This window comes from Poeciliopsis prolifica, unplaced genomic scaffold (genome assembly GCF_027474105.1).
Source record: "Poeciliopsis prolifica strain line A6 unplaced genomic scaffold, Auburn_PproV2 SCAFFOLD001, whole genome shotgun sequence".
Taxonomy (NCBI): Eukaryota; Metazoa; Chordata; class Actinopteri; order Cyprinodontiformes; family Poeciliidae; genus Poeciliopsis; species Poeciliopsis prolifica.
Genome location: NW_026562376.1, coordinates 11519553 through 12044865, shown reverse-complemented (window position 1 = coordinate 12044865; position 525313 = coordinate 11519553). Strand labels below are relative to the sequence as shown.

The 525313-nt window shown below is 39.1% G+C and overlaps 20 protein-coding genes and 1 long non-coding RNA gene across 48 annotated transcripts; 10 read left to right on the top strand and 11 right to left on the bottom strand.

Moving 5' to 3' along the window:
• The first annotated feature begins 2024 nt into the window (after nucleotides 1-2024).
• LOC129361754 (ELKS/Rab6-interacting/CAST family member 1-like) lies at nucleotides 2025-22594 on the top strand. 7 transcript variants are annotated; one of them, XM_055032826.1, is made up of 22 exons: nucleotides 2025-2184; nucleotides 3450-4114; nucleotides 4634-4822; nucleotides 8843-9134; nucleotides 9363-9490; nucleotides 9602-9676; nucleotides 9754-9909; nucleotides 10002-10169; nucleotides 10251-10418; nucleotides 10502-10639; nucleotides 10726-10866; nucleotides 11006-11146; nucleotides 11741-11934; nucleotides 12318-12329; nucleotides 12955-13090; nucleotides 13197-13328; nucleotides 13575-13628; nucleotides 16592-16752; nucleotides 16992-17139; nucleotides 18393-18488; nucleotides 19154-19339; nucleotides 20333-22594. In XM_055032826.1, exons 2-22 carry the CDS (start codon nucleotides 3569-3571, stop codon nucleotides 20468-20470), a joined length of 3399 nt encoding a protein of 1132 aa, XP_054888801.1. In that variant the 5' UTR covers nucleotides 2025-2184; nucleotides 3450-3568; the 3' UTR covers nucleotides 20471-22594. The 7 variants fall into 7 exon arrangements, with proteins under 7 accessions (XP_054888801.1, XP_054888792.1, XP_054888827.1 ...); XM_055032817.1 differs by having other exon boundaries at nucleotides 9599-9676; XM_055032852.1 differs by lacking the exon at nucleotides 20333-22594 and adding an exon at nucleotides 18678-18753 and having other exon boundaries at nucleotides 9599-9676; nucleotides 19154-19268.
• A 1002-nt stretch (nucleotides 22595-23596) lies between these two features.
• Nucleotides 23597-26147, bottom strand: LOC129367623 (F-box/LRR-repeat protein 14-like). Its single transcript, XM_055042188.1, has 2 exons — nucleotides 25777-26147; nucleotides 23597-25549 (listed from the first exon to the last, which is right to left on the bottom strand). Exon 2 carries the CDS (start codon nucleotides 25511-25513, stop codon nucleotides 24302-24304), a length of 1212 nt encoding a protein of 403 aa, XP_054898163.1. The 5' UTR covers nucleotides 25514-25549; nucleotides 25777-26147; the 3' UTR covers nucleotides 23597-24301.
• Nucleotides 26148-45952: 19805 nt separating this feature from the next.
• On the top strand, nucleotides 45953-91013 carry LOC129364591 (genetic suppressor element 1-like). 6 transcript variants are annotated; one of them, XM_055037338.1, is made up of 16 exons: nucleotides 45953-46467; nucleotides 74892-75071; nucleotides 75886-76085; nucleotides 79436-79602; nucleotides 79682-79885; nucleotides 80943-81098; nucleotides 81879-82147; nucleotides 83411-83717; nucleotides 84576-85150; nucleotides 85240-85352; nucleotides 86044-86323; nucleotides 87290-87403; nucleotides 87493-87852; nucleotides 88812-89093; nucleotides 89422-89525; nucleotides 89647-91013. In XM_055037338.1, the coding sequence occupies exons 1-16, from the start codon at nucleotides 46431-46433 to the stop codon at nucleotides 89782-89784; spliced, it is 3486 nt and encodes a 1161-aa protein (XP_054893313.1). In that variant the 5' UTR covers nucleotides 45953-46430; the 3' UTR covers nucleotides 89785-91013. The 6 variants fall into 6 exon arrangements, with proteins under 6 accessions (XP_054893313.1, XP_054893303.1, XP_054893324.1 ...); XM_055037328.1 differs by having other exon boundaries at nucleotides 80940-81098; XM_055037349.1 differs by lacking the exon at nucleotides 45953-46467 and adding an exon at nucleotides 64598-64730 and having other exon boundaries at nucleotides 80940-81098.
• Nucleotides 91014-92226: 1213 nt separating this feature from the next.
• On the bottom strand, nucleotides 92227-93219 carry LOC129359775 (dynein light chain roadblock-type 2-like). Its single transcript, XM_055029658.1, has 4 exons — nucleotides 93093-93219; nucleotides 92820-92895; nucleotides 92556-92723; nucleotides 92227-92470 (listed from the first exon to the last, which is right to left on the bottom strand). Exons 1-4 carry the CDS (start codon nucleotides 93189-93191, stop codon nucleotides 92427-92429), a joined length of 387 nt encoding a protein of 128 aa, XP_054885633.1. The 5' UTR covers nucleotides 93192-93219; the 3' UTR covers nucleotides 92227-92426.
• psmd7 (proteasome 26S subunit, non-ATPase 7) lies at nucleotides 93154-97526 on the top strand. The gene is made up of 8 exons (XM_055029612.1): nucleotides 93154-93303; nucleotides 94704-94795; nucleotides 95079-95171; nucleotides 95254-95351; nucleotides 95436-95516; nucleotides 95606-95697; nucleotides 95863-96061; nucleotides 96868-97526. Exons 1-8 carry the CDS (start codon nucleotides 93230-93232, stop codon nucleotides 97129-97131), a joined length of 993 nt encoding a protein of 330 aa, XP_054885587.1. The 5' UTR covers nucleotides 93154-93229; the 3' UTR covers nucleotides 97132-97526.
• Nucleotides 97527-98926: 1400 nt separating this feature from the next.
• On the top strand, nucleotides 98927-104757 carry hprt1l (hypoxanthine phosphoribosyltransferase 1, like). Its single transcript, XM_055029646.1, has 9 exons — nucleotides 98927-99128; nucleotides 99354-99460; nucleotides 100587-100770; nucleotides 100987-101052; nucleotides 101139-101156; nucleotides 101452-101534; nucleotides 101997-102043; nucleotides 102494-102570; nucleotides 104204-104757. The coding sequence occupies exons 1-9, from the start codon at nucleotides 99111-99113 to the stop codon at nucleotides 104270-104272; spliced, it is 669 nt and encodes a 222-aa protein (XP_054885621.1). The 5' UTR covers nucleotides 98927-99110; the 3' UTR covers nucleotides 104273-104757.
• A 1061-nt stretch (nucleotides 104758-105818) lies between these two features.
• nudt7 (nudix (nucleoside diphosphate linked moiety X)-type motif 7) lies at nucleotides 105819-107119 on the top strand. 2 transcript variants are annotated; one of them, XM_055029632.1, is made up of 4 exons: nucleotides 105819-106005; nucleotides 106087-106293; nucleotides 106374-106532; nucleotides 106617-107119. In XM_055029632.1, the coding sequence occupies exons 2-4, from the start codon at nucleotides 106123-106125 to the stop codon at nucleotides 106968-106970; spliced, it is 684 nt and encodes a 227-aa protein (XP_054885607.1). In that variant the 5' UTR covers nucleotides 105819-106005; nucleotides 106087-106122; the 3' UTR covers nucleotides 106971-107119. The 2 variants fall into 2 exon arrangements, with proteins under 2 accessions (XP_054885607.1, XP_054885598.1); XM_055029623.1 differs by having other exon boundaries at nucleotides 105819-106293.
• A 926-nt stretch (nucleotides 107120-108045) lies between these two features.
• On the bottom strand, nucleotides 108046-133294 carry nfat5a (nuclear factor of activated T cells 5a). Of its 3 annotated transcripts, none has more exons than XM_055029695.1 (12): nucleotides 132967-133294; nucleotides 125154-125282; nucleotides 120399-121014; nucleotides 120091-120274; nucleotides 119107-119297; nucleotides 118842-119014; nucleotides 118592-118726; nucleotides 118421-118473; nucleotides 117892-118024; nucleotides 115974-116155; nucleotides 113825-115895; nucleotides 108046-113297 (listed from the first exon to the last, which is right to left on the bottom strand). In XM_055029695.1, exons 1-12 carry the CDS (start codon nucleotides 133037-133039, stop codon nucleotides 112975-112977), a joined length of 4263 nt encoding a protein of 1420 aa, XP_054885670.1. In that variant the 5' UTR covers nucleotides 133040-133294; the 3' UTR covers nucleotides 108046-112974. The 3 variants fall into 3 exon arrangements, with proteins under 3 accessions (XP_054885670.1, XP_054885679.1, XP_054885686.1); XM_055029704.1 differs by lacking the exon at nucleotides 132967-133294 and adding an exon at nucleotides 121635-121697 and having other exon boundaries at nucleotides 125154-125227; XM_055029711.1 differs by lacking the exons at nucleotides 125154-125282; nucleotides 132967-133294 and adding an exon at nucleotides 121420-121626.
• Nucleotides 133295-134785: 1491 nt separating this feature from the next.
• On the top strand, nucleotides 134786-292488 carry wwox (WW domain containing oxidoreductase). 3 transcript variants are annotated; one of them, XR_008605819.1, is made up of 10 exons: nucleotides 134786-135011; nucleotides 136193-136257; nucleotides 136667-136724; nucleotides 136914-137083; nucleotides 158198-158304; nucleotides 186174-186262; nucleotides 193357-193542; nucleotides 197423-197687; nucleotides 212971-213115; nucleotides 213294-213797. XR_008605819.1 is itself a non-coding variant. In XM_055027698.1 (9 exons), the coding sequence occupies exons 1-9, from the start codon at nucleotides 134905-134907 to the stop codon at nucleotides 291491-291493; spliced, it is 1239 nt and encodes a 412-aa protein (XP_054883673.1). In that variant the 5' UTR covers nucleotides 134786-134904; the 3' UTR covers nucleotides 291494-292488. The 3 variants fall into 3 exon arrangements, 2 of the variants coding, with proteins under 2 accessions (XP_054883673.1, XP_054883675.1); XM_055027698.1 differs by lacking the exons at nucleotides 212971-213115; nucleotides 213294-213797 and adding an exon at nucleotides 291302-292488; XM_055027700.1 differs by having other exon boundaries at nucleotides 212971-213798.
• On the bottom strand, nucleotides 292330-338051 carry LOC129358590 (transcription factor Maf-like). The gene is made up of 3 exons (XM_055027701.1): nucleotides 336760-338051; nucleotides 330780-330850; nucleotides 292330-292442 (listed from the first exon to the last, which is right to left on the bottom strand). The coding sequence occupies exons 1-2, from the start codon at nucleotides 337734-337736 to the stop codon at nucleotides 330823-330825; spliced, it is 1005 nt and encodes a 334-aa protein (XP_054883676.1). The 5' UTR covers nucleotides 337737-338051; the 3' UTR covers nucleotides 292330-292442; nucleotides 330780-330822.
• Nucleotides 338052-383561: 45510 nt separating this feature from the next.
• Nucleotides 383562-394122, bottom strand: si:dkey-234i14.6 (uncharacterized). Its single transcript, XM_055036020.1, has 5 exons — nucleotides 393196-394122; nucleotides 388710-388886; nucleotides 386762-386971; nucleotides 385141-385354; nucleotides 383562-384512 (listed from the first exon to the last, which is right to left on the bottom strand). The coding sequence occupies exons 1-5, from the start codon at nucleotides 393679-393681 to the stop codon at nucleotides 384334-384336; spliced, it is 1266 nt and encodes a 421-aa protein (XP_054891995.1). The 5' UTR covers nucleotides 393682-394122; the 3' UTR covers nucleotides 383562-384333.
• A 3248-nt stretch (nucleotides 394123-397370) lies between these two features.
• prpf18 (PRP18 pre-mRNA processing factor 18 homolog (yeast)) lies at nucleotides 397371-405687 on the bottom strand. Of its 2 annotated transcripts, XM_055036032.1 has the most exons (11): nucleotides 405550-405687; nucleotides 404658-404735; nucleotides 404244-404270; nucleotides 402485-402586; nucleotides 402275-402388; nucleotides 401982-402128; nucleotides 401765-401833; nucleotides 400918-401058; nucleotides 400748-400819; nucleotides 400515-400670; nucleotides 397371-397883 (listed from the first exon to the last, which is right to left on the bottom strand). In XM_055036032.1, exons 1-11 carry the CDS (start codon nucleotides 405613-405615, stop codon nucleotides 397803-397805), a joined length of 1053 nt encoding a protein of 350 aa, XP_054892007.1. In that variant the 5' UTR covers nucleotides 405616-405687; the 3' UTR covers nucleotides 397371-397802. The 2 variants fall into 2 exon arrangements, with proteins under 2 accessions (XP_054892007.1, XP_054892014.1); XM_055036039.1 differs by lacking the exon at nucleotides 404244-404270.
• A 1462-nt stretch (nucleotides 405688-407149) lies between these two features.
• Nucleotides 407150-415214, top strand: bend7 (BEN domain containing 7). Its single transcript, XM_055036937.1, has 10 exons — nucleotides 407150-407248; nucleotides 407852-407929; nucleotides 408696-409040; nucleotides 409866-409982; nucleotides 410059-410393; nucleotides 410675-410782; nucleotides 411157-411274; nucleotides 412967-413080; nucleotides 414143-414245; nucleotides 414621-415214. The coding sequence occupies exons 1-9, from the start codon at nucleotides 407185-407187 to the stop codon at nucleotides 414199-414201; spliced, it is 1338 nt and encodes a 445-aa protein (XP_054892912.1). The 5' UTR covers nucleotides 407150-407184; the 3' UTR covers nucleotides 414202-414245; nucleotides 414621-415214.
• A 1766-nt stretch (nucleotides 415215-416980) lies between these two features.
• Nucleotides 416981-423737, top strand: sephs1 (selenophosphate synthetase 1). 7 transcript variants are annotated; one of them, XM_055036908.1, is made up of 10 exons: nucleotides 416981-417037; nucleotides 419216-419338; nucleotides 419434-419530; nucleotides 419938-420041; nucleotides 420381-420488; nucleotides 420850-421004; nucleotides 421103-421193; nucleotides 421289-421388; nucleotides 421776-421988; nucleotides 422927-423737. In XM_055036908.1, the coding sequence occupies exons 2-10, from the start codon at nucleotides 419243-419245 to the stop codon at nucleotides 423139-423141; spliced, it is 1179 nt and encodes a 392-aa protein (XP_054892883.1). In that variant the 5' UTR covers nucleotides 416981-417037; nucleotides 419216-419242; the 3' UTR covers nucleotides 423142-423737. The 7 variants fall into 7 exon arrangements, with proteins under 7 accessions (XP_054892883.1, XP_054892905.1, XP_054892892.1 ...); XM_055036930.1 differs by lacking the exon at nucleotides 416981-417037 and adding an exon at nucleotides 417078-417093; XM_055036917.1 differs by lacking the exon at nucleotides 416981-417037 and adding an exon at nucleotides 417107-417345.
• Nucleotides 423738-425611: 1874 nt separating this feature from the next.
• Nucleotides 425612-434405, bottom strand: cpt1b (carnitine palmitoyltransferase 1B (muscle)). Of its 2 annotated transcripts, XM_055032001.1 has the most exons (19): nucleotides 433756-434405; nucleotides 432188-432340; nucleotides 431876-432015; nucleotides 431532-431703; nucleotides 431088-431189; nucleotides 430394-430531; nucleotides 430225-430302; nucleotides 429925-430032; nucleotides 429274-429358; nucleotides 428138-428333; nucleotides 427863-428048; nucleotides 427649-427754; nucleotides 427450-427566; nucleotides 427210-427374; nucleotides 426998-427132; nucleotides 426227-426379; nucleotides 426028-426141; nucleotides 425858-425950; nucleotides 425612-425753 (listed from the first exon to the last, which is right to left on the bottom strand). In XM_055032001.1, exons 2-19 carry the CDS (start codon nucleotides 432326-432328, stop codon nucleotides 425619-425621), a joined length of 2364 nt encoding a protein of 787 aa, XP_054887976.1. In that variant the 5' UTR covers nucleotides 432329-432340; nucleotides 433756-434405; the 3' UTR covers nucleotides 425612-425618. The 2 variants fall into 2 exon arrangements, with proteins under 2 accessions (XP_054887976.1, XP_054887985.1); XM_055032010.1 differs by lacking the exon at nucleotides 433756-434405 and having other exon boundaries at nucleotides 432188-432688.
• A 230-nt stretch (nucleotides 434406-434635) lies between these two features.
• On the bottom strand, nucleotides 434636-437530 carry LOC129361271 (kelch repeat and BTB domain-containing protein 11). Its single transcript, XM_055032023.1, has 8 exons — nucleotides 436935-437530; nucleotides 436678-436866; nucleotides 436405-436589; nucleotides 435985-436336; nucleotides 435729-435874; nucleotides 435324-435478; nucleotides 435016-435173; nucleotides 434636-434906 (listed from the first exon to the last, which is right to left on the bottom strand). The coding sequence occupies exons 1-8, from the start codon at nucleotides 437184-437186 to the stop codon at nucleotides 434724-434726; spliced, it is 1620 nt and encodes a 539-aa protein (XP_054887998.1). The 5' UTR covers nucleotides 437187-437530; the 3' UTR covers nucleotides 434636-434723.
• Nucleotides 437531-439362: 1832 nt separating this feature from the next.
• Nucleotides 439363-446600, bottom strand: chkb (choline kinase beta). Its single transcript, XM_055035988.1, has 11 exons — nucleotides 446095-446600; nucleotides 444338-444446; nucleotides 444067-444180; nucleotides 443837-443970; nucleotides 443643-443747; nucleotides 441403-441461; nucleotides 441153-441240; nucleotides 440902-441010; nucleotides 440184-440284; nucleotides 439985-440066; nucleotides 439363-439854 (listed from the first exon to the last, which is right to left on the bottom strand). The coding sequence occupies exons 1-11, from the start codon at nucleotides 446598-446600 to the stop codon at nucleotides 439798-439800; spliced, it is 1464 nt and encodes a 487-aa protein (XP_054891963.1). The 3' UTR covers nucleotides 439363-439797.
• LOC129363729 (zona pellucida sperm-binding protein 3-like) lies at nucleotides 446560-451963 on the top strand. 2 transcript variants are annotated; one of them, XM_055036009.1, is made up of 9 exons: nucleotides 446560-446629; nucleotides 449457-449814; nucleotides 449923-450038; nucleotides 450199-450302; nucleotides 450680-450857; nucleotides 450970-451087; nucleotides 451173-451255; nucleotides 451536-451720; nucleotides 451826-451963. In XM_055036009.1, exons 1-9 carry the CDS (start codon nucleotides 446625-446627, stop codon nucleotides 451885-451887), a joined length of 1209 nt encoding a protein of 402 aa, XP_054891984.1. In that variant the 5' UTR covers nucleotides 446560-446624; the 3' UTR covers nucleotides 451888-451963. The 2 variants fall into 2 exon arrangements, with proteins under 2 accessions (XP_054891984.1, XP_054891975.1); XM_055036000.1 differs by lacking the exon at nucleotides 446560-446629 and having other exon boundaries at nucleotides 449203-449814.
• Nucleotides 451964-454800: 2837 nt separating this feature from the next.
• On the top strand, nucleotides 454801-480973 carry mapk8ip2 (mitogen-activated protein kinase 8 interacting protein 2). 2 transcript variants are annotated; one of them, XM_055035600.1, is made up of 14 exons: nucleotides 454801-455394; nucleotides 464087-464192; nucleotides 470699-470938; nucleotides 471042-471120; nucleotides 471269-471370; nucleotides 471796-473965; nucleotides 474066-474274; nucleotides 474760-474835; nucleotides 474929-475101; nucleotides 475179-475288; nucleotides 476256-476378; nucleotides 476509-476579; nucleotides 476671-476769; nucleotides 477620-480973. In XM_055035600.1, the coding sequence occupies exons 1-14, from the start codon at nucleotides 455330-455332 to the stop codon at nucleotides 477690-477692; spliced, it is 3696 nt and encodes a 1231-aa protein (XP_054891575.1). In that variant the 5' UTR covers nucleotides 454801-455329; the 3' UTR covers nucleotides 477693-480973. The 2 variants fall into 2 exon arrangements, with proteins under 2 accessions (XP_054891575.1, XP_054891570.1); XM_055035595.1 differs by having other exon boundaries at nucleotides 471269-471472.
• Nucleotides 480765-486859, bottom strand: arsa (arylsulfatase A). 2 transcript variants are annotated; one of them, XM_055035607.1, is made up of 10 exons: nucleotides 486699-486859; nucleotides 485847-485941; nucleotides 484703-484942; nucleotides 484297-484537; nucleotides 484006-484224; nucleotides 483719-483888; nucleotides 482901-483025; nucleotides 482567-482694; nucleotides 482363-482465; nucleotides 480765-481597 (listed from the first exon to the last, which is right to left on the bottom strand). In XM_055035607.1, exons 3-10 carry the CDS (start codon nucleotides 484921-484923, stop codon nucleotides 481302-481304), a joined length of 1503 nt encoding a protein of 500 aa, XP_054891582.1. In that variant the 5' UTR covers nucleotides 484924-484942; nucleotides 485847-485941; nucleotides 486699-486859; the 3' UTR covers nucleotides 480765-481301. The 2 variants fall into 2 exon arrangements, with proteins under 2 accessions (XP_054891582.1, XP_054891577.1); XM_055035602.1 differs by lacking the exon at nucleotides 486699-486859 and having other exon boundaries at nucleotides 485847-486442.
• Nucleotides 486860-509873: 23014 nt separating this feature from the next.
• Nucleotides 509874-513643, bottom strand: LOC129363497 (uncharacterized). The gene is made up of 2 exons (XR_008606323.1): nucleotides 511530-513643; nucleotides 509874-511438 (listed from the first exon to the last, which is right to left on the bottom strand). It is a non-coding gene; the product is annotated as an uncharacterized LOC129363497 (long non-coding RNA).
• Between the last annotated feature and the right edge of the window lie 11670 nt (nucleotides 513644-525313).

Sequence of the window (525313 nt, the reverse complement as noted above, 5' to 3'; positions counted from 1 at the left end):
TGGCAGAGAAAATGCTACATCTATTTTATTTTGTTTATTATTATTACCTTATCCACACCTTCTCCATAAGTTTCTTGCTCAGAATTTCCAACATCGGATTTACAAAATTATGAAAAATAAATAAATAAATAATAATAATAACTGTTTTATCCAACCTCCAAGCGTTTCATCTGTGTGTTTATTTTCTGTGTACTTGTTCATTCATATTTGTTTATAGAGGAAAAAAGACATAGAACCTTAGTCTTGCAGAAGAAATAGCGCCTCCTACAGTCAGAGTATAGGACACACACAAAATTAGGTCGATCTAGAAATTTGAACGAACGGGACAATTTTTTGTTTCCGTTTTTGCTTCTCGAACTAAACTTAAAATTCAACACGGTTATTTTTGAACAGAAAAAAAATCTGCATTTCAACTTAGTATTTTATTTTTAAAATACTAAAATGTATTCTGTAACCAATTTAGTTGAATATCAGGCAATTTTTTAGACAAAAACATAAAGAGGACGTTATTGATATAAACGATGAATGATTTGTTCGCCACTGTCTTCTGGCTTATTTTATAAACTGAAAATGAAGGATTCTACACATTTTATCAAATCGTTCGAGATATCTGAATGCTGACGAGCTAATATGCATCAACAAATAAACCATAAAACAACATTACTTAGAAAAAACTTAACTAAACGTTTGTAAAAACATGTTTTGTCGAGGTAACATTAAGTAATTTTTAAAAATGAAGTTAGTAAGGTGAACACTGCCCCCTGGTGGCAAAGCCTTTCTGCCTTTAAAGATGGAAATAGACAAATAACTACAATAATGTTAATAATTAAAATGTATATATATTTAACATATTATATTGTGATTAACAATTTCACTTATTTTATAGAACAGTAACCAAATTCACTATTCATTTGAGTATTTATTCACTTATAGAATCATTGTCTCTAAAAAATGTAGTTTTAGTGAAGGAACTACCACTTATACAGTAATAAAAATTCACATGTTGTGTAGATTAACCGATCAAATGTTGAAGTTTGTTTGGTGACCAACAATTACATTTACTCATTATTAATTATGAATATACTTTAATTCCAATTTAAGATCAATTGACCAACCTGACAGTCATGTTTTTGACTGTACTCTCCAGAGTACCTGGAGAGAACCCACTCATGCACAGGGAGAACATGCAAACTCTGTGCAAAGACCCCAGGCTGGGAATTGAACCTTGGACCTTCTTGCTGTAAGCCCCCCAATCACGAGCATAATTGACTGTATTTAGAAGGTTTTGGTAATATGTAGTTTTACTTATTTCAGATAAAAATTTTAGCCCTCATGCAATCACTCGAATGTTGACTAAGTAAATAAATTCACTTAATATGCAAATATTGTATCAGCTAAAAATATATGAAAAGAAAATCTTCATTAGGGATCAAAATAGATTTGGAAGGTCAGCTGGAATTAGGGTTAAAATTAATAAGGGTTGGGATTGGAATTAAGGTTGGAAGCAGGGCTAAAAGGAGGGTTAGAAGGAGGGTTGCAAGGAGGGCTATGATTAGGGTCCGAAGCAGAGTTGGAATTTGGGTTGGAATTAAGGCTGGAAGGAGAAATTGGGATTAAGGTTTGGAAGGAAGGTTGGAATTAGGGCTGAAGTTAGGGTTACATTTATTGAGCGAAGGGCTAAAATAACTGCTAATGGGAAAACCTTGACTTCCAAAGGTGGTACTTGTGAAATAAAGTTGGAGAAAATTCTCTAGTAACTTTTGAGCATGCTCAAAACTAACACTAGTTAGTGTTACTGCAGCCTATGCCACAGCCTCACAAAGACCACAGATATAAATGCGTACCATTTGTCAGCGTCGACAGATAAGTCTCTGTTTCACCGGGTGTCCAGGTGATCTACTGTTCAGTCCACATTCATTCCCAAACAAACCACTGTGCGGTCGGGAGCGCGCGTTTAAAATTAAAGCGTGGCGAGAGAGACTCTCGCGAACGCGCACTGGGGGCTTGACGTCACTGAGGCGCCCTGGCTCTCCCGAGCCGCTAGTACTGCTGGTAAAAAGATGGGAAAATCAGATAGCCGTTCATCGACAAATTAACATAAAATGCCAGTTTTTACCACACATGTCCGGATGCTAGAAGACTGAGCTCCAGCAGCGATTTGAGCTCCACTGGTCAACGACAAAGGTAGTTTGATTGAAGAGGGTTGTTCCCCTCTTTCTTACCTTTAAGCTATTGTGTTAGCGGCAGAAAATAGAGATTTAGCTTGACCACTAAATTTGGGTTGGACGAGCCTCCATATGTCACAGTGAGCTAACACTAGCCGTGTGCATTCTTTACCTTTGGCCTTTAATGGGCATTTACGGGGCTCACGGGTTTGTAGACGAGCCTGAGAATGAAGAAAAGCTGAAAACGAAGAGAAGGAAAATGGATATGTTGGATGGGTGTCTCCAAAGCAGCCGCTGCATGCTCCGTGTCGTTTCCAATGAATCTGGCTGAACGTCTAATACTCCGTTAGTGTGCAACGTTTTAACATTGCAAGGCAGGACGTCGTCAAATTAAAACACCAGGATCGATTTTTCACTCGCTAATATTTCTATTTGGATTAACATTTCTCAGCAGGGAAAAGATTTTTTCCTCCCTTGAACGTCCACCATGGACAATCCCCTTTTTCCCCTCCCTGCTGCTTTTAACCTAAAGCCTCTGTAAATAATATTCGAATTATTTACATTTATATGATAAGCAAAACGTTGGCTTTAATTATGACCAGTTATGTTATATTGGGGTAAAGGTAGAGTTGTCATGATTTAGTGTTAATCCCAGCAGGGCTACGCCGAGGTTACACAATTAAAATTACAGCTGACTGTGTCCCTAAAGGGCCTTATTTCTTGTTAGATCAGAAACTAATCATGTAACCCAGATTTTAATTAATGAGTTAGCTGATTACACATTTTAATTTTACACTTATTCACACCATAGTCCTTTAAATCACTGCCAAAGACATTTTCTTTATGTTGTCATTGTAGTGGTATATGGTCAGGGAATTTTGAAATATAGGCACAAGGTTAGTGTTTCTGAGTGACTTTGTAATCTATAAATATTCCTGCTAATTTGTACTGAAATCAGAAGTCTCTGTGACAGACCTGCACAGTATTAAGAAGCTTGGTAAAGTACCAAAAGTTTTTTTTTAAAATATATGTATTAAAAGTTACATGAATATCAATGTGACAAAAAAAAACACAATACTTAGGTCATACCACGATCTTAACTTTGTATTTATATCTCATTGGTTTTGGTTAAAAATGTCACTTTTTGGTGTTGATGTGCACTTTATATGAGAAGTGGTTGTTTTCTGTTTGCAGATTTATTTGTAACTCTGGGAACTCTTGTCTTCAGTTCCTAAAGTAAAGAGGAGCAGGCTTTTTTAAAAATATTATGAATATTTTGTCCAGCACCTGCAGTTGAAGTGGCATCATCGGCAACACTCAACTGTTTCAAGGCAGCTCCACAAGATCTGAAAGGATTTACCTGCATCTGTTCGTCTGTTGGCTCCATCGCTGGTTAGCAGAAGATGTACGGTAGCGCCCGCTCTGTTGGCAGAGGGGATGCCAAAAACGGTGGAGGGAGAGACGGAGGCGGTGGTGGCAATCAGGGATCCGGCCGTTCACCACGCCTCCCTCGATCTCCTCGGATGGGACACCGACGCACCAACAGCACCGGCGGCAGTGGAGGAGGTCCTGGAGGAGCGGGCGGGAAAACTCTCTCCATGGAGAACATCCAGTCCCTCAATGCTGCGTATGCCACCTCAGGACCCATGTACCTGAGTGACAACGAGGTTGCCATGGCAGGCGACCACATACCCAAAAGTGGCGTGACGGTGACCGCCGCAGGGCGACAAAGGGTGACGTATGGATCGCGAGGAAGCAGCGGTGGAGTCGTGGCTGCTAGCACTCCCAATATCTCCACCACGGTGCCTGCTAACGCGGTGCTGCCAGCAGGCATGATGGCCGGGGATGCGCTGGCGTTCGGGGACCACCACATGGCCTCCACAGTGCCACACTCTCTAAGGCAGGCCAGAGACAACACCATACTCGACCTGCAGGCCCAACTTAAAGAGGTATTTTATAGGGCTGAAACCATTAATCAGAATTTATTGATTTTTTTCAATAATCAACTAATTTAATAATCAATAAATTGTTATCTTGAATATACAGACAGAAATAAATAACATTCAGATCAGTAATTAATCTAAAACTGCAAAAAAATATCATACAAGATAAAAACATATTTGTCCTACCCTGACCTCCTCAAACGTCATAGTTTTAGCTTTGGTGATTCAGATTTTCTAAAGGAAGGTTATGGTATTGCATTTTAGGCCAATAAAATGTTCATTTTCTTTTAAAAAGTTTTTGTCTTAATTGCATCTTTAAAGTATTTCTAATATTGTATGAAAAGGCTCAAGTGGTTAAATTAAAAATCTGTAGACTGCGCCTTTTTTTTCCCATTCGATTAGTCATCTTAACAATCGGTTTCTGAACTAACTGTTAGTTACAGAGTTCTTCTGCCAGTTTGCAGATTTCTTCCATCAAGAACAAGAGACATTGGATGAGCTTATAATCTTACTCTGTTCGGTCAGGTTCTGCGTGAGAACGAGTTGTTGCGGCGAGAAGTGGAAGTGAAGGAGAGCAAACTGAGTTCCTCCATGAATTCCATCAAAACCTTCTGGAGCCCGGAGCTGAAAAAGGAGCGAGCGCTCAGGAAGGATGAAGCTTCCAAGATCGCCGTTTGGAAGGAGCAGTATCGCGTTATTCAGGACGAAGCACAGGTGAGCATTTCGGTCTCTGATCTGAAGTTGGTTTTCTCTGCTTCAAATCATCACATTTTAAGATGGGCAAACCACATTTCAGTCAGTGTTCCGGCTTCCACTTTCATTATTCTCTCCATGTATATGTTTAAAAGCTGGTTTTGAACATCTAGTTAATCCTCTTATGTGCAGCTATATGCTCATGCTTTGCAGATGAAAGGGATGTAAAATTTAATGGTGCATTAGCATTTTCGTGTGCTTTGGAAAGCACTGGAAGTGGTGAGCATAATAAAATGTAGCATTAAGGCCTATTCAACGTGTGTGTGTGTTGTAGTGGTAGTCGCAGATGCAGTTGTGTGGATGTAGGACTTTATATGCCTGCATTGTGTTGAATAAGATGTTTTTTGCTCTGAGTTATGGGATGTTTTGATCACAGCTGGTTGGATCACACAAAGTCTGAGAACACAAGCAGAGAAAACGCAGAAAATGAATCTATATTAAAACAGCCTGGCTGCTTTCTGTTGTCTAAAAATGGATGTTGACACTTCGAGTTCTGCTTTAACAATGTTTTGCTACCCATTTATTGGGGGTGTGAGATTCTTACATGATGTTGGTAAAAATGATACTACTGTTTAATTATATTTACACAAAATTTTAAACAAAAATCCAAAACATGACTTAATGTCATTTATTTCCCACAGAAGTCTATCATATTGAATACTACAGTCAGGGTATTTATAAGATTTGTTTTTATTCAGTATTGGGGAAAAATAAAGTATAAAACTTGCATAAGTTTTGCAGCTTTGTTCAAATTCTTAATGGTCAGAGTATGTTTTTTTTTTAATTCATCACTGGAAATATTTCTATTAAGTGTACACCAATCTTATCCACTGACCTTATCTTCTTCTGGAAAAGGCCTGAAATCAGCCGCTGTTCTTTTTGAAAGAAAGTTGGCTGACAGGCTGACCTGTCCACAAAGTGACGCCTGCATCTGTATGATTAACAATTGTCACTCAACTGTTGCCAATGTAGCAACTTTGTTGCTATGATTAGTAATTTTTCAGACAAAAAAAATCTGGATCAGCCAAAAGTGGAGTCGGTAGGTGAGGTTTGGTGAAAATCCTCACCTATTGGGTGCACTGATTGCCAGAAAACTATAATCAGTGCACCATTAGTTTTCAAACACCTGAAATGGTTGCAAGCTGCACCTAAAACCGTAGATCTACAACTTTAGTAATGTGCGTTTTGCTGAATGTGATGTATTGATCCCAGCTGGTGGGATCTATTACATCTTTTCTCAGATGTGTAGTATGAATGCACCTTTCCTCTGGCTTACAGTTTATTTTTTTGTTAATGAGACAATACAGGAACTGTCAAAGCAAGTGGAGTTCACTCTGGCTACATGAAGCCCAGAGGAGCACACTGCTGCTCTGCACTGCTGGTCAGCTGGCTTAAAGGCTGCTCCTGCTCCTCCTATGAATACAGTCATGTTATAGAAATGAAAGGAGCACCACCTATTCCTCATATGAAGATCACACAGTTTTACAACTATATTTGATAGCTTGTGAGTGGTTGTTTGTTAATTAACTAATATCAGCTCATCAGTTATATTATAAAGAGCAGAACAAAAAATACTTTCTTCACTAACTAACTAAAAACTGCTAGTTATATTTCTTTCTTTCCTATTTTTAAAATCATCACACAATAGATGCTTTATAGCCAATTATAATTGTATGAATCAGGATTGTGTAGCAGCAGTGTTGTTGCTTTCTAAAAAAAAAAAAAAAATTGATTTTGGAAAAATTTTGTGTGAGAATCCTGATCCCTAAAAATGTAACATTTAAAGTATGCAGTAATAATTTTATGTCAACCAGAGTGATGCATTTAATAATGCTAACATAATAAACACATTTGAAGCAAAATTTAAAAAAAGCCTTTGTTGTCACAATTGTTGAAATTAGGTTTCATTAACGAAGACAAATTGTCTTTGTTTAACTGTGACTGTTAATGGATGAGCCGCCTCCTGTGTAATTCACTACTTTCGCCCTGCTGACTCACAGAATCCCATTCCAGACTAATTCCCAGTTCTGCCCGACCAGCGCAGGGCTAATCAGCGGGTGCTTTAATTTAAAGATGTCAGCTTTCAAACGTCTGCCTCCGCCTCCCACGCTGGCATGCACGGAGACACAGAAAGGCACGGACACTGATTACGGCTTTGTGGTAAACTGCAGGCGTTGTCCTGGAAGGAGGCCCGACTGAATGAGCATATTTGCAGTTTCATATTGGCTGCTTGTGTGCAATTCTTCCTCTCTTTCACAGTTACTTATGTTTATTTGAGTACTTAATTTCATCCAAATCATGTTTTGCTTCTCCAGCAAAATAGCAAATATAACCTGGTGTTAAGATGAGTTTAGGTGGTGTGTATGTGTGTTTTCTCTCAGACACCTGACTGTTTTCTTCCTTTAGGCAGTGAGGGTGAGAATATGGGGCTGAGGAAGGGAGAAGGTGTGTATATCTGTGTGTAGGTATATCAGCGAGAGAAGCGGGGCGGTGGTGGCTCGGTGCAGTGAGTCAGCCTTAGTCACGGGGTGTAGAGGGTGATGGAAAGGGATGGTTGGTGAGAGGTAGGCAGGAGTAGAAGGGAGAGTTGGGAGGAGAGCAATGTGCACTGGTGGAGGGTGAAGGACGGATTGACAAAGAAAGGGAACAGGGAGGGGTCAGGACGACGGCGAAAAATGAAGCCAGACACCGACTTCTCTTTTTGTTTGGTCTTCTGAAAAACGCTCGCAGCTGGTTCAGACCAGAGCATAACACAGCCTCGTGTTACGGCCTCGCAGCAGCTCTGCCGAGTGCCGTGGCGTCAGATGCTGCAAACAATGCAACACTACACTGGGCCGATTGTGTTGCACCACTTGTATTTCTCAGGGCAAGAAATGCAACACTCTACACAGAGCGAGATCCAGAAAGAGGAATCAGTCAAGGCAGGGCTAAACGTATGATAAAAGATATTTTTAAACAAAATTTGACACAGTCATATTGTCATGGTAACCAGTAGTGCGCCTCCTGCTCATTGACATCTGGCACCAATAACCCTGCATGGAGTTGGTATAGAAAATAGATGAACCGATAGGTACTATTAAATTATAATACCATCAGTTCTCATTTAGCTCTTCTTAGTTTAGCTTGTTTTACACAGTTAAAATACAGATCAAAGATATTAAGAAAAAACAATTCTGTTCAGGAAAAGCAAAAGCCCATTAGAAAAATACATAATGTGACCCAAGAATGCAATAATTTCTTTGTCAGTTGATTTGTAAATGTATATATAAAAAAAAAAAAAACACGCATGCAAAAATGATAAAAGTGACAATCATAATTATTTAAGCTTCAAATAACATTGAAACTATTTTTACAGAATGCCTTTTAGCAAGAGTGAAAAGTTATTTTGAACTTTGCAGAATGTTCTGTCATCTCAATCTTTCATTGTCTTTAAAAAAATAAGATTGTTAAAAAACACTAAATTATCCTTCTGAATTGTTATTCTATGGGACCCGGTGGTTATCTCCTCCTACCAGCTAAGAAAGGTTGGTGGCATCAACTAACTCTCTCACTCTTGGTTGTCTAGCAACCACTCTGGTCACCTGGCAACAAACTGTTGACTAACTAGCATGGTAGCGGTTTTAGGTTTCACTCTGTGCTTCATAACTGCTTAAAAATAAACGATGTGAAGTGAAAACTGTGGATAAAAAAGGAAGGGTCAAGCCTCCAGTTTGGTAATATTTCAGATACTTAAAACAAAAAAGTAATCAGTAATTATCAATGACAACAATTATTCATATTGACAGATATGAAATGCTTATAGTGGTATGTTTTCAAGTCATATTGTCCAGCCTTTTTTGTTTATTTGTTTGTTTACTTAAAAAATATTGGTCTTCTTTTTAAGGGACAATCACACCAAATATTTTTTGCATTTTTACAAATAGACAAAGTTGACAAAATATTTGTAACGAAGATGGATGTAATGGACATGTCTGCCCCCAGCATCTCCAGATGACTGTTCAAGCCCTTCAGGATGAGCTGAGGATCCAGAGGGACCTGAACCAGCTGTTCCAGCAAGACCCCGCCAGCCAAGGAAGGGAGCTGGCCCTCGCATCTGAACCCACGGAAGAGAACTACCGGAGGCTACATGCTGAACACGAGAGGCAGGCCAAGGAGCTCTTCCTCTTGAGGAAGACGCTGGAAGAGATGGAGCTGAGAATTGACACACAGAAGCAAACCTTGGTCGCCAGGGACGAGTCCATCAAAAAGCTTCTTGAGATGCTGCAGAGCAAAGGTGGGTTTTAGAGACTTTTAAGTATGTTTTATAAAAATGGAAACATTAATCTAGTGCTAATTGTTGTCCAGAGACATAAAAATGGTGAAAGTTTGGAATTACAAAAGTCTTGCACATAATTTTTTGTTTGTCTCTGTTTGAACTGATTGTCTGATTACTGGACTAAAACTGTCCTACTATGCTTATGTTCACTAATTCTCTGTTTTTGTTTGCGTTTGTGTGAGACAGCTCCATCTGCCAAAGCCTCAGAGGAAGACCAGGAGAGGACCAGGAGGCTGGCTGATGCAGAAATGCACCGGCATCACCTGGAGAGCTTACTGGACCAGAGAGATCGAGAGATAACCGTCCTCAGAGAGGTAAGGCCCACATCAATGACCCAGACTAAATGGCACATTGACATCTTCCAGCTCATAAAAAAAAAAGTTTTTTTTTTCATGTAAAATCCCTTTACATTTCTGATCCAGCAGGAGCTTCATCGTCGCTACGAAGGAACGCCAGAGTCCACCAAAACAAAGGCTTTACAGACTGTTATCGACATGAAGGTGAGAGTATAACTGTTTCTAAGCAATCAGCTTCGCCACATTGTGCTTCCACTGGTAACCAACTTAAAAAACCCAAGGATGCAAAAATCAACTCCATGGAGCGGAACTTGAGGGACATGGAGGAGGAGCTGCTCATGATGAAGTCCAATGGACTTCTGAGCTGCGAGGAGCGGCAGGAAGAGATGAAACAGATGGAGGTGTACCGCAGTCACACCAAGTTCATGAAAAACAAGGTGAGAGACGGAACCAATTCGATTTAGCTTCACTCAGATTCGTAAAGGTTTGTCCTCCAAGTCTCCTGAATTAAATTCTTTCTGGTTTTCAGATGGAGCAGGTGAAGCAAGATCTCTCCCGGAAGGACACTGAGCTGCTGGGCTTACAGACTAAGCTTGAGACATTAACTAACCAGTTCTCAGACAGCAAACAGCACATCGAAGTCCTCAAGGAGTCTCTCACTGCCAAGGAACAGCGTGCTGCCATCTTACAAACAGAAGTACAACAAAAGGCCAAAAGAAAACAAATCACTCATTATTTGGTGAAATTCTTTTAATGTACGTTGTATTTGTTTTGCCAGGTTGATGCCTTACGCCTGCGCTTGGAGGAGAAAGAGGCAACTTTGAATAAGAAGAGCAAGCAGATCCAAGAAATGTCCGAGGAGAAGGGAACCCTGAACGGAGAAATCCACGACCTGAAGGACATGCTGGATGTTAAGGAGCGCAAAATTAATGTGCTGCAGAAAAAGGTGAAGTTAAAAATGTGCCGTGTGGTGTGTCTCCTGTGGTGGATGTCTGTGTCTGCTTCGCTGACATTGCATCTGCTTTGCAGATTGAGAACCTGCAGGAGCAGCTGAGGGACAAAGAGAAGCAGATGAGCAGCTTAAAGGAGAGGGTGAAGTCCTTGCAGGCGGACACTTCAAACACCGACACGGCGCTCACAACACTGGAGGAGTCTCTTGCAGAAAAGGTATGTTTAAATCGTTCGGCTGGCTGCTGAAATTCTCAACTGTTCGTGTGAAAAGGTCTTTTTGATTGTTTCTCTTGCTCCATCAGGAGCGAATCATTGAGCGTCTGAAGGAGCAGCGGGACAGGGACGATCGAGAGAAGACGGAGGAGCTAGACTGCTCCAAGAAGGAACTGAAAGAGCTGAAGGAGAGGCTGAGCTTACTTCAGGGAGACCTGTCAGACCGAGAGGTGAGTAACAGATGGAGGAACACTCTCCGTTCTGCTGGGACTCTAAAAATACACACAGAACATCTTTCTTTTTTTGATGAATTATTGTGTTTTCAATTTCCTCCTGCTTGATGAGCTCAAATCTCTCTTTTGCTTGCAGACCTCTCTGTTGGACCTAAAGGAGCACGCTTCATCTCTAGCCTCTTCAGGACTCAAGAAAGACACCAAACTCAAGAGTTTGGAAATAACCTTGGAGCAGAAGAAGGAGGAGTGCCTCAAATTGGAGAACCAACTAAAGAGAGTGAGCTAACAAATCACGTCAGGCTACGTTCACACAGCAGGCAAACGTGACTCGAATCTGCTTTTGTGCCCAAATATGAACCTATATCTGGCTTTTTCACCAAAGTCTCAATGGTCTAATTCTGATCTGTTCATCCCCAGAAATATAAGATCTTTGGTACTTAACGGAACTAAATCAGACACATATCTGATTGTTCACAGTCAGATGCGTCATAATTCAAAAGATGCTAGATGCAGTAAATCAGAACGTAAACAAGGGCTGAAAATTATGAACTTATGAAAGAAGTCTGTGAAAAACTGCCTGCTCCCATTGCTGAATAAACTTTAGAATGGGTCCTTAAATGACTTCAGCCATTATTATTTATGTGAACAATGTGCTGCTGTGTGATGTCAACGTTCTTCTTTTGCACATGTAGGTCGCTTTGGGGGTCTGTAAACCTTTCAAACAGAAGTTTCATTGCAGCTGAGTCTAATTAGTGTGAACGACCAAGCAAAAAAAAAATATTTTATCAAAAAATGAGAATTGTGCTGCAAGACCTGCAGTGTGAAGAACCATCTGGTTCATTCTTACTGACATGAATGTGATTCTTGTTAGGCTCAAAATGCGGCACTGGAAGCTCAAGCCAACACAGAGCTGGCAGAGCGTATCAGGAACCTGGAACAGGAAGTGGTCCGACACAGAGAGGATTCTGGGAAGGCTCAGGCAGAGGTGGACCGCCTCCTCGAGATACTTAGAGAAATGGAGAACGAGAAGAACGACAAGGACAAAAAGATCAGTGAGCTGGAGAGGTGGGTTATCTGTGGTGTTTGATGAACACAAATGAAGTTTACTTGTCCCAGCTGGAGTTTCTCAGTTTGATTCCAGATGGTCAGAGTGACCCGAACACATGATCACATTCAGACGAGAGGCTGTTTTTAGTCCCTGTCACTCAGATCTGTGCAAGCTGACATGCATCTGCTACTTCTGCAGTAACTCGATGTGATGTGTGGCACATTTCTCATTCAGCATTTCATTTAACTTGCTCATTTTTAGCGTCTCTTTCTAAAAGGTTTGAATTATCAGATCAGCCTCTTTTTCTTCATTCCTAATGTTTCCATATGTTCAGTTTCTTAGCTTGAGTCTCTTTTCTCTTTGCTGCTTTCTTTCCACTGGACATTTCTTACCTCACCAGTTTGGCCTCCAGGTTAGTACTTGCTCTTTTCTATCTGCCTGACTCCCCTCTCACTTTATCCTCTTCTTTTATTTCTTTCCTTCCTCTTTCCACCTCCTGTTTCTCTAAAATGTGTTCTGGGTACACCCTTTACTTTTTTTTTTTTACTGGGCTCTTCTTTACACTTATGTTCATGATTCTTCTTTGTCCTTCTCTGGTTTTAACTTTGAATCAAATCTGACATTGATGCTGTTAACTGGAGGAAATACACATTTTTGAAATGGTAAAAACCCTGCTGAAAACCATCAAATGTCAGATTTGCATTTTCTTTTTGTTTTACCGTTTTATTCTTTACGAAGCTAAATATTTTAGCTTTTACTATGGAAGTATTTGTATGATCATTAAGTCATAAAAAATCATATTCCTTGTCATCCTGTCAGCAGGTATTTAAATTTGTGTTTATATTTGAACCCATAGCTTCTTTAGTATGAAGTATTTAATGTACGTAAAGATAAAAAGAGCGGTCTATGTAACAATTTTTTTTTTCTGCAAATAAGCTGTCTCCATATAATTACCAAAGTATTAACAGTTTTAGATTTAAATAATCAGATTTCCTGTCAGTGTTTTTGCAGGAGTCAATCATATTTTGTCTCTGTAGGCAAATGAAGGACCAGACGAAAAAGGTGGCCTCCCTGAAGCACAAGGAGCAGGTGGAGAAGAGCAGGAATGCTCGACTGATGGAGGAGGCCAGGAAGAGGGAGGACAACCTGTCCGAATCGTCGCAGCAGGTGAAGGTGAGGCCTGTTTCTGAGTCGCTTGGGTTTGAATGCAGTCTGCAGGAAATGCACCCTGTGGCGTCGCGTCGGCGTCTAACAAAGCAAACTCTTCGCTGGTGTGAAGGACACTCTGCGTCAGAAATCAGAGCGCATTGAGGAGCTGGAGGAGGCTCTGAGGGAGAGCGTTCAAATCACTGCTGAACGAGAGATGGTGCTGGCGCAGGAAGAGGCTGCTCGATCGCTGCAGGAAAAACAGGTAATTAAGCACACACTAACACACAGACACACAGGAGAGACGAGTCAGTATTAGTCAACCAACAGAAGCAGCCGCTGCCACATTTCTAAACATTCCTCTGGAAGTCTTCCCTTTCACCTTTGCGGTGTTGATTACTCTCTTTGTCCTGCCTCCTCTCTTCTGGCTTCCTCTTCTTCCTCAGTTCCTTTATCTTTGCTTGTCATTTTTTTCTTGTCTTCTTTCTGCTACACAACCGCCTCTCCGAAGCACTCACTCAAACCAATGCATGAGTCCAACCTCTCCCACTTTAAGTGGTCTAAGGTACGAGTCCAGTGTGTGTGATCTCCATCAGTGATCAGCAGCTCCGTTAAAAACAACACTTCTCCAAGTCATGCAGTCTCGTGCAACGCTTTCTCTAGAGGTTGTTTTTGGTCCGTGTGGAAGCTTTCAGATTGATGTTCAGACTGCATGGATTTGTGAAGTGTTTGTGCCGTTTCCAGCCCATGTAGACTTGATGGGATTGTTTTTACCTGCTGTTTGCTTGTAAAGTAATGTTCCTAGGCAGACGGTTCACTTACACTGCAATGCAAATGTGTTCATGCTTCTTGGATTTTCCCATATTTTATCATGACACAACCACAAACTTCAGTATCTTGTAGAGTGAAAACGATTAATTGTGTAAGTTGATTATTGAAATAATCGTCAACTAATTTAGTAAGTGATGAATCATTAATTGGATATATTCAGACTTTAAAAAAAGGTCATTTACTGAAAGAACAGAATACGCAAAACAGCAATGAAGTAAAAATCTACAGAAAATCTATACATTTGGTGCTTAAGTTAAATAAATCTTTGATCTCAAGTGGCATACTTATAGCTTTACCTTGTTCAAATTCTATACATACAAAATCTTCTATTAAGTTCCTTTTTTTGTCTAATTATTAATTGGTTAATAGAAAAAATAGTCCAGCACTGTTTAAGTCAAGCAGGAAGGGCTGAGCTTTCCACATGTTGCTATTGTTTTGCTATAAATTATCAAGTATTCACTAAAGAAATGCTGTTATTGGATTTCAGGCAATAAAATGTTTTTGTTTTTTTTAACAACAGAAATTAATTCTTTATTTGCATCTTTTAATGTATTTCTAATGTTGTACAAAAAAGGCTTACTTGGCTAAATGAAAAATTTGCAGAATGTGACAATTTTTTTATCTGACTGTCAGAATAATCGATTTCTAAATTAAATGCAAAAATGTTGTGCTGTGGAAAACTAACCCCACAAATCAAACTGTCCAGTCCTGTAAGAACCCATGGTGGTGGCAGTATCATGCTGTGGCAGTGCTTTTTTTCAGCATTACTAGATGGCTCTATAAAGTAATGTCTCATGAAGATTGGCTACAAATGCAGTTTTCAGATTTCGTATGTGCAAAATACTTTGAAATCTTGCTTTTACTTGACAATTGTTTCTCTTTCTTGTTGTCCCATCACACAAAACTCTCAAAACATGTTTGTGGTTGTAGCATTGGTATAATGTGGAAACGTTTGCTGGGTATGAAAGCCTTTGTGAGGCACTGTATTCATTAGTTGGCCAGTGAATGAAGATGAACTATTCAACTTTTCTCTAGTTTGGTAAATTCTTGAAAAACAAAACAAAAAACACTTGAGAGCTCATCTCATTTGCTTTGGCAAGATGTTTGTTGTCACCCCTCCGGATCAGATTTCCACCCAGCCCTGTCCCCCAACGTTCAAACCCTCCAGGTTTCAAACATTGCTAAAATGTCTGAGGCACTTCTGAGCACAACAAAGAGGACTGCTGCTGATGTGGAAGGGTTATTTTAGTCGATCTTCATCGCTACGTTAATGTTGGTTTTTCTTTTCTTTCTTTGATTGCTTGGATCTCTGTTCAGTTGCATTCAGAGGTTAAAGGGATAGTTGGACATTTTTTATGTGAGGTTATCAGAGGAAGTTTCCTTACCTGTTATAGAAACGTCACAGCTGATGAGTTTCTCAGTGAATCTCCCTTCACTGAGATTGGTTGAGAAAACAATCTGAACAACCTTTATTGGACATTTATAATGGACTAATATAGTAATATATTCATATTTTCAGAGTTGTTTTAAGAAATGCACAGATCTTTTGATTTTTCGATTCCTTATTCTGTGAGGCTTTGACCTGCCAATACTAAGTTTAACTGTTTCTACTAAAAGTCTCTTGTGAAACAAAACAATGGCTTCATCAGAAACTGGACCGACCAGATTACAGTGTTGTCCCTCTCTCTCTGGGAATCATCTCGGGCATAAAAACCCTTCAAACAAGATCCACTTGTGGAGAATTGCAGCACATCTCCTATATTGTTTTTTTTTTTTTCTCATTAACTTTTCTATCGTCAGACCGGGAAAGTTAAAAGAAAACCATATCACAAAATGTCTTTGATTTACAAATTGTTAGGACTTTTTTTTTTAATTTACTGTAACTATAGATGAACCCTTAGCTGGCTTTGTTGTGAATTGTTTAAATCAGGCCCAGGGGTCATTTCTGACTAAAACCGAACCAATGAGATCATATTCAAGACCACTGCTGTATTCATAAAGTGGTTTCTTTTGTAAACTTTTAAAGTATTTCTCTGGGATGTTAAAGTATAGGAGCAGCATGATTTTTGTACATTGTAGATTTTTATGATTTAGAAATCTTGGCTTTCGGTCTTAACTTCCATTCATAATGGTTTTAAAAGGCTTTAAAAAGCTCTCAAATTGGAGTTGGTGAAACCTGCAGAAACCCTGATCCATCAGGGTTTCTGCATGTACCTGATGAAATTAAGATTAATTGAGCAAATACTTTCCATTGCAAGAAGATTTAAATTGATGGTCTCGCCCTAAGACAGCTGTAAAAAATGTACCGTTCTCAGGTCGCAAAGTGCCCTCTTGCTCTTTTCACAAACTTCCCCTTGTTTTGATTTGCTGAAACTGTGACGGCTCACTAGTTGTTAGTCTTCCTCACAGCAGTACGACTCCTTTCTCCCACAGGTAGGGAAATGTATTTACAGAACCTCACTTCAAACAATCCAAACTGTCTCTTTAAGGCACCCTGGAGTAAAAGTACTTGTATATTTGTTTGCTAGTAACAGTTGTTTAGTAGGCAATGAAAACAGATTATACAGCTGTTCTTCCCTTTCATCCGTCCATTTATCATTTAGAAACTCCTGTAAGTGTCATTTGCTGGGAAAATGCTTGACACTTGACAACCGTTGATTTCTAGGTATATATGTGTGCGTGTGTGTGCGTTTCCAGATGGAGGAGCTGCTGGGTGCCATGGAGAAGGTGAAACAGGAGCTGGAGTCCATGAGGGCCAAGCTGGCTTCTACCCAGCAGTCTCTGTGTGACAAGGAGGCCCACCTCACAACCCTGAGAGCTGAGCGCAGGAAACACCTGGAGGAGGTGCTGGAGATGAAGTAAGACCCACACACACACACACACACACACACACATACACACACACACACACACACACACACACTGACTCTTTAGGGTGGTATAGACTGTTGATTATTGATTGCTGCCTTAATCAAGTAAAATGTCATCCATTTCTGGCTTTTCCCAGTCGGCATGCTGGCTTTGTGATATAAATAATAGAATATACCTGAGCTATTTGTACAGCTAAGCATCCCGTTGCTTCATCTACATCAAACAGGCAGGAGGCCCTTCTGGCCGCCATCAGTGAGAAGGATGCTAACATCGCGCTGCTGGAGTTGTCGTCCTCTAAGAAGAAGAAGACGCAGGACGAGGTGGCTCAGCTGAAGCGAGAGAAGGACAGACTGGTGCAGCAGCTCAAGCAGCAGGTGGGGAAACGCCATCTGGGATCAGGAAGGGGAGGCGTGACATGTGGAGACAGGAGTTGCTTAGGGAGACCTGAAGTTTCACCCGGATGTATTTTGGAGCTTTATTAGAAGGGTCACCTCTGTGTCAAATGATGAAGCTGTTTGTTGTGACTTGGTGGATTCATAGCTTTTTTTGTTGTTCTTTTTAGTTTGAGTGAACCACACAAACAAAATCAAGAGTAATAATTGAAGAAAGAAAAATATGCTGTATTATATGACCACAGGTTATGCCTCTCTTTTGTTGTATTTTATTCTTTTTCCCAAACATTACTTTCATAATGTACTTATTTGTTTAGTCGTTGTAGTAAGTTGTACTTTGGCTTCATTGTTTATTCATTCTCTTACAAGTCTGGCTGTTGTGCATAAGTTGTAGAGTAATTTTTAAAAACCAGCCTTAGGGTTTTCTTCACTTCAGCCTCCACATTGTGTCACCAGGCTACATAGCCACAAAAGAATAATAGAATAATAAGCCCACTTTAGCTTTCTATTGATGAAAAAAGTGATTTTGTTTCAGATCAGTGCGTCACTTTCTGAACAGAAAGATCAGGTTTTATATAAAATTAGAAAAATGGGAAGTTCAGTTTGAGTATTTTCCAGATGTAGACTCCATCTCGTGCACTTTGCTGCTGTTAAGTGTTTGAAAAAATCAATTAATTACTTTTTTCCTTACAACTGTAGTTTTGTCCTTCCTTTCTTTGTTTTTGTTTCTATAGAACCTATAGAAATGTAGGTTCTTCATTTCGACCCAGGCATAAATTAATTTAAAATTCTGTTTTTAGGTTTATAGACTGTATTTTTAGATATAGAAAGTTATAGAAACCTCTCTGCAAAAAGCAAAGTGACTGAAGTGAGTCTCTCGTGCACTTTGCTGCTGTTATTGTTTTATGGTTTCTCAGATCTTCCACAAAAATAAATGCGATCTTCCAGGTGTAGTTGATTTCTCAACAAAAAGAAACATCTGCAGTACATTTTATAAAAAGCAATAGGAAACCCCTCATGATCAGATTTTGGCCTAAAGTAGAAGTTTGAAGTTGCAGTGAATTAAGGCAGTTTTCATTGAAATGGTTTGAATGAAACGTTCGAACAGAAAACAGGTTTGTATTCATGCATGGTCGACTGGACAGGCCAGTTCTAAGATGTTTGTTTGTGACTTAGATGGAGTCAGAAAATGTCACTGCTGACATTTTGAACTTTTCTCTGTTTTCAATCGTCAGACTCAGAACAGAATGAAGCTGATGGCCGACAACTACGAAGATGATCATTTGAAAGCTGCACACGACCACACAAATCACAAACCCTCTCCAGATCAGGTAATCTATTTGACACGGATCTGATTTGACAACATCTCAGTCGCTGAAAAAGATCTTCTCTGAAGCGTCTGTCCAGAAGGTCGGACTGGTGGACGCCATGTAAAGGCAGCAGACGGTTCTTTGTGTCGATGTGCGCTAACCACGTTTTTTCTTCCTAATGCTGCGTCTGGCTAACCTTGTGGTTACCAGGATGATGAGGAGGGTATCTGGGCGTAGCCTGCCTTATGCCCCTCCCCTCTCTTTCACAAACTTTTTGTTCAGAAGGGTGAGCTCGTATAAAGAAAGCTAAACCTTTCACCTTCACCACTGGCATGTTGTTTTTTTTTTCTTTTTTTCCTTCATTCATCTGTGGTGCTCTTCATATCGTTTGATGTTGGGTCACATTGTTTGGAAGCATTCATTATGTGTTGCTTGTGCAGCTTAAGAGTCTTAAATTTGCATGCAGTTTCTATGCTGCTATTTGTTATAAATTTCACTCAGTAAATGTATTTGTTTTTCTGGCTAAACTAAAGCTGTCAGGGATGGATAGCTATGCATGCTGAATCATGATCACTGCGGCTTCATCGCGCGCAAGCACTCGGACCGGACCGAAACTCTTCTTCTGTCATCTGGGAGGCGAACAAAAATACTTTAGCTGACACTTTTCCTCTTCCTCCTCTCTGCAGATGATACCCCCTCTTCTTGTCCTGTCCCAAAACCGCAGTAAGCTCAAACTCTACATCGCCCACCTGACAGACCTCTGCCATGACCGAGACCCCAGCATCCTCAGCCAGCTCACGCCTCCGTCTCACTACCACCACAGCGACCCTGACGACTGGGAGGAGGAACTTCAGAAAATGAGCGACGAACAGGTGCTGGGAAGAAAAAAAAATCTACATTTTTTTACATTTCAACAAACTGCTATGCGTTTCAGTTGGATTTTTATTTTGGCAAATCAATAAAAGTTAACGCATAAACGAGTCTGGCTGGAATAATTAGATGGGTTTTAATTGTTTTTAATCTTTTTTTTATCAAAGCAAATCTGTTAACTATGCAGTTCTTTAGTATTCTTCCCCCTTTTTTCTGTTACCCCTAAATAAATAGCCAAACAACTCAATGCGCTAACTAAAACATCCTACAACGGTTGAGTTTTGCATCAGTTTTTCTTAATCGTTTTAGTTTTGCGTGTCTTCCTGCTTTTTAGTTATTTTTAAGTCACTTTTTTGAGGTGGCGACAAAAAAGGTTCCTCTTGAAATTGTTTTCAGTTGCCATGGCAACATCTCCAATTTAAAGCGCACTTTGATGCTGAAAATATCTCTAAAACAAACGTGGCAAGCTGAGATTTTTTTTTTCTAAGTTGTCAATGTTTTCAAGTGTCAAACATGCAAAACAAAATAAACATCAGACCAGGAAGATCAGTGATTTTAAACTTTTAATATTTATTTTATACTTTAAAATAACACTTTTTTTTTCCTTTCTGATTTTGGGCAAGTTTCTTACTTCCATAACTTTTGCCCTTTGACCTGAACATCTTACATTTTAATACCCGGTGTTTCAGCTCCTCTCTATGCATCTCTATTTGGCATAGACAAGTTGTTTGAACTTGTCTATGCTGCAGAAACCTTGTGTGTGTGACATAAAAATCACAGACAACTGAAATCAGTATCTGAGTTTTTTTTGTTTGTTTTTTTTAATACTTTGGACTGGATCTGGATATTTGTCACATCTTTGAGGAGCTGAAAAGATTTTAAAGAGCAGTTTAAAATATAAAAGTTTAGCTAATAACTCACTAGAACATTCTCAGGGCTGCTGCTTTTAGAGGAGTTGAACTCAAACATGATCCTTTATTTCTCTGTGTTTCCAGTTGAAACGGGAGACCGAGGTGTGTGAGAAGGAGAACGGGGAGCTGCAGGAGTTTGCCAATTCTGTTCTCCAGCAAATCGCGGACTTCTGCCCTGACATCCTGGAACAGGTCGTCAATGCGCTGGAGGAGTCATGCTGACAAATCTGACTTTGGACTTAAGCGAGCGGAGCCCAGGAAACCCCGACCTCCATCCAAAAGGAAGCGAGGCGGCCGAGGCGTCATTTTCTCCACCCTGCATCAAGTTTTCCAGGAAACTGAAGTGCTTTTCTGTCTCTTTTGTCACTTTGAGGTCAGGCTGGCTGCATCAAAATAAGGAAATTCACCAAGCGACACTTTGAAGACGTGTTTTATTTAGTGCAAACGAGGGAGGAGAACTCAAGCACACACCTTTGGCGATGTTTATCTTTTAGCGTAGCCACATTGTAAAAGATGTTCCAGATGAAAGAGGAGCCTCACAAAGCCTTACCTCCAGCAGGAACTGACCTTCATGAGGCACTTTTGTCTCAGGCTTTTACCTCTTTTATTCATCTCTAAAGCCTTTCATGTTAAAAGGGGAACACTGATCTCATCCTTTGGGACAGAAAAGCACTTTTTTTTTTTTTCTGGGGGAGCTGCTAAACCCAAAGTGAGCAGGGTGGAGTCGAGTTCGGAGGTGAGGCACGACGCTGTGTAGACGTTTGCTTTCAGTCTCGCGTTACCTATTGCAGCGCTATCTAAACGCCACTTTTTAACCAGAAGAGCTCCTGAAACCCTTGAGGTACGTTACTGCGTCGTCAGTGGCATTAGAGGGGGGATCAAGACTCAACCTTTCACAGAAGATCTGAGTTTAGTTACTACGTTTATAACAGAGGAGAGGATTTAGGGGGAGAAAGCTTTTCTTTCATTTCTCGATGGTTTTGCACACAGCGTCCACTTGTTTATGAGGTATGCAATGTTTCTTTCTTTTTGTTTTTTCTTTTCTTCTTTTGAGAACGTTCTCGTGGCCTTGGAGCATGCACAGAGATCAGTACAGGACCTAAATGCAGAGGCTTTTCCGCCTCTGTAATACTGGTGCTATGGCATGATGTAAGAACTGATCCTCATCCAAAGTTTCTATAGGAGTTCCTTAAAGCCCACATACCGACGGCCCTTTTTTGTATGCTCAGATGCCTCTGTTGGTGTTTTTCTGTTTGTTTTATTGTTCAGGGCTGAGTTTTTTAATTACTAAGTGCATTGATTGACATTTACAGAGGAAACGAAAGTCACTTTTCAAGCAGATTTTGACTTTTTAAGATCAGTTTGTAAATAACGTGATATTCAACACGTACAGTAACTGAATAAAAGTAATAACAGTGGAAGGTGTGTTGTGCATTCTTAAAAGACAAAAAAATCAGAAAAGTTCAAAGCAGTGCAGTTGTCTTTTGTGTCTAATTTTGTCTCCCGGGACAAACGTATGTGTGACAGTGCTGCCATAAATTGCAGAAAGTCTATGTTCTATAGAGAAATATATATAAATAAGATATATGAAAAGTTTACTGTATCAATATGCATTGAATGTTTGCACAGAATCTCCAAGAGCGAGTTGCTCTGAACAAAATAAGTGTTCTCAGCGGAAACTGAGGGGAAAAAAAAAAATAAAGTGTCAAAATAATGTGTGAACTAAAGACGTTTCAAACCGTGACTATGTGATGGGAGGGTGAATTCCCTTGAGTTTGTTTCTAATCGTCTTTTTCAAATAAATATGCTCGCCAAACGGTGGCGCCATCCTAAGACGCCCATGTTGTCTTTTCTTAGTCGATGGTTTTTGTTGGTGACCCTGATGCATAAAAACGAGCCTCCAGCTGTCGTAGCTCTCCTGCTAGCAGTGATTATATTCAGCGGGTGTCAGAGTGAGAACCAAAGACACAGCTGGAGGTCAGAAATGAGAGTTGGATGCTTGTTTTTCTCCGTCAAACTGACTGAAGAGCTGTTTCTTTCCCTTTAGCTCCTTACAGCTGAATTCAAAGATTATTCTAGCAGTGTTTCATTCCCCTTTACTTTGGCCTTGCTGTCCTTTCTTCCCTCAACGTCTTTTTCCTTCAACTTTTTAACTGGGAACACAGAGCTAATCACGGGGCTTTAAGTTTGATGTTTGTTTTTGCATTTGTAAAAAAAAAAAAATTAAAAATGTACTGCTGTCTGTTAATGTCAAGAATCAAACTGAATAAAAAAAAAAGACATGTTGGTTACATGGATTTTGTATGTATGGAAAAGAATAAATTATGAGCCTCGTTTTCTTGTGAAGCTTTTTTTTTTTTTTCCTTTTTTTCAACCAGAGGAGCTCCCAACATAGTGCTTCATGTTCAATAACTAATATTTCATATCATCTTCAGCACTGGGGGAAAGAAGGTATTTAATTAATTCATGCATTTTATGCTCAGAAATGACTCAAAGCAGCAGTACTTCATATTTACTCAAGTAAAATTAAAAAGTAGGCGACAAAGAAATGACGCGAGTAAAACAGCATTTTATAAAAAGGCGACTTGAGTACTAACTGATCAAAACCTTTTATCAAATGTTTCATATGAGATTTTTAAATTGCGATTTTATTTGCTGTGAGAAAATAATTATGCACAACCTGCATTGATCTCCCTACAATCACACCTTCATTACACACATAAACATGACCTTGTATGCTTCATTCATTCAAGCCGGATACATTTTAATGCTTGGAGTTAAAGAATGCACCTAAAAATGATAGTAAAATAGTTGAATAATAATTGTGCACATACAATTATTTGACAATAATTGTCTAAAAATCATGTTGATCTTTTTGAAACTCCAGTTTCCTATGATACTTTCAAATTAGCTGCTATAGAAGGAGGGTTCTTTACAAAACTTAAACATTTACTAGTTTTTTTTTACTTCACAAAGTGATGTCACAGCTTAGGGACAAACACTGGAGAGCGACATTTTCTACCTGTAGGCTCTATTTTCAGTTAAAAATTAGAATTTAGATTATTTTCTGGTTAATTTATTAGAATTTGTGTTTTAGTTATTTAGAATAAGTTTGTCAGGCAGTAATTTGTTTTAAGTTACATTTTGGGACGTTGATGTTTCACATATTAACATGTAGCTTTTAGGTTGTTCGTTATATGCAGGTGGATGGCCATTTGGTTTTTAACCATTTTTGAAGTTTTTTGGACCAATAGTTACATCTACCTTTCTAAGCAAATCACAAGAGCTTCCTCTCAGAAGAATTAATCTGTAGAATCCATTTTAAATTAAAAAAAAGAACAACTGAGACATATTTATATTCTTTATTCATAAATACCACTATTTTATGAATATAAAACACTTTAAATTACTGCGCTTTTTGGACAAATACTCTGGCATTACAATTGAAAGCTCTTCAGGAGAAAGAAAAACATCAGTTTAATTGCATATAATCTGTGTAGCTGTTAACACTTTGCTGTAGGTGTGGAGGTGAATTTCATGTTTAAATTACTTTCTCAGAAATATACAAAAAATGTACACAGGTAAACATGAAGAGACAGGAGTGATCCACCCACTTCAATTTGAAGTACACATGTTCTCAGCAAGTTATTCAATACAAACAAATTACAAGTATTCAAACAAACAAACAAACAAACAAACAAACAGAAATAAATTTAAAATCCAGGAAACTGAAACCTTTTTTGTCTTTAATAAAAAGATTTTGCAATGAAAATCATCTTGAATGTAAAAAATCTCTAAAAATATACAATCTAGTCTAGTTTTCACCAATAGTAGGCACTCCTGTGTTCAGTGGGCGAGGTAGCTGCATGGTCCGAATGCACACAGGCTGCAGGTTCGGCAAAGCAAGAGTCTTGAGAAACTTTGGGGTAAAAACAAAACATTGTGGAAGAAGTTGCTCCAGGTGGGTCCCTCTTTGTGTGATCACAGTTTAAGGTTAAATTAAGAACGCCTACAGGTGAACAACGGCACTGTACAGGATGAAATGAGAAACTGTCACCTCATTCTCTCACTCTCTGTCATCTGCCATAGTCCGAGGTTTAATACTTTAAGGCACGGGAGCTGCGTTATCCTCTCCAGACCCCGCTTGGTGATCTTAGTGCAACCATACAGATCGATCCCCGTCAGCTGAGTCAAGTGGTCAGCTATCAACTCCAAACCTTTGTCTGTGATTCGCACACACTGCCCAATGTTGAGAGTTTTGAGTTCGTGCATTTGGCGCACCATCCTGTTGATCCCGTCGTCGCTGATGTGACAGGAGCACAGGGAGAGAGACTTGAGCTGATACAAGCCCTGGGCGATGTAAGCCAGGCTTTGGTCCCCGATCTTATCGCAGAAAGAGACGTCGAGGCCGGACAGCCGGAGGGAACCCATGGCCAGATGCATTATCCCCGTGTCACTGATGTTATCGCAGGAGCGCAGGTTCAGGCTGCACAGCTGGGTCATCTGTGACAGGTGGATCATCCCTGCGTCTGAGATTCCCCCGCAGAAGCTGAGGTTGAGCACTTTGAGCTTGTTCAGACCCTTTGAAACGTGTTTGAGAGAAAGATCGGTCAGCTTCTGGCAGTCCTGTAAGGTGAGCTTCTCCAGAGTCAGGCAGCCCTCTGCAGCACTGCGGGTCATTCCGGACAGGTGGCCGATGCCCACGTCAGAGACGTGCCTGCAGCTGCGAAGGTTAAGGCTTTTGAGTCTGTGCAGCCCCCAGGCAATGAGCAACAGGCCGGTGTTGGTGATGTTGCTGCACCCGCCCAGCTCCAGCACCTCCAGGTTCTTCAGGTACTGGGCGATCCTGCCCAGGCTGGAGTCTGTGATCTGCTTGCACAGACTGAGGTTGAGGACGCGCAGGGATGGGATGTCCTGCACAAAGGCATGTCCCAGACCATTGTCGGTGAGGTTGAAGCAGCCACACAAGTTAAGGCTTTCGATCTGCGGCATCCCCTGAATCACGTAGCTCAAGCTTCGTCTCAGGCTGAGGATTTGGACCTTCTTGATCCCCCTGGTCTGCAGACTGGGGAACAGAGACGGGTTGGCTCTCCGTAGATGAAGCTTAGCTTCCACCCCCCTCCACACAGACTTGTGGTAGGACGCGTCTCTCCAGGCCGCGCACACTTGGGCTACCCTCCCTTTGTCCTTAACGTCCAAGTAGCTGAAAATAATGGCCAAGATTTCCGGGAAAAGGCACGATATGTGTGTTTCCGTTTGAAACATGACTGCTGGGTGACTTCTGCCGGCAGCACGGGTTGCCTAGGAGCGACAACAAAGCGGCGTTAGCTGCGCGAGACTGCCGGTGAAGTTATGTAGCATTAGCGCATGTCAGCTAACGGATTAGCATTGGATGCTGCGAAACAAAAAGACTGTGACACTCCAAGCAAACTTCGCTATTTTACAACATGGCGAGTCGAATTAAACTGACGCTACAGTTCACCTGCCAATAAAGCGGACTTAATTTTAAGGAAACAAGCGATATTTACCCAGAAAGTGTCGGCTTAGCCCGAGCTAGCTGTCTAAAGTTGAGAGCTGGAAAGCCGCCGAACCTCCTCGTCCGGAACGACGTACTTTTTACTCCAAATCATCTCAAGCAAATTCAAAACGTCTCATTTTGTAGAATATTGTAGCCATGTGCCCGTTTCCCGACTGCGTCTATCTTTAGACCCAGCATTAGAGTGAACCCTTCCCTTACAATTGATACGGCGCCGGAGCAGCTGGAAGCTAGCTCGCCCAGCGGCTCCTAGTGGAGGCTGCGGGCAGGGCCGGTCCCAGAAGTTCTGGGGCCCGAGTAAAAACAATATGTTTCTGCAGAAGTGTGATAATTTAAGAAACAAATAAGTCATTTAGGTATTTATGTATATGAAGATGGAATTAATAAATTAACATAAATAAATATGTCTGTAATTATTTAATGGATTCAATTTTTGCATATTTAAATATGAAAATTAACATTTTCTTTATTTTTATTACAAATATGTATTTCAGTATTTCTATTGAATCATTTATAGTTCTGTGTAGAAGCACAACAAAGTAAACAGTAAAAACAAGGAACTTAATTCTACTGACACGTTCTTGAGTGTAAGTAGACAAGTAATTGAATAATTTTCATTCCTATGAAAACAATTAAAAACGATTTGAACCTTAAAATCTCATTTTGGTAGCCTTGTGTCTTAAAAACACTGAACAGCAAAAACAACAAAGAATTTTATCTCAGGACCTTCTTGCTGCAAGGCAGCAGTGCTATGAACTGGGTCATGGTGCATCCCCAATACTAATGCAATAAAATGTGACTGCGAAACTCTGGATTGCAACATTTTAGTGGCCTGAGTCTTGGAATAGATATATCATCTGTCTGCAAAATACGTTCGCTTAGTTCAAGCTGGATGGATCCTTCTTTGAACTGGCATGACTCTGTCTTTTAAGGTAAAATGACATTTATTGTGAAATGTTTTCCCAGTTATTTGAACTATTACAGGTCAGTTTTATGTCTTTCTACTTCTGAAACTAAACTCAGATACTGTCTGCTCCTAAAATAGCTCCATTAAACAAATACCCTCTTTTGTTGATGTACCTTTCACACATTTAAATGAGACATTATGCATGCAATCAGGCTAACTCCTCTTTTCTTGTGATTCTTGAGCGTTTCAATAGTTGCTTCACATACAAAGTATAATAAATGAAGTCAAGTAAATTAACTGTGAAAGATGTCCATATTACACAACGAAACATGTTGACAAATATTTGTTTCACTCTCCTGTTGCACAAAGAATAAGATAAGGGATTATCAAAAAAGAAAAAGAAAAAGAAATCCCAAATTGTTTTCACCTTTTATGTTTTTGCTACAGCTGAAATGTTTGTGACTGAAAAACTACAGCCTGAGGCAATCTGCCCTCATCATGCATGTCTATGTATTAGTGGAATCAGCTTTTTGATTCCAGTGTAAACCTGGAAAAGGCTGAATAGTTTGCACATTCCCCAATAAGTTTAGTCTGCATATTTTTCTAGCATCCGAGACACAATGAATCCTCCTCTGAGGAACGGTATAATCTGACAACATAATCTATGATCATTCTTTCTTTCAAACAAGTTTTATTTTCCACATTCCTTCTGACTGAGCGCTACTTAGTGTAAATGCGTTTGACCTGGCAGGAGGCCAAAGTTACAGCAGGGAGGCGTTTACTGACCTGCTGACCTCTGGCAGTGACAAAGACATGCAGCCGAGCCATCACTTTGAAATGGATGAGCAAGCCTCTAAATGTCAGATTGGCACAGAGTTTGAAGTGTTCACTCAAAACCTGACAGCTATACAACACAACACCATGAATCTGTGTCACTAGTAGATAATTCAGATCTTCTGTGTTTGAGAAATTGCAAAAAGTTAAATGAAAAAATTCTCTAAAGTGAACTGTTCAGTTCTGTTAAACTTTTATTTGAAGACTCCGAGGTGATCAGTTTTCATTCTCCTTCACCAGCACAAGCTCTTGCCTCAACTGTTTGTTTTTAAAAACTAAATAATCATTTGAAATTTTAACTCTGTGCTTTATTTACTTTTCTTTCCGTCTTATTGTAATAACTGATTTATGATTGTGGGTGTAATAGTAAAGCGTTCGGTGAACTGATGTTTTTTTAATATGGTAAAGAAATAAACTTGACATACTTTTCAGATTTTTATTTGTACTAAAAGTGGAAAACCGATCATTTTACTTCTGCGAGATGTGTTCATTTATCATCAGGGTCGTGAATTAAGACAATCTTTACATTTACTTAATTTAGAAAATTAACACAAACGTGAGTGTTTTTTCTCAGTTTTTCAGCGTGAAAGGTTTTAGAGCATGTGTTTGTCCAGCTGCAGTTAGTTAGAGTCTCTTTTGGGCCCGCAGAAACGCAGCGGCTTCTCACAGCAGTTCACTCTCGGCCCTGAAACAATAAATATCTACAATTCCTGGCATACTTTAGAGCTCCTGTCCGGCTCTCTTCCTTTGACTACCTCCTACTCTCTGCACTAAGATCACAGACGTGTCCAAACTCTTTTAGAGAAGTTTTCTTGAAGCCGCCATAAATGATCATCCAAATAAACCGCCTTCTTATTTTTAAACTCTACATTTCAGTTTAAAAAGTAATTTAAAGCTCAATGCCAGTTCTGACACTTAGTCCAGTATTATGTACAAACTAATACATATATCTGGTGATCTATCTGTCAAAGTTGAAAATAAACCACTGAGATCGACAACTGAATGTAGCTTATGTGAGTCCTTTAGAATAAAGTTCAAACTAATGACAATGGAGTTTATCATTCGTCGATCCATGCGTTCATATAAAATGTTCAAACTACCAGAGGTGGAGGGTGGCTAACCTGAAAGTTGTTTGGTTTAGTCTAAAATATCTCACTTAACTTGAAAATTTGAGCCATCAAAAAGAGAAAGTATTCACTAGCACAGTTTTGTTTACATCCTATTTAAGCAATGCAAGAGATAAACATGGTGTGAATGAAAGAGATGCGAAGGGAAAAATTAACACTCATCAAAGCTGCCAAATTTCAACTAGGTAAAGTGATTTCTTAAAGCTTCCTGAGTTTTTTATGCCATCTCCTTTTAAATAACTCTTGCAGAAAGTGCATTTCTGCAGAAAACATTAATTCTTACCAAATATGGGTGGTCCTCAACACTCAGTGGACATGCAACGATAAAATGGCCAAAGTTCACAAGAACGTTTGAAGCACCTTTTCACTATCTATCACTTTCAGCTGCTCACTCAAACCTTTGTATCTTCAGTAATCCGAGACCTCATTTAAGCAATGACAAAGAGGCAAAACTGGAGTCAATTTATGGTCACACTGATGCCTCATAGTAACAAGGTTCTGGACTTAAATCTTCATCAGAGCCTTTATGTGAGGAGTCTTGTGTCTCCCCTGTGTCGTAGGTTTTCTCAGTGTACTCAGGTTTCTTCCCATCATACAAAATGTTTATGTTGGGGTCACTGGAAGCCTTGAGATTCTCTTTGGTGTGAGTGCATTTGTGCATGGCTGCTTGTTGGCCTCATGATGGACCGGCAGCCCATCCAGGTCGCACTCCACCTCCTGCTGATGACATTTAGCACAGACTCCTGCCTATGTGTGACCTTTAACAAGATGAGGAGGCCATGAAAACGGCCGTGCAAAAGTATTTTGCACATTTCACTGGAGTTGTTTGAAGTACACCAGCATGAATTGTGCATAGTTTGCAGCTGAAAGAAAGAGGGACACAAATGAAAAGAGTTTATTAAGTAAAAATCTTAGAATCTGTCAACAGCTCAGCGATGCAAGAGTAGAAAAGCACAGGGGGCGCAACAAGTATGCAGAAGAAGTCACTCGTCAGACAACAAAATTGAACTGACATGGATAATAACTGCGTCCTGAACTCCCGTCTGGAAACAAGGTAGTGGCAGCATCATGCTGTGGGGATGCATTTTTTTTCAACAGGTACTGTAGAAAAGGGGTGGAACAACAAGGTCACTTCCTCGAAATATCTGTGAATCATAAAGAAAATGTCTGTGAACTCTATGTTTCACCATGTGTATGTTTGATTACCATTTAATGTTACATGTAAAACATATTTTAAATTGATACGCTGTGATACACCAGCTTAGGGAATGCATAGTTGTGAATATGAAAGAAAAGATCCCTAGTTTGATTAATGCTTTTCAAATAAACATTGAAGTTTAGTGTGCTGGATTTGAAAGGCAACAAAACACTATATAAGACAAATTTTAAAATTTTATTATGACATCAATTTTTAGTGATCTGGAGACATTTATGTAACTGGTCTGAGTTGATTTTGAGATGTATTAATTTATTTATTGTACGTTTGAAACACGTTATATTTTAATAGAAGCCTCACTTGTGCTGCCCAGCCAGCAGAGGGCAGCACTGCTCTGGCAAAAAAAAACCCAAAACAAAGTAAATATAAACACATAAATTAAATAAATGCCTCTATTGACGAACATTTTCAAAACCTTGTTTCTTGGCTCATGGCAGAACTGGGATAAGTAATAAATTATGTAAAAGACTTTCTTTGTTTTGAGCTTTGCAGAAGTTTAGACAAACATGGTTCAAGGAAATAACATGAACCCAGAGGAAGTGAGGTGAGATGTAAGTGGAATGAGATGAGATCAGAAGAAAACACAAACCAAAAACAGAAGGAAATATGAGTGATGGTGATTCCCCTTTCGGCCTCCCCTGTGGCTGGACTTGTCTCTGCTAATGACCCTGTCTGCTGGCTCCTTCAGCCAGATGGTGAATTAACTCCAATTAGCCCACTCTAAGCAGATCTTCTCTGACAGCTCGTCATACACACCAACACAGACAGACAGACAGACAGACAGACAGACAGACAGACAGACAGACAGACAGACAGACAGACAGACAGACAGACAGACAGACAGACAGACAGACAGACAGACAGACAGACAGTTTTTCCATCCCTCCTGAAAACATTTCATTCATATTCAACCAAATCCAACCTTCAGATGAAGCTTTTATACATGATGGCCAGATAAACTGCTGTTGTAAACTTCGTAATTATTTCCCTGGCTGTAGGCAGGTTTAGGTGATAAACTATTTTGTTGTTGGCAGCCAATAGACATGTGACTTACTTGAATGTTATGTTCTCTTGTGTTTCTCATTATGAAAAGTGGCTAAGAGAATATTTATAAACTATGGTACATATAATAATAAAACAGTCTATCTTTAAATATTGTTTATTACAAATGAAAATAATCACTCAGATCAAATCTCAAAGATTTAAATAAGTGTTCACTTCTTCCTACTCCTTTTCAAACAGAAAAGTAGTGAACAAATTATTTTGTTCACTACGACCAGGAACAAAACTACTCAGTCCTAGGACAATATCTATGCACACAATTTTTTTCTGTCCTGCTGTTTGCTTGTTCTCTTGTTTTTAAAACCCGTTTGAAATAAATAAATACAAAAAATGCCTTCTGTTCACTGAGCAAAATACCACCACATCATGATTCTGCCTCCTCTGTGCGTTAGAGTTGGGACATTGTTTACATGCTTCCCCTTTTCTGTTCTCCAAACGTGTCAATGATCTGTTTTGCCACACACTTCATTGAGCGACTAAAACAGTAAATAAGTTGTCAGAATTCATGCTTTGTGTGTAAATATGAATCTACACACAAACATTAAGCCTTTTTGGTTTAATGTTTCAACATTAAACCAAAAAGGAAAAACTGATGCGTCACATGTTGTGGTTAATGTATGTTTCCCTCTCTCTCTCTCTGTCTCTCTCACTGTCTCTCACACACACACAGCGGGCGGAGACGGTTACTGCTGTGTGACCTGCTGGCACTGTGTTCTCCCTCAGCGAGCTGTGAGCGGCCTTCCTTCAGTCGGCGTGCCGCGCCTCCTCTGAGTGTCTGAAGTCGCATGACGTCTCAAGCAGAGCGTCCTGCAAGATTTGCTTGTTGACCAGTCGGCTCCACTGAGGGGAAAAAGCAGGACCGAGATGCTGCATGTGTCTAACAGGTGTTGTCCAGGCTTCTGAAAGGACTCCATCTGGGAGTGTGACCCCTGACCTGTCCTGTAAACTGGGTCAGCAGGTGCTATGTGCAGATCAAAGGTCAAGAGGTCAATTTGTCTGCAGCTGAAAACAGTGATGCAGCAAAGAAGGAGGATGAACTCTCTTGTGAAACAGCGACATGAGGTCCGTAAGCTTCTCCGTCTTTGGGTGGTGCGGAGCTGCGGAGCTGCATGTCAGTTCGGAGTAAAAGTGTTTGTCTAAGGAGCAGGAGGACAATAATCCCTTTTAACCCCATCAGCTGCTCAGATCCGAGCATCAGAATCAGCAGGCAGGATGGACAGCAGCTGTCTGGGAGACATGTTTGACCTCTGGAGCACAGAGGCGTCATATCGCCACCTGACCTCCGACCTCAGCTAGGATGATGTCACACGCACGAGCCTTTGTAAATCATGAATTAAATACGAACCTCCAGAAACACCTTTCAAGAGTATCGCATGACTGGAGGGGGAGAAAAAAACGGTGCAAGGATCGTGGCCTGCGTTTCCATTCCCTGTTTTCTGACACCAGTAAATTCATTCCAGTGCAACCAGTGGCCTTCAGAAGTCAACTGATTAAATAGAGCCCACATGTGTGTAATTTAATCTCAGTACAAATAAAGCTGCTCTGCAAAGCCCTCCAAGATTTGTCAACGGACATCAGTAAAAAAAAAAAAAACGGCAGCAGGGAGACGATGATGCAGCAGACAGGGCAGCAATGAAGCTGTGTTAATGATAACGCAGGTCGAGGTTGGTAGACTGGGTTTGGAGCTCAATAGATCCGAAGCATAGGTATTTGTGCCCTCCATAAATCTGCTCTTTACAAAATGGAGGTAAGAAGAAAGTAATTGCTGAAGGAAAGTCATCAGATGTCCATTTACAGTCTCTGACAAGCAAGGAGACATAGCAAACATGTGAAAGAAGGTGGTTGAGTCAGAAAAGACCAACATGTACATTTATAACACTAAAGGTGGAGCAACCACACCATCCCCCCCCCTGCAAAAATAAAACAAACATGGTTGTGGCAGATTCATGCTTTAGTTATGCTTTTCCACAGCAGGGAGAGAAAAATAGACCAGAGTTGATGGGAGGGAGGAAGAAAATCTGAGAGAGGTTGACAAGGACGACTGTAAAAATGGAGCAATAGGTCAACTCAAAGCTGATTTATTTGTTGGAATGGTCCAGTCAAAGTCCACACCAAAATCCAGTTAAGAATGAGCGGCAAGACTACAAAATGTATGTTGTTAATATGTTGAAAACCACATATTCCTTTCACTGCACAATTATCCACTACTGTGAAGTGTTTCAGTTAAGAACATGAATAAAAAGTGTTAGAGATAGTTTCTTCTTTAAGGAACTGGCTCTGAAGTCCAGCGGTGTTCACAGGAAGAAACAAGAATCTCTGCACATCTTTGGGTTGAGAAAAAGAGAAAAAAACGAAGGAGGAGATTGCTGAAGAAAAAGCGACAATACACGAGGAGAAATGAGTGAGATGTGGGTTGTGGTATTGAGGTGTTAATGTTTGTGTCTGTGAGTCGTGATGCACAAAAAAGGGAAAACAATATGATGGCACAATATAGATCTAGGAAGGGTGAGTCAAGAACAGCAAGAGAAAGGAAGTTCAGTCCACTTTTAATGCTTTGCTACAGATATCAAAGGTTAGCACCAATTAAGAAGACAGTGGTTTTTGTTTGGAAGTGACTTAAGTTTGACCTTTGAACCCTTCAGAATTCAAAAGGTTCCTAATAATCAATGGATGCATTCCTAGTTCCTTTTTCAGCACCATCCATCTGGATATTCCTTCACTTTCTTCAAGTCACTTTATCTTTCATCATCCTTCTTTCTTTTAAATGCACTCTACGCAGTATGTTGAACCTAAATCAAATTTTTTACAAAAAAAAAAAATAGATTAGTTTGGAAGGTTTTTATCTTTTTTAAACACTCAATGCTAAAAAAATGTCCATGAACTTGTTACAAAATATAAGTTTTTAAAATATTTTCACAGAATATTTCAGTCTGACATTAAAATCATATTATGACTGGAAACTGAACAAAACAGCACAAACATTAAGAAAAGTATTTAAAACCAAATACACTTCAAAGAAAGGTTTATTTTTATTAAAATATTTTTCAGCTTTGGCCATAATTATGTTGCAATGCATAAAATAAGAAATCCAAATTTCTTTAATTCAAACATTTTCACACATTTCAGTGTTTGAAATGTCACACTGAACAGTTTCACTTCAAAGTTATATATAGGTATTGTTTTTGCTTTAACGATTTCTACTTCTTATTTCTAATTCTGGCTTCTTCTTTAAGGATACCCGGGAAATCTCATGCAATCCAGAATAACTCTAATAAAGTTACATCAGGCACAGGTTTTGCTGAGTTTGTAAAAAAAAACAAAAACAAACTTCAATGGGCTGAATTTGTGTTTATTAAGAAAAGTTCTCTACAAAATTTATTTCCCTCCTTCTAGGATAAAAACGTCAGTTGTTGCAGATTCACAAGTACTTCTGTGGTAAATAAATTAAAGTTGCTAAAGGAAAAAGGCAACACAAAGGAGAATCAATAGAATATATAATATATTTGAACACTGACAGCATTTCCTTCCCTAGTTGATGTCACGGAAAACAGAAGAACCAGTTTCAGTCAAAGTAATAACTGATAATGCTTTGTGTTTTCTACTGTGGTGGAGGGAAATCATTACAGGCTGCACTACAATGGAGAATAGGAGGTGAGAAGAGCAGGAAGTAGAAAGAGAAAGAGAGAGAGAGAAAAGCTCTAACAACTGAAAAGAACCAAACAGAAAAGAATCATGCTGGGATAACAACTCAGCGAGAAAATGGTCAGAAAAATATCCTGTTTTTTTTCTTCATCCTTGCTGTCACTCTGTCCCCTTCTTATATCATGTCTGTCACTGCGGCGCAGCTCAGGTGCAGCGACTGCTCTCAGCGCTGCTGCTTAACGCTGCTGCCAGTTATATAAATATCCACTGATTAAATTGGGATTTTTCATGTGGGGGCAGGTGGCTCAGTGGGCTCAGGGCTGTTATAGGTGTCTGCGTGTGCTTGCTTTTTCATGTGAAATTGCTGCAACTATTCAGTTCAAACTTCAATTGTGCATTTTTGTTTCTATTATGCGCTTGGGGCTATTGCGGAGGAAAACGTTGAGTGCAATAATCAACAGATTTGTTTGATTTAGGTCTCGTGAGAGACTGGGTATAAAATAACCAGAAGAGAAGCAAAAAAGCAATCAGATATTTTCTTTTACAAACATTTATTGAATGGCTTAATGAATTAATTCCTATTTAATTAATTCTATCATGACTTAAATTAACAATCAGACAAGAAAAATACAGAAACTCAAAACTAAACTCAAGTGATCTGATGTGTCCAAAAGTCTTTAAATCAATAATAATAATAATAATAATAATAATAATAATAATAATAATAATAATAATAATAATAATAAACAAAAGGAAGCAATGACCTAAACAGAACAAAAAACAAGAATCCAACAAAATTACAATTTAAAATAATCCAAAATTTTTTTTGTCTGTTTAATAAGTGAAAATTCTTGGGTACTTTTTTGTTTATATCATGTATCTCCACATATCAGATTTTTGTTTTGTCAAACAAGTGAAACTGAAAAACAAATACCACAAAGTTCACTTTCCGCTTGACATCTAACACTGTGACTCACTTGGCAAAATGTTTGACCAAATCTAATCCTCAGTTTCTATCAAAGCCTAAGTTATTTTGTTCACGGTTGAAGACGTGCTGGTCATGGAGGAGAGGAGCTGAACAATGAAAGATTTCCCTCTAAAACGAAACAGAACAAACTCCAAGAACAAGCTGTAAACCTGCAAAGTGCTCCTCTAGGAACCAACAGAATAAGCAGATCTCTGCATGAGATGGAGTTGATCACTAAGAGTTTTCCTAGTTTTAAATGTGAACATCTGGACGAAGTAGGTAAGATGATTTATAAGGGAGTTAAAAGAGGCGTTTATGTTTACGTCAAACCATTCAGGATGATCGTCTGACTGAACGGTTTGGTCCAGAGGTGTTCAGTTTCAAAGACAATAACTCACGTCTTACGTGATTTTAAAAGTGAAAATGAAATAATCATTTTTTTAAAAAGCTAACCTAGATTCAATCTTTGAGATGTAGTTTGAGTAAGTAATCAAATTCATGGATAAATATAGATGAATGTGAGCAGAGATGCAGTGGGAGCTGCAGTATTCTTACCTTCTGTACCTGAAAGAGATGGACACCAGAAAAATGATCTGAACAGAAAGGCCTATACCTGAAAAACAAAACATTAAAGATTAGAGCTGTCACTCCTTGTAATGAGTAATGATGATGACAACAAAGACCTTAGAGAGCGGTCTTTCCTTTTAATCAAATACCAAGACAGGGTAACGACAAAATGAATTTAATACATTAAGCATCATGAGACATACTGACAAGTTTAAGCTCTTGTTAAAAAGGAAAACGTGTAAAAATTAAATGTATAGTATTTATTGCAAACAGATGCTTTTCAATAAACAACTAACTAGTGCTGATATGATTTTGGTGTAAATGTTTGTAAATCCACTCTGGTTCAGATTCCTCAGATTATTGATTTGTTTGAGTGTTTGAGAAAAACTCACCTCTGTGAAAGCAAAGTGAAAATTCAAAAGTAAAATAATAACCACTTTTAATCTCTCAATGGATTTCCAGCTATCTTTACGATATTGTGACAATTTACCATTTTTTTCTCAGCCATTTAGCAATGTTTGTTATCCTCGTCTTATTGCCCTGAGCTTTAACATAAAAACATTTAACTAATATTATACCGAGATTACATTTGGCTCCACAATGACCACTATTTCTATTAAAACATGTAACAAAATGTCAAAATTAAATGCTGTTTTATTACAACGACTCGATCTCACACTGAAAATGTAACTTTTAATTTGAGGAAATATACAATGAGGGAAAACTACCACAATTAGAGATAAATGGGTTTCTAGTACCTTTTGATGAAAGTTCGTTTTTTTAGGCAACTTTTAGATATCTCCCTGACATCTAAAGTATAGGAGAAGGAAAGAAAGGAAAAGCAAGAAAAGTATCAATGACAAAGATTGCTTAAGTTTTGTTTATTCTCCAGGAAGCATTAGCAACGTTTCTGCTAAAGAACAAATATTTGTTAAAATAAGAAGTTTTCCACATGATGTGAATGCAAAGGAAATCAATTTGGGATGTTTTTTTTTTTAAATAATAATTTTTTTTACCTTGTGAGATTTTGCTGCTGCAAAAAAACATGAAAATATTTGAAGGAATCTGAACCATTTATTTTTTATTTTTGCTCATGGGTGCCATTACATGTGGCTAAGATTGCTCAACTGTTTATTGCTTGTTTCATGCTTGTGTGATGAAGTGCACCATTAAAAGGGCTGGAGGATCTTTTTTAGTACTCAGTAGTGTACTGTGATCACAAACACACACACATTCCCTCCCTCCCTACACACACACATACACACACACATACAGACACACACACACACACACACACAGGACATAAGGAACAGATGACTTATGTGTAAAACAGACAATCACCTACTCCTATCCTTCCTTTTCACTTTTCTCCCAGCATGTTGCTGGAAACTCTCACCCAAATCACAGAGTCTCATGTTTGTGCAGCACAAATTGCAGTGTTCTTGTAAATTGTGAGCGTTCGTAGTGTTGTTGCTGTTGTTATGTTTCTTGTAAGTGCTAAGCATTTCCTCCTCATCCCTCCTCCTCTCTCTTTATTTGCTGCCCTCCCTCTGGGCTGATGTGATTTAAGGCTGCGCTTAAAGACTGACGACTGGGCTGTTATCTGTGCGTTATTGATGCAAGCGGGGCATTTCAGCCGCCACACTCAGACGCACCAGAATGGATAGATGGAAGAAGGAGAAGAAAGAGAAGAAGAAGAAGAAGCAGATATCTCAGCAGATTAATGCCTCTTTTCTCTAACATTGATTTATTTAATCAAATGGTTGAAGTTTTTTTTCCCCCAATCCCTCTCTCTCCCTCTCCTTCCCTGTTTTCCCTTCACAGCTTCCCCCCCTTGTCTGAACATTATGTAGATGTCAATAATTTAGCAGAAGATTTAAGAATTCAGCACTTTAACAACAGGTTACGATCTTTGTGATGAAAGCCGTAAAAAGATGTGTTTGTGAATAAAATATGATTCTGTCTCCTTCAAAGCAGCTGAAACCTGTCAGCACCGCCGCTTGTTTTCTGACAGTATCGCAGCGAAGTGACAGTTCAAAAGCGGGGGTTTGTCTTTATCTTGGCAGGTTTTCAATCTTTGCTCTATTTCTGCACACTGCCGAGCATTATTTTGTACCCATTGTTTTTGAGACTGTCTTTCATCTCCAGGGCTTTGTTGTTTTCTCGCTCCCCATCTCTCCCTGCTATGATGGGACTTTTTCTCTCTTTTTTCCCTCATCCTTTTTTTTTTCTTGCTGTTTCCTCTCATTGTGTACAGTAGCTGCCTGGCTTGTCTAGTAGCTCACAACCCACTAACATTTCCCTTTCTACCTGATCCGAAGCCACTTGCTTTTCCTGCTTCCTGTTTCTTCCCTCCTCCCTCTTCCACTCTTCCCTCCCTCCTTTCCTCCTCCCCCCTTTTTTACCCCACAGGGCTGGAGATGCAGATCGCTCCTTTGTTCCTGACATCTGTTTTGTTGGGTGATTAATTGAGATGAGCATGTGGGTTGAGGGCCCGAAGAGGGGGAGCTCAGACCCCCCAGGCAATGTGTGTGTGCGTGTGTGTGTGTGGACATAAAGGTACGTATTTGTGTGTGTTGCCAGTAAAACTACAATTTTTCGCGATATGGTTACAGTGCCTTGCAACAGTGTTTGTACATCTTGAATTTCATCTGTTTTTTAGTAAATTGCAACCCAAAAATATGAACGTATCCCAGTTTGATTTCATGCGACGGATCAACACAGAGCAGCGTATAATTGTAACAAAGAAAGTAGTTTTCAGTTGATTTTTTTAAGCTGACCAAAATCTGAAAAGTGTGGCGTGTATTTGTATTCAGCTGCCAGAGTCAATGCGGCCTTTGACTGCAGTGGGAGATGAAAGTATGTTTATCTCTATCAACTCACTCAGTCTTTTCTGTGAGGTCCAATCTGAGAAGTGACAATACCAGGTTTCTGCTGCCTGCAGAAAAAACGTGTTTAAATAGTATGAAAAACGTAAATTGAAAGAAAGTTAAAGTAACTTTTACAACAAAAAAGGGGGATTTAATGAAAATCTTTAAGAGCTATTTTTTTTCTAGCATGATTTGAATCTACTTACCGGAAAGCCGAGCAGGATTCCCACAAAACTGTAATTTGAATATTCCAGATTGAAATTTAACAAATAAGTAGACATTTTAAGGCAATTTTAAAATTATAGTGCAACAATACAAAATAAAGTAAAACGCAAAAAAGATTTTCACAGTGGTGGAAACAGGATGGATGGATGGATCTCCAGCTGCAGGATTTCTGTCCAGCTCTAGTATTTTCCCTCAGCATGATGATGCCACTGCTGCTTTGAACTTGATGATGTGCAGCTTTTTGCCGCACTGATCAGCTGTATTTACACTGAGACTAAATAGCAAACATGGGGATTCTAATTTTCAAGTGGAGGACTTCTGGAGGAAGTTGATTGTGCCTGATTTTATATAGGCTTTTCAGAGTAAAAGGGTTGGAATACCCTTTTTTAACCTTTTTTGTCTGTGAAATTTTTAAAACAGTGTATTATTTCCCCTAACTTCACATTTATATCCTAAAATGAAATTTTACTCTGGCAATAAAGCATCATTCATTGAATATATTATAGATAAACAATGTATATTTTGCTTGTTGCCCCTTATTGTACATTTTTAACCCTTGTGACGGATTATGACTGCATGTGAGACGTCTCTTTCTGCGAGCGATCAGAGGTAAATGTTTTCGAGTCAGTAGGTGTCTGTGGAAGTGATTTATGATCGCCAGAGGTCAGAGAGCATCAGAAAGAACAGACACAAATTTTGAGTTCAGAGAGAGAGGTGAGAGGTCACCTCTGAGTGAGAAGGTCAGGGCCAGGAAATATGCAGGGAGACGTTTGGTCTCTTCCTGGTAGCTGACGGAGTGCATTGGGACCATGTAGACCCAGAGGGCTGAAGTAATGCCTATAAACACTTTCTGCTTTCTTTCAGTGCTCATGATCAGAAATGAAACCCATTCCCACATACAGAGTCTGAATGTCACAACAACATGCTAATTCTCGGTGCGTCAGTGTGCTCGGCTCGAACTTGCAAACGGACAGATGGACGAGGGGAGACAAGTACAGTGAAGTCCTGTGGCTCGGGCCCATTAACAGCCCTGATTTACGCTGCTCTCCATGCGGTGTTGGGACACCGTCAGCCCAGCCAGTGGGAGTGCTGATTTAGGGCTGCAGCAGGCCATGCTCTGATGTCTGCGTAAACACACATCAATGGCATGTTTAGGATAGGTTTACAGCCAGAGCGGCACCGCAGAGCCTGAGTCCCAAAGTTCATCTGGAGTGGTAAAAATCTGGGGGCCCGAAGAAACCCCAAAATATTTCCCTCTGAGTTCATCTTGCATACATGAAGTCATATGTGCAGAGAGATACGTTCATAGTCAAAGCATTTGCAAACCTTTAAAAGGGACTTGACATTCACATTTTACATGTTTTTATGTCTTCATTTGGTTTTCTGCTGTTTCTAATTACAGCAGCTCTTAAAAAGTTCTTAAAAAAAGACACACCCAGACATTTTCTGGCAATAACTTCATGTTTGTTTTTGGTGTCTGGAAAATGAAAAGTTTTCAAAACCTACCAATTGTAAAGTCACGATAACTTTGATGTTACCTAGCAACACCAGTGGAGCCCAGTCCATCAGGTGATGGAAGCTCCAACACATTTGGTAAGCTGGCTTTATTGTAATGGTTTTTAACTAATGGTTTTTAACCATTAGTTAAAAACCATTAACTAATGTTTTTTTTTTACCATTAGTTAAAAACCATGATCACAATCTTAACAGCTGATTGCAAGAATTTGAATTTTGCACTATTGGATCTTGAGAAGGTTCTAAGTAGAGCTTCACAATGTTAAAACAGTATTCAAGTATTTGAATGTAATGAAGTTTTATTAGATTTTCTTGGGAACTACATGAAGCTTTTGCCCAGAATTACATATGTATGTAATTTACATTAGAAGTTTATTTTTCTGTAGTGAAAAAGGCACAAAACGTTTTCCCGCCCATGTGCCCACATCCTCGTAAATCCGGCCCTGGCTGCAGCTGAATTTTCCGACTTGAATTTTTGGACTTCCAGTTTTTGCATTCAAACTGAACACGGCATCAAGATTAAGATGGATGTTCGTATGTTTGATGTTTTTGTTTGGACTTAGAAGAGAAGATTTGTTGCTGAGCCGAGGAGAAAGCTCTGTGATGGTGATGATCCTTCATAAACTAATGGTGTCATAAATTCAGCTTCATGTCTCTGCAGCTCTTGCTGCTGCATTTTGAACTTGTTTTTCACAGTCTGGAGGCCACAACGACCCCATCAGTGTCCAATTATATTCCTGATGGTGTGGAAGACACAGAACAGCTGATTAGGAGGACAGAAGTGATGAGGAGGATTGTTTAAAAGAAGATGTGCAATATGTGCATAATGACTTCCACTGACAATTATCTTTGATCCGATGTGAAAAACAGCCTCTTCGCTCCCCCAGTCGCTCCCCCATCCACCACTTTACCCTCCACTCCTCCAATCCTCGAGTCGCTCTTTTAATCTTTTCGCTCGCGTCTTTAAATGCCTCCTCTCAAACAGCTCGAGTGACTTCAGGAATGACAAATATATAAGAGTCCCTCCAGTCGGCTCCTCCTTCACGCGCTGTGTGAACAGAGTCAGAGCGACTGGGTAATGAGGCTCACTCACTCAGGGTCAGCGACCTCGCTGGGGCTCGGATGGGGAGGGGGAGGAAGCAGGAGGATGGCAAGGATGCCAGGATGAGAGGAGAGGGGCTTTTCTGTGTTTTTTCATCATTTCTTGCCTTTATTTGTCATCTTCTCTGTGCTCCTTGTCAGCGGTTACTGTGCTTCATGGACACAGGGGAGCAGAGAGAAAATGTTTAAATACTGATGGCAGCCCCCCGGTTGCTGCTGGGACCGAGGTGTCAGCTCCTATTCTGCTGCAGCCGCCATCTGACAGGCAAATGATAGAGAAAAAGATGAAGATGGGGGGTGTTGCTTCTTCTCTTTCTGTGTGTGTGAAGGCAGAACAAGAGTCCCAGTGAGAAGGACTGGTGAGGCTACTCCACGTCTCTCAGCTGACTCTTTCTTCCTCTTCACATCCTTTTTTTTAATCCCTCCTCCCCTCCTGTTTCCTCCTGCTTGGTTTGGTGATTGATTGAGTTATCCTGCTCCCTCAGTGACAGGCATTCCCTCACGTTTCCACGGCAGTGAGGTCAAAGGTTGGCACTCCTTATTGGCTTTTGTCTGTAATCATCACAGGTCGCACTGTGTTATTATTGGCCCCCGTCCCCCTCCCCTTTTTCTCTTGACCTCTCCAGCCGTGCTCCGAACGGCAGAGCGTGACTCTTGGGGAGCAAAAGGTCACGACTGTCTTGACCCAGAGGTCACAAGTGTTTACTCGAGTGACAATAGTTTTGTGTATGTTAGGTTGGGTAACGTAATGGGAAGAAAAAGCAATATTTTCCCGTATTGGGAAGATATTACTTCTGTAACTGTTACATTTACTTGTTCATTTGCAATTAAGGTAAAGTCATTTTATTGATAATTCACATTTTCAGCAACAAGTCAGTTCAAAGAGCTTTACATGAATTACAGAAAACAAAACAACAAAGGAAAGACAAAAAAAGGTAACTATATATTTGTTCCCCATGCTTAGTAAGAATAAATTGAATTTATAAACTAGTTGGGGTTTCTCTGAACTCTTGTTCTGATAAAACTAGATGTTTGGTCAGATTCGTGAGGCATAAATTATGTTACTTACGTGGATTATTTTCATTTCAATCTTTAAAATATCTTTTCCGCATATCTTTATATTCTGGTCTGTCTGATGCTATAATTTTTAAATTTTAAATGAGTAATGTTACTCAGTACCTGAGCAGCTCTTTTACAAAAATACTTTTTTTACTCTGTTGAGTAATTTCTTACTTTTTTCTTTCACCTGAGTAAAAACATGATGAAAGAAGTGCTACTTTTACTTGAGTATAATTTTTGGATTCTCTACACACCTCTGGCCATATCTGATCAGAAGAGGCTAAAAATAGTCTAAAACACTAAGCAGACCAAACTCTCCCTCCCATCACTTCCGGCCTGCTCCGCCCTCTTCGCTGTTTCTTAAGTATTCTTTATCTCTCCGCTCCAGTCTGGTCTTGCTGTCAGTTTGTGGTCGGCAGATGTTTCACAACTGTTCATCAGTCTGACTGAATGCCCTGCTTTGGCTGTCCACTAAACTTCCTTTGACACTTTTGCGTGTAAACTGTACCGTGCAAAAGTTTCAGTAGACTCCAATCCCATTTTGCGTTTTTTTTCCCAAGCAGACAGACTTGAAGGAAATCATTTAATGGGGTCGTGGCAAAGAGATCAACATTTTATTTCAACATTTTTATTTTTATGACTTGTTTTCTGTCCAGTCACTGTACTCTGATGAGTGATGGGTTACTCATCACTGCTATGTCTTGGGAACTATTGTCCTGATATGTGATCATATTAAGACACTCAGTTCTTTATTTTAAATAAATATCATGTTAACATATAATATTTTTTTTTAATCTTTGAAAATAAAACATACTTATTGTAATTGCACTCTTGGAATAAAATATACCAACAAAAATGTATTTTATAGTTGATGAAAACTTAGAACCTTCTAATAACTTCTAATAAAAAATATTCAGCAAACACCAGAAAAACATTTATTGCTGTGATGACATAAACCAGGTTAGGTTAGTCAGATATTTGAAAAAATGTATTCTGTGTATATTTTATGGTATCCATAGGACCTGTTTTGTCCCTCTTCTCGAGAATCATTGAATTATGACTAAAGAATATCATTGCAGAATTCCTGGTTTCACTTTTCTTTGTTCTCACATAAAACTTTGGTTGTGCTTTGATGTTTTTTTATTCTTAGAGACCAAAATGTTCCTCCTTGAGGAATGGAAATTAAACTTCTGCAGACTCTTTCTGTTTGTAAAGGTCACAACTTGTACTTCAAGATTTGCAAGGGCCTGCTGCTGTGGGTTTTATGGTGCCGTTTCAGCTTTTTATGGCCATATTTTAGCATTTTGCAACCTAATTTCTGGCCGACACCTGATTTCAAGTTCTTTTGAGATCATGTCAGATTCATTTCTAGTCTCACGAGCTGCGGCTGTCGTCTTTCTCCAGGCCTCAGACTTTGGATCTCAGTATGGCGTTCACACTCACGTCAAAGGTTAGGAGCTCATCAAACTAAATATCTAAGGTTTAGACAGAACAAACATCCTTTACAACACTCAGTAATGATGCACGTGCTTCACGTGCAATGTTCATGAGTGTGATTCAGTTCAATTCAACTCAAAACCGCTAAAGGGATAAGCGATTACGAGTAGGGATAAATACAAGGCTGTTCTAATGTGTGCATCATCAGCCTTTTCAAGAAGCTACATAATTTATTCAAATAATCTAGAAAAACACAAACTTCTATGTGGTATCCAAGTTGTTCCTAAATGCTTCAAATATTCATGGGTCAAAGTTAATTGGCTTAACTATAAGTGATCATGAATTCAACTGAAAAGCCATGAAAAAGAAGCTAAAGATGAAAAAAACTTTCTAAAACCTTTGGAAACTTCAGATCAAAACCACTTTTGAAGCTCAGAAAAAGAAATTGGGTACTTTCAAAGCAAAATAGAAGTGAGGGATGAATTAATACTTTGTGTTCGTTAAAGGTTACAAGTGTGCGCCTTGTGTACATGGTGTCCCGCAGCTGGCTCTCCTCATTGATCATCCAGAGATAAACAGGGTTATTGATAGCTCCTCTCACGATCTTCAATCAATCTCATCTCCAGCACACGTTCCTGCTCACCTCACAAGGAAAAGATAAGACAAAGTGGAGGAAAAATCATTTGCACATTCATGTCTCCATTGTGAATGTGTGCGCTGGAGCAGAGAGAGAGAAATAGAGAGACAGAGAGAGAGAGAGAGAGAGAGAGAGAGAGCTGTGTGCACCATATGTGTGAGAGAGGAAGTGACAGAGAGAAATGAAGGCTCCTCTGTGGAGATGGAGACGGCGATAGAGTGGGCCAGGTTCCTCCAGGCTGCCGCGGACTCACAGACGGAAACCACAAGAGGCAAAACGACTCTGCGGCACTGACGCCGTGCCACCAGTGTGCAGGACTCCACAGAAACACCGTGGAGGATCAAATGCCCTGAGAGAGAGAGAGAGAGAGAGAGAGAGAAAGAAAGAGACAGAGAGAAAGGGACAGAGAGAGAGAAAGTGTTTCTGACCAGTTTTGGGGGTCGGAGTGCAAGACCTGTGAACTTTTGGAACAAATCTGAATAGAATTTTAGGACTAGAAGATGAGAAAAAAAGGAGCTCAGAAAGAAACAGATACCCCCCTCCCTCCTCTCGCTCTCTCTCTCTTTCTCTCTCCCATGATGAATCAGCTGTCACTCAGGCACAAGTCCAATCTACTGATAATGAGAAGTGCATCAACACCCTCTCGCCTCTCTCTCTCTTTCTCTCTCTTTTCCTCTCTCTCTCTCTTTATTCACACCAGCTCCATGATCCTTCCTCCTTTCTTCAGATCGCACACACACACTCACACATAGACTAACACACAGGGAGTTGAATGTGCACTAACACAAAGTCATTCATCTCTCCCTCACTCATGTGTCTTATGATTCTCCTCCTCTGCCCCTCTTCCTCCTTCCTCCTCCTCCTGGCAGATCTGAGCAGTCAGTGGTGGGACTGAGGCAAAAGAGAGAGGATGAAGCAGGAGTGGAGAACAGAGGAGCACAAAAACAGATCATTATACGGCAAATGAGCAAGAGGCCGCTGAGTGAATAACAAGGAAGGGATTACAAAGCGCAGGACTTAAAAAAAGAGGAGAGGGACGCCATCTGAAGACTCTTTCTATCTGCTTTCTCTCCCTCTTTATTTTTCTTTTTTTTTACCCTTCCTGTCACCCTCCCAACTCCTCTCAGAGCGTCTCCCCTCCCAGGCTGTCTCCTCAGAGAAAGATGGCACACTCTGACCCATCCTCAGCTCATTTCCTTTCCTCTCTTCCCTCCATCTGAACGATTTCTCTTTCTTCTCCGCTCTCTGATCGGGTTCATTCCAGGAGGTGAGGAGGAGGGGAAAGTGGGGCTGACCTCCCTCCTGCTGCACCTCAACAACACACAAACACACACGCCTCCTGAAGGGCCTGAAGGGAGCAGACAGGGAGCAGGAAAACGTCTGATGACTTTCACCCGCTCCACACTCTTTAACCCGGTCGACTGAAGCTCGATCCTGTGACCCGGACTCTCTGAGTCGGCGCAGGAGAAACCTGGGAATCATGTTTGGATTAAAGACGCCGCACTTCTACCTTCCAGGTGAGACCATTTTAACCAGAATTGCTGCTGGCAGTCATTTCACTTGTAATTAAATCCTCTTTTCTGGATGCGATTCACGTCTCGGGCACTTTTAACCTTCAAAACAAATGTTTTTGTTCCATCGTTTTGATCGTCGCCAAAGGAAGAACAAGTGCAAACGCTTAATAGCGGATGTTACTTTCACTTTTATCCACATTCATTTTCTCAGTCTGACTCATAACTAATATTCAGCTGCTTTCAACATAGAGAAGCTCAGGATTTTGTGCTACAACATACAGAGCAATCCTATTTTTTCTCACATTCACATGACTGATGTCAATATTTATTTATTTATAAGAAAGTGACGTTAATTTAAATTTAGACAGTCTTTTCTTTTTTTTTTCTTTTTTTTTTGCTTTAAAGCTTTTTGCCAAACAGCAGCAACGTTTTTGTCAGGAGTGAACTGTTAACAGAGTGGAAGCAGGTGTGAGGTTACCTGGAAAAAGGTGGTCAAACATGTCTGAGAGTTGAGTGTGGGAATTAAGCTGCAGGGAGGAGCAGCAGGAGGAGGAAGAGCAGGAGGAGGTCAGCGAAAATACAGCAGCCAGAGAGAGGATTAGAAATGACAAGTTTCGGAGAGACGGGGAAAGAAAAGGAAAGGAAAGGAAAGGAAATGAAAGGAAAGGAAAGGAAGGAAAGGAAAGGAAAGGAAAGGAAAGGAAAGGAAAGGAAAGGAAAGGAAAGGAAAGGAAAGGAAAGAAAAGGAAACTGGGTTTGTACAGATTGCTGTCTGCATGAGGTCAGATGTGTTTCCCTTCTGAACTCTCACTCAGGTCTCTGACCTCCTTGTTGTCTTTGGTCAATGATTAAAATCCAGTTTGAGTCCAGAAGACAAGGGAAAGTGGGGGCTAGAGGGGGTGGTGGAGGAGGGCAGTTAGGGGGGCAATTAAAGGGCGTGGGCCAGATTAAACAATGCTCTCTGCCTTGTGAATCTTTCATGCTGCTTTTTGAATTATACATCTGCTTTCATAAATGATTGAATCTGGGTGATTATGTGTTGCTTTGTCACTGTTTCCATATTTCTGCGTGCCGCCTGTGCTCATGTGAACAAGACAGGACGAAAGGAGAAGAAGAAGTAGAAGAAGAAGAAGAAATCTCACCAGGGAGCAACACTCCCCTCTTTTCCTCCCTCTTCTTCGGCTTTCATCCCTCTTTTTTCAGCTCCCCAGGTCTCATGTTGTGTGCTTGTGCATGAACTTGTGTGTGTGTGTGTAAATGGGTTTCTTGTCAAAGCTGGCATCTTTGTGTGTGGCCGTGTGCACCTGTTTATGCCAGTCTGTGTGTGTGTGTGTGTGTGTGTGTGTGTGTGTGTGTGTGTGTGTGTGTGTGTGTGTGTGTGTGTGTGTGTGTGTGTGTGTGAGCTCTCATCACTCACACATTTGAAGATGTCCCAGCCCCCCTCCTGGTCCTAACTGCCGTTGCTGTGGAGACTGTGTCAGCCACACACTCGCTCCTCAATGATCATTTGACAATGTGGAGGGTGAGGGGGATCGCGTGTGTGCGCGTGTGTGTTTAGTGATTACGGTGTGATTAGTCAAGGTGTAAGAAGCACAGCTGAGTGAGGCTGGATGAGGAATAAATATTGAAGGGAACAATAAAGGAAGCTAGTTGTGTGAGCCACATTTAGCCGTTGTTACCCTGAGCACATTGTGACCTTAACATGACGCGATCACACAGAAAAGAAGAGGGTGGCATTTTGCTACCTTCTGCTCTCAGGACCCCCTGCAGAGATGAGCCCTACACACACACACACACACACACACACACACACACACACACACACACACACACACACACACACACACACACACACACACATTGCAGCAATTTCCTTTTTATTTTCAGAGGCTTGACAGAGGATTCCCACAATACTTTAAAACAAAACTTTATGCCATTTCAGGAAAAACAGCCTTTGGGTCTCTGATACTAATAAATAAAACTAGAACTCAAACTTCATAGCACAAATGTTGTGTGCTTTGGTGGCTTCATGAATGAAAGCAATGTGTTTTCAGTAAAGAAATATTAAAATGTAATGATCAACATGTGCCATTTTTTTTACTTAAAAAAGCACAAATCTGGCAGCAATTTCTCTAAGTGGTAAGTAATTCATTTGTTGGACAGTGTTTTGATTCGGTATGTGACCATTTAGCATGTATTTACAGCAGGGGGTGGTAATTGAATGACTTCAAGGCTTTTAAAAGAATATTTATTGCCCTCAAAGCTTTTCACATGTTGTCAAAATAAAACCACAGCTTCACTGTTTTTATTAGCATTTTTATGTGGTGGACTGACACAGCACAACATTTCTGTGCTTTGGTTGAGTTGAAGAGAAAACTTTATGATTTTTAACTTTTCAGACAGCCTGAAAACTCTGTGTCACACATTTGCATCCAGATACTTCCTCTCAGTTTCTCTCTCTCTCTATCTCTCTCTCTCTCTCTCTCTCTCTCTCTCTCTCTCTATATCTATATATCTATATATATATATATATATATATATATATATATATATATATATATATATATTTATATATAATCTAATATGATAAGGCTTTATTAGATTAAATTGTGGCGTTCTACAAATACAACATTTGCAGATTAAAACCTTTTTGTTTGTGTCTAGTTTATGATAGTCAAGATTGATTCTTCAAATTGAAGTGCAATCATTTTTGATTAAATCCCTACTACTATATGACTTTCTATATTGGAGGCCGGGTAAAGATCCCAACAACAGTAAGAATACTTTAAATATGACATTTTGATAGAGATGGACAGAGCCTCGCTCCATTGTCCACATGAAGAATCCCCTCTTTGGCATTTGTGTTTCGATCGAGTCATGCACTAACTCATGCACGCTTACATTATCGTTGAGTCAATAGGATGAGGAATTTAGATTGTCGTTGTGTATATAAGCCTGTCGTATTTATTGGCTGCTGTGGTATTTTTCTAGGGCACCATGAAAGTGTTCGACTTGACCCCGGCATTGATTTCCATGGTATGTGTTCAAACCACAAGGACGCAGTGCTGTGTGATTTATGACAGATGTCAGATGGATGCAGCACATTCACTCTGTTTTTGACTTCGGGATCTTATCTGCAGCTGTGTGGAAACTTTGAATCAACGATCAAAAACAAAACAGGGTGTGTAAACGCATTGACTGCATCGCCAAATTTAAAAACTACTAACCATGATCAACATAATCTGCAGTGATTAGGCCATTGAAAATATTTTTCACTGACAATCCCAAAACTTTAAAGCAACTATAAGATATAAGTTTTGACCAGAACTTTGTAACTTCCTGCAGCAGCTAGCTGTATTGTGGTACTACCATGTAAACAAAACCAAAAAGAGCAGATTACTTTTTGCTGAGTTATTTCATTATTTTTATTTTTGGCCTAAAATTGGCAACATTTTGTTTAATTGTTACTGTATCATTAAGCAACCACAAAGAAACACAAATATTATTTTATTGTTGTTGTTGTTTTTGATGGCCAGCGGAGCGCTTGTAATATGCTCTCTGAAAAATATAATTAGTAGTTCAAATTCAAAAGTGCCTTATTTATACCTAAGAAAAATTAAAGGTTGTTGCAACTCATATCAATTCAAATTATTCTGAGTTATTTATATGTTTGTTGGCAGAGAACATCTCATGTGGTTTGGTCTGTATTTTGATGATTTGATGTACAGACTAGTTTGAAAAGACTGACCCAACCAGGCTCTGAAGGGTCTGTTCCCAATAACAGTCCCTTCTAATGATAAAAATAAAAGTATTTTTTAAATTATCTAGTTAAGTACGTGACATACTGTCCTTTCCTAAAAATGTAATTAATAATTGACACAAATATTTCAGGCTGAATCATACTTATATATAACTTTCCTCATCAGTTTTCTTTTAGGGATGATATGATTGGTCCTTGGGGGTCAAATCAAAGCGTTTCACATCTGCATGCTCTGACTTCGCACTTCTCTGCATTCATTTTGTCTTTGTGTGGTCGCGCGGGAAGCTGACATGGGTGCTGCCTCAAGGGGGGGCTGCTGCCAGGATCTCCTGTGCTGCTGATTGTGTGTTTGTGTGCGTTTCTGTGCGGCACTGCGTGCGTGCTTTTGCTCACCGGCGATGGAAACAGGGTCACGGTGCTCCACCTCAAGGGCGCTGTTATTAATGAGATGAATAAAAGACCATGACAACAAGGAGGAGATAAAAACCACACACATCATGCAGCAGCCGGATGACTATCTCTCGCCGAGACAAAAGTACAAAGGAAGTCATAAATAAAATAGTTTTCATCTTCTCTAACCTCCGGCGACGGAGAAAATCAAACCGACAAAGATGTACGAGTAAAGTGAAATTAATAAAACAGAATCTTTGGTAAATTTTTCAACAAGAAAAACAAACAACTGAGCAAGAAGGCAAATTAATGCTAATTGGTGAAAGAGCTGGTGTCACTAATGAGCTCTTAATTAACAGAGGACTCACTGACAACACAAGCCGACATGTGCACTCACATACCGTCATTATACAATCTTTAAACTCGTTTAGAGGAAGCAAAAAAGCTTCAGGTCTCACACACACACACAAACACACGTAGGAGGTTTGTGCCCTCTGGGCGTTGGAGATGTGAATAAATGCCAGCAGGTTTTGACCTGAGGTGATCACTGCAACTGCGAGCAACCTCCCTTCCTCTCTTCCACACACTCACAGGCAGAGACACACAGACATGTCATGCACCAGCACTAATACTAAAACTGTAATAACAGTTTGATGTGCAATAATGAGCAGATGGTGGAAAGAGAAGTTAAACGCAGAAAACAGCAGATAAAATTTGCAGACGTTAATGTCCCAATCAGGATGGCTGCCTCTAGAAAATGCAAACAAATAAGCAAAGTAAAAAGCCAAACACATGAACTTCCAAGTAAAACATGTAGAGGTCTTATTTTTCCTCTGCTAATCAAATATGTTAATCTTTTTCTTGGCAGAGATTTATGCTGAGCATATATTTTGTTATTCTCTAGGCAATGAACAATGATTATGAGAACGTAACTGGGTAATAAAGCAGAGCTTTTCACTGCTAGACTTAAACTACAAAGTTTTCAAAAACTGCTACTTTTGTGTTTTGCATATTTGCGTTAATGACATAACAAGAGGTACTAAAATTGAACAGTATCAGCTTGGTGGTGATTTTAATGATGGTTTTTAATCAGAAATGAAACAAACAAGACCTCCTTAAAGTTGGACTTTTGCCTGGAAAAGTTGAGCTCGGTATCGAACATGTAGTTGGTGAAAATTGCTATTAACTATTTATTAGCACTTCTGATAAAAGTGTGTATGCTTTTAAGAGAAAAGGAATACACAGTTCTGTATAAAATTTAATTGTGAACATGTTTCTCTAGCGTTTGAATGTCTTGTAATGGCAATTGTAATTAACGCAACAACAACGTTCCTCTGGTTTTCTGACTTGGAAATGGAAAGAGGTCAGCTCAGCTGAGACTTCAAACTGTCCTAGCTCTGACTTCTCAGATAAACTGGTGATGTTTGACCCGACCGGAGCACAGTGAACTGGAAAAACCAACTTAAAGTCCCTTGCACTTTGTGAAAGGGGTCATAGTCATCAGAAAGGTAGTTTGAGCTGTGGTGTTTAAATGAAGGTCTTTTGGTTGTAAAGTTCCCAAAATGTGCTAAAAAAGCGTCTCCAATACCACTGCTGAGTTCATGCTTTCATTTTGGTTAGACTAAAGTGTAACTTAATGTGAAACCCTTCAGAAAATCTATTAAATTTGTGTGAATTTGTGGTAATTGTAACTTTCTGTTCTTAGCTGACAGGAATGACTAGATCTGGTCTTTATCTGTTGTAGTCTGCCTTAAGGTTGAATGTACTGAACACTCAGAGATAATGTTCTGCAAAGTTGCAAGTCACTGCTGGCTTTCTGTTATTTCTATTTAGATTTTTGTCTACATAGCTGATGCTCACTTGATATTTTCTCTTTTTCTGGCCATTTTCAGCAAGACTTAGATGATGGTTGCACTGAAAAATCCCAGCAGACTTCCAGTCTCTGAATTAGTCAAATCAGCTCTCTGGCAAAACCATCTGTGCCCTGAAAGTCGACTGGATGCTCAGAAATCTTTGCCTAAAATGATTGTTGAAGATTTTTCATACTGAATTTTGACCATTTCAGTCAGCTTTGTCTTCAGGAAAGAAACAGGCACAAACCCCCCCTGATGTTCATAATGTTACATTTTCCTAATATCCATACAGTATTTTTACTTAAATTCTTAGCTGCAGACACACACAAGTGAGGAAATTGGATTGAAACATAAAACAAGGGAAAACAAACACAAACATTGACATATGCAAAACAACTCTAATCGGTTACCTTAAGGCTTGTGTCTTTCAAATCACAATTTACAACAAAAAAGCCAAATGAATACAAAAACTGTCATGGCCATGACATGTTGTCCTCTTCATAACAAGTCACATCCAAAGTGGACTGGAGTATTTTAAACACTAATCTGTTTAAAACTGCTTTATGGTCTTTAAGGATACAATTCACAATACAGATGTCTGCTGACACGCGCCTCCTTTTGTAAGGTTCGCAGCCTTCTGAGTGTGTCCTGGCTGACAGGACACAAACACACACACAGTCAGACACACATGCACGATCAATGATGCCGCTTCACTAAAGAGCCTGTTGATTACCCACAGGCATGGCCCTGTCGGCCACCTGGCTGCAGCAGGTTAGCAGGTTCCAGTGAACCTGCACGAGCCGCTACGCATGCACACACACACACACACACACACACACACCACACACACACACAAACACCTAAACACGAGTACACACACACCAATTAAGCTGCTGCCTATGCAGGGAGATTGACAGTATTTTGTTTTTTAAAATGGTCCTTTTGGATTTATTCTGTTTCTGCTGCTTCTGAAAACACGCAGCAATAACTTAATCCAGACTTTAATGTGGATACCAAAGCTAAATCTGAAATAAACAAAGCTGAGTTCTAGTTTTAGTGCTTAAATCTCACAAATCAGTAATGCTAAACAGCTTTTTATTATCCTTTGCCTTCATCATTCGCTCAGTAGGTTTCTTGCTAAAAAGAAACCGTCTTAAGTTTCTAGAATTTTGAAATTTCTTTGTATTTCTTTCTCATTTGTTCTTTATGTTTAAAAGCATTTTATTTTTTCTCTTAGCGACTTTTGCAAATGGCATATTTTTTTTGCTAGCACATATTTATGTGTTAATGTGACATTAAAAAAATACAAGCCACATATTCCACCACTCTGTTTGATTAAAAACTAAACCCCCCCCAAAAAACTAGGAACACAGCAGATCTGTGTTATGCCCCCTCTTATGACATGATGTACTTTCTTTTTTCACATAGATGACTGAGAAGTTTTTGAAACTTTAGCTGCTAATGTCTGCGCTTAATTAAACATCAGCTATAAGAGAAAGTAAAACAGGAAGTGAAAATAGTTATCCTGGGATGGGAAGAATAATCTACTCCCTGTGAACTTTGAACTTTGAACCCAGACATTTTCAAGAACAATAATCACATCGCATTACATCGCATCTGCAACAACACACCTGAATCCAATTCAGCTGATTTTCGGCTTTTTGTATTTTTGTTCTTCTCTTGTTTTTGTTATTGGATTATCATCGTTGCTAAGGGCGTCTACATTTGTCTTATTTTGTCACACCTGCATCTCGTGCCACTCATTAACCCTCTCAGTACTTCAAAGTCCTTTAACCTTCTCAGGTCTTCTCCAGACTCTCTTGTTCTCCATTGTCTGCTTCCTTCATGCTGGTTTCCCTGAGCTCCAGTTGCTTCATTGCTTCCTGTCAAATGTCTTCCAGTTCCCCTCATCTGGTCTCCACTTGGGCCCACCTAATACACAAATCATGACAAAACTCACTTATGAAACCCGATGTGTGAAGGAAAACTTCACCCTCCAACACACCATCCTCACAGAGAAACATAATGGCTTAAGTTAAGGTTTATCTTAAAGACTTTTAACATGAAGTTGGAGTTGTGATGAAACCATAATAAAAAAAACTGCTGAACACTTTACATGTCGTACTCGATCAGCAGAAGCTTGATAGAAAAAAACGTTAATTTAAGTCTGGCTCCTTTGGCAGCAAAGAACACAAACTTTGCAAAGAACCGTACGTTGGACAAAAACACAAAGTCTAGTCACCCTTATGCTGTTGCACACGTAAAGTCAGTAACCTTCAACACACAAACATCTTCACAGATCTGCATTTGCTCACATGCAACCTTGTTCCGCCCCTGACTACATTTGCATAATCTGCATAATGACGAAGGCTTTAATTGCCCACGCCCAGGTAAGGGATCATGTGGTTAAGTGGGAGATCATAATTATGTAAATAATTGGCCCTGACCACAGCAAGCTGCTGGCACCCATCTGGAGAGAGAAGGAAATGGGTTTGAGAACTGGAGGAGGGAGGGAAGGTTTACAAGGCAGGAATGGAGAGAAGGGAAAGAGGAGAGAAGGAAGAAGGAGATGGATAAAAGTTGATAAGGAGCTGAAAAGGAGGGAGAAGAGGAGAGAATTGGATTAGCAGCCAAATGATGTTGAGAGGAGACCGTTTTGTCAGAGTTAGCATCTCAATTACTTTCAGTGTGAGGCCAGTAATTCTCTGACCCTTTAATCTTCAACGCATCAAATCTTTCTGGATGTCTTCATTGTCAAAGACTACAGAAATGCACACATATAGCCACACGAGTGCACGCACGCACACACTCACACGCGCACACAGGCCTGCCACTGTATCCGCTGCACAGATGGCGGAGGCAGCCGCCCCTTCACGCAGACAAAGGGAAGGTAATTCTCTCTGCAGGACGTGAGCAGAGCCGGAGCTGGAAAAGAGCAGCACACATCAGCTCTCCCCTCCCCTGTTTCCTCGTCTCAGCCTCAGGCCAGCAAACATCACAGGGGTAAACTGGCAACGCACAAATAATGGTGTGTGCGTGAGTGGGTGAGTGTGTGCTGCTGCTGGTGAAACAAGCTTGAAGAAGAGAGACAGAGAAAATAAAGAGCGGGAGATAAAATGAAAAAGAGGGAGAGTGAAGAGAGGGAGGAGGTAATAAACAGGATTAGGGCTTATCTTTACAGTGCTGTGTGTGTGTGTGTGTGTGTGTGTGTGTGTGTGTGTGTGTGTGTGTGCGTGGACGTCATCATCTGTGTGTGTGTGTGTAAATGTAATGTTTTCAGTGTGTGTTGTGCCTGAGGACAGAGTGAATGACTCCAGTATTACCTTTGCCAGAGTGTCTCTGACCCCCAGGTATCTCTGCGTGTGCATTTGTGTGTAGGTGTGTGTGTGGGTGTGGGTGTGGGTGTGTGTGTGCATTTACCCACTGTATTCATGTACATGTGGGTTAGAGGGAGCCGTGTTAAAGCCACAGTTATTTACTTTTAGGATGTGAATATCTGTGTTTGGATAAACCAATTCTCACATGCAGGAAGATTCCCTCCTGTGCGTGGGCGTGCGGGTGTGCGTGCGCACGTGTGTGTGTGTGTGTGTGTGTGTCTGTGTGTGTGTGTGTCTGTGTGTGTGTGCATGAAGGGTCACAGTGATGGAAGATGCCATTGTGCACTTTGCATGTGTTTTGGTGTCAGTGCCTCAGGACAGGGAGCGAACACATCCCCTTTCTGCCTTTGCTGTTGCTCTTCAGTGTCAGAATTAAAGGGGCAGTTTTTGAAGAGAAGGTAAAAGTAGTTAATATCTTGCCTCCAATAGATAATCTTACCGCTCTTGCCATTTAGTAAAAGTCCAGATTGTTACACAACCTGAAGCTAACAGAGAGCCATCAAGGCTTAAAGAAAAAAAAGTGTTAAAATCAATAAAGTAGATTTTGCTTGAAAGAGAATAATCTGGATTTAACACAACTTTTTCAGTTGTGTAAATGTTTGCTCTGTTGCAGATTTCTGCTGGTTTACCATTTTGTCACACTTAAATGTTTCAGATAATGAGGGAGCCGTGTTAAAGCCACAGTTATTTTATTAGAACAAATGACCTGGATAAAGACAAAAGGTAGCATATGACGATTGCATTTATTAAATAAAAAGCTACCCACACCAACTTTGCATCCATGTGGATAAGAATAGTTGAGAGACAAAGTCACTGACTTCTCTCAGTCTGGAATGAGTTACAAAGTTGTTTCTGTGGGTTCTGGACTCCTGTGACCCTCAGCTGGAAACATTATCTAAGAGAAGAGAACCATTCCAGCAGCGACTGTCCTACCAAGATTAGTCTGAGATTCAGAATCCACTGGTCACTGGTCTGTTTATGATTCAACAATAAGAAACATACAAAGAGGAAATAATGGCCTCCATAGGACAGATCTAAGGAAAAAAACACATTAACCCAAAAATAAACCATCGGAATGATCTGTAAACCTCATGGTTGTCCCGGGGTCACGGTGGTGACAGTGTGATGCAACGGGCCTCTCTGGTTGAATTAAGAGAAAGTCCAATCGACCTTAATGTCAAGTTCTCTTTTGTTATTCAGCAGGTCAATGAAAGTCCACCTCTGACTTTCTCCAAAAGATGAAAAAACAAATAACTAAGAAAATCTTGAACTGACCTTGTTAAAGTCTGAACTTAAACAAGTAACCAAATGGGCCATTCATTATTAAAACCATCACATGAGAAATGCTCTACAGTGAAGAATGGATCAAAATACCTCCACATTGATGTAAAAAACTAATTGCCACTTTAATCAAGCTTTACGTCAGCAGCTGTGACACACCAAGATAGCTTTTTCCTCCATGAATTGTAACTTGTGTGTGTCCAGGATATTCAAATTTGTCCAGTGATACAAAACATGCCACTGTAACAAAACATCGAAAAGCTTTCTGTAAGGTCATAAAATACTTTTTCCCACAGCTGTGTCTTTGTAAGATACTGACTGCATGTCAACATTCACCAGAACCTGTCTGTAAAACTCCTGAGCCATCCGTTTAAATCGCAGCACAGACGAGGTTTATTGATCCCTGACTGATCCCAATGCCGAGACCAGTCGTACTAGAGGGAACGGAGGTTGAGGTCGTGGGCTCCTACAAGTACCTTGGGCTGTGGCTGGACAGTAAACTGGATTGGTCAAAACACACCAGCCACCTTTACGGGAAGGTGCAGAGCAGGATGTACTTCCTGAGGAGACTGTGGTCCTTTAACATCTGCAGCAAACTGCTGTGGATGTTCTACCAGTCAGTGATCGCCAGTGTCCTCTTCTACACCGTGGTGTGCTGGGAGGCAGCACATCCAAGAAGGACACGTCCAGACTGGACAAACTGATCAGGCGTGCCGGCTCTGTGGTCGGCATGAAGTTGGACTCTCTGGTGACGGTGGCAGAGGCGAGGACACTGAACAAACTGCTGGACATCATGGACGATAGCAGCCACCCTCTACACACCGTCATCAGCAGCCAGAGGAGCCTGTTCAGTGACAGACTGCTGCTTCCCAAGTGCCGGACCAATAGATTCAAGAACTCCTTTGTCCCCCACGCCTTCAGACTGTACAACTCCTCACTGGGGGGTCGGAGGTGACACAGGACAGAGGGAAGAAGGAGTAGTTTTTCTACAAATGTGAACTCCATATTTATCAGGCCAAACCATACAGTGCAATACCATATCACTGGTCAATCTATCCACCAAATTGCTATAATTTCCTTTTGTGTTGTATTTATATTCTTTGTTTTGTATTTAATTTGTATTTTTTTGTATTCTTTTGTGTATGCTTACTGTGTGCCACATTTTTGCCTGTGAGCTGCTGGTAACTATAATTTCCTGAGGGAGTCTTCCCAAGGGATCAATAAAGTCAAGTCTAAGTCTCTAAGTCTCTAAGTCTAAGACAGAGACTGGAAGCTCGGAGGATAGATTTGGTTTCTCTTACAGTACTTGTCAAGCCATGCAGCAGTAGCAGCACCAGCAGTAGCAGCACCAGCAGCACCAGCAGCAGCAGCACCAGCAGCAGCAGCACCAGCAGCATTGCATGTGACAGTGTTTCTGTTTGCAATTTTCTACCTGACCACAGCTAACAGGCGGCTTCAGCGTCTCCCCAGCTCCACACTGGGGGTGTAGGGAGGAGGAATATATTTAAATAATCAGAGGTTTGGGTTCATGGCTGATACTTTGCTTCACTGCTTTTGTAAATGAGCATCTGCGTGTGTGTCTGCGGGAGTGTGTGTGTTTACGTGCATCCCCTTTTTCCAAAGACATCTGTGGATGTCTTGGTGGATTGTTCTTATATCTGCTGCATTATTCCCTCCTTCGGCAGAGATGAATAAGAGGTGGATGTGCTGTTTGGTGTGTCTGGCTGCGTCTGCATACAAATGCGTGTGTGTGTGTGCGTGCGTGCGTGTGTGTGATAGATAGAGGGCTTTATAAGAGAGGAGCAGGCTAATGACCGGGTCTCCAGAGGCGGTGAGATTCCTGAAGCTATTACTGCTGGAGTTCATAACGGCCTGTGTGCTTGGCCTCTTTTACACGCTGCTTAATGGGGGATCCTACAGTCACCTCGCCGAGCATAACCCACACCTCTGCAAGCTTTGACCCCCCCCCACCACCCGCCTGAAGCCTCTCACCTCCAGCTCTGCACACAAACAGAGAGGCACATTTTCAGTCGAGAGGTTCCTGCACCTGCATGTGCACATATTACACTTTATCTTCTTCTTCTCGCCCCCCCCCCCCCTGGCAAACACACTTACTCAGAGAGATGTACAACCTGTATGGGTCACAAAGGATGGAGGTGAGACACCCACCTCAGAGAAAACCGAGAGTGTCTGCCTGCAGTGCACAGCAGAACCATAAATCATGTCAGACTGCACAAGTCTCTGCAGACACAAACACACGCGCTCACTCCCCCTCTTTTCTCCTGTGTGGGTCTGGACACAAGACACACAAAGAGAGATTTGAGGATTATAGAGGGGCCTTGCTTATTTATTTTCTTTGCCAGCGCTTCCTCCTGAACCTGCTGCTTCCAAAGGGAGGGCTGTTAATCTGTGTAAATTATTGACTAATTTGAGGCTTGTGTGCATACTAGCGTGGGATTTCTTCGTTAGTGTTGCACAAATCTGTGTGGAAGGACTGGAAGAAGAACATCAAGGCTGTTTGTTTCAGGAAAGCGATTGGGGAAACAGGAAGGGAACGAGAGAGTGAGGGAAATCGAGAACGAGAAGGACGGACAAGGTAGAAATCTACACTTGGAAGCGCAAATTGATGCCAAACAGCTGTTAAGAAGCTGCAAAGTGAAGCAGCAGCTGCTTGGGAGACATGAAGAGAGGGATGAGGAGATGAAGGGATGAACAATCAGGAAAGAAACAGGCTGAGAAGACCCAGGGGAGATGTTGAAATATTAGAGTAAAGGAAGCTGGCTGAGAGGACTTACTGCACACGCTGACAGAGAGACGCTCCTGAACATGTTTATTTCTTCATCCTTCTGATAGTTTGTTTGTAGTTTCACCAGTTATCCAGGGACAGTCTTGTATAATGAAGCCAAACTTATTCAAATGTCATCATTTTCCCTTAACAGAGTGAGAACATTTTAGTAGTTGTGATTATATTCAACGACAGCAGTTTAATTTTACTGTATCGTATTAAAGTTTGGGGCTTTCGACATTTTTCCACTTATGCACTTTTTGATGTAGCACAGTAGAAAAGCTTGATGGAAACATCAATATGAAAAATAACTTCTTCGATTCAGAAAAAAACATATTTATGCTTGCTTGAAGTGGTATTTAGCTTTTCCAAAATAGACAATAATTCTGCTGCGGTTTTCAAATGTATTCAACCATCCTCCACAGCGAAGAGAGAAGTGCCCGGTTGAAGTTTTATCTGAGAAATCGAGTTCAATGTGAGAAAGCCCCGACGGCGCACTGAAGGGAGATGAGAATTGAGCAGAATTATGACTATAGCTTCAGATTCTTCACCTCACTTCAACAGCTGGCTTGTTGAGACAAACAACCATTTAGGTGTCACAAAAGGCACGGCCAGCCCAAGCCTCCACAGGGCCCAAAGCGAAATGTGGTTTTGGGGCCCTGAAGTTCTGCTAACAATGTGGACTGGCTGCAGTCAGAAGTCTGATCATTAGATCATTCACACATCTGCTGTAAACCTGTTGCATCTCTGGCAGTTCTGTTTACATTATATACATGTATAATATGATACATTTATTGGCCAACTGATTTATTGGCCAGTTGATTTCTGGGCGGTTTCCTTAATTTGGGGGTCATGATCTGCTGATACTTGCATAAAAAGCTGATCTTATCCCCTAATCTTATTTTCGTCAGCAAAGGTTTGAAAATCAGACTTCGTCTGCTGCACAGTGAGAGGTTTGACTGACAGACCGGCCCACCAGGTCTGGTCTGCATGTTTACAGTTAACAATATTCACCCACTGTTGCCATCGCAGTGACTTTTTCTTTGCTATATTTAGCGACATTTCAGACAAAAAAAAAAAAAATAATATCAGCAAAAAGAACCTACTCATTTGAAGTTTAAAACTCAGTTTCATACAAACACAAAGACTCTAGCATAAATGTTTGGGTGTTGAACTGGACCGTTCCAGGTCGCCCTCAAGCTAGCAGCCTTACAAATCTTTTACATTGCATTAGATTACCAAGGCTCATTAAAACAAACCTTTGTCTTGGCTTTTTCTATTCGCCCTCCCTGAAGGATAAGTCCTTATTTGAGACATTGTTTTGCGAACTTAACTTCTACCACAGCTTTGGATGTTTGGATGCTCACTGCACTGCAGCTCATGATACCAGCGAAGCATGCAGTACCTACCGCGGCCACCAAAGGGCCCCAAGAGCAATTTTTATTTTATTTTCATCCATGAAATAATGATTTCTACATGCATTATCAAATGTATATTATTGTAAAACAAATCAGTTCAGAGTAAAGTTGTGTGTTTTTGATGTTATAAAAACACAGAAATTACTAAAAATAAATAAATAAAAAATCAGCTCCACTGAGGGGTCCCTCAGTGGCCCTGGGGCCCCAGGCGGCTGCTTAGTTTGCTTATGCATTGGGCCGGGCCTGCCAACAGGACAATGACCCCAAATTAAAACTAGATTTTAGCTTCTATAAAGCAGAACTACTTTGAGCAACAGAAATGGCACTGACACCCAAATGAAAATCTGTGCTCCTTTAAAGCCAGAAACCAACGCATTTCAATAAAATTGGTGTATTTAAGTGATCTAATGTCCAGCTGTTTTATCTATTATTAGTTGTCCTGTATGCAAACTCACAAAGCCCGTGCCTTTGAGGAAATTTACCATCATTTAAACAAGTACACTCAATTCTTGGTCATAAAATTCACTGAAGCTGTTTGTTACTAGTCCACCCAAAGAACGATAACGTCAGTACATTTTAGAAACCTCAACTTAACATTCAAGCCCATGAATCAGATTACAAGAATTTGCTTTTGCATCTACTGGTTTGGTTTGTAATAAATACATTTTTTGGGGTTGTCTAGTGAAACAACATCCTACAAAAAACATGTAAATAATTATTAATTAATTACCTTTGTAGATCTTTTCAGACTTGAAATTATCTTCCAAGTCATTGTTTTGCTTTCTCTGCTCCAGCTGCAAGAACCAGGTATTGTTTTTCCCAGTTTTTTATTTTTTATTTTTTTTGCTGTTGTTGCTTTAATTGGCAGTTGGTGTTGAGATACAGATAATGAACACAACAAAGACTGCAAATGTTGCAGTTATTCAGCATTTAACCAACAATGTACCCAGGAAACCCAGCAAGCAGCTGGCTTGAGACCTGAAGCTCAGATGTGATAGCTGCTTGCCAGCTGCACCACGCAGAAAGCAATTTTACTGCTTTTGAAACTCATAAGTCTGTTTAAAACAAATCATTTGGTAGGAATAAATTACAAAATCTCTTATTTACGAACTATACAGCTAAAAGCTGAGTCCCTTATAGGTGACGTTGTGATATTGTGCCTGCTGATGAAAAAACCATCAAATTTTGTTATGTGATACATTGAGCTGCTTTGCATATTTCACACCAGTCAGATGCTCACAATAGTTAAAGCTGCAAACTTTAATGATTCCAGTGCATGCTTCATTATCAGGATTAAGCTTTTCAAGATTATTCTGCAAACACTTGCAACATACAACAAAATATCAAACACTGTTGGATTGTTTTTATGCTTCTTCTTTATGATTAGGCACCATTTTTACTGGCAGTTCATGTTTCTTTCTGGCCTTTCACAATTCTGTTCGGTTCTCATCTCCCTTCAGTGATCCATAGTTCAGTCTTTCTGTAGTTGTGTACATTTGTTTTTTTACATCCCTTGGATCAGAGTGTGCTGTTTTTGATGACTGCACAGTGTTTTTATGTTGTAATCTTGTTCTGACTGTACAGTATACTATTATTAATCTAGTTTCTGTTTTATAGATTTCACATTTCTTACTATACTTTTTGAACATGTTAGTGTGAAGCTACATACTTGATGCTGCTGTTACTACAGCATAAATGTACATTTTCCTCAATGAAAGATATTTCTATTCTATTCTATTCTGTCTAAATATTCTCTTTTTCTCCTTTTTTTTAGTGCATATGTTTACTGTGTTGTACCAAAAGCACTAAGTAATCCATGGTGATATGAAACTCTCAGATTCTGGTTTGTTTTTTTTGTTTTCTTTTTAGATTTTATAGCATCTATGCCTTTTATTTGCAGCCTTTAGACAGGAAAAGGGCAGAAAAAGGGAGTAATGCATGTACTAAAGTTGTGCGGTTTGGGGTTGGGAACCCTGGTGATTTTATTGAAACCAACAGCCTCTGCTATGCCGCAGATTACCTCCTCTTGCCATGGACATAAAATGTGGACAAGCTGACAGTTTTAATTTTCAAAAAGCTGTTTCGGTTTCAGCTGTAATGATGGATGGTCAGTACTTATGAAGCACCTTTTTTATGACTTATTTTTAAAAATACACAAACTGCTTCACTAGGTGTTTTACCCAAATGTCTTTCCCAGCGGCTCTTTGGTAAACGGGTGTGCATAGAAACTGCCAACCTAGCAATTAATGGACAACTTGCTCCATTGCCTGAACCATACTCACATTACTCTTTTTTTTGTGCACTGTTCCTTTAATGGTGCAATCTTCCTTGATTTAGTATTCTGCTTTTAGAAAAGGGTAAAATCCCCTCTGCAGATCAGTCTTGATCAGCCAGAGGCTTTTAAGGTTTTCTTTCTTAAAATCATCACCAAAATTTATTAGTTGTTTTGTGTGTATATAATTTAAACAATATGTAGGGATTTCTGAACTCTTCCTGGGTTAAAACATTAGCATTGTTTGTTTTTTGCATCATTTGAGGCCTATACGCACTGCATCTTTGATCATTTCCTATTTTCTGCAAACAAATAGTAAATTTTTGCTTGGAATTTCAGAAACATGTCAGTAGTTCATAAAATAAAAGACCAACACTCATTTTATTCAAACACATACCTACAAGAAGTTAAACCTTCGACGTCTTTTGAAGAGAATAGACAATGGACACTTGCTAATTTGTTTACTGTAAATTCAGCGTTTATAAGAAGATGTTACTTTCACATATAGTTAGATCAATATGCCAAGATGCCCACTGGGCGAGGATCTTGCCACCTAGTGGAGAAAGAAGAATCTATTGCCATAGATTTGAACATTTCTGCAGAATCCAATAATTAATAGCTCTACTGTTGGTAAGGATGGTTATTAGCAGCTGCAGCAGCCTGTTACTGGTAGTATTGCTAATTAGTTAAATATGGCTGTTGGTAGGTCTCTGAAGCAGCGGTAGCAGCAGGAGGAGCTGCCTGGAACAGACCTGATTGTCTCCAGTGGACAGTAAACATGTCCAGGCTGTGAGGGATCTGCAGTCTGGGCTCACATCTTCCTTCCCCACATCTCTCCATCTCTCCAGGGAGCATCAGTGGAGCAGGTGCTCACTCTCTTCTTCCTCCTCCTCCTCTCTTCTCTCTCTCTCTCTCTCTCTCTCTCTCTCTCTCTCTCTCTCTCTCTCTCTCTCTCTCTCTCTCTCTCTCTCAGAGGACAGACAGTTAATGAGTTGCCCTCTCCTTCCCACAGCTCCACACCGTGTGTGCTGCACACACTGTCGTCCCGGGGATCAAACCGTACATCGCAGCGCACAGAGCCGTCATTTGTTTAAACGATATGCGCAAAAACAATGCGCGTTTTCCTTCCGGTGAGGTGGTGAGTTTTGTGTTTTCTGTTGTTCCAACTCAAATGTTTGTTAATTATCCGAAGGCGCGGCTTTTTTCAATTAAGCTGGTCAAACTTTCTCGCTGCTTCTGCCGTTTCTTCAGTTCGTACTTTTGGCGATTCTGCGGTGTTATCTTCAGCTCATAATCTCTCTTCGTTGGCGTCAGACGGACAGTTTTTGTGAAGTCTGAAAGTGAGTGTGATTAAACCAGTCAGCAGTATGTCATCAGACTGGTTCGGCCTGATGGACGGACTCGAGGCAGCTGGAATAAAGCAGCTTCTGGCGTCTGCGTTTTCAAATCCAGCCACGTCGGGCTGCTGGCGCGTGCAGACGCTGGGGGGGCTGCAGACGCTGCGCGAGCGCTCTGACCGTACGTCAACGGCGGCGCCATGTTGCGCGTGGCTTTTTTGTTGAACGAAAACAGTGATGCACTCAGTTTCACAATGGACAATTAATAAGTGACATGTTTTTGAAAGTTTTCTCTTAGATTTTAAGCTAGTTTGAGACTAAAGTGGATTAAAGTGCATTAGAAGCTCATTTTGACTCAAATCTTTCAGCTTTGATGCTCAGGTGTTTGATATTGTATCTCACACAATTAACTTTTATAGTGGTGAAATGAACGCATAGTTTTAGGCACAAATCCAACTCAGCCAATATCAATTGAGTGTAAATTTATAATGTCTCTTTATCAGGAAATCCCAGTTTCCAACTGAGCATCAGCCTCATTTTTAGATGATCTGGTCACTCTTGTCCTTACAAGGGACAAGAGTTAATTGTGTGTCTTGGTACAGCAGTGAGATTTGGGGTCATAAAGGTGCTTGAGGTCCTTCCTTGTTGTGTGGCTTCTTGTTCTACTCAAACTCGTCAGCGATTAAACACCGCACCTGTTTGCTCATCTAAACTCAGGAGTATACAAATACATGCTGTGTGTGTGTGTGTGTGTGTGGTGTGTGTGTGTGTGTGTGTGTCAGCCTGCAGTTTCCTCCTGATGGTTTGTCTCCCAGTACTCCTGGGAGACAGAGGAGTTGCTCTTTAATCCGGGACCTTTAACAGCAACTGTATTGTTTGGCTGAGATAGATGCCGGCAGGCGCATCAGCAGCAGTCAAGCGGATCCCGTCGCTTTTGTGTGTGTACACAGCCCGCAGGTGGAGCTCAACACACACACGTGCGCGCACACACACACACACCATGCACCATGTGCTGCTCCTGACCTTCCATAGACCAGCTGCTCAGCAGGGGTTACTGTGTAAACCTCCAATCTCTTTAATTACCTCCTTCTCATATAGTGGCTGTAAACTGATGGCTTCAGATTCACCTGGCCGTCTTTATTTCCTCACCTTACAAAATGTGAGCCAAATGTTGATTTTTTTTTTTTTTAATTCATGTCAGTCCTTTTCACAGTAGAAGTTATGAAGATCACTGCTTTTTATTGTGATCAGTTGACGTGCAATAATTTAATTTTAAAGAATATATAAGCACATTTAAAATGATGCAAAGGTGATGTATGTAGGGTAAAACCTGACGCATTAAAAACATGACCTAACCAGGACTTTCAAGCATTTCACTCATCTTCAAGAAAATCTGTCATGTTTTCATGTGGCCAAGAGTTTTATGGGTTTTTTTTTACTCCTTTTTTTCGAGGAGTTAAAAAATAGTAAATTAGAAATATATTTTTATTCCCTTTGCATTTTCCACTGAATTTCTCAAACTTCACCCCACAATAGAAAATAAAAATCCACTTTGAAGTGGCCAACAGTCTTTTGAGTGTTTTTACAAAAATATTCTCTACCAAATAAATTTTTTTTGTGTTGTCACGAACTTCAATGTATTTTTCTGGATTTAAAAAAATATATATAATAAATTAACAAAAAATCTGCATAATTCTGAAGTGGGAAAAAATTATAAAATTTTTTCTAAGTCTTGCTGTAAATTATTAGTTGATTTTATATTTGGACTTTAACTATTCCATTTAAACACATAATTATTCTATGATCTGAATAACTCCTTTATATCTCTGGTTGTTCGTTTGGGGTCATTGTCCTGATATAGGCCTCTAACATGTTTTCTTCCAGGACTGACGTTTTAACCTTCAACCATTTTCTCGTCAGACTTCACTAGCATTACTGTCCTTTACTGTCCCCACATTCTCACAGCATGATGCTGCCAACATCGTGCTGCAGAGTAAGTTTTCCGCTAAAAAATCTGTGACAGTGTTGTTGTCACGATTGAACCTGTTAACCTTCTTCAAAGTTAAGTCAACACTAGTTATCTAACCAACTAGTTAACATTACCAACTATATTTTATTGTGTGCGTGTGTGTGTGTGTGTGTGTGTGTGTGTGTGTGTGTGTGTGTGTGTGTGTGGGCATGTCTCTGTGTATGTCTGACACCCTGGATGAGAAAACCCAAAGAGAGAAAATGTGTTGAATGACATGCTAAACCTGTTGATCAACGTGTTCAAGATTATTTCTTTGATCTTCTCAATAAAAAAAAAATAAATATTCATAGCTATATAAATAAATGCATAGTTAAATGAGTTGGAAAAGGATAGAGTCCCTTCTCCGGGTCAGAGAGGATGTTCTACCCCAAGTGGAGGAGTTCAAGTATCTCGGGTTAGGATGCTTCCTAGATGCCTCTCTGAGGTGTTTCCCCTGGAGGAGCTGGAACTAGTGGCTGTGAGAGGAGAGTCTGGGCCTCCTTACTTGGGCTTCTTTTCTGATTTATTGATCTTGTTGTCCGGCCTTTCAGTTTTGTTTTTCAGCGACGTCTTGGTAAATTTTCAGTTTTGCCACACCTTTTCTGTTTCAGGACTACAAATTAAACTTGTATCCCAGGTATGGCCACCTTGTGTTGGTCTATCACAAAGAAACAGAAGCAGACATAAAAGTTTTTGATTCTGGCAGAACAAAATGTGGAAAAGTTCAAGGCACTTGAAACAAAAGTTCTAAAACTTTATTAGTCTTTCATTATTTTCCAATGATTAATCAAGAAGATAGACTCTTAATCCTGAAGCAATCTGAGTTCTTAATCTGATTTAAAGGCCATATGGGATTGTTCTGCAGCTTATAGAACAAGCAGTCAGAATCAAGTATGAAAGAGAGGTGGTGAATGGAACAGCTGCTAAAACCGCACTTCTTTGGCCTAATCTGCAGTCCGATACAGATTAGGCAATCCTTTAATCTCTGAATGATCCCTCCACGCTTATTATGCTTTCAGGAGTTTTTTTTAATTTTTTTTTTTTATAGCACACATCTTGGTTACACACTGTACTTCACACTTACCCAGCACCTGCTACGATGGTAAAGGTTGCGTGCATCTGCTATCTGTGTGTCAGCACACATCGCTCGTGTTTGTTCAGATGGTCGGGGTCTAGCCGCAGCGATGTCAACACCTGGTGAGCCAAGGCTGTTTAACTGTCTGACATCACCCCCACCCGCCCCACCCCTCCTGTAAACACTCCTCCAGTTTCAAATTCAAAAAAAAAAAAGGAAAAGGAAAAACCTCCATAGGCTGAAGTCAGAGTGACAGAGAGAGGCTGACTCGCCTCAGACTGTCTTATCTTTTTGCATCACCTTCGTATCGGAGTCGAGACTGAGTCACAGATTGCACAGGAGATTGATGACAGAAAAAAAAAGAGAAGGGGCAAATGCTGCTAGAGACAGAGTGGTTTCACAGCCAGGAGGGGAGGAAATGACGAGGCACAAGTAACGATGACACTGACAGATACAGAAAAATGTATCTGTCAGAGCTGCTGCTATTTATGTTCTGGTTCTACATCTGATGGCCAGTGACAAGATGCTTGAAGACAAGTACACTGATTAGAGAAACTAAGATGGAGGGGTTGAGGGGAGGTCAGTGCCCTGCAGCCAGGAGGAGGTGAAAGGGAGGGGAAAAAATAAGAGAAGAGAAAAAATGAGGCTTTTTTGTTTACTGATAGTCTGCATTTATTCCCTACTGAGAGATCCTCCAGTTATAGTTTGATCCCTCTGCTGCTGCCTCTTTCTTACTGGGAGTGTTGGTTATTACAGTATGTGGTTTTTCTGCTCCATTTATCCCAGAACTATAAATGCACGCTGGCTGTTTGGTCCCGAGGGGTCACATGCATACGTTTTCTGACGCACAAAAAGAAAGAAAAGAGAAGGCTGAATCCTGAGTCAGCTAATTGTTTGTGTGCAGACAGCCCATGCATTAATATTTGTGTGTGCGTCTTCAGCTGCGTTGTTTTTTTGGTTTTTTTCCCCCTGAATTTCTAAATAGGCTCGATCCTTCGGGTGTGTGAGAATCTCAGTGTGTGTGTCGGTTGTTTATGGGTTGTAAGGATGTGTTAAGTGTTTCTGTGCGAGCTGCAGAGTGACTGCAGCTACTAAAGCCATTTAGCAGCCCCTGGAGGAACCCCAGAGACTGCTGTGTTGACGCCACTCTGACTGCTATTACAGACAAGTTTAAGAGGCCGTAAAACATTTGGCTATTTTTCCTTACTCTCTTTCTCTCCCCCGTGTGTGTATGTGTGTGTGTGTGTGTTGGGGAATTTGAAAAAGTCTGCCAGCTATTGTAGCAGCCACAGTAGCCATTATTGTGATTAGCATTAACTCCAGAAACTTGTTTTAAAGTTTAAATGGAGCATATTTTCACTGTGTGTGTATGTGTAGGCGTGTGTTTGCAGGCTCATTACTGGTCTTTACACCAGGTAACTGTTCATAAACACAACCTAGGATAATCAATTTAATGTCAAAGTGTTGACATAGACAGAAACGCACACACATTCAGGCATGACAGTAAGGTCAATTTAGTGTTACAACCTCTTCTTCCACACTAATGCCCCCTACTTGCCTTCACACACATGCACACACACACACACACACACACACAAACCCTCTCTTTTTCTTTAATGAGCTGACGAGGCAGAGCAGGTCTTCCCCCTGCTGTCCACGCTGTCCCCTGGAGTCCAGCCTGTTTTTTGTGAGGGAGTAGGAGCAGAAGAGAAAGTGAGTGATGCAGAAAGAGAGGCGCTAAACACGCAGGCCCTGACATGTCCTGCACCGCTTACGTCAAGCTGAGCTGAATTTGATTGAGTAGGCGGGTGTGTCTGTGTTTGGATGCGCTGTGGCACACCCTGATATAATTTCCATTTTGGCAAAGGTGAGGGAAGTTTTATTAGTTTGTAGTGGTGGGATAATTTTAGCAACACCAGTGGCTTTATCATCTCTTGGATGACAGATAAACGTCCCAGAGGTAAACATTGAGAAGGCGGTTGTGACATCGTACCACGAACAGTTGGTATATTTGCTAGTGTTCACACCCACAGAGCTTTTCTACATTCACTAATTAGGCGACTTCTGAAGGTAATTAGTTGCACTGCAGTTTATTTATGGGTGTCCAAATAAAGAGGGGGAATACAAATGCATTCCACTTTTTTCCAATTTTCAATTGTAGACAAACTGGAAAACCATCGATCATTTTATCCCGCACATAAAAGCTCAGTGAAATGCATAGCAGTTTGTGATATAAAGTGAATTGATTTAAATAATTTGAATGCTTTTGCATGGCACTGCAGTGTAAGGGGAAATTAAAAATAAACAACCAAAACCAAACACCGATGCTTCACTTCTGCATGCCAGCTGTGTATCATAAAACCAGTGACACAGATACTGTAACTGCGTAAAAGTCATTTTCATTTTCAGATTCATCTAAACACCTGGAGTCAAGAAAAACTGCAACAGACAAATGCACTGTGGAAGTAATTCAGTCTAACCTTGCTGAAAAGCTTTGTTTTTTCTTTGCAAATGTCAAAACAATTTTACTTTTACTTGCCAGTGATGTAATGTTGTGGCTGATCGAAGTGCATGGACACCTGAGCTTCGGTGTCTCTCTCGATAACAGGACACAGAAAGGCATGGCTCTTACTTTCTTTCCCGTTTTGATTAATGATTTTTGACTCAGAAGTTGAAACTTGTGTTTCAGATTTACGTCATACCAAAGTAACTGTTAACCTGTGGGAAAACCTGTGGGATTTCATCGCTGTTGTGTTCATGGTGGCCAGGCTAACATCTGATAGCAACATAAGCAAGTATCATTTGGTATGCTTTTGCATTTTATACACATAAACAGAAGTTATGAGGTTCTTTCTGAACAAGTGATTTAGCAAGAACCACTTATTCATTAGGCCAACTAAACAGTTTGTCACTACAATTACCAGCTGGGTGACGTTTTCCAGTTCATATTTTTACTTTTCTAACCTGGAAAAGTCTTTGAAGTCCTAAAATACACCCCAATCAGGCTCCTGACTGGAGCAACTATGATATATTTTTCTGAACAGATTCTCTTCCTCCTGATTTTGAGATATTCAGCAATTTTTTCCAAAGTTGAGACTTTTATAATATGTTCACATGGGCATGTTATTCAGAGATTAATTAAAATTATTACAGAGAAACATGCAGGCTACACATTGATTCATGTACATGTTGCTTCCTGTGCAGCAAAATACAATAATAGAAGTTGTTTATAGCATCACCTCCTCCTAACATCCGTCTTGCTCGGTACTGAGTCTACCAAACTTCGGCTATATGTGTATAAAGTTACACAACTGAGGAAAACATAAATAGTGTCAGAATAAAACGAGCTAAATCTGTTTTTGAGAAACCATGCAAGTCTTTGCATGAATTGCTTCAGAGTGCATTTTCTTTTTAGTCAGGAAGTAATTTTGTTCCAAACCTTATTAGCACAACAGCGCTTAATGAGGCTGGAGCTTATCGGAGGCTGATAAGCAACCCTGGCTTCAGTGTCCAGTATAGCTGTAAAATGTTAAATTCATAGGTATAAATGATTTATTAACACTTCTGATGGCTCGCATGATCTCATCAAACTATCATTAAACTATCATCACACACAGCTGCTTACATAATCTGTATGTGATCGTGTTCTTTCTGTGCTTAAATGCATAAAAAAAGGGACAAAAAATATTGTTGGCGTCAACTACTAATATTGATGTAAGACAACAAGACAATTAACCCATTCCTGAATTTCAGACCTGCAACCAGAGTGTTTGCAAATTGCCACCGTAATTTCCAGCCCAATTCTTCAACTTCCCAGTCAAATCAAATTTAGTTTCACTTTTCACTCTCCAGAAAGATGAATTTGGCAGAAATATTCCTGGAAACAGAACCCCCACCCCCTAAATTTAGCATTTGTCAAGTTATAGATCATTACAATAAGAATCAATATTTTATAAAAATTTTAGGAAGTACTAACAGTTGTTGCTTTTCTATGTTAAATTAAAAAATAAGAGTTGAAATCTCTAACTTCTACAAAGAAAAAGTTTTTGACATATTTGTTAAAAGTATCATTATGCCATGACAATTTAATATTAGACAGATAATCTGTGTTTCCAGTACAAACTGCAGAAATATGTCAATCAATCAGAAACAACCAATCAGAGCCAGTAGGAGGGTTTTAGCGCTGTCAATCACTTTCATGCTCACCCTCACTTGCTATCTGCTAGGCTACAGAGGGTAATCTGCCTTGAGTGCTAAGGCCAGTTAGCGTAGCCACCGATGACAGCGGATTAATGCTTTTCCTGGAATGGTAAAATGTTTCTCCGCCATCAGCACATTGAGCAGCGTTGATTGACAGCAGACGCTCCTCCTGGTTCTGATTGGTTGTTTTTGGTCGGGAGCTGTGAGCATCTTCAGGTGGCAGCTGCAGCTCAGGAAGGAGCTCAGTGGGTTTTGTCAGAGAGTTTCTGCCTCATACTGTCGCAACATGGTGACAGTTTAACAACAAATGGAAAAACACTTTAATACTGGGAAAACTCTTGATATTTTTTACCAAGATACTTAGCGATTCATTTAATGATACAACCACATCTGTTTTTAACAGCAACAACAATAATAAATTAATTTAGGTAGAAAACCCAGGTCAAACATTTCTAAGGAGATTCCTGTAAACATCTTAATTTCCACTGGGGTTTTTGCACCTCCTCCTCTTCCTCTCTCCCTCCTGCTGAGGGGTCAGTGGTCAGAGGTGAGGGGTGAAAGGTTTCTGTAAACCCCTTCTATATACTCACCCCAGATCGCCACATAGCTCCACCCCCCTCTGGAGTCCCAAAGCAGATAGCTGACTAAAACAGAGAAACAGAGTGATGGATGGAGGGTTAACACTACCACACACACACATGCACACAGAGCTCAAATCACACACCCTCCCTCTCCTTCATCACCCTCCACCTCCTCCTTCTACTCATCCTCTCTCCGCCCCCCAAGCCACCACCAACACCGCTGCCGCCGCCGCCACTCTACCCCCCTTGGAGTGGGAGCCAAAAGGGAGGAAGGCAGAAGACAGAAGAAGAGAAAGCGTAAACATCAGGTTGAGTGGAGAAAAGGGAAAGATAGGTGAACTGTCAGAAAAGCGAGGAGTTAGAGGCTGGATGGAGTGGATGGGGTGAGAGATTGAGAGGAAGGGAGGGTGGAAGGAGGAGGAGAGGTTAGATAGAAAAGGGGTCACGTGACCACGTAGCAGCTGCAAGGCTGAGAGGGGGGGAGAGTGAAAGAGTCTCACACAGGAGCAGAAAGACGACGAGCAGGAGGAGATCAGTGAGCGGCAGGCAGGGGTGAGTGTTTGCATGTCTGAATTACGTGCATGTGGACACTTTTAGTGAGCGCTCGTGAAAAACGGCTGGAACATCAGAGGGAGCAGCCTCTGAGGAAAAAGATTGTTTTAAAAGGGGAGCAGGACAGAGAGAGGAGATCATGTGCACTGGCTTTTGTTGAACAAGCTCAAGTATGCTGAGATAAACACGAAAGAGGAGGAGAGGAGACAAAGGAGGAAAAGAGTGAGAGTGTGGAGAGCAGAGGAGAGGAGAAGAGAGGAGGGAGGGAGGAAGAGAAGGAGTCGATAGAAAGTGTCTTATCATCTCTCCCTTGACTGCTGGGCTCAGCAGAGACAGAGATGCACACACACATGTACGCACACACAACCACACACACTCAGCTTATCAGGATCTGAGCTTTTTACTCTCTTTGCCTCTTCCTCTTTTCTTTTTAGCATGTCATTACCAGAGAAGAAACACATAGATTACAGAGTGTGATCCTTGCTGTTAGGCAGCATGAAAGAATGCATCAATACCAAAATATGTCCTGATTATTTTGCTGAAATCTCAGGTTTCTTCTCCACTTCATGTCCACTTTATTCAAGACTCCATCTGCTTCCTCCATCTATTAGTTTCCTGTGAGTGATTTGCTCATGTGTGTCACACGGTGGAGTCCAGGATCCGTCCAGGCGTCTGTAAATATGAAAGTCTCTGCTACTTTGAGGCCCTGACACCTGCCTGTCCTCCATGCTCACCAGCATTGTCAGTGGGATTGAGCAGAGCACTCAATAATCATGTTCAGTGTGCACATATGAATATTTCATGAGCGTGTTTGCTGCTTTTAGTCTTCGTTTGTTCTTCTTGTGGTTTTCTGCGTGTGTGTGTGTGTGTGTGCTTTGAAGGTGTTTGTGTGCTTGTAATGAGGTCATGGTTGAAGCCGGCAGAGGGACGGGACGGGACGGTGGGGTACGGAGGGGTTTGGGGGGCGAGGGAGGGGTTGTGAGGGAGTAATTCCAGCTGTAATTAACATTAGTGGGTCAGTGTGGGGATGGATGAAGAAAACAAGGGAAGCTCCAACCATGCTGGTCCCTCACTGCGCCCACTGTCCGGTGGATCGATGTGGGATTGTGTGTGTGTCCGTGAGGGTTTGTGTGTTGTGTCGGGGTGTAAAAATGCAGTTGTACTTAATAAGACTCCTGTGTGTGCGTGTGTGTATGGATGCTCCTGGGTCTTAAGATGTGTCGGCTGGCTCCCTTGAGGAAACGGACATGTGTGCGCTCATGTGTGTGATTTGCTATTAGGGTCAGCGCTCTATTTGACACAGCTCTACTCCCTCCACTCTATCTATGCTGAAGCTGCACTCTCTATCATGATCACAGACAGTAAAACACACACACACACATTTCTACACACTTGTCAGCCAAAGTCATTCAGTTTGACTAAGACACCAGCTTGGATCAAAAAAACAATCATTTTTCCAACAGAGAGAAATCTGGTTTCATCACATTTTTCAGTGATTTTCAACATTTTAAAGCTGCTTGTCTCTTTCTTTACCTCAGGTATGAACCATGAGTCCAATAAATCGGCATCATTAGGAATGATCTCCACAGCAACTCGCACCACGGCCACAGTCAGTCCCCTCAGCCCACTAACCAATGGGAACGCAGCTGCCCAGTCTGCAAACTCCGGATTTGCTGCCGCCCTGCGTAAACTGGCCAAGCAGGCCGAAGATCCCCGAGGTGAGAGGTGGTCCGGTCCCCCAATAAGCCAGAACTGGCCCTAAACTGGATGGAGGCCAAAGCACAATCTTATGCAGGACTTGCCAATTTTTGCTGATTATAGTTTCCTTTAAAGAGCTATAATATAAGAAGGAACAGCAATCAAAGTACTTCTTTCTCGCCTGAGTATTAGGAGTTGCAGAGACAAAATAATTACCATCCTATAACCTATGTGTTTCCCTTTTATGTCAGTATTTCCAAATCTAGTATGTTGCATGAAGAGACACTTTGATAAAAGACATTCAGCCTTCCTGTTTTCTGCCAAAAGTCTTGATCCAACTCTCTCAGCCGGAATGATTTTCTAGAGCTGCACAGTGTATCCCAGAGTTTTCAGAACGTCCTAATGAAGGTGTTGAATTAGAGCTGACCTACTCTGACCTCTTCCTCTCTGTCTCCTCCTTCATTTGTTTCCATTCATCTCCTAATTATGACAATCTAATTACAGCCAATTATAGGAAGTCAGTGCTCAACTTCCTCTCCATCCTCTGGCTCCCTCCGCCTGAGAATGTGTGTGTCTGTGTGTGTGTGTGTGTGTGTGTGTGTGTGTGTGTGTGTGTGTGTGTGTGGTGCTACATGAACAGAGTAATGCCAGTAACTGTTACACTCTCTCTTTATCACATTTAACACCTCCCTTCGCAGCGTCACACCCCAGCCTTTTTCAACAATCCTTTTCTTCCTTCATGTTAGACACACGTGTATCGTCTACACACACACAAATTTATTTAGCTTCATCGTGCAATGATTTGATTTTGATCCCTCCCTTTCTGTCTCCCAGTCTCTGCCCTCAGCAGTGAATCGTCTCCGGTGTCTTCACCAGGCACCAGCCACCCCTCGCCGGTCGCCACCCCAAAGCGGGGCTCTTTAGGGCCCCTCCTGGGCCAGAGCAGGGGCCACAGTGTGCCGAGCAACCCACCCGTGGTCACCATCGCTCCCACCAAGACCAGCAACGGCCAGTGGAGGCCTGACGGCCGACAGGTGAGCTGTTTGCTGAACGCCTGCTGGTGTTGTAGCCGAGTCTGAGATGAGGCATCTGTTTTTATCCGCTGTACGTTTCATTTCTTCTCACTTTATCCTCCATAAAAAAAAATAAAAAAACAGTCCGTGCGCTTGTCAACATCCAGCTGTCAAAAACAGCCATCCCATCTCGTCGTGTATCGCTTTGTTTTTGTCTCACTGCTTCATTTTGATGCTTTCCTACCTCACTGCCACTTCAAACCACCTTCTCCTCTCGCTAATCAGCCCGTGTCTTCAGGAACACAAGAGCTTTGTAAAGAAACAGAGAAACGCTACAGAGCCCAGCACCTATTGTGCTCTGCTTCCTGCAGGGTGTGTATGTGTGTATATGCATGCGTGCGTGTGCGTGTACTTGACCCTTCCCCACAAAAGACTCGGGGCATGAAGAGAGGTCTGTGTGTGTGAGTGTATTTAAGCTGGGGCAGGGAACCAGGCCCCCTCACACAATGCCGAGGTTAGCCCCCACAGTAGCCACTTCCCCCTGGATCAGAGCGTTCTTTTTCCCCCCTCCACAAAGAGCACTCTGTGGCTCTGCCTGCCTGGGGCTCCCTTTCAGAAATTTGGAGAGCAAAGGAAGGAGGGAGGCAGCAAAAAAGAGAGCCGAGAAAGACGGGGAGGGGAAGAAGAGTGAGTTGCTTTGCTGCGCGCATGCAAAACAATCTAAAGAAACAGATTGTGTTTGTTGTGTTGCTGCTTTTTTGAAGCCCGCCGACCGTGTTTGAGATCAGAGGTCAAGGAACGCTCAGGCTGCTGTCCATGCCAGGTCGTCTCTGTTTGCCCTGTAATGAACTTGGCCCTCTCAAGATGTGGCATTTACCCATTTTGTTTTCCAGGGTCAAGCGCAGATTGTCACCTCCAGTATTCCAGTTTGTAGGGAATAATTTCACTCAGTCCACGTAAACCTGCAGATTCACGTGGATATGCCTCATGCACACAGAATTAGTTTTTTTCTGACATAGCTTGACGGCTTAAATCATTTTATGATTAGTTCTAGTTATAATTAGTCATGTGAATCTGTTCCTTGAATCTACATGACCAGTGACATTGTCATGACCGGAAGCTCCTGAGAGCAAGACACTTTCTGTCTGGGAAAGCGATGACTCATCAACAGGGACCCAACCAAGCTAATTATTCCACCTTTGAAGCTCAGATTGGTCACCTGGGCAAAAATGACCATTTGCTTTGTTTCTGTCAACATCAGCTGCTTGTCTGCCTGCATATTTATTTCTTTTTCTTGCTCTCTGTTATTGTGAGATTCTTCTTATGGCTGAGTACTCTAACATTGACAAAGAGTGATCTGAGCACCCTTTGGTTGCTGGACCCCTGCTATGAAAGCAAGCGAAGCATAAGAGACCCGTCTGATCGGACGCTAGGAGGGTAATGCCCACAGTGTTGCCTGCTGGGCCAGCAGACATTAACAAGTGTTGGAACAGAGACCCTAAAGACAGTCCCCCCCCTTCCTTAGAATCAGATCTGCAAAGATCTTTTCACCCAAGGATTTTCAAAAAGCTCTACTGGTCTGAATAACCAGCAGAGCTCAAGTCGTTGAGTAATGACTTCAGATCATTTATCTTTCACATTTACAGTCGATTTGATTCTATAAGTATCTCATGGTGATTTTCTTATTATGTTTAGCTAACATCCATGTTGTATCGGATTTGAAAATGAGTTGTTGCATGAAGAAATATAAAAATATAAACTGTGTGGTAGGAATTATTCAATGGGAATGTAAAAAAAAAATCTCTGATTAACATTTGAGCCTGACTGATTTAATTGTACATTAGTACAATTTTATAATCAGATGTTTTCCAGTGCCCCCTCTTTAATTTGATCCAGTGGAGATTTCAGAAAGATGTTTTGCAAGAGATGGTTTGAATCTGCTTTCCATGAATGACGTATCCAAAACTATTCAAAAATATTCAAAGCAGAGGTATTTCACTCCAAATCATGTGAAGTAGAAAACGCAGGTAGCAGACCAGGCGCTGTGCACTGAGGTCATTTGCTTGTGGTTTGACCGCGGTCAGCCCCAAACCTGTGTGGCAGGGTGCTGCCGTGGAAACAAGATATGACGCGTTAGAGGACGTGTCCGTCTTACACTCATCAACGTGCTTAAAGCTCCTGGGCTACTTTGTCTTTTAACACGCCCAAAACCTAACTGTCCGGGAAAACTTTTGTTGTTTTTGATCAAATAAATTAAGATAATGGAACTTTAATTGAGATTTTCGAACTGGAAACTGGAACTGAGACATTTTTTATTTTGTCAGTTACCTATTTGAATACTTTCAAACTATAGTATCTAACAAAAGTAATAATACCCCTTGAGCCTTTTCACACATTTTCTCACATTCCATCCACAAACGTCAATAATAAAACATATTTTCCTTTCGCTTGGCTAATCTTCCTGGATAAACCACTTTGAAAGGGAAACAAAGCAGAATCATGCTGTGGGGAAACTTTACAACAACAACAAAAAAAATGTTTGAGGCTGTAGAGAACCAAAGACAAGAGCAGAGGGTCACATTTAGGCAGGTCAGTCAGCCTCAACATACAGCGAGAACTACAAGGGCATAGTTTATATTAAAGTATGGAATGGCCTAGTCAAAGTCCAGACCTACATTTAGCTGAGAATTTTTTAGAAAGACTTGATTGCGAGTCAAAAACTCTTTCCGTCCATTGTGACTGAGTTGCAATTTCTCACAGGGTCTTATTCCTCTGAAAGTGTGACGATGGGAAACATTTTGACTGTCATGGTGGCTGAACTTTACAAGCACAAGCTGAGCCTCAGGAAAAGGCAATTAGAGAAATTAAATACATTTTATAAAACAAAGGGGAAAGTACATCAATGCCAGACAACTTTACTCAACACAAAAAATTAAACTAACAGAGGTGTCAGGACATACACAACAGGGACAAAGACTGGATATAAGAACAATGGGAATGTAGTGAAGAAGATGATTGAAGTGATGCAGAGAACTGACCAAGGGAAAAAAACAAAACAGGAACTCAATCAATCATTAACAAAGAGCATAATCCCAACACAGCTCATGGAGAGTGAGGCAGAAAAGATAAAGCGGCAGGACAAATATTAGGATAATTTTTCTGGTTTGATTTTGATTTATCCCGACCAGCTCTCGACTCAGCTGAGCTCTCTGGGAGCAGCTCTGAGGTTTTTCCTCAGCATCTCCAACTCAGTTCTTGTCCCCCTTTTCTGCTCACTTTAGACACACGCGCACACACACACGCACACACTCACTCATCTCCTGGACATCCACAGTAATCCCCGCTCATGCACTCCTCTGTCTCCTTGTCAGGTTGAGTCAGGCGTTCAGGGACTAAGCAGAGAGCGGGTGGGAGCGGAGAGCGCCCCGCTACAGCAGGACAAGAGGACGCCGCCCGTCCCCCCACCTCATTCGCTGGTTCAGTCCTTTGGCCGCGCACACAGCAGTATCATGCAAGACCCCCGCTTGCAGAGCATAAGGTAAGCGTGGCTCATGCACAAAAGTGGACTGAAGGTATGTTAATTGTCCTACAGCACGCTTTAAAAGCTTATTCTGCAGTTTACCGGGGCAGATGCACGCCGTGGTTCCCTCGGGGGCTGTTCCAGAGGAATACCTGCGAGCTCTCCGGCCCTTCGCCACCTCGGATGACCTCAGATTGACCTCTCTGCCCCTCAGTCTTGACCCCTCTGCAGCGGCCCATGCAGCGGCAGCAGCTGCCTACTATCACCCTGCCTACCTTCACCACCCTCTGTCTTTACAAAGGTAACTCTGCACTTTGACATTTGTGAAAGACGTGCGATGACGGCACATGGAGCGTAAAGTTAGCAATCACAGCAGTAGGAGAGCTTGTCCATTTAGCTTCACATTTGCAGTTTAGCACAAGCCATGTAGGGAGACAGCAAACATGTGGAGGAGGGTGCTCTGGAGAGAGAAAATGTAACTTTATGACAAAATACTGAGAGGTGATAAAACTAATGCCACGCATTACTCCAAACACACCGCTGCCACATGGTGGTGGTGGCAGCATCATTTTGTAGGAGATTATTTTCTACAAGGAAAAGGAAGCGGTCAGAAACAAATAATAGATTGAATAATAGAGAGTGAGTCTGTGAGATCCAAATCAAGAAATCTTTAATCATTGTACAGGTTTTTACATCATTGAGGAATGAATATAGTCTAATCAGTCTTTCAAGATGTCTAGAATGGTTTAAAAGCTAAGAAAAATATATTAGTAAAACCAGGCAACAAAACTGTGATGTAAGACTATTGTTTTAATTTTTTGAGGACGTTGTAATGAAAAAATGCTAAATTTGACTAAAGTTAGTGGATTTTTGCTAAAACCTAATCTCTAGCTCGTGGGGTTATTGTTCTCAGTAACTGGTTTGTCTTAATAACAAACACTAACACAATTCACATTTACAATTTGTATACTTTGGTCAAAATAAGACTTTAACTAGTAATCTCTGCTTGCTGAAAACCAGAATTAAAACCCTTAGGTTTCCAGATGCCCCTGCAGCGATGCACTTCACACAGATCTGGTTCTGTGGTGGAAATAACCACACAAGCTTGCTAATGCTTATGAAAGGGTTCGCTTAGAAACTTAGTTTTATTCGTGTGCAAATGATGTTTAAAACTCTCAATGCAATGGAACAAAAGAAAATCAGCCGAAATTTTATGAACACATCCTAATTTAATAACTCTTTTACACTTCAGAAGAAAATCTAAATGTTATATGCATAAGAAGGGATGTCAGCCATGTTGAAAGTCAATATCTGAGATGCTAAACAGCGCATTAATGTTTGTGTGTGTGTCTTAGCAGGATGGAGGAGTCCCTTTGTCTTTCTGCACTGCGATCGCAGTTCTACTCTATGCCTGCAGGTGGCGCCTTCCCTCCCCTTCACCCCTCGGCCCTGCAGCTGCACCTACCTGGAGGCCGCTACCCAGGAGAAATTAACCACACAGCTTTCTCTGAGAGGTAACTTCTGTCTTTCTTTTTCTCTTTCTTTTTTCGCTCTCTTTTTCTTTTACTCTTTCTCTCTCTTTTTCTCTCCACTTCTCCTTCTCTCCCTGTCTGCAGGGCTTTGTAATCTCTCTCTGCAGGGTAAGCACAGGTTGCTGAGTGTGTGATATTTTTAGCACACACCCCACGGTGCCTCCTATACACTCATCACACACGCACACTGCCCTTCAAACACACACTCTGTTCTCCTATATAAATGCATATGTACACGCGTGCATGCATAAAATCCCATGCTTACACACGCAGAAGTATACTTTACTCCCTCTGTACCATTTTTACTTGTGAGCTTTGAGCTCCTTTTCCAGGATGACATTGTTTCCCTGCAGCATCATCCATGGGGGTGGGGGGGATGTTTGTGTTTGAAATGGATGGTATTTATCGTCTGGCTGTGTAATAGCGCCTGCATTTCTCGCAGGTTTCTTTGCCTGCTATTGATTGTTGCTGAATGTGTTCTCTTGTGTGTTTGTGTGTTTTTTTTTGTCATATTCCTGTGGATACCTATTAAGCGTTCATCTGCTCCTGCTCAGTCATGCTGTGCCTGGATTATTTTCCTTGTGGTAAATGGAAAGCGCGCGTTCACATCCGTGTGGGTTTCTGTGGATGCTTTGTCACAAATGTTGGTGTGGTTAATATCTGCCTCATGTTGGGTGTTGCATCTCTCACCTTCTACTCGTGTGTGTGTGTGTGTGTGTGTGTGTGTGTGTGTGTGTGTGTCATTGTCAACCTCCCTCTCAGGCTACAGATGGAGAACGAGCTCCGCCAGCGTGAAAGAGAGCAGGAGCGAGAACGAGAGAAAGAGAGGGAGCGCGAGGCCGGGCTGGAGCGGGAGCGAGAAGAGGAGCGGGAGAGAGAGCTGGACAGACAGAAGGAGAGACAGAGGGACAGACAGCACCAGATGGTTCGGACGGCCGAGAGTCAGTACCTGGCTGAGCTGCAGGCTCGAAGGGCAGCACCGCCGGAGGACAGGGCCCGACCTGCAGAGAGACTCACTCCTACCAGGCTGGGTACATACACACCAACACACAACCCACAATGCGACTATACATGATTAATTGCTCAGACATTTCCATTGTGCATAAGATTTTGTTCATTTTATTTTTCTCCACTTCAACAACAAACTTCATTAGAGAAAATCAAAACGTGTGCAGCCATTACCAGAGGGGATTATAAAAGCCAAATCAGAAGAAAAACAAACTTTTGAGTGTGTACACATCCCGTGTTGGACTGCTAATTGTCACTGAACTGATAATAAAGCAGTTAATTCCTTACATATAGAAATCAGTGGCTGATAATTGGCCAAAAAAGATATTAAATAGTAGTAAATTTTCTAGCCAAATATTTGGGTTTGCTTCCAGAAAAGCAAGTTTCAGATCATGAAAATATAAAACTTCCAATTATCAAATAATAATCTTTTTGGGGAAAAATATATAAACTGAATCGGCCATATGCAAAAACGTAATTGCTATGGTTGCCAAATAATATACTGACTATTAAATTTCACTGACCACCTGGAGAATCAAGAAACGCTTGAACTGGACTGATCATATAACAGGAAGTTGGCTAAAAGATCGCCAATAATGATCCATCATCCTCCAATCTAAAGAAATTCAAGAATACATAAGAAACAAAGTCATCCTCTCTCATTCTGGAAATGGTTGCAAAGCCATTTCTTAGGCTTTGGGACTCCAGTGAACCTCAGAAAGAGCCTTTGTCCACGATGGTGGAAATATGGAACAATGGTGAATCTTCTCAGGAGTGTCCCACATACCAAAATTACACCAAAACCGCAGTAGCGACTCATTCAGGAGGTCACAAAAGAACCATGAACAACATCTAAAGCACTGAAACCCTTAACTGACTTTGTTGTGGTCTCTTCTTCCAAAAAGGGTCAATTGTGGCGACTGTGGCTCAGTGAGTAAAGTTGTCATCTTACAATTGGAAGGATGACGAATCGATTCCAGGGTCTTTAACCTCAAGTTACCCATCAATCTTACCCATCAATTTGGATTATGAAAGGTCTTTATCCAAACCTTTCCTCTCTCTTTGAAGAAAGGCTTGGATAGATCTATCCAGCCAAACCTATTCCATGGAGTTCTTGAGAAAATCCACATAATGTCTGGAGGTTTTTACTGTGTATTTATTTATTTACATTTGAGAGCAGGGAAGTAGTTAAAACACCTACATTCTGAGATATGAGTGAGTGAATTAATGCTTTTGGTAAAACGGTGCATACAGTCTAAAGATTCATCTCTCCTTTAATTGTCCAGATAAAACCAAAGACCCAGACCAGCTGAATTTCCCAGGAACAAAAGCGATGCCCCTGCAGCCTGGACTGTCGTCCTCCAGGGCGTCCGTCCCACTCCCGGTGCCCAGCCTGCTGCCCGCTCACCTGGGGAAGCATCGTGCCGTTTCCTCTGGGGGGATCCACGAAGCTCTGGCAGCCGCCATGATGACTCAGAGGGCAAGTGAAGAAGTGTGGTTGGCACGGCAACGAGCACAGGAGAGGGAGGGTCCACTGGAGGTGGGCCTCAGGTCACCTGGGAAAGGCGTGGAGACGAGAAGAGACAGCCACAGGTGAAAATCTCACAGGAATTGGCAGCACTCTAAATGTGCTGTTGTCACAACACTATGTGTAGACAGACAAAGCTTGATTCCCTTAACTGAAGCTCTTTTATTAAAGGAGTTTTGTAACCAAAACACAGCAGAAAGGAAAAATGCATTACTAGCAAGTACACATATCTTATAGCTGTACTAAAAAAATTATATACACTGCTCTGCACATGAATATTGTTGTGGAAAAAAACTATTTTACCAAGCACTTTTCAGGTGAAATCACTCAATCAGGTTCATTTATATAATGTTCACAATACAGAGAGCTTGTAGGACAATCAATAATGACGAAGGTCTGGATGAAAAGCTCTGCCAGGCAGAGACAACACTTGAGTTTTATAAGGAATTCAAAACAAGAGGCGACAGTGTGGTTCTGATGCAGCTGCAGAAAACAACTTCCAACCTTGTGCATGTAACCCAAATAGTTCATGTTTCATATAACATGATCAGAAGATGTTAAATTGTAGAAATTTTCCACCACAATACTTACAATGAGAAAAGTTTCCCAAGGTATAAAGTACATTCAGTGTTCGTGAGCCGTTTACTTTCTCTAGGTTAGCAGAGGAAAATACGTCAAAGATAATTCACTGCTAAGAGCACTCACTCGGTCATCTTTCAGGAAATGCAATATGACAAAGATTGTTTGTAACACAGATGTCACACTTCAAACCCAGAAATGTTAACTCATTAGACATGATTCAAGTTAGTCACACAATTTGCTAACTAGGAACTGATGTAACTTATTTACACAATAAGCTAATTTACAGTATTTAACCAAAAGGGATGATGCTAAATGTCTTTTTTTTTCTTGATAACAAACAGAACCAGTACAGTCTATCCCAACCCAGGCAGCAAAGACATACCCCTTGGCGCTCCACCGCCGCTCATCTCCCCTAAAGGTCCCCACCATCCCGCTGCTCCTCCAACAAACCTGTGGAACCCAGCCTCCCTCGTCGACACGCCCGCAGACTCCCGCAGAAAATTCAACACCCCTACACCACCGACCCGACCGCCGCCGGGACTGACCCGGACTGACAGGCCTCCGCTGAGCTGGGGAGAAGACGTAAGCAAGAGGACTTCTAAAAGCCCAGAGAGGTGTCCCCCTCCGAGGGGAGCGGGTTTACAAGAGTCGTGGAGCAGGACTGAGCTGGACCGAGCCCTGCATGGCTCGTACCCGCGGCATCACATCAACAATCACCACAGACCGACCGCACCTCCGTCTGCCCCAACTGAACAGGGGCTTCAGTACCAGGCGGGCCCTCCGTCCCTGATCCGGGAGCGGCAGACGCAAGCGGTGGACCGCATGCTGATCTACGACGAGGTTCTGCAGCAGCACCGGCGGCTGCTCAGTAAGCTGGACCTGGAGGAGAAGAGGAGGAAGGAGGCCAGAGAAGGAGGTGAGAGAGGCAGGGACTCTGGGTTGTGTCTGTACAATGCCTCTTGTGCCTGCTAATAAATAACTTCTTCCCTGTTCTGCTTTCACCAGGTTATTACTATGACCTGGATGAGTCATATGATGAGAGCGATGAAGAGGAGGTAAAGGCTCATCTGAGGAGGGTGACAGAGCAGCCGCCTCTCAAACTGGACACATCCTCCGAAGTGCGTAAACATTGTACATCTGGATTTTATGTTCCCATTTTCTACAGTTCTTTTAAAATCTACAACCCTTCATCATTTTCACATTTGTCACATCACAACAACAAACTTTAGTGCATCTTACTTTTATTCTTTTGCAATAAATGATGTGATAGAATACAACATAAGTGCAAAAACAATGATAGGGAGGCTTCAAACCATTTTGCAAATAAAAATGTAAAAGTGGGGCTCGGAGTTTTAGCCACATTTATCTTTCCATCAACTCTGTTCATCTTCCGTGTCCCTGCTGAAGAAAAGCAGCCCACAGCATGATGCTTCCACCACCATAGTTTATGTTTTTTTTTCATGAAGAAGATGTGATTTTTTTTTTTCAAGAAGTAAAATCTTGGTCTTATCTCACAAGAGGTCTTGTACAACTTAATAAACTTCTGTGGCCGTCAGATTAAATTATAGATGGACTTCACTCACTATTCAATTTGTCACGCAGAATTCATATATTTTTTTAAACCCTGTGTTTCTGATTTTTATTGGTTAGCTGCTTTGAAACGATGTAGCTTGTGATGGTCTTAAATCCATGTTTGTACACTGAACTCAGAGGTTGTTATGTGACAAAATGGGAAACGGTTCAAGACGTCTGAATGCTTTTCTAAGGAGCAGCGCAAATATTCACCTGTTCGTATTTCTCTCTTCAAAGAAAGTGGACTTTTTGCGTTTGTGCGGCCTCACTACGCTGACCCATCGGGATGAACTGCTGGCTGAGAAGAGGAGGAAGAGGAGGAGGAGGATGAGAGAGCGTAGTCTCTCCCCACCAGCAGTGCGGAGCAAAAGAAAGATTTGTTCACTTTCAACGCCCACAGCTTCCCTCACCACCCAGTACTCTGCTGAGCAGATGGACAGCACTCCTGAGCTGGAGGAGAAAAAAGATTTCCTCCTTATGTTCAACCTCAGCCATGTCAGCCCTCAGCAGAGGAGAGGTAATAGCCTGTTTAGTAGCTGCACACGTCCTACGTGATACTCCGCTGTGGTTCTGATGAGTCCTCTCTTGGAAAAAAAAAAGACATTTTCTTTTTCTCGGTTTTTGTGTTTGCTCTGAAGATGTAGGCGAGGTGAGAAGAAAATAAAGTAGGGAGGAATCAGAACATGAGCTTGTAGCGAGATTTTCCACTTCTGCCAACAAAAGTCAGCTTTAATCCACATCTTGATAACATATGGTATCCTATAAACAGGTCATACTGGGGCCTGGGGAAAAACATGAGCACGATGCCATCCACTCCTCTCCCTTTGTCATTATTTTTCTTGCTTGACTAAGACCTACTTGAGACAAATTGTTCTGCAAAATGATATACAAAGGAACATTTCCTATATTTTCTTCTTACCTGTATCAAATTGTTTGTTGTTTATTGTTTTTTTCTCAGGGAGTGTGTTGATTAATGCTGATGGTTTGACTTTTCTGTTCAAAGATAACTGTCCTTAAAGCTGCTTTATTTACTGCCTGTTTTGACTTTAAATCAGTTTGCCGAGGAATACAGCTGCTTTACGTGAAATGTTAGCCGTCAGCCCATGCAGGGATCCTATGTAGAGAAACATAACAGCACAGACTATGTTGACAGTCACAGAGCCAGACGTAGATGAGTTATTTAGCCAATCAAAGCATATCTCAAAGATGAGAAAGTATTTGCATTTAAAAGATGTTTTGATAGTGGAAACGTATATAAACTGAACACTTATCCTGGAAACTATAATTTGCTCACAGCTGGCAATTTTTTTTAAATGATAAGCCTGAGTTAAATTTGACTTTTAATGGGCACTCTGCTGCACTGACTCAGATAATCCATTCAGTGACATTTTTCCATCACTTTGGGCCAGTCTGTCCTTTAAGTCCCTCGTATTTTTTGAACGAATGAATGATGGGTGTTCTCATTCTGTCTTTTTCTCTGTAGATAAGGAGAAGACAGAGGAGCTGCTGAGGGCTATTCAGAGGAAGACTGTGACATTAGACACACTCAGATATAATCCTCTGCCGCTGTGTAGAAGTCCTGCTGCTCTTTTAACTGGTGAGTCACAGACAGACTCACCAAAAATCTGGTCGAAACAGAATTTTAAGCTTGGAAAACATTCATCAAACCCTTCTTGTTGTTTTTAGGGGACTCCTCCGCAGCTCCTCAGTCAAATGGACACCAGTACCCAGACTCTCACAGTCCCTCTCCTCCCTACTCACACAAACACAGGCAGAATGACATGCCCAAAGCCTCCATGGACTCCCAGGTTCCCCGCATCACTCCACCTTTAGCCCCCCATCATGACAAATCTGAAACAGCAGAGGTTCAGCAGACAAGCAGGAAGCTCCAGGTCCATCAGAACGGCGCCGCCCTTCAGAAAAAGGAGTCCGGTCCTCTGGCAAACGGCCGTAGCCGGCCCTGGGAGAGGTTCACACCTGAGGCTTTCGCTCAGCGCTTCCACCAGGCGGTGCTGCAGTCCACACACAGCACACTGCAGAGCAAAGGTGAGCCTTATGCTCTCGTTCATGCTTCATTTTAAACTTGCAGTGTTCTGCCATCTAGTGGTTGCGATGAGAACAATCTAATATTCAAAATTAAATTGTGGAGCATCTGTTGTAAACATGATTCAAGCATTTAATGTCTGCCCGGATATTTCTCCCCCCAGGGCAACAGACAAGCAGACTCACTAGCTGCTGGAAACACACATGTCTACAGAATTGCACTGTAACATTTTTAGACTCACCACACCTCAGTATCAAGAAAAGTAAAAAAAAGCATTTTTTTTTTCTTAGAAAATTTGGTTGCTTTGAAAGACCAATTTCGAGGCTCTCATAAACTCAGAGCTGTCAATGGTTCCTAATATATGTTGGCCATTGACCTTACGTTAGCGCCCCCAGGTGTTTAAGCAGCTCTGATATCAACTCAAAAGAAGGTCAAGCCTTGTAAAACTGTGCTGTTCAGCTTTTTTTTGCATGTTTCCATGGAGGCTTTGACAATTTAACACTGGTGATGGCCTCCTTGAGCCAAATTTAAAAAGAATCTACTAAAAATAGAGACATGATTGTTTGTGTGGGTGTACAAACTTAGTTTATTTCATTTCCTTTCATAAAAGATATTTTTGAAATTAAAAATCATCACTAATTAACCTTCCAGATTGAATCTGCCCATAGTCTGCATCATTTGAATTTGCTTCTTAAGTTATTTTTATTCTTTGGAATTTAATCGAGTCCTGACACTATAGCATCTTGTGATGGTTCATCATTTTACTCTATTCTGATTTTACATTTTTCACATGTTCTTGTACAGCTCTTTGGTGGAATTCTAACCTGTTTTCAAACGTGCTTTTATAAATAAACTTGACATTGACTAATGACCAGGATCAATAGTAATACAGTACCAGAACCAGTTTGAATGAAGGCGTGTCTAAGAAGTCCTTGACTGACGCACGCTGTTCACTCCTCAGGCGTCTCAAACTGTGCCGCAGAAGTCGGTGGAAAACCTGAACGCTCGCTGCCTCCAAATAACCCTCATCTGAAAACGCTGCACATCAACCACGGCGCTCAGCACTCGCACGTCAACGGCCACCATTTCCACTCGCCGGCACCAAGCCAAGATGCTCCGACTCTGCGGGAGCACCTGTCCAATGAGGAAGAGGAAGAGTCGGATGAGGAGGAGGAGGAGGAACTGCCAAGGAAGTGGCAGGGCATTGAAGCTGTTTTTGAGGCCTACCAGGAGTATGTGGATGGTGAGTACAAATAATATGTAGTTATTTGTCTAGTGTTAAACAGTTTTCGTCGTATGGATGTGTTTAAGATTTGAAGGAATATTTCCTGGGATTCTACAAGAAGACATAAGTCACTACAGCATCTTTGATACGTTATAAGTCTCTTTGGCCTTTCAGTTTCTCTCCATGTATCCGTTTGCTTCAACTAACCTGGATTTATGCTAAATGAAGAGAGTTATCTGCCACTGATTAAATTGTTACTGCTGATCGACTTTTAACACAACTTCACAAAAACTAAAGCCTTTAAAGCAGAGGTTCTGCAGCCAATGCTTTGTTTTTCTCTGTGCAGAGTGGAGCATAGAGCGGCAGGTTCTCCACAGCCAGTGCAAAAGACTTGAAGCTCAGAATTACAATCTGACCAGAACTGCTGAACAGCTTTCTCTCACTATGGGGGTAAGAACGCGCAGCTCACCGTGCATTCATGCATATTTGTGTGTTATGAGTGTTAGGTATCTTGAGTCTGTTCAGAGTTGCTTCTCTGTAATGATATTCGTGTTTATCCTTCGTTTACTAGGAGCTGGTGAGTCAGAGGCAGAAAATGAGGGAAGAGCGGGACAGGCTACAGGCCCAGCTCGAGCACTTCAGGAGATGTTTGACACTGCCGAATGTCCACTGGGGCAGGAGCCAAAGCAACGGGCAAGCACAGAGGTGACCTTCGAAAGAGGCCGCGTCACACTGACGCCGGGCTGCTTGCCTCACTTCAGGAGCTGGACATCTTCTTGTTTCCTCTCTGACCTGTCCGTTGTTACCTGACCCCTCCCTGGGTTTCCTTTTTATTTCCCTGCCATGTTGCAGTGGAATCCAGAGAGTCTGATCATGGATAGTGAAAACCCTTGGCCCATAATTGAGCTCAGATCTTCATTATATTGGTTAACACACACTAGGAGTCTCTCTGGGTAGCATCAAGAAGAGTCGAGTTCTTCAGTGAGGTTTAGGTCAAGGAATCAAAGCTCACCTCAGGCCTTTAAATTGACAGGATGCACTTGAAATGGAATTGGAGTAAATACTTGACAGTCTTCTGTGTTGTTAAATGTAATGTATTCTGAATTCAGAGCAGTGTGCATGCTCACAAAATGACCTACAGGACAAATGAAGCTTCTAAAGTATATTTAATAGCAAAAGGGTTTCAGTTGAGGGTGTTTTTTTTTGTAATGGTTCTTGTGATAGATGAAGAGTTTTGTAAGTTTTACTGCTTTAACTTGTGAGAAAGCCATATGCTTTGGGGCAACTGCTGCTGGTCAGAATAAAAGTGTTTAGTAAATTATGGACAGTAGAATAGTTGTGTTTTGATGAAAAGAAATGCTACATGATGTCAAAATGTTTGGGACTCAAGCTGATACATGTTGGTCTCTGATATTGTCCATGGGGTTTTATCTGAGGATCCACAGTAAATATCGCATGTCCATAAAAGTAGTTTTCTGATGGGCCTTTTGAGTTTTTCTGTGGCATTGAAGTACTTTTGGACAGATCCCGGTTGAAATACGTTGAGAAAGTATTTTCAACACAATGTCTCTTGTTGATGGCCTGTGTGACATGAACATCAAAGTCATCAATTTTTTTTTTACGACAAAGTAATGCCTCTGTTATCTTTTTATAAGATTTATTTTTGCTCAAGCCACATAAATTAATGTCACAAAGAGAAATTATTTTTTTTCCATGTACGAGCATCTCTTTGAGCACAAGACACAGTAGCATTTCCTCCCAGTTCACCTGACAGCTTGGCTCAGTCACCTCTTCAAACCTGCTGAGAAATCTTGAATAGTTGCTTCAATCAGTTTTTATGTGATGTATTATTTGGGCTGTATAATTGCAATGAACTATTTATTACCACATATTGGTGTACATTCCGATGGAAATTTACATTAAAATATTTGAAAAATGTTTAGACTGATTATTGTGTTCCTCTGTGAGTTTTCAGGCCCTATTATTCCTTATCCATGTTCCTGCAGCAGGGCCAGTTTGGAGAGGCTGAGAAATACCACAAATTCAAGCTAAGTTAGAATAGATGGGTATAAATGTAGAAAACATATTTCCATATTATCTGTGATCTTACCAATATTGTGAAAAACCTTAATGTTTTTGTCTCTCATTTAAGAAATGAAACTCTTATATAGATTCATCATACATTAGTGAACTGTTCCAAGGTTTTTTCTTGATTATTATGATTATAGCTTGTAGGTAGTAAAAACACAAAATTCAGGGTCTCAGAAAATTTTATTTTAAAATAATAATAATAAAAAGGCATACTAAAGACTCCTGGTGTTACACACTACAGTGAGTTAGCTCAAAACTATTACTACAAAGATTTCCTGACTTTCTCAAAGGTCTCCCAGTCTGAGTCAGTAGCGACACAATCATGGAAAAGACTGTTCTTAATTCTTAATCTTTATTTCTTTATCTCCACAATATTCATAATTTCATTATTATGTGATCATAATAATAATATTATAGCAACAGTTATATTTTACTGAAATTCTCTACATGGAAAATATATACAATATATTATCTTTTACCTGCGGGTGGATGTGTCATATAATCATGGTCCGCAGTAGCATCTTCAGCCTGGCTCGCTTTCTGAGAGGACAAACTGCCGTTTCTTCGCCCTCTCGAAAGCAGACTCTCTCATTGCCGGTGCAGAGAAGTTATTCCAGGCAAACAGGGAAGGATCAGCTCCACTTTTAAGGCGGCTGATGGTGGATCCGCTAACAAAATCCTCCGGTGTGAAGTGGCGGCTACATACGAAAGTGCTCCAGTCTTTATGCAAAAGCCCGGACCTTCATCTCTTCGGATCGCCTGGATCCACTGCCTCCGTTGGTCCGGGTCCGTCGGGAACGCATGATATGACAGATAAGGCTGTTTTCTTGCCCCACATGAACAAGATATGGCTTTTAAAATTTAAAAGGCATACATGGCTTTTAAAATTTAAAAGCCATGTAATTTTCCTTCCACCTCATAATTACCTGCTGATTTATCACATCTAGTCTCAGTAAAATACAGATATTTGTATTTGGAATGTCTAAAATACAAAAACGTTGAAGGTGTGTAAAAATGTTTGCAGTTTGCTCTAAAACAAAACTTTAAGAAAACCACAATGTTAGGGCAAATTACTTTTATTCCACATCCATTTTCTGTCAATAGGAATAAAATGAAAGAAAATAATTGCAGGAGGCAAAACACATGACATGCCATGTTTTAAAAAGCAACACCCGCTGAACAAAAAAAGAGGGATTATGTGACGCGAAAATATTTTCTTGAAAATAACCCATCATGTGAGGAAGGCTTGATATCTGGCAGCTATTCAGATGGGTTTTGGACAACTACCAAAAGATAGTTGTTCTCTGTGAAGACAGAAAGGACTGTGGTAAGAACAGTAGGACCATTAATGGAGCTATGAAGAGCCTGTGAGCAGTAAAATGATCTCACCAGGAGCAACCAAGATCTCTTGTTTCTTGGAGCGAATGCGCACAAAGGTGAGGTCATTTTGAGGGTCAATGTCTCTGACTCCGCTCCTCGCCAACGTGGTGAAGTTGCGAAGAAGTCTTCCATAAAGAGATGTTGTGGAGTTATCCAAAGTTGTTCTGATGGGGAGACCTTCAAAAACAAATGACACAGAAACATTCAGATTTATTCAGATTGGAAGAGAGTAAAGCTTATTGTCAAGATTGTTTCATTCTTGACTTTATCTACCTTCTGAGTTTACAATAATTGTTCCAATTACACCTTTATGCCCCTCAATTCTCTTCAGAGTCTCTTCGGCATCACCCTGTGATATAAAAAAACAACAACAAAAGAAACGTCAAAAACAGAGAAATTACGTTTAATCACTTGAATTTAAGGATTTATATCAGGAGATATTTTTTACAACATATTGAGACCTTTCTGCTAATTCAAAGTAGAAGACATACTAGTTTTTATCAGAAAGTAGCGAAATTAATACAGTTAACCGTGTTTCTTTCTTACCATTTTCTCCGAGAGCTGTACTAACGGCTTGAGTTTCTCTGTTGCCAAGAGAAACGGAAGAGACGTCACACGCAGTCGGAAGTGAAGTGGAGTGGGCATTCTGTTTAGCTGGTGTGTGGTTCGGCTTCGTCGCAAATATGCCAGAATTAGCGGTGGAAAACGTGGTGGTTCATCCGCTTGTGTTGCTCAGTGTGGTCGATCACTTTAACAGGTGAGTGAGATTTGTGTTTATGTTCGTCTTAACACTAATATTTGTTGGAAAATTGCCCATTAACCGCTCACTGTAGCATAGCTAAGCTAAGGTTAGCCTTGCTGAGTCAGACCCCCATTGAAAATGAATGGAGAGACATGACAAAGCTAAATAGCTTAGTTAGCTAGTTGGAAGTTTGACAATGAATTATGTGCATTAAATTGATCAACAACTTAACTTTTTTGTAGTTATGATTCATTATTTCAGTTATTGATATTTATACCGTAGTGATAATTCATGTTTTGTTAAAGCCTCTCATTGTGAAAACTTAGTTTAGCTCACGGCCCCGTTTATATACATTGGTTACATTTTGACTTAGTACATATATACACATACATACGTAATCCAATGCAGAATGCACCAGATTTTACACTGTACTGTTATATTCACGTGCCCATATTCCAAAATAATAGTTACTTTCTATCTTTGAAATGAAGTAGGAAGCAAAAGCATGCCCTGTCCTGTAAGGTAAATTTTGTCTTTATAAACATAAGCGCACACTCTATCTATTGATATATGCTATAATTATCCATGCATCCTGCAACAAATGAAAGAGTACATATCCATACAGAAGCATACCCATGATCACGTCTGGGATATTCAATAAATTGATCGGATGGTATTTGTCAGATTAAACATTAAGCCTTTTAAAAGTTGATATTCAATAAATTGATCGGATGGTATTTGTCAGATTAAACATTAAGCCTTTTAAAAGTTGATATTCAATAAATTGATCGGATGGTATTTGTCAGATTAAACATTAAGCCTTTTAAAAGTAACACTTAAGTGGGTATTAAATAAACCTTCTTTTCTGAATGTCAATGGTTTTTATCATATAATTTTGTAACCTTAGATATTGTATTTTCATTTGCTGCAGATGGAGCAGCATAACAGTGAACAGAAATAAAAGCTTGCAATTATTGATCTGTGTAGTTAATCTGTGTTTTATTTTGTAAGTAGAGTTACTGAAATAAATTAACTTTTCAGTAAACAAAACTATTGATTGGGTCTTTATGTAGACTTACAGTCATACCAATACATTGGAGAAAACCTTTCTATATGCAAACTACACTGTCTGAGATAGCTTTTTTCAGCTACTGGTAAATTTTGTTTATGAAATAATATCATTTTTTAATATCCTTTTGGATTTCTTTTAATTTATTTTGTCCTGGCACTGAAGATTTGAAAAATTCAGGAATACATTTTGCATGTTAAGGGGCAGCATGTTGTGTCTGGATTTGCTAACTATTTGTGACTTTGTATTGGATCAGATGATATATAACATAGCATGTTGGTATATAACAAAAGTTAATCAAGTTTAATTTAGCCACGCTTAACTTTTTGGTTTATTTTATCTGCAGGATAGGAAAAATTGGAAATCAGAAGCGAGTAGTGGGTGTTCTCCTGGGATCATGGCACAAAAAGGTTCTCGATGTCTCCAATAGTTTTGCAGGTAAGTATCAGCATGAAACAATACAGTGCAAACTAAAGGATTGTCGTTGGTGAAATATATTTACAAACCATCTCAAAATCAACAAGACTGACTAAAGTACTGTACAGTAACCAAAGTAAAACGTTACAATGGTAGAAATGGAAAAAAAAAAAAAAACTTTACAAACAACACAAAAAATTAAAAGAATAACAGACACAACAGTCTTAAGATGCCAGAAAGCAACATAATTCATTGCTTAAATTTAAACATGCTTGTGTGACAAAACATTGTTGTGTCTTTTTAGTGCCATTTGATGAAGATGATAAGGACGACTCTGTATGGTTCCTGGATCACGACTATCTTGAGAACATGTATGGCATGTTTAAGAAAGTTAACGGTAAGAAAGTGAACATGCGTTAGTATTGGATCATTTTTTGACTCTGTGTTCACCTGTTTTTAACCGTGTTTTGCTTTTTTAGCCCGAGAAAGGATAGTTGGGTGGTACCACACAGGACCCAAGCTCCATAAAAATGACATTGCCATCAATGAGCTCATCAAGCGGTATTGTACCAACTCGGTAAGCATCGCAGTCACCTCATATGGACATGTCTTTGTTTGTTCTGGTGATGAATGTCTTCCATACGCCCTGCTTTCCCACCAGGTTTTAGTCATCATCGATGTGAAGCCCAAAGATCTTGGACTTCCCACAGAAGCATACATTTCAGTGGAGGAAATACATGATGTAAGTAGTTTAAGTCTAGTTTAAACATAAATGTTTGTTTAGATTGCATATAAAAGAAATAATTGACCAATTTATATTTTTTTTTCTAGGATGGCACTCCAACATCAAAGACATTTGAACATGTTACCAGTGAAATTGGAGCTGAAGAAGCAGAAGAAGTGGGAGTGGAGCATTTGCTGAGGTACAACACTAACTCACCACCTGCTTCATCACCCTGAGTGATTACTCCTCATAGTGAATGCTTGGCTGGTTTAGGGCAAAGGCTTGAGACATGTTTGAGTGCGCTTGATTAAGACAAAATACTCAGCTCCTTCCTGATTTCTTCTCTGCTCTACCCTGACTCCAGAGACATCAAGGACACCACAGTGGGAACTCTGTCACAGCGCATCACAAACCAAGTTCACGGCCTGAAGGGACTCAACTCAAAGCTGTTGGACATCCGCTCCTACCTAGAGAGAGTGGCTGCAGGAAAACTTCCCATTAACCATCAGATCATCTACCAGCTGCAGGATGTCTTCAACCTGCTGCCAGATGTAAACCTACTGGTAAGATGTTGCAGCTGACTGACAGTTACTTACTGTAACTGTATTGTACGTTGTGTCCGCTTCTTGAACATGTGGCCAAACAGCTCGTTGTTGGTCTCAACTCAACATGAAACCCTGTTATAGAAGGCATTTTCCTCCTCCATGTGGAGTTTAAGATTGGCTTTCACGGGTTCTGGATAGTGACTTCAACATACTTGCAATTTGGTTCAGACTGTTAATATTTGCAATATTGCAAAAATACCCACTACTAGTTAAATGACAGATTCTGAATTTTCAAAACCTTACAGCTCTCCAGGTTTCAGTCAAAAACCATTTCATCTATATTTTGTGTTTTTAGTTATTTAATTCTAGGTCCAACCAAAGTCATTTAAATTAATTAAATCTGGAAAATGATTTATGTAAAAGAAAAATACAGAATATAAACAAATGTGTTTTCTGTGGTAGTTTTCACCTCTTGAGTGAGAAAACTCAGACATTCGTACAAAAAAGTAAAAAAACAAACTTCATTGTATCTGGTTTTGACACAAAACCAAAGAAAGGCTTTTTTTTTCGTATTTGACCTGTTATAACTAGATAAAAAAAATCCAATAAAGGAGCAATTCTTTGACTCTGCTGGATCAAAGTCAACGTCTGCGTTGTGGTTTTGGATGATTTATTGTCCATACAGATAATGAGACCCAACTAGGGAAAAAATGCATTTAAAATGTCCATGTGAAATAAATATTTTTTTAATTTGGGAAATATTGGTATTTATGAGCTGATTTTATTTTTATGTTTTTGTTATTGAATACATGTTTTTGCTGCAGGAGTTCACCAAAGCCTTTTACCTGAAGACCAACGACCAGATGCTGGTGGTCTACCTGGCCTCGCTCATTCGCTCTGTGGTGGCCCTGCACAACCTGATCAACAACAAGATTTCCAACAGGGATGCAGAAAAGAAGGAAGGGCAAGAAAAGGAGGAAGGGAAGAAAGAGAAGAAGGATGACAAAGAGAAAAAAGATGAAAAAGACAAAGACAAGGAGAAAGAAAAGGCAGATAGTGCCAAAAAAGAGGAGAAGAAGAAGAAATGAGTGCTCTTCCTCTGTGGTCTCTCAAATCACACCATCTTCAGCAGGATGGCGTTCTACTTTCTGCCCCTCTGTATGTGGGTCTGAGACTAAAAGTAGGACTCTAAATGGGGAATTGTGTCATTTGAGATTTGGCCTCCTGGTAACAACTTTCCACTCAAAGACTGCTATTATCGTAACGAGATGATGACATTTGCTCTCCAGTGTTCTGAGCTGTGAGAACATGTTTATGCTGTTTTCATAGTTGCCATCCTCTTGGTGTTTTGTAAAATGGAGTAAAAAGGATATTGTTTCTGTATCACTCATTAAATCCGAAGCAAAGTCAAAGTTTGTTTTTGTAGATTTGTTCGCCTTTTGTCATAAAAAAAAGTCAATAAAAAACTTTCTTGTTTTTTGGATATATTTGTTGGCAGATATAATTTCAAACTCTAAGTTTTTGCAAAGGAGTTGTTTAATTGCATTATGTTTAGATGGCCAATTGGACTGAAGTGAAAAGGAAAAAGTCAATTATGCATGTTGTATTTATTTGTATTTAGCGTTACACAGGATTAAATAAACCAATATGTGGTTTGTAGATTAAGATTGCCTAGAAGCTGCATCGACAACTGGTCCTGATTCTGCAAGAGTACACTCAAGATTTTAAAAAATGTCCATTATAATAGAAACAATAATCTCTCTAGATTCTGAGGTAATTTTTTTACTTACCCAGTGAACAATCTGGATCACAAACCACAATAAGCAAGAAGATGCTGTTTATTTCACAGGTTAGATTCATATATCAATTGATTTTATTTCAAGTAAAGTGATGGCAAATCTTTCTGAATCACACTTTTTTTTTACAGCAGAAATGCTGATATTCTAATAACTGCTAAAGAGAAAATGGAAAGTTTTCAGAAAAAACAAAGCTATTTTAAAAACGTTTTAAATTTTTTAAAATTTGCAACACAGGATGGAAAACAACCTAATTATGTAATTTGTGTGGAATTTCAGAATGTTTGCTTTGGGCAAACATACCACATAACAATGCATCAGGTACTATGTCAAATGTCACACTAAGATTCCAAAAATGATCACAGATGCATTCCATCTCAACATTATTGAATTTCTAGTTATAAGAAAACCAAATGACAGTGCTTAACAGATAAATGGTTTATCTACTAGCAGCAGGAGAATCCACTCCTACCCCTACCCCAATTAATTAAAATGTAAGAAATCATCGAAATTCTTGAGGTGGAATGAAATACAAAGCACAAATCACACAATACTTTCTTTATAAACAACACTTGTTGACGGATTAAATATATTTCAATCTGGCACATGTGTGCGCCCCTGACCGATATTGCTCTGGGCGAGTGCCCAGACAAAAAGGCTCTGTACTTTTTAAACTGAATTATATATTTTTTTTACATTTCATCAATAATTTTCATCAAGCATATTAATGAAAATGTTAGATAAAATTAAATATTGGTTTAAAAACTCGTTTTTTTTAAGGTGCTTTATGTTTGAGCGCTTTATAAATAGAAGAAATTTACAAAAAAAACAAAATATTGGTAAATTTTTTCATATACATATCTTTTTTCCTACTACAATAATAATGATGATAATCTAAAGCCAGATCATGTGCAGTGAACGCGGCGCGGTTACTTCGGAATAGAAACGTCTTCAGTTTTGTTTCGTGTCTTTTTTTCTTTCTTTCTGCGTCATCTCGCCTCTTCGGCTCTAAACTCGCCTTTCATCTGCAGCAGTTTCCTAAAACGCCGCCAGCGCCAATATAGCGCATTTAATCCGTGGTTGTGTCGCAGAAATCAGATTATTGGGCAGGTAAACTGGATTCTGACGTAGAGGCTTTAAAACCCCCCCACGGGGCCGGAAGCGGTAGTTCAGGAGGGGTGCAGCTCAGCCAGGCTCCTCCTTTCCTCCTCTTTTTAAGAGCTGGCCATGACTCCGGGGTAAATCTCTGCGGCTGAACGGAACGGAGGAACATGGCTTCGTATCTGCAGGTGAGGCTGTCGGCTCCCAGCCGGCGGAGCCGAGCGGCGCTCTGATAACTTGTCCACTTGTCAGGGTGTGGTTTCTGAGCTGCGTCGGCTCCCGGCTGGAGGCCGTCACCAGAGAAGATCCTTCTCGCCTTCATTTTGCTCTGCACGCCCCAATCCATTTTCTCTTTAGAAGGATAAACAGGTGGCTGGGTGGGATTTTGACCAGACAATCGTTTGCTGTCTCAGATCGCAGATGATGAGAAAGGACATGACCTGGACCTGTTCTGTGTGCCCAGACATTATGAGAGCGACCTGGACAAGGTGATCATCCCCCATGGACTCATCATGGACAGGTGAGGCACCCTCCATGGGAAACACCTGGAGTCAGCTTGTAGGCATCTCACTCTATGGGTGTTCTCTGCATAATCCTAAATTATAACTTCAGTTATTATTATTATTATCACTTCTTCAGGATGTCCTGTTGTTGATAATATGGTGAACACTTGATATATATTTTGATATATTTCAAGTTTTTATTCCTGTCAATTTTGATTACTAGGACAGAACAAACAAAAACCTGCGTTTCAGTTTATTTCATCGTTGCTTTGCTTTAGTAGAAATATCCGACTGAAAGTTATGTCCATCAGTGGTGCATGTGTGGCATGCATGTTGTCAACTTGATAAAACACTGAGGCACGATCACCTGAAGATGACATAACTTCCCAAATCAACCCTGATGGTGGAAACGTCTTACTGGACCCTCAAGCAGCTTGGATTCTGAGCCTCTTCACTGTTCCTCTAGTCTCTGAGATTTTGATTTCCAAATTACATACACATTTTGTTTCTAAAGACTGGCTTTGGTCAACAATTCGGTCCTTTTCCTCCTTAGTCCACCGAAGATGCGTCTGATGCTGTCTGTATCTCGGCTCTTGCAGAACAAAGTCCAGCTGGAGTTCATTGCTTTGCTCCAAACTCTTAAATGTTCTTCGACTCACACTCCTGCAAAGGCTAACGCTGTTCTGTTTTTATGTGTTTTTGTTTTTTCTTTCCTGAACGTTCCAATACCATATTTGGATTTGTGAACTCCCAGCTCCTTTAGCAAGAATTTAATGGCTTGTGCTTTTTCCATCTATGTTTAAGTTGACCAAAGTACAACTTGTAAAGAAAAAATATTTATTTTCTTATTGGTCTCATGTAAGTAATTTTCTGTTCCTGAATTTTGGTTTTTCATTAGTTGCATACTTGATATTTCAGTCAGCATGTATATAAAACCCAAAACTGAAAAGAAAAGTTTCATATTCGAACTGCTGTATATCATTTACAGAAAATTATGAAAGTTATGTCACAAACTAATATGAAAAAAGTAAAAGTAACAATATGATGCGTTAATTGAAAGGTGGGGCTGCTAAAAAGCTGTTCTTGATTCCCTGAGTAAATTTAGCTCCATGCTACTGCAGTGTGTCAACCTCTTTCCTGCAGGACGGAGCGTCTGGCCCGTGACATAATCCAGGACATGGGGGGACACCACATCGTGGCTCTGTGTGTGCTGAAGGGGGGCTACAAGTTCTTTGCAGACCTTCTGGACTACATTAAAGTGCTCAACCACAACAGCGATAAATCAGTCCCGCTGACGGTGGATTTCATTAGAGTCAAGAGCTACTGTGTGAGCTGCCTTACTCATTACATTTTCTGGAGCCACTTGTGCACCGCATTTGGCAAAATACCAGTGAGAGTGATGTATAAATGATAACTCTCCTCCTGCATTGCGCATAATGTGGAGATTTAGTAGGCCTTGCAGAGTGAGTTTGGACATTTGAATCCCAGTCTGGAGTTGCTGAAGTGAGTCATTATGATTTTTTTTTTTGTGTGTGTCATCTAGAATGATAAGTCAACAAACAATGTCAGAGTGATAGGAGGAGACGAGCTTTCCAACCTAGCAGGGAAGGTGAGTCCTCTCCAATGCAGCAACTCACACACACTCTGCAGTTTATCTGGATATTTACTTCTTTTTGCTTTTTCTCTTCCCTGCAGAATGTTTTAATCGTTGAGGTAAGAGTCTGGTGGATATGCAGGTATAATGTTTGTTTAACTTGGCATTTATCACCTGACTAGAGTAAAAAAAACAACAAAAAAAAAAAACACCCTGATAATTTACTTGTGTTTTGCAAAGCAAATTTCTGGAGTTTACCAGACTAGAGCTTGTGGCTGTCACTGTCCACTCAGTTTGCTTGCTTCTATTTAGCATTCTCACACACAGTCATCTGTAGTTCCTATTTTCACAAATGCTACATTTAAGAAGTGCATCTCTCTGTTTATTTGCGACCACTTCCTGATGCTATATAAGGACATCGTAGAGACTGGAAGGACGATGCAGACGTTACTTTCCCTGCTGAGTGAATGCAATCCCAAAATGGTTAAAGTTGTGAGGTAGGCGCCACCCTGACGCAGCACAGGGCACAGACAGCTGAATTACACACCACAACTTTAACTGACTAGTACATGGAACAGAGTGTGTCAGCAGTGCTCTTAGCTAATGGATACCTGAATTAGAGATGTAATGTGACAGAGGGAGGGAGGAGCTTAAGAGTTAATCTGCTGCTCTATAAACTGCACTGCACAGGATATTTTTTCCTCTTGTGTTTTCCTGAGGTCTTTAAAAAAAAATAAATAAAGATTTAAAAACAATTTCCCACACAGGCTATATACTAACCAAAATGGTACAAGGCAAAATGGTTCATAAGAAATATTACGTTGCACTGTTACAGGAGATTTCTACATGTTGTGTTTAAAAGGCTGCCTTGATTTTATTTCATTTATTTCATTTTTTATTTATTTATTTTTTTAGGTTTTTGCTTTATTGCTCTAATATTTTCTAAATTATCTTTCCAGCCTTCTGGTGAAGAGGACTCCGAGGAGTTCGGGCTACAGGCCAGACTGTGAGCATCTCTTTACTCACTAGTGTGTTGCAGTTCAGAATGATGGTGTTCATTTCATGCCCGCCACTCAGCTGCGCCTCTTGTTCTTTGGTAAAAGCAGGATTAGTGTTGGTTTAATGAAAATCTACAACATTTATTTTTTTGTACTAATTCATGCCTGCTTGCACCCAGCTCACAGTCTGTGGTTATGTAAGGCTTTCAGGTTTGAGTGGGATAATCTCTTCAAGATTGCCCCTCAAGGACAGCTGTTACTGTAAGCGTTTTTTTGACTTTCCTCTAATGCCCAACCGACACCTTAATCATAGCCTCGCAGAAACGGTAGGCGACCAATGATGGTTTCATCACTACAGAATCAATTAGAGTGGATGTCTCATCATTTTACCCCTGCTGCACCCAAGAATAGCCAGGATTCTTTAAATAACTTGCAGTGAGTTTCTATAATTGTTTCAGACATTGGTTTTGAAGTACCGGATGCCTTCCTGGTGGGGTACGCTCTGGACTACAATGAATACTTCAGAGATCTCAGTGTAAGTGATGCTGCGTTCCACTTTGGTGTATTTTAGCTGTATAAATTTACACTTTTCTTTTGTTTTGTTTACTCTAATCACTACAAATATGGAAACTAAAGTCTCTGGCTTTGAATGTAGTAAAATAAAACTCAGACTTCAGACTTCCAACATGAATCAGCAAAAGTACAACCAAGGCTAACCATACCAGTCACTGGCTGCGCTGTCAGCTCAGTCTCAAAATTGTTGCTGCTCATGCATGTACAGCTGCAGCCTTCATTTATCCTGACAATGAAACTGGTGTTATTGTCATTAATTTGTCTGTAATTTCCTTCCCCACTATCTTCATGGCAGCAAACCGTAAACTGACCTCTCCCCTCAGTATGCTGAGCCCTGTTGATCACTTGAAGTGTTTGCTCACAAATACTTTTCAAAATTGTCGTCCAATGTCTATAATGCACTTCAAAAGGTCTTTTTATTTTAGAAATTAAACCATCATAAATCACCTGGCGGTTATGCAGACCTTCATCACTGCCATGTAATCAAAACAGCAGAAGACAAAAGCAAAAAAAAATAACTTGAAATTTTCAAAAACATTTACTGTATATGATTTCAATTTAATATTAAGTGATAAAAACATTTCCTTCAGTCACTAGAGACTTGAGGCTGGACTTGGATGGGAAACTGTAATTTTTCAGTCCAATCGTTTAATGTGTGTGAGTGTTGCCTTAAATTAAGAAACAAAACTGTATGCTAATTACACAAAGTATAGTAAGTTACTCTAAAATGGTCCACATGTTTGAAAACTACCAGCCACTTGAAAATCCTCAGTGCTTTTGCACTTTTTGCACCCGAGATCTTCAAATGATTCGAGAGAAGGCTGCAACAAATTAAAAATGCCTTAATTGGTCCTGGAATAAGTCCATCCTTTTGGCCTTTAAATAATTCCCACATTATTTGGTTCACACGTGAATCGAGCAGATAAGTGAGGATTTGTGTCTTGATGTGACCATAGACATTAATCAGCAAAGAAAATGACTTCAAAAACTCTTGTATGAAAGGTTGTTTTTAAGGTGACCGTCTCATGAAGTCGGACTCCTCTTCGTAGGACTGAAGAGGCTAAAGTCCTTGCGCTGTTTAGGAAATCAACTTCTAGTCGGAGAGCTGTTGTCTCCTATTTCAGCGAGGCTGCAGTCTAAAATGGTGAAGTTGTGTAATATTAGCAGGAGAAGAAATTCACAGGTCGGACAGCTGAATGACATTGAGGGCTGCCTTGACTGTTGGAGGGGAAGTGCAAGGCTCAGATGACTAATTAGTGTCAGCTGAGCTGTTTGAGGAAAAAGCTTCCATGTGTCCAGCGGCTTCATCGTTTTAGTTTTCAGGTTCTGATATGGAAACGTACTCTCTAGTGATCGTGCATGTAGGATGCCTTTTCGTTTTTTAATGCAAATTTTATGAATAGATGCAGCAGGAAATGTTTGATAGAAATGGTGTTTATCAAAAGCTTTGTTGTTGTGCATAACTTAATCTTTAAAAACTGTTGCTACTTCGCTGACTGAGTTACAGACTTGGACCTGTTCATTCTTTAAAAATGTAATCGGGAAATGTCTCCACAGTGATTCACTTTCTTCTCATGGATTTCATTGTTTTGCAGCACATCTGTATACTGAACGATCAAGCCAAGGAGAAGTACAAAGACGAATTCAAAGTGTTGCAAATGTGACTCCATGAAGACTTGGACCACTGTGATGGACCCTGCTTAGCTTTATTGTGTTTTTGAATCTTATTTATTTTTATATATGACAATCCACAAAACATATGACCTGTGGTATATTATGGACCTTAAGAATATTTATTTTCATCCTTATTAAAAAGTGGGATTAATTATGTAGATATATTTTTGTTAAATTTTAATTATTTCCCATATTTATGTATATAGACTTAAGTTGTAAAGCTGTGAAATTGTTTTAGACACTGAGAAGAAAGAATGTCTTTAATTTATTCTGGCTTATTAATCAGGCCTTGTCTGTATACTTGAGCTGTTCATAGCTTTTGACCTCAGAGTTATGTTTCGATTCTAAATGCTGAAAAAACTTCTCATTGTTCTATAAATTTGTTTGTAATACAATCTATGCTTTATTTAATATATTTCATGTTTTCATTAAACAGTTTACAACAATACAAGTCCCATTAAAACCATGAATCCTTCGTCTGGTGTAGTTTCTTAGTTACTTATAGTTACCAGGTTCTCATTTTAAGAGCGAATGTGTGTGAATCTGAAACTGTCTATGGGTTGAAATTCCTTTGTTTCATCATTTGCCCATTTTGTTTCTATAGTCAAGCCTAAAAGTGAAGGTGAAAGGCTTTTGGTGGTTGCAAAAATACCTGAAGACTCATCTGTTTAGACTGGCTTTGGGAAAACGTTGTATATATTTTTACATTCAATTGCTTATGTGGTATTTTGTTTTTTATTATGACCTGATACAAGAAAAGTACTTCTGATAGCCACTCTCAACAGGATGATGCAACATCTTACAATCCCCAAAATATTCCTTAAACCAGCTTCCTGAATATATTTGTTCCTAGTTTACTGTTTCCTTAGCTGCTTCTTCAATATATTTTGTAATAAATTGAAAAACTACTAGTAATACTACTTCCATTAATGCTCTTAATAATACCTATAATACCTACCACTGCTTTATATGAAGAATAAATAATGCTGCTATACCAGAAAGACATCCAGTCTATATTTTTCTAATAGTACAGCTTAATTAATTACAGTCTAACAGTCTAAATAGGATAACAAAAATACATAAATTTAAATTTATGTATTTACAACTTGGTTGTAAATTTAAATCTTTTATGTACAGGTAAAATAATGTCAGCTTAAGTGCATTGTAGATTTGGTTAACTTGTCTAAGTGGTCATAATCAGTTCTACTATAACATGACTGTTATATTACAGCTGAGAATATACAGCTGGATACCAAACATAAATAATTAAAATTCATTATGTGTAAATATTTAATTTTATATCTAAAAATCAGTCTTCCACCTGGCTTGTAAACATTTTTAGGAACTCTTGCCACTCACAACATGGCAACCGCGTTGACGTATCGTTTCTACCGGGTGGCGTCGACACGTCAAGACCGTGCTCTATCATCATTGGTTGTCATTCCTCTGTCAGGTGAGGTGGATTGTTGTTTGGAGAAAAATGGGGCGGGTCTTTCGAAGAAAGCACCAATCGGCGTTAGCTGCGCACGCCAACAAGGTGAACAGACTTCCGGAACTTGTGTGTATCGTCAATTCGCGTTGTATGTTTATTCAAAATGATAGTTTTTAAATATTTTCCTAATTGGAAATAAGGTATTTACTTTAACAGTATATATTCAAATGTTATACAATACAATTTGGTCGTAGCAGCTGTCAACTACTGTGGACCCTCGTAGCTTGTGAGGTAAATCTTTGCTAACTCCACTCCTTTGATTTAAATGGAAACTAATTAAAGCCATAAAAAGGCATGTTTGTTGTTTTACAGAAATTAAGATATTTCGTCGCAGGTCGAAAAGCGTTAATGTATGGTACCACTATGAATCTAAAAGAGGAGACAGTAGCCACTTTAAAGCGGTTTGACATTGGAGAAAAGTTCTCCTATCTTCCCGTCCTTCCTAAAGCGTCAGTGTTGATCCCCCTGTTTGTGAGAGGAGGACAGCTGCACACCTTGCTGACTCTACGCTCAAAGGAGGTAACCTGTGACGTCTCTGTGGAGGATAAATGCCGTCTTTCAGTTTCAGCTTCATGCCAGACCTTCTTTCACCTGTGTAGCTGAGGACCGGTGCTGGTGAGGTGTGTTTTCCTGGTGGAAAGAGAGACCCCAGTGACCGGGATGATGTTGAAACAGCCCTAAGAGAGGCACAGGAGGAGATAGGCTTACCGCCTGATCAGGTGGAGGTGGTCTGCACATTGTTTCCAGTCTTCAGCAAGGTAGAGGAGTACCTGAACCTAATCCACTTTGTGTCAGCGAACCAGATGCACCATTTTCTCTGATTTATTCATCTTCTTCCACAGAGAGGCTTGTTGGTGAGCCCTGTTGTTGGTTTTATAGAGGAAACATTTACTCCAACCCCAAACCCATCAGAGGTTAGTGCCGTGTTCGCTGTCCCGCTGGACTTCTTCACCAGAGAGAAGGACCACTACGTTACCCATGGTGTTGCTGGGATGACTGGACCGCTGCACTCATTTTACTTCAGAGACCCTACTTCAGGAACCCAGTATCACATATTTGGACTGACGGCTATGCTGGCGACATTGGTTGCTGTTCTCGCTCTAAAGAAAAAGCCTCAATTTGATGTTGGTTTTGATCTTGTGGATCCTTTAGCCTTTTTCAAAAAGATTCTGCATAAAAAACTGAGTAAGCTATGATTGCACTTGATGTAATTCTTCTAAACTCCTGTAGCTAGAGTACAATATGATTCTCAATTTCTAAACACCAGATGTTTAAAAAAAATGATGCACTTTTGTTTCCACCAGTAAACATCTCAATGCTTCCTAATAAAAAAAGGTTCCCAGTGCTGTACTTTGCTTCATTAATAAACCTATTAACATATGCATTTCAGCTGAGAATTAAGGTTTTAAAAGCTAAAAGCTTTTTTTCGTGAAGTGTTTTTATGTACCATTTCAATAATGGTACATGAAATCCCAAGCAAACAACCTAAAACACACCAGTAAGTGTTTTCCTCAGAACACACTGAGAAAAACACCACACAACCAAAGAATATGGTTAATTATAGTTGTGTTCAAAATGTTTCTACTTAAAAGCGCTAATATAGTTTCTATAAATGCAAATGAAATGGGAACCTTGCACATTATTCCAAACCAAAACATAAATAAATATTTCAAATTCATCACACAACAGGAACCAACATTGGGCTATTCAAAGAATATCCGCATTAAAAACTCAATCATGTATTGCATCAACACCAAAATACTGAGCCAACATTTGATGGTGTTTTAGCCCAGAATAACAAGGCTACAGTTTCTCTGCATTTCTTGATTTTGCATCAGAAAAATCAATGTTGTTGAGCGTTTCACATCAACAGAGAAATGTGATGCCACCCAAACACAAGTTTTCTATTGGAATAAATCAGAGGACTGGGTTGTGCTGTAATTTCAATATCTTGTTGCTGTTCTCTTAGGTTGTCTGCTTGGGATTTCTTCTTCAGGATAAGGCAACATGACCTCTTTAAGTATCTTGATGTATTCAAATTGCTTAATGGGCCGTAATATGAGAAAAATACTCCCATTTTATCATGAGTCATCATGTCTTAAAAGTAATCTTATCAGAAGAGTTTGCTTTTGGGGTGGGGAGTGTTTCAGATGAAATAATTCACAACAAAACTGACTATAGTACCTCACCTTCTAGGTGGTGAACTGTATCTTACACGAGTTTGACTTGACAGAAAAGTGTGGCTAGTAGCTACAAATTCAAACTTAGACATTTAAATTTTTATTAATTCATTTAATGTAGCAGCAGGATTACAGATATAAACAGAAGAGTATACAAATGTCCAGACAAAGGCAAAGTACATGTTAATAATAGTTCAAATGTATAACACGCTGGGGTTGACCTTTATCCTTACTGCAGGGTCTTAAGGCTAAGATACTAAAGCTCAAGCTACACAAAACTGATACAACAGAACAGTTGAAGGATGTGAAGTCGAAAGCAAACTAGGAAAAGTGAGCAAACTGATTATGCACAAGGTACAGCTCACGCTATTGGCAAACAGTTACCTCATCATGGCTGCCCCTTTTGATCGAGCGTTTCACATCAACAAATGTTGACAAGCACACCAACACCAGGACGTTTTCTACAAAAACAATCGCCACCGTCTTGTCCCTTTTACCTCACACTTACAAATCTCATGAGGCATGAAAAAACAAAACAAAAAAAAAAACTTACAGAAAACTACAGAAATGTGAAGCTGCGCAATATTTTGATAAAAATCACACATCTCGACGACTAAATTACAAGAAAATATATCAGTATGAGCTATGTTTATGACTGCTGAAATGATTACGGGTCAGAGAGGATAAAAAGGACAAGGAGCAGGGACACAAAAGGGACGCCAGTAAACACAGCAGAGCAATGGTTAAGTTGTCAAGGCACACAAAGTTCTGTTCAAAGCATCACAATTGAAATTCAAGATACCCCTGCAGTATATTTCACATTTAAATATACATGGATATTCACCGACATGACTGAAGGGACAAGCCTCCCTCTGCCCTCTGACATAACGCAAAGATGTGTGTGTGCTCTCTTCTCTTCGCCACAGTTGAATCAATATTTAACAAGGTTCTCTGTTTTTTTCTTTTTTAGGCCTAAATATACCGGCTCACTGGACAATGTGAAGGGCTGGACATGAAACCAAATCACCATCCGACAGAAAACTAATGAATGGAGACACGAATGACAGCTGGTGCCACACCCACTTCTATTCCCTTCGCCTCAGAAGAAAACAAAACAAAGCAAAAGAAAAAAAATCTCTAAAATGGTAATTGGTCCGATGTCAGATGTAGACCAAGCCAGGTGTCCACACCATGAGGTAAAATTTACATTCATGAAAGCGAAGTCACAGGTTGGCTTTCTGTGTTGGTATGGCTTTAAGAGGCATTAACCTTTCCACGGTTCTTCCACAACATCGTGTGCTCTTTTTAAAATCTCCCCTGACCGAGAGGAACGGAATGCTTGGAGACGGCGTGGCTGCGCTCTCACCTGATCTACAGTAAAATGGATGAGTCAAAGTGCCATTTGAGATGCATGACATGAAAACTAAGTTGAAAAAAAAATGAAAAAGAAAAAAAAAAATGAAAAAGACAACTTGCCCACACGTCATAAGGTTTGCACAGTTGGGGTAAAATCAATAACGATGTCCACTTGATTATATTTCTCAACTTCAAACAGTTCACAGTAAACCTGCGCTTCATCTCAAGAAAAGCACAATCTCAATGATATCTCCTGTGCCATGAGCAAAAACCACAAAAAAAAAAGCTTAGTTTTTACAAAAATACTCTACACTGATACATGGATACAAAATTTTAAAAAAGATAAGTTACTTTAAAATGGATCACTAACAGCTGCAGGACAAGAATATGACTATGACGATGTAAACAAAATGCATTTATGACCAATGGTGTAAGAACATCTGAATATTTATCAAAAATTGGCTTTTTGATGATGCCAAATTGGCTACTTTTGAATATGGAAAGCAAAGCAGTGTCATCTGCATGGGAAAAAAAATCATCAGGGTTCCCACACAATGTTTGTGTAAAAAATTTCAGACTTTTCAAGACTCATTTTTAAACATAAATGTTTGCTATGCGTTTTGATTTAAAACCGGTAAATAAAACAAAAAACGGTGGAACGATGGAGGAAGAACAGAAGGAACGTTTTGAGCAAGGAAGTAAGTACTGAAGGAAGGGCAGAGGAACAAGGAGACAAAGGACACAAGGAAGGAAGCCACCAAGGATTTTACCAAGGAAGACAGAATTAAAGAAAAAGAAGGAAGTGGAAAGAAGAGCAAGGAAAGGAAGGAAGTAACGAGACAAGGAAGAAAGGCATCAAGGAAAGAAGACTAAGGAAGGATTTAAGATTGAATGTCAGATAAAAAAATGTGACAGATGGACACAAGGAATCAGAACACGTGTGCAATGGGACAAGGAATGAAGTCCGGAAATATCAAAATTTTTCATGCTGATCTGGAAAATACAGAATTGAGATTTCAATCTTTTCCAGACTGCATAAATGTAGGAACCCCGAGTCATGCACTGCATCAGATTGGTGGAAAGTACCTTTTATTTTCTTGTCTTTTGTAAATCTGCTGAATTGCTTTCCACGGGAGAGCTGCATTCATCTGTAGAAATGAGTAAACATCACGAGGGTGTCCGGATGGCGACGAATCACAACGGGAGCTTTGGTACGCCTGGCTGCGCTCCGGTCCGAACCCACAACAAACAGCCAGCGCTGTGGACTCAACTTTGCAGACATGGTTAAAAACAAAGCCAGTGCTATTAGAAATGGTTAACGTCACAGCAGAGGTGCTCCTGTACATAGCACCATAGATAACAAGGAGCTTCGGCCTCTAAGTAACAGCGAGCCCTCGCTCAGTATGAAAGAGACGAGTCGTAAAACTTCATCCGGTGCCACTCTGAACGCTCTACAAAAAAAAACATCGCAAACGAGACAAATGGCAAAACAGTCTGCAGTGAATCGGTACAAAAAGGAGAACTGAACGCAAATCCTTCATTTCAGAGCAAAAGATGAAAGAATATCTTAGATGGCGATGGTGTAAAACACAAAAGGCCCACTGAACCAAACAGTGAAACATCGCAATGTTCTAGTGGGAATGGCTGCTTCTGGACAGGCTTTGACTGGGCCACTGAGACTTGAACAGTAAGTTGACATTCTATATAAACGCTATTGCTAAAAAAAAAAAAAAAAAAAGACTAAATGTGAAAATGTTTGATTAAAACGTATTCATCGATACAAAGACAACTGCCTTCTTTTTTTTTCTCGTGTACAAATTCAGCTTGTTCCTTACAGAGCTGTGGACGGACATAATCAGGAGGAGCGGGTTACACAAAGAGGTCATAAAGTGCTTGAGATAAAATGTTTATAAAACCACGCAACACTCTTGTTTTCACTAGTGGAAAGCTGCTTTCTGTCCACGGTTAATTGGTAAAAACTACTAACACATCAAAAAGAAAAAAAAAAAAGAAAAAAGAACTGAACACAACACACACATGAATGATGTTTGAAAATTCATCCAGAAAGCTTTCACAAACCTACTGATGAGGCCGAAACATGAAAACACTGCATGGCGTCCACAAAAAGTCACATTATTCAACAGGCTGAACCTGATTTGTGATTGTGTAATGTTCCCCCTCGCACCCGATGAAGTTCACAATACATTTTAAAGAGAAGTTTTATTTCTTTTTTTTTTTTTCATAAGCATGGGTCAGTTAGAGGCATCAGGGTAAACCATTTTTATTTAAAAACTACAAATTTAAAAAGGAAAGAAAAAAATAATAATTTCAGCCACCTATCACCTTTACTATGTAATTCTGTTTTAAAACTTCAGTTAGCAAAGTATGACCAGCATGTCTGGTAAACAGCTAACAGCAGGGTTAGCTAATTGAGCTTTAAGTGGCTGGACCTGCTGAGAGAAGACCCCAGTACTTCATTCCTCTCTCTTAAAAATAAAAAAACTATTTCAGGCAGCTTGGGGAGATTTCCAGTCATAGCGTAGAAACTGTAGAAGCGTCACCAATCTCTTTCATTAAGCTAAGGCTCTTTTTAAATGATAGCCTGAATGGTCCGAGAAACCAATATGAACTTATGCTGTCGGCGCTCAGAATGACGAGGAATAATATTTTGCTGCTACTAAATTTAGAAGATGGCTAGTCTATGTTGCTGCTTGAGACTAGATAAATTAACAGTTAAAAGATGTATTCATTTAGAAGCAGTTTGAATATATTTTTAAAGAAATTCATTTTTGTAAAAATATTGTAAAAATGTGACATTCAAGGTTGTACCGTGAGAATCTCATCCCTTCCCATGCCTAGTTCAAGTAAAAAAACTGATAGCTTTGTGCTTCTGTCCTCTTCATCAGACACTTCAAATGCAGAACAAATGTATACTAACAAATATAAAAAAACACATCCTTATTCTCAAAGAAATGAGCATTTCAACATACATGGATTTGTAGAGGTACAAATCCGCAGTTTGAGGAAAATTGAAAGAATTTTTCAAAGCCAAAAACTAAAACCAAAGATGTCTTCAATCACGAGCCATTTCAGCAACATTACATTTAATCCTAAAGTTTTCTGATTGACAGCCTGAAACCCTGAAGTGAAATGAAACCTCAGAGTTCACACATTCACAAAATGAGATTCAGCCTTTATCTGACATTCCATTCCTATTCCGCAGATGTTTCCAAGTGGCCGACATTCTTTATCCCATCCCAGTTTTTTTCTCCTCCCACACCTGGCGGGTTTGTTGCATCATTTCTGAGGCTCACATCATCTAAGCACAAAACAGAAACACTGCAGTTTTTTGTTTTTGTTTTTTTTTACATTAATGCATGAAGCAGTTACTCCGGGCCTCATTAACTTGCAGGATGGGTAATTACAAAGGTGGATTCAACAATTCAAGAGTAATGAACGATAGCTAAAATGAATAATGAATTAATAATTACCTTTTAAAAATCATGTCAAACCTCATAATTTGGGTTTTTAGTAAAAGGGCGTATTGTTATTAAGCATTAAGATTTTTTTTTGTTTTGTTTTATGGCACTGGCACAAAAACCAACACACCACCGTTGCCAATTTGATGAAATGTAACTTTAAGCCACACGTGTCCCGACCCGTCTCATTGCTTCTGCAGACTTTCCAGGATGTCCTCGATTTTATCCATGCCAGACGTTGCAGAAATGGTCGCCTGCATCTGATTCTGTAAGCTGCTCTGTATCTGTGTCTGCAGGCTGGTCTGCATTGGAGTTTGGGTGTTTGACTGCAGTGCATTTTCTAGGCTGGTCTGCATTTGTGCCTGAAGAGTGTTTTGCAGATTGCTGTGCATGGCGGGCGCGGCCTGGGGCATGGGCTGATCCAGCAGAGGCTGTATGTGACTGGAGTTCTGGGCTTGGGTCTGAGCAGGCAGGTTCGGTCCAGAAGAACTGAGCAACTGGGATGAGTCTGAGGGAAAGAGAGAACAGAGTCATTTTTACTAAGAAAGAAACTGTGGTTAAAACTCCAACAATCTTAAAAGCTTCATAAAGTTCAGGTGATTCTGGTTTTACAGAGTGGTGATTTTGTAATGCAAGATGTTTGATGTAATGTGTTGAACGTTTCTGTCTCAAAGGATGTTCAGCATTTCACTTCTCAGGTGAAGAAGATCCATTTTGCTGCTGAGATGCAAGGCAATAATGATTCTGTTTATTTATGAGGGGAAATTAGTTGATGGTTTGCTGTCGAAAAGTTCTTCTATATTTTGTTTAATGAAGATTACATTTATATTTTGGACACATTTTTTATGGCAGAAAAACATTTCCTGTGTTGCACACAGAGCGAGTAGGCAGGGTAACACTCCTGCAGACCGGTCTGTCCTTAACCAATCACATGCTAGGGTTAGAGTTAGGGTTACATATCTTCACCACTGATGACGACAAAGTCTGCTGGTAAAATGATTTCAAAAAAAAGAAAAAAGATTAAAACTGTCTCACCATTCTGGATGCCAAACACAAATAGGTTGGGCTGCCCTTGTGGCGCTACGGTGCCGCCCACTGCGGTCTGGAACAGCTGCTCTGGCGGCTGCTGGCCTGGGCTGGCGACCACGCCAACACCACCCTGCACCACAAAGATGGTTGCAGTTGGAGCTGCCGCCTCGGTGTTGAGCTCCTGGGAGCCAATGGTCCCCTGCAGCCCTGACAGGGACGTCTGTGGGATGTACAGCTTCATCGGCTGACTGTTTTGAACCTGGCTGGGGCTCGGGGTCACCTGCATGGGCTGCTGCTCCTGGAACAGGCTCTGCTGTTGGTTTGCGGTGGGCGCGGCGTTGCTGCCAGAGGAGCTCTGAACTTGGAACGACATGGGCTCGGCTGTGTCGGGTTGGGTGATTCCAACGCCAATGCCTGCGATGGGGGGCGCGGCTTGAGCCGGGGTGGTAAACAGCAGATCTGAAGTACAGAGGAGCAGGCCCGTCTGCTGGGGCTGAGAGATCTGGTTCTGGGGGACGGCGTTGGCCTGCGAGTGGTTTGGGATGCTCTGGAACAAGGTGCCCTGCTGGCCCAGCGGGAGCTGCTGTGGCGGCTGCTGGTTTTGCTGCGGGGATTGCTGCTGCTCCATTGGCTGGGACAGCTGGGTCGGAGGCTGGTTCTGGAACATGGAAACGGGCTGGGGCTGGCTGGATGACGTCTCCATGGAAGAGATGAAGGCCAGCTGGGGCTGCTGCGGTGCCTGCTGCGGCTGAGGGTTGGTGGACAGAAATATGGTCGAGCCCGTGGGCTGCTGCTCGGACCCGAGGCCGCCGCCGGAGAGGACGGTCAGCGTGTTCTGGAGCAGGGCGGCCTGCACCTGCTGCTGGGAGTTCTGGGTCTCGGCCAGCGGCTGCGGCGACTGGAAGAGTTGCTGTGGCGGAGACGTGTGGGATGGCGGCGGCGTCGGGAAGCTGGTCTGGATGGTGAGCAGCTCTCCCGCCTGCTGCAGCAGGGAGACGGGCTGCTGCGCCTGGGGGGAGGAGTGAATCTGGGGCTGCAGCAGCTCGGCTTGTAGCTGCTGCTGCAGTTTTTCCAGGACCTGCTGCTCCTGCTGCTGCAGATTGCTCAGGATCTGGTTCTGCTGCTGCTGATCCTGGAGTTGGATGTTGTTCAGGACTTGTTGTTGCTGATTTTGCTGCAGCTGCTGCTGCTGGATATTCTCCATCATCTGCTGCTGCTGCAGCTGCTGTTGGTCTTGAGGCTGCAGCATGAGCTGCTGCTGGATCTGCATGTTGTTGAGAACCTGCTGCTGCAGCTGCTGCTGTTGTTGCTGCTGCTGCTGATGTTGCTGCAGGTTTTCAAGGATTTGTTGCTGTTGCTGGAACTGCTGCTGTATTTGTTGCTGATGCTGCTGCATTTGTATCTGTTGCTGCTGCTGCTGTTGCTGCATTTGTATCTGTTGCTGCTGCTGCTGTTGCTGCATTTGTATCTGTTGCTGTGCCGACAGGGAGCTATCGGAGTTGCCCAACCGCAGGCTGTTCATGTTCTCCTGGACATGCTGCTGTAAGGACTCTGCCGACGCTGTCGGGTTGTAGAGCACGGAGTTGAGCTGTTGCTGCGCCACCGCCACCTCCAGCACCTGCTCCAGGGTGGTGGTCCCTCCAGCCTGCAGCTCCCTTACTGCCCGCTCCAACTGGGCCACTCCTTCCTGGGGAAACAGGGGGACCTGCGTCTGCTGCGGTGGCGGCTGAGCAGGAGCCGCCATCTGAGGCATGGCTACGACCATTATGGTCCCGCTGTTATCGGAGCTCTCCGGAGAAAGGCTTTCTTGAGGGTCTCTGAGGAACTGCTGGGGGACTTCTGGCGTCACCGGGGGGATGGTGGTGTCCCCCGACACGGGAAAGGATGTGGCAGAAGAGATCTCTTGCTTTTGGATGGTGCTGAGAGACTCCAGGCTGGGAAAGACGGGGGGCGCCTGGGGAAGCTCAACGTCTTCAGGCTGCAGGGGCATCGGGCTCTCGAAAGCTTCCCCTCCTGGATGAGGGCTTGAGTTTAGCTCCAGAGTCTGCTGCACTGAGATCAGAGGGTCCGGGGACGGCTAAGTGGAGGGAGCGCGGAGAAAGTTATCACCAACTGATGGAGATAAGATAAAAGTTTAAACAGAAAAATGTCTTACTTTGAAAACATCTGTGGGTTGAGGGTTGCTGGAGACCTCCATGGGTGTGTCCTCCTGCCGCTTGGAAGGCTGGCCAGAGCAGTCGCTCTGCTCCGAGGACACGGATTTGATCTGACCGTCAAAGATGCAGGTGTTGACCAGCGACGTTCCTTCTGTTTTGACCGTCTGGCCGCTTGAATTATCTGCCGAGGAGTGAAAACAGAGCTTAGAGGAAGTTTTCAATCTCCTGACACCATCACACATTCAGTTCATTTTATTGTTTATTTTATGTGACAGACCGACACCAAGGCGTAACTGAAAAGTGTTTTTCTGTAATTAAAATAAAAATGTATAAAATAAAATAAAAATTTCAAAAGTATTACTTAGTATTTTTTCAGTTGGATGCTTCTAAATAAAATTGTGGTGAATTGTGTGTGTAAATTAATCTCAGCATAAATACAGCTAATTAAAAAAATAAGCACTCCACACTTTTTACATGTTTAATTGTAAAATTTGAGCTTAGTTTAGCCTCCCCTTCAAACTTCTCCATCAGACAGCAACACATGCGTGACAGTAGACAACCATAGAAAGCATCTACCCATCTTATGACCAGTTCCTATAAAATGCTGTTTAATCACTTGTATCATGATTAGCTCATTGTGAACTAATTTAAAATGATTTGTGGAGCCAGATTAAGAGTTTGTCCTTTTATTTTTGTTGTAAAGCATCTGAACAGATTCTGCTCTGCAGCAATATGAAAACCGCCGGTCCTGTGGAGGTGAGAACAGCTCACTAACATCTAACACACTACCTTCACCCTCCCCCTCTCACCTTCACATATGCTTCTCTTTATCATTGCCTGTTAGTCTCTGCTCTCTCTGTCCATTCCCCTGCAGCTGTTCCATAACCTCAAGCCAAAAGCTGTATTATCATTTATCCCAGAAGGAAGGTTTAAATCTAGGGTAAGGGAGTAAGCCTCAGCGATCTAACTTATAAAATATACATGATCTAATTTAATCTCGGGTAAACGTCTCAGGTCTTGCTACAGCTCTCATTTCTTTTGTGTTACTCAGTATATCAGACTGCTCTTTTTTTTTTTAAAGCAGACTTCTTGAAGGCAATTCTTCTGCCCGTTGCAAATTACTGTACCCGACTGTTTTCCTTTGCTTGTTACACAGGAGATAGTAAGTTATCAATGCATGAACTCTAAATGGCATCTTTATGCACTTTGCTACTGTAAGAAATTTTTTTTCTCCCATTTCTTGATTGTTTTATCTCTGGTGGAGATAAAACAATCAATAATATTAATTCAGACAACCACAGAACCACATCTTTCAAACAGAACTGTTTTATACTTTTATGCAAGACTCATGCGTTGTGATTTGTGCATCACTAATTCATGTTTTTCCTTTCCATTTTTAAATACTTGACACACACAGCTCCAATGTTCATTTAGCTTTTGGCTTGCAGTCTGAGTCGAATGTTGTTGTTGTTGATAATGAAATATTTATTCATTCTTGTCAAGTGATCAGCCGTGGCATTTCTTGGCTGCACTTAAGTGGAAGAAAAAGTATGTCTTTGTTAAAGCCTGATAGTAAAAGAAATCTGCCTAAAAACAGTTTTGTAAGGTTTTATGGACATAATTCTGGCACACCCCAAGGGTTTAGGTGCCAATTCATATTTGAAGGTGTAATTAAATTACTCCCATGGCTATTATTAGATACAAGCAATGAACAGAAACGGAGTGAAAACACAGCAACGTGGCCCCGGGTCGTTATTTCTCTTTTTTCGCTTAGTGGCATTGACATTGTTTTGATCATATTTAGGTTGAAGTCATGCCACACATCTTACAAAAATAATTAAATAGAATAGAGACAGGTGAGAAGATGAACTATATGAGCATACGAAAGGCAACTGCATGGCTTTGTAGTTGTTCTACCTGATTCTGGAGTGTAGGTGAAAGCCTGAGCCTCGTGTGATCGACCAGCATTGGTCATCACAAAAATCCCCACAGACACAGGAGAGGTGATGGACTGGCTGTGGAATGGAGGGACGGTCACCACCAAATGGTTCTGGAATACAAGGTCAGCTACATTAGAGACAGGCAGACATGAGTGGTACAAACATTTAAACATTCTGTGTCCTGCAGGGTTTTCATGCTCCACGCATATTTCTGATTGTGGTACATTCAACCACAAACTTCAATGTTGGGATTTCATGTGACAGACCAACACAAAGTAGCACATAATTGTAAAGTGTTGGGACAATTGTTGATGCATTTTTTGTGGGAGATTTCTTCCAGGATCATTTAGGATTACTGACATAGACGGGGTGAATACACAAGTTTATGATACCTTTTGCTGGTTTATCACATAAATTTCCATCAAACATTGAAGTTTGTGGTTGCAATGCAAGCATACGAACACTTTTGCAAGGCACTATATCTAGGATTATCAGTCTGCATGTACCTGATGAAAAAGGTCCGTATCAATCTTCGCTTCAGCTTGCCAGGAATTGTCGTCTATGGAGTCGAGAGAAAATACTGTTTTTCATTTTTCGTCACTCATTAAAAATGCAAACAGAAAAGATCAGAAATGGAAAAACGAGACCTGGAAACACCAATAAACGGTCCTTAGTACCTGCAATGTTCTCCTGAAATATGACTTTAGTTCCTTTGAGGAAGTTCTTCCCAATTATAAAAACCTCTTCGCCTCCTTTCACTGAGCCGCTGTGGAGACTCTTCTTCAGGATCTCTGGGAGTCCAGCTGGCTGGGCTGGATGGAGACAGAGTCAAAGATTTTAGGATGATATTCCTAAGTTAATCAAAAAAAAATTTTTTGGGCCCAAAACAAAAAACAAAAAACAAAACAAAAAAGCCTGGCAACTTACTGCAGAGGATGGGTGATGAGGGGACCTGCAAGGTGAGCACTGAGCCATCGGGTTGGGGGATGTTGACCCTGAAGGCCAGCCTGGCTCGTGTACTTTTCTTCTTGGATCCCGCCACACCGATTCGTGCCTCCACGTCTGCGTTACGCAGCTTCAAAATCCCCACACAGTCCACACTGCAGACGCAGCACGAAGAGGAGAAATAAGCCCTGCGTACTTCGCACAAACATTATGAGCCTCGGTGTGAAATAAAACCATCTTTTCTTACGCTAGTGTCATGTCATTGCTGGGTTCCAGAGGGATCTCTATAACCGTTGTGCCGTCTATGTCCACCTCTTTACAGGCAGTGGTGTTGCGTCCCGTTACCCGACACGCCTGATAAAAACCGTGAGGCTTCACTCTGCCCGCATCGTTGGCAACAAACACCTGAAGAACCACTGGTTCGCTTATGCCTTCCAACTGTGGACAGAGCATAAAAAATAAAAAAGAAGAGAAAATAAGCGAATGGATACATCAAGCTTCAGCAGGTTCTTACGTATTCCATGACGTTTGATTTAGATTTGAATATATAAAAGAAAAGTAAACTGAATAACAAAAGTCTGAGGACTTTATTCTTTAAGCCATTTTTTAAATGATCCCATCCACATTTTACCAACTCGATTATTTTGGCATTAGAGTCACTTATGGAGCCCAAAGACAAATGTAAGCCCTTAAAAAAAACTAAAGAGACAATTTGTTTTTGAGGGCAACATTTTACATTTTTCCTGTGCTTCCTAACCTGGGATCTCCTCCGATGACACTCCTATGTTTTCTATTAAAAAGAAAGTTGTAGCTGCAAAATTTTGAATGTTATTGTTTGGTTTCCAGATTGATCTATTCTTTATGCATACAGACCTAACTTTTAGAATAATTTTATCAATATTACAAGTGCATTACTAATTAACAATATCACTGAAAAGTATTTCAGTATTTTAATACTGAAGTGAAACCGGGACTATACACATTCAAAAACTGTGATCCATTGTCTGTCAACTTTTTTAGCAATTATCTTTTGTAGTCTTAACATTTTATTTTCCTGAGAAATAAAACTGTGATAAACTGTAAACAATAACCATCATTATTAACAGAAACAAATGGCCGAAATACAGAATTACCATCAGGATGGTCATGAGTAGTGATTCAGAATAATAGTTTAAGCATTTTTCAAAACCTTTCTGGTTTAACACTTAGCTGAGGATGTTTGGGATCAGACCTTGACAGTGGGGAATCCTTGCTGTGTGCGATCTTTAACAGAACCTCTGCTGCCCTCCGTCAGGTACCGGGCTCGGTGCTGGGTCTCTGGCTGCACCAGGATCTTCAGCTCCTTCCCGTCACTCCTCTGAGGAAACTGGGCAGACAGTGAGCCACCTTTCACTGCAGTTCCTGAATCGAGAGAGCTGCAGGATAAAAGCACAGATTCAATTGCTGCAGAACAGAAAGAAAAAGAAATAGCTTCTATTGTACTGCAAAGCTAAAGTCATCATTACAAATGGAGAAATAAGGTTTGAAGACAGTCCACACCTTGCAATTGAGCTGGTCTTGTCTGTGCTCAGCTGGGAGAGGACAAAGTGAGGACCCTTGGCGCTGTCCGCATCAAACACGTCCATGCTGTCCTCCGGAGGGGTCGGCTTGGGGCCCGGTCGCTGGCGGGGGGTCCGTTTCCTGGATTTCCGCGGCACTTCCGTGTTGTCATTGTACGAGACGGAGCTGATAATGCTGAAGTTGGACACGGAGTCGTCGGCCCACATGCTGCTGCTGTGCTCCGAGTCCGGACACGCCGCCGCGGCGACGACGGGTTCCTCTTGGCACGACATTTGGCTGTCGTCAAACAGATCTTCGGGTGGCGGCGATATGCTCAACACGGGCCTCCGTTTTGACGGCGTGTTCTGCAGCTGCTGCACGCCCAGCCCCGACAGCACGCTAGTCCCTCCGTCTCCGCCTGTGGGGTTCGCTCCGCCGCCGCCTCTGCTGGGCGCCGATCCGGCCGCCTCCATGCCTTGCATCTCTGACGCTCCGGGCCCGTCCGCTCCCGTGGAGTGGAGGTGCTGAGAGACCGTGAGGTGGTCTGAGGGAGAGGTAGAGAGGCCCATGGCCAGGGAGGAAGAGGCAGAGGGGCTGGAGGTGGAAGAGGTGGCATCTGCGGTAGCACACACAGATCAAGTTAGCACAGATGTCCAGCACAGAGCAGGCTAGCAGTCCCATTCAAGCAGCTGAATTTGTGCATGATTTGTTCTGATTTCCCCTCTTCCCAACTCTAATTTCAACAGACCGTTTGTCGGTTTTACACTCTCACTGTGCATGCGAGAGCTGCCAAGCATTGATCAAATAATCTGAAGTTAAAGTTGAGAAGGGTACTATTGATCCCACAATGTTTTTCATTTTCTTTATTTGTTTGATTCCTGTAAAAAAAAAAAAAAAAAAAAAAAAAAACCTTCCCAATTAAAAAAAATCAATGTGACAAAACTGACATGCTTTGTTTACAAAAACAAAAGCAAGCTACAAATTGTTACATACACATTGCCAGAAAGAAACAGAACAAAACCTGGTCAAACTTTCTTGTACAGCCAAATTTTGCAAGCTGGATAAATGTGGCGCCAAATTAAAAAAGTAAAAAAAAAAAAAAAAGAATTGCCAGGGTTACATCACAGTTTGTGCAATGTGCATTCAAGTAGAAAAAACAGTAGTTTGTGCATGCCAATTGGAAGATTTGGTTGGGACTGAGCGTAGCCATGGAGACAGAATAAACAAGCCTCTGACCTATGGAGCAGTGAACTGCAGACCATTTTATATGCAGACACTCCCTGCCTCAGAGGGAACTTCCTGCAATAAAAACGAGACAGCCAATGAGCAACAAGAGAGCTGATCATTCAAGACTCATCTTCTGTCAATCACTAAATTGGATGAGTGAATACACTGAAGGAAGGAGTAGCTTTGGAAGTTGACCGTTTATAGACACTGAAAAGCATGTGCACTTTATTAATGATGATCTGTGAGACATTACAGCAGTCATGCTTTTGATCAGCGCTGCTTAGGGCCAGCTAGGCCAGACAGGACAGTGATAAGGTAGCATTAGCACAAAAAGCGCTCCCTCCGACACGACTGCTGACACAGTTAGTTTGCTTTTTACGTCAGACTGTTAGAAGATCCCTCGCAGCTGCAGGAAATGTTGGCAGCCCTAAACCATGACTTAAGATCAGACTGTTTTTATTCTGTAAAAATGCAAAACGAGTGACTGCCAAGGGGCAACTTGACGGTTTCACCAGAAGAAAACACCTTTATGTTTATTCAAAAAGTTGGGAGGAAAAGTGGGTAATTTAAAAGAAAGGATATAGTTTCATTCAAATAAAATTAAATAAAAATATACAGGAGCAGAGGGTTTCTTTAATGAATGCTAAGGCATCAAATGTATGCTTAGCACTAAAAGCTCTTTGTTATGATTCTTGGTAAAAAAAAAAAATCTTACAATGCTGGAAAACCTGTTTATGTCCTTTTAAATGGCTTTTTTTGAGCAGTAGAGTTAAGTATGTCAATAAACTCTTGAAAGATTTCTCAATCTCTCTTTGATAAAATTAAACTGCTTATTCCACTTGAACTATCGTTTGATGTCAAAATTGGGTTTGAAAAAAACAATACACAATTTAACAAGTCATTCCTTTAACAAAGAGTTGATGCAGTGATATCTAGAAGAAGCCCAATAGCCTGGCACCATGTTTACATTCTGGTCACACACTGATGTTAGACACCATCCCATTCCTTAGCCAGCATATGGCTTAAAAACAAAACAACTAATGTGTTTCTGTTGGTCACTCTGGCAGAACCAGTTCGCCCAAGCAGATCCAACAGGTGTTCAATAGATGGTTGACCTAAAGACAGGTCATCCATCCCAGTGTCATCAACGTGGAGCACAAAAGTGCTTGGCGCTTATCAGTGGACATGTGGGATGACCAAATCTCACCTGGTTAACTCTGTATGGCATTAGCCCGACAATGACAAGTTTTATTTTATTAGTGAGAGATACTGACCCTCAGTTCCACAAAGTCATTTTGTATTCTCGGACATGAACAGGCTTCCAGTGGTTATTATGTATTGCCAAGAAGCATTTTACAACAAAGAAATCATAAACTAAACAGACATTTCATTACCATTTGTGCTATGTTTATGTCTTCCAACTGTTTATAGAGCTTTGAGCAACAACATAACAAAATCAAAAGTAGAAGCATTAAAATGTAGAAAAAGTCAGGGAAATGGTAAAAAAAACCCCCATCTAATTCCAAATGTTACCATGTTTAAAGTAAGCATCAATTGGAATGATTCACAGGACCTGCTATAATTTATTCTTAACAGCAGTCGCAGTAAATTAGTCACTGAGACTTGCATTTTATAACTGATGTAAATAAATAGATTTGATTTCTGTCTAAAAGGAAACTCAATGATCTTTATCTATTCTTCAATTTCCGGTAAACAGAGGAGAACTTACAACATACTTCTTAAGGAAGCCCAAATATATCATTACCATTTACTATTATGTGAATTTTTTGAAAGAGCCAAGCATTCAGGTGACTGAATAAGATATTTCAGTGAAGATCTCAAATTGTGAAGTTTAACCAATTAGAGATATTACATTGGATACAACCAGTAATAAATAAAAGCAGTCAGGAGTCATATAAAACAAAACCCAAATAATATGGTCGCATGACTGTGCACATCCTCTTATAACCAAATGTGTGTCTCTCCTTACAATTAACCAATGTTTCTCTTGGCTTCTCTGGCTTGTAGCAGTACTAATACTACATCTCCTGTATTCTTTATGTGTTTGGGACCTGGGGTGGCAAGCTGGAATTTTTTTTGAAACAAAATTCATAAACTTTTGGCCAAAATCTGTAAACACAAATTATGAAGTCTCCCAAAACAACACTATGTAAACAGTGAAACATGGTAGTGGCAGCATTGTGGTTTGTGTCTGGTTCTCTTCAGAATTGCTGGCACAAAACCTTCTGGTTTCTGTTAGAAGGCTTAGGATGAAGAGAAACATTGTCTTTTAACCAAAAGGAAACATCCAAACCATCGAAAGAAAGGATTCTAAGGAGTTAGAGCAACGTTTTGGAAAGGCTCTGTCCCTAAAGCGACTCTGGATCTGCAGATGCCCGACAATCCGGCATGTCTGAAAAGTGTTTGCAAGGAGTATGTCAGAATGTACCATGCTGATACACTCCCACCCAAAAACAGTGTAATAAAATCAAGAGGCTTCGAAAAAATATTTGAGGGTGTGCACACTTATACAAGCATCTTATTTTACTCCCCCAACAAATAAAGAAGATTTCAATTGAGTTGTACCGGTTACAAATTGTTAATGGTGGAAAAAGATATGAAATAATCTCTGAGTCTCAGTTTTTACATCACAAATCCTGAATCATGTTAACAGAGATCTGTAGATAGTTTTTTTTCTATCCACTGGAAGTAGTGTGTTGATTGTTAAAACCCCCTCTAGGTGCCAGTTCATAATTTCTCTGGGCTCAAACCTTTGAGTTTCAGGAACAAATATACAAGACCTCCGAGTCTGGCAAGATGGATTACTTTAGTTGCATTATGATTTGGTAAATCCAAAGCAAATCCAGCTGCTTCAAAAGCTAAGTATTTCCCATGCTGCTGCTAAGGCAGTGCCATGCATCAACTCTATTCAAGACGAATGCGGCCATAGATCTGAGATATAAACCAATCAAGGAAAGCAGCTTTTATAGGAGAAATAACTTTCCAACGGTTTTAATAGCGGGCATTATGGAATAAGTGTCAACTTGGTTTTAAATGTCATAACAGCTTCATCATCTAACCAAAATACCAAAATTCTGACTTTAAACAGCATCCCAAAAACTAATTCATGACATTCTGTCTTTTGCTAGAAAACCCAGAATGTCACAGTTTAGTTACAGTAATAGGCTGGTGGAGCAGCAAAAAACAAAAAAACCCCAACAGGCCTAGGTGATGAATTTAAAAGACAATTGTTTCAGATATTTTCTAATTTAACTGGATAATATTAATAAGAATAAATCTTAAGTACTACCTTGTGATGCTACATCACCACGAAACATATTAAAAATATAAATACTTCACTAAAACATAGAGGTTTATTCACAACTAATTTGGCCTTAAATGAAAGGGTGAAGTTGCCCCCCAGACAATCACAAGGCCATAATTCGCCTCTGCTGACTTAGGGAGTAGATTGGAACAGGAAAACCGATTCCAGATCAGGGTTTTTCATTGGCTGGATGGATATCTCACCTGAGGCCAACGTTGCAGGGGGGGGAGGTCCCGCCTCTCCCCCGCTCTTCTGGCTCATGGTGGGTGGGTCTGTCTGGGTGGACGACGGCTGAAGCTGGAGCTCTTTGGGGAGGAGGTCATATACTGACTCTGCCATAAAGGGTGAGCAGGAGAACATGCATTAGTTCAGTGGAAAGAAAAACATGCATCAGAATGTCCATTATGGACGGTGTAACTGGAGACGATAAGGCTGCACTCTCAGGTGATGGATGCACTGCCGGCTTGGGTTAAGACCATTTAAGACCAAGAAGATAATTGAAAACAATTTTCACAAAAAATATGTTTGCAATTTTTTTTTTAAAGTTCACACTTTAAAACATTTTTAATTTTTTATTTATTTATTTTTTTTTACAAAAGCCAAATAATTAGAATAATTTGTGGCATGAATTTCAAATGCGTTATTTTCTTTAAATATGGAACTTGCCATATTTGGATAGACAGGCGACTGGATGGGTGGGTGGACAAACCGAGGGACAGAGACAGATGGAAAAACAAATGCACAAAAGACTGGATGGACAGAACTTTGGGGAATAAGTCTGGAAATGTAAACATTTTTCCATACACTTTATCCATACCTGAAAACACTTGAATCATACGCCACACTTTTCTGTACTGCAAACTGAGAGAACTCTGTGGATCTATTACTGAAATAGAAACCCTACAGATAACACTAACACAACACTGATAAACCAAGCTCGCCTCCTGCAGTGCAACAACAGCAGAAGAAACACAATGATATTTGATTCGAGTATAATTTCTAGTTGAAATGTCCAACCTCTGCAATAACATGGGATTAAACTACATTTGCTGGCTGATAAACACATCAGTCGGCAATTCGGTTGCTAAGAAACAGGCACCTATCAACACTGTGACTGATATTTCAACCGCGCGTTGGGAGCGGGCAACATGTGTAGTAGTCATCTGACACTTGGCACCGGCAGCGTCTTAACGCTGACAGGAGACTTGATCTCACACTTCTGTGACGTAAATGACGGACGCATCACCAGCCATGTTCCCACAAAGATCCACACAGTTCAGACGCAGGAAAATATGGATGTTTTAAAAATGAACGCCATGTTTTATCAAGCTCGCCTGCTAATGCTTGGGCTCTAATAGGTAAACCCCATTTTTACAGGACAGGAAGAGGATCGTGAGACGACCACTTAGCTTGAAAGCCAGAAATCCAGATCATTTTTATGAATGTTTATTGGGGATAATTAACAAATCTTGATAAATCTCCGACCAGTACAAATAAATGAAATTTAATGAGTGAAACTAGTTTAAACATATTATGACTGTATAAAATGATTTTTTAAATGACTAAAAGCTTTATTTGTTTCTGCATTCATTGCAGATTAACTGCCAATCCGACATGACCTCAGTCTAAACTATAATCGTTGGCACAGAGAAGCTGAAGTCTATTGTATGTGTGTTCAAACATGCACAGAAGCTATTTGTTTGCTGCAGCAGCAGCCAGAGGAACAAAAATCTTCATTGTAACACAGAACATGTGCAATAGCAGGAACTCGATATACTTCTGTGGAACAACAGAGGGACATCACATGAGAGGGACCAGAATGGCTGTTTATGCTGTGATCCATTGTAGGAGGAGGTTCATGGTTATTGGATTGACTTGATCAAAATGACTCCACGCTGGGTTCAAGCCGGTCCTCTGCTCACAAGTACATCACTATTTTATTTTATTGCCAGACCTGTGTGATTAGGAATGAATACAAAACAGGCTTATTAATTTATTCCAATTGGGATTAGTGTAGGTAAAGCATTAGGCATAACAAAGAAACTTCAAGCCAAAAATGCTCAAAATCAGTTAAATATAAAATTTAACATCATTATTATTCAAAAAGTGAATATACGAGTCAATCTAATCATTTAGTTCAGATATATTTTAACTATACTGCAGCACATTATAGATTTTTTCTTTTCAAGCATTAGATGTCTTGAGAGGAAATGATGGCATCCTTGTGGTAGTTCCTGCAGGTTTGGGGGACGTTTTGCATGCAAAACAACATTTAGGTTTATGATTGAATGAGCTCAATTGAAAAACCTCAAATCACATCGCGTTTCTATCCAATCATTGCTATTTGAACATTGCTATTTGACATACAAACACTGCTTGTAATAAATACAGAACGGGCCATAACAGATGGAGAACAATATGCAAAATTCTACTTGCACACACCGACAAACTGCAAAGAGAGGTTTACCATCACAGATTGGGTTGCTTATGTCCATAAATAACAATACTTAAATCAGGTGACCAGTGGTAGCATCTTCAAACATTGTTTAATCCAAACAAAAGTCTGTAAACTGTTGAACCATAGCAGCTTTATAGAGATGGAGAGCATAGATACTGGATGTAATAGGTTTAAAAACTTTAATCTAATCCTCTTTTGACCTAATCTCTGAACCTCCTGTTATTAAGACTTTATTTACATTAAAACAGTGGATTTAAATGTCACGTTGAGGTGACAGCACAAAGTGCTAAAAATCAGTTCTCTACAATATTTCTAATGAAACCAAAATAAAGGTGACGTTCCTCAAATGAATTTGCAGTGGTTGCCTAATTTGCAAAAGAGAAAATAAAAATGCCGTCTCGTAAAGTTTAAATTGAGATCAGTCAAAACAATACTCTGCAACAGAAAAGTCACCCAGGCGGAGGTTTGACTTCAACCTACACCGAGAACAATTAAATTATGTCATCTCATAGTTATGTGCTGCTCACATTACGCATGCCTCAGAGGTTCTGCCAAGATACAAGGACATCAGTCGGTTTCTATTCTTTGCAGCAGGATTGCGGCTATGTCAGGGAGAACTTACATGAAAGGACGAACCAAAAGGCTATGTTTTAGTTGCAAATTAAAAAAATAAAAATAAAAACACAAATAGCAAGAACTTACTTTAGTGCAGAGTTATGATTGCCTTGCAAAACAAAAGTGTAAGTCAGGGGGCAAAAAAACAATGCACTCATTAAAAAAAAGCTACAAAGAATGCATTTTTTTTTAACTATTCGCTTTTTTTTCTTTTTGCTTTTAAACAAACAATAAAGTACAGCTATTAAGCCCATTTTTGTCTACAAATAAAATTAAAATAACTAACTATATAAGCTGAGCTGTAACCAAAAGACTCAATGAAAACAAACCAGTTTTACTCTTGTGACAACGGGAAACAATTTCATCTCCAATTACTTCACATACTTCCTTTTATTCACTCTGCAGTTTTAGGTTTAATCCTCTATTGTTTGAAATTGTAATTTCTTAGATTCCTACAAAAGGCTATGTTTTAGTTGCAAATAAAAGCGTTTCCCATCTGAGAAACGCTTTTATTTTCTCTGAATAGTCAACAAACCCCACTCCTAACTACCACCAAGACAGACTAGTAATGCCTAACTGCTGCAAAAATCCAGTTGTGGGTTCTCAGACTGATAACCTCTACGTTTAGAAACAAACAGGAATTTAAAGTAGTTTCTATACGTTATACTTGGTCTATTGTGAGGAAATTGGCTTATGTGACTACAATATGTAATACGGACACATACTTTGCTTTGATCAGTGTCTACAATCTCTCATTTCTCAACAGTCAACTGGTCCAAGCAGAGATCAGACTCACTGCCAGAGAAAATAAACAGTCATAAAATAAAATGTGAGATTTAAGCATTTTCAGAAGTAATTATCTCCATAATTTAGAAAAGTAAAGCCACACATGAGCTGGTTTACATGTGCCAAAACCAGTATGGGGCCACATTGATTTGTGAGGTAGGTATTCTATAAATGGAAACGTGAAACTGCTTTAAAGGCAGGAGAAACTGCAGTCCACAAATTGGAGAGAATTTCAAACATGTTTGCTTCTTCACTGGTTTTGAATGTGATTTTTCGTCATTCGTCTCACTTTGAGCCAGGAGAAACATAACAAATAATAATAATTTAAAAAAAAATGTTAATACCAAGCAGATCCAGAGAAACCTAGTACTAAATGGAATGTGTAGCCAGCTGTCTTCCCTACACATACACAAAGCCTCTCTCTAGATATTTCGGATAAGCACTTCTGCTACCTCGATTCCAACACGTACTCCCACTCTGATACTCACCCAGTTACTGAGATATAAATAAACAGTTATGTTGTGGAGTGTGACCATATGGCAGTCTCACCTAAACATTTCAGGGTCACAGAGCTTTCTGTTGGCTCATGGAAGCCAGGACAGATGTGGCACCAGCAGGCAGGTTCAAGTTTTGTTGGGTAACAACACCAAGGTTTTAAGTGATGACAAAATCTGGGGTAGGCTTAAGATAGCAGCTCTTAACCATCAGTGGGGGTTAATGAAAGCAGGTTTATTTCATAGGGGACAAAAATGTTGACTGCTTTCTGAAATATCAGTAAAAGACAAGACAATAGAACTACTTGACTTTATTGGAAGCAGCAGTTTTACAAAGGGGCATCCCGTTATTTCAGAGATGAGCAGAGGAGACAGTTTGTGGAAGCTGTAATGGTTTTATGGGGTGAGAACATTCACTGTGATGGTGAATGTTTAACGTTGAATGAATAAGTCCAACAAATCAGCAAAGAGATTTGCAGGAAAATATGAAAAACAGATTAAAGTTCAGCAGTTTTCAGTCTGAAAATTACATGAAGAACATATACAGGCAAAGCATTGTGTAAGAACACACAAATGTTAAAAACTAAACAGCATTGTACTAAAAATAATGATCTTATCTGACAGAAGATGCACTGAAGATATTTTTAGTGGCTTTTTTAACTGGATGGCAGTTAAAAACACCAGTCTAGCGACTGAAAGTCTGGCATTCAGACTGAGAGTGGAGATTTTGTGCACACAAGAAAAACCGCAACATTACTGAATGAATAAAAGAACAAAACATTACTGTGATCAGGCCTTGTGATTTCACAATTCAACATTAAACATGAAACAAAAAAGCAAATTTGAAAGTCTTGCTGAAAAACACACAAATGAGCTCTTTTATTCGCTCATTTTAAAGTTTTCTTCAATTATTGTTGCTTGCACATGCCCAAATCTTACTTAGATTGAGTCAGTAATAAGCTTTTGTTAAGTTAATTTGAAATGTTGATCATATAAATGTTTAAGTCCTTCAATGTGTGGAATTGCAAAACAATATTTAAGAACTAGAGGCTAAACTAGTTGCTAAAACCACAAATCTTGAGAGACTCAATAGACAACTTTTTGCAAATACTTCACACTATTATCATAGCCTTTATTTATAGATTGTTCCTGCAAACCAGTTTTGTCATTTTGTGAGACACCATTACCGACATTCACATCTTGGCTCTTCCTTCCCCCTTTATGATCAACCAATATCTCGGGTTATTTGTCAAACCAGTTTGTTCAATTCAAAAACTAAGTGCGGCGCAGATGCAGAGAAAGTAGTTGCCAATCTCCTCATTGCTTTTATATTTATAAGTCATGATGCTATAAAGCAGTGGTCCTACTTTAATAATCAACAGACAGGAAAGGCAGTAGTGTGGCAGTCTTTAGATAATAAATTAACATCAAAGCCTCTTTAGAATAACAGTCTGATATTCTTCACTAATATCTAACTGGGATTGAAGTGTAAAATCACAGTGTGATTCAAAAGCAGAGACCTCATCTCAACCATGTGGTTATAAAGACATCTTTAAAATGCTTCTGACTGATTATAAATCACCTAGTAAGTTGATTAAATATTACAAATATGTTCATTTTTATAAATAAAAGACATTACACAAGCCAAAGGAGGTGGGGAGAGGTTTATGTAAGGCGCTATGTTTTCAATTTTGTGTCAAACATTTTCTGTTAATAATAGGCCATGTCAAAAAACATTCTGTCACTTTTATTTTAACAGTTCACGCCACCCTCCTCCAAGTCCAGTGACCTGTTCCGTCTCAGCACACCCCACCCAATAAAATTTAATGTAGAGAAGCATCTCTCCTCAGATGTTGCACCAGAGTGATCCTGGCATATTTTCGATTCCTTGTGCAGGATATATGTCATTCACTACACCACAAACTCAAGCTGCCAAACCAACCTTCCCTCAGGTATAAATCGACTGTTGTGGCAAGCCACTACCTTGGTTGCAACAGCAGCGGGTTGACTTCAACTCTTTCCTGTCAAACAGAGAGAGACTGCCAGACTTTGCTTTAGAAAGCAAACTCGAGTTATATATAATCCCCCCTTTATAAAACTAAATGTCTGAGTCTCAACTATTTTTTTTGTCTTGGATCATTATGTTTAACAGGATGAAATGTACACTTATGACAAAACAACATCGACATTCTGTAAACATCACTCAGACAAGATGCTTTTACAGAATGAAGTACGGTTTATTCCAGCCCCGGGATCCATGTCAGCATCCATTATAGTCTAAGTAGATCTTGCTCAAACATATAAGGTCGAAACCCTTTTAGCTTGAAGGGGCTCTATGTCTGACCATTGTCTCCGAGTTGTATTCCTCAGATGTAAAAAAGTATCTGACAAATAACGGCTGAGAACACAACTCAGAATCTGGCAAACGCTGCTTATCCAGTATGGTATTTAGTAAAGCCTTGAAATTTGCATTCTTGATTTGAGCCTATTTGTTTAATACTGTTCCCACTAGCTAGCCTCTTTTAACCACACTGTTGAAAAAAAATCTGACATTTTAATATGTCCTGTGCTAAAAAAAAAATAAAATAAATACATTCCCCTGTGTGTTTGTTGAAAATTAAAGCTACCTTTAGTTATTGCTTTAAAAACCAGTCAATTAGCAAGCTAAAATATTAAGTAACTATTAGAGCAAAAAGACTTTCAATCATCTCGGGATCAAAATATGCTCATTTCAATAAAATTCCCTCCTGATAAAAATAATCCAGTTCTTTACTTTGAATATGCTACAGCACAAGAGTAGCCATTTCCCAGAAACTAATCCATATAATTTCTCTTGATGCAAGTTTTGAGGTGATTGACACAACACAGACCTGGAAATAAAACTTGAGCCAAATGCCGACAGTGAGCCACATACCAAGCTAATCACACAAAGACACGATGAAGAGTGTTGGTCTTCATCGTCCAGCTACGCCCTCCTAATAATAACAGAGCAGTTGGCTGACACGTGTGCACCAGCATTAAGAGGCAGATTACATTTCAACTCCAGCGGGCAGCTTTATACGCAGCCTGGAGGGGCCATCGACTTCATACTTTCATTGAAACTGGAGAATGTGGAGGAGGATAACTCTGGGTCGGCTCCACTGAGCAAACCAAAACAAAAGAGGGGCTGTCTGTCACGTTAAACAGAAATTATAGGAATACACAGGAGAGCTTTAATGTCCATTCAGTGTTGAACGTACATACCAGCACGCACACACATATACGGTGTGTAGAATCCGAGCAGGACTTAAGTACCTTAAACCGCTGAACAATGTAGTAACAGCAAATCGACCTCACGTAGCTTTACGTTAGCTCTTAAATGAGTCCATCGTGATGCGAACAACTAGCTGGCACCCAAATGTTAGCATGACGATGATATCTTATGATTTCAATCGACCGCAGAAGATTAAAATGATTTTCTACTCATGTGGCAAACAGGTTGTTGCTCTCCAGCCCACCAACCTGATAACTGTGTTAGCTCGTCTTGCTAAGAGCAGAAAAGAAGCTAGCCACAGCTAGCTAGCAGCTTAACATGAGCCGTTAAGACATTCATTTTGGCCGCCGTTCACATACACACAATCGGAGCCGAGACTCCACGGAAGCCTTTCTCCACTAAAAACTTACCTTTAGAGTATAGAGATTTAGGGGAATTGAGGTCAATATCCGAGGTAAGGAGGGATATAAAATCAGAGGGCATCGCAGCGCTTCATCGAGGGGGAGGAGGAGCGGAGAGTCTTCAGTGGAAACGGAGTCGGATAAATCCTGCGCTTCAGAGGCCAAATTCCGCGCTGTACATAATATAGCATCGAAACTTTTTCAGAGAAACCAATGTAAAACTTCCAATTCCTGAAAAATATCCCGTAATCTGCAAATGTGTGTGTGTCTTTGCTGATAGACACGTTTCGCCCAACGAGCACACACAAACACACACTTGACTACTGTTGGTCGGCCCATCGAGCAGCCCCGCCTCCCAAAGTGTGTAGCGCATGCGCTGTGGCTGCAATAAGAGAACTACAGCTTCCCATCATATTTACAAAATCGAGCATTTATATTGAATAAGTTATTGTATGAAATCTAGGTAAGTAAATGAAAATTTATAATTCTTTGAATGCGTTAATTTAGCAAATACATGAAAATCAAATTAACAGTGAAAATCTCAATTATTTCCTTAGCTTTTTATATATTTGCTGAGTTCCAGGCAATCAAATATTTATTTAAAAAAGTATGAAAAAGACGTCTGTAACCCCCTGCTTCTATTAGAGATAAGCAATAAATTAAATTGAAGTGTTTTTGGGTGTGCTGTGAATGCAAAAATTGAACACACTGAGACCCAGCCAGGACCTATACACTGTAACCAAATAATATGTTATTTTATAGATTATCATGTAAATAATTCAGAATTTCCTTTTCCACTTTTTTTGTAAAGATGATGTTCAATAAATGAATTTGCAAGTCCAATTTTTGGAACTTCCAAGTTCAATAAATGTTCAATTCACATTGTAAACTTTCCAGTCAGGCAGGTCACCCGTGACAGGAGAATAGTGTGGTTAACAGGCAGGTAATGCAGCAGGAACAGGTAGATGGAGCTGGTTTTGCATACAAAGGAACTGGCGAGGTCCTGTTCAGGGCGAGGCAATCAGACAATTACCAAACTCAAAGTTGTAAATTATCATGTTACTTACATGCAAAGTGATTTTTATGTCCTATTTCAGTTTTATTTTGATTGGATTGCAATCTTATTGGATTGCAATCTGGTGATATTAGCTTCACTGCTTCATCTTTGTTTGCTTACCATTCATGATTCTTGTTGAAAGTTAATTTTTTTTATCGTATGATCCAATGCATTTTAAAATAAAACAAAACAAAAAACAAGAACAAACAGAAAAAATAATAAAGAAAGCAAAAACAAATTCTATTATTCCTTTCATCTATCATCAATACTGCTTATCCTTTCATGGTTAGAGGTTACATTCAGCTGTCACAATCATTCAATCAAAAAAACTATTATAATAAATAAATAAAATAAGATAGTGACCAAAACTTTTAATGTTAAATAAAAAAACTAAAAATTGTGATCAAAACTTTGACTCCTTTTCATCACAAATTTTTCTTATAATGTGAAAAAGTTAGTTATAAAGATCTTATTTCTGTTTATTAAAAGTTTTGATCACAATTTTTATATATATATATATATATATATATATATATATATATATATATATATATATATATATATATGTTTTTTTTAATTTAATAATTGTGAAACAAATTTAACTCCACGGAAACCTTTCTCCACTGAAAGGCTTTAGTTTGCCTTTCACAAACTGAAGCCTTCTCTGACACATTTGCGTCCGCATTAAATTGTATTTTTTACAACGCTTACGGGACGGATTAATTTCCTCAATATCCCAGAAGGCACTTCGGCTGTCGTCAGCATGTTGTTGCGGAAGTGCCGGGTGAGCATTTTTCTGATAGCGTTTTTAATCTCCCAGAACAGCTACCTCTGTAGCTGTTACTGTGCTTGTCCGCGAAACAGCGCCGTGTCTGTGGAAAGCTTGAGCAATGGCAGCTCTGAAATACGCTGGTATGGACGATACGGACAGTGAAGACGAGTTACCGCCTGGATGGGAAGAGAGGTCCACCAAAGACGGTTGGGTTTACTATGCAAAGTGAGTGGGAACCTCTGGATGTGCGCTGTCAGACTATCCCTGCTGGACTCAGGCGTCAGTGTTATGTGTAAATTAGTGTTAAAATAAACAATTTTCTTTAGCTGCAGCTATTTAAGCTTTCATAAAATGAAGGGAGCTCACATAGTTTGGGGTGGCCTTAATGTCTGGATGTAACTTTTTCACTTAATAAGTGATCATCACTTGAAAACTGTTTTTTGTATTCAGTCAGGTTTTTCTTGTGAGAGATTTTGATTTGTTTTATGTGCTCTTATATAACATAGAGTATCTTCCACAAAAAAAGATACAAATGGAATTGATACAAATTTTCACTGCATTGTAAAGCTGCCAGAAAATCTGTGATGTCATCATCAGGGGACTACAGATAAGACTAATCATACTTTGATTTGAGAACTACCACACTTTTCCTGTGCTTATAAGAAAGATAAATTCAGTTGTTTAGAGATATTTTGAGTCCATTGAGGAAAAAAGGGTCAAATTTTATTACCCTTATTAATAGAATAATGATGTCAGAAGAGGGATTTTCACTTAGAGTCTATAAAAGTATGAATGTATGTCTTCAGTTTACTGTAGGTATTTAGTTGGGTAACAGTTACATGTCTAAAACGGCAATGTAATGTGAAAACTTAAGCAAGTACATTCAGTTTAGAATATTATTCTAAATTATTTGTATAGATCTCAAACTTAAATCTTGCAAAGTCTTAAATTTAGCTTAAAGAAAGGTAGAAACCTTGTGTGATATATGTGGAGATCTTTGGAGGCCAGGAATGTTTCAGAGTGAAAATGCTGTATGGAGACAGACTCCTACTGACAAAGATTGAAGATGAGGTTTTAGTGTAGGCAACATTACGACCAGGTGACATTTTTTTTATCCCAGCAGATCATTTGTTCATTAGTTGAATTTAGGACACATTAAGCCTCATTTGTTCTACACCACAATAACCTTGCATTTCTTAACAGTTTCTGAAGTACTTAAAAAAAAAAAATAACAGTACTTTTGAAATATTGAGTTAACATTCAACATTTCAGCTTAAGAAGTCTGCCTTCTTTTAGCTCATTTTAATTCACATTACATGTGATATATTGTCACACTAAATACTGTCAAGACAGGTCAGGTGGCATGCTGGGTTATGTGGTCCTTATTGTTCCCTTTGTGCCAACAGCCATGAAGAAATGAAGACACAGTGGGAGCATCCTAAGACAGGAAAGAAAAAACGTTGTGCTGGAGGTTTGTCTGGAGCGATATATTTAATACTTAGATTTCCAAATTGTTCATCTTCTCACTAAAGCTACAAGTTAATAATAATACAAACATATTGCTTATATGTTAACAGAAATATTGTTCATGATTTAGTTTGGTTTCTAAAGATTTCACACATTGATTTCTGACCCCCAGTGGTTTCCCAATCCATATTTTACAAACAACCTAGCATGTTCCACTGATTTATAGAACATAGGTTAAGAAAATTATTTTTGTGAACATGTATGAGGTCAAATAAAGTTGCGTCAGTGCTCACATTGCGTTGAATTCTTATGCATTTGTGTGCAGTAATAAGCTGCTAAGAAGGTACAGTGGGTATACAAATGTTGATATTTATTATCCTGTAACCAAACTTATATGAATTTTTCTTTTGCAGATTTACCATATGGCTGGGAACAGGAGACTGATGAAAAAGGACAGAAAATTTATGTTGAGTAAGTAAACAAGTTGGAAAAAAAACCTCTTTGTCAAAATGAAACCTATGTGTCATTTCCCTTGAACTGTATCTAATATCCCCAATGCAGTAGGATAAAGTTTGAATTGTAAAGTGATTTAGTGAGTATGAATACTTATGAAAGGTATTGCATGATTCACAAAATCTTGTGAATTTCTGTCTCTTTCAGTCACATCAACAAGCGGACCACCTATTTTGACCCCCGGCAGGCGTTTACAGTGGAGGACGTAATGATAAAGCCAAAGCGTTATGATGGAAACACTGCTGCGTTGGAAATTCTTCAGGGGCGTGACCTTTCTGACAAAGTGGTCCTCATCACAGGAGGCAACTCTGGTATTGGTAAGTCCGAGTATCTGTTTTGTGTCTTTAATCACTATTTTTATATGCTGGCAATTGTTTCTGAAACTAAGAAAGAACAAACACCCAAACAACTGCATTACCCCGATATTTCCACCAGGTGGCGACAGTGCACCTCAATAGGAGGACGCTCTAACACAGTGACTCCCCTTTATGTCCCCATCCTTCCACAAGCAGACATTCATCAACATTAGCTTCCAAAATGATACACTTAGACTCAACAAATCACTCCTTAATACCGAACATGACTGCATTGAAGTTCATTAGCAGGGCTGAATTGGATGTCATTGTTAACTGTAATAAATGATATCCATTTGTACCCAGCAAATGCACGACTCACCATATAATGGCCTGGAAACAAATGCATTTCCTTTTTTGCTTTAGTTTAGATTAGCACAAGCTCTGGCCATTTGTTCACACTTGCAGCTTTGTGCGAGCTAGATAATGACAACGTGAGGGAGATCAAATAAACATAAAACCGTTAATTGTCTTTATATTCAAATTCGTTGTCCATAGAAAAATCACAGCAGTGTTATTGCTGTGCGTGTCTATTATGTGCTGCTGCAGGGCAGAAATATAATATATAGATTTACAGCTGCTCTGGGGCCTTCACTGAACAAAGACTTCATCGACTAGATGCTGCTGTTTTAATCTTTGGATAGAGTCTTTAATGATTTCATGGAAAATAGATGATCCATGATGTGATTTATCCATCTGTTGTTTTAAAGAAAATCATTTAAGACTTATTTTGAAAAAAGGTAAATTTTATATTTACTCATCCAGAATCTGCATTTGTAGCTTATGGTTCCTGATTTGAACTAAATAAGTCCATTTGGGACAAATATTTATCACAGAAGGATGGACTTAGTGATGATTTTTTAGGTGTAAAGTATTTTGAAAAATCTTCTTTAGAAGAGATACATTTACTTCCTGTGGCAAGAGAGTGGTGCCCTTGGAGTTTGTTCCACCTTCAGACACACTGTATGTACACTGTACTAAAAATACTTTTTAAAGCAGTGAAGTTTGCTTACTCTCGCTCTTCACTCTGCTTATTCCTGCCACAGTGCCTACCTCTCAATATCAGACACACACTCTTTAAAAAGTTTCAAATTTCACAGCACAGGCACAATTCTCAGTGTATTTCACTGGGATTTCATGTGTTAGACCATCATAAGGTAGTGCAGAATTGTTTTCAAGTTCTTTTACTGATATATATCTAAAAAGTGCAGTATGCAATTGAAATGAAGCACTTTCACTTTGATATATTAAATAGAAATCCAGTCCAACCTATCACCGTCACTTACTTAGTAAATGGAGGCCAGTTGTGTGTAATATAATCACAACAGACATAACGTGCCTATTGAGTTGGGTGGAGCTTCAACAATTCATCTATTTGTTTATTGTTAAGATGTCTGTTTTTTTTGTCTGTGGAGCTTATTATTCATAACAAAATTTTTTATTCAGTTTTTTGGAGGAAAAATGGTAAGACAAGGTGTAACAAAAACGACCTTAGGATGGTGCAATAACCGAGCAGCTGTGAAAGAGAAACAATAGGTGTTTTTGTCTACTTTTGTATCAAAGTTTTTTAATCCTTATTTCACAAACATAATTTACTAAGATCTATTCTTATGAACTGTAGTAAAACCAGAAATTAAATAGAAATGTTTATCTCAAGTGTGTTGTGCTTCAGTTCAATCAGTCTGTTAACTTCATATTTTTGTACAATTTAGTTAAGAAGTGTATTTCAGTTCTTAAAATTTTGTAAGAGTTGACTAATCTTAATGTAACATATGATAACAAATTATTTAATTAATTATTTTTTAAATTCAACCTTTAGAACATGACAAAAAGGCATTGTCCTTGATGGACAGCTAACTGTCCATACATCTGTTGTTGGTGTAACCATTCGTTTAAAAAAAACCCATCTTTTTTTAATCATTCACTGTAACTTTTTTTTTGTGGCTAAAATAAAAGATGATGTTAGAAGCAATCATTTTATTTATTACCAGTTTTCACTTTGTGGTGCCAAAATCAATGTGTTTCTTTTTTTTTTTTTTTTACAAAATGTAATTTTGACAGTGATACTTTTGTATATTTCATCTAAGTAGTATGGATTACGGAGATGCCAGAAGCATTTATCAGATATTAAAACATAAAATATAATATTCCTTTTAAAACAGTGGTACTTCTAAAATAACATTTTTAAGCCATCTGCATGCATGCAAGCTTAATCACACCATTCAGGAAATATTTAGTGGAACTGTAGAGGTGTTCAACTAACCGCCTTCTTTTTTAAGAAGAAAGAAGGATTTCACTAAACCCATATTATTTACAAGTAACTGCAAAAGACGCCACATTCCCACCTGTAATTATCTTTTGCTGGAACTGCATAGAAAGAAAGAGGGTGGATGTTCACAGTTTTACCACAAGAGGGCACAGGAGGACTGCTGTTTGGGTTTTAAACCATTATCACAAGAAATTCCTTCCCACGTGTTTCTTTTATTACTTTGTCATAATTAAAAACATAATAATGAAACATAGAACCCACATTTAACATTTGCTGTGAAATATTTGGTAAAAATAAAGGTATTTATATGGGGTAAAAAAAAAAATCAGGTTTCCTATAGCTTGTCTCAGGTAACTACGCCCCACAGACATTTTCATAGTGTATGAATTCTTAATAAACTCATATTAACATAACCTTTGTTTTACTCTGCCCCTTATTAAAAATGCAGTGGCGGTAATTAACAATATTCTTGTAGTAATTGCTTCTTGTTGCATCGTCCTTTGACGTTCCTAAAGTGAAATGTGGTTACGCCAATTGCTTGGACCCACTTAGCATTTTAATAGCATCAATAGTGTTTTAAAGCACGTGTCAAAGCCATTTCCACTTTCCCCAGTGCTCACATCTTCCACAGGAAGGGTGACATTTTTATTATTAGTAATGGTAGGATATTATTTAATTAGAAAATTTACATTTGAGCTCCTTAATTTTACTCTTAATGCACGTGAACATGAAAAGTGCACATATTAATTTATTTATGCGTGAAATACCATGGGTTGGTGAGAAGCCTGGAAGGTCTGGTGTGCCCATCAGTGGGAGGCAAGACGGTAATGCAGCTCGTCTTGGCGGTGTTTGCAACATTAGTCTTCCTCTCTCTTGCTTTCTGTTGCAAATTAAAAACCTGTAGCGACCTGAGTGGTGATTTTTAATTGTGATAATGGAAATGAATGATCGTAGTTTGTCCCCCACCCCTCCTCTCTGTCTCTCCCTCCCTGTACTTCCCAAAGGTTTTCTCTCTCGCATAGACCTATGGTGGTTTACCTGTACCTCTGCATTGATTCCTAAACGGCTGTGACCCAAGCCTGAGCCTCCTATCCATCCCCATTACGCACTCCTGCCCTGGCTCTAATTCCCTGCTATCAGCTAACTCTCAGGTTATTTACTGGCCAGAGGTCCATGGAGCATTTATACTTAAAGGACCTTTCTCATGAAATCTCTAGGCCCCTCTGGTTTGAGAGACAAAATACTTCTTTTTGTGATAAATATAGAATGAATACCATATATGAAGCAGTGGATTTATTATGATCTATATCCTAAAATATGATCTCCGTTAAAGCGAGACTATATTTGTATTGTCATCTGTTAGCACATGGAGCCACATGTGCCCCCTGACAGCTCTTTTGGGAAATATATATGGGTTTATGTATCCCACAACCTGAGGTACATCATCAGTCAGCTAGTTGCCATGTTGTCAACACAATGTATGTTTAATAGTGGTCAGAAATAACACATTGACCCCTGTCTCACCCAGACAGATTATTCAGACAGGCACAAAAGCCTTGAATGTGCTTTTTTTTGTTTTGCTCCTGATCCAGCACAATATATACAGAAAACAAATGTATAGCTATTTTTGGTAAAATACATATCCTTAAACAACAAAAAAAAACTAATTATTTTTTGGCCTTTGAATAAAATTTTGATTTCAGTTCCTAAACATATGTATTAGTGGTAAAAATGTGAACAACTTTGTTTTAGTTGTCACTGATTGTAATATTGTTTCAACTTATGTGTTCTTGTTAGAAATTCACAAATGAGGTTTTTTTTCCGCCAACAAAATTACAGTTATATTTTTTAAGTTTGACCTGACAATTAGAATTTTTTTGAAAAAGTTTTATTGCGTCTCGAGCTTCTTTTATTCCTGAGTAGATGGACAGGAAGAAAAGTGGAGAGAGAAGCACTCTCCACTAGTCTCGGGGCGAAAATTGAACAGGGGGCAACTGTGTTGAGGTCTGTAGCCTCAGCATATGGTGATCTCCCACTGAGCTATGTGATGCTCCGACAATTTAAATTTGATTAGGAAATATGTGACATAACAGAAAAAAAAAATCCCTGCAGGGTTCTGCAGATTTCCTAACTTGGATTTAAGAAAATGTAGAAAGCATAACAATGGATGAGACGATCCCTTGATATGTATCAAAGAATATGCCCCATAAATGTATCAATTTCTTTTATTAAACTGAGATAGAAATGTTCTTTGTTTTGTTTGATCTAAATAATGAAAAATATTTTTTTATGTAATAGCTGCTAATCAGTATTTAGATTGAACCGAAGAAAAATTGGTAAATTCCAATTTTCTGGTTTCTTTTAAGATCTGCATATTGACATTTATTTAAACTTTTCTAAAAAAAATATATATATTTTTTTATGTATAAAATGACAAAAAGACAAAAACAACCTATAATTTCCTTGATAAGGTAGCTTGGAATCTAACAGAAATTGAATGAATGACAAGATTATTTCAGTTTATGCAGCAAAATATTTTCCCGTAACCTTTACCTGATTTTCAATGTATTCCAGAAAGTGTGTTAAATTGTATGATGTTGTCTGAAACATTTATTGCCACAAAATAGTGGTTGTTCATTAATGGGTGCATTTATCAAATTAAAAAAAAAGTTATTCTCTCGGCATTTGACCTGCTGATTCCCAAGCAGAATAAATCAAAGCAAATCTGTCTGATTCCTATTTTTTTCCATTTTTTTGCTTCTTATGATTCTAACCCGACTCTCTTCTAAAGCTACTCTCTGACAGAATTACATACTACTGCAAAAGCTCTACTCAATATGAATGTGCACATTGAAATAATCTTGTTATTGTTTCAAAGGTGTGTGGTCAGTGGTGGAATAACGGCCAGAAAACACCCAGATTGAGGGGGATTTGCAAAAAGAGCACCTCATGATGTTTTATGTATCTCAATCCATCGCCTCCACAGTGTTTTAGGACTTTATTTTTATTCATGAAAGACTAACATTGTTCATGTATTTGCGCTGATCCCACTGTTGTGCTGTGTGGATTAAGTGTCAGGGCCAGCGCTCTCCGCTCTCTGGATGGAGAGATCCCTAAGCGTATTCAGTGAGTCGCGGAGTTGTGGGAGCCTCCGCTCGCAGATTAAACCCGCAGCCGAGCTTTGTGGCTGATCATTAGATTGAGGCAGATTTGTTAGGCATAACTGCCATTAAATTGGCTGCAAAGCTCTGGTATTTACTGCACTGCTGTTTATGAATAAGTACCCCCTTAAAGAGGCGCGCAGCGACGCGTTAAACCCGAGCCTCGGTAAGGAGGGAACTGCATTATTCATAGTGGGAGGAATTAGATGGATAAAAAGATGTTCCTGGAGAAGATGCCTGGGCCTCTGAGTGGCTGTTTTTTGTTCAGATGATATCCAGACTGACTTCCATGATTTTGTGTGTGGGCACCCACTGAGACATACAGTCTCTTGCTGAAGTATTCATACCCCCTGAACTTTTCCATACACTCAGAAAAATTTGACCAATGGTTACTCAAAAAAATTGAGGCAACAAAGTGACACGTAATATAATTGAGTAGATTTTATGTTCTACAATAATGAGTAAAAAGTATTGAATATTTTAACTTAACTTAACTTAAAAAAATCAAGTACATGTTAATAAAAGCAACAGCTGAAAAATGTTGGATTTAGTAATATCAAGCCAAATGATAAGTTATATTGACAAAAAATATTTAGTAAATCCAACTCAATTTTACAAGGAAAAATTATTTCTATTTACTAAGTTTCTGAGAAAAGATTATTTAGATTTACAAAATATCTGTGGGAAATTGATTCATATTTACTGATAATCTAGGTGAAATTAATTTATATTTATTAATTAAATGGCTGAAATTGATTTAGATTTACTAAAGATCAGCATAAAAATTTATTTGGATTAAGTAAATAATATAAATGATATCAACTCATATTTTAGCACATTATTGCTTAATTCAACACATTAACACTGTTGTTCTTAGACATCTGTAGCTAAAATAATTGATAAATTCTAAGTTGTTATTTGTGTCATAGGACTTTAAATCTATTCAATAATATTGAGTGTCACTTTGTTGCCATAATTTTTTTGAGTCTAATTTACACAATATCCTGACCAAACTTGAGTGGCATCAAAAAACAACAAATTAAACAGCAGCAGCATTTCTTTGTGAAACTTTATAAAACGTAATTATCCAGCACCCAACAAGTGCAAAATTCCAAAATACAACAATAAAACAGAGAAGGGGCAATATACAATATATCAGTATCAAGTCAAAAACATAGTGCCACTCTGCTCAAAGTATAGTTAACATGATTTTTTAGAACAATCACATCAACAACAATCAACTTGGACTCAGTTAAGCTTGCTTCAACAATTTATCAATCACATAAACATAGTTAACTTTATGTTTAAGAGGCATGCAGAGCACAACACAAGTATAAATCTTACCTGGGGAAAACACGACAAGATGTGAGAGATGGGCAAGACTTTTGAGGCATAAAAACGTCCATTTTCTTATTTTGCATGTTTATGCTACATCTTGTCACTGTGTTGGGGCCCTTGGCTCCGTGACACTTACTTTCCTTTTCGAAAAATAAGTTGAAAGACAGAACTGAACAAAAACATATTATATAAAGTGCAAATGAAACACAACAGCGTTTTGCAGCCTGCAGATCATCACCCTTCAGTGGTGAAGCCTGCATGGACTCTCCAAAAAGGCAATAGTGGATTCTCTATGCTGTATAAAAGGGACAAGGGTTCATGTGACAGACCTGAACAGATCCAAAGCCATATAACAGGCCGCACTACCACATATGAGAACAAGGGGTCAGTCCTTAGAAAGGCTAGTTAACTGTAATGTACTGCAAGAAAAAATACACATGCAAAATCCACTGAACTGAAAATTACCCAAATTTTAACTAACTTCACAGAGCATGTCACAAAGTTTTGTGTGTTGGTTTTGACAGTGACTTGCCTATTCCCTTTTGTTTAGTAAGGGTTCGTTTTCTTAAGCCAGTAGTTTTATTCCTGAGGCTGTTCACTTTTGTGGAGCTTTGAACTATACAGTCCGAGGAGAAGTTTCTGAAACTTCAAACGTGTATCTGAGCTTCTTTGGATAGGCAAGATTCACAGCATATGCCAACCCAACAAGCAGGGAGCAAGCCCTTGGAAAGTTACCCAGAGCAGTTAGAATTTTCACGCCGTCCACCACGATACCGATGTCTGGATCCTCTGACGTGTTAGCTTTGATGTTGTAGATCTTCAGGCTTTGAACAGCAAGGTCCTGTGACACACTGTCTTCATCAGCATCCTGTAATAGCAAGAACATTGTGCATATTAGACAGTACAGCCAAAGGAGAAGGTTCCATTTCCCAAATTGCTTACAACTGTTTGGACAAGAAAATCTGGAGTTTGTCAGCCGTTGCTAGTAATGCACTCTATTTATGTCAGTGTTTTAGACAAATATGAGATAACATTATCTCATATTTTAAATTAAAAATGAATTTAAAAATTAAAAAAGACAAATATAAATCAATCATAATAAAATATTATATTATAATATAATCAATTATACAATGATGAGCTGAACAGTTATAAATATTTCTAAATGAAGTTTCTGAAATTAAATCAATCCATTACACTATTATTTCTTCCTGACACTGTCTTGATTAATATCTTATTCTGCATTGCCTCAGTCTTTCTGTAAAAATGTCTTTGTATTCACAAAGCTGCGCCTTGGCCATAATTTCTTAGCTCGCTTTTAGGGACAAATTGCAAAGACTTAAAAAAAAATCAAGTTATGGTTAGGTAAAGCATTCTTATGAAAAAAATTAAATAAATTACTGCCAAGTTTTAAATTATGCCAGTTGGTAAAATGAAATTGAGATAGCATTCTGCACTAGCACTTAAAAATTTCTTAATGGAAAATAAAAATTAAAACACACTTAACAGAGGACAATGATAGCTTACCAAGAACTACTGGGAGAAATAAAGTTATGACTATTTTGCAATTTGACTTTCCAACGAATACCAATTAGAAGAGTTGAGATAAATCACCTACTTTATATTTTAACATCTACTTAAACTTACATCGTACTCTTTTAAGAGTTGATCTGTAGATTCCCCAAGGTACATCATCAAACATCGAATGATAACGTCTCTGGTCATGTTGATGTCAGGATTGCTTGGAGTCTGAAACAAAAAAATAAACACCAGGTGATTTATATTACTGTTAATAAGCTCAAGGATCCTTCCTGTGCCATCTTGGGGACCAGTGTAATAAAACACTACTGAAACAAATTCTCATGCGATTATTTCATATTCCATTTATAAAGAGAATCACAGGCTAACCTCCAGTAAATTTAAGTAATGATATTCCAGAAGTTTAAAAACAAAATTTTGAGAATGAAAGATTAGCAACCATAATGCTCAATGAAAGATACCTTGAGTAGGATAGCCTGCAACCTCAACCCCATGGTTCCGCCCTTGGAGTGGAAGAGGTTCAGAAGTCGAGGAGTATATTCATCCAGTTTGGACATGAACTTTGATTCAAGATGCACCATTGTGATTCTGTGAAACTCATCCTGGATCTGAAAGACAAATCATGAAACCAGTTTTAAAGCCTCAAATATTACAAAGATACATACTGTTCTTACGACATTTTTCAAAAGCAAGAAGATGGATCAAATTTGATCTATAAAATAGATGACAGTAACGCAACACATTTTGTATCAAATAGCTAAATGCAGAATCACAAATGCAATCCTTCACATTGACTAGGAATATTTCTGATTAGCATGCACTTATAACTCACATGAGACGGCTCAAATAGAGCGGGCCATCTGGCTTTGATGTCCTCTATACTGGGAGATTGGTTGATGATCTCGTTTCTTCTGTGTGCAAATGTTTTGGCCATTTTTTCTTTTATCAATGCATTGTTGTCCTTTTTCTTTACTTCAGTAAGCAACTGAATCCTCTCTTGTTCTTGACTTTCTTCATCCTCTCCAGCCGGGTAAGGAGGAAGGAAGTTTACCTCTGCTTTTCGAGGCTTTTTTACATTCTTTGCAGACTTCTTGTCCGCAGGGGTCTTGCGTTTAGTGCATTGCATAACACCTCAGGAACACCGTAGCCTCTGAGTTTGGTGCGATAATTTGACATCTTGTATTTAAGGCTTTGCTGCCAGCCATAGTAACCTGCAAAGGAACCGGGTTCCTTGAGACAAGGATATTTGTTGACAAGTGCCTCAGCAACATCACTTATCTGTGAACCTGATGGATAGGCTGTATAAGTATATACAGTTTCAGCCAATTTCTCAAGTATGTCTGGCTTGATCTTCGAGGTAGTGAGAAGTGTTCCATTCTTCTTGTAGTCCTCATTGCCTCTTTCAAGGTACATCTCAGTTTCGTATGCAAACTGTGGAATGGGGAACTGCTTTGGCCATGACTGACAGCGTTCTGTGGTACTGCGCCCAGACAGGATAATGGTGTCCTGTGAAGAAGATGTTCCAGCAGTTGACTCTGCATTTGACTCTTCAAACGATGCAGAGTCACAGTCAGTGGAATGTTGAACAAAGGAACTGTCCAAACTTTCATTAGCTGCATACAAGTTCAGAAGAATAGGAGAAGTGTGAACAACCTTTATGGTGCCCTTGTGTTTGATAAGGTCATTGTTGTGAAGAGTAAAATAATCTTCAAATTCCACATCAAAATACTGAAGACTGAACTCAGTAGAAATCCCAAAGGTGTCCTTCACAATATTATGCAGCTCCTCCACAGTGGGCGGGATGCCTGATGGAAGGTCCAACTTCTCAATTCGGTCGTCAATTATTACTCTGAGTTTTGCCTCCATCTCTGCCATCCAGACAAGAATAGACAAAGTTAAATATATTGTTATACAGTACATGAAAAAAACCTGTATAAAAAATTCATAAATAAAATCTGTACTTATTTAAATGGAACACCACACTTATAATCATAACATTAAATGTGTGTGCCATAATTATGATTATTAAATTGCTATAATGTCAACAAAAAAGGATACTGTTGTTATATTTCCAGAACAATGGTTTTAAAAACAGATGTTATGAGATGTAAAGGTTAACATAATTTATCAAAATTACCTAAAACAAACAACAGATGTGATGTTTGAGTGTGACCAAGCGTTTTCCTCCCACGCTGTATGCAGCCAAGGGGTACACATCACCAAGTTTCTGCTGCTCAACAAGAGCCATCTTGCCAGTGTTCTCTAGTTGAAAAGATCTAAGATGCTCTTCATACCATGCATGTAGTAACTTTACAATAAAATGTGCACGGCTGTTTAAAATGGCTATCTGAATAATCTCAGCAAAGTCAGGAAGTCCTCCAGTAGAGCCATACGGCAAGATCATCCCAACAGTGTACTTTGTTCCATAGCAAGTGACAGTGTTAGCAAACTGCACGGAAGACAGAAGCGGTGATGTTTCTCTTAAAGCTTCCTGTATGTCTGAATGCAGCACATCTAAAGGCATCACAGATATTTTTGTGACACACAATGGCTGTTTTCCAACATCAGTATGTAAATGGCATGCCATCATCATCTGATGTTTTGTAGCAAGGGTCACCAATATATTTTTGAAGTTCTTTGTGTGCCTCACAACTTGCTTGAAAAAGCTGTGTTTCGCTTCAAAGCGCATTGTCCATACACCAACCAGAGGCCCATACTCTGCAATCAGTGCAGGGTAATGTTCTAAGTAATGGTGTTTGGGTGTCAGTGTCTCTTCAGGAAAAACTGCTAAGAATCTGTCACGATGCTCAGATATTTTAAAGTCAGGTATGCAATAGTTTCAACTGTATGAACAGGGGCAACCACCAATTCAACAATATCTTTAAAGTCAGAAGAACCTGCCAGGCAGCATCATCCTCAGGTACCCGTGAACCAACATGAGTGGCAACAACCGTATTAGGGCCCAATTTTCATGGGCATTTCCTCCTATCGTTCTGCGACGAATGTAGTTTTGAGGACTGCTTGAGGGCTGTTGGCTTTGTCTGAGCCCTTATAGGGAAAACGTGTGATTAACTCGTTGAGTTCAGTCAAATTAAAGTACTTCTCTTGGTGAAAGTCTGAAAACACAATGCTAGTTCTCTTGGGACTATTCCTTCAAAAAGGTCATGTAGTGCATCTGGTGGATACCCAGACAAATGAAAGTGATTCAGTTTATCAGTCAATGGACACGACCGCTTAACGCCAAAGCAATGGGTTAAATTTGGATTTTCTCTCACAGTTTGTACATGCAAACTATGGTCCTTCTTTGTCCGAGGTGGAAACACTCCAGTCCGCACTTCGTGTGTCTGGTACTCTGAAGAATGTCCAAGACAAAATCTACAGATGTACGGCCCTGTGAAACTTTCAACTAGTCCGCTAATTGAATGTGCACTGAGATTATCGGCTACAACACAGTGTACAGTTCCTTTTACTCTTTTTCCAACACTGGAAATAAAAATCCCGTCCTGTTCTAGAGTGGCAAGATCTTTCAAGAGGGGTTCCAAAAACTGCTTTGTATTCAAACTGTTTGACATCAACAGCTTTGCAAAGTAAAGCTAGGTGTATCGACGTTAATGCAGACTGCAATTGGAAAGGTACATTTGCCAAAATCCAATAAATTGCTGTTATTTTGTGTTTTTTTTTTTGAAGTTCCTAGTGGGTTGCACACCTCAAAGTCATCGACATAAAGGATTACAGAGAGTTTTGTTTTGTCTTCTCCAGCATAGAAGGCATTTTGCTTGAAAAGTTTGCCATCAAAAGTTGACTTAATATATCCAGTACTGTTTAAATGTCTGGATGAGATTCCTCTGCAATGTGTTTATTCTTCAAAACCTTCTGCAAAGTCTCGAGAATAGGTACATATTGAAAGGTCTTGTTCTTTTGGGAATCAAGGATATATTCAACAGGATCAACACACTGGAAATGCTCCTTAAAATACCTTCTTCTCTTAAAAGCTGAACCAAGTGGACCACCTACAGCAAATGCTGTACTAATGGGATGGAAGTTGCATAACTGTTCTGCCAAGTCTGTTATGATGGCCTGGTCAACAATGCTCTTATTTAACTTCAATGTTGAATCAAGTATATCTCTAACAACTTCAACAGATGCTGAAGATGAAATGAACTGAAGGTCTTCAACCAAGGCATCAATGCACTTTACAGAGGCATTATAGACACTTTCTAGCTTCAGCAGAAGTAAACCAATTCTTTGAAGAACCAAGTATGATGCACTTTCCTTATCACAATCTAACTTGTGCACTCATTATGACTGGCCTCTAATGAATCAGGATGGTCAACAATCTGATCGTGGTGACTGTCATACACACCTTGCTTAAAACCGCTCAAAGAATAGGATTTGTGTGTTCTACTTTTGTGTTTCAGAAATGTATTGTATATATTTGTCCGAAAGCTGCATCCTTCAATACACAAAAGACAGTTTCGTGGCTCTTTAGGTGATTTCCGATATGCTGAAAGTAGTCCTTTTCTGTAGAACAACTAGCACTGCAAAACTAAGCACTTAAAAGCAGAGATGATTCCTGGCTGTATAATGACATGAGCTGTATGATACCTGGACAAATGTGTGCGAAGGGCACCTGTGTTTAAATGTGCAAGGGCAACTGTCATATAGACATGGCTGGGTTTGCCCACGACCAAATGTTGCGTGTTGTAGTCTGTAATGTTTTAGTAGATTCCCCTTTGTTGCAGACAAAGACTTGCAGATCTTACACTGCCACCTCATAGGCCAGAACCTAAGATAATAAGAAAAAAAGGTGTTTTTAAATTAGTGTATAACTAGTAGCATACATCTAATAGATCTAGTAATTAAATAATGTGCCAGGGCTGAACAATTAATCAAAATTTTATCAAAATTGCAATACAGCCTACTGCAATTTTCAAATCACAGGAGGTACAACATGTCTTAAATCTTAAAAAAATATTTTAAATGAAATGTTCTACTGCAAAAATGTCCTGGCCTACATCATAATCTAGAGACTTAAAAAAAATAAATACGTTACACATCCCTGCAAGAATCACGCCATAATCATCTTAATTTTCAAATGAAAATAAGAGCTCTATAATATACCAACTATGGATGAATACCTCATCCAAACCAACTACAAAAAATGAATTATCGTTTTAAGATGATAGACAAAACATGAAACAGATTTTAAGGTGATATACAGATCAACAAATGCCAAACAATAAATATTAATGTCAAAGATGCCCAAAACGGACTAACGAAGCATTTCTCTCAGTCTCTCTGTGGCAGCAGTCAGTACGAAGCTCTACGTACTGATTTCAACCCAACATTCACAGACGCATCTCACTGTGACTGTTTATCTGTCAGTGTGAGCTGCAACCACAGTTTGAAGCAAAACGTTTTTCCGAGAAAACAGGAAAAACGAGGAAGCCATTTGTGCCATCTGAATGTAACTAACGTAACGTTAATGGAGAGCCTCAGTGAGAGCCGGTGAACTTGGGTTTAGCAAAACACCAGCCACTGTGCTCAAATCACAAAACAGACGTTCCATGAAAATAACGCCAAATTAAAGAAGAAAGAATAAACTGCGCACTTTGTCTCAAAATGTAAAAAGGCAGATTTTTCTTCCGAAATGTGTAACGTTATAAAAACTGATTAGAAATCAGCTTTTAACATGCTACTTGAGTAAAATGTTACTTGAGTACATTTTAATTGTAAAAACTAAATGCAGTAACTTTAAACGAAACTCTTAACTTGATTAGCCTCTCACCGTTCAAAACAACGTCTGTTCCTCCATTATGGAGCCCAAACATGCTAGCTAGCTTGTTGTGGTGGGGGAGGGGGAGCTTGAGCTGAGGCCAAAAAACTACATTAAATAAAAGAGTAGCTTGTATTCTACGGCCACTATATATCGGTATTACGTTAGTCACATTAAATTGTGACAGAGACTACTTTTTCAATCATTGCGATGTATTTAGTCAAATCAAAGACTTCGAATCCTTCACACTATAACTTTAAAGTTGCCATGTTTGGTCATTTGCAGTAAATTAAGACAATGTTTAACTGCTACAAACACTTGAATTGTTTAACTAAGAACAATTAAAACATGTCTTACCTTTAAGCAAACGGTAGTCCATGAAGTGCCAAGCAGACTGGATGTTCAAATGCCTTGGGGCGGGAAAAATAAAGGCCTCCCAATGAGTAAAATTTATCAATTTTCTGCACTTTTGACTTTACTAATGAAAATAAATAAATTCTACTTATTGTTTTTCTGCTGATTTTATTGAAATAAAAAAACCGAGTAGAATGCAATTAAAATATATTCAAAATTTGGTTAATTCAGCTCAGTGAGATTCAAAACTGCACAAAGTCTTTTTTATTATGTATAGTTTGCTCTTATTTATTTAGCAAATATTACTAAACCCTGATCACACTTTTTTCAGTGTAGTTTCAGATTACAGTCGCAGATTTGGATGGATTTCAAGTGAAAACTCAAAATGTAACCATTTTAAAGCACTATTCTTCAGCCTCTTTTGTCCTGATACCAATAAGTAAAATCAGGCCTACCAATGACTTTCAGATGTTAACTAATAAGTAACATTCTACTTGTTGGGATTTTTTTTTAGTTCTGTGAAAACGAAAGAAAAAAACTTCGTCATAAGGACATAGGAACACAGGACAAGTCAGGGATAAAGGTCTGGAGAAGTTAAGAGCTGGGTGAGGTAGTTAAATAATAGCTTAAGCTTCAAATATTTCATTCAGTTTAATCCATCATCTTGAAATTGAAAGATTATGAGACAACAGCAAACAGTTGAGAGCATTAGCTCACGGTAACTCTGGAGGAGCTGCAAAGCTCCATACATCAAGTAGGAGGATTTGTTGACAGAAAGACCAAACTTTTAGTGTTACTTGTAAAATGCTCTGGAAGAGTAATACTGCATGACGAAATGTGGTTTTGGCAACATCATGAGATAGGTTTTCTTCAGCAGAGACGGAGACAATTATCATCATGTTGATGGGGACACTGAACAGAACAACTCTGGAAAAAAACCAACCTGTTATATTGGCTGTGAAACACTTGAGACTGAGGCAGAGGTTTACCTTCAAGTAGAAGGAGATCATTACACAGACCTACTCTAAAATGTCTTAACTCAAAACATATGCATTTGTTCAAAAGGTCAAATCAGAATCCTTATCAAGAATTGACAGATTTTTCTAACAATCTGTTAGACAAAATAGCTATAGGTCCAATCTGACCTTTAGCTATTTTGGGTAACAATTTCAGCAACCCAGTCTTCAGTCTATTGACTGGGAAGCTGTAAAAGATAAGACCTGCAACTGAAGCAAAAGGTGATTCTCCAATGCATTGACTCAGGTTACTCAGACATTTTTCAGATTAATAACAACAAATCTTGAATCATTTCCACTCTACTTCAGTTATTCACCAGCTGGCATACTTTGAAGTTTGTCATTGTAAAACAACAAAACTTTGAAAAGTTTAAAAGGGTATAAATACTTAATTAATGCTTGACACTGACCAGCTCTGTCTTTTCTGAATTGCCAGCAAATCAGTGGTTTTATTTCATTTTACCTTATTTTATTTTTATTTTATTTTTTCATGCCTTTATTGATGAATGTGTTTATTGGCAACGTAATAAAAACAAATTTTGTTAGTCAAATTGTTCAATTTTATTAACCTAGATCAAAATTTCTATGAAGTCAGTGGAAAACACATCATGGCCAGAGCTCTTCAATAATAATAATAATTACAGCTCTGATATAGTAGAAGGAAAGTGGTTAGTAGGCGAGGATAGAATACATATATGTGATTAAAGGCTGCAGGTAAAATAAAACGAAAGAGTATGAAGTTATTGTGTGTAGTCAAGTAGTTTATAGATCTATCGGGTTTATCGTCTGTACATGATTGGGGGGATTTTTGATGACAGTGCTCAACAGATCTAGCTGCTAGAATAGCCTTGCAGGGGCTGCACAGGTGGGATCCAGTTTGGTTTTGTCTAACTTTGCCACCATCACTTTCTCTCTTTTTGAGACCTGAGGACCGGTGGTGTCCAGTGTGGTGTGTAAGGCCGTGATGAGAGACTTTGTGGGGAGCTAGAGGTTGACTCAGAGGGTCAGAGAAAGAGGAGGGAGGAGGATGGGTCCCCAGACAGATGACAACATAGGAGAGAAGGGGGGTGTAGGATGGAGGCAGGAGGGGACAAGAAGGGGTAATGGAAGCACTCCAGTGCTCTCGCCTGGAACAGCTCAACCTTGGGCTGTAATTACCAACCATACATTCCACTTTTGGGGTGACATCTTCCTCCTCTTGGACCAGTGGAGGGGAATTAGAGGGGATCTTAAAAGTCAGAAAGAGTTGGAGAGTTGGGTTTCTCTGTGCTTCTTGGGTAAAAAACCCCCCCAAAAAACAAAAGAACTCACAACAACCAATGGAACAGGTGCAAATATCACTCAGTCAGGTGTTGGTTACGTTGTTTGAAAATTCAATCTATTAATACAACTTTAGAACATTCTAGTACTTTCCCCATGTTTATGTGTAGTTCTATTACATTAAGCAAAGAAAGACATTTATATTAAAAAAAAAAGTTGTTTATAGCCTGCATGTGCATGACTTGGAGCTAATGTGCAGGAAATAGTACACCACTGTTCTCTAACACCAGTGTTTATACACTCGATAACAGGGCTCATTGTTATCGAGGGGTATAAATACTTAAGTAATGCTTGACACTGACCAGCTCTGTCTTTTCTGAATTGCCAGCAAATTCAGTTCACACAAGTACACACATTCATCCCCCCTCATGAGTGCACCGTCTCAGTGCCATTGGTTTTTGTCCTACAGTTGAAATGCATATTTAGGCCTCCATACTTATGGTTTTCTTAGTTATGAAAATAGTACCAATATAGGAACTATAATTATGAGATCGCACAGTTTTTACCTTGATATTTTGGTTGTTTTTATTATGTCCTAGCAGTAAGTAGTGCGTTTCAGATGCTGCCTTTAAAGTAAATCGGCAGCTGTGCCTCCATTTAACTTAGTTGTTGTGGAATAACCCATCAGAAGTGACATCAGAAGTGACATCAGAAGTGACATCAGAAGTGACATCAGAAGTGACATCAGAAGCGACCCACATGAGCAGCAAACCATATTTAAGTGTTATGTTCAAGACAATACAATTTCATTAAATATTTTGGGGTTCTCTAATGTTTTTCATCAGTTTTATGTTTTTTTTCCCTCCTTACTTCAGTCTTTGCATTGTGACCCATCATTTCTGCACAGTCCTGCAGTCAGTTTATTAACTGTGCCTCTCCTGTGTTTTCCCAAGCACAACTTCAGCTCTGGCGGAGGAGGATTGTAGGAACTCAACGTGTTTGCCCCTCAGGCCTTGTAATAATTTGAATTGGCTTCTGATTGCCCAATTGTACTGCAGAGCTTATTTTAGTTAAATGCCTCTTTGGTTGCAGATCAGGAGAGAGAAGGAGCCGGCTGCTCCGTTTGCCAAATAAACACGTTCGCCGACGATGCTGGTAATGATCTCATTACATGGAGCCAATACACCTGTGTACGAGTGGAGGATGGGGGCAGGGGATCCGGAGGGGGGCGGTGGGCCAGGGAGGACAAACAAAGCGTGAAATCACTAAATCACACTCATTATTGTGGGATATCAGTGGGGCCAGGATCCTAATGTACCATGAAGAGCATTCACTGCTTAATGGACATTTTACACATTTTTATGCTTTTTATATATTACAGTAAAACACAATTTCAACAACAGCCGAGCCATTTACTGTATTTCTGTTACCTTGTGAAGCCCCATAGTGAGCACGCACAAATCAGAGGCTTTCCATTTCATCTCCTGACTGGCTTTTTAAGGCCATGTTCTCTTTTTGTGTTTGGGTTTGCTCTGTTTGTGTCTAATTAGACAAAAACAAATCTGGACCAGCGCTGCATTCTGGGAGGCCTGCCACGTGTTGTAAAACGGCTCACGGCATCTGTCGATCCACGAGCGTGGGAGAAACCCGGCACCTGACCTCTTGTCATGTAGCACCATGAGCGTACAATGCCTGAACAGGATCCTTTCGTTGTACACCTGACCAAGAACTAATTTCACTGCAAGCCCTCTCCACCGGTAACATGGGCAAAGGGGCGGAGAGTCCCTGTTACAGCAACGCCGCTCTCGTTATTTCACAATTAATGTCAAGCCCTTGTTATTTGTCATCGCAAATACATGGCTCCGGTGCGGCTGCTGTTGTCGCTGCCATATTCTAATTTGTCCTCCATTATGGAAAACACTGGTGTCGATTAATTTCACTTTCATGGTTTGTACACACAACAAGTGAGTGTGAATGGTTGTTGTTTACCAGAAGCAACTACTCTTGTCCAATTTATACGGGCTAAAAAATCATGACATGTTTTTAAAATTTGTTCTATAAAATGTTGTATAAAGACTACAAAATAAGACGAGACATATCCTTCAATTGGTATGTGATGTATCCTATTAATCTCTAGTTTTCTGCATAGGGCTCTATGGTGCGCTCTCATTTTTTAAAGAAATAATCAAATTTTCTATTTCGAAAAAGAAAGTAGATGTTTCAGAACATTTAAGACAGTTGGTGCAAATTGACTTAAATTATTCAGTTTTTCCCCATGTGGAACTTCTGAGTTGAAGGTAGATATGATCATAAAAAAACAATAAACCAACATCAGTTTTGTTTATAGCTGTTTTTGAGAAGAAGCCTGAAAAAGTTGATTTTGTAGATATGAATGCACATGCTATTTGTTTTTTGACATATACAGAAGGATAAAAGCATTACAGATGTACATACATTCTATAATTTAGAAGAAAACAAAGCTTTTCCCATCTGAAAAAGGTTCTTTTTAACCGAATTGAAAATTTTAAATGTAGCATTTTAGGTGAAGCTATTACGTTGGACCAATAATAAAACAAACAAAAAAAAAAAAATGCGGAAAATGTATTCACCCATCCAATTGAGTTTTGAGAGATTGAATTGGTTCTATCCAAGTGTTATATGGCTGCACTGTTTTAATGTTACTTTTCCAATGGAAAGATGATTATCAGGAAAAAGTATTGTTGTTTTTCCAGATGGTCAGCTCTGAGCTTGGCCAGGATAAAGGCATTTTATATGTCCTCCCTCCTTCAGCTTATTCAGTGGTCTCCAAATGTGTTTGAATGTTTTCAAACATATCACTCAAAAGTTGTCCAAAACAATACATTGGAAGGTTTTGCCAGGTTTTAAGTATGTATCTTTACAAAGTGTATTTCTGTTACACTTTGTAAAGGAAAGTGTAACACTTTCTGTTACACTTTCCTTTACTAATGCCTGAAAAGCTGAAGTATGTTGGCCTAATTGCTATTGTTTGGTGCTTCTGAACATTAAGTGCATCTCTGGCTGAAGATGCAAGAATTTACACTTATTTTATTTGAACTGAGCCTGGTTGGAAATGAGTTAATACATGCATAAAAATTCTGAGAATAAAGCTTCTTGGTGCTACTCCTACAAATATAAAACCACATTTTACCGTGTCTGGAATTTTTATATTTTTTGGCCACATTGTTTTTATTTTTCTATCCATTTCTTACTGCTGAAGCAATCTCTTCTCTCAGCCACAGTCCCCTCCGTTACACCTAATAAGGTGTCACATAATTTCATTTCCATGCTTCACTTGTCAGAAAGGGATTCCAGTCCTATTCCAATTTTGAGTTTTAATAGATATTAGTCCTTAACACTCTTCTAACAATTAGGCCTCCCAGTTTTGCTCTTAATGAAAATCAGATTAAGACATATAATCTAATTACAGTTCATATTAATTCACCCTCTGATGCACTCTGGCTACTGCGCTGGCCCTCAGTTTGTCAGTCAGGAGCCGCACCCTTATTAAGGATACATAAATGTGTAGTAGTTTGTGTTTAGACTGACTTAGTGCAGCTAAACCTCTCCTCGATGACGTGAGAGATAGTAAATGTCAAAAGGAAATAAGAATATGGTGGAAGGAAAGTTGATCTCATAAATTAATTCAACCTACGGGATGAAACGACCCATTTAGACTTGTAATTTAGAAATGAACTTCTCTCTCTCTATCTCCAGTTTTTGTCAGTTTTATCATGGCTACATGATTTGGATGGAGCCATGAAGCGGAGTCGGACTGATAAATTCTGAGGGTATCTGCAGACCCTCGTTTCATGGGAGAAACGCACTTATCAAAGTCCCTTTTGATGTGCTGGAATATCACACTGTGATTTAGTTTGAACGGCATGTCTGTTTTCATTTGCCTTCTCTCATTATAAACCATTTTTTCTTAATTACTGCCATCACTGCATAATTATTAACATAATTAACAGCCGATTCCCCTCCTTCGTAAACCGGTGTGAGCAGCGATGGGTTCCCGGGAGCTGCCGGCCCAGAATCAAAACTTGATCTGAGATGAGAGGGAGAAGTCTTGAGCCACAATGATTCAATCAGTTTCATCACTTCAGAGAGAAATGATTAACTCCTACTGCTAGACCACTGAACCACTCAATAAAATAAATTATATGGAAAATTGATGAAGACTTTAGTTTGCACCCACACGCCCCTCCACCACCTTATTAGATTCAGCCGCGTAGAATCAAAGATATTTTAAAAATGAAACTAATCTTTGAAGAAATGCTCGCTTTTCAAATCTTTTTTAAAATTTTTTTACAACCTCCTACTTTTGTCTCCTCTCTTCTGTCTCAGGCTTTGAGACGGCCAGGTCTTTTGCTCTCCACGGGGCTCATGTGATCCTGGCGTGTCGAAACCTGTCCCGGGCCAACAAGGCCGTTATCCTCATACAGCAGGAGTGGGTGAGTAGGACAGCATCTGTCAAAGAGTCTTGAGATTTGACTATATTACTTTTCTGGAATCCTTCAAGCAGACAATGAAGGCTAATTATCGGGTCTGTAAACACTTCTGATATGGAGCAAAATCAGGCAAATCGGAAAAGTAAACAGATCTGACCTAAAGTTTAGAAATCTGACAGCATTTGCTGATTAAAAATCTTTCGATGTTAACATAATTCTTTTTTTTTTTTTTTGCAAAATAATTTTTATTTAGCGTTATATAAATTGCTTGAATGTGAAAATAAATTTGGAATGAATGAAAAATAGAAAACAAATGCATATTTTTAAAAAAATTTACTAAAGGTTAAGTTCATACAAACAACAGCTCTCTGGAGCAATGCTGATTCCTCTGTGTCTCCGTAGAGCAAGAGTTAAAAGGATGGAGGGAGGCGGAGGGAGGAAGTAAATGTGAAAGGGCATCTGATAATTACCTGAGATTATTGCTCTAATATCACCGCACTTGTGACATGTGCCCAGATTTACGAGTTTGGGAAAATAAACAAGCGAAATGCGGGTGCTGGAGCAGAAAGAATAAGCTATTAGTGCTGGGTTGATTACAGAGAGCAGGACTTGAAGATGGAGGAGAGTGAGTGCTTGGCGCAGATATGAGAAGAAAGGCTGAGAGGGAGGAGAAAAAAAGGGGAGTTGGGGTGCGGGGGGTGCGGAAGACAAACGTCTTTAAGCGTGAGTAGATCTACAGTGTTTAAACTCGCCAAAGTCTCTAATTGAAGTATGCCCCTGGGGCTGTCAGTGCTGCTCCACAGTGTGAAATCCACTGCTTTGTTTAAATGAGTGAGGAAAAGCTCTCAGTACCAGATTCTGTGCTACAATTGATTTTCAAGCTTTGCACCTGCCACAGATTCATCCCAGATACTTAATGTGGCTAAATTAACAAATGGAAGCAGCTTTTAAAGCATAAGTAAGTGTGACCTCTTGAGTGTAAATGATAATCTCCCATTTTGTGGTAAATTGGTATGTTGCGCGTGCAGATTTTTCACAAATTTAACAATCGAATTAAGAGTCTGGCTCTTAGAGCATTAAATTAGCATTTCTGAAGCTGCCTTCATTCTTCCTTCTCAGGAATTCCCCCTGTTAGAGGCTAATGAATTAAAGTCACAATATCAGAATAAATCTTGGCCACAAATTCTGCCCCTTTGGCGACATTATTAATAGATTCAGGAGAAGAATAGAGAGGAGGATTAATCTTTAAGGTGATGGATGGCCTCTGCTTACCTTCCCATGCTCCTATGTTAAGGTCATTTTGATAAGTGAGTATATTTTGGGGGTCCTCTGCAGAAAAGGTCATCATATCTACTTCCAGGTCCCTCGCAGAGTTCCACTCTAGCTGCCAGAAGTGAAGCCGGCATCCCGATTGTGGGCGACCTTTGACCTCTAGCTGCCTGCTTACTATTTCTTGAAGCGCCCTTCTTACTCTGTATCTGACTGTGTGGGATTGCGTCGCTTCTCGGAGGCGATTGCGATTGCTTACTCGAAGTTTAGGGTGGTGTGGCACAGCGCCGCCTCCGTGTTCTGATAGTGTGGTATATTAGTGGGGTTCGTGACGGATAATGGGCAGGTCAGAACGGCTAGGAAGAACGGGTCAGAGGGCTCATTCTTCCCAGCAAACAGCACTGTGTTCGGTACAGTACAGCACAAAACAATAACAGCTAACAGAACATCCGGGAATAGGGAAAGTAACTGTTGCACCTCTCGGACTAGTTTCTAAATCAGAAGTTTTTTGACACATTTAAATGTTTATATTTTTAATAACTTTTTTTATTAATTGTGTCTTGCAAAAATATTAATACACTAACTTTTTCACATTTTGTCTTGTAACAGCCACTAACTTAGGAGTTTTTTTTTTTTTTTGCATGTTCTATGTGTTAGAACAACACAAAATAGTGCATTAAAGAAGAAGGATGCATAGTTTTTACAAAAAAAAAAAAAATCTGAAAAAGTGAAGTGTGCACATACGGTATCCTTCTGCTGTAGTTACCAGTGTAAGGTCCTAGGGTTATCTCTGCAAATTATAAATTAAAATCTTTGCCCTTTCCTCATCTTAAAATTTATCATGGTCAGTCAGACTGGACAAACACAGCCTGCAAATATCAGTCCTAAACTTGAGTAACTGAATCTCAATTAGATTTAGGTTTGGATTTAATCATTGCCCTTCCAACACATGAAAAGGCTTTGAGCTATACTGTTCTGTTGTAGCAGGGTTTGGCCTGTAAACCCATCAACTCCAACCAGTATCCCTCTATATCCTGAAGGAAAGCATCCCAGCACCATATTGCTGCCACCACTGTACTTGTTCGTTTTTTTCCGCTAACAACCTTTTGCTTTCAAGTGAAAAAGTTAATTTCTGGTTTCCTCAGACCAGAAGACATTATTTTAGGTTTGATGCTTCCCCTGTGTGGCTTGTGGCAAACCATAAATGTAGTTAAGGTTTTGTACTGTTCCAGATTTGTGGAGTGGACTACTAAAGTTGTAGTTCCCACCTGAGCTGTATGTCCCCCTCCTCTGTTACAGTTTTCATGAGTTATCCTTGCTGCTTTTCAGATAAAAACTATTTAATTCTACACAGAATATCAAAGATAACATTTTATTTGATTTCTGTCGCTCTCTCATTGCAGCTGTCAGGTCAGACCTTTCCTACAAGATGTTGGAGAATTCGAAAAGAGAGAAGAGAATCACACTCATTCTGATTGGGTTTTAGAATCAAATTCTCATCGACTTAATGAGGTTAAAAAGGTTATATATATGTGTGTGTGTGTGTGTGTGTGTGTGTGTGTATGTATGTGTGTGTGTGTGTGTATGTGTGTGTGTGTAGTAATATTAAAAACGTCTCTGTCTTTATATTAGCTGTAACTAGGATGCAAGCTTTTCATCTCTGCAGCTCTTGGCCTTTGCTGTACTTTTTCATGTGGCCCCTAACCTTTCCATCTTCTATTCCACTCACAGCTCTAGCAGGTTAAGTTGCTGGTTAACAACTAAAGTGTTGCCTGCGTGCTGGAGATTACCGATTGCTTTTAAAATTATGCTTATCTTCCCTCCAATGTCTTCCTCAGAGAGTTGTAATGGATTCCCCAGAGAATCAGGGTGCTTCTTTGTGGGCCAACCAAAGCCCTTGGCCCCCTGAGTAGAATACAACACACACAGATTCACTGTTGTTCCACTGTCTTATTTTGTAATTTCTTTCCTTTTTGCTAATCCAAAATGCTCATTTCCTCCACTGCCCCATTGTACAGCACATGCTAATGAGATGCTTTGTAAGGGCGTTAATTAGCGAGTTAGTCGCTGATTGCTGTGCTTGTTTTTGTTGTTTGTGTGTGTGTCTGTGTTTGTGGTGGGGGGTATTAATATGGCTGCATGCTGCTGAGGAGGTTTCTGTCAGGGTCTGCTCTGGAACCAATTAGGCTAAAGCTCGGTGTCCACCGAGGCTGCTGGGAGGGGAATAAAGAGCCTGCTGCTTGCAATGTCAAACAGCAACATTAGCACAGGGCATAGAGGCAGAGCGAGACAGATCTGATAGGCGGCAGCCATTTATCCTGAGAAAAATACTTACTATTCTTTATCATATATATTTATGATTATATTTTGGGATATTATACTTTATAAGATATACCGCTTGTTTATGGATCTTGGCAACATGGGAAAGTGACTAAGTTCAAGATGAGTTTCACATTTCTTCAAAAAAGTTTTTTTACCTTCACACATAATTATGTTTATCATTCTGTTATCTTAAATGCCTCATTTGAGCTGATGTTTATTTCGTTCTTGAAATTTGCACAACTATCTGAAAACTACAATTCATAATCAACGTTAGTATTTATATTTTGAAAACGAATAAAGAACTCTGCATGGAATAAATCTGGACAATTATATTTTGACATGAAAAGGCGAAGAGTTATCCAGGGAGAGCAGAGCGTCACACATGTCCGGGCCTTTGTCCATTTGCCGGCTGTGTAACCTCATGTGTCAGTCGGACAGGCCCTCTTCCCCAACGGCCACCATGACACGCCGCACCACCGCCACACTCCTCTCGCTGAGGCCGACAGGAAGTGACATGTATGAAATGCTGACCTGGTTCGTTGTGACCCCTCCAGGCTTCGGGATGCTGCTCTTTTTTTTTTTGCCACCATTCCTGTAACTTTCCTTACACAATGACTTGCATCCTCTCCACTCACCTTTTGGTTCTGGCATTTTTTATTCTTTTTTTTCCCTAAAATCATCAAGAAAAAGGAAACCTATTTCCCAGGTCACTGAGCAGGCCCATAGTGCCCACTAGATCATTGTTAATCACTGTTATGTCTTTCGGTATTGTAACTTAAACTTTTCTGATTTTTTGCCAATGTTATTTTACTGCCAATTTAAATGTTTTGACATCTATAAGATTCCTTCCACTTTTGTCATATAAACAAAGCTTTAACAGTGGATTTCTCTCCACCTTCCTCCCTTCTGCCAGTCTGCTTCCAAATCGCATTCTGTAAATCACCAAAGGAGCACCGGTTCTCCCCTTATTTGCAGAATAAGGCACTTTTAAAATCTGCCTCTTTCCTCGCATATTGGTGTCATGAGTCTGCCTCTCCAGGGAGACCTTCCCATCTCTCTTTATTTGCTTGTTTGTTTTCTACGCGCAGTCTGTCGTTGAACTGGGAATAAAAAGGCTCCTGTGTCCTCAACTGTTTCCTATCTAATCTTGATACTGAAAGAGGACAAAAGATGGATTGAAAGTGGGTTCAATTGCGATTTCAATTTGAGGAGGAAACCCCCTTTTTTGCACCAGATTTACTTGACAATGATTTCTTCAAAACACAATCACACAAGGATGAGGAATTCTTTATAGAGTTACTCTGATACTTTCCTAAACATTTCTTTACATTACACGGGGTGGCTGCTTCAATGCCGCTTGTGGGAATACTGAAATAGGCTAAGTGTAGTACAGAGCGTTTGTCCAAAAGTGTAAGTCTTGAACACCTTGAAGTTTTCCAGTAGTAAGCAGTTTTAGCATGCACGTCATTGTGCAACAAAAGTACGCATGCACACTCGGGTGCACACACATACGCCTGTGCACGGTGCCCACACCCATCCACATGGCGTTTATTTAAATGCTTGATTATGCATTTTGCATAGCTTTGGGACATGTATCACTCTTCCCAGACTGCTAATAAAGTGACCAGGGAGATGGGGAACCTAAATGAATCCTAAAGTGCCTTGCTTGCATTCCTCACTCTCTCCCTCTCTCTTGCTCCTCTGCTTAGTTATTCCGGCCCTTCGTGGAAAACTGCTCGCCGTTCGCCTCCGTTCCTCCTCATGTCTGTCTGCTATAGCCAGGTGCTTTGTCTCCTGTAGAGGTGTGGCCTGCTCCTAATTGCCTGGACCACAGTGAACTATGGGCAAACGCTCTGAGTGAAGGAGCACCATGGAGGAATAATTTTGAATAAATCACACAGTTAGCCCGTTGATATTTTCTGCTAAATAAGCAGTTCAGCAGCTGTCTCACAAGGAGGTGCGAGCGTTGAAATGATGGGTCACTTGCCATGGGTCATGTTTGGGAGGATTTAAATGATTTAAATGATGTCACTGGTATTGAAGGGGACAGGCCGAGGAAGGATGTGTAAGGCGGCACCTCTTTGTTTGAATCTGACAGATCCTCATCCCTCTCTCTTTCGCTTCTCCTTGAGAAAGGAGTACATGTAGCCCTGGGACCAGGGGCTTCTTATGGTGGGAGAGGTGAGAGGTTGCCTGGATCTCTTTGGCTCTTTCTCTCCTCTTCCCTCTGCCAGCAGAGAATGTTTTTATTGAAGTCTGAGAAGTGCTGACCACAGAGAGACAAGTCCAGCATGCACTCTAATGTTTCAAATCAAGAGACGAGCCACTTGTAATAAGCTGCAGCCAAATAGACTGAGGCTACTTGATGTCTGCCAAACATGAAAACACAGTCATGTTGATTGCAAAAACCATCTGGCAACAAGGCTATAACATTTATCTGCAATTATACCATTCTCTCTTTGCACAAGTACTCAGGACCTCTGACTAAGTTCATATGAGCTTAGACTTAACTCTCTGTTTGGTGTCTGTGGGAAAAATAAAATGTCTAATATCCTTTACATTGTTTTATAGTGGGTGATATAGTTACTGGCATAAACAATACACATAGTGATGTCTTTGTAAACAATTCAGTTTGAAAGGAACTGGCACGCCGAGAAGGATGACAGAGTACTCGGATGGAGTGAGTTTAGCGATGTTGAAGCATCTGACAGACAAAGAGAACAGAATTAAATGTTATCACCAACATTTAGCAAGAATTGGTTAGGGTTCACATTCTAAAAGGTAAAGAGACACAATGATGACTGCGCATAGAAAACCTTTTGAAAGCTGCAGGAACATCCCATTTTTAGTACTATGCTACAGTACAGTTTGTATCACATTAAACCAAGGTTACACCCTCTGTATCATCTTTGTTCCTGTTTGAATGCATAAAATGGAAAGAAATACGCTGTTATTCTGGTGAATCGGTACCTGGCTATGATGTAAATTCCAGATTTGAGCTCCAACTTCCAGGACAAATCGATTACATTGTTACAGATATTTTGCTATAAATTGTTACTTCTAGAATATTGTAGAGGCGGAGTCAAATGTTCAACTGCTTACTGCTGTAGTTTTTGAACACCTTAAAGAGTAACTAAACTCAAAATCAACTTTTGTTTGCAGACAGACTATAAATTGGTGCTTTAAAATCCTATCTGTATTTTACTGTCGAAATAGTAATATTTTCATGGAAATTTGTGTAATTCTACAACTACAACTGCTTTAGTGCTGCCCTCCTGTGGTTGGAAGGTGGCTACTGCAGTCAAATGTTCCCATTAATTAGAATGGTACATCTTGGTTGATATCTACATCACAGCTCCGTGTTCAGGTATGAAACCATCTCACTCAAACAGGCCCATGTAGCGAGTTGGAATTGGAAACATGGCAATCATTGACCGATAGCGTTTTTAAGTTTTACTCGTGTGATTCATTTCCCATGTGGACACCGACTGGAATGGGGTGCCTGTCTGCTCTTACTGCAGGTGGTTTGCTGCAGGATAACAGTGTGAGACGGACTGCAGTGCTTCGGAAGTGGGAGGGGCTCACGGTTGCATTGGCTTCTCGCTCAGTCAGGACAGTTGACTGATGCTTCTTGTCATGGTGCTTCATGTCATGCATTCTCACCATAAAGGTTTTCAGTAACAGAAAAAAGTTGTTGAATTTGTTGCTAGTTGCTTTTATTTTGTTTTTTTTAAGTTGGTAGGGGGTTTGAAATATTAAATATATTGATAAAGTCACTAAGTTAACAGCGGTGTTTTCCCTTGTTCTGACCTCAGCCCTCAGAAGTGTGTTACAGTGTGTGTGCTTGTCTCTTGACTAAGCCCTCTATGGTTGAATTTTTTAAAAATTCTCTGAAGGTTGGCTTATGCTTTTACAGGGGGGATAATTACACTTTGACTACATTTTTTGGACTCACCTAAATGTGTCAATGTCTGACCCTTATCTTCCGTTTACCAGCTCTTCTGTCAGGTTTTATGAGATCGATTCTTGTTGAATCAATCTCGACAAGAATCAGACTTCCAAACAATCGTGCACCGGGCGAAGCTATGATGAGCGTCTAGAAAGTTGGGTTTATGGTTTTTCAAATTTCACATCCAAGTTTGCATATCTGGTTTACAGCTTAATCAGTCTGCATAACCAAATGCATATTTATCAGAGAGAAAATTCATGCTCACAGAATCAGACTTCAACCCATATATAATTATCAAACACACACACACACATACACGCATGCAAACATGCCACACGTTCACTTCCACATTTCATTAGTGAGGCAGATTCAGGCAGCAGTAGATTAAAAACAACGTGTGTTTTTACAGGTCCATAAATCAGGCGGAGGACGAGAAGGATTCATTTAGCGAACACCAGGCTTGTGGTGCTGTCGCCCTCACGTGACTAATGCTTAACTGCGATACGTTGATACAGTGCCTTTTTATTAGTTTCATTCTCTTTCAACCCATTTCGAGGATCATCTTTCACCTGGTGATTGGCTCACCGAGGACGCTGCATGTTGTTTATTTTTGCAGGAGATTTTTTTGATTAAAAATCTTGCCCTATTTTAACTGCGATTAAGCCTGCTCACTTGCAAATGATCAGACCTACAGTACAGAAATAATGCGCCCTAATCCTACACAGCTTCATTGATCTTGTGTCAACAATATAAATAAGCCACTGTGTCAAGTTATTTTTACCTCGCACCTTCTATTTGGATGGAAAAAGCCAGGTCATATCCGTTTCTCTTTTTATCCTGTGTGCAAACCCTCCTGCAGGACTCCTGCATGTAGAACAGGAATGTTAACCTGTTTGCTCTGCTCATATTTTCCAAGTGAAACCTGTGTTTTAATGGTGTGTGAAGCACAAACCCATAAAATGTTTTGTTCATTGGCGCTGCTCTGAAATAAATGCGCAAGACTCACTGACAAACCATCCCCTGCTTCATTTTTAATACTGAATCGTCTTCTCTCCTTTGCAGGCCTCAAAGCCTGCTTATGTCTTTGTGTTTATAGTTGCGCAGCCCCTGGTTTCAGACTGAGACTTGGATCGACACACAGGGAGCAGGTGTAATTTCCCCTGCACTAAAACCCCAACAAGTGGCATCTGGGGAGAGAGAAGCATATTACAGGTTCAAGCGGCTATGCTCCCTTTACCACAGAGAGCTACAAGCTCTCCTGACCTGTGACCAGGCTTAGCTCTGAATGTATTCGCTGGGGGAGGCTCAGAGGTGTCGGAACTACATCACTGTTTCTTTCAGTGTAAAGCATTTATTAGGGTTCATGCCTGTTTGGGGGGCCGCAGGGCAATATTATTTCCTGTCCTCCAGCTGAGAAGTGTGTTACAGTGTGTGTGCTACTGTAGAGGTTTTAGATAACCGGCTCCATATCGAAGCAAGTTTCAGGATTGGTAAATATATCAAATAACTGTGTAATAAAGTGGGCTGTAAACCAGTGAACACAGTTTGACCTCTGACCACTAATTCCCTAAGTCACAACGCTATACATGTAGACCAGCAGTGGACCATGACATGGAAGAGTGTCGTCTCAAACTTTCCGGAGCTCCAACAGTGATGTCCTCTCATGGATCTGGTTAGAGAACCAGAGAGTAAGAATAGTTACAGCAAAAGTTTGAAACCACTTTTAATTTCTTTAGACTCCTTCTAAAAAACATTTTTTTTCCAATTTTGTTTAGGTTTTCAGTCTTTATGATGCACTTTTAGTGATTTTCTTTGGATTTTGCCCATTTCTCTCATTTTTTTATCCTGTCCTATCTGTCTACGTTAGATAAACCAAATATGATGATCCTGTTTTCTAGAATAAGTCAAGCAAAAATAAAAACAGAACTTGATCCGCTGTCATCAAATTGATCATCTACTTTATAGCAGATTTTAAGTTAATATCTTTTTAAAAATTTCTTTGTTGACACTAAAATGCTATTTTATACACCGGCCTACTCACCCTTTGGGTTTATGATAGACAAAACAAGAATCACACTATTTTCAACTTTCTGGTTAGAACAAAGTGAAAATCAAATTATTGTTTTCACCAAAGGCACAAAAAAATGTCTATAAAAAAGTACATTTATGTCATGCACAACATAAAACTTCTACAAGAAAAAACACCCACACTACCAGATTACTTCTCATAAACAATAGCTGACCTATCAGATTATAATAGTAGTTTGTAACATAATTAAACCTTCCCCAGCCGTTATGCTTCAATTCAAAATCCAAATCCATTGTTTGATTTAACACCTTTGATTTCACTTTTTTCATTTCAAAGTGAAAAACACAAGAGAAGTAAAAAGTGCTGCTCTGAAATTAGTGGACTCAACCATAAATTAAAATGTGTCTTAAATACTTCATTAATGTTGATATTTTCCTAAAAAAATAAAATGTGCTTTCTGAACTTGGAATTTATAAATTCTCATTGTATTTGGAGGATATAGAAAGTTTTATTTTAGCTGCTCTTTTTGTGTAATTTGCCATTCTCTGTGGCAGCTTGTAAAATACTCTGAACTCTGAATTTTTATTTCCTTTATCTGTTTTGATTTTTTCCCATTATACCTAATAACTCATTTGGATATCAATATATCTTGATGGTCAGATTTTTTTTAAAGGTAAAGGTAATATTATTTAGATAAATAAATTTTCTGCTACGAGGCTGAAAGTGCTTTACAGGAATTAAAAGAAAATACAAATACATTTAAGTTTGTTTTAGTTTGATCTTAATTGCAAACTCTTTTTCTTTTTACTAAGAACATTGACTTAAGTAATAAAAGATCAAGCACAGCACAGTCCTTTGGGAATGTAAAAGATATGAATGGTTGTAGAAAAGCGGTATCTTGCTTTATTGCTCTTTTTTGTTCTACAATAAGTTGCCTTTAGCTTTGACATCTAGAGGTCGTTTGGGGTTAAAAACATTCTTGGGAAGACCTCTTCCATGTATTACACAGGTGGGGCATTTTTTTTGCTTTAGGTTTTTTTCATGGGGTCTGTTTCAGTCGCTTGATGAATTTCTTTTTTGTTACTTGACGAGCATTTCCAGGGCTCTATGTGCTTGGCAATTGCAGTACCAAACGTTACCATAAATTAGGCTACTTGGAGCGCTGCCAGCTTAGCATGAGCATGATTAGGATGTAGCATTGGCATGAGGCCAGCAGCTCCTTCCAGCTCTCTGATGACCAATCCATGCGGGTGCAAGTGAGCCTCATGTCATGGAGAAGCTACTACTGCTGCTACCAGCTTTCTCCATGGAGGACTCATGCTGCCACTGCAACAATGAATCACAACGATATTACTATTGAAGTTTTGAACATGCTAAATACAGCTGGGGGACCTGTCATCCTCCATCACAACTGATGGGGAGTACATGTGATCCCTAGAAGAACTTTCCAAACTATATTTTTGGCTAATTCTAAAGTCTAGAAAAGTTTACAGTCAACAATAAACAACTAGTTCAATTTAAGTGAATTTAATAACCTTACATCCTTTTGCACTTGTCCTCTTCATATAAATTTAAAAGTTGCTATCTACTTGTATATCTATATTTACAAGTGGTGTAGCAAACTACCTAATAAAATGTAATTATTTAACCTAAGTAAAATGTTAAAACGTTAATGCAGCGCCATTAACTTTTTCTTGAATGCATCTATGTGATTTTGTTAACCTGCCCCAATAATCCTTGAAAAGAAATCTCCATTTGGCTTCAGTGATTGACATGGTGGAAGACTTGCCAGGACGATAAAGGCGGGAACCGAGTATGAGTGAAGAGAGGGCTTGAAGTGGGAGGGAGGCCGGGTTACGTGGGGGCGAGGGGCTAAGATGCTCATGTATTAAATCACACGCCGGCCCAGGGGTCGGATTCATCAGGACTGATTCAGAGCTATTGAGTTTGGACTCCATCTCCCATAAATCCTGGCATGTGACGCTGATGGATGTGAGCCATAAAGCCTCCCGCTCTGACATGTGGAGAGTAACACGGGGAACCATGGGAAAATGTGAGTGCTCCAGGTTAATGTCAACGAGGCCTGGGAGTGAAGAGGGGATGATGGAAAGGAGGACAGTCAGGTACAGCGAGGGATGAGAGGTGTGGAGAAAAGGGATTGAAAAGATTGAGTGGGCTGAGAGCAGAATGTGAAAAAACAGAGTATTTGTGGAAACTCTGAGAAAGTGTTTGCTGTGACATTAGCTGTAATTCAGCTGTCATCATACTAGTCTAAGGCCAGACTGCTTGAAGTATGAAAGCGTTAATAAGCCACATTAAACTATTAATCTACTTGAACATATCAATCTCATAATCGATCAGAAATCAGCCTGAGGGTGGGATTCTTTCTTTTCATTTGAGCCATTTCTGCCTCAAATTTAGACAGAAATGTTGCTATCTGAATGTTTCTTTACTATTACTCAAAGATAATTAGATTTTGCCTGAGGATGTTAAGAATAAAAAACTAGGAACAAGTAATTTGTGTAACTGATCTAACTAAAGTTTTTTTTTTTTTTTTTTTTTACAAGAGATTAACTACATACAAAGAGATTGATAAATAAATAAAACAAAATAAAAAGGCACAAGTTAAGACATTGCTTCTCCATAGTTGGACGTTGTGACTAAAGAAATGTACATTGAGGATACTAAATAAATTGATTAAAAATCAAACTTTAATTTATCAGGTATTACGAGAAAATAGTTTTGTGACCTGGAAACTGCATTTCTAAAGTCTAATAGTATTATGGTGGTAATAATTTTAGGGGAAAATAAAATAAAATAAATAGGAAGAATTTAACAACTGTTTGTTGCACCAGAACGACCAGAAATTGAAATGGAATAATTATAAAACAACAATAAAACACAATAATAGAATAAAAACTGTTTAGTGTAAAAATACACCTTGCACTCTATCTAAAAATATGAAAAGCAGTTTTGTATTTAAAATATATAATTTTCTGAGTGGAGTGCAATGAACAGTGTTTTTGGAGATCAAAATATGTTTCCTTTTTTCCAAATGTCAATGTTAAGCTGCATCCTGTTAGCCTCTCTTTGTGGAAAGCTGTGTGTTTTTGATCTTTCTGTGCATGACTTTGTGGGGTTTGATTTATGATCAAGATAAATATACCTCATTAAAAAAAGCCATATTATTATTATAATAGTCCAAGCTATAGAAACTGCAGAAACTGACTAGACAGGAAATGGAGAGACATGTACACTTCCTCATTAACAGAGCCCCACTTGGACCATAAAGTGTCATCCCACTGTGCTTGAGGAAAATACCCTGATTATGGGGGTTAGAGGGGCATTGCTGCCCTAATGAAGCCTTCCACTGCAGTCGTTTATGATATTGGTATGGGTGGTATAGTGACTAGGCCTATGGGATGCACCAACTTAGAAATGGACATGAGATAACATTTGCAGTATTTTTGTTAGGACAAGAGAGCTGAGGGAATACATGCTCACGACTCATTTGGAGGAGTCATTTTTACAAAATTGCGGCTAAGGAAAATGAGTTTTTATGAAGAGTCAGGGGAGAAGCTAATTTAACAAAGACCCAAAAGCTGTGAGAGAGGTATGAGGGTATTTGTTTGCAGTCTGGCTCTGTTTTTCTTTACCTTGCCATCTTCCCTGTGTAGCTTCTTCTATCCGGCTGAAGAAAAAGGAATGATTGTGAGTAATATCACTTATCATTATCCTGTTTTTGCCTTTAATTTACATTTTAATGAAATGATATATCAATAAAAGATCTTAGTTTGTTTAATCTTCCAGAGAAAGACTGTAATCGAAATTTGTCGAGATTGGATTTTGAGGGTAATCAGCATATTTTTATGACTTAGCTGCCAAATGCGTAAGTTTCCCTATTTATAGACTTACAGAAAAAAATTATTGCCTTTTTCTCCCGATCTCGTATGGAGTCATGAAAACTGTGTATAAAGAAAGAAAGAAAAAGTATGAGTATGGAAAAGATTTGCCTTTTCAAACTTTATCTACTGATTTTGTTAGAATATAGACATCAGACATTTTTAGGGTGAACTATTCCAGCAAACAGAGATCTGTTCTACACTAATTACTAATAAGCCTCCTAGCAGAAGCATGAAGCATATATAGTATTTTATATTTATTTTGTGGGGCTAAGGAATGAGAATCATGTCGTGTAAGTCTGAGGCCATGGTTCTCAAAGGATGGATTGGTTCAGTCTCTGGCTGGATGAGTGGTATCTTGGCTTCTTTTTCACAAGTGAAATGGGTGATTCATAGATGGATTTGAGTCTTGTATGCAGTAATGCAGGTGTTTCTCTGATTTATTGTGTTTCACTTTATTTATTGTTCTTTCTATAATTAAGCCCTTTCCTATTGTCATGGCGTATGGATAATGACCAAAGGAGTCGCTGAAACAAGCAACTGAAAGTAGATTCCTCTGACAGTAACCAAAGTCATTCATCCCAGCCCTGTTGCCAAGCAGGCCAGAGACCACTCGAAAAATAGGAAGCTGGCTGTAGCAGGGGTCATTCTGGGTGAATTCAACCAAAACAAACGCGTGAGTCCAGTGCTAGCAGGAGAAATGGTCTGTGATCTTTTGCTTACGACAGAACAGAAATTCTTCACACCGCTAAAATCTGATGCCACTCCATTTTTGTTTACATTTTGTGAAGAAGGGAGTTGCGCTCATGTCTTCAGAGGTTATTGGTGCTGTGACACCACAGGTAAGGAGGTGAACAGGTTTTTCAAAAAGTTTGGTTTGATTTACAATGTACAGTGTGAAAGTGAACTGAACCAGCTGAAAATGTATCAAATGTTGCAATTTTGGTCCATAATAGAACCGAGTCTACCAGACTCACAAAAGTTTAGTACTGTGCTTGCCAACAAAAGATTTGGTTATCAAGGAATCATTTGCATAGGATGAAAATACATCTTTCAGTTATTTGCAAAAGGTTTTGACATTTCTTGATTCTTGAAAATGTTCTGCCACATTTTGTTTGTCTAAAAACCTGCTTTACTTGACCTAAACATGAAGCATTAGACTCATTTTGTGGAGCATCAGGTCCTGTTCCAGCCTTGAAGTTTTCATGCTGCTTAAGATGCATCCCTGTTTTGTGTTGTATGTGTGTATATTGGGATTAAGGGTAAGAATGTAAGGTGTTAAAATATGCAGCTAGGATGCAGCATTTTTGATGTAACATCAGTGTCATGTTTAATTTTTGTTTCATCTTTAATGTTTGCCCGACACGCAGAGACATGACAGTTCAATGCTCGATGCGCCGCCGATGAATGCTTTCCAAAAAGTAAAGCTGGTATTAACTGAAATAATAAAAAAGGATGCTTACTACTCTGCCACTGAAGGCATTTGCTCTGCTGAGGTGGCTTGGTCTTCATTAGTGCAGACATAGCCTCTGCATAGAGTAGCATGAGTTAAAAGCATGTTATCAGATCATTGCATGCTTTTCTTTTATGTAGTACTTATGTAAATTCAAACATGGTGTCTCTTGAAATATGGATCTCGTTTCATAGAATCTTTCAACATGTCCAAAAAATCTGTGGTATCCAGGTGGAACTATAAGACACACGAGTGTATGTAGCGTCTTTAGATGCATTGGATGACAACGCTACAGTGTACTGGGAAGACAAATGTAGAAAAGTGCTGCAGAGTATGAGAGCTGACTTTCCAGTGGCTTTTATAAAAACATGTCTAAACAGCCCCCAGATTTTCTGAGAACTTTGGAAATTTGAGTTTGCAAGCTTTTGGAGTTTCATAAGTATTTCAAGACTTTTCAGTCATTTGAGACAAACAAAATATTTTACTTGAAGGAATTTGATTTTATTTTGATCATCTTAATGATATATTTTTTGTGCTATTGTACATACCTTCCAGTTTTGTAGTAGCATTCTACTACTTTATTTTGGCTTTGATAAGCAGAATTTAATTTTTAAGATAATCTAAAAACATAAGTACTTTTCAAAGACCTTACATTCTTACATGCTAATCCCCTTCCCACCTCTTTTATATCTTCTCTTAGCTTCCTAATTACTCACTTCTTTTGTCCCTCCCCCCAACATCACCACAGGAGCTACCTGAGGCCCTCATGTCCACCTCATTTATCACAAGGGTTTGATTCCTCTGCTCCAACTAAGCACAAGGATAAAAAAAGAGTTGATGTGGAAGAGTAAAGAGTTCTAACAAACCCTTCTCTGTACATGCTCCTTCTTTTCTTCCTCCCTTTCCTTCAACGTGTGAGGGAGAGATGAATGCAGGCAGTGGAATTAATTGCACTCTGTTACTGAAGATCAGCAAGTTTGCTCAGTTGGCGTGCTGATCTGCCATATGGCTGCCCACTAGGTGAACGCTTTGATTAATGTTGCCCACTCCCTAGTTTTTTTTCCTCTCCGCTAATATTTGATTCTGATAACTGAAGCTCAGCTCCTGTTTCTGAATCTCCACGTTCAGGTTTTTCTCTGCTCACCTGAGCCATCTGTATTTGCTTGTGAAGTTTGGTTTCCACTCTCCTCCTACCTTTGTTGCTTGTGTACGTGCTATTTCCCAAAACCTTTAAGCAATCTGTTATCATTGTAGGCAGTGTTGGGCATCGGTGAGATTAGAGAAGGGAAGAAAGGCCAGAGTGTTTGTGTAAGAGAGGGATTTGGACCTGTGGGTACGACTCCTTCACACTTGATTAGGCCCCTGGTGTGTTCAGTGTTTCTCTATTAGCTTCCTTAGCCTGTTGTCTTCTTCTGTGTACAGTGACTGCACTGGAGCCCAGAGGTCTTAGACACACAAACACACTAACGCAAGCTATGCACACAGTCAGATAGGACACTGTGCTCGGGTTCAGGCAGTAACAAGGAGGTGAACAGATGCCGGAGTCACAATATCAATAGGGCTGACTGTGGATAATAATACCTTAGCACGGTTCAGCCATAAGACAGCGCTAACTAGAGAGGCAACTCTCAAGTGGAGCATTAGCTATCTGCAAATCACACCATGTAGCAGTGTTAGTGTGTGTGTCGGGTTGTTTCTGGCCTGAGGACTCCCATTACACGTCAGAGAACCAGTTTCTGCTGCAGGGGTGCGCTGGGAGGGTGTCAGTGCCACTCTCACTCTGTGATAAAATGTTCTCACCTGGGGTAACAAGTTCAAGTTTTTCCTTTCCTCCCCTGTCTTAATGAGGCAGCGATGGAGCGCTATGCAGACATCTATGTAGAAAGATCTATTATAATCACACGGGTGCTTTGTTTTTCCTCTGTTTTATGGCCTGTTCCTGCCGCTCGTCTGTCTTGGTCTTCCTCTGTCTTGTTAAGTGCTGCCATTCTCCTGTGTTTGGATGTGGCCCAGAGGGCCCTTACTGAGACCAGGGGCTCTGAATGAGCTGCAAACCCCAGCCAGCGGGTGCCCACAGTAGGCTGCCAGTCCCCCTAAATCTCCCTGATTACCTAAGGTGGCTTCGGTGTGATGGGGGTGTTACAAAGGTGGTGGGCTCTCTAAAGAGGCTGATTGAGATGCAAATGGAGGCCATAACTCAGAGGTAATGCAGACCTGAGCACCCTTAGCCTCGTCCGTTCCTGCTCACCTCACTCTCTCATCGTTCCCCATTTACTCCAGGATAGGAGGAGGGACTGTTATTGTCTCGAGGTAAAGTTAGATATTTATCATAGCAGAAGAGAATCACACACTTCAAGGGAGAGCCGAATAGAATAATAAAGTACAAGGGTGCAAAAGAATTTCGTTTTTAGTGGGGAACCAGACATAGGTAACGCACATGGTGCAATATTTGAGCACAAATTGAAAACACAGCTGCAGACACCAAAATGTGCTTGTGTTTCTTCTGAGGAACAGATGGACACAATAAAGTGCGAGGGACTCTGGGCTTTGCCAGTAGAAAGGTGGAGTGAACCGGCGAGGAGGAGGGGAGGAGTAATTGCGCAGTCCTTTGCTGAATTGTTCTGTGGATGCAAATTTAAATCCCTCCTATTATTTTAATAATCTGCCTTTTACTGCTTGTGCTCGGATCATTTGTTTGCAAACCAGGTTATTTGGAGAGGGAGGCTCGGGGGTAATTTCATGCTTTGGAGCATTTATATCTATAACTTAATGAGGAGAGGGCCTGTTGTTTCCTGGTAATACACTGCTAGAGGGAAGCAAACTTTTTATTCTTCGTTTAGGGTACTGTTAGAGGGCAATAATGTGGGATTACTCTGATGGAATTAAGGAGCAAACTGAGGAGAGACCTAATGCTGCTTTGGGTGATAGACCAATCTCAATACTAGTCTTTTAATTCAGTTTTTTAAGGCTACAGGCTGGTTTGGAGGAAATTAGCTTTCATGTTTGACCATTACATTGCAAAGGTACTCATACCCTTTAAACTTTTCCACAGTTTGTCACATGACAAAAACAAGCTTCTGTGTATTTTATTGGGACCAAGTTATCAAGTTATTTTTAGCCTCTAACTTTGACTTGACCAGTAGCAGGTACCAATTATCAACCAGGCAATTGATTGCTCTGTTCATTGTATTTAGTGGCATCAGAGAAGGGGGCTGAATATATAATTATGCATCATTGTCCTCACACTGTATAAATTATACACCTCTATGTGTGGGCCCATTACATAAATCCAATTAAAATTAATATTTGTAAAAGTTCAAGGAATGTGGAAGTTTTGTAAGGCAGTCTTCAAGTCACAGTCTTCTGAAATCTCTTCAGCTTTATGTCCTATTTGCCAGTTTTCACATTTTCATATTAATTCACAACAATTTAAACGTCTCAGGATTTTTAGATTACACATAATTTTGTTTTCTTATTGACACTATATGGATGGCTACATTTCAGCGTGACGTTCCAATACAAATTGAATTAATCCAAAGTTTAATATGTTTACCTAAAAGCCAAAAGGAAAATACTCTTGTGAGATGATCAACATTGTTAATGCAGTTACTTCATTCTTTAATGCCAGAGCTGCTGTTGGACAAGGTGATGGTACAGAAAGCTTCCTCTGCCCTCCCTCCTCTCTGTCATGGCTTCGTTCCTCAGGTTCCCTAGTGAAGGACTTTTCTCCCAGCAAATTTAATCAGACTGCATGAATTAAAGTAATAATTTAATTTGTTCACAAGGCGTCATTTATTCTCTGTCACTCCTCGGGTCCGTTGACAATCTTCATCTCTCTGACTTCTGACCTTTGCTGAGGTCGCGTGATGCATTTATTACATTGTTGTACGAGATGTGTTTAAGCTATTACTGGGCGACGAGATGCTGAACACCATGATGAGATTCTTATTATTCAGATTTGTGTAATACTTTAGCAGAATGCATAACTGTGTGACCTTATCAGCAAGCAGAGAAGATGATCTAAACTGTGCTCTAATCAATTACCTTATGAATTTGAATAATAATAACAATAAAGGTGTCCCCTGCTTCTTGCGAATTGTTAAACAGGGCCTTTCAAAAGTATTTACAACCCTTTTGTCACATCTTCTCACATTACAATCATAAATTGAAATTTAGTGGACTTTCATAGAGGGCTGCACAATGATGCAGTTGGTAGCATTGTTGCATTGCAGCAAGAAGGACCTGGAATCGATTCCCAGCCCGGGGTCTTTCTGCATGCGTGGGTACTCCGGCTTCCTACCACAGTCAGGTTAATTGGGCTTTCCAAATTCTGTGAGTGTGTTTGTTCCTGTGTTGCCCTGCGACAGACTGGCAACTTGTCCAGGGTGAACTCTCGCCCGGAACACAGCTGAAGATATGGAACCAGCAACTCCCGACCCCACTAGGGACAAGGGTGAACAGATGATGGATGGAATTTCATAGACCAACACAAATAACATATTCATAAGGACAACAATGAACTTTTTAAAAAGTGTGGCATACTCTGCCCTCTAACTATTTTTTTAAAGCCAAATTTCAAGCTTAACCTATAAACACAGGACCTTGAATGAACCGTTCTACCATGTGTGTGCTTTCATCTGAACCACTCCACTGTGACTTTGTTTGAGGTGTTTAGTCTCAAGTCTTTTGCAGCCTCTAAAAGGCTCTTTTCTAGTATAGAGCCTCCCATCACTTCCTTACAGCTCCCCTCTCACTGCTGAAGAAAAGTATCCCTCTGCATGATACTGCCACCACCATGAATTGTGTGTTCAAGGTGATATTTAGTGGTAGATTTAATCCACATGCAACATTTTGCATGTTGGCTGAAGAAAGGTCTCATCGAGCCAGAGTATTTTTATTCACGTTTTCTGATAAATTGCTTATGACAAACTTTAATTGAGACTTGAAACTTGAAACAGTGTCTGTCTTCAATGAAGGTCAGATCTGTGTAGTGCCTAACTAATTTGTATCTTGTTAGTGGATTATCCACCTGTACTGAGAATCTCTGCTGCTCCTCCAGAGCTCCCAAGAGCCTCACAGCTTATTTCCTCATTTGTGATTAGATCCCTTTTAGATCAATATACCCATAAACATCCAACCTCAAACCCACTAACTGTTTTTCTCTAAATCATTTCACATCATAAGGTTACATGTTTGGATCACCTGCCCCTGTGTACTTTTAGAAATTTGTCATTTTAATATTTCACAGTTGAGTGGGTATGAATACTTTTGGATCCCTTTTAATCCATCTTCCATGTATGCCACTCATGACTCAAGACAACAGAGGAAAAAAAGCCTTTATTTTTCCAAGAAAGAGATAAATACGCAATTTCTTGTTTCCATTGAAAACATGAAACATTTTTGGACTTTAGGATATTTCCAAACAAAAGGGCTTTTAATCAAAGTGCACACAAGACCCTGAGGAGGGTGAAAACATCCCTTCATCAAAAGGTCTATTTCACACTTACTCACATCAAAGGTGTCCATGTTTCTTAATTGCAAGATTCTTTTCTTATTCAGTTATGTGATGCTCATGTTTTCATACCAATGATTTGAGAGAAAAAAAAAAGTAGCAAATCAAAGAGGCTTAATTTATTATCTCTGAACAGTGATGTGTTCACCACCGCGGTGTGTGAGGAAATGTAAGCTTCTCTCTCATAGCTGCAGTGTTGTATCCGGCCTTGGGACACAGAGATGACGATACAAGTCGGGAATGTTTTAGGAGAAAATTAAACAGTCTCAAACGAGCAGGTTTAGATAAAGCAATCACATTACCGCAGCACTACAAAAAGAAGAACAAATTATTTTGTAGACGAGAGAGTGGCTCTTTATTGCTGATGCCTCTAAAGAGAAAGTTGTGTACCAGGGATGTGCATGGCCTGGGTGTTTTTCCTTATTCATTGTTATCTAACCTCAATGTAATCAGCCTCTAAGTCTGTTCGCCAGACGCTAAAGTCCCTGCACAGAATTGCAAAATAAGTTGGGTGTAAATATGTAATTGCTGGCGCTTATTCGGAGATCTGAAATATTAGGGAGCAATATGGATCGCATTAAAATCCTGGTTGTTAGGGGGATCGGTTACACTGAAGACATGCGGGAAAAATGTGCACAGTCTGCGAATCTGGCGGAGATAGAGCGGTCGAGATGAGGCAGGGGGAGACGGGAGCAGGAGAGGGTGAGGAAATGAAGGAGAAGAGACAGAGAGAAATAGGAGAGAAAGATGAAAATCTCTTGATGTCTTTCTGAGAACATAGACACATTATTTAAATCTCCATCTCTTTTTAATGTAAATGTGATCAGGCTCTGCCCTGGGTGAAGGAGTGAGAGAAACGAAGTTCGGGCAGAATAGGACGCACACACGCACACACTCACACACACACACACACACACACACACGCACACTGACAGACATCGAAAACTAAAAACCATGTTAGCCTTGAACATGGGGTGAAATTAATAGAGGACTTTTACAGAGAAAAACACTTTTTATTACATTTATTGTTCTTTCTTTTAAAGCACAGTGGTTGGTGTACAGTGTGTAAGTTTAGGTGTGTGTATGTAAGTTTGCATGTGTGTTTGTGTGGAATCTGATCCCTGCTGCAGGCCCCCTGGCCCTAGTCTGTCTGCATCCGAAAAGCAAACTCTGCAATTATGATGACCGCCCTGTCCTTTTCATTCCCCATCTCTGTCTCTCTCATCTGTCTGTCCTGAGCGCCATCCCTCCCGCTCTCTCTCTTCCTCTCTCTGTCTTCATCTTTGTCTTCACTCTGACCCATCTCTTTTGTAGCTAAATAAATTAGCCCTAATGGTGACTAGATCAGGAGTTATTTCTTCAAACTTTTTATGCATGACTGACGTTTTTTTGTGCTCTATTCATACATTTACTGTCTGGTGGGCAACATGTCTAAATAATTTCTTTGTGAAATTTTAAAAGCAACAACACACAAAGATAATTTTGAAAAAAATATGACAAATATTAGACAAAGTCTCTTTTTTGGCAATTTAATGTAGTTTAGCACCTACTTTCTCTAATTTGCATTGAATTTTAATACACAAGATGGGTAATTTTGCTGTGTCCTTTGTGCGCATGCTGGAGGAAAATATTGAGCATATTTATTAATATATGTTTTGAAGAAAGCTGTATCGGTTTAGCTATTAAGTACTTTTTCCTTGATTTTTTTTTTCTTGCCAAATCGTCATTTTTCTTTTCCTATTAATTCATTCCAAATTTACTAAATGTTTGGTTTGCATGCTTTTATGCATAAATGGTAAGCAAACATTGCACTACTTGGAAATTATATTTGACAGACATGCTTGCAGTTACAAGGTGTATTAAGATTCAGACTATAATATTGGATTACTGCAAAAACTAAAAAAACTAACAGTCTCAGTTTTGGGCCTAAGATATTCTTAAAAATTGTCATATTTTTTGTACTACAGCTGATATTGTATTTTACCATCTGTTTAATTTTTGCATATATTAATTTATTGTTTCCTTGATATTTTCTAAGCAAGTTTCTTCACCTGGAATTTGCTTACTGAATGTTTGGGCAGGTAATATTAAAACAATCTGCTTAAGCCACCCTTTTGCTCCTCCGTCATGAGAAAGTTTATACCTGGATAATTACAGTCGATGTTACTGCTCCATCTTGAAGTATGTCACACTCTACACTCAGAACAGATTGGTTCTTGACAAAAATGACCATCTAAAAAGGATCGATTGAATATTTGTGTGATCTTTTTCTGCTACATTCTCAGCTGCTTTGTGCTGCTTTCATGCTATTTCACATATTTCTTACATGGACATTGATTTTATTATTGTGACAGAATTTTGGACGCCGAGAAAAAGTTGCAAAAAATGATAATATACACACTCTAACTTGCTTATCTTCTTAAAATTTTAGTAAAATTTTTGTTTTATTTGCGATCAGTCTAAAATTTAAATAATGGTGTTGAAAAATGTTGAATTTGACTTTGTGCAGAAATTTGCACAAAGTTAATAAACATCTGTTCTTCGAAAATAGTAAGTTCAATAAAAGCAGATATAAAATCGCATTTCTTTGGTCACCTGCTGTGAAACATTAAACACACTAATAACCAACCATACGCTGACATTTTCTTTTGCAATTTTTTAAATGTAAAGTCCATGAGTTCTTCCTTTCTTTGAACTGCCTTTCTGTCTGCAGCCTCTGCCTCCTTGGCAGGTTTAACTGATCTGCTCACTAATTGATGTGCTGCATTCATTACAGTTATTAATGCTCTGTTTACTAACACGTCTTGCCCTTTGCATGCCGCTGAATAAGGATGTCAGTGAGCACTTAACCACAAGCTGGCCCTTTTCCTCCCCGTGCGAGTCCTTATGTGCGTGTCAGGTGCACGTTTGGAGAATCGGCATGCCTTTCCCTCATTCTTCATGTTTTTCATCTGGAAAATCATCCCATGTCCTTCCTTCACCTTTCCCCACATCTGCCCCCACACTTGCTTGATTTGTAACTTGATTTCAGGAAAGGGAAAACCTGTAGATTATCCTGCTTTCATTAGGGGGGGAAAAACCCAGTCCGTGTCAGAGAAAGAAGAAATCAATTTAATACAGACTTAACTGGAGGAAATTGCATATTCTGCCTGTATGTGCTGAACAGGCACTTTCTCTTCCTCACCAGAGACCTGCCTCCCTATTAATTGCACTGTGTTTGCACGTTGGAGGGTGAGGAAACGTGTGTGCATGTGAGCATTTGTTTATTTGTGCGTGTTTGTGTCTGCAACGTGCAGAACGTGAGGGTCCTGAGTTTGCAGGGGTGTGTGTTGGGCCTCTTTGTCTGCATGGAGGTCAGCTCTCCGGCCTGCTCCAGAGCACCCGGACAGATGTTTCTTTGCTTTTAGCCAGGGATGCGTGTACACACACCACACGTGGTGTGTATCCATATTTCTTTGTTGTTGTGAGGTTCATGCATAAGCACAAGTGCATGTGACTTAGCCAGGTGGAGAGGAGATTGGTTGGTATTTATGAACAAACGTCATAATTGTGACAGGATGATATACGAGCTGCACGTTCCACAGTTTCTCCCCTCCTTTCTTTTCTCTTTTTTCGTTTTGCTAAAAATATATCAAAATCTGTGATACGAGTCTTAAAAGCTGATGGCCAATTTAGCGGGGTGTGTTGCAGACAAGGTCACGCCGATCTGAGTTTCCCTGCGTTCCTCCCTCCGAGGCCTGTTCTAATCTACGGAGCAGGAAGAAGGGCTCAAAGTCATTTCTCTAATTGCTTTTATAAGGTGCCCTTTTCACATGGTCTCTTCCCTGCTCATTCACTTTCATCACATTTTCAACACCTTTTCTCTGCACCTGCTGGTTAGGATACACCCATGCTACATTGCTAACCCTATAAAGCGACGTTAGAAGTACTCATAGGAAGTGAAACTTGTTAAAACCACAAAAATGCTACATTTTGTACCTGATTGTGACTGAGGAGATTAACAAGGATCAGTGGGGTAAGTGTTTTGTACATATGGAGCACTTTGAAGCCTTTTAAAGCTGCCTCTGCTTTGGTGATCCATAAGAGGCATCGAGGTGGCGAGCGGCACAAGGTGAGGGTAGATGGAACCAGGGGTTAAAGTATGACACTGAAGCCTGAGAAGGATAAGGGCAGTGTGGGATGAGATTGAGTCCAGTGCATTAAGACAGTGTATTATTTGGCGGTTCCACTTGCTTGCGTCCATTAGTGGTGGCTGCTGTGCTATTAAAGGGGTCAGCGAAGTGTGTGTACCTGTGTACGTGTGTGTGAGGATGCCCACGTGTGTGTTTCAGGAGTTAGCAGAGTGGTCCAGTGTCTTATTGAACAGGATGAAGCTCCCCCTGCTTTAATACTTCTTCATTTTATTGGATTGGATGGCCTCAGTTATAATTGTATTAGAGCGCTTACCCGTCTTGCGCTACCTTCCACTCCTTTCCCGTCTCTCTCCACAACAGAGACCACATGCTGTAGGGAAACACCAGGGGAGGCTCTTAAGATCTCAGCCTTCTCTCTTGTAGGCAGAGGTTAATAAATTGTTGCTGTAGTTTTCATCCTTCCTACAGGTAAAAGCGAAACATTTACAGATTGTTGTACTGTAAGTTGGATGGCTGGAGGTGAGAGATGGTACATTCGTCTAAATTCTCTTCTGATATTTTTTTAATGTGCAGCCATCTGGACGATGTTTGACAGAGGCAAGGTGGAAAATAATTTATATTTCCAGACTTGACTTTTTTATTTGTTTTTATTTGCTTTTTTATTTGTCTAAAAGTTTCATCCATCCATCATAAATCTAAAAATGGACCTTTTCTATTTATAATTTATAAACATTGGCCATCAAGCACAGAGAGTTCTGGACATTAAAATCTCAGAAATCTGTGTAGGAGCCCTGCAGTTTGTTTTTAGATGATGCGTGCGGCTCTGTAGACTAAAGCCAGTTCCTGCGGCTCTCTGAGGGAGTTACCCAGAGGGGCATCGCTGTCCCTCGCTTCTGTCTTTCGTCCTTGAAGGGGAGAGAAGTTGTCAGGGTCCTCATAAAAACCCTGAACGATTGTATCTCTGTGATCTGCCTGTCTTTTTCTATCCTTTTTTTTTCTCCTTCTCCTTCCAGAACCTGGCCATCTGTCTAATTGTTCACCTCCATAGCTTTAATGCTTTTTACATGCTCCCCCCTCTTCTTTCCAGGCAATAAACTTTATTTTCTTCGCAAGACTTCAGTCTGCAGGGGGAGGGTAGGCAGGCGGGCAAAGCAGGCTGCTCACCTTCTTCCTGCTGGATTTGCTCCAGTGGACCCCCTAAAATCCTCCCTCTATCCTTCCTTCATTCTCCCATCTCTTCTTCCTTTTTTTTTCTACCACATCTCCAGAGGAGAGATGTTCGTCAAGCTGACACCTGCGCTCATCTTCTCTGCTGGCCATGCACTCATGAAGAGCTTTCCTGTTGAGGAGGCCTTCCCAGTGACCTGTTAATTATCCAACAGTGTGCACATTCTGACCTTGTTTGGGGAGCTTTTGCGTGCTCTCCTGCCAAAAAGTATTTTAGTGTGACGTAGTCAACATCACATGGTTAAAATGCACAATTATAAACAAACAATATTTTCTCTTTTATAAAATAACCCCCTTTCCCTTTAGTTTGTGGACCATGTGAAAGTGACACGAAGTATAAATGCATATTGCGTTTGTAAGTCATTAAATTAGACAGTTGTCTCCTCTCACCTGTGATTACTGCTGTGTGCGGATCATATAAGCAGATACCCTATAATCATATCTATAATAGTCATAATCAGCCCTTTAATGTTCGGTAATAGCATCCGTATAATGGTATAGAGAGGCATCAAGAGAATAATTCAAGCATAGCTAATGGTGTGATGGCATGGTTTTACCCTTGAGTCACAACATTGCGTTTGTTGTGTGCATGTGGGGGTGTGTGCGTGTGGCTGTGTATGCATGTTTGAATACGCCCCGGGGCAGTTAAGGTGTCAGTAAAATGCCTGAAGAATCCCATTTCTTAACTCTTTGTTGTTTTCGTCGTGCTCACTGCTCCGTGGAACGTCCTTGCTGGGAGTGTCATGTATGCTTAGCTTTGCAGGGAGACATTCCCAAGTGGTGGTCACATACAGGAGCTCATATCTGTGAAAAAAAGAGAAAAGGCTGACAGCAAAGCAGCGGTGGCAGGGTTGGGAGCTGAGTGCTCTTCCGGGTGTTATGCGAGCTGATGCCGTTCCTCAGGGATTCGGAGCGCTGCGCAGGAAAGAGTAGAACTCGGAGAGCAGAGAGCGCGGGATGCTCAGTTTCACTTCATGCTACGTGTCCTAGTGCTAACACATGTCAAAGTCCCATTAGAGCTTCCTTGGACCTAGCCTGTTTATTAAAGGCTTGTACTGATATAAACAAAGCAAGGTGGAGAGGACAAGAGAAAAGAGGATCTCTGTTGACACATTGACAAACATGGTATTCTGCTGCTTTTAAAGAGATGTGGCCCTGCAGGCCTGCATGTGTCTCAGCTGAGGCCTCTGGCCTGCAGCGGAGCGCTACAGTGATAGAGAGGATGATGAATATTTAGCTTGTCTTCTGCAGTGTGTAAATGCAGCTATGCATTCATTTCTTAAGTCATTTATCTTTCTCTTCTCCGCCCCTATCCTCAGCCTGTCTCCCAACATATGGCATAAGACGGGCCACACACACACACACACACGCACGCACGCACGCACGCACGCACGCACGCACGCAGCACGCACGCACGCACGCACGCACACACCCCCCACACACACTCACAGACGCACACACACACACACACACAACACACACACACACACACACACACACACACACCCCCACACACACACACACACACACACACACACACACACACACAACACACACGCACTCACAGACGCACACACACACACACACACACACACACACACACACACACACACACACGCACTCACAGACGCACACACAGACACACACATAAGCTATACATACAGAGTTCCTTAAGTCTTTGAGGTCTGCTGAGAAACACTATAGTTTGCTATAGTGGTTTCAAGCAAACAGAAGAAATGGCAAAGTGAAATGACTCACAGCAACTTACATTTCTGTTTCATTTGACAAGTTCAGTTCACATAATCTCCAAAAATCCTGACATAAAAGGTGAGTGGAAAGAAAAAAAACTCATACAGCCTGTCCATCTTTCACATACATGCACTCAAAATGTAGTAGATTTTAATTCTCACATTCAGCTGAATTATTTAACAGAATCTTGTTTTATTCCTTTTTAACTTCTAAACTTTTCATTTTTAAATTGACAGTAATGAGAAAATGAATCTTTTGAAACATTCTGTTATATTTATTGCTTTCTCTTTTATTTTGCAATTATGTATTTACTTTTTCTCTCAACAGCACAAAGCAAGAGTAGAGGCCATGATGTGTAACCTGGCTTCTCTCCGCAGCGTCAGGGAGTTTGCAGAATCTTTCAAGGCCAAGAAGCTGTGAGTATAAACATACATATTTGTTTCTGAACTTAGAAAAAAGATATAGATACTGCACCTTACAAAAGTATTGAAATCTGTTAAGCTTTTCATATTTTACTACTATACAACTACAAATCTCTGCATTTTAAGTGATACCTGAACACAATGAACCATTGTGATTGTGAGGTGGAAGAAAAAGGATATATCCTCCACAAGTCTTTTGCAGCCTCAGTTCTCTTTAAAAATTATCCTGTTTTTAGCTCTCTCAGGGGATGACGGATTGAACAAACCTCTCTGAATTGTTCAATAATATTATTTTATAAGTCTAACAAACAATGTGACAATTTCATGTTTAGGTACGACACTTTCCTAGTTTATCATAAAATCTCAATATAATCAATTAAAGTTAAATTTAAGAAAAATGAGAAAGTTCAAGAAGTACAATATTGATAATTTCTTTTATTTTAGGGTCTGATTTTTGCTGACATTTGGACCCACATCATGAAAGTATATCAGAACTGTGGTTCAGACTCCAGCAAATCAGATTTGGAAGTTCCTCCTCAGTAGTTTATGGACTTAGAGGAATAACTAATCCCTGTTATTAAGGACATAAACAGTGTAACTAAATCTGGTGTACTTAAGGGACATTCTGAACTTTACTGATGGACACCATATGGACATAACCCCAAGAGTGAGTGTGTGTACTTGTGTCAAATTACTTGACATTGGTTGAATGCTTTCCATCGCTCATTTTGTCATGGTCAGCTTTTACGCCATGCATCTCACATCCGGCAAGCAGACGTTCCGTTGCTATTTTGGGGTCGTGAATACAGTTGTCTGTGCTGCTCATCCACCTGCAGGTCTCAGTAGGACAGAACAGTGTGTGTGTGTGTCTGGGAAGGGCTGTTGGTGTCAAGGGATCCCCTTGGGGAGAGGCAGGGCAGCTATCGCCCGTAGCAGCCCTGGGGCAGGGTATGGCCGTCCAGGGCACGGTTCTTGGGTCACGGCCAAACTCTATGGTTGCGTTCTTCGATCTGTGTCATATACTTTTATTCCAACTTCATAACAAATGTATTTTCATCTCCTCATATTCATACATTTGCTATCGTCCCTTTCATTTCGCTATGTACAAATTATCTGTCTGCTGCCAGTTTTCTCTCTTTCTGTTTCTCATGTTGTCTCTCAGTCTTTCTTTACCTCAGTATTTTGGCAAGGTTGTATTTCTTCATTAGCCATGCTGTTGGAGGGGAGGTGGGTAGTGGGGGACTCCCAGGGGACGTCAGAGTACATTAATTCTCATCAGAAGGCGAACAGAGCAGAGTGGAGGCTGGGAGCTCTGAGCTGTGAATGGCACTGGGCAGCTGTCTGACTCCACCAACACTCTATTACTGCACGTATGTCTTCAGGCATAACACACGGCGGAGCCACAAACACAGTGGCCACATGCGTGAGCATGCATGCACGCTCAGACAACTGTGCGCACACTGTTTGCATGCGGACACAAGTGCACAATAATGCTCCTACAGCGTGTCATTGACAGGTGAAATGTAATCAGAGTCTTTTTCTTTGTGTTGCCTCGTTTCTCACTCTCATGCTTTTAAGTGCTCCAGTCAGTGGCTTTCATGCTGCTTTGTGTTCCATTGACCCCAATTCTGCTTTAATTGCCTGTCCTTTGAAATGAAATTACCTGGATATTGATATTGTTGAATGCAGTGCGATTTCATTGGGATGTAATTGATGAAGGACGCTGCTGACATAAACGCTTAGTACAACTTCTGCTTCTGCAGCTCGTAATTAACACGAGCTATGTGTGCTCACCTGCATTAATTTTCTCTACTTTTATTTCTGATGCCTTGAAAAAGTCTCCAAACTGCTTGAAAGCTCAAATGGATTTTGGGGGATTCTATATGATGGACCAACACAGCAGTGCATGATTAAGAAAACAAAAAAGGATGTGCAGTTATTCTTTTTTGTAACAATGAAAATATTGAAAAGTGTTGACATTTATTCAGCCCTGTGAAGGCAACACAGTGAACTGTCATCTGTGTTCATGATGCTGTTTGTTCGCCAATGTGCTGCAAACCCGTGAGGCCTTCTCAGAATATCCATACACAGTTTTGAGGTTACAAACAGTTTATTATACAGCTGTGGTAAAAAATGAAGAGACCACTGCACTGAACCCCATTGAAAACCAAATATTGATTTCTGAACTTTAAACATTAGTATTGTTGTTTCTAAATTAATATTAACTTGTTTTTCTTTGCATAATTTACTATCTAAAAGCGCGGCGTCTTTCTCGTTATTTTGACCATTTGTCATTTTCTGCAAATAAGTAAAAAATTTTTGCTTTGAATTTTGGCGACATGTCAGTAGATCATACAATAAAAGAACAATGTTTATTTTTTTCAAACATAGACCTATAACAAGTAAAATCAGAAAACTGATTATTTTGCAGTGGTCTCTTAATTTTTTCCAGAGTTGTTTTTTGTGCCCTTTTGCTTAATTTAAGACTTAAGGATTCAAATGAGATGAAATAAAAATACATGCCTTATATTTTGCTGGCTGATGACATAAAATTCCAGTGAAATAAATCAGTAAAATATATTAAGGTTCAAAGTTTATGAAACAGTTGCAATTACATTTCCTGTTCATTCAGTAATTTTCCTTACTCTATAAACATTAACTTCTGGTTCTTGGGGAGAAATAAGGGTCAGAAGGAGTTTTTACTTTGTGTGTGTTTCTAGTTTTTCTCATTTCAATAAAGTCCAGTGTTAATGACTGCTTGTCCAAACCTTACTCACACAGGCAATCTCTTCCTGCTGGCCTACATTATGGAGGAGGTCAGGGGTCACCCCCACGGGGGTTATTTAAAGTAAATATATAAACGTATGTGTCCCCGTCTGGTAGTTAACACCCTCGTTTGACCAGCGCTGAGATTGCACCGCGGCGCATGGTGTTCTGTGAAGCCTTAATGTGGAGAGAGGGACTGTGGTATGTGGCAATAGGCCTATTAAAGACATTCATTAGACCTGCGCTTATGAGAGAGGGACTAACTGGTGGGCAGTTGAATTAACAGGCCTTTTACATTACAAGCAGACTCACCAGAGCCACATTTAAGCTCTGTGTGTGGGGGGGAAGCTCTCTGCTGGCCAGGGAAAAGTTGGTTATCTGAGTTTTTAATAAGAAATTTGTGATCTTTTCTGAGTGACAGACTCTGTTTTGTCCCTTTGTCTTTGCAGAATAAGGTCACAACATTTAATTCCTAAGAGGAGTTACTGGAAAAAGGATTAGTTTACAATAAACGCTTTAGTGAGGGGGCGACTCTTAGGTCAGGAGTTCAAGCCCGTGGCGTTAGTTTGAAGCCCCTTGTGAGCACACTGGGGACTGAGCCAAGAGTTTTGCCTTGTTTTGCACAATGAGACTGCACTTCATACTCTGTTGGACAAGAGAACGCCAAGTCAAAAGCAACAAATTTAATTTGCCATCTTTTAAGCAAATGGCATTTTCTCACTAGACCTTGAAATCACCACAAGTTTTTGCTGCTCTGTTTCATTTTATCTATGGCATTAAGCATTTGTAGTCCTTCAACTCACACTTTGTAAATCCATATAGACTTCAGTGTGTCGTACTGAATTGTATTTTATTTGTTGGACTGACACAAAGTAGAGCATAACTGTGAAGTAGATTGAATATGATAGTTTTCAAAATCTCACACAAAGACTGAATACATTTTCATCCAGTCCTCTAAAGCTTGATACCTGAAAATGAAATTCAGTGGAACCTTTAAAGAACAAATGACATACAAGGAATCATTGTAATGCAACTTACCAAGCATTTAGATGCCTGTTTGTACTTGCCTAGAGCAGTTAATAAACCCATGAATCTCTGGAGGAGCTATAGAGGTCCACAGCTCAGGAGGAAGAATCTGTTTTCAAGACAATTGTTGGTCATGTAAAGCAGAAATGGAAGAAAGAATTGGTTAAATTATTTCCATTTCTGGTGTGCCACAAGTCATGTCTTAGTGCTCAAAAACTAAGACATGACTTGTTTGACCTCAGTCCAGCTACATAAAACTCGACACAGCCAAAAATTCAGCACGATCTTTTCAAAAAGGCCAACTCATTGTTTTTGATAAATATCCACTTTTGGTCATGCTACATGGTCACTTTTAAGGATCCACCATTTTGTTTGTCTTTTCAGGTTTTAAAATAAATACTAAAAAAAACAAACAAACATAAGAAGGTAAAAAAACACCAGTAATTTACAAATAATTGTGACATAATTATGTGAATTAAAACACTCTTTTTTACCTAATTAAAAGATAAATAGATCAAAGGAAATATTACTGGCACTTTTAGAGTCACTCAGCTAAAACAACAACAGCTAAAATCCTTCATTTCTAATTAAGTCTAAATGTAAAAACTTTTTTTATTTGAAGCAGGCTTCTTAAAGTTACCACATGCTTAAAGAAGTGGGATTTATGTCACTAAATTTTACATAGAGACTAAATTTACTGATATTTACTGATGTTCTTGTGGAAAAAAGAGGAGGAAACATTAACATTTTAGTATGTTTTAGTAAATTTTTTAAACATTAACTGAAATTTATTGTGACAATTATTAATCAAAATTATTGTCATGACAATACATTTTTTATGGTAAATGATAAATGGTGCCATAAACGCACATACATGATTGTTAGCCTAAGTTATGAAGAACCTCTGTGGAAGATCCAAAGATCAACTTATAGCTCAAGAGCTGCAGGCTGAATATCTTTGGTTTTGATCAAAGCATTCTCATGTAGAAGAATGGCCCAGTCGTAGTCCAGAAATAGATCCAGTTGAGTACCTCTGCTGAGACCTTAAAAATCAGACTGATTTTAGCTTATTTTGCAAATAAGAACGGACTAAAATGTCAGAATCTAGAAGTGTACAGCTGACAGAAATTCAGCTGTACTTGCAGGAAAAAGAGGTTCTATCCAGTGTTGACTAAGGAGATCTGAATAATGATGAAAACTGTTTTGCAAAACATGTACTGATTGTTGTTCACTTTACAGAAATGCACTTCTTTGTGTTGGTCTGTTTCATAAAATTCCTATGAAATATGGCAAACTTTGTGCTTGTAACTTTAGAAAATGTTTATAGTTTCATTGGGCGTGGATATTTTTCCAATGCACTGTACCTACTTGTGTGTTGTGGCTTCAAACAATTTAGTTTAGACTTCTTTGCCTTGCTATATTTTGGGTAAAAGCTTAAATGTCTCACTGCTGGTGTATTGAATATGTGCTGAGGTTGGCATTCTCTAAGTTGACTCCTGCCTAGGTTTGTGCTCTTTAATGAACCTAGTGTGTTCAGAGGCCTGAAGGTGATCGTACAGTATAGTACTATGTAATAGCATGGGATGGCTCATTATAGAAAGGCATAACAATTCACACATTAATTTTCCAGCATCCAGTTTTTAATTAATCCAGTAGGCAGTCTTAAACACGGGGTACACAAATTGCCTTCGGCCTCATAATTAATTCTAATGGAAGAAATTAAAAATTGGTGGGGTGTGTTTGGATTGTTCGCCTGTGTTACTGTGCCTTTTGAGCTCGCTAGAGCGTCACTGTCACCGACAAGGATCTCTCACTACCTTGACCAATCCCCTTTCTCTGCCACATGAGGAGGTGGATCTTCTCGCCCACTCAACGGAAATCTAAAGCACATGTGGGCCGCTGAATAAAATCAGCTGCTTTAAATATCACGACTTCAGAGAGCACTTGGTTTTATCTGCTTAGTCTTCTCCTGTCGATGTGCTGGTGGATTTGCTTTCTCACGGTAGCTGTGCAGATGTTGTGTTGAAACCCTTTACTTCCATCACGAGTGTGTTTAAATGATCGAAGAATCTGTTTCCATTTGTATCACCGCTCTTGGAATCGGGCCAGCTGGAGTCAGTATCTACAGTGATTGTGCAGCCATGGGGAGACTCACTAGAAACCTCTGTATAATCCTATCATTGATAAAGATGCTCCTCTGCAGACCAATAAGCCTTCTTTAACGGGCAAATGACATATTCTTGAGCCGACAAACTTAAAATATTGTCATGTTCTGTGTTTTTCTGTGTTTGATTTTGAGTTTTCTGTGTCCTGAGTTCTCCTCGTTGTCCTGTCTTCCCCTTGATTACTCCCAGGTGTGTCTTGTCCCCTTGATTGCCCTCAGTGTATTTAATCCCTCCTGTGTCCTTTGTTTCTCGTCGGGTCCTTGTTGTTATTCTCTTGCCGTTTGTCATTTAGCCGCCTGTTTGACCAGCGCTACCGGTGTGAGTCCTGTGTTTTCCTGGACATTATCTTCAATTAAACCAACTTTCACATCTACCTGGGTCTGCCAGCGTCTGCCTCACCACCAACACTTTATGACAAATATCTTAAATGTGTGAAATAAATACAACACAAGCAGCATTCCTATTTCATTTGAAAGTACATATATAATTTTAAAATACATTTTTCAGACGCAAAAAAGTGTTTGGAGCCATGCGTCTTTAAAAGTAAATGACACTACCACGTATGAAGAGGAATATGTGGAACCACAGAACGTAACTTCGTATTGATGTAGAAAGGAAATAAGTTGTTTTCTTGACAAAACAAAAAAACTTTCTAATAAAATATGTAGAGTGAATTTATAGCTGGTTACTGTCAACACAGAAAACAGTGAAGACTGCGCCACATACAGTAGATTTATGGTGGTTAAGACTTGTGAAAGTAAACACATCAAAAATATTTCACCACCCATTGATCTGAGAGTCGAGTCTCTGTATCTGGGACCGTCTTTATTTGGCTATATTGGCTGCATTCTCAAGTGTCTTGTGGTTATTTTTGTTCTTTTTTACTTTTTTAAGTAGCTCTGGATATGGAAATAATGTTTGATATTAGCAATTACAAACAAGAACACATTTGAAAAGAAAAGTTACAAAAATCACAAAATATGTGCCTTTGTCAGAAAAAATACATAATTTCTCTCTTTGTTTCCAGTTCCCTTACTATTCTTACTTTATCTCATACTTTTATTCTGATCTATGTTTTGCCTCTTTTGTCTCTGTAAAGTCACCTAATTCAAATTGTTTCTTTTGCCACAGTCCTTTGCACATTCTGGTGTGCAACGCTGGCGTGTGCACTCAGCCCTGGAGTCTGACAGAAGATGGCCTTGAGTCCACCTTCCAGATCTGCCATCTTGGTCACTTCCTTCTTGTGCAGTGTCTTCAGGACGTCCTGCGTCGTTCATCCCCTGCCCGAGTTGTAGTCGTATCCTCAGAGTCACACAGGTAAGAACTTGGTCGGTAAACAAAGACAGTGATCACACTTCTGCCCTTAGACATTAGATCTCAGGGCTGACACTGCTGACAGCTCTGTTTTTTTGGAGAGACTGTTTAAGAATGGTTGTGATCGGAATCGCACCTAAGATTAGATTCGGACACCCTTTGTTTTTTTTCTCATTGAAGCAAGATGAATTTACCTTTTTTTTTTTTTTTTGACATGTATTTATAGTCTATTGTTGAAATATGAGAAAAAGCATAAAGCTAATCTATGCTAGGATCTGTGAACTCCATGATAGTGTAGGATGATCATTAGGTACAAATTAATATAATGCACAATTTCAGTTAATTAATTTCCCAGTGTTATCGTTTACATTAGGCAAAGTAAACTTCGCTCTTGCTGAATTTTACAGCATTTCTAGCATTCACAGTAAAGCTGCAGTAAAGTCTCAAAGATAAAGTTTAAGCAGTAATCTCCCAAAACTACCCTTCAGCTCTGCTCTTGCTGTTATAACCGCCACAGTGGCTAGTTTTCAGGACACATTTGACAGATAAGACTTACTGTGTATTGTCAAACATGACAGCCTCAGTCACTGAAACTCATTTCCTTCCCCATGCTGTCACTATGAATCAAACGTATCATCAGATTGATGGATGGACTTATCAGCTAAAATTTACTTTGATCAAGTATCTGCTCCTTTCTGCCTGACCCCCGGACTCACCCTCTCTTTCTCACTGCTTTCCCCTCATCTATTGTTCTTTAAATCCGTCCCATTGTTAAACAACTCTACTCTACAACTGTGCAGTAGACAAGCATGATATCTTGCAGTGATCGGTGAGCCCAAGCCCTGAGCCATGTGTTTCAGAGTCACTCTCTTTCTGTGTGCAGCATTGATTCTGGTTTCAGTCAGTTGGACGGGCCGGCGGTGATTGATTGGAGCTCTGCAGAGTGACCTGCACAGCTGAGAAACATACAGTTATTCTAGCAGATCTACTATAACAGCAGCTCACGAATGACTTAAGTTTTACAAAGGATGAAAGGACAGGAGCAAAAGTTTGATACATTCTTGAAAAAAAAAAATAAGAAAAATAGTATTTATAAATAGTTTATTTCTAGAATAAAACATCCTGAAGAAAGTATTTGCAACATTTGTTGGTTTGAAGACTTGCAATATTTGGGGCCTTTTTTTTCTTGGGATGGCGAGAACAATGGAAAAGATCTTCATCAGTTGAATATTTCATACTTCACAAGAGTTTAATTGTAGAACCTCTGGGAAGTCCTCATAAGGTCCTCCAAATGTAGCATTTTTCAGTGCAGTAACTACACCTGCTTCACATTTCACAAAAATCCAAAAGCTGTTGGAAAAACTTTCTTCCAAGAATATGTGTCATTTCTGGCTGGGTCACCTGGAAGAGGGTGAATGATGTTGAAAGACCCAAAACACTCAATGATTCCCATTTAGTTTTTTTTTTTTTTTAAATATCAGAGCATCTACCCTTCAAATGAAGGGTAGATGATCTAGGAAATTACAAAATTGTTAATTACAGCAGACTAATGTAACACAAATGTCCTAATTAGCACATAAATGTTTTACTAAAACATCCTTCTTCCTGTGTCATCCCAGTCCCTGGACCTAAATTATATAGACAGGCTGTGAGTGAGTTGAACAGCAGGGTGTATCATGAAGGTTTTAACAATAAAGGTGCTTCTTTTTTAATGTGGCATATTTCACCCACTCAACATGAAGATGGGATTTGTTAACATTGCTTAGTTTGAGATAATTGGTTAACAGTCATTTTATTGAAAACTTTTAAATATTTTATGCAGTGTGTGGATGACACTGTATTTCTAAAGTCAGGATAAGCATGGTAACATACACTCTTCCTGTTTCTGCTTCCCTAACGCATTATCTTCACCTTCCTTCCTCTCCTTGATGATCAGCCAGGGATTTAACTCCCTCAAAGGGGGCTTAGCCAGGACCAGAGGGAGTTGGTTACATGCTGAACTAGACCAGAAGAAGGAGCAAATTTAGACAATATCTCATCGCACATCTTCTCTCCTATACACCTCATTCCAGACCTATATTGCATCCACTGAAGTTGCTTCCTTTTTTGTTTGTGTTATTTACAGTTTCTGCTGGATTTCCGTTTATTCATTTAGCTTCCCCTCATGGATAGTGTACGACCTCTGACCTGGCAGCATATTGTATTCCGTAAGCTCCTTGTATGCTGGTAAATCACTGACCTGGATTGGGAAAGATGGACATTCAAGTAATGGTTGGATGGTTTATCACTTTCCACCATTTGGGCTTACTGTGGAATTGACCATGTACCGGATTTGTTTACCTTCATGATGCTCAAACTCTGGCAGAACAACCATTGGTGGTGAATTGTGTCTCTCCAGTATAAAACTGATGAGCACCAACAGCCAATGAAACCAAGTTGTTTGATTACATTAAACCTGGCCTCGTTATCAACATCTCAAAAGGGAAACTTAGTGGCAAATAGGGTGAAAATCGAAGCAAGTAGCAGCGCATCCAGTAGATTCAGCCAGTTATTCTGTTCTCACAGATAGCCATATCTCTTTCATTGCCTTGATTGGCTAAAACTCAACAAATTATCAAAGACTTTTGTAAAATGTCTGCCAAACTAAACTATTACACAGAATAACGTGTGACAAAAATTAAAACTACACTTTCTTATAGTTTTTATTGACCCTTAGCTTAAGAAAGGTTCTTCTGAAACCTCTATCTTAGAGTCAAATGTTTAGATTTTATGTGTAGAAATGCTATGTTTGATATTTCTTATCATAAAATACTTAATACTTAATTGAAAGACAAGGAATGTAGGTGAGATTTTCTGGCACTGTTCAAACTGGTAAAATCTATAAAATCTCAAAATCAAAACTGTTATAAATACAAATAAAAATTGTGTCATGAATCAGAATTTCATTACTCATTATTATATTTCTGACTGGATAGACAGAAATATATGTAGGTGAGAGGATATGGTCATTAACCCAAAAGACAAATGCAATCGCTGGAAACCTGAGATGTGCAGAAACTTAGTTCCTTTAAATCAGCACTGAAATAATTAATATTTTCTGAAGTTTTCTGTTTTTTAGATTAACATTTTAATGTTTGCTTTTAAAATTGCCAACCTTATTAATGGTTTAGAAAGTAATTAAAGTTCTCTTCATAAAAAGACCTTTCATAGCTCTGCAGCCTGTAAATGATTTCCACTTAAATTTCTCTACTTTCTTACTTTAATGTCTTTTAATCATCTGCTAAAGAAACAAACTGATTGAAAAGTCTCATTTAGCTCTAACTAGACACAATCTTACTGCATTGTATGAACAAATAGTGGAAGAAATACACACAGGGCATTTCCAGGCAATTGATTTATCAACCTCTACTTGCTAAAGTAGTTACGAAGTTGCTGCACATGAAATGAAAAGCCTGCAGATGTTGTAATTTAGCCAAGCAAGGATGTTGCGGAAGGCGACAGTAAACAAGAAGCGGCTAGCTTGTAAAATCGCAACAAGGAACCCAGGTGACATTTTGATTGGTTGTTTTCTAATGACTGGATTAATATGTAGAGTGTGTTCCTCCAGTTCAGAGCTTAGCTCTGCTCACTCTCTCTCAAACACACACACACAGCACACAGTGTAGTTTTTTTTTGTGCTCAAGTATTGTGATGCAGTGCATAATAACACGAGAAGTGTAATGTTTAAGGAGCCTTGTCAAACATCTGGAGTTTAACAGCTCTGTCGCAGGCAATTAAAGAACATCATGTCACGTCTTTGATTTGTATGCAGCCAGCGCCACGCATCTGCTGTCAGAAAACCTTCACAGACTCACTCACGCTTCTCCTGTGAACTGACTTCTAGGTTCACGGACCTGTTAGACTCGTGTGGGAAGGTGGATCTGGCTGTGCTCTCCCCTTCGAAGAAGGAGTACTGGTCCATGCTGGCTTACAACCGGGCTAAACTCTGCAACATCCTCTTCAGCAACGAGCTACACCGGCGTCTTTCACCTCATGGTGTGACCTCCAATGCATTGCATCCTGGGAACATGATGTACACCTCCATTCATAAGAGCTGGTGGCTGATGACCTTTCTGTTTACTCTGGCCAGGCCTTTCACCAAGTCTATGGTAAGGAAGCAACTCAGAAAGTGTTTGATCACCATGAATCTGCACAAACGCCCACTGAGTGGACTGCAGTGTATTAGTTTCATGCGATTAGACTCAGTTCTGACTGAGCATGTACTTCTTTTGGCACACTCTTTGGGGAAAGAACGGGAACTGGATGGAAATAAGTCACTCCGCTGTGATGTTGGCTTTCACAGATAGAGCTGCTGTTTCTCCTGTCTCCGGTTGCTTTTTATTTAAGTTCTGCTCTCTTAGATGACACCAGATCTAATGAACTACAACATCCAGACAAAATTAAACGTATTTCACAATTTGTGCATCCTAGTTTCTAAAGTCTAAAAGTGTCAAAGTTGTTTTGATTTTAATATTACCTGCCCACCTGGGTAACCTTCTATGAGCATTTTTCCACATTTGCCATTTCATTTGCTTTGTAAATACTTGTTGAAAGCCAAGACACATTGAACACATAATGTCATAAAGCACAGTTTTGTTTTGAGACACAGAGAAGTTGCTAGTTGCCATGCCAGAGGGACCTGTTCTTTATTTCATCAGATTACAACTTTAATTTAGAAGCAGCTGTAAAACTAGATCCCCCCTCAGAAAATTGACACTTCACTTGGATGGTTGTTGCAGTTATTGGACCCCTGTGCTTCTGGGAGTTTTGTTTTTGGGTCAAGCACTCCTTGTAGGGTCATTGTCTGCTCAGGGAAAGAGCTGAAACTGTTGCAGGAGGTGAAGTATTGCCTTCAAAATGAAACTACAGCATAAGTGCTTGACTTTTGTTCATCTGGAGTTGCACAAACAGATTACAGTTTTTCCACAGAGCTGCACAGTTGAGAAGAAAACCAACCCAGACAAACTAGGATGGGAGGAAAATATTATCACAAACTTGAATGTTCGATATTAGTCTTAGTTTACACTGAGGTAAGGCTGATGCATGTGTCTGCAAGCATAGATTACAAATACTGAGTAATGAAAAACTTGTCAATTATTTTGAACAGCGTCTCACTTTATTAGGCTGCTTGGAAATATTTCACTTTGTAAAATACATATGATAACGGTAAGAAAACTAAATTTAAATGTTCCTTTGCTGCTATAAAAATAGTATTCTTTTAAAACTACAGTTAACAAGCTATAATCAACATGTCTGTAAAGCAGGTTGGCAACAGTTAGATGTACAGGCTATTATTAGTTTCTACAACTTAAAACTTTACTAAACTGGAAGATGGATAAAGAGGATATTCTACTTGAAATATAAATATGTTGCTTGTTTATTCTCCAGGTTTGCTAATTCCATGGATGAAAACAAGCTAACAATGACTGGAGATGCTCCAAGCCTGAATGTTTGGGTTCAAATCCCAATTTATAAATCTAAATATCGACTCTCAAGAATGTTGTCCAATCCTGAGCATTTTGCTTAAACACTAAAGGCTTTTTGAGCCATAGTGTTTGACACAAATATGACAAATGCCACATGGGCTTTGTTGGGTATACAGCTTTAATGTTTTTCTTCTATAAAAGCACATTAATTATTTAAGTACAGTTCCACACAGTTTTCAACAATTTTTTCTAAAAACAATTACAGTTTACACCACTAGCATTGCTAACACCAACAGCAATCTCCATATAATTTCTAGATTACAAAACCTGGTGTCAGACAGACTACCAAGGTTTCCAAGTCCATCTTTTACTGATGTTGAAAGTTCGGTAAATATTAAATTGTTAAACTTATTTTAATCACAGGTAGCCCTCCTGTTGTCTACTGAAACTCCCTGCTGCTCCTCAGCAGATGTCCAGAGTTTTCTCCTCGATTATTATGCACTAAAATGCTGACGTGGCATTTCCTTAGCAGTGGTGTAAGGAATAGTAAACATAACTCGAAACAAAGCTGTCCAAAGTAGGTATTAGTAGCTTAAAAGTTGAATAAATTGTCCACTGACATTAAAATGTTTTTTCTTAACTTAAAGGTGAACCAAGGACATGACTGATCAAAGTGTTTGGACCTACTTGAAGAATAGTAGGTAACAATTTGATTGTTACCTACTGTTTTTGAATTGTAATTTTGAATTGTAACAATTCAAAATAACTTCAACTATCCTAAATGTTTACACACAGCACATAACCAAAGTCTTGTATTTTCTGATTTAAAATACTTAAACTCTGCAATCAGACGCTTGCTCTGCACCTTTCATTCATTCTATTGATCTATCTGAATAGTTTTAGTTTCATTTTGCTCTTTAGGAGATTGCTATGTGTAATTTATTTACAAATTAAAAAAAAATATATATAAGCCTACACTTCTGGAATAAAACACATAGAAATATTAGCTCTGGTATCACAACACTTTGCTGTCTGGATCACTGTATGGATTGGTGACCTGAGCCCAATATCTACTCCAAGAATGTGATCAGAATCTGGTGAATAAAGCTCACCCTATCGCTTACATTAAATAAATGTGGATAATACTACTGTAACTGTAATAGCGACAACTCTTATCATTTTACATGTATAATAATACACATACAATAATTATATATAGCTGTATTAATCCATATCTTGTATTTTTGGCATATTAAATTGAGCTTTGGCCCTGCGTCTCGCCTAATGATTCCCAGAGATAGGAACTAGTCTCCTCACACCCCCACAAGAATAAGCGGGCATAGACAACAGATGAATGGATGAAAATTTTTGTTCCAAATAACGTCAATTAGATTATGTATCATATTTCAATTAAATGTTTTCTGTAGATGCTGTGCTACTATAAATCTTTGGTGTTTTACTCAATGTTGTCATGCCTTTTTGGAAGGTAGACTGAAAAAATTTAGAATATGTTGGATGATCTCCTTCTCCAATAACGCTGAAATGTTTTCTTAGGGTAGTCAAACAGTTATGACTTCACATGTTCATATAGAGCTTTGAATGATTTGTGTGCACTTTTGGGGCAGTTTTCTTTGCAATTTTTTCTTTATGAGAAAGAAGTGATGTGAAGTGTCAGAGTTAACATCGCCAAACACTTTGTGTTTGATTTATAAGATCCAGATCTGTGATTCATCCAACACTGTACCCTTTAGGCTTCACAGCCTTTTAATATATTCTTTACTTTGACAATTACATCTTTCCATTAGCTGTTCTTCATACTTTATCAGTTTGGTGTTTTCACTGAAGTGAAAATGTGACGTGTTGAAAGGCGGCGCGGCGGAGTTTTAGTGAAGCGTTGTTCTGATCCATCATGTTTGACAGACGCAGGGCCTCGGGCCGTCATTCGTCTCTCCGCCTTTTGACACAGGATGAGAGATGAGAGGAGCTGCTCCTCGGCACCAAATGCCAAGCTGATCGTTTCTTTGACTATATTTATTGTAAATCACTCTTTTTCACTCCTCCCTCTTCAGCTTCTTTTTTTTTTTTTTTTTTTTCTCGGTATTTCCGCATAGCTTCAGCCTTAAAATCTGTCCTTTGTGAATTGAAGAGTGCCCAAACTTTGTTGAACAAATGCTCTGACATTTTGGATTCATGCACACAGATGCAATTAGCATAACCTTTTTTTTATTCTCTTTCTCCTCCAGAACGGGGCGGTGGCTTTTCTTATGTCTCGTTAATTAAACCAAGTGTATATGTTGGTAAATATTACAGGACAAAGGTGGAGCTAGTAATTAAATTCTGGTATGCTGACACAGCTATTAGCTAAAATCCATGTCTGATAAAGGCCACACACAGGCTCACGCATGCAGATACACAGGCGCACCCTTAAGCCGAACATTTGCTCTTATTTAAATCTCGGGCTTGATAAGGCCCCTGAAAGTGTATCCTCTTTAAAATCCCACTCCTCACTGCTTCTGCCCCCACATTAAGGGCTTAATAAAACAGTGATATTATTTCAGTTATTGGTTGCAGGGATATGAAGATGGTATCGCTTTAATTGCTTGCGTACGCTTGCGGGATCCACGGAGATTGTTCAGGGATGCAAACATAAGCAGAAAGTCAACTCCAAAAAAACAATCACAGGGCCCCCATGTGTGTTCTTGCGCAAATAACCAGCCTCTCATTTAAAGCACAGGTTTGATTTATAGGAGCTCAGGTGGAGAGATATACAGTTTAGTTTCTTCACACAGATAGGCATGCATGAAGGAGGGCAGCCGTGGTGAGATAAATGGGACACCTGGAGTGGTCGTCTGTATTTGATTTGATTGTAATAAAGGTGATGAGAGATGGTGACTCACTGCCATCCTCTGATTAGTTATTTTTATAAACTCTTCAACAACTCACTTTAATATTTTTGACTTTGCTCAAATATTACCAAAATATACAACTTGTACTCTGGATTCTTAAGAGAAAGAAAGTTATCTATTAGCAGAGAGCACAGCCCACTCTTTTTATGATCTACAGAGCTGATTTCATTTTGCTGAGTTGAGAAAGGCATCTATAAAGAGCCATGACATTTTAATCAGCCAAACTATCTCTCACTAACATCATGTTCCCCTCCTTATGCCTTGATCTACTTATCAGAGATTGTGAGACCAGGCCTTTAACATTTCTTTTCTTTCCTCTTCCAATTTTTTTTTTAATTCAGCATGTTTAGAGTGGGAGTTCTTGCTGTGTTTATCAGTATGCAAAGATCTGGCCTGCAATGGGGGTGTATTTGAGCATCAAAACCTGCGAGAACAAGACATAGAAGATACATTTTCATTTTGATTTAAACCCAGAGGATTCTGATTGATGCTGCGATGGTGCCTTGCACTTTTTGATATTAGAGTTTCAAACTTCTACATATTTTCTGTGGCTTTTATGTGACAGACCAACGCAAAGTATCATGTAATCGTGAGGTGCCTATATCTTACTTTCCTGTAGTATCACCCTGTATTTAGCCTCATCGTCCCTTCATCTCTGATTGGCCATTTTGTGTTGCATTCCCACAGCATGATATTTCCACTGCCATGTTTAACATTGAGGGTTCAGTGCATGTTTTTGCGATTTGATTTTCTCATCAGGAAACAGAAATAGAAACACAAACAGCATATTGTTTTTGAGTTTTAAAATATTACATTAAAATACTTAAACTTAACTCACATATTTTAAGCAAATCATTTCACATTAAAAAAAAGATAAACCTTTATCATGTTTACTTCACAATTATCTGGCCACATTAGATCTGTTTGAACTTCTATAAAATCAGCGATAGCTTTGACTGTGTTTGATCTTGCAGTGTGAGATCAGGAGTAAGTTGTGCACTTTGAACCAAAAGTCTGGACTCACATTTAAACACCACATAATGAATTTCTGTGACTGTTGCAATTATTAGTTGGGCTGTAACCTTTGTGAGGTTGTCACCATGGTGTCGTGCTGGATCACTGACCCGGTGACATTTTGTTGACTGACTGATTGCTCCCTCGTGATCAGTGTACCCTCAGGCTTCGAGCAGCTGGCCTCAGCCCACGCTCATCAAATCTATACTTTAACTATAGGCGCAGATAATGCTGAGCAGCATGAAGATGTGCGTGGGCAGTGCCTTCAGTATCTCATCATGCAGTTATAATGGTTCAAGTGAGAAAGGGGAAGGATTTGTGGGCACACACCTGAGCAGCTCTGCGAGTCCCTAAGGGGCTAGTTTCATCAACGCTCTCTTGCCTTGTCCCTATGCTTCCTAGTGTTTTAGTGTGATTATTTCACCCAGGATCCTGCCTCGGGCTCCCAGCCACCTTTTTACATATGCACGGACTGAACTTTTGACCAGCCACCAGCAGACAAGGCTGCCTTAGAGAAAGGGTTGCGGGTCGAAGATGTGGGATTTACCAGCACCTCCTACACTGAGCCTTTCTGGCTGTGATCAGGAGCTCAGTCCTGCACCTCAGGGGTTAAACCCTCAGACGATTCCTGCGAGTGAGACATCAGCATTAACATACCGTATAACAGACATACAATGAAGCATTTCAGTCTCGGTTTCCCTGTTGCAGACAGACATAAGGTTAGATGCTCTATCCTCTGACTGCTGTGCACCTTAGTTCCCTGGGTGTAAGTATGCATGCTCTGCTCAGCCATGTGGAAACAAAGAGGAGCAGAGGTCCCAGTCTCCCACCACCCCTCCGCTTCTTCTCTGCAGGGTTAGATGAGCTGCCAGGCTGTTGTAATAGAGTCCTTTTGGATGATTAGGAGCTACACAGAAGGGGGTCAGCTTCCAGCCTGGCTGGAAACACCGCGTTGGCTTCTCATCAGTGGTGGAGATAGATTGCTTCATAATCGCACACAGAATGATCTTCTCTGATTTCCATGTTTTGAACCACTTTTCAGGAACGTTCCAATATTAATAAGAAATTCCTACCAGACATTTCCCGCTGTGCTGTTTCAGAATGTAAGGAGAAAACCTCCTTATATTAGAGACAGAGGTAGGGCCGTGAGGAGTGAAAGACGTGACGGTGCACTGTTGGATTTAAGAATACAATCCCATTTGGCTGTATTGACATGTGTGTTTCTGCCCAATCCTGTTACCAGGATTATTGTGTACGGAGATACCATTTCATTAAGAAAACACACAGACACAGCCACAAACGTGCACATGCACTCACACGCACTCACATGCACTCTCACACACACAGGGTGGGTGAACAAAGATGGCCTGAGGCCTGGTTATTCAGTCCATTGCACAGGGAAACTGTGTAAATGGTTTATTGTGGATGAGTTGATGTGATGGAAAGCGTGTCTGGATCAATAAAGAACCAATCAAACGCTGACAGCCAGCTACTGTATGCAGTCAGTCATTCATCCCTCGTGCCTGCGCGCAGTTATACAACATGAGTGTGAAAGGGGCACGAACAATATCCCTGCTGAAAATGGGTGACGTCGAAGTGGAAAACGATCATTTTACACCAAACTTTTTGCTTCCAGAGTTCCTGTTTTCAGCTGCTGGTTACTGCAAAAAATGATGTTGTACCCCTTCCTATTTGTGACATACTGCACAGGCCCTTCTCTGGAATTTAGAAAATAATTGAAAATATATTTCTTTGTTTCAATTCAAAAAGTGGAATTCAAATTTATTAGAAACATGGTGATGTAGTTCAAGCATTTAGTTCAGTAAATGTATGAACAGCCAGCTTTAATGTTTCTTATGTTTCTTATGTTTAATTACAAGAAAAATGATTAAACATAAATCGGTACATTTCATGAAGTCAATCAAGGAAAAACATGTAATTTAAAATAAAAGTAATATGAAATGAGCACAGGGACACAATTCAGCTAAGCTGTACAGCTTCAGGTCCTGTTGTCTGTTTCAACTGGAAGGAACGCTCAACATTTTCCTCAAGTTCTGTATTTGCAGAATTAAGACTTTTTATTTATTTATTTTGTTTTCTTAATGACTTCATGGATAACTAAGAAGTCAGCAGTCCTACTCATAAAAAGAGGGTCATATTATCGTATTTCTGTCTTAATAATTGCTTCTCTTTGTTGTGTGTGTTATATTACTTCTTTTAATATGAAATACTGTGAGCTGTAATCATTAAAATGAACAAAAATTAAGATCTTTCTGTCAAGAAATACCATAATCCAAGGATTGTAAAGGGTGAAAAAAAGAAAAGCCTTATGTTCCACCTTTTCTGAACACCTCGGGGAGACCATTAGGACGTCTCCCCAACAGGTGATGGCCGAGTCTGGACTGAGTCTGAGTCGGGGTTTTCCTAAATTACCCTGGAGCCACAGGTCAGAACCAACTAGACGCTCGTTGCCAGAGTGCTGTCTCTCTAATGGAAGGGATCAGAACATACCAAAGAACCAGAAACTGACCTAACCAGAGAGACATCCCTTCCCACTTACCCTGTACTCTTTCTTTAGAGCGTCTGTACCCTCTGAGGGGAGAAATATAAAACCTATCACCTCAGTGTCACTCCGCTAGCAGCTCTGCTTTCTTACCACTGACCCTCACAATTTGACACACAGACACACACACTTTCACACACACGCACCCATACACAACACCCCCTCCGCTCTTTGTTGTGACACAGAGCTGATGGACTATTTTTCAAATTGATTTCAAAAATGTACATAAGCAGCCGATCCCCTAGCCCAGATTACCTATTGATTTTTAATATGAAAAGCTCATTATATAAGCAGGAACTGCAACACAAAAAGCTAGCCAACCTTTGCATAAATCCTTTAATTGAATTTCCAGAGCCCGTGGTTCTACATTTTTTAATTAAATCCATTTCTTTTTTTAAGGGTTGCCGTGTAATTTGCATGCTGTGAAGTGGGTGCTGTCCCAGATAAAGTGCCATTGATCCTTATTAAGGCTCACCTCTGGGCTCGCTGAAAACCAACCGCAGAAATTAAATGTGCTCATGGTGCATACACTTATTGCCCGCATGATAGGATTAGAGGCAGAGAGACAGAGGGCGGGGGATGGGGGGGCGATTGAGATGGAGAGAGAAGGAGTGATGGGGAAAGAGTTGGGGGAGAGCAGGAGGAGGAAGGGGGCTTATTATTAATAGTTGTTCATATTAATGTAATATTTCACCTGTCCTCCTGTGGGATGAGATTGTTAATAAATACAGCTTGGCTAAGGTATTATTTGGGTTTCTCCGGGTGGTCTGTCAGTGGTTGCTGTGATTTTTAGATTTGTAGGTAGCATTCAAATGATATATCTCCTTCCGTGTCTGCGTATTTTTTATTTTTTTAAGTTAAATCAGTTTTCTATAAATACTTGCCTGCCCTTGTCTATAGATTTTTTATAATGAGAACAAGTGCACTTGATGGTATGAACATGATCATATCTCTGTGATGCTGAGAAGGTCACGATCTGCAGTCTGTCTAAGGAGAGTCTGTTTAACTACCTATTTAGAGATTAGATGATGCTCAATTTTCTTGTCCGTACCCTCTTTAGCATCCGCCAACGTAGGATGTGTGCTCTTGAAGGCGACAGTGATTTTCATCCCATGTTTGCTCTACTCAGATAGCTGACTGTAGAAGTGGGCTGCTCCTCTGCTGTCGTCCTGCGCGGCTGTATGGAGACGGCGGAGCGAATCAATAGGGATTAACCTGTGACCTCAGCCACATACTTATAGCCCAGTCGCTGTTGCACTCACATCTCTCATCAGTTTCACTTAAACAGTGAGCTTCACTCAATAAGGCGCAACACGCTAATTCATTTCAAAGATGGAGAGGCCCCTATCACAGACCTCTCTTTTACCAGAAGCTTAAACACACATACACACACAAGCACACAGGAAAATCACCATGAGGAATATAACTGTCGCAGTTGTGTACCTACTTAGTGCTCATCTTGTTTGACTCCAGCAGTTCTATTTTTTTCTATTTGATTAATTTATTGAAGAGATAATTAAATATGTAGGTGTTATGATAATATGGTGTTACTGCACGACCAAGTTGATGTCTATATTCATTTCGCCATACCAGGAATCTTTACCTCAACTCTGTGTGATTTATCTTTGAACAATTGATTAATCATTTATCATTAAATGTTCTAATTTAATTCCTCTTGATCAGTTAATTAAAAGGGCAACAGACATGGGTTTTCCATTAACTAGTCATTATGAAGTTAATGTTGTTTGCAGTCTAATGGCTATAGAAAAATGACACCATCCACTTCCTGATTGGATACTGATAGACCCCAAAACTGCCTCTTCATTTTTGTTTTTTATTCTTTTCTGCGAAATCTCAGAGGGAATCAGAGGGATGAATTTGCAACAGAATGCGATTGTATTTCTAATTAGGCAACGAAACACATAACACATTTTTCTTGGCTTTCAAGTTAAGTCAGATTTATTTGTATAGCTCATTTCAGCAAAAGTCCTGTTCAAAGTGCTTTTTCATGCAAACAGATATACAAAGATAACTTGAGGCAATACAAAATTTGCCTTAAAATGATCACTTTAAATAATAATTAACAGAAACTGTCCAAAGCAATGTGTCCCTATGTAAATAGCTAATTTCTATGAAATGATTACTGAAGAAATCACTTAGATGCTCTGAACTGATAAAATTCAAGAATATTTGAAAAAAATATTTTAAATCTGGAAATGGCTATAGACATTTGGATTTCAGATTACCAAATTAGAGCCTATATCCACAAAAACATGGAACAGTGGTGAACCTTTGCAGGAGTCACAGGCGTAACAAAATGAATCTAAGAGTGCATCACCAGCTACGACTAGTCCAGGAGGTCACAAATGAACCCAAACTGCTCTTTGTATTTCCTAACCCTTTATTAAAATTTGTTTCATCTGAAGCCGATGAAATGTTATATATTTCAATCCATATATATTTCTTCAAGTTAGCCTTAGTATGCTGCTCTAACATGACAGTGTTACACAAAATTCACATAGTTTTATGCTTTGTTTCCAAAGAGATCTTAATTGAGAAATATATTTTCCATCCTAAGTAAAGTCAAGCTTTGCTCCTGTCAATCAAGTTTCCACACAGAGCAGTCTAATGTTGGGATAACATATTTCAATGCACTTACACCTGAAAGTATCTAGATTATTATACTGTTTTGGATCTCACAAAAGCAAGCTTTAATAACAGTGATTTTTATAAACTGGTTGAACAAAAACAATTTTGCATGGCTCAATGCAGATAAAATTGAGGCATTGGGAGTTTAATTTAGATGGCCTTGATGTTAATTAAAAAATTTCTGTAGAAAGTATGAGGATATCTCGAGTTTGGATGCACGACTTTCCTTTATGTTCAATATTTGCATGTTTTTCCTTTTCCCTCTTGAGTCATTGACTTTGGTTGAGCGAATTGATTGGTATATCTTTCTACTTTTGTACATAAGAATGTAAAAATGTGTGTGTATGTGTGTATTGTGTTGAACTGTGCAGTGTCAGCAGAATATGCTTCAAGTATTGACCCATGACTGTCCTCTGCTCTGACTAGCTCTTGTCCCTAACTTGTCATCTCTCTTCTGCTTCTTTACGCCATAAATATCTTCTTAGTTCGATCCTTGTTAATTGATCTCTTCCCCCTTGACCCCCACATTTTAGGCATTTGAAAAATTTTATACTGCTTTGCTCTCTTGAGTATCCACTAACATAGCATGTTGGATGTGCAGACATATGTTGCACATCTGCATTTTGTGAACCTATTTAGCTTCACACACTTTGCATTTAAACACTTAGGTCTGAAAGGGGTTATAGAAGTGAATCACCTCTGTTATGCATGTTGTTGTACTAGGAGCCTCAGCTGTGCTTTTAACCTACAAACAGGTTCACATAAAACTAATCACCAGCAATAAGGGAGGTCAAATAACTCACTGCAGCAAGTCATTTCCCTCGTGGGGCAGGCCTAAATTTGAAGAAGGTTTCCCCTCTCCTTCCTCCAATTGTCCGAATGCAGTGATGTATTTCTTTTCATTGTTATTTGTATTCTGTTTTTCCCTTCTGAAATAACTCATATTAGTTACTCCAAATTTGTCTGTTTTGCTGCATCTCTCTGATATGAACAGAATCAACTGTATCTGCTCACTGAGGTGTGGTTGGGTACTGGCCAGAAACTAAAGGGGTTGATTTCCCTCATTTCATTTCATAATCTAATCAATCAGACTAATACAGCTTGGTTCCTTTTCTGTTTTCCACTAAGCAACCATGCATACATATTTACACCCACACACAAACTCACAGCTCACATCCTGAATGCCTGTAAAGCGGGTTCTTCCAGAAGTGGGGACCTCCCCCTTCCATCCTCCCCAAGGGGGTTAGACCACTCCATGTGTTATTGATTGCATCGCTGTTGCATGTTGTGCTCAATCATGCGCTCCATGCGTCTAACGTTGTCCTCTCCCACCTGGCCCATTAGATTAAGCTAATGCATTCAACCATTGATTGTTCATTACACTCAGACCTGATCAGCCAATCGTCTACCTGGTTTGACTCCACTTGACCGGTGAACCCTGGCTCCTGTGTCATATCGCCAGCTCTAATGCGATAAACGCACACACATGCAGCTCACAGCTCTTGTCTGGTGTTGTCATTGGTTCTGCGGGCAGCAGTTCAGCCGGGTTCTATACCTGTATCATATTCGATACTAATACTGTTTTCAAACATTTCCTAATCTCATGCAACAGAAAGCTATAGATCGGATCACGGAATATGGTACTGTTGCTCCTGCCGTGTGACTCCTCCTTAAAGATGTCGCAGTGAAAGACAGACATAAGAATGTTCTCCTATATCTAACTTAATTTTCTTCAGCTTTATTTTCAACCTGCTTTAGCTTTAAACTTTACTTAATTTTCTTCATCAGTCCTAAATCATTACTTCTTGTCATCAGTGTTTCTATGTTGCTTTTACTTTTGACACTCTAAAGGTTTATTGTAATTACAAAACAGCAATTTTACAGTTTATTTATTTTGCAAAAATGTTTAGTGGAGAAAGAGTGACTTGGAGAAAAAGACAATAAAATATTCATCTGTAATTTGTTTTATTCCTTTTAACTTTAGGAAATTCAACCTTTCTTGAAACTTTTGCAAAACAACTGATTTTAAATCAACAAAACTTGAGTGAGCTTAGCTGCTAATTTATCCTTGTTAAAGATGATACATCCATTATATGTCCACCCTTGTCCCTAGTGGGGTCGGGAGTTGCTGGTGCCTATCTCCAACTGCGTTCGCCAGTCTGTCGTAGGTCAACACAGAAACAATTAACCTTACAGTCATGTTTTTGACTGTAAGAGGAAGCCGGAGTACCCGAAGAGAACCCACATATGCACAGAGAGAACGCGCAAAGATGTTGAAAAAGATGATGGATATTTCACTCTGTGTAGACATCCATAGCTTGTCTACACAGCTTTGTGTACAGCTTTGCATAACCAGCAAAAGATGATTATGGAAAGTTTTGAGTCAGGTGGACTGAATAACACACCATATCTTCAATTCTTTTTAATCTAAAAACAATTTCAAAACTATGCATCATTTTTTTATCAACTTCAAAATTATGCACAACTTTATGTTAGTCAATCATAAAAAAAAGAAGTTATTGGATGTAACATGACAAAATATGGACAATTTCAAAGGATAATGGATAATTCTGCAAAGCCCTGCATGTCTCACCCCAAACTAAAACAGAAAACTTCCCCTCGTTGTTTCTCTCTTGACCGTTCAGGGTGAAAAATCTCACCTTGACAGTTGTGTTTAAGATATAATAATTCTCCCTCCCATTCCACTCCCACGCTTCTTATTTCCTCTTTTCTTTAATTCCTGTCGCTCTGCAGTATTGAGTCAGTCTGTGAGGAATAGCTGTTTTAGGGAGAGTCCTATTGATGCGCGTGTGTGTGCAACTGGAAGCACTTTGCTGAGTGATCGGGGATAGATGTCCTTATTGGATATGAGCTGGCTACTCCGTGGCTCTGCATTAAATTTGTATTGAAGAGGAAATTAATGAATGGATAATTTTATTGATGTTTCTGGTATTGAACATATAAACAAAATGTTCTTTTGAAGCATTGTGTGAGCGTTGCTCCCCAGCAGGAAGGAGTGGTCCCACTTGTGCTTAAGAAAGAATAAGTCCATGTTAAGTCCATAGTGTATTGGAAAAGAGAGGGAAAGGATCGATGGAAACTTGGTGCTCGAGACAGACCTTAATTGTATTATTTTCTTTCATATTCCTGTCCTCCCACATCCATCTCAACATGGCAGTGACAGATTTGATATGCACTGCTGACATTGTCATTGAGATGGATTTGAATTAGAGTGCTAGAAAGAAGTTTGTTCCGTTTTTTTGCTCCAGATCATTGATGATGAGATATAGGGTCCTCCTCTGTCACATAACAACCACAAACTACTGTGTTTTATTGGAATTCAGCGTCATACACCGACATAAAGCAGTGCACAACTGAAAGGTAAGATGCATATGTAGACAGTCTTAAAACTGTCTTTATTTACTACTATTTACCAAGTAAATAGTATTTACTACTATTTACCAAGTAGTAAATAAAGACTGTCTAAATCAAGTGTACTGTATGTAATTTAATTTGATGCATTCACACCAGAAATATACACACATGGTCGCATACAAATCAACAAATGTACTTGCATATATGGTACCTTTTAACCAGACAAATATTCACATACATCCAGTCATTTATATAGCATAACTGCATGCATTTATACATTAGGGGAAAAAAATATAGGACAATTCTACTGGAAAATCTGTTGGAGAAAACTAAAAGGTTTAGTCTGGAGCGGACATTTATCTTTCTACTGGGCGATAACCCCGAACAGACAGCCAGAACTACAATGGATTGGTTACATCAAAGCACAATCATGGTAAATGGTAAAAGTCCCTTACTTTTATTGCTCTTTATCAGATCTGAGGACTTCAACATAATATACATTGCATTATATCGTTATATATATTTAGATTGTTGTGAACTACGTAGTAACTGGACAATAACTGGGACGGACAGAACAGGGATTCGAACTGGTTACAAGATGAACTTCAGCTTCCTGAGCCAATGCTGCCCTGATACTCAGGGGTCAGAATGAGCGGGTCAAAAGGTCATTGAACTTTGTGGTTATGGCATGAAAGTTCAATAAGTATTTCACATTCTTCTGTTTTCCAGAACTTTCTTTAAAATGTTAAGATCAGTGCTTAGAAGTCTTCACTTATCAAACAACTTTCATAAAGTGGAAATGGACATTTTCTTCTGACACTAGAATGGAAAAAGATCAAAGAGATGATGGAACCTACTAATTAAAATAAAATGTTGAAGTGGGGTTAGCAGGATCTTCTTTGATGCGTGTTCTGGATGCACCGAATAGGTTCTGTACTAAATATGCTCTCTTTAAGTCTAAGAGGCTCCAGAAGGTGGGGCTTTAGAAGGCGCTGCAGACTGAGGAGGGGAGAGGAGGAGAGCAGAGGGGGGCAAGCTTGATGAAGTTTTTGATTATTGAACCTCCTCTGGCACAGGGAAGAATTACTGGATGCCATTTGGGTCAGTGCTCTTTATTGAACTACATTTTTGAAATACATCTCTCCCCCTCTTTCTTTCTCTCTCTCAGTCTCTCCCTTTTTGTAACTCTCTCGTCCTCCCTCCTGCTCCCCTAATTGGAGACGCCATAAAGGTGTGTGGGGTCAGTGGCTGTTCAAGGTGACGCTGCTTACCTTTCTCTGCTTTTTACCCAACGGGGCACATGCCACAGTAGTTCCTAATCATCCTTTTCTGCCTTCCTCACAGAAACCAGAGACCTAAAACTGTTATAACTTAACACCCACCTAATCTGTGAAAACTTTCAGTGTGATATACGGTTCTGTTGGTTTTAGCTCTACGCTCGGCTCCCTCTCTCTTTCAGCCCCGGCTCCGTGTCCTTGTGCCAGCCTGTTAAAGCCAGAGGGCACGCTGTGGGTGAATCAGAGACGCTCCTCTGCCAACATGCCCAGCGGGAGAGACCCTGTCAAGGGTGCCAAGGCCTCGAGAGAGGGAAAGGCAAAAAAAAGGTGGGGGGGATGGGGAGAGACGCTGGGTCATGCAGGGTTGAGTGTTGATGAATAAAAGAGAATGAAAAAACTCAAAGCAGTTCAAAATATGACAGCGAGATTTGATGTGAGGATTTTAAACAGAACGATGAGTGACCTTTCTGTTTATCCTCCCTACTGTTTGTGTGTTTTGTCTCAGCAATCAGGAGCTGGTGCAAAGCCAAAGGTTTACAAAGAACTGGAACCTCTTGTGTGAAGCATTCAATGACTCAGTACCGCTTTTGCCCATCAGGGGTCATTGTAGTTCAACTGTCTGAGCAGAGAAACCACAGCAGGGAAAATGTTGAGGCTTTGGGACTAACAGCTGCCACTCAGGTGAAATCACTTATCTGCTTTCTCTCAGAATCAAATACAAAGTGCATTAATTCAAACATATTTTTGCTGTTTCTGTATAATTTCTTTTGCAGGAAGTTTCATGAAATAATTAAAAACTCTCCAGTCTTTTTGAATCCTCTACCCCCTCAAAAAAAAAAAAAAAAAAAAGAAAGAAAAATCAAAAGTTAGGAAACTCAAACAGGAAAACAAATTTTGCCTCATCTTCTGGATGAAATTAATAATGCTTGAATTATAATTTGATGTCCAAGATGAGAAGACCATTGGAAAGCTTTGCAGAATTCTTTTAGACACTATTGATGAGAAAAAAAGTTAAGTCCTTTTATTTTTTTTAAAGCTTTTCCTGTCCCCTGATCTGTTGGAGTTTTAAAAAACAATTAAGAGCTTCTTAGATTATTTTTTGTTTAATTTCTAGTTAGAAAAATCGCTCAGCATTTTTTAATTTCTATTCGGTTCCCGTCTAAAACTTTTGCTGTCTGCCGTTAATTTGTGTGCACAAATTAAGCATTCCAGCGCTGCCGCCCCTGACCTCCAGTAGATGAATATTAGATGAAACAGCAGCCAATACGTGAATGGCTGTGTTCAGGAAAGCAACGATTTTAATGGCAGCAAGCAGCCATTAACAGTATATCTGAAAATAGACAGAGTATTTTCCATAGATCATTAATGACGGGAAATCTATCCCACTTTTCCTTCTCTGCATCCTTCGGAATATATCTCTTATTCCTTTGTCTTTATGTTTTTCCTACTTTATTTTATTTCAACTGAGTCTTTTTTTATCTTTGCAGACCATGTTTCAGTATCGTCTTACTGCCGGATGCTTCGTAAACGGAGGCCCTTCTTTCTTGGCTTCCTATTAAAAAGCACCTGATATTTGAATAGAGCTCTCTAATGTCTGTTTAGTATATAATCCACGTCCCCTCCTCCCATATTCCTTGTTATTCTAGTTTAGTGCTGTAATCAAGCAGGGCTTGCCAATAAAGTTTATTGTACGGAGCTAAGTGTCAATATCACACACACACACAGGGCAGAGAGGTCCCTTTAATTAGAAAAGGAGAGACAAGGGGGCTATGTGTGTGTGCGTGTGTGTGTTTGCGTTGAGAGGTGTCGGTGAATACATATATGTATTTATGTACGTGATTTTGTTTGAATGTAGGTTTTTTTAAGACCTGGAATCCTGCTCTTCATTATAAGAATGATAAAATGTGTGTAAATTTGAAAAACAATTCTGACACCTAAATCTAAAATTTTCTGCTTTTTATGAACAAATCAATTCCAACTTTACATAAATATTGAGCCTCGATGTTGTGCATCTATGTTGACTCTGAACAAACAATAATCCCTGCTATATGAAGTATTGATTAGAGTCGTTTCCTCTCTCTGGGTGACTTTATTAAAGAACCAATTGTAAAGGTCTTTATGATGATGGTATAATGTGCCGCATGAAAACTTGCACAAATGCCTCCAGTTGAAAGAGAGACACAAGCCAAACAAATATAACCTCCTTTTTCAGTTCAAATGATAATTTCAGATTGTAATTTAATTAGGAATAAATGCATGTATGTCTTCTCGTCCTCAATTAGGCCTCACGCAGAAAGTTCAGTGAAAATGTAAAATTGCATTATTGATATAAATATTTTGATTGGAAGAAAATTTTCAAAAAACTTTCTTCAGGACAGTGTCCCTCTGCGGTGAGAGTTGACTGCACAGCTTCAGTCAAACAGTAAAACAAAACAAGCATGTCTCCATTACAATGCAAAGAGATTAAAGCCAGATTAAGCAGGCTGTTTTGTCTCCAACCACAGATAGCTGTGTTAGCCTGACAGGGAGAGGAGAGGATGAGACCAGAGCAAAGAAACGTGGAGAAGAGAAGGAAGGGGGTAAAACGTGCAGAATGGTGAGGGAGAGCAGATGGAGGAGTAATTTGCGTGGGATGCACTAGATGAAGGGGTGGGGGAAACATGGCTGTGTGTCAGTGCTGAGTGATGCCTCTCGTTCTGAAAGAAATCAATTTAGGGGCGGTACGTGAACGCCGTGCATACAATAATTGAATATTACTGCTTACTATCTCCTTCACATGCAGACGCTCTGCACTGAACTGTAGGGAGAAGTGAATCAGGCGGCGGCGGAGCGAGCGAGAGAGAGATAGTGGTTTGGGCCAAATTACTGGAGAGGTTCAAGTGCTGTACAGATAATAACAGATACTTGAAATAATCTCTTCAAAATGGAAACACGCATGAGTGAGAGCAGGACTGTCTTTAGTGATTGTGTGCGTCTGTCTTCAAGTTTATCTGACTCGTAGGCGGGTCGCCCTCCATCTTCCACTGCTTGTCTGTCTGTGACTCCAACCTGTCAGATCCATCAGTTCTGTCTGGGTCACATGGCCTAATCAATAATCACAACTGTTAATCAATGAGCTTTTAAATAAGCATCGACCCTACTTATAAGGTTAGCCTCTTTTTATCGGTTTACATTAGGCTTGCTAACACAGTCGGAATAACATCAGAGTAGATACAGTGTAATGCAAAAGTATTCATATCCTTTAAACTTTTCCACATTGTAATGGCAGAAGCATCAACTTTAGTGGGATTTTTGGTAATAAACCATCATAAAGCTGTGCAGAATAGGAAATTGCATAATTTAAAGAATTAAATAAAAAAGCATTCCTTCTGCATGATGCTGCCATCACCATGTTTCACCAAGGTCATATGGTGGGGGAAAATGTTTCAGGAGAACAATGCAGCTTCTTCCACATACTAATTGTGTTGCTTTCATCGCTTGTGGGAAAACAGATTCTTCTACCTGAGCTGTGAATCCCTGCCGGTCCTCCTGAATTACTATGGTTCGCTTGCCTGCTTTTCTGATTATTTATCTCCCTGTTGGTTCAGGCCATGTGTTGTTGAGTTTACTGTTGTGCCAAACTCTTTCCATTGTGGAAGAGATCTCAAACGGTATCTATAAAATGTTTAAAGCTTCATCTCTGAGCACTCTGTTGTGTTTCTTGGTCTTCACGATGGTGTTTGATCACTAATTTTCTCTAACAAACTTCTGAGGCCTTCACAGAACAGCTGGGATTGGAAGATTGTCCTTTTCTGGTTTGCAGCATTGATATTAACACTTTTGTCATTATTAGACATAAGATGTGTTTGATATGGTGGTTATTGTTGGAAAGAGCTTTGTTTGCCCAGCAGGGATTTTCTTTACTGTACTGATGATAAAGCAAGGGAAATAACAAAAAACTCTACCTTCAGCTGAATCTTTGGGAGTTTTCTATTACTGTATTTCACTGTTAGCCACAAAATTATTAAATTCAAGTTAATTCAGTTCTTAATTATGTAATTTAACCACTACATTATACTATTATTTAATCATCGCCAAACACAATAATCATCCATATATCATAACAGATCATCAGGAAACATTTAATTAGGGTAATTATTCATTAATCCACAAACTGAGATTATTTTTAAGTTGCTGCAGAAATTGTTTGTTCAGTTTGTGTGCAGGTGTGTGTGTGTGTGTGTGTGTTTGTCCATGCTTGCAAGCCCATGTGTTTTGTCTGAATGTGGATTTGTGTGCTCATATGCATGCAGCCTGGTCTGTGTAATATTCGTCACTGTCTGATTTACGGTGGTGAGGCTGCCATAGTAGGCCGGGATCCACTGCATTTATCTCCATTTCTTAATGGTATTTCAACAGCTCCTACACCATCGGCTGTTTCTCATTTTAATGACTGGAGAAATGACTGCGTGTGTGTGAGTCAGTGTGTATCCCTGAGTAGTGTGTGTATGTTTATGCACAGTTGCAAATTCGGCTAAGCTACCTGAACTGCTCTTTCTGAAAGACAAAAAAAAAAAGAAAGAAACAAAAAAATGTCAACAATATATAAATATAGATATTTTCTTTGTTTGAGTGGGAGCTCTGATTGATGTGCTATAGTGACTGTTACACTGCTTGACGTGATTGAAATTGAGTTTTGTTTTCTGACATGCTCACAAAGATAACCCCCCACCACCCTCACCAAAACACAGAAACAGTTCCTACAAGATCTGACAATTACAAGAGGAGCTTTTAATCAATCTGGAATGCGGCTCCACAGGCCAAGTGATGGCAGGGGAGGAAGAAAACGAGTGATTAGTTCCTCTCAATCTTTAACTTTTCTTTTACTCTGTTTTTTTCTCCATCTTCTGTTCTGTTTCTCTTTCTCACCTTTGCTTTTTAACATGGTTGCATCCCTGGTGATTTTAGCCTCACTATCCAAACAAACCCCTCGTACTCTGCCAGCTTTTCCTTCTATTCGAGCGCTTCATGTTTGACTATTAGCTGACATGCACACAGGGAGCATCACTCATCTCCCCAATTTCTCCTCCTTGCCTTGCACCCAGCCCTCTCCTCCTCCTCCTTCTCACTTCTTTCTCCTTTTCCATGTGTAACTATTAGCAGACATGCTCTCAGGGAGTCTGATGAATATTTTAGCAGGCACAAGGAGGGGCTCCAACCATCCGCCTCCTCCTCCTTGGCTTCCAACACAACTAATGAACCAGAGTCAGTGTTTTTCCTATGCACAACTTTATGTTGGACTTGAGTTGTGGGGTTACTTTCGAGTCTGTAGAAACTGGGAATGGTTTAGCTCTAGATTGGCTGTATAATGTTAGTAGGTTTATTTTTTTGCAACTTTTTTGGAAGAGATTAAATTTTTTTTTACCATTTCTGACAATTTGGACAGGCTAAACATTGGGATGCCACATTTACTGTCAGGCAAGATTTGAAAGTGTGACACTTGAACTATTGCATTCAAGCAGTCCTTTGTGATTGCAGTATTGCACACATTTATATTGCAATGACCAACCAGCATCATAAGCCAGCATACTTTTACCCGCAAACTGGCTGATAAAAGTATGACTGGTTCATTTCTGGATAATATATCATTATAATAACACATTGTTTTTGTTTTTTTTACTGTAAGAAACTAAAGCAGGGATTTGAAGTTTCAATCTTATTATTCATTGTTTTACTCAAATCAGTGATCATCAGGTTTATCTTCTTTTCATTAAATACTTTAAAATCTAAAACTCCTTTGAAATGTACAGCAAGTATTTAGAACCAAAATATTACAATTTAGTCAATACCATTTTCAGGTCTGACATGCTAATTCTGATTTATTTTTCTTTTAAACTTTTTATTTGAACTTTTATTCTGTTTGGACATTTGTATGAAACTGCAGGTGTTGTATAAATATAAAATTATGCAGATCTCAGGCAGATATAAATAAATGAACAAGTGCACATGTGATCACAAAACCCTTCAAAGTTTTCAAATTACCCTGAAGGTGAAGGTTATCAGATGAAAATGAATAATTCTTCCTTTCAGAGATGTAGATGTGTATTGAGACATAAACACTCTGCCCTCTGCTTTTTAAGGCTGAACCTTTTTAATATATTATGTACTGCGACTTAGTGCAGAGAAGCAGGAATAAAAAACAAGAATTAGCCCTGAGTGTTTTGGAAAACGGCACCCATGAATGACCTTGTGGTCTTGGTCAGCTTAACCAACAAACCAGCTTCATTTCCTGAATTTATCTTGATGAAGGCATTCAGAAAACTTAACGAGAACAGTTATGAGGCTTTCTTTTGTATTTCATCCTTTCAGTTGTCTTTCACACTGCATCACTTTCCTTTTTTTTCTTCCACACCTTCCCAGCCTTGTCTCCCTGTGTGGTACAGTAGACTGTGTATGCAGATGCACGTGCAGTGTGTGCGTATGTGCACGCTAATCTCCAGATGAGGGGCTGGTGGTTAAATCATGATGCATAGTCCAGGGCTGCTCTGGCCACTGTCATTAATCAGTACAGGGGCGGGGGGACGTATCTGCTTTTTATCCATCTCTTAAATCAGTCACTGCAGCTATCGGCAGCCACCCCCCCCCCCACACACCTCCTCCCTCCCCCCTGCCATCTCCTCCCCTACCCTCCCTTCCCCCCATAGGCCGCTGATTGAAGTGGCATTGTTTGGGAGACAAGCGGCGCTCAATCAATAGGCAGTCTCACTAAATTACCGTTTGCATGAAAAATGAAGGGCCGCCCAACCTGACTCCATTCAGCTGTGGATGTGCTCCGCGCGTGCGTGTGCGTGTGTGTGTGTGTGTGTGTGTGCGGCAGATTGGTGCGACAGATAGAAACTCAGAGCGTACTGTAGGGGAAGACAAAGTGGCCAGGTAGCAGAAGCGGGGAGGCGTCTCTTTCTCTCTTCCTTTTCAAAATCGTTTGGACAAAGACCACCTACGGCTGTGTGGGAGTGAAGCAGAAATAGGAATTCGGGATTTTCTGCTCATGTATTGATCATGGCTTGTTAAGGACTTCCTCTGTGACCCTCACCCTTCACCTTGACCCTTCAGCGTTCACTCTAACCCTGGAGTGACCCGCTGCACTATTGCTTCATTTGTCTCAGTGCAGAGGAATCCAGTTGGACCAGATCTCTTTGGACTTTCTGCGAGGGTACTTGCGTGTCTGGCTCTACTATTGGGGTGGGGGTAAAGGACTTACTTTAGTCTTCAATGTGTGTTTGTGTGTGGATTTGGACGTCCAAGATAGACTGGAGTGAGGTCTCAGCCTCTCAGCCTGTTTTTGCTCTGCCCTGACCTCTAGCTATTAATCATCTCTAGATCTGTGTTTACCCTCAGTTCAGCTCTCCAGCACACAGGCACCTAGAGGGGCAATTAGAGAAGAACCACCTCCCCAGCACAGAGGATTACCCCCCTTCTCTAGTCTCACACACGCACACTCACACACATGCAGGCATTCACAAGTGCAGAATGAATCTCTAAGAAGCAGAGTTAGCCTCTCAGACATTCAGCTTTAATGTTTTTATTTACTTTAAAAGCATCCTGCTGTTAATACTAGTAGCATATCACAAAGCAGCCATTATATTTATATGAAGGGAGGGAGAGGGGGGAGTTTGCAGATCTTTTTTATTCAAACTCGTTATACCTGTGTGTGTCTCTCGCCCCCACAGGGCACACCAAACATGCATTAGTATAAGTTGCGCAGGCTGAGTCTCATCCCCGCGTACATATGGTAATGGATGATATGTGCGCAATATGTCAGCCACCTCATCATGTAAAAGCCTTGGTGTACAGGAGGGAGCACAGAGAGCTGGCAGGTAGGCATTAGGCATTATAATGGCCTCTATTTTTACGCAGTGAAACTCAAGTTGAAGAGGCGACGCTCGTGAAGCTTTCAAAAAAAAAGAGACGCTACTGAGGCTGTGTTATAGGTGGGTAGCGAGGAAATAAAGCTGCTTTTCAAACCACCTGACTGTTGGTCCTGCTTATTTAGGCCTGTGTGTCTGGGAACAAGTGGATATGTATTTGTCTTTTGTAGCTGTGTTCAAAAGCTTCATGCCACCGTTCCTTGTTTATCGAATAATATAAGTATTATTCGATAAAGAAGGCAGCCGAGAGGCCCACGGTAGCTCAGGAGCAGCAGAGATTCACAGCTCAGGCAGGAAAATCTGTTTAAATTATGGGTTTGGGAAGAAGAAAGCTTAAAGAAATCTTGTTTGCAGTTTGCCAAATGTGATGTAAGTGATGCAGTAAGTGTGTGAGAGAGGGCACCGGTGTGATGATAAGGCTTAACCAGGGTCTGTACAACTGTGGTTCAGCACTCCAGCCTTGGATCGTTTTCATGCTTGAATGATCCTTAGGTTGTGGTTAAGTGGCTTATCAACCAGTGGAGAATCCTCTAGAAATGAACTATAAGTAAAAGAAAGAGCAGTCAATGTCCAAATAAAACTTTAAGAATGTTGTGTAACCTCCTTGAGGGTTACAAGAAACTCTGGCTCCTTGGAAGTAAAATATGAGAAAAAAAAATCACAAATGTCTTTAGCTTTTTGCACTGTGATATCTCTTTGAAATACTGCAACCAACAAAAAGGGATTGTTGATGGGTAATTCTTCTCATTTTTATCATTCCAATTAACAACAAAAGTTGAAAGAAATTTAATTACCTCCATTAATTTTGTATTGACGTGTAATTCTGAATGCAGTATGCAGTTTTTTAAAAAATGATGAGACATCTTCAGTGCTTCAGTTATGAGTGACCGCTTGCTTGATCCTTTGTAACCCGTTTCACTTCTGTCACATAGTTGCGTACCTTCGCCTGTGCTTTAGTTGTAGGGAGTGGGCCAGGGTCTTGTTCTGAGTAGATGTAGGCCTGCCCCGAGCCCAGGGAGGTACTTAATCTCTGTGTGTATGACATGTGTGAGCTCAGGGTATTGTACTGTATGTTTCCCTCTCACTCAGCTGTACTTAATGTAGCCCATAAAGGCTACACAACAATAAGCTACGCCTGGCACTCAGGCCACCATTCCGCACTACACTAGCCCGCTGAGCAGGATAAATGACTCCTATAAACCTGTCACACACATACATACACGCGCACACACACCGGAGCGTGCACAGACTGTAGAAAGTCATCTCCCTGGCTGAGGAGGATCTGCTGTGGTTCTCACTGTGGCTGTGTGAAGTTTGTTTCACTCTGTAATAACCGGAGCCCAGCTCGTAAAAATCTGGGCTGAGAAATATGGACGGAAAAGGGCTTCTTGTTATCTGGGATCTTCACTCTCAGAAGATATTAATGGAGGCTCAGTGATCATGTGATGGTTCCATTATACATTTGTGCATCAGTCCCAATTGATTCAATCCTTTCCTATTCTTTCACCCCCGCCCGGTGTTCAATCAGGGGCCGAAGACAAATCCAACTTCCCTAATGTTTTGGACCTCCCTCTGCATTTCACCCAGGAAGACGGATCTACATTAAGAGAGGATAAAATAACCCTTCCTTGTGATAGCTGGCCGCAGAGTTCACAAATGAATGCCATTTAAAATCCATAAAACTGTTATTCTGCATAATACTGTACGAATATATGTGTGCATGAAAAGTAGTTAAGCATTAGTGGGTGTTTTGTGTCCAGCGAGGGATGGCCCCTGGACATGTTTGGTTGTGTGTGCAGTGCCGTTCGCGTGCGCAAGTTGTGCTTGATATGACATATCAGTAACTCTGAGATTGAGCGGATTTTATCTCTCATTTTCACAAAACAAAACACCCACAACCCATCCCGGCTGAGTGCACCGTAGCGGGAGCCGTGAAAGAGCTATTAGTCTATTTATGCATCCAGTGTGGTGTTTATCAGTCACACACTGACTGAGACACAGACAGCATCATCTGGCCCCTCATGTTGGTTTTAATGATTTTCCTGTTAAAGATGTCAGTGTCATGTTGCTTTTTGTTGTTTTCCTCCGTTGTCCCGGCAACCCCGGCTTGAAAACGGCGCGCGCAGGTTTGGTGGAACCTAACTTGGTTTTGATAAAAATGTAAATGTGATGTAAATCCTTGTATTTATTCTCTCACTTTAAAGGAAGAAAATGAAAAATGCCTAAACACATTATCTCTGTATTTTTATGTGTTGCCTATTTTGGCAACAGCCGTTGGTACTCATAAATAAACCACGGAGATAATAGTCGTCGACGAGAAATCCATTTTCATTCTTGATATTTATTCAAGCACTTCTCGGCCGTGTTTATACAATCCAGAGTATTAAAAGATTGATTCAATTTTGTGTTTTGGAATAAAATGCAAACAAAAACAGAAGCTTGTGTCTTTCTCCCCCTACACCCGTCTTGAGCTGAGGAGGTATTGTGGTTTATGTAAACCAGAGAGCTCTGAGCTCTATTCTGGGCCCAGAGCTTCCCAGAGAGACAGAAAGAGAAAACGGAGACGACTGAAGGTAGACTCCTGTGCTTTACAGGCGGTACGTTGTGTGGGTGAGAGCAGAGGGCTTAAACATGTCTTCTGGCTGGGACTCCGTTGGATTTCTGTGATCTTAACGCATTTCTTTAACAAACCAGAACCTCTACCAGTGCTCTTTCAAAGTCTTAGATTTATTTATTTATTTATTTACTTATTTACTTATTTATTTATTTATTTATTTATTTATTTATTTATTTATTTATTTATTTATTTTTAAAGTGAGGTAAATTAAAGTATTTTTTCTTCCCTATATTGTTGGGTTCTTGTTCTCCCTTGTTGTCACAGTTATAAGTGTTTAAAGCTTTTATTTATTACTCAGAAAGAGTATTTTCTTTTTGATGTTTAGACTTATTCGGATTCAATTCAGTTCAATATTATATATTATATATTTTTTTTCAATTTCGAAGAGTTTGTGAAATAAATGATCAAGTAACTCTTTGTAAATTATGACATATTTCTGCCTAAATACAGTAAATATATTTAAATATACAATTGTATGTCTACATCAAACAAATATTTTTATGTATTAAACAATTTTTTTAACAAAACGTTTGTTAAAACGTAAGTTACACTACAACATATATTGTTGTTAGCCATTTTTTTTACTAAACACATCTTGGCTCTATTTAAATATAACAACATGAAGTAGTCTAAAATATTTCTCAAAGCTCAGTACATCATGTCACAGTTGAAAAAGAATTAAGTGTAGTTGAGAAATAATGTCACTGACGTCGATTTTTCTCTGTTATATGCAGAAAGACGGATTTGCTAGTTTCACTCATGCAGCAAAATTCTTGGTGGTACTTAGCTGAGTTAGATTTAGATTAGTTGTTTTGGACAGCACCTTTCTCTATAATAAATAAAATCGCAATTATTTTGATAATGAAAACACTGAAGTGTGACAAAAAAAAAAAAATCAAAGGGGCCAATTTTTTTTTAACGGCAGTAAAATCCACAAAATGAAACACAAAAAAGTATATATTACAACACAAAGACAATTACTTACGGTGTGTTTGTGTTTTCTAAAACGATAACTGAACATTCATGTGGATTCTCTACTGTAGTGGGTTGAAAGTTTTACATAGAGTAGACTGAGGTGGTGGTAGATATTCAGGAGGTGTGGCAGTCAGACAAAGAGGCAGTCGAAGCATCCTTCATGTAATTTAAATGCAATTATGGATTCCTCCATCCAGGTTCTCTCTGGTTTATTGTGCTGGGGTGAACAACAGGGGCGTATCTTCATCTAGTCCTGCCAGAGAACCAGTGTTTCTGTCTGAGAGCTCAGCTCCTGTCTCACATCCAGTCACCTGCTCGTCTTATTATTGGACATTATTCCACTGGCAGAGTAGAAAGGAAGAGAGGAGGGGAACTTTAATAGCACACCTGAATGGAGGGTGTCATATAATCAATGCATACAGGCCTGCATTACAGGCTGTCACTGAGACTCCATCACGCAGCAACAGAACGGAGGAGGGAGAATTAACTCCTGTGAAAGAACGGGTTGGGTATCAGTGGCCCCAAATTAAACGGCTGGCTCCAGAAGAGATGGGGGCGGAAACGAGGCGCCACTTTGAGCTGCAGCTCTGTTTTAAACAATATTTGTTTCTCAGCTTGAGATTTATAGTCACTGATTTGCTCTTTGTCGGCCTCCCTTTTTTTGTCACTTTTCACTTGTTTGGTCATACTTGCAATGATATGATCAGAGGAATCAGTTGCAAATGTTTCAGAGATCCAGTTAGAACTTCCTCAAACAGAACTTCTGCTAAGAAGTTTTCTGTTTTTATGCCTATATGTGTGCTCAACTGCTGTCGTCAGCAGACTGTAATCCCTCTGAGCCTTCCCTGTGTGTGTGTTTGCGTGTGTGTGTGTTGGTCTGTTTCTGTTGGTCCATTTTTTTCTCCCCTGGTTTGGAAAATGCCGGACTGCATGTTTATGTGTGTCTGCGTGTGTGTGTGAGAGATGTTCAGCGGAATATCCTTTGATACAGAGAGAGTTTTTAGAAATGCAATTTCCTCCTTTTCTGTGTATGCGTGTATTCATGTTGGGCTTATTAGAATATGAAAGTGTTGCGCTGTGGTGCCGGGGTTAGCCTCTGCCTCCGTCCGTTCTCGACTCCCTCGCTTTCGCTCGTTCTTTGGCCTCTGCGGTCTCTCCGGCTGACTCATGCATTAGAGATGAGGGGCTGGAGAGAGGAGGGAGCCCAACGGCAGGGGAGGCCAGCAGCTAACACCAGGAAACTCGCCATTATAAACAGGATCAACACGCCTCGCATTCAAGACACTTTCAAGTCTGCGAGTGGTGCGTGTGTATGTAGTGGCTAAGAGTAGATGAGTGTGTGTTTTAAGTTTTTATGCGTTCTTTCATAAAGTTTGCTTTTCTCTCCTGGGTTTCAGTTTGAAAAATGAGATCATTGATGCACAAAACCAAATATACTTTTTACTTCTCTAAAAAGTACATATTTATGTTTAAAATCCCTTTGTTCTGACACCTCTAAGTAAAACCTAATGTAAAATATTGCTATCAAACATCATGTTAATTAGTAATGTGGTCCAACTGAGAATCTACCAAGAAATGGGTGTCCTAAACCAACAGGCCAGAAATGTAAGAAATGTAATCAGAGATTCAGCCAAATTACCAATTGTAAGTCTGGAGAAGAAGCAGAACTTCATCTCGGATGAGCAACTAACAATTGTGCATTTCACAAGTACGTTCTTTATCCAAATGTGCCTAGAAAAAGGCTAGTTTAGTTAAAATATAAAAGCATACTTGGAAAACATGGAAGATGATGCTTTGATCACCATCTTGACACAGAAAGAACAAAACTGAGCTTGGCAGAAAACTAACAGGTATTATGTTGTGAAGCTGCTTTACCTCAGCAAGGATGGGAGGGTCAGAGTTGAAGGGAATGTTCTCTCGAGATACATTTCACAAAAACATTCAGTTTACATATGGAGAGTTTCACAGACAATTACATGCATTCTAATTTAGTCCTTGTCATAAAACATGTTTATTTTTTTAAATTTTAAAAACTTTATTTTACAAAGAAACCCAGTCAACTGCATTTGCTGTGGGACTTAACAGCAATCCCTACTTATGAACCAGGATGGAGCGACAGTGGACAATCGATTGCATTGAGTCATTAACTTTGCAGCAATTCCTCATACTGAACATGCTTGTAGTGGAGATACAGAGCAATCCTGGGGAAAAAAACAACTATTACAGGCTGCAGAAGTCAGTGCTTCCAGCAGGACAATGACCCCAAACATGCAGCTAATAACAAATCCATTTGGGATTTTTGTTATTTACAACATTTTGGCAACAATGTGTCATTTTCCTTCTTCTTCATAATTAAGCTTTACATTATTTTGATATTAGATAAATTATAATTCAATGAATTTCTAATAAAATACATTCAAGTGTGTGGTTTTAATGCAACAGAAATCGGAAGGAGTTGAACCGGTACTGATATGTACCGGTTCGCTATCATCTATGCTGTCCCCAGAGACAGGACAGGTGGGACATTTCTCTGTACACAAGTAAGCCTTATGACTAGCTCCTCGTTCTATTTTTGTTCACATTTTATTGCATTTACAGTGAACGATTAGTTTGTTCAGGTATACTTCTTTGACTCTATTTCTATTAACTTATTAGAAAACGTGTCTCAAGGTACTTTGTCCGATGCAACTCAAAGAGAATCAATATAACTGCAGTGTAAAGCCAGTAACCATCCAGATCCCTTTGATTATCCTTTGGCCAACATTCAGTGTTGCACCTTAAAATCTCCACATGCACAATGTAATGAACAAAATGTTCAATTTCAGAGAAACAAGCCTAAACTGCATCAACTGGTTGAAGATTCACGTTAAAGATTATATTTTTTCAACATTATCTTGCATCCTCACTGCATTTTAATTTTCGAAATTCAAAACTGTCTTTCTTTAATTTTTGCATGAACAAAAAAGGATGTCCTTATGGTAATAGTACACAAGATATGCAAAGGATAATCCATCCTTTAATTTGTGTACATTTAATAATTGAGAGAAAATGATTTTTTCATAAAATAACAGCAGTCACACTTACTGGCACCTTTGCTGTTAATACTTTGCACAGCAGTCTTTTCTCTAACACTCCACACTGATAGTGACCCAGAAGCCTCTTCTTCATCGAGGCTTCGGCGTCTTCCCTTTATGCTCTTACACCTTTTCTGATGGATATATTTTGTAACATTAATAATACTGTTTTTGTACTGATATGGCTACATGTTTTGGATCATTATCATCAGTTTACTGTTAGCAGGAACTGATGTTAAATTCTGTTGAACAAGTATTACTTTTCACATTTCCAACAAATTCTCAGCCATTTTCTTAATCACATTGAAAATGTGAGTGGAAGGACTTGATGTTATTTGCACATCAATTATTTAATCACTTTGTTCACATCCTGGTTTTATTATGGGAAAATTTCCAAAACTGCTGCTCACATTCTTATATTTTCATTTTTTCTTTGTCTAAACAATGCATCAAGCTACAGATTTATCACTGCAGGAGCTGAAAACACAACTACATAGAGGAAAAATATAATTATCATGCAAAAAAAAAAAAAAAAAAGATCAAGCCCCAAAAAACAGCTTCAATTAAATCATTTAGTTGTGAAATTTATTTTTTTCTAATTTAAAGCAGAAAAAACATTGTAAGCAAGTCAAACAAGAGTGGATATAAATGCTTTAACAAAACAGGGTCTCAACAGACTGAGAGTGCTCAACAGCATCCTTAAATACATCTCCCTCCCCCCCCACACACACACACATAGACACACACAGTCAGTTGTCCGTTATAGTATCTGTACTGCTCTCCATATGTTTATGTTTGTGATGGTAAGATGGAAAATACTTTTTTAAGAACTCCCAATGTGGAATGCACTGTACAAAAAATGATTAAAATCAGGAGATTTATGGTTCAAGTAAAGTGTGATTTTTAGCTTTACAGGTTGTGTGAGATTTCTACTTACAACCTCTTTCAATTATCACTTTCCGTGTTCTAATCTCTGACCTCTCGCTGCCAGTAAGGGGATCACCACCCCACTGGTTAGGGAGTAATGTTCACAAGGCCGGCATCCTGATGGGGGGGTAGCACTGCCCTGACCTTTGACCCCAGCCTCCCCCACCCTTACCTGTGTCAGCCCACAGAGGACAGAGCCTGTGAAAAGATTAATGGAAGTCACTGCTGGATTAGATGTTTTCGTGTATGTGTGTGTTTCTGGGAGAAACAGATGTACACTGGCCTGTAAATATGACAAAAAATACACAGAAAATAACAGGAAATGTTTGGATATTTTTGTCTAATTAAATCTATGGTTGTGAGATATAGTTTTCCACGTGTTGCAATAATATGGAGTTGATTAGTTTACTGTCAGATGTGTAATCTGTGTCTTCTTCATCAATCTAACAATTAGCATGGTACAAACTCTCAGCCCGTCTTGTTTTCTTTCCTCACTTCCCTCTCCCGCTCAGTGGAGAGTGCTGTTTCAGCAAGGTCTTCTGTTCATTCTCAAGGTGTCCTCCACGCCGGCTCTTTTCTGAAGGCTCTTTTAATGGATTGGCCTGATATACCTTCCAAATGGAGCACTTTGAGCGTTAATTCGCTTTCTGATAAAGATCCCCTCCTTTTTACCTTCCCTTTCTATAAGTCTTCTGCCCGATTTGAAGTACACAAGGAAGGGCAGATGAGCACAAAATCCTCTCTCTGTGTCGGACCGGATGGGAAAATGGACCGAGGTGAAAAAGAATCAATTGGATCCCCATTCATGTGCTTCTGCGGTGGAATGATTCGCGTGTATTGTGGAGGATGGCTGGAGCTTTTCGACACTCTCTCCCCTCCCCACCTCTGCGTCCGCAGACCGGCCCTGTGTCTGGCGAGGAGGGAAGTGGAGCCTTTCTGACGGCTTCGTGGCGACAGGAAGGGTTATCGCTACAATCTGGCCATTGGCTGGTATAGCTGTCAAAGCTGTCGCTACCTCAGAGCTCAGGAGTATGTCGGCACACACACAGGTCCTGCGTGTGTGCCGACACACACGCAGGAGAAACACACACACACACACACACAGACACACACACACACACTTAGACTGTTCTACAGCACATAAAGCACAGACAACACAGAAACATGCACACACAGATATGCAAACAGAATCTAAATTATGAAAGTATGTTCTATAAGATAAGCCGTACATTTTTGGACAACCTATTACCGCTCCAAACCTCATCCAGTCTGTTAACCCACCGGGTGCCCAAGACCCACACTGAATTTCGTTTTCCCCAACAATGAAAGGTGGTCTGACCTGTTTGCCCACTCAAGTGTGACATTATTGTGCCGTATTTGCGGCTGAACTCAAAAACTTCTTTTGCTTATACTACAAATTAAACATCATGTCTCTACACAAGTGCTTACATGGTCAGATTTTTATGAATAACTTCCCACCCGCCTTCATTACCCATCTCTGTAGGAAAGCGCTCTATGTCTACTGGCCCACTGATGCAATGTGGTGCACTCTGAAGCCTCTGACTCTTCAAACAGTTTCTCTTGCGTGCGATTATTTATTTATTTTTTCCTCTGTCATTGACGGAGCGGGAGCGGTGCTCCGAGCGGTTTGTGTTTCTTTGTTCATCACTGGAAATAGAGGGTCAGGGCAAAGCCCCGTTTTTCTTGTCGTCTCGGCTTGTAGTTTATTTGTTTGATCAGCGTGCTGTATTGTGCTTGTCTGTGTGCGTTTGGGAGAGAGGGAGGAAAGAGGGTAAGAGTGGTTCTCCCACACAGGGAGAAAGGGATGGAGAGAATAAACTCGTGTTTACTGTGTTGTCCCAGCGGATGGGGGGCTCCCTGTGGTTCAGCCCAATTATGAGCAGAGAAATTAAAGCAGCTCAAAACGTATGCGCATCGTGGCTCTGGAGAGGAAGAGAGGGAGAGGAGGTAGAGGGCGAAAAGTGCAGAGCACAGGACCCAGTGGGCTCTCACTTGGACCATTTGGCAAACACACTAATTAATAAGCTTAGACACACACATACACAAACTCACACACAGGCACTGTCACATTTTTTTAGTAGGTTGACTTAATTCAAACAATTCCTCATGCTTTCGTTTAACATTTAAATGACCTGTTATGCTATTATCATATTTGTTGTATTTCAAAGCCGTTATTGCCGTATTTGTGGAGTAGTTGATTTTGCTGGTCCCTCTCTCCTCCACCTCGGCCCTGCTTGCCCTCCCCTCATCAAGACGGTGAAAGACAGAGACAGTGAGCTAATTCAACAGCATGTTTGATGCATTTTTAAACACCTCTGGACTTTTTCAAGTTTCCAGCCAACAGAAGAGCTCATCTGCTATAATTTAATCAGCAAGTAAAATCACACTGCATATTTAAGCAGCATTAAATATCTTCCCGTTCTCCCTCGCCGGCCACTTAACCAGAAACGGGAAGAAAAAAAATAAAGATTTTATTTTATTTCTTGCGTATTTCCCCCCATTTTCACTTTTTCATCTGGCACTTAAAAGAGGCAGTGATTTGTCTGGTAATTACCATCTCTTTTTGGAAAAGGAACGAGTTCAACTGCAGTTAGGGGAGTTGTGCTCGTTCTGGCACACGGGTATAAAAGCTGTAAGGACTCTAAAAGCCCTGTCCAAGCAGGGCAGACAGAGAGCTGCTTATACACACTATTTCTAATCACTGCCATTAAACAGAAATTTTAATCTCGTGTTATTCTTTTGCCATTAATTGATCCACATGCATTGCACTCATTACCTAATGCAGTTGCAACTCTTTTTATTTATTGATCTCTTGGTGATGCTTTTCCGTTTTTGCCCATTGCAGCTTTTATTCTTAAACATTGAGATGAAAAAATATATATATGTGCACATATAGATATCAGAAGGCCAAGTCTGTGTGCTGTGGGACACACAAACTGGAGCATGGGCTCACATGAGGATGATGGAAGAAGTGAGGATTAGATTTAGTACACCTGTTTTTTTTTCTCTGTCAAATATTTACATTGAAGATGGTTTTGAGATTACTTTTGGAGGCAGTACAACTAAGTGTAGATAGATTCAGTTATTTTTTGTCGCAGATATTGATCTAAGTCTATTCAAATGACATAAACTTTGCAGCTTCTACATCTCAATTGTGGTATCTTTATTAATTCTGAATCGCACATGCTGAAAAAGAATGTCGGCAAAGAGGTGTGAACATGGCAGCCAAGAACACAGTCAAAAATTTAGATTGTGACGGTGTCATGTTTGAAAAAATAAACTTGTCTACCACAATGTCTGCCTTGAGAAAAAGGAGGGACTGGCAAAGACTGCATCAGTTCAGAAAGATGAAATTTATATGCAATTCATCAATGAGGGGAAAAATTAAGACAGATGTTTTCTGAGAGAAGTAGGATGGACAGTTAATAAGCTGCCAACCTCCACTTGGTAAATCAACCTACAGTGACAAATAAATATTTAGGAGAAAAACCTTAAACTATATAAAATAACACAGTTAGACAGATGTTTCAGACTTTTCTCCTCTTATGACTAGGATTCTTATTTTGATGTCACAATAGTGTCAAAACTCCTATTGCTCTCAATAACTGTCATTAGCAGAGCCCATTTTTACATTATTACGCTCTGTACTGATTCTGCAAACCTCACTTTTCCCAACATAATCAATAATGATGACAGTACAACCCCTCCACAATAATATAGCTTTAAAAATATGACTGCAATTCAATAGCACATTGCTCTTCAGGTCATTTAAACACTCTGTCTACTGTCAGTTTAAAAGTCACTCAAAGCTAGCACTCCAAAGGCATTTACTGTTTCTTGTCCTCAGTTTGTCATCAGATACAGAAAAAAAAGAATTGCTCCCGCTAAACATTGAGAACAGCGTTGAGGTCTGGCTGTTGACTCCCTGCCTACAAAAGACATATACTCCAATCTGTAGTTGTAGTATGACATTTTGTCTCCTTCTTCTTGAGCATTGTTCCTTCAAATCCAAAATAACAAAAAAAAAAATTTTTACATTTTTTTTAGGAAAAGCTGGCTATATAAAATAATGATTTGACCAAACCCCACTCTGAAACCTTGGTCCACACTTTCTTTCTAATTGTTTGTCATATTTATGTGTTCTTTTGTCATACTTTGTGCATCGGTGTGAAGGAACAAGATGCTGCTGAGTGTTCTGACTCTGTATCACAAACATACACATACACACTCACCACCAATCCTCAGTTCCTTTTTATACTGCACTCTTAAGGGGAACATTCTGATGACAGTCAATAGCCCAGACAGTAGAGCTTTGTCAATATTTAGACAGTACTGTAGTGCTGGAAAATGAACCAATACACAACGGATGAGGCTCCTCACTGGATTAATGATGCCTGACTGACTGGCTGCTGCAGACACAAGTGGAGATGAAGATGTTATTTACCCCTTTCTTTCTCTCTCTCCCTCAAGCGACTCTCTCTCTCCCTCACATGCACATTACTTCATTTGGAAGCTGCTCTTGTGTAGTTTCTCACTGATCAATAAGTCCATGTTCAGTTAAAGAGGAATTTGATTCCAATAGAATAACACAGAGCTCTGTTCACTTTGCATTTGTGCCTCTCTCGACACTGTTCCAGCTTTAGCGTGTTGTTTGAACAGAAATACACAGTGGAGAGTTGTAGATCTGCTAGTTTTGATTGCTGATGGGTGGAAGAGGAAATGCTGATATCGATCCCAAAACACCTTCAAACCAAATTATAAGCAACTTTGTAAGCTATATGAAAGATATACATATAGCTTGAACTGTCTCTACAAATTGGGTGGTTTTCTCTCTGTGCCTCCCAAAATATAACTCATTGGTTTGTGGCCTGTCTGTTAATTTAGTGACAGAAGTCTAGCCTAACTTCTTTGAAATGTTTATAAGATCATCATGTTACCATTGACTGCATTAAACATTTGCAATTAGCGCTCCTGCTAGAGGTTGATCGGCTTTCCTACTGTGGGAAGTTTGTGGTGGGGTTGCCTGAATGATTCTAGTTGCAGATAAATGTAAACGTAACTGATACAGAAAAAAACAGGCACAGTCCAAATCCTGTTGTCTGTGCTACAAACACTATCGGGAGTTTTCAAAGCAGCAGACGTGAACATTCAGTATCGTGTTAATATTGTGTCTTTTCATCTCAAGGGTTTTTCCAATGCGCTTTGACTATATGGTGCATTCAAATACAACTCAGACATGATTGCATTTTTTTAATATCAAAGCAACATCAAAGTATTTGAGCATGTCTCATTATGAAATGTCAACAATTTTGTTTAAAGATTCTAACAACTTGACTTTTTCATGACTTCACTTCTAAACTTGACTCTTTCTCTCTCAGCCATTGAAAGGATTTAAAAGATAAGAAAGAAAAGATTTTACAGATGGTGACCATCAATGATTATATCATAAATGTGATTATGATATTATGAGAGCTTTCATTGTGGAATTGTATGAAACTCTCAAGGTTACTTCAAAGTCGAAGAAAGTTTGAACATTCACTCATGTTCAAATGAATAATCATGAGAGATACAGCACGTCTTACAGGAACATTAACACACACATGCAGCAGGATGTTTCTTAAAAATCTGTGAGGGATCCAAGGAGATTGTGGTTGAATGAAAGACTTTTAAAATGAAAGAGATCTTTTAAAAATTCAATCTGTCTCAAAAAAACTCTATTCAAACATTGCCTGTAAATTAAGAACTACTACCTTCCTGAGGGGGCTTTTTCAAGGGCAAATTTCTTCCGTAGTAATTTATTTTTATGTGGAAACAGAGGGGTGGTAATAATAGTCCCAGAAAACTTGCCTGGTTCCTGGAAATGTTTCCTTTAATGGAAACGCCCATTATGTTGTAAATAAAATAGAGGAAAACGAGGGAGTGTGTACCAGTTTGCGAGCCTGAATGCCAACACACATTAGAAGTGTGAAACTTGTGTTCAGATGTATTTTCTTTGAATAAATAATCCACACCTGCAGTAACTGGTTGATGCCCAACACTCCAAGATGTGGCGATCAGTAAATCTTTTTGCGACTGATTTATTTGGAAGCAGTAATCCATTTATCAAACTATCCATATTTAAAGTCAGTTAACAGTTTCCAGGTCATGTGTGTTATTTGACGAGATGAGATGAGAGGTGTGTGTTTTCCTTGATTATGTATGCAGGAAGAGATTGCAGTCAACAAGATCAATTGCAAGAGTCAAATTTTAAGGATTTAGCAGTGAGGTGGGCTCTGCAGAGGTGAGCAAAGATGAATTGGAGGATTGTCGTGGATTGGCAGGTGGACTAGTAGTTGATTTTAGGTGAGTCATTTTAAAGTTCACTACGATCTTATTCGATAAAACAGCAACTTTTGTTGGTGACTGTTAGAGGGTGGCTAAGCATTTAAATATGTAGGATAGTGATTGACTGACCGGCAAAAATATTTAGATGAGGATTACAAAGGATGGGTCGACCCATCCATTCCTCCTGAAGAACCAGGAGGTAAGTTTGCATCAAAGGCCATGAGGCACTGAGCTTGAACTGCAGCAACTAAAGGACATAACGATCTGGAGAGGCGGTAGAGTCCTGCTGGTCCTCTGGCACACGGATCAAGATCAGTAGCTCTAAGGAGTGAGCATAATATAGAAAAGATGGAAGAGAAAAACAAAACAAAAAACCTCAACAAGGATCATGACAATAAGATACAATGTTGAAAAAGAAAAAAAAAACTGAATCTATAGCACTGCAAATATTCTTAATCACATACATCCTATCCATTCTCCCCACTTTTTTTTGTTTTTACCTTGAAAGAAAATCCAACTTATGCCTTGCGTAACAAAGTTCTTCTTGTGATCCCTAAAGTTGTGCATTTCCTTCAGCCACATCGACTGCAGCGCCTCCTGACTGTGGAGGTTAGCTTCGCCGCTATCATCCTGCTCCATAAACCAGCTTCACTGAAACAGATTAAATGAACACAATGATTCTTTAATCAGATAACCCATGCTCGGAATAGATTAACCTTCCTTAATGCAGGTCCTCTGGCTCTCCGTTTGTCTCCTCCTCCTGTCTCCTCAGCCGAAGAGAATACGGAGGTCTACAAACTTTAATCTTCATTACCTGCTTTGATTTCTCTGCTAAAGGAAGAAATGCATAATTTACATCCTTTGAAGTAGCTCCACTATTACTGACAACATGTTACCTTTAATCTTAAGAGCCCTGGAACATTAAATATTTAGTCATTTACCGAACAAAGGAGCATGGAGGCGATGCCGTCCTACCTCTTTGACTTTCACTGTCATGTGCACTCAGTGTCCCTGGTAAGAAGCAATTAATTTTGGGGGAAGAAACAGCTTTTACTGAAGTGCAGGTAACTTTAAGTTGTTTTCACACTTCTGCCTTGTTATTTTATCCCGCTGAAAAGAGAGCGTTAAAGTAAAGTGCTTTCGTTAGCAGAACTGGAAACGGGTGACCGGAAGGCTAACAAGTGGGCGTCAGTCTGTCTATGTATGTATTTCTGATTTGTCACTTTCAGGCCCGTCTTGCTCAATTTATTCCATCTATGCACTGAGACTAAGATTAGAGGTAATGCCTCTGATCCTCAATGATGATATGTTTTTTTCTTCTTTGCCAAAAGCTTCGAAAGTACAAGATTTGTTGTGTTTGTAAAAAAAAAAAAAATAGGAGCATGAATGTGTGAGTCAGTGTGCATGTAGACACATGTATTTGTTTTTGCCTTTCTTGATTATTTACTCCCATTTAGCATTTTCTGCACACCTGTCTGCTGTGTAAAAGCCAGAGGTAGAATTTAAATTTTATCTCTTTCTGGGGATGTGTGGTGTTTATTGTTTAATTAATAAACACCACACTAGAGTAGAAGTGCAGAGTAAAAGAAGTTTGATTATTTTTTCGCTCTGAAATAAAAACAAGACAGGATGTAACCGACACATCATGCATGTAGTTGCTTATTTTATACCTCAAGGGGTTATTACCATATTAGATTCTACTTCTATCCACATCACCGTCCCAGAGATCATTTATGTTTGTGTTTTTGTAGCTACTACACCTTATGATGCAATTAAGTTAATATGCAGACACAAAACCTAATGCTGAAACAGGGATCTCTGGAAGATAAAATTCCCCAGCAGTTTATCACCTTCTCTCTCATGGGAACCTTTTGGGTTTATTCTGAGCAAAATGAAAAAGATACACACACATTTATTCCATTTCTTTGTATTTTTCTTCCAGGTTTGCTTATATAACTGCTGATGTACAAGACCATTGCTGCCCACTATGATGTCCTTACAGAACCACTTTTTAAAACATATATATATTTTTTATTATTATATATATATTTTTTTACTAATGTTCCATTTTTATTTCTAATCAGTAAATAGCTTCCCCTCCTCTTCCAACCTCCGAATGGTGCAGTGGCAGTTTGTTTTCTTTTTCCTCGTTGGGCTCTCTGAAGGAAAATTAGACAATTACCCAGACTCATAATGTTTTTCTACCCTCCGACTCCCCCAACCCCCTGTCTTCCTCCTCCCCTGAATTCCTCCCCCACTCTCCGCATCTTATGATTAATTACTCTGTGAACATCATATGCCGGTTGAACAGAAACAGAAGTGTGCAAAGACGTAATTGTGTGTCTCTGTTAATGAGTGTTGATACACGCTTACAGTAGTTGCTCAGTTTCTCTCTGTTGTCTTTGCCTCTTGCAAGTATACCATTCATGTGTGTTCACACACACAACACACACACGGACATGAGGTACAGATTACCATAGTAATAGCTGCTGAGTAGCTTAGGGCTGGTGACTGATGGTTTTAAGGATGTCCTCTGTCTTCCACTTGGTCAGTGAAATTAATATCCACTCCAGTCTAAGGCGACCTGTGTGTATGAAGTTGGTGTGAGGAACAGTGAGCTTGTTGCCTGCGGCTAAGATCTACCTAACGTCTCCTTTGAGGTCTGAGCTCCTGTAGACACTTGAGACAAACCTGCAATTCAGGTCATTAAGATGTAAACCCACCTCTTTCTCTCACTGCCTTTTCCTTCTTCGCTGCCCTGCCCCAGCTTCTCCTTCAAGTATCTACATGAGAGCCTACTGGAATAGAAATGCTCTATTGATCAGAATAAACAGTGGAATAATCTTTAGTAATCAGCTGGGGCCTTGGCTTTATTAACAATTGATGTGAATGCAGTGGAGATCAAGACATGAGCGCAGCAGTTTGTGTTTGTGTGTGCGCGTATGTGTGTGTTTGTCTGAATTAAACCCTCTGCTGGAACTTCCTCTCCTCTTTGGGCCCTTTGAAGAACTTAATGCACTCGAACCTGAAGTCTAAACCGTGTGTTATACAGTTTGTTACAAAACCGTTTTACCCCTTAAACTTTTTAAAACATCTTGTGTTATATTTAATCTTTCAATGATCCTGATGTCGCCAAAAAAATTTACAATAAAATCTCTCATTTGCTGCTATTTAACTGCAAAAACATTTAGTAGAGACAAATTCCACACTAAACAATGCAGGACAAAAAATCTGAATGACTAATGTTATATCCCAGTCAGTGAGAATGGGACTGATGGCTATTTAAAAAAAGACTTGAATCGTATTTTGACACTAACCCAGCAGGCGAGGCTGCACTCTTTCACAGTCCTGCAGAGAAACTCCAGAGTTTGTTTGCAGCTACTTTGGGCTCTGGTATGAAACATGCAGAGGTCCATATCAGCATTACCTGAAGTGAGGCTTTGAATGGACAGTGAGAAAACCTGGATACCCTCAGACTTACATGGATATTGAAGTCCTGCTGCCTTCAGAACAAAACAAAAAAAAGAGAAAGTAGGAAGCTTCTATTACTTTCCAAATATGGCATAAAGTAGAAAGTTTTATGTAGAAATACATACTACCTGCAGTCCATAATATGTGTTTGTGTGTGGATCTTTTTCAATGACTTTTTTGATATAAAAGAGACATTAAAGACAGAAGTTATAAACCAGAGTCATCCTTATTATTGGTTTGGATCCCAAAGGCACTAAATGACACTGTATCATTATAGTGTTTGTCTAAAGGCTTCAGCTTAATATAGAAGGTGTGTTGGGAAGACTTGTAGGATCAGACACAAAAGCCTTTTGGAATCAGTCTCATTCGTCTGATCGCTGTTTGCATGCAAGTCTCAGATGTGTCCAAAACACTCTTTGCTTTTTGTTTTTGCCAGAACTTCTCTGTCACTATTTTGGATCTTTCACCCTTACTTAGTAAAACAGTGTTGCTCAGTGTCTCCGTTAAAAACAAAAGAGAAACAACTGAACAAGATTAATTAATCACCTGAGCAAAACCAATCCATGATAATCAGGAATACTTCTGACTATAACACATGAAGTCTGACTCTGGCAAGAATACAAATTAAAACAAAAAATATGTACATTTATAAATAAAGATAATATGTTTATCTTGCGATGTAAATGAACTAGTTTATTCAGTGTCGTTATTTTGAATGTTCCTTATGAGATTCTTACTCTTAAAAGGATCATTTTGAAATCTTCACTGAGAGCTTGGTTTCTCCTTTGGCTCCTAAACATATCACTCTCAATCTACCAATCTGGAGAGCTAGCAAGCGACTAGATGAAGAAGAGCAGGCGAAACTAAAACAATATAAAGATTCTGACACCATTCAAAGTTTTCAGAGATGTTAAATTCACAATCAAACTATTTGATTGTGAAAGAAAACTGCCTTGGACCCAGGAGCAACAAGGACTTAAAAAAGATGAGACACTGAACAAACGTGACATAGCTGACAAGGATTGATCCTGAAATTTGCAAAATGTCATTCCTGTAAAATCTCCATTTTCACTGTTGACATCAGAGGTAGACAAGTTTGACGGCTTGTGTTTGTAAAGTATAGCTTGCTGCCGTTTAAAGGACTTATGAGACTGTGTCTCATACGTTTTTGATCCAAGACAGCAGTATGGCGTTTATAGTTCAGGTTTACATTGGAGCCGCCTGGAAGAGCATCTTCCAGATCGTCCAGTTTGTGTGAACGGCGGCGGGAGCGATCTGCACCGAGTTACAAACATCCAGAGGAGCACGAGGTGCTGCGCCGCGCATGTATGATAAGAACTACAATATTTCTACTACTAAGAATTTAGACTGCTGAAAACAATGATAAAGTCATCATGATAGGAAATTCTAATGCAGGTACATCGTTACTGTTGCAAGATTGTGCTTCATCTGATTGTCGACACTTTTCTTTGAAATTATATTGGGTACAACAGTTTGAGCGTAATTGAAGGCTTATGTCTTTGCTTATTAAATGTCAGTTGCGCTTGTCTCAATGAGACAAACTTCCACTAACTCATCATTTCAGAATGATGTGCTCTGTTTTATTTTTGTCTGGAAAAGCTTTCACATGGGGAACTTTTGATAAAATCATAATTATCTTAATGTGGGGAAGGGTTATTTTTACCCACTTCTACCTGCAACCCCATTATAAATGTCACTTTTCACCACAGTTAAAATATTATTGTCAGTATATGACCAGTCGTCACAAGCAGGCGGGTCAGCACGAGCGGAGTGTACACTGTCTCTTTACGACACTGCCCATGTTTCTAGCTATAAGTTCAGCTTGTAAAAGTTTATCCCCTGTATGTACTTTAACATCCTTTAATATCAGCTCATAAACCAGTACCAAGCAGGCCATGGAGCCCTCCCCCCCATCCCACAACATCTCCCTCAGATGCACACCCTGCCAATTAAGGGTCCTTCATCTCCAGCACTTGACTGCTTCAGCTGGGAGGAGGAGGAGGCGGTGTTACCGTGAGTTTGTAAACATGTGAAGGCACGAGTGTGAGCTCTGGCAACAAGGACTTCCCCTCTGAGGTGAAATAACTCTGTGGAAGTATGTGTGTGAGCCTGTCCCAGCGGAGTGTGTAATCTCAGCTGTGTCTGTCTCCTGCCTGGCTGTGACGCTGAGGGAGGATGTGATGGAAATCTCCCTCCTATTTAAATCCACCACTGGCACATCAAAGCATGCTGCTGCTGGAATAACAGAAATAATTAGACACAAACGCCTCATTTGCATAAAAATGTTAATTAATCTCTCCTCTCATTGCCCAGTTAGGCTGAGATGGCCCTGTGTGCTTCATAGCATATCTGCTGTGAGATATGTACTCGTGATGACTCCAGCTCTGTGCTTTATGTATTATTTCTCATCATTTATAAATGAGAAGTTTACCACTTCTCTTCTTTTTGTGTGTTTTAGTCAGCTCCCCATTCACGGACGGTTGTATAAACTGCTCCCTTTTTCTCTGTTTGCTTGTTGCTGTATTACTTTATGTAGAATCTCAGTCTTGGAAACCTGGTTCCCTTACAGCACGCAGCATTTAAAACTTCTGTTTTCAGGTGAAATTGCATTTCTATATTTCTCTACAGTTTATATATCCAGAGGATTTTTGGATGAAATAGTTTCTATAACTTCAAACCAATAAGTTGCCACCGTCTTTCAGCTGAGAAGGAAAAATGTCTCACTTTAAGTCTATTTTGGCTGCTAGATCCTACCTTTAAAACACACCTGTCTCTTACTGCATTAGCTTCATTTAAAACAAAAAAGACCAATTACACAAGTTATTACACCACTGCTGTAAATACTTTGTTGTACCCTCTTTGTCTTTAATGTTTGAACGTTGAAGCCCACCATCAGCATGAGCTTCTCTACGGCTGATTTTACAGATTTTCTCTACACTTTAGAAGAGGAGATTCATTTAGTCTCTGGTGAAACATTTTTATGTTGAGTTGGTCATTTTTGTAGACAGCTATCCTTCTCAAACACCAAATTATGACCCATTTTAACACTACTGGTTGAGGTTACCAAATTTCTAATAAAACTGTGCTGGTGTTTCTCATCATTCATGATGCACTCTAAGATCCACAGGACTGTGGACGAGGAACAAGCCAACAGCATCACAGAGCCTTCACCATACCAAACAGTGGGCCTCACTGTTTTCTGTCACATCTACCTGGAGAGTTCAGGAAATGTTCAGTTTTAAGACCTTACAGTACAGTTTAGCAAACTTCAAATGTACTGTTGATATAAAGACAAGGATATGTATCAAGAGAGATTGAAGTACTTTTTCTTTTACTTCCCTTAACACCCACCTCTGCAAATGGGAGTAGGAAACTTGTGGGGTCCTCATTCAGACTTGTTTGAATTTTTTTGTTATTGCTCTGACTCTAAAGATGAGCACTTTTAGGTGAGAACCTTATATATGTGGTCATATCTGGACTTCTCTGATTATTAGCACATCTTCCTGATGTAAAGGGCATAATCTCTTGTTTTCCTTACACTGAGGAGTGCCTAAGAGGAATTTATACATATTTCTTTATACACAGGCTAAACAAATTTGGACACATTTGGAGGACACTGTGCTCTTTTAACTATGCTTTGTATTATTTTAGTTGAACAGGGTAAGAGTATAATCTGTATAATCTCTGTTTTTAGTATTCTTTATCACAGTTTGTCTGTAGAGGTGACCTCCTCCTCCTTTCATCTCTTCCTGTTTAACCGGAGACAACACGCTCTGACTGGAGAGGACAGAGACTCCGAGTTGATCCTGATTATAACAAGCACTTAAATCTACTTCTGCACACCCCCTAACGTCAGGGTTGTATTAGAACAAGCATTTACATCAGCCTCTACGTCAACTTTATGAGATCTAAGACCTCTTACATCTTTCGAAATACATCCACAGGTCTTCTCTTGCTTGACTATGTACTCGGTCAGGGTTTAGCGGATGTTGGTGTAAAAAAGATTTTGTGAATATGTTCTTTAAAGAAAATGCAGAGCAAATTCGTTGAAAAAAGGAGTGAAATTATCCTCTTGGTTTTAGTCAAAAATCTAAAGAAAGAACAATTAATTCCTCTGTATTACACAGCAAAACTGTTTTTATTTAAGCATATGAACTCCTTGGTCTGTATTAGTATTCTGTTACAAATATCATGTTTCATGAGACGTGAAGCAGCCCTCCCCTGTTCCTACAACTGTGAAACTCTCTGTATGATCCTCCAGCAGTTCTATTGACTCGGCTTTCTCTGCTCCTCCGGTCCGGTCTCGGCTGCTCCTTTCATTTACTCTGCCAGCGCTCAGCGGCTCTGCTCCGGGGAGAGCCGCTGAAACAAGACTTCATCAATTCCAGATGAAACACCAACATTTCCTCCCATTACACCAAAGCAGCGCTCCCGTTCACTCTCCACGATCTCTCACCACTCTGCTCTTGCTGTGTGTGTAATGAGCAATGGGACTGTGTGTGCAGCCGTGCATGCGTGCATTTACGTGTTTAGTGAGTGTTTTTTGTGTGTAAAAGGGATTGAGAGTGTGCGAGCTTCGGGGAGAGGTAGGAAAAGTCGAGGCAGCGCTGAGGGAACTGGTCTGGGAAGCAGGTGTGTTTGTTTGATGTCCTCCTGCAAGGAAAGTTGGGGGAAGATTTCCACCAGACTACCTGCCCTCTAACCCCATTCCTCTTTCCTTATTAACCTTCTACACTACAATTTGAAGGAACTTCTTTTTTATTTTTCACATTACCTGCATTCAGTATTTTAAACTATAATCTGAAGCCTCTGAAATGTCTTGACACACACTGCCTCATATTTCAGAGTACTTCATATTAGAAACACTTTATGGTATGAGAGAAAACTTCACTGTGAAAAGAGAGAAATTTATAACTATATAAAACATATAAGTAGAGATGCACAGACAAACTGGCTAGTGACTGGCCAATTAAAAACTCAAAAATCTAAACTTTTTTAGATCACTGCACCACACTAACCATTGCTAGTTTTCACTGACCAACACCCATCAATGTAATAGTTGTAGGTGAATAAGACACAGGTTACCAGCTAACCTGGTAACTATTTTTTTGTGATTGTAAGTTGTCTAAAATGAAGTCAGAGAAAGCAGAAAATAAGTTTTTAAAGCTCTTGAAAAGTGGGATTTGGTGTAAAATGAGAAGTAGTTTGAGACTTTTGCACAAGCAAACAGAATGAATGTTGGTGTGCCTCTCCTCCGTCTTGGATCACATTGGTTGTACGGCTGTTTTCTTGTTCTCCCAACCTTGAGGTTCAGAGGCAGAACAATGGAGAAAATGCCTAAATTTTACTTAATGAACTTCCTCCAGTTTATGGATAATAAACAAGCTTCAGCAGAAGTTGGTCAGATAATTATTTCCTTTGAATCAGGTTAGCTGGTGCAGCACCAAGACTGGTGGGACAGGAGCTGCACTGCTCTAGAGTGAATACAGTGATACCCTCAAAGTGGAGAGGGAAAGAAACAAGCTTCGCTCAGCCACAGAAAGAGGAGGATGTTTGGGGACAACAGAGGCTCATCCTGAGGCAGCTGAGGGAAGCACGGGAAGAATAGGACCTCTTGTTTGTTTAATATCTTTATCCTCATCTCTGCCCTCAGGACATAAAGGCGAATTCATCCGTAAAACTGGATTGTCACACTCAGCTGACTCAAACAGCTGAGTGTGAAAACACACTTGGCGTGGGCGTTTTTGTCATGTCTAGGCAAGAGCAAGATAGAAGCATGTAGGGATGAGATCCTGCTACGCTTAGAAGTTACAGATATCCTCTTTTTGCCACGCAGAGTTATGATGGCTAGCTAAAGATCTGGTTTCTAGGGCTGTAGGTTAGAATCCAGCTCTTTCCCTCCAGCGTATATTTAGTAAACTTTGCCCCCGAATCTAAGTATCTATTATCTTTATTGAACAAAATAGAATTTAGACAAGAAGGTTTTAAAGGCAAACATACATTCCAAAACTGAGATATAAACATATGGCATGTCTTAGATTGACTGGGGAAAATGATTTAATATTGTCTTAACATTTTGTGAAATGCTGCTTTGATAACTTTAATGAAGTGCATTGCTCAGTTACTTGCCGCCAACTAAATTCTGAGCAGCTGGGTGGCAGCAACCAACAGCTAACCATCAAGTAATATTCTTAATATTGTTAAGGTTTTGTTTGTGAAAAATTGAAGATCGTTGTGGGAACTTGTGGTTTCCATTAAATGTAAGCCTGTTCATATCAGTATGAGCTCAAATGCATTGGGGAAACTTGGGGCCTATGATTGGTCAGTTTTTTTAAAGATACAATTTATTTAATAAAAACATTTTAACCTCTTAATAGTTTTTGGGTTAGTGAGTGAGAATTACATTTTTTTGGCCTCTGATATTTATTAACAGTTTTAGAGGGTGGAACACCAAGTCCCATTTCATGCAGGGATTTTTGGTGGGACATTTTAGCTTACTAGCGTGCAACAGTCGGCATCAAGGCAGCCATGCACAATAATTGATCATGAAGGAGATCTTTCAAACTTAACATTTTTTCAATTGCAGAGACTTTTTTAGACATTTTTGTAGTAAAGTTTCCCAGTATAAGCAAGACCTGTAATTAGTGATGAGAAATGCAAATCAATGTCACTTTCAATAATTTAGCCCGTAAAAGCACAGTTGCTGAAAAACAGAAAAAACACACAAATTCTAGACTTATAAAGAACCAAGGTTGCTTCTCTGCTCTCCTAAGATGTTCTTTAGATAGATCGTTGAAAAGAAAAAGCAAACACATTGATGTTACAGACAATCACGTATGTAGAAGGACACATTAAGGTACTTCGTTATGTGCTAACTATCACATCATTGCTAGCATGTTCAAGTCTGTAAAAAATATTGGCACCAAGACAGCGAGCTTCACGCAAATATTCATGGAAATTGTTATTCATGTGCTTGAAGAATGTGTCACCAGATCACATCATCCTCATGTTTGATTATTTCTAAATAAATGTGAACTCTGCTCGTTATTTGTCTTGTCAAGTTTGATGGTTTAATTTAACTGTAGGATAAATAAATGTTTAAGTGCCTCCTTTGCCTTAATTCAAACTTTGCAGGGTTTCCAATATGGGACTCCCAGAGTATTTAAATGATTTCTATTGCTTTCACCTTAATAGGCCCTTTTTTTCCATATTTACAAAGATGCCATGCACAACCATTTCCCCTCTTCTCTACCCACTGGTTTCAGCTCTCAGTTTGAGCCTAATTGATCATAATGAGTGTAAGCTCTTGTAAGTTTTTACTGGTCTCCCTTTTTTTTGTTTCCGCCTGTTTTGTACATTATACACTTGTAACACAGCGAGACACATAGATTTGTTATATGCCTTTATAACTGCAGTGCAGTTCATGGAGTCTGCATCAGTCAATTCATGCCAACCAACATATGAAAAGCCCAAATGTAGTGTGATTAATCCTGTGCCAATTTTAGAAAACCTATGAAATATGCACTGTAAAAGATTTATACTTGGCATTCCTTTTTTTTTGCCTCCAGTTCTACCTTTATGACAGTTGAGAATGTTACGATTACTAAATAAGAATGTAAGTTAATTCCATGCTATGCAAATACTCTATATACATGATGAGGATTAATCTCTGTATTCCAAATGCTTGGAGTGACTCTGACTGTTTGACTGACTCAGGGTACAACCTAGTTTTGGAATGATCTGGTTAATAAGTACTTGACCTGTTTGGGGCACAGTCAGAGCATTGAATTTCTATTCCCAGATGATCCTAAATATTAACATGGTATCATTTCTCAACAATAGCAGATGCCATTCTGACTCAATAGAACACTGAATTTACACCATTTTTTATAAAACACATTTCTTACTGCTTTGAAGGCATATCACCATTGATTTTTCACAAAAAGTTCATTATATCACATTTTTTGACATGCAACCATACATGCAACATGGCAGCAACTTTAGATGTCAAACTTCATCAGAATGTGCTGCCAAAATTAGTCACTTTCTTGCATCTATTCTCACTTCCTGAACAAATGCTAATGAATGACCCTACATGATGTCAGTGTGCTAATTCATAACAACTGCCATTTTTCTTTGCTTTGAAATGCCAATATGATTAAACACCATGTCAAGGCCAACTATCAATCTACACCTTCATAATCAGCACTAAAGAGATTGAGCTGTATATGGAGTCAAGACACACAAAGTGTTTGCATGTGAGTGCAGCACAGTCACACACGCACACACATTAGTGCACATATTAGTATGTTGTAGCTTTAGCGTGGGGTGAGGAGAGTTATGGGGGTGTCTGGAGATGACAGAGTGCAGGATCGCTTATGGGAGAAGGCACTCGTACTCTGTTAATATTGCATGATTTACATGCCTGAGAATGTGTCCACATACAGTGTACTCTCAATGGGCTTCACAGGAGGAAATGACATTTGTGTAGCTACAGTTGTTGTGATGTGAAGTACCAGTTCTTGCACCTGTAAAGCCAGGACCTGTAAAACGCAGGTCAAAGCAATATTCATCCCTTCCATCCGTGGCCTCTGGTTTCTCCTGATTTAATGCATGCAGATAAATAACTTTTATGTAAATTGTTAGTTTGACTCATGTCAAGGTGGCGTTTACATTAAAGTCCTCTGATCATGTGGCTTTAAAATGACAGGTCGATATGGCTGAAAGCTTTCAGCCCCTGTTGCAGCCGAGCATAGATCCACTGATCTATAGATTGATGGGCACACTGATGATAGCCCATAGAGAATATGGTAATGACAAACTGTCTAAACACACACACAAATGCAACCCCCAACTTGAAGGCTTAGGTGACCTCTAAGGTTAACCCATCCGGTCATCAGGGGTGAGACGCTGGGGTAAGAGACAGTCTGACATCGACCTGTCTGTCACTTTTCCAGTCCATGTTTTTAAAATGTAAAATAATTCTTGTATTCCTTGCTTTATACTAACAGAAGGTGAAAAGTATTCATCCTCAAATCACCAGCATTTATTTCAACAACTTGAAAAAGGAGTAAGTTCAACATCTTTCAGTTTAAAGATTTTGTGTTCAAAAGACCCTCTTAGAGTAACCTGAGCTTCTCAAATAACTTTTTGGTGAACTTTCTTTGTTACATTGATAAAAGTTTGCTGATGGACTCCTTTCTTAAACATTTAGACCTGAACAGACCTTTTGATTTTTTTTTTTTTTTTTACAATTATTTTGTTTCTGAGTCATTGTGCATCAGTTTAAGGTGGATTGCCTGTGTGCATAAAAAAATAAATAAAAAAAATTAGGCTTCACGTTTTATAGAGATACTGTCAGGGCCATTGCGAGCCATTTGGATGCAGAGCATTTTCATATGAAGTTAAATCATTATTTTAGAATAACACCCATTAACACACCTGTTCAAAGTAAATAATTATTGGAGAAGTACAGATATTACAGATTCTACATGAAATTGTTTCTTATGTCTTTGTTGCTTTAGCATTTTTCAAGTTTTTTTCAAAGCAATATTATTGCATATATATATATATATATATATATATATATATATATATATATATATATATATATATATATATATATAACAGACTGTGTGCAAAATGTGCTGGAGAAAAAAAGAAGCAACAGGATGGTAGATCTCCAGGATTGCACTGGTCTAAAGAAAAAAAAAAATCGAATACATCTAACATTTCCAAATTATTGCACAGATTCTCCCAGTGATTTATATTAAATTGACATGAAGTGTATTTGATCTGTTATATCACACCTTGATTTAAAAATTTTACGTATAATTTTAGTTTTTGACTTATTAAACTGACTTACTAAAATGAACTTGGAAGTACAGCGCAGAATTGCCAACTGGAGTCATATTTAGAAATGTGAACAGATCATCAATTGAGGCATTTGTGGAAAAGTGGCGATGGAAAAAAAAAATATTTCAAACGTCGGACAGATCGCAATCCTTTTTTTAAATTTTATTTTTATTTTTTATTTTATTAGATTTTCCACATAACAATGAGCAACATGCATAGACATTCAGGTCACACTTGAGACAGTACTTTGGAGAGTAAGCATAAACTAAAGCATAAACAAATACATGACAAGACAAGAACCAAGAATAAAACAAAGCACTTAAACAGAACCCACCAATCATTTCCATAAGTACTTGAATAGAAAGTAGATGACTAAATAAACAAACAGAGGTAACAGAAAGTAATAAACTATAAATTAGACAGAAACAACCAGAACGGGACACCTAAATGGCTTAATGTAGTCTGTGCTACTAAAATTGTTATAAGACTTAGTTAAAGGGTATAGTCAACAGATCGCAATCCTACTGGAGCTGCTGTCACACTGTCACTATCTTGCTGACATAAAAAAAAAAAAGTAATGTGTGAGAAAACGGAAGTGACTTTGTGAAACATTGAGTCCTGTCTTGTCTTTGAGTTATATTTTGATTTTAATGCACACCTGTTCTTGTGGTGCATGTTTGCTAGCGTAGGTGTTTGGAAATCAGAGTATTCTGCTGTCTCATTGCTTTTTGGTGACGTCACAACCAAATTTAAAAACCTATGAGTGGTCAGACAATGGTTAGCTTTCTTAGACCATAAGGAATGCCTTAAATTTAAATCAATGCAAACCCCATAGTGTTTTAAGTTATTGTAAATGACATGACACTGTTGGTGCGTTGATCTGAGAGCCTTGTTCTTGACGATACACACTAGATGTCGGTCGTGGTGAGAGGTGGGTCAGATCGATGAGCGAGACGTGCATTCATACCTTACCAGTCTTGAACACACACACGCACCTCTTCTCACCTCACACACTGATGCACACACACGCACACCTACAAATGCAGTCCGTCACCTACCCTTCCCCCTGTCTTCACCTGTCTATAGAGGTAAACACATGCATTTAAATCAGTTGTGGGGTGCTGTGGTAACAAAGACAAATGATGTTGTATGTAATATTTTTCTATTAACATAAAGTAATATAAAGTGAAGGGCAGTGGTGTATGGAGGGAGTTAGAGGCTAATGTCCCGTATCAGATGTGGACAATGTCAGGGCTGCATACTGAGCAGTCTGTGTCCTTCTCCCTTGCTGTGTGTGTGTGCGTGTGTATGTTTGTGTAATGCTCTTTCACATGGCTACGAAGCAGTGACACATAGAGCTGCCATCACTTTTATTATTCCCTCTGCCTTATTAACCTCTCTGCCCTGACCCTTCTCTATCCACTCTTTTCACATGAACTAAACAGATCTGAACTCCCCGACACAATCCTCTGCTTTTTGTTGTCTGACCAGTTTTTTTTTCTCTCTATGTTTGTCTCTCAATAAGAGCAACAAGTGAACGATAAAGACAATTTGATTTTGACTGGAGAAAAACAAGAATTCAACTCTCAGAACTAAGTAAAAACAGAAAGGAGGGATGGAGTAAAGGAGTGAAAGAAGGAAGTAAACAAAAAGAGGCAGAGGAAGGAAGAAAGGAGTAAGGAAAATGGATTCATAAAGAGGAAATGAGTAAATGAAAGAAGTAATGGAGTGAAGAAGGAAAGAGAAGTGAAGAGATGAAAACTAGAAGAAAATGAAGCTGGGGAGAAAGAAAAGCCAGAGGGCAAGAAACACAAATAATTTTAAATATTTAAGAATGAAAAAAAGAAAAGGGAGGAATGTAAGATGGGATGGAGAAAAATGAGGAATCAAAAATGAAGGGAAAGGAATAAAATTATGAATAGGAAAAAATGCAGAAAGAAAAGTGTGATAGGGGAGCAAAGACGGAAAGTAAGATATGATGAAAAAAAGGAAAATCAAAGATAGGAAAAGATAAAACAGGAGGGAAACAAAAGAGGTCAAGGTAATTTTATTTATATAACACATTTTCAGCAACAAGGCAATACAAAGTGCTTTACAGGATTTAAAAGGAAATACAAACAAAATAAACCAAAAGAAGAAAAAGCTTGTAGTGTTGATCCAAAGTAAATAAACTAGATTCTCCTATTCAGGGTTTCTAGATGAGTATAAGTACCATAAGTATCCTCTGGTCTAATTCCTTTTCTGGTTGGAAGAGTAGGAGTCTAAAAAGTAGTTTCTAAGGTAGTTTTTCTGGGTTCCAAGTTCTAATCCCGGTTCTGGGTTGCTAAATAAGTGTAATTAAGTAAGTACCCTTTGGACTTCCGAGTTGCTGGTCAGTATAAGTATTCTCTCGACCCTCTAAGTGTGCTCTAAATTTGTAAAATAATGAGTGCTCCACAGTTTCTAAGTAATAATGAAAACTAAATGTTCCTGTTGTGGAAGATTTTTTTCTGGATTCTATCTTCATTCTGGAGAGGACGGAAACTTAGGCAAGCTTTAAAAATGAGCTTGAATTTTGCTTTTGCTTTGGTAATTTATTTGGTGCAGTTGGAAGTGGAATAAAAAGTGTTAAGACTAGAAATCTGTGTTGACCTTTTCTTCAAATCAGTGTAACAAAAGTGATCCGCCCACATTGAGTGCTCATCACTTGGTCACTTAGTATTATTAACTAAAATTTCTTAAGACATGCTAAATTAATTACTATATTAGGTCACTCGTGACAAATGTATGCAAGTCGGCTTGTTTTCTTCCTTTGAGCAAGGCACTAAACCCTACTGGATCACCCTTGAGTGTTGAAACTGCAGGTAGATGTCAGATTCTGCAGCATCCCGAGAAAGATTCCTCTTTTTATCAGTCATAATTTGGTTTTATCAAAGTACAAGATTATAAAGTGTTACCATCTCACAACTTGAGAAGTCGTCTGCATGAAACAGCAGACTTGGTCTCTCCATGTATGTGAGATGAAGAACTCTACATCTGCAGATCACTTTATGAGACATGATGAATGCAGCACACATTCAGAGTGACAGCCTGACAGTCTCAACACTGACAACTGATCTAATATTCATCTCTCTACAGGCTGGTAAACAGCAGCGGAGCACGGCACCGTTAATGGCTTCAGCCTAAGTTGTTGTCCTTATTTTTTAAAGTTGACTGTATTCACGGTGAGTGGTTTTGCGTGTGTTCTGCATCATTATCCCCCTCATGCTTTGTGGTGGACTGGTCTAGTTGAGCCTACGTGGCGCGCGGATTGAATCCACCGTAATCTACCGTAAGACTGTGCTATATCTGAGAGACTCGCAGGATGCCGACTCAGCTACTTTTCCTTTTTTTTTTTTTTTTTTTTGCCACACAAATACACACACTCATCCACACGATACATTAATGCAAGTGGGATTTAAGGGAAAGTTAGTGAATAGTTTCAGGCTGCCACATAGATTCCAGTATCAGGACGCTGCATCAGCAGGAATGGCTGCCAGGATATGATCGGAGCAGCGTCCACAAACCGTTCCTATCGAGACATCTGCTTGCAAACGTTCTCCACAATGTTTTTACTCCACAATCTGGAGAAATATGAAACTTTATTTTTTGCTCTATTAGTATTTAGAGACTTTTTCCTGTAATTTATTCTTTGAACGTTGTATGCATTGATTTCTCTATCTACATTCATGTTGTGCAAAGTATTCACACCCATCAATTTATTTTGCTTTTTGTCACACATATAATTTAGAATCAAATATTGTCATCAGGTAAAGATTAACGTCATAAAAGCTTCAGTTTTTCCACATTTTGTGTTACAGCCTCATTTATTTCTCGTATTAAATCACTCTTTCCTCCAAATTCTACACACATTATGACAATGTGGAAAAACGTTTTTTGACAGTTTTGCGAACTTACAAAAAACAGAAAACCAAGAAATCACATTTACAGTATTTGCTATGAAGCTTAAAGTTTAACTTTTTCCAATAATCATCCTCAAATTGTTTACTAGGAGGTTTCTTGATTTTCTTATTTTAATAGTAATGATTGTACTGTAGTAGTCTGGGGCTTTCTGCTTCAGGTGATTTAAATTATGCTTTATAAAAGAAATCTCTGTCGATTTGTAAACGTGAGCTCACACCAGCAAGTCCAGGTTTTAGAGTGACCTGGTCACATTCCAGGCCGTCAGACGGCGATGATGTGGTGTAAACAGGTTGTTCGTGTCAGTAGTTTTGGGGACATTAATTTTTTATCTAGAAAAAATCAAAAGCAGAGAAAATATGTTGAAAGGTAAATACCATCATGGCACAGTATATCTCTATTAAATAAAGATAATAGAGATATTCAAAAAAAATTTGAATTAAGGCTTTGAAACGTTGACGTTTTGACAAAACGTCAACCTGAAAGCATGTTAAACTTTGACATAAATATGTAGGAATGCTGTTACTGTCCAGGTGAAAGTGGAGAAGCTCAAAGCAAAATGTGATTTCCAGTTAATCCTCTATTATTTTATCAGTTTATCGACCTCCTGATACATCATCAAACACAGAAATCCAGTGATTGGAGTGTAATTATTAATCTGATCTCCTCTCAATAGCAAGAAGACACTTTCAGTGTTGTAGACTTCAAAAATAGAGCCATATCTGTTAGGGTTCTCCTGCCTTTGTTGAGCTTCAGTGTCTGGATCAAACATGAATATTCAAACTGAAGAGATGTTAGCGAAGGCAAGGAAAAATGTCTAGAGGGCTTATTCTTTATCATTCTCTTTTTGTATCACAGACTCTCTCTCTCTTTTTGCTTCTTCCCTCACATCTAATACTTCAAGGACGGCAGTTAATTTAAGATCTATTATAAATGATTAATTCAATATTTATGAATATTTAAAAATCCCCATTAAGTTACTTTGTATCTGTTTAGCAGTACATCTTTCCGGATTTTTTTTTTTATGTACATTTTCTCAAAGAGACAAAACTGTTACTATTACTACACTCTTTCATCCTCTGCGATGCCTCGTTCGAGATGTGTTCTGCCTTTGATGTTTTGCGATTAAACCAATGTTGTTTCTACCACAGGCTTGCAGCAGATCCACAGTTTGTGCACGTGTTCCTGTGTGTGTGCGTGTACATCAGGATGTTTCTGTGTGCGCGAGTGTGCCAGTGTTAGCAGATAAGTGTGGAGGAAAGTCTCCTTTCCTCTTCTTTCAGGACCATTACCTTTCATTCCAATCACAGAGAAGAGCCCTGGGGAGCAAGACGAGGAGGAGTAAGAGGGGTATGTGTGACTGTGTCCTGCTTGATGCATATGAGAAGAGTAACACAGGTGACTCGTTGTGTCCTGTTCTAATGGGCAGCGTCCTGGTTGGTGTTTTAAAAATGGACTCATTAATGTCCCCTCATGCAATATCTTTCATTTTTTCCAGTCATAAAAATACAACTAGTTGCAGTAGAATTAATGTTTAGCACAAGACAATGCAGACACTTAAGATGCACTTCAGACGGTGTGCTGCTAATTCGATTGGTCCTGCATGATTTATTGAGATCCATTCATGGTAATTCATACAATTAAACATGGGCATTGGCTTAGTTTTCCGCAGCAACATTTTCACAGGTACACCGGATGCATTTTCATTGTCTTTCATGTCTTACAATGAAAACATTGGAAAATGGTGAACATTAAAACATCACAATCTTTTACGAGTTAAAGAAATACACATGTCCTAAATTTTGTTATGCAGAAATTTTTTCTTCTTTTTGCATTACTGATTTTTAAATTAAATACATTAACACTAAGTTTAGATTTGACAGTCTTGATGCCATACAATGCAGACAATCTGAAATGAAGATTTGGTCACATGAAGAGTTCATGTCTTGATTTAAAAAAAATCTTTATCAAAAAAAGTTTATTTTAAGAATTACTTTTAAAATGTCGACATTTTTTTTAACAAACTGTCCTTGGCTTTTATTTTCAAACTGACATCAATGTGCAGAAAAGAAAAAAACACAATTAAAATTGACTCAAGGTATTTGTGATGATGTAATGATAATATGTCAGGACATAAAACAGTAGGAGGAAGCCAGATCTATTGTTTCACCCCCCTCACTGCAGCTTTCTTTAGGCTGCTCTGCCATTAAACAGGAAGTGTGGTTGATCTCAGAGAGGCCGATCAGAGGGAGAAATCGATCAGAAAGCTGTAGATCTTCTGTGGAGGCACCGTATTGATCCCTTTACCTCTTCCAATCTTTGTGACTATCTGCAGCATGGATAGATTACTGATGTCTGGGGATCACTTAAAGAGATATTGGTTCTGCTATAACACTACTTCCGATATTTAAAATTGCCCAATGTTTTTGGTACTTTCTTACATTTAAATTTAACAACTGATGAATTAAAGTGACACATGGTATTTTGACAAATTCACAATTTTTATTCTTTTTACAATTCTATTCTGATTTCCTTAATTTTTTTTTCTTAATTTTCAAATGTAACAAAGTGAAATAAAAAATGGCTGAAGTAAAAACAGTCTGTTTAGGTTATGGGGAAACGTTAAGAGAAAACGCTTCACACAGTTAACAACACACCTCGACAAGAAAAATTAGTCTGAATATGCATCCTGTGTGTGTGTGTGTGTGTGTGTGTGTGTGTGTGTGTGTGTGTGTGTGTGTGTGTGTGTGTGTGTGTGTGTGTGTGTGTGTGTGTGTGTGTGTGGGGGCGTTTTGACATCATGTATAGGTGACACCTGTCATGTGTGACCGTGGGTCGGCCAGGTGACAACAGCAAATGCTGATTTACTAAAAGGACAGGAGCATTAGAGTAGAACCTGACCACACATCCTTCACTCTGTCAGACAGATAAAACCTCTGCTCTCCATAACTGAAAGTGAAAAGTGGGACCAAGGGAGAGTGGCCTCTCATCTCACCATTTTCATACACCCACACTCGGCTGTCTCTGTGGGTCTTTATCGCATGTCAGCATGTCCTTATTTTCATGTCAGCATTTCGAGTATTAAACACCGAAAGGATCTTTATTTGTTTTAGATTCTCTAATAGATTCAGATTCATATGAAGGTGGGGCTGACTGTGTGTGTGAGTTATTCCCTTACAAGTATGGAAATCAATATTCATATGATTATCCCATGTGCAGAAGCTTTAGATGATTTAAACAAGGCAAAGGTGACAGATGTTTGCTTTTCACCCTGAAGTAGCTGTCAATAATTAATGCATTTGATTAGTCTGTCAGCGATTGAGATAGACTGAGTAATTCATGTAGACATGATCTCGTGATGTCTTGCAATGTCTTGTTTCTGCTGAGCACCTTCTGTACAAACCGACCTGGACCCCAAGCATAAAGTGGGTCACCTGTGTTCTTGCACTGGCTTGACAGCATGTTTGGGTTTAACGCCGCCTGCCCAGTCAGAGTCCAACTGGCGGTGGAGACGCTCTCCTGTATACGCCGGGCCATTAAAGAGTGTACTGAACCGCACCGACCCTTCGTTTCCACTCTGTGGAAACGAAGCATTAGAGAGCATACTCAAGACTATTCATGTAAATGAAAACATATCTAGATATTTGTTATTATGTTTTATTACATTCTTCTTTCTGCAAGGCCAGAATAAACTTTAGTCCTCATCCAGCCTACCGCATTTGAAATAAACCTTTTGTGTTGTCAACATACCACAGGGGAATCAGAAATCATAGATTGCTATTTAAAAGCTTCCAGAAACTCGACTTCAAAGAGTAAAGTGTATAATATTCCAAAAATCCTTTTCGTTACAGTTATTTAAAGAAAATGTTAGGGGTACAGCTGGTTGTAGTAAAAACAAATATTTCCTAATGTGGGATTTTTATTCCCCTCTGTAAAAACTGACTGAAATTAAAGGTTAGATTTTTACATTTTTTCAGTGTGAGATCATGTTGGTGCAACAAATAAAATAATTATTTCAAGGCTTTTTACACATAATTTCCAGGCGTGATGATATGTTTTTCCACTTAGGGATTTCATGTATATTTGTTTCTGCTTTTTCAGTCAGTTTTTGTCCAATCAGTCACAGTTCAGGGCAGTACCCAGAATCCTTGTGCTTAAGAACAGACCTATCTTCACCTCTACTTAGTTTTTGTAACTTACCAAAGTCAAAGAGTAAAATGGGTGAAAGGTGTAGCCATTGAGGAATCCTATGCCCACCGTGCTTCTGTATATTTTCCACACACACACACGCACACACTCTGTACGTGTGTATGCGTGTGCACAGATGTGCATGGATGTGAAGCTTATCTTGCCTGCTATCATTTCCTGAATGACCTCTGCTTTCAGCATATGATGGATTGTATTGCGCTCATACACATTAATTTTCCTGAACCAGGCAAATAAAAAAACTTTACTCTCAGGAAGAGCATGTTAGTACAAGGGTAATATCACGAAACAACAGAGTCGAGCCATTATCAAAGCAAACCTCTGAGACTTTATTTACACCTTTCATTTCTGTTTCACTTCAGCTCACACTTTGAGTCTCGGCCTCTCAAAGGTATTATCAACCATATTTGCTTGTCTCAGTAGTTAGTAGCTGGTATTTACATGCGTTCTCCTGTGAGCATGTGTCTTCAGTGTTCAGGTAAGTTGCAGCTGCTGTCTCGGTGGTACTCTCTTCTCATTAAGGCAGGTAATGAGCTCAGTCACATCCACCTCTGCAGGTCACCCCACGAGAGAGAGAACGAGGGGGAGAAAGGATCAGAAACAGCAGAGGGAGTGCAGCAGGAAAGAGGTTCTGTCTGCACATAAGGGAGAAAGGGGATGTCTTAATTATGTCACCTGCCTGCTGTTCCACTCGAATGCAGCACCTTTGGGTAACTCCCTGTTTACTCTGCCGCACAATCCTTCGCGCTCTATGTACTCGAGGAAGAACGCGAGGTGGAGGAGGGACAGAGACAGAATGAGGTTGTTCAGAGGAATACAGGAAAATGGTTCAAATCCAGCAGGAAACTAAGGGAATGGGAAAGTGTTAAGGAAGAAGGCAGAGGGAGGAGTAGGGAACAGAGAGGGAGTGCGTCTTCCCAAGAGTGAGCAGGCAGTCTTGTCGAGTACTTCATCATTGTGTCCCCGGTGACTGTGTCTGTGGCCTGGCCCCGCTGTAGCTATAATAAGACATAAATAAGGAACAAGCCTGCCTTATCTACTCTGTGGCCCCCATCTCTTTCTTGCTCTTTCTTTCTTTCCCTCTTTTCTTCACACATTTGTACTGCTGTAGATGCAGCGTTGAACTTCTAGGAAGAATTTTCCCACCATGTTTCCCAATTTGTGACTCTTACACATACAGAAATTGGTGGCAAGTTCGTTTCACCATTACATTAGGACAGATAACTCATTCACAATTTGGGAGTGATTTAAATGTCACATAAAAATCTCCAGAATGTTAATGAATTAATTTTTTTCACTGCAACTGCTGACTATTAAGTAAATGTTAGTGTTTAAGCTGTACACTTTATAAACCAATATCTCTGGGCCGCATTTGCTCTACTGCAGTTTTTACCATTTCTGTAAATCATCATAATCACGCACACATACACACACGCACACACACTCTATATATATATATAGTATTTAGATATGTTTATGAATTGCTGGGAATCATAATTTCCTCTTGTCAGGTGTAGATGCTTTGAATAGACCCACCACAGTGTCTCCCTCTAGTTTGTTAGCTGCGATTTTTCATTTTGACCTCACTGTCTGACGTAGATTTCTTGACTGCTTTAACAGCCTGATCTTTTCATCTCTGTCTGTCCAGGGATAAGGTGTCAGGATTAAGCAGCTGTTACAGGCTTGTCTTTTGTGACAAGAGGCTGAATTCTCCAGTGTGCAAGCAGTACTGAGTGAATAACCTGAAAAAAGTCAACCTAATCACATCAGCTGTTCTTTTGACAATCCAAAACTTTTGTTTTCATCTTGAAAATTTTCTCTCGTGATGACTCAGCCCGACAAAAAGTTGAATTCATCACTTCTGAGGTTTGTATATCCATGGAGCAATACTCATGGGTAGACACTGCTGGACACAAGTAAAAGAAAACTTTATGTGCCCAGCGACCTGTCAACAATGATATCGACATCTAACTAGTTTATACTGCAGTCCAGATCCTACATATATCTGTATAGGTGAGAGTTTGTGGAGAAATTGTATCTATTCTCTTTTCACAAAAAAGTTATTTATTTTAAAACCTAAACATGACTCTGAATGATAACATATTTTGTATGGAACATTTTTTTTTTTTTTATAGAAAGGTGATATAATGTTTGCGGCTCTTTACCTTTTATTTAGCTTTTTACGGTAAAAGTTGCAGATTCCTGGTCTAAACATTTTCCATTTACTTTCACGAAGCCTTTTTGCTTTCATACCTTTTTTCTGCCTTCGGAATGATCATTACATCTACAGTATATTACCTAACAATGTGACTATCTGCTTTGTGTCTTTCTATCTGGTTAAAAAAGGTACTGTAGGTACCAAATTGATTTATCACAGTGTGTTTATCAGTTGGATGTCCGGCTTCATTGGGGACTAAAGTTTATGTTAGTCTTTTGTTTACACAACTTAGCGCTGCTTGACTCTGTGTCAGGGATGCCCTGACACAGAGTGTGCGTGCACATGTGTGTGAGTGCACACGTGTGTGCATGCACGCTTATGCGTGCGTATGTTTGTGTGTGTGTTGGGGGGTGGAGTCAGGAAGCAGAGAAAGATGAAGGTCAGAGCCAGAAAGAGAGACCCCAGGAGAACAGGGTTTTTACAGGGGCTTTGGTTGTTCCTGCATCATTACCCCAACTGCAGACAAAGCCTACTTACGTCTCTTTTTCCCCTCCCTCACCATACACTCACTCATACACGCATACACACTCTCACCGTATATGTCAACAGAGGCTGACAAAGCCTCCTGCACAAGGGAGAAGAGAGGAAATACGAGAGAGGATGCGACACAGGGAAAGGAGACCGGAGAATAGATTTATGAAATGAAGCATTCCAAACAGCACTATCTGCCTGCTGTGAGAAACACCTTTAATAAATCACCGCACAGCAGCAGAAAATAGAGCATTTGGTGGAGTTCTTTACCGGGTGTGTATATATATTTGTGCATAAGCATGTTTGGATGAGAGAGAGAGAGAGAGAATGAGAAAGTGTGAGAATCTTTTATCCCCACCACTGATCTCAGTGAAAAGTAGACTGGGACTGAGTGTTGTAAGCATGCAAATGCACAGGAATGCACGTCGACGTCAGTTTACGAGTGTGTGCAGTCAGTTTATGTGGTTGCATTTGTTACATGCTGCCCTCCCACAGGGTATCTTTACAGAGAGCACAGTACAAAAAGAGACAGATTGGGTGGGAGAACAAAAACTAGAAAAGAAAAGGGGAGAGGGAGGAATGAGCTTAGTGGCTTCAGGGGATCTGTCTGGGTCAGAGACAGTAAGAGTCAGAGGGAAAAAGAGCAAAGAAGTAGAAAGGCAAGCAAGAGAGGAGGGCGACGTGCTGAGAGGAGAGTTTTTCCTCAGGTGAGTTGTTCTGTAAATGAGCGCTGATCTGCCCCGATCCTGTCACAGAGAAGAACGCCAGGTCGACTGCACTGAGAATAAAAACAGCTCCTTACTGAACATCCTCACACACACAAACATACATTCACGGCTGCTCATGCCGCGCAGCATCTCTCAGAGCTATTCAGATGCAACCGCGAAGCCGGTGAACTCTTCACCTAGCTGTTGAACACATTGAGAGCTTATTAAGTGTCTTTTCCAGCCAAAGAAAGGCCAAGGATGTAATTTGCCATTCACACACTGGTTTCACTGTCTGTCTCTTTAACACATCTAGTGCTCATCTAGCATCCTTAAGTCCTCAGAATGAGACAATTAGCGCTCAGAGACAAGGCCAACGCAGTCAATGGAGGAGGAATTGCAATGTGTAAGGAGACAATTTAACACTGAAATACATTCAGTCTGATGGGGAAAAGGAGTGAAAAATGTGAAGGAGAGCCGGATATTCGGGGGAATGGTCTTTTCAGTTTCTGTAATAAGGTAGAGGAGACAGACGGGAACAGGGAGACTTTTATGAGTCCGACAATGAAAGGCAATCAGATGGGAGCGATATGAAATCAGCGAAACATGGAGCATGTGTTCAACAGCGGACTAATTTCACGAACACCTTTTGCTGATTGCTGCTGAAAGGGTGGGCTGAAAAGAAGAGCGTGATTAGAGGGAGTTCTGTGAAGAGAAGATGCTCATGGGTGTTGTGAAACATCTACAATGATTAGGCATTTAAACCTGACTCACTGACCTTTCGTTAAAATGAAGAGAAAGATCTTCCATTAGTGTAATAACTTTTTAATGTTGTTTCAAAAACCATTAACTCTTGGGGAGCACGATTAGGGAGTTTTTATTTGGGAAGACCTTTGACCTTGAGGTTGAAATATTTGCATTGCTATATTTGCATTAGTTTGAACTACAATAAATTTAATTTCAATTAGCAAAGCTCTTATTTACACACAGAAAGCAACAGAGAAAGATCTCACATTTCATTAGTTTTGTGACAGTAAGGTAATGACATGTTAATACTGACATTTTGTGCAGTGTAACTAACTCCTCTGCACTTTATCGTGTGACTTCACCCAATCCTGTAACTGGCCCACTGGGGCTTTGGACAGTGGGGTGGTAATGTAGCATGCAGATGAATTAAAGGGGTTGGTATTTAATTGCAGCCCACAGATAGCCTCATACATCTTTGGATCATTTAAAGGGGCGGTGGGCTGAGTAATGTGTGTGTGACACGGCTCTGTGTTTTATAAGAGAGCTGCTATTTCACAGACTGCTCTGTAAACGAACAGAGAAACCAGCGGAGAAGAGTGGTTAAAGGCCTTTTTGTGTGTGGAGCTTGACGCCGCTCTCAGAGACAGCCTATCAAATGTTAGCAGTGTTTACATGCAGAATTTTGAAGCTATATGTCCTCCGTTTATGTAGACAAATGTGAGTACGTAAGTTTTATGAAAAATAGGTTTATTACATATTTGTTAAAACTGACACATCAGTAGGTGACAGTATGTTAGGAGAAAAGATCGCTGACCTGCTACTATGATTGTCTGAAGAAATGCTCCGCCCCCAACCAAAAACAACCAATCACAGCCAGAAGGAGGGTCTTACTGCTGTCACTCAATCTCATGTACTCGCTGCTAAATGTACTAATGGTACGTAGAGAAACAGATTACCTATCGCAAAAATTGTTAATCCACCAGTGGCTGTGGTAACTAGCCTGAGCTTTCACAACAACATATGCTGATAGAAAAAAGCTTTAGTGGTAGCAAAGAGTAAGGGGAAGGGGGACGAGCAGCGCCACAACAGATGGTGACTGACAGCGCTAAGACCCGCCTTCGAGCTCTGATTGGTTGTTTGCTGTTAACACTGGGAGAACTGAGAGAAGGCAGAGGAAATAGATTTTTTTTCACAGGTTACATCTGTATCATACTGTGATGACATGGTGACACCTTCAACAAATATGTAAAAAAAATATTTTATTTAAAAGTTACATTTAGTTTAGTTTATTTCTATAGCGTGAACTTATAGCAGAAGTCATCTGAAGGCACCTTACAAAAAAAGCCAATATCATCTAATCATTCTTTTATTTTAATTAAACGTAATTTAGAATATTTGTATTTTTAGCATTTTGGGCGTTTGTTTTTTTTTTTAATTTTTTTTAGTTGACTTCTTGTTTTGTTTTTTCTTTTATTTCTATTAAGTGATATATAATTGGTTTCCTGGGGCATAATTATGTCACGTGACAGAAGTTAATTTTGAAGTCCTGGCCACAAGACTGGATGCAAACCGTAATTTATCTCGTCACCAAGTACATTGAGCGATAAGTGTGGGAATTACAGAAGAAAGAGGCATTTTGTTAAAAGTGTTTTTAAATAAAGAAAGGAAGCTGAGAGCATTATTGTAGTAACCTAGAAACCAGTTAAGAGAGTACCTTGTGTAATATCCTTACATTTCAACGTGCGTAAAAATGAACAACGGATGCAATAAAAAAACTGGATCCTACCAGTAAACTAACATTGTGTCTCCTTGCAGTCTTTTAACAGGGTACCAATCCAAAACTTGAGGCCAAATCCACTCAGAAAAGGTTAATCGGGCAGAAAATCAACTTTCCTCCATGGCCAACTTGTTCCTACACATTACATCCTATAGAAAAGTTAAGGGAGAGTGAAAGAAAAAAGAGGTATAGAGGGGATTCAAGACTAGATGAGCTAGAGAGACTGAAGAATCATTGAAGACTCTTGTTTCTATGTGCTCCACCCTTGTAAAATTACAAATGACTTAGTACTTTCATACAGGAAAATTAAAGTTGCAGAATGTTTAAATAGCTGTGGTTTTAAATTTTTTCTTACAATTGATTTACAATTGCCATTGAATGTGTTTATTTAATAGATCTTTACACATCTTTATCAGGGGTTCCAAAACATTTTCTCATCAGCTCACATTTCAAAAAGGGAGTTATGGAAATAGCAAAAACAAGACTTTGATGAAGTGGGAAAAGAATGAGGAAAGAGGTGAAAGAAAAGATGAAGCTGCATGGTGGTGGAGGTGGTTAAGAAGAAATGAATGAAGTCGAGGAATATTGCATGTTTCAGGTGGAGCCCCAGCTGTTTTTTCCCTGGGGGTTGAAACAGCTGTCATAAACAGTAACTCTAACACACACTTGCTTGGTGCTTTGTGTTTTTTTGTATTTCCCAACATCTGTGCTAACCCTGTTTTACCCCTCACCCCCCTCTACCTCCATTTTTTTCTGTTGTGACTGTTTATTCACTTCTACCCATGTTGAATATTTCTGTCCGTGTGTCCTTTCACATTCCTTATTTCCTTAGGAAGATAGGAACACCAGGAATGATGGCAAGAAAGGGGTGATGGAAAGAGAATAGAGGCCTGGTAAGCAGAAGGGCAAGTCTTTCATGTGGCCGTATCATTCGGTCTGCATAGTCCAGATTACATTCCCTCTCTTTGGCTAGACAGCTTTTCCAATTTCTCTCAGCCGAGGGAAGACAGGTTGAGAAGACGCGGCTGGTTAACTGCATTAACTCCTTTTGGCTTCTTCAATGTGTCTGGAGCGCTAATCCCTCTCTGTTGACATGTCAGGACCAGAGAGTGTGGCACTGGTTGATAGGGAGGTCCTCCTTCCACTGTGGAAGACACTTGCCCTCCCACCTTGCTCTCATCATACACCCTTCTTTTCTCTCTAAAGTGTTTAACAGCTCCAACTTTTAAAATTAGCAGACAAATTGGAAACTTGTTTTCAGCTGCAGCTTTGGCTCTTAAGCTTAGACTGAGGGACAGGAGGAGAAGGATGGAAATTGGATTGGACCTAAGAAAGGGAAAGAAAGTCTACTTGTTATAATCAGAGAAAACTGAGGGATGCATGGATGGAGTGAGCACAGCTTGGATGGTTGCAGGTAGTGGTTGGATATGCACATGTACTGTTGTGCAGACTTTAGGTGTTGGGGGATGGAGAACATTGTTGGTAGGGGTGGATACTGGGGAGATCTGGAGGGATAGAGGGGGATCAGCAGAGGGAAAGGAGGAGGGGTAAGAGAAGAGTGATTATGGTGGGTCTGGGCTGCCAGGCCTGATAAATGACTAATCAGGAGTACAGGGCCTTAGGTCCCTCACAGGACCCTTACTACCACAGTCTTATCACATGCACAGACTGCAGATACACACTCTCACACACACACACACACACACACACACACACACCACACACACACACACACACACATCTGCCTCTAGCAAACACGCTGCAAACATCCTGCATTACACACTTGGACACAAAAGGAGAGAGTAAGAGAAAAGAGGAGGTGAGTTGAATCCATGGCTGTCTCTCCTGGAGCATCGCTCTGTTTGGAGTGCTGTTATAGATCCACCTCTGCTGCCTCCTCTCACCTGTCTCACCTATCTGCTCTGGGCCTAATAGTGCACCAAGTCTTGGACAAAGAGCAGGTCACAGAACTGACTATTATCTATTGCTATTTTGAAGTTCAAAGTCTTGAAGAATCAGTCATTTCAACAGCGTTTGTTCATTTGGTTTTACATGATGCTGGTTGTAATTAAGCACCATTTACGTTAATCTTTTATTTTTCTTCACCAAGATTTATTCACCATACTGTTACCGTTTGCTCAAGCATCTCAATCAATATCACTATTCAGATGAGAGAATCGAGGGCAGGGGAAATCCACCCGACTCGCCAAATACAATCATCCGCCCATTTATTAGGTACACTTGTTTGACTACTTGTTAACTTGAATAATGAATTTGCCAATTACATGGCAGAAACTTAATGAATTTATTTATCTCTGTGGTAAATTTGCTAAACTCAAACGTGTGTCAGAATGGAGAGAAGAAAGGGGATTGAAGTGATTTTGAATGTAACCAAGGTATGTAGAATAACATCTCTGAATGCATGACACCTAAACCTTGAATGTGAGGAATGTAGCAACAGCAGAAGATCTTCCCAAATGCAAAGAACAAGAAGCTGAGGGAACAATTCACCAAGATTAGGCAGAAATTTATTGGAAAGAATTCCCTCCTCTAATTTGATTTGCATTCCTAATCTATTTCAGTGCAATTTTAGTGCAGTGACAAAGGCTTTCTATTCAATGTCAGCTGTAACATTTATACAAAAATGTCAGAATATAGTGTAAAAGACATGAAAGTATGAATCCTTCCTGACTTGTATGAAGGGTTCAGGCAAGTGGTGGGACAATGATCTTGGTAATATTTGTGTCATTTGTTGACCACATCATATAATCTCAACTAGTTTCTTCAACAGGACAGTCTAAGCCCTAAACATCTCAATCCAGAAAAGCACCTTTCTTTCTACAAGTAATACATTGTAACAGGAGATTCTTATGATTTATTTGAAGTCAAAAAATCTGCAGTAATGAAGTGATGCTATATTGTAAATGTAGGCCAAAATTTCTAATAAATGTTTCCAACACTTGTTAAAACTATTCCATGAATAATGAAGGCACTTCTAAAGGCATAAACGATCCAACCCAGTAATACCAAGGTATAACTAATGAATGGTGAGCATATATTAAATATGTGCATCAAGGATGAGGAAAGTGCAACCAGTTAAAATTTACTATTGTCAAGCAGAGTGTGATTATGAGACAATCCAGGACATTGATGAGGAAGATATGAAAAAGGTGAGAAAGAGACCCATTGAGAGGAAGAAGTAGGAGAGAAGCTGTAGCGATGGGGGTTTATGGATGTCTTTGTGTGTCACGCTCCATTGACTCAGCCTCTGTACCCCAGCAGGCATGTGATCCCTGTGTGATGCTGCTAATAGCGACACCAGTGGGGTCGAAAACAAGTGTGTGTGTGAGACAATGGGAATGGGTGGGGTGAGGGGATGGAGGACAAACAGGAAGAGCCAGAGAGCAAGAGAGCAAGCAGGAAGGAGGAAAGACATTTAGAGGAATGAAAGAAAAAGTGAGGGCAGAAATGTTGCAGAAAAGACGGATGACACTCCGGTCTCTCAGGGATTAGTTACAAGGACAGCCAAGTTGGTCTCTCTATCCCCTTGTACCTTCATGTCCCCTTATGCCCCTTAATGTCCAGCCATGTCCCCAGATGCAAATGCACTTAGATAGCCGGATCACCTCTGCAGTCTATACCTGAATGAGCAAAGTGTGTTTTTACTCCAGTGGCTAATTCAGTACAGGTTATGGGTCTTGGTGTGTGCGTTTATCAAAGTTAGACATTAAACCATAAGAGCAAAGTTGATCTACTTTCCTTTGAAGAGTAAAGGCAGTAAGGTACATTTTTACTGATTTGGTGAAACATTTTTTTTTCTAGTGTAAAGTATATCTCAACTTTTCTTTTTTGTACTTTGCTTTGACTTTTCATCTCTTTGTTGCTGCTGGTACAGAAATAAACGTATGGTTATCTATTGCTGCTTATGTCCACTGCAAAAACATGTTTTTTAGAGGGATTTGCTCTTTATAATAAATCTTGGTTTTCATGTTCTGTTCAGACAGCACACATTTTCTTCACTGTGTGCTTCACAGAGGATAAAGATAAAATCCTACCCGTCTAATTTTCATTTCACACTCAATATGTATCTGTGCCGTTCCTGAGGCTGCAGCTACAACATTGGGAACGTTGCTTAAGCTTTCCCTGCTCTCTGACTGTCAGCCCTGGCTAACTTTGAGTAGCGCTGAAGCATTGCGATGCCTTCTTCGTTCTGACTCTCTGTCTCCACCAGTCACAACTAGCAGATCCGTGATGCCCTCTTATGTGGTTTCTGCAGATGCTGGTGTCTGGGGCGATAAGGCCTCGCAGTTGAGCAATCTGATTGGATTAGCAGGCTCTTTGAACAAGCCCTGACTGGCTTTTTGCCTGAGGGATGCAAATGAGGTTCTTAAGGGGAAGGAACTTGACCCTTATTGAGGCTGGCAGTATGGACGGTGGCACAGTGAAAGGAAGGAGGGGTAGTGCACAGTCTTTGAAAGCTGAATTGTGGGAAGTAAAGAGGTAGAAGTATATCAGTGGCAGACTCGTTCTCTATCGCCTCATTTTTTTCTCTCTCTCTCTCAGTCTGGATAAGTGTCTCCATGGTGCCACTTGTCTGCCTGTTTGGCCTTATGGCTTGCTGGCTTTTCCAATTTGTGTCAATGTGTCAAAGCCTCTCTTTGGTTGTGTTTAACCTTTTTGACAAGATGGTTAGCTCCCTAGCCTGGAAGTCTCCAAATTTAAAGATTTGTGACTACAAAGATGCATTTGTGCCCACGACCAAGCAGGACTTATAATACTTCACACTAAAAATGGCCTTATTAAATTTATTGAAACTTTGGAATCGTGAGCTGGTGGGATTTCTTTAAGCACTCCATTTTGGGTGCATGTTTACTGGGTTCTCTGGAAATTATTTTAATTCAAGGTTAGTGAAATGCCTGGACTCATTACTCTGACACAATTGCACCAATTACAAAGATACATGATGCAAACAGCAGGCAGATAAATCTGTAAATTCTTGTACTGCATGCTCTACGTTTTGTGTTGATATTGTTTTTATTGGACATCGAATATAAAATTCGCTACTGCTGACGTCTCCAAACTGACTTCTAGTGGGTCTTAAAAAGTTTGTCTGGCAGTATTGTGGTTCCTCGGTAGAAAAACAAATCTGTTACGTATGAAACACTTGAAATGTTCAATTAGCCAACCTTCAACTGCTAATGCTGCTAAAGATGAAATCTGCTTCATAGTGTATTGGCACTTCAAGAAAAGTCTATTTCAGTTCATAATTTATATTTCAGTTCATATTTATAAAGAAGTTCATTTCACCCTATTTTGCTCAAAATCTTAAAATACTTTGATCAAACTTGAGGCGGCTGAAGTGTCTGCAGTTTGGAGATATTTCAAGATAAATGTGGAGGATACCACAAAGAATTTATTTTATTAATAACTATCTCATATTCATTATTTTTAAGGTATCTACAGGTGTGTACCTTGATGTCATTTAGATTTTTTAATGCAGTGAGAGGGACTGAGGCTCTATAAAGAAGGAAAAGCTTGTTCTAAATAAACAATGTTTTAAAAAGTTATTGTGTGATGTAAAAGTACCAACTTATTAATTACTCGGTATTGTTACTTGGAATCAGAAAGTACCCAAACTGAAGTGTTTCTACTCGGGCTAGAAAACACTGGCCTAGGGACACCCAAGTTTTCAAAAAGGACTATTCTGTCACTCTCTGGTGTGAACTGCCGAGCAACTAAAGTTGCTAAAGTCTCGTATGTGAGAAAGACTAAATTTACTTTGCTCCAAATGTTTTGGTGAGTTTTAGAAATCTTCCAATCCAAAAATAAAATGTTCACTATAAATGCTGTGGGCCTGTTTCAAGGTCATGAGATTAACAGGCTGTTAGGGAGAAACATTAACACTTTTACAACGAAAACACAAAATTTATTGAATAATTTTTTTTTTCTATCTGATCAGTTTATTGCGGATACAGATGATATGGGTATAATCGTGTCTCTGTTCATTGTTTAAAGGTTACTGCGTGGCCTTGGTGGAATCTCATGCTGTTTTATATGAACACTTCAAAGCATTCACACGTGCTATATGACCTCACAGTGCCAACCTAGGAAAAAAAATTGAATAGGGCTGTAAGTCATGCTAGATTAATCCTGCTTTTGTTCCAGAGAGACAAGGTTGTTTTGGGTGTAGATGGAGGGAGATTGAATGGATGGAGTACAGTTTTAGGAGCAGAACCCACTGTTAAGGGTTTGTAGCCAACTTGGCCCTTCTCTCACCCTCTCTTCTCCCCTGAGGGTTTTTATCTGCCCACTTCTTCCTTTCATGCAGGGCCCACGGGACACTTTAATGGCACCATGTACCCTGTCAGTCAGATATTTAAATGGAAACCGACCATGAAAGTATGGCTGCTCAGGGCTGGCTCGTTTCGTCATGTCCTTGCTCTCAGCAGTCCAGAGTCAAAAATCGGATGCCAGAACTCCAGCCCCAAGCTCCAGACGAGCCTGGGGGAGACGAGTCAGGCTCAATCTGCAAGTTTAATATCCCCCTTCAGGTTTTAAACCTGTTTACCTTGCAGATTTGATCAAGGATACGGATGCCAGTGGAGGCAGCAGCTCCTTGCTTTGGAAACCTTCTGTCCAGAGGTTCATTGATTCATGCTAAACGGGTCCAGGCATCATTATTAATCACTCACTTGACTCAATTGATATTGTCCTACACACAAAAGAATCTTGTTTCCTTTAAAATATACATCTGTAAAGGTGCATTGTTTTACTTGCTGTGTTTGTAGCTGGTGCTGCACCTCTGTTGCCCTATAATAGTTATAATTATCAGTGTGACAATTGACAGCTGCAGGTGGTCTCACCAACCCTCACCAGACAACCTAATTTAACCCAGTAATAAATCTCTGTGCCCAGTTGGCCATTTTAGCTGTTTGGCACAGGGCACTGTAAATTTACCCTAATTAGATCCTCCTGCCTTCTCCTCCCACTCTGCTTTCCCCATCTTACCTCTTTTCTCAGACTCTTTCTCTCTCCCCCGTCTCCTCCCCTGCTCATTGGTACATATGCTCATACACCTGGCCTGCATCGTTACCTGTTTACAAATGACCAGGCTGGTTCTGCTGGCTTCAGCATCCCCTCCACTGCACAGTACTGAATCTCTCCTTCTCTCTCTCATATGCTCTAACCCTCCCCTGTGTCATAATTAGACCTCAGAGCTCATGTTTGCTTGCTTAATATTATAATCCACCTGCAATTCTCTCTCTGTTGTGCTTTGCTGTACAATCAGCCCAGCAAACACCCCAAAGTCTCTTATCATGACCTCCTGCTGCTGGAGATTTGGAATTAGACTTTAAGCATGAGTATTTTATTTTAAGATTCTCGCATGTCCTCCATGCTGGGACAGCAGCACTGTGAAGTATGTAACGACACATCCAGCTCACAGTACAAGATGCATAATATTGGATTCATTAAGAAAGTTTTTTGGGGAAACTAAGAATAATTGGTTTTGGTTTCACACATAAAGGTTGAACACATGTAATAGTTTGTAATAAATAAGTCCAGGAAGTGTAGAGTTAATGAGTTCAGATTTTTATTATCTAATTCCTGGTCCTAAAAGTAGAATAAAGATTTTCCAAAGTACACAGTCTCATTCAAATGATATGTGCAGATTTGATTTTTCCAAGAGATTTTGATTTTGCAGAAGATGCTTATTCATTTATATTTTTGAAAACAACCCGTCAAAACTGTTAACAAATCACAAATCATAACCTGCATCGTTATTGACAAATGGCAGTGTTGCCAGATTAGACCATAGAAAAAAGCAACTTCCACTGGAAAATAAGTCCAAAACAACATCCACCTTATTTTTACTCCCCCTCAACCTCATAACACATTCAAGTTCTTTAGTATTTTTAGTAACTTATATACATTTTCCCCACAACTTTTACTTCAGATTAAGAGCTGTAACTTCTCTAGCAGGAGCCCAGATGTGCCTAAAGTGAATTTGGTAATATAACAGTTAGCAATTGTGAATTTATTTTATGTTACCAGATGTATTCTCAAAATTAAGTATATGTGGATTGAAATGTGTTATTCCTTTGCTGAAAAAGGAAGCATTATAATATACTCTGCCACAGTGCATAAAAAGCCATCTCATAGCTGACACATTATGACTCCCCAAAAGTCGCAGAGTGCCAAATGATAAAATGCGTTTCGACTTATATGATCAATACATGACCCATAGTTTTCGGGCAGTGTTTTTATAAGCAGCTGGGGCATTTTATTATTAAGGTAGATTTCCAAGCTTCTTCATGTGATCATTCACAGTTTAACTTCAACGAGTGAGCAAGTTACCTGTTGACCAGGGTGATCCTGCGTCTTCCTGTGAATTCATGTCCTCCCACTGGTCTTCATCATCTAGTTTCTCTTTCTCACGTTCATCAGAATGCTGCTGTGTCATCCGAACGTTGAAAGCATATTTCACATTGGCAGCCCTGTCTGTAGTGATATATTGAGATGAGTTTGGAAATGGGGCAGCAGAAGTGACATTATTTAATATATTTTTAATTTTAGTTCTTCAGTTAAATACGTCCACCATTAATAATTTTGTTGCTCAAATTACCTCTAGCTAACCACTGTAGGACAGTGGTTGTCCTGCTTTGTCTGCTTTCCATATTGTGCCCTCCTTTTGTCCCAATTGGACAAAAGGTGAACTTGGGGACCAACTGAACCATCCAGGGGCAGAGTGGGACATGTCACACGTGTTTTCACGTGTGACATGAGTCATTTTTTGACAAGAGTCATTTTTTAACTCTTGTTAAAAAAAATATATCCAGTCACATTTGGTATATTCGTCTAGAGGACAAAGACTTCTCATAAGCAAGATCCCTGTCTAAATAAAAACAATCCAGGTTGTCACTGCCAACATTTTCATGTAAATATCTCCCCAAAAAACAAGAACACTAAAGTTTATACTAAGCTCGGCTCCAAAGAGGACTTTTTTGGGAGCAAACGTTTAGGCGCCCCAGAATGGTGGCCACACAAGATTCGGAGATTCATTAAACATACATGAAAGAATCGAAGCAACTCTCCAGGTATATTTTTGTTGGGGAAATAATATTATACTGTGCTGTGAGGTGGAATGTGGAAATCATTTTGCAGATTTACTGTGTAAGACCAATTCCCATGCTGACAGCAATTAAGTAGCTCTTTGGAAGACAGACGTCACTCTGATACGGCATACTGTGCCGTTTTATTATCTTGAGGTCTCGTATCACCCCCACTATGAGGCCAACAACAACCCCTTTCTTAGTTATTTCTGTAAAAGGTACAAATTTTGAGTGTGTGTTTGTGTGTCGGTGGATGTGTGTTGGGGGTATCAGTGTCAGGGCTAATGGTCTCTAGCAGGGGCGTCAGCTTGAAGATTTATGCCGCAAATTAGTCAAATGTGATCAAACAGCAACCCAGTTAATCATGCAGGACCCACGTTTATCCCTGGTTTATCTACAGGCATAATTATAGACACCCATTCCTCTGACAGGCCAAAGGCAGGGCCCCTGCAGAGTGATATTGGGGCGGGGGGCCTCCATGCAGTGTTGTCACAGTGATGAATGTCCTAGGGGTGCTGGGAGTGTTTTAAACATGTATATACTTAACACACACCAACGTGAATGCTGAGAAGGAAGGCACGGCCCCTGCAGAACTAGTGCAACTGCGATCTGGACCAGCATCCTAAAGGAAAACCAGCATGTCAGCCCCCCTTTTCCTCCTGGGTTTCACCATTTGAAGCACCTCAGCCATTAAGCACGAGCTGCGCCATAAATCCAACTCGTCATACGACTTCCAATTCATTATGTGTTAAGTGTTGACTGGTTAAAGCCAGCTCTATCACTCATTCCCTCACATTTCAACTGTCTCCTCTGCAGCCGCGCACAACTTGGAAAGGGGGAATGGGAATCATCTGGCAGTGTTCTGTTATTCTAGGCCATTACCATGTGCCAAGCTGGGAAAGAGATCCAGTGATGTGTGCTGCAGTTTGTGATTGGAGTGGATCCTCTCTCTCCCCCCACCTCTGACAGCCATTTTAAACACTCGTTTATGCAGCGCTTTTAATATCAATAAGAGAAGCAGGCAGGCAGGCGGACAGGCTGCAGTTTCTTACACACACATGCGCACACACCGACACACGCGCACACAGAGAGTGACACATACGGCCTGGCTGGAAATCAGCAGCCTCCATCTCCCTGGTATGACAGGGTGTGGTAATTATGTCTCTGTGAGAGTGTGTGCTGTTTGCTGGGTGAAAAATGATAATGGGGTGATTTTTAAGTGCCATATCTCCCGCACGGGTAATGAAAAGTACTTTTAATCCAGTTCGGAGGAATGGAGGGGTGGAGGAGAGGAGTGGCTGGGGAAAGGAAGCAGAAGGGTCTGTTGTGATGGGAGGAGAAGAGGAGGAGTGGAGGAATAAGAGGCTGCTCTAAGGGTGGAGGCACGCTGATAGAGGGAGCTGAGGAAAAGAGAGAGATGGGTGAGTTCTATATGGAGATGAGGGAAGAGGACAAAATGAGAAGCAAGGAGAGGTTGCTAAAATTTGTGTGTGGGTGTGTGTGTGAAGCAGAGTTTGTGTTGCGCCAGGGGAATGCATAAGCCTTGGCAATAAAATCAGCAATTAGAATAATTAAGAAAGACTGACAAGCTCTTTGTCTTTTCCTCTTCCTGTCTCCTTTTTTTCTCTTCTCTACCTGTATTTTTTTTCTGCAGTTGTAACTTCAAATATGTCCGATAGTTAAATGTTGGGTATGTCAAGTTACTAACATGACTATCCTTGTTGGATAACACACATGAACTTGTCAGAAGTCAGCAAATAAGTAAAACGATAACTGCCTTCTCTCACTTGTCTCACCTTTACTTTGTCTCTATTTCACAAGCACAATAAAACTCACAAAGATACGTTTCACCTGAGGTGGAATGTGGAAATCGTTTTGCAGTTTGTTGGTTTCTTTAAGGAAAACTGTTTGTTTGAAAGACAGATGGAGTTCACCAATAACTTCACAGGCCTTTACTAGATGTGTCACACTTAATTATGAACTTGGATCAGTGGTGCATGAGCTCAGAGAGAGTTGAGAGATGAATGTGTGTCTGCAACACCATGCTTGATTGATATCAGGATATGATAACTTGGAGTAAAAATATGACAGTTTCAAACAAATATTACAAATCATTAAAAACACAAATGTAATCATGTTTTGATTGCTCAAAACTGAATATAAAAAAGTAGAACTTATTCTGGGTAATAAGTACTTAAAACTACTTCAAAAATTGTATCTGTTTATTCCAACTTTTTACATAAGGGTAAGTATAAAATAATAAAGTTATTTATAAGGTATGACACCTGTAATCATATGCTATAATATTTGGTTTGATTTATTTAAACAGGTTTTTAAAAACAAAAATGCAAGAAAGACAAGACAGAGGAAATATGTGTACATAACCAAGAACAAAATAATTTGTTTACCACTACTTTTCTGTGTGAAAAGAAGTACAAAAAATGAACACTTAGTTATCTCAACTTGATGAAATATTTTTTTGCAACAGCAGATATAATTATTCAGGTCCTGTTTAAATAAAAGAAAATATTAGCCCTGTCATACTTCAAAGATTCATTTAGTGTTTTGTTTTTTTTATAGCTTGATGCCTAAGAAAGACTGCAATGTTAGTTAGTGTAATCTGTATGCAGGACACCTCAGAGCAGCAAATAAAGGTCCCTGTCTGTGTGTCTACATTTCTGTTAAATCTGCTTAAGATTTTATAATAGGAGCTTGATAAATGAGGAGTTTATTTGTCTTCATAATTTACAGAATCTCAAGTGTATGATTCATAGGTCAATTACTCAAAGAGCCACCTCTGTCCAAACATTTATTCCACTGTTTAAGTCTGCATTTCTTTATAAATCCATCATGAAATGCTCACGCTACCCTCTGTGTCTGTGCATGCATGTACGCACGCATCAGTGTTTACTTGTGCACGCCCGTGTGTTTGGATTTGCATGCAGCTCATGTGATATGTTTTAATTCAGGGTAAAAAGACAGCAGTGCGACGGGGCAGGTTGGCTTTATCAGTCTGTTTATCTTAATTCCCCTCCATCTCTTTCAGACCCACCATCCATTACCTGTCTGGAGGAAGCTACATGGTCTACGTTCTCTCACACACAAACATAAAATTACCGTGGAGTTTAAAATATGATGTTAGGACTGCGTTAGAGGATTGCCTGTCTCTTTTTCAGACGAGTATGCATTGTTGCCTTGTCTTGCATGGACTTTTCATTGCTGTCCATTGCGACCTTGTCTGGGTAAGCTGCTTTGTGAGGTAGCTCTTAAAGAAGCTCAACATGCAAGCAATTTGAAACTCATCTCCCACATCATACCACCTGTCACACTTTGCTCAGCAGCCAAGTTTAAAAATATTTCACATATTGTGATGTTACATCACAAAACTCTAGTTTATTCTATGACTTTTTTATTTAACAGTCCAAAACAAAGTAGCTTCTAACTTTAGAGTAAAAGTTGTATAAGGAACAAGTTTGCATATAAATTCTGAAAACTGGTATGCATTTTTATTTAACCTCGTTTACTCTGAGCTACCTAAATAAAGCGCTTGATACTGTCTTCAGAAGTCCTGTAATTTAACAGAATTGGTAATTGTAGTTGTAGTATTAAGTTGCTTGGATCCCTTTTTTTATGCTGGGACATCACCACAATATACACAATTGGATCATCAGCTATACCAGGTTACTATGCATCTTTGGACCTCTTAATAAATTTGGCCACATGAGCAATGCAGCTCTTGCTCATCATTTATGCTGCACATATGCACCACTCCCACAAAATCAATGCAAGCATGACTCAAGTATCTCCACAAAAAATAAGAAACACCAAAGCTTGCAGCTTCTTTATTTGAATCTGAAACTTCTGCTGTGAGTCACTGTCTGGTTAATTCAGATAATATCTAATTCAGCGCGTAGGGGAACAGAAATAGGATTCAAACTTTTATTTTCAAATGGTCATTTTTATTGTTGACAAAAAGAAAATGAAAAACAATATGGAAGTCACACATCATGTTCTGACAGCAAAACATTTTGAATTTCTTGCCACTGATATTATGCACGCCCTATTCAAAGGGAGTGCTTCAAAAGATAAACTTCAGTCGTGATGATGCAATATGTCAAAACAGTGTGACAGGAACATGCAGCCAAAACTACAACTTAAGAATATTGAAGAACTGCAAAAGGCCCAGTAAAGGTCCAGATCTGAAAAAAAAACTCAGTATCTGTTCGACTTGTACCTTGAAACTTCTGTCTTTAGATGTGCAAAGCTGTGGAAGAAATTGCATCTAAAGTTGGTAAAGTATTGACTCAGTATTGACTCATTTTGGGAAAAACTTGGAAAACCAGCTTCTGTTTTCCTCTCACTTCACAGTTGTGCACAACTTTGTATCGGGTTGTCACATAAAATCCAAATAAAATAGTTCACAAAATGTGAGCATGCATGCCATGTGGAAATCTCACACATCATGCATTTAGTTCGTCTCACACAATGAGCTTAGCGCCCAGGTGTGAGTGCATGCAACTGAGAGCAGCCATCAACATGTAAATATGAGAAATCCCCACACTCTGAAGCACACACACTGTGTGTACGTCCGCACTACATCACCCCCTGCGTGGAGAATGACAAGCTCTTTCGGAGAGATGACCCTCTCTTCATGCTGTTTGTCTATGGGGTCACGTCCTGCCCTCTAACCCCTGACCCCTCACCTTTGACCTGGATCTGTCAGGCACCAGACACCAGCCCTGAGCCGACAGCTCCCAAAGCCCACTGACCCTGAAAGCTGAGAGAGTGGAAGCAACAGAGAGGCAAACGCAGCTTTGACCATTTACCTTTGTTAGAGGGGAGGCGGTGTGCACCCAGAGTTTTACCTGCTCAAAGAGGTCAGCGCAGACAAGGTCAAACAGGAAAAGAAAACATTACTCTCCTTTATAAAAAATGTAAAGAAAAATTATATAAAAGAAAAGGATTTTAGATTAAGCAGGTAGAACGGAAAGAAGGTGGGGAATGAGATGAGAAGATAAACATGGTTGAACCTCACTGGTAGGGGTCACACTCTGCCTGAGGAGACAGGTGCCTCAAGATTAGCCCCCGCATTAATAGGCCTTTACATGCTCACTCACACACGCATGCACATGCACCCAGCTCTCCCTGCACACAAACGCATGCACACGCACAACACACGCATGCACACTGAAACCTGGTCCTTGCAGAACTTCTATACTACAGGGACGGAGTACTCGTGAGAACACAACTCTGATTCTCATATCCTATTTATACATCCTTTGTTGTACATTACAATCCTATTTAGTGTGCCCTGTTTCCTACACAATCCTATTTATGGACTCAATTCCACCCCACAGTCTCTTTCCACTCACAAATCCTATTTGTGTGCCCCCTACCTCCCATATGCAGGTGCCATCCATCCAAACGGCTGCCCACTGGGTGTGTAAGCTGTGACTCAGATGAGCGAGTGTGTATTTGTGTGGTAATGTAACTCTGAAATTGGAGTGCTCCATGCAGGAATAGGAGAAACACTGTTGTTGGACTCTACATCAGTCAGTTGTAGAGTTTTCAGTTTGCAACCAGAACGAAAAAAAGTACTTTTTAAGAATAATTTGTCTTCCTCTTTAACACAAAGCAGGATTATCGAGGTGACATTGCAAGTACTTGCCCTTTGCTGCTTTCTCTGTTATCTGATGTAACACCACACACATCCCCTTCTTAATATGTACAAATTGTCCACGAGCAAAGATGAGTGTCTGCGTCTTCTGTCCCATCCGATTTGCACCTGTCCAGCTGACAGGCTTCCTATCCCCTATTAGTGTGTTTAAACAGGACAAAGTGCCTGTCTACATCACAGGCCTGTCTCCACCTGACTCTTCTACCTGTCACTCATCCGGTATTATGAAAGCATGCTTATTCTGTTTGAAGAAAGGAGATGAAAGGAGAACAGTAGTCAGGGAACTGGTCGGCCTGACAGGCCAGATTAGAGTTGGCTATCCCAGAGAAAGCTGTATGAGGAAACAGAGCGAATGGCGAGGATGTTCCTGTCTGTCTGGATTAGAGGGGTAAATGAAAGGTGAGGGTAGTGCAAAGGTCTCTGCTGGTCTTTATTAGCAGAAGCAAAGTGTTGCATTGTAGAGAGTCATCTAACTGTCTTCATTACAAACCCCGGTTCTGCTTTTTAAGTTTGAACCAAACATGTATCTTGCTCTAATGATGAACCAGCGATATTAAAAACGAAACATTTCTTTACGATGTGGCAGATTAGCTAGCAGAGCACAGGATGAAACAAATCTCTGTTCTGATGTTCTTGTAAAGTGTCCCGCAAAAGTATTCACTCCCATTTCAGCATGCTGTAAAGTTATAAGCACACATTTTATTGTACTTTATGGAGATTTGATGTGCTTCACAAACACAATTAAATGCAAAAGTGTGGAGTAAAACAAAACAAAAACAAACAATTTCTTCAAGTTTTGCAAATTAAAATCTGGAATGCTTAAAATCCATTTGGACTCAGCACTGTTTACACTTTAAAATGTGACCAAGTGCCTTCAGAAGTTGTAGATAAAGCACACCTGAGTGCAATTTAAAATCAGTGTTATTTCAGATGTTCAGTGAATGCCTTTTGAGGTTTGTTAGAGAGCATTTGTAAACACAAAAAATAATGAAGGAACGCAACAGTAAGGCTGGGGGTAAAGTAAGAGAGAAACTTAAAACAGCGTTAAGCTATAATATATAAAAAAAAACTAAAAACTGTTTAGTGAATCATTTGAAAGTGTAAAGACTGTGACACAACTGCAAACCTACCCAGACATAGCTGTGCAGCAAGCCATGTATATCGAACACAGAAGATACACTGTAGATGAAACCAAAACGACGTAGGATGAGGAAGAGGTTTTAAGAACATCTTTTAAAGCTGTGCATAATTTTCCTCTACTTCAAAATTATATGCTAATTTGTGCTGTAAAATTGCACAGAATCTTAATAAATAAAAGACATATAATTTTTGGGTTTGTTAACAAACACTACAAACTTCAGAGGGGGTGAATATGCATGGCAATTAATTTCATCTAAATTGTACACACTGGTGGACTGAATCAAGTTGATATTGATGCTCAGCTCCAGTTTTACCCAAAGGATTTAAAACAAGTGATATATGACGTCTCCCATTTGGCAGACATTTTTATCCAAAGCCACCACCAGAGTGAAATAGTGTGACTGAGCAGAATTTATTAATCATTCAATTAACTAAATGTTCCCCCCTTGATACAGTTCAGATGAATAGAGCGTCGGCCTCTAATCCAATCCAATTCTCAGCACACCTCGGGAGAGAGAGACTGAGAACTTTCCCACCCTGCAACTCTTTAATTTTTCTCACCCTGTCAGTTCATGTTTTTTTCCTGCATCACTCATTGCCTCATGTTTTTGTCACATCCTTTTTTTTTATTTAATTTTTAATTTTTTTATTTTAATTCTCAAAGCAACAGTTTAGTCAGTGTGTTGTCTTTGTCTTTTTCCTCTCAGAGCTTCTGTTCTTCCTCCTCAGATAGAGCTTTACTCTGTGTCTTTGGGCCTGACTGGTAAAGACAGTCGGGTCAGTCGATCGTATCAGACTATCTGGCCAGTTCAACCATAAATTACCTGCAGCTAACAAAGCGTGTTGCTGTAACTATTACACAGGCAGTCAAAGTCACCCCGACCCACTCTGAACAGTAACACCTCCTCACACTCTGTGAATGCAGGGGAAAGGGAATCAAAAGAAATGACTAAACTTAGGTTGTGAACAAATATTATACAATCAAGTCATAACATAATTTTATCATTTGCTTCAAAATGAGTTCATACAATGCCACAAGATGATTGGAGGGAATTTATCCATGTGTTTTTCAGATATAGTTTTTGTCATATGGAGTCTAAATGCAGAGCATTTCTAACATTTTACCCTGCCCTGCTTGTGATTGTGACTGAGTTTTGATAAACTAAATAACTCAAGCTGCAGGTAAGACACGAACTGCACAAAGTACTACATCTAACATTAGAAAAAAAATTGTTTTAAGAATTACAACACTGCTGCTCATCGCTGTAGATATATGATCCATCCATCCATTTCTGAACTCATGTATATAATCTGTCATTACCAGTAAAAGGGTTTTATTATTCCACCAATCCCGACAATAACTGTTGCATTTGCACGGCACTGGAAACTGTTAATTTGTGTGAGTGTTCCAGCAGCTGTTGTCGCAGCACTTTACGCTGTTCCTGTTTGTTTAACTGTTCTGTGCATTACAAAAGCTGTGGCTCTCCCTCTGTCTGTGTTACTAGCTAATTGAGAGCATGTTCTGTGCTGCAGCCCTGCCCTGGAGGTTATTGCTGGCACACACACACACACTGTGCCAGGACAAATGAGAATCCACCCCACCATCTGCCCAAGAGAGACACTCTTCTAACCTCTCCTTGTCCAGCTACCCTTGCTATCTCACTCTTTTTTATTCTTTTTGTCTAATTTATGTTCCTTCATGTTTCTAGCTTCTTCTCCCACACAACTTCTTCTTCTTTTGATTTAATATGAGTTAGTGTACCCACACCTTGATTCTTTTTTGTCTCTCCACCTCTCCGTTTATTGCGTGCTACCTGTCTCAGTCCGGTGACTCAGGCCGGTGGGAGGTGTGTTTGTGTTGTGAGGTGCAGGCCAGTCATGTTTCAGTGCTACAGTATCACGAACACAGACTTTCAGGATGTTCTGTTGGTGCGATCCATAGGGACTGACACAAAAGGTGACCCCTGGTTGGTAACCTTGGAGACCAACTTTATTAAAATGAATTTGAGGAGAGGGGCCATCCTGACAGCAGCATAATTACATCGCGGAGCATCAGCACTAATTTATGCAGCCTGCATTCAACCGGTCAGAAGTGCCGAGATGGGGTCAGCATGGACGCACAGAGAAACACACTCACACAGTTTCACAAGAACAGTATGCCACAAACACACACACAGCACATCATCATTGACATAAATGTAGCCTAATGCAATTAGGATAGTCAAATACAATTATCTGCCTCACTTAAGGAAAGAAACAATTATATGTACTTCATAGACAAACTTCATTGTTTTTTAAAAATAAATACAAAAGTTCTGAAGACGCTCAGAAGAGGAGTTTTAGGAGCCATTAGAGCTCCAAGGTGAGCTTTGGCCTCATAGAGCACCGTCCCTCCACACTTCCCCCACTCAGCTCCACCAGACTAGTGGCAGCAACAATTAACGAACATCTGGTTGACTGTGTGTCTGCTAGGTTCATCATAGGAACTACTTTTCAGGACTGCACTCCTAAGAACAATTGTAAATGGCATCATGGAGGAGCATTTTTGTGATGACATGCTGAATGTGAAGTGTCGGAAAGAGGAGGACCTACTTAAAGAGACAGAGGCCAATTTCAAGGCATCAAATTTTAAAGATTCTGGTTCACTTGGTGCAGTGTGCCATGATGAGAGTTTGAGAAGCTGACATGAGCACAATAATTCAGAACAAAAAACTATTTTTCTGCAAATTTTTTCTTTTATATATATATTTGTGAGGTCAGTGGAGAAGCTCCTCTTTCAACATGTAAAAAAAATTGAAACTTGAAGATGTGCAGGGATATTGCTGTATTAGTTTATGACAGTCAATATGTGTCATTTTTGACAGTTTTTGCAAATGTAACAAAACATGAGAACAAAATATGTTCCCCGTTTTGTCTACAAGGCCTATTGTACTATAACTATAATGAAACAACTATAATGAAAAGGTACTACCAACAAAGTGCCCACAGTTCTGATTTTAATCTGTCCTTTCCAATTTTGACAACTTTGTGTAGATGTGAAGCTGGTTCACATCTTAATCTGGGAAGGTCAAAAGAGCTGTTGCTCAAGTCGATTAAAACAACTTGTGGAGGTTCAGCTCCTTTGAAACAACAATTTTGAGGTACTTTATCATTAAAAAATGATGGAAATTATATTTTAACATTAGTAATATTAAAGTAAGTTCAAATATTTCACTGTGATGTTGTTTAATCATTTTATACTCTTAAAGATGCAATTAATTTTGTTGATTCGCAAAGATTTCTGGACTTGTTAACTATGAACAAAATAAATTCTGGCTAAGAAAATAGATGATGTTTCACTTTGTTGCTACTTTGTAGGGTTTTTCTGGTTGTTTCAAACAAAGAAAATAAAACAAATGTAAAGCTGCAGTCAGTGAGAATAGGGGATAAGAAGAGATCCACTGGAAAGGAACTGGACAACGTTCAGGGTGTAAAAGGTGATGACAAGAGGTGTGAACTGAGGACATAGATATAAGTTACACCACTGTAACCATTTTGACCAAGGGCACACTAATCTTTCCCATTAGCAGATCTCTCAGACTCTCATAACGTTACTGGTAGCTGCTCTCCTGTGACGTGATGCTGGTTTGTGTGTGTGTTAGAGAGAGAACATGAGTTAGTGAGAGAGTGCGTGTGTGTGTGTGTGGGTGCGAATGAGAGAGAATACTTTGTCTCTGTGTGTGTGTATATGTGTGCGTAATGACAGTTCAGCTCGTTGCTCTACTGTGAAAATGACACGTTCCTGCCAAATTAATATTATTACTATCAGAGTTTAATGGGCCAGTGCTGCCTTCTTATTTAAAACAGAACATCTCTCTCTCTCTCTCTCTCTCTCTCTCTCTCTCTCTCTCTCTCTCTGTCTTTCTTTCTCTCTCTCTATCTCAGACCCCACCATGAGGATAAGGGTGGCAGGAGAATTGGTGCTTTAAGGGAATAACTGAGCTACTTAGATTACCTGAAAGTGATGTTTTCCAGCCACGTTGGTTAGACAAGAACTAGAACATACAGTAAGTTTGTGAATAAAGAAATGTGTAGCACATAACACAGCCTGTACTTTCCTTTAGCTTCTTTTCTGGAATCTATTTGGTACCTTCATAAACTAATAAGTTACTCTCAGGAATTTGTCCAGTACATAAAATCTCATGGAATGTACTCAATGCTTCTCAGAAACTTACCACTTTCTCCTGGAAAGTACATGAAGTACTTACTTAATGCATTCTGGAGCTTAGCCGGTACTTTTTGGAGCTCTCCAGTTGCTTTTGTGGAAAACTTTCTGGTTTTCCTAAACTCTCGAAGGGATTTTCTGGAACTTAAAAGTTTCTTTTGGGAACTTGTCAAGGTTTTTTTTTTCCAGGACTTATTGAATATTTTATTTGAACTTATTCATGTTTTCCAAGAACACACATACCAAGTACTATTCATATAACTTAGATGTTGTTTTCTGGTAGTTAACAAGTTGTTTTCTGAAAATTAGAGGTTACATTAGGGAATTCACCAGAAACTTTCAGTAGGTACGCTCCTGGATCCTACTGAATAGACACTGTCCCAGAACTAACAGGTTGTTTTCTGGAACTTTTTGAAACTACCTTGTAAATTTGCAACCTGGCAAAGTATCTTATGATGCATCACTTCATTATGAACCTGGTTACTGAAAGCAGTTTAGTCGGTAGGTTCAAAAAGGTTCAGTGAACGTGTCCTCAAAGTTCTGAAAAATTATGTATTTTGTCTCAGATGTTAAGGTTAAAGGACACAAATTGTGCTTGAACGATTGTACATGGATTGTATTTTTCTTTTCAACTTTTCAAAGAGTTTGTTTTTGGTTGATGTTTATTTTTGTCTCTATTGATGACATTTACCTGACCATACTCCTGATGCTTTCTTCTCTAAGTTTGTGCACTTCTGTCCAGCAGTAATAGTTTAAAAGTAAAGATTTTGACATTGCATTCTATTCTCAGTATTTGTCACTGCTGAGTGCATGTTTTTGAGTGATGGCTCCAATCATCTCCGCTATTATACAGTAAAGAAAAACAGCTTAGTTCATGCTTTAACAGTGTGTGGGGGAGGAATTTTGACGCAGCTCTTAGGTGTTTGGCTCTCAAGTACATCCTCTCTCATAATATGTGTGTTTTATTTCAGTATTCCTTTGTGGTCAGTGGTTTTTACAGCTTTTCTTGCACCTTTAAAGCAGCTGTATGTACAGCAGAAGCATTCTGTTGAGGTGTCATCCTTCATTCAGAGTCAGCACTGTGATAATGAGTAGATTCGGAGATACACTCTACGGGCTGCCAGTGAATGTAGGCATACGCGTGGTTATGTTTGGACGTCTGTGCATATTTACACAGCCTGCGTATATGTGGATATATCTATTGCACACTGCGATGCCTGTATGTGTCGATGCACACACCTGACTCTGTATGTGTGTGAGAGATTTTCAGTGTGTGAATATGTCAGGCTGCCGCAGGAGACCAATTAGCTGGTGCATCAGTGAAGAGGTGAGCATAGACACACCTGTGTGTGGCCCTATTACACCAGCTCATCACACACTCACATACCGACACACAGACAGCATTGCTGTGCTCATAATAGAAATATACTGACAGTTACAGTACGTTGACCATATGGAGTAATGACTTCACCGTGTCAAACTGTCAGCCGTGAGTCACCAGCATGCCTTATTTCAACTGCATGTTACTATCTTAACAAACTTTTGTGATTTATGGGTTATCTTGGTGCTGCTGAATGCTTGTCATTAGCTATATGTACTTTACAACTGAAAAATCCCTGACCTTAAACTACATGCCTGGTAGCATTCATATACAGGTGTGTTGCACTGATGCAATTAGGTGAGAGCGAAAAGGCAGATCACAGCCAATAAAGCAGCCAGTCCTCTTCATGTATAATTCAGATCTTTTATGGTGGGCTACGCACCCATATGGAAATCCTAAAGGAGGACTAAGGCCATTTCCAGGCAGAAAAAAAGCCCCTTTAAAAGCTAATCCCTGCGCCAGAGTCCCACACTTTTTACTGTTCCTTTTTTAATGAATAGGTGTCCAATAAGGCCTTTTATTGTCTTAGCATATGTTGCTTTTATTAGGGGAAAATACTTAGGTTGTGCGTATCCCTTTGGAAGTCCTCTCAGGATAAAAATGAGATAGTTTCACAGTCGTTGCGCAAGTCCTTCTGATTCCCCATCATTTTCCCCTTGGATGCCCCGTGTCCTGTCGCCCTTACCTTCTCTCCTGCCTGCTTTTCTGCTCCTTCTCTTTGTCCCTTCTGTCTCCTTAATGTTCCCCTCCTCCTCTTGTCCTTTACATTCCCTCCCCTTCATTTCTCACTTCCTCTTCTATTGTTTCCTTAAACATGATGGTGGGGGTGGCAGTGGTGGTGGAATTGGGGGGTGTGCATTACATGTATGCAGCAATGTTGCACTGGGCTGCACATTTCCACACATTTCCACACGCATGTAACAGATGAACAATCACCGTGTGGCAGGAGGCTGTTGATGACTGACACTATGTTGATCTTATCAGGTGCAAACTGGGTAAGTAGAGGGCCACAGAGAGAAAGGGAGAGTAATCGTGCTCTGGCAGGTGGTGGTGGGGGGTGCTTTGTGTTGTGTTCCTGTCACTCCTGCAGAGTTTCCCCCTTTGCTCCTTCCCCTCTCTTTCTCATCCTCTACTATATCACTCCGCTTGCCTAGAAATGAAGACTGGCAACAAGGCTCATCTGTGATCTGGAACACCAGGGAAAAGGATCCATTTACCTCAAAGATGTCATACTGTAATCGTTTACCCCTGAGACCTCTGTTACAGAAACACGGTACGCCCGGTCATGTAAGTTATGGGCCAGGGGAGATGGGGCTGCAGGCGAATAAGGATCTGGAGATAGTTGATGGAAAAGAAGGAGCCCAGCTAAAAAGCAGAAGGGCAAGGCAGGCAGACAGAGAGATTGAACCTCATAATGAAGTACAGGTCTGAGAACCATACGGGTGGGAGGAGGCTGGTCCTTCTATACTGCCCTTAATGCTCCTCAGGGGAGTGTGCTGCCTTTAGGTGAGTATTAGCCGTCCGCCTGTGGGCTAATGGACAGACGAAATATAGTTTAGTCCATACAGATGACCAGAGGTAGACTAATCACTGGGGAGACATGTGATGAAGAGGCTTTGAGCTTTTGACCAAGCCATTCCTGGGGCTGGCTGGGGTAAATAAAGGGAGTCTCTTATGGACCAAAAGAAAAGTAATACTAATATTTTGTTGAATTGCCTCTAGCAAAGTCACAAATGTATTTATCCATGTAGACATGATGGGAGCGCTGCTCTCTGCTCTTCCCCACCACTTTGGACTCATCTGACCAAACGACCTCCTTTCATTGCTCAGGAGTCCTGTCTGTCTGCTCTCTGGAAAATTGAAGCATTTATTCCTGATTAGTCTCACTAATCAGTGGTTTTCTTGAGGCTGCACAGCTGTTTAGTCCCAATTCCAACTCAATCCCTTTAGTTGTCTTCAGATTGTGTCCGTGGGTGTATTCTGAATGGCTCTGTACCGTCAAGCCGAACTGTCAAAATCAGTTCTCATTGTTGTAGCGATGTGAGAAAAATCACGTTGTTTTGTTCTCGGCCTGATGTCATTGGCTTCTTCTTGTCACAAGTCCCCTGCAAAACTTTTCCAGCACATGTGGTAAAACATAGTGACATGCACTGCAGCGGGAAGGGGAACTCGGCTCAGTGTCTTGAGTACCGTAAAAAGTTTGTACACAAACGGACATTGAAAAACCACAAGCCCACACGTTGATGGTTCAACTTTGGTCCTGGCCATGCTGGGCTCTATACTGTCTGTCCCTTTACTGTGTTCCTGTTTAATTTCCTAAAAAAAAAAACACACCTGCCGGACATTTTTCACCTGCACAAAATGTTGTCCACAGAAAGCTTAAAGAAATGTTGATTTTGATCACATTCAATTATTGCAAAAGTGTCTGGCTTTCATAAAGCAAATTCTAAATATTTTGAATTTCATTATAAACATTTTTGAAGCATGAACACAAAAAATGAACCATTCTGAGTCACCCTGACCAGAAGTGCTAATCTGATCTTTGGTGTGCCACAGTCGGGGTCACCGAGGCCACCGCGGACTCACTGAAAAGTGTCAGAGTGCTTTCTAAAGTGTGTGTGGAGGTGTTGTGAGTGCTAATCTCTTTTCATCTTGGTTGAGTGGGCAAGCTGAATGGATGGACAGCTTGTTTATCTGAGAGGGGGTCCGCATTACCCAGGATTCCTACCACAACAAGGCCAGGCACGCTCAGCTGAGCCGTCAGCTTGCAGAGGGCTTCCCATGGCTGAGGCAAACAAGGATCTGCACTTAGGTTTGCTTTCAGTGATTATTTATTAAATGTAAAATATCTTTAGCACAGATTAAAAATCAGACACTTCCATATATCTTAAACATCACAGGTTGGGAAAGAGAAAAAAAAAAAAAAAAACATTCCTGAAACAGAATCACAGATCAGATCAGAGTCCCACTTAATTATTGCAAAAGTGTCTCCACGAGGCCGGGCAGAGGGCTGAACCAAAAACTGCACTCCTCCAAGTCCCTCCACTGAGGTTGAAAACCAGGAATCGCTTTAACTAACACATACTGCAGCCATATTACACCTAATTTTTGAAAATAACTTATTTCGCCAACTTTAGAATTTGCTTTCTGTTGATGAGAAGAAACATGTCATTTTCACAACACTTTTATTCAGATGTTGAATAAAAGTGAGAAAACAGCACTTGATTATTGTTTCTGTAAGCTTGCCAAGATTAAAATAAGTTTTCATAAAAAAAAAAAAAATCCCTACTGCATATGCAAAGGGCGTTGACATGGCAAGCATGGACGTTTGCTGTAATGATCTCCAGTTGGTGCCATGAAGCAGCTTCTAAAACTGCGTCGTAGGCATGGATCGCTCTGCCAGCTTCAGTGCTGCCGCTGAACTGGAGTGCCATCACAGGGGTCAGCTGTTAAAAGCCGCCCCTGTCTTGTGTCTCGCGCTCTCTCTCTCTCTCTGTCCTCTGCCTCAACCCTCGCCACTGTACAAATGCCAACTTGACAACAACTGACACAGATGGTGAGCAGAAACACAGGACAGGCAATGGAAGAGAACCACCCACAGGAGTAAGAAAACAGGAAGACTCTACACACACTGTCCAAGAGAGGATATTGCCTGACAATAATATCAACTCATTTATTTTATTTATTTATTTTTTTACCTTTTTTTTTTTATTTAACTCTTTTACCTTTTTTCTACTTTTTTTGTTTTTACTTTTCTTTCAGCGCATGCTATGTGAGGATTTAGGGATTATAAAAGTACCTGAAAGAACTGCAAGGTTTTCCGCATGCATAGACTTTGGTATTTACAAGTTTGTATGTACAGGCCAAAACCAGACTGCTCTACAGAGATGGCTTATTTACACTCAGGTCGGAGGGAGAGGTTGATGATGTAACTACAGATGTGAAGGGTTGAAGGGGTCACATGCATAGGGTCAGAGAAAGCTTGTACAGCTGAGTACAACTCTGATGACGAAGAGACAAAACGAAACACGGCAAATGTAAGAATACTGATTATTTAACGACAAAGCATCTTACCCGTGCACCTTTTTGCTTTGCAAATACACTCAGTATGACTTCTAGTTATTGCTCAACGCTTTATTAGGACATTTCTATTGCCAGTCCATGACATGAGGTTCTTGGGTATTGGGTCAATAGTTTGATTGGAAGACTTGGATCTGGTCCCAGAGCTGTTCCAGAGCTATAGTGCTGAATTCAACGGTAAGCAAGCTTGTACTGCTCACCAAAAAAAACACTGTTACTGTACGGTATATTTCTTCAGTAACAGTGTTTATTATCCACAAAAAGCAGATATTCACAGAACCTGCTGTCAGGTATTTTTCTACCCTACTCTTTTGGTTTGCTGTCTTGCTGTAATCTATCTTCTGCTTTTGCATATTACGCTTTTGGATTTATTTTGGCGCACATTTTCTGTCACTTGGTCTTCTGTCCTTATATTATTAATCTTTGCGTATGACGACGTGTTCAAGACTCTGAACTGTTAGGTTCACTATAATGTTCCAGATGTTCAAACTTTATTTTATTCAGCATATTTAACTTAATTTATTCCAGTGCTTTGCAAAAGACACATACCTCTTAAGCTTTTTCACATTTTGTCACGTTACTGACTTTCAACATTTTAAAAATTGCAAATCTGAAAACATGCACTGGTTTCCGCCCACTTTACTTGGATGTCCATAAATAAAATGTAGTCCAAGCAATTTCCGTCAGAAGTTACTGATGTAGTAAAACTAAAATTGCGTCTGCAGTGTCATCCTGAGGACATGATCCTCATAGTGAAACATGGGAAAGTCAATGTAATGCTTTTCTTCAGCAAGGAGGCAGGACCCCAAATCATAAACCCAGAGCTACAATAGATTGGTCCAGATCAAAGCATATTCATGTGTCAGAAATGACCAGTAAAGGTCCAATTTGTGGATTTTTGGCAGACATAAACTCATATTCACATATTCTCTCCATACAACTTTATGTTAATCTATCAAAAACACACACACACAAAAAAATGCATTAAAGTTTAAGGTTATTATAACATGACAAAAATGAAAAAGTTCAAGAGATACGTTTGCAAGTTGCTGTAACTCTTCAGCTGCAATTAAAGCTTTTATCTGGTGAAGAAATTATTCGGGGTGACCAGAGTAAAATGTTTTAGGTTGTGAACTGTCACCAGGCTGCTTGTTCAGAAAATTATCTTTTCATCGAGGAACTTTTTGTTCCTCTGTATTCTGCACAAATCTTAAATCTCTCATTTGTTCAGCTTTAAACTTTCCCTGAATTGATCTCGAGTTCAAGTTCACAGCTCTAGTTGGAAAAGAGCAAAACACCAAGGATGTTTCTCAGTAAAAGTACTGTACACAAGGTAATGATTAACATTTAGCTGAAGAAGATAAAGACACACCGAAAGTTTGCAGACCGCTAAATTTACAGACCTCATCTACACTTAGAGATGGGTTGGAAATGGGTACTCTTTACCTTCTGCTTTGATTTCTTCATGTCTTCTCTTTTAAGCAGTTACTCCCTTTTGCCATAAATGCACATAGGAATGCATTTCTGTGCAAAATGAAGTGTGAAAGATTTTTGTTCATGCTGCCCGTACTTCTACCTCACACACACTTTGCCTATCCTATCTGCAAATGCACATACACAATGATAAATGGCTGTGGTGGGTGGCTAAGCATGTTAATGCCTAATCTCATCAGCCTTATCTCTTACAGAGGTCACAAGATCAAGTGGTGTGGGGCTGAGCTAAACACCAAGAAGATTGTATAAGCAGTCTATGTAATAGTTTATCTGGCATGAACTGCACTGCTGCACTCTGGGTTTGCTTTCCAAAGAATGTAAAATCCAGATTCTGAAAGTTTCATTTGAAATTGTTGCTGTAGTAGTGTTTGGTAATTAAGCGCTCAGAAAGCCAAGCGAGTTCAAGGTGCGTCAGCAACTCAAAGCCCTGCAGCGGCGCACTCCTCTATCGAGTTTGAAAGCGGTTTTGCTTCTCAGACGAGCTAAATCAGATGCCCTCGGTGAGGGAGATGAGTTAGACCGAGCGCTTGTGAACCTGTAACTCAGAGACATTGCTTGGCATTTAAGCGGCTTTGATATGGTGACATGTGACGTGGACGAAGTTATCGCCTGGCTGGCAGGTGAGACAGACAGCGGCTCACAGAGAGATGCAGCCGTTTCATCTGCTGTTTACCAGCTCGCTCATCACACACCGCTTCAAACAGGCTCGGTCTGCTGCTGCTGCTGCTGCTGCTGTAACATTGTGGGGTCGCATCCTTGTGGATCTGAACACACAACTTACAGGAGGGGGTTGTCTGTGAGCTAGTTTGTTTCTACTGATTAAATAAGTAAAAAATAAAAATTTAAAATCCTCTTCCTGTTTTGTTTATTGCATATGCATTTTGCACATATTTATTTTAAAAAACAGAATCTCTTCACTTCATGTGTATTAGCCTCACAGCTGCTTTATGAAGCTGTTCAAACAGTTGGCATGTAACGCCTCTCCATTATGCATGCGTGTATATATCTGTGTGTTTGACTTTTGCGCATATGGGCTCGTCTCGGTGCGTGCCAGTGCTCTGTGCTAAAACTCTCATCACTCTCATCGGGAGATAAAGTGGGCAAGCCATTTCATGTGGTCGTACAGAAGTCGTCTCCAGCCCCGGGTGTTTTGCAGGGAAGCTGTCACAGCAGCTTTTAGCCGGAACCGCAACATGAAAGATCCCTCTTTGAGCAGTCGGGTTATGTGTGTAATTCTCTCTGACGTGTTTATTCAACTTTCATTTTCAAATGTCACAGAAATCTCTCCCCCCTCCACCACCTCTAAGAATATCCCTGCTAATTACCGCCTGAAAGGACATGGTGTGTTAGAAAACTTAGCAGGTTGCGCCCATACGCCCTTTCAGTTTTCAGAAACAACATAAAACTCTGAGTTTCTGAGTTTAAGACTTTATGATGCTCATAAATAAATGTACTTAGAGAAAATTAGTGAGGAAGCTTTCTGGTGCGTGTGTGTGCGTGTCCCTACAGGAAAAAAAATTTTCTTTTTTTTTCTATCAGTAACTGACTTATAACTTAGATACAGAATTATTCTTGCATAATTTCCAATGCTTATACTTAACTTTAAAAGCCTGGCTCAACCGCTGTACACATAGTGTGAAAATATACATCTTCATTTCCACTGAAACCTATTTTGGTGTTATTTACATAAAAGCTGCATTTTCAGTGGCGTTTCACGTCCGGACTGGAGATTGCTTTTGCCCTTTTCCACTGTGTCTGTGCATCTGGAATTTTCACTCAGAAGTCCTGTACATGCCAGGTAGAGAAGTAAATAAACAAATAAATATATGTACACACATGTATGTACATTTGTGTTTATACGAGGCAGTCCTCATGGGCTGAGAGAAGGGTGAGACAGCTTGTGTGTGAAAGTCTTTTTATTTTTATTTTCCTGTGGCCACTCAGTCCTGCTGTCTCCTCTTCCGGACTCCCTGCATGTACGCGTTTATCTCATAAAAGACGTCTGGATGCTGCTTGCCTCCGACGTTCAGCCTTTCTCTGGACAGGACACCTCTGAATGTCTGTGTGCGAGTAGATGAGTTCTCCATGTTTTGTCTCCTCCTGCAGGATGAACCCAACTAAGTGCCACTTATTGTGTCCTTTATTTTTTCTTTTCTTCTTTTTCCATCCACAGCAACAAGGTGCTGCCACCACGGTGTACTGCGCAGTGGCCCCAGAGCTGGAGGGGCTGGGCGGCATGTACTTCAACAACTGCTTCCGCTGCCAGCCGTCCAACCAAGCCCAGGATCTGAGCAGCGCCGCCGGCCTGTGGGAGCTGAGTGAGCGCCTGGTTGCAGAGCGATCAGTCGGGATCCAGTCCCTCTAACGGACTGAGATCCAGGATGGCGTGAGGAAGAAGTCAAAGTGGAAGCTGTTGATGTTGACTTGGGGGTGAACTTAATAAAAGACTCTGACTGCTTTATACAAAAACTGACAAACCAGAAGAGGTCTGCATGGATATGTCACATCACTACAGGGCTAAAACACGCTACATACACAGTGAGGAGGGGGTTTCATTTACAGCTTAAGTTCAAGTGTAACTTTCTTTTGTTACTTTACAGTAGGAACTCGAGAACTTAGAAAGAATAGTTATTTTTTATCTGCTGTCGTCTTGTAACCCTTTGACCGCACAAAGTTCATGAGTAAGCATAGAGTCGGATTGCAGCTATATAAGAAATACCATCTTCCAATTGAATGTCTTTGTAATCAGTATCATTTTGGTGATAGACTTTGGTGCAGACTTTTCTGCCGAGTTATGGAGTCTAACCTTTTGAGAAATAAAAAGTAGAGAGCATAGGACCCTTACGGATATATAAACACGCTAGAGGTATGTTTCTTATGACTATTTACATTATTCTGCAATAATTTAATCTTTATCAATGTCCTTACTAGTTGTCTGTACAGTATTTACATCCACCTGATTTGTAGAGGGCATCCTAATTTTCTTCTTGCGATGGTCAAACTAGAGTTTCTGTACTAAATCTGAATTACAATTTGGAGATTTATGGAATGATATTTTACCACTATGGAAGAGTCTTATTTACAAATACCAGGATCTTTCCTTTTCCCTGCGTCTCCTCTTGCTGTTGTACGAGAATTTGCAATTTCAGTTTGTTGTTTCGTTTTGAAATTGTAATCTTTAGTATTGAGCCTCTGTATTTGGGTTGGGTCGTCCTGAAGCCGCTGGGAGGGCGAGTCGCTTTTGAGACATTGTGCTTCATGGCAGTCCAGGTGCCGTAGGTTGTTCATAAAACAGCATTCCAGTGTCATAATATCTGAAATTGAAAGAAGAAAGGGAAAAAAAATAAACATGGGAAAGCATTCAACAAATCCATGTGCTTGTTTTTAATACGAAATTCTAAAAGTGCATTCATTTGTAGGCCGTTAGTGAGTGATATTTGTGTAGGAATGTGAGGAATAACTTAATTTATCAGTGTTATACATTCTAGCTCACATTAGATGCAAACAATCACATTATTGAAACGTTAGATTTAAGGTCTGTGTTAACACAGAAGCTTTTACACCATGTGTTGAAAGGACAGATCAGTCAATCATACAAACAGCCTCACATACATTTTCAGTGGCCTTTAAAGCCGGAAAATAATTTCAAAAGAACTATATTACATTTCTAACCTGCATCATAAGTGATTAGATAATTATCTTCAAAACATAAGGAAAAGAAACAAATTTATTGATCAACACAGGGATACATGTGATAGAGTCCGTCTTGTTACTGTGGTAGTTAGCAAAACGAGCTTTAAATCAGCAATAGAATGGTGAGCAATTAATACTCTTAATTTAACATAATTTGTCATTTTCTTACTTTAAAATCCTTCAGATTTCAAATAGTTTGCAATAATTAATAAATGTATTTGTACGTCAGCTTACACATATTGCATTGTCCAGTTTTTCATTTAGTTTTAGAACAAAGTTCTGTTACTTTAGTTTTATGCACTGTATGTTTCTCAAGTTTGTTAAATTTCAAGTTTTAAGTGTGTCTGCTTTTATTAAATGATATTTTTTTAAAAGCATGAACTAGGTTTAACAAATTAGAGTATGTGACATTGTTTCATATTTAGGCCCAGATTAAATATTTGTGTCACCGTAAATTAGAATACAAAACATTGTAGTTAATGTCTGACAGTAAATGAAAGGTAGAATGGCACTATTATCCTCAGTTGTTTGGAAGGAAATAAGTGAGTAAAAAGATCAACATAACCACAATCAATAATAATAATATTTTTAGATAAAAAAGATTAAATGCATTTTAATCTCTTTTTTAACAAAAAAAAAAAACTTTTACCCTTGAAGCAAATACAATTCCAGGAAAAGTGACCAGCCTACAGCAGTGCTGTGTCCTGCAGGTGTCTTATCATTGTCCTTTCACATCACTGGACCCACGTCAGAGCACCACAGCATCTGACACGTTCACACTCTAGAGTTAACTCAGAAAGCATTTCACTAAGTTTCCCTGGTTATGAATCGACTAGGATAGCACCTGAAACTTAAATAAAAATGTATAATAAAGTTTTTCCAAATGACAGTGTGATTTTAGAGAACAGCTCAGGAAGAAACTTAACTGAATGAAGTCCCATTGAACACTATTGTAGTTTTAAACTGTACAGGAAAAAAAATATGAGTGCTGTCCATGGTGCTGATTAGACTCTTTAACATTTTATAAATATTTTAAAAAATAAGTATAAAAGTTTATATTTTAACCCTGCAGATTGTTGAGCCTCTCCATGAACCTCTGAGGGGGATGATTTCACAAAATGGTTCACCCCTGGCAGGCAGATCTCCACATTGTTTACTTTGCCAAGTTGTTTGATAAAACAAATTATTCTTATTCTTTATTGCTCATTCTTACAGCGATGGCAGAAAGACAGTACATCTCTTCAAAAGTATTCATGCTTCTTGATCTTTTTATATATTTTGCAATAAACATGGCTTCTCTGAATTTTCCAATGATGATCTGTGGCTTGTGACGAATGCTCGTGCTGTTTGCAGATCTCAGTGGCGTCTTCAGAGCTACCGATTGTGTCTTGGTTGCCTATTCGATTATTGTTGCTCTACCCAGTCTGTCAGTTCAGGCGCACGGTCTTGGTAGTTTTGCAATTGTGTCAAACTTTTTCAATTTCCAAAAAATGGATTGAAGAATGCCCCATGAGATGTTCAAAGCTTGAAATAATGTTTCACAATCTCATTCTGCTTTAAACTTCTCCACAATTTTCTCTCAAACTCTCTGGCATGTTTCTTGGTCTTTATAATACTGTTTGATCTCTAATCAATGACTAAACTGTCACTGAATTGAACACAGATAATTGAAGGTTATTGGCTACCCCAAATATTATCTACGGATACCAAAGGAAGGAGGAGTAAATACAAATACATATGTGTACAAAAAAAAAACCACAAAAAAATCAATACAATAATGGTTTATCATATAAAATCCTAATTAAAAGAAGTTTGTGGTTACAACGTGAAAACTTTGGTAAAGGTTCAAGGGATATGAATACTTTGAACATAAATGAAGAATTTGCCATGTGCTTTCTATTTATCATGTCTGTGTGTGAGACTAATGCCTGAATAATTTATTGGCTCATTGAAGAGAAATTTATTTCAGGAAGCTTTTAACTGGACAGGAGACCAAAGGAGAATTCTCTGATGGTGAACAAACAGCTTGATGTCTGCGGTGGTCTGCGGTGGTCTGCGGTGGTCTGCAGTGCAGCGACCGCAGATCTCTGGGTGGGTCCCTGAGTGGATGGGGAGGGTCCTGCCTGGCTTCATCCTATCGATCAGACCGTATCGGAATCATCTGATAGCTAATCGATAAGCTACACTTCCTCTCTGCGAGCAGGAAGAAGAGAGAATCATGGCTTTCATGAGAGGTGCTCCTTGATCCTTTGACCCCAGACTCAGGTCGCCCTTTCCCCCTCCACAACACATCGTTTCCTATTTTCTCCCTCTTCATTTCCCCCATCCCTTTATCGCTCTCTCCTGTAATAACACAGCCTGCTCAACAGTATAATAACCGAAAGTCAGTGTAAACCAAATAACCAATATACTCTGAAATGTTATTTTAATTTGTTGGATTTACAGCTGATTTTTTTTTTCCCCCTTCACTGGGTTTATTTCAATTTAGGCAGTAATTGTTTACGACTCACCATTTCATTTTCCATTATTGTTTTTATTTCTTCTTGTGATTAATTCCACCTTTCAGAGAATAATTATGAGAGGATTGATTTGATTATGCCTTTGTTCTGCTCCTATTGGCTCCATTGACTGAAGGAATGCCATGTTGCCATTTCAAGCGGATATATTTAATGATCACAATCAATGTTAAAGCTCTCTCCGGACTCAACTAACCCAATAAATATCTGCCAAGAGGAACTTTACCATCTTACGACGGTAGGCAATAAAAGTCTTACTCTCTGCTCTCCCACCTCCCTTTCGCTCTCTTTTTATCTTGTCCTTCTGAAGATGGCTCCAGGATTAAAATTGTTGATCAATTTTCATAAAGTATCGCTGGATGTGAGTCAATGGAAATATTGTTTTCTTTCAATATCTAACTATGTGCTTTGCTTGCAGATTGTTTTCTTTTATATGGAGTGCAAGACTATAATGTAATTCAAGCATCTCACTGGAACTACTTTGGAATTTATTAGCACAGTTTAATAATAATGAAAAAAGTTATCTGTAGTGCAGATTTTTTTTAGATTATTTAAATGCAAGAAAACACAAAGCTTTTTTTTTTACCATTTATTTTCTCCCCTGCTAAAAACACTCGAAAAGCCTTAAAATGAATATCTAATTTTATTGCTATAACATAATCTGACACTGAAAAGTCCATCTTTTAATTTGAGTCTCTTCCATCTGCGTCGACATATGAATTTATTTTTTAAGAATCACCAGTTCAACCATTTCTTTTACCCTCAGCAGTCTCTGTAAAATAAATGAAAGTGGAGCTCCTTTTAAATTTCGATTTCTTAAAGTTGATCTTATTTATCAATGTTTTGTATTGAAGGGACGAATAAAGTGGACAAGTCACCATAACCACCGCTGCATGTTTTTGTTACAGGATCATTTATTTTCTCTCTTTGACTCTTTTTTTTTTAAAAAAAACAGTGAAATTAAAATGAAAGATTTCTGTTTAACACACACACACATATATGTTGACTTACTGTAACTGTTAGCAAGAAATGCATAAAAATGCATATCAGAGAAAACGAACACAGTAGGTTGGTAAACATCAGTTTTCATATTTGACTGGTTTTAGCTGTAATTTCACCTGGGAAATAAAAGTTGGATTTTTCATATTTTTTAATGTGAAATTATGGAATAATAAACAATTATTTTAACATTTTTCTTTTACAAAATTGGCTATACTGTTTCTCCTTTTTCTGAAAATCTAGCAAATTTACTCATTCTCTCACTTCTCACATCACAGAAGTGATGTGTGGTAAAGTGGATGTTTTTACTCCCCACCTTGCCTCAGTCTCTCATTTGGTCATTTATAAGTGGCTTTAGAAGCAGTATTTGAATCCAGATTCCTGGCATGCACTGATTTCCAATCAAATGCACTTATTTTCCCCTGTAGATCTGCTTGTGCAATCTATAACTTTCTGTTTTTTTTCTTTATTGAAGTCCCAACACAGTGCCTTTGAGGAAATACTTCCAGCTCCAAATCCCCAGTGCATCCTCACTACAAGACAGCGTGACCTTGTAAACCCTGAGTTATTTTACTCACCTATTGTGTGAGGATAGAAAGAAAAGGTAAGAGAAAGGGGCGAAGAGAAGGACTGGGGGAGGTGGAAAAGGGGGGAAAAAAGCCCCTGCCTGTCACAGCTTTCAAACACAAAGAAAAATGAGCACTTGGGCTGAAGTACAATTATTAGCCCCTGTCTACAGATTCATCACACCATAGAGAGGCAGGAGGGAGCGAGGGCGGAGTGGAGCAATAGGCTGAGTGGAGAAACACTGGAAAAAGAACTGTGTGGGTAACAGCAAAGCTGTGCAGATGAAAAAGACAATGAGGAGGAGAGAAAAGTGCAAGCAAATAGAAACGGGGGCTGTTACACAGTAAATGCAAAATGAAGTATGCAAAGCTGCTGGGGAGCTGCGAGAGTCGAGGGGAAGGGAGATTTTTGGGAAATAAAGGAAGAAGAAAGAACACGGCAGAGGTAGAGGAGGGAGAAGAAGGTAAAATGAAATAAGAGGATTTGTCAGACCAGTGGTTGGTGGCAGTAATAAAGCCCGCTAATCTGAGGGGAAACGCTTGACTGCTCACACACTGACTCTCTTGACGCCACACTTTACCACCAGGCCAGCCCAAGGTCACACACACACACACACACACACACACACACACACACACACACACACACACACACACACACACACACACACACACACACACACACACGCACACACCCACATGCACACGTCCCAATCCAAACACACACATACTAAAGTGGAGCAAAGAGGTGCAGCTTACATGTGGCTTCGAATCGGGTGTGTTTTTGTGTGATTCTAAACTTTGTACTATCACTTCACCCGTCGGTGCAGCTCACATGTTCTGTTCGCCTCACAATGTTGTTTTTTCTTTTTTTCTCTCTGTCACTCATCATCTTCACAAAACTCCCCATGCAGCCATGTTGATTTTGAGATCTCATTTTTCTCCGTTTCTTAACTGGCTCCGCGGTGCAGATCAATACCTATCAAAACTATTACATAAATACATCTGTCATGAGCAAGATAGCAGAGCAGGGACGCGGTGTTTCTTGCCATTGTAGGGTGAAAGGAGGGATTCAGTGCACGCTCTCAGAGGACAGTAAGTGTTATTTTGTGTGACCAGGTGTGTCAGGAGCTTCGAAAGGTTGTTATTGAGCCTTGGTAAATGACCCATAACCTGCAATACCACACAGTAAGCCTCCAACTGCAGCTTTGTTACTGTTACTGTGTCACTTCCTGTGTTCATATTGCTTTCCTGTGTGCTTTTTCTCACACTTTACATATTTAGTAGAAAAACTACAGAAAGGTACAAAAATGCATTATTTTTAAGCTGCATCTACACAACAATTGGGATCACAAAATCTAATATGCATGGAATGTGAAGGGATTTTTTAGACATGAAACAATAAAACCAACAAGCATAGAAAGCAATTAGTTTGACCTCATGAGTTTAGACTTTCTTAATCTTTTAAACCAATCAATATTTCTATTGCATATTTCTGAGAGTTTCAAAGCTTTTCTTCAGGGTTTTTATACTTCTTTTCCATCCAGTTCCAACTTATTCTCTAAGGAGTTATTTTTAATGTTTTCAGCGACAACTCTGAGCGTTGAATCAGCCAGGAAGAAAAACGACTCTACCTGAATGAGAGTTGTGTAGACATAACAGAAAACAAATCAGATTTGGATTTTCAAGAAAAAATTTTACATTTAATTATGGTTTCCTTAATACAATCTGTGAAAACTGTTTTTTTCTTAATCACCCACAAAAGATACCCAAAGTACCATTAGATGACAACATGACATCTGAAGAGCTTACAGAGAAGCACCTCTGAGATCCTGTGTGATATTTTTGCAGTATTTTTTTTTTTACCAGCTGTGCTTTATTTTTGTGCCTGACATTTCCACTTTTGTCCCTCAAATCTTTCCTATTTTTTTTTTTTACAATTTGCTGTTAATGCCAATGACTAATAAAGCAGCAATATCCAGGAGAAAATCTGTGAAATAACTTTAGAAATCTTTCGAAATGTTGATTAAAACACTTGGATATCAGACAAAACAGTTTCATTCTTCTCAGGTTTGATTGCTGAAGCTCATGGGTATAGAGACGGCTTACTTGTGACTCATGAAGTTGGTTGTTTGATGAGTTTATGAAGTCAGGTCGGCTGCGTTCATGAAACCATAATTTAAGGTAAATTTTACAGTTCAGGATCTGTTGAGACTGAGATGATAAATGTATTTTGAATACCTTCTATCAAGATGTTAAATGTTTAGCTGTGATTTCAAAGAATCAAAGGCAAAACAGACAGAAACTGCTCTGGTGTTTCATCGCATCTCTCTCTTCTGGAGACAGTTTTTCTTTTTTTGACTCTCCAGAATCAGATTTTTATCTCTCTTCATCCTTTGGCATTTTTCACACATCACTTTTTACCGACAACGCTGATTAATGATGCGATACAGATTTACATGTCATGCTGAAATAGCACAATAACCTGCACGCAGATAATCACCTCATTGGGAAACACTCTGGCCTCTCTCCATTCACAATTACTATTGTGTATTTTATCATAAAACCAGTCTCCAACAATGCGCCTAATGGCTTTATTGGCAGCTGACCAGAACCTGCTTGTAAATAATTCTGATAGTGTTTGGGTCTAATAAATTACACTCATATATGCAAACACAGTAAAATCATAACAATTTCCAAATGTGTGCATGGGCAGAGGTGGGGTGGTGAAAGGCGAAGAGATTTATGCTGCTTGCAGTCGGCCGGCTTCATCACTCACTCAGCCATCTTCAACTTTTTTTTTTCCTTTTTTTTATTTGTTTAATTTCCAAATGCGATTGCTCCACCACTCCCCCTCTCCTAGCTGATAAATGCAAAGGATCATGGGAAGAGTGGAGCAAGATTAATACACATAATTTTTTTTAACTGGACAATCATACCCAGCCCCCATAGCCCTCTTAAAATTAATAATAAAAAAGTAATGCGGTTAGAGTGCTCTGAGGAGTAAAAGCCATTTCTGCCGGAACATGATGTAACCAACCGCTGCAATGTAAACTGATATAAGGCTGCATTTTCTTACTGTTTGGATTTGAAAGCCTTTTCATCAAATAAAATAATAAATAAATAAATTAAAGTGCTGCTTTAAGAGTAACAAAAGTGGTGTACGTGTTAGAGTGTGTGAAAACAAATTCAAATAACAGTACTTGTAAAAAGTAACTTGTTATTAATAACTATATAAAAGAAAGAGCCGTAAGGATGGTTCATCCTGCCTTTTATAGGGATCGCAGCAAAAAAGTCACAGTTTTGCTACATTTATAAACTGCAACTATGATTAAAACAACAGAAAAACTTCAGGCTGTGCATGAAGTAAACTCCAGCAAATCCAAATAAACAGCCTTTTGCCCTGCAGCGTCTGAGTCCTTCATCTTTTATGTCATATTGAATGTTGAACTAAACTTTATGTTCCTCAAAAATGCTTTAGTTGTCATGCCTGAAAAGATATATTTTCCCAAAATATTTTTTCTGAATTTCTCAGAATTTTAGGCATAAAAGAAAAAAAAAAACATCAATATGAAATCATTAATTGATTTCTTTCTTTAAAAATTCAATAATTAAAGGGGAACCTCTTTATTTAACAGAGCAACACTGACGTGTTTTTGTGTAACTGCATTTGAAATAAAAAGCTACAGAATGAATAATATCCTGACAAAGAGTCTGAACATCACCCTCTTTAAGAACATTATACAGCTACAACTGTAAGAAAGTGCATTCATTTCCCCAACATGACTTAAAAAGCCTTGTTAGGACTTACTAAAAAACCTGGTTTATTTTATTAAATAAACTTATTTAACATTTATTCTTTGGTCATTTGACAGAGAGAACCTCATGTTATATTTTAGTACACATTTAACATGTGAGACATTTAAAATTTAAACTTAAAAAATGTAACTTTTGTAGTGCAAAAATTAAAACAATTATTTCTATAAGTTTATTAGTGGGATACCAAAGATTCTACTTTTAAAATTATTGATCAACATATGTGCTTCTTTGTTTTGTTTAGTTTTTTTCTCTTTTTTACACTTAAAAAGCGTTTGTTTTTAGAAACTGACAAACAGCACATTTGGTGACAAGTATAACTAAAATAATAATGTAGCCAGTCTTGTGGTGCAGCCTGGGGAGAAACGCATTTGGAAGAATAAAAATGTACATTGTGAATTGCCACAGTGTGTATGTTATAAATGGGGGTAGAAGAGTCACCTCTCAAAAACACACTCACATACCTACGAGATTAATTACAAGGGCCGTGAATCACTGTGCAATTAATTAACTCATCCCCAGTAATGAGTGCGTGTGTGTGTGAGTGTGTGTGTGTGTCACCCAGACAGTCCCTCCATCTCTTCACCTCTCGGCCTGTCCCCTCTCTAATTGCTTCCCTCTCTATTAAAATGCAGTCTGTTGTGACATCACTCAACCCTCCCATAGAGCAGGGCCAGTGTGCTGGACAAGCCACACACACACACACACCCACACACGCATGCACACACTTTTCACAGAGCACACACTGAGTGCGTTTAAAGGAAGATGTCAGACGCAGGCAGAAAACTATAAAGATTTGGCTCCTTGAAAGTGAGTCAGAGCGAGTGGAGTGCCAGCAGAGAACAGAGCCGCGCTGAGAAAAATGAAACGCTGATGGTCCACAGGGTGCTTTAAATCCATCGAATCATTCCAGAAAGCTACTGAGCCACTTTCACATCCGATAACTCCCTGTGCTTACACAGGTTTGTTTGTGTCAGAACGCTGGTGAGTCATTGACAGAACAGAAGGAAAACTGTTTGGGTTTTTGTCATCATTGCTTGATTTAATTTGTGGATTATGTTTGCAGGCTGCAAACTTCATGAAGAATTTCATCAACAACTAATAACTTCAGTACATAATGTCTCTTCAGTAGACAGGATATTAACATAATCACTCCGAATGACGTCTGACATAACTTTAGAAAATATTTGTTTCTCATAAATAGGAAAAACAAAGATGTTTTTAAGGCTTTAAGTGCAGAAAAAGTTGCAGGTCCACGTTGGGGTTTGTCTAAAATGATTTACAATGTTTGTCAGATTTTACAATTTCTTTGTACATTAGTTACAAAAGAAATTTCAATAATAAATTAAAGACTTTCACGTAAAAAAAGAGAAAAAAAACTTGGTTTGTTGTAGTTTGAAGGAAAAAAAGTTTTTATCTTGAATAAATTAAGACAAATTGCAACTCCTTAAATCTTGACATTAACTCACCAAACATATTTTGCTCTTGCTGTTTCTTGCTTATTGATTTTTTATTTTTTTTAAATGTCATTATAGTAGATGACCTACCCATATTAGATGTGTGCAAAAAGGTGCACAAAAAAACTGACGCGTGCATCAGTCAAAAATATCTTAAAATTATTTATGTTTGGTCTTTGTTCATGTTCAGACAAATCCCACCTTTAATTTACGGGCATTTATAGTAGATTTAATAAATATTGAGCTCCTTAAAGATTTTTAAATGTTGATTTTTTTTTTCCCCTCATACTTAAATGCTCCACATCATCTAGTGACTTAATGCAAGAGTCGTGATGTAATTAAATCCAAAACAATGATTTTTAAATTATTCAAGGGGAAAATAATGATCCAAACCAAGCAGAAAAAAGAAAATTCCTTTTGTTCTTCAGAACTATTTGCATCACCCTTACTTTCTACAACTTCTGTCAAATCTCTGTGATTGGAGGGATTTTGAGCACGAAGAAACAGTTTCAGTCACAGCATCTAAAGCGGATATATATATATATGTATTTATTTTTTCATTTATCTTGTTACTTTATAATGATAAGTGTGTCTAGAAAGTGTAAATTAGTAAGAGATGTTTTCCTTCTCTCTGGGGAATAAATATATTGTGACAAATGGGGCCAGTTTTCTCTGCATCTCCTCAGACTAAGAAAGACAAGAGAAACTGTTATCATGCCAGGGCGGGAGAAGGATGCAAGAACCCAGCTAATGGAGGGAACTTGTCCACTTTTACAGTCAGACGATTGTTCAAAAGTTCACAGTAGAAAATGTGACAAATGTGCTGGCTGACTACCCATGTAGTGTGAGAGTAACATACAGGGAGGAGAGAAGATCTGAAGCTCATTGTATCTTTGCACTTTGATCCTCCAATTTCCTCAGGTTCAAAAAACAAACTTGCACTGGTTTACATGAATAAATTCTGTTTGGAAAAAACTGTGATAAATAAATAAGAAGGTCTAGAATAAAATTGTTTCAAACTCAGTTACTTTTGACATCTCAACCTTGAATCTATATTTTATGAAGAAGAGGATATTGACTTTATTTCTGCTGCGTTGTTGCTGAAAGTTACCATGCGGGGAGCAGTTTTTGTAACATGCATTATAATATTCCAGAGTATATTAAGAATTGCTTGACCACATTTCTGTGAGGATGACAATGAAAAACATGACAATAACTCAGAACTCAGCCTAATGCCAGGCTTTCTGTCCCCGCTCCCTTTCTCTCATTGTCTCCCTCAGAGCTAATCTGATTGGTGAATAAATCATGCTGACATCAGCGTGGATGGAAGTTGGTCTACTCCTCGGCGAGGTGAGAGCAGCGGCGTGCTCCTCGGCGATCACGAGGACAGTGGATAACAAATCTCTCTTTTATCATTCCCTGACTTTCCCTGACATTTAAAAAGCTATTAACACCACTGAGATTCACCCTCGTGTACATTTCATATGGAAGCACGTCCCCCTCAACACACATATGTGCTCGCCTGCTGCTCAGTCACAGGGTTTTTACGCTCTCGTGTGTGTGTGTGGGAATAATCTCAGTGATAATGCAAGTCCAAATGACCCCAGCAGAGCAGTGAATTATACCTTAATAAGATTTTCACACCTGCCCCTGTTCTGTGAGATTAAAGGAAAGAGATTCAGCTCACTGCTGCTGATACACTGACATTTTGGAACCCTGATCTCCCCCATCAAGATGCAGAACCTCCCTCTCAGCTCCCTCCAGCTTTGTAACAAATGGACACCAAGCGCTTGTTGTCTTGGAGTGACTGCCTCTGTAAATAGTAATTATCCACCAATTCATTCATATGTACAGGCTATACACTGTAAACACCACCAGCACAATGGCGTTTACTGTTGAGCACTGTATTAATTTACGGCCCATTATTGTAAAGCCCACTGTTACAATGCGAGGGAGCATTTATTGTAATCAGAAGAATGATAGAGACTGGAAACACTGCCAATGCATGTAATGTACCCACAACCAGTCCGCCTGACAAAACCGAACACTGGCTAATGCAGCAAATGACATATGGCCTCAGTGTTTGTTGTTAGCATTTATTAGCCGCAAACAGAGCCCCGAGCGTGAAGCGGCTCCTGGCTAATTATGCTTTATTGTGTCTGCGTGGAAAACAAAAAAAGAGAACACGGTGGTCACTGTTTGATCAGCAGGATATTGCATGAAACTGAAACTGAGCCTGTGGTTCAGCTGCAGCGTGAGTCATGCCTGGCAGCGGTTCACCACAGATGCAGATAATTTGTTCACACTGTGTGCTAAAAGTATTTATACACCTTGAACTTCTTCCAGTTCAGCCAAGTTATAGGCACACACTTCACTTTATTTTATTGGAATTTTAATGTGACAGATCAACATAAAGTAGGGTGTAATTGTGCAGTGGAAGAAGAACGATACGTGGCATTCAAAAGTTTAAACCAATGTGAAAAGTAAGGAATCAATTTGTATTGACCTCTTTGGTTAATACCTCGTAAAAATCATGTTTTGATGCATTTAAAGGTACAGATCTTTTGGAGTATGCCTCCATCAGCTTTACGCATCTAGAGGCAGAAGTTCTTTGCAAAACAAGTCAAGCTCAGTCAGCACATTTTCACGTAGACCTAAGATTTAACATAGGCCATAACAAAATATATTTTATCCTTTAAAGTAGATTATTTTTGTCTTAAAACCTCTTCAGATATAACACATGGTTTTTTAAATAAAGTTTTGAAAAACACATATTACTTGCCTTCTTTTTAAAGTTATGGTGCAGTTTATGTTCTTCTGTTAGTCACATAAAATTCCTCAAAAATACACTCTGAGGTTGAAATGCAACAACATACAAAAACTTCTGCTCTGTAAATGAATGTTATGTGCAGATGGACTAAGAATGTTGATGATTACAGATTGAATATTGTTTTTGTTACAGTGGCTATAGATGTCGTGTTCCTTAGGCATGTTGAGAAGTCAGAAGACATGTTGGTATAGAAGAACTGAGACAACCTCAGAGACGGCTCCAGGGAGGAGTTCACTCCTGGTTCAAAAGTTCAACTACGGGTAAAATAAATGGTGAATTCGAAGATTAAAAGGGAGAACATAACATAATGGGAGAAAAAGTGGATTGTGAAGTTTAGAAAACATCTCCAAAATGAGAAAAAGTAAGGTTATGTGCCCCATTTGTAAAACACAATCCTGAGGCAGTGAATTCTTTATTCTACATGTGCGTATTTGCTCCTCATGCAGTGTTGCAAAATGCATGATTTGTTTCTTAACTGCAGGCTAAGAGAACATTCTGGAAAGAGCAGCTGGATTTTGGATAAGTATTGAGTGAATGACAGGAGGAGGAGGTGCAGAAGAAGGAAAGGATCCAAACAAATCATCTTCCACGAAGGTCTGCTGAGCAGAAGATATTACGCTGACAGGGTCTGACGAGTCTGAGCTGCAATCTTAAAGCTGCAGGCCAAGCAGCCTGCAACTCCAGATAGTAGGTGTTTCTGCTCACATCTGTTTTCATCATGCGTGAGAAAGTTTGGCATTTATTCACATCTCTGTTATTAGAGTTTCCACTCACGCTGAGAGGCGACTGCGTTTATCTTCTCTTATGAACATAATGAGCTCAAAGACCGAGGATGCTTCCCTCGAGTGATGCTTGTTTATGATTCCTTCCCCACTTGACTTTGGCTTTGTCTATCATCCCTCCTGTGTTTGTCATTTTGTATTCAGTGTGTTGTTATACCGTAATGTCTGTCCTTTCTTTCAGGGCAGGATAATGCTCCGGGTCTCACCCCGTGTCCATCACTCGGCCTGCTTCGAGTCAAGCAGACCCGCAGGACAACTTCCCACAGGAGAGAAATGAATGAATGGTGGGAATTTGAAAAGAAAAATGAAGAAGCACAAGAGCACAGTTTCAGTCAAATACCCGGTAATAAATTCAAAACGATGTCTTACAATATTTGTTGAGGAGGTAGAGTCAAGCATTACAATGGAATGGGAAGAAACCCAATGAGTTTATGGGTAAGACAAACTGAGTGAGATGCTGAAGAGAAGAGTAGCGAGACAGACAAGATGAGTTACAGAAGTGGAGAAAGACGGAGCTTTCACACATGGAAACTGTCAGGTGATTTAGGGTGAAAGGACACAGAGACAAGTCCTGCTGCGAGAGGTGATAGACCAAAAGAGGAGTAACAGATTCCCCGCCGCACAACGACGCTGGCTCTGCCTGCTCCGATGCATCCGAGCCGCTTCTTTCCCCTTTATCTTATCTGCACCAGCATTCATGCACCACATGCTATGTAGACAAGCACAGCACAACGGCACATCAGGGCCAGATAAAGACTCATTCAGGTGATGGTAGTAAGCACATGTCTTCTCTGTCGGGATGAAATGATAAGGTACACGTAGAGTAACTATATGAAAGAATACCAAACGTAGACAACAAAGGAAACTACTATTTACTAACCCATTTACAGTTAGTCAATGCAGTAATTGTGTCTCACACAGTCAAACTAATCCAAGAAACTTTTTATGAAGCTACTAGAAACTCTAAGAGCTTCTTCTTATACCTAGAAAAATGTATCTGATCGCACATCACAAATTGAAGGAAATAAACAAGCGTTGTAAGTAAAGAAAAGTCACTTTTACTGTAAAATGTTGTATTTATTATCTGGTCATTCACTTTTAATATTTTTGGAATCTGTTGAATCAATTGAAACTTGAGCATTTACAATGTTGTCAAACTCAGAGGACGGGTTTGTTGCAGGAGCACAGTGGCTCTCAGATGGGCACAGACTGGCATTATTTCAAAGAAACATTCAGCAGAAGGAATTTTGGTTTTCATAGTTTTATTTTACAGTAAGTGAGGTTTTATGCTCTACAGCAACACCTTTGGTGTGTGAAATACTTTAAGGAAATTACCAAAGAATAACCATGGTTCTGGGCGGTTCTGACCAGTTTCCATGTTTGCAAGATCATATAGTTTTTGTTGTCTGTCTCAGTTGAAGACATTCCTATGCAGAATGACTGTATAGCGTCGTTCTGTAAAAACTCTTGGAATGAACATACAGTAGCCATAGTCATTGAAGTGATGTGATCTTTGAATTATGTTATAAATTGTTTAATATATTTAAATTATTTGTTCAAAACGAGTCCAAAATGTGCTCAAGGTGGGTGTAGACTGACACGTAGTTGGTATGAAGCATCCAATGGCACAGTTCTCCTTTTTGTATGAATGGTGTTGGGTACAAAAAGAGAAAAACTGGTGGATGAAATGACAGACATCCAAACATCCCTGACTCCTTCTTGAGGTTCAACATAAATAAACTTAATGATTTACGCTACATGAACTCAGATCTGTCTAAATCAGTGAAGAAGACACATCCTGACATGGCTAAAATGTTATTTCTGAGTTCTTGTTCTCCACATTGTAGATGTTTATGTACTTGTACTTAGTGGGTCAGGACATGTTGAACAATCAAAGTGGTTGATGTGTTTTCTAGAGGCCAGCAACTTGTTCAGTTATGCACTAAAATGTAGAAGCGTTTCAATGCTGTAATTCCAAGACGTATCTTTCAATGATTTACTGAGTAGAATGTAAATGATTTTCTACACGTACTTAATTTTAGTTTTACATTGTTTTACTATCTTTAGTGAGATGCCCGCCTCATTTCCTGCCAGAAACAAACCAGTTGGTTCAGATTAATTTCCCCATTTGTGTTTGTGTGTGTTGTAGCAGCTGCAGGTATTTGTATGGCAGCTTCGTCGCGTCTGTATTTTGGCAATGTGAGGCGGTCACTAATCTGTCTGACCTTCTGCCTCATTTGCATGCACCGCCCCTCCCCTGACTGAGGGATGCCATGACCTTTATTAGCTAATTAAGAAACATAACAGAAATAAACCTGACAGGGAGGGAATGGACATACACACAAACACATAAGAAGACATGAACACACACTCACAGCATGGTCACTGGCACAATGAGGATGGCAAGAAAAGCTGGAAGATTAGACACAAACTTGAAATTCATCAAATCACAACTGCGACTGCTGGAGATTCCCTGTAATGTTTTCGATAGCAGGATGTACGCCAACCATACACCAGACACACGCATGTATACAGAGCAAAGAGTTGTCATCATTACATTTGCCAGCAGAGATTCAAGCATTACTGTACTATAGAGGGACTTTTTGTTAATCACATGCTGAGCTCCTCTAAATCTTTGTGTGCTGGAAAAAGAGAAGTAAATCTCTCCCTGTCTGCTGTCTGCTGCTACTTAAGTGTAGTCGTCCTCTTGTTCTCTCCTCCCTCTTCCACTAAGGACTCATAATAAGCTGTTGGGCCCCTCAGGCTACAAGAGGATGCGTGTGTGTGCGTGTGTGTGTTCTTCCACACCACAAACAGATAGACAGCAGCAGCAGCAAAAATGAGTGTTTAAAAAGGAAAGCTAGAATGCAACGTGCTTAAAAACACATGCACACACGCACACACTGAAGTGTTTGCAACAGTGACATCGAGTACAAAATGTCAAGAAGCTCACAACCTGGGAGGAAGTTGTCTTTTTACAGCCTCCTGGTGTTTAGTGTGTGCAACCTGCAGAACGAGCAGATTATCATCTGACATCCACTGTTTTGAGGTCTGGCTGGATTACGCAATCGGCTCGTCACGCAAACCTGCAGATACGTTGGAAACGCATGCACAAATACAATTAATGCTGACACTTGTGAGAGTCACGGCTGACATACTTATGTGAGCTTTTTCTCTGCACTTACAGAAAAAAGTTCTAGAATTTACAAATGATTGTGACGATTGAACAGAGTTTCACAAGACCTAATTTTTCAACCAGACAAAGAACAAACCGATTCATCCAACAGCAAATGATTGGCCTCCAAAACGCCCACAACCTGTTTTCAGTCTGACTTCAGAGATAGAGCAAAGAAGGTGAGAGACGATCAGAGGGCGAATGAGAGAAACCAAAAACATTAAATGGATATGTGAGAAGGAAGAAAAGAAAAGAAAAACAACTAAAAAAAGATTGAAGGGTACAACCTCTCAGTGCTACAGTGTGTCAGTCTGTCTGTGTCACCATGACAGGTCTACAACAGTGGGCGAGCCCCGAACAGCTTCGTCCACAGTGCTGCACACAGGGGCTTCATGCGATGACAGACAGAGCCAAGGGCTGTGCTGTCCACTGCAAATCACAGCCTGACGGCCGGCTTCTCTCCTTGTGATTTTAACCACCTACATGCACACGCAAAACATGCTCGTGTTGGGTAAGTGTTCATGTGACAGCTTGTGTGAGAGTTTGGGAAAAAAAGAACAAAATCTAAGGAAGAGAAATCAAAAACGATCTGATGTTTTTCTCCTGAACACAGAGAATCTGTTACTGCCAGAAAGTAACATATACTCATTTTTTAAATATTCATGTTTCTGTGATGTTTTTGTGGTGTCTTCACTGCAGTAAATTAAACCTCAAAGTTAAAATGTATTCTTTTTTCTTCTAGCCACAGTTTAAAAGAAACTTCCAGTGAAAGCAAGACAAACCTAAAATTCTGCTTCCTTTAATACAAAGAAGTTAAAATAACACCTGTCTTTGATGTGAGCACCGTTCAAACAGTGCAACAAAAGTCGCATCCACTAAAGGGTTTTCACTTTCACCAAAGACGTTGGAAACAAGAGGAGGAGGATGTGCAAATGTCTAAATCTTAGTCATAAAGAAACTAACCAACATTTGCTGTAGCTTAAATTTATCATCAGTTCTTCTATTCTGACTGTACAGCATCCGTCATCCGGCGGAAAATGATGTGTTAATCTACCCCTAAAGTGACCTTTTTTTTTTTTTTTTTTTAAACATTATTTTTATCTTTAAGAAAGGTCTTAAAATTTAAGCTACCAAGTGTATTGATAGAATTATGCTAAAACTGAAGTGTGATACAATCACATCTGCGATTTTAATGTGACCTAAAATAAAATGTGTTGAGAAAGGACCTATAAAAATAAAATGATATAAAAAAAAAAAAAAAATGTTCCTTTCAAAACAATTAGTTATTTAAAATGAAAAAACATTGTAAATAAAGTAATAATTAACAAACAAGAAAAAATGGGTTTCCTTTCAACAAGTTTGTCGTCGTGTCTTCACCTCTGTGCTGTGTTTTATCGTCCGTTCTGTACCAACTTCCTCTGCCTTTCTGTCTGTTTGTTTGTATTGGCCTCTCTGTCTCTGAAGTGTCATTTCCAAGGCTGTGGTTTTACCCTCCCAACATCCAAGTAAACGCTGCTACAAAAAGCTCTGAAGAGCTTTGGGCCTCTGTGATCAATCAGGGGAAAAACAACACAAAGATCAGGCCTTTTCTGCTCCATAAAACAGCCTTTAGACTTTAGAGCACCAGCAGCTATTCAGTGCCTCAGATGTCGATTTTATATTTTTTATTTATCTTCCTCAATTTTTCTTCCTCTATGTTTCTAAACATAGAAAGAGAAAAATAGCCGCTGAATGGCACAACATGGTTTTATTTTACAGTAAAACCAGCAGTCAAAACAACAAAAAACAAAAACAAACCACAATAATGAAAACACACTCTGTCTTAGACTTTAGATACTCAAACATTTTGTTTTATTTATAAGGTAAACAAGGATATTCTCCCTAAATGTTTTCATAATCCCATGTTTTGCAAGCTAACATTAGTTTTCATAAAAAGAATCAAATGAAGTAAAACATTTAAGCAGATTAATAGAAACTTTAAATCAAACAGGACTATATTAATATTTAAATAGTTTATCATTTGTTCATAAGTATTTTTGTGTAAAACAATAGCAGCCCTATAAACAAAAATTTATATATAAAATATAAATTAAGAAGGTTTTCTGCTCTGACAACCATTTATTTGTGAAGGTCTTTCTGACTTCACACGAACGTCTCCAAAGTCTTCAGTAAACTGGAATCTCATATCTGTTATTAATCTTTCAAAGTCAGTTTTGAGGAGATTCGGCTTGTAACGTTTTCTTGTTGGTCCAATGTCTTGTGTGTGTAAAGTACTTTTTTCCTCGTCATATTTAAGCTCCTCGCTTTGAAGATAATTAATTTTACCGTGTGCTGTACTTTCAGTAGGCACAACTATTGCAGTGGGTTTTTTTTTTTTTTTTTTTACTAATTTTCACTGTAAATGTGGTGCAAAAAGTGAAAGATACCAACATTATTTATGACAAATCAAATTGATAAGATCACAATATCCATCTGGGTTTCACAGCAGATTTCACTGAATCACACAGCTGCACTAAGTGATTATTTCAAAATGTCTTTGCATGCTTTAAGTCTGCATGATCTTACACAAGATCCTTAACTTCCGATCATCAGAATAATTAGATTCAGTGTTTAAAAATATTTCGAATGGCTCGAGAAAGTCAGGGCTAAAATCTGAAACAGCTGCAGAAAAAAGCCCTTTTCTCAAACCGTGGACATCCATAATGTTTGCTTTACTTATAGGCTATAATGTTGCATAAATATTTGATGATTTCCTATAGTAGCAGGGTCCTAAATGGTGAAAGGAGTGCAGCATTACTTTGAGGCTGAAGATCAAGGAGAACCTCCAGTTATATTTTCTCACATGCACAGGATCATGTATGGCTAGCATACACATTAATAGCAACAATATACACACACACATGCAACACACACACTCACATGCACACGCACTATATAGGATACAGACTCTTTTTCTGTCTTCCTGTGTCTGTGCAGCATTCGGTTTCACTCCCTCCATGCTTCGTTTGCAGATGTTGATCATGTCCCGCTGAGTTTGCAGAGAAGAGACAGATTCTTTACATCTTTGAGACCACCGCTGCTACTCTCACACTGCAGCTTGTTACTGTTTGACGTAAACTGCAGAAAAGCTTTGACTCTCTCTGCGGAATGCTGCAAACATTAGAAAGCCTCTGTGAGGTTATGATAATGCGCTACAAGGCAAGATGAAACTTCTTTTGCTTAAGCTTTAACTCCTCCTCAGTTGCTTTCTAGAAAACATTGTTAAATGCTGCCGAGATCACACTGTTTCTGTTTTGAGTCCAGAGTTCAGCATTGTCAGACAATATTTTAAACTTTTCATGGCTACCCCTTCTTTGACCCTAATTTTAATGTGTGCAGATTTCTTTCCATTTAGAAAGCCTGAAATGTCATCTAGTGTAAACTATTAAAATGATCAAGCCAGCAAAGATAGATAAAGAGTGCTTTTCTCCCTGTGAGGCACATGCAGATGAAGGCTGATGTATGATTTTAACCTTTGCTATTCTAACCTCTGTCTATGCCATCTCCTTTACACACACACACATACACACACACACACGCACACACACACACACACACACGCACACACACACGCACACACGCACATAAGCATCGCATACTAATCATATTGATCCACCTTTACAAAGACAGCCCCGTTGATTTTTTCCCCCTTCTTGGTCAAAATCAGTTTTAGTCGGCAGAAAATTGTCAGCAAAGCCGAACTGTATCATATGTGTCAGTAAATTATTATTTTTTTTTCCGTCTCTGCTTGTGAGCAAGCCTGCCACGGGTGCAGCTTGTTTTTGCACAAATTAATTTGATAAATGAGTGAGTCGGAGAGTGTTTTCCTTCATTTAGATTGCTTGTCAATGGCAATGTTTGTTTATTTTTTTATTTTTAAGACAAATTGGCTTCTTGGTTGCAGCGCCGCTCCTCTCTTTGTCAGCTTTAGTGAGAAAAGAAGAGCAGCTGGAGGATGAGCGAGGAGGCAAAGTATAAAAACAAATTGGCACAGAGGGATAAAGTGAGATATCAAAAGAGTGCATGGTAAGGGATGATTGAAATAGACTATCGGATATGCTGCGGTCTCTGAGGTCAGGGTCTATATCACTCTCTGCTTCAGAAAGAGCCACCAAAACAAGAAGCATCAGCCAGCCGACCAATCTGGGCTGCAGCATTGTTCACTATTTGCTGGGAGAAAATAAATAAATACCACATCTCTTCTTCTTACACACACACAAACACAATCACTTCTCACTGTTCATATCTGGAGAGAGAATAGAGCATGTTCCTTATTGTCCCCTTAGTGGTGATGTGGGGGTGTGTGTTAGGCCTTGATTGTTACTGGTTTACATAAGGGTATTAAACTCTAGCATTGCACTATCTATCTGAGCCAGGCAGATATATTTGTGTTGTGGCTCCTTTATGCATTTGTTATTTCCAAAGAGGATTGGGATGCACCAGTGGAGGAGAGGATAGATAGCCTGCTGATATTACCCTCTTCCTCTCTCCCACTTCCTCTTTTTTTTTTCTTTCTGAAAACCAAACTCTCACCCAGTTTTGAATGTGCGTGCGCGTTATTATCTATGAGTGGTTGTTTGTGTATTGCCTCAAGAAACAAAAGAGGGTAATTAATTAAAGAGGAGTGCACTTTGTCCCCTTTGTCCTGTTCAACAACTCGAATAGTAATGAGCGTAGAGCAATTTAGTGATATTACTCGAAATAATAGCTGCACTGGTGTGAAATTATGGACGTATTAACGATCTGTAGATGTGTTTAATTTAACCATTAAATACACGCAGATGGAACTGTTTCTATAGTGTGCTCAAGTCAAATCAAGTGAAAGTTCATTTTCATAGAATGCTATTGTTCTGAAAGCAGAAGAAAAATCTACTGTAGCTGTAAGCAGAGAACATCACCTTACAACAAATCAACTAAATCAGCTTCAACAATAAAAGTCAACATGTGAGCATCATCTGCATGTCAGCAAATATTACTGTTTTCATTTCAAATCCTTTGTAACATAATTATTTCTATCATGAACTCTTAAAGTTGTTCTGTATTTTGTCATGCTTTGTACCTCTAGATACAGAAGAAAAAATCTAAATATTCTCTGAAATATTTCAAACCCTCACTCCCTGCAAGATAAGCGTCTTGTCTTTTGGGCAAGACGCTTCTTCTGCCACCTGCTGTCAGTACACAGGGCTCTGCTGGCGCTGGGTATGGCACTCTGAAGTGTGAAATGCACAGAGGTGTCCGCTAAAACTTGAGGTTTGCAGTTTTTGTTCTTTACGGAATTCATCAAATATTTCTACCAAATGCAATTTTGGTAGAAAAAATTGCATTTGGTAGTTCTTGATTTTTTTTCCCTTGAAAAAAACTTTATTTGTCATCTTGAGAACAAACCACACAAATGTAAAAAGTCCATCTGTAGGTCAACAGAACTGAAAGTGACAAATTTGTACTAAACAACTACTGGAAACAATAGTTGTGCCATAAGCATGTAAACATAATAACTACAGTTACCTGGCAGCTTTTGAAAGACTTCTGCTCTTAAAGCATCACTTCTACATTGTTGTTCATTGCTTAAATCCAGGATCTGAAGCCCAAATACTCTCTGATTTGCACCTTTAACATGCACATTTCTCAGAGGACGGCTGTTAGATGGAGAATTCCCCAATCTGCATGTGTCTGTGAGCTTCTGAGCATCAGGCAGGAGAGGTTAAATCAAAGCGGAGTCAATAACTTCATCCCTCCCAGTCGGTGTGCTGCTGGGAACGCCTGCAGCTTCCCTCTCTGGTTTGTGAAAGAGGAGGACAGGATGGGGGTTCATCACTTTCACAAACACTAAAGGAGAGGAAAGAGTGGAGCTGCTAATACAGAGGATGATCTAAGTGTCTGGCATGCTCACCGAGAGATGCACATTTATCTCCACACGTTGCCCGACAGAAAGGCTTCCTCACTGTGTCAGAGAATGATAATGAGCTAGATTCTCTTTTCTCCCAACCTGAGAGCCCGAGTCCAGTCATGGCCACAGCCCCGGCTAAATCAATATCATCATCCATAATCTTTATTGTAGGATAAAACACAGCATAAATCAGCTCAAATCCTTTCAAACATCCCTCTCTTTAGCAGCCTCCAATTTCGCGCAGCACTCTCCTGGGCCAGCAAGGCTTTCTTTTTAGAGCAGAGAGGTTGTCTTCCACCATCTCAGCTCTCTGCAGGACCTGTCCATGCATATATCACTTATCTGTTTAGTGGTTTCTTTTGTGGTTTGTCATCTGCAGATGTGAAAGGGAAGCCAAAGGAAAAATGCAGCTGTTGGACAATATTTTCCCTTAAAAAACTTTTAAGGGAAAAAGACATTTTACAGAAATGTGATTGTTTGAGTGTGAGCGGGCATCCATTGGTTTTGTGTGTGTGTTTCTTTTTTCTTCTTCTTTGAAAGTGAGTAATGAGGTTTGGGAAGAAAGCTTAGCCAAATCCTCTCATCAATCTTCGCTCTTTCAATACCAAATCAGCGGGCTAATTCGATACCCAATCGGAGGGCTAATAACATCCAGCTGAGAGGGGATGCAAAGAGAACTCGGATCATGGAGCTTGGGGAATAACGAGCAGGAAAAAAGTAAGAGGAAAACATGTTTTTTTTTTTTTAAAGATGCTTCATATATGTTTTAATTAACTTCAAATTGAAGCTTTGTTCAATGAAAATACCAAAGCTGTTTAACATTTTACATACAAACTGACTTCCTTTCACTCATTTTCTCATCCTGAGCTCTGAACAGTTTGTGCACGGATCTGCAGGAGTAACCCAGTCATTGTAGTGTCACAAATCCCGTCTTCCTGACATCCACTGAATAAACTGTCACCGGCGTTATATAGTGTCTCCATAAAGCCTACCATCAAACTGTTACTACCTCCATGGCTTCAGTCCGCTGCACCAAAATCACAAACAAATCACCCTGTGGTGCCTTCAAGTGTTTGGAGGTTAGCGTGTGTTGCATGCAGGGGACAGTAAAACATAGAGCAAACATGGCTTCTGATATGATTACATGTATTGTGACCCTCATGTCGTTTTGCTCACTTGAGATCAATTGTGACCCCTTCACTCTCCGCCCAGCAAAAAGCTTTCCAGCATGCATCAAGATGCAAATTCAGCTTCCTCCACCATCTTTTTCTACTCTGTGCTAAGCTTTGTCAGTGTTGCTTGTGTTCATTTTTAAAGTGTACGTCACAGGTCAAACACTCAGACAGAAATGCAGAATTTTGCAGACTTGAATTTCTTTTTGTTTGTTTTATTCTTTGTTTTGGGTGCAGATCTGACTCACAATAAATGGCACATATGACTGTTTTTCAGTGAGCACTCTCCTCATAAAAGTAGAGCTCAGTCCTCTTACAATGACTTCAAATACGAACTGATACAATGTGGATTTTTGCAGCTGGGTACAGAGGTGATTGTTAAATGATGCAGGAGGCAACACAGCATCGTATGAATGCAAGAAACAAATTTCCGCAGCCCGTCTGAAATGTAACAACCTGGCAGAACGTGTAATGAACAGTGCGGGAGCATGTGCAGAGGAAATTCCCTTTAATCTTCTTCATGGCGACATCATCTTTTATTGGTTGGACAAAGTGAATCTCAGCCTCTAACCTCACTCTCATAGAAATGACAATTGATTTGCAGGTTATTTCCTGCTTCCTGTGAGCTAATTGAAATAAAGTGGGATGGTAGACTCGGCCACTGCAGCATCTATCAATATTGCAGCTGCACTGTGCGGAGCGCAGCCTTAAGCAGCCCTGCAGAGTGTTTGTTCCATTGCTTGGGTCTTTGCTAAGTGCTCTGTTCCTACAACTTAAACTTTTTCACATTTCATTGCACTACAACCACAATCTTTAAATGTTTTTTAACAGGGATTTTGTCTGGCAGACTGACATGAAGCAGGGCTTCTTACATGGTAAATGCAGCTCCAGGTGTTTCGGATTTCATCTGTTTGTTTAGTACATTTACACCCTGAAATCTTTTGTCTATTTTTGTTTAGAAAGTAATTCAAACTCAGATTGGATGGAAAGTGCCTGTAAATATCTATATTCAAGTACTGCTACAAAGTCATCTGACTTGGATTTAGGTCTAGACTTTGACTAGGCCATTCTACGATTTGTAAATGCTTTAATCTCATTCTAGCTTCGGCAAGAAGGTCCTCTAAGACATCATCTCCCCCCAGGGATTGTTCTGTTCATCTCCATTCCTCTCTCTGCCAACCACGACGAGCCACACCCACAGCATGATGTTGCCACCACCTCATAGTGTGCAGGGTGTGTTCATGTTCACTGTTTATTTTCCACCATGCATTGAGTCCCAAAAAGTTATTTCTTGAGTAGATAAAACATTTTCTTCAGCACACGCAATGCCGTACAGACACACACACATGCTTTTATAACTATTAGTCACATCTTTTCCCTTAACTTTGATCAAGTTGAATATCCTGCAGAAAAATATAAAGAATAAATCAGCACACATCTAACCACACATATGCATGGCAGGTGAGGGCAGATAGAAAACAATGGGTTGTTCAGTAAAGCATAGCACCAGAAGAAAAGAAAAAACTGCACACTGTGTTTTACTTACTTAAGTTGTTCCAGATGTTCTGAACAGCTGGATGCTACACAGATTAAACTTGTAAGCTTACAATAATTAGATGAACAGTAAAAAATGTCTCTTAAATGAACAATTGCAGGAGCCAAATGCAAACAGCATAAAATTTAAATGACTCAAAGTAAAAATAAATGTGTATTATACTGAAGATTTTGCTTTATGTTCTATTAGATCACCTTGTCAACTTGGGCTGAAAGTTTAACACTTTTATGCAGTATCTGTAGCTCTCCACAAGTGGAAAAATAACTATTAACTGATATAAAGGTCATTTCAGACATTGCAAATGTTTTCCTCCTATGATTTGGGTGTAATCATCAGTGCAGAGTGTTTATATTTTGTTGCAAAGGATAGAAAAACATTATTACTGAGTAATCAGTACAACATTTGAACATTTCTGTAAGTTTATGAGGCAGAGACAGCTATGTGAGAAATATAGTTTGTCAGTTCATTTTGTGGCAAATGTTTTAGATATTTTCAAAACATTAGTGATAGCCTGACTTAGCTGGAGCTCAAACAAATCAGCAAAAATCAACAAAATATCTTTTATGTTTTTTATGTACTGAAACTATAGAAACTGCACAGTTTTTTCCATAATTAGACGCTGCTTCTGTAATTAAAGTATGGTTTTGTAACATAAGCAACAAGACATATAAATATGATTCTTGTTTTGTAACACACTGATCATAACTAACATCGTAACCCTGTATTTATATGTCGTGTGCCACTTCTGTTAAAAAAGTTTTTTCAGAATCTCACAAAAAGTAGCTCAGAGTTTTTCCAAATTCATAGAAGATCTATCATTGGACCTTGCAAAAACCTTGGTGGAGCTCAGTAGATTTTTCTTTTAAAACAACCTAAATTCAATGTGTTAAAACACAAAGCAGATAGGAAATACTATAATGAGGGTATAAAAATGTTATTTTCCTAGCAACATAAACTTTAGGGACAAAGAAGCCTCTTTCATCTCCAAGCCTGTATTATGCGTTCATTTCTTTTTGTAGAATCTGTATTGTGTCCAAGACAAATACCTGATGGAAAAGTTACATTTCATTCACCTTTGAATCCTTTTAAAGCAGCTGCTTTTCCTCTTCCAGCATTTCTGTCCCATTGCTGTAATGATTCCAGCCAATGGCTTGCAATGGTTTAATCAAACTCTCGTTAGACTGCAAGATACACTGAATCATCATTAAATCTATCTGCATATTACCTGTGTTGTTACACTTAGCTATGAATCTCATTTGAATCTTATTTAAATCCCTCCTATGAATCTCAATTAAACATAGATGCAGGCAAACAGCACTGAAGATGTGGAAACACACACACATTTGCACACGCATGTGCACGGACACACTGCACCTGCTGTTATCATTGCCAGTGTTTTCAAACGTGTTAATTTTAATTAATTTGTTTTGATACTCAAGACAAATCCTTATGTGGTAATTAACAATTATATTACATTTAATAAGGACTCTGAGATAATGAAACAATTAGAGAAACAAGCCTTTTAAAAGCCGACGCTTTGAAGTAGCGTAAATGCTTTAATTGTCTTTCAGCGATTTGTGACTTCAATGAACTACCAGATTGTAAATGTTTTCACAGCTTACAAATCAAACATCCTTTAAAAGCATGAGCGACAAACTAACAAACTATTATTTGGGAACCATGTGAGCTTTCAAAACAGCTGTAAGACATCTTTACACGCAGACATCGCTTTTGTTTTTGCTGTTAACACAGGGGCCAATTAGCAGCCCCCTGCTCTCTGCAAAGGCATGTGTTAGGAGACCTATAGGGAGCCTGCGAGGCTGCAAGAGGCCTCGGGGTTGCAGGAGAATTATCACTTTTTCATCTTTTTGTCTCTTGTCGCACATCCTTACACACACACACACACACACACATACCCTGAATCAGCTCAGAGATACAAGCCCCCCTCTTTTTCCTCTCCTCTGATTTTTTTATTTCTTTCCTCCCAGGCTTTTTGATCAGCAAGAGTCAAGAAGGATCGTCCAAGTAATGGATGATCCAGAATATTGTGGAATGTAAAGACATCAAACTAATTTACTCAGGTGGGGCAGCTGAAGTGGACGTGGTTCAATAAACATATGCATAACCTCCATTTATGGACAAATCGGTCGATGAAGTTCACTCATAACCTTTGATCCCTCTGAACTGAGCTGCGGGCGGAAATCAACTTCTGTGAGGGTGTGCACTTTTAGGGAAAAGAAAAGCAACGTCATCACAATAGATGCTGATCAAAGTCTGTGTACGAAGAACGTCAGGGAGACCCAGCAGATTGCTGAAGCATGTGCCGAGAGGGTGTTTGTTTAGCTGTTTATTGTGTGATAATTTAATCCATGACACTCTCCTTTCCACCCCTCATCCTTCTTTCATTTCTTTCATCACCATGCGGCGCCCCACTGAGCGGCTCGTAGGTAACAGGCAAACATGTATACATGCAGTAAGTCCTGTGTTGGTTGTGGAAGACAAGAGGGAGTCGTGACACCAGGGGAAGAAGAAGACGTATGAAAAGATGAAAATGAGCAGATGCCTGTCCACCGTCAAGCTCCTGTCTGTCCAAACGCTGCTCTCGCCCTCTGAGGGAAACAATTAAACAGAGTGAATAGTTCTGTCATCGGGTTTGTCTGTAATTATCTGCTTTTTTTTTTGGTGTGACGTCGACAGGGACAGCAGAGTGGAGGCAGTAGATAAGATAAGTGTTCTTTATTTCTGACAGAGTCATTTAGCTGCGGATGAAGAGAAGAGAGGAGGAGAGAGTTATAGTTATGGAGCTGTCGGGGTTTGGGAGTGCTGAATGAAATGAGGACTAGAGGAGCGGAGGGAAACAAAGGTGGAGAGAGGAGAGGAGGGAGGCTTCTGTGTGACCTTGCAGTCAAAGAATCCGACAGTTGAAGGCGGTGAACCTGTTTCCTCTAAATCACTTCGAGTGCCTCGCAAAAGTTTTCGCACCTTTTTAACTTTTCCACATGTATTTCATGCCCCACCCAGAACTTTAACACATTTTATCCAGTTGCGAGGAGTTTCTAAGAACAAATGAAATACAAGGCTACTCAAACAAAAAAAAAAAAGAAGAAAAAAACAAAAATAAAATTGTTGCCTGAAATTGTGCAAATCATTTGGATTAGTGCTCTACCAGCTTGATGCAAGTGGAGGATTCTTCTTGGCAAAACAGCCCAGGTGCAATTTCAAGTAAACACAGCATGATGTGGCCACCGCCATGTTTTACAATGAGGATAGTGTGCTCAGGATGTGCAGACAGTTTTTACCCCACAACAATTTCATAAAGAAGATAAAGTTACACTGTGGTCCTATCAGATTTTGCATGTTCACTTTGGTTTTGCTGTGTATCATGTAGACTTATAAAATGACACTAAATATCTTTCAACAACACCAGTGCCAGACTGCTTAAGAGTATGAATAATAGTTGTTCTTTTACCTGCTTGTCCCACCTAAACCGCTCCAACATATTGCCACTGGCCTCTTTCTTGCGTTTCGGATTGTCTCTTTATTTGGCCGCAGATCTGTCATCCTCTTAACATTTTAATACGATACTCTGAAAGTTGTTCGAATGAAGGCAAGACATTCTGAGGACAATTTGAATTTTTAAACAAGTTTTCAGAGTAAAGGGGGCTGAATATAAATACATGCCACACTCTTTATATTTTGATTTGTAACTATGCCATGCATCCTTTTTCCTCCTCTCCATAATTATGCACTAAATTTTATTTGCCTATTTTATGTTTCATTGAAGTTTGTGTTTGCTACATCGATAAATACTTTGGCAATGTACTGTTTGGTGTTTCAGTTCACTTTCTGAAAAATTGTCAACCTTATGATTGCCATCTTTCCCTTTTTTCCCTCACTTTTATCCTTTTTGGTTCCTGAAACTATTGACGATTTACCTGTGGTTTAAGGCTAAATTGCACAACGCTCAGACTGGTTTCTTAAGAAATGTTCTTTGTCGTATACATGCTTGTTCCCGAAGCGCCAAACTGCCAGAGACCTCATGTCACTCCTGCCATTTTCTTCTTCCCTCTCCTGTTTCTCATGTGAAGAAAAGTATTTATTTTCATTTATCAAAGCCTTTTACCCCTGAGAGAGAGAGAGAAATTGCAATGTCTGCAATTTGTAGTGTTTGTGTGTGTGAGTGTGTGTGTCAGGGGAATGTGCAGCAATGCTGGGGGTTATTATGAAGAGACTGAAATGCGACAGGAGATTCCTCTGATTGGGAATAAAACACCATCTTATCTATTTAAATAAACCCCACTGCAGCTTCATCTACACACAAACATGTGCACACGCACACATATGTGCGCACGCCCACACGCATGCAGACACAAGCTAAAAAAATATGAGCCTTCATGCAGGCTGAAGCTAGAAAGTAAAGACATTTACTAAAGCACCAACACACAAATGAATGCACAAAAATAAAAGTGCATAAGCTGGCAAATCTATGCATGTAAACAAACACAGGAGTAAATTCACAAAGGGATTTGTAGTAATTAAATTGCAATGATCACCCTATTTTAGCTTTCACTTTGAAGATGAAAAAATAGTGTTGCAAGGAATGAGAGGATGAGAGCAAAAACAGTCCTAATTGAACATGAAAAAAACATCTAATTATTCAATAGAGAGAAGTTACTGTAAGAATAAAAAGAAAAATAAACAGATATGAAGATTTCATGCAAAACAAATAAACAAAACAAAAAAAAAATCAGAAATATTGCAGAGCAATTGTCCACGTTGATCTTCTGACACTAACCTGATCTGCAACAGAAACTACATTTACTTGGGATTCTGCAGTTTTTAAGGAACCTCCTATATGCTAGAAACAGGGTGGTCCTCCAAAAGACGCTTCCAGTGAAACAGCGTTGAGTCAGTGTCAAATGGAGCAGTGATACATGTTGGATGTGCAGTTGGACTCTGCAGATGTTCCCCCCCAGGTGGTCTGACGCTAATAATATTTCCCCTGCAAATTTCATTTAAGTTAAAGCATCCAGAACGCCGCAGCACCTAATAGAATAAACAAATCTCAACTCTCTTCAAACTGTGAGAGTGAAAGTGTTTATTCAGACGTACATCTGAATAAGCATTCTACATTTTGCTTCCTTTTTTTGAAATCTGTGTTAAGAGTTTTCAACAGCACTTGGATGTAGAGCTGGATGAGTGTCATATAAAATACTGTATCTCTAAATCCAGCATTTGGACATAGAGCTACAATGAGTGATGCAGAAATTATTTGGTCCGGTCAAATCTTTAGGCTGCTTTTGCTTTTCATTCACTGAGATGTTGACTCTTGGTTATCTGTGTTGTGCATGAACCCTCTTATTTGGAGTAAACTCATTTAATTGCTTGTGCAAATATCTGGTTGTTTGTAATCGCTTGCCTTTACACTTAGTTGGAAACTGTTCAAATCATTGGATTTTGTGAAAGAGTGGAGAAATTTCTAAACTAAATTGTTGTCAGTGGATATTTCCATTCCCTTTCTATTCAGAACAAAATGTCAACCATTCTTTCCTTTGTTCTGACTCTCCTCCCCTTCCTCTACGTATTTGTTGACAACATTGAGCCATACTGCAAAGAATCAACAACAAAAAAAAAAAACAAGCAAACAAACAAACAGCATACATTTTTTTTCCAAAAACAGAGAAAGTAGATATTATGAGGATGATGACATACTTCTTTACAAGAAAGTATAATAGAAAAAAACAACTTTAATTCATTGTCTTCCCATTCCTCACAGTATGGGACATAACTGACAAAAAAGTTTCGTTTTGCAGAATAATCTTTCCAAAAATAAATACTAGATACTAGAACTTAAATATTGGACTGCGACTGTTGCTAGAAAGCCAGCTAGATACGAAGATCAGAGAAAATGCAGAGACTTTCACAGAAAATTGTTCTCTGCCTGGAAAAAATGAAAGATTTTCACTTGCTTGACAGTTTGCAGTACAAACACACACCCTGACTTTATTGACTTTGTATTCCAGTGAAGTTAATATAAACACAGATTATTTCTTACCCTCTCAGACTGTTGCTATTGTCGCATGCACCAGCTTTCTGAACAGACAGTATAAGGTCCTGGCTCTGTGGGATACAGCGATACAGCTACTCTAAGAGGTTTCCCTGCACTGTAAACTAAGTACATCATTTAAAAATAAAAAAAAATAAAAGCTCCTCGAACAACAAAAATAGCCCCAACATCTGCTCATCTGAATCTGTCCTGCTATGTGAAACCTGACAGACTCAACTCCTCTCAGTGTAAAGACGCGTCGAGCCAGTTACTGACCGCTGTCATTTAATGAATGAGCTCTCCGAGAAGCCGCAGCCTCTCGTCTCCACTGCTCTCCACTTCCAGCCCATCAAAAACAGGCTGTGTGTGTGTTTTATTCTTTTTCAGTCATGAATCTTTAAACATCCCTTTTAAAGTAAGTGGGCAGGCTGAATCTCTGCAGAACGCCGACCTGGGCTGCTGAAGCACCCATTCAGACTCTCCACATCATCTGAGCTACCTCACTTACACTCACAAATACTCGGGAAGCCGGCTGACAATAGTTGAGGACACAAAAGCGAAGAAAGGAAGCATGCAGTGTGCTTGTGTTTGAAATCAATCACCAGGAAACAAAAGGCAAGCTGACAGTTAAATGTATATTTTCCCTGCATCGTTTTTCTCTACCACATCGAAGTAGCGTTTGCCTGAGCAGGCCTGGACACGTGAATGTTATACCAAGACCTCAGACAGTAAATAAACAGTCAGGTCAAAATCACAGCAAACACAAATGACTACCATCTGTTCATTAGTCTATCCCAGTGTGAGTCAATGAGCCTCACCGAGCCCAAATATACTAACATTCAGCATTAGTTTTAAAAATGATAAAAGCTTTAAGCATGTTTGAAAGGTTACAGAGTATTAATATCCCTCTCTTCCCCCGCCCCAACACACAAACACACTTTGTCTTCCCTTCTCTTCCTGTAAATGAGTGATTTATCTGCTTTAATTGCTGCCAGTGGTTCATGCGGTCATGTGACCACAACCTGACAGCATGTGACAAATACGGCCTGGAAATTAAACCCTGCATCACAAGCAGAAACACACAAACGTTTGCATGGTATCTGCAGAGCTAAAGCATGTTCAGATACTGACAAAAATAGATTTCATCTAATAAAAGCAGCACTTTGAAAAGGAACCACAATTTGAGCTTGGGCTTTAAAAAGCTATAATAATAATAAAAGTGATTTATCAAAATGAGGTAAAGGGCAAAGGAGAAAAACCTACAATCAATAATGATAGACCAAGTAAATCTATTGTTGTGAGCCTCTTCATTGCGGTCCCACGCAAATGGCGAGTCAAACACACACACAGACATCCGGCCCACAGTGGAGTCGAACACGCCAACTCGCATATTTTTCTTCCGCACGGTGCTGTGCAGCAAGATGCTGACTGAAGGGTCTGCAGTGCTCAGGTCATGCATCTTTTTGCTACATGAAGCCAGTTCCCATCCACTGACCTTTTTATTCACCGCACCATACATTGTTAAAATAATGCATGAGGTGTCATTGTGTGATATTATAAGCAGCAGTTTGTGCGTGCAGCGCATGTGGACTTATAGAGAAATGAAAATAGCACCAGACCTAAACATATAACATTTAAGGGAATTGATAAAAGTGCTCTCTAATGAAAATGTTGATTTTTATATGTTCAGCAGATGAAAGTAGTTTCAAATAAAGTTTTATCAAATAAAATGATCAAAATTGTGCCGTGGGTTTATATTTAGCCAATACTAACAATTTTCACTATTTGGCTTTGCAAATCATCTCTAGCTCAATCAGATTAATAAAGAGCAGGTGTGACTAATGTCACATTTTGGTAAAAACTTTGACTGGGCCATTCTAATGCATGAATACGCTTTGGCTGTATGTCTGAGGCTTTGCATGTTGATCAAAAACTTCAGTTTGGTCTTATCTGATCTGTCTTCCATGTCCTGCATATAGTTTATAATAAAGAGAATAAAGTATAAATAGGTGTGCTGTATTTTAGATATAGAAATGAAGTGGCTAAACAAATGCCAGATACATGTTTTAGATTTTTGAGAAAAGCATGTGCCATTTTTCTTCCACTTCATAACCACGCTCTAATTCACGGAAGATTTTGTTGTAATGTGAGAAAATGTGAAGAAGTTCAAGAGGGGTGAATCCATTGCAAAGTAGTGTAAATTCACATAGTTTTTTTGTTGTTCTTTTATTTACCCGTGTGCTGCTCTCAAGCCTTTTGCTGTTTTTTGCCATTTATTTACATGGATGCCACAATTTCTATAAATACTGTTATTAATTATAAACAAGCTTATTTGAAGTGATGCAGCAAACAATATTCCAGCTTTACTTTTTCTGAAAGAGCAATTAATTTCCTCCAGTATTGCTCTCACTATTTAGATTGCAACTAATGAGCTACTCAGTGCTAATCTCTGTTTTGTCTCCCCTATATGCTCATATAAATACAATTTACCCAGAGTGTTGTACGCTGTGATCCAACCACCACATTAATGACGCTTTCAGGAGGACTGAAAGAGAGGATAAGAGGGGCAGAGTGGAAAGATAAACATGCAGTTTTTCTGATTGACTGAGCGGCAGGAGCTGAACTTATAATAGGATAAGGGGATTTTGCACTTTAAGGCACATCTATTTGGAAAGTAAGTGTGCACATTTAGTTTTGCACCACTTGTGAATTCTTTTTATTTTTGCAGGTTTGCATATTGCATTTATGAATGCCACTGCATAAACAGGTAACGGGTGGAGAGGAGTTGGGGGGCAGCAATGACTCCAACACCTCTGCACCTTCCCCCCCTCCTCCCCTTATTTATTTGTCTGTATTAGTTAGCTCCTTCTCAGCACTTAAAATTAATGTCATCCAGCACAAAATAGAGGCTGAAAGCTAAAATTCAGCACTTTCTCTGCAGCCCGGTTATTTATCAAGCTAACAAGGAGAAGACGCATCCTGTTTCAGCCGGGCCCAGGAAATATGTGCCATTAAAGCCCAGAGCTTGTGTCTGAGAGCCGAGGAATAAAAGTGAGGGTGTCAGGGAGAGCGGATGGACGGCGTTGCCGGCAATATGGATGCGGAGAGAGCAGCAGACACATTTATATAAACGGGACAATGGATGCTCTTGGGCTGAACCGTGAGAGTACATGTGCTCCATGTGTGTATTAGAAGTGCTGATTCGCTGACGGCTATAAAAGACGATCCTTTAGGGGAAACAGAAGACGTAGTTTGGAGCTTTGAATAAATCATGCGCTGCCACTGTGAGGTTAGCGCTAATTTTCTCTTTAGGAGAAGGGTGTCGAAACACGTCCCGAGAACTGTTAGTATTATGCCATGTTAACATCTCTGTGGCATCAGGAGCTAACGCCCGAGCGTTGGAATTCAATTAGACACTGGGTGCAATGCTAAGCAGGTTGCATAGGGCGGTCACCACAGGGAGGAGAAGATAGGAGATGATGGTGACGCTGAGGGAGAAGAAGAGTGTGTGTGTTTTTGTGTGAATGTGTAAAGAGAAAAGAGACTGCAGGCTGAAGAGGAAGGCCCTGGGCTGCTGTGATTCAGGTGAATACAAAACACCACACTAACCTCCGGCTCATCACCAGTTCCTCTCTCAGTCACAACCTGAGGACAACAGAAGCTCGGAGGCTCCCACACAAACTCCACACACACATGCGCACGCTTTCCCTCTCTATGGCAGGAGCTTTGCGGCTAATTATCTTTGAATAAAACAACACTTTTTGGATCTAACAAGGTGAAAGAACTGAGAGGAAAAAAATGGCATTTGCACCATTTCAAAAAAGAGAAGGGTTGGTGTTTAAAGGTTTTGCTCCAGGGCGACGCGTTCTGCTCACGTATCATCAGTTCTGAAAAGAAAAATGTACATATTTTTAAAAACAATTCAACTCCAATCACAACTGTTTAACTTGTAGAACTTAACAAGTGGGGAGATGGACTCTTTTCCCTTCCCTTTTTCTGGATCTCAGTTCTGCTTGCTTCCTCTCTTTTCCAGATGAGCCCGTATAATGAGCACACGTCCTGTTCATATCCTCCTTGTCATCTGGGTTTTACGAATAGAGGGATGACGTCTGTGTCACTACCAAAACCATGCTGGAGTAATGAGTCGCCCAATGCCAGGCAGTAGTGGTTATATATAACCCAGGTGGTAAGGAGAAGTAAAGTATGTCACTCGGTGGAAGGAGTAAATCCTGCCCGCTGCACAATACAAAAGGATTCAGCAGTGTTTCATAAATGACAGTTCAGAGTTGGAGGTTTGTGTGGGCAACACCTTGATATGTGTTGTTTTCCACATAAAAGCAGCTGGTTTGAATGAAATTTCTCTTCAGAAACTGGCAAGACGTTTATTCCAACACTTTGACTTTAACAGAAATGTGTTTATTGTGTGTGTAATTAATTTAAAATTTCCTAAGAAGGCTGAAATTTTACAATGATCTCCGGCTACTATACAGTATGTGGATGAAATGTTTTACATCAACATCAAAGTAGGTGAAAGTGAGACAGTTGCATCCTTGTTATTGGCATGAAGTTCATGCCACTTCTGTGCTTTTGGTAAAGCATTTCAGCTGCTCTTTGTCTGAGACGAAATGATGGCAAACCATATTATTTAAATGCATTTCAAGAACAGTTCTAGATGATTAGATGATTAAGAATGTGCAAACCTCTCCTTATACAGCCATCCAGAGGCGCCTTAGGAATATTTTGTAAGTTGCAGCCAAATGTTGTGGCCACTAATGCTATTGGAGTTGCACCAAAGTCATAATGAAGTTATTGCTATTTCACTGTAGGTGATGTTGATGGATTGTAAAAAGTGAATGAAACAGTTAGTGACAAAGAATGACTTCTTCTGATTGTTCTACTTTACCTCTAGTCAGTGATTGCATGGTTTAAAATTGGACACAACTGATTGTTCCAAAAGGTAAAATAATTTCAAACATACATTAAAACTGTTTTTGGAAATGATGAAACAGGCTAACATGAAACTTCTGGACGAGCCCTGAACTAAAAGCTTTGCTGAAAAGTCAAATCAGTGGAAGGAATCTGATCAATTTAAATGAACACTGTCCTTTCTGATGAAAAACAGTCAAATATTCACTCAGTTTTATGCAAGAACTTTGAAAACAACCTACACAAATGTGCGGTTTCTCTGTAGTGGGCTCTCTCATACTTAATTGATTACTAGATGCTTATATGGATCATTTTTTTGAGGTTTTGTGTAATTTTGTATTTTTTATCAAACTTGCATTTTATTATGTTAGTTCCACTACAAATAACAGTCCAAATGCTTCATTAAAAACCTAAAAATAAATACAACATTCTTTCTGAAATTGAAGGACTGTATCTACAATGTAGGTAATAACATGTAAAAATATATTCTCTTTCCTTTATTTCTTTGATGCACACCATGACATGGGAACGTGTCCTTCCTCTACTGCTACACAAACCTGACCTGCCTGCTGTCAGCCACAGAGGCACCTCCACCCCGTCCCTCCTCACCCAAGTGGTCGACTCACCCTGTCACAGTGAGGAGACGGTGAGTTGCGTGAGGAGAGATGACGGTGGATAAAAGAAAAGAAAAAAGGCACAGAGGGTGGTACCGAAGGAGAGAAGGAGGCCTGCTTGGGCGTGGGCTCTGGAGCTTCCTTCTAATGTGCCCTCTCCACTCCCCTCCCTGTGACCTCAGCGTTCCTGACAGCAAGAAAGTGCTGAAGCATGCAGGTGTCCTAATGCTGCAGGCACACACAAGCGAACGCGAGACCGTGCTGCACACACACCAACACACCCACACACACACAGATGCAGGAATCCTGCATTACTTCCCTGTTTTCTGCCTGATTTTCAATTCTTTCAGCACCTGCCTACATGCTGTCAGCGCTTCCAATGCTTTCAACTGTTCATCTGTATAACAAAAAGGGACTTTTGATGAAGTGTGGTTAAAAAAAACGAATATGCATGTGCTTTGCAAGCAGAACACATGAGGAAAGCAGAGTATGCTGGCGGCTGCACAGTAAAATTAGATGATGCTGATGCTGTAGTTTTCTACTGTCCAGACTTTTAAATGCATGAGCTAAAACCTGAGGTGTCCAGAGAGTGTCCTGTCCTGTGTCTGCGTGTGTGTGTGTGTGTGTGTGTTGGAGAGGGGGTTGGCATTAGAGAGTTGTATTACAGTGGTGATAAGTCGCCTGACTGCAAGTCTGATACCTCAGCAGCACCCAGCATTGACCAGGCCTTTAAATAAAGCCTTCGATCCTCCAGCAGCAGAGAAGGTCACCGCTTGCCTCTGGTTACCCTGCCTGTCTGTCTGCATCCATGGCCAGGAGCCCTCCTGCCATTCATCCCTCACCCCTCCATACCCCTTCATTCTGACGTGGGATTTCAGGTGCCTTTCCTTTTCTCTCAATCTCTCAGCTCCTTAACTTTACTCCGACTTCCTTCCAGCTTTGCTTCCTTTCTCTGCTGCTCTTTGCCGCCTGGCCTCTTCCGTCTACTAAAGTTTTTCTACTGGAAATGTCAGATGGCGAAAAAAAAAAAAAGCAGTCCTTGCTTTCCCTTTCTCACTCCATCAGTCCCACCATCCATCCATCTCTTTGTCAGCTCCAGATAAAAATAATGTCCAGGGCTTTTTGTTCTTTTTCTCCTTTGCACTGAGAGCAGAGAGGAAGAAGGAAGTCATGGGAGGTCAGAGGAGAGGGGAAAGGTTTTGGTCTCATCCCGTGAGTGCTGTGCATGTCAGCCTCTGTCATTCAGGGAGCACTGTTAGAGCCCGAAATATTGCACATAGGAAAAGTTTCAATGAAAGGGAATTTGGATGTCATACAAATTTAATAAATTGATGAAAACTAAAAATAATGATAATACTGCAGCTGGGGTTTAGATCCAAACTGAGCATAAACAGCAGAAACAAAATAAATTGTGTTATGCACCCAAATCTTGTTTGTCAGTGTTTGTTTCATGTAGACCAAGCATTTTCTTGAAAAAGTGTTTCTTTTTCATTTTCTCCCTTTTAAAGTTCCAAATAGGGAAGAATACTTTCTAGAAAAGACACGCTTTTCGTAAAAGACAAAAATGGGATGTGTTACCGCAGTCTCCAGGCTGGTGGGGCCAAGAAAGCACAGCTCTCTATCACAGATGGAGGAATTTTCTTGACGTCCTAAAAAAAGAATGAAATAAGAATTAGTTTAAGTAGGGAAGGACACCTTAGTGAAATCCAGCTTTAAGTGTCCGATTTAACATTAATGTGGGGAAGTTTAATTTAAAAAATGTACGAAACAAATACTGTAGACAGTTTAGTGTCATAGCAATGAGATATAAAAAAAACAAACAAACATATATTTTCAAATTAACTTAAGTTGGTGATACAAAGAGGTATAAAGTTCCACACAGCTGCAAGGTAATAAGCAGATTTCATAAAGATATTTCAAGCAGTTTCTAAATCTATGCATATATTTCAGTGCGGTGGAGTGTTTAGCATGTTGCAATGCAAGTTTCATCAATCTTGGCCTGACCTCCTTTCTACAGGGAGTTTACATGTTCTCCCTGTGTTCTTCCAAATGCCCCTCGGTACTTGTGTGTGTGTGTGTGTGTGTGTGTGGAGGGGGGTGAGGGGGTGTTTGTGTGTGTGTGTGTGTGTGTGTGTGTGTGTGTGTGTGTGGGGGGGTGTGTGTGTGTGGTGTGTGTGTGTGTGTGTGTGTGTGTGTGTGTGTGTGTGTGTGTGTGTGTGTGTGTGTGTGTGCATTGTGACCTGTCCTGTGATGGACCGACAGACTGGCCCTGCACACAGATCTCGGTCTATGTACAACTGCTGGATGTACATAGACGCAAGAAGGATTCTTAAGTTTATTCTTCTCCCCCCTCAGTTTCAAAAATGACATGATGTATTCAAACACACAGGGACTCTCACACACATTTATATTTAGCATAAAATTAATTTATCTTAAAATTCAAAACTTCATATCAAACTACATTTTACAGCGTTTGAAAGATTTGAATCCATACGAGCAACAATCACAGTTTTAATGGATTATTTACAAATAATCTATTTATGACATAGTAGTATGTTTACTAATAATTTTGTTTTTTTTAATTTCTTGCATGAAAGATGATTGTTGATAAGTTCCAGAAATCTCATAATAATTTTTTTTTCTTGCTCTGAGAATTTAAGCAATTAAGTACTGAAGTCTATTAACGCCCCTCTATCCATCTTTAAGCAACAATGAAAACCATTTATTTCTCTGTAATCCGATTCATACTGCCGTCAGATGGACTCTGGAGCTGCAGAGGAATTCCCAGTCTCTGATCTGCAGTACAGGGAAGGGCTATCAAATCCTCCACCTGACTGACTCCCATAACACTAAATTTATTTTGTTAAAAGTTCGTAAATTAAACCCAGATAATTTAACCTATTAACAAATAAAGCCTAAATACAAGTGTGTGCACACATTCCCAGTTTGTGTGCCCGCTTTCCCTAACTCAAACAGCCACACGCTATTTGAGTTAGGGAAAATAGCAGAGCCCCACGTGCAGATGGGTTGGACATGGCAGCCTTGTTTGGGGTCAAGGCCTTTCCCAGGTACAAATGAAAGGGAGAGGCGAGACTCTGGAAGTGGCTGAACAACGCGGTGGGTCACCTTGCCTGAGAAAGAGATCAATGTCTGTTTGACTGGCCAAGGGAGAGGCTGCCTGCAGAGGAAGGGTAAATCACCCCTCGCTTCATTGAAATGCAGGTAAAATACACAAGGGTCGGGCTTGGCTCCAGCTCCACCCTGCATGACATAAACTCGTGCATGCCGACCATGCTTTCTGCATCTCCAGAACTTTCCACAGCCTCTGTGCTCTGAAACTTAAACTACTCTGATTTTATTTACCCAAATCATCACTCTTGCTCTCCAGCTGTGCATTCCAATCACAGTTTCTTGCACAGAGAAATACAAATCTGGCTGCAGAGAACTACAAATCCAGACCCAGACAATTAAATTTCCCTCACAATGCTTTCTGCTCGCAAGGAAAACAAATATCACACAAGCATCTACAGGCAAGAAAAAAGCCATGTTTACAGCTGTAGCATTCTTTGCACATGCACAGTTGCGATAGGATGGGGAAGAGGTAAATTATTGGGGTTTCAAATAAATGACATAACTCAGGACACAACGAGAGGGTGAGGGGAGGGAGCAGCTCTGCCTCTGACAGAGCTGGATGATAGACGGAGCACAGAGGAACATGAATGCAGCTGATTTAAATCACTTTAAATGTAAATGTTTATCGCATGGAGTGATGCAGATGCAGATTGAGTGGAAAAGATTGAAAACGTTTCCTCTTTTGAATGCGAATTTGTTTTTAACCCTTTGGGTTTGGTGGTTATTGTCAGGGGTGGGGGGTTGGAATCAGGGAACAGAAATTTAATAAATATCGCTTTGTGACTCCTATTGCTGCAAAGTGTATTTTCACGTTGACGTGAAATCTTTTTAAATTTAAAGTCAGGAACCTGGAGTTAAATCTGTGGTGAATTTTTTGCCATTAGAAGCAGTATTTTATTTTTTTCAGGTTGAATCTTTTTGATTCTGCTAAAGAAAAAATGAACAGGTACCTGCTTTTGAGTTTAGATGAACATTGTTCAAAGATGGTAGGATGAAGCTAGAAAATTCCTTGGCGTCATGATAAACTGACCCGTTCCTTCAGACTTAATACGCTTAAGCTCAAACACATGGACACCCCTCCACCACAAGGTCACACATAAGACCTTGCTTGCTGGCTAGTGAACCATGGCACGCAAACACTCAACAGACGATCACATCCTTTGTCCTACTAATTCTGAGACATTAAAGCAAAGCACATGATGATGATTCAAATGTCAATAATGATAAATTTCAAAGTGATTTCCCATAGTTGACCTGAAAGAGAAGAGACCAATATTGTGACAGCAGACAACTACATTATCTTTAATAACCTAATCATTGGACAGACTGCAAATGATCACAGCGCAGAAGTCAATATACCGAGTCTGAGAATAGAATTACAGTTCATAATGATAGGATTAATAATGCACCATGTCTGTGCTCTGCATGTGCATGCTTTTCCGTGAACTAGAAGGCGGCGAAAGGAGGATGCGGCGGAGGAAGCTCTGAAATGTTTGCTTCCTGTGCCTCCTGCCCTCTTTCAGCTACAGGAAGCGAAATCAGTGCCATTGAGCTCTCCTGGCCCTTGGTGTGACTAGAGGTGAAAGTGAGTAACAAAAAAAAAAATCCTACAGAATTTCCACTGCAGCTTGCAATGATCAGCAAATCTTCACCTATGCAAACCACTGTACAGCAGCTCTCCTGTCGTCCTCACGAGAAGCTCAAACTAGACATTCGTGAATGACTGAACTGATCCTGTCGCCGTCTCAGAAGGAAAGGTGACATGAAAGACTCACAGTGTCTCCGTGCAGTTCCAGGGGTTATAACACAAATGTAATTAAATAGCTCACTATACTGACCTAATCAGATAGGGGGGACCATAAATTAGTGGACACGCTCACTAAAAGGCCCTCTCCTCTCAGCTAGTGAGCATCTCTGATCGTTTATCATTTGAAAGGAAGCAGGATGGCAGCCAGCATTTCTGTTGTCTCTCACTCCCTTTTTTTAATCCCAGACAAATATTCCTGCAGGTAGGAGAGGATTCTCCATCAGTTTGGGCTTTCATGGGAAGCACTGATGAAGAGGTGAAGCACACAGGGCATGGTCAGGATGGCCTGCAGGGTTAGTTGTCCTGAGATTCCCATGCAAATCAGCCAAAAATCTGTCCTGATATTTGTGTGATTTTTTTTATTGAGGTAATCGGTTCTGCAGGAAGAGATCAGACAGTTTCTCTCCTCGACACAAACATACTGTACACACGCTTATCATAACCACAACGGTTTGAAACAAAATGGGTTGGTTTTGCACAGCACCACTTTCAGAGCCCGTTCAGCCCTGATCTCAACACTGCCGCTCTTTAAGATGGAACAGGACTGAAACCCTCTGCACGAAGCTGAATTCAGAAACCTGCCCGCTGCTGAAAGTCTTCCTCTTTGCGACCGCCACCTGTTTTTTAAATTTTATTCAGCATTTCTACTGGCCAAAATGGCAGGGAAAAAAAAGTTTTGGGAAGACGAGTTAATATAGTGGTTACTACATTGTACTAGTTAGATTGGTGTGCCGGAAATATTAAGTATGAATTTTGCCAAAAAGACTTAGCGTAGTTTTAATTTGAAACGTCTCGGATTTACTTTTTGTAAATGTAAAAAAAAAAAATTATATTCGGTTTACAACAAAATACGTTTTCTTTCATCTACGCAAAAAGCTTTAAAGTCACCAACAGCTTCGCGTGTCTGAAAAGAAGGACTCAATAAAACTGTATTCAACTAGTGGAGCAGGAACAAGAACAAGTTTACTCTAAAATCAATCATTAACTTTGCTTTCGTCTGAAACCCTGGAGCATGGGACAAAATGATTTTAAAGATATATATTTGTTTATTTTTGCGGCTTAATTTGTTTTTATTTTAGAGATTTTTTCTTCTCTGGGACTGAGCAACAGGTTTAGGCCGTCAATTTTATTTGTCATTAGATTTATTGTGAAATGAAAAAAAACAACATACATTTCTACACTGGAACAAAGCCTTTTAGCAACAATTTATTTGGATTATAAAATACATGTAAATGAAAATAAATGACTCCATCATCTGCAGCCTGATGCTGAAGCAGGAGTTTATCCCGGAGCTGTCATTTTACGCACCATGAGTTCAACATTTGCGTTAGTTCTGCGTGGTAATTTACGTGCATATAAACAAATGATTTAAACACTTAGTGACTTCTGAACTTTCTTTTTTTTTAATGTTACGTTTCACTTTCAGTCAGAAACTGATACAAAAATGCGGTGTGTGTGTGTGTGCGTGTGATGCGCCTTTGAGGACACTGAGACATGACAACTGAAGAGAACAAATAAAAAGATGATCAGGAGAATTAATTAGTTTTCCATTCATTGAGGTTTATTGATGGATGATAAATGAGTGGAGTCTGCGGGTTGACTTTAAAACATTTCGGTTTGCTTAATTAAAAACACTCGCAGTGTTCTAGACATTATTCAATATTTTTGATTAATAAAAGGCAAACACAATAATTTTTGTTGCAACAAATTAACTGTTCTTTTTGTCGAATTAAAGTGGCTTTTAATATTTCCCATTTTAGTATTTTATCATAAGTCCCACCTGTTGATTAATCCTTTGTACTTGTTTGTTAATCATGGAAGAATATTCTGTGAGATCACCCCCTGTGTTTTCTGTCGGGCCTTTAGTATAAATCGATACTGAGTACAAAGTTGCTTTATGGTCATATTCCCCATGTGGCTCCGACAGAAGCCAAAGTCTTGGCCGCAAACAACTTAATCATATTAAGTAATGATTCTGAGCAATGCAACAAATACACACAACTCCACAAAACAAAAAGTAAAACATAAAAAAAGGAACAATTAAAATAGCATCCGAACATGACCAGCATGCATGGTTTCACTTTCTCACCACAGTCTCCAAACTTCTGATGTGACAAACTTTGGATATTTTCCACAATACAATTCAAATGAATGACGTGACAATTAGATCATTTATGTTCAAATACATTCCAAATAAACATAAAATGAAGCTACCGAGCCTGGGAGATAATTTTTTTTTAATTTTTCCCCATTAAACAAATCTGGGTAAAAGAAGAGGCGCAGAAAGAGGCGCTGGGCATCTCGCTCCTCTGCGCAAAAATGTCTGTAAGGAAACATTAAGAGGACTTGAATTCTTGAAAATGTGTCGAAACTATTTATTTATAATGTCATTTAAGGATGATTAAATAAAAATCAAATGAAATTCTCGCTTTGATATGTAAATGAAGTTGAAATGACAGGAACATTTTTTTTATTTGCCTTTAACTAAAGCAGATTTAACAAAGAGCTTCGATCAAAATCACACTCAACCGTCTTTTAAGTTTCGCGCAAACTAAAAGTTTTATTTGTGTTTCGGTGTGAAGTTCGCGTATTACAAACTTTTTCAGCGCCGACACTCACATGAAAAACTCCGGAGATGAAGGGTTGTTGTCGCTGCTGGAGCCTCCGTTTTCTCTGAAGCCGGTGCTGATCAGCTTCTCGTATTTCTCCTTGTAGGCGTCCCTCTCCCTGGCCAGCCGGGAGATCTCCTGCTTGAGGTGGTCCACCTGCTGCATGAGCTGCGTCTTCTCCCCCTCCAGGACGTGCCGCTGCTGGACGCGCTTGTACCGACAGGACTGCGCATAGCCTCTGTTCTTTAGTGTCCTCCTCTTCTGTTTCAGACGGATCACCTCTTCCTTGCTGACCCCCCGGAGCTGCCGGTTCAGTTCCCGCACCGACATGGTGACCAGCTGCTCGTCCGAGAAGCGCTCCTCCAGGCGCAGGTGCTGGTGGTTGCCCCCCGCGCCGCCGCCGGACTGGGACCCGGAGGAGGGATGGTGTGCCCCTGTGTGGTGGTGGTGGTGGTGATGGTGGTGGTGGTGGGGAGTCCCGTTCTGGGCCGCGGCAGCGGCGATGACCGCAGACACCACGGCGGCCGCTGATCCCATCTCCTCCCCGGCCATGGCGCCTCCTGCCCCGGCTGCTCCGCCGAACTGCTGCCCTCTGGCATAGCCGTCGAAGGTTTGGAGCTGGTGACTGCTGCTGATCAGCGCCTCTACGGCGTCCTCTGGGCTAAAGCCCAGAGCCTCGGGGTTCAGCTGCTGCTGGTACCCGGTCATCCAGTAGAAATCCTCCAAGTGCGTCTTCTGTTCGCTCCCTGATCCCGGACTGGGCGCCGAGAAGCTTGGAGAGGGGGGGACCGAGCTGCAAGGCGTGCTCATCGGGGTGGAAGATAGGGATCCCCCGGCGACCAGGCGGCTGCACTGGTTGATGCTGCGATCGGGCTCCACCGGCTCCTTTTTCACTTCAAACTTCATCAGATCGAAGTCATTAACATATTCCATGGCCAGGGGACTGGTGGGCAGGTCGGAGTTGCTCATTGCCAGCTCTGATGCCATCCTCTTGCTGTTGACAGTCCTCCAAAGGGGGTGAGGAGCACCTGTCAAAGTAGGCTGCTGAGACACGCACTGAGCCAGCTTGATTTCTTTATTTATTTTCTTCAAAACAGAAGGAAAAGTGAGTTCTCTCGCACTAATTGCGCAGCGCAGGTTCTGGTTTTGTGAGTCGATAAGTTTTTTTCTCTCTCTCTTCAGTCTGTGTTGCACAGACGCATTGGAGCAGCGCTGTTTCCTCCCTCTCTCCCAGCGTGCGGGTGTCTGAGCGCCGCTCTCTCTGTTTCTACCGTTTAACACTTCATGGCTCCTTTTAGGATTAGTGCGCCAATTTGAGGAGGTTCACGTATGTGTCCTGGCCAAATAGTTGCCTAGTAGAGAATGGGAGGAAAAAAAAAACTCCACCCTAGGATTGATAGATTTTTTTTTTCAAAGAGATCACTCAGCCGACGAGTTAAAAACCATTGCTTAGTTTTATAGGCGTCCTGACGTCAGGACTGAAATATGAAATTGACTGAGACCCAGCCAATGAGCACGCCGGTCCATGAACATAATTAGCATAATAGAAGAAAAAGTAACGTTTTTTTTTTTTCTTTTTCACTGTCCGAGTCATCAATGGGATGATTTCATCTTATTTTGTCATTTTGAACTGAAAATGAAATAAAACTAGAACAATTATTAATATCATTATGTATGTTTTAAACATTGGGATGCATTCATCTTGGCTCCTCAAAGTACTTCATATTGCAACAAATGATATTGAACATAACAGAATTAAAATGCATCAGAAATAAAAGTTATTTTTACTAAATCATTATGAGAAGCCAGACTGTATTGACTTGTTTATTTTGCATAGTTTGCATGTAGCAGTTTTACATGCATTTCATTCATTTCATAGCAAACTTGTTAATTAGTAAGTCAATTACAAACCATCTCTAAAACTGAACTTTTGTGTAATTCAAAATATCATCATAAGTTTTAATAGTTTTTTTTCCTCATCTGTCTCTTCAAACGGCAAATAAATTGTTTGCCTAACTAGAAAAAATAAAGACAAACGGCAACAGATAGTGTAATAATGTGAAGTGAATGAAATGCAGCATGGCAAGGTTTTGCTCCGATTCAATTGCGCGATTTGAAAACCCAATGTCGCCACCTTTCGGTAGAAATGATCATTTACCTTGCGAGGTGCTGCAAGCCCACTTCCACACTCCGTGTCTCCCGCGTCAATATAAAAACCCATCTCTCTTACAGAACAGTCTGTTCTGACAACATCTTCACGTCTGTCCTCCTGGACTCCGTCGTCCCAATCCCACATTATGATCACAGACTTAGTGTGTCTCTTTTCTGTATCTGTCGCTACTGGAGCGTTCTCCTCAGGAGTGGTGGCACATAGGAACAAACAATAAGCAGGGCTATACGCACAGGGCCTGAGAGTAAATAAGAGTGCTCTCTCTGGATCATGTCACACAGGGGGAAGCTTCAGAAAACTACAAAGCCGCCAGCAGATAATCCAACTCCCTGGTGTCCCAAACACAAGTAAATATTCTCCTGGTCCCTGTGACTGTTCATGAGGACTTAATGTTAAACAGGAAGGATAAACATAGTGTTTTATTCATTAGAAACACACAAACAGTAGAAGCCCCTCAGATGCCTTTGAATAAATATTAGCCAGACATAATGTCTCATCTGATGCTGCTGCACATTGTTGCTGACTGGCAGCGACTTTAAGGAATTGAATGTGAATCTAAGACGAACAGAGAAATCTATTTTCATGATCTTCATGCTTTTCACATAGTTTGAATAATTGAGCCTTTGAATGCCATTGCTTCAGTGTTTTCTGATTATGAAATTATGACGATTTTGACATTTTATTCTGCAAATACTCTTACAGGAAGCACATAAAAAGAGAAGAAGAAAAGGTGCATTTCCACTCCAGGAAACTTTCAAGGTAGCTATCCATGCATAATTTTACATAGTACAGGCACCAGAGCCAAACCAGATCACTATAGTAAAGCTTTATTGCAGAAAATTGCAGGTATAGGATAGAGATTTGCAGATGGAAAGTGCTGAACATTCTTTACCAGAATATTCTGAGTGTTTCCTGTTTGTGTCTTTGTTCCTCCCAGATGGGATGGTGACCTGTCCAGAATGTGCTCTGCCTCATGTAAATTGACAACTTGAGTCTGGCTGGAGTCTGATAAATACTGCTGCCACTAGTCTGGTGGAGTTTAGTGGAGAAAGTGCTTGGGGGAGACATGCTCTGAAGGGCAGAGGCTCAAATGGACACTACGGCTCCAAGGAGGAGCTTTATAGGAATAGTTTTGTGTGAGGAAGTGTTTAGTTACCCCAAACTAGCTGTCAATGATTTATCAAACATTTATGAAAGAATCAAAGCAACACTCCAGGTGTGTTTATGATGAGGGAATAATGCCATAACATAACATAAAGCTAAAAAAAAAGTTGATTTTACATAACACTTCCCTTGTAAATGTGAACGAAATGATTCGTTCACGTTTAAATTAGCTTCTGCACAATTTATTTAATCTTTCAGAAATGATATGCATGTTTCAATAATTCAAAAACTGTGAGTGATATAAACTTCTTATGATTCTGAAGTTACTTTATTTCTGCTGTTTTGGCAGAAATTTCTGTTGTAATACTGACTGGGTCTTATTTTCTCTTCTCTTCTGCCCTAAACACAAGTAAAAAGTAAGAGCTCTTCTGTAACTATGTTTATATAAACTTTGGACTTATAACATATTCCCATAAAGTTTGGTATTATTTTAGATAAGCCGAAAGTGTAATTATTCTGAAATTGCCTTTGGTTATAGTTGTATTGCTGAAAGCCATTGCTTTTCATTTTTACAGTTCAAGCCTTTGAGCTTGGAGAAGATGTCAGTTAGTTTTACTTAATACAAGTAACGGCCTGGGTAAAATAAGGTTATGGGAGATCAAATTCCTGAGGACATTTTATTGAGCCTCATCATTGTAAAACTCTCCCTAAAGATATATTGGGCCCTAAAATGAGTTTTATTTAAGGACCTTCTAACTACCACTAGGCATGGGAATTCATGTCATATTATTTTTATATCATCCATGTTCAAATCCTTTACAATATGTATCTAAGATAAACATTACTAACGTTTACAGCAAGAAAGTAATATCAGCCACACACACAAAAAGGTGTTATTCTCCTTTACATGATGTTCAGTGTTTAGACTTAACATATCAATCCTACAAATGTATTTTCAGAAAATTGTATTGTACTGTGTATTCTGAAACCTTTCTGTCAGTAGCAAGATGAACTTCTTTAGGAATTTTAGTTGCAGCAACAATGTTGGACTGGATCATGTGTGCCAGCTTTTGCTCTCCATGTTCATCAAAACATTTTTTGGAGGCCTGCCATGATGCTCATCGATGGTTAACCACTGCTTCTTTCTGATAGGTACAGACCACTGAAGACCAGGAAATCTCACCACATACGCAGTTTTTGAGGTGCTTTAGTCTTGCAATCACAGTTTGGCTCTTGTCAAACTAGCCTAAATCTTTACATCTGCTCATTCCGCCTGCTTCAGATCAACTTAGTGTACAAAAACTTTGCTGCCTAATATATCTCACCCAACAACAGGTGTGATGTTCTGACTCCTGCCTCTGTTGATTGTAGAATGAGGAATTGGTGGAGCTTAAAAATAGCAACCCTGTCAATAAAGTTTTCTTTTTTTTTAGAGACAACATTAATTTAAACTGAAAACTTCAAAAATCAAGAATCACAAATCAAGAATCTATATTTCCTGAAAACCACTGAAGTCTCTCTCATGCAAAATACAAAACAAAGCAAAGGTAAAATAAAAATAAAAAATCGTGTAAATCAGACCTGTGAGAGAATTCCTACTTTTGCGGGACCCCTGTTGCTTTGCCCACTTATGAGTTGGGCTGTCCCTGATTAGCATGTTTATATATATGGTATTAGCTCATACAACAGTGGATACCTCCTGCTGGGTGAGTTCTGAGGTTGCCAGATCTCCTAAACCGGGATTTATCTGCTTAGAGTCTCCTGGGTTAACAAGCGTAGTACAGAGCCAATGCATCAACTCCGTTACTGTGGCCTAATAGTCCTGCATACAGCTTGTTCTGTCTCCCATTGGAGTTTCATGCAGGCAGGCTGCCTTTAAGTTTACTGTTGTCTTTATTGAATTGAGCATATATATTTGTGTGTACCCGGGTGCACTGAGCATGATCTTGCTGCAAAAGGAGGTCCACTTAAACAATGTTTGCACAGATGAGAACTAAAAGTATTTGGAGTTATTATGAAGGCATAGTTAAGTACCTTAAGTTACATAAATTCATAGAGAGCTGCACAAGCGCAGGCTGTTTCTCCAAGAAATTAATACAGATAAAAGCCAATTCAAAAGCTTTCTTTAAATCAGAATTCTTCCCACTGGGAGATTACACTGCTTTAAATGGATCCTCTTATGTTTTGTGTTATAAATACCAGGGTAGCTGCATTAAATGCAGTTAGGAGTATATTTAAAGCCCAGCAACAACATGTTTGAAATGAGCTGGTTTGTGACCTTTTGCAGTTTAACCCCAGGAGGACACTGGAAACAAATCACCCGTGCTTTACAACATCCTTTTGATTTACTGGTGCAGTGACTTTACTAATTGTTGCATCTATTAAAAGAATATTATTATCATGAGCATCTTGCAACATGCAATAGATTTATTTTCAGCTTGTTAACCTTTTGTTTGCACCTGAGGTTCTAATGAATTTGCATCCACTTAGACCTGTTGTTTATTCCACTGGAAAATTGTTAATCTCTGTGCGTTTGTTGGGGGGAATTGTTGTATTTTGAACCAAAATCCCATTTTGGATAAGTGAAAACTTGTATGTACAATAAGTGTCATATGGAATATACCTGTGATGTGAAAGAAAGCATAATTATTTTACACGTTTGCAAGATTTTCATTTTAAATCTAGACTCTGAAGCGTGCTAAAAATAGCTAAAAGTATGACCATGTTTAACAGGGAGCAACTTAAATAAAATGACAGGAACCAAAGGATTTCTGTATTACTAAGATTATGCCTCATAATCACCCATTACATTCCCAATGGGAGGTGGGCTTCATTTTCATTTAATGCCATATATTAAACTCTGGTGGCACTCCAAATGGAGAACAACCAGACGAGTGGGCTCAGTGGGCTCATCTGAGACACATTTAATTAGAAAGAGAGAAAATGAAATGTTTCGTGGGGTCTTAACTAACTGTTGTATCTTTGGTAATGGAATGAGGAACCCTGAGAAGCTATTATGAAGAAAGAAGCACAGAAAACAGCACTGTACCTTTATTGCAGGAAGTAAAATGGATGTAGAATCACATAACAATTGAAGCCGTTACAAAACAACTTCAAGACCTTTTGACAGTGCTGTTCTTGGCTAAATAGGCCTATTTCCACTATATTCTGTGCCAGAGTTTTTCAATCTCTCATTTCTTTCACTTACTCATAGAAAAAGTAGTAGATCAGATCTGGGTTTTGTTTTGGTGGCTTAAAGAATATTTGTAGAAACATGGTTGACAGAGTGGAAGTAGGTCCTTAAAAAGAGTGATCACACAGAAACACACTCACCAGGTAAACTCAGAAACATCTTGAATGAACAGCAGCTCCATCTATATGCAACACAGTTCACTCTTCTCTAACTTTGTTCTGTTTGAGAATAATACAATTTCAAGTTACCTCTCTTAAAAACAAACACAAAGTCAAAATTATTTAAAAGAAAATATTAAAAACAAGATTCTGAACTGAATGACAATCTCTATTCAGATTGTCTATCTGAGTCTTTCATAGCAGATGGACATTACAACCATTATCTATGGATGCTCTTCCATTCTGCTAAAAACATGGGGGAATATAAACACAAATGAAAAGTGGTTGTAGAAATCTTTCTATGATCTCAGTGGATGTGACACTTCCTAATTGTCTATTTAATCATGTTAACACAGAGATACAGTAAAATTAGGTGTGAATGTTCAATACCTGAACCCATTTTATGTCATTAAACACACACTGCTACGTTATTGGTTTCATTAACCATCCCAACGTGCATCACTCAGCATGTACAGGAGTCTGTGGAAGAATTCAACACTGTCAATGCAATAAAAATAAGACATTTGTTTCTCCCCAGAGCTAAAGCTTTATGATAGTCGAGCATACAGACAGACACATATGAGCAATTCTTACACTTCTTGGCTAATGACTGATTTATTATAAATCGAGACATTTCCTATTTTTAGGAGCATGCACCGTGTTTGTGTCCATGTGGCATAATGATTCATGCTGGAGTTGGAAGTTATGAGTTGTTATTGATGTAGTCGGTGTATGAGGTGTGCTGTGTGCTCTCTGCAACTGAACACTGTTATTAATGTCCATGGTGTCCACTCTGTGCTGTTATTAATGTGACTCATATACATAAAGGGTTTCCCCATTAGTCAGAGTCCAACTGCACCATCTTGCAGTAAGGAGGTACTCGGGATCTTTCCCCTCTTTATCCTCCCATGCCTCCTCCTTCTTCTGCTCTTCCTCCTCCTCACCAGGACACACATGCATGCACTCTATGAATATACAGCAGGCATCATCTGAAGTTTGAGGGACTGTGCCAAAGTGACCCTCTGAATGGTGAACATTGTTATCATTGATGTAAAAACCTATTAGAAATAAATCAGTCAAAACAAAACAAATATTGTTGTTTTAATAAACACAAATTAGGCATTGTTATTTAGAAGTACAAGTAGATGTATTTAACACAGTCAGTGATCGCAGAAAGGTCAGAGCACAGATTTATGGCCTAGATTGTAGAAAATGGAAGAAAAGTAAATATTTATTTGAGATTAATTTTCGATGTAAACAACATCCTGAATTGATATTTATGCATTTATTTTAACCTGTTTATTTATCGCAGGTTTAAAAAAATATATGTTTTTACATTTTTATTACTTACATTTTACATGATTAGCCTGAATAGTTGAGACAAATAATACAGAACATGAACCGGTAAATTAAATTGTATTTCATTAAGTTTAAAAATAGACAATTAAGAGGCAAAACTGGATTATTTTCAGACATTAAATAACACAGTATTTTACTTTTTTCTTTACTGTACACATTGTAAAACTTTTTCAATTTATTAGAATGAATAATAATTTTCAGCCTCACAAATAGGATATTAAAAAAATCAAAAACTTGAAATTCTATTTCTCACTTTAATTGTTTTGTCAATACGTAAGTTAAAATATAAATTAATAAGAATTATTCTGCATAAAAGAGACAATAGGTTTTGACAAATAAGAAGAGGTTTATAAAATGTTAAAATGTGTCATGAGCTGGGTGAATAAAAGTGACCTTTCCTAAAATTGTAGAGAAAACTGTTCACACAGAAAAAAAAAAGAAAATTACATATCAAAAACACTGCAGTCCATACGACCAAAGTCTCTCTGAGAAAAGTCAAAGCTTTCATTCCTCCAGAGAAATTGAAAGTTTCAGAGTCAAGAGAAAGAAAAAGAATGAAAGCATGAGTGTTTGCACAGTTTAATTTAAGATTACTGCAGATTAATGTAAATATTAATTTATCCCTCCCTATTATAATCCCCTCATCTATTCTGCTGAAATTGAAAAATGATTTGTCAGGTAAGCGGAGGCGAACTAAAGTCACATCTCTCTGCGTTATTTTGTGCTCTGTCATAGAGGAAGAACACACCACGGTGTCAGACAACAATATTTTAAAGCACCACTAGATTAATGCTTCGAGACAAATTCACTTCCACTGTGGGATGCTGGCGTTTCAAGTGGGGACAGCAGAGGAGGAGAGTGGAGGGTAAGGAGGCTGATCGTTACTCCTCTACAGAGGGATGATGAACAATCCTGGTGTAACTGGTCGACTTTTTATTGTGGCAACATTGAGTGTGGAAATGAGATGTTTATCAGATGTGGTTTTAAGGGAGAGCTGTGAGGAGCTGAGGAGCAAAAGGCAAGTTGGAAAAAGCTTTAATCTGGCTGCTAAATGGAGGGCTTGATATGTTGTGTCTGTCTGAAGAACCCAGAGGGACTTGCCTGTGCTGCGTGTCCTCTCTGGCCAAGTTCACAGGTACAATTAACACTTCACAGTGATGGAAAACATGGGGGGCATTCAGAAAGCAATTTACATACTTCATACTCCAACTGAAATTACATGTCGCTCTTATGAGAAGAGGTTATGACAGCGAGAAGCAGCTGGATGAAAAAGTATCTTTAAGCTTTTCCTAAAAACGCACAAACAGACTTAGGAAGAGTTAGTCATGGTTCTTTGCACACTCACAGTAGATTTGGACGCTTACACAGGAGCAGAGACACCCTTCCTGTTGCTTATCCGCTTCCTGAGCCTCAATTTGTATTGAAATCCCTCACAGGCAATTATCCATATGCGAATGGTGTACTCTCTCTGAGCTTCTATAACTTTCTTTCTCAGTAAGCCGCACCATTTTCATTTTAAAACTCTGATTACAATTTCAGACTCCATTCCTACTAGAAAATGGCAAGCAATGGGTGCTCAAAGCTAACGGAGAGTATGAAATCCTGCCGGACCTCTCACTCGATGTGTAATTTGAAAAGACTGAATAATCTTTCTCTGGCATGAATTTGAGGATCTCTTTTCAGGGATAGAGATGAGGCCAGTGCTCGGCATCCATGTGGTCAAGAAGACATATTGTTGAGTAAAGTGTTGGCAAGCTGGGAGGCAGGAAGAACTCCTCACTTCTGCTTACCCTCCCACCTCCTCACCCACCTCTCAGGCTGTCAAGAGTGTCATATATCTGGGGGATATCTAAGGGCGAGGGGGATCGCAGCCCAATTACGAGCTGATAACTAATCAATAGGTCGCTTATTCCTACAGCAGGAAGTAAAAGAATGGGCCCCTGGGATGCATAGTTCAGATTACTCTCTCCTCAACATGTGGCAGCTGCTACAGTGAGACAGAAAAGAAGTTGAGAGGCAGACAGGATGTAAATACAGAAAGAATAATTGGGTAAGGCATCATTACAAAATAGCTAAATTCAGAAACAAAGAGGATCTTGTCATATTCAAACAGAAGCTTATGCAATGAATGTTCAAAAACACAAGGATTTATTTATTTATAATTTATCTGACTTTAGACTGGATAAAAAGTGGTATTTCAGGCAGCTGTTTGCAAACAAAATTGCTGTGGAACTTGAGATTTAAAGCTATTAACAGGATTTATTATTACTATTTTTCTTTTTTTTTAAAACTGCTGGGAACTGCTGGGGATTGATGTGGACGTTGTTTGTCAGTGTTGCCCTCATGAACCCCCCCGACCCCAAAGCGTGAATTACATATTCTCCACCAATCATGCTGGTCGTAGAGTTCTTGCTTCTGCTTCCAAGTTGGTCTTGATGCTTGAAGAATCCTCCTTCCATGTAACACAAGAACTATTTGTTCTCATTCCTCTTGACAGGCCATTCGTTTTGTCGCTCTTCTGTCACTGTCATCTTCATGAAGAAATATAGCAGCAGCCTCTGCCCCTGTCCCACACACCCTCTGCCCTTATCTGACAACCTGCCCTGGTCTTTGCTGCTCCCTCTTTCTAAAGGCACCTGTCGAGTTTGATTACAATGATGCCCCTCCTTTATTAATACTTTGTGCATGATAAACAGCTCCCAGTCTTCAGATAACTGATTCTTGATTCTGGCGGGAATTTGCTAAATAGGTGGTCTAATGTCACCAGAGAAAAACCTGAATTTACAAAAAGTATGTTACAATCACAAACATGAATGTGTGTTTTTTTTGTTTTGTATTTCATGTGATAGATTAACACAAAGTACAATTCTCAAGGGTAAGGAGAATTATAGAAAGTGCAATGTTTTGCAGAACCTACTCCACTGCAGCTGGAGATGCAAGTGTTTTGCAGTATGGAAATCTGAACAGCAAGTTTTCTGACTTGCACACTTTGCCAATCAGGGGGAATCAAAAGATCATTGGTGCCACCAGAATATAGTTGTGTTTTATTTAGTTTTTCTTTACTCACTGTCTGTTTCTCTCACTGTCTGTTTCTCTCTCTCTCTTTGGGGACCATGATTGAAAGGTAATTAGTAAACTGGACTTGACTGCATTTTTTAAATATTTGATTGAATTGAAATGTGAGTGGTTTAAAACTATCTGTAGAATTAGATTACAAATTTTGGTGTTCATTTGAAAAGCACCTTGAGATGAAATGTGTTGTGAATTTAGCTGTATTCATGATACAAACTTGGGAAAATATAAATAACTTTTCAAATGGTTTGAAAACTTTTGAAAGCCACTCAAGAAAAGTAAATAACTGATTTTTGGCTTCCTTATAAAAATATCTGGTCTGTTAGTTAGTGTTATTGCAAGGTGTCAGAGAAAGAAGCACGTCTGCACCGTCACCATTTACTTTGATCAAGCTTCTCCCAATCTGCTTGTTTATCCTCCACTCTTGCCCAGATCAGTACAAAGCTTCTTTAGAGCTCCTTAAATCCAACATGTTTCTCCTAGACAATGCAGCGAGACCACAAAATAGCTTTTTGTGACTCTGCTGATTAAACATGAGCAGTAGTCTTGGATAATATAAGGCAGGAAAAAGGTAAACAGACAGACTGAGAGAGTGAATGAGTTTCTCCTCCACACAACTTCATCTCTAAATCAGCCCCATTTGGCATCGACACGACTCCCAGAACCAAAGTTTTCCACTCAAAAAGAACAAAGCACAGCACTCTCGAAATCGATTGGTAATACGTCTCATCCCATTGATGCCATCTCTAATCCATTCTGGGCTCCTTAGCAAGATGGAGATGGAGCAGAGCAGGGAACACTACGGCAACGCATGTGGAGAGAGAAAGTGAAAATACTGGATGATCAGCCATGTATTCTGAGGAATTTGCAACATTTTCTTCCCTCTCCTCTCTTCCTTCTACTGTGATGGGGCTGTGTTGTTAAGCTCTTTAGTCCGCGTGGCTAATGGAATAGGGTTGGCAGGATTACACAGGGCTAAAGCACTGTGCCTGGTGAGCCTTGGAGAAACAGCAGCAGCTCCGCCAAGTAAAAGGGAGGGAAGGATGGAAAAGGACGAGTGGGTTTATGGAGCAGAAGAAGAAAAAGATGAGGGAGACTCAGTGGGGGCGGGAGACTGTGGGTTAATTGAAGTAAGGAGAACAGCACTATCATCACATCTGTCAGATCTTATTTTGAGAAGGTCTTTAGAGTTTTGCCAGGGTGATCAAAGGTTGTTGACCTCTCAATCTGTCGAAACCTTTGTCACCAAGAGGCTCCTGACTCTTTAAGAGTCGCCAACGCTGGTGAGAGAAGGAAGCAAAGTGAGGTAGTGGATTGCTCACACTTGGCTTGTCACAGTCATGAAAGCAGCAGGAGCTTTTGAACCAGTCATAAAATCAGTAGCAGGAACAGGGGAATATTAATTGGATTAGTGCATTCATGGTCCTGTGATCACTTTTCTGCTTCCATGATCATATCTAGGAGATAAAATGGAGCTAACTGAGATACTGACAAAATAGGTCTTAAGCATTTAATTTAAAATATGTCCTTGCAAATCACTCATACTTCAATAACTTTTCTTCATTTTGTTAAAGTCACATCAGAATTATTAGTGTAATCCATTGAAAGATTAGTGTTGGAGCAACACAAAACAGTTTGCAACTGCGAAGAAAATGGAAAATGTCACATGATTTTAACGCTTATTTACAAATAAAGTTTAAAATCTGTACTGTGACATTGTACCAGCCTCTAAGAAATTTTTTCTATCTCCACACTAGAGGCGATGATGCCCCAATTCTGACATTTTTGCTCTTATGTATTCAGTATTAGATAAGTTTATTTTTATTTCAGTCTCAACAGCACGGTATTTTTTAATGTTTCTAAATAGTTCAGATATTTGTTTCCATCAATCCCAGTTCTGTTATATTTCATCTGATGTTTACATAAACACCAAATGGGAGTCATTTTAATTTAATTTAATTTAATTTAATTTAATTTAATATTGTACTTCATTCACATATGAACAGTTCGTATGTGAATGAACAACTAAAAGAAATTATGAATGAAAAGGGACAGAAAGAACTAAAAAGTTATATCTGCTCCTTGACAAAACAATTGACAAAAATTGTGAAAGATATTGCAACTTCTGCTATATTTCATGATTACACCCTCCCACTGTTGTTTGATGTTATAGGTTTTAGCTACAGTTTTCTTATTCATTCTTCATGATAACAGCATAGTAAAAATAATATTGTTAAAAAACAGAAAAAAACTATGTGAAAACATTTGGCATTGAGACAAGGGAAGATTATATTGTAATAGTGCCAATCATAACTTGGTGTTTGTCATGTCAACATTTTCTCCCACCTGAGCTGTGGATGTCTGCAGCCACCCTGGAGTTTTATGCCCCACAGTTCAGGTGAACTCTAAAGGCACTTCTTGCACTCAATTTTATTTAGGCATAGCAGAGTAAAAGGGCTCCCATCTGTTATTCATCAAGGGAATATTCAGGTGATTCTCTAAACAAAGTTTGAATTTAATTTAGTTTTCTTCCTAAAAAGCATTTGATTGTGAATCCTGCTTGAAAATGACCAAAGTAGTTCATTCAATTTTCAAACCAAGTCTCTTGTGGTTCCACAAACTTTATGGATGTGCAATATATAGTATTTATTACTGTGATACCTCTTATAGCATCATTCACCATACCCTCTATTTATCTTAGAGATTCATGTGTCCTTCCCTTCTCTCTTCTTCCTTTCCCTACACATCTCTCCTCCTCTTGTCACTCCACAGGAATAAATCTGTTTCCAAACATAATGGAGCTCTCCAGGAAGGAGGGGCTTCAGTTTAGTTTACCTATTTCTGATTGGCTGCTTACCATTGTGTCGTATATGATGATAAATCTGGCCCAGGTGTCACCTCCTCGGCAGCAGGTGAGGATTGATGGGATACAGGAGGACTATCCATCATCCTGGGCAGGTGGCACGCTATCGGAATTTGGGAAATCTGTTCCCAATCAGGGTCCTGCGGTGCTCGGCAGGGTTCGCAGCGCTGTTTGGGAGGCGTTACTGGAAATCAATGGCAAGCACTCAAGGTCAATGTACTGTTAGAAAACTCCTTAAGCTCTGACAGATAGACCCCTCCACTCATTCCCAGCCTCTCTTGCATCCGTACTTCCTCCTCAGGCGAATGTGAGGAGAAGTTGACATGTGCCCTGTTAAAGAAAAAGATGGTTTTCAGGTGGATGTCATAGCAACTGTCTGGAGTAATTTGTGATTTGGTCCTTCCTCTAGGTGGAGCCAGCAAGTGCCAATCTGAGGCCAAGGCTGGGTCTTGGGCTGGGAAGTATTGGAGATCTAATAAAAGCACAGGGCGCCTGCCTGGCTCCTTATTCTTATAGATTACCTGTAAGTCACCTTGTCTCTGCTACTGTAAGGGTTGGAAGTTAAGCTGCATAAAGGCAGACACTCACCCTCACCTCCTTGGCTTGTTGAAAGTCAACTCAAACAGCAGATATAGTACAAGTCAGTGATTCAGCATCTGTCACAGCACAAAAAAAAAACTATTGAGACAACTTCAATTGAGTTTAATCCTGTGTTACCCTGACTAATGCTACACAGAATAGGAATGTGTTGTGTGCTTGAGCTTGTTCTATAAGTTAAGACAGAGGGAACGTTTCAGTAAAAGCTTATTCTTAAAGAAATCTCCCAATTTATGATTACATTCTCTCACAATGTAAGTTTGCTATTAGACCCAATATTAGAGTTGAGAAAAACAAAGTCCCCTTCATAAAGTGGAAGACCTAAAGTGGTGAAAAAAAAGTTATCAAAAACTGACCCCTAGTCGCCAGAGGGTAAAATGGAATGCTTAAAAATAATTTCAGAGTTGAATGAAGGAATGCAAATGAACATATTTGTGTTTTCCAGATATACATTAACAGGACTGAACAGACCAGAACTCCGTGCAGACTTCCAGAAACATGCTGTCATACGCTGCGTGTTTCTGGCACTTTGGAGGTCAGACGGGCTGGCAGTTGGCACAGCACACAGTGATGAGGAGCCAAGTTCGATTCCAGTTCTGACTACTCATGCTTTAAAGTAACCTCACTAACTGAAATACAATCGTTTTGCTGTTTGGTAAGGGCTTGTTTATAAAAAGACACCAGTTCAGACATATTCCTGAATAAAATCTCCAGAGCAAAGAAAAAGTTGCAAGTAAGCAGGTTGTAGGTAAGGGTGGAAAGAAGATACAGGAGCAAGAGACAAAACAAGTAGATCAGGCATTTTATTGAAAAAACCGTTTAATCTTATACTCAATGTTTATCAATTTATCAAAAGCTTAAATATATAGCTTTAAAATGTTTCAATCTGTACACAAGTTTTTATATAATTTTCTGTCAGATATTTACTCTTTCATGATCCCATGATGGCAAAACTAAAAGGCTTTCTGTTTGTGAGTGTGCAAGAATTGACAGGTTTAAAAATCCTGAGGGTTTTTGGACAAGGAGGTCAAGTAAGTTGTAAACCCCACAAATTTTACCTGTGCATACTTGGAGGGTTCCACAAAATGTCAGAAGACAAAAGAAGATCCTTGACCCAAGTTAAAATCCTTTCAGATGCTGCCTGCAGCTCAAAGGCCATAATAAAGCATCTCCAAGAGAAAGTCTTTGCACAACTGAGACAGGATCAGTAATAAATCAGTGACTTGGTGTATTTTCAGTGGTGGAAAGTAACAAGTACAAGTCGTTACTGTACTTAAATACAAGTTTCATTTATCTGTACTTTTTTCTTAAGTAGATTTTGTCTTGGCCAAAAGTCTGCAATATATATTCCTGAACAATCCAATTCTTTTGAACATTACATTGCAGTAGTTATTATTATTATTATTTTATTTTATATATGGCATATATGTATATATCCTACTTATACATATATGCCACATGCATATATAGCAATGCATATATAGCAATGAGCATGCAGAACTATGGTAAAATTATGATAACCATAGCTTCCAGTATTTTATGGTAAATTAGACTTTTTTCAAATATTTTGGAGATCAGTTTATCAGCACACTTAAACCAGAATTAGATTTCCATTGCAGTAATTTATTTTTACTGAATTGACCCAACATAATATTTGCAGAAATTGGCCAAAAATGACATTATTTTCATGTCAAAAAAAGGAGTTGTGTATGAACATGTATCAGGTTAAACAATAAAGTCATCATCATTTGTACTTTTAAACTGGGTAACCCCAACATCTCCCCCCTGGTGCAGAGTTAGCTATCTGTCTCCTGACTTTCTCCTCATTACCAGCCTGGAGGTCAGCGGCAGCGAAGGTTAGAGACCTAACCAACTGTGTCCCTGTTCCTGCACACACTAAGGTCACATATTTGTCTTTTACCTTTTATCTTTCATGCTTATTCTTCTTTTATCAACACTCATTTGTACAGAACATTTCAAATGTCTTCCTTGTAAGTCAAAGTCCATCTTACCTCCACTTCTGCCAGTTTTTCCATTGCACATCTACCACTCTGCCCCCTCCACCCCCTCATCCCAAGGTGACCCAGTCTCCCAATCCCCACTATCGGTCAGACTCGGGCTTCTATTAATCCTACTTCATTTGTCCTGCCTTTCCCCTCCACTTTGGGAGGAATTTATGACAGTACCTTAAATGCTAATGCAGTCTAATCTGTGGAGAGCTTCGCTCTTTTCTAAAGACTCCTATCACTCTTTGTGCCACATGCATACAATAAGTCCACACATATACGGACAGAGCCAGACTGGTATTAAGAGAAACTTCTGTCAGTGAATAGACAGCACAAGCTCATTCAAATATATTTCCACCCAGGAAATCATGTTCTCTTTGTGAAATGGTGAAAATAATATTTTTAGTCAAACGTCTTGGGTTCAATAGATGAATCCTCTGTCAAAGTTCAGTGACTTGGTGTAAGAACCACTGTGGTGAACTGGAGAGATTAATTTGGCCCAGTGTGTTTTACTGTGACTGGATGTGCGTCTGTCCCTCTGTCTGCTTGACTTCGACTGTCCATCTGTCACCATAACAATTAGCATGAAAACTCCTCAAGAATGTTTAGCCTCACTCAAGGATGAAACCTGTCAAAAATAAGCGCAGTCTTAAGAAAAAAAGTGTGTTTATAAAGGAGAGGATAAAACTGGACAATTTTCTGCCTCACTAGTTTATTCAATGCAGGGGTAAAATAATGCACATTTTAAATGGATGTAATTACTAGTTATCACTGGCAGTTACTTTGAGTCACTTTGTGCTAGAATAGAGCAAAGGGACCACTGCTTCCTCTTCAACACTGGAAGCTATACACAAAACATAAGAGAAGCACCAGTGAGAATTTTTAGTCAGATTTTCAATCACCAGTCTTTGTACTGCTGTGACAGCATCAGTATGAAATCAATGCTGTGTTGATGTCTTTAGAATCTCAGATGAGTCTTTCTCACTCTGACTGTCATCAAAGTGAGGCACGTTGAGACAAGAGATTGGTAGGTGCATGATGGTTTAAAACAACAACATTTTACATAAAATTTAAACCACAATTGCAAAGTTTTCCTTTTAGTATTAAATAAATAAATAAAAATGATGATGATTTAAACAAGCAATATCTTATAGTTGTAGATTTAAAACGTTATTTTTTTTTCAAACAATATCTGCCTTAACAATAAGCCTGCCATAATTATATTGGTGATATCAAAGCAGAAACATCATATTGGAATCCACTGAGGCATTTGGTGTGGGGGTTTGTGTCTGTGTTTGTGTGTGCATGTCCACGCACGTGTTAATTCTGGTCAGGCCGCCGGAGTGAGCTACGCTAGAGGAGGCAAAGCTCTGATTGCGTTGCTCGCTTTGCTTCGACCTACAGACTTAATGCCGGCTCCACAGAGCTGAGATCAGCTATTAAGATAAACTTGACCAACTCAGTTTAATTCCTGCGCAGAATTACACTGAAACCTGGCCTGCATTTGCATTCATAAAAATTTGATTATAAAGAGTCATTTAGAAAGAATTAGGTTCCTCTGTTATTTCCAAAAGAAGAGCACTGTTATTTGCATGAATGAATATTGTGTCAAAAAAACCTGTGACATAGAGAATAAAACATCTACACCTTATTTTCAATCTCTTTTTTTATGATGGAGAAATAAACAAATATCGTATGAAGGCCATATCTATTAGAAACCTTCTGAACTGTAATATTTTTATAATGACGACCTCTCTGCAAACTGCCATATAGTGTACAGCTGTTGCTTCCTTTATCCAAATATAAACTTACGCAGGTCATTGGCTGGTCTTGCATCCAGACTAAAGATGGCTACCGAGACATAAAGTGAAGCTTCAGTGATCAAACCATAATAAAGCCGACCATCCTACAGTTAAAACACACCCTGACAGTGAGCTATTGTTTCCTGGAACTGAGGCTACCCATAAGACTGTTCTATTCTCATAATCACCCCACATAATGGATGATGTGGGTCAACGTGGAGGTGGGGTATTTTTCATGCTCACTTTTAGCCAACCAGCCTATTCTTTTTTAGCACCTCTTCATGAGAGAGTAGGAACAGGACTGGATTTCACATTGCGTTTCCTCCTGTGTTCACCTTGGTTTGACTCATTTACCTTAAAATCTCAGCAGGAGGTCATGTTTCAGGCTCTTCTGAAAGAAAACACGCACACACACACACACACACACACACACACACACACACACACACACACACACGCACACACACACGCACGCACACAAAAAACTAAGCTGACATTTTAGCTAAACTGGAATGATTTAAAAATAACGATAGACTAAAACATTCTGACAAAAAATTCCAAACTCACGAAGGCTAGCAGTTCTGGAAGCTTTTTTGCTGAGTACAATTATTGCAAGACATATATGAGGAAACATTTAATTTTTATGCTGCATGCATTCATAAAAGTACAATGAATGTAAATCACAATAAGTCATATCTGATTTTATTGATTACATTCACTCTAAGTTTACAAATAAAAACATGCATGGAAGTTTTATGACAAAGAAAATTACTTGAGTTCTTTTCTCTGCACGATAGCAGTAAATGTGACAATCACAGGCCAAGAAATACAGCCGAAGGAAACTGGTTGTCCAATCTGTACTTACATAAAAAACAGATGTGGTGTTGAAGTTGTTCCCCAAAGATCTTACCATCTCTTGTATGTTGTGGTTTAATTTTAGTCTGTCAAGTTCATGCAAAACTACAGCCTCTGTCTGCAGATCACACTCTACATCTATACACAGTGGTCTCATGCTGTAATGCTGTGACACACTTCAGTGGAAGTGTTTATGATGTTGTGCGGTCAGTAGCCTCTTCTTCCCCCAGCTCACTCACAGCCACCTTAAACTTTAATAGTGGACAGTTAAATATTAATAACTGATATCAGAAGGGGCTACTTTACAGTTTTTGGCAGCTGTACAACATTTCTCCGCCTGGTAAAGCACACATACACACACCCCCCCCCCCCCACACACACACACGCACACACGCATACACGTAGCACCACGCACACGGGTACACCCACGCACACACACACAGACTGACATAAACACAAAAAACAAAAACATGTATCACTCATTATTTCTCCCTCTGATACAAGCACTACTCACATTACAAGGAATGTATCTTTTTAAGTTAGACACCAAATAATCAAGGATAACATGTTCCTGTTTGATTTTTTTAAAGGTTGATATTGAACAGACTCAGACATTTAGGCAAAAGCTTTACATTGTGCAGAATGGTGTTTTTAACTAGAAAATTAGCTTCAGAAATTAAACAGGTTTTTTACGTTTACTTGAAAAAATAGAGGCAAACAATATTTCCAGGAAAATCAACTCCAGTTCCTTTCATTTTAAGTTCACAACAGATCTTTCTCCCAATTAGTTTGTGTTTGTGCATAACAGTCTTGTTCTCTGGCATCTAAATGAGCTTTTAAGCATTCTGCCATGCCCTATCTTCAGCTAGCACAGACTCTCTGTCTTTGTCAAGACATCCGTCTGATCGTCTCTGTGCATCTTTACCTGAACACACAGGGTCTCCACAGGTCAGCAGACATCACAGGAGCTGTCTCTGTGTGCCTGCAGCATTTCAGGTTGTTTTTGTACCTCCACCAACTCGACTATCAGGCAAGCGCTGCAAAAATGCAGGCCTGTTTGCCTCAAGGCTACACTAAAACAGGCCATGCTTCAATCATAATTACCTTAATTAAGAGAGAAGCTTAAACTCAGCATTTGCATCAAGTTGCAGTGGTCAAAGGATGTTGAAATCAAAAATTCTGCTGTTTGTTAGAACTTTTTTTTGCCGGACTTCATCAGCAAAACTAAAGTTAACAACATCTTTATTTTAGTTATGGGTTATTGGAGTGCGGTGAACCGTTATATAAACACATGAACCCGATTCTTGAATATGAAACTTTTAAATACGTCTAAATCAACCTCAGGAATAAAACTGATCTTAGATAACACTTTAGAAAATCCAAACTAAAAATAAATATAAACAAAAATAAATATGTCTCACCTAAACATGCATATTCCAAATGAGCTTTTGCCTATTTATGTTTTATCTGAAGAAACAACTTATCCAGCAGGCGCAGAAGCCCGCGCGTCAGCAGTTTTTGTTCCGACGCTTCTCTTATTTTCAGTTTCCCTCCATCTCACTCAGCCTCTTGCCTCGTGTTGTGCTTCGCATTCCCCAGCTGAATCGGGTGTGTTCTGAAGTAAAGTGAGCTCATACACAGTAATCCTGTATTTGCTTGATGAACATAATTGTTTACTCCAGGGTTCTCGCTCTTAAAGGTAATTACAAACCCTATCTCAACTTCTAATTACAGGTTTTGTGGTACAATCAAGGTCCTCAAAGTTACTTGACTGGAATGTTTTCTAAAAGCTTTTTTTTACCTGAAATTCCAGCTATTTTTAAAATTTGTTTATTCATGCTGTATTTTTATAAATATTTATACTCTTATGTAATATTTCTTAAATTTACATAAAATCCTTACATCCAAATTAGCCACTGATCAGTGTCCTAGCTACTGCTGAGTGGCCAGGCTCTGATCAGTGTACTGCTGTTTTTATGCAGAAACTATATTATATATTAACTATAAACGTGCTGTTTGTATGCCTCTTCCTCATCCAGAGGTCATTCTGGAGGAGAGCTCGATGGGGCAGCCAACACCGGGCCCAATGCGCTGCCAAGATGGGAGCAGAGTAGGAGCGCTGCTAATCTGAGAACTGGGGGAGGGGATTAGGGTGCACTGTTATTGTCTGTTTGATGAGGGATTACATTTGGTTAATCCAGACCTTCATATGGGATTCCTCATTTAAGATAGCAGCACAGTTCCATCACACAGCTTACCACAGTCTCTCACCCTTCTTTCTTATACCAATCAATATTTATTCTGGAGCTCTTTTCCCTCCCCATCGGCTTGTCTAGTATTTCCAAACGTGTCTCAATCATGAGTTTGTTTTTTCTTGAAAAGATGTGGGCCATTTTAAATGTGCATCTCAAAAAACGTCTTTCAGTTTATGTTGCTTGTGTTTGCTATATGGTGGCAGCATCATGCTGTTGGGACGATTTACACAACACATTTCACATCTCAAACTGGACTCTGAGATTAGGTCATAATGGTTTGGAGGTTTTATCCATGGTTTGGGACATACCCAAAAAACAAAGAGGCACTAAGATCAGAAACCAAGACAACCTCAGCAGCAGCACGACCCTAAACTCCTTTAGGACAACGACGCTCCTCACTTTATCTCTAAATCTGAGTCCAGTTGCCCTACAGAGTGCATGTCGAACTCCAGGCCCGTTCCAGGGGACGAATCCAGGCCTAGTGTCTCTCAGGACATTAGACAAGAGAAAAAACATAAATGTCATTTTATCAAACAAATCAAAACAGTTTTTGTCTATTTATTGCCCAATTACATCTTGTGAAAAGATGTTCAATATTATTTAATTTTTGAAACAACTCATCATATGCCAATGAGTAGCAATTAGCATTTTGACAGTGGGGTTTATAAATACATTCTGACACAACCGGCCTTTTGTGGACTTTCATGATCTTAACATGACCTAAAATGAAAAGGAGTTTGTTGTGCTTTCCCAGGAAGAAAATCATTTTCTACATCGGAGCTAAGTGGTTTAAGTTTAATCCATTTTGCTGGCAGCAGCATCCTGTGGAGATAATGAAGATCTGAGAGCCATCTGAAACTGGACTTGTTTAATTAAATAAACTAAAAAAGGTTGCAATACACTGAATATTCAACTTAATGCTGGAACTTTATTTACACTTTGGTCCAACAAGTGTCATCTGAATTTTGTTTTATTTATAATTATTTTTTTCTATTTATTTATAACTAGTGAGAGTTGAAAAGTGGAAACAAATGTAACTTGTTGGATGAGCTACAAGACTCTTTAATGTAAGTTTAAATCTGAGGGCATGTTGTATTTTTTATGGCAGGTTTATGAGAACCATATTTTTTTATTGTAAATACACACATTCAGCTTCAGATTCAGGTAGGCTTATTTCTCAAAGATGAAACATTAATCTTATTTGTGCTGTTCATCGGTTGATGTGAATGTATTACTTATTTCTCAATCTCCAATATTCATGCTTTGAATGTGATTTCCTGTATATTTTTGCAGGTGTAGCTGCTCTCTGGAGAACACATAAAAGAACAATAATAATATTCTTAAGTGCCATTTTGCTGCATCATCAATGTTCCTCCTGATGCAGGCTGTTTTATTTACTTTTCATTCAGTCAATACAAAGAAGCAAGCAGCTTTCAGATGACTTGCCAATGGAAAAGGCGCCACCATAAAAGTATATGATCTAATTGATTCTTTGTAAAAATAAAGTCATGACTTTTATGTATCTGAGTGCAGTCTGCACAACAACCAGATGTAGATATATTTCATAATTTCCCAAATATGCTCGCGTGTGACAGGCAAATAAAGCCACATATGTACATTTAGAAGAGTTAATAAAACAAAACCTGCTTAAGAATCAGAGCGTGTGGGAGGGCAAGAGCGAGCGATGGGTGGAAGTCGGTATATCATCCATTTATATCTGAACAGCAGCCTGTAAAATCCTGAGCATTGTCCTCGCTGCTTGCGTGCAGCTTCCGTCTCGTTGACATCTCCCTCCTCCTCCGTTCAGCTCAGCTCCAGCGCCGTTTAGAACAGTTGGCATCATTAATGGGAGGGATTGCCTCTAAATTGGCAACAATGAAAAGACAAATTATGAGTGGCAGAGTGTTGGAGAGATAAAGGGTGGGTGGGAGGAAGAAGAGAAGAATTAGAGTATTTGAATAATTTAGCCCCCTGTGGCTGGGATGACAGGAGTGCTATTCTGAAGGAAGGCCCTGCTGCTAGAGAAATGAGAGGTTGTAATGAAACGCAATCGTATGTGTGTGTTTCTGTGTGTGCAAGCTTGGGTAAAATGCGAGGTCTGCTCTTCCTCAGCAGCTTGGTGTTTTTGGTTAAACAAGTATTTTCTCACTTACCAATCAACGCGTTTCTGGTGAGGGGCCAGTGTGACATGAGCGCTGTGCAACAGAAACAGGGAGTCGGTTTTGGATGTCAGCGCTGAGGGTTTGTTTTTTTATTTGTTTGTTTTTGGAAGATCTGTTGAATGTTTTTTTTTTTTTTTCCCCAAGGCATTACTCTATTTACACCAGCAACTCTGTGTGTTGCACATCAGAACCGAGTCTGCATAAGTTTAGTGTAACTTTTCCACAAACTGCCTCCACCTCCCCTCACCAATCTGTGGAGTATTTGTACTTGGCCAGTCAAAAAAAAAAAGTCCTTCTCTTCTAAAATGTCTTCGAGTGTGGGCCTACTGACAGCTCCGTCCCTCACCTGTCCCCCGCAGCGCTATCTAGGGACCCCCTCCCAAGCCTTCTCTGTAGCAAAGAGGGGAGACACCCCAGACACCTCCCCACTCTCAACTCCACTGTTGCCTTTGAACACTTCCTCTACTTCAATGGCAACTTGTCTGGAAAAGCTCCAGCACTCCATTCCTCACACAGCCACTTATAAGAAAGAATTCTCTCTATCCCTCCACTCTACCATCTCTCCCTCTCCCTGCCTTCTCTCTCTTCCTCTGCTGGCACTTGTAATTATCTTATGCCTGGGAGACAGGTTTTAAGCAGAGGTGTCAGGCCAGGTGCTTCCTGACAGCTGGGGATGATTAGGAGGATTCTGGAGTTCTGTCACTGGTCTTCATGGTGCTCCCCATGGCGACCGAGATGCCTTGTTGTCACTGCAACAATAGCAGCTCTTAATTTGTTGACGGGGGAGAAATTCATCAAGGCCTAGGTGGCTGTGCAACCCTAAACAACAGACCCTCTGGGGGGTAGAGAGTCGCACCGAGGGACCGGGAACTGGACTAATGCGGAGACAAAACTTTTCTGGCTCCTTTTCACTCTTTTTGTCCTACTTATATTCACAGCAAGTTGATTTTAGTTTTCGGACAGTTTTTTTTTTAACTTCATATTTGTTTAGCTCCAACAGACAACAATCCAGACTTTGTACTGATTCATTAACGACTGGCTCAGTGTCCTCAATATTTCCACCGTACTTAGTGAGCATTTCCATCACTCTCCTTTGGTGAGTACAGTGCCTTGAAAAAGTTGTCACACCTCTTGCACATTTTGACACTCTACTAATTGACAACCTCAAGCTTTAATGTAGTTAACAGGATTTAATTCTATAAACATACATAAATAGGAAGTGAAACAAAACTGATACCCGTTTTTTATTTTTTTACAAATACAATTCAGAAAAGTGTTGCGACCATCTACACCTCGTCTTTTACTCTTACTGATACATCCAAGTAAAATCCAATGCAGACACTTGCTTTCAGAAGACGTCTATTTAGCATAAGTAGAGTCACACAAAGAGCAATTCAGGCTGAGTAAAAATGCAACTGTTCTGTATCATCCCAAAGACTATTGAGATCATTACACCGATCAAGGAAGAAGTTATGGAGAAGCTAAAGGGAGAATAGTTTATTAAACTTTTGCCCAAACTTCGAACATCTCATTGAGCACTTGTGAATTCACCCTGTGAGAATGAATAGGTACAACACAAACTCAGACATGGGTGTCTACCTGCTGCTGAAAGGAGCGTTAATCAGAAAAGTAACGAGAAGGTCCAGGGGAACGCTGAATTTGCCGCAAAAATTGTAGAGGATACAGCAAGCAGCTGAGACCAAATTTGAACTTTTAGGCCAACATGTAAAAAATTTGTGTGGGATTAAAAACTAACACCGCATAATGCAAAAGATGCAGTCAGTTGAGAAGTTTAAATCAAATCAATATGTGAATATGGATCAGATCCAGACCTGAATCCAATTAAAAATTGGTGACAAGTCATTATAGCAAGAATAGACAAAAAGCATCCTATGTAGACGTGGCCGCAATTACAGGCTTAAATTTATGCTAGTATCCCATTAAAGTTCTTAATGTGAAAACATGAAACAGCTCTGGAGGTATGAGCACTGAGCACCATACATGTCTGTGCAATGTCATATGGTCAAAAGTGTGACTTTTCTACTGTTGAAGTGTTGGTTTTGACAGTCAGACAAACAGAAGATTTACACATAGAAACACAAGCCCTTCTTTTGTTGGAAACTCTGCTATGCAACAGACTCTCTTACTGATCCACGAGACTACCGAGGCACAATGCAGCGCTGCATCACACATGCATGCCGAGCATAGTTCCCAAAACTGTTTCTAATTATCACCAAATGCTTTACATTTAGATTTGATGAAGTTCATGACAACTGCAAATGATTTAGATTAAAATTAATGTAAGTCTTTAATTAGATCTGCAACTATGATTGGAAGATACACAAGCTTTATTAAGGGGAGTTAGCTGCAGCAAAATGGTAGTCTGCCAGTTTGAGGCACTGCTGCAGGGTAAAGGACAAAAAATTACCAAATATATGCTATGAGAGATGCGGATGCAGCCATAAATGGGACAATTAGATAGTAATGTACTGCATAAATTATCCATAGAGATAATTTTAGTATTTTCAACTTGTGTGACATATCTTCCATTTTAGTGTTCATTTATAATGTGTCTTGATGTAGACACCTAAACACTAGAAAGTTAAATCAATTGACATTTGTCACTTTATTTTAGGGAGCAGACTTCATTGATTGATGAGCAGAAAATGATCTTTTTCCTTTCAAAGGTTCCATTTAAGACACTTTGAGTCACTGGATGTTTGAAAAGGAGGTTCAAATGAGCAGAATTAAAACACTAACCATTTTAAAGCTCAATGGCTCTCCACCTTTGAAAACCCAAACTAATGTTTATGCACACACATTTACACCTAAATTACACACCCTGTAATTTAGATGTATAATTTGTGTATATAATTCATAACACAGTTGTGTTTTAAAGAATCCAAAATAGACCAAAGCAACAACTGTGCAATCATTGTTGAGATCGGCCAGTGCATACTGTATTGTAGTTTTCCTGTTTGCTTGGACAGATGATAATGAGACTTTAGATAACATATAGTGGCTAATTCAGAAACCAGTAGCAAACAAAACATTTTGCTGAGTACCATCTTCAAAATCATCAATACACATCAAATATGTTGGTCAATTTTCCATTTATTACGGTTCATAGGCATAGGTTAATGAGCTTTTTTTTTTCATAGGCAATTCTAGGCAGGAGGGGTTTTACTCTTGATTTCAAGAAACTCAGTGTTTCAGCTGTTTTTCAGTTTTCCGGAAGTTTGCCCCAGATTTGTGGCACATTCCAGAACCAGAACCATTTTGAACAACAAATGATCAAATGAAGTTTAGGTAAAAACTACACAGGACAGTTCTGGAGTGTGCAGGTGACATAACTTTTTATTTCCTTTTTTTACACATGTATGCCACATTAAATCTGTCCATGGGAAGAACATACATACTCCACTTAGAAGTACTTGGAGTATGTTTACAGTTACATACAATAAAACGTTGCACACTTCTACACAAAAAAAGCAAACTGCTAACAGGATTTCTTGCTATGAATCCACTTTGTTCTAACTTTACCTCTGTCTGCTTTTTATATACCAAAAAAACGTTCTATTACTGTTTGTGCATCATATTTAATATAAAAGAGACTGGCTGTCCAATTATGTCAAAGTGATCAGTGAGAGATATTTTCTGAGGAAACACTCCCGAGATGTTTGTATGATGAACTCAGCAGGGAGGAAGCACACACACCGACACACACTGTGTCGGTGTGTGTGTGGGCCCAGGGTGGCGAAGCGAGAAGGTCTAATTGAGGGGAGATAATGAGTGAGTTTGGGCCTCCCTGCTGGCACCACCATGGATGCTCTCTCACCTCTCATCACATCTCCATTCACTCGCAGAGACAAGGTGCTCAACATGCAAAGGAGCCTCTTAGTGATGCTTTCATTGATTTGCCATCATGAAAGGCCTAAAATTAATATTGATTCAGTGGCATCCACATGATGAATTTATCATGCACTTGGTATGTCTGGTACATATTAAAGGCATGAAGAGAAAATGTAATGGAGAACCGAGAGGAATTGAATTTGAAAAACAGAGCAAAGCACTTCTTCAGCCTCTTGTTGCTGTTTTTATACTGGGTGGCACTTTGAGGGAAAGAGGGCACACTTTCAGAAGTAAAGAGAAAAAAAAAACAAGTTAAGAGGGAAAGTTAAGTAAAATGCTGATATAGGCAGAAGCGGTGTCGTTGTTAGCATTGTTCATATTCTTTCTTGCAAATACAGAAAAGAGGAATACTAGAGGGGAATAGGAGCTAATTAAAACTAAGATCAAAGCCTCCCTTTAAGTGTTTTTCCTCGACACATCCGGGAAAACTAAAACACTGCTCTTATTTTTTTCTGCCACCTCAGATGTTTCATTTTAGGGCAAAAAAAGACAAATACAGCAAACTTTCTTTGAGTACATATTGTTAACTAATTGTTGCACTCTTCAGTATGCTAACATTACCTGATGACATAAACAGAAGGTCTCCAGTGCTGGTTTGAGATAATCAGCAATCATCGATAACCTACCGCAGCATGCCTGGAATCTCTTTATAACCAAGATCACTTCAAATGCTCATATAATATCTCTTCATAAAGCATCTTGTCCTAATCCAGCAGCAAGCAATTAAGAACTGAACTCTCATCTGCATTAACATTTCAATTAATTCCCACTGTCACGAATCATGTGTGTCTGGAGCCTTGGGTCCTGATAGATTCCCCTGTAGCTCTACAAGGATTACACCCCTAATCTACACTGTCACTCTGAAAGAGCCTGTAGACACACACAGCACTCAGGGGTGTGGGATCTGTCAGGTCTCATTATTGCAGATGGTATAGCTTCACATGTGCACACACAGATGTGCAAATATTCATAGAAACCTCATCCGCAATAAATTTTGACACTCTGCATAAGGTGTGTATGGGTATCGTAAGACTACGAAGTCCTCAGAGAGTTTGTGTCTCACCAGGAACCTCTGGTTTCAGACCTAGATTTGTGGCCTTGGTCGTTTGTCTTGATAACAGTATTAGGTAAGGATGCATATGTGAGTAAATTGTACAGTATACCAGCAGACATCCAGTTTGCAATAGTAAAAAGTACCTCGTAAATAATTGTTTTCTTAATCTCTCAGAGATTTTTTTTCATGGAAACTTTTGCTTTAAAAATCTCAATCTTGCAGTGAAATCTGAAAAAGTTTCTGAAGATAAAACCTGTATGTACTTAAAGTAACGTAGGAATACATCAAGCACAATTATGCTACAGGTTTGTAAAGGTCCCGATGAAGTTGTGTCGCCATTTGGTAAAACAGGAAGTGACATTATTACCTGGATCACTCAGGTTTGTAAGTGATTGAGTTGTGCTGTGATGTGACACTGTATTGAGTTAGAAGAGGATAGGTCACATCGTCCCTTCCTCGCTGATCAGCATCACTCACTCTTAAAACTGGCCTCACACCCTGATCAATGACCTTCATTTACATATATCTGAATACTAACATGTGGAGCTCAGGTCAGATCTGACCAGCACAGAGAAATTCAGCTGTGTATTAACAAATTATTACATCAATACAGTCACAAATTGTTTTTAAATAGATAGAAAAGAAAATTTCTGTGGAAAAGTGTGTGCAAATGTAGTAATTGATTAAAACACAAGGAAAGAATATTCCTTAGATAATTATGATCCTTAATTTAACACTTACCTGCTTTGCTTTTGCAATACTCCAACCAGTAAGTTATAACCTCATAGTTTAAGTACAAATAAAAAAATTTGACAACCCAGTTTTAAATATATATACACATATATAACTTTATCAATTGAAAATGAAATATAAATTTAGGAAAATTTGTCATTTCTTGGTTTTGTTCGACAGTTCTTTTCTGCTACACATTTGTGCATTTCGAAAAACCTTATCTGAAATTTAAGAAATTAATAAATTAAAAAGGAAATTAGATGTTTTTTTCCAATGTAGCTTGAGATATACACGATTTAAAAAAAAAGACATTTCGACAGGAAGGACCATCTGAAAGCCATTCTCTGTGACTTATAGCGATACACTGAGTTAAAAAAGTGGATAAACCATAAATAAATTACTCACACAAATAAAACTCAAACATCTTTTCCACAGACAACCACACTTTATCAAAAAGCGCACACTTCTTGTGAAGGCATGCGTGCTGAAAGACAGAATAACCATTTTTTGGGTCTAAGTGTTTTTGGGTCAGGTCGCAATCTTCTTCTAATATATATCAGCAGGTTAGGACTCTAAGTTTGAGCATGATGAGCTCAACCTAACACCATTATTACAGCATGTCCCTGGCTGTTACAAACACTCACATACACACAAACGACTTAAAATTCTGGGTTGTTTACAGATAACGATGTAGGTAGCATCATTGGACATTTTATGATTAAATAAGCACAGGCCAGGGAAACAGAATACTCCCTTGCCACCCTGGTGATGGGAGATTAGTTATGTGACTGGCAGCCATCAAATGCCACTCTGGACACACACACACACACACACACTTGCAGGCGTCAGCAGGACAAACTCTGTTGACAGGTCAGGCCACAGGTCTGAGTGCTCCATTGCCTGTTCTTTTCTGTATCACCACCCGCCTGTCTGCAGGCCCAATATCAACCACATTACCAAATCTCGAAGGCTGGCTGTAAACGCTGCTGGAGACTTGCCTGCGCACCATTTCTGCACTTGCCCCTGACAAACAGAAGGACAGACAGGTGGAGACGCTGAATGGCAATTGGATAGATCCATGCCCCCAAGCACAACTGCAGTCAGTCTGATTAGACCTACTCATTGCTACTTACACACACATACACACACGTATGCATGAGCTCGCACACGCATACACACACAATGGAAGATATCCTAAATTGACCTGGCATAATTTTGCTCAGCAACCATCATGTCACTTGTTATGGCAAAGCTAGAAATTTCCAATTCCAACATACAGTAAACTTACAAATTCAGTAAAAGTTTCACATTTTTTAAACTTGGAACCTGCAAGAGAAATGGAGAAATTCTTTTACCACAAGTCTGACCTTGATCAGACGGAACACCACTGATCTTTTACTTTCTTTCTTTGTTTTTTTACATCTGTTTTATCATTTGAATTACATAGAAAGGTTGCTGCATTTCAGTGGATTCCCAGGGTTTGATGAAAAGATGTCGATGAGGTCTAGACAATAATGTTATCACATTACAACTGGGTTTTTCAATCAGTATGGTTTTTGTCATACCATTCTAACGCAGCACCATGCCATTAAAAATCAGTAAATTCTCCCTGCAGAGTTTTGAGGTGCATAAGGCTTCCTTATAACACTGCAACACTGTGACTGCTTTAAACTTTATTAGTGGTTTATTATTTAGGCTTGGATGGTTGAATATGGCTCACAGCCTGGGAGAAGAGCAATATTCTCCACAGCTTGTAGCCAAGTTCTCTGGACACCAGTGGAAGTTTTGAGTTCATAGGATTAGAGTTGAGATGCAACATATTTTGTGATACTCTGAAAGACAAGCCCTATAAATTTAGAGTATTGCTGTTATTCAGTATTTTACTGCTTTTAAATCTCAGTGTCTTTCTGAGATTTCAAAGCTGAAGAATTTTCTGAATTGCAAAAGAACTCCTGGTTGTTCTTTACTTTCCTCCAGATGAAACTGACCTTCATCTTTATGCACCAGATACCTTCATTCCCAAAATTCCTGGAAATATGAGTTTGTTTTTTACACATCATCAAGGAATACTGGCAATCTGAAAGCAGATTTATGTCCTCTCACATAGATCATTTTTATCTGCCTCATTAAAATATTGTTCACTCTCAACTTGTTATGAATAAACCTTTGCGCTTTTGACAAGATACTGAAGTGCTTTTGCAGTTGTCGTCTCTAAACTTTGGCAGCTGAAGAGCCATCTTTATGGACTGTCAGTCAATAGCATTGTCACTTATCCAATTTTATCTCTTTTCAATTTGGCCTTGTCTAAGAAACAACATGAAAAGAGGAATTTATTTTCGAAAAATGTGTGAGCACATTGGATTTTAGTTCAATTGGATGTATGTTATCTTTGGGTAATGTTATTTTACTGTGCAGGACCTTGTAATTTTTATCTTATATGGTGCCATATAAAAAAATTCACTTACTTGCACCTGCACCCTGCAGTTCAAACTAATATCTCATTCCGTGTTTTATGATAAGCGTCCTCAAACTCATTAATTCAGAATATCCATTTTAAATTTAGCTCCCCTGGAGAGCAGTAAAAGGTCAATTTTGAGCTATTTTTGAAGGTTTTGTGATGAAATATATGTGACACCATTTTTGGCTAGCCATACTAATAGATATTTAAGAGCAGCATTGAACATCTCATGTCAAATATCTTCTGGAGCAAAAATATTTCTACCAAAGCCTATTTCAAAATTTAAAATAAGCTCACACACATTAGGAGAGAAACTTCCTCTTTCTCTGTGGTTACATTCCCATGATAGCTTGCACAAACCCCTGAGGCAAAGCTTTATCCCCGAGCTAACATGCAGGAAAGCCTCTGAGTACCCCAATGATCAAAGTCGCCCATTTGTTTGAACACACTGAGACAGAGTCATTAGAAATGCATATTACACGACAGCTATTGCATATTAACGCAGTCTGGCAGCCAATTAATCATTAGCTCATCAATATCTCATTTGCATGAAATTATTCTCTTTTAAGAGCTTGTGTCTGAGGTGACGGGGTGAGCTCATCGATAATGCTAATGTCCCTGTGGGCCTGGGAGAGGAAGGAGGAAGGTGGGAGAGAGGAGAGTTTGAGTGGGATAGACCTTGTTCAAGTATTTGACTCCCACAATACCATATGAAGGGAATTAGCATGTACATCACTGAGACAGGCTTTGTGTCAGTGAGTTTAGGGGGAGTTGCCTCGGATATTCTTTTATGAAATAAATGTGCTCAACTCTTACAGAGACAGGAAGACAGGCTCCTGCCTTGGCTTTTGGCAAGGCCAGAAAGAGGGGAGTGTCTCAAGGTCGCCTAAGGCTCAGGGCTCTTATAGATTGGAGCTATGCTGTGTATGTGCACTGACCACACCTTGGTGTGTGTCAATGTGTGTTGTAGGGCTGGTAGATGGAAATGGCAGCACTGGGAGTGGTTCTGTCACCCTTCCCTAAAGAGGAAGGTGAGATGTGCCATGCTTGTTATCCATCAAGACATTGATTTCTGGGACAGAAAGAGGGTAGAGGTGGAAATACAACAAGAAAAGACATCAGAATCACTTGTTAGCCAATTTGAATGTTAACAAAGAAGACAGCAATTCAAATGTAAAACAAGGTTCGGAGGTACAATTTTGTTTATGATAATTATGGAAATCTCTTGAAAGTTAATTTCAAAATAAGAATTGAACATTAAGTGAATTTTTTTAACCAATACTGTGAAGTAAATAAAAACTAAGTATTCTCATATTTCAATTGGCAAATACAGTTTAGTGATATTTGACTGGAGATTCCCAGAGACTGTAAGAAAAAATGTAATAGTCATTTTACTCTAAAATACAAGAGTAAAATGACAGGAAAGTCCATATTTACACGAGAGGACTTGTTGAATCTAATTATTTTCTTCTTTTCCATAAATGCTGGTCCAATTTTTCCTCTGCTAAAGTAAATAGCATGAGAACATTAAGACACAGCATTTTGATATTTCAAACACATACAGACTTGTAGTTCTCTTCAGTGGTTTGAGTCGTCTTCTCACTAAGTTTGCACTGTGATATTAATAATCAGCCACAAAGTGGATCACCTCTTCTGGTGTGCATCAACAACTCTCCATGTTATGTTTGTTGAAGCATGAGAGTTCCCTAATCATTGCACACAATGATAAGATTGTGATGGTTCATGATTGTAGTGGTAGCATGAAGTGGAGAAGTACTGGTAGCTTAGCCATGTAACTGGGCAAAAAAGGAAATGAAAACGGTCACGCTGCAGCTAAAACGGGTCCTGGACCGGTGAGATCAGGTTGTTTTTATAGGCCTCTTTAACAATGGGGTCAGAAAAAATAGAGCACCAAATTTCACCAATTCGTGTTGAACCCAGTTGTAATAGTCATTCAAAAACTGTCTTTTATTTATCTGAATGTGAATACTTTGCCATTTTAGTTGACAAGATTGCAATATCTGACTGTCAAAGCTTATAACAGTATAACAACTGCTCCAATCTACTTCACAAAAATTAGAAAATAAATAAATGAAAACATTCTGAACTTTACTATGCATGTTTAATGCAATAGTAGATAATGCATATGAGGCTATATTATAGACTGCACCAGGGAAATAACTTGTGCAAAAAGGCAAATTAAGTTAATGAGAGTGAGCTTTAAATAACGCTTTGTAAACCCTAAAATTGTAATCATAACTCCCTGAAACACACCAGTACGCTTATTCAGCCTGGTGTTTCTCTCCTCTGTCCTTTTCCCTCTTTGGCTACAAGAGGTTATACAGATACTCTTAGCTGATTACCAAACATGAAAAGGGTCTCCTAAGTTCAAGACTTCTCATTGATTTCCAACCACCTTCTCTTTCTTTCAGCTCCCTATCTGTCTCATCTGCTCTCATTGCCAGTCCTCCCCACCCTTTTTATTGCCTTTGCCTTGTCTACCTGCAACAGAAATTGTCCAAGTTACCCATGTTAAGTGCGATCGACATAAACTGCTGACAGTTGTGGCCATCGGGCATGTGTGTTTATTGTGAATCCCTCTATGTGTCTTTCTAGTCGAATATTTGTGTTTAAGGATACACTTGAGGCCTAATTAGAACTGTTATCGCAGGAAGGGGAGTGGTATAATGGCACGTAATGAAAAACGCCAAATTTCATGTCCAATAAAAGGAAAATTGATTAATGAAAAGCACTTTGAGATAGAAGAGGTAAAGTGTTGCTGGATATAAAAGATGATGTATTAATTCTCAGCTGTTACAGATGGTTCAAGCCTCCTGACAACTGCTATTCTGTCGAGACTCTGTTAGCATGCATAATTATGCTAATTAAGACCTAATTAAGCACTAATTCTGTGGAGAGTCTCTTTCTTTGGTTGTAATTTAACACAATTCAGCATTTAACACTTCTTAAGGAATTTTACACCTCCTGTGATTCATTTGTACTACTTGTTTCATTTTTTTTCATGTGTTGTAGACTCATGTAGGCCTCTGCTCTGGTCTAACAATGATGTAAAAACCGATAACGGTTGGGGAAGAAAAGGGCCTGAAGCGAAAGAAAAAGAGAGAGAGAGAGAGAATTAAGAAAAGCAGCATGGACATACACATTGGTACAAATAATACAGCTTTGTCAGGTGCAAAAACTTTGCAAAAACTTTGACACAGACAATCATGGAAAAGTTGCACTATAAAGAAAACAATAAATAACAATGGATCAGTGATATTAAAATACACTTTTTCAATCTTTGTAAAATAGTTATAAAGTGCAGTGGTTCCACACACCAGATGTGATTTTACTATCTTATTGCAGAAAGTCGCCAGTCTTTGTGCAATTAGATCTCAGGCCGGGCATCGGGACATTGTTATTTTGAGTGGCAGTCAGATCAGAAGTTGTTACAGTACATTGCGTCAGAGAGAATTGAAAAGTGAGTGACAACAATCCCACGCGTGCTCACCTCTGACGCTGGGTATGTACAAGCAGTGATTCACTTCGTCATTAAAACAAAGCCATTACAAACCTGACATGACATCTGTCACCTTAGCCATCATCAGAGGTCAGGACTCTTGACCTCTCCTTGTCATAATGCATGTAGTGGTCGGATGTAACACAGCTCGTTGATTGGCTGAGGCACCCAAACGCAGAAGCTGTTTTATATTGCTGCTCTGTGTATATTCTATTAGACAGTTAGACCTTTTCTCAGTTGCTGCAAATTGGATGGTGAGGTTTTCCTTCCAGAGGAAGCCTAAAATATGACAGTCTGCCTGGTCTGCACTTTTTGCTGGCTCTGTCTTATTGAACATCACAAAAAACATTACAAATGACTTTCTGTTTCACATCGGTTTATTACACAGCCCTGCAAAAGTTATTCATAACTCTTACATTTGGTTTTGTTACAGTCATAACTGCAATGTACTGCAATGTGATTTTTTTGGTGACAGACTAACATAAAATATTTGATGATGATCAGAAATGGGCGACCTGCATTTCCATTCAACCCCATCAATTCAATATTTTGGAGAGTTTTTTGAATTTATTACTCCTTTTAGAACTACATGTCTTTACGCTTTTTGTTCAACTGATAATTTTGTCCATTCTTCATTTCAAATAGTTTGCAGTCAGATTGGACAACAGCGTCTATGAACAGCAAATTTAAAGTATTGTAAATAATTCTCAGATTTAGACAACCACTTTGTTGATCATGTCGCGTTGTGTCAAAACATTTAATTTTGGTTTGAATATGGTTTTTACATATTTGAAAGGTCCTATATGGTTTCTTACAAACTGGAAAAAACTTTGGCCATTGGCAGAGTTGTTACTCGCACCAACACTAGCTCTCCTGGGGACAGATTCTCTAATCTGATCTATGGATCTCTGTTGTTCCCAAGAGACTCCAAGTTGCTTCTCAGATGAGTATTGTCTTTGCATGTAATGTTATGTGTAGCTGTGACTTGGTAAGTTTGTGGTACAATCATAGTGTCTCCGTTTTCGGATGATGGATTCAATTTTATTCAGAGCAATCTAAGTAAAGGGGAGTGAATGGAAATGCACACACACAAAAACAGGCAATTTTTCATGTCCCCGGTTTTGAATGTAAAATGTCGATAAAATACATGTCTATATATTAATAACGTTTAAATACTGTTGTTATTTTTCAAACTTCTCTTTTTTTAACTGAAGACTAAAGTCCACAAACGATTGAAAAGCTTCTAAAGAAAACAAACAATCACAGTGCTGCAAGGCGGTTGACCGTTTTATCTTAAATCAACGCTAGTCTCCAGCTTCGAAACAGGGGTGTGTGCACATAATGAAGTGTGGCACTAAGTAACTGTGGAGTCCCTGCCAAAGCTTAATTAGAGATTCATCCACTGGTATATATCACTGTTACTGTGTGTCAACAGGGTACTATGCATCAGCCGCTGGCAGAAAGGGGTTTATGGCTCAAACTGTTGGTGTGCATGCGTGTGCTTTCTACAAAGAGGGTGTGGTACAACCACATCCAAGTCTATGAAATTAAGCACCAATAATTAATGAGAGGTGGGAAGTTTAGCACCTGTTTCACTCAATTTTTAATTGATATCTTGTGGGAAATCTACTGAGTGGCTTTCAGTGGTGTGCCTGTCAGAGATACACCAGAGGTTTCAATGGGAACCTGTTTTTTGGTCGGGACGTGTAGAGTGGTCCCGCATTTCTTGACAATGAGGTTGATCATTTAAAATTGTAAACAGCAAAGCCTGAAAGTTTAACATCAATAAATGTTTGCTGTTTTAAAACATTTGTCCATAAAAAGATTTCTACTATTCCTGCATATATGCATATGTGAAGGTATTTTTATTGCCTTCAAATATGGTATGAAGATATGGTATGAACTGCCTAAAAGCTAAATTAACAAATATCCCCAGTTTACCCCAGTCTGAGGAGATTCACAAAGATTATGTAGTGACTGCACAAGAACCAAATTTAGGCTCTTGAGGGTTGCCATGCAAAGTTTGGGTATTGTGCACATGTATGTGTGAGTTTTCTTGAGGTCTTTCAGCTTCCCTCTGTCCCCAGAGACACAATCATGCACTCTTTGGGGGAGGCATTTAAGTCATTTTGTAAACTTAGACGCTGACATCTCCTGTCATTCACCTTTCAGATTGTCTATTGAGTATAAACTGTGCACTGGACATTAGTGACAACTGAAAGAAGACAATGGATCATTTTTTGGAATAATTACAAAATATTTCTGCTTGTCTTCAACAGCTGCAGGTGATGTTGTCCAGCCAAGTTTCACCAAGAAAAAAAAAAGAAAAGGTCTCTGACACATATGTACAAGCAAAGTATGACAGTTCTCCATGTATGTGTGCGCTTCTTTGAGTGCGCAGTGAAGGAAAGGACCCACGAGGTTTGATTATGAACAAGTGACCATGAAGGTATAGGTTTTTGCTGGAAGAGGAAACAAAGAGGGTCTGGTCCAGTGACACAATGACACAGCCCCCGGGACTTCAGCTTAGGCAGGATCTGTGACGTTGCTGAAGTCGGAGTCCAAGACGCTCATTCACACATGCACATGTACACGCACTCAGACAAGCATGCACACTCCATGATGACAAAGTACCACTGCAGACAGCACTCACCTCACACACCACTGACGACTTGCGACTGGCACTCGGCCAGGGGCTTTGTCCCTTCAGGGAGTGCACACTTTATTCTTTAGCTGTGACCAAAGAAAAAAAATTTTTTCACTAGAGCATCTGTTTATTGCTATCCATTAACTTGTATATATTTTCTGTCCTTAAATGTTACACATCTGTTAGCTCAAACACCTGCACAGACATTAAAGGCAGAGTTACTTGCAGACAGCTGACAAAACAGGGTGTCAGACTCACAGTCAGAGCCACACAGCAGAGGAGGCAAATAATACAAAACACAAAAGCCACTGCGCACAGAAACCACTCACACCTCACCCGTTTCCATGTTGTTTCGGTTAACTCTGCTAATTAAAAACTCTAATACTGCAGAGATTATGTTCAGACAAAGCGTCACACTCTGGTTAGAGATAATGCAGGTCAATTTGTTGGACACACCAAGCTCTACTCTAATTTCCCCAGATCATTTTGTAAATGCACCGTCCAGATGGCTGATGAGATTTAATTTCATTGTGTTAGGGAAGGTTGAACTAATGTTATGTAAAGGAAGTGTGGATAACTCTGGATTAATTAAAGATCCATGGAGGAAAAATCTGGTTTAAAAGCTCTACCTGACTCATGCAGCCGATCCAGCTTGAAAGCTGTCAGGGTTTGAATTAAGCCCACTTTCCACTGATAAAGGCAGTTTTTAAACTAATCAATTAAACTTTGAATCTTTTATTTTTCTTATACACTGTGCACCCATAACTGGAGGAATACAAGGTACTACTAGGTAAATGACGAGTCCAAAAGTCTGCTATTACTGCTACGTGTCAGACACAGACTGCATCGATAACAGTATAGATAAATCACAATAGCTATTTTTCTTGCAATTGGTTGATTCACAATTCAAGACACAAATATTCAATAATCTATTTTCTCAAAGCTCTAACAGCATGCTCTTTTTTCTGTTTAGTTTTGGATTAAAGGAGACATAAAATATGAGAAGCAGTCGTTTTTATGAAACTCTTTCCGGCTTTATTAATTGTAAAAATATCACAATCTTTAAAATTATTATTTTTTATCTTGATTAGTGAGAATTTTTTAGCTTAAAAATAAAAACACAGACTAATTAAATCTATTTTCTTCAAAAATCCTTTCTTGCAACGTGAATGTTTTTCAAACTGTTTTGAGGACATTTAGTGTGAATCCTTTGCGATTTCAGATGTCTACTTTAAGTCAGGCAGTCCTCGTCTTTATTGACCTGGGATACATTTGTTGAAATATGACTTCTGTCCTTTCCAAATGTTTAAAATGAGTCATTTATTTTATCAAATCTAAATGATTTTCATCGACAACTAGACAGTAACAGACATCCATATCTGGACGTCTTTCTATCCATCATTCTTCAACCACATTGTGACGTTAAGATGAGATTCAATCTTGTCTTCTCAGTGATATTCAGAGTTATCAGTTATCATTTATCAGGAGTTATCAGAGTTGTCAATCTCGGTCAATCCATAAATTAATTTTTTTTAAAAATTGACAACATAAAAACAAAAACTATTAAATCTGAACAAAAACAATAATCATCTAAGAAAGTTTGCATTTTATATGAGTGAACAACTTGTTAACACATGTATAGACTATGGTGAAATAAACATAAACAGTGACACTCAATCATACACACATATTTAATTACACAGAATGAAACTATAACATTGTGCCTTAGAGATAATCTAATTGCAGTACACTTATGGAAAGAACTTGCACAATAAGAAAATAAACACATAGTAACTTTCTCAGTTTGACAGTTTTTTTAATTATTAGTTACACCATAGTTGATATATACAATCTGTTAAATTACATTTAATACACAATTATCTAAAATTAAACAGAATTACATTAAATTCTAAAAACACTTTTTGTATTTTCTGGCTCTGCCAAATACTTTAGTGGGCTGCCAATACATATTTTGTGAACCATCTGAAAGGTTTATTTTTCCCAGGAGTGTCTAACTACATAAAACACAGAGCTGTGGAGATGGAAATGAGACAAAGAGAAACACAGATGACATTTTGAACTGCGGACATTTGGAGAGGGACCTGTCATTTCAGATGCTCGCTGTATTGCTTTATCCGGCAACTGTGAACTGCTGAAGTGCATTTCTCTTCTGATGTTCCACAATATGAGAGGAGCCCAGATAATTCCAAAGTCATTCCAAGTTTACCAAAGCAGGTTGTTTCTCCCCTAAAAAGTCACAGTCTGTTACTCAATGTGATCCCCACTCAGCATTTCAGGGAGTTTTCTGTCAGACTTGCAAAATAAACAGGTCTTTCTAATGCCCTCGTTCTTCCTCCCTCCCCTCATTCTCTCTGTCTCCCACTCCCCCGCTGTCAAAGTTGCTCATTCGCAGGTTGATGGGAGGCATCAGAAGGGATGAGTAAGAAGCATTTTAGACAACTGTGTGAGGGACACGGCGTGATATCGCTGGAGAGCGATGTCTCTCTGAGAGTCTTCCTCTGGTCACATGAGCAACCGGGAGACAACAGATGACGAAGAAGAAAGATACACAGAGCAAATACCCAGGGGCAGGACAGCCACGTGGAAGGGTTACCGTGGAGCAAGAGCCCCAGAGGGTCAGAGGGGTCACTGGGCCGAGCGTGAGATAGCTCTTCAGCTCGTGTAACATCACGTAAGCTGAGCAAGTCCTCCTCCCACCATTCCACTTTTGATTTCCTTTCTCCCGAATCATTCCCTACATGCGGCCTCTCATCATCTAGATCTGCGCTGACAGGGCCTAGCTGTATGCATACACTCTGACCGACTGCTCTTTTTGACTTTGTGTGTGCAGCTGCGTATGTGTGTGCAAAAAGGGCTAAAGGGGGGCTGGTAGTGGAGCAAATCCCTTTACCCGACATCTGAAGGGTCTGATTTTTGTGGCAGGGCTGTCAGATCTCCATTCTCTCCACGCCACATCAACGCCAGCACTAAGTATGTAGCATCGCCTGATGAGAGCCACCAGTCCCCTCTGACAGGTGCCCGCCATGACAGGGAATATGTTCCCCCAAAGAGCAAGCTGGTAGCTGCAGAGTGACGGATGCATACAGTGGAAGATGGTCAGTTCACCACAAGGAATTTTCTTTGAATGATTATTATTTAATTCAGTTTTAGCTTAATGTACTTGGACTTTAAGTTCTGACTTCATATTTGTCAGGAATAAATTTTTTAAACATTCCTTATTTAGTTTTATTTCCATGATATGAGACCTTTTATACAGACTATTAAATGGAGATTCATTTAGTTTTTAGAAACAATCTTAGTTTTAACACCAGAACTCTAGAATTTATGCTTTTGAAATTATTATTGCTGCTCTTTTTTACTTTCTCCTGTTTTTAACTGAAGTAAAACAGCTTCTTCTGCTCTGAATATGAATGAAAATAGTAATAGCTAAAGAAGATTAAAAAAAAAGAAATGGCAAAAGATTAATTAATTGATACTTTTACACTGCAAATGATCAGAATTTTATCAAATTGCCATAACAGTATGGGTCCTGCAAATAGTTAGATATTTTTATCTAAGCTGTATTATGTGGTGATGTTCATTCAGATAAATCAGTTACACCTAAAATGTTAACTCACTGTAGATCTTAAACATTTAGTATTGAAGAAAAACTCTATTATTTCCAAACGTCTTGCTGACAGCTCCCACTCTGGTTGCTTCAGAAATACAGTTTCTGGCCCACATAAAAAACGCTTTGAGTGGCAGAAAACTAACACTTCACGTTACCTGAGACGCGCCCTCCCCACAGTGGCATTTTGTAGAGGCAGTGTCATGCTGTGGGGATGCAGCAACATCATGCAGAGACAGGAAAACTGATTGGAGATGATATAAAAGGTGAGATGAGCTCAGTTCAGGGCAATTCTGAAGGAAAAGTCTTTAGACGGGGCTGGAGGTTCCAGTAGGAAAACAATCGTAAACACAGAGATGCAATGAAGTGGTTCAGAATAAATCATATATGAATGAGCGAATGTCCTGGTCAATTTCTGGACCTGACTCCAGCTGATTTTCTGTGCCAAGAATTGAAAGTTTTTGTTTCTTCTAATCGGACTGAACTTGAATCATTTTGCAAATGAAAATTGACAAACAATGTCAGTCTCAAAGCTGAAACACGCCCCAAAAGACTTTTAGTTTTAACTGCAGCAGAAGATGATTAGACAAATATTGACATTAGAAAGCAGAAATCAAATCCAAATCATACATTTCATATTTTTATGTCAAAGCACTTATAAAATAATGTTTCTTCTTCTTTTTCTTTCATATCACAGCTATGGTCTAAAAAATTATATATTATAATCGAAAAGGCATTTTGAACATAATTACAAGAGAAGATTTTTGATAGAGCTGGACTTGGGATTTGACTAATACTTAGATAGCTTGGAAACAAGAGCACTTAAGTCCAATAAAAAAATAAAAAATTACTCAGCCTTGCATCATCACCTTGAATTCATGTTTACATTTCTAACCTTTAATTATGTAAAACATTTAGAATATCACTGTGTAATTACCATTCCTTTGACCCCAGTGATTATCTCTGAACAATGAATCACATCAAATTCATTCCACACAAAATCCTGCATGAAGGGACAGAGTTAAAGCCTTTAGCACACCTTACCAAGTGCTATACCAAGCAGTCACTGCCCACTTAAATCTTTATATTCTTCATTCACTTTAGCTTACCAAACAAAGAAGTCCCCATAGGCAAGTAATGAATAATCATTAGCAAAAGGTCCACAAATTATTGATGTAAAATAAGCAATGATTCTTTTTTTTGTTTCGCAATTTATTGCCATTAACAAGTAACTTGCAATCCAATAAATGTCAGCATGGCTTTCAGTTAATTAAAGGGAAAGATATTATACAGTAATGCAGGGTGGCGTTTATATCTCGATTTCCACAGACTGCAATTTACTGCCGGGCCTTTATTTGAAGGGACCCACAAATAATGGCTATTAAGCCGTCAGCGGATGGACAGGGGATCACATTAATGAAATTAGATAAGGTGGAATGGTGATCTACACAGCCCAGACTCTGGAGACACACAAACCACACACAGACTCACAGGCAAGACACATTAGGACTCGCGTGCCATTTTGCTCTTTTTTTTTTTTTTTTCCCATTCTCCAGACCTGCTTGGCCCGTGTTTTCACTCCTCTTCTGTCTTGCCTTCACCTTTTCTGCACTTTCCCCCAAAAAAACATCCAGCCAGAGAGCCAGCTCGGTGTTCAACATGAGAGCCTGTCAGCTCATCAGGGAAACTTTCCCCTGTTTGTCCCGAACACTGTAGGCAGCCAGTCAGTCCTTCAAGCCTGCCATCAACACTGCCAAAACACACACAGACACACGTGTCCACATCTCCCCCACTAACAGGGAGGTGTCACTCGGGGAGGCAGCTGCACTCGCTGGTGTGACGGCTCCCCTCAAATCAGAGATCCTCGTCCCTGTCAACAGAAACCTGGCCCTGAGGCAACCACTGTCACACGGCGTACACCCCTTGCACACACAAACACACAGACTGATGAGGAAAGGATGAAGACAAGGTGGAAGAGGAGGTTGCTGTGTTCTATCAGGAGAACAGATTTCCACTGTATTAGGAGAGCAAGGAGTGGGAAGGCAGGGAGGGAGAGGGGGATCGGGAAGCGGAAGAATGGGGTTTGGGGGGAGGAGTGGGATGAGGGATGTGTGTTTTAGTTAAAACAGCGGGCCTGATTTCCTTCCTGACAGAGAGGCCCAATTATTAGCTTTGACAGTTTGGGGAAATTGGCTGTGAGTGTGATGGGACAGATAGGAGCAGAACTGATAGGGGAACTGATAATTGTTCAGCAGACGATTTAGTCAGGTCGACATCCAGCTGCGGATTCAGCCCACAACGCTGAGCTTGTACAAATACAGAGTAAAGTGAAGATTTGTAATTCGGTAAGAAGAGTGCATTTTTCAACAAATTATGGAGGTGCTGCTTAACATTTCTTTCTCAGTGCCTCTGTCTCCATGCACTCTCTAGTCTCCTTGTGTGCATGTGTGTGTGTGTGTGTGTATGGACATGACTTGGTGTGTATTTGTGCTGGCAGCAAACATAAGAAGCTCTCTGTGCAATCGGACAAGATGCCGATATCTGAGTAATGTGACAGTGACTTCCTGTCGGAGTGTCAGAAAGCAGCTGAAGGCTTATCAATACTCGCTTGTACTCACATCCTTTCCCATCGCCTCTAAAGAAGATGCACCATTCCAAGAGAAAACTTTCTCCTTTCTTTTTTTCTCCCTTCAAGAAACACAAAAATAATCCGCAGAACAGAAGATGAAAACTTATGTTATGGCATCTTGTGAAACATTAATTGTTCTGGGGATTGTAATATCAGGATAAAGTTTGGAAGCTCTTTTCTGTGTGACACAAAATCTAAATGGAAATCAGAAAAAAAAGTTTTGATAAAAAATAATTACATTTTGAAATGAATTAACATTTTGCCACTTTTTCCCCCCAGACTTTCAGTGAACTTTAAGGATTTTTTTGAAGGGCAACACTGCCCCCCTGTGGTTATTTGATGCTATTAAATTAAGTCTATTTACCACACAACTTCCAACTTAAACGTAGCGCTTGTTTTAAACCTGCTGCATTTTGTTTTGTGTGTTTTTCAACAAGTCAAAGACAGAAAATAAGTTTTAGTCAAACCTATGTATAAGTATGTATTTTGAATTATCATTTTTGAAGAGTTACATGCATCTCACTTTTCTGCCACTTCCTGCTTAACATTTGTAATTGATCGATGCGAAGTCCCTCATTGGCAGATCTAATTCATTTACGAACTTGTCGCTCCACATCATTGATTGAGTTGTCTTTCACCCTAGCTTTAATTATGCAAAGATAAAAGATTTTATCATTATTGTTTTTAATCTAATGAAGGGCCTCACACTACAGCCGGGGCAAGTTCAGAGGTCCAGACTATTGACCTTGGGTTGGCCAAGCCAGATGTTTTTAATTAGTCGGAGGAAACAGATCTGAGGAGAAGATCTGGAGTTGTCTGTTCGGTTAAATTTATTGTCAGAGAGTTCTAATGAATCTCAGCAGGTTTCAGTATTTAAACCTCTATTATTTACAGAGTGTCTTTAAAATATAATGATACAATCACTGAACAAAATTAAAATGAATAATCCTCATTTTATGCAATATCAACTTCAACCCGAGCATGCTTTATTTTATTCTAGAAAGTAGCAAATGAAAAACCCTCCTGTGATTATACAATATACAAACATGAAAAGTGTTTCTCTTTTTCTGGACCAAATTCCAGGTTTAGTGCATATGTAAAATGATTTTAAAAAGCCAAAATTTGTAAGAAATAACTTTTATTGTCACTAATTAATAATGAATTGTTGTATTTATATGGTGCCATTGTGATCAGTACAAATCATCTGAAGAGAAAAATTGTGTAGCATTCTTTAAATTTCTTACATTTCCAGCTTTCCAATCTAACAAACAATTGTTTCAGGACAGAATGCTGAAGCAACAAATTAACTTACTAGATCACGACCTTGCAATAGTTTTGAAGAATTTCTATTTAAAATTATTGGCATCACATTAATAACCAAATAATACTTTACACCACAATTTTCCCACCAGCTTGTGGGTTTGCAATCACCTATAGACACATGAGTTGGTAATGCAAGATTCCCTTAAATTACGCTGTCATCATTATTCCCCAAACCAAAATTGCATCGCCTTCTTCTTCAGCGCTGGTGAACATTTTTGCTGAGGAAAGAAAAACAGACTCCTTCTATTCAATAAATTAAAGTACAGGAACTTTCAATAATTGCAACTTAATACTTGTATCATTTAATGTTCTAAACATATTAGAGAGAAGAACAAAGAAAGTTCATGTTTTTCTCTTCAGACAGAAAAACATGAACTTGATGGAAGATGAAACTGTGATTTAATCTGAAACATTAATGTAAAAAGACAGAAATTAACCAAATGTTTTATTTTACAATTTAGCTATGAACATAAATTTCTTAATCACTGTTCATCCTTTAGTTTTAACTTTTCGTATAGTATTAAATATTAATCTGTTGAATTTTGAAAGAATCCATCTGCCTTGGAAGCCTTTAAACCTATCTTATCCATAAATACCAAACATTTTTGTTCATGCTCATTTGTAAATTTCCTGTGAAAACAGAAGTAAGTGGAATAAAGGACTGCAATTTGGAGAGCAGGGCTTTTTAACCCTTTTGTTTGTTCTGCTTCTTTTCATAAAATAAACATAGAAAGAACTTCCTGTTCCTTTTCAATTTAAGTATAGGTAGGGGGTGATGTGTTGTGCAAGATAAAACACATGCATTTGTATTTTAACATTTCATTTGCAGGTTTTACAGAGTGATTTTTTATAAAACCTTTCTGGTCAAATTGACAATTTAAAGCAGTTTACGCCACTTTCACATTCACACACACATACGGAGATCAGTAGAAGTTAAGTGTGTTTCCCCAGGGAACATCAACATGTGACAGGATGAAACTGGAACAGAACCCATTGAGCCACAGTCCAATCATAACATGAAATAAAGGAAGCTTGAGAAAACATGAAAATGGTGAGTATGGATATTTCCTTAGTTATTCTTGTTTTAAATGTGATGTCTATTCTAAAAACTTTCATGCTTTATAATGAATTGTAATATGTTTTTCAGAATGCCCTTGTGTTCTAGAACATCTCTAGGTAAAAGTTGAATGAATATCCATTATGGATCACTTTTTCACATCATGCATCATAATTATACATACATGGTTTCCTACTGGAACCATCTGATTTCTATTTTAAGGACAAAAAAGATAGAAGCAGCATTTAATCCACTGTCACTGCATGAGTTAATCAGTTTTATTGGCACTTCAACTACATCATCATCATCACTGAGACATTTCACATCATCAGGATGAAAATATGCACAAAACAAAATCACAATATGGCCACATTGTCTCTGTCCATATAAAAAAATGTACAAGGAAAAAAAGATATTATTTCAAATGATGTCACCTTATCAGCAGCCAAAAATACAGATACAAAGGAGGCAATGAAAACCCCGAGTGGAACAGCTGCTGCCTTACATCATCTGATCTAGCATATGTTTTTTGTTTTTTATATCATTGTTAATTATAGCCCCAACATTTCCCACTCTCAGCTCAGATGCGTCAACACAATCTGTTATTCTCCAGCAGCTCTTGTGCACAACTGTCAATTCACTGGAAATCAAGTCAATGGATCGTCTAATTAAAGGAGGGAAAATAGAGGAAAATAATCCGCAGTGGTGTAGCTTCAGTTAATTTCAACAATTTTAGAGCAGAACATCTTTTCTATACAGACCACAGAAAAATATTTTGTTGCAGCTTTATGATTGTCCTTGGTTTCCTGAATATAATTTTAGCATTTCCCATTTTCATCAACTTCATATGTTGCCTGTAAATCAGAAAACAGTTACCAATTTTCTCAATTATTTGTCTGATCAGTTTCTTTAAGCACAGTCTGAAATGAAATGATTAACACTGTGTAGGCTTCAGGCCTAGTCTTCATGTTCTGATCCACTTCTGTCCACTGGGTGGCACTTAGTACACAGCAGGATCTTCTGCCTCCTCATTCATACATTGACTCAGTCAGACCTGTCTGCTTGAAGGTCTCTGCCACCTGTTTGGAGTACTGCATCTTAGCTGACAGCGCCTCTAAAATGTCATTCTGGTCCACAGCAGTGGCCGTCCGATAAATGAAGGTCCCCACTGACTCAAGGCCTCGCATTCCCAGATTAACCCCAAACCCTGGAGGATGAATCAGAGAGATTTGAAAGTATAAATTGCAGACATTAAGACAGCTGATTTATCTCAACACATATTTGGGTAAAGAAGTGATGAGTTGGCAGAGAAATATTTAAATTCTACACAATGTGGAGGAGCATATCTCCAATGATCAAAAATAAATGTATTTGTAAAGGCCTGAAAACAAAACATCTGTCATAACCAAGCAAAATTTTATTTATTTAAAAAAGTAAAACTCATAATAAACCATATATCTGAATTTTAGAAAACGTATTTGTTTTAAAACAACCAATTTAGCCTTCAATTTCCATTATTCATTTATGCAGTTTCAATTCAGGTTTGTCTTTTCTTCTGTCTTTTGTTATTCATTAAGAGCAGAAGTGATGGGCAGGTACGATTTAAACAAAAGATCTGCAAAAAGGCTTACAAATAAAAGTACAGCTAAATTAAAAGATAAAAAACCATAATGTTAAAGACGGAGACGCATCAATAAACAATAAATATGTGATAATTATACTTATCTATAGTTTATTTGTGGATAAATATTTTTGTAAAAGCAAAAAGACATGAAAGTGTGAATGTAGAATAATAGAGCATCTCTAGAGGATGAATTAAAGCAAAATGCTTTTACCTGTGTCGAAGTTGAGGACGCGTGCCGCTTCGCCCTCCACAATGACGGCAACGTTTTCTCCTTCTATGTAGGCGGCGCTGATGCGTCTGTGTGACAACTGTATCTCAAAGAGTCGGCGGCTGCACTGCATGTGGTGGAGCGTCACATCGCTGAGACGAGGTTCAATGTCTGTCTTGTAGGCATTGAAAGATTCATGGAAAATGGTCTTCATGATCTGACCAATAAAATAAAGACAGTAATAAATATATTAAGACTTATTCTTTGAAAACATAAAAATTGTTGCATGGGGCCTTTGGCAGAATCTTAATAACCCATATTTTATAGTGATATATTTGGAGATTACTTAGAGCTGAAAACTCTTTTCAAATGTGACAGAAAGGTAAAAATTATTTAACATTTAAATTTAAATTTGCATAATTGAAATTACCCTTAAGGGACGGTCTGAAGTATTTATAAATGCTGTGAAGTTGTTCATTAATGCGTGAATTGTCCTTATGTTCAATTAATACATTTAAATAAATCTACAAAACACACACAAAAAATCTCAGGGAACATTTTAATTAACAATATATATACATTTGGAAACTTCCACTTGGAAGTCCCAAAACGTCCCAAAAGTCAACTTTGCTACACTTTGAATTCATTGCTAAGAATCGTTCACAAGACAACATCTTAAAACTTAAAAAAATACTGTATTAGATTTATTTATTTTTATCATGATTGTGTAGACATTTTAAGTTTAAATATGACAAAAGAAGACAAAAAAAATCAGAGATATCCTTGTTGCATCACCAACTGTGGAAGACAAACATCCTGTACTTTGGCATTTTCTTACCAAACTGATTACTTCAATGTTAAATGGTAGGCTCAGTATATTGGGTGAATATGCATCCAGCCATTACTGGAGTTAAATAATTTCTTCTCTAAGATGACTGCTGTTTTCTTCTTGCTCCAGATCAGCAGACAGACAGATCTTTTGCCGTGTCATAGCTTTTAACCCTCGCTGATGCTCAGTCATTAGTGAGCAGCTGGTCTGACCGTTAGTCACCCTCTTTATTTTTATTAAAGAAGGGTAAGCGTGTCTGGTGACTGTGCCTTTGAGTCATCTCCACATCATCTGTGCGTTTTGAATGGCAAGTCGCTCTTCTCTCCATTTTCTCTGTTCAACTCTGCTCTTCTTCAACCCATACTTACAAAGCCAACTGTTACCAAGTAACAGTGCATCTGAATGGCCACCCACATAGCAACAAGAGCTCCATGGTCGGTCTTGATATGTACCTGAGTGAACTACCACTGCTCTGTGTGCCGTAGCTGCAGGCTATGCATGATCAAGGGACCTTGACTGGACAATCAAGTGGCTTTAAAGAAAAACAAAAAGCCTCACAGTAATGTAGGTGTACCAACTCGGAACATTCTTCTCTGCTTATTCAACTACAGTATATCAAGCTCTTTTTGCGAGATAAATACACATAATAACCCATGTAAACAGAATACCGAGACTCAATCACACAAGTGAATCAAAGTACATTTCTTCATAAAAAAAATGTTTAAAAAAAGCTGAGAATAAATCTTAAATGCCGTACTATGTCTTTACAACAGCATACAGAAACAGAAGTCTTACCGAGGAGTTTGCAGTCTGTCTGAGGTAGCGAACCATTTTGGTGTCAGAAGTGGGACAGGCGAGGGCCATGTAGCGGTTTCTGAAGGTGCCATATATCTTCAGGTGGAAGGCAGACTTGGCTGTGGGGTTTTTGTGCTCTCGGAGAGCCTCCACTCCATACGCAGACAGGTCAAAATAGAGGTTGTGTGCACGTATCTCAGGTGTGGGCACCTACAGGTAATAAAACGGGTAATTAATTAATCTTATTCATATCAAATCAAGCCCATAAACTGCAGTCCCAGCAATACAAACACATAGAAAATCATCACCTCTGTCTGCAGGCCTGCTGTCACTTCAGATGAGATTAAAAATAGCTCACTTTTTATTCAGCAGTTCAAACTTGTAGCTTCTCATTTTTCCTCAAGAGAAAATTGATAAATTTTCTTTTCAGTGACATTAAACAGTAAGAGGCATAAAGCAGCTTTTAGAGCAGCCATTGGAGATGGAGAGGGAGAGCAGTGGGAACAAGGTGGCAATGGGGGAATGGACAGTAAGGAGGACCAGGTCATATCCTGGGAGGACAATTCAATCACTACAGGAAGCAGCCAGAGAGAACAGTGGCCAATAAAAGGCAGCCACACAGCCAGTCAGGCGGACGTGATATGAATGGTTATGGTTACATAAAAACAACAAGAGACACTTGCTTGTGTTTGCGTGTTAGTCACATTTTAGCCTGGAGCGTTTGACCTGAACCTGTTTATTTTTTCAATGATAATAATCTTACTCTCCTGTTGTCACTGTGGATGATCTATTATTAACTGAAAAATAATTTGAACAATTAGCTTTCATTGACATCAGTCATTTGATGATTCAGATGGATAACTCTTGTTGAACTCCTAATTGTTATTCTTTTCCTTCCTCTTTAACATACATAATGTTTGGTTGTTGGATTACCTTCACAATACTTCCACATTACTTGCTTCATATCTAAAACTCGCCCAAGTCTTAAGATACAGGGTAATTTAATCCCACATTTTTTTACTTTGTGTGTGGTCCAGTGGGGTCACACTGACCCTGTGTCTGCTTTTACAGGTTGTGGATTTTTTTTTTTTTTTTTTTTTTTTAAGAGCAAGTCACCCAAATCTTGTCATTTCTGGCAATGGACTAAAGTTTTTCTCTATTTTTTCCAAACTGACCCAAAAGATTTGCAAACTGGATGCTTTTCTTTTTTGTAATTTTAGTTTTGTGATTTATTTTTTTGGCCCACGAGACAGAACAGTTTGCACACTACTGATTCAGATCCTGCTTTAGAATTGCTTTCTCAATTGGATTCTCATCTGGATCTGAATCCAATTGAGAATCGATAAGATTCAAAAATTGATGTTCACAGAAACTCTCAATCTAATATGACGAAAAGCTGGAGGTAATTTGCAAAAAGAACTGGGCAAAAATGTCGATCTTTAGATGTATTTCAGATTAGCACCGATGCTGCATGCCACAAATTCCAGTTCCATTGTTTGGATAGATCGTTCATGCGAGGAAGGCAAATAAAGCTGCCTTCTTTGTAGCAGGGTTCATTACTGACAAAAACAAGAACATAATATTTATTGGTTCATAGTGCATGTGGTAAAATGCACGCATGCAAGGGGAGCACGCATACAATTTTCTTTGTAAAAATCATCATTGTGATGTTTTTATTAGAATTTAATGGTTTCCATTAACATTGTGGTGGAGGCAGAGGGGGTTAAGGCAATTTCCTGCTTATGTTGTGGTTTTCATTGCTTTAATTTCAAAGATAATCCCTATGTTTTCATAGTTTCCCATGCTTCACTGTTGTTGGGTTTGAACATTTAACCAATTTGTAACAGGTCAGTTCATTCTGCCACTTGATATTGGAAAAGCTGAAATCAGGAGATGGATAAACTGATGGATGTCTATGAAAAACAAAAACCGGAGTGTGGCTACTGACCTGTCTCTGGTCTGATCTTTCTATGGTAGCATTTGCTCCATAGGCGTGGCAGGACTCCACAATGTAGTCAGAGCTGATTCCTAGGACAGAGCAGGAGTCTCCGCACGATCCATCAGCCACAACGATGACTCGAGGCCAGTCATTGTGCGGAATCCGCTGCAGGTATTCTTCCGTGAACTAAAACACAGAAAGGAAGAATATTTTTCACAAATCAACTAATGGTCCATCTGTCTCCTTAAAAATTTCTCAAGAATTTTTTGTTGTTGTTTCAAATTTACATATCTAATATCAAACAAATTCTAATATCAGAAAAGAAAACCTCAGCATTTTGGAAAAAATAAAATAAAATTAAGAATGTATGTATCCTGTAACATTTGAAGTAAAATAAACATGTTTTCAGAAAAAAAGTCAAATAAAAGAAATTAATCAAACATGGAGAACAATGAAACCAGAAAACAATATATACAAAGACCAGGAGGTAGACAATGACACTCGCTGCAGGTCAGGCAAACAGGAAATGAGTTACACCTGCAGCTAGCCGGCTGAAGGGGAGGAGAAAAGGAGATGAGATGAACACAGGTGGCACAGAAGCAAAAGGGAAATCCTTTTGCACTATAACCATAAAGGAAACAAACATAACCTAAAATGCATAAATAGCAGAAGATGAGAATAAGTTGACAAGGCAAGTTCTCTGAAAGTAACAGCAAAGAAATTATTAAAATAAAAACCCAAAACGCAAAGATCCTTAAACAACGTGGCTGAGTCAAAGCAATTCTAGTAGAAAAGGTATCTGTAAATTCCCCACAGTTATATACAAAAAGTCCAAACTGGGCTCTTTTTAAAGACAATTTATTAAATTGCAATTAAATAAATTGTGTTTTACATTCACTCAGCTTATCTTAATGTAGTTATGCAATTGTTTATATATATATATATATATATATATATATATATATATATATATATATATATATATATATATATATATATATAAAACATTGTAGTGTAGAAAAAAAAAGCAAAAACAAGGATTTTGTAAACAATGTTTTCACAGCATTGTAAGCGGAAAGCAAATGTTTTTTCCAGAAACAAACCAATTAGATCTTAAGATAGATCTGATGCCAAGATTCTGGATAACATCACCCATTTATGGGAACAAACAATTAGATCACACTGAAAAATTATTGTGTAATATAGAATGTAGCGTGTTAAAATTACACACATAAATCAATATTTTACTTACTGAAAATGTACTTTCCGTTTCTATGCATTATAAGTGATATTTATACTGTGTCTGGTGGTTTGTTTACATTTCCTCCGCCTTAGCTTGTCTAACGGATATGACTTCGCTTGTTGTGCTATCTGTTCATCTGCAGGAGGAAGCAAGTGGATTTTAATTTAATATATCAGTGAAAGCTATTTATACGAGACATATTGGTTGAGCTTGTCCTAAAAACAGAACGTCCTTTGAACTGAGAGATTTATTAATTTTCTCTGGTGAATGTTTGCAACCTCTCACCAGCTTCTTGCCTGTGTTAAGGAGAAAAAAGAGGCAGCCAAATCAAGTTGGAGGACAGCCAGCCAGGCTGGGAGAGAGAATAAAAAGGTTGTGGAGGGACTTTAATAGCCTACATCCAAAGAGATCTATGTCTAATCTGTTTAGACCACATTGAACATGTAATTTAAAAGACCCCAGCCCCCAACATATTCTCAGACCTTTGAAGCATTCGCTGGGAGAGTAAAAGTATCTGTCATCAAGCCCACTGTCTTGTCTAATCAAGACGAAATGGCCGGGCTGGCAGTAGCTCTGAAAGAAGCCGCAGATTGCTGTGGACAAAAGCCCTGCTGACCTTGTCCTCCATCTTCCAAAGGTCACTGAGTCACAAGAAAGGGATGAGAGCAAACACTGAAATAAAAAGGAAAATCTACAGGCCAAAGCCAGACAGAAAACTAAGATTCAGCAGGATTATGCTTTTTTTTGTTTTTGGACACATTCAAAAACAAAACAGGACAATAAAAGGACAATAAAAAAAGACAGATAGTAAATACCAAGTTAAAATAAGGTGCACTGGAAACATGTCAAATGGAAGATTCAAAATGTACTACTAAAGTACAATGCCTTCAAAAGGTTTTCGTACTCCTTTGACCCCTTCAGATTGTGGAAGGTTGCAACCAAAACCTTCAGAGTCTTTCGGGATACATCACATGAGGATGAAGGGGATGATGTATTCAGAATGAAGTGCAGAAAGAGCTCTCCAGAAAGCACAGAGGTTTAGATGTACCAGATTCCTTTCTATTTCAGTCTCACCTGGCCAGACCCTTTTTTCCACATATTTCAATGAGACATCTGGGTTTTTAACAATCACTTTGTTCTTAACCATCATTTCATAAAGAACCAATTTCATGGGGAGCAGAGCTAATAGCTGTCCTGTCAATTCTTCCAGCCTCCTACATTTCCCTACAGGTGCTCCAGCTGCAACATGTCTTAGAACATTCATTGTCTTAATTCACTTAAATATACTCTGTAGCATGTAAGCTATACTTTATACTTTATGCTTTCATGATTATACATTATGAAATGTTCAGAACATGGTATAATGTACTATATCATGGTAGCCAGTGTTTTCCTTGGTTTTCATGATCCTGTTTTTTTTCTGTTTCTCTAACAAACATTTAAGATCTTCACAGAACATTGGACTTTATACTGAGATTATTGTATGAATCACACACATGCAACTCTTTAGATAACTTGAGGTGTATTAGAGTAAAAAGGTACGAATAGAAATAGATGCCACACTATTTTGTTTTGTATTTGTAAATAACTTTGGAAATTATTGATCCCTTTCTTTCCACTTTGCAATTAAACTCTGCTTTTTGCTTGTCCATCACATAAAATCCCAATAAAAATTCTCTAAAGTTGTTGTAAGCTTTCTTGTGAAAAATGTAGGGGTCTAAATACTGTTTTAACCATAGTCATAAATGGAGGTTATTTTAAGGCAGGCCAAAAATAGTCGCTGCACTCACAATAATTGTTGTCCACTCTTAGCAATGACAGCTTCTCCAACAGTTTTTATCTCAGTTGGCTACCTGAGCTGCAGCTGTAAGTGTCTTGTTATGTCATCATAATACTGTATTGAAAGCTGAAGCAGAGCTGAAAAATGCCGTAATTTCTGCAGCCAGAACATACTGAGCAATTTGACTTGGATGCACGAGAAAATAATCTTCTGTTGGAAAATAAATCCTTTGGAATCAAAACAGGATTACATTCAAAATCCACTTGTTTGATGCTGTAAAGTGTCGGGGTGGAGACTTGTTCAAGCTAATTCTGTTATTTGCTTTTCAAATGACCTACTAAATGTTGAAAAGGGTTGTTTTTAGGTGAGTTTATATAACACGTGATTTCATCTGAGTGGATTCTTTCAGTTTAGGATTACAGTGGAGTGCAAGAAAGAGATTTGCTCAGGCCCTGGTTTTGTTGGCTGTGAATTTGAGAAACTGATCAATTGAAAGACAAAGTTTACGATGACAACTTACAAGCTAAAAAGAAGTTGTCAGAAAACATGTCAGAGTTGTAGAGGGATTTACGTCGACATCAGCTTTGTTCTGCCTGGATCAAGAGCCTGAGGACGCTACTATCACTGAGAGCCTGAATGGAGGAAGAATCACTTAAGTTTTGTTGCTGACAAAGTAAAGCACAACTGACTTAGTGAATATTTCCAGGAGGACTATATTGGTGAATTTTAACATAAGCTAACACAAGGATGGAAAAAAAAGAATTTAGGCAATGAAGCTTATGTAGCCATTTGTTTAATTTGTTTTTTCTTTACATTTTAGTTAATATATATGTGTATTATTTATACATGTTTGAGGAACAATTGGTTAAATTCCAATCAGTTTTTAAAATGCAGTTAATTAATTCACCTATATTCTATTTTTATTGTTAATCAGATTTTTCTCTCTATTATTAGAAAAACAAATTAGTTTCTTATCTATTATATGTCTTCACTGAAATTAACTCTTTATACTTGGAAATCTGACTGTAGCATTTTGTAGTGTCAGTAAACAGGCTGAAGATACAAATTAAAATTAATGTTGAAGCCGACACCATTTTTTTGGGGGTGGGGCAGGGGGTAAAGGGGGGTCTATATGTTTTATGACTTAAATTTCTTCAAGTGATATATTTAGACCTGAACACCCAGTAGCAGCCCTACCATTCCCTGCTGGAACCATAGCTATTGCCAATGGTTATGAGAATAATTCTGAATCTTAAACTTTAATTAAAATTTGGACGAATACAAACTATATTTAAATAATGTAACTTTTAGTGAACGTTAATCAGCAAATGCTTTTGTCAAACATTTAAATCACTCAAACTCATTTTACAGTGGAGTTTATATATTTTTTCTCAATATTATTTTACTTAAATCGCATTGGTTTTGCGCATGCTTCTGTCTAACTATAAAAAAATAAATGTAAAAAAATCAACCTTAGTTCCCAGCTGCACTTTGATCTCCACCTTCTGCTTCTTCTGCTCCAGGATGCTCAGCAGATACTCCTGAAACACGCCTATTCTCGTGAAGAAGTGCTCGTTGTGCCAGCAGCCCTCCATGTTATCAAAGTCCACTCCGAGTCCCAGCAGAAACTTCACACTGCGAGGATCCAGGGCGATCTGCTGGGGCCGGCAGAGAAGCGCGGTCCGGTACCGCTCGTCCAGCACGGTCAGCTTCAGCACCTTCCCGGAGCGGACAGCGACCAGCGCCGCCGTCAGCCCGACGGGACCGGAGCCCACGATGAGCACCGAGATCCGTGCACGCCATTGCCTGAAGCCGTCGAGGCTGACTTTCACCACCACGTACAGAGCCACTACCACCAAAGTGCTAAGAGCCGTGTCGAAGGCGAGAGCTCCGTACTTTTCCTCGGCGGTTTCCCGGATCCCACCAACTCCGGCGTTTTCTGGCTGCAACCCGTCCATATCGCAGGGAGGGAGAGACGGGAGGTCTGACTGTCGGGCTTCCAGGTATTTTCAGACGACTAACCGGCCGTCCACATGAAGGCATTCATTGCTGGAGAAGAGATGACTTTGCATCTGTGCACACACACAACCCGAGCGGCCGCGGCTCTAACACAGACCTCCTCTCAGCTGTGCAGCATGACTTCCCCCGTCTGCCTCGCTCCCTTTCTCTCTCCCAGGCATTAAGGTGCGCGTCCAGGGAGCGTCAGCAAGAAAACAATTTTTTTTTCTCCTTTTTTTTCCTGAAGGTGTTCGGTCTTTAGAAAGGGAACTTAAACCAGGCCGTGGAGACGCACATGACACTGAATGGTGCGCTCTGACTTTATTCTGTGGGAAATTATTGATTTGTTACTAAAACAGGAGAGCCCGGGTCGGGCTCTCTTTCTCTGACACATGCACTTACTGTGAACCTAAAAAAAAGAAAAGAAAAAAAAGTTAGAATGCCTTAAATGTTTGACTTAAACCAAATCTTATCTGTCTTTTGTGTTACATATATCCTGTGTAGCTATGCAAAAAGACATACAAATCTTTGAGGCAAGTCCAATAAAACCTATGTTCCTGTAACCTGGCTGTATAAGTAGGCTACACCCATAAGCTAATCTGACATTTTATGATTTCAGCATTTTGCCTTTGTGGTGGCTGCTTTAGAATGTGACGTACTGAACATCTGCACATTCTACCTTGTGAAAGTTCTCAAAATGATCTGATTTTGAGGGGGTTGTGTTGGCTATTCCAGAAATATCTTCACAATTGGAACACTCTGTATTCGTCTTTCCTTCTATCCTAACTAATCTGCCACTTCCTGCTTCTCCAAAACAACCCCATAGCATGATACTTCCACCACCATGCTTCATTGTAGAAATGGTATTGGCATGGCGATGCCAGTACCTCCAAACATGATGTTTCTAATAATCTCCGGACTTTCTTTTTTCGTCTAGTTGTTTTACACTTTGTGCGAAGAATTTTGAGGAAAGAGATTTATTTCAGACAATTGGAAATAAGGCAGTAACATGGGAAAATGTGGGGAAAAGTGAAACGCTGTGAATACTTTCATGATGCACTATAATTCTTGTCAAGCTTTTCATCTCTTGTTTATAATTCTTTTAAACTGTGATGAAAAAGCATTTTATATTCGCTGTAACTTTAGTACACAAAAAGACAGCGTCCTCAACCATATTTCAGCTTTTTGCTATTTATGAATTTTTAGTGTTCTCTGAGTTAGTCTCAAATTACTGCTGAATGAATAATAAAGAGGACATGTTGATAACTATGGTGACATGCCTGGACAAACATCTCGCCCTCCTTTCATTTCTCCTGGATCCATCTGCGTCATATAGATTCCCATTTCATTCCATCCTCGTTAATCATTGTCAGCAGCTAAGCCTGCCTGCAGCCTTAGCACCGTTTTCCCTTTTCATTTACCTTCACTTTCCTCTCCTCTTATTTCAAGAAGCTGCAACAATGAAGACATGTCACCATGGTGATAGCTAATCAAAAGACGAGGCCAAATTTGTATGAAGAGATTTTTCTTTTCCCTTGAGGTGTGGCTGTTAAGAATATTGACACACTGCGGTTAATGCACCATCTCTTATATATTTGCTTTACTTCTTATATCCGTATTCATCCACATAGGTACTTAGACATTTCTGTGGACAACCCTTGTGTGGGCCTCATTAAGAAATACCCAAATTCACACATTAAAATGTTAATCATGGTTATTTTTTCTTTTTTTAAATCTGGTTTCTCTCTAGTGACTTTCATTGACTTTTAACTGTTTCTCTGACCTGTAAGCTCTGCTAATACATTTTAGATTTCAAAGGTGCATATGAACCAGAATACAAGTCAAAGTGTTTACACAGGTGTATTTGTTTCTGACTGGAAGGGCTTGTTTTTATAAATCCATTTACATTGCCAATGATCCGAGTAGGAAGCGAGGGTGAGATAGACAAAGGGACGCATGCCGGTGTGACACACTACACCTCCACCAGTAATAGCTTTTCACCTCCACTCAGGTGCCTGGCAACTATCACACTGCCTGGTCATTCGACATGAAAAGAGTAGCAAAGCTCTAAGTGCAGTTTAAAAAAAGAAAAAAAAACCTGCAAGCAGGCAGACTAATGAGACTTTTTTCAGAAAACCTTGACAGAGAACCTGAACATGATGTGAAATACGGTTAAGGGGCATTTTAATACCACTAATTATCACCGTGCTATCATAAACAGTTTTTAATTAAAGTAAAAAGATGATTATTAATTTGAAACATGAGTGCCCATCACAATCTCACCTGAAGGTTGGTTGATTTGTAAAGCATCTGAATGAATTTACAGAAAATAATTAAATCAGCATGTTTATCTATTATTTCCCATCATGACATATGTGGCTTCATGATTATTACTGAGACAATGTCGCCAATCTTGAGGATTTGAATTTAAGTGCATCAAGAAGATCCCTAACGCAGCTTCCTGTGCCTGAACAAAAAAAAAAAAAAAATCAGAGAGCAGGTTTGGATCAGTCTGCCCACATCTGAGTGCCAGTAGGGTTTGGTGCAGACTGAGGTCATCAGACACAGACACACAAAAATACTAAACTCTCACAACATAATGAATGCAAACCGTCCACCCAGAGGGTGTTCCACTGTTTGTTACACAAAGAAGGTGTGCAATGCACAACTTTCCCAAGATATGAAAGGTAACAAAGAGAGGCTTTATCTTCCAGTGAACTGCACTTTCAATTAGACATTTCAAGGCCTCACCTAGAACATGGATAACAGTGACACAACAGATTAGATTAGGGGGGAAAAAAACCTGACAAAAAAAATAACATTTAGCTTACTCTTAAGTGCAAGGTCAGGTGAAAAAACTTCACAGATGAATGCACTGACCTCAGATAAGGCCGTTTATTTATGTCAAATACTTATCCACTGTGACTGCTAAAGGAAATGTGGTTCTGCCTGTAGTTTGACTTCGAGAGGAAAGGAGTAAACTCAGGAGCAGGAAAAAATCCAACACCAGCTTCTTGCATTTGCAATGCCAGCTGTCAACCTGCCCAGACGAGCCTCTGGTTACGTGTCCAGAGCTGACAGACTGTAACTGCAGTGACGTGGTCTGAGGCAGCCAAGAACATACTATCACCACAAGAAGCAGATCCCACTGCCATGGTTACGTAGAGTAATAAGGTCAGCATTTGACGGCGGATGTTACCGTCTGATCTACTAACGGGCTTTTATAAGCACTCAGTCGTAGCAAAAAATTACTTTCTGCTTGAATAATTACATTTTTTATAGTCATCCTAAAAACTGAAAAAAATAAAAGCATTCTTTAATTACATTTACATCTAGTTAAAGTGTTTCTCATGAATTCCCAGGTTGTACAGCAGCTTGCTGTGCTGTGGAGAGTCCTTTATTGTTCCTATAGTCACATGATTCATATTGACTAAACAGACATTGGTGACTAAAAATAGTCCCATTCAGCTCTGCTGCAGAGGACAAGTGCATTTCTTGGCAATTTAAAATCAAAACATAACTCGAAAAAGAAAAATCATATTTGCAGTGCATACAAACAAAACTGCTCTCTTACCAAGAAGGTGAAAAGATACACTGACTTGGTTTTGTATTTGGTCAAAATGTACACAGAGATTAATAACAAAAAGTATCATGTTTAATATTCATTTATTATCTCAAAGTGTAATAAAACTTACACTGCTTTCACTTAGCTTTACAAGTTACTATTTGTGTACTACCATATGAAAATGTTCCAAGTGAAAACATATGTTGCACAACATTTACATACTGTCTTCTCATTGTAAAAAGGGAAAAAAAAGTTGCACACTAAATAAGCTTGTGTTATGTTTGGTACATTTTAAAACCGGCATAATTCTTCCTCCAGGTTGTTGACCCAAATCATGTTTTAACTGACGTGTTTTCAATAAAGGTAACAATCTTAAGAAATGCACTGAAAGTTTCTCAAATATTTTCTTTATCCATTGCTATTCAGTTATAGCAAAAAAGAAAGAGCTGGTGTGAAGCAAACAGGAAACATTCTGAATGAATGGGCTCCTGTCCAGATGTCAGGTACATTGTCATGTTAGAGAGCATTGTACTCCACACACTTTGATGGATCAGTTGGGAAGTGTTTCTGGCAGATAGTCATTAGCCTCTTCAGACCCTGTAAGAAAGACACAAAAATGTTGAAAAATAATATCTATTTTTGGGCCATGTTAATCTTTCAGCACAAGGAACAAGCAATGCTATAGTTACTAAGAATGCATGAGCTTTATTATGTTTAAAAGAAGTTAAGTTTTAGTGTATAAACTAAAAATAACTCAAAAGTAATAGTGAAACACTCAATTTTAACTAAATTCAGTTTATTTCTATTATGCCAATTCACAACAAATGCAGTCTAAAGATACTTCACAACACAAAGTATACAGTTAAGATAGGCAGTATTGAACTCAATTTCTTATATACTAATTATATCCAATTAATAAGAGCAATACTGTCACGTTCAGCTTATTAAGTCAATATGATAAAAGTTTTCTAAGGGAACCCATCTGAAGGCATCGAGCAATCCCTCACTTGGATGCAGAGACAGTGAACAACTGATTGCATTTTATTATGAAGCAAGACATATTTCAAAGTAAATCATGTCTGGGCTTAAATCATCATTCTTGATTTATTTTATATCAGTGACACTTTGGTACTGAAGCCTTGCTCCAAATAATTATGTGCTGAAGCTCAGAATTATTATCAAAACTATTTATCTTTATCCAGCACCTAAATTCAGCTTAGACTCATGATGCATTCGAGTACCGGGAAACCGGGCAGTCAAAATGATTCTGCTCAAGTATTTTTGCTTACTGTTAACAGCAGATTGTCATCTGTTATTGAATCTCAACAACCATGTCCCAAACAAGACTTTTTTTTAGGCTGTCATAAACATCAGAGTTATTTTAAAACTGAAATTTTCCAACATGAGGTCACACTGTAGTATTGCATTAAAAGAAACAAACTGAATGCTGTGCCCCCAAATAAAGCAAACTAAGGAGATTAACAACACGTCACCACAGACAGCGACTGCAGTCTCCTATAAATTGACATTTTGCTACAGTTGCCACTGTTTTCATGCAGCAAAATTTGTAGGCTAGATTTAAATGTTTTCCTCTCAGTTTTGAAATGATTTACTGATAATTTGGCTCATCGCACACATTATTTTAATGATTATCCAGTTAGTCAAATGCAAACAAAGCTGAAGTTAGTTTTTTTTTTCCACTTTGAGTGTTCTGATAGTAGTAAATCTACATTTGTAGAACTAATAAACAAAACAATACAATTTTCCAACTTCTGCTTGCATAAATAGATTATAAATGTTTAAAGACAGTAAACAACAACAGGTCTTGAGAGTTGAGGTTCACTCAGAACCAAACACTGCAGGACATTCTTACTAAAACTAGCTTTCTATTCATATTCAGAACTGAATAACTATATAATTTATTTAACAAAAAACACCAAACCAAAATATAGATGCTGTGAGTAAACCATCGATTCAGTAGTCCTTTACCTTGTCTTATGAATGTCACCTTGTTTCTCTCCACAAGTATTTATTATTAATGTTTAGCATGCTAACTGATTCCCGATCCCCTTGAAGAGTTTTAATGGTCAAAAATGTTGAGTGTTTCATAATCTCTCTGACTTACAGGCAGTCTGACGTCAGGGTGAACTTGTACTAGTGTTCATGTATGTACCTGAACTGTCTGCAAAGTAATCAGTTTGCTCTGCGCTAGTCTGAGATCTCTGTTCTTTACTTTATGCTCCCTCATACAGAAATAACACACATGAAGTGTTGAGAACTTGGCAACATGGGAAGGAGAAGTGAAGTTGATTGACTGCTTTAAAATGAGGAATGATGTATGTCTGATAAAAAGAGCTTTTTTATGGTTAGCATCTGGTGCTTTCTGTTTATGAAATATCCGATATGATAGGGACATAATATCAATTGTCAAGAGGCAATAAGTTAATATTTAATATTTTATGTATGTAGCAGGAGCTCATTAGTTCAAAGGTAAAGTTCTGGGTGAAAAATTGGAATGACACAGAACAAATATCGAACACATGGATAGGTATGAGCAAAAAAACAATGAAAGCCAAGGCACCAGATTAAAAACATGTCATTACCAAGGTATTGTACAGAATAATATGATTGGTAGACGCAATAAGAAGTTTACAAAGAAGTCATGATGCTAAATGTTCCAGATAGCTTTTGAAGCCATAAAATAAAAGGTGAAAAAAAAAAAAACATAATTGCACCATAAATCAATCCCAATCAAGTGCCTTTTATAAGATTTCTGTCAAAAGTCAAATCAAAAGTGTTGTTCAAGAGCCTAGGAGTTCCCACAGAGAGATTTAGAAAGACATAGAAATAGCAGGGGCATTTTTTCTCATAAAATCAATAAAATAATCCAATCAAAAAACAACGGTCTCCATGGACACTTACTGCAAAGAAATGCTGTAGATGATTTTGAAAAGTCAGGAGAAGACTGACAGGTTAGATAAACCCAAAGATAAACTTCTTGAATGTAATTGCATACACCATGCTCAGTTGTTTCTGAGAACTCCATGCAAAAAGTAAAGGTGGGAACACCAGGATGCATGCAGTCTTACAGCACATAGTACTGACAAACCTCATACAAGTGCCTTGAAGCTGTCATTACTAAGACAGGTTATCTTAAAGTACATGACAAAATTCTCAGAGTGCGTTTCTTTCTTATTCACAATTCAATGTGGGAATTACTTTGCTCACCTGAATATATTTTCTCTGTGTTTCATCATTAAGAACATGGGCCACATGTTTGGAGAAGATCTTTTCTCGTCCAGTACGGGCATGGATACCCACCATGGTCACACCAATAGGCCAGGGAGCATTACCAATAGCCATCTGTAGGTATGCATCATTAGCCTGCAATGAAAATTTGTTGTTAAAACATGCAGTCATGCATATACAGTAGTCAGAATAAATGTGAACCGCTAACTTACCTGAACATATTCCCTCTCCAACATGAACTTAATAATGTCTGTGATCGACTCTTTGATGTCAGAAGGTAAATTCTGAAATAAGTAGAGAAAATAAAGACAGAAAAATAATTCCACCTGTCATATCATCTTGTAAGAGTCTGATTTGAATATTTTAATTTAAAAAGCAGTACCTTCTTCCTGAGCTTTTTGAAGAGGGGCTCAAGGTAAGACTCAGTCTGTGAATGTGTTGCACTGGCTACCTTTCCCTGAACGCTGCGCTTCACGTGGTCTTCTCGGCTGTTCAGATCTTTGGCCCAAACACCAAGAAGAAACTACAACAGCAAGTGCAATATGTTTGAAAACAACTTTAAACACACTAGGACTATCACATCGATACATCAAGACAGTAGCAGCTTGTAAGTTTTAACACTACATAAGCAGTAAAAAGGTTATATTCTTGGTAACGTAGCATAAAACATAACATAGCTAATGTAAAATGATTGCTTAAGTTACAAACAATTTAAGTAAGATTTCTTATAATGACTATGCAAAATAGCGTTTTATACAGTGGTAACGAGTGAACAAGACAAACTTCAAAATGAAGTCACAGCATTATATAACTCCAAGCAAAGCTAAAGAAAACATGTTTAGTTGACAGACTCAAACTGGAAAAATTTAATCATAGTTCTTTACTTTTAAATAAATGAACAAAGAACCATGTCCTGCCTTATGTGCAAATAGTTTGATAACTTTCTGTTTAAAAGAAAAATGTGGTCTATTAATTAACAGTGTCAATTTAATTCACATAGTCTTGCCCCTTTTTCCAGGTCCAGGACTATAGCAGAGATCTTAGACAGGGATTAGTTGAGCTTTACAACATGTCTTACAGCTGAGTCTTATAATTAGGTTAAATTGATAATTGAATTCCAATTGAATATGTATTAAGGAGGTGAATTAAGATGATATAGTGAATCAAACTGAGGAAATGGATTCCAACAGTTCCCTCTAGACAAAAATGGGAGTCTTTTTTTGCCTTACCTTTAAAAATTTGGCAATGACATCCTGATCTCCATTGTCATCACCCGTGCCCAAGGTTTTCCCAAGAGCCTATAATCAAATTTGAATAATATGACAATGTTTTTTTTTAACTCTGGTCAACCAAACAAAATTGTACAGTAATTAATTAATAAATAAGAAATACATAAGCTCATAAAATGTAATCTGAATGACTCCTACAGTTTCATAAGGATTATACCTCAAGCTCTTCTATGGTGGTGTTTTCTTCATGAACTTTCAGGTCGTGCTGTGTGTCTGGTTCCCCTGACTCTGTTCCTCCAACAATCTCATTCAGGTACTGCTGGTCGATCTTGTCCATGGCAGCTTTCAGGTCATTCCTCAAACCCTGGACATGGTGAAAAAACAAAACATATCAAGAGTGGTGAACAAATCTAAAATAAATGCAATACTCAGCAAAGAATGGGGTTATTTTGGAGCTTTCCAGAGCTTTAGAACAATAGTGGTGCTGCTTCAGTTTCCTAAATATTTTACCTTGTTTACTTCTGGGGTTAAGATCTCAATTTTCCGGAGTCTCTGAAAAGCGTCATAATCAGATTCTCCAAACAATCGGATTGGTTCTCCTCGCTCCCGAAGTCGTCGAATTACCTGCACAAATACAGCAACCGCCAAAATTTTAACTGCAACATGCAAAGGGAAGAGTACTGAAAGGCAGGTTATTATGCTATACTCTGACTGACTGACCTCCTGTCGTGACAGAGTCATTGGCAGCTTCTCCTCTGTCAATTCAAGCTCCAACACTGGATTAGCTGAAGTGGAAGGCTCATTTTCTTCTGCTTTATCAAGCTTCAGGACAGCAAGGATGAAGAGAAATGTGTTCATTACTCAATCATGCTGGGTAACACTGATAAATTCATCATAGGGAAAGATTGTTCTCTTGCAACAAATGCAAAACAATAAATAAATTTAAAAAATTGATTAACAAATATGTGCAAAAAGTGTTATTTTCATGTCAGCTCAAATGAAGTCTCTGTCCTCGATTAATTCAGATTCACTTCAGCATATTAAACTCACACAACTACAACAGTTCAGCAGAACGCATCGCAGAGTTGTCCTTGGGCTTTTCACATTTTTCACATTACATTTGCAAACTTCAATGTAATCTAGTGATATTTTATATGTCAGAACACCACAATATATACTTGTGAAGAGAAAGAAAAATTATGTGCAGTTTACAAAATTTTAAGTTTTTTTTTTTTTTTTTTTTTTTTGCTCACTTTGTTGATCAAATAAGCAGCCTTGAGGCAACATGTATCTTTTAATCTACATTAAAACATAGGAGAGCATTACACACCCCACAGAACATGCTGTTCCCATGGGGAAACATGAAAGTGGCAGCATGATGCTTTGGAAATATTCTTCTTCCACTGGCAAGCAGAACAGAAATAAAACACAAAAGATTTAAGACTATGGAGGAGATTTGACCTCCAGGACAAGGAACCTAAACATAAAGCTGTGCAATGACATATCAAAAGATATGAATGCATCAGAACGGATCAGTCATGGTACAAATATCCATCCAACAGTCTGTGGAAACTGGCAAAAATTAATGTTCATAGAAAAGAAATGCATGGTGAACTTTTCAGATTTTTATTTATGAACATTTCCCTTTCTGTTTGCTCTACATTTTATTGGTGTTTCACATAAAATTAAAGAAAAACACATTGAAATTTGTTGTTTATATGATGTGAAAAACCTCAGGGGATATGAAAACATTTGCAATGGATTGTTTATCAAATATTTAAAGACTTCCACTATGACAGATTAAAACATTGTTTGCACATTCAAAAGCCAAATTGAAACTAAAGTAAATTTAATGTCAAGTGGGAAAATGAAAACTAAAAAAAGATATAAAATCATGCATTAATACGCACATGCATTGCAGCCTTTCAGATTGTGGTTTCAGGTGCACAGTCTAAAAGACCAACTATAAAATGGTAAGAGGATGTTTCCCAAGAAAATACAAACTAAACATAATTTATTGTTACATCAAGAAAGCAATGAGTTTTGTGTTTTGAATTCTGGGGAAACAATTTTGATGGGATTACAAAAATAACAAATAATTCTTAAGGCCACTTGTAGTTGGTCTAAAATTTAATCTTTTTAAAATAAATTACATAATAAAAGCAAAGCTTGACCAGATAACTGTTTGTTTTTAACCAATATTCAATATTAAAATACAAAATCAGGCTGTGTCCCATCTAAGCTCCGTTTCTTCCTTCCCTTATCTACTTACTTTCTAACAAATAGTTTTGTAACTTTAACAATTTTAGACAAAAAAAATTGTTAATCGTTAAAACATCCAGAAAACAATTACTAATTTACAGTTTCTTTTAATCCTCAGTAACCAGAGAAGATGCCAAGGAAGAGGAAGCTTTTGGGACACCATTTTTATCCTTTCATCATGCATCCTGTTTGCTACTTTCACTGAGCAATCCCATACCTGGCTCTTAGGAGTTTCTGTCTGAACCTACAGGTGCAGGCAGCAGAGGTAGGTTGCAGAAAAACGACACAGTGAACACAACACTAATGCAGACCTGAACAGAAGTTCGTGGCCTTAGTTTGTTTTCTAGAGAATGTAATAATAATAATAATAATAATAATAATAATAATAATAATAATAATAATAATAATAATAATAACCTTTATTTAACTGGATAAAAAAAAACCTCATTGAGAGCTACAGTCTCTTTTTCAAGAGGGACCTGGTGAGATAGCAGCACTGTTTACAAGTATAAATATTTCCACTAAGTAATGCAGAATTTTACAGAAATGCTCAAGACAAAATTGATAAAATTACTCGGATGTGTCAGCATGTGAGAGTAAACACAGTCAAAAAATATGCTAAAATGTTTACCTTGTATCCACATCTCTTAAAGTACTCCTCTTTTTCCTTCCGTACAAGATCAGCCCTTTTAAAGCATTTTTTGGATTCCTGGAAAAAGATCAATAATTAAAGGATTTAAAGGACTAATGTCCCATATAGATGTAAATGAAAACACTCATCACAGGGTAACCCTACAGAGTCAAGACAACTCAACTAATCTTTTTGTTTTTATTTACATTCATAGTATGCAATTAGAAAATAAATAGAAAATGTCGCCATTGCAGAACTTTATAGGTTCACAGGTTATGCTTAGAATAACAAAAACAAGACAGTAGAGTGAGATTATAATAGTGACATTTTCGGCTCATTGAATATGATTAGAATATTTCTCAAACTCACTTTTTTGTTCGCCTAAAAGTGAAACAGTTATACTCAGTTTGACAACACAAAATTGAAAAATTAAGATTAAGAAACTTGATTCATGTTAAATATTTGACTGAATGACACACTAACTAAAGATAATAACACCCATGATTGTATTTCTTTACATACAGTCATAAATATTATTTGCAATTGCAGCAAAGTAGAGAATTTTGATAATCATGACACAAATAAAGCCTAAGCTAACATGGTACCGTATGTAGTTCTGATAAAATTATGTCACAGTCACAAAACAATGCTAATTATATTTTGGTATAAGTAAAAACTCTAAAACAGGTTTATGTTAAAGCGTATGGCGTTTGGATGTTTTTTTTTTTAAACATGTAAGATACTTATTGCAGTGCTGGTGGGTTTGTAACGATGAATCTGACATAAAAACACGACCTTTCTGGAAAGAAGCTAGCTTAATTAGCACTAGCTAACAAACGCTAGGCCAATATTAAACTAAACTTAGAAAATAGAAATATCTCCTAATACTCACATCAACAAGCTGTTTTTCCTCCAGAAGTTTCCTCTTTCTTGCTATTTCGGCTTTTAGTATATCCATTTTGTTTTTATGGAGAGCTGCTTCTTTTTTGATGTTCTTCGTCTTCTTCTTCCGTTTCTTCTTCTTCTTCCAGCTTCGCAGCGGTTGGCAAGCAGGTTTTAGGCGCATTACCGCCACCTTCTGAAATGGAGTGTTGATGAAACTATTTTCTATCATAATAAAGAATTTAACATTTACTCATATTCTCAACAACATTTGTAACTTATATTCCTCTACTATGTGTATATCTAATATATACATATGTAACAATACACGCTGTACAAACTCACACTAATCTGTACATGTTTGTTGAACATTTTAAGTGTGTGGGGAACCAAATTTCATCCTTGACATGGTCTCATGTTCTTTCTTTATTCTATTACTTTTCCTAAACTGCCTCACCTTCAGTCGAGTACCACAAAAATATCAAGACTTCTTCAGAATATAGACAGATTTTCTTAACATATAACTTGACTATTATTCTAACTTCACAGTTGCTTCATTTGATATCTAACTGTTGCATTAAATTAAAGTTTTAGGTTGAAGTTTGACAGATTGTGACAAGAATACTAATACAAGGCACTGTAAAGTAGAAGATTATAATTATTTACATAGAATTTAAGCAAGACCAAATTTGTTAAAGCATTGAAAAACAAGATAAATTGTGCCAGATGTGTTATTAGATTAAGAAAAAAAAAAAAAAAACTCAGTACGGGGAACGATGAACCTAAATTTTATAGTAATATCCTCTCCAGATGATTACAAGGAAAACAACAACAACCCTGTATCCTATAGTGACGCAACTTAAAAAGGTTATTAAGTAACATTAATCACACTTAATCTTTCACATTTCTGGTGAAAAAAATATATATATCAAAGAATACTGCCACATTAATAGTCGTTTTACAGATGCTGTTTGCAACTATAAATTTTTAACAACTTAATTAATTAGAACATTTTGCTTTCCTAAGATATAGAACAGAATAAAGTGTTGATAAATCGACATTTAAAAGTGAAAGTGAAAATATAATATTCAGATGAAATAGTAATAATAATAATAATAATAATAATAATAATAATAATAATAATAATAATAATAATAATAACATTTATTTATTTATTTATTTATTTATTTATCCATTTATCTGTTTGACAGAGCTTTATTTTGGTTCAAAGTCCAATCTGCACTCTGCACACTGGAAAATGTGTCACTCGACCTTCTAAATGAAACATACCATCAGGTGGCGCACAGGGATATGAGACGAATTTTTAATATTAAAATCATTAATGTATTTACATGGCGAAAGGGAAAGAGCAGCGTCATGCTGGGAAAGGAGATCTCGTTCAGCAGCAGCGTTTTCGGGGCAAATTTAAGTCCAAAGCGACGAGAATCATCCGACGTCAAGATCCGAAGCACAGCCTGGGGATTAAAATAATTGATTAATAAAGCAAACGGATAGTGATTTTTTTTTTTTTTTTTTTTTTTTTTTTTGCGCTGAGTGCGTCCTGCAGGCTGGAGGGATTGATTTAGCTTTGTGGTGAGGGATTTTTCTTTCCCATCGCTCGACTTTCTGAATTATTCTCTTGAAGATGGAGTTTGGGGAGAGGAAGAGGAGGAGAAAGTCGCAAAGCTTCAAACTGGTCACGGATGAAGGTAGGCTGCGAGACGCGCTCCTGCACTGTGTGTCTGGCTGCTTGTCTGGCGCCGGGTGCCAGGCACAGACCATCCGCAGACAAAAGCGATGGCCACGACACTGCAGCAGATCTGTCGATCGATTTTTACACACACCTGACCGTGAAGATGCAACCATGAAAGCAGAAGCCAAAAACAATGAAAAAGGGAGAAGGCGATGTGACATTGCTCTTCCTTCAAATAAATCATTAGCCATTACCTTGACAGAGCAAAAAATTATGTGATCATCTGTTGCGCATTAGTAATCTGATACAGCCGAAATTGCTCACTTTTTTTATTTTATATATATATTTTTTGTTTGTTTGCTGAGGATGGAAGTTCCAGAACACCTTGATGGAGAACTACTTTTATGCCACCCACAGGTGGTGGTTCCTGCATGGGATGGGAGGAGGCAGTGTTCTGCTCCTCACACTCCATCAATCTGCAAAGCTTCGTCCACTCAATTAAGCTACAGTCACATATTTTCCTACGTCTTTATCTAACATGTTTTATTTTATATTATTATTATTATTATTATTATTATTTATTTATTTTTTTACCAACACTCTTTCCTGTCATATCTAGATTTCGGCTCTTTATATGGGGTAAATTCCAGCTGCAGAGATGCCAATGGTCAGAGTAAGGATGCTGCTGTGCCTCAAGGTTCGGATCAATTCAAAGATGTTTTCAGATTGTGCGGGACTTGGAAAGCCTAAAATGTATGAAATGTGATTGCATCATTTAAATATGAAAAAACAAAAAGGGAGAATAAAAAATATAAAGAAATGGGCAATATGTAATAAGATACTATATTTATTTGATGGCATATCAAGTCTGAAAATTGTCTTGTGACACTGCTCCATCTTGCTGCTTTTATGCCCCAATAAATCAACTTATGTTCAGTTAATTTTTTTACTTACCTGTTTTTTTTCTTTCTATTATATCATGCATAAAAACAAAAATAAATAAAAAGAAAAAAAAAAGGAATTGGCATCTATCAGAAAAATCCTGATTGGTACATTTATATTTTTAGCCTTTAGAACCTTTAACTGAGTTAAATTGGAGTAAAAGTTATGTTTCAGTTGAAATGCTAAGCAAAGAACTGGATTTTTTACTTTTTAGAATATGATCAAAAATCACATTTTTCAAGGATCTCTATTAAGTATGTGACAATCAGAGAGTTTCCTCAATAAAAAAAAAGTTAAATTACCCTTTATCTCAGTGTTTTGTCGTTCCATGATTTGTGAAAATATTAAACCCAAACTTGGAGAATGTTTTGCAATGAAGAATCCATTATCTCATCGAAATAAACAGGACAAAACAGATTATGTAACAGTGTAGATTTTTGAAGTTGAACATTCGTGTGAAATTGAACCTTGCTGTGGCAGGTGCCACGAACTATATTCACCTTCATATAATCTTTATGTAGTTTGGATGGGCGACGAGAGCACGGAAATCAAGAAACAAATCACTGGAATGATGAGGCTCCTGGGTGACAAGACTGGCAGAGTCTATCAGCGTTCGGGTGTCGAGCAGAACAGCTCAAAAAACGAGCGCCAGGATCGCCAACTGAACTGTGTGCACATACCTCCAATTTTACCTGCTGTGTCAGAAGACCGCCAGTGCCAAAGCTGGAGCTCTCCAGGAGAGCCAGAGCCTCCACCCTCATCCGAATCAACGTCAATCCCTAATGGTCAAGCCTGCAGCCATTACAGTACCCACTCCAGGACTGTCAACACCACAAAGGATTTCATGAAACCCAGTGAAACAAAAGGTTTGGTATCAGGCGATTTCTAAAGAGAAATAAAAAAATCTATGAACATGTGATGCTTTAAAAAAATAAGCATCCAAACCCCTTTAACTTTTTTACATTCATCATCTCAATAAAACTTAAAAAATGCATCATATTGGTATTTGTTGACAGAATATTACTACATAACTCATAAGAGTGAAGTGGAAAGAAAATAGGCTTCAAATAAATTTTCTTTTTATATATAGATAAAACTTTATAAACTGACCTGACTCTATATTAGCACCAGCTGTTGCTGCAATAGTTTCTGTATATTTTTAAAATGCCTTTCTGACAATAAACCAAAAAATTATGGTCATATTAACTCTGTGTAGTATTTAGGGGATTTCTGGAGGTAATTGTAGACCATGTATTTTATTTAGGGGTATCTGACCACAAACACACTCCAAATTATTCATTCGCTTAATTTATTAAAAATATAAGCTATGCCACGAAGTGGTGGTATTTGATATGGATTGTGTAGATAGTTGACTTGGGTGGCATTAGAAAGTGGTGTGCACTAACACCATAATAAAATTATTTTTTACATTATGTATCTACCTTTCACCTCACAATTATGCACTACTTTCAAATTCCAATTCTGTGATTGTGATATGACAAAAGTAGAAAAGTTAAAGAGGCATGTAGAGTCTTTTAAAGCAATGCAAAAGAAACAGAGACTTCAAGATCTTGCAGAAATGCAACTTATTCCCTTTTAAATGTTTAGTTACAAATGTATAGAAACATCATTTGTGAAAGTATGTAAGTAAGAGAAAATTAAAAATGTGAGCTCTCCTGACTTTCCACCAGATGAGCTCCGTCCTGCTGTGCCAGAAATCTCCTGCTGCATGTGTAACTGTAAAGGCACCCTGCAGGCGATATTGCACGAGCTGCGTGCGATGAGGAGGCTGATGCAGACTCAGAAAGGTCAGCAGAACATGCGCATATCACTGAAATAGAAAACCGAGACAATGAAAACATAATGTGCTATTTTTGTTTTAAGGTACATGTGAAAGGAGGGAACACGCTAAATCGTCATGCCAGCCTCACATCAGCCTGAGTTCTTCTCCGCTCCGCGTCTCTCAGAAGAGAAGACCAGTTTATAAGGTGGCTCCACTGAGTCTCTGTGGCACCGGAAGAACAGCTCCTTTTTCTCCAAGGGGTTCAACTCTGAAAACTTCACCCCCAGAAGCTGCAAAGAAAAAGGAAAGCGAGAAACTTGACTCATCTTTGATCTCCTGTGATGTTTCTGAGCCGCCATCTAGGAATGATCAGATAGCAGATTCTGGCACACACAGTCCTCTTCTGAATGCCCTGGGTGGACATCAGGCATTAGAGGTAATACTTGTGCTTAGAAACAGGTGATCGTCTGAGTTAATTGTTCTAAATTTGTTGCTGTCCTTTATTTCAGGCAGCCTAACATTAAAGCCTAATTTTTTAAAGCTGTTTATAAGCTACAGGTAAAGAAAATTCACTGTACTGTTTTCTTTTGTTGAACACCATGAGGGTACTTGTTGATTTGGCAATACCATCCTCATGTTCTTGTTAAGATATTTCCGTCGTATTTCAGTTACGGCTATATTTAATGCATTTACATTTTGTTCTTGACTCCATCACAGTCTGACATTCGCCTTGCGGAGGATTTTGATGTGTTTATCTCAAAGGCCCAGCTAGACTCCATTTTGGTCAACTATACACGCTCTGGCAGCCTGCTGTTTCGGAAACTGGTATGTATCTGTAGCTTTTGAGATTAACAGTAAAATCTTAATAGTAGGAAATGGATAGTTTTATGCCATTTGTGACTGATGACAGCCTCACACAATAATATTTCTTTAAGTGTTTCAATCATAAAAATACATAAAAATAACTTGCCTTATTTCTCAGCAAAAAATAATGTTTTGGTTACAAAAGCTGTTTGTCAAATGCAAAAAGAGTTTTTCTGCAGAAACTTTCCCCACTAAAGTATTTTTAAAAGCAATATGGTTAGAGTAATGACCATGCTGACCATAAAATAATTAGAATAATGTAAAAAAAATTCACAAATATAAAAAGCTGTTATGATAAAATATTTGTTTTCCGAAAAGCTGTACTGTGTTTTTAGGTGTGTGCCTTCTTTGATGATGCTACTTTGGCCAATTCTCTGCCAAATGGCAAAAGAAAGCGAGGGCTCAATGACAACCGTAAGGGCTTGGACCAGAACATTGTGGGTGCTATTAAAGGTGAGGGTCAAATACATAGTGTGTCATAGTGTGTCACAGTGTGTCATAGTGTGTCACAGTGTGTCATAGTGTGTCACAGTGTGTGTGTGTAGTGTGTCAGTGTGTGTCACAGTGTGTCATAGTGTGTCACAGTGTGTCACAGTGTGTCATAGTGTGTCATGTGTCATAGTGTGTCACAGTGTGTCATAGTGTGTCACAGTGTGTCAAAGTGTGTCATAGTGTGTCATAGTGTGTCACAGTGTGTCACAGTGTGTCATAGTGTGTCACAGTGTGTCATAGTGTGTCACAGTGTGTCAAAGTGTGTCATAGTGTGTCATAGTGTGTCACAGTGTGTCATAGTGTGTCACAGTGTGTCATAGTGTGTCATAGTATATTATAGTGTGTATCATAGTGTGTCACAGTGTGTCACAGTATGTCATAGTGTGTCATAGTGTGTCACAGTGTGTCAAAGTGTGTCACAGTGTGTCAAAGTGTGTCATAGTGTGTCATAGTATATTATAGTGTGTGTCACGGTGTGTCATAGTGTGTCACAGTGTGTCACAGTGTGTCACAGTGTGTCATAGTGTGTCAAAGTGTGTCATAGTATATTATAGTGTGTGTCACGGTGTGTCATAGTGTGTCACAGTGTGTCACAGTGTGTCACAGTGTGTCAATTGTGTCATAGTGTGTCAAAGTGTGTCACAGTGTGTCATAGTGTGTCATAGTTGTAAGGCTGAAAAAAAAAGAAAAATAAAAAAGGGAGGGGTCATTGCTATATGTCATAGTGTGTCAAAGTGTGTCATAGTGTGACACACTATGACACTGTGTCATAGTGTGTCATAGTGTGTCATAGTGTGTCAAAGTGTGTCATAGTGTGTCATAGTATTTCACACTGTGTCATAGTGTGTCATAGTGTTTCACACTGTGTCATAGTGTGTCACAGTGTGTCAAAGTGTGTCACAGTGTGTCAGTGTGTCACAGTGTGTCAGTGTGTCACAGTGTGTCACAGTGTGTCATAGTGTGTCATAGTGTGTCATAGTGTGTCACAGTGTGTCACAGTGTGTCATAGTGTGTCACAGTGTGTCATAGTGTGTCACAGTGTGTCATAGTGTGTCATAGTGTGTCATAGTGTGTCATAGTGTGTCACAGTGTGTCATTGTGTGTCACAGTGTGTCACAGTGTGTCAGTGTGTCACAGTGTGTCACAGTGTGTCATAGTGTGTCATAGTGTGTCATAGTGTGTCACAGTGTGTCACAGTGTGTCACAGTGTGTCATAGTGTGTCATAGTGTGTCATAGTGTGTCACAGTGTGTCACAGTGTGTCACAGTGTGTCATAGTGTGTCATAGTGTGTCAAAGTGTGTCATAGTGTGTCATAGTGTGTCACAGTGTGTCATAGTGTGTCACAGTGTGTCATAATGTGTCACAGTGTGTCATTGTGTGTCACAGTGTGTCATTGTGTGTCATAGTGTGTCATAGTGTGTCATAGTGTGTCACAGTGTGTCATAGTGTGTCACAGTGTGTCATAATGTGTCACAGTGTGTCATTGTGTGTCATAGTGTGTCATAGTGTGTCACAGTGTGTCATAGTGTGTCATAGTATATTATAATGTGTGTCATAGTGTGTCATAGTGTGTCACAGTGTGTCAGTGTGTCAAAAGGAGTTACAATAGAAAGCACAATTTGTTTCTATATTTTTCTGTAATTTGTGTCTAGTATTCACAGAGAAATACTGCACTGAACACAGAATAGAGAAGTTGCCTGGACCACGAGACTGGGTACAGATCCTTCAAGATCAGATCAAACTTGCCAGAAGAAGGCTGAAACGAGGTATTCTGTCATTGACATTGTTTTTTAATGCAAATAAATGGTAAATGGCCTCTTGTAGAGCACTGCATCAAATCCAGAGGACCCCAAAATGCTTTGCGCTACACTCAGTCATTGACCCATTCATGTACACACTTAGCTTGCCACCAAAATAATATCAAGAAAAAGTATTTTCCCTCATTTTCTTCTTTCATGTAGGCAGATAGACTATTTGCAAATAAGAGTGTTTCATGAAAAACGTCCAAAAACTCACAAGAAGCAGAGGAAGAAACATAGAGAGAAAAAAATTGAAAGGAACTGGTACATGGGAGTACTGCAGAATTTCCTGTAAAAAAATTAAAGAAGCGCATGGGACTCAATCTGCTCAAGAGGTGATTAGTGACATGGGAACTGAATTAATTACCCAATAAATAACTGAAGACTTAGTGAGAGAAAAATCCCAAAATAACAATGCCTCAAAATCAAAATAATAATCTTAACACAAAGACCAATGAATTACAACATTTTATGGTCATTCCGTGTCATCACATTTGAAGAAAAAACTGTCAAAGTTTCAATTTGGTTATTTTGAGCTATTCAGATGTGAATTTGCTTGTGTGATTGGTATCACTGTACTGATGCATTAATGCGTGTCTGCAGCAGCGGATTCACGATTTTCTGGTTGACCAGAGAATTCATGGTTTCACCAGTTACCACAAGTCATCCAGATCCATCCACAGAGTTTTACTTTTGTAGGCCACTACAATTTTTGTTAAAGCTTGATTTTATTTTCTGTAATGCTGTTAGTTTTACACTGACTCTTACAGAACCAGATCCTTTCCACTGTCTCAGCATTCTACAAATCCTCAAGATGTTTCTGGAAAGCTTGATCATCTGAAACATTTCAATAGACAAAAAAAAGCAAAACTCAGAAGAAACCTGAGTAAAAATATTTTTTCATTGTACTGTTCACAACATACAATAATAATAAATTTCAGTAATACTTCAAGAAAAATATTTATTGTAGACTCCCAGTATTCAAGTGAAGGTAAAGTATACCAATCACTTTTGTTCTTGTCTCAACAGATGCTACAGATGCTGAGGAAAACTCAAATGAAGCATCTACAAGTACTAACCTCACATGAATCTGCATACAACTGCCTGGCTTTCACACACATATTTACAGCAGGTGATGATGTCACTGATTTCATCCATTTTGTACCTTCAAATGTTGTTACAATTGCATAATTTGTTTGCTCAGGCACATTGTGAGCAAACAATAGCTTTAACTTGATCTCATTTACTGTCATAACACATTCACAAATTACTATTCCTGGTCTCCTTCGTTAACTCACAAGTCTTTGCCATCTTCCTTCCATGACATTTGACATTTCCATGCAGCTTTGTAAAATGTCAGCTAATTATATTCTCAATATGCATAATATTCCCTCTATATTGTACCCATAGCTTTCTTAGTTTCAGAACTGCTGCTCATGTTTACACAGATTTCTTTTTCAGAAATATTATAAAGCATATTAATTTGTTTTTTGTCTTTTCTCTACAGGGTTTTATTTTTAACAGGCTTGAAAGTGATGAGCAGAAATGGTTAAACATGGCTGATTTCATCAGCTGCCACTATTGCCTGGCAGAAGATCAGTTTATCTTTAATATTTTTCTGGCTTTATTCATTTGTCCCCCTTTATATTAGTGATCAACAATTTGAACTGCACAACAAAAGGTAACAGAATGATCAAAGTGATTATCTGCTATCAATAAATTACACATTGTACATATGTGCCTTCTGGGGTTTACATCCAGGCACAGACTAAACCACCTGCTGAGTCAATATACAGAAGAGGTAAAGAAAACTGAAAAATGACCTGCAGTTAAAACCATAGAAATGAAAAAGACTTTCATCTGTTTTTATTACTGGTTCTAAAAAGGATAAGAAATGAAAAATACAAAGTATATATAAAATGTTATACATTTATTGTCAAGAGACCATATCTTTTAAGATGTTTTCTATTGTGAATTGTGCCTTTTAAGTGACCAATACTTCAGTGGGTGTAATGTGCAGTGCATCATCCACCTTGTTTGTAAAGCATAGTATTTAAATGTGATGTATTTTTAGTACATTTTTGGAATTAAAAATAGACTAATGGAATTTTATCTGAATAAATGAATAAAGATGTCATGGTCCGTCTGTTTTTTAAAAAAATTATTATTACTGAAACCTTAACACATGGTTTTCAAGGCAGATCTTTTTAATATTGTCCAAACAAATACATTGTTTTCTTTAACCCTCTCCAGGCAGATGTTGCAGATTTGCAGCTGCTCAGTGCTACTTAGCTAGCCTTTGCAAGTAATTTGAGCCTGAGAGGGTTAAATAGATTTCACTCTACATAAAACGGTTATCACTGTATCCACCAATAAATACATTTTCCAAAATTAATTTATTTTCTTTAATTAAGGTGATCAGCATGATTTAAATTGCACATGGGAAAGAAGACTTTAATTTCTTCAGCCAAGACTTGAACCCACCAAATTCCATGAAGAACCATCAGGAGGATGTGTGTACAGACCAAGAATTTTTCCACATAAAGCAAATTATGGTTTACTTCATCTGAGGAAACTGTGTTGGACTATGGAAGAGGATTACATCACATCACCACCTACAGGAACAAATCTCCCTCCACTTTAACTATCTTCTGGCTGATGACTATAACAGCTTCTACTGCAGGTCAGAAAGACAATCACTTATAAATCTCACATCTTACCCCTGGAAAAGGACAACATGTAGCCACCAATGATTGGAAAAATCAAGCTGTTTAAAGTTATCCACAAGTGAAGTAAGATAAAAACAACCATGATAGTTGCTCTAGTGACAAGAGTTCAAAATTGAATTTTCTTGGCCTACATTCAAAATGCTGTCTGTTATGGAAACCTAATACTTCATATAGCCTTCAGAATACCCGCATGATGAATCATTTGGCACCAAAATGCTATATAGTTTTGTTTGCTTTTTGGGAGTGGGTTGGGGGTGCCGGTGGGGTTGTTCACCCAGGGCGCAAAAAAGGCTGCGACCACCTTTAACAGCTCTAAACATGCAGCAATAGCTACAACTAAATGAGTTACATGAACATGTATTCATGTTAGAATAATCAGCCAAAGGTCAGACCTAACTTGAACTAAGGTTTCTGCTGTAAGACTTGACAGTTGATGTTCACGGTCTCTCACCATCCAATCTGTTTAATTAAATTAAAACAATGTAATTGTTTTAAAAAGCTAGTTCTACAAAACATTAACTATGGGGCAGCTGAATAGAAATTTTTTTTTTCATATTTTCTTTTGTAAAATAAAGTGAAAACTTTACACATTTTCCAAATTTTGACAGTTATACTTCCTGTTGTTATTTTTAGTAAAAATCCACATTAATTGAAGTGTGTTGAAATTTCATGTTTATTAATACTATTAAAAGGCACAGTTTATTAAAATGTAATCAAACCTATTCTTCATATATTCGACAAAAATATGGCATTTGTTGTCTATCAACCTTTTCTTCTGTTATTTAAATGGACGTTTATAAAGAAAATGTTTTGTTGGATGTAAAAGGAGGGAAAACACAAATTAAAGGTACACTCCATTGTAACAATTTTGTTGGCAGACTTTTGGAATCATTAAAGGGGATGTGAAAGAAGCCACCGTGCAAACAGAGGACCCTTTGTTATCTAGTTAGTTTCCACGTTAAATTAGGCCCATGTTTTTACATAATAGCACCAGCACAAATTCCTTATAAATAATCTTATTTGATTTGCATTTACTTTTAAATTCTAACAATTATTTTGTCCTCTATACAATAGTTAAAAGACAATAATTTATGATTTCTAGTCAGGCTTTCGAAGAGGTCGCCTAAATGTAGCCCTGGTGCGTTCTGTTGCAGTCCCCGCTCTTGTGTCAGGATCCACCGCTAACCCGAAGCTGGTAAGGATAAACTGCTCAGACCAATTAAAGGGGAAATGTTGCAAGAATCTAATCCGGTTTGGCTCTTAAATTTGCTCATAGGCTCATTCTGTACACTTGTATTATACAGTCTCATTACGGTGTTTGCATTAGCACCACCTTTAGCGATTTAGAGCTAATACTAACTCTGATGTTGCACACATCGCATGGCGAGGGAGAGGAAAGGGTTAATTTTTTCCGCCGCCGACATTTTTGTTAGGCGCCCTGCCGCAACTTTTTAACTTGCAAGTACAAGCAGCCGGGGCTATGGTTCTACACTGTAAATCAGGGTTAAGTAGAAATGTGCACGATGTTTGCGCTCAGAGGCAGCACGGCTAGCATATCGGGTCTCCAGAGGCTCTTTGTTGCAGGTTGCAGCCTCAGCTCATTGCCGCATGCATGGATCGGCTAGCCACAGCTAGCAGAAAATCTAAGCTGCGTTTTCAGCTAAAACAAACGTTGAGAGTGCAGTTGTCTCTGCAGATTGATTTGTCTCAAAGTCTGATTTTATAAATAGGCTGCCGTGTGTCTTACAGTACAGCGAACAGACGTTTTCAGGAGACATTACTGGTATTGTCAGCCTGATCCTCAGGGCTTGAATGAACATGGACTCATCTTATGCATTGTGGTCCCCTTCTGCAACCCCAGTTTGCACAATAAACTGCGAATATGCTGGATGGCACAGTTATAACCACGGCATATACACGTTCATTACTTTTAGTTCTTTTGATCGGATACGAACTAAATATTCAGTTCCCATAGATGTGATGATGTTTGGCTTTGATACTTGGTTAACAATTTTAAAATGAAAAAGCTTTTGTGGATTGACTCCATCTGAGTCAATCTATAAAATGCAGGTTAATGTATTGAAATAAAAACCTCCCAGCGTTAAATTAGAACAGGTGAATGGAGAGCAGGTAGTAGTAACCACATGAATCATGAGGTGAGGAGATAAGATTCCTTTGTTGTTTATGTAAATGGACACAAATGATAAAACATGAGTGCTGTTCTGAATTATTCACTTCATGGTTTGTTATTTTCAGTGTGTATTGGACAGTTTGGAAAATCTGTTAACTCGTACAAAAATATATAAATCATAGTGAAACATGCTCTCTCAATCTAGTCATACAGTATGAGACAACATAACTGTCTAATGGGCACATTGGAGACAGTAAGCTTATATTTTTTTAATCGTTTTATTTTAAAGGCAGTTGGAAAGGTCAAAACTGCACTCGCTGGCCACTTTATCAGGTACTTTACTAGTAAGTGGTTGGACTCATTTTGCATTCAGAACTGCCTCAACTTGTTACTGTATAGAGTCAAAAAGGTGTCAAATATTTGTCAGAGATTTTGGGTCAAAGTGACTTGGTAACATCAAGTCGTTGCTGTATATTTGTCTGCTGCATATCCATAATGTAAATCTGATTCCAACACTGCCAATAATAATCTATTGTACAAAATCTTCATCATCAGCTTTATTAAAGACACAAATGGCTCCATAGAAAGATACAAAGTACTGGAGTACAGTGAAGTTACTACCATGTTCAAGAAGCCAGTTTGAAATGATTAGAGTTTTTTTGACATTATGACAGATGGATGTAACTTTATTAGGTGAGTACACTGGGATCATAAATGGATAGACATGGTGAGCAATAATACTGAGGAAGGTTTCTATGGGGCCCCTTTATGCCTCAGTTTCCTGTTCTCAGCAGACATGGGTGACATCTGGCTTGGTCTTCTATTGTTTCCAGATTTGACACGTTATGCATTAGAAGATAATATTCTGTGTGCCTTGACTGTAGCGAGTTGTTCTATTATTTACTGTTGCCTTTCTATCATCTCAAACCAGTCTGATCCCTTTTCTCCTTTTTCTGATGCTCAGTTTGAACGTCAGCAGGTTCTCACCACCACAGTTGCTGGCATGTTGTTGACCTATTCTTGTATGTTAGCAAGTAATTCCACACGTGTACCTAATAAAGTGTCCGGTGAGTGTATGTAAAAGTCTAGTATCAGTTTGCTTTTTGATCAACCTGGTGTTATTTGCCATATGTGCAAAATAAGTTTCTTTTGTAATGCAACCTCTTTGATTCCCTCCTAGTTTTCTTGTGACATATAAGTGTTTTACATCATTCCCTCTTTTCGTTGGTCTGTTTTTTTTAGTGGTGAGGATCCGGAGCTCCATCAGAAATGTCTGTGAGGGAGTCTTTTAACCCCGAAAGCTATGAGCTGGACAAGAACTTCAGGCTCACGCGCTTCGCTGAGCTGAAGGGGACAGGGTGTAAGGTTGGTTGTCCGAATCAAAATCTGACGTTTTCTGATTAAAATATTTACTAATGGCATCTAAAAAAATGTTGCCGCTGTTTTTCCACTGGTTTTAGGTCCCTCAGGAGGTTTTACAGAAGTTGCTCGAGGCCTTACAGGAGAACCACTATCAAGAGGATGAACAGTTCTTGGGGGCAGTTATGCCTCGATTAGGTAATAATTACCTTATTTTAGTGCCGTGGCAGCAAACATGGTAAAGTAAAAGCTTGGACTTGCCAGCTGGAATGAATGAGTTTTCAAACTGAGGCCTCGTCATGTGTCTGACCTAAGTTATTAACTTACACTCATGTTCGACACTCCTGCAGTTGCACTGATAGCTTCAGCTTGTTCTTTGGGTAACTTTGATTACACAAAAAATACTCAATCAGCTGAGAGTGCTGACCCTTATTTAAAGCCAAACTGACTGCATTAACCCTAATTAAGGTTACAAATTCATTTCTACAAGTGAAATGAATTTGCTTGTACTGCTGCGAAAACTAGGTTTTATTTTGTAACTACATGCCATTGGTAAGGACTATTTGCGCTTTTACTCTTTGCTAAGATTTCTGTTTGTTTTAAAGGAATAGGCATGGACACATGTGTGATCCCTCTCAGACATGGTGGACTTTCTCTTGTTCAGACAACAGATTACATCTATCCAATTGTCGACGACCCCTACATGATGGTAACAGTTCTCCTTTTTACTTGAGTTTCTCTTTTGTCTGCAGTTGTTAATACTGGATTGCTATCTATGCTTAAAAATATTCCCATTTCCAGACTTTCTTCCCTATTTTATTGCCTTAAGGTTGTATTGGTTCACCCATACATAAATCTGTTTGCATTATTGATGAACTATCTGCCATAAATTAATTTGGAGCATTTGTATTTATGAATTGTGATATGAACAATCTGTGAATATGAAACATTACAAAATGTGAAACAAGGGGTCAAGAGGTGTGAATCCTTTTGGGCACTTCTGTCTCTTTGCCACACAGACTGTGATTAATTTGTTTCTGCTTTGTAGGGAAGAATTGCTTGTGCCAATGTTCTAAGTGACCTGTATGCCATGGGAGTGACAGAGTGTGACAACATGTTGATGCTTCTGGGAGTCAGCAATAAGATGTCAGAAAAAGTAAGATAAGTTTTTTATTTGGTGAGACAGTATAACTACTGTCTCACAAAAAATAAACAATTAGTCGTTTTTGTAAATCAGTTCAAACGCTTTGCTCTTCTGAGAAGTTCAGGTTATGTGATGGTGGCAACACCTGCTGAAGTCCAAGAGGTTACTTTTTCTTTTTTTACTTGAGACATAAAATATTTAATAATATCCTGACTCCATGAGTCAGGGAAGTTGCAAAAGATTGTACAGCATACAATTTCTGTGCTATTGCTCTGATTCTTTTAGGGAGATAATTTGATGGAACTGGGAGACTTAAAGCATCCATTCTTCATGTGTGTCTTTTACACTTGCTCAAATGTGTGTGTGTTTGCAGGAAAGAGACAAAGTCATGCCACTGATCATTCAGGGATTCAAGGATGCTTCAGAGGAGGCCGGCACGTCTGTCACAGGGGGACAAACGGTGGTTAACCCCTGGGTGGTAATGGGAGGAGTTGCTACAACAGTGTGTCAACCCAACGAATTCATCATGTAGGAATAACTTTCTGTTACATATTTATTCCCTTTGACTTTTCAATCTCTATTAGAAGAACAAACCCCATGACAATGTCATGTCTGATGTCTTTTAGGCCTGATAACGCAGTGCCTGGGGACGTGTTGGTGTTGACCAAACCGTTAGGGACCCAAGTGGCTGTCGCAGTGCACCAGTGGCTAGACATTGTAAGTCTTTCTAATTGTATTTTTTGCCTTTTTGTCTTGGGATGCCTTCTGCTATTTCATGACAGACTTTCCTATTTGCTTTCTTCAACATTTAGCCTGAGAAGTGGAACAAAATCAAGCTGGTAGTAACCCAGGAAGACGTAGAGTTGGCCTACCACGAAGCAATGTTGAACATGGCCCGGCTCAACCGTACAGGTAAACCCATCATTCATGCATGATACATTTGAAATCTTGTGTGATCAGATTGCTGCTCACTGATTTGCCAAGGGGAGAGGAAAATGTGAAGGTTTCACTGAGGTAGTGCAAGGAAAGGTTAATAAAACTCAAGAGCGACTACAATGATATTTAGAATCACAGTGAAAGTATAATTTTGCATTTTAAGTTTTTGAATTACACACCGGCGGCACACTGCAATTAATATCCACCTGTAGAGTGGTACACTGGAGATCTTCAGCTGTCAGCTTTTCAATGGACACACAACAGGGTCAATGTGGAGTAGAGTGAGGATGAGCCTCACTCAGATTCAGGGGAAAAGGGACAAATGATTATTCATCTGAACATCCTCTCTGTCGTCCTTCTTAGCTGCTGGCCTCATGCACACCTTTAACGCACACGCAGCCACCGACATCACAGGGTTCGGCATCCTCGGCCACGCTCAGACGCTGGCACGACAGCAGCGGAGCGAGGTTTCCTTCGTCATCCACAACCTCCCAGTGCTCGCCAAGATGGCCGCCGTGTCCAAAGCCTGCGGGAACATGTTTGGACTCATGCATGGCACCTGCCCTGAAACATCAGGTCTGTGTTGATGTGGTTCTTACATTAACAACCTTAACTTTATAAAATCCTGCTAATAATGTTTGTTTATATGGAGTTGGAGGAGTAAGCAAAGTCAGAAAGTTCTGAGCTTTGATCAAACAGGATGGAGTCTATAGTAAACAAACATAAAATAATCTCTCTGCACTCTAGGAAAGTAGGATAATAAAAACTTTTATTTGTATATCTATAAGCAAATGAGACAGACCTTCAGCAACACATAATATTTTCAGCAAATCACTTTTAACTTTATCATCATCAGGTTTCATTTGATGTCTTATTTAAAAGACATCAAACGATTGGAAATGGGCAAAAGCGTCATGTATTCCGTTTTCCAAAATGTTAAAACTTAAAATTTCTGAAATTTAAACAGCCATATTTGTCTCTTGTAAGAAAGTTAAATTGTAGCCGTTCATCTGGCCACCTATGGATAGCAACAGGTGTGGGAGGGACAGCTCTGTTTTACCTTATACTCCACAGAACATAAAAACAATTTGGCATCATTAAACTTCATATTGCAGTTTTTTTAAGTTTATATTGGTCCTTTTTAGAAATTTTAAAAATCTTAACAAACATGACAGAAAATGAACCATGTCTGGTGGAGTTGTTTAAGGCTGATTTTGCATTTACTGTATTTGCAATAGTTTTAAAAACTTTAGTAGACATTGATGTGCCATTTTCTGCTGCCTTCTTTTTGCTCTCATTATAACCTAACATTATTGCAGTTCTTTGGTGTTGGAATACACCTCACCAGACTTTCTTTGCCGTTTTTTAACATTTTTCCTATGATAAGTGTTTTCCAGAATATGTTACAAACAAACAACAGAGTGCATTTCTCAGATTTGTACTGAGAGATGCGGACCAGTTCCATCACGCGCACAAAAAGAAACTGACCGATTCCTTGTTCTTTCCATTCAAAGGAGGCCTGCTCATCTGTTTGCCCCGGGAGCAGGCTGCCCGCTTCTGCGCCGAGATCAAATCTCCAAAGTATGGAGAGGGCCACCAAGCTTGGATCATCGGGATTGTAGAGAAAGGAAACCGCACCGCTCGCATTATCGACAAGCCACGAATCATTGAGGTGGCACCGCAAGCAGCCACGCAGAATGTCAACCCAACACCCGGCGCAACCTCTTAATCCTCGACTTGCTGCCTCACAGACCTGAAACCCCAAAACCTCTGTCGAGAGTTTTTTTAGACCTATAAACTACAAAACCATCGTAGGGTGTTGACAAATTTACACAAGATAGTAAAATAAAAACACAACAAAGACTGGGTTGGCGTGCATCAACGTGGAAACAGCCCCACACAGTGGCCTCTCAAGGGTATGGCACCACCCAGTGGACTCAAGCTGCAGCTGCCCCTTGAAAAGAAATTGGCAAGAACTAGGACATACTCATAATCCATTTGCTCTGTTTGGCTGTATTGTTTAATGTGCTTGATTGGCTGGCAGCTTCTGAGAGTGGTAATGAAGACAATAATCTGTTGATTCATTTTGAATCTTTGAAAGTCTGGAGTCCGTTGCCTCTTTTGTCTCTTAAAACTGCTCTCTTCAAACAGGCACACTGTGTTTTGGTGTTTTTGTTTGTCTTTTGCTTTGTACAGTTTAAAGGCCTAGTTTTAGTTCATTGCTGTTCCTGATGCCTCAAAACACACAACCTGAATTTCCTTTTTTTATCATTATTACTTTTGTATCGTCCCCACATATGCTAATAAATACTCATATAGAAGATAGTTGATTTCTGCTACTTGGGAGCTGCTCTCATGCGATTGAAACAAATCAAGCTGATTTAGTTCTAGCTGCACCATTGTGCTTTCTCATATGTTTAAAGATTATTTTTTTAAGACATTAAGAAGAGATTCTTCATTCCAAATGTAGCATCATAATTACATAAATATGATGTAGTTTTCCATTGTAAATGTCAAAAATATCTTTTGAAAACGGAGTGTCTCGGGTCATCCACCTAGTGAACTCGATCGGTTTATTTTTGGCGTCTGCATGGTACGTTGATGATGCCAGGTGATGTGATAAAAGCAAACTGACAATGAAGCCTCCCGCCGGTTGAAGTTTTTCTTTCTTCTATAGATGAAAATAATCTGGATGGCGTCGAAAAATGTTAGAAACAAGTTGTAATCTCTACACCACCCCTTACAATAAATGTTTTATAAAACTTTGCTCTTCCGTGTTTTTTAAATTTCAGGTAAAAAAAAAAAATAAAATGTAGGATTTGCTTTTTTTTTTTTTTAAAGGGGTGTATTATGGCTGTCAGCTGGGAAGAGACAAACTGATAATTTGTCACTTCTAATTTAATTAGTTTAGATCAACTTTGTTGTCCCTACAGGGCAAATTGCTTTGCAGACAGTAAAAACAAATACAGATAAATGCGTGAAAACATGTCAATAGGACGCCACAACATCCACATAGCACACAGTATAATTACATACCACCACAGTTTGTTTGGTCTTACCCCAAATTATTAATGAGGCTGACACTAACTGGGATAACTGAATATTTTATTTTATTTTTTTGCAATAACTTAGTACCTTAACATGCAGGAAAAGGGGCACCTCAATAATTTAGAATATAACTAAAATACTGATGTATTTCAAAATCGTAAATGCCTGTCGATCCATTAGACAGGCTGGTGTAATGCAAGCATTTATTCCTGTTAATTTTGACGATTCTGACTTGTAGCCAATGAAAACCAAAATTCTGTAACGTAAAAATGTGATTAAATATGACCAATAAATGTCCTTTTGATGGAGAAATGTTGGCAATCTGAAAAGTAATGAGGCTGAAGCCTTTACACTCAACACAAGGTTGACGCTCTTTTTGCAAACCTGATTGATAATGGATATTGTTTTTTTATAGGTTAGTTCAGTGTTTTGTATGTCAGTGGATATAGAAAACCAAAGATATCCTATGATTCCTTTATATTTTTTTGCCTATAGATCTTCTTCAGTCAAATCAAGTTAGATTTTTCTCAAACTTGAGTGTTCACAAATTGTTCTTACTTACTGATGTGAAAATGGGATGTAAATTTTTTTAAAGCAAGTTATTCAAACCCAGAAAACAGCAGGCAAAAATAAAATAACTTTTGTCTTATCCCTTATTTATTTTTATGTTTAAATCTAAATAAATGTTCCATGGTTCCTAAAATTGAGCTACAAAGACAGATACATACCGAACACGTTCTTTATTGAATAAGCCTCACTTATTTTCACAGAAAATTCTCAAAAAAGTGTAATTTCTCAGTATTTTACCCAGAAAAAACAAACCTATTTAGTATTATAAGAACCGATAACATCCAACAAACACTCTTGTGTCTTTGTTTTTACTCATTTATTTATTTTTTTTTACATCAGATTGGACTAGATTTATGGTCAGCATCCACTGACAAGGAAAAAAGGAGGTGTAATAAAAATCCCATCATTAAATTAGAATGTACAGCAACTCAAGCATGTAAAACAGAAATAAATTAGAGGAGTGATAACCGTTCTCTTTGAGAGTGGAATGCCCATCTCCTGTGATGTGGCTCTCCAGAAAAGCGCAAATAAAAGTGCAATTCTTTTAGCTGATGGAAGGACACCAACAAAACATCTCCCCACAGAGTCCTACATGTTCTTTTTATTATTTTCCAAATGCACATCCTTTCCATTCTCCACCAGGAGCTTATCATTTTCTTGTTTGAAAAGAGTGTGGATATCAATCATGGCTTTCCGAATGTGCTGACCAAACCGAGCGGAGTCCTGCAGTTTCAAACAGAGTGAAAGAAAAGAGAGAGAAAAGACTATTAGAGTCGGAGAAACATGATGAGGACTCTACAGGTGGGTGGAAAACATCAAGTACTTACTGTGTTATGCCTGGAGAATTTGCTGGAGATGTGGAATGTAATGAGATTTTCCCCAACAATGATATAAGAAACACCATACCCATCATCCGCCACCTGAGAGTGTATAAGAGACACAATTATATAAGATACTAAACTGTTTTAATTATAAGATTTTGACCGAGAACACTCACAGGTCCAAATCCACCTCCTGCACCCACAAAATTTGGAAACTTTTTGATATCAACTAAATTAATCTGCTGCTGAGGAGTCTGGCTGGTGGACAGCTTCCACGGCTCGGAAAGCGCCTGAAGGTTTTGGGATGGAAAGGAGACCTGATAAGTCATATGGAAGTATCCAACAAAGTGAAAATGATTTGACTGTATCTCTAACCTTCTCAAGAAATGGTGATTTAACATCGAGATATTTAGATACTATGTAAAGGCAGAAGAGATGCCGATCGATACCGGAACCAGTCATGGCCAGACGATACATGTTCTGGTGCTTGTCTGCTGCTGTCCGGAACAGTGCAAGTCTCTGGGCGTTCTGCTCACAGACATTAGCAGGTACTCAGGAAATTACGTCATCATTTTTGCTTATTCTGACATGTACACAAAAACATGTACACAAAAACAAAAACAGTGCATATCAAGAACTGGATGTTCTTATGACTTTATAATATAATAAAGTCATAAAGTCACAAGACGTGCCATGTCAGTTTAACCCACTGACATGGCATTTAAGTTTATTCACATTGTCTTAGTGACTTTGACCCTACTGTTGCATCTGGATCCTCCAGAACCCCTCACAGAGTAACATTTTACATAAAAACAAACATGTACACAGGATGATAATAATAATTTACATTTGTTAAATTAAACTATTCTGGAAAAAATTTAAAAATAAAGACACGTGCATCTCTGTATTTAGAAAATCATAAATGCAACTAAAAAGGCAAAAAGAAACACAATTCATATTCATAAAATTAACATATATAATAAAGTCATTAAAGGTAGTTATAAATGTATTTAGAAATTCATCTCTGTTCATTTACCTCTACATTTTACAAATGTTTTAGCATGTTAGAATTTATTAATGTGGATTTCAATGGGTGACCTGGTTGATCTGGTGAGTTTTCATTGAGTGTGTGTTTGTTTTCCTTACTGTTGCATCTGCATCCTCCATGGCCCGGACAAAAGCAACAGCCTCAGAGGTGCAGGAGCGCACCGTCTCAGTCCGCCCGTCTCTGAACATACGGGTCATTGATGACTCGTATGTCAGACAGAACACACCTTGATCCTACGGGGAAAAAAAATTGGATTGATGAAGCCAATATTCAAGAAAAAAAAGATGCGAGTGATTGATGCCTGACCGACCCTGAACTGTGCGAGCTGCAGAGCCAGCTGAATGAAGGCATCAGGGCTCGTCCTGCACTTCTTGATCAGGCCTTTGCCAAACTTAGTGAACAGATGGCCATGGAAGTCCACATCATTAGCTAGGTGTCTGGCTAACAAGTATGAAGCATGAATGACATCTTGGCACTGAAATAGGAGAAAACACAGCAAATAAATAGCAATTAGTAATCGGTTACATTTAATTAGTGAAGTTTACTGTACCTGTGCTGGAATCTCCCACTTTAATCGAGTGGGAGAGGGAAGGCCCCTGTTCATTTCCCCTTTACAATGTCCCTCTTCTGTGTAGCCAAGATGAAAGAAGTCTTTTGCAAGAACGTACTACAAACACACAAATAACATCTTAGGAATTGCTAAGAAATTTTAATTATCTTTGTTTTTAAGACTAAAATACTGTTTATACCTCCCACATGTGTCCAACAATGGGTGCATCAGCCCAAGAGTGCTCAACATTGACTCCCATCTTTCCATTTGGATATGAAATTAAGTTGAAAGACTTGTCGAACCACCTGTAAGACATGACAAGAATGTTCTTTTTTTTTTTCAGAAAACATTATGAAAGTGACCATTTTAATTGAAGTTGAGAGCGGATGTCTTCCCCTGTCGTCTCTGCCTACCTGTCGTAACATTTGCCATGCATTAGGGATTTGGCATAATTATCAAATGAGGAAACCTTTCCTGGATCATAACCCTGTGGCTCCTCATCGAATGTCAGGAAGAATGAGGCAGACTCAATGGTATCCAGGGATTCCTTGTTCTGTCCCTGGCTAAAGTATTTAAGCCGAGTCCGTGCCCAAGGTACTCTGGAAAACAAAGTAAGAAAGAGTAGGAATCATGTCTTTAGCAGGTCAGAGGGTTTTAGTATGCTGTGAAAATGTGTGTTTGCGCATGCCTGTCTCCTGCAGTGAGGGCAGCTAGTTTCAGTTCTCCTGGCAGGGGTTCTGACGTATCATTGAGAATCTGTTGAAACTGGTTCTCCAGTTCGCTGGGTAAGAGGTGACGCCCCCCGGTATACAAATACACTTGGAAGTAGCGACCTCTGTGGAAGACAACGAGGTGCTTTCGGTCTGTCAGGTGCAGTACAACATCTGCAGAGAGAGTAAGAAGGATATAAGCTTGAATTAAACTCTACTGGGAACTGAAAAGGATGTGGTATTAATGAGGAAATTTGTGGCTAAGTGCCAGTGTGAAAGTTTTGCACATTTTATAGAACATAGCTGCAGTTTCTAATGTTCCAATAAATAAACAGAACTGCATTTTTGGAAATAAAATAACTTTTGCTGTTTGTAAACATTTTTGACAATTGGACAGCATTGTCAAAAATGGGGTTATGATTACATTCATTCTTAAATCGTTTATACTATGCAGCACGTTTTATCTTCTTAATTGTGGTTGTAATGGATAATTTAGAATGACCTGTTGTGCAAAATAATATACATATAAATTCATAATTTTGTGCATTGGTCAATATTTCCATCATTTCTGTTTGGTTGTTAGAACACAAAGTGGGTTTCTTTCCGATTAAAGTTCAGTCAGGTGACCTATATGTGTTACACTTTTGTTACATTTATGAAGAATTTATCACTCAGAAATACATAGTATTGTAAAAAAAAAAAAACAACAAAAAAAAAAAAACATTACACTATGCTAATAGTGCAAGTGCTATGATGTTACTGACTCAAAAACTTTAGAGCATTATTAGCAAGTTAACTTACTAAAACTATCACACTGTGGGTCGTCTTTAATTTAACTTTTTATGTACCTTTGATTGCTTTAAATATATCATATGATTTATGCCATTTTCTTCAGACCAAATGTTGTCTTCATCTTACTGCATAGAACATTTGGAGAACTAAAAATACGACAACAGGAGAACAACAGGAGGACAACAACAGGAGATAACTTGTTGGAGCTGAGTCTGTTGACAACATTGATAGAAATTAACCCAAAAGTGCAACAAGTGCAGCATCCTAGAAATATTTACTTAAACCAGTGCATGAGTTATTAAACCATACATATTATTTTTACCTGTTTCCGTACCAGGGATACGAGTGGTGTTAAACATTCTCTCCATCTGAGTGGAACACATCGGAACGATCCCTAAAGCCCTCATCTGAGAAGAGAAGGGACCAGGAATTCATCAACCTCCATTAATTCACAGGGTTCAAAATAGAGAAACCATACGCTTGGTCTGTTGTGTAATTAAAACATTTAAAGCAAGATTTTTATTAATGCCACTTACTTTTTCTTTTGTGTAATTAATTGTATAAATTAAATTATATTTCTATTTTCCTAAAATAAAAACATGGGACAAGAATACGCATGTAGACCTCAAGCTGAATCAACGTGGAGTATAAAAATTGCGCAAAAGATGATTACTGTTCTCAGTCAGTTTCGTGATTTAAAACCTTACATCAGGAAAAAAGTGAAAGTTGTGACTGAGAAAATCCAGGTAGATAATGAAGAACATCCCTGTTACGACAGAAAACTCAAAAGATAAATGCAAAAAATTTAAAGTTTAATTAACTTAAACTGAATTTTATATTTATGGCCAAAATGGGCTAAAAAAATGGAATTTAAGTGCCAAACACCTGAGCAAAGCTAAACAAAAGAAAGCAAGATTTTTCAGTCTTGATGTTTTTTAAAAAACAGGCATGGTCTGTAAAACGGGCAGATTACTGGTTCAAGTTCACCACGCTCCAGCTTGCGCCTGTACTTCAGCATGGCATGAACGATGTTTCCTGCCCGGGCAGCCTGGCGGTGTGTTGGGGTCATGTACAAAAGGTCCTTCAAACAAAAACATGAAACCATCAGTTGGAGACGTCAGAGGTCAGATCACAAAACAGATACTTTGTTACTTCAAACTTCACTAATGTCCAAAATCTTTAATTGTGTTTGTGTAAAAGCCACAATTTGTTGAAGACATTCATTGCTATTAGGCCCTTCTAAGCAAGTAAACATAACAATATTTTATCTTACCATGATGTAAAAGTTGCTGTTGACCATTATTGGACCTCTGCTCCTTAAGTAGATGTATTCCTCCCACCAGTCGCTTACCTTTAGATGTTTGGACATTATCAATACAAAATATTCAAAAACAAATTGAGTGAACTTGTGATTTAGTTTCAAATATGTGAAAACCACTCACATAATTTGTTGCCCACCAGGACTTTAGCACCAGATACCTTTGGAGCAGAGACGCCTCATTTTCTTTAAAGTTATGTGCCAAAATTTCCATTTGTTTGTATTGTTCGTTGTCCAGCAGAGGGCGCACTGACTCCAGATACTGTGGGTAAGATGCATAGAAGGAAGTAGAGAATGAAGCATTATGTAACGACACAAAAATCCTGGAGGGGCTTTCAGGCTGCGTCTCCTGCCAGACTGGCAAGGCAGATTTCCACCTCTCACTACTTAAACTAATGCAACACAAACAGGGCATGGGGATATTTTGTCTAAAATTTGCATTTGTGGTTTGAAGGGGATAAACAACAAATGTTTCAAAATCAGGATTATTTATTTTCTTAAGCATACAGTGAGAAATGACAGGGTTAGAGTCCTGTGGAAATTCCAGATCCAGAGTGGTAAACAGGTGATTGTTAAACAAAAGGACGTTGTAGTGGTGGAAAAAAAACATTTTTAATCTTAATCCACTTGTGTTATGCAAAAAGAATAGCAGTCATTCTGACCAGCTAAAATATGTGCCATGGTTTTTGTCTTCCTGAAAATGATTTTAAGTTTTTCTTTTCCTTCACTTGATGGCCCTTTACTCTGCTGTACGAGCAGATCTTGTCTTCTAATTTAGATTTTATTGATGATAAAATCTAAATTTTACTTCTACAAACCTTCTTGATGGTGTCTTTCACTCCAGGGACGGGGAGTCGGGGTAAGGCACCCTGAAAGCTGTAGAGCAGGGGCTTTCGTCCAGAGAATATCTTTACCAGGATCTGGGTGGTAAATGATAAAACTAATTAATCCGATGCATATACTTTATTCCTATACTCCTCTGACAGGTTTCTTAGATATAATTTTACCCTGAATGGACCGAGGTGACACAGATAGTGAAAGAAAGACTCAGATTGTGTAAGTGAAATTTACTGACGAAAATTCTGAACGCCTAAGGTTTATAGGGGAGGTATGCCCAAAAAGCAACAGAGTGACTTTTATTGATGCAATGCTTCAATTGTGTCCTATGACTTTGTATTTTTTGTGTTTTTATGATGTGAAGCAACTTTCTTGTTGCTGATGTGCCATACAAATAATCTTGACTTGACTTGAAGCAAACCCACCAGCCACACTTTTGTAGATGTCCTCATCTTTCCATGGGATTCAAACATCCATCCGTGGTAGGAAAGAAGAATCTTTAGAGTGAATCGCATGAAGTGGACAAAGAACAGCCAAACTGCTGTGCCAAACAGGTTGGCGCTCAGAACTGCTCTGGCCTGCACTGACAAACAGTTTCTGATCGGAAAAAACAAACACTTGTCAGTATGAACTTGTGGCAGTAGCTACATGGGAAATGCAAAGATTGACAAGTTTGGAGCAAGTGACACAATGATCTGCTACACACAAAATGAATATTTTCACAACAGCAATGAATGAGTTAAATATTTTATATGTGTACATTACTGACTTGTAAGGCAGGCTTTCCTTGATGTTATTTATGATTCCTAGAGGGGGATTTGTGCCAGTGTACAAGGACATCATCATGGCAATCACAATGATCAACCAACTGGACAGACCGGCAGGGTAAACTTCAGTCAGTATTCCATTCTGTATAAAATGCAAATAATTTAATATATTTTCTATTTTTACTTGTATTCAATAATAAAAATAGATGTCAATTAGTGATTTTAAACACTAAACTTTATCAGTTATTACAATCTTTTTGACTGACTGCCAATGTTTTAAACATAGACACATTATGCTGAAATTGTGTTTCTACCTTCAACTGAATGGCTTTCTTCTTCCAGGCAGTGAGTGAAGACAGGTAGATGTTTTTGATGATCTCCTTACTCAGCTTCACGTCCACACCGTCCGGGCGCACAGTGAACTCGAAGCCCACTGCCTGATGGGCCTCCGCCATTTTCCTAAATCACTAACACGGGTAGTTTAAGCATGGCGTTATCGTTGTAATTCAACCAAATGTTTTACAGTTAGTTATACAGGCACCACATTAGAAATAATGAAGAGCCTTATCTCATTTGATTGAAATGTCATATTATCTTTCTATGGTTAAATGTCAATGTTTTCATTTGCCTTTGCAACTGTCTCCACTCATTTGAAAAGAAATAGCTGTCATGGAGACCAAGCTAAAGACGACATTCTGCGCTGCAGTTCTTCAACAGTGAGCATTGGGAATGTAAACAATTTTATATTTTTTTCTTTTTACCTCTCTGACACAGCTCCAGTTGTTTTAAACTTTAAAATTGTTGCTTTAGCTTTAAATGAACATATTTTTCCCTTAAATGACAAGTTCTCATGTCTTATATTCTATTTGTCTTATATCTGTCATGTTATGAAAAAATCAAGGGGAAACAAGAATTCATGATTTTTTTAAAAATTAAAACAATTTAAAGAAACTTTTAAAAAGGCTTAACTTTAAAAAGTTAAGCCTTAATTAACTAATTAATAGTAATTGATATTGACATTACTAAGTGTGATTAATCTGTCTGATTTTGTAATACAAATTTTTAAGGTGGGATATTTTTTTCCATAATCTCAACATAAAGGATATCTTTACCTTTTACTTTTTAGGTAAAAGGTTAAACATATCTGAACTGCACCACCTTTTACTTGTGGTGCTAGTAATTGTTGCGGGGGTGAAATATAAAGGGCCACCTTTCTGAGCTTCTTCAAATTCACATTTTCCACTTACGCAACAAGTTATGGTTCTTTTACTGTTCTGTTTTGTGCAAACAAAAACTAGAAAAAAACTGGCTTGGCACTCGTGCCTCAAGTTTGAAAAGTTGGAGGAGGTGCAATGCAGATAAATAAATACATAGTAAAGTTAAAACAACTGATTTCTAAATGTCAGGTGCTTCAGAAGTCTTAACAGAAATATTTGGACTTCCAACATCCCTGCATATTGTGTTTTAGTGGCAGGTCTGGTATGGCTTTTTCCATGTCACATGACCAAACTATCCCCAACTGGGACAAAGTTCAATGGCCAGATATAGTGGTACATCAGGCATGTGCAGAACGACTCAGATAGGAATGGAAATACAAACAGAGCAGAACCAACAAGGGATCACAAAATGTCCAGATTCCCTGCTGATTTCAAGACCATCTCATTGAAGCAAGTTGCACAAGTCATAAGTTTAATATAAACTGTAAAAGTATTTGGATTATACTTTGTCATTTCAATTTTCCACCAGTTTGTGATATATTTTTTCATTTAGAAAACAAGCAATGAACCCAAATATGTCAGCACTTTGTCATTTTCATAAAATGTGAAATTTGTGTCCCAGTTGTCAGAGTAAAAGAATCATAAAGATCAGGAGCATACTTTACCTTTCTGACACCAGGCAGATGGTTGCACACACAGGTGAAAGGAAAGCTGGTAATCAGTGACTTTGGTCTGCAGCATAGAGCCAGTGGGTTTCGTCTGTACTGAAGCTTGTGCGCTCTGTGTCCTTGAGGAGGCTTTCCTCAGGTAGTGAACATAGTCACTGCTTCCTGTGCTTCTCCCTGTCCTCTCTCACCCACAACATGCCTCTATTTGTAACCAGACACCAAGCAGAGACAGCTTGGACCTGGTGTTCTCTGAGCTCCCAGCTATGTAACTGAATGTGATCCTTGTGACATTTCACCTAATTTACCAATCAAAGATTATTTCACTCAGCAAAGTTATTAATTTGTATACTACAAACATTGTCGTTGGCATGTGGTCTGGTTGACATTAAATTTACAATGATTTTAATACCAACCCATTTAAGGAAATCAAAACAAAGTGTCTATAAATAAGGTAATGCGTAATGAAGTGGCATGAACATGCTTTGTGAAATGTTTTACTGAGCTGAGGAACCTTTTTGGTAATGACATATTTGAAATCTCTAATGGAGTGTGATTTTTTTTTACCCATTTTTCAGGACAAACTGTCTTCAAATCTTGAAGATTCTGGGGATCATTTATATTTTCTACACTTTTTGCTTATTTCTGTATGTTTTCCTTTGAATTCTAGTCAGATGATTGATTGGATAACTCCACTTTTTAATTTTTTGTATCCCATGACGGAGGTACTTCATAAAATCTTGGCCAATGTGGTTAGAGATCACATTGGCCGTGAACCACATTATGCTGATTTCAGAGGCTACAAAATACCACAAAAATCTTTGAAAATCACCAAGAAACATTGAATGCCACAGTGATTTTGAAATAAAAAAAAATAAAATAAAATAAAATATTTTAATAATTTCAAATGACCTTTTCATTCCTCCATAAACAAAGGTATGTATTAGGTAAAGCAGTGGGCTGTAACATTAAAAGTAAAGGTAAAAGATAGCCTCATAACGCATGGGAATAAGTAAAGCTGGGAGCGTCCTGATGGTTAGGGCTGAGAGATCCAGCCTCACAACAGTGTCGTGGTCAATACTGGACATCAGAAGCTGGTCACCTACATGTGTCCCCTGTCCAGCAAATGACACTCTTTCAGTGCGGTGGATCTGAAGGCAAGGAAGAATAACACATCAAAAATATATTTAATGGAAGTACAGCATATCTCTGCTTAGCTGACTCTCTTCAAGAAATTAGATCAGTCCTAAGAATCTTTACCTTCCCCCATTTTTTTGATTTGACATGGAATGATGTCACCACATTGCTCGAGTTGTTCCCACCAATCACAAGCAGCTCATCAGTCGCGCCCAGGAAGTACAGAGTAGGAAGGTCTACATCAGCTCTTGTTAAGGTGGGAAGCAGTTCAGACCAAGAGTCTAGGAGATAAGGGCAGCATAGATGTCAGACAACTCATATGAACTGTGGATGTGTACCATGCATAAGCAATGGGATTTTGCAAATAACATACAGAGCAGTTAGAAGAGGACAAGCATAATGTAGAAGAGTTTTGCTTTTATTTCATGCACCTTGCTTTGTGTTGTACTGCAACAGTAATTTCTCTCCTGTCCTCTGGATGCTCCCCAGCACATAGATACATTCTCCCAGGCTGGTAGTGAGGGGGACATCATGGGATAATGACACAGTGAACTGGAAGTCAGTGAGTGGTAATGGAGAAACGAACCTAAGGCAGAAATTATGCACATGAATCATGGGCATAATTTTGAGATATTTAGTCAGTATTTGATTCTGTATGTGTAAATACTCAGTCTGTGTGGACAGAAAATCTGCATCAAATTCAAAACTACACTAAATTTCCGTCTTAAAAATCTTGTGAAATTATCTGTCATATGTGGCAGTGAAGGTAGTGATAAAAGTGAGCTTGTGTCTGGAACATCACACATTCCTGCCAGCTGCTTCAAAAGAGTCCAAACCTCCATGTATCCTCCCATGGATCGTATCGCTCCACTGCTGTGTACAGAGCTGTACTGGAGTCTGGAGTCACCAGAGAATCCAAATACCAGCCTCCAAACGCGTAAATAAAGCCTTCACAGACCACTGCACTGAAGTGCCTTCTGTGCTGTAAAACAGAAAATGCTGATAATTGGTTTAATTCTCAAAAAATAAAGGAAAAAATTGTAACTTACACAAAATAACCAGTCATATTATTGCTCTCAAAGCGTTTTATACCTTTATCAGAGGTGATGCAGCCACCCATGAATTGTTAAAGGGATTATACCTAAAGGAAGCCATAGTGAACTCCCAGCCTTTCTTCCTCTGCTGCCTGTAGCCTCCTATGACATACAGGTAGTTATACAGTACTACTACAGTAAAACACCACTTATCGGCCCTTAAGGGAAGCTTTGTGACTGAGTGCCAGTCCTCACTGTCCTCTGAACATTTCATGGTGAAAATGTTCCGGGCACGTTCTGTCTCCGGGTCGTTCCAGGAAGTCAGGTTTTCTTTCCTGAGGCTGCACAGGCACAGTTCTCCTTTTGCTCTCAGACTGATGACTTCCTCCCTCTCCTCATCGTGCAGACTCCTGATATATGAATCTGTCTCAGTTATTTCAGAGGTTTCACTAAACCAGTGGATTATAACTTCACATACCCTATCACGTGTGGCAGCTCCAGAAGGTTCCGGCTCAAATAAGTGAACACTGTGTTTTTCAGCTCTGGACAGAAGATTTCCTGAGCAAGGCTCAAGTATGATAAACAGTTAGATGGATTGAGTTCATGTGCCAGGGCTAACAGGCACCTCGAGACGAAGGCTTCAGCCAGAAGATAGCTGCCCACCTGCGGAGCGAAAAAGATGAGACAGTGACTGGATTTAGCCTTACACAACCTAATATTGACCCAGAAGGCTCCGTATTTGACGGGATACCTGAATGTGTACTCCCAGTTCTTCTTGGGGAACATTAAAATCATGATTGAAGCAGAACTCAAGGAGATTGTGGAAAATGGAGGAGGACACGTGATCCAGATGAATGTGGCTCTCTGAGGTTTCTCTCATGCTGGACTGGGACAAAGCTCTGAAGTACTCACTGCACTCTGAAAGCTTTGGGAGGTCCACCTTTGTGAAATTAATGATTAATGACTAACTGCACGCGTTTGGAAACTTATAAACTTAGATGTACTCACATGAAAGGCATGTGTGCTAGTTTGGATTGTAACCTTGGCTCCATTTTTGTCTCCTAGGTGATATGTGCGGAGGGTCTCATTGGTTTCCCACTCTGAGTCTGCTTGATATAATCTTATAGGAGGGATTTGGGTGGATGCTATCCAGTTGTTTACAACTGAATTAGCACCCAACAGCCTTTTAATTCCTCGTTTCAACCACAGGATCAAGCATTCGATGAGCATTATGAAACACTTTCTGATTGCATTAATCATACTGAGAGTGTTCTATTCATCTAAAGTTTAAGAAATTGATTCAGTGATAAAATGCAGCTTCAAAAAAATAATTCAAGCATCCAGAACTATTAACTCAGTTTAGCGTGTCCAAAAAAAACCCACAGTCCAATGGGAGGGCAAAACACAATGCATGGTGGTCGTCAGCTTGATTTCTCCCAAAGAGAACACCAAAGTCGTAAAAGTATTCAAGAGCATATACACGAACAGAATAAGCACAGATACAACAAATCCTCTGGAGCAAATCTTTTCATTCTTTTGTGCATCAAAATGTTACCAGAAAGTCCCTCGATCTTTGAGCAGAGCGGTCCGTTTTGGCTGGTCTATTTTTAGATCTTGTAGGTGGAGCAAGTGTCAGCTCAGTGGAATTAAATGAGGGAGTCAGACTGCTCTCATGCCGTCACTGGGGTCTCAAAGTGCTGGTGGATTTCAATAAATTAGAAATTTCACAAATTCATTTAAAGGGACCTGTATATGCATTGATATACATTCCAGCACATTATATTTATACTAGTTTATTTGTATTAAAAATTATAGCTTGCAACTAATTAAACCAAAAGCCAATTTTTTTCTGACTCCTTTAATATTTCATAAGAACAAAACAAAGTGTAATATAAAAATGTCCTGTTATTGCTACAAGACTAAGCAGAAAATTGCTGATAATTACATTACAGAAGAAAGTAAGGCTAAGCCATATTAGGTCATTAGTAGAACAATTGACAGCTTTACTTAATCTGTTAAGTTGAAAAGCTGCGTAAGGAGTATGAAGTATGTTTTAACTGCAGCATTGAAACATCTGCAAGGCAAAGCATACTTAAAAGCTTTGAAGGCATATGGTGTGGACTGCAGCTGATCCAAGTATTTCATGAAGTCCGACTTGTATCCAGGACTGTTTCATAAAAGAGATTGAATTGTACTTTCTAGCTGGACTTTGAAGAGGGATACGAAAACCAGCAGAGCTGACAATGCAGGCGAGTCGAGCCACCAGGTTTCTTGACTACGGCAATAGCTTAATTGTCTCTGTGCCAGATAGTATTAATGCAATTGATCATGCAGAAAGTTATGACAAACTATTGAGTGTGCATACTGTAAAATAGATGAACATATTTTTCACCAGGACCACAATTATGCATTAATAAAAAAAAATGTCTTGTTTATGCAATATTAACATTTTCTAAGAGCCTGAATTTACATTAGCTGTAAGCTATAATTAGTAACAGCAGCAAAGAAATATTAAACTATGTAAAGAAACTATATACCAGTTTCAATTTAATCACATTTTTAAATGAATGATTTCCTAATTTGTAAAACTTAATATGTATTTTGCAATTTAATGTAAGATTGCCCTCATGGTGATCAAAAAACAAAACTCAAAGACAAGCAGCCATTTGGATTCTGAGGACAAGTTTAATAAGTTTAGGATTTTTCTTGTTCGTGGGGGAAAAAAAAAAAATCAAAACTTATGAAAGTAGTTATAGAATGATACAGTTACAGAAAAAAATTTTTGGTTGAAAATGGAGACCCTTTTTTACAAAAATTGCATCACATTAAATGTATTCAAGCATCTTGTTAGTTTAAATAAATAACATCTTTGTAGAGACAATATAAAAGTCTCTAGACCAGGTAAAAACCATCTTTTACAATCAAATAATATAAAACCTTAACATTTCAGTGCTTGTTTTTCAACTAACTAATCATTACAGTCATGAATGTGAGAATGAGTATGAATATTGTACATGAGTAGACAGAAAGGGTGAAATGGTGATTCAGAAGCAATCAGTTACTAATTGGTAAAAGTGTTGGGGCAAAAAAAAAAAAAAAACAAGTAAAAATTCAAAAATAACATTTAATAAAACCTATGATTACTTTCATGGTTACATGAACAGTATACTTTACTACTGTGATACAGTGTGTGCAATATGAGTATGATTTCAATTTTATGCAGTTCTGAAAAATATCTGGAGAAAAAAAAAAGTACTTTCAAAAATGATATGGAGCATGTAAGTCTCAAGAAAATCAGTTTTCATACAAATGGATGGAATTAATCATATTCACTATTAGAAGTTAAAAAAAAGTATAAATATATATATATATATATATATATATATATATATATATATATATATATATATATATATATATATATATATATCTCCTAACGTGACGTGAACATCAAAACAACTGAGGTAGAATAAAAAAGAAACCCAAAACATTAATGGGCTACAAACAAGCGTTCTAATCTAGGCTCATTTACCAAATTTTAAAGTCCAATGTGAAGACAATAATTCTCTGGCAAGACAAAAGATTAAACGTGCATGAATGTCACAAAGTGGTCCAAAACTGGTTAACTTAGAGTTAAATAGCCAAAAATATACTGAGTGGATATCAACTCAGAACTCTTCATATAAAAGTGTTAAACAAGTTGAATGTGTGCATTTTCTCAAAACGTCTTTTTACATTTTTTCTTTTACGCTCACAAATTATAATCAGACAAATACAAGATAACATACAAAAATTCTTGCATAGGTATTAGCGGAGCTGGAGAGGTGGTGAACACAGAAAAGGACAGTACATTCTGATTTCCAGGAGGAATTTAGGAGAAGAGCTTTTTCTGCTTGAAGTAGGCATCAAAACGGCTCTGAGCATAATCCTGAAAAAACAAACAAAAAAAAAAAGATTAGTAAAACTGTTATTAAATGTCAAAAAAAATCACTTGAACTTCATAACAGTAACCACACAATGTAAAATGTTTGATGTCAATGGAGAAAGAAAACACTAACCATATATCCAAACTCAATCTTGGATAACTTGGCCTGAATGATGGACCACAGTCCCCAGAGGAAATGCGATGCTAATGCGTATCTACAGTAAATAAAAAAAACAAACAAACAGAAAAGCATGTTTATCAGTGTGCAGATTCTTCAGAAAGTTGAATAAAAGAATATCCTTGCTGCAGCAAAGCATTTCTCAAAGGTTCACCTGTTTGCTTCAATTATCATATCCTCTTCAATTTTTGTCTGATCCAGGTCACTCTTAGTATGTCGATTTTGCTCAGCCAAATAACTTCTGATGAAGTGAAGCTGAAAGGATAGAGAAAAAAAAGGTTTGGTTTTGCTTAAAAAAAATCTACAAGAAATCATTTGTCGTTAGCACACTGACTGAATTTTACTGAAACGCTGCCCTCATTTATTTGAATCTCTCATCAAACTCTATTCATTACCACATTTTTACAGCTAGATGTCACTACACAACAAGCACAGTATCTACTGTGAATTTAAATGTGTAAAGTGTAGCATATCTTCCAAGTTTAAAATGACCTATTACAGTGATCAGTGATAAAAAAAAACATTCATTTGCTTAGTAGTCAAATTGTTGCTGAAGGTTAAAAAAAAAAGAGTTTTGAAGCTCAAATTCAAATACAAAAATTCTTTATTGATCCCAAATGGAAATTTAATAGTTCGAAAGAGAAATTAAATTAAGTTACATAATTGTTTGGCCATATTAACTGAAAAATTCTGAGAGGAAAAACAAAACAAACAAAAAAATGAAAATTTGTAACATCGTCTGTGAATTTTTTTCTTTTTTTTTTTAATATCACCCACCATTAAGTTAAACCCTGTTTTACACTCATTAGTATATAGAACATCAGACATCATCTCTAATTTACATGATAAATTAACCATTATTTTTGACTGACCTGCTGCTCTCTGGTCGGATAGTCCTCGGGTGTAACTTTGTAAAACGGCCACTCATTCCACGTGTAATCATACATCCACTCGCAGAAATGGTTCCCAAAGTCAAAACCCCTTCAGAAAGAAAAACTTATCACGTCAGCATTGTTACATACGAGTCCAAAATAGATATTTCTAGACAAAAGGGCTTCTTTAGAGCTTACTCAACCCAAGACTTGTGTTTCCAATGAATTTATAATTGAAGTGCTCATTTCACCTGTAATTGTAACTGCTATATTCAAAGTCAATAAGCATCAGTTTTTCTGTCGCTGTGTGATCCCTGTCCTCCAGGATAAGGATGTTTCCTGCAAGAGTCAAACAATCAATATACACAGTTCAAGAAAACACATTCTGATTTAGCTGACATCAAGTTTAATATTAATATTACAATCAGGCTTGAAAGTGTGACTGGAGAAAAAACATTAATGTCTGGAAAACGTCCATAGAAAGAATAGTTATGTTTTTACCTTCTTGGACATCATTATGACAAAACACCACTGGTGATGGAGTCACTGCCAGCAAAGAACTGTTAATGAAGCAGCCAGAGAACCAGAAAAGACAATAGACACATTAAATCATCAGTGTTGCATATGCAGATACTGCCACAAAATTAAACTCAAAGATTTAGAAAATGGACACAAGGCAAATGCTATTAACAAGGAATTGGCACCGACGTCAATATCGGCTCAGTATTAGTCATTTTTTTAACACATCAACATAGATGGAATGAGTAAAATTACGCAGATAATAAGAACCGGTATTTATTTCCATCTTTTCCATCTTAATGCTGTTTGTTTCTGGAGCGGGAGGAGGAGACGTTGGTCATGTGACAGTGATGCAGTGCAGGATTGTGGGGCGTTTAACTGAAGCAGAGAAGCAATGGTGAAGTCAGCAGTGTGAAATAAATATATATACATGTATAAAATATTGGTAAACATCTGTATCAGCCATAACATGGGACATCAATTTTGCCTCAAAATTGATGTTCTTGTAGCATTTATGCTACAATACTGTTATAAAAAAAATACACTTTTGAAGTGGAGAGTATTTTTTTGTTTTCTTTTTTTTTTACTGTTTTTTATCAAACACGTTATAAAATCTGATGTACTTTTAGTTAAAGTTGCATAATTCATTCACACCACTGACTTGAAAAATAAAAGCCAATACTAAAATATTATGAACACAAAGAAAAGCTAGAGGAAAAACAAAACGTTCCCTAAAGTCTCCTGTACAAGTGTCAAAAGACTTATGAAATAAATCCATCCGAGATAAGATTAAGAACAGCTGACGGAGCAGATTTAAATAGGTTACAATAAATCTAGTACTAATCCTGCTTCAATAAAAGATGCATAGATATCTACAAGATAACATTTGTTTTCACATCAACAAAAAACAGATTAACAGTGGCCTGATCCTGCTTTGGTTCGGACTTTTGAACTATGAGGAGAAATCAGAAGTGAAGTCGTGGAAACAGAGGTTCAAAGGTCATTAACTGGTCTGAGAACAAACAACATTAAGACTTGTGTTTTCCGCACAAAGAAGTGTTATTGTAGAGCCTTCCTCCCACCAGCTGTTACTTTGTATCCAGAAAGCTAAGTATAAACATCTCTCCTCTCACTTGTAGATTTTTCAGTTTCTTGTTAATAGTTTGCTGCTGTTTCTCACACACAAATATACACTCATGTTGTACATGTTTCAAATTATCCTATTCCACAACATTTCTTTCATTCTGAATATGCTTTTTGTAATATATAGCTTTTTTGCTGTAAAATTTCCCTTACTGTAAAGTTTTTTTTGTCTCATTTTCTGTTTTCATATTTCCATCTTGGTGTGAATCTGCTTGCTTCAGCTGATCTGCCACTTTGCTACTGCAACACCCGAATTTCCCCTTTGGGACAAAATAAAGCAAATTTCTATTTCTAATAATGAAGTAACTTTATTACATCTTTAATTTCTGTGCATTAAATGTCTTGCTGTGCATCATTCATCTTAAACAAGCTCAAGCTTCTGATGTGTCCACACACAGCTGGTGAGCAGGATGTGAATGTATGAATCTTTCACTACTGTAGGAATCAGTTTTTTATTACTGATAGATGTGAGAAATTGTGAAGGAGACAAGTCACTGTACCCCTTACTCTCCAATACAAATGTGAATGAATTAATAAGAACCAGAAGTGTAAAGATACATGCATTTATAGTCTGGATAAGACTGTATTGTTATGTCACATAAGTGAATAAAAGGAACCAGTCAATCATCAAAAGATTGGAATCAGTCCATTTACTTTTGATTGGTGGTCCAATTCTACATTTTATTAAGCTTAAAGTGCCAAGAGATTATGTGCTGTGAATAGGTGCTATGTAAATAATCTTAATTGAAATGAATTACTTTTGCAATTGGAACTTTTTTTCCCCTGCTTTTGGCTCATGAGTGCAAGTCGATGCCACATTTGTTTAAAAATAGGATAAGAAGCAATTATTTTGCTCTGCTTCGCTGTGCTACCTACTATAACTATTGATGTAGCCGACTTGATAAAGGGTAAGCTTTACTTAAAGAGCATTACATGTGTGCGTCAGTCTGTATGCAGGGACAATTTTCTTCAGTAAAAATGACTGAATGAGTTTTATAAGGATCTATATTGTCTTAAAAGAACATACCGCTAAACATTTTTGCTAAAACTTTAAGCTAATACCATTTGACCAGACTCACCGGAGACTCTTGAGCTCAGCAGGCAGATCAAACTGCATCAGTTTATTGTACTTTTTCACATGTGTTTCCCGCACAAAATGAATCTTCATCACTTCATCCATGTATCTTGAAAAACAGCAGAGAGGACAACAAACCCATGTAAATATAATGCATTAACTGTCCAGAAAGAAAGTGGGACTGTATCTTGTTCTTACTTGTCAATGGTCCCGAACAGCCACTTGGGCTCTTTGTTAAAGGGCATAACCATGCCATGAAAGCGTGCCAGTTTGGTGGCAATCTCAGACGAAACGACCGGGTCGGAGAGCTGTTCTGTGAGCATGCGGGTGTTCTAGGATAAGACAGAGAGACTCAGAAAATAACTAACAATCAAACAGATATCATCCAGAGTATCAGAGAAAGCATTTGGACTAAAAACATTCCGTACCGGTAAGTATTGCTCCAAACGTCCCTCTGGAAAGATACCATAAAGCTTTGGCCCCAAAGTTCGCTCTGCTAAAATAGCAAACATCACACTTTCCAGAACCAGAGAATCCACACCCTGAGTGGAGAAAAACAAAACAAAAAAAAAACCTAGTGATTAAGATATGTTTGTTTTATTCTTACAAAGCAGGAACTAGTGCAAAAACAAATATTAGCAGTGAGGCTGATTCACGGTCAAACACAGAGACTTGATGACCTCTACTAAGTCTACCAACCTGCAAGATGGCACCGTAGACTCTCAGCAGCACCTGCCGGGGTTCTTCCCCCAAACATGGGACGTGGTCAGGCAAGCTACACAGGTACAGTAGATTACTCAGTCCACCACTAAGAAAACAATAACAATATTTACATTAGAGGTTACATAATTTGCTGCACATAATGTACATAACGATTGTCAAAAGTCTGCCTGACAAAAACGCTTCTTGATATGTTGAATATGCCTTTCTCCACAGGGCAGAGCATGCTGAGAAAATGCAACAAAGAGAAATAAAAAAAGAAGCTTAACTCCTCTGGAGCAGGGGCTAGTTACAGACTAACATATTTTAGAGTGTGAATGAGAGAAATTCTATAAACCCCAGTCCTGATGCATGAATTCTCCCTGCAACTGATATCTTTTTCCCAGCAAGGTATGTTCTCTCCTAGTGATGGGAAGCTTGGCTCTTTTCATAAAGCCAGTTCTTTTGGACGCTTTTGAGCATGACCCATCACTAATCTCTCTTACCTGAAAGGAAGACCCTGAATCACTGTCCCTGCTGCAGGCCTCTGGTCTGTCTCCTCCCTGACTTTTCTCTCTCTACTGTGGCAATAAAGATTTCTTTTAAATTTGTGGATACAATAGTGAGCACAACTTCTGTACAGAAATGAGAGGATTGAGTTTATTCCTAGGATTAACTACCCAGCAGGGGATGTAACCTCAGTAACATGAGTATTCTTGTTAACTAGAATACTAATGCTAGTTTAACAAGCTGATTAGCTATCATGTCAAGTTAGCATGGATTAACTAGTCATGAATTTGCAATAATTGTCTACATTGAATACTATTAATAACCTTACACAGTTTGTTTGGGGGGGGAGGGGGACTGTGCAAAGGCTTTTGCCTTTTGTTGACTCTGTCTGGTTAGCTGACACACACTCCTCTCAGCAGCAGGTTTCCTATGGCTGATTCACGATGACACAGTGCTAGCCCCTAGCAGCTAGGTCCTAGCTACACTGTATGTGTTTCTGCCTGGCTCAGCTATGGAATGGACTGCACAGTGATTACCCATAATATCAGAGAGACCATTTAAACTGCATCAGCAGGGCAGCACACACTACTGCAAGGTGCTGCACCGCCATCTGGTAAGGTCAGATCCAAACCTGTATTATGTATGGTCATTGTGCATTCGTGTTAACAACAAATTAAACAGTGCTAGTGGGTAAAAAATGCAGAGGGCACATATATGGGAAGTGCGGTGATGTGCCATGTAACATCACCTGTTCAGCATGTCTGCACACAGTGGCCAGAACAGGGACACTGGGCCCTGTAATGGCCTTTGTAGAACCGTCCATGCTGTTGGCTCAATGCAGTAAAAGACGAATGGTGGGATAGTTAAAGTCCATAAACAGAATGTTCTTACTCAAAAACCCTGCTAAATTAAAACAATTGGCATAGAAGAGTTATCCAAAAGTTCTCCACAGCGATACAAAGAGAACATCACCAGGTTAGCGCCAACACCTGGAGGCACTTGTTATTCCTAAGTGTAGAAACCAAACCCATTGTCTCCACTGTTCCTTTTTACTAAAGGCTCAAAGAGGCATTGCGGCACGATGACACTGCTGCTTGGTTCAACATTGGATGTGGAAAGAAATCAAATTATTAAACAAAATACAAAAGAAGTTAGGAATACCGCGTTCCCTTCAATTTGGTAAATATTACAAAAATGCTCCAACTAATTTATCCCACCTGCTTATGCAGATAGCTGTCAATAATTACCTGACAATACTAATTTGAAAATCCGCTTCTTGAACAGCCTTCCACGATCCAGACAAAAAGTCCCTGCACCACAGAAACGCTCTGCTTTTTGTGTCTCGGTCGACCTCTTCGCTTCTCCCGTCCCGAAAAGACTCAGCTTCTGAGTCGTCATCTACCTGAGGACTCGGGCTCCTCAGGTGTCTCTGGCTGACCAAAAGCGAGGTCACCACTCCCTTCCTCTCCGCCGAAGCACAGACGCCTTCCGAGGAGAGGGTGTGGCTGGAAATGTCGCCGCTGCGGAGCCCCCGTCCCGTTTTCTCCGCTATGTCCAAGACTTTGGCGCCGGAGCTACCATGGGTCGCATTTCGACCAGACTGCATCGTGAGTTTGCGGGTCAGGAGTGAATGAACACCGCGGTAAAATGTCGGCCTGGTGAGGCAGCGCAATGGGCTCGCTGACGCACACCGTTCACTAGTGAAGCTGCTCAACCGAAAGAACCAAGCATAGCTGGATGTCCGAAACCGCATGGATCGAGCTGGGCGGCTTTAAATATGATGTATTCTAATGACTTTTTATTACCCTTGCATGCGTAGCAAGCAGCAATATCTGTAACCGAAACTGAGTAATCAAACATCCAATCACATTTCAAAGAGAATCTTGCGATTGTTTTCATTGGTTAGTGAGCTAATACGTAACGCATCCGTCACTAGACCCGTTAGGTCTCTCGCTTCCTGAAGGCTTTTTGGGCAGTGTAGTCCTTTCCGACACTCGAAGTGAAACAAGGAAGCAGCGTGATGTCTCGATCCGTAAATGCAGACTCAATATGTACCGCCAGTGCTTCACGCCGTACGTAATAAACATTGGCTGGGTGAAGCTGGTTTATGTCGTGTTAGACAAAGACAGAGCGAGAAGATAAAATGTTTTATCAAACGTTAGAAGTGACAGTGGAAGGCACCTGTTTTTATCTGCACTGACAGATGTACTTACTAAAATTGAAATAAATAAATACATTTGCAGTTTAACCAGGTAAGTAAGCTCAATGAGTGTGTACACAATGACATATCATTTTAAAAAGAGGGTTTTTTTACATTCATCCACTCCAAAAATCACATTAAATAGCTATAGGCTATCATTGTTGTAGGTTAAACACAAACCTGTCTTTATTAGGGTTAAACATGGACATTGGGTTCTCCTTTTTATTAAAAAACCAAGCAAGTTAATTTTATTTTGTTGGTCAAAAGTCTCAAGATAATAAATCAACGAGTACTTTCTGTCTTGCAATCAAATCTGGACTTTGATAGAAAATAAAATAAAACAATGCTCAGCATTTTTAAGAAAATGTAGTACCTTAATCTTTCAGATGCAAACAATCCTGTTATGTTTTTTTTTTTTTTTTTTTTTTGCATCCCTGGTTACCTGTGGTTGCAGCTTCTGGCAGAACTCTGTCTTTACTGCTTTTTTTTTTTTTTAAATCTTGCACAGAAATTGCTTTAATCTTCCATTTTGTTGAGAAAAACTAAGAGATTGTAAAACTGTGAACAAGCAAATCTTTATGAAAAGCTTAAATATGAAGGTTCATTTCTAATAACTTTGTTGTTTAAAAAGATTTTATGAATAATTATTTTGTTGTCTGAATCAAATGCAGACAACATAGTAAGCAGTATAGTGTTTATTTGAAACTCAGTTGATTTTTATCAGAAATTGGACATGACAATAAAAAATGTTCCGATGTCATTACTGAGCAATTGGTGTAGTGAAGATAACTTCCTTACTGCTAACAGTGATCTCTTCTTTCTAGCTCTCTTTCTGCACAGAAAAAAAAAACTTTAAGTCAAATAATAGTTGATTAAAATAACTTTATATTGTACACAGTCATTTTAACCACAGTTAAAATTGGGAGAGGCAAATCCCACACAATGCCTGTACTTGAAAATATAGTGAACTGCTTACTTTACCTGCTGCAACGTGGCTCACAGTTATTTGTTGCAGAAGGATGGCACACAGCAGCATCACAGTGAATATATACCTGGAGGACAAAAGTAGGCTGTTTTATTTACTGATACATGTGTGAGTGAATTTAACATAGTGATAATATCTTTTCATGGAGTGGAGTACATCTTTCTTTCTGGAATCAGATGCACTACCATCACTCACAAAAGTGAACATCTTGAAAACAAAGTCTAGTGGCTTGGAAACGGCAGTGCAGTTGAGGCATCTGGGATGAGATGTCAGGTAGTTGTCATCACAGTAGGGGCAGCTGTAACAAGAGAAAAGAGAAGAATAATGTTGAAAATGTATAACAAAGCTTTCTTAAAACTCAAGCCTGTCACCATTTTACCCATCAACAAGCAAATCCCACTGGGGAAGACTTTGAGGGAAAGGGCTAGTAGTTATCCAGCATCTTCCAAGAGTCAAAACAATGTTTGGATCAGTTCTCTCTAGGATTCGGACCGCAACATAAACTGCATCTCTGAGAACCTTTGTGACAGAGTTGTCTGCATCTGAAAGTAAAAGCTTTTTTTTCCAGAGACAGGCAGATAGATAGGAGTGTGTGCGTATGTGTGCAGAAGCATGTGTGTGTGTAGGTGTGTGTGTGTGTATGTAAAAAAAAGAAAGGAAAAAAAGAGACATATATTGTTGTGTTACAATACAGAATGAGTTGGTAGTTTGTTACTAAAACCAATTATTTGTAACTGGCCTTACTTGTTTTTATTGTTCTTAACTATTATTATAAAGACAAATACAGAACAATAAATATCACAATAAAATGTCAGCTTTTGTTATTTTCTCTACTCTTTCCATAGTTCCCTAATGTCATTTTTTTCCTTTATATAACCATTGCCTCATGGTAGCTCTAGTACTTTGAAGGCAGAAGCAACACTTTTTGACACTGATTTGAAGGTTATTGATTCCCTTCAACAAAATTTGATTTGGCAATGCACTTTGGTCTGTTTGCTCAGGGCAGGAATACCTAATGCTGGGTCACAATGACTTTTTCTGACCTGTTTTTAAATTCAGTTTGCCAATGTTTCTATGTTTGTTGTTCAATCCAGGAGAATGTGCTTCATAAAAATAATGACCTTATGCTCAGTGTATTCATTTTACTGCCATATCTCTTGCCTAATCTACTGTCAGTTTCAGGGGCAGTTGTATGAGTAAGAGATGACACAATTTAAGTGGTCAAGAGCCATCTCTGTAGCTAAGTTGAGGCAGGGACATGTGATGGGGGCAGGTTAGAAGGCGGGATTGTAATACAAGTAAACAGATTCAACCTATTATAAAAGCAGGTGCAGCATCTGGTGAACTCCTCAGATCGCTTGTTGTGAAGCCATGATCATGAAATTAATTGCTGTTTGCGTTGTGGTGCTGGTCTCTTTTGGCAGCTTCTGTGATGCAAAACCTGTTAAACCTCCCAGACCGCCACCCCTGCAACACCAACAGCAATTGCAGATATTTGAGAAAGAGCTCACCTGGAAATACCCTGATGATCCCCAGCCTGACCCCACGCCTAATGTGCCATCAGACCCGAAATATCCAGTAACGGTTCCTGCTGCAGCCGTTGCTGTTGAGTGCAGAGAATCCATAGCTCACGTGGAGGCCAAGAAGGACTTGTTTGGCATTGGACAGCCCATCAATCCAAATGACCTCATCTTGGGTAACTGTCCACCTACTGGAGAAGACCCTGTCGCTCAAGTGCTGATTTATGAAGTTGAACTGCATAAATGTGGAAGCCAGCTAACTGTAAGAAACATTTTTTTTTTCTGGAAAAAAAAACTATAGATGTTTATTAGGATTTTGTAAGATATGTTCTGTTTGATTGCTAATTGTTTTAATGAATGCTTTTTCTAGACGACAGATGATGCCCTCATCTATACCTACTCTCTTAACTATAGCCCTTCAAATTTGGGTATTAGTCCAATTCTAAGACCCACCCAAGCTGTGATTGTGGAATGCCACTACCCAAGGTGGGTAGAGCAAAGTCAAAGAGTTTGGTAACATACAACCTCTAAAGAAAACTCAGAGATTACTAAAGGCTTAATTCCTATTATAATTTTTGCAAGGGGCACATTGGTCTGAGAACAATAGTTGAATTCTACATTTTAATTAAATTATTTTCCCCTTCAGGAAGCACAACGTGAGCAGCCTTCCTCTTGAACCTCTGTGGGTCCCTTATGCTGCAGTTAAGATGGCTGAGGAGTTCCTGTATTTCACTATGAAACTTATGACTGGTGAGCTTGACAAAAATGAACACAACTATTTTAGCTGTGCAAATTACAAAACAAAATACAAAGATAATTGTATGTCTAAAATTTGAGAAATTGTAGCACTTGTTGATGTGAGGTCACAGCATTTGTAAGAACCATCTCTTCCTTAAAAATCGAACTGTTAGCCAATAGTTTCCATAAATGCTATCTGCATAACAAATGCACATCATTTTGGCTGGTTTCTGCTGTCAAATGTCTACTAAGTTGTTTCCAGGCTACACTGCATGACTTCAAATGCATTTAAGATCATCACAGATTTTATTCTCATAAATCTGTGATATCTGAGAACAAATCTATTTCAGTCGATTTAAAAAATACTATCATTGCTAATCATTGCACAGATGACTGGCTCAATGAAAGGCCAAGCTACCAGTATTTCCTTGGAGACCTGATCCGAATAGAGGTTACCGTCAAGCAGTACTTGCATACACCCCTGCGTGTTTACGTGGACAGATGCGTGGCTACCATCTCACCTGATGCAACTTCCAGCCCCAATTATGCTTTCATTGATAACTTTGGGTAAAGTATCACTAACAGTTATCAGAATTTGTTCACAAGAGTAGCAAAGATAAATGTAGCACAGCAAACAAATTTGTTACATCCTCATTTGCTTTATTCTGCATGAATGCAGGTGTATGGTTGATGCCTGGATCACTGTCTGTGACTCAAGGTTCATGGCTCGCACTGAAGAGAATAAACTTCAGTTCCAGTTGGAGGCCTTCAGGTTCCAGAATCCTAATAGTGGATTGGTATGCATCACTCTAACCAAGATAAATTATATATTTTTATATTGTACCATTTAATGTTAACTGTAGTTCTCCTTTGATTTAACAGATCTACATTACCTGCCACTTGAAGGCAACATCTACTGCCCATCCCATAGACGGCCAGCACAGAGCTTGTTCCTACATTGGCGGGTGAGTATTGCACACTTAGTAAATGGACTAAAATAATATAGTGTTTTTCTATTCCTTTTGACCACTCTTACTACTTTATACTAGAGTAAATTTGCTCATTTGCACTCACCAATGCTCACGCATTCATTCACAAGCACATTAGGCCCCCCAATGTTAAGTGCCTTCCCCAGAGGCACATCAGCATGTCAGAGGAAGAAACTGGAATCAAACCTTCAACTTTTCAATTGCAAGGCAATTACTCTTTCTACTAATCTGCAGTCACTGACATTTCTGCCCCCAGATGGAGAGAGGCTAGTGGAAATGATCCAGCCTGTGCTTCTTGTGAGTCCGGTGATGTCGAGTGGTATGGCAGTCCAGGAATTTCATTTAGTAGCACAGGAGGACAACACACTCCTGGTGATCCAAACGTCTTTTATCATCTCCCATTTTCAAGGAAAAGAACTCGTGATGTGACCCAACCTGAACGTATGTGCTTTAGAACACTTTTTCTGAATGATATGGTTTTGTCTAAACAAACATTAGACAAAATGTTGCTACATATCTAATGGCTTTTTTACTTTTTTTGTTCAGTTTTGGAATGGGAAGGCGATGTCACTCTGGGTCCCATCCCCGTCATGGAGAAGAAACTCTGAAAACCAGAAGTGTCGTATAATTTGTCTCTGTAGCCTTGAACACCAAAATAAACAGTACAATTGGTTCACACAATAATTTAAAGTTATCGACCTCATTTTAATTTATCGGATTTATCGTTTCTTCCTGCTTTTGTTTTTTTTCCATTGCTGACACTGGATGAAAGAAGGCTCAAATCCACTGCTCACCACTAACACCTCTCTTCCTAATTCCTTAGTGTAATTTCCAATTCACACTACACAATTTTAGAATTGCCGGCTCATTTTCAAAACCTGAGAGACCACTAATTAACTGACAAAAAATCATAGGCATAACGGTTCAGATTTCAGGCAGAAATCTGAATGCCTGTGAAAGCCCATTACATCATACATGAATTAATATAAACAAACACAGCCTTATCATTATAACCTATTTATGTCAGGTTAAGAATGGACAGCTGAAAAGTTGCCGGGTTTATCAACTGCCGTACCAGTTTCGCTCCAACTCTTCTTCTTGTCATTTCTGTGGATATTCTTTGCAGGAATAAACATTAATGTTGTTTCCACATATCATCTCCAGCTGGACTTTGGGTTGTCAGCTGTTTGGGATTCCCCTCCATGTGTGAAAGCATGGAGGGGAATCCACACTTTCTAATTGGCTACCTGTCACATTCAACAGGCTGCATTCTCTCTCCCAGTGTGGGGAAACCCAACACGCTGCAGTGAAAAACTGGCCAAGACAATATAACATGTCGAATATGCCTGATTTAGATTTTCCACCGATTGGACCCGATCAGTAAGGAAAACACCAAACACCAAAGGATGGGTTACGATGCAATGTTCTTAGAAAGTTGGATGTTCTTAGATTGTCATGAGGGGAAATCGGGGAAAAGCAATTGTGTAGTGTGAACTGGGCTTTAGGGACAATGAACTATTGGATCAGGAAGCCGGATATGCCCGTCTTCTCTGTCTTGATCTATTGATTATTTAAGGGCAAGATAGTACACAGACTTTATAATCTGTATTATTTTGGTTGATTGTAGTTTTTATTTCCACTTTAATTTCATGTTTAGTTTTTATTCAAGTATATTTTTTGTCAATGGAGACTGCGAGTCAGTTTTTTGTTTATTTTAGTTTTCCAGTTCCAGTGTTTAGTGTTCTTGTGAAAATAAAGTGTATCTATTTTTGCAGGATATTGCATGCATTATAAAGTCATTGCATTACATAAATTTAACAGTCTCCAAACAGTATTATTTATCGCAATAATTTTTGAGACAATTAATCGTTCAGCAAAATTAGTTTTTGTGTTTATGTTATGCTCTTGCCTCATGTCAGCTGTTCTTGAATGTGTAACAACATCCCACTCAATGTTTTAAATCAACCTAAAATTTCAACAACTTACAAAAGAAATATTTACTTCATATTAACTTCTATGCAGTGCTATTGAGTCCAGTTTGGTCCATGTGTGTGGACCCAATGTGCCCAGCACAAAATCTGTGACTCTCCATTTCATGGAAAATAAGAATCGCAACTGTCTAAGATGCTTGTTTCATTTAATTTGTTCCTTCAAAACAGAAAACCTAATGTTCAATAAAAATAAATGAGGAATAAAATTGAATGGTGACATACTGCCCAACAAAAACCTAACTGAATAACTAATGGAATAATAAATAGATTCACAAACACTTTAAGATTTGAGCTTCCACCACCAAGAACTACTTTTCTCCAAGGGCCATCAAAGTAGTCTTGATGAACTACAGATCTAGTCTAGATAGATAGATAGATAGATAGATAGATAGATAGATAGATAGATAGATAGATAGATAGATAGATAGATAGATAGATAGATAGATAGATAGATAGATAGATAGATAGATAGATAGATAGATAGATAGATAGATAGATAGATAGATAGATAGATAGATAGATAGATAGATATTCATTAGCCACAGGGGAAATTCGTGTTCATGATCAAAAAAGTAAAATAGAAAAGTAATATTTTTTTATTTCAATTTTGAGTTTAGGTTCTCTGTTGAATGACACTCGAGAGCGCAATGAACGGGCTAATAGATATTTACTGACCTCGTGTGGCAGAAAATGTGTATTATATTTTGTGAGGTTCAGCACCACTTGCAATGAACAGCAAGCAACAAAAAAAGGCTTATTTGATTGTTCAATCAATACATTAATTGAGTTAATTAAAATAACTTATTAAATTATTAATTAATGCATAGATGAACATTTAAAAATCATCATTTATTTATTAATAAGTTAAAACATTCATTTGCAGCTTATTTATCTTGATTTATCTCAAAAAGCTAAATGGTTCAGTGTCTTATTCTGGTTATTATTTTGAAAACTAACATTTTTATTTGCTTTGAAAGAAATACAATAGTTTGTTCTATCTCTTTATAACTGCTTTGCTAAACAAAATATCCAGAACTTTATAAATTAATAATATTGTAGGAACACAGTGTATACATAGTTGTCTTGAGGTCTACACAAGGATATCACAAAGGACACTAAGTCACACCACTTTCGACACTTTGTAAAATAGATGAATAACAATTATGCACCATTAATTTTTTTTCTTCTTTCTGGCACCCAACATATCTTGAGTCAAACAATGGAAACGTTGGAGGGTTGTTACCATTGCAAGATGGTAACAACATGTAATGTCACAAACCATGTAATGTTTGTGAAGGATGCTGTCTTTAGTACTAAAAAAAAATAATAATAATAATCTGTTGTGCTTTAACACCACCGTCTCTAGACCTAATCGTCTTTCTTTATCAGGAGATGTAACTTTCAACGTTTGTCATGATACAAAAAGAAGAAGAAGGAAAGGGAAAACACAATCTCAGCTTAGGTTGTGTTGTGTACAGTTCGGGCTCAAAGCCTGCCCTCCTTCTGGGACAACCTGCTCACGCAGCAGCGACACTGACGTTATATTGTCTCTGCTCCTCCGCACCTCCTCTTCCTCGTCCTCTTCCTCCTCCTCCTCTTCCTCCTCCTCCTCCACCCTCCGCCTCTGCCCGTCTCCGCACTGCTGCCCCCCTCGCTGCTGCTGGGTGTCACAGGCAGCATCACAGGCAGCATCACGGCAGCAGACATTTGGCGAGCAAGTCGAGGACTGCGGTCAAACCAGCTGCGCGCTTCATGCCTCCCGTGGACATTTCGGGGAAACACGGGAAAATCCGCGGCGTTGCACGGCGCCTCTCAGGACCCACTTTTGGTTTTCTCCGGCTCGCCTCTGGTCCCAGTTGATGCTTCACTGCAGATTTGATGGTGCTGAGCAGGCTTGTCTGATTGTGAAGGCTTGCGGGCAGGCGGGCATTTGCGGGGCCGCGGAGAAAGACCCCGTCGTCCAGGTTTTCTGCGTCCCTCCTCTGCCCTGTGATTGTTCATGGACTGCCGCTGCGCCCCGTGATTTTCTGCAGTCTCTCTGAGTCATTTGTAGTAGAAGATGGCGGACAGGGCTGAGATGTTTTCTCTATCCACCTTCCATTCCCTCTCTCCGCCTGGCTGCAGGTAAGAGCTTTCACCAGGAGTGACAGCAGAGCGATGATGTGACGGGGTGATAAAAGGAGGGGGAGGAAATAACGAAACACAAGACGGTGTACAAGAATGTCACTTTTATGCAAATGACTGTAGCAAAACACGCATTTTAGGGTTGGTTAAAGACATTTGGAACAAGCTGCTGTGTAGGCCTGCTAGTGCTTCAGCCTCCTGACGCTGCTTCCCCAGCACCACTGAATAACTTCACGACTACTCTCTAATATTTACTCCAGTGGCACGTTTTATTCTAAAACCGAAGGTGTGAAACAAAGCTCAAAACAAAACCAATTGCAAAATGTTAGATTCTAAACTGTCGCGACAGTCCCCCGTTTGCGCATCCTCTGTGTGAGGCCCACGCCCTGTTGAGTCCAACCCGAGCAAGGGCATGATGCTGAACAATGATTTACGGAAGTCACTCTGATGATGATGCTGTTTTAAATGCATCCTGCCATGGTTTTATTTGGCCCTGCCTCAGCACAACAGGGAATAGGATGAGGTCTGTGACTTGCAGCAGTTTCAATGAAACAACTAAAGCGTTTTGTTTATGTTGAAAAGACACATATCTATGCTGTGCATGTTGTTGATCGGATGAATGGGAGCATGGGTGAGGTCCATATCAGATTTTCTTTCTTTTTTCTCACCACACAATCAAAACAGATTTCTGAGCAGTACAATTTACTAAGGATGTAACTAGTTTACATAGATTCATTTCTAAGCCTGCCTAGATCTCAAAAGTTCATAATGGCCATAATACAATAAAAAAATAAATACAGACCGACAAACCAAACTATACTGTAAAATGTCATTTGTTCTTTTCTCTTTATACTTAAAAACAATATGGAAACTCTCTGCATCAGAAAACATATTAAAATGTTGCATTTACAATGTAAATGAAATAAATAAATAGGTGGTGGGCCTGGAAGCTGCACTGCTCTGAAAAGGCCAGAGGACATGTCAAAGTAAGGTCCGTCTTGAATGACTACACAGATGAAGCTTTGAGGTCTTCTTTTTCACCTTAAACCTCTCAGGGCTGATTTTAGTTACAAATTAAAACAGTATTACAGAAAAATGAAAACTTTCTTCACCTTCTCTGTCTGCTGCTGCTGGTATCAGAATGAATTGTGGCAAGCTGGCTGATCCACACTGTCACATAATACCATTTCACATTACTTCAGAATAACTTCACACAATTTAAAAACTTTTGACCTCAAAATGCCCTTATTTAAACTAAGAGTTTCTTATATCTATGTGAAATTATTTATTCTATCAAAGTCAACCTTTTAATTTCATAATACATTCAAATGTTTACAGGCTTTATTTGAGTGTTAGCAAAAGCTTGAACAAAATCAAGTTTAACAATTTACAGTGCATATGCTTCTGTTTTTGTATTCTTAAATACTGTGTTGCTCATAAAGTTGGATCTCTTCTCATGAGATTTCTGTAACAATGGAAATACTTTTTCTAGATCAAGTGTTAGCGCAGCCTTAGCCTTCCTGTGCAATTCAGCTTGATCAAAATCTTGCTTCGCAGACAGTCTGGACTTTCTCCTATTTACTTGGATTTCCATGGTAGAATCTCTTCTATCGCAATCAGCGAACAAGAGAAGTTGTGAATGATCACGTTGATTTTCTGTGCTGTTTCAGAATTGAAGTATGTTTTAGCAACAGCAGTGGAGGAAGTGAACGTAGCCATTCAGTCCGTTTTGACCACGCTTCCAAATATTGATTGAACATGAACAGCCACCTCGTTTGGAGTGGCACTTCTCTCTTCGCAGTAGAGGATGGTTGTTTTCAGCGCAGACGATTCCCAGCAAGCTTCATAGCGCCGAGTTGCCGCATTGCAAACATCACAGACTAATGTTAGCGATTGGGTAACATTTAAAACTTCCACGCCTCCAAGAAAAATAGTATCTCAATAGCCGAGATCCCAGACCCTCTGTACAAAGCATATAGCGTGGAACAAGGGCCTGGTTTTTATCAGGCTGATCAAGAGTAGATCTTTTCAAAATTTTTGAAAGTTTAACCATAGTAAAAATAAGAATCCATTTGAAGTTAAGGTTTATCTATCTTTATGTGAAACAGTGTTGAATGAACATTTTGTTTTATGAATCGCAAAATGTACACTTTGATAAATCTCAAATCAATGTAGAACAATCCAGCTCATGGTTTCTTTGTATTAGAAACAATGAAAGACAGTCCGTAAGTGAAATTACCCTTAAATTTAGAGTTGAATAAGAAATTTTGACTTACATATTAGTCTCCAGAGATGTATGAAAGAGCCATTCTCAGCTTCAATGCACTGGAGGTGTGTACTTAGACTTGAATGGTCAATAATGAGTTCTTATTCTGCCAACTGATAGGATTGCACCCTGGGTGGTGTGCCGTATCTCTAATTTAGAAAATGTTCATTGTTCATAGACTGCAATATGTGTTACAAAGACTTGACTGCAGAAAGTGCTGTATGTAATAGTAAATTTGGCGGAAATAGTGTGATTGCACGTATTTGTCAGGATAGGAGAGTCACTGATACATAAACTGCCTCAGGATCTCATTGACCATCCCTGCTCCCACATGGCCCATGGGTCTACAGCAATCACATTAGCCAGTCATTCCTGCTGGGTATTCAATCCAGGCCATGTACTCATGTGGGATTAGCTCAGTCTCAAAGATGGATCATGTAAAATCAATGTGACTGACTTTTTCTCACATGTCGCCCACCGACCTTAAAGTTCAAATCAAATTGTTGGGATCAATATTTTAGATTTGCAGCTTTGGCAGGAAGCCAGAGCAAGAAGTGTATCACGTAGCGACTGTATCAAAACGTTCTTGTATACTTTCGAGCTGTGCGTTCTGCATGTGACAAAATCCAGATACATGTAAAGGTTTTCTTATTTAATTCTCAGAGTAACATATGTCAAGGTTTTAAAAAGTTACAAAATCAAAACTGCTACACTATAACTTCATTAAGGTTTAAAGGCACTTTAAACCTTGTTATTTCTAAGGTTTAAAGGCACTTTTAATCTTGTTATTTCTGAGGTTTTGCTGAGATTCCAGAGAAAGATTTTGCTCACTGTCTACCAGTTGCCTTCCACCACCTTTTGCCTTTCTTTCTTTCAGCTTGCTAGCTGAAAGAAAGTTGTTATATTTGCTTACAACAAAGACAAGTTTAACTATTTGGATATATTCCATGATGTGAAAAATGCACAGTCTTTGAGTGGTAACTAAAGAACTGGCATCTTTATTTTCACAATCTTGCAAATATATCAATATCAGTGCATGTACTGTATTAATACCACATATGACTTTTTGACATGCATATATACATTTCAAATGTCACATTTTGCATGCCAATAAGATATTCTGGATGAATTGTGTGTTATCTCTGTAGATGCTCACACCTGACAGGTAATAGTGCTTAACTTGCTGCAACTCAAAAAGAGAAAAGGAAACACGAGGAAACTAGGAATTCATCACAGCTGATGTTGTCATTGCAATATTTAGCAAGGACATTGCCATTAGATAATTTTCTAATGTGAAGCCCAGCTGTCACCCATCGCTCTAAGGCAATACTGTTGTAAAACTGCAATTGGCAAGTCTATGTAGCAAAATCAAAATAAGCAAAATGAAACTATAATCTGAGCCCAAGGTCATAATCCCATGAGAATCTCAAACTGGCCCAGGCCTTTTCATATGTATTTATTCAGCCGACTGGATTCCCAGTCTGTCAAATTTTATTTTAGTGTTTGTTTTCCTGTTTTCATCAGAGGTGGTGCTGGTGTGTTAATCTGCCTTACATAACCCTGACTCTGTTCCCAGTCGGCAACATAATCCTGTAAAGGGGCCATCTTTTTTCAGAGCTGCAGAAATTTGTGACAAACTGTATTTCCTTCTGCACTGAGGGAAACCCCTTTGTGTGCTGGAAGTTTAAAGTTTAATTGATGAGATCAGGTCATTTATCAAGGTTTTTTTTAATATAATTATGTATAAGAAAGAGACCTCACCCTCTGCTGGTGAGAAAATGTATACATTCTGTCACAGCAAAAAGGAGTTTGTAGTGCTTTCAGTTGTGGTAATTCTGTTTGTAAAGAAAATGGCTTTTATTGTTTGTTTTAAAATGTCCCCTGCTGTGCTTTAACAAAGGCCTTAGCAGTCCTAGGGGCCAGTTCCATGCCCCACCATGAGGAAAAAGGTGTGTTGCTGGTTTGGGTAGATTAGTTGAAGCAGCGTTGACAAGAAAACTAGTTATCCGTGTTTTCGTTAGATGTTAATTTAGATGACCAATTGTATATTTCAGTCAGATCCGATCGAGTGAAATTCAAAAAAAGATTTTAAAAATGCATGAGGTGGTGCTGCTCATTTCTCCTGTCCTCCCTTTACTTCTTTTACAGTTTTGAAAGGAGAAAAACTGCATTTCACTTTTGGGAAGTTTTGTGATTTGTAATATTTTTCTGTCATCGTTTTTATAGTATGCTACTGCAAGGAAATGAAGCTGCATGACTCCAGTAGCCATCAAAATGTCACAAAGTTGTTTATTTATTTGATCTGAGTCATAATTTCAAGTCATATTAATTCTGCAGTGTATTCAGTAAACTTTAAATTTTTTTTAAAATTTCAGCTATCCAGCAATTTTAAACTTAAAACTCGCAGTTTGTTCCGAGTCTCAACAAATGACGTCGGAGCAGTACTGGGAAATGTGTAGTATTTCCACAAACTGCGTTCTGATTTCTTTTACTCTAACCCCGTTCAATGTGAACTCATGTTTATTAACTGATGCTCCACTTTTGCTTTCCAACTCTTTGAAGGCAGCTGGCGGAAGCTGAGAGGGGGGTTGGGAGTACTGGTGGGTATGGTTACTATGGAGTAAGAAGCTTAACTCAAATACAGATTCATTTTAGCCTAATGCGCTCCATCTCTGCCAACCCTCCACTGCCTCTGCACCCCATTTTAAGTGATTTTGTGTTTCCAATTTCTCTCCTTGTCTCTTTGTTATTTCCTCTGTCAAAGAACACTTCAATAAGGACCGTTAATTTGTCCATGTTTTATTTTTCTTGTGGATGACGACACTGAGTGGATCGCTTGTAACTGCAGCGTTTACATCACATTTCATGATTCCTTTAATCTAAATCCAGATAAATCCACATGGTATCCTCTGTGTCCTGGAAATGTGTGCATCATCATCATCATCATCATCATCATCTTCGCCACCTTTAGCTCAACATGTTGTGATCTTCACATTTGGCTCAAACACAGACAACAGAGAGCTCTTTATCAGGTTGAAGTTGTGACTCATTCAACAGTGATAGGTGTGCGTGTGTGTGTGTGTGTGTGTGTGTGTGTGTGTGTGTGTGTGTGTGTGTGTGTGTGTGCATGTGCGCGTGTCCTTTACAGAAACAGTCGCTTAAAAGTCAGGGAAAATGATCTCGTTAATGACTCAGACGTAACCACATCGAATATCCGTGGCCTTTAAAGATGATGTCATAGTGAAGAGGGTCTTCTGGTTGAAGGGGAGCTTAATTAAAACAAAGACTGTATGTTCTCCTTGTCTGTTTTTACTTCAATACTGTTATCTGATATGTTGCTATTCTTCATATATTTTTGTCAATCATCTATACTGCATTTGATGTTTTATTGGCAGTTATTTGTTATAATCATATTCTGGAATAAAGGGTGTGGAAATTATAAGAGTGAAGAGTGATGATTGTAAGACTGATGATTCCTGCAGCTAGCATTAGCCATTATTGATCGCTCTTCTAATGCTTCCAGAACTGCACTGAGAAACTGACTGGTCGCTGGGCTTTTTTTTTCTGAGAGCTTCTAATTGTATTTTTTTTTTTGTAATACTCTGATTTGTCAAATTTAATGTTGGGAAGCTCCACTTTCCTTCTAGAAACTATTAGATTAATCAAATAAACAAAAAACATAATAAACACTATTTCTATTGAAATTTGTCCTTTTCCTTGGCAAGATATTGAAATATTAAAACATGATACACATTACTGAATAGACTTGTTTAAAGAAAATACCATCCAGCTGATTTGAGTTATTCGGACACTTTTTATTTAGATTTAAATATGAATGTAGATCTTTGTTTTTAGAAATATTAGAAGCAGGTACGTTTTTCAAATTTTTTTTTTTAGATAAATGCATCTGTTACTGCCATCGCAAGTTGGAAACCTTCCCATCCTTTATCTTGATAGCCTTTACAGTTTTTTTAAATGAAAAATTACCGGTGTATCAATTATTTGAAACTCTTACAATGCGTCTAAAATAATATGTAATTTTTACTTGATGGTATTCTGTTGATTATATAGTTATGGTGGCAAAAATACAATTTCTCTAGCTACAATTCATGTGTCTCCGACCTTTATGAAGGTGGGAAATGGATACAAATTAAAAATTTACTCACAAAAAATGTCCACATGCAGTTAGATATATTATTAAATAAATTAAGCAAATGGAACTATGTCACGCATGTTTAAATAGAGTTTATTTTGCCACCACTCAGTGAGGAGGAAGGCAAAGAATGTCAAATAATAACCTGGTTAGAGACCATCAGCAAAGAGGAGTGTGTTGGGGTTGTCTACTCTCCCCTAAGACTATTTAGTCTAAGCCTTTAGTACACATTTTCCAGAGGAGTGTCAGTACTTGAAGAGGTTGCTGTATAACTCCACTCCTAGACATCCAGGCCACCGTAGCACTTTGCTGTGATGTGTTAACTGACAAGAAGAAAAGGGAAAAACATAATGATATTTATGTGAAGGTGCCCTGTCAAGCAAGTCAAACTGATTGTCCTGCAGAGCCATCAACACATTAACTGCAGCTGTAAAATATCACTGTTCATGGCTGAAGATTATACATTTAAACCTAAATGCTGTGAGCCCTTAATAGTCTAGAGTAATATTTTGAACTCTAAAATCAGTGTAGATGCATTGTCTTAAAAATACTGTTTTTATGAAATTTTAAGTAAATGATAAATGCATTAATATTTTCTATTAATGAGCCTGTGAGGACCTGACCATTATATAATGTAGTTGAAAAGGATGCAGATAATGAAAATGTAAATAGTGACAGTGAATCATTGCTGCTTCTAAACTGTTGTGTTAATGTAGCCTGACTTATTTCAGCCAGATAGAGATTTTTTGATTCAATTTAAAAGCAGAAAAAGACAAAGACATTAGGGGTAAATGGAATTAAAAATTACTGCTGGGTAAAGCTGCCTGCTCTAATGTCAACACTGCACTAGAAAAGTATTTCACTGCATATTTGTGTACTTTTCATACCTATGTGTCTCGTTTATATACTCATTTATATACTTTGGGTTGAGTTTCAGGGTTTCACTCAACCCTGAAACATATGTGAAGGAAACAAATCAAACAGAACACTCTTCTAAAAAGAAAGAACCATTTAGCTGTAATCAGAAACATTTTTCACAAATGTTTCTTAAATATTGTCTCCCCTTGTGTGTTTCTAGGCCACGACTGACTTGCGTATCTGCCCCCTAACCTTAAGCCTAACCCTTTAATAAGCTGACCAACACTGTGCAGCTACAGGTGGAAGAAAACTCTCAACACTCCTGCACTTTTTCATGCAAATAACTTTCAGGAGCAAAAGTTCTGATGGTTTTGAAACAGTATCTTTTCAACACCTTTAAAGACCCATTATCTAATCTATGCCCATTTCTACCAGAAGGGGATGCACTTTGATTTTTTTTTCTCTTTTAGCAATTTTGTTCCTTCTGATCCTTGAGATGTAATTCAGTGACCTCAACACCCAATTCTCTCTTCTGGTTTCCTCAGTGAGACATGTTGCGTTAACTGCAGCATAGCCTGGACTGTCTCCCTATTTCATCCTGAACAAAATAAATAGAAATGGAAAAATGTAGATTGCCAGCAATATTTTTATTTTGCACCCGTTTTTTTCAATTTAATGTTTCACCTTCACATGAATCAGTGTATCTTCATTTCCTCTTTGAGCACTGTTACGCCGTGCGGACATGGAAACCAATCTTACAGGGAGATCTAATCTTGCACCTATAGGTAATATGTAAAGAATCATCTGCTTTGCAGAAAAGCTGCATTGCAGCATTTCCTTCAATTCATTGCAAGGCAGCTGCTGCAGACTTGGGGAGGCTGCTGGACGTAATGAAGCATAGATGAAATAAAGCCTACACAACCAAACTTCCTTTGGCTCATTACAGGGATGTAGTCACTCCCCTGCTGTGGAGCAATGGTGAAATAAAAGAAAGTTTACAAACTTTAACATAGAACTTCTAGCAATTTCTTACCCAATACATGTGCAGCATTCACTGGTACCCAGTGAAAAGTTCTGTGTGCTGCTGCTAGTCTTGGCCAGGAGCTTTTATTTTTATTTTTTTTATCTCAGTGGTGCTTTAATGATTAAATAAAGATTAATAATTAAAAATTAACTGCTATTGATCTATCATGTAATGCACAGTTATTGTATGAGAGCATGTATTGCTTACATAAACTTAGAATTGTGAGTAGGAAAGCCAATAAGTGAGAGCTGGTTTACCTGGAACATGAGTTGAGTGTGGAGAGCACAAATTAAACAAAACGCTCTTCTTAAAAGAATGAACCATTTTGCCGTAATTAGAAACATTTTTCACAAATGTTTCTTAAATATTGTCTCCCCCTGTGTGTTTCTAGGCCGTCCCATGACATCAGCCTGGAGGAGTTTGATGATGAAGATCTCTCCGAAATCACAGATGACTGTGGGATTGGACTCAACTATGATTCTGATCCGTATGAAAAGGTGATACGCTTTTTTACAGTTTTCTAGTTAATAATATTGTACACATTTTGTATAATATCTCTCTTACATGTGTCATGTGTATTTATATTTGGCATTCATCAAAGCAAAAAGGAAAAAAACAAAACAAAAAAAATAAAACACTTCTACATGAGTAAGATTTTGAATCCAAGAACAAGAGCAGTGACTCACAAATCTTAAATAAAACTATAATTTATCACTTACATTAGAAAGATATTTGGCAAAGGACCCATTATTTTAAAAAAATTATTAACTGTTTCTGAAGTGGCTATAAGGGTTGAAGAACAATATTTAACAATGCAATCTCGAAATAAAATGTGGTTATTTCCTGCTTTGACTCCCAAAATTCGCTTTATTTCAGTTTAATTCAAGGAACGACTTCTTGTAGTTTACCCACTAAATCAAAAAGTCAGAGATAAATTTGATTTCGGCAACATTGCTGAGGTGAACGCAGGCTTCATCCTGACTTGCGTATCTGCTAACGCTTGTATTTACGCTAACTGATTTCCCCCCCAACTTTATTGGTACAGGTATAAGCTGTCTATAAACTAAAATCGAAGCCATTCGTTCTGCTATTTATCCGCATGATTTAATTATTAATGTATAAATTAAAGTAAATGGGACTCTGTGAAGCTGATCTCATGTTTAATGGGGAAAAGGTGAACCTTGTTAATGGGTTGGTATTGTTTCATCTTAGGAGAAATAACTATAAATAATAAAAAAGGACATCTATAAGCATAAATTAGTAATTTTGTAATAGATAGTTTGGGTTTCAGATCTGTGGCTTTGAAACGAAGCAGCAAACTTAGTCCATTATCTTTTTTTATTTTGTGTGATTTTGCAATTAGACTTCAGAAGACCTCCATAGATTAATATTTTTGTTTCTGTTTTCTTGTAGAAATAGTATAAAAAGCATATGAAGAAAGAAATAAAATACAATTATGCAGTGTGAAACAAATAAAAACGTTTTCCACAGTCAAAGTTTAACTAACCAGGGATCTGGAGCTGGAGCTAATCTCACTGCACAGCAGGGCAACCCAAACCAGTTCCCTGTTCAATTGGCCCAGAGCTCCTGAGCCTGTTGAACCTTTTCCAAGTAGGACCACCAGGGAGTCTCCCTCATATCCAAACATCGCACCCATTTCAGCTGACGGTCTGGCCTTTTTCCGTAGCCTGGAGCCAAGCAGGGACCCCCGGCTTCTTCTCACCTTGCACTTGACATCAAGGTGGATTAATTTTAGTAGCTCAATGAGATCCAAATGTTTTATCAAATCAGAATTGTATTCAGGGGCTTAACCATTCAATGTCCAAATAATAATACCAGGAGCTGACTTCAGAGAATGGCTTGCAAATAATGAGGTTACATTAAAACTGTTTTAAGTATACTGTTTTTTTTTTAATGTCTGGTCTTGTTTTAGAGTTTTGAACAAGCTGTGGACAATCAGGATTTTTTTTCCCCTTCGTAAATGTTGCATGTTACCAGAATGTAGTTGGGAACAATTATGACTCAAAATGTATTTTATAGCAGATTTGCATAAAAATCCAGTTTTACTGAAAATTATCTGTACAAATATATATAAATAAGAGAAGCCAAATTTGAGTAGGCAGAGAAAAAGAAACCAAATGGATACTAAAGAAAACTGTCAACATTAGTGAAATTTAAGATGATTAGCTATAACGTAGACAACCTACTCTACCTGGTGTTGGTTGCACAACAATTACAAATGGAAAAGAAAGTGTTTGGGACTTTTAGTCCACTAACTTGCCATTTGGTCAGTAATACAGAACTTAAATGACAATTTTATTAACTTAAGCAACACAATTTAAATAGCTTTGGTTAAAGTTTCTGTAGCTGTCTTCTCCGGCTGAGGTGTTTGACCACTTTGCGCATCATTCTTGACCTAATTAAAGAAAATTTTGTCACGCACAAAATCCATGTCTGAATCAATTTTCATCCTCGACCGTCAGTGCATAAAGAACCACGCAATGAAGCTTGATCTGATGGTTGAGTCATGATCTGTATTTTCCTACAAGTCTGGTCATCTTTCTAGTAAGTAATTAAGTCATCTGGTTTCAACTGTTCTGTTTGCTTCTGTCTGTCCATCCTGTAGGATGTTAATGTTTTATACTGGTGGCGTTGAGCCACGGCTGCAGCAGAGGCTGGGTGACCCAGTGCAGTTTGCTGCTATGCAGAGACAACCTCCTTCTTTTCCTCCTTCCCAAGTGTGTTTTCCTTCTTCCCCGCACAGAGCGTTACCTAGAGACAGAGCTTACACTCCCTGCTCCATCTCTGCCAACTTTTTCCACTCCTCTTCCTTTAAAGCTTCCATTCTTCTTCTTTTTCCTCCTATTCCTCTTGTTGTTGACTGGGAATGGGGATACAGCTCAGGGAGTGAGTCTTAGGCTTAAGCTCCTGCCACAGCGTTGCAGCAGATATTTTGCTTCCTTCCCGTTAATCCTGTAACAAAACACATTTGGAAAGCTCACTTAAAACCGAGTTGTGTGGAAGCCCTTTAAACTGGGTAAGATCATTAAGAAAAAAACTTTCATCTAGTGATGTCAGGCTTGGTCCACTCCCTATTGACGTTCTCCACATAGATTATAACTCCTGTCTGCATCGTCAGACAGCTTGACTGCTCACTTCATAAACATGAACGCGTAGTTCAGACACAGTGTCGGTCCTTGTTAGGTTACATCATTGCCGAGAGGAGGAATTCTTGCTGACACGGGATGAATAGGACACACACTCAGATGACCCCTGAGCCTTCATATATGTGTGTGCATGTCCAAATAACAAGAAGAGAAAGCCGAGACTAGGAATTACATGGACAGGGTGCTTCACATGCTATTTGATTTTGCTTGCATCAGTAAGGTGCATGACAGTTTGTCAGCTCATCATCCCCAGCAGCAGCAGCAGCAGCATTTTATCCCTGCTGATCATCACTCTGCTGTGGAAGACAGAGGCTTGTGGGTTTCTTGTCAGTATGATTTGATCACACTGGGCTTCATGCCTTTGATCTTGAGGAAGAGCGGCCAAGCTAAATAGCGAGATTATCTTTGCGCCCCAATCCAGAGTTTTGATTAATCCTAATTAGTTGTGGAGTTCTGTATAACTCAGAAGATTGCTGTTATGACAGAGGCATATGTATATGTACATGTGATCAAAATGTACATGTGATCAAAACAGAAGGTGTTTTTTATTCTGTTGTATTTGACTGAAAGCTCTCCAAAAACAGTTCAGTCTGTTTCAATGGAATTGTATTCTCACTTTGTTGTTAAGTTTTTGGCCCTTTACTAAATTCCCTAAAGTGTAACTTTGACTGTATGTTTTCCTCAACCTTTCATCCGTGTAGGCAGTGTTTCACCATGTCAGAGAGACCACCACAGCAGCAGAGTTTCCTCTTTCTCTTTCATGCTTTTTAATCTTTTCACTAGGTCTCACATGCACACATACTCATAACCACACAACCCCTACTGCTGCGTGCCTTGTGGCCTCTCAAATAGCCATCTCCATCCCTCCAGAGCTCAGACTGAATGGTAGAAGCGTATGCATAATTTAGCATGTGACAGAGCTGCGGTATATGTGTCCTAGCTGTGCTGCAACTCTTAATTTGAAATGCTGACATTTACAGATGCAGCAATTCAACAGATTCAAATTTAGAGCCACTGCAAGTTATGGTGATTTTTTTTCTTCCAGCCTCCTGCAGTTAATTTGGAATTTCTGGGTAACCTAAAATGCTTAAAAATTGTGGGAGAAAGATATAGCACTTCACTCTTAACCCCATGTGATGGAAAAGATTACAATAAGGTCACATCTGCTAGTCATGTCATATGAAATGTTTGTGAACTCTCACCAAAAGAACTATTTGGGTTACATGAAAGCCATGTAACTATTTACATTTGGTGTTTCTTCTCACCAAAAGAACATGGGTAAATATTTTAAGTATATTTGCTACATTTATAGCTCTACTTGCTCCTGTAAAGTTGCTAAAATACGTATATGAAGGATATCAGCACGATGTCAACTGGAAACTCATATAATTGGCTTAGGTTAAATAGTGTCTTAGCACAGTAAAATGTAAGCCTGCTGATTAATAAACTGAATACATTTTCTGTCTGAGTCAGTAAGTGTATTCCCAGTGGCTCGTATGCAGGAGTGCAGCAGGAGTGTCTATTAATCGACAGGATACATGCTACTGGGCTGGGTGGGTTGTCCTTGGGAACTGGAGACTGCAGGGATTGATTTTTGCCAACACACACTTCTTATTTATAGTTTTGTTTTATTTATTTATTTTTTTTTAATCCTGCCTGCCTGTCTGTAAGGTGGCCTTGCTAGAGGATGTGTTGTGATGCTGCAGAGTGTTGTCCCCCGGCAGTTGAAGCGTTTTCACAACCTAGATACGGATCTTTAAGGTTTTTACACTGCCATATTGTTATATCTCACATGTGCTCAAATGTTGTGTGGAAAAAGCGTAAGGCGCATTGGCTTTTTTACACAGTGACTGCAGATGTTTGCTTCAGAGCCATCCTCCATGGAAAACAATATAATTTTTCCAAATATTCCACTGTATGTTAACAACTAAATCCACAACAAAAGATATGTTAAAGAGATACAAATTTGCATATTCATTTGTAGCCCCTATGCAGTAGGCTGAGTGTTAATTTCAGATTCTGTAGCACAAAGTGGATGCATCAGCAGAATTGTGTGGTGGGTGTGGGTGAGGGGGTGAGCTTTGATTCGTCCATTAAACAGACGGCACTTAGAGGCACAGAAACTGCTGTGCTTGTTAACGGGATGAAACGGACAAATCAATCCAGGCATTGTTAAATTCAAAGTCGGAAAAAGGGGCTCATGCGAAGAAAATACACAATATGGCTACGATGAATTTTTTGCATGTGTAGTGTAGCATAAGCAAATGTTTTCAGCTGCTGTACACATCTGAAACCAGTAGAGGAAGTGTGGTTTATTGAACCTCATACCATTTAGTGTTGGGCTTTCCGGTAAACCAATGAAATCTGATACAGATGTGTTTGATCTAATTTTATTTTGTTGACCTCGAACTTGCTAGTGTGTTCTATTACCGTCTGCAAAGCCTTATTGTCTTTTTCATAAAGCTGGTGCTGAGAAAGGTAAGAGCATTACTCACGAGCATTACTCACGAGCATGAAAAACAGTTGAACATGAGCTCATTTCAATATGTTTGTCCATCTCGTATTATAAAACAATATTAAGTCTTGCATAAGTGTTCATACGCTTTGAGCTTTTCCACATTGTCTGACCTACTAAACATACTGTGAGTGTTAAAGAAGCACAACACATGTCTATCTATATGATTGTTTTAAAGTACCATCACAAGAGAAAATGCTGCAGTATCTGTAACAGAGGTAGTAGGTTTGAACCCTACAGACATTACATGTATTTTAAAGGATCCCTTTCTATCTGCTTTTTAAATCAGTATTTGTCTATTTTTAAATTTGTCTTTTCTGTTCACCAAGGAAGGTTCTGCCTGTTCTTCCTGCTTAGGTACTGAACTGCATTTAAAATTACCTGGCATTGTAGGAGTCTCTGGATGGTATCCTGGAAGGAGTGCCATCTGGGAATTCAGTGGGGGCTTCATGTCGATGTGGGTGATGATGATGCTACCTGCAGAGTTTGATCGGGAAGAATGGCCTTGCTGATCTGAACTCAGTTGCTGCTTTGTTATTGTGTGAGGCACAGAATAGCAATGACAACACCATATTCAAGCATTTTGTGGTTTATAAGTGTTCTTGGTACCAGCCCACTTTGGACCAAAGGTCAACAATTAATTTTGTTATCATATCATCAGATGTGCTGTGTTACATCTGGAGGGGCAGAGCTATCAACTGATCACAGACCTGACAAACACAAACGTGGGGGGTGAAGTAGGAACATATGGCATAGGAGCCTCTCTGAGTGATCTTCAATTCACTTCTCTGGGAGAAGTGAATTGAAGATCTCCCAGAGATTGAGGAAATGGGATCCAAATATTTAATGTTCAGAATTTATGTTGTAAATGGAGCACTTCATGTCTTGGTTGTCTTTGGGGACTCCTGAAGCAGTTGATGAACTGCAGCTTCTGTTTTTGCAAAAGCAAACATTTGGCCATGCGGGAAATTCAAAAAGGCTACCAAGAGAGACTTTCATTTGTATTATTTTTGACCATTCAGTGAGTGAGAGAAAGAGAATGGGAAAGATCACAAGCCATGTAGTCTTCGGAGTGGAAACTGCGAATCTGGACTGAGGACAAAGTCAGCAGCAAAAAGAGCACTTTGAGGATCTTCTCAATCCTATCACCCACCATCTCATTCTCTCAGGAGAATGAGATTCTACTACTGTGGCAGAGGTCTCTGAGGAGGTTTAAAAGCTCCCCAGTGACAGATGTGGATGAGATTTGTCGTGAAGTCCAGTGTTGACTTACAATAACTAACTTTTTCTCTTTCTCTCTATCTCTTTCTCTCTCCTTTAGGATTCCCTCATCCTGGAGAAGAGTGACATGCACCACCCAGTCTGCTCCTTCCAGGATGACTTCCAAGAGTTTGAGATGATTGATGATGAAGATGAGGATGAGGAGGACGAAGATGATGAAGAGGAAGAAGTTGACCCTGATGCACCCCCGTCTCCCTCTGCATCTCCTCCTCTTTCCCCTACCCTGGGCACTCTGAAGAGCAGACCCACCACATTGAATCTTACCACCGCTGTGTCGCAGGTATGCAGATTCAGTACTTAACCACCCAGAATGCACCAACCTTGAGTTCGCTCTTTCTATTAGCCACATACAATTGTTTATAATACTGGATCTTATTCACTAGGATTCATTGAACAATAACAGCAGTCTGTCCCCAAAGAAAGGAAGTTGGCAAGACTCTTTACGCAACCCAACTTCACAAGGTGAGCTCATCACATCATCTGTAAACCACTTGATAGAAGATATTTTATTATAAGAAACAAAACATAGTAAATATGAAAAATAAATACTTCCAACTCTCCACTGAAGTTCAGATAGCTTTGAACAAAGTAGGACCTTTCCTACTTTCAGGTCGTCTGTCTCCAACCCACTCATGCTTGGAGGATGGTAGCCATGTGACAGGCCAGTGCAGAGCCTCTTCACTTCCCCAGGCTCCAGGGTTGCAGAGCAAAGGTATTCCATCAAAACAAGCAGGGGAGGGCGGGAATCCCCAGTCTCCTCATAGGCCCCTCCTCTGCGACTTGGAGGGCAACAGACGGGAAAGGCCAGAATATGGTAACACAAAGGCCAGCCCATCAAGCTTGAATTTCATCCCCATTTGCATCAGTGTGATGTAGTGCTGTGCTGTGGATTTGATTTAACGTACAACTAGAAATATATAGGCATTTACTTATATATTGTTTTGAATGAATATTGATCAGTTAAAAACAGAGATTGTCCTTTATTTTTCTCAAGCATGTTTATATTTCTCTATCTCAGCTCCTTAGATTGTCCACCTTTTATCTTCATTTCATCCTCATCAACTTAATTGAAGTTGCAAGTGCTTTGTTCTTTGTGTTTACCATGTTATTCTTTCTGCAACACTATTATCTTCACAGGATCATTTGGTCAGCACAGGTCCAACCCATGTCCTTCAGAGTTTACTGACTCAAAGACGGACCCAACAATCCAGACAGCCAGAGTGCCCTCTGTAGACGAGCACTCCCAGTGTTCAGACACAGAGGTGGACCATGACCTCAACAGTGACCACAACCATAAACACTCAAACCGGCGTGCCACAGACACTTATACAATCACCAGTGAGTCTGGTATGGAACCAGAAAATGATCCTGATCCAGATGGTACTAGTCATTGTTTATCATCCACGGCTCCCATGGGAGGGAATGAAGGCGCTGATACACCTTTGTCTGATGAAGAGCTGGAGAAGGACTTTGAAGTGGAGTTCATGTGCAAGGAGGCCTATGACATGGTGTGCAAGGAGTCGTCTTATGTTGAATTCCCTTCGATTGAGCCCTCTGAGCCCTCGTCTTTCTCCAGGTGTCACTCGTCAAGCCGCTCAGAAGCTCGAGACCAGTCCAATCATTCAGTTACTCAAACAGCTTCTGCTGTGGGGCCAGCGGCTAATGATTCAACCTCCCCATCCTCAGACCCAGGGATAGCAGACATGAACCAACAGGGTTATGTGACTTCAGACCAGGACAAGGACCTTAGCTCTCCAGGTTCTGATTCCGATGTTGAAGGGGAGCTGGAAGCAGCATTCACTTGTGGGGGTCCTGTGGTTTCCAACATGATCTCCTCTATTTCAGAAACAGAATTGGACTTGACAAGTGATGAGAGCAGCAGTGGACGTTCGTCTCACCTTACCAACTCAATTGAAGAGGCCAGCTCCCCAACATCCGACCAGGAACTAGACCCAGATACCGAGTTAGAACAGGACAGTGGAATTGTTGGCCTCAAAACATCTCTGCTCTTGGGCCAGCGTGATCCAATCAAAGAAGACTCTCTTCTCCCTTCTCCTTCCCCTAATCCCTCACCTACTATTGCTACACCCTCACTTGTTGGTTCACCCATCTATGATGATGGTCAGGCTCTGATGGGGATGCAGAGTGTGGACGATGAGCTGGCTTGTGAGCACCATGCTGATCCAGATGAGACGCTGCCTCCAGCCCAGTGCTGCGACGATCGTCTGTCCAGACCAATGGTGCTCGAGATAGAACCAGACCATGGCCTAGAGAGTTTCAAGCGCTCCTTCTACCTGCCAGTGGGGCCTAGACTAATGCCATGTGCAGATGAGTATGATGAAACAAGTGAGGGGGAGTCTGAATCGGAGAGTGAAGATGACCTAAGTGAGAATTCAGACTCCCCATGGCTTCTTAGTAACTTAGTGAATAGGATGATCTCTGAGGGCTCATATCCAATTAGTTGTCCTGAAGAGTGCTTTAGGAGGAAGGCATCTGTGTCTGATACAATCTCCCCATCTTCAGATATTGGAGATGGAGATGATTTCAATGACGAGACCCAGGATCAGAAAGCAGACATAGAGAGATCACAGGAAAGGGAAAAAGAAGGCAAAGGCTACAGAAAAGAGATGATGGAGCCAGAAGCAAGTTCTCATCTCTATATGAGCAACCCTACTGGTGATACTATGAGTCCACTGATTTTAGAGCGCTGTGCAAATATAGAGGAGGAAACCTCCTTGTATGCCAATATTGACTGTGACAAGAACTCCACAGAGAAGCTATCAAAGAATGCTGGGAGACCAGAGGACGAAGAACCTAATAATGACTTAATTATGGAAGGCAGAAGAGATTTAGACTCACCCAGCCTCAGCGAGAGTGTGATAAGTGACAAGGATGAGGGACGGGAAACGGAACCCAGGCCAACAAGTCGTTCATCTGCATCTCTTGAGCGAATCACAGAGGTCAAAAACAGTTTGACGCTCGACATACCGACCGCTCAGACCAATCGCTGCTTTAGTCTTACCTACTCTACTGACAATGATGAAGAGGAGGACGATGGTGACTCTTATCCTTTCATGACCAGCATGAGGAATCAGTCGTATGGTGGTAGTGATTTAGAACTTGACAGCTCTCCACCGATTGATTCCAGTGTGCACAATCATCCGTTACCTGACCATGACCTCCCACTGTGTGAGAAAGACCTCATTCTCAGGCAGTCGAATGAAGATGATGGATTGGCTTATGACTCCATGAAGTACACACTTGTGGTGGATGAGAATACAACGCTGGAATTAGTTAGCCTTCGGCGGTAGGCCTAACATTGTTTGAAAAATGAGAAAATAGAGAACAAAGTGTCCTTCAATTTCATCTGTGATCTACCTTTATTTTTTGCTGTTATGTTCTTTTAGGTGTACCTCAGTTTTGAGTGATGAGAGTGAGCTGTCTACCTTATGTGATGAAGAGCCATTGGAAACCGGCAAGGTGGGCTACAGGCACGACAATGAAGGGATCAGGCCAGAACTTTTGAGCTCTTCGGAGGACTCCTCTCCAGAGGCTGATCTGCCGTTTTCCAAGAAGTTCCTAAATGTGTTTGTCAACAGCACCTCCCGCTCCTCAAGTAAGCAGTGCATACATAGAGAAATACATATCTATATATATAGATAGATTCTAAGATAGCTTTTATTACATTTTTTTTAAAAGGCAAACATTTTTGCTCTGTTTAAACACAGCAGGCATAAGAAAATGCTATAGATCTGAATCAACTGTCCTTTTATGAATATTTTGTGTTAAAAGTTTAACATATTGCTGCATTCACAGTAGGTACTCTCTCCTACAGTGAAGGCATGTCGTTAGTACTAAGTGTAAAAGGGGAAAAAATATCCTCAACAGCATTTATTATGTTTTCTGACTTTACTGCATAACACCTCCCAGCTACATATTTTGCAGAAAACAGAAAGCAGACATCCACAGCAAAGGGATTCACAGCAACAATAAACCTGCGAAGAAAAAATTGAAACAAGATGTTTGCCCTGAGCAAATAAAATAACATGTTTCTGATAATATCAAAATGAGTCATTTGTAATTTGTCTGTCTTCCATGCAGGCACAGAATCCTTTGGACTTTTCTCATGTACCATCAATGGAGAAGAGCGGGACCAGACACACAGAGCAGTGTACAGGTGAACTTTTAGAGTTCATGTAATCAGATAACAAGTGAATAAAGAAACTATAAATTATCCAAAACAACATTATTTTGTCTTTGCATTATGCAGGTTCATTCCTAGACATGAGGATGAACTGGAGCTGGACGTGGATGATCCTTTATATGTGGAGGAAGAAGAAGATGACTATTGGTACAGAGGCTATAACATGCGGACGGGAGAAAAAGGGATCTTTCCTGCCTTCTATGCTCATGAGGTCATAGGCCTGTCCAAAGAGTTGCTGAGTGAGTGGTGACATGCATCTGCATTTCATTGAACTAAGGATTACAAAAGCGTGACATATTTGTTTTGCCGTCTGCAGGCCTGAAAAGGAATCCAGGGTGGATTGAAACGTTCAATGTTCAGTTTTTGGGTTCTGTTGAGGTTCCTTATCACCAAGGCAATGGCATTCTCTGTGCTGCAATGCAAAAGGTAAGAAAAGTGAATATATTAAAGCATACATTCTTTACAGTCGCAGTTAAAACACCCATGTCATGAACATAAATGTCAAATTAACTTTGACTACATATTTTGCTGAAAACAGAAAACAAACGTCCACAGCAAAGGGATTCACAGCAACAATAAACAAGTAAAACTGTTCTCTTTCCAGATTATTTTCAATATATTTTAATAACTGGTATTTTAAAAACAAGTTTCAGTTTATGGTGAATTTTCTCTAATCCATTCTGGATCAGTGACACAAACACATTCCAAAACATAAGTGTGCTTCCACCTATGTATGGATAAATGATCTTAAGTTAAGAAAGACACCATACATTTTTGTAGTTTGGAACAAGTACTACAACAACCATGCTTTCATTTGGCAAGGCATTTTCATCTTTGAAAAACTTCATTACAGATGGGCCCAGAACAACAAGCTGACAATCCCAAAGACATTATAAATATTTTTAAAGTCTTCCTGGATGTCCTCCCCAAAGTAATGACCTCAAATTATGGACCATGCTTAAAAGCTCAGTTCATGCCAAGAAATCAATCAATTTAGATTAGCTCAACCAATTCTGCTATAAAGAGTTGATAACTAGAAAAAGTATATGGTTTCTTTGCAACTTGAGAAGGAATAATACTAAATATTAGTGGAGATGTATATGTTTAGTTGAGCCTGTGTTGATAAGTTTGAACCTATGTGAATTGAGTAAAATTTGCATTAAATTCACAGGTGTGTACTCAACTCTTGATTTAAAAATTTATTGAAGTTGTGCAATCATTCCACCTTGGGAAAAAAAGCAAAAAATAATATAGGTCATCAGTAATAGCCACAAATAATACAATGTTTACTCTGTAGATCACGAGCTTTTGCAAACGTCTGAATGACATACTTACCAAACACCACCCTGAAAAACTATCAATAGCCTCATGAACACATTTTTTTGTCGTGTAGATTGCGCTGTCGAGAAAACGGACGGTACATGTAAGACCTCCTTCTCTGTGCGAGCTGGAGATCAGCTTACAAGGAGTTAAGCTAATCATGAGTTTGGACGACGAATATGACACCCTTGATGAGGTACAAATGAATAAATACATGAGATAAAACATCCATCTTGTGCAGAGTAATTTTGCAGAGTAATTTTACTTCCCTCATTCGTCCACAATCTTGTTCTAAATTCTGTCCATCTTTCTCTTCTCATCCCCAGTACGACAGATGTAGTCACTTCTTCCAGATGAAGAACATCTCTTTCTGTGGATGTCATCCAAGGAACAACTGGTGAACAAAGCCTCCTGCCCTCTGCCCTCGTGTTTTTTACTGCACACTAACACCTGACTGATTGCATCATATTGCTCTCATCTCTCTGCAGCTACTTTGGCTTCATCACCAAGCATCCAATGCTGAACAGATTTGCTTGCCATGTGTTTGTATCCCAGGAATCCATGCGGCCTGTGGCTGAGTGTGTTGGGTACGTTTCTATAATTAAAATGTTGATTAATGCAATCCATCAATGATCAAGAAATAGTAAAATTGTTTTTGTGTCTCTTGGCTCACAAGTTAAGTCTCATGCAAGCAAAATCAATGTTAGGATCTTCTCCATATACATTAATAGCTTCTCTGTTGATCTTTCTGTACTCTATCCATATTTTGGCCCCATATTTTCATAAATCTTCGCTTTCTTCTAACAACCTTAAAACTAAATGATTTCTTTCTTTCTTTTTTATGGTCATTCCCCTCAACACTCATTAAAAAGGATTCTTTGCTCTCCAAAATCTCAGTACAATTCTGGTGCCTGACAGACTGGTCAGTGACTTTATTGCCTGTCTGTTCTAGAATGTGTCCAGATCAGAAAATGTTGTGTTGTTTTGGGGGATTTTTTAGATCTTTTAGTTGCATGCTAAAAGAATATAGTGTGAAGTACTTTGGAATAAAAGTTGGGATTAAACATTAAAAGTCAGAAGTGATAATTTTTTTCCCATCCTGGTTTTAAGTGGGCAGGAGGTGACAACTTAAAAGATTACAGGATTTCTCATGTCTCATTCAGCCATTATATGTCTGAATAATTAAAGATGCAGATACGTCACTGCGAAAATATTAAGACCTGACAGTAAGGCTCAGTTTTATCTATTGGCTTCTCATGCTGCCTTCTGTAGACATAATCTCAAGACCTGAACCTAAGTAGGACTTGTGTTTATCTTCACATCTTTATTTTTTGTGCTATGGTACCTGGGCATTCATTCTGAAACATTAAGATGCTAAAGCGAATTTTAAGCTGCAACACCAGTTCCCATGTCTGCTTTTGTCATCTTTTTCTGCAGTCGAGCCTTCCAAGAGTACTACCAAGAACACCTGGAGTACGCCTGCCCGACTGAAGACATCTACCTGGAGTAGACGGAGAACACATGACGACCCCTTTCCTCCATAGCCAATGTACATTGGTTAAGTTTTCCACCACAGGACACTGTCAGTCTTTCTTTACTTTTATTTATGTTCCTCCAGGATCACTGTAAAATATTTTTCTGCATCCTCCTCAAACTGGGATCATTGTTTCTACAGTAAGCTATTTATTAGACTGATTTCATTCATCCCTTTTCCTGTTGAATTCCCTGATCGCAATGCATTGATTGCCTGTTTCTTTTACTGTTTTTTTCTATGGTACAAAACTAAAAAGCTGAGCACCTGTTTATTTAAAAAGTTCTGGTTTTGAACTTACATTATACCTACTACGGCTGTATCACTTCTGAATGCATGGCTGGTAGGGTTGCTGCACACTGACACCAACAAATACACATATCCAAGTGAATGACAAGCAGCTCAACAATTGTAAGGGAATGGTATAGAATCAAAAGGTTTGTAAATATCTTTTGTTTTGTTTTAAATAGCTAACTTGCTTTGTACTGAAGAAAATGTTGGGGTCGATTAGAGAAAGTTAGCAGCTCTTTTATTCAACCTACTCCCTTCGTCTCGTACAAGATAAAGTGTGTGTTGTAAATACATGTATAGAAAGTAGACAGACATACATTGCCTCATTGAGTCTGATTGGAAACACAGACGGGACTGATTTTGCTATAGATTTTGATGTGGGTAAAAAAGTAGTAAAACAATGGCCTGCTCTGACGGGAGAACACCAGAAGTAAAAGTGGAATAAGTTTGGAAAAGTTGACTTGGAACTAACTTTTGATGCTATTAGCTCTGCAGATATTTTATTCACACTGGATTTGGTCCAGTAACTGTTTGAATCATATTACAGCATTGATTTTCCCTCCTCTCCTGACCTGACAGTTGTCTTGCTTGTTGACTTTTTACCACAAGTAGCTTTCATGGCAAATTTACCAAAGCCCAAAAGTGCCACAATTTAATTATTAAATACATTGTTTTGTAGATATTTATACATGTGATAATTCAAAGAAAAATAAATGCATTAGATGAATTAACAAATATATCTTATATTATTTAAAAATTTCAGTGTTTCAACAAATTCAAAATTAGAAGTTTGCTTTTCTTATATGTCAAAAGGATATGTAATTATCTTAGTGTCTGTTTTATTTAGTAGCTCTGTTGCTGTAGCTTGTTTTTCAGGACCTCTTAAATGTATTTATTTTTCTGTCTAACCCATTGAAGGACAGGAACAAACACTGCTACTGGCAAGATAACTGTTGTGATCGTTAATCATTTAGACATTACAGACTATCCACAGAAACAACATGATTTTTTTTTAGAAATCTATTTGTCATCAATAAATCTTTTTAAAAATACTGCTATTATTATTTATCCAACCATTATCTAACATGCTTTTCTTTAATGGGACTGTAAGGGGTGCTGGTGCCTATCTCCAGGGGTCAGTGGGGCAGGACAACAGAGTCTGCATCCACAGGTAGAACATGCAAACTCCAAGCAGAAAGACCCCGGGATTTGAACCCAGGACCTTCTTGCTGCAAGGCAGCAGTGCTGCTACCTGCATCACTGTGCAGACTGTTATTGTTATTATTCTTGCTTTAAATATTTTTCTTAATATTCTTTTTCAACTTGAAGTGTAGCACTGGAAATATAAAATAAATATTTATTTAGCACAAAACCAATTACTTTTTATTAATGGTTTCAATTTAGATTTGTGGATTAATATTTTATTGACACATCAATATATTAACATGTATTGATTTATAAAAATGTTACTTATATGATCATATTTTAAATATTTACCAAATAAAATATTTATTAATTAGATTGTGGCATATTTGAGCCAAACAAACAAAATCGGTCTCAACAGTTAGACCTGCAAAATCTGCTTTGCTGGAGAGTATGTGATTTTCAAGTCAAAGATAGCTGAGGCCCCCTGACAAGCCATATTCTCAATGTTTTGACTGAATTATTGTGGTTTTGGGTGATGTGTTAGCCAACATTTTGTTTTATTTTGAAATTTCTGAAAGAAACTAGTTCGAACAGTGGCTGCATGTCAGTGACAGTAAACTGCTATTGCTTGGTCCAGTTATCATTGAAATCTAACCTTTTCTTAGAGCTTTAAAGAGAGTTTTTATAGTCGTGTAAACTACCAAATAGTCACCGGTTCCCCATATTTATTTAATGCTTCTAGGCTTGTTAAAGATGAAATAATGCACTCAATAATCTCCGCCGGTGTCAATACTGCGGAAAAATATATTTTTAGACAGGAGAAGGAGGAGGTACACCTAAAAACGAAACGGGCACCGCAGTCATCTGTTATTTGAAACTCAGGCTTCCAGCGCCAAACATTGCTCTTGTTATCTTAGCCAGATATTTCACGTCTTTCTCTGCTATGTTCAGTCATAATAAGGAACACACTCCTGATCTGAAGGATTTCAGTGGTATAAGTCGACATGGCAGGAGTGAGGGTTTTATCTACATATATATCGCTGTCAGTTAGGTCATGTATATACAATAGAAAATCTAAGTGCTGTGTCCTTTATGTTGAGTATGTTGACAAAATGAGTATGTAAAATAATTTTAAAAATTCATTATGAAAAAAAAAAAAAAAGATCACAACCAGACAAAAATCCCTAAAAACAAAGAAAAGACTTTTGTGATCTGCAATAATTTAATTTGAATGTGTCATGTTTCGCCTCTCAGGTGGAACTTTCCTGCTGGCTCCATAGTTTCTACACAGACAGGCTTCGGCAGCACATTTAAGGCACATCTGTGAGCTGTGGGGCCACCAGTGTGCGAGAGCAACCCTCCACACCAGGTTAACAGTGGAGTTAAACCCACTCAGATGCCACTGGAAAACTATCGTATCGCGTCTTGCCCGTTGTGGTCATCGCCTCTGAGCAAAAACAGCGTGATCCATCTCTGATCTATGTATCTACTTGCTTCTGACTACGTTTTCTATCTTGTTCCAGCTGAGTTAAAAGCCCCGTCTCTTCAAAGCAGCTCCACTAAAACAGCCTTTGAGGATGGTCTAGTCCCATATAACCACAGAGAAATACAGTTAAACCAAACTTTTGACTTTATTACTTCAACAAGATTCATCACTGTATACCTAGAGCAAAACAGTATGTGAAAAAGCCAACATAACCTATCTTGTATCTTTAAAAATTCAAGGAAAACTAAAAAAATTGCAAAACGACAACAACAAAAAAATCACTCTGCCTTGTCATGGGTTTGGTCTTATGAATAAAATATATGCTTGATGTCTGAAAGTTTTTTGTCGTCTTTATTGAGCTTCACATAAATTTGATCATGTAAGAAAATTAAGGAGAACATTTTTGTACAAATATTAAAACATTTGTATTCAAGTTGGAGAACATACAGTACTAAAAGATGTCAATGTTAATCAGAAGAAAATTTCCTCATTGAGGAAAATATTATAGCATTCTTTTTCAATAACAAGAGGAGATATGTTCTCCAGAAGCTAAAAGAAAATGATTAGTGCAAAACTCCACATGACCTTAATGTTCCCTGATCTTTAGATTTAAGGCTGAATTCCCACCTTGTCTTCACAAACACCCCCAACGCCCTCTCCACCACTCAGCAGTGGCAGCAGGTGGGCTTGGGGCTACACTCCGGACTGCAGCAGGGCTCAAGAGCCGGGTTCTGTCCCTTTGATATCTGGCTTTCTCCAAAGACCATAGTCGCCTCAAACTGCGCCTTGACTTTCTTTATCTGCACTAGCACGGCTTGGATGTCGGGTCGCTCGTCCAGAGGAAGAGGGTAGTGCTCCGAGGGGTCGGCCTCCAGGTCGAAAATGAGAGGTGGATCATGGGCCTTGAGGACCGCAAACTCGGAACAATCTTGGTCAGGGATGGTAGCACTGTGGGTGGCGCCTAATGGGGAAAAACCATAAAAGAAATCAGCAAGTGTCAGATTAACTGCATAACTCTTGGGTTTTTCTTTCTTAAAAAATGTTATTGTTTATGTTTGACAAACATAAACAATAACATTTATGTTAAAAAAGGAATATAAAATGATATGCTGCTCAAATAAATTAATAAATTAACAGATTTTTTTTTTTTTTACAATTTATCATTATACTACTACAAATTTCAGTTAAATTAATTGGGAATTCATGATAGACCAACAAAAAAATATTTTACCACACTTTTGTGTTGTTTTGTTTCTCATTATTTTCTTAGTCTAGCCATTTTTAAAATCTATTTTCTATAATTGGAATGTGAATCTTTGGAAATACCTGCGTCATATGTTTAAGAAAAGACAAATACTTTGTGCAATACGTAATATTAACATTTTTAAGATCATTTTTATTTGTCAAAATATTGTCTGAATTAACATCTTTCTGCAAATACTGCTAGCAGGACACATTTGCACCACTCCTAAATTACTACTGTGGGCCAAAAAATACAACAACTTTGAGGATCATAGATCCTCAAAGGCTCCAGCCAGAATGATTTGGACATCCCTGTTGTATTCTTAATTTCTATAGCTTTTGACCTCTATTTATAGCACCGTTCTCAACATACCCTTCAGTAAAGCTCATTAGAATAAAGGATTGTGCATGTCAGCTGGACATGTTTCTAAATATGATGAGATGGTATGAGAAAAGATTAGGCTGTGTGTGCTTTGGATTCTACCTCTTGTGTAAAAGTGGGCCTTGTACTTTCCCAATCTTACAGCAAACAGGCCGTATTTTTCATTAGGATCTGTGGGGTAGAACATCATCGCCTCCCTTTTACTCTGCAAAACAGAGAATGAGATCAAAGACACACATTACGCTTAAGTCAGCATGGCTTAAAAAAATGACTTTGATTAAAGAACACAGAGGACACATCTGTCACCTTTCCTTCGTGAAAGAGGAGATCTGTCATATCAAACCCATCCAGTATTACTGGGGGAAGCTTGGCTCCAGCCAGACTTGCAATGGTTGGGAGGATATCCAGAGTGCTGGCCATCTCATGGGTCACCCCTAAACGGAAACAGTCCAGAAACAGAGCTGCTGTCAATACAGTCTTATTACAATAAATACTTTCATAATGACAAGTGATGACTAAGAAGATAACAACAAAATTAATACTAGCAGTCTGCTCATAAATATAGTCATTAAGGTAATTTATGATGTGTGATTAAAACCAGAAAAACACCAGACGTTTTTTTCACTTTTACTGTCCCTACCCGGTTTGATGACTCCTGGCCAGAATGCAATGGCTGGCTCCCTCATGCCTCCATCATATGTTGTACCTTTGCCACATCTCAGTGGGCCTGAATTTCCACCACGCGACATACGCATCAGTTCAGGCCTACACACACACATAGAAATAATATGCTGTTTAATTATATGAAACATTGCTGAGATTGTTTACACGTTTCCTGTAATGTAGATAGGGGTTACATTACAGGAGAACAGATCTCTGTTTGTAATCAATGCTTCTGTAATTTGCAAGTGATTCTGTAACATTAGAAATCACATGTTTTGAGGGTCTCACTTCTCCTTCTTGCTCTATAAAAAGTATGTCTGTCAGTTCATAGCCCAAAACTTCCTGAAATGCTTTTTTTTTTTTTTTTTTTTTTTTTACAGCTATGCTGCAAGAACATGTTTTTAATCATTTGTTCAAGTTACTTTATGTGGCTAAGTTGATCGGTCGATTCTCATTCTCAGAACAGAGCAATGTGTCACCCTACCTCCATAATGGATCTGCCTTAGCAGTACGTTAGAGTTATATTATTCTTAAAGCATTTTCAAGTGAGAGATGAACATTACCGCTCAAAACAAGAACAACAATAAAAGCCGAGCCCTTGTCACATTTTTTAAGACTTACTACAACAGTGGGTTGCATTTTTTAAACACAATAAGAGAAAAAGGACAGGTACTTCTGTATTTTTGTCAAAATATCTGCAAAAAAGGTACATCTCTTCAACATCTCTGCTCTTCTTTATTTATTTACCAACCAACCAACCAACCAACCAACCAACCAACCAACCAACCAACCAACCCATTGTCAGCAGTGAAGAACACAAGTGTGTTGTTGATCACGCCCATCTTTTCCAGGGTTGTTATTAGGCTTCCTATTGTGCTGTCAAACTCATAGAGGGCATCACCAAATGGACCTCTCAGAGAGTGACCTGCTGCTCTGCTACCAGCATACTGAGGGTAGTGAGTGTGCTGTAAGAAAGCATGATGAAAAATGTAATTAAAGCATTATGTAGCACCATGTCACTGTCTGCAATATAACTAAAGTGTAATACAAAACAAATATTCTCAGATTGTTTTATTACTTACATGTGATGGGTAGTAGAGAAAGAAAGGTTGATTTTTCTTGACAGATGTGATTATAAAGTTGTTTGCAAAGTCGCTGTACGCCTTTTCCAGATCAAGGAAGTTGACTGGTTGCTGCTTGATCTTATCGTTGTGGACCAAAGGGACGGTCACTACTCCAACATCACAAAATCCAAAACACTTTACATCTGGAGGGAAACAGGTCAAGTTGTGGCATGGCCCCTGAGAGAAAAGCAGATTTAGTTACAGATCATTTCAAATTTCATTCCTTCTTTTAGGATTTGAAACACTCACCTGGTCGTGAGAGTATGGGATTCCCAAGTACTGGTCAAACCCCTGTTGCGTTGGGAGAAATGTTCCATTGGCTCCATAGCCTAAGTGCCACTTCCCCACAGCAGCTGTGGAATAACCCAAAGGTTTCAACACCTCTGCAATGGTGGTCTCATTCAGGGGGAGACCCCCAATGGAGCCTGGGTAAAATACACCTGGAAAGATGCCTGAGCGGGTCTGGTAGCGACCTGTCAGCAACGATGCCCTGAGAAGCAAGCAATGCAATAAAGGTAGCTAGTTAATGCAACGCAATAGGACATCTTTTAATAATGCAAGAACATTGAAGCTGCAGAACTGGACAGGACTGGTATCCCGAACATTAGTAGAATAAACTGCTCGTTGAGCAGCTTGTTATAAAGCGGCGGGGTACCGAGAGGGGCTGCAGACCGGACTGGTGCAGTAAAAATCCGTAAATCTAAGTCCTCCTGCTGCGAGGCGGTCCAGGTTCGGGGTCAGTGAACTCGGGTGTCCATAGCAGCCCAAGTCCCCAAATCCCAGATCATCCGCGAAGAGGAGCACGAAATTCGGCGGAGCGGCAGAGCAAATGGACAAAACCCAGAGAACAAGGCAGGCGAAGAGCAGGTGAGCCATTCTGAGCCGTCCTCTGACTCTGAAAAGAAAAGGAAGCCACTTCCGAAACAAAATCAATGCGGCGTTTGCGGTGCCTCGGAAAAAGCCTGGAACATTTTAAATCATGCAAATGATTTAAGATGGTAAATTATAGACACCGAGATCAACTAACATTACAAATGTCTTTACTTTTAATTACTAGAGATTTCCATCCGTATTTAACTAAGCTTATTCGTGCACTAAAAATCATTAAATTGCATTTCCAAATGTTTCGCTGATGAAGAACGTCAAAACAGAGAGTTGGCGTTAAATTTTAAATGAATGTTAAAAATCCGGTAAGGGGAGGATTTAAAATATCTTTAAAAGAAAAAAATACCAAGTGTCATACAGACTCAGTTATTTTTCTTCATATGAAGCGGAATATCCCGATTCATTGAATACACAAAAACAAGTCACGTGGTCGTTCACTGTAGTTTTGCGTTCGTGACGTCATAGGTTGACGGGAAATGAAGTTTTTTACCCGCACAACTTGACTGGACAAAGTAGATAAACTAGTTTTTTATGGTTCTGTCTTGATTCTGTCCCCGCGTACCAACCATACTTTTGAAATGTTTGGTATGTCAAAAGTATTCTTAAACAGTCCAGAATGTTTGCGATATTTATCTGTGTTAAAGTTATGTGTAGAAGGTTTTGCCATGTCAAATTGTTTGCTTTTATTGTAATCCAGTCAACAATAATAAATTAGAATATTTACATACCTTCGTATACCTCCATTGCAATATTATACATTATTATGCAGGGTCTGTAATAATGCAATAATTTATTGGGGTACACAGTGGCACATTCAGTTGCACTATTGCCTCTATTGTCCTGAGTCTGAGGAGTGTTAGGTTAAAGTGTCTCTCTAAATTGTATGAGTGTGTGTGGATGGTTGTTTGTCCTACCTGTGTCTATGATGTCCTGCAATATGGACTGTGGACCTGTCCAGGGTGTACAGGTCCAATGTTCAGTAAAAATAGGCACCAGCCCTTCTGCAGACCTGCAAGAATAAATGGGTGCAGACAATGGATGGATGATAATAATTCAACTTTCTGTAATGAGCACATTGTCATAAACCCCAACCCGAGCAACTAATAGGTTCCTTCTGTATGCAAAATCTCCACCATCTGCCTAGAATTAACTCTTTTGTTCACCCTGCTCATCCAACATTTTGCTTTCCTCTTGAATAAAGTTAAGCCTGTTGGTGATGCTTTAGTCCACAGTTTTTCACTGATTCAGGCTGACATATGGCCAATTCCACAAACACAAGAGAAACGGACCATTGACAGTTTGGTGCAGAACTCATCGGCATGTGGAGAATTGGACGTCACAGATGATTTTGGAATATAAAAAGAAGACAAGGCCTGTTTACTTTGTGTATTTTCAGGGGCAAACATCAGTGAGGAGATGAGATGGTGAGGACTGAAAAGGGTACACCCGTGCATTTTCACAGGGTGGCAGAATGTGAGAACAAAAGAGAGATAGGATTTAAATTAATTGTGCACTTGTTATTCTCAAATACAGGCTTTGTGGGGTTTCTTGCCTGATCACTCCGTTATGAAATTTTAAAATGTCTTGTTTATTGGGAAAGCAAATCTTGAAAACAAATAATTGATGTTGACATTTTAATGTTGGCTGTAGGATGAGTCAGGTGACCAGCAGCTGTGGCTATGGCTGAAATAACTTTAGAAATTAATGTGTGCCATTGCAATGTATTCTAAAATCATACATATGCAACTGTGTCCGCCTTCATCTACCTTTGATTTGGCTTACATGCTGTCCACTGCCACAATCTAACCTCGGGGAAATTGATGCTTTTGATTTATCATTCGCTTTCACATCTCTCCACAGTGATGACCTAGATTTGAAAGCTGCTGTGCATTTATGAATTTGTGAGTGTAAGTTGTGGAAGGTGGGAGAGAGGAATAGGAGCGTGTAGAAATAAAGTATCTAAAAAGACAAAATGGGTGTAACTTTAACATTGCATTTTTTTCTGCTATTCTCTTTCAAGTAAAACGCTTTGTTGTTTCAAAAAGAGGATTTTATCAGCATAAATTTGGTGCATGAATCTTTGTGTTTGTCGACCACTGTACAATTGTGTATATTGTGATCTGTTAGGCTGCCGCTAAACATCTGCAGTTATGTACACTGTTTACGCAGAGAGGTTGAAAAGGAATTAACTGGGGCATGCAGGAACAACAAAGGAAACATCACAGTCTCTGGGAACTTTTGAAGAACTATTTCACAGTTGGAGCTCTGCTCCTCCAATCTTCTCAAAGACAGACTCGTAGAAACATCTCTGCAGATAATGATGTGACTGTGGAACGTAGCAAAGGAGGCTCACGCATGTCTGAACAGACGTCTTATTTAAAACAAGGATTAAAGATTTCATACTCAGTAAGACCACCTGATTGATGAATCAATAATTACTCCATTAGCATTTTCTAGAAAACATAATGGCTGCCATAAATAGGAGAAAAAGGTCTATAATTACTGTTAAGGTTTTGAATCCATTAATTACATGTGAGGTTGTTTTTCATTGGAGGTGTAAACATTTTATGAAGAAGAATAAGGAGAGCCACTGGGCATAAATAAGAGCTCATGCAGCCCTTTAGATGTGTGTTAGTGTGTTTCAGTATGAGGGATGACTGCTCTGACCTTTTCATGACTAGTAAATAAAAACTGTTGTCGGTTACGAGCATCAAGCAGAACCAGTAGCGTGAAGCTGCTAAAGCTGTGAAAGGGCTCTCAACCTTGTGTCTGAGTGCAAGTGGGTGTAAATCTGTGTATTTCTGTGACCCAACACTAGTTATCCTTGTTATGTATGGACGTTTTCACAGGAAGTTTTTGTAGGAAGTATGTACAATTATGTTGGATGCATTTTTCAGATGAAAGTACATTTTGCATTGCAGTTAGAAATCAAAATCCCAGAGACTGACAGAAGATTGGAGAATGGCAGAATTGAATTTGCTTGAGATTCAGAGAGAAGGTCGAAAAATAATTGGGGAACCAACAGAACAGAATAGAAACATCCTATATTGTTCCTGAATGGAGACATTTCTGTGCAACAGCAGCAAAATTAAAGAAAATCAAAGCAAGTAGATTAAAACAAAGGCTTAAATAAGCAATAAATAAAAACAGAATAAAGAAGAAAAATACTGTACAGTAAGGGCAAAATTTCAACATAAATACTATGTAACTAAAAATAAAATAAAAATCCCAGTCCAAAGGAGTATGCAGCTGAGTAGGTTAATTTACAAATGTACAACTTACATGTGTATTTAAGCATTACACAGACAATTTACAATAAGTGACAATAAAAACTGTGCAACAGCAGAGATGTGCCGATAGCAGAATGTTACTCATTATGAGTAAAGCTGTACAGATACTAGAATATGTGTGAACCCTTATTGAGTTTATTGGGAACAGTGATGGTTATCAAGTCTGACAGCTGCTGAGTGGAAGGATCTCTGATAACGTTCCTTTGTGAATTTCGGATGAAGCAGTCTGTCACTGAGGGAGTTCTCCAGTTCAGCAACACCTTCATGCGTCGGGCGGGAGAATCTGTCCATCAGTGATGTGATTTTAACCAGAGTCCCTCTGCCTCCCACCATCTGCACTGGGTCGAGGGGGAATCTTAGCACAGAGCTGTCCTTCCTGATCAACTTATCTAACCATTTCCTCAACGTTACAGATACATTTCTGCTCCAACAGACAAAACCATGAAAGATTACTGGCGTCACCTCAGAGTCAAATAATTTCTGTGGGGTTGTACCCTCACCCTGCTCTCCAAAAGACCTCAGCCTTCTCAGCTGGTACAGTCTGACCTTTCCTTCAAAGACCCAGTGCTATGAGACCAGTCCAGTCTATTGTCCATGTGAACACCCAAGAGTTCACTACTGAAAGGTTCACTCCATGGATGTTCACCGGTGTCAGTGAGGTGAGTCTGCACCTGCAGAAGTTTATACCAGCTCCTTGGTTTCATCAGTGTTATCCAGGTTTTGATTCTGATGGCACCAGTCCACAAACTACTGAGTCCACGGTCTAAACTGTGAGTCGCCCTTACCTTTAGTTGGGCCTTGATGAGGCCAACTAAAGTCTTCAGAGAACTTTTCCAGGTGGCAGTGTGTGGAGTTGATGGAAAGGCCTGCAGTGAAGATGACAGCACAGTTTCCTGCGGAGCTCCGGTACTGCTGACCATCCTGTCAGAGACTCAGCGCTGTTTCCTCACATACTTAGGGTAGCCAATGAGGTAGATCAGTATCCAACACCTCCTTTAGTTACTGTAGTTTCACTATGCTTATGAGGAAGATGAATTAAACACCACCCAACAATGCGGATGAGCAAAATCAAACGGGGCTTCTTTGCCCCTCAGCAAAGCCACAGGCTGATTGCCTCAATTTCATGCAGCATTGATGCCATAACTACTGCAAAATGAGAAGCAGCTAAGTACTGTATACTGTATGTTGACTAGGCCAACATGTAAAATATATAATTCATTGCTCTTATGTAACATTCTAATTTTCTGGGAAACTGAATTTTGAGGTTTCATTTTCTGTATATCACTTTGGTTAATTGTACCGTAACAAACGTAATAAATGTTTGAACAGCATGCATCTGTCTAGAATAAATGCGCTGTAATTTGAGTTTTTCATTTCAGTTTGATTGTTTGCTTTAAGCACATATATATTAATGATTATTTTAAAGGAGTTTACATGCACTTAGCTAGTGTATTTAGGCAGATGGAGATGTAGGTGCAAATAAAAACTGCAGAGCTGATGTAGAAAACAAAGTCCACCCAACCAGATGATAAAAAAGCAGAAACCTGCAGGAAGTCTCAGTCCCCTCCTTTTGTCTCCTTACCCCCTTTGTTTCTGCCTATTATGTGTTCACAGCTTACTGCAAATTTGGTTTCACAATAGATGCACAAAGGAATTTTCTGGAAGGAAGGAGTAAAGAAGCAAATCGGTGTGAAAAATGGTTCTCAGTTATTTTCTCTTCATTTCTTTGTCTTTGTCATTTGACAAGGTGTCGACTGTGTGAGCCTGTGAGCTAAACTGTGAAGTGCCATGTAGATGTGTCAGTGCGCTACATGGTGCAGGTAGGCCTGTTTGACACAAGTGGGCGCCATTAGATCACATTTCCTCTTGGCTACTTTAATCTATGGATCCTGACAGACTCTCCAAGAGGAAAGATCATATATTTAAATATTTGCTCCAGCTCAGCAGACATTGTCTTGTAAATCTCTCCTTCCTGACAATGCTATTAGATTTACTCAACAGAAAATAGGCTTTTGCTAGGCAACTGATATCTGTAGTATCTGTTTAATTGCAGTGCTGCAGTTAGTAAATTAGCTTTCTCTTGTGATAAATTATCTCACAGCCAGAAATACAGGCATATAAATGAACATAACGTCTATTATTCTGCCCTCATGTGAATGTATTTAAGCATCCAGCTTTAAAGTATCCACTGTGATAGTGATACTTGTACAAAACTGATTGTATATTTGTAGGTTTTAATTTAGAATTACCAAACAAATCATGTCTCATTATAATAAATAACAGTTATTACGCGCATTATCACCACATAGTAAGAAAATCATCAAACTGAATGCAACTTTAATCCCTCATTACATTTAATGCAATATGAGATTTTTCTTACAATCTGCTGCTCAAGTAGCAATCAGCCGGTGTTCAACTATCTGTGCCACTCTTTAAACCGTCCCACCTTGTGGTAATGCACATGCAGACATCAATGCTACGTCACATGCTGCTTACTCAGCTGTTTTTTTTTATTTTTATCAATACATCCTGCCTGTACACTAGAACCAACAGATAGACATAACAACAGAAGAGAATTGGGGCCACGGGAAAAATGTCCGAATTCTGAGATTAAAGTCAGAATTCATTTTTTTTTTATTCAGAGGCCCTAATCCTCTTCCGCACGTAGCTATCTATCCATGCTACGGTAGGAAAATCTGACTGGGTAGCACAGACAGTCAGAACACCAGTAAACTCTCAATCATTGTTATTCCAGCTCCTGAGCAGAGGGAGCTGCAATAGAAAACATCCTGGCAAATAGAGGTACGTTGGCACAATAGAAGCTGGATCAGAGCACCGAATTATGCAATGAAATCTGACAGGCCTCCATGGAGCAACATGAGCTGAAGAACTCATAAATGTTTGAGAACCTACTGGGGCACTATGCACTTTTGTCAACGTTCTCAGCTCACACAGCAACACTCTTACTGAACCAAATGCAGTGAAGATATTAACGGTCAAATTAGGTGTTTTTGGATTTCTTCCTCAGTTACACTAATTCTCAGTCATTTATACGTGGAAACACTCATCATAAACAAGCAAGGGTGTCATGATAAACTTGGGCTGTTGATTCATTTGAACTATTCTTTTTCTAGGACTGAATAATCATAAAATTTATTTGAATTGATTAGAAAAAAAATGAATTTCTAATTTATTGTAGATATTTTGTAAATCTCACACTGTCAATTATAAACAAAACTCATGTTTGGTTAGATACCTTTCTGCAAGCTGCACCTGAACTGTTTAAGTTTTGTTGTCAGCAAAATGCTCCTGGCATTCTTCTGGGTGGATAGTTTACCTCTGTTCTCTGAAAAATTTGCAAACATCATTCAGCTGGTTTTCTGACACACATCTGGCTTTTAACTCAAATCTTCAAAATTTCAAAAAGGATTGAAGTCAGGGTTTTGGAAAGAATATTCTAGAAATTCAATGTGTACACACACTACTGATTTTTTTTTTTAACTGATATGTGGTTGGGATCCTTGTCTTGAAGAAAAAAGTATTACTTTCAGCCATCTCACCCAACTCTCATCATTAAAATACTGGAAAATAGAATCGACATAATGTAACCAACTAAAAAACATATTATGATATACAAACTGCTGGTATGCCAGTGTCTCTCACTACACTTTTTTTATTTTACATCATCATGAGAGAGTGTGGAGCAAAAAGGAAGAATCTGCTTTGTAGACAAACCAAATGCCGACTGTAAAAAGGTTTATGGTGCAAACTATTTGGCCATCATGGTGTTTGGAGGGGTCGATGTGAGTCATTCAATTCAATTCAATTCAATTCAATTCAATTCAATTCAATTCAATTCAATTCAATAACACTGATCCACAACAAATGTTTGACAGTAGTTTACAAAATAAACAGATCCAAAATACATTAATTTGTACTTAATTAAATCCATGCAGAAAGTTTCAACATTCCATTTGAATCCTATTTTTTAAACTATATATATGACCAAGGGTTGAAATGTTTTCTTTTAAACTAAAGAGACCCAGCCTATTGCATCATACTTTGCAACAATCCCTCCTCCTGAATGATTATGCGGTAACAGTGGACATGTGCTCCCATCAAATTGTTAACTTTGCAGCAATCCGTTATGCTCAGCATGCATGTGGCGACACTGGAAAAGAAAACATGCTTTTAACAGGAAAAATATTCCCATCTCATTTTGGGTGCCCAAATCTCCCGACCAACACGGGTTTGAAAAGACGCAGCAGATAAACGAATGAATAGAAACACTGGTCCAGGAGTATTTTCTTTTAAGCAATAAGCTGAGTTAATGCAACGCCTACTTTAGTGGCTTCATCTAGAGCACAGTCCAGCGCCAGTTGAAAAATTAACGTGTTCACACAGAAAAATGACAGTAAACACTCATAAAAAGTTATTTTGGAATAGAAAAAACAGACTCGCACTAAGTTTTGGAATGGCTCAAACCTCAGCCACAGTGAAAGTTTTTTGGACTGTATTTCAAACCACTATCCATGCCAGGAATTAAAGCAAATGAACGATGGTTGGCCATTTCTAATTGAAATAGTGGTCAACTAATAACTCTTGTGGTCAAATATTGATCTGGCCAATTACAGCTGGCTGTCAACCAATTGTAATTGGCCAACTGGTTGATGTATATCAGTTTTTGTATAAACTCCCTCTTCTCTCTCTGTGGTAATCATGACCACAGAGAGTAACCTTTTTATCTACAACGGCAGGGAAATGTTATAAAGAGAGGCAGCTGGATCACCTTCATGCCCACTTCCGTCCTTCAACTAGCCTCCGGCTGCCGCCTGTCACAACAGTGCAAAGCTGCTTCCTCAAGTGATTTATTCCATCTCAAACTGACTCTTACATCACCTCTGCTCTTGTTATGGCAAAAAAAGAGGGACTTTAGATAGATACAGAGATGACTGGAGCTTAGTTGGCTTTTACATGTGAGATAACATTTGGCCAATTTGAAGTTTCGTCTACATCGGAGATGTGAAATAGATTATGCTATAGGCTTGACAAAAGGCTATTGTTAATGTTGCACAAATGCCTGATTTGCGATAAAAATGTGAAGTTTTATCTTGATCCCTTTGTGCATACTTTAACTAACCTTGAGATGGGTTGAGTTTGTCCTCAGGGATAAAAATATTCTGCTTCTGTAAACAGCACTGTCTGAATTCATTATAATCTGCCAAGACAGTTTTTTTTTTATGCAGAGGTTGTTGAAAGCAAGTGAGAAATGTTTGCATTTTGCGACTCAGATTCTGAAATGCCATCATTTTCTGATCCTAAATTGTCATATTCAACTCCCCTCCATGAGACTTTGAACATGTTTTGTCTTCCTCTGTTGCCTTCTTGTTCTCGTCACATGTGTGACCTCAGCGTTATCCTGGTCCTCACAAATGTTTCAGCTTCATTTTTCTACACTTTGTCGTTGGAAAACTGCAAACCTTAAAGTAAAGGTTTGGACTTCATAAATGCAAAGTGAAACATAGTTTTGAATATTTACCATATCCTTACAAAAAGGAATCTTGAAAGTGTGGCACATCTTCCATTCAACCCATTTCCTCTGGTCGGATGAGACCAGAGGACGTTTCCCCCACATAGACCAAAAATAAACATTTTTGGTCTATGTGGGGGAAACTAACACATCATCTACTCAATGATGTGTTAGTTGTGGTGGCAGCATCATGCTGGGGATGTGATTTTCTTAGGCAAGGACAGGAAAGCTGTAAAGAGCTGATGAAGATAAATGGAGATAAATAGAGAACATTCTTGGAAAAAAGAATATAATCAGCCTGCAAAAGACTTTGAACTTGGGTGACTCACCTTCCCATAGGACCACAACCTCTTATCATTACAGCCAGAACTCAGATGAAATGGTTTAGATCAAAGTATAATCATATCCAATGGCTCATCCAAAGTCCAGACTTTAACTGAGAATTAGTCACTAGTGTTATTATACAATGTGAGTGAGATTAAGATATTAAAAAAATAATTAGCTAACAGTCTCTGCTCATGTGGTAGAGATATGACACAAAAGTCTTGCAGCTGTTATTGCATTAAAAGGTGGTTCTACACCTTTACAAAGATTACTTCTACAAGGTAGTGTCTAAGGAAGATTAAGTTAAATCCATGCCAAATTCAGTATAATCTTAATCTTTTATGCAGTACTTTATTTCAGACCTTTTACTTAAAATGTCAAATAAGATTTTACAGTACAAAACATTAAAGGGATATGGAAATGTGTGCAACACATCGCGACACAAATTATTCATCATGCAACAACAAACTGAATTTTAACAAATGTAAATAGTAAAGCGTCTTCTGCAGAAGTTGTAAAGAAATGAGTAAAGACACTTTGTTTCACCATGCCATATCTTTCCAAGGTTACAGTCCTGGGCTAGATCCTCCTAATGACTTTCCTGCTGCAGTGTTAGAGCAAAAAGCCTGAGCTGACTTCATGATTGAGGGTTTATCTAGATCGACTGTCAGGAGATGTAACTTCCTGTGCAGCTCATTCTGGGTACAGGGAGGATCTGATAAAGTTAGGAACAGATAATATGCTAATAAAAAGCCAAGAGACTTTATGCATAAGTCGTTATGTACCTAAGGCATGTAGCCTACAGAGAGATATGTTTAATTTGTTATTTGTTGAGTAGTTGAAGTGTTGCTAATTGATATTTTTAACAAGAACACTTTATAGTACAATTTTTTCAACAGTGCCTTAATAATGTGAGAAACAATGCAGTGACGCATGACAATAGTATTGTTGCGTTTCCGTATGAGAAGCAAAACTGAACAAATAAAAGTACTACAATGCAAGAGACTGTAAAACACTGGGGTGAAGTTAAATAAAGAACAGTTATAAATAAATAGTTTTATTCTGTAAAGAAGAACAATTTTTGAGGTTTAAACCTATCAAGACAAAGCTGCAGCTTTTATTGAAATATGTCAAATGAATTACACTTCTCCATTGGTGTTATAAAATTGTATCATACCATCATTTTTCTTTTGATGGTATGTGGTGTTTTAGTTTAATAGATTTAGTTTAGTAGATGCAAACAGACACAAACTCGACTGTAATCTTTTTCATTAATTTAATTGTGCGGTGTTCAAAGATCAGATTAAAACAAAATGTATGATGATTTATGAGACATTCAAATGAAAATAATTTTTCCCTAATCACACTTTAAAACAATTTGAATAGCTTCAGCAAAAAGGCTGCAAAACTATGTTGTTTGCATTAATTTGACAGCGTAAGACAATATTAATGAAATTGTTCTCTCAACGCACTTTTATATACGATTTTGCATGCTACCTTAGCCCTATACAGTGCTAATTTCCGTACTGCATAGAGCGTCTTCTCTGACTTCGCTCATGGAGAAATACATAATTTTCCATTTTATATCCAACTCCATTTAATCACATAAAAATCACTCAGTTAAAAGAGATGATATGAACATAAGCTGGTATGAAGTTTCTAATTACAGTCTTGAAACAAAGTTTGCATTTCAATCCATTAGATACATTACTTTGAGGAGTCCTTACAGAGCCTAATCTCTCTCTTTGTTAAATGGGTATTTAGACTATCATGCTCCATATCTGTTCTGATACGACGGCGTTCCCGGGGTCGGCCTCCAAGCAAATCTTGCCTCTTGAATCAATTACCACTCCAGTGCCCACAAACCCAGATCCCATTTCTCTGTGTCACGCTCGATAAAACCTATTCCTTTTCTTTCCACACACTGTCCATCTTTCAGTGCTGCAGCTGCTTTTCATTTGTCTCAGAGATCTTTAAAGTGTTGTCCATTTCACATTTTGTGAATTGACTCAGCTGCTCCAACTGCTCTAGATAATTCCTGTGAACACAAATGTCTTTGATTTGGACTTGCCACGCAATTAAAACAATTGAATGGTCAAACTGACAGCAAAAATACATAAATGAATAAATGAAATATATTTTTTGCACCTATCTGACAGTTTTCAAAAAAGCCAAGCAGAGGCAGCAGCAGTTAAAACACTGAAAATTCCTTGTTTGTTCTTTCCCAGTGAAAACTTGGATAAAAGTATTAAACTGGTATAGATTCAAAAGAGCATGACCTATTTTCATACAGTATAAATCTCATGTACATGGGGCTTGCTTAATTATTAGGGTGATTGCCCTCCTGTGGTCCAGTCCTGCTGTGAAAATTTAATGTGATTGAATTTCTAGCTGTAATATTTGGCAAAGACAATCTTTATTTAGAAATCAAAATTTGCATAGAACCGTAACTATGCCGTTCAGTTTATGTGGAAAAGTCGTTGCCTCTTTATAGATTCATTCTAATTATGTCACCAGTTAAGTTAAAACAGACAAACATAACTGAGGACATACAAAAAGTAATTTCCAAATGCATTATGTATTTGTCTTAAATTAAAAAGTTTTGAAATATATGTAAGACAAGCAGAAACAAGAAATCTGTCACCTCTAAAAATGTTTTTTTTTTCAAATCAAGCTGTTGTTTTCATTCAATTATTATGAATACATATTATGAGGAATGGCAAAATTATAAAGAGCATGTCTCCCAGTTCACTTTATTCGTTCAAGAAAATGACCAATAAAACTCCACTGACTCTGTGCTTCTCTAGTTGTTAGTGACCAACTTTTGCTGAGGCAGCATCCACAGCTGCCCAGAAGCTCTCTGTAAAGGTGTATTGTCCTTCCCCATTGTAAATCTCGCATTTGAGAAAGACCCACAAGTGCCCAGGACAATTTAGGTGAGCAAAAGAAAGAGCCCAGGTCATTATTCACTCAACTCTGAGTCCAAGTTCTCCCCTAGTTAAAAAGTGAAATAATTGCCTGTAATGGAGCATTGTCTTGAATAAAGATTACAGGCTAATTGGGTGCTGCTGAATTCACCTTTAGCTGCAGAGATAGACCAGCTAATGTTTGAAAATGGCTGTAGCTGCCATTTTGCTGCTGAAAATCCACTGTAAACGGTGGACCATAAGTGATCCAGCCTTAGGCTCATCCATTTGGTTCAACAGAAGATACTCAGGTTATAAAACCTTTAAAAAATACTCAGGTACTTCTTGACCTAGTTTGAACCCAGGTGTAATCACTTTTCATCCTTCTCAGGATGATCAGTTATTGACAAACTGGTCAGGACGCTGATCTGATTCATGATTGAACCGCAGAAAAATGAGCACATTGTGAGATAGTGTGAAAAATGTTCAAGTGTTGTGAAAAAACTATATGGACACCCTTTCGTCAAACTCATTTTGACAGGTGGCGCCGCCCCTTTTTAACCGGAAGTCCCGCCTTCCAACCCGCCTTCCTGAATCCGTTATTCAGTTACAACCCCTCCCTGATTTCAGTTATTCAGTTACAACCCCTACCTGATTTTCCATTCCCCGCCCCATCTGTTCTATTGGTTCTGAATGAGCCAATGAAAACGGAGTTGAAGGGTTTGGCCTTTTTACTGTTTCAGGTTGCACTACTATAAGTAATGTCGGAAAATCAATTACTCTAGTTGTAACAGTTGTTTAAAAATCTTTACAATGAAGCGTGTGTTGGTGCGCATGCGTGTGTCTGGGGGCAGTCGTCAGAAAAAAAAGAAAAAAAAACCCTGCAAATACATAAGTCTGAAGAAAACCTACAATTTAACTACATTATTTATGGTAGCATGACTAGTTAGTACTGACTACAAGTTTGTGATTTTTTTCATGCTTTCTCCAAAATAGTAAACACTGGTTTAAACACATTTGAAACTTGTAGATTTTTCTGTAACACTCGCTAGTGTGATACATTTCAGTAAATGTTTCATTTCAGTAACCCCACAGCCTCGTCGTTATCCAATTGACTACCATCCGCGTTGGTGATCTTGACGCGTAGATGAAGCAGAGTATTGTTCAAATCCACGTACTTGGATCCTCCAGGTATTAAACATTTCTGTGTACGTTTTGTCCTCTATAGATAACTGTGTCATAGGGGCTGAAAATAGATCTAACTCCGCCAGGGTGCATTCATGCGATTTGTTATATATATATATATATATATATATATATATATATATATATATATATATATATATATATATATATATATATATATATATATATATATATATTTGTCATCAAGGTGCTCTGGAACAACATCAGACATCTCAGTCCAGAAATGTGCAGTCCTTGGCACAGCCAAGATACTGCGCAGAACCCTCAAGCTCCCAGGCCTCTGGTAGAGGACCTGAGCTCAGAGGATAAGAACCACCCGCGGTGGGTGAGAAGGGAATTTTTATATATATGGAAAATCAAGGTAACAAAGAGCTCCACAAGGGTACAATAAAAAGGGTACTGGAAAACAGAGGCTCCAAGCCTTGGCCAGCCGCCTAAAGAGATACACAAGGGAGAATGAATCCAGAAGGACTAACCGGCTCTTCTCCACTCAACCAGCTAAGGTGTACTCTCAATGGCAGGGTAATAACAACAGATTACCAGCTGCTGCAAAGTGGTTAACTGAAGGGTGAACAATCCTAATCCAGAAGGATCCATCAGTCCCACCCAACTACCGACCAATAACCTGCCAATAACCTCTCCACAACCTGGAAGCTCATGTCAGGCATCATAGCGGCCAAGATAAGCAAACACATGGATAAACACATGAGCATGGCACAGAAAGGTATCGGTGAGAGCCTTCATTGCAAACTCGATGAGGCTGTGGAAAACCACCCTTGAAGCCAACTGCAAACCACTTGCACAAGTGTCCATCAAATGTGGCATATACCAAGGAGATGCTCTGTCCCCGCTACTGTTCTGCATAGGCCTGAACCCCCTCAGCCAAAGACTACGGATATGGACTGGAAACCCCGAGATCAAAGTGGGAAACACCCCCAAAGGTGGTGGAGAACGCCAGAGCTAAGATCCTGTGGGACTTCCAGATCCAGACAGACAGAATGGTAATGGCGAACCAACCAGACATTGTCGTAGTGGATAAACAACAGAGGAAAGCCGTTGTGGTAGATGTAGCAATACCAAGTGATTGCAACATCAGGAAAAAGGAGCACGAGAAACTGGAGAAATACCAGGGCCTCAGGGAAGAACTGGAGAGGGCCTGGAAGTTGAAGACCACAGTGGTGCCTGTGGTCATCGGGGCCCTCGGGGCAGTAACCCCCAAACTGGAGCAGTGGCTACAACAGATCCCAGGAACAACATCAGACATCTCAGTCCAGAAATGTGCAGTCCTTGGCACAGCCAAGATACTGCGCAGAACCCTCAAGCTCCCAGGCCTCTGGTAGAGGACCCGAGCTCAGAGAATAAGAACCACCCGCGGTAGGTGAGAAGGGAATTTTTTTTATTATTTTTATATTATTTTTTTTATCTCAGCAGGTGTTCGTTCACCATACCATTCTAGGAAATTAGTTTCAGAATGCTTAGAGACATTGCAGGTCCTGCATCTATGACTCTGTCACACCATGCTTTTAAATCATTGAGCTTGGCTCTCAATGCCTACGTTCCTCTCTCCTGAAGTCCCCTCAGCTCTGCCTTGTCCTTAAATTTCTTAAAAATCCAAGATATATGTGCATTCCCGTTGGCCATTTCCAGGCCTCATATTGAGATCACGGGAAGCCTGGACTGCCCCTCAACGTTCAGTCATAACTCCCTCTCATCAACCCAGCCACTGGTCATCAGCAGCATCCTCCTCTGGTATTCTCTTTTCTCAGACCTAAAGGCCCCATTTTCACCGCTCTCAGGCAATGGGTAATAACATAACAAATGACTTGTGGTAGAGTGTTTCAGCAATTCTAACTCCTTTTTGTCAAGATGGACAGCTGTGCTTGCTCCGTTGGGCGGCCGGCCGGCCGGCCATCGGCCTGCAGGCCTTATCCAACATCTGCATCTAACAAGGCTCCATCAGACTGTACCCTCTTTTGGGGGGAAGATTACCCTGAGCTTGAGCTGATCATCCAAACTCACAGTGATTCTCAGCATGCAGGTCTTCTGCCAGTGCCCGAGCGCCAAAGAACTTTGGGTCAATAAAACTTTCTAACTGGTGTTTTTTCTCCTTGTGATTCTCTCCAGTGTCAGTATTGCCATGATAGCCTTGGAAAAAATTCAAGCTGGGAGACTCTTCAGCCTGCCGGTATCGTCAATTATCATCCATCTGCTTCCGCTGCGCTGTGACCCTCCTCCTCCCCGTCTCCACCCTCATCCTCCCAGGCATCTTCCAGATTCCCTCCAGCCTCCTTCCTCGCCTGGCTCCACTCAACCACCAGTGCCCGAGCCCGGGCACTGGTCGTCCGCCCGTCCGTCCATCATCCATCCATTTTCTTCCGCTTTATCAGCGACCCATGTCCGGGCGAAGAAATGCCAATTCCAAAGTGGTCTTTCATTATTAGGGTCTTTGTTCTGTACTATGTCTTGTCCCACATCCAAGTTCACAGCAACGTTCATCTTCTGCCAGTGTCCGAGTGCCAAAGCACTTCAGGTCAATAAAACTTTCTTACTGGTGTTTTTCTCTGTGTGATTAATATAAATCACCAGATTAATTATTTATTGGGACTTGAAAATAATCTTAATGTAGAGTCCCAGAAAGATCTGATGCGGCTGGATTTTTTAGCTGGTTTTACTATTTTCTCTTTGCAAATTGAAATGAATGCCTCCTCTACCACTGAACTGTTGAAACTCAACATTAAGAGAACATCTTTTTTTGAGCAGCCCATTTTTTTGGAGGCTGCTCTCAGTATGTCCTTGGTGAGATTGTTCAGATTCCGTTGAATGTCCTTCAAATCTTGCCCCTCTACCTCTGCATAGATTTTCTCAGAGAACCTCTCTACGATGGCTTGGAGATCTTCGTACTTGCATGGTAACCTTGATTTTGGGATGACCTTGATAAGAACTGCATTAATAAGCAGCATGATGGATGACTTCTTCTCCTTTTTCTTTGCGTCTGGCAGCAGTTTGGCAACCTTTGTGGCAACCATTGGCTTCTGCTTTGCATCAACTTTGTTCTTCTGTTGTGCAGCTGGATCTCCAGCTGCTCCTCTTCCCATTGAAGAGGAGCAGCTCTCCACTGGGCTCTCCACTGTGAGAGCTGCTCCCATTGGAGCCTCAGATGACTTCAGTTCCTCCTTCTCTGGGACTGGCAGCGGTTCAGCAACCTTTGAGGTAACGACTGACTCCTGTTCAGCAACCTTTGAGGTAACGACTGACTCCTGTTCAGCATCAACTGACTCTCTGTCTTTTGAGTGGGTCGATTCCTCTGAACTTGAGTCTTCCACGGTTGAAATTGTTGATTCTTCATCCTCTGAAGCCAGTGAAACTGTACTGCATAGTTCTGTGTTGTCATTTTCAAGGTCTTCCATTTTGATTCCAGCAAGTTTGTTAGTCTGTTGTGCAATAGGAAGAGGAGAAGCTCCATCTCCAGCTGCTCCTCTTGCCATTGGAGCCTGAGATGACTGCTGCTCCTTCTTCTCTGCGACTGGTAGTGGTTCAGCAACCTTTGTGGTAACCACTGCCTCCTGCTCTGCATCACCTAACTCTCTGCCTTTGGACTGCGTTGATTCCTCTGAAATTGACTTTTTCACTTCCCTGACCTTTGGCAGGACCTCAAAGATGAAGTCTTCCTTCATTTTCAGATTTGACTCCTCTTCCTTCATCATAAGTTTGGTGGCTGTTGTCAGATCCGAAAACTCCTCAGAAATAAATTCATCCACCATCTTTATATCTGATTCCCTTTCCTGAGAGATCAAATCATTTTCATGCGTGGTCTTTGAAAGTTCCTCCAAAATGAATTCATCTACCATCTTCAAGTCTGACTCCTGATTTTCAGAAACAAGATTTTTGTCATATGTCTTGTCTGTTGCCACATCAGAGTCCAATTTCTCCAGGATGTCTGTTTCCAGGTTTCCTCTACTCTGTGGAGTTTTGGTGGTGTTGTCCTCCTCAGTTTGGAAATGACCAACATCAGAGTGGTCTTCTCTCTGGTCTTTTGCAGCTTTTCGTTCTCTCTGACGATGTTCTTTACAGCAACACGCTAGCAATTCCTCTATCAGCTGGAAAGCAAGTGGAAGGATTGCATCCACTGCGTCCGACCAAGACTTGTGGCCGGCCACAGATGTTGCTGGATCTTGCGTGGAGTAGATGGATTTCAACAGTTCTTTGACATATGTAATGAATAAGTCATTGAAACAGTCAAAACTCTTGGGATGAACCTTCCCTGTAATCTGAAGGCTGTCTGCAAATGTTGTTAGCAGGACATTTCCCAAGATCGCGTCCACATCTTGGAATCTGAAGTCCTTCTCAGGGATATTGCAGAGAATGAAGCTGCCACATTCATTCAGTAAGTTTAAAAGCAGCTCCTTCAAGGAGGACTTGGTGTTGCAATCAGGATTCCCCATGGCTAATTCCAGGGTCTGATCCGATGAAATGGACCTAAAAAACTCTTGAATCAACGGCGCGATCATCTCCCCAGGAAAAGCACAAGGCTTTGGATTCTCTAAGTGGCTCATGGCTTCTTGGATTTGCAATGGATACTAAAGCAAACTCTCGGATACTTGAAGAACTATTTAGCTAAAACCGCAAACTATCTCAATCTCTCACCAAACTCCAGCTCTCTCTCAACGAATGTAACAGACTTGTCACATATAAACCCCAGAAAGCTCTATGACGTCATCAAGGACCAGATTCTGACGCATGGACAGAATCTGGTCCTTGATGACGCATGGACAGAATCTGGTCCTTGATGACGCATGGACAGAATCTGGTCCTTGATGACGCATGGACAGAATCTGGTCCTTGATGACGCATGGACAGAATCTAGTAGTTTTCTCAACTATTTCATGCTTCTTTTTTTATCCTCCAATTTATACTCCAGAATTAAAAAAAAGAAAAAAAAGCTGCCATGTATGGTGTCATGGTCAGGTTCAAGGACTGGATTTAAAATGAATCAGAAAGCAGACCAAAGTCAAAAATAAAAACACAGAGAAACACAGATGAAAAGCACTTTAAAACATTCAGAAGCTGGTGAAGCTTCCAGAATACATTTTATTGTTTTTATTGAGGTACATTTTATTGTTTTTATTGAGGTAACTGTCAAGATGGAAAATTCAGCCTCACTTCATTTTCACAGTCTTATTAAGAACGTACCATTAAATTTCTTCATTCATTTCCTTGAAGTCTGCCAGTGCTGTATGACTAAAAACAGCCCTATGCCATAACGTTCTCACCTTACAACTTCACTGCTGCTGCAGTGTGCTTTGAAGGGCTTTTTCTCTTCCAAACTCGGTTTGGGTAATAACATCCAAAGAGTTTAATTTTATCCTCAGCTGGCCAGCATGTTGGTAATTCAGGCTTGTCCAGATGCTCTGCAGCAAACTTTCTAAAGCTCTGTCATGTTTTTACTTTTATTAACATATTTATTTGTGTGTTAAAAACATTTAATATGAATATTTATAATAAAACTTTTAGTTAATGATACCTTTACCAAATTACAATTAAGGAATTGTTATCCAGCATAAATGTTTGACTGACGGTTGAAGAGACCTGCATGCAGTGTCTGTAGTTTTCACCACATTTTACTTTAGCCTGATCTGGGTTGATGGGATATGTTGTGCAGTTTGCATGTATGTACGCTACCTGACACTGATCAGCTGAAATGAGCAGCCGCTTTCCTTCAAGGTCATCCTTGTCAAATTTAGTCAGCATTGTTCTGTTTCACTATGAATATGTAAATTGTCTTTTTGTCTTTTTGGGCGCTGTTTGAGATGAGATCAATTTGAGGCTGGAGTGGATTTACTCCCTGACTGTTAAATACCCAGAAAGCTCATTGACATGAATGACAGCTGCTGTCCTTCACAGGTGGAAGACCGGGAAGAATAACAGGCCGTTTGGGCAAGCATATGTAAATGTGTGAAGCAACAAAACAATAACTTAAGGAAAGTAATTATCGCCTGTCAATGAGCAATTTTCTTTTTCTTTTTTTTTTCTGCCGACCAGAAAAAGCAAATCTTATTAACTTTTGAGAGGGAAGATAGGCAGAGTGCAGACATTTACTGATAATAAAAGTGTCTAGATTCCTCTCGAACACACACAGACCATTCCTCAATAATTCATGCAGGTGTGGATTACCTCTGCAGAGAGGGAGAGTTTACATTCAGGTAAAAAGTGATCCATTTCACCCTATCTACCACTCCATTTCCTCTTACAACTTTCATCTCCATCAGACTCCCTCAGCTTTATCATCCCAATTTGACCCTGCAGGAAAGCCTTTGAATCTTCCTCACGATGAAACATGCACACACCAACACACACTGGGAGCTAATGACCAGACAGCTGGTCTCCTTCTTCCCCTCACAGAGGAGGCATTCAGTCCCCCCTGCCTCTGTCTGGTCTGTTCTGGCTTGGATCAACGTGACTCAGTTAAGTCAGTTCATCTCCCTTTGAATGGTCAGGTATTGTTTCACGCCAGGATCCTTTTACCATTGGCAACAAAAAGAGGCCGACACACATAGCTGCTTCACACACACGAACACACGCACGAGAACAGGCTGAGGAGTTGGGTCAAGTCTGAAAGCAGCAGCTACATTTTCCCACAGGCGTCTGCCTAGAAAGCTGAAGGAAAATCACTTTTCTACCAAGAAATGACTGACCTTCTCAACCTTTCGTCACGGAAGCAGGAGTTTGACGCTTTTTGTTTAGTTTTGTTGTATTTTGACAGAGCCATTTGTTCTTTTGTTTATGCATATTTATGAAGTGAAGCTGCTGGTGGAACTCGGCTGTGTTACCTTCTCCTGCGGCTTGGCGTCGTCTCCACAGGTAGGAGAGACAACCTGAAGAATTTGAAAAATGGCTGTCGTTTTTTCACTTCTGTAATATAACATTTTAATACAAATTCCCCCAAATTTATAATAGGTAAATGTCGTGTTCAGAGAAAAATATTTTTGCTGAATTTATTTAACTTTAATGCTTCTGGTATAGTTTGTTGGGATTACGGTTTTCTCTTCTGTCTCTCTGAGGTTTGTAAAACCTCTTGAGACACTATAAATTATAATTACAAATGAACATACTGTCATTGTATAAACATGGATGCTGTTCATTTTACTATTTTTGAAATGAGAAAAAAATATCTTATTTATGTAAAAGAGATCGCTGAGATGTCTTCACATAAGTCTATGAAACTGAGCTCTGTTGATTACACATTATACAGGACACCCTGTGTTGGTACATTAATTAATGTAGATTCTCAGTTATTCTTGATGGGAGAATCGTAAGTGTTTTTCAAACGTCACAACCCTTTCCTATTCCTTAATGATGTTACATCTCTCATTCAAAAAGCTTCTTCAGTTCTGATAGGCGTTTTTAGCTCATAAACATAAAAGCTTTTATCGAACACGTCAACTCAGTGGACAACACTATCAGGTTTCCTAGGGAGAATATCAAAGACAACCAGAAAACTGTTTTGAGAGTATTTAGTAAACACTGAGAGAGGTGTAGGTCTCGCATGTTCAGAAAACCTCAACACGTGGACTATTTCATATTTTTGAATGTCACCAACAATTGGGATTTGAAAGGTCATGAGAATCTGGAGCACCAAGAAAATGAGGCCACACAAGTATGAAAGGAAGGAACAACAAACAAAAGCATACCAAGAAAGTACTTCAAGCTCTTGAGTCACCATTTAAGTTGCCTCTCTGCTGCAGAAATTGCCTGCATTTTGATTCAGTCAGCTTGTAGTTGATCCTCCTCTGCCGGCCATGTTTACTGTTTACTTTAAATTTTTGACAGGAGTTTTGTATTTTTGTCTGTGATCACATTTAAACCCAGCCACCTGTGCTGAATGTTATAATGTTTTACAGAATTTTTATTAAATACAGAAATAAAAAAGCAGCATCCTTAGTTGAAATATTTCATTAGTATCACATTTGGAAACTCCATACAAAAGAAATTAAAAGTGTGATGATTTCATCAAAGACTTTTTAAACAAATACTAATAGTTTAGGTTAAAATATTTTCAGTTTTTATGAAATGGGATACCAATGAAAGAAATTACTACTGCCCTGAATTGTTGATCATTAACCAATTACAGGTTTGATACAAGAAGATGAGCTGTGGAAGCAGAAGCTATGTGAATGTGGATGGTATTCCTAATCTCACAGGCTTAATTATTAAAAGATTTCTAGACTATTAAAAACTCCCTCTGCGTTAAAAAGGGATTTTATTTCAGTTTCAGAGCTTAACCAATGTCTTTAGACAGCCAATAGTGATGCTGATCAGATCTCTTTTTTTAACTTTTTCTCCAGGAGTTAGGATCGCAGTTAATTTAAAATCAACTCTACCTACACATTTCTAACAGTTTGGAATGCCATTCTGTTGCCTGTATGATGTGAAACAATGCAAGACTAATGATCTCAGTGATTTTTCTTCCCTTAAAATGTTGTCTGTCTGTCATGCATCATGCATTCAGTTGCAGCTTGAAACTTCAAAACACAGGAAAAACACAACTGTCAACATCTCCTCTATCTGTAGTGTATTAGATCATTTGAATCAGGTGTTTTAAAACAAGCCGAAACATTGCAACATATTTAACTTTTCAGACATTACATTAAGTTATAGTAGTTGATGCACAGCTTTTGTTTGTCTGCACTGTAAAAAGTCAACAGGTCTTAAATTTATTGGCTCAACATGCTATCTGGTGCTTCTCTGCTTTTATTGCTGTTGCCCTCAGGGTTTCTGCTCAACTCCCCCATCTGTTTCAATTACCTGTAAGCTCAGAGGTCGGCCACATGGACACAGAGCCACAGGTGTACCTACAATGTTCCACCGAGAACAGACTACTTTCTCTCTCCCTGTCACTGCTGAACTGCAATCATCTGAATCAGGTGATTGTCTTTTGTGTCAATACTATTTGTGGGGTACTGGGATGATTTAAACTAGAGACTTGCCAAACTTAATTACACAATCTGGGTTATGCACAATCGGAGGTGCAGAGCCCGATCATCTTTTTCTTTTGTCCCCTTCAAACGTATTCTCTCACACAGACTGGACTTCTGCATTAGAGTCTCCTCCATAAAACCATGACTCTTGCTACTCCTCTCTAAATTGGACAGCAGTGAATATCGGTACCTATGCACTGATTGAAGCAAGCCTCGCAAAGGTTTCTGGGGATCACTGCTCAACCTTTGCTGTTTCACTGGTGAGTGTGCCAACCTTTTGGAATACATAAGAATATACACAGTGTCTGCTGCTTTACAGATTTGTTGTAAAATGCCTTGTGAAAGTAGTCAAGCATTGTGAACTTTTTCACATTTTTGTCACATTTAAATTAGATTATTCTAACACACCAGGAGAACATAGTGCACAATTGTGAAATGGAGGAAACAAGGTTTTTCTTCCTTCCTTCCCTTACTTTTTTTCCCCAAATAAAACTCTGAAAAGTGTGGCATGTACTTGTGGAACCCACATTTCACTGCAACTACAGCTGTGGGTCTTCAGGGTATGTGTCTGTCAGCTTTGCATATCTAAAAGATGATATTTTCTCTCATTCTTCTTTGAAAATCCCCTCAATCTCAGCCAGACATGAGTATCTGTACATTTTCAAATCCTATCACAGATTTTCAATTGAAATTATGAACCAGGTCTAACAGCTTTTTTCCAGGATTGTCCACTGTTTAGCTCCAACTATCTTCCCAAAATCTCTGACCTACTTTCTTGTGCCTGCAATATTGGTTATGTACCAAGTTAACTTTCAGCCAGCCCCAACAGTTTGCAAATAGACTGGTGTGTTTGATTTCGGTCTCATTCCCCAGAACACCTTTTCCTTGTGCTTGACATATCCCCTACAAGGCTTATAGCAAACAGAACTTCTTATAACTTTCTTCAGGAAATGATCGTCTGTTTGCTCTGTCTCTTGGTTGTGTCTTGGCCACATCTGTGGAGAGCAAATATATGATTGACATCTGGGCTGCTTTAATTCTTTTGTTAAAAAAAAAAAAAAAAAAAACTTAAAAACCATTTATCCCACACCAACCACTTCATAATGTTGCCCTACACTGAGTTGGTCTATGACATGGAATCCTGTGAATCTTAATATAACACTGCTTGGAAAGAAAAAACAGAATATTTGAAGGGGTATGACTACTATTGCAAGGTTTTGTCATTTGCCTTTGAAATTTGTTGATTTTGGTTCATTTTTCTAACTGAGAGTAACAACTAACTGTGCAACATAAATAATATGGGTCCAGTTCACTATTCTTTTTCTTTCATTGTCTTGTGAAAACTCCATAATTGTCTTTGATGAGAGCATGCTGCATAAAGTGTTGGATAAGTTAAGTGTTATTTAATTTAATTTAGCTGAATTCTGGGTGAACATGTTGCATCTGTCGCTCTCATTATGGAAAAGTATTTTATCAAATTGGGAGTTAACAAGGCTGAATAAAAAACAAACGAAGATGTTTAGATACCATTTGCAACATGAATAGACATAGCTATAGTACATAATGTTCTACCTTTACAGAAAGACTGTTTGCTTGGTGAGCTGAGAAACACTCAGTGTCAGTCTGCTAAATGTCCAGCCACAACCAGGAGACAGCTGGCAAATAAAGACAGGAAATATGGAAAACACTTGCAAAATAAATAGAAATAAGTAATTTCGCTATTCTTCTTGCTGTCATTTGGGAACATGTTGACAGCTGTTCTGCTCATGTGGGATCTGATTTGTCTGCTAATTATGTCCCTCAGTGTGAGACAGAAGACACTGAAATGAGGGTTTAATTGATTTAGGCCTGCTGTTCTAAGGTGAAGCAATAATTGTTTATTTCTTGACAGAAATTTCTTTCACATTTTTTATGTATTTCACTGTCCCAAGACATATTTATAAGTGCCATTTATGTTTTATTGTTGAACAACCATAAATGGTGTCTTTTTTCAAGTCTAATATCAGATTTTAAGTGAGATACTGTTTTTACTGTACATGCACAACCCAAACATCAGTCAGTCTTTAATTCTGCACTCAATGTTTGTTTGTCAATGACAAATATGGAAATGAGTCACTTAGAGCCTTTTGGTGAGAACAGAGAGATGATTCAGGGCTGGCAGTGGAATCACCTGGGTAATCAAAAGCATTTCTGTACAGCTGTGTGGAAACATTCCAAGTACTGCATCCCATCCTGGATAAAAGGCCCATCTTTGAAGTCGGTGTTTCACTACCGAAATAAAGCTAAAAACCTCTTTCCTGGCGATAAGATGAACGAATGCCAGTCAGGTCAACCAAAGACACAGTAATTCAGTGAGCCTGGAGGAACAAGTGATAAAGGATGCAGGAGTCCAGCAGAGCGAAGGGAGATGCTCTCGTGACTCCTTGTCAAACACAGGAATGCTAATGGCGCCCTAAAAAAAAAACCTGAGGAGGGGGGAAAAAAGAGTCAAAACAATAATGACTTCCATCTCTGTGGTTATTAGCAAGCCTGGAGACAGCTCGTTAATTCACTCAGCAAACCAACTGGGTGATATTTAGCCTGATTTGAGAGATTTGTCATGTTTCTTTGTTGCACAAGAACACAGCTGACATGATATCTTCAGAAGAACACAAGTCTGTGTTAGGTATTTTTCTCGAACCTACAATAAAATAACCACAGACAACGTATATGAATTAAATATGGTCAGGCTTCTGCAGAAGGAGAAATCCCGATCAACAGCCCCTCCGGGCTGGTCAATAGAGAGTTCTGATCTGCTTTCACGTGAGCTCCCTCTTTATTGTCAAAGCATCAAACAACAGAGGTCGTAAAACATTTAACACAAACAGACCAACAACTCAGTTCCAGGTGTGATATCTAATTTACAATCTGAGCCCAGTTCAGCTCTGGGTCAAACTGTCACCTAAGACCGGGTAGATAAACACCAGAGAAAACTTTAGGGTCTGAGAACCATAAAGTTTTACTATCTCGCATGAAGACAGTCGTAACCTCCAGGTCAGTTTATACTAAAATCACAATAATACTTTAGACTGAATATAAACTAAAGTAACAACAAAATGATAATATTAAAAAATATCTAACATTCCCCCCTTTTTATCATTTTACTATGTGTATAAACTGCTATGCAGAAGCCAAATATAGAAAAGAAAATAAAAGAAAAATAATAAAAAACTAATCTAAACACAGAGAATACATAATGAATAAAAGTTATATAATGAAATACATGAAAAAACAAAAGAATAAACAGTAAAAAATCAAATGCAGTTTTCTCATCCTAAACATCACTTGTTCCCACATTTTCGGTGTAGGAGTCATTCAGCAAATGAATTCATCTGTTTATTGATTACAGAAATTCATGATTGTTCAGAAAATCGTCAGAAACTTGGAACAAGTCATCTTCAGTTGTTTCATAAGATGCCTTTGTCAGCTGATAGTTAATAACAGTCGTGTTAATTGTTTTAAATATCATATTTCGTAGACAAGGAATAATGCAACCCGTAAAAAGACAGAACAGAATTAACACAATCAGAATAGGTGTCACAAGCTTTAACAGCAAGAACCACCAGGGTCCAGAAGTGAGCCATGAAAACAAATCAAAAGAGGATGAGCCGCGTGTTCTACTTGCCACATACTGTTTTAAATCTTACACCACGTTGGGCCAATGATTTTGCAGACCCCTCCCTGAGGGGCAGTGAGAAAGTCCAGGACAACACGGTTTTGCATAACCATGTTTCTCAGTTCAGTCAGTTCTTTCATGGTGCCATTGGCCAGCTGGTATGTGATGTTGATCAGTCGTAATAATCCGTACCTGCTTATCTCAAACATGGTATCAAATCTCTCCTAGACCAACCCACGGAAAAAGACCTTGCATGAATTTTTCTCCGCCGTTCCAAATCCTGAATTCCCATGGAACTCCAGTATGTGTTGTTAGGCCTTCCCATCTTTTGACCTCTGGCATAGCTGATAGCTCATTTTGTGCTTTCCAGTCTGCTAATATCCAAGAGCCATAATCTCCTGGCATTATGGCGCTACACAGTGTTGTCATCTGTCTCCTCTTAGTCTTATGCGTGATGTTGAAACTCCTCTCCTGAAGCAGGTTGTGACAATCTGGGTTTTCCTTCCAGACTTTGCAGTGTGGAGTCGCCCTTTGACCCCTGCAGGCTGTGCAGTCGATGAAATCCTGTGTCGGTTCGCAGTAGGTGTAAACTCTGTTACACAAGTGCCAGGGCAACGTCCCTAGAACAACATGTCCATTATTATACACACAGATCCTCAGAGATCCTGGTTTGGCTCCTGCCAACGAAATGATCTCTGGTATTTTCCATACAGTTTGTTGAGATGACGAAAAGGAAGTACATCGTCTGCCAGTGAACAATTTAAACATTGAAACAGTCCTTGCACTGCCTCTCCCATCCGGAGGTCAGCTGAATAGTCCTTCTCACGTGGTCTGTCTCCCCTTGGTGGTGGGATATGCCGCGGTCTAGTGCTTAGAACATAGAGACACATCTGTTTGTCGTCAGCAATGTTACCTGGTCGGAGACCTGAGTTGTGTATGGAAACCGGCAGCTGCGCACACACGTAGCAGTTCACAGCATGTCCCTCATAGGCAGTTCTGTTCATCAGTTTTCAGCCAAAGATTGGTACTGTAGTCATGTGGGTGGAACTCAGGCTCGCTTCCTTCACCAAACATCAAACATACAACAGTCACAGCGCAGCAGAAAATCCATCTGTCATATGGAGTCCCCATTGCTGCTCGATGTACAGAGATGTCAGAACCCCCAAACTAAAGGAGTGAGAATCTTCGCGTTTCTTCACCGGGTTTGAGACGAACTACAACTATAATGTAGCTCCCCTTTGTAGCCCGGAAGCTCTCAAAAGAGCTCTCCTTCCTCTCTACTCCAACTTTAGGGGTTTAACACTCTCTGCAGCTTACAGTGACTGAGATGTATCCAGCTGGGTCTTTCAGCAATCTTTACAGCTGTTGACTTTTATGTAGACCCAGTCACCTGGCTCGATCGGAGCGGCCTCCTGTGCAGGAAGAGAATCAAAAAGGCAGTAAATTTGCACTGGACACCTCCTTCAGTTTAAGGGTCCTGATCATATAATCTGCTAATGTCTGTTCTTCATCAGCTTTTTGTAAGTCTGGAGCAAACAGAGGCAATCTGTAAGCTCTCCCATGAATTATTTCAACCGGTGTTAGACCATCAGCTGTCGGGGTGATCCTCATATAGAGTTTCACCAAATCTAACCATTCTGGCCAGAGCCGGCTAGTGTCTGCCGTGCATTTTCTTAATCTGCTTTTCACAGTACTATTCGTTCTATAAACAGTTTGCGCGATGCCATGTGTTGGGATAATAGTTTTACAAATAGCCTTAGCTACTGTCAAAGCATCTGCATGCTTTGCTAGAACTATTTCAACCCATTTAGGAAAAGCATCAATCATCACTAGACAATATTTATATGGCCCACTTTGTGAAAGTTCAATAAAAATCCATATGCATGGTTTTACATGGATAAGATGGTTTTGGGAACCTGCCTCGTTTGGGCCTTATGTTTCCCTGAGACTTATGTCTAGCACATATTAGACATGCCCTACAAAAAATTTTTTTGAATAGGAATTTAAAACCATAAAGCCATATGGCATTCCTACCATCCCCCCTGTTGAGACATGAGATTCACCATGGCTCAATATTGCTGCTGCTTTAAATAAAGATTTAGGAAGGACTGGTTTATCATTAACCTCAAAAATTTTCTCATCATTAATTTTCGCACCCTTAGTTATCCACATCCTTTTTTCAACTTGCGGTGCGTTGTCCTGCATGTCTTTTAACACTGCTTTGTCTATCATGTGTTGTTCTTCTTCAGTCTGCGCTGAGAAAGTTCCTTTCCCATGTTTCCCTGCTGCAGCTTCTTTTGCAATTTTATCAGCTAGTCTGTTCCCATTTGAAACTTCATCTTGTCCTTTTGTGTGAGCTGCACATTTACATACCGCTAGTTTAATGGGGAGTTGTATTGCTTGCAAAGAATTTTAAGCAAAGATGCATGTGTTACTGGTTTCCCAGTAGATGTTGTCATTCCTCTACGCTCCCATTGTTTAGCAAAATAAAACGGTGTAGAGAAAACATACTGGCTATCTGTGAACACTGTCAAGTGCTTATCCTCAGCCAATTCACATGCCCTTGTCAAAGCAATCAATTCAGCTGCTTGTGCAGAATAAGCGCTGGAAATTCTTTCTGCTGCTATTATTTCATTTGGTAAAGCAACAACAGAATAACCTGTCTGGTTTTTACCAATAGGGTCCTTTGAACATGACCCATCAACAAACCAGACTTCTCCCGTTGCTAATGGGGTGTCCTGTAGATCTGGCCTAGGAAGCTGCAAGTGCTCTGTAGCTTCTAGGCAGCTATGTGGCGTTCCATCACAAGGTAATGGAAGCAACGTAGCTGGAGTCAAAATTGTACAACGTTTTATCACAATATGGTTGTGATAAAAGTATTGCCGTGTACGAAAGGTGTCGTGCTGGTGAGAGCAAATTCATTTTGCTCTGCAAAAGTAGAACATCTACAGCGTGTGGAACCAACAGCTCCATTTTGTGAAATAAAACTATGTCAGCCGACATGCTTACTGCTAATGCTGCTGCACATATTGCTTGTACACAGTCTGGTAAAGACTGTGCTACTGGATCTAACCTTTTTGAATAGAAAGCTAACGGTTTTAGCTTATCACCATGATTTTGTAGTAACACAGAGGTCATAAATCCATTCCTGCAGTCTACAGTTTGAACATAGGTTTTTTTCTAATTTGGAAGAATCAAAGTTGTTGCCTGCATCAGTGCTTGTTTTAATTCAGTAAAACTTTTTTCAGCTTCTGGATTCCAAGTTATTTTATCAGTCATGGCCATTGGGGTGCCATGAATCAAATCCTGTAAAACCTGAGTTTTTTTCAGCATAATGTGGAATCCAGGCTCTGCAATAATTGCAAAGTCCGAGAAATGACATCATTTGCTTTTTAGTTTCTGGTTTAGGTGCTTCAGAAATTGTCTCTTTCCTTGCTTTTTGTATCTGCTTTCCCTCAGCAGAAAGTGTATGTCCCAAATAATTTACTTCTTCTCTCACCCACTGCAGCTTATCTTTATAGTATTTACTAAAGTATTTTATTAGGGGATATTCTTTGTTGACTTAATAATTTCTGTATGTTAACAGGTCAATAAGCAACACAGGCTCACTTTATAGTTTAAAGAACATCATAATTAGTTTCTTTTCAGTTGTGAAATGTTTAAAACTTCGCTTATCTTTTTTATTACACCTAAAGCATTTGCTTTCCCAAACACAGAAAAAAAAACATTAAGAGCTGTAATGTCTTTTGGAGAATCCAATAAATGAACTTTGTGGCCAGTTTGCATCTTAACTCCTTAAGAGGGGCCTTTGTTTCAAAGAAAAGTCATTAAGGTTTCTCAACAGATCCACTCCCTGAATTTAGAAACTAAAGTTGCATCATAACCTGCCTTATGTGAGAATAAGCAACATCACTACAACATCCTATAACCTTTGGTTTCGAACAAAACTATAAAATTGAAAAACAAGGTCTATTCCTTACGGAAAAAGGTTATTTAAATCCTTTGCAGTTTTAGTTTTCACAATTTACATTTAAGGTCACTCCATTAGTCTGAGTAATCTCTATTGTCAGACCACAAGACAAATCCTCACCTCCACCTCATGAATTTTCCTTCACCTCTTGGAGGGGGTGATTTTATGGCAGGAAAGAGAGCTAATAAGGATTTCTGAGAAACTCCTAATTGTTCTGTTTTCCAACTGTCAAGGATGAAAACCTTACACATGTGGAGACTGATCTGTTGCTCCATTAGGGTTGTACCATAGAATATGTTTTTATTTCACCTAATTTTAAGATTTGGGAGTCTTCTATTGCTTATTTCTAAATTTGTTACTCTCCTTAACATAGACTAGTGTTGTGATGAGGTTTCATATGGTGGTCAATTGGATCTAGTGGGGGTAGAAGTTGCAGAGCTGCTGTTGTAAACAGGATTGCAACTCCTCCCTGCAGCTTCATCATTCTCTAGTCTCAATAAACATACTTGTTGCTTTTCTGTTTTGTTCTGATTATTTCTTATGTTATTTTCTTATTTTATTTGCAACCCTCTCTTCTTTCTATTGTTGCTTTTAATCATCTCTTTTATTTAAGTTTAGTACCGATTCTCTACAAGGTGTCCCACATGCACCATAGTCAAACAAGAGAGTCATCTTTTTCCCATTAACCAATAGGTTAATTTCAGGCTTAATGTTATCTAGTGATAGGAAATCTGGTAAGTTTCCTTTGTTTGATCAATTTCCATTTCATTCTTTTCATCTAATTTGGGACGCGAAGTCTCATTATATGACTCTGGTGCACTTGTTTACTCATATTCTAACATCTTCAGATCATGCAACGCATTTTTTATTATTTTATTTTTAGATCATCCTTTTATTTTATTTCATTTATTTACTGAACCATTTATTTATTCAGATCCTTGTTTATTTATTTGCCAATACTCTATATCTTCCTAACCTTCTTTTCCCTCACTTTTTTGGACTTCCTTTTGTTTTACTTATTTATTTAAAAGTTTTCAATCACACTCTTTTACGCCAGCATGAACACAAACAGAAACACAGAACACAAAACGATTAGTCAGATATGTAGTCAGTCAAAATTTTTATCAGTCATCGATTATCAGTCAGTCCTCATCTTTTTGCTTTTTCTCAAATTGTTTAGCAACTTATACTTAATTTTATTAAATTTTACTGAAGCTTCAGAAACTTTCCAATATTTTTGGTTAACATTTTTTATGTTTTAATTTATTTATTTTCTTCCTTAAACAGTGTTCTTCAGAATCCTGTTTTAAATAATGTGCACATTTAAAAAGAGATATCTCAAACTTATGTTAGGCTCTAACAACAACCAATAGTTTCCTGATGTCTGGTACCACTTTTCGAACTAGTGCTTGTTTCCAATTTACACACCACATTTTTCTATTATTTTACTTTTAACACGCCATCTATACCATATTTCTTCTATTTAGTCCAGTACTTGGTTGATTCCTGCTCTTTCTCGGTTTGTATTCCGGCAATCTGCTGCTGGCAGAAGGAGGTGACCTAAGACGCTGGCCCAGCGAGGAAGTTACCCCCCGGGACTTTTCAAAACAGGTCCGCAGAACCTGACTACCGGTAGATTTCAGCGCGTCATACTCCTTCCGTCAGCGGCGTGTGTGTAAGGAATCCCGGACGAGCCTCCAATTTTTTTTTCCATTGATCAATTTTTTTAGCTTCCCATCTATTTTATATTTCTTTTTCCATTTTTTTTTATTTTTATTTATGTATACCATGCTACCAGGAAATCTGGACAGCATGTATTTCTCATCCCCATCGGGGCCCTCAACGAGTGAGGAATTACACGAATTTGCATTTTCCATTATACAAATCACTTGCAGTTTTGGCTTCAAATTTTTATTTATTTAAAATTTAGTCCAGTTTTGTTAACTCCTAGGGAGTTCTATGAACTGGAGATCTTTTCAGTAGGCCAGCAATTAAAAATACCTTGTTGTGGTATTCTCCACTTCAACTCTTTCGAGTGGGAGAATCTTGCCTCTGCATCCACAAGAGGTTTGCTGCTTACCCCCTACTGTTTTATATGAGGTAAAATACAGAGCCGTATTTAAACCTCCACACAGTCTTTCACGCATACGCACACATCAACAAAGCAGCACACAAACCAGCAATGACATATAGTAATAACAAGACTGAGATTTTTAGCCAAAATACCATTTGACAAGGAACCACTCACACCTCAGAGTTTTAGTTAAAAACATCGTTTAACAAGGGCATTCACACCTCAGAGTTTTAGTTAAAAACATCGTTTAACAAGGGCATTCACACCTCAGAGTTTTAGTTAAAAACATCGTTTAACAAGGGCACTCACACCTCAGAGTTTTAGTCAAAACGCCATTTGACAAGGATTCTCAAACCTCAGAGTTTTAGTCAAAACGCCATTTGACAAGGATTCTCAAACCTCAGAGCTTTAGTCAAAACGCCATTTGACAAGGATTCTCAAACCTCAGAGCTTTAGTCAAAACGCCATTTGACAAGGATTCTCAAACCTCAGAGCTTTAGTCAAAACGCCATTTGACAAGGATTCTCAAACCTCAGAGCTTTAGTCAAAACGCCATTTGACAAGGATTCTCAAACCTTAAAAAAAATAAAAAAATAAATAAATAAATAACCTTTTAATTCACCTACGTTTCCGTAGTTCTCAAGTTGTCCAGTCGGATCTCGTCACTCCGCCGTTGACAGACAAAGTCGGACATGTGTCGCTGGCCCAGCGAAGAATTCACTTCCTGGGTCTTTCTTTCCAGGTCTCCAAATGACTCTGGCCGTGCACGGATTCAGCGCGTCTTCCTCTGCCTGACAGCGGGGGGTTGAGAGATCCCGGGTTTCGGCACCAATAAATGTTAGGTATTTTCCTCGAACCTACAATAAAATAACCACAGACAACGTATATGAATTAAATATGGTCAGGCTTCTGCAGAAGGAGAAATCCCGATCAACAGCCCCTCCGGGCTGGTCAATAGAGAGTTCTGATCTGCTTTCACGTGAGCTCCCTCTTTATTGTCAAAGCATCAAACAACAGAGGTCGTAAAACATTTAACACAAACAGACCAACAACTCAGTTCCAGGTGTGATATCTAATTTACAATCTGAGCCCAGTTCAGCTCTGGGTCAAACTGTCACCTAAGACCGGGTAGATAAACACCAGAGAAAACTTTAGGGTCTGAGAACCATAAAGTTTTACTATCTCGCATGAAGACAGTCGTAACCTCCAGGTCAGTTTATACTAAAATCACAATAATACTTTAGACTGAATATAAACTAAAGTAACAACAAAATGATAATATTAAAAAATATCTAACAGTCTGTTGCTGGGTCAACAACAGACTTGTGTTTAAGGTTGCTGGGTCTTTCTTTCATACAAAGTTCCATCTTTAGCTTTTAGATTATTTACTTTTTTGTTCTGTCCTTTGTGTCTAGATTCAACTTTATGGAGTTCTTAGCATTTGGTTTAGTAAGATCCTTTTGTGTTCAGACCTTACGGTGCTCATCTCTGTGTTTATTAGCCATTTTTGCTCAGCTCCTCACTTCAGCTGCACTTCATTCAGTTAATTGTCATCATCATCTGGTTCTACTGCCATTAATCACTTCTGCATCAATTAAAGTTAGTCCACTTCCTTCACTCCTCCAGTTCCCCTCATTACTTGCCATGTTTTCTTGTAGCAAACCTGTTACTCTCATCTCTCTGAAAATATTCTGTGTTTTAGTAAGTTTTGGATGCATATTGGTTAAGGTAAGGTCAAAAATAACTTTTTGACCTCACTGCTTTTGGGCAAAACACATTGTTTCTTGAACTGTGGTATTTCTTACTACTTCCAAATTAGTGGGAAACATTGTTTGAAAAGCAATTAGTTTCAATTACTGCTAAATGTTATCACAATGATGCAAAAATCTTTTCAAAATATTAGCTTTTTCCTAATTTCGCAAACAATGTAATATTTTTCCAATTTCAACATAAGTTGATTTAAAATGACTTTTGAAATTATCAAATGATTTATGAAAGGAAATCACCTGAAATGTTCAAAATTTAAAGCAATTGATGTTTTATCATGTTTATGTTTACATTATAATGCATTTTCTCACCTCTGGGACTGTAAAATAAGCAAATATATGATGGCATACTTGCTTCAATGTTCATAATTATAAATAAATGAGTAAAATTATTGGTTGAAATTATTATATTTTTTTACAATTTCACATGAACACTGAATAGCTAATTAGTGGAGTCCATATTCCAGCCACTATTTGCATCATTACACATTGTACAGTAGTGGTGTCGGTGTTTGTCCCACAATCGGTGCTGGTTTGATCCCCAGTCCATCTGAGTCCTTTGGCAAGACACTTTACCCGCCTTGTCTGCTGGTGGAGGTCAGTGGCGCCGGTGCATGGCTTTGTCAGTATCCTCCAGGGCAGCTGTGGCTCCTATCCAGCAGCTTGCCACCATCAGTGAGTGAATGTGTGCATGAATGACTGAAAGAAGCGCTTTGGGGTTAGTAAAGTGCTACGCAAGTACAGATCATTTACCATTTATGGTTCATGCCTCCTGATGTGGCTGTGTTGACTTTGCCACTGGCTCTGCTGTCTCTTCCATTTTTACTGTCAAATTGACACCAACCTCTGCATTTTACTCTGGTGTTTTCAAGGACCTTTAACAGTATGTGATCAACAGTTTTTGTAAACCTTTGTTTAAAAATACATTTGTATGAAACCTTTCTCAACACAAATGTTAGTTTTTTTACCAGCTAAAAGCAGCAAACAGTTGGAGACATCAGCCAAACTTAGACATAAGCTGATTTTAAAGCTAAATCTGAATAATACAATGTCTCGAATGTTTGTCTGAACACCCTGAAGGCAGTGGTCAGCCAAGCCTGACAAACTGCTTGTTTATGTTTAGGCACAAAAATCTGCACTGCTCTCATAGCATTGCCATACAGAATGACAAGTAACAAGTAAAGCTATGCATTTTTAATTTGTTTAAAATGCTCCCAGCAACAAGGCTATCATAAAAATTATGAACTCTTCAGACTTTTGGTGCTTAAAAAAATGCATTATTTCAACTATCCTCACGGAAGCTGTGCTGCCTTTTCATCAAAAGATTACAATTCCATAAGCAGCATCTTAAAGACCAATGAACACATGAGTAAAATAAACAATAACGTTGTGAGGAAGTCTAAAGCACAATTTCATATATCTATATCCAAAGATTCTTGGGGTGATGCAGTTCTTAGCACCGCTGCCTTGCAGCAAGGATTTCCAGGGCTAGAATCTCAGGGTCGGAACCCAATGGACTGCAGAGATGCACAGCTGGGGAAACATTACCAAGAACAAAGCACAGAAGTGCCGCTTCCTTCAGTTTTACAAATATTAAAATATTAAGCATGCTCATCAACAAAGTAATACAAACCACAGTGGGCAGTCCTTAGCCAAAGTGTTAATCAGTTAACTATTAGCAGTGCTGTTTGGAAATAACAGGTAGCAGAGGCAAATTGTCAAATCTGGGTCATCTTTGTCAAGCAGATAAAATGGTTGAGCAATGGCTCAATAGTATTCTTTAGAAAGTGTTACCATGGTTGCTCCTGCAATATTTTTACTACGGTGTTTAATCAGAGAGATGCGTTTCTCAGTTCAGGGTGAATGGATGCAGGATGTAATGTTCACTGACCCTGAGAAAATAATTGTTCATCCAAACTCTCAGGAAATGAAAGCTTCAACATCAGCTTCTTAAAACAAGATGAATTTTACTGTATCTGATTAAAAACTAACATTAGGGCTTAGGATCCTTGACTGGCACATTCACTAAGTCTCTGCAAATGCTCAATGTGAAGGTAGTCATTTTTATTACTTTGACTTTGTTGACCCACATTGTGCTTTCATTCTCTTTTGAAGCAGCAGAGTGTATAATTTATTCAGAGACATGGTATGTTTTAGTCTTGACTTAAAGGTTGCACTTCTTACTGACAAACATTCACACTTTCACATCTATCTGCATCAATCTTACCCTTTAGCAGAGAAAAAGCATTATTGATAAGACAACCAGAGGCAAATATGCAAATGCACAGTCCTCTGAAAGTCGCAAAGCACTTTGAGTGATGATCAAATTTTCATTGGTTGGCTGAACCAAAATGCAATCAGGGTTAGTGACAGACATTAGCTCCAATTTGAGAAACAGAATTTTTTTCAACACTTGGTTGGACTCCACCACAAAGAGTTTATAACTAAGTATGACTTTATTCAGTTGTCTGAGTTGCAAATAGAAAAATAAATTAATATCAATATAATTCAGAGACACAGAGAAGATGTTTTTGTCCGAAAAGTCATGTACAATGGTCATTCTCTATTCCCAATATAATAAATATGTGCATTGAAACACCTGTGACGGCACCATGATGGAAACAAGCAAGTCTTGTCGTAATCATAAAATAATTCAAGCTTACTTCTTACTCAAAATATTCAGTTCATATTAACAAATGTCAATGTCAGGTTTATTTATGTGGCACTTTTAAAAATCATTTTAAAACTGCACCAAAGTGATGTACAAAAATGATTACTCAATAAATAAGTTGATGACAAGACAGAAAAAAATAAGTACCTTCTATAAAATTTTACATAAAAAAAATCACAACAGCCAATAAATACGCAATTATCTGTGTATTCTGAACTTTTATTACGTTCAAAAACAGATTAATAACTAAATAACAGCAGTTCAAAACATTCTCTGTGTAATGAAGTGTTTTCAGATTTTTTTTTTACCAAATTAAGTGGATGCACTGTCCACTGTATATACCTATACCAACATAAAATATGTTTAAATAAAATTGCTTAGAGCACCATAATCCACAGTCTATGTGGCTATGCAACTTTTATGCATCTTTCAGTTCTTTCCCATTTTAAAGACCACATTGGAAAGAACTTTGACATGCTCATTGTGTGATACATTGTGTTCTGAACCTGCAATTCACTTCTCCAAACTTTTTCCCTCATCTTTTTGATGTGCTCCTGTCTTGGTCTCAAAATGCTGTTTGTTCTGTCAAATAGTTAAAAGCCTTTTGGCAGAATACACTGAATTTTATGCTACACAGAATTTGCACTGGTTTTTATTTTAGAGGCATCACAGAGAAGGTTTGAGAATACCACACAATGCTTCTAATATTTTAGTGCAGTGGTCTTCAAATTCACGCTTTGAGGTCTCATGGAACCTTTAGATCTACCTCTGCTTTGACACACCTGACTCAAATAATGAGGCCATTAGCAGGACTCTGGAGAACTGAGGAAGTGATTCAGCCATTTGATTCAGGCGTGTTGGAACAGGGATACATCCTAAAGTTGCAGGACGCCAGACCTCAAGACCTGAATTTGAAGAGCAATCATTTAGCGTGTGAGAAACCATGCTTTCTTCCCTCTTCACGTCCAAAACATGTATTTGCTTAGCAACTAATGGCCTAAAATACATTTACGTAATGTTGTAATGTGATAAGACATGAAAATATTCAAGACTTATGGATTAGCAATGAAAGACACCATAGTGGGATCTAGTTGAAAATACCCAGTGGGATGCTTCTGGGAAACTGACAAAGAGTCAAGATTAAATGAAGAATAGTTTACAAGCTAAAAGAAAAGAATGTGACATTTTTCTCTGTTCTTTTTTTTGCTACAGAAAGGAAACCAAAGATTGTTTAAGTGTAGAGAATACAAACTATAGTATTCTGTTGCAAAACACATGCGTTTCACTATTATTCAATGATTAGAGAGCCATTGAATAAAAATGGCAGAAGCAAAATGGATGGCAGGTTGATAATCTACCGAAAAGTCTGAATCTGACACTAATTCGCTGGATGCTGAAAGGGATTGAAGTCTGAATGCTGCAGAATTCCAAACAAGACATTTCCTCTTTATAAAAGCAGCAATTTCCCAAATGCACTCAGATCTGCATGTATTCTTGGATACTGTGAGCATTTCCTGTTCCTTCTGTACCCCTTTGTCCCTTCTATTCAGCCAAACCCAGAGTAGTCAGTGTGGACATTGCCTAGATTTGTATGGTGTAATAGCGTTTTTAGTGGTGATTGAATGTGAGCAAGCTGTTCGTTTAATATTTCAGATCCGAGTTTGATGAATACCATTGCCTGGAGATGAGAGACCTGCTTCCATCTAATAATTGTGTGCATAAATCAATAGGACAAGAGGGTTAATAATGTTCAAGATGATTTTGTACACTTCTGCAACACAGGGATTTACATGATTAAACATTGGTTTTGTTGAGCCAGTTCTCATGGTAGACATGCTACGCTTTCAATTAATTGAATTAAGCCTTTGTTATTATACGGTGGTACAGTTAGGTTGTACGGGGAAATAAACATCCAAGACTTACAGAAACTTTAAGGAGAAGAGCTTAGTGCAAATTAAAAAGAGAGGCACAAAAATAAAATCAGCTGCACAATTGCAGGCCAGTTTGTAAGACTACATTTTACATCTGTGCTAAAAGAGCCATTTTTGATGTGTAACATCTGAGACGCCTTCATCTCTCGGTCGATGGAGCTTTGTGAAATACAGACTGCCACAGCCTGCTTTGTGCAACCATGATATCCACTGCTGCCTCAGGTGCTGACTACACTTTCATTATTTTAATTGTTGGTTTTAATAACAAAAAATAAATCCATCTGTAAAACTACTAAAAATTTAAATTTATTGTTCAATTGGATGGTAAAGTTCTTTAATGAACCATATAAAAACCTAGAAAATCCATCCAGAAACACAGAATGATTTACTGGTGTTTGAGAGAAAACTCTGCAGGACCACACTGGAAACTGTGCAAGAAGAAAAAAGGACATGTTAGTGATTGCTGAAGAGTCAGCAAATCTGAAAGGATTCAAAATGAAAGCCACTAACCTTTTGAGGATTAGTCTGAGGTGCTTGTATCCTGGTGGAATTCTTCTCCAGGTCTTCTTCTGTTCTGTGGATCCAAAAGGATGTGACCGTCTGTTTCCAGACAGTTCCTCTTCAGCCTGGATGCTGTGGAATAACTTTTGCCTCTCTAGGGAGAAACCAAGGAGCTGCAGGAGAGGCTGACAACGTTAGTATAGGTAGCCTGGAAATGGAAACTTAGGCAGACTTGATTCGGCACGCAGTGAGGAATCCAGCATTCAGAGGATAAATGCGATAGACAGGCGGGGATCACAAAGGGGAAGAAATCAGGTTACTTCTCCAAAGGTTTGGCAAAATGCAGAGGCTGGGACACAGAATACAAGGACAAGGCATGAGAATCCACAATTATGCTGTAATTTTTGATGGTGTATCACAAAGTTATGTTGTGTTAGGTAAGTGGTTGCAAGACAAAACTGTAAGTAGTTTAATAGGTATGAACACTTTTGCAAGGTACTCTAGTGATTTGTCCAGAAAAGTAGCTTGATGTTTAATATTTCAGCTCATTCACTACCCCTTTAAGCTTATGAGCAAAAATAATTTGATGTAACAAACTGAGATGTGTTAAGACTTATTAAAAAAACAACATCCAGCCACAAATCGATGGTGAACAACGCGTGCCACCGCTTCTTTAAATTTCAGTTCACAAAGCCCACAGCAATACAGACTTTTAGAAATGTTTAGGATCTTTTGTGAATTTAATGGTGGTGTGGCTACAGCTTTGACTTTATTGAATGCAGGAGTTGAGCTTCATGCTGAGTAAGAAGCACAAAATGAGCTGAAGCTCGATAAGCTTTGAAACGCTCTACATAAGCACGCCTGGCGCTTCATCGCCTGAGATGTGTTTCCTACACCTTCATGCATCAGCTGTTTGTTCTGGTGAATACACCAGCAGAGTTTTACACTACAGTAAACTCTCTGGTCATTCATCACAGATTTCTCCAGGTTAACCCTTTGAATTGAAACTGAGACACATTTTCACCAAGTTGTGTGCCTAAAGTGGCCAAAGCTGTTCTCCAATATTCTGAAACAGAGAAAGTTAGAGAGATACAACTAATTTTGTTGGACGTTTTCATAAAGAAATAAAACAAGAACCAGGGCTTTTACAGAAACATCATGACATGAGAAACCTAAACTATTTTATGATCTGGTTGTCATCAGAAAAGTTACCATTAAAAATGCCTATAGGTTGGACGTTGACCAGGAAGACAAAGTCCTGATAGGTCACTTAAAACCTACTTCATGCCCTCTGGATTCTCCTCCAACCTCCATATTTATTAAGTGTCTGATTCATATTTCCCTCAAAACAGACTCTGTTACCAGATTAATTAAATAATAGATTTTAGTCAATACTGAAAGAAAATCTTATTTGGACCTAGATCTTTTCCAAATAATTTCAGACCAATATCTAAAAAATTACCTTTTGGAGAATTCTTGCAATATTCCAATAATACTTTGATTACTGCAGAAATAGTAGAAACCAGATGTTTGGTTCTGTTGAACCTCTCCTCTGCCTTGGACAACGCTGATCACAGAATTA

What these genes read in the sequence shown, in the direction of transcription:
- wwox (XM_055027698.1), top strand. Translation starts at nt 134,905, where the DNA reads ATGGCAGCTCTGAAATACGCTGGTATGGACGATACGGACAGTGAAGAC. An exon ending in TCTTTCAAGGCCAAGAAGCT is followed by an intron (nt 186,263 to 193,356) that starts GTGAGTATAAAC and finishes CTTTTGCCACAG; the next exon opens with TCCTTTGCACATTCTGGTGT. An exon ending in GTATCCTCAGAGTCACACAG is followed by an intron (nt 193,543 to 197,422) that starts GTAAGAACTTGG and finishes ACTGACTTCTAG; the next exon opens with GTTCACGGACCTGTTAGACT.
- LOC129361754 (XM_055032817.1), top strand. Translation starts at nt 3,569, where the DNA reads ATGTACGGTAGCGCCCGCTCTGTTGGCAGAGGGGATGCCAAAAACGGT. An exon ending in TGCAGGCCCAACTTAAAGAG is followed by an intron (nt 4,115 to 4,633) that starts GTATTTTATAGG and finishes CTGTTCGGTCAG; the next exon opens with GTTCTGCGTGAGAACGAGTT. An exon ending in TTAATGTGCTGCAGAAAAAG is followed by an intron (nt 10,419 to 10,501) that starts GTGAAGTTAAAA and finishes TCTGCTTTGCAG; the next exon opens with ATTGAGAACCTGCAGGAGCA.
- cpt1b (XM_055032001.1), bottom strand. Translation starts at nt 432,328, where the DNA reads ATGGCGGAGGCCCATCAGGCAGTGGGCTTCGAGTTCACTGTGCGCCCG. An exon ending in GCCCTCACTGCAGGAGACAG is followed by an intron (nt 428,049 to 428,137) that starts GCATGCGCAAAC and finishes TTTGTTTTCCAG; the next exon opens with AGTACCTTGGGCACGGACTC. An exon ending in TGGAGGATGCAGATGCAACA is followed by an intron (nt 426,380 to 426,997) that starts GTAAGGAAAACA and finishes GTCTGTGAGCAG; the next exon opens with AACGCCCAGAGACTTGCACT.
- LOC129358590 (XM_055027701.1), bottom strand. Translation starts at nt 337,736, where the DNA reads ATGGCATCAGAGCTGGCAATGAGCAACTCCGACCTGCCCACCAGTCCC. An exon ending in TCATCTCCGGAGTTTTTCAT is followed by an intron (nt 330,851 to 336,759) that starts GTGAGTGTCGGC and finishes TTCTTTTTTTAG; the next exon opens with GACGTCAAGAAAATTCCTCC.
- nfat5a (XM_055029695.1), bottom strand. Translation starts at nt 133,039, where the DNA reads ATGCCCTCTGATTTTATATCCCTCCTTACCTCGGATATTGACCTCAAT. An exon ending in AAGACCAGCTCAATTGCAAG is followed by an intron (nt 120,275 to 120,398) that starts GTGTGGACTGTC and finishes TTTATCCTGCAG; the next exon opens with CTCTCTCGATTCAGGAACTG. An exon ending in ATACGGACCTTTTTCATCAG is followed by an intron (nt 118,025 to 118,420) that starts GTACATGCAGAC and finishes CTTGTATTCCAG; the next exon opens with AACCATTTGGTGGTGACCGT.
- chkb (XM_055035988.1), bottom strand. Translation starts at nt 446,600, where the DNA reads ATGCGGTTTCGGACATCCAGCTATGCTTGGTTCTTTCGGTTGAGCAGC. An exon ending in GCTGAGCTCAAGAGTCTCCG is followed by an intron (nt 441,462 to 443,642) that starts GTGAGTCTGGTC and finishes CTTCATTAACAG; the next exon opens with TTCTTTGCTGGCAGTGACTC. An exon ending in TCATAATGATGTCCAAGAAG is followed by an intron (nt 441,241 to 441,402) that starts GTAAAAACATAA and finishes TGACTCTTGCAG; the next exon opens with GAAACATCCTTATCCTGGAG.
- bend7 (XM_055036937.1), top strand. Translation starts at nt 407,185, where the DNA reads ATGGAGTTTGGGGAGAGGAAGAGGAGGAGAAAGTCGCAAAGCTTCAAA. An exon ending in GAAACCCAGTGAAACAAAAG is followed by an intron (nt 409,041 to 409,865) that starts GTTTGGTATCAG and finishes ACTTTCCACCAG; the next exon opens with ATGAGCTCCGTCCTGCTGTG. An exon ending in GTGGACATCAGGCATTAGAG is followed by an intron (nt 410,394 to 410,674) that starts GTAATACTTGTG and finishes ACTCCATCACAG; the next exon opens with TCTGACATTCGCCTTGCGGA.
- prpf18 (XM_055036032.1), bottom strand. Translation starts at nt 405,615, where the DNA reads ATGGATATACTAAAAGCCGAAATAGCAAGAAAGAGGAAACTTCTGGAG. An exon ending in TCATTGCCAAATTTTTAAAG is followed by an intron (nt 401,059 to 401,764) that starts GTAAGGCAAAAA and finishes TTGCTGTTGTAG; the next exon opens with TTTCTTCTTGGTGTTTGGGC. An exon ending in CACAGAGAAAATATATTCAG is followed by an intron (nt 397,884 to 400,514) that starts GTGAGCAAAGTA and finishes TCTTTCTTACAG; the next exon opens with GGTCTGAAGAGGCTAATGAC.
- sephs1 (XM_055036908.1), top strand. Translation starts at nt 419,243, where the DNA reads ATGTCTGTGAGGGAGTCTTTTAACCCCGAAAGCTATGAGCTGGACAAG. An exon ending in TCGACGACCCCTACATGATG is followed by an intron (nt 420,042 to 420,380) that starts GTAACAGTTCTC and finishes TCTGCTTTGTAG; the next exon opens with GGAAGAATTGCTTGTGCCAA. An exon ending in TGCACCAGTGGCTAGACATT is followed by an intron (nt 421,194 to 421,288) that starts GTAAGTCTTTCT and finishes TTCAACATTTAG; the next exon opens with CCTGAGAAGTGGAACAAAAT.
- LOC129361271 (XM_055032023.1), bottom strand. Translation starts at nt 437,186, where the DNA reads ATGATTAATGCAATCAGAAAGTGTTTCATAATGCTCATCGAATGCTTG. An exon ending in CTAGCACACATGCCTTTCAT is followed by an intron (nt 436,867 to 436,934) that starts GTGAGTACATCT and finishes AATTTCACAAAG; the next exon opens with GTGGACCTCCCAAAGCTTTC. An exon ending in AACTGGGAGTACACATTCAG is followed by an intron (nt 436,590 to 436,677) that starts GTATCCCGTCAA and finishes TTCGCTCCGCAG; the next exon opens with GTGGGCAGCTATCTTCTGGC.
- mapk8ip2 (XM_055035595.1), top strand. Translation starts at nt 455,330, where the DNA reads ATGGCGGACAGGGCTGAGATGTTTTCTCTATCCACCTTCCATTCCCTC. An exon ending in CTCTCTCCGCCTGGCTGCAG is followed by an intron (nt 455,395 to 464,086) that starts GTAAGAGCTTTC and finishes GTGTGTTTCTAG; the next exon opens with GCCGTCCCATGACATCAGCC. An exon ending in ACGCAACCCAACTTCACAAG is followed by an intron (nt 471,121 to 471,268) that starts GTGAGCTCATCA and finishes TCCTACTTTCAG; the next exon opens with GTCGTCTGTCTCCAACCCAC.
- psmd7 (XM_055029612.1), top strand. Translation starts at nt 93,230, where the DNA reads ATGCCAGAATTAGCGGTGGAAAACGTGGTGGTTCATCCGCTTGTGTTG. An exon ending in GTGGTCGATCACTTTAACAG is followed by an intron (nt 93,304 to 94,703) that starts GTGAGTGAGATT and finishes TTTTATCTGCAG; the next exon opens with GATAGGAAAAATTGGAAATC. An exon ending in GGAGTGGAGCATTTGCTGAG is followed by an intron (nt 95,698 to 95,862) that starts GTACAACACTAA and finishes CCCTGACTCCAG; the next exon opens with AGACATCAAGGACACCACAG.
- LOC129364591 (XM_055037328.1), top strand. Translation starts at nt 46,431, where the DNA reads ATGTTTGGATTAAAGACGCCGCACTTCTACCTTCCAG. An exon ending in GCCGCACTTCTACCTTCCAG is followed by an intron (nt 46,468 to 74,891) that starts GTGAGACCATTT and finishes TCTTTACCTCAG; the next exon opens with GTATGAACCATGAGTCCAAT. An exon ending in ACGAGAAGAGACAGCCACAG is followed by an intron (nt 83,718 to 84,575) that starts GTGAAAATCTCA and finishes GATAACAAACAG; the next exon opens with AACCAGTACAGTCTATCCCA.
- nudt7 (XM_055029623.1), top strand. Translation starts at nt 106,069, where the DNA reads ATGTTTGTTGTTTTACAGAAATTAAGATATTTCGTCGCAGGTCGAAAA. An exon ending in TGACTCTACGCTCAAAGGAG is followed by an intron (nt 106,294 to 106,373) that starts GTAACCTGTGAC and finishes TCACCTGTGTAG; the next exon opens with CTGAGGACCGGTGCTGGTGA. An exon ending in TGTTTCCAGTCTTCAGCAAG is followed by an intron (nt 106,533 to 106,616) that starts GTAGAGGAGTAC and finishes CTTCTTCCACAG; the next exon opens with AGAGGCTTGTTGGTGAGCCC.
- LOC129359775 (XM_055029658.1), bottom strand. Translation starts at nt 93,191, where the DNA reads ATGCCCACTCCACTTCACTTCCGACTGCGTGTGACGTCTCTTCCGTTT. An exon ending in AATTATTGTAAACTCAGAAG is followed by an intron (nt 92,724 to 92,819) that starts GTAGATAAAGTC and finishes TTGTTTTTGAAG; the next exon opens with GTCTCCCCATCAGAACAACT. An exon ending in AGAGATCTTGGTTGCTCCTG is followed by an intron (nt 92,471 to 92,555) that starts GTGAGATCATTT and finishes CTGTCTTCACAG; the next exon opens with AGAACAACTATCTTTTGGTA.
- LOC129363729 (XM_055036000.1), top strand. Translation starts at nt 449,404, where the DNA reads ATGATCATGAAATTAATTGCTGTTTGCGTTGTGGTGCTGGTCTCTTTT. An exon ending in CACTATGAAACTTATGACTG is followed by an intron (nt 450,303 to 450,679) that starts GTGAGCTTGACA and finishes ATCATTGCACAG; the next exon opens with ATGACTGGCTCAATGAAAGG. An exon ending in GCTTGTTCCTACATTGGCGG is followed by an intron (nt 451,256 to 451,535) that starts GTGAGTATTGCA and finishes TTCTGCCCCCAG; the next exon opens with ATGGAGAGAGGCTAGTGGAA.
- arsa (XM_055035607.1), bottom strand. Translation starts at nt 484,923, where the DNA reads ATGGCTCACCTGCTCTTCGCCTGCCTTGTTCTCTGGGTTTTGTCCATT. An exon ending in TTCTCTACTACCCATCACAT is followed by an intron (nt 483,889 to 484,005) that starts GTAAGTAATAAA and finishes GCTTTCTTACAG; the next exon opens with CACACTCACTACCCTCAGTA. An exon ending in TCCTCTTTCACGAAGGAAAG is followed by an intron (nt 482,466 to 482,566) that starts GTGACAGATGTG and finishes TCTGTTTTGCAG; the next exon opens with AGTAAAAGGGAGGCGATGAT.
- LOC129367623 (XM_055042188.1), bottom strand. Translation starts at nt 25,513, where the DNA reads ATGTTTCAAACGGAAACACACATATCGTGCCTTTTCCCGGAAATCTTG.
- si:dkey-234i14.6 (XM_055036020.1), bottom strand. Translation starts at nt 393,681, where the DNA reads ATGGACGGGTTGCAGCCAGAAAACGCCGGAGTTGGTGGGATCCGGGAA. An exon ending in GACAGACTGCAAACTCCTCG is followed by an intron (nt 385,355 to 386,761) that starts GTAAGACTTCTG and finishes TTTATTGGTCAG; the next exon opens with ATCATGAAGACCATTTTCCA. An exon ending in CGTCCTCAACTTCGACACAG is followed by an intron (nt 384,513 to 385,140) that starts GTAAAAGCATTT and finishes TTCATCCTCCAG; the next exon opens with GGTTTGGGGTTAATCTGGGA.
- hprt1l (XM_055029646.1), top strand. An exon ending in TTAGAGTCAAGAGCTACTGT is followed by an intron (nt 100,771 to 100,986) that starts GTGAGCTGCCTT and finishes TGTGTCATCTAG; the next exon opens with AATGATAAGTCAACAAACAA. An exon ending in TTCGGGCTACAGGCCAGACT is followed by an intron (nt 102,044 to 102,493) that starts GTGAGCATCTCT and finishes TAATTGTTTCAG; the next exon opens with ACATTGGTTTTGAAGTACCG.